General features: G+C 42.4%; 4 protein-coding genes across 12 annotated transcripts in view; 2 read left to right on the forward strand and 2 right to left on the reverse strand.

Annotated features, from left to right (window-relative positions):
- Positions 1 to 33263: 33263 nt before the first annotated feature.
- Positions 33264 to 35911, reverse strand: CYTL1 (cytokine like 1). Its single transcript, XM_073340131.1, has 4 exons — positions 35717 to 35911; positions 35578 to 35622; positions 34051 to 34179; positions 33264 to 33886 (listed from the first exon to the last, which is right to left on the reverse strand). The coding sequence occupies exons 1-4, from the start codon at positions 35858 to 35860 to the stop codon at positions 33803 to 33805; spliced, it is 402 nt and encodes a 133-aa protein (XP_073196232.1). The 5' UTR covers positions 35861 to 35911; the 3' UTR covers positions 33264 to 33802.
- Positions 35912 to 69186: 33275 nt separating this feature from the next.
- On the forward strand, positions 69187 to 323533 carry STK32B (serine/threonine kinase 32B). Of its 2 annotated transcripts, none has more exons than XM_073340132.1 (12): positions 69187 to 69549; positions 110506 to 110561; positions 123518 to 123669; positions 220185 to 220358; positions 248758 to 248795; positions 258279 to 258368; positions 280160 to 280263; positions 284437 to 284553; positions 286618 to 286743; positions 298790 to 298921; positions 299699 to 299763; positions 322350 to 323533. In XM_073340132.1, the coding sequence occupies exons 1-12, from the start codon at positions 69474 to 69476 to the stop codon at positions 322486 to 322488; spliced, it is 1269 nt and encodes a 422-aa protein (XP_073196233.1). In that variant the 5' UTR covers positions 69187 to 69473; the 3' UTR covers positions 322489 to 323533. The 2 variants fall into 2 exon arrangements, with proteins under 2 accessions (XP_073196233.1, XP_073196234.1); XM_073340133.1 differs by lacking the exon at positions 69187 to 69549 and adding an exon at positions 73394 to 73428.
- A 67622-nt stretch (positions 323534 to 391155) lies between these two features.
- Positions 391156 to 560355, reverse strand: EVC2 (EvC ciliary complex subunit 2). Of its 6 annotated transcripts, none has more exons than XM_073342528.1 (23): positions 559294 to 560355; positions 554414 to 554468; positions 545184 to 545350; positions 544578 to 544643; positions 535106 to 535292; positions 531682 to 531791; positions 520884 to 520943; positions 512391 to 512459; positions 511914 to 512048; positions 507038 to 507189; positions 480152 to 480485; positions 477668 to 477907; positions 476551 to 476726; positions 465683 to 465842; positions 463898 to 464355; positions 446819 to 447023; positions 437798 to 437920; positions 423416 to 423643; positions 418823 to 419034; positions 414922 to 415009; positions 402686 to 402882; positions 393037 to 393138; positions 391156 to 392519 (listed from the first exon to the last, which is right to left on the reverse strand). In XM_073342528.1, the coding sequence occupies exons 1-23, from the start codon at positions 559630 to 559632 to the stop codon at positions 392249 to 392251; spliced, it is 4134 nt and encodes a 1377-aa protein (XP_073198629.1). In that variant the 5' UTR covers positions 559633 to 560355; the 3' UTR covers positions 391156 to 392248. The 6 variants fall into 6 exon arrangements, with proteins under 6 accessions (XP_073198629.1, XP_073198630.1, XP_073198628.1 ...); XM_073342529.1 differs by having other exon boundaries at positions 463898 to 464358; positions 480161 to 480485; positions 559294 to 560348; XM_073342527.1 differs by having other exon boundaries at positions 463898 to 464358; positions 559294 to 560348.
- EVC (EvC ciliary complex subunit 1) overlaps positions 559678 to 576716 on the forward strand; it is an 80251-nt gene continuing 63212 nt past the window's right edge. Inside the window, exons 1-5 of one of the 3 annotated variants that reach the window (XM_073342536.1) lie at positions 559678 to 560289; positions 567335 to 567463; positions 572134 to 572217; positions 572691 to 572923; positions 574998 to 575082. In XM_073342536.1, the coding sequence (XP_073198637.1) occupies positions 560101 to 560289; positions 567335 to 567463; positions 572134 to 572217; positions 572691 to 572923; positions 574998 to 575082 (720 nt within the window). In that variant the 5' untranslated portion in view covers positions 559678 to 560100. The remainder of the gene's footprint in view (positions 560290 to 567334; positions 567464 to 572133; positions 572218 to 572690; positions 572924 to 574997; positions 575083 to 576716) is intronic. The other 2 variants (XM_073342535.1, XM_073342534.1) reach the window with 2 other exon arrangements.

Consider the following 576716-nt stretch of genomic DNA (forward strand, 5'->3'; position numbering starts at 1 on the left):
ACTGCCATTGGATTACTCATTTGTTTTCTCGAACCTGTTCTCACATCAGTTATGCTCCTGTTCACCTATGATCCCCCAATGTTAGTACACTAAGGACTAGATCTTGGAGGAGGTTTTGCAGAATACATGTGTTATATAAAATAGTGATTTGTACCAGGTGTGCATCAAACATAATTCACACCGGAGATACTGATGAATGCAGGTAGTAAGCTTCACATTTGCTAGGGTCCAGTTTAGACAGGTTGGTGTAATTCATTCACAATTTAGAAAGCGATCAATGGCTCTCTATTGATAATTCTGCTCCATTTTTATTAGAAGCTGGTACATTAAAGACTAATTCAAAATCAGAGATGGAACAGCGGGTGGTTGTAATTGGAGTGTGTCATGGAATAGGTGAGTCTTAAAAATAATTTTATCTTTAAAGAGGAATGAGGGATGGGTTTTTGTCTTTCTGTACACACAAACCTGTTTAGCTGGAACTACTTTTTTGTTTTATAGTGAGGAAAAACAAGGAAGAACTTTGATTTTGATTTGTGTACTGTGCTTTGAAATCTCTAAGGCCTAGTCTACACTAGTGTCTAAGTCAATGTAAGTTACGCTAGTTAAGTTACATACGTAACGTAACTTAAATCGACGTAGCATACATCAACTTAAAGTGGTATCTACACCACTCAATGTCAGCGGCAGATGCTCTCCCATTGACATAGCTTCAGCCTCTCATTGAGGTGGATTAATTAAGTCAACAGGAGAGCGCTCTTCCATTGACTTATCACATCTTCACTAGACCCCTTAAATCAATCCCAGTGGTACCGATTTAGCCCGTAGTGTACACAAGGCCTAGGAGTCTGCTTTCTGTGGGAGGTAGCTGACATTTTGTATTCAGTTCAGAAACAGGCTGTTACAGAGGAAGCTGGCTCTCTGCTCTCTCTGATGGAAGCATTAGTTCATTACAGAGCTCTGTATGCCACAGGGGGCTTTTATAGGTGTATGGAGTGTTGTGGAAGATGGCACAAAGTTGGGGGTGAGCAAAATTCACATATATAACCTAGGAATGAAGCTTCGGCACAGCAAAAGAGATGAGTGGAAGCAGGAGGACTGTGAATGGAATTATGTGAATGGGAGAATCTTGCCATGCATTGCTTCATGGGTGCCATTAGGCCTATGTGGAAATAAGAGATAAGTTTTATCTTTATTTTTATCATTGCCACTGGAATTTTAATATCCATATTTACTGTGAGGGAGATTACTGCCTTGCACCACCCAAGGAGACCATTTATACTTGTCCCCCATCCTTCCAGACACACAAGTGATTGCAATCTACTCCTTTTCCTGTTCATCCTCCACTGTCATTGCTATTTCTAAGCAGCAAGGCTGAATGTGACACAGACTTTGTGTCCCACTTAGTCGGTTTCATGTCTTATACTTTCCTTGTCTGTCAGCATGTCTTGAGATGCTTATCACTGTAAAATGCCACAGTGAACAAACCTGCTGGTTTACCGCACACAAATGAATGCATTGGCAATATTTTTTCTCCCTCCTCAATGTAATCATTATGTCAATCATCTTTTGAGACTATAGTGAATTCTGCAGGTAAAGTCCTCTCTTTAAATAAATGCATTACTTTGCTCAGTTTATTAAGCACTGAGATTACATACTACAAAAATGTGTCCTCTTTCCCCTCTGTAAGTGAACAAGCTTTGTGTATGAAGATTTAATGTAACTGTGTCCTTTCCTAAGACTAGTATTACTTAGTTCTCATTGCTGCATTTTTTGGTCACAATTGCCAAGTCTATCTAGATTATGGATTGTGATGTCAAAATCTCTAACTAGCTGAAAATTTGGCAGCAAATATAATATACTTATCAACAAGTATGTTAGCAGGCTTTCTAAAGGAGAGGTCCTAGACATTTGGAAAAAGGCAAATATAGTGCCCATATTTAAAAAAGGGAAGAAAGAGAACCTGGGGAACTACAGACCGCTCAGCCTCACTTCAGTCCCCGGCAAAATGATGGAGCAGGTCCTCAAGGAATCAATTTTGAAGCACTTGGAGGAGAGGAAGGTGATCAGGAACAGTCACCATGGATTCACCAAGGTCTGGCTCGGCAAAGCCCCAGCTGGGATGATTTAGCTGGTGTTGGTCCTGCTTTGAACAGGGGACTGGACTAGATGACCTCCTGAGGTCTCTTCCAACCCTAATATTCTATGATTCTATTCTATATAGGGAACACTTGAGGAGCTCTTAGGATTAGAATCACTTCATGTTTAATGACAGGTTTCAGAGTAACAGCCGTGTTAGTCTGTATTCGCAAAAAGAAAAGGAGTACTTGTGGCACCTTAGAGACTAACCAATTTCTTTGAGCATGAGCTTTTGTGAGCTACAGCTCACTTCATCGGATGAAGTGAGCTGTAGCTCACGAAAGCTCATGCTCAAAGAAATTGGTTAGTCTCTAAGGTGCCACAAGTACTTTCTTTTCACGTTTAATATTTAGTACTTCAGTCTACATGAATATTTCAAAGATGTTGTTAGATGCTATCTTGAATCTTAAAACAAGACTTTCCACTGCTCTGACCCACATGTGACCTTCTCTAGTCAATCATCCTTTACAAGCTTTTTTGTCGGTGAACCGTTGCATTTGAACTTATTGCTTCCTGAATGGCAATGCAAGGGAGTGTTATAGGAGAACTCTGTTCCTCTGTCACTCACCTAGTCTCTTTCATATCTTGGGACCAATAGGGCTGCAACAACACTGCAAACAATATCTGTAAATAGCTGACAGACAAGGTTAAGTAGATGGCACTCAGGAATATGCAGCATAGGACCAATAGAAATGTGTGTGTATTGCAAATGGCTTCCTCTCTGCAGCTTTTCTACATCAGGAAGGAGTAGAAGTTTTGCCCTGCACTTTCTATACTCTGTAGTACATCCAAGGCTGGATTAAAGCAATCTAGGGCAGGGGTTTTCAACGTTTTTGTTTCTGAGGGCCCCCCACAACATGCTATAAAACTCCATGGCCCACCTGTTCCACAACAACTCTTTTTCTGAATATCCAGTAGATTTAAAGCCAGGACTAGCATTAGGGGGTAGCAAGCAGGGCAATTGCCTGGGAAGAGTTCACAACTCTCAGCTGTTGTTCCAGGCTCTCTGCAAACTCAGGCAGGCATCTCTGCATCAGTTGTGCGTGGTTCATATTTTCAAACTCTTTTTCATAACTATGAGGCTAGAAACTTACATTTCTTTTAAAAGTGAAAGCTGAGATCCTGACCCCATTAATGGACTCCAGAAGCTGGGACCCTAGGCATGGACCTATGTTTTAATCCATCCCTGAACTCTTGTGCTAGTGTGGGCTTAGTCTGGTCCTATGTCTCTTAGCTCACTTGTGTGATGTCTGGCTGACTTGTGTGTTAGTATTGTTAACATAGGTATTAGAGTAATAAAAATCATGCTTAGTGTTTAGACTTTGTTGAATGCTTATAAATTGCTTCATGCATTAATCTCACTTATAATATCTGTATTCCATATTGTAAGGTGATGTTTGAGTATTTGCATTGTAATTCTCTGAGTAAATCACCAGACAGGAAAGAGTTCGTGTGAAATGCTGGCTTCCAAAGGAGGGTGTTGGGTTCCGTCCAACAGAGAAGGCCCATCACCACCAGACAAACTATTGTGGAGCATCAAAGAGGACAAAAAACTTTGTTAATTGCTCTCTTCCCCCTCCCTTTGTATTAAGAGGAGACATGCAATGAATTCCTTCCATCAGCTGAGCTGGCAGATAAAAAAAGGGCAAACGGGAATAAAAATCCCTGACAAGGAGAAACTCTCTCTGCTGTTTGGACTCTCAAGGGCAAGATTTTCTAGACATAAGCAAGAGATCAGCAGTGTTTAGCCTTGATTAGTCCTAAGGGACATATAGAGCATACTTATTATAGAAGCATCTATTATCTTTTGAAACTTAAGACTGTAATTCATTTGTGTGAGTGTATATATATGTTTGCCTGCTTTAGCTTTGTAAATAACTCTTATATTTCCTTTTCCAAATGAATAGACTGTTTAAAAATTTATTATAGGATTGGCTACAAGGGCTGTCTTTGGTGTGAGATCTAAGGTGCAGTTGACCTGGGGTAAGTGACTGGCCTTTTGAGACCAAGAGTATCCTGAATATTGTTGTGATTTTTGGTGTAAGGGACTGTTTATCACAAAGTCAAGCTTGCTTAGGTGCAATATAGATTGGAGTACCCTAGGGGACTATCTGTGATTCAGTGGTTAGGCTGTTATAGTGCTTGAGGAGTTGACACTTGATACTGGGTTGGTGAAATCTAAGTATAGAACTCACAGCCTGTTTGGGGTTTGTGCCCTGTTTGTTAACAGTCTGCCCTGCGGTTGGTACTCACTCCTGAGTCACCCCAGACAGTCTGACCTCTGTTATGCAGGAGGTCTGACCAGATGATCATAATGGTCCCTTCCAGACTTAAAATTTCTGAAATACGGTGGTGGTGTTTGCGATCTGGATGCTAGTCCACTAGGAACCATATTGGGGCAACTAGCCCATCTCATAAAGAATGCCTTGGAAATGACTTTCAGTCACTGTCAACCTGGAACAGATTTGAAACACTGTTCCAAACATTGTTTAATGTTGAGGTTTAGGGATATGTGTACACTTGGAGAAGGTTGAACTTTCTTGTGAACCTGGGATGCCTCCTTTCAGAAGCTTCTGTCTACCTTTAATTTGCTCTGCCATGGTGAACTGGGGAGCTGCCTGTTTGCTGGCGGGGAAGAGGAGTTTTGTTAATAGCAGAAGCAAAACTATTACACTGATTTATTCTTTGTGCATTCCGAATGTTGAAAACATTACATTTCAAGGAAGCCTGCACAAATGGTGATCTCTCATTACAACCAGCAGCCCTGCTGGACTCTTCTCACCATGAAGGGAAGGAAACATAAAGCTAGACTGCTATCTAAAACTCAGTGCTAGAAAATTGAACAGTAAGATCCTACAGAAGTGAGGTTTGTTCTGTCATGTTTTCCTCTACCTTTCATTCATGACAACGTGACCCATGTCTTTTAATAGCAAGAGTGTTTTGCCTTGGAATTCAGTGGGAGCATGATTCACCCACTGGATGTTGAAGAGAGTCAGCACTGCACAGGACTGGGCCCACACCTTTGTCAAGTGGTAAACTCTACTTATCGTGGTATGCAAATACCAATTTCCTAGACCAATGGATTTAATAACTGTGACGGGGCAAGGCCAGATGGCTATAGAAAAGTAATGGGAGATAGATATATTAGCTCCAGGCGAAACAAATCCCTGGTACCAGGATAAGTTAAAATGGCAGTTGCTCCAGGTCAATTAAGACACCTGGGGCAAATTAAGAACTTTCCAGAAGGCAGGGGGAACGCTAGGTTGATTGGGACACCTGAAGCCAATCAGGGACTGGTTGAAACTAGTTAAAAGCCTCCCAGTTAGTCAGGTGGGTGTGCATGTCAGGAGCTGTGGGAGGAAGTTGTGCTGTTGGAGAGACTGAGCAGTACACACCATATCAGGCACAAGGAAGGAAGCCCTGCGATAAGGGTGAAGTGGAGCTTGAAGAAGTGGGGGCTGCTGTGGGGAAGTAGCCCAGGGAATTGTATGTGTCATGTTTCTAATAGGTCAGCTACCATAGCTGGTACTATTAGGGTCCCTGGGCTGGAGCCCGGAGTAGAGGGCAGGCCCGGGCTCCCCCTTAGGCCCCCTCACCCCGATTAATCACTGAGACTGGGAGACAACAGAGACTGTGCAAGAGAGAATAGCTTCTCCTCACCTCTCTCGCTGGCTCATCATGAAAATGGCTCAGTAGACTGTGACCCTTGTCTCTAGAGAGAGAAGGGTTATCTAGAGACAAGAGTCACAGTGAGGGTCACAGTGAGCCTCTGAGGCTAGCAAAATCCGCCAGGAAACGCGGGACCCACGGAGACAAGGACAGAGCTTTGTCACATAACTTAATTGTGCAGGAGTCACTCTCCTTAACCAGTTTTAGACCAAGCATGAGGCCCATAAAGGGAAAATCCTATGTCAAAAAAAGACATAAAAAAAGGATTAGGGAGGAACATTACTATGTTCCCAGGTAGTTTCATGAGCCCTAGTAATACTTGTAGCTATGCAAAGTAAAGGCTGACTCTGCAGACTCTTACTACTGGGAATAGTCCCATGAAGTCCATTGAAGCTAAGGGTTTGCAGGCTGTGACCCTGAAATAACACAGGTAATTGCATTTAATCTTTAAGGGTCTGATCCTGCACCATTGAACTCTATGGGTGTATTGCTTTCAGTGGGAGCAGCAACAGGATTTTCAAGAATGGGCTGATCACTTATCGGACTCTGAAATCTCCTTATGTCCCCTTCTATAAAATATCATAGCTGTTAACTGTCCTCTGAAGTCCCAAGTATTAGTTATTGCCAGTATGCTGGACTACATGGACCAAAAGTTGAACCCAGATTCTCCAATCCTATGTTGCAAGCATGCTAGAGTTAGCTAAAAAAGTACAAAGGGTTATAACAGTAACTTTGTGGTTAAAAATAAGTATTTGGTGTATTAGTCTGAGACCGAAATTAAATGCTTATCTGTTTATAATGACCGACACTTGAGGACCTCTGAGAGACTACTTGTGGTAGTTGTGGCATCTTAGATGCATCCAGTGAAGTGAGCTGTAGCTCACGAAAGCTTATGCTCAAATAAATTGGTTAGTCTCTAAGGTGCCACAAGTACTCCTTTTCTTTTTGCAAATACAGACTAACACGGCTGTTACTCTGATACTTGGGGTAGGAATTAGCTGCTAAATTCCATTTTGTCCTATTGACTGTCTGTGTATAGTCCACAATCCAAGAAAACCAGTATATTTTAAGTGTCTGTGTGGTCTCTTGCTCAGTTTATTGAATGAAGCTATTGAGGAGAGAGGAAAGGAAACAGCGTGGGTACCCAAGACACCAATTTGTATACTGGTTTCTGCTAGAATGTAAGTGAGAGTTTGCCAACGATCAGCTGATACACAAGGGAGGAAAAACTCAGTGATCAAAGCAGGCATTGGCAGCCCTGATACTAATGTTTTTTTAATGTATGCCCACACTCCACTCAAATTCCAAATGTTTAATATCATTGTCTGAATGATGGGGCAGGATGTATAATGGTAAAAGAAAATTTCTTAAACACAGAGCACACCATTGCAATTCTAATGATCATAGAAGGTACTTAACTCTTTTAAGCGAACAGCTGCTGCCAAATGCCCTTCTTCTTGTTGGGAAGCGTAACCCATACCTGCTCAGTCTAGGGCTCTGTCCTCTTCTCTTGCGGGTTGATGAGATTGCTACAAAGTGTGTCTCTTCGCTCAGGCAGGAGCAGGTCATGCTTTAAGATCCAGAATACCTGAGTTTAGTCCTCACTGAGTTTAAATTAATGTTTAATTTATGTCTATCTGCCTGTGCGTGAGCCAGATGCAATGGGAGGGAGGGATAGAAGTAAATGCGAGGGCAGAATTCAAAACAGACACTGAAAATATATGAGTTTTGTACTACGATGAAGAATTAAACAGCATTTACTTTGGCGATTTCACCGAAGTATACGAAAACTGGAAATGAGTACTTGGAGGAGGAAATCTCCACCCCCTTCATAAGGAGTTCAATTAGAGCAACCAAGTCTGTTCTGCTATTTTTCTTTGACTACGGCATAGTCCTGTGAGGTGCTGAGCGCCCTTGATGGTTTATTCAACAAAGCACCGAGGCCCATGTTTAACTCTTTTTGACTTCAGTGGGATTTATGCATGTGCTTAAGAGCTGCTTTGAATATGGGCCAAAATCAACAGGAGCTGAGGTTTTCAGTATCTCAAAGAATCAGACCCCTAGTGTGTGTTTGTCAAAAGAGCTAGACTTAACATTTTAGTGAAACTGAACCCAAGATGCAAAATGAACTAAAGAAGCTCTCCCAAAGCCATTTTTGTTCGAGGGAATCATATAAACCTCGTTTTTGCAAAAAGAACGAGATCTTCTTTGAAGAAGTTTGAATCTCAAAACCGGGCTCGCTTGTAAAGAAAACCAAAATGTCCATTTTTCAGACTGATAGAAGTCATTACCTGCTTCCATGTTTCTTTCTGGATACAAATCCCCTTTGAGTAAATGCAATCTGAACCTGGTGATAAGAGGAGGATATAAATCTATTTTAATTAAAAGTAGAATCACAATCCCTTTAAAGCAAGACAATAAACTATTCTAGTGCACTGGGAATAAGCTGACCAGATTTCTGGATGACAAATCTAGGGTATTGTGGAGCAGGTGTTGTGAATGCTTATCAGAGGTTTGAGGAAATATGTTACACCGATAAGAGAGAGAAATTTATCATTGCATTGTATATACGTAAGCACTAATATCTCAACAGGGAATAGTTACATGTGAAATAATTACACTTTGGAATAGGAGGAGAGTGTAAGGGGAGAACAAAGTACCTTCAGCTTTCTGCAGCTTATCATGTTTCATCATAAATGACATCTAATTCACAGATTTATTTTCTAATATCTTTATCAATTATATTAACGGGCCATATAAAAGTCATTTTTAAAACTGTCTGTGGTTCTCAGTAATTTTACATCACAGAAATGGTTTAATAACTTTTCTCTAGCTAGAATTCCCTTGGACTTAAAACCATGTGCTTAGGGTTACCAGATGTCCCGATAAAATTGGGACAATCTCGATCTTAAGTTATTTGTCCCGCGTCCCGACCATACATCGGTCGGGACACCATTTGTCCCGATATTTTGTTTTGCACCACACGTACCTGGAATCCTGGGTTGGCGGCACTTACGTGGGTAAGCTTCCGACTCCAACCAGGGAAGCGGCCTGCAGGAGCCTGTGGCCCCTCAGCACAGAGGCGGTGAGGGGGATCTTCACGTGCTGCACCCGCCATGAGCACTCTGTCCTGGCCAATTGGAGCTGTGGGTGTGGGGCTTGCAGGTGCCAGCAGCGCGCAGAGAGCCACTGCCCACCCCCCGCCCCCCCCCGACCCTACCCTAGGAGCCACAGGGAACTGCCAGATGCTTCCCGGGAGCTGCTCCAGGTAGGCACTGCCGGCACCCACCACCTCCACCCCCAGTAGGTCCCTCTGGCTCTTAGGGTTGGGGGGGGGGCAAAGGGGACTCTGCACGCTGCTCACACTTGCAAGCCCCGCTCCACGGCTCTGGCAGCTCCTATTGGTGCTTTTCCTGGCCAATGGGAGCCCCGGAGCTCATGCTTGTGGCGGGTGCAGCAAGTGGAGACCCCCTGACTGCCCCTGATCCTAGGAGCCAGAGGGACCTGCTGGATGCTTCCTGGGAGCCACCCCAGGTAGGCACTGCCGGGACCCCCACACCTCCACCCCGGCAGGTTCCGCTGGCTCTTAGGGTTGGGGGAAGCAGGGGGCTCTGCACACTGCTCCCGCCTGCAAGCCCTGCTCTGTTGCTCTGGCAGCTCCCATTGGTGCTTTTCCTGGCCAATGGGAGCCACCAAGCTCACGCTTGTGGCAGGTGCAGCACATGGAGTCTGGAGATCCCCCCAATTCTGACCCTCGGAGCCAGAGACCTCCCAGCAGGGCCAGTGAGTGCGGCCAGGGAAGGGGCAGGGCGTGGTGGAGTGAGTGTCTGGGAGGTCTGTGGTGGGGTGCTGAGCTTTGAGGGTGTGGAGGGTGCTGGACAGTGGGGGAGGTTTGTGTGTGTCAGGATACTGGGCAGTGGGGGGGGTCTGTGTGGGGCATTGTGTAGTTGTGGTGGTGGGGCTGTGGGGAAGGGCACTAGTAGGGAAGGAGGGGAAATCTGTGTGTATTGGGAAACTAGCGAGTGGGGGGATCTGTGCGGGGTGCTGGGCAGCTGTGGGGGGCTGTAGGCAGGGGTGGCACTGGGCAGGGGTGGCACTGGGCAGGGGTGGTGGTGTGCACAGTACTATGCATTTGTGGTGGAAGGGTTGGGGGGGGGGCTCTGGGCATAGTGGATTCAGGGGTGCTGGGCTGTGGAGCTATGTGGGGCAGCATGGGCCCACCCCAACAGGAAGGGGCATGCTGGTAGCACAGGACCAGGCGGACCAGTGTGCCTCTGGCCATGACATGCATGCCCCATTGCCCTGGCCAGCCCCACCCTGCCCACTGCTCACCTCCTCAACTGAGGGATGGGGCAGGGGAAGGAGGTGCAGAGGTGGGTCCTGGCAGCGCTTACCTGGGGTGGCTCCCAGGAAGTGGCCGGCAGGTCCCTGAGGTGAGTGTCAGCTCGGCTGAGCCAGCAGTGTGGCCCTGGCCAGTCTGAGGGCAGGGAATCACTCTTGGAAACAGCATGATCAGCCAAGGCAGGGCTTGCCCCTGCAAGGCTTCTTCAGGATCCACTTGCCTGGAGGAGCCCAGCCAAGCCCCCCCACCTCCCCCCACTGGCTGAGACTGACCCCACTTCTGCACCAGTTCCAGGCGGCTCAGCTCTGAGAAGATAGGCAGGGCTCTAGAGGTGGTGGGCACATGACTGTCCAGAACTGGAGCTGCACTGGGGTCTGGCCAGGGCAGGGGGCGGAGAGGAGCCAGCAGGCGTGGTGGGATCTGGGGGCACAGCACAAGTGGAGAAGGCCATGCCATGGCCCCTTCTGAGTGTTGGCCTGTTGCCACTGAATCACCATTGTAAACCAGGTACTGAAAAGAGCTGCCCTTTCCTTGAGGCTGGGAACAAAAGTCACACTTCATTTCAGCTGTTACCTGCCAGCTCTTTGCGACAAGGCTCAGTGCTGCACCAGATCCAAACCCGCTCTTGGCAAACGAGCTTTGGGATCCGACCGATCCAAAGTGAACTGAAGTCGCCCATTTATTTTAAGGGGCAGGGGCAGCACCCCCAGAAAGCTCTGCCATCTGGGAAACTCACTCTGCAGCGACAACAGAGGAAAACCCACCCCAATCAATTGAGCCTGGGTGAATGCTGACCTCTGGCCCAGGGCTGGAGTGTTCCAGTGGCTCTCGGCACCTAAGAAGTGCTGGGCAGGTCAGCTTTCAGGGGGCCCTGGCTTGCAGAGCCAGGCAGGGAGTCCCCGGCAGCCGACTCCGTGGATGCAGCAGAAGGGCTAGAACTGCCGGCTCTGAAATGAGATGTGTCTCTGTGCTCGATGGGATAGGCTGCTAGAATCGGAGAGTTGCCATTTCAAAGCTTTTCTTTCACCACCTGTTTTTTGCGTGGGGGAGGTGCCCCACGGAGGTAATAGCCACATCCTCCCCGCAGCAGAGTGTGTGCAGACCGGTCCACCTAGCTCATGGCAGAGCCAGAGAAAGGAGGCACCTGCTTCTGCACATGCTGATTCCCCACAGGGCAGGCTGGGGCTGAGCACTGCTAAGCTGCTGCCCAGCTCACTTACCCACATTGGCAAGCAGGGATTGCACCTGGCGGCGGACATCTGCTCGATGTACAATCGGGATGCCATTTGTCCCGATATTCAGGTAAAATTTAAAATTTGGTAGTGAAATAGAAAATTAGTCGATTGGGAATGTCCCATTAAACCCCATTGTGCTCTGTGTTATCCACTGGCAATTTTGGTTTTTCAGGTTGTTTTCAGGTGTAAGTTCTGAACCACAGTGCATACCATAGGACAAACAACAGTGGGCACGTAATAACATGTAAGCAGCACAGAGACTGCACGGTTCCTTTCAGTGGCTAGCTCTCTAGCTAACGGTCTTCAGCCAAAAACCCCACCTGAAATGGCAACAGCAAGGGAGGAGCCAACTACCAAAAAACAAAAAAGACAGTGCAGATACAGGACAGAATGGGAAACCACTTACACCTGGATTCGGAAATCCTACGAGTGAGATTCAAAAGCCTTTTGTAAAGCATGCTGGAAGGAATTTAGCATTCACCATGGCGGTGAGTCCAATGTTGAGCATCATGCTGATTCAAAAAATCATGAACAAAACACCAAGACTCACAAAAGCACTACCCTGGTCTCAAATTTTTTCAGCAGGCCAAATGAATCCTTCAATAACAAGGTTATCGCTGCTGAGCTGACTCAAATTTACCACACAGTAGTCCATCAGCACTCCTATCGCTCGTGCGACTGTGAACTTAAACGGGGGCCTACCTTGTATCCACATTCAACGATTGCAAAGCACGTCAGCTGTGGCTGGACTACAGCGGAGGCAAAAATGTGCTGTCACCACTCTCAACAGGATTTTCAAAAGACCCCAGCAAGCCAGATGGTCCCTATTCCTCACTTGCCACAGATGCATCGAACAAGGGCCATGTGAAAACTTTCCCCTTATCGCTGAGATACTGGCCACCCGAACATGGGGTCCAAGGTAAACTGTTAGACTTCTATGAGCAAAGCGAAGAGACTGCAGAGGCAATAATCGACACATTATTTGAAAAACTTGCGACACACAAACTAGACTTGAACAAAGTGTCTTCCTACTGTGCTGATAATGCAAACGTGAATTATGGAAAGCGACAATCTGTACCAGAACTTAAAAAAACAAAACGAAAATATCTTGCCTGCAAACTGCCCTGCCCATGTCGTGCACAACGCCGTGAAACATGCTAGCAATACCCTACAAGTTAACATTGAGACTCTGGTAATTAAGACGTTCAATCATTTCAGCAGTTCTGCTAAGAGAGTAGCAGCACTGAAGGATATGTTTGACTTTGTGGATATGGAGTATGCCACTTTACTGCGCCACGTTCCGGCACGCTGGTTGAGTCTTTTCCCAGCTGTAAACAGGCTTGTAAATATGTGGCAGGCTGTTAAGTGCTACTTTGTTTCTCTGTGCAGTGACAAGTACCCACAATCTCTGTGGATGCTGTTCTCCAACAGGGAAAACGGTGAACAAGGTGAGGGGCCTAGCAAAGTTGAGGTTCATCTGTTTTTCCTTCAGAATGTCCTGAAAATCTTCAATGATACTGTGTTCTGTTTGGAAAATGAGAGTATGACAGCATGTGAAGTGTATGGCATAATGAATACTATGAAAATTAAACTTCAGCAATGAAAGAATGACAAATTCTTTAGCTCCAAAGTTGAAAATTCATTAACTGAGATGTTGCATGTCTCTAGACAGACTTCATGAAATTTTATGATGCTTCGATCCTATATTTGGAGAAATGGTTTGATTTTTCAACAACTGGCCACTTGTTCAATACCCAGTGTTTGAACATCAAAGTGAATAGGGCATTCAAATACAAGGATCTGTCTGCTGCCATGACAGCTGTAAACCTCCAGAAAACAGTGGATCTTGATCAGCTCTATGATGAGTACTGTGTCATCAAAGACATCAACTCCAAGTTGGAGCCTGGAACTAAGAATACAAAGAAAGGAGATGCTGCTTTACAAAGAATAAGAGTGAAATAAACAGAAGAGAGAATAAACTGGGAAAGAACAATGGAGAGGAAGATGGAAAAATGAAGGCGTGAGAAAAAGAAGAGGATAAAAGGAATGGATACAAGGAAGGCAAGATGTATGATAGTGTGCCCAGAGGCACCAACCAAGATTGGGGTCCCTTTGTGCTAGGCATTGTAAACACACAATGAGAGATTGTAAGCTCCCTGGGGGAGGAACAATCTACATAGACAAAAGAGACAAAAGATGAGAATGAAAACAGGCCCAGAGGCAAAATGACTTGCCCAGGGTGACACAGCAGGAGAGTGGCAGAGCCAGAAACTAGAGCTGGGCAAATAACTGGGTTTTTTGGTTCACTTGCAGTTCAAAAACTGGGGGGAGGGGGGGAATCAGTTTGGCCTGAATTGAATCTGAAAAACGTTGACAAATCAAAAATGTGCATTTCTTGGGTCAAACAAAACTCATCATTCAACCCAAAACATTTTTGCTTCCAAGCATTTTTAGAAGGCTAATGTGACAAAAATGTGGGAGGAGTGTCCATCTTCTAACTTTTAGAGTAGTTGTTAGAACTACTGGGGTGTAAGAGACCCAGATTCAAATCCCTACTTGTGATTTGAATACAGGTCTCCCAGGTAAGTGTTCTAACCAGCAAGCTACAAAGTTATTCCCCTTCTCTGCCTCTGGCTCAATGTCTATTGAAGTATTTTATACAAAGCGAACTAGCCTGAACTGGAGAGATTGAGACCCATCTCAGAATAGCCAATAGCTTTGTGATTAGGGCTGCATTGTATTTTTGTTAACTACACTTTGTTTCCCTGACAGAAAAGGGAAAGCTGCAAGGAACTGTCTGGAGGAGGTGAAAGGAGAGGGTTATTTTTGTTTTGTTTTGAATAAAAGAAGTCCACAGACAGACCCAAAATTAATATTCATCCACTTTAAAAGTGGCCTGCAAAGGGAAAGATATGCCTGCAGCTTTTGTTTTTCCCCCTGAAAGGATTGTTTTAAATGTCAGGAATATAAAGTCTTGTCTTCCTTGTTTTTGCTAAAGGAGGCTTTTTGTGGATCAAAGAACTGAACCAGGCCCTTTCCCACGCCCATAAGCATGGGAACTAGGGTGAGGAGGGTGCTGCAGCACCCCCAGGTTTTATGCGGGGTTCTGCTTCCAGCTCCACATGCTGGGTCCTGACGGTCAGCCCTGCGCCTCCACTTCTGGCCCTGCACCCGTAGGTCCTGGCTGTGGGTCCCAACTGTCGTCCCTGTACCTCTGGGTCCTGGCCGTGGGTCCCAATTGCTGTCCCTGAGCCTCTGCTTCTGGCCCTGCACCCGGGGGACCCAGCCGTGGGTCCCAACTGCCGGCCCCGGGCCTCCGCTTCTGGTCCCACATGTGGACACCGGCCCCATGCCTGGGCCATGGGTTCTGGCCGCCAGCCCTGTGCCTGTCCCCAGCTGTGGCCCCAGCCTTGGCCCCCTTACACCTGTCTGGGTTCCCCGCTCCCAGAGACATGACCCTGCTCCTGGCCCCAGCTCGGGGGTGGGGGCGGACAGAGGTAAGGGAACTGGCTTTCAGCACCCCCACTATTAAAAATGTTCCAGCTCCTCTGCCCAGGCCTCCGTTGAAGGGCAGGGGTATCATTAACATCTCTTGTTGTGGATGTTGACCCACATCTTGTCAGCGTCTGAGCTAAAGAGGTTTAAACAGTCAGACTGAAAATCCAGGTTTGATTCTTTTGTCTGTCAGGATGCCATGATGTCACCAGTTCTCCAGTGCGCCACAGTGTCCTCTAGTGACATCAAAGGAATCAAGACCTATTATTTCTAATGTGTGTGTGGGGGGGCAGGGGGAAAGGGGCAGCAAATACTTTAAAAACACTTGTTTAGGACAAAAGTGCACAAACACATTCTCCTGTCCCAGGTCAGCTTCAGGCCCAAGTAGTAGGTGTGGCGTAAAGGACCATTTTAGTGTCCAGCTTGCTGTTAAAGAGGAAATAATGTACAAAAGCTGTTGCCCATGCCCTCTTGCTGTCCCCTGTGATGGTCCTTTCCATTAGTATTCCTCTCTCTCTTCTTCTGCGTATAGGGCCTGATCTAAAGCCTGCTGAAGTCAATGGAACAATGGGTTTTGGATCAGTCCCATAAGGTGAGAGTGGCTGGGTCCCAACTGCTTAAAATAGACTGTGCTGTGAGATGAAAGGGCCCCCCCCCCTTCCTCTCAGCAAACCAGGCAGGACATGGGAGTGAAACTGTCCCCCGTTCCCCCCCGACCAAAGTCAGGTGGGACATCTGAGCTAAAGCATGGCTGCTGGTATCAATGAACCTATTTAGGCTCGACAGACACTGGACTATAAAATGCAGAAGAAAAGTTACTGGAAATCTCTACATCATCTTTTTTTATGAGGTTTCTTCTTTTTCTGCCAGGTCTGCAAGCTTCATATTTGTCACCTATTGCTTAGCACGAAACGAAGGCATTCCTCACACAGGCTGTTTTCTTCAGATTTTTCTTGCAGTTCACATTTCAGACTTGTCATAAGTGATTTGGATTTTTTTATCTTCCTGCCAGATCAGCGTCTGTATCTGCAAGTTCCAGTAAACCTTGTCCAAAATATGAAAGCCATGGCTCCACAAATCAAGGTATTCAACAAGCAGGGCCTAAAATGAAATCAATTTTGGAGTCATAAGATAGGGTCAATCCCTCAGTCAAATTGTTAAAGTAAAGCTTTAAATAGCGGAACTACAGTTGATCAATAGCTATCTTCTTTCCTAGAATAAGATTCACTGTCTCCCTGCAATCATGCTTTCTTTAAAGCAGAATTAATCTCTTCTTGCAAAAGACTGATCACAGGCCAAACCCTGTTCACTTAGTGAAGCCAAGCTATATGAAACATGGCTGCATTTGTTTATAGGAATTTACATGAACGTTTCTTATTTCAGTTCATTTGGGTACAAAATCCCTAAAGTTCCACACTCCAAGAAAGGTTTGTGAATCTTGGCCAACTTTCAGATTTGTAATGAAGTCCTAAGCCAGGTGGGTATGAAAGCTTTGTTACAAAAGTCTCAAATGCTTCTAGAGAAGTGGTCGATGCGGAAAGTCTGACAGTGCTGCTGCAGAATGGGAGCACTGGAAGTAGTTTAATTATGGCAATGATAGGACAGTATATCCTAGTGGATAGGGCACTGGAGAGAAGATCTGGGGTGTATTCCTAGCTCTGCCACTGAACTTTTGTGTGACTTTGGGCAAGTCACTTCCCCTTTTTGTGCATTTGTTTTCCCCTCCTGTTGTTTGTCTTGTCTCTTTAGAACATCGATCTCGCTCATCTGGCAGAGTAGTCCAGATTCTGAGTTTGTTTATGTTTGGTGTGCCAGGGTAGAAAGTGAAGTCTATACACTCAAAGCTGTGGAATGAACACCCACTGATGTCAGGAGAGTTGCAGAGATCTAGCGGGGAATGTGACCTTTATATAATAATTAAACATTTAATTATTTTTTGTTTAGTGCCTTATGGTCACTGTCATCACTGTTTGTCTGAGAAATCTGCTCTCCTTTAGGCACTGCTATCCCTGCCCTTTGTTTTTCTTCCTTCCCCAGGTGCATTTCCAGGCCTGCCGACAGAAATTCTGGGCCCCAGGGCCAGGGCTGTCCCTGGGGGGGTGCGGGCCCCAGGGTGGAAGTGATGAATCTGTCACTTCTGGGACTGTCCGTGCTGGCCAATCACGCCACCCTGTGGGGCCCCCCAAAACACGGGGCCCAGAGCTGTCTCGCACCTAGGAGCCCTGTGGACCACCCGGGCAATTTAAAAGTACCCGGGGCTCCTGGGCCCTTTTAAATTGCCCGTGCCCCTGGGCAATTGCCATCTTTGCCCCCTGTGTCAGCGGGCCTGTACATTTCCCTCTTTCTCTTCTTCTCTGCAGCAATTCCTAACCCAGTGGCCTCCACTCACCCAGCCACACTCATCCTTTCCACTGAACTGATCAGTGTTAAATAGTTTAATCTTGACAATCAAGTGGGTTTTAGAGTAGAGTGATGGCGTGTCCACCCCCAAAATAGCCTAGAAGGAGTTAAAGAGGATGAGAAAGGAGCCAATTAACCAGATAGGCCACAGCTGAGAGGAATTAGGTGGCCTAAGTAGTCCCCTGAATGATGAGGGAGCCCAGCTGAGAAGGAACAGGTGGGGCTAGTATCAAACCAACAGCAGAAATGGGCTTCAGTGAGGGAGTCTGTAGCCATTTTTTGGACAGGAGGATGGGAAGGCTATCTACTTATGGGAGAGGGTGTAGGAAAAGGCTTGGGGAAAGGGTGGTGAGGTTTAAGACAGTGCAGACCTTGACTGCTGAATATAGGATCCCTAAGCTGGAGCCCAGAGTAGAGGACAGGCCTGGGGTTCCTGCACCAGCCCCTGGGGAAGCAGCACAGTCTGGGTAGTGAATGGGAAGACTTCCGGAGACAGTTTGTATGGAAAGACTTTGATACCCCAGCAGGGGGGAAACACATAGTGACCTGGTCAGAGGACCAAGCCATGAAGAGAAAGCACTCTGTGTTGCAGAGAGAGAGAGAGGCGCAGCAGGGCAAGCGGATGAGCAGCAGAAGGAGGCATCAGACCTGGAAGGAGCTAATCCACAGAGCAACCAGAAGGAGGTGCCCAGTGGTGAGTGGAACCCTGTGACAAGCAGACACTCTAATCTGATGATTAGGGTACAGGGGGAGTTTGCCCCCTCTGAGTCACAGTTTCATGCAGACCAAGGCAGACATTACTGCATTAGTTACGCTTGGGTCATGTTTGGAAGGTCATCTCTGTAGCTATTTGGGCTAGAAACTTACTTTTTAAAAATTAAAACATAGTTTCTCCAGACTTTGAATAGGTTATTCAGGGCACATAAGAACATTCTGTGGGTCAAATCCAGCTAGTGCGCTGTATATTTGACACTCTTGATTAAGGCAGTAAATTAATTGTGGCAGAGATTCTCTGCCCACCACTATGGGGTCCTGCCCTCAACTATGGCCTCTAGGCATTGCCTGCAATACCACTAACTATATAAGTCTGTGTGTAGTAGTGAATTTTGAAAAGGAAATGCTCAATTGCGTGTGATTTTTCTTTCTACTCTCCACTGACTGGTCTATACTAACTTTAATATGAGCTTTCATGAGCTACAGCTCACTTCATCGGATGCATACCGTGGAAACTGCAGCAGACTTTATATATACACAGAGAATATGAAACAATACCTCCTCCCACCCCACTGTCCTGCTTATAAGCTATTACCAGCAGGACAGTGGGGTGGGAGAAGGTATTGTTTCATATTCTCTGTGTATATATAAAGTCTGCTGCAGTTTCCACGGTATGCATCCGATGAAGTGAGCTGTAGCTCATGAAAGCTCATGCTCAAATAAATTGGTTAGTCTCTAAGGTGCCACAAGTACTCCTTTTCTTTTTTCGAATACAGACTAACATGGCTGTTACTCTGAAACTAACTTTAATGTTAATTTCTTTTTTCAGTTTATACAATATGGACCCACTATTGTAGACACTGAGGTACATGAGTAATTTTACTCATGGGAATAGCCCCTTGAACTCGGAGTAAATAAAGTTACTCCAGGCCTAACCTTATTGCATGGTTTTCTTATTGTACCGGGCCATAACATACTTCTGTTAGTGCTCGTTACCATTAATTATTAATAAGCTGTCTGTAAGATTCTAACTTTTAACAGTGCACTTATATAAATGGGATTGTGACTTTGCTGGACATAAGTAAAACCTCATATTCCTTCAGCAGAACAGCTTAAATAAACATGCTAGTATAGCCATCACATTAGAGCAGCAAGAATGACCAGGGTTAATAATGAAGTAGTGTAAAGTGTTTGCTGAAGTAGTCCAATTATTATTTGATAAATCGAAGAGAAACGTGTACCTGTGACAAGGCTTTATGTTACAGGAATGTACAGTCTTGCACCCCAATTCAGCAGAGCACTTAAGTCCGCTTCTAAATGCTGAGCTGAACAGGAATGAATTTAAGCAGATGCTCCACTGACTCAGGGTCACAGTCGCCTGCTCCTGCAGCCCACCTCAAATATCCCACATCAGAAAGGCTTGACCTGCTTGGTGAGTGTTCCATTTCCTCAGAGAAAGAAGATAATGCCTTTGGTGGGCCATCAGCTCCCCTGCAGAGCAGTAGCACTTAGCTGACAACAATTCTTTCTGTTAATGGGCTTAAATTGCAGCAAAGGAGATTTAGATTAGACATTAGGAAAAACTTTCTAACCGTCAGGGTGGTTAAGCACTGGAAAAAATTGTCTAGACAGGTTGTAGAACCTCCATCATTGGAGGTTTTTAAGAACAGGTTAGACAAACACCTGTTAGCAGTGGTCTAGTTATTACTTAGTCCTGCCTTGAGTGCAGGGTATTGGACTAGATGACCTGTTGAGATCCCCTCCAGTTCTATGGTTCTGTTATCCAGGGACATGGATGCCTAAGGGCTTTGAGAGACATTATGGATTTTTGAGTAACAGCTGTGTTAGTCTGTACTCCTTTTCTTATCACTATGGATTTTCTCTTTTCTCATCACTTCATAATTGCCTGGGAGAGGTAATAGTATTAACTTAATGATCTCTGCTCTCTCTCTGAGGAACAGAACCCTCCCATTATGAAGCACTGCTAGGACACTTTCAAAAGTGTGATAAAAGAAAAAGCTGGAAGCAAGACCAGGTGAGATAAAAACCAGAAGCATGCCCTTAGGGGGACATTCCTAGCATGAAAAGTGACTCTCAAAAAGGGGTAGGAAGTCATCAAGAAAAGGAACATGCATCTTTTGAAATGTTGTAGGGAAACAGATCACTGCATGCTGTCAACATTTAGCATGAGTAAAACTCTGAGAAAACCTGGATTTGTGCTGGAAATGGCCCAACTTGATGATCACTTTAGATAAGCTATTACCAGCAGGACAGTGGGGTGGGAGGAGGTATTGTTTCATGATCTCTGTGTGTATATAAAGTCTGCTGCAGTTTCCACGGTATGCATCCGATGAAGTGAGCTGTAGCTCACGAAAGCTCATGCTCAAATAAATTGGTTAGTCTCTAAGGTGCCACAAGTACTCCTTTTCTTTTTGCGAATACAGACTAACACGGCTGTTACTCTGAAACCTGTCTTAGAACCCAGGTGATCACAAACAATAGAGATTTTTGCAGGAGAAGCATAATTCCCTGAAGTAAATATTATAAGTAATGTCTCTTTCCTGTTTATAAGAGACAAAAGCCTTTCTTATGATGGATATTTGAAGGTGGGCTGCTCTGAAGATATTTGGCAAATGTGGAAATCTGAGAAGGGCCTCTACAAAAGGGAGAATTTGGTAGAGCTGATTAGAGAATTTGTTCCTCAATTTTTTTTAATTGAAACATTTCTAAAATTTTTGACCAACTCTAGTTTACTCTGAGTATCCAGAAAAACTTTGACCCTGTGATGCAGCCCACTGGGCTGTGGAATAGTCATTAGAAGAAGGTAGTAGAAGCTGCTTAACTTGGGGCCAGGTTATGATACCGTAAAGTAATTCTACTGAAGTTAGTAGGACCACTTGTGAAGTAAAATGCTACTTGGCATGAGAAAAGGTGTCAGACTCTTGAGACTTCTTGCTCTTTGTCCAGGCTTTAAAAACGTTAGAAGATGTACTGTCGGGACAATTCTGCAACTTCACAGAGATAATCCCAATATGGTTTTGCTACCTTTTAGCTTCTGTGACATAATGGGTCTTTGCTACTCATCATTTCTATCATTGTTTGGATTTGGAAGACTCAACTGAACGGGTCCATTAAAATGATTGGCAAAAAAAAGTTCATAATAGCGTGCATTCATTGTGACTAAGTCTGGATGGTTTTATTTCTTCATTAGAGCTCAGATATCTAACTTGGATATAAAAAATTAAATTTGGAAATCATTTACATCATACTCCAGATTTATGCAGGCAAAACTGAGCCAGTTGCCCTTGTTTGTTACCACGATCTCCTTCCAACTATCCATAATGATCTTCGGCATCTGTGTTCTCAAAATATTTTAGTTTTTTAATACCAGGGCTTAACTCGGTTGTTGGAGAGTTTCAGAATCAATGAAATAAATGGAAAAAAGACCACTTACCCAGCAAGTTTTTGAGCCACAATCTGGATGTGGTTCCAAAAGTCATAAATTGGTGGATGGTTGAAAAGTAAGTGTAGTAAAGTGCCAAGAACTTTGATTGTAAAACCAGCAGAAATGTGATGAGAGTAACCAGTCCAAAATTATTTCAGGGAAGTCTCATTTTTTTGGGTTTGGTTTTTGGTTTAAATGGTCTAAGTTATGGTTGCTGACGTGGCTGCTTTCAATGTAATTGTGAGACTCTAGTTTCTTTCATCATAATTGATCAGTTTCAATGGTAATTCTATCTCAGAAATGTTCTCTTTAGTGGAGCTCAACTGCTGGGACTAAACCCATGTTTTCTAAATTGAAGAAGTGAACTTAGGTTACTAGTCTCTTTACAAATCAACTTGCCCCAAATAGGAAAAGATTAAGAGGGCCAGTTTGTTACACATCCTCAGCTGAATCACATCCCAGAATTCAAAGGACAGTTTGTGCTCGGCCATCACATGCTTGAGCAATGGTAGGAGAGGGTGTAGGAAGCCTCCTCACTCTTACACAGATCATGTAAGGGCAGAATTGAAGCCCCTGTACTTTGGGGAGCACAGGGACTGCTTACTCCCTAGTCTTCTGGGAACCAGAAAGAGAGGAAAGCAGGTAAGGATCATAAATTGCTCTCAGCACTCTCTAGCTAGCAGATCTAGCTGGCTGTACAGGGGACAATAATGTGCACCTCACAAAGGGAACCAAGGGGTGACACCCAGCTTCTGTATGCTCAGGAGTTCTGCAATACAGAATGTGCCTCTAAGGCAAAGTGGCTCTGAATTAACCCCTACTATGAGTTGTGCCCAATGGCACAAAATGAACTACCAGGATTTCTTATCTCTAATTTGCATGAGCTCATCTAGGGGGAGGCTGAATCTTACAAAGTGTTGAGCACTTGATTTCAATGGGTATGGAAGGGTCTTAGCTGCTTTACCTCATCTTTCTCAGATGTCAGATTTTCCCTCTACAACAGAAGGCAGGAGAACCAAAGTACCAGAACATCCAAAAGAGATCCCAATGAGAATAGATCTCCACGCACTGCAGATTAGGCTGTGATGTAAACAACCATTGGCCACTGAGACTGAAACCAACATTTGTTTATCAGTTACTGTGGCAGACTCTTGCATAATTCAATGGCTCAAGTGTTCCTATTCTGTAATGCTTTTTAAGAGAGAGCTTCTGATGGGCCACTCCTGATCCTATATCCTCTCTGCAGCAACAAACTGGCTTGTTATATAAAAATAAATGATTTGTCATTAAGAGACAAGATGAAAATCTAACTCTAATGCCGTGAGTGAAGCTGCTTGTCTGTGTCTCTCCCGTGCCCCTCCATCCACCCCATCTTGTATCTTCACTACATTTCCCTGAACCTGCTTGTTCTCTCATTTACAATCATGGGAGAGAGTTGTTCCCCTTTAACTTCATGAAGTTATTCAATTACATAGGTAAGGCAAAGGAGACCCAGGCCCTTACTGTCCAATTAAGCTCACTGCCAGACTGCAGGCAGCCAAAGCCTTGGTTAGTTGTTTCCTTCTACAATCTGAGTGCTGGTGTCAGATTTTGACTTGGATCTGCAAATCAGCAGTGTTTGATTTGAATGTTGTGCATCCACAAACTGCCTGTCAGAGCTGAGGCTCTGATCTGAGGCTATTCTGAAGCTGCTATTTGCTGCTAAAATTTAGATGCTGTTCACTGAAGTCAAATGAGCGAAGTGTTTTCTACTGTGACCATTAGGTCCTGCTTCTCACAAACTCACATGAACTGTATGAACCCACTGGAACCAGTATGTCTGACTGGGAACATGTAACCTATGGGCTGGTGGAGAGATCTGACATGGAGTAAAACTCTCTTGAAACCAGTTTTGGTACAAGAAACTGAGCAACCATTCTGAACCAAACTTTTGCAGAAACGTAGCTTTGACCCCAGAGATGCTAGATGCAATGCTACATTAATCAGCTCCAGTGCAGTGTGAAAAACACTGGATGTCTGTAAGTAACCAGAGGGATATGCCTCCCTCTTTCAGGGAGAATAGGTAAAGGTAATAATGAGAACATGAGATCATTCTACTCCTGGCTGTGTCATTAACTTGCTGTGTGACCTTGGGCAAGTCATTTATGCCACAACATTCATAGTTAGGTCCATAAAACCATATTTAGGTTGCTAAACAAGCAGCCTAATTTGTGTCTTAAAAACTAAACTTTTCAAATGTAGGACTTGTCTACCCTTGGAACTTACAGTGGCATACCTACATCACCCGGGGGTGTGAAAAATCCACACCTCTAGGTGATGGAGTTAAGCCAACCTATCCCCCAATGTAGATAGCACTAAGTCAATGGAAGAATACTTCCAGTCTACCACCTCTGGGGGGTTACCTACACTGACAGCAGAATTCCTCCCTCAGCATGGGTTGTGTTTACACTGAAGTGCTGCAGCAGCTCAGCTGTAGATGCACTGCTGTAGCACAAGTGTAGACAAGCCCTCAGGTGTCAACCTCTCTGCAGCTCTTTTTCTTTCCTCTGAAGTACTATGAGGAATAACTAATTGTACTCCTTTTCTTTTTGCGAATACAGACTAACGCGGCTGTTACTCTGAAACCTGTAATTGTATGTAATGCACTTTGAGATCTCCTCTTTATCTGTCTAGGCTACTTGCCTAGTTTTGTACCATACTGATGAAATTCTATATATGTGAAAAGTAGTTGTTGTTTATGTATAAAGAAATGGCTGAAAAAGCTTGATAACGTAATTACACTATCATTGGATTTTTTTGAGTACATCTCTGTGCTTCTCCTTTTGAAGGTAGTAATGATTAGAATCATTCCATTTGCATAACTTCACTCTAGGCATGAATCTTTTAGTGATGACAGACATTTAAAAATAAATTTGATTTAAACCAAATCAAAGAAGGCAGAGGAAAACCATTGGCCCACATCCTTCTGTCACATAAAGAAAAGCATCGCTGAAGGACTTTAGCTGAGTAAACAAGATGACACAATGTTTTTGCATTGACCCTTTTTCTTCCTACCACCTGTCCTAGATGAAGAATGGGCAGGTGCCATTTCAAGATGCCTGGCATGAAGAACTCTAGGGAATAATTGACAGTCATAATTAATCAGAAAGATTAATAAGTGCCTGAAGTCAGGCTGCTTGATAAGTAGCCTGGTTTTCAAAGGTGCTGAGCACCTGAAAGCTTCTGCTGAGGTAAATGGAGCTAGGGGCATTTACACCAGTGGAGGGTCTAGCACTGAGTTCCTGTCAGCTCTGCAGGATTCTCAAAGATCCCATGAATGGTAGGAATTTGTCTTCATGTCTGTGGCCAAAATCTCCCCTCTCCCACACTGCTGCACTATGTGATGTCGAATGCCACGTGGACATAGCTAAATTAAATGGTGGTGTATGTACTGTGTGTTGTAAGCTCCTTGGGACAGGGATTGTCTTTGTTCTATGTTATACAGCACCTTGCACAATGAAATCCTGGTCTATAAATGGGTTCAAGATTTAGCCTGCTGCCTGGTAAGGTTCAAGATTTAGCCTGCTGCCACCATGTCTAGAAAACATGGTGGTGACGTTGCTTATGTCTCTACATAGATTGGGTGCCCATCTCAAATATGTGCCATAGTCTGTTCCATTTTAACATCCTATTTCAACCCCCACCCACTGCAAGAGGAAGCTGAAAAGTTCCTTTTAAAAATGTAGCCTTGATTTGTTCTTCAGCTTTTTATGCCTTAATATCAATATAGAACCAGCTTCTCATGGGACTGTACTGGAGAAAGGGCCAGAGACTAGGCCCAACAAAGTGTGATGAGTATGGTCCAGCCCTGAAGGGATGTAGCAGTATTCATGTGCCCCCAGCATCCCTGGAAGGTCTAGGAAGAATTATGCCCTCAGTGTGGTGCTGTATCCCTCTGCCCCCCAAAAAAGTGACTGAGCCTTTGTTATTTTTATTGCAGCAGCCGTATGGTTCAGGACCTAATTGTACAGCGCCTAGTACAAACCCAGAACACCAAGATGAGATGACAAGATAATAAAGATGCCCCAAGATAACACTGTGCTGGTGTTTCACACTTACATACCCCTTAAAATAGCTAGCTAACTCTCACCCTTATGAGGTAAATGACTTACCTGAATTCACAGAGGAGGAAACTGTTTCAGAGAGCTTTCCCTGGAGGTGTTAAAGCTATGCAGAGTTGCCACTGTGGTTCAGTGGGTATAGTGAATAAATGAGCCCTAAATCTATAAGTTGTGGTCAGGATGAAAAAAAAGCTCTCTTCCTCCTTTCCCTGGTCTCTACACTGTAAAGAAGACAAAATAAGCCTTTCAGGAAAAAAAGCATCTCCCTCTGTTGGGCTTGTTTCTTATGGTGTAAGGTAATCTCTGTAGTAGCCTGATAGTGTATCATTTCTAATGTATTGTACGAAGTATATAGTCTCTGCAGTATGACCCTGATCCAAAGTCAGCTGAAGTCCATGGAAAACTCCCATTGACTTCAGTGTACTTTGGATCAGGCCCCATAATAGTGGGAGTAGCTACTGGACGTGTGTATCTGTGGGGACTTTTTCTTTTTTCTTGGCTGAGGGGGAATCTCCACTTGGAGCTGTGGGTGTGATTCCCAGCTCGCACAGACATTCTTAAGCTAGCTCTCCTTGAGTTAGGGTGCTAAAAATGATAGTGTAGCAGGGGTAGCACAGGCTAGCTGCTTCATGTACATATCCCTGGGGTTCAGGCAGGTTTGTACATGGCGTGGCTAGCCAGTGCCACCCCTTGCTGCTGCCCATGATACCCTGGCTACTCTACTATTTTTATGGCACCAGCTCAGTGAGAACTAGCTTGAGTATGCCTACGCAAACTAAGAATCCTAGCTCCAAGTGAAGATGTACCTTAACATGTGGAGCATACTTACGCCTTACTCCTATGTGTAGAATATTTCCTGCATATGTTAGCAAACATCACTCTAAAGTATAAGAATGGGTCCAGAGTCTTCAGAAGGGACACGTAAACTTATGCTCTATGCCTTGATAGAACAAATATCTGGTCTGAATTATATGATCAAATAAAACACATCTTCCCATTCTTCACAAAATATATAGGGGACGGATTCTCTTAATTTTCCCACTTGTTTAGACTCAAAATCATTGTAAAATCTAAGCACATTCAAATTGTCTAGACATCCTTTTTTATCTTTGTGCTTCTCAAAAGAGATTTTTTTTATTGGCTTTATTTTCAGAGCTTATCGTTTTCTAACTGCCATATTACGTCACCCAAGGATGTGCTTTTCTTCAGTGCTGAGGCTTTTAAAATGGACACAGGCATAGAAGATAAGGAAAATTTGTTTTCATGAGATCACAATCTTATTCTGATCTGGGGGCAGAGGCGACACTTATGTTTTTGGCTTCAAGAGATAGCAGCAGTTCCCTTACTGTTTGAATTTTGCTGGCTGGCAGGCAATACAGTTTAGGGCAGTAATTCAGGGTTGCTGTTTACTGTAAGTCTAAGGGGAGAATATAGGTAAGTCCAAGAGTTTTTGCAAGTGAACGTGGTGGTCATTCTTTGGAGTTTGGATCTGCATTGAGCAGCTTACTACCACCCTAGAACACTTTTCTGGGGATGGGGATGTGTAGATAACCTTAGTGGGTAAATATTTGCAAAATAACATTCAAAGCTATATTCCTGGAGATTTAGCAAAGCATTTGGAAAAAGCTAAATCATGTCCTTGGTTTGCACTGCCCAGAGATGTCACAAAACACAGGGGAATGGAGACCATGGTTGTATGTAGTTTGGACAAATTCATATAAAAAGAAATAGTAATACAAGGGATTAAAACACACCAGGTCAAACCCATCTCTAGTCTAATCCTGTTTATTTCAGTGGAATTGCATACGGGTGAATTTGGTCTGTGTTCTGTATCCAGCAAATCCCCATCAGACCAATGGAACACAGTTTGTTACCTCCAATTTTCTTGGATTCAAATGAAAAATAAGAGTATCGTTTCTACCCAGTTAATGTAAAGGATGTGGGGTTGGATTTTCAAAAGCACCCAGCATTGGCCCAACTCTCTGCATTGAGCCCAATGGATGGGGAGTTCGGCAAACATTAGCCTCTTGAACAACTAACCATAGGGTGGGGTTTTCTAGAGAATTGGGAACGAAGCTGATTGGAGCACTTTTCAGAACACGCAATGTTGCCAAAAGATGAAAATTAAAGGTTTTGAACAATCTTGCTGCAGCCTCCTCCTGCTCCCCCATTCACAGACTAGCTTTAATTAGGACTAAGTGTAAGGAGACAGACCAAGTAAAGGAAGCAACAATAACCTGATTAAAACAAAGCTTTCCCCAGTGGAGAAAATGGAGTGAGAGGGGTGACAAGGGGCAGGAGAACTCAAGGTGTTGCCAAAGGTGGGCGGTGTTCTTCTGCCCTACCTGTGGGCATTCCCATTCCACACCCTATCGCCATGGCACCGCTTTCTTTGCCGGTGGTTATCCTAGGGAGTGATCTTGCATGGGGTTTGCTGCATGCAGAGGGGATCCAGGGAAAGATCATCTAGCCCCAGGATTTATTACTTTTACTTTTTCCACAAAGCGAGTGGACAGACAATGGGCCAGGTTCTTCATGGCTCTGCACCTTTTGCAGTCATTGTACGCTGGTGCAACGTGAACATAGATTGCTACCAATTGAATTTTGTAGCATTTTACACTTGCTTTGCACTGATGTAAAATGACTACATGAGGTGCACGGCAACTAAAATGTGTCTCCCTAATTCCTGCCCAGTCCCTGCTCCTTACCCCTCCACTGATCCTGAAGAGCACCCTCCACTGAGACCTAAGAAGAGAGGAACTGTGCTACACAAGTGCCTGTGCATCTTTCACATGGTGCTTTTCCTGCCCATGGATCTCACTGGGATGAACTGGGCCACTGTATGCTGCTGTGAAATAGAAGTGTTGGCTCTGCTTTCAGTATTTTTTTCCATTAAAGATGGCATTTGAGACCAGATAAAGTCTGAGTTGAACCCACTGGGAATGTAACTTAGTGGGAAAGCACTTCAAAGATCAGACAGAACTGATTCTGGGAATAAGATAAAACACTAAGTGGAAATGGATAAGCTGTTAAAATCCAATCTAGAATGCCTGGTGTAAATACCACCCAGCCTCTTCTCCCAGCTCACGCAGACGAAGGCTGTATCGACATGGGAGAACTGAACCATTGGTAAATGAATGAGATTGTACCAACGGTGGTGCAGTCATGAAAATTAAGAAACGCTAAAGTCACTAGCCATACAAAAGTAACAATTTCTGTTCAGTCTCCAGTTCTAGAGCCTTCTTGAAAGACCCTTTGCCCTGGGACTAGAAATAGTAAAGGCATCAGATTAGACTTCCCTCACAAATATAATATAAGCCTAAAGTGGGGGAAGGAATATGGGGGGAATGGGAATAATGTGGGAGAAGCCTGAAGATAGGGTCATGGGATTCAATTCAAATAGAGTAGAGAAATCCCCTACTTGTACCCCATTGTGGTCTGATCCTAGGGTGTAGCTCAACAAGCTGGTGGGCACATCTGCCATTGCCGGGACATCCGCTCATGCAGCTGACAGTTGGGTGAGGGGGTACCAAAGTGGGTTGAGGGAGGGGCTCAGTAGCTATTGCTTGCACTTTGCAAATGTGAAGGGAGGGAGTGGGTATTTCCATCCCCAAGTGGGGCTACCTCCCCCATCATGTAAGGCCAGATACCATATGTCCATTTTATATAGATAACTTCAGTGTTCACTGGAGCCCAGAAGTCCCTTCCATTATCCCCCGACCCTGCAAAAGTCAGTCGCCATTGGTATATATTACAATGAACTGCTGTATATATCCGCTGTAGAGGATTCCTAGTCTCCTAATTCCTCTTCCCAACCTGGATTGGTCATTGCCTCTGATACTATCTGTGGACCTCAGGCAGGGCTGGATTTGCACCTTCCGTACCCCTAGGCACAGCATCTTCAGGGCCTGCATCTCCATGTCCTCCTCCTCTCCCGCCTCCCCTGCCTCTGCGGCTGACTTTCATGTCTGTATTTAAAAAAAACCAAACCCCACAACTTTTAGATGGTCCTAGAACGCTGGCACCCTTAGGCCAGTGCCTACTGTGTCTAATTGGAAATCCAGCCCTGTCCTTAGGTATTGATATGTTCTTAGGCATTTTACAGTCCAGCTCCTCATCGCTGGTCTGCCAGGACTATGGAGCAACCCTTCTCCTCTGCCCTTTCCTTATCCCTCAGCATTGCAGTACAGGGAGCATCTATACCAGGGATCCATGGGCACAGACTCCGTGGGTGCTCTGGGGCTGGAGCACCCATGGGGACAAATTTTTGGGTGCTCTGCATCCACCGGCAGCCAAGCTCCCGGCCCCAGCTCACCTCGCCTTACCTCCTCCCCTGAGCACACCGCATCCCCACTTCTCCATGCAGCGCTTGCCACCTCAAAACAGATGTTTTGTAGCGTAAGAAGCTGTGGGAAGGAGGGGGGAGGAGTGGGAATGCAGCATGCTCAGGGGAGGAGGCGAGGAATAGGCGGGGGTGGGGCGGGGATTTGGGGAAGGAGTCCAATAGGGGCAGGGAGGGGGTGGAGTTGGGGCAGGGACTTTGGGGAAGGGGTTGAAATAGGGGCAGGGCAGGGGTAGAGTTGAGGTGTTGCAGGGTGAGGGTCAAGCACCCACCAGCGCCAGGAGAAGTTGGCACCTATGCAGGGATTGGCAACCTTTGGCATGCGGCCCACCAGGGTAAACCCCCTGGTGGGCCGGACCGGTTTGTTTACCTGCCGTGTCCGCAGGTTCAACCAATTGCAGCTCCCACTGGCAGTGGCTTGCTGCTCCAGGCCAATGGGGGCTGCAGGAAGTGGCGGCCACCACATCCCTCGCCCCGTGCTACTTCCCACAGCCCCCATTGGCCTGGAGCAGCAAACCGCGGGCAGTGGGATCTGCGATCGGCTGAACCTGCGGACGCGTCAGGTAAACAAACTGGCTCGGCCCCCCAAGCTGTGTGCCAAAGGTTGCTGATCCCTGATCTATACTGTCTAGTAGCACATGAGGCTGCACTGAAGGTCAAGTCTAGGTCTTCCCAAAATGGGCAGATGTTCCCCTCTGCCCAGGATTGGCTATTATTATCAGGGGCTTCGTTGTGTTGCACTGTAAGGCCCTTAAGATCTTCCCCAGCACGGCTTGCTAAACCAAATGTCCAAGTGCTCAGACACTTAATTATAGATGAGTGGTTTTTGTTTATCAGAGTTCAGCTGTGACTCAATTTCTTGGATTCCCCCGAGAGACACCAGTACTTGTGCTCTGCCTGGCCTGCTGCCAGCATGCTAATCGTTTTCTTCTGACACACACGTGCTGCTAAAGGAGTTGACCTTAGGTCAATGCTATCAAAAAAGTTAGACTGGCAAATTGCTTACAAATGAGTTCTAAGGGGTGTATAGTACTTTCCATAGAGGGAAGAGGCTTGAACAGAAAACACATTAGACAAACAACCTAGGCAGTGATCAGCCCACTGTGGTGTGGCTGGAGAAGGACTATTTGCACCACTACGACTGTTAAGTCAGCACTTAAATCCACACTGGCAGTGCACTAGTTGAAGATCACATGGTGGTGAGTCTTGTTTGGAAGCAGGGCTAAACCAAAAGGTTGTGTGGGTGACTGTGCATTGTTAGGAGAATTTTGGGGAATACATGTGTACATTTGGGGTGGGGGCGGTATTCCAGGCATGGCAGGGGAATGAAATGGTGGTTAGCACATTGTATTTCTCTAGTGTAGATAAAGCCTTAGGGTTTTATAGATGCCTTTCTATATAAAGATTTTTCAGATAATACACAAATGGGAAGAGGCTGAGATCCAAATATGAAGGTGGAGGGGGACCACCTCGCTCTCATTTTGCTTGTTTTACATCTCTGACTTGGTGTTTTACTGGCTCTTAATTCCATGCAGTCAAACAGGATATTCTGGGGTTATAGAAGTTCTTGGGATGGCTTTCAAATAAATCTCATATTCAGAATACATGGGACTGCTGAGAGGTAAATAATACACACTCAACGCACCTGAATAGAGTCAAAGGTCAAGGTCAAACTTATCCTTCAAGCAAAGGAGTTAGTCTTTCTTGCTTATGGCAATGTTTTTTTATTGGAATTCTCAAGCTCATTTTGATTTCTGTAGGCATATTTTATTTCTGCTTAGATCTTCATTAATCTATATGGTAATTTTTGATTTATACTTCAATACTTTGCCTTTCTGAAAATATCACATCCTTTTAATTAAACTCGGAGCACTATTGTCAGGCAGGAAAATATTATACTAATTTTAGAGATAAGTAAAATGATGCACAGAGAAGTTACATTGACTTGTCCAAAGTCACACAAAGGCCTCTGTTGGAACATTATGTAGGAGTCCTGATTCCAGTTCCTTTCTCTAAACACTAGAACATTCTCCCTCCTCAGAACCTAATCCAGTAGGTGCAACCCATCTCCCCAAGAACTCTATGCATGATTGTGCTCCTGGTCATGAGCAGCCCCAATGTGATCAAACATTGGGGAGCAGCTGTTATTGATATGTAAATCTGTGAGAAGGAGCTGGAGAATTCTAATGGCCCCTCTTAGAATAGAATAGAATATCAGGGTTGGAAGGGACCTCAGGAGGTCATCTAGTCCAACCCCCTGCTCAAAGCAGGACCAATCGCCAATTTTTGCCTCAGATCCCAAATGGCCCCCTCAAGAATTGAACTTACAACCCTGGGTTTAGCAGGCCAATGCTCAAACCACTGAGCTATCCCTCCCTTCATAGAGCGGAACCGAGTGCTGCATGCCACAGCTGAGAACGGACTATAGTTTCTGTGGTATTGGGTAACCCCAAATGTTCCAAAAACATGTCAGTTCTTTCCTATCCCCTAAACCTTGACTCTTAAAAAAAGATAATTTGAGGGTTCTTTTTAGTTGCCTGATGACTCTTGAGCCTTTGGGGTTCATGGTTCCAAGCTTTTCACTGCAGCCAAGAGGGCTAGGAACTTTTGTCTTTTTAAATGAAAGTTGAGATTCTCACAATCACATGATTCCAGGAGCTGGGGCTTTCAACAAATACCCGACACTGAGATTGGCAATTAAAATCATGAGAGCTGGTAACAACTGAGAACAACGCACCAACCACCAGCATCAAGGCTCGTGAAGGAGGAACCAGTAGCACAGAATTGAGGAAGGACCATCTGTGTATATAGCGGCCACTTCCATGGGTCTCAGAGTTTCTTCTAAGTGGGTCCCCAGGATCTGCAAGGTTGGAAGGGGAGGGGCTCACTCCCTGTACACATTTCAGGGCCACTAAGCCCTCCTACTAGATGGGATGCTTTCATGGAGTTTCCAGTCTGGCTCTTTATATCCAATATATGTATTCTATTTCTATGACTCAATTATCACTCAAAGTTCTGAATAAGCTTCCGAAACTGCTCTCACCAAGCTAAATTTTCGTAACACAGAAACTGAATTAAAAATGAATATTCATATAGTAGTACTAATAAAGTTAGCATTTAAAAATGGCTGTTTCCTAAAATGTTTAAAAACACATCTTGATGACCTTTCTAAGCACAGCTTCATTCTGCAGGCATGGAAATGTTTGCATTGCCATGGAAACAAAACTAAAGACCGCTCATGCTGGGGGGAAAAACCCCAAGTTATGGGGTGATTGTGGGGAAAAAAAAGCTAGAGGGATGATATCTTTCAGTGTGTACATGAAATGGACATGATGTGATGCTGACTTCTCTGGATAGAAGGATTTTTTAATTTAGTTTTTCACTGAGATTTCCACTGGCTGAAGGGTTATTTTTGATACATACAAGGTTGACACTAAAAGCAATCAATATACATGTATACAAACTATAAAAGTACAGAGACATCTGTGAGTACAGACTAACACTTCTTCTACCAATTGCTTTAGAAAAAACAGACAATCGCAAGTTTACCTCGAGAGGAACCACTAAGTTAAAATATGAATCATATTTTTCTTTGTATGAATGTAGTTATTCATGAAAGAGTAACAAACCCAGCATTTAATTTCTGATCAAACAAAACATACTTTCTAATTTGGCTAAACTGAAACATCAAATGCCAAATGACTAAAATGCTTTCTAACCATAGTTTTGCTAGCAGCTTGATAGGTATGCAAGGCATGCAGATCATTTCCTGCCAAGGCTGAGAAACATGGGTAGGCCTGAGATAATAGGGCTGGTGTGCTTGAAAAAGAACAAGGTTGTTAATGTTGTAGTTGATTGCATTTTTTGGGTGGCTCTTGGCTTCCTTTAAACCATCCCAGGTACTTCCTGTGGTCTGACTTTCTTTTAGCTCTGAATGACAGAGGGATCAGTAGGAGACAGGATAGGGATTTCCAAAGCATCACAATCGTCAGTAAGGAACACTAAGTCCTGGGGAAATAAGAGCAATGATTAGTTTTATAAATGGGTGATAAGGAGGCAGAAGACAGTGAAAATATCAAGGTTAGGGACTGATCCAACTCCACTGAAGTCAATGGCAGTTGGATCTGGCTGGAAGCAGATGTTATAGTAGCAATGTACGTTCATTGACATACCCTCCTGCAGAAGGAGATCATAATGGTGTACAGGCTCCGGATCTTTTCCTTCAGAGCACTCACTTGTGGCACTCTTTGGCAAGCGGAGTATGCCACAAAGTTTCGGAGTTTTGCCAACACGCAATAATTCTGCAAGGCATGGAAAGGGTGATTTGTAAAACTGTTTGGATGCAGTACTGGTGGGTTTGCACTACCCATTGGCCACTCTGAAATATTCCCTTTCATCAGAATGGAGAACTCCCAACTCTGTGTATGTGTTTTTAAATAAACTATTTATTACATAAACAATCAGTATTTCATAACAGGGTTGTCTGCTCCCTCTTTGTTTTACATCTCTGACTTGGTGTTTTACTGGCACTTAATTCCATGCAGTCTAACAGGATATTCTGGGGTAACTGCATAGACCCTGCCCCTCCCACTCCAGTCTTGGCTCTCATAGTTCAATAGCATCACTGGCTTCTTTTTATGCTCTCTAGTAGAGGATAATACTAGCATAACCCTCTGGAGTTAGTGGAATTATATGCAGGAGAATTTGGTCTATTCCTTCAATAGGAGCATCTCAGTTTGTTACAATATACAGTAACCAAGATCTTTGTCATAATTTGCCTCATTCCCACTGGACAGTGGTGTAAAGGTCAGGTGGAACTTTGTTCATAGCACTTTATGTTGTCAAAATACTGCACAAATGTTAACTAATTTCACCATGTTCCTATAAAGCAGGTGAATAAATTACCATCCCCATTTTGAAAACAGAGAAACTGAGGCACTGAAGTTAAATTACTTGCACTTTGCCATGCAGTGAGTCAGTGGCAAAGCTGGGAGTAGAACCAGGAGTTCTTGGGTCTCAGCCCTTTACTGACTTCTTTAGATTATGCTGCCTCCAGCAAAATTTAGGGGTTTTTCCCAGTTGTTTGTGAAGAAAGCATAACACAGCATATTCTACTGCTTAGCACTAGAACTTAAGGTGCTTGCACAAAAGAACATGTCACACATCCTTTGTGGTGGATGGACATGCATTTATTATTATTGCTGCCATTCGTTTGTCTCCTATGGAAAACTTTCAGAGAGCTCAAGAAGTGATGGTTTCTTTTTTAAAAATCAGCTCAGCAATGCACTCCTCCACTTGAATTTGTTAAAATAACAATTTGTATGAGCTAGATATGCCACATCTGGAAAGAAGACACAATGGTCTTGATTCTGCTTTTGACCTTTTCACTATTCTCATGCATTCCCATAAATACATTACTTGCTGGTAAAATTCCATTATAATAAATATACAAATGTTATTCACTTAAATGGTGATTTAATCATTTCCAAAATTTAAAAACCACAACAAAAAGCCTTCAGGAAAAACATCTTCATTTTTAAATGAGATCCTACAGTGCTGCTTTTCACTGTTTCTCTCTAGTCTGGTTAGACTTTCAAAAAGTAGCTTCAATACATACTCAAAGTAGGTCCCATACTTGCACTTTTTTTCATTAGCTGCTTTTAATTCATGGTTGTAAAGAAGGAATAGTGTAAACTTACATGTATGTCCAAGTAGAGGTTGGGCAGCATCTCCATGCAGGGGTCCTGTAGTAAAGAATAGAGACGTTGCCATTTTTTTTTTCCCTAGGGAGATTTGTTTCAAAAGCAACAATCTAAGTAGTGTTTTAGATCAACTCACCACAGGTTCAGTGTTCTGTAAAGTCTTAAATGATGCCATGATTTCTTTGCTCAAAGATAGAATCCTTGAGTAGCATGTTGGAGGAGCTGAACTAATCAACAGAAAAACAGAGAGCAGAACAACCAAACTCAGCAGCATCTTCATTATGGAGAGTATGTCAAATGTTAATGGTTACACAACTACTGATAGGTTTCAGTGGAGTCTAAGTTTGACAAGTGGACTCTCACCTTAAATAGGCTCTTGTATCAATGAAAAAAATGTTTTGGGGTTGGTCCAAACAGCGGCTCACTGCCGTTTTAAATTTCCTGCCAACCTGAGAGCCAAAGCTGCTAGCACTTTCCTGTCCTGGAGCAGGGAAAGGAGGGAGTGAGGATAACCAAACAAACACAACTGGTACACTTTATTCCCTAAAGAAAACAACCCAGTAACCATCTAAAGGCTAACACAAGTATGTGTAATAAGCAACACAGGATTATTGTGGAGTTGCAGACCCCACTCCTGCAACCACTTAGGCACATGCTTCCCATTATGCACACAAGTAGTCTCATTGTGTGATTGCTCACGTGCATAAAGAGAAACAGGTTTCTCTAAGTCTAAATGCTAGCAAGATGGGGGGCCATATATTGTTGTATTAGTTAAAATGGAAAACCATTTAAAATGGTTGTAGTGGCACACATCCTCTGCTGGTCTCGTAGACATTGCTGAATCTGGGAGTGTAGTGGGTTTTTTTTGTTTGTTGCAGTCACTGTTTCTATTGTCTTTATCTACATATTCAGTACTTTGAGATTAAAAGGAGAATATATGTTTCATACTAAAATTCCCAACACTTGACCAGATTCCGATTAATTTCCTTTTTTATGGTAAAGGGATAGTGTAACCCTTTGACTTTAGTCTTTGACTTAAGTCGTGACAGGTTGAAGAGTTTCCTGTCTGATCTTTTGTGGAGATACACTCCATCTTTCATGTCCTTAAACATGCAGTTCAGGAGTACAAAAAAGATTCCAAAGAGTGTAGGGGCAAGAACACATCCTTGCTTTACTCAGCTTTTCTTCTCAAAGCTATCTAAAGTGGACCTGTCAAACTGGACAGTTGCTCTCATGTTGTCATGGAATGAACATAAAGATTTAACAGGGTTGGTGGGCATCCTATCTTTTCTAGTATTGCAAATAAACCTGCTCTGCTGACTGTCAAATGCTTTGGTTAGGTCCACAAAGGTGATGTACAATGGTCGGTTTTGCTTTTTGCATTTTTCCTAGGGTTGACCCAGAGAAACTATCATGTCTATAGTTGATATTCCAGCCATAAATCCACACTGTGTGATTCAGGGTAGACATGATTTGCCAGCTGTTGTAGGTGTACTAAGATGACATTTGCAAAAGCTTTTCCCACTATACTTAGTAGCGAGATACTCCTGAAGTTGTTGCAGTTGCCCTTTTCACCTTTTATCTTTATACAGAGTGGTGCTGATTTATGTCACGCATCTCTTGTGGTACCTCACCCTCTTTCCAACACTTAAGTTGCAGATGATGAAGATATGGTAGTAGGCTGTCTTTCCCTCACTTGAGGATTTCCGCTGGGATGCCATCTGTTCCAGGAGCCTTGCCACTTGATAGAAAATCAGTGGCCTTTCTTAGCTCTTCTACAGTGGGCTCCACGTCTAGCTCTGGCATGACCTGTAGAGTTGGTATTTTGTCCAGTGATTTGCTGGTGATGTATGTTTCTTGTGTGTATAGCTCTGAATAGTGTTCAATGAGACAACTGCTTGCTTTTATCTGTAAGGATTTCACTGCTGTGCAATTTGTGAGGGGCAACCTTGTTGACAATGGGGCCTAGAGCTTTTTTCAGGCCATCATACATGACTTTGAGGTTTCCTGTGTTGGAGGCTGTTTGTATCTCTTCAGAGCTTCACTAAAGTCAAAAAGGTGCTAATCAGGGGACTTTTATTAGCTGATTATGCTGCCCTCATAGTCCACTGTGACCAGGATCCTGGGAGGGGAGGCAGCTGAGGTCACTCAGAGTGAACTGCAAAGAATGGGGCAGACAATCCCCAAAGCTGGTGAATATTCCAGTACTTAGATTTACCAAGCCAGCACAAAACAGATTCTTTATTACCTCACTGGTTGCTCAGAAGCCAACAACGCAGTTCCCTTAAAGTGATCCAGCCTCAGGCCTCCATCCAGATACCTAAGTCAAGAACAAACAATTACTGAAAATCTTTTTCATCATATAAAAGAGGTTCTACCAATCCCAAAGGATCGGACACATTACCTTCCAGGTTAATGAATATCCCAGATCTTACCCAAATACATGCCGACAGCCAATTCTTATTAACTAAACTAAAATGTATTTAAAAAGAAAGAGTGGTTAAAAGATCAATATACATACAGACGAGTTCAATTCTTGAGGCTCAGATTCATAGCAGAGGTGGTGAGCTTTTGTAGTTGCAAAGAGTTCTTTTGGAATTTAGTCCATAGTCTACAGTCCAGTGTCCAATATCACATTCAGAGTGTATCAGCATAACTGGGATCTCAGTCTGGTGACTCAAACTTCCCCTGATGAAGCTTAAGCAGATCTCAGATAAAAAGGATTGGGACCCAAGGGTCTTTTATACAGTTGTCTAGCATCCGCTTGACCATACAGTCCTGGGTAAACAATAGGCTTCTGTTTTCTAAACCTCACCAGTAACTAATTACACAAATTAACATAGGGCAATTTATCCATTAGGCACTCTGTCACAAACTTCAAAGAGACATATAGACAATGACATTATTTCACCCAGATTCATCTAAATGTTAATATTCCGTTTTGCTCTCTGAATTAATAGTTATAGTGACAGACAAGAATTGTCTGTTTACATGGCTAATACTTATGAGTACACACAGACTATTAGTATAACTTTTTTAACTTCTAACACTATAGGTTTACATTTCAAAGTTCTAACATTGAATGGCCCTCATTACCATTTACATGATTTCTAACATGACTTTAAAGGTTGGCTTTGAGACATTCAGCCTGCAAGCTGTTTAACCCTTTCTGGTCGTATATTATACTTTGTATAAGATTTGTTGCAATTATATAGCAGTGGTAGCAATAATTTGCATGATTATATTTTAATTAGACAACGTCACACCCACTATGAAGATCTACTACAAGAACTCATGGACCACCTTCCAAGTGCTTGTCAGGCATTTGCTCTCACCATCAGTATTAAGAAAACTGTTATATTAGGACAAGGGGTTCCACGAAAGCCTTCAATCACCTTAAATGCAAACCAGCTAGAAGTAGTCAAAATGTTGAGCTACTTAAGTTCTACAGTGACCACTACCCTCTCACTGGATGAAGAACTAAATGTTCACATTGGAAAGGCTGACACTACCTTTAGCAGACTAATTAAAAGAGCATGGAACAACTCAAAGCTTACCATTGAGACCAAAATGCTAGTGTACCAAGCTTGCGTCCTCAGCACACTCGTGTGGTGGGGAAACATGGACAACTTATGCTCATCCAGAAAAAAGGTTAAACAGTTTTCACCCATGCTCTTTACGCTGCTTACTCAACACCAAATGGCAAGATAAAGTCAATGCAGAGTTTCTTCAAAGGGCAAATTTACCACGTGTGGCAGCCCTGCTGAAGCAAAGATGACTTCGCTGGCTGGACCCTCTGAGTAGGCTGGAAGACAGCTCCGCAAGTAGCATGTCCTTGGGTATGCATCTATCAGAGGGAACAAGAACAACCAGACATCCCAAGCTTTGCTATAAAGATACATGCAAACGAGATAGGAAAAAATTTGGAATTGATCCTGATTGATGGGAAATCTTGGCAAGCGATCGTAAAAAGCAGCGCCATCATCTCCATCAGGGCATCAAAACAGGAGCTGGCTCCTACAGCTTGAAGAGAAAAGAGCCCATAGGAAGCAAGCAGCTCCTAACCAAGATACATATATTTGCAACAACTGCCAAAGATCATGCAAATCTCAGATTGGACTATTCAGTAACGAGACATTGCAAACCATCTATATCTTAGGCTGCAATTCTCACTCTCCCTCACAGAGTAAAGGATGCCAATAGTAGTGTAGGATCTTATTGATAAGCAGAGCGGTGCCATAAACTCCTGATTATGGACAGGAACTATTTACGGAATGAGGTAATTAAACTTTCAACTACTCTGTGAAGCTGAGCCTGTGACTGTCCTGTCCTGGGCTGCTTTGTTTCTGTCTCAGCAGAGTGTGTGTGTGTGTGTCTCACAGGAAACCAAAGACTACCTCTGGAGCATACAGGAAGTGTAGCACTTCCTGGAGGACTTACTCGGTAGCACATCTTCCCTTTTTGTAGATCCCTTTCTAAAGTACCTGATTGTATTTGGTATAGGTTGTCAGTTTAATTTACTAGCATTTTAGTTCAATCAGTGATTTAATAACCCTTCAGGTTGCTCCAACACAAGGCCCAGATTTTTAAAGGTATTTAGGAGTTGGTCTCTTTAATAATGCAAGGCCTAAATCCTATTTTCAAAAGTGACTTACACTGTTAGGCCTACAGTTGGGTTGGAAATGTTTTTACCATCCCATGAAAACTTTTGAGGTTTCAAAATTTCTCATTCTCCAGCGATATAAAAGACCTTTCAAAGCTTTTCATGTTAAATGACAGACACTAGGATAGCTGATATCCTGCATGAGTCCTAACAACTAGACTGTAGGAGACCTAGGTTCATATCCCTTCTCCAAATCAGGTAGTGCAGGGACTCAAACCTGGATTTCCCATATCCTTGTTGAGTGCCCAAACCACTTGGCTATTGGCTATTCTCAGGTTGGTTTGTTTGTGTACTCTCGTGAGATTTCTGTGAAAAAGTTTGAAAGGCTTCTTTCATACCAATGTGGAATGAGAAATTTTGAAGTATCAAACTGTCATGCTTTGCTCAGTATTGCCAAGCCTAAGTGACTTGTCGAAGATCACACTGGAAGAACATGGTGGAGATGAGAATCAAACCCAGATCTCAAGTCCTAATCAGTGCTTTAAGCACAACACACTCTGCCCTTTCAAGGTCCCTGTATTACAACCTCAATTTTTACAGTGAAACAAAATCTCTCTATTTCCCAGGTCTCTTTCTTTTGTATTTTTTCCCTTAACCTAGAAATGGAAGCCAGATCTGTAAGAAACAACTGTCCTTGTCTCAGGTGCTTGAACTTTTTAAAAGCATATGAATCTTTTTCATAAACGTCTATTTTGATTACCATAATACTTAACAATAACATGTTATACTTAATAACAGCATTTAGATTGCACTTTACATGGTCAAAGCATTTTAGTGTTTTGATTGCTAATCAACTGCAGAGTAGACTAATACAAGGGAAAGAAAAAAAATCATACTGTGAGCTGACAATGAGTGGATAGAGCTGAGCTAATACATCATGTTTTCTTTGAATAATTTATGGAAAATATTTTGAAGTTCACTCCACCTGTGTCTATTCCCCTCTTGCATCCATTTTCTGAGAACATTCCTGTGAATGACATTACTGGCAGGAGTGGTCATGGAAATAAGTTTTAAGCTAAATAGAGAACATTTTGCAAAACTTTAAACTTCATGTGACACTCAAACCTGATTCTTAGTTACTCATCTAATCCAAGAACAGAAAAAAATATTGTGTGACTAATGTATTCAATCTAACAAAGTGCACTTCAGTGCACATGGAAATAATGAGAGACAGACATGACAAGAAGGTTAAATGCAGAGGCCACCGCTTTATTTAAAACTTTCCCCTAACTGGATAGGTAACTTTACCCCAAATACCCAGAAAGGTTGTTCCAGTGCATTTCCCAGTGAGCACTAATGGCCTTGGTAGACATAAGCTTGAGGATGGGTATGAAGGCCATGTCCTCTGCTCCCTCAAGCCTGCCAAGAGACTCTGACTGGAAGCCAGAGTCCTGACCCAGTCCCCTCCTCTATGCTGAAGGTGGTAGGGATGAGATGAGAGGAGCCAGGAGTTGCCTAGGATAGAAGCACTTCTGCCCTCCCCAACATCATCCTACCCAGGCAGCCCAATAAGTTACAGGGACCTTAGTTGGACACTTTTCTTTTTTTTTCTTCCCTAACCCGTGAACTGCACTGGAACCTACTGAACTGCAACAATTGTAATTTAACCCCTCCTCCCCCACCCCCAGACCAGAACTGGATGCGGGGTGGAAGGTGAAAAACCCCACACAGCAGTTAGCCAGCCATTTTTGCCACATGGAAGAAGTCCCTTCCAGACCCCAAAACTGGTGATCAATCAAACCCCTGGCATCACCAAGGATCCAGCAGGTAGGTAAAGGGTGAGGCTGAAACTGGGAGCCCACAATGGCCACCCAGACTAGTCAGCAAGCTGCATCAACCACCCTCACACTCCAGTACCACCAAATGGCAGCCAAATACCTGGCCCTAGCACCACACTCACTGCCCAATGGCAGCAGCAGTGGGCAAGACAAGCCTCCCTCTTCCCCCCCCAAGTTCTGACCCCTGATGCAGCATGTGACCCCTTCCCACACCCTGAGCAGGAAGGAAGGGTTGGTGGGGGGAAGAGAGAAGAAGCAGCTCCCACATGCTGGAACAAAGGGGTGAGAGAGAGAAAGGAGAAGACTCTACTCTGCACTGTTTAGGGCTCAACTGGAGTATTGTGTCCAGTTCTGGGTGCCACATTTCAGGAAAGATGTGGATGAACTAGAGAAAAGCACAAAAAAGAGATGACCTGTGAGGGAAGATTGGAAAATATTAGGAGAAGAGAAGACTGAGAGGGGACAGAATAGCTTTCAAGTACGTAAAAGGTTGCTACAAGGACATGGGGGGAGCGGAGAGGGGTGGATCTGGAGACAGTGAAGGCAGAGGTGTGTCTAAGCTATACAATTCAGATTCAGATCTGAACTCCCCATTGACTGCTTACGTCTAGGTTTTGGTCAGAGACCTGAGGACCATAGAAGCCAAGCAACCAAAAGGTACGTGAGTAGGGAGAGGAGAACCATTTTCATGGAAGGGGAAGGGAAGAGAAGAGAGGGAGCTGGTCTGTAAATCATAAGGTTGTGGTGAGGGGGGTAGCAAAATGGAGAAGCCTAGACAGGAGAAACATATGACAGGAAGACACTGGAGGAGAGCAAGATATAACTTATGTTCAATGTGTGTTATGTGTTGTCTTCTGTGCCTGATTCACAGAGGATCTGACTCTACTATAGTATCGTAGTTGGGAACTGTGGGATTGATCCAAAGCCCACTGAATTCAGTGGGGAATAGCTCAGCCTTTTAGCTGAAGTTGCAGAAGTTCATGCCTGTGGCTCTAGAAGACCCAGGTTCAATCTTTGGTAATGATCAAGGTGATGGTTGTTATAAAGAAACACCTTAATTGTATGTGAATTTCTGTCTTGGTCATCACATGTCATGCAACCATTTGATCTTCACTCTTGTGGTTTATGATGTCACCAGCACCCTTGGTGGAAATTCAACTTGTTGATTTACTCTTTAGTATGCAAAATTCCTTTTAAAAGCAAACAGAAAAAGAGAGATTGGGAAGCATCCTATGACTTAACTACCTACATTTTTGAGCTACATAGTCTTGTTTGCTTTTAAATTACTAAAAAATGAAACAAAAATATTTTTCTAAAAATGAAAGGGCTTGCTGTATGGGCAGAAATTCCTGCCATGTTTGAACATGAACAGTCTACTGGGACTCCAAACAACTTTCTTTATTATCCCTTTAAAGTTGAAGACTTGTCTAGTGAATGTTTATATTAATATTTAGAGGCTGCCATCAGGCACTTCATGAAATGAGCCACTTTTTTAAAAAAGGGGGAAAATATAGAAAAATGCTTTTCTTTAAGCCCCGTGTATTTAGGAATTGATTTAAAACACCTTTCCTAAGCTTTCTGTTGTGACAAAAATAACACTCCTTGCATTTAGAGCTGGGCGGAACTGCTTTAGCAGACTTCAGTCTCTCCATTATACAGAGGTATTCAGAGGCTTACTCTAGATACCAGGACTACCTGTAAGGGCTTATTTACACTGGGATTTATTTATTTTGCATGGATGCAGCTATATTGATGTAACTACACTGGTATGAAGTTTTAGTGCAGATGCACTGTATAGGTGTAAAAGATAGAGCTTGCCTTCATTTGAAACTGGGGTAAACCAGACTTCTGCAAGTCATTTTTGATATTCATGCTCTCTGCTAGTGATTTGCACCTCTTGGTGAAGCTCCAATGGCACACAGATCCCCGGTACAGACAAGCCCTAAGCAACTTACAGTACCTCTGAAATGATGGTTGCCATTATTACTATACAGTAGTAATGCCTTATGTTGGTGATTGAATCCTCTTTGCTGCTTAATCTCTGGTGCTTAATGATTTTATAGTCCTATCTTCGTCCCCAGCATTCCTGCTGTTTCCATATACTAAGAGCAAACTGATATTGCCACTCAAAAAGATATTTATTTTAAATCAAGTGAATAAAAGAAACTAAACCATGAAACAGTCAAGAGTAGAACCCCGGTGTTCTGACTAGGAAGGGTGAGCATATCTGTGTTCATGTCACATGAGCCACACAAACTGAACTCTGGAGGACCTATTAACAGGGAACTGGCACTGTACTAATACCTGCAAGTTACTTGAAAGTTAGATTTCTATACAACACGTATGGAGATGGGGGGACCTTGTGGTCTTAGAGATAGGATTGCCCAATGGTTAGGGCACGAGCTTATAACTCAGGAGACCTGCATTCAATTTCATGCTCTGCAACAGACTTCTTTTGTGATTTTTGGGCAAGTTACTTAAGTTCAGACCCTTAAAAGGTATTTTGGCTCCTAACACTGATTTCAATGCAATTTAAGAGCCTAAATACCTTTTGAGGATCTGGGTCTTAGTCTGTCTCTTCCTCAGTTCCCCATCTATAAAATGGGAATAATGCTCTATCTCACAGGGGTGTTGAGATAAATACACTGACAATGATTGCACAGCTCTAGTCCTGACTCTCCTATTTTGGCAGTGACCACTAGACTTACTGATTCTACTAATTTAGGCTTTAGAGACTTGTCTTGACCACCAAAAAAACTGGGTGGTGTGGTTTTTGTTATGTGGGGTTCTTTTTTGTTTTTTTTTTAAATCTCGGGATAACTGATACACATGAGCTATGCCAAGGGAAAAACACAATGAAAAGCAGACACGTTAGTTTTACCATGAAGTAAGCTAGGTGAGGTCTAGCCTTGAGGAGTATGGGGGTGTCTGTAAAAGGTTAGACTTTTACCTCAATGTAAAACTAAAGTGCCTGGTCTTCAATTTGTTTTTTACCTGGGACAGCTTGTGTGTTAGTGACCCTGAAGTCAAAACACACTATTTCCTAGCAGTGACAAGGCCTAAGCAACACTTCTAGATTCTGGTTTAGATTTAGATCCATATTTGTTAATCTGAGGCAGCTGAGAAACCAAGCCCATCTACTAACAAACTATCCCCTCCACCCCTTTTCCAAAATATGTTCCATAGCTCCAGGCCTTCTAAACACCAGTCATCTTCACTTCCCTTGTGGTCATCTTCACAACGAAGAATGGTGTGAAACTAACAGTTAACAATGAATGCATCAGAGCAGCACATTCAGTGGGCCAAATTAATCTCTGGTGTAAACGCATTAAGGAGATTAATGGCTGGGGTCTGAGCTACCCACTTGCTCGTAAAGGATGTCCCTCTAGATCATCCTGGTAAGGAACTTCTGTGTGTGTGGTGCCTGATCTGTAGCTAAATGGAAGAATTCGTTCCCCAGGACTAGCTCTCCAGCACCTTTCAGCAGTGTTAATTCACTAAAACACACGCAGTGAAATGAATGAGATTGAGAATGCAACTATGTATAATCAACTGGTTCAACCTAAACAGAAATCCAGGGAGACTTCTCTGGTGCATGCTGTAGCTCAGCAGGGCTTTCTCAGTACCATGTTAGCCCGGTAGCAGATTGTTTTCCATTTATCCTTTTTTACCAAGAAACTAACATCTGGTCAAATGTCCATTGCTTTGTGTATCTCTGATTGTAAACAGCTCTTCCAGCAGAGCTAAAACAAATCCTCAAATCAACTAGCTATGATGAGCAAAGTTCCCAGCTCAGATCCATGTAATAGACGGTGGCTCTTTTATTCTGTTGTCTCCACATACATAGATCTCATACTGTGTACAAACTTTATGGATGAAATCCTGCCCCCGCTGAAAACAATGGCAAAACTCACTGTCTTCACAGAGCCAGGATTTCCCTTTAGGTATCAGGAAGCCACCTTTGCAAGCTCCTTCGAGCTACACTGGACACCAAGGATCTTCTCCACTTTGCATGGTGTGAATAACTCTGCCAAGTCCAAGAACATGGAGAACAGGCCCTGGATGAATGAAGCTCTACTGACTACAGTCATGTATGTTGTGAAAATAACTGGAGTTGCTTTCTGTTCAAGAAATTGAATAAACTTATTAAATATATCAGCCAGGCTCAGGAATAGAATTAGGCAAAATAAATCCTCAAGCATGACAAGGAAAAGTAAATAATGGAACATGAGAAAAATTAGTGTTAATATGTATGCTGTGTATCAAATATACTTGTCAATTAAAAACCTTATTTTTATTTCAAATTCTTCATCTCAAATTTTTTTTAATTAAAAAAGAAATGAACCTTCTCTTCTGCTTAGGAACCACACTTCTCAACATTCTGATTACTGAGGGTCCCTGTAACTTTTATTTTTAAATCCAGACAGCTGAGAAGGCAATGAGCTGGTTAATGTTAAGGATTCTTGTACATTTTTGTGGAGTTTTGTATTTGCTGATATTCCTGGTACAGTGAACTTCCTGCAGTTAACCCAACCATAACTTAGATGAAGACCTTGTTGATACTAGAAAATTGTACCACTTTAACTACACTGTACCATCTGACTTCCCATCCTCTTTATATTAAAAAAGAGAAATTCTGATATTCCTTCTCCATGTAAGAGTTGTCTGCTATAGCAAATGGAAGGAGATGTAATCACTACAACAACCCGTGTCTTGAGATGTGATCCATGCCACTTGAAAACATAGAAACCGCTGTATTCAAGGATTGCAGGTTCCAGTCAAACCAGCTTTACCACATTCCCACGCTGGAGTCAGGGCTAACTGACCAGGTCAGCATTACATATATGTTGGTTTGATCAATTGTGCAACAGTTATCCTCTTGTCTGATGCAAGGGATTGAACTGGGACCTCCAGAGTTATAATGTGACCGTTCATAGCTTGAGTTAAAGAACCAAGAGCTGTAACAAACTTTCATATTCTCTGTAGATCAGGCACAGAGGGGATGTGTAACACTGACCAGAGGATTACACTTGCATACTGAACCCCAGTCTGAATGCAATGTTACACTTACCCAATGGTTTTTATCAGCTGTTCTATGTACTCCAAAACACTCTCATCATATTGTGAACCAAACTCAGAAAATAAACCCATTCTATTTATTAGTGGTACTTAATTGGCAATGACTTTGTCCATGTCAAACAGACCGAGGTGCAGTTCCTTTTCATGTATAATTTTGGTACAGGTTGTGCTTTTGCACTAAAACAATCCAAGACACTTTAGTAGTGTTATCTGTATTACTTTTATTGTCACACAACAAAGACATCAAGGGAATGGAAGCAAAGGTAGAGACCCTTTAGAACTAAGCGTTACTCATTAAAGTTTTAAAGTGATCAGACAAAGCCTAGTTTGATTTACTATCCTTAAACTCCACTATGTATTTATAAATGTAGCCCTCCTTTGGAATAGATGTACAAAGGGCCAGTTCCTGCTTCCACTAAAATAGTTCAATGGGAATATAGCCATTGACCTCAATGAGAGCCCGAATGGTCCCAAATTGTTACCTTTTTAACAGTCGAAGAGTTTGCTTGAAATCTGATCAGGTGTTGATCTTTCTGGGAAAGGGTTAAGTGTGTGTGTTGTTCAATCTGGATGTAGGAGACGGGGGTGTTTGTTCTCTGTGTGAGAGAACCTAGTGTGTGAGCTGAGAAGTCCTGTGGGAGGACCTAGCAGTAGCCAAGCCTGGTTAGAAGATCTGAGCTGTTTGTTAACAACAACAACAACAACAGCCAAGCACCAGAAAGAGGAGAGTTTGGACTTTTACATACTGTGTTTGTTTGGATACCTGTTTGCAGAAGGTGACTGTTCAGTACTTTTAAGTCAAGAAAATATTGACTACACTTTTTTGCAATTAGTTATTTCTCATACTCTTTCAAGGGGTGTAGATAATATGTTCCAGAACACCAGACCTAACTGGCACTCCTAAAAGTTACTTTTTGATGTTCTAGTTTAACGATTTCAAACTTTTCTTACCTCCTCACAGAACTTACTCCATTTCTTTCTTTATAAAGCTTTCTTTCTCTCTCTGCTGCACCACATGTGAAGCTCCAGCTTCCCTTAGGGAAGCATTTGTTTAGCTGTGGACACATTCCTTACAGCAAACAGAGGCCAAAACATACACACCAGGAACTAAATGAGAAGAATTTAACTTTTAATGGAAAACAAGCCAGAAAACTGGCCCTGGGGTCTGAAAGTCAGTATATATTGAACTTGTTTTCCACTTTATTTTTTTGTCTTTACTGGTTGAATCAACAGAGTAATGTATGCATTTTCTGAATACAGGGCAGTGCCCAAGGTCAGTGTCATATCCTCTGGCTGCTGTAGGGCTAAAGAGAAATATATATCAGAGAAGCTTGTGTCCTGCTTATGTGTGAAGCAGAAGTGGCCAAGGTCAGTTTTCATCATGAGTCAAAGTTAAGGCAAAGAATTCAGAACACATGTGATTTTTTTTTTTAAAGATGGAAATTGGTGCAATGGGGGGAAAAGTGAAGGAAGATTTATTATTCTATGTTCTTGTTACTTTCGTGGCAGGTGCCACAAAGCATGGTAAGTCAGGCACTCCATTTTCTTCTAATAGAGTCTGATACCGCCACTTGCACCAATGGGATGGCTGTTATAGTAAGGCACTATTCAATAAGAGAAAAGGTGTCAGAATCTGGCCACATATAGCTGGATCTGGCCTTTGCTTAGGAATATATGCTAAATGTCTGTCACTGTGCAGAGGCGTAGCTGCTGTTAGGGTGGATTGCATGAAGTCCTGGTGCCACCATTTTTCAACTTTACTTTCCACCATACTGCACTGTTTGGGGTTCCATCAGCAGAAATAAAGCCTGGATTATTAAAGATATACAGGCCTTGCTGTACTCAGCGGTGCACTTCTACCCGATTTAGGAGCCTAGGTCTCATTTTCAAAAGGGATCTAGGCACTTAGTCAAAATCTCATTGCACGGAAGCTTTAGGTCAGTTTATATAGATTTAGTGCCAGACAATAGTAGGCCCTTGTGCAGCTGTGCATGAAGATGGGGGTTGCCTCCCCACCTCGGTACCCCATGCAAGGGCCAGTCACGATTGCAGTTTTTGTGCCCCTGAACACAGGGACTGCCCCTCCTGGGGCCCTCTGGAGTACAAGCCACACAAAGTGGGCAAGAAGGTTGGGGAGGAGCCAGGGGATGGAGCCTCCCCGCCAACATTTCTTGGCCTCCCAGAGGGAGGGATGCACACTGCATGATTTTAAGGAATGACACGGTATTGACACTTCATTTATACTGGGGAGCTCCACCCCTTCTTCAGGGCTGTGCATTAATATTTCATGTATTCCAATGAACTAGCACTCGATTTTCAGTTTAAACAGAGCAGGTAGGAAGAAATGGCAATGTCTTTTTCCAATCTGCATCCAGCTATATGGGGCCAGAGTGTGCAAACCGCACAAGGGTGTGACCGGAATAGTGGCTTTTGCAGTTTGCGCACAGTGTGGTGGGATCATTCTGGGAATACTTGATTTTCTTCTGGTAGCCTCATGTGAGCAAAGTTTTCTTTTCCTAATCCCTCTTGCATGATGAAGTGCATGGGGATAGAGGAGGAGTATACTTGTCCCAGTGGTTACCTATCTGCTCTGTGTTCTTGGGGAACCAGGGCTCAGTACCCAGCCTGTCTGACTCATGAAAGACCTTCCCCCACCCCAGACACTTTCCCCCCAGCCTCTACTTGAACCAAAGCCGATCAGAAGGAAGACTTGGATTTAATATTTATTATAACTATTTTGTTTGGGCTCCCCTTGTATGGTTATTACATGGTAACAAATAACTTTCATGATTAAGCTGGTTGCCTCTCTCTTCCCCCCCCCCCCACTGGGTGTTTTTGGCTTCCCCATTCTCTCTGCAGCAACGATTCTCCTACCTAAGCTAAAGATCCCCTCAGGGTCCAAAAATCCTGTGGGGTTTGCTCCTCAAGTGGGTTACTACTAGAAAAATGGTAACATGAAAGTGGGGATAAGGACATGCTGAACCTAGGCATAAGAGGGTGGCAGATTGAAAGTGCTGCTCGAATCAGCCTGCTCGGGCGTGCTCTATTCCAGTGTGGTGCCCATGGCCTATGAGGGTGACAGCTTGGAAGTGCTGCTTGACCCAGCCTGCTGAGTCCAGGGACATATAAGGGGTCAGTGTGGGAGTGCTGATTAGCCCGGTTTTCTCAGACGCGCTCTCTCTCTCTCTCTGTGTGTGTGTGTGTGTGTGTTTGTTTGAGTCTGGGGCTGGAAGAACCCAGCCCTGGGGAACCTAGGTCCTGCAGGATAGCTCCATTGGGAGGGAACTTGCAGCAGGGAGAAGAGCTCCGTATGAGAACACAAGTGACACAAGCAGTACATTGATAGAATTACAGAAACCCCCCCCCCCCCAGAAGAGTAACCCTAATAAATGAGCATACCCCGAAGTAATGGGAAAATCTGGTAACACAGTGTTTGATACCACAGTGATACAGAAGAAATTGCTATGCTCTGAGATAAAACCATCCCCTGAGCCCTTTGGCGCATTATGTCTGATTCGTGCTGTCTGTTTTTGATCATCTGCACCGTGGGACAGCAACTGTGTCATCATAAGTGTTTTGTACAGCACTGAGCATACTGTCATTTCTTACAATAACAGTAATTAATAAGCAGATGCTTAATAACTGGGGTGAGACTTTATGCAAATAAGGATTTTTTTTTCTTTCCCTTAGTCTGTTCCTCTTCACTTTCATTGCAAGCTTTCTTTGTGCTGCCATTTAGCAGGAGGTATAATAGATATCTCCTGAAAAAGCACAGGCTAATATTGGATTTGGTTGTTGATGCTCGATGTCTTAGTGGTGAAGAGGTTACTTGAGTGACACCCACAATTTATGTACAAGTTTCAATAAACCTAAATTCCATATAATGGAACGTCATCATCAGCTGATGATGATTGCCTCTTAGGGGGGAGCTACTGTGACTGATTTGGAAGGAATAGAAGAGAATGTTGTTCTTGTTTGTAGGCAGACTGAGGCCTGGATCCAGCAAAGTGTTTAACATGTGGGTAACATTAAGCATCTGATAAGTCCCACTGACTTCAGTGGGAGTACTGGATATGCTCAGAGTTATACACATATGTAAATATTTTGCTGTATCAGGGCCTAAGGCTGAAGCAGGAGAAGTATTTCCAGAAAAAAATGTGGCCAAATCCTTGTGTACTGCTGCATATTTTCAAGTCAAATATGTCTTACTGAGTCCCCAGTGAAGTGATCAGACAGCAGAGTGGAGTGCAAGACATTGTTGTTGAGAGCGTGGCATAGTAAAATGCAATGGGCCGGATATATAGTGAGGCTCACTGACAATCGATGGACTGCAGCTGTCACCGAGTGGAACCCACAGGAACTGAAAGGACCACTTGGCTGACCTCCAAAGAGATAGGAAGATTTTATTATGAAAAGACATGGCCACACATGGAGAAGGAAGGCCAGGATACAAGGAGAAGAAGACCGATTGATCAAGGTGAAATATGTTTTAGGTAGTTCTGTAATGGAATTATTGCAGTACTGCAAAATTCATCAGTGTGGTATTACAAATCTTTACAGATATCTGTGCTCATTGGTCCACATGCTACTGTTTAGGCCGACATAATATTGGCTTTTTTGTTTACGTACAATCCTTTTATTATTTTAATTCATTTATTCTTGTAGCTAAGAGCTTTCAAACAGGCTACAAGAGAACGTAATCTATTACAGGTACAACTTTCCAGAGGTTTGCTTGAAGCAACAGAATAAGAAAGCAATAGATGTGATTGTTTGCTATGACTGCATGCGTTATTGCTGCTGAAAGCTGGAGATGAATTTTCACATGCCACAGAGAGAGGGGGGTGGTGTAGTGCATTAGCACCTAGGGACCCCAACCACAGATCAGGATACCACTGTGCTAGGCACTGTGCAAACACAGAACAAAGAGATGGTCCTTCCTCCATCGATCTTATGATGTATTCTCTGTACACTTCTCCATTTTCAACCCATTGGCCATTTTCTCATAGAGGCTGTCTCCCTATGACTAATAGTAACAACATATCTTTCCTTGACTGACTCTTGTATGCCTAGCTTGGCATTCGTTTCACAAAATCAATAGATGAAAAACATCTATATCACTATGGTGGATTCCTGGCTGTTATGCCTAGTGGCACCAATGAATCATACCCATGAGCGATGGACAAATCGGGTTGCCACCTGGCTGGTTTTTGAACTGCCTTGCTGGTTAAAAGATTTAATGTGCCAGGGGTGGGGAGTTCCCTTGGGACATGTTAAAGTGCTCTACAATTCACACCCCCTGCTGTCTGGACTGCAGCACCATGTTAGGATAACATAAGAAAAATGATTAAATTACATAAAAAGGCACGTGTGTGTGTAAAGTGGTTCTCTAAAACATTTGAGTAAAACTAACTATAGTCATCACTAGGATCCTGTTCGTTGGTATAACACTTGTGCCTAGAGGCCCCAGTGTGCTGAGCACTCTGTAAACAGAGACAGTGCTGCCCCCAAAAGCTTCAATCTAAAGAGACACAACACAGAGGGGTGAAGTGACTTACCCAAGGTCACCAGCAGAACTTAGAATAGAACGCTTCTCTGCTCCCAGTCCTGCATCCTGACCACTAAACCACGCTGAACTCAATGAGATTTCAGGGCATTCCGCACCTTGCAGGTCTGGGCCCCTCAGAAAGTTTTCTCATCTGAAGGCTGATGTAAACTGTAGGTCCTGATTGTAGAACCCTTGCTTGTGTTGTGGAGCACTTCTGCAAGTAGTCCCACTGACCCCCGTGTGAGAGGGATCCATAATTGGACCAATTCAAATAAAGAACACACTGCTCCAACAGTATAATTCTACCTTAACATTTTCCCTTCTATGCTCCCCCCCCCCCAGTGCTGTCAGTTTTCAGCAGTAGCCACAGCAGGTTGCTTTCAATCAACAGCCCTGGCTCCACAGCAAGCAACAAAAGTAACAAATTTTCCTCAGAGCAAGCACACTCTGATTTCATTCACGCACAGACATACATTCCAGAGCCCAATCTCCCAGCACATCAAGACACAGGCTGCAAATTGTCCTGAAACAAAACAGATAAGCAAGTAGAAACACTTTCCTCCCCTGCTGAGAACAAACACACCAGCAACAGAGTGACAGATTCTGCCTACCTGCTGCAATAGCTCCTCTCTCCAAACTGAGGGCCTGATCTTGCAAGGTACCAAATATACTCTGCTGTAAGGGGAATCGGAAACACTCAGTGTACTGGCTTATGTATTCAGCACCCTCAAAGATTTGGGGCCCTGGTCTGTGGCCAAACAATCAAAATTATTCTTCGAAGACTTAATCCTGATTTTCATTGAAGCCAATAGGATTTTTGCCTTTGAATTCAAAGGGAGCTCTTGCCTGTGCTCTTGAAAGACACTCAGACATTGAGGCCAGAAGGGACGATCATGATCATCAAGTCTGACCTCCTGCACATCGCAGGCCATCTAATCTCTCTCACTCACTCCTGTAATAGACCCCTAACCTCTGGCTGAGTTAAAGACTTTAAGTTACAGAGAATCCACCCTTTACTCTAGTTCAAACCAGCAAGTGGCCCGAGCCCCATGCTGCAGAGGAAGGTGAATGCCCCCCCCACCCCCCCAGGTTTCTCTGCCAATCTGACCAGGAAGAAAATTCCTTCCCAGCCCCAGATATGGTGATCACTTAGATCCTGAGCATGTGCACGAGATCCACCATCCAGACACTACAGAGAGTTCTTTCCCAGGTAAGCCAGAGCCCTTCCCCTCGAGTATTCCATCTTGGGCTGTTGTTAATAGCAGGCAGGGATAGGTCATATGCTATTGTAGGCAATCTCATCCTGCCATCACCACTCAGTCAGCTAATGAAGGATGGGGAAGTCAATGATTGGTGTGAAATGATAATTACTGATAACTTGCCTGTCACAGCAAAAGACGTGTCAAAATACTGGCTGTTAGCAAAGCATCCCTAGTGTTCTAGATATAGCTGTATTACATGGGGGGCGGGGGAGAGAGAGAGAAAAAAATCATTACCTCATCATGACTACTACCTCATTAAGCAGTAAAGCGTATTAAACACCTAATATTAAAGGGGATGTAAACCACAGGTCACCAGCACTGGTTTTGAGAAAGGAAGACTGAAGCTGTTTTCATTGCTGGGGAAGTGGCTGCACAGCTTGCAAATAAACCAGCTAAGCACCCAAAGCTGGCTGGCTCAGGGAAATCTCTATCAGCTGATCCATCTTCCTTCTCTGTGGATTCACCCCAGTGCTGTAGCCTGACTTCCCTTGGGATGTCTATTGGGAGTTGGGGATGGGGTGTGGGGACGCGGGCACTAGAAGTTGTTTTCAGGACTCCATAACAGCTTTGCCAGAAGAAGCTGCTTAGCGGACGTGCTGGATCAGTGCATCTCTTGGCTGTTTCGGTCATGGCCCATCCCTGGCCAATTCCATCCATGTTTTTTGGATGGTGCTGGACACTTGCTCCCTCAGCAGAGGAGAGGTTACAATCACTTTCCATTGGCCCACCCTCCTCTGATACTGGCCTTTTGGCTGCTACGGCTCAGCTCTGTCTATTAGTCTCATTTTATAGATGGAGAAACTGAGGCAGAGAGGGTAACTGTTTTGACAGAGGTCACACTCAGCCAGTAGCAAGGTCAAAATTAGAATTTTGGCTCTCAGTCTCATCTAGGGAATGCTGCCTCTCAAGCACTATAATAAACTGCCCATAATAAAGTATAATTGTTTTAGAGCTGACATCTGCCCACTCTGGATAGGGTAATGGTGCTCTCAGAACCTGCCTCCAACAGTCCTTGTACTGAGTCCCTGAGCATAAAGTTAGATGTTATGACTAGTGCTTGACAGGGTGAGTATTTTTGGTACCTTCTCTCCACCTGTGTAGGGTGTAGGCAAAGTCTGACATTTTTTTCAGCATTACCAAGAGCTAGATTCTGCTCCCACCAGCAGTTTTACACCAGAGTAACTCCAGTGATCGGAATGAACTTGGAGTGGAGAATTGAAGCCAGCTCCTCCAAGTCCCAAGCTAGCACCATAACCACTGAGCCATCCTTCTTCGAGGAATAGCAACATGAGGAATAGTACTAGAAAATATAACTTTCAGTAATGTTTCACAGATTTTCAGAGGTGCCTCTTACTTTATCAACAATGAACTTTCCCATTCCTGTGCTGAGAAAGGTGTACAGTGTCACTACAGGTTAGATATACTTACTCTATAGGAGGCATTACTCCAGAGGAGCAGGACTGGACCACAGAAGAGTGAAATGCTTTCTATTGTAAGTTACTTCTGTTACATACTGTAGAGAAAATATTGATTAGGATATACTAATGCAGGATTGAGAGTAACTAATGTCAATTTATTAGAAAGTTACAATGGGCCCAGTCATGCTAGCACTGAAGTGTATTGCTCACAGATTTGGGGCCCTGGTCTGTGGCCAAACAATCAAAATTATTCTTCGAAGACTTAATCCTGATTTTCATTGAAGCCAATAGGATTTTTGCCTTTGAATTCAAAGGGAGCTCTTGCCTGTGCTTTTGAAAGACACTCATAGACATTAAGGCCAGAAGGGACGATCATGATCATCAAGTCTGACCTCCTGCACATCACAGGCCATCTAATCTCTCTCACTCACTCCTAAGGCTATGTGAGAAGATTTTGCCTATGGTCAAAAGTTCTTGAGGTAAATTCATCCCTGACCTGACTCCATTTAAATTTTATACATTTACTATCTCAGTCTACTACATCATTCCCTGGAAAAATAATGGAGCAGGTCCTCAAGGAATCCATTTTGAAGCACTTGGAGGAGAGGAAGGGGATCAGGAACAGTCAACATGGATTCACCAAGGGCAAGTCATGCCTGCACAACCTGATTGTCCTTCTATGATGAGATAACTGGCTCTGTGGATATGGGGAAAGCGGTGGAGGTGATATATCTTGACTTTAGCAAAGCTTTTGATACAGTCTCCCACAGTATTCTTGCCAGCAAGTTTTAAAAAAGTATGGATTGGATGAATCGACTATAAGGTGGATAGAAAGCTGGCTAGATCGTCGGGCTCAATGGGTAGTGATCAACAGTTCGATGTTTAGTTGGCAGCCAGTATCAAGAGGAGTGCCCCAAGGGTTGGTCCTGGGGCTGGTTTTGTTCAATATCTTCATTAATGATCTGGATGATGAGATTGCTTGCATCCTCAGCAGGTTCGCTGATGACACTAAGCTGGAGGGTAGGGATAGGGTCCAGAGTGACCTAAACAAATTGGAGGACTGGGCCAAAAGAAATCTGATGTGGTTCAACAAGAACAAGTGCAGAGTCCTGCATTTCGGATGGAAGAATCCCACTGGGCACCGACTGGCTAAGCAGCAGTTCTACAGAAAAGGACCTGGGGATTACAGTGGATGAGGAGCTGGATATGCGTCAACAGTGTGCCCCTGTTGCCAAGAAGACTAACTGCATATTGGGCTACATTAGTAGGAGCATTGCCAGCAGATCAAGGGAAGTGACTATTCCCCTCTATTCGGCACTGGTGAGGCCACATCTGGAGTACTGGATCCAGTTTTGGTCCCCCCACTACATTAGGGATGTGGACAAATTGGAGAGAGTCCAGCGGAGGGCAACAAAAATGATTAGGGGGCTGGGGCACATGACTTATGAGGAGAGGCTGAGAGAACTGGGCTTATTTAGTCTGTAGAAGAGAAGAGTGAGGGGAGATTTGATAGCAGCCTTCAACTACCTGAAGGGGGGTTCCAAAGAGATTGGAGCTAGGCTGTTCTCAGTAGGTGGCAGATGACAGAACAACGAGCAATGGTCTCAAGTTGAAGCTGGGGAGGTCTAGGTTGGATATTAGGAAAAACTTTTTCACTAGGAGAGTGGTGAAGCACTGGAATGGGTTACCTGGGGAGGTGGTGGAATCTCCATCCTTAGAGGTTTTTAAGGATTAGCTTTACAAAGCCCTGGGTGGGATGATTTAGTTAGGGTTGGTCCTGCTTTGAGCAGGGGCTTGGACTAGATGACTTCCTGAGGTCTCTTCCAACCCTAATCTTCTATGATTCTATGATCTGAATGCATTTTTTAAAATGTGTCTACTGTACCAGGGCAAGCAATTCAGTCTGGTTTGGTTGTTTGAAGGACAGCGTTTTATTGCACAAGTAACAAATTATCATATACAATAAGTAGGGATGGATCCAAAGCAGAACCCCAAATCCAAAGCTCAGAGAATTTGGGAAGAGTATGAACCTGGATGTACACTTTGCAGCTCAGCGCCATTGTTAACTTTCATTTATTGGTTTAGGGTTTCTTATTGGTAAAAGTTTCCAGTGTATGATATAGTACTTAAACAGACATGATCATTTCTGCCCTTTATATTTTGCCCTATGTATCTTTATCAGTTTCAAATGTGACATGCTCACTCCTGCAGTATCTTCTCAGGCTACGCTTTCAGTGAAGCCAATGATTGTATTGTCCCTACTCTGACCCTACAATCGGGCTATGATGTGATAGCACTGGTCCTGGAGGAGGCAGGAGGTTGAACATACAACTTCAAGCTGGGGTTCTGTTCTGTCCAGGGAAGAAGGAGATAGTCGCCGTGGCCAGAAAACTGTGGAAGTCCTTTAGCCCTGCTGGAACATACAGAAACGTAAGTCAGGTGCTGCTGCAACTGGACACCCACAAAGAGCTGCACTGTGAGTCCTGTTCTGTTTAAAACACTTTGATTGTTTCAGACCTGTTTGGCATGTCCTCAGTGTGGTGGAACTACTACGTTCAGTTCCTCTTCTGAATAAAATGGGACCTAGATGACTATCGGTCAGATCTTCAGGTAGCTGCACTGAAGCTATGCTGATTTGATCTAAGATGTGTGTCTGGTTCTCTGTTTCCTTAAGCCTGTTCGAAGGTTTTTAGCCTCCACCTGAAAAGCGAGGATCCAGAAAACTATGGTTGGTGCCAAAACTGTTAGAAACTTTATTTTGTTCTAGTACTGTATCTTGGGAACAGGGATTGTGTTGCAGGGGGAGTGGAAGTAATCTCAGGAGCACAGAAGAACTTGGGAAGTCAGCCTAGATCCTTTGCCACAGGCCCTCCAAAATGCAGGGTGGGTTGTAACTCAAGCCGAGTGTGGGGAACCCTGAATTTATCCTGGGATCATTTATGGAGCCTTGTCAGTTTTTTAGATTTTTGTACAACAGATCTATACTAAGACGACCCATTCTTTCTTATTGTAAATCCAATGTAACTTCAGCTTATTAAAAACAATCTTGTCCCTGCACTGCAAACTTGCCCTTGGATCTAAAAATGGAATTGGTGTCTTTCTGCCTTATGCATTTTCTGCCACTATTGAAGACTTTGCAAATAGAACTTAGTTGACGGTTTTGGGTGATTCTGAAAATTGATGGGCTCTGTGATCCTAAATCACTTACGCTCTTCTGATAATCCCATGTTGGTTGATGATGGATGAACCAGAACAATACCTAGTTTCACTCTTCTCCAAGATTGGCTCTCCAATGCTAACAGGAGTACAAAGCAGTAAACACATCTTTTTCTCAGAAAAAGAAGCAGAGGTGACCAACTACATGTAGGGACCCTGTCAGAGCCTCATTTTAAAATACACCATCAATATAGAAAATAAATTGAGTTATTTTTAATATAAGGAACTAACTTTTGGATAATACTCAAACAAATGTAAAATGTCAGTACAAAATAACCTGTAATTTACAAAAAGAAAAGGAGTACTTGTGGCACCTTAGAGACTAACCAATTTATTTGAGCATAAGCTTTCGTGAGCTACAGCTCACTGTAACTGCAACTGAGTATGTTCTGAAATCAAGAACTGTGAGGTCACCATGTAACTGCCATTAAAGGCATTTTAATGTAAAAGCTCTAACGGCAGAATTGCTAACTACTGACTTCTAAACTACAAGAATGCCCTAAGGGAAGTTTTATAGTGCTAAGGAATGTAATCCTGCCACATTAGTAGTGATTTACAGATCTCCAAGCAGAGTGAGCAATAAAATAAACAGAAATCAAAGACAACAAGTTTTTAAATAAATGAAACCATACAACACTCTGTTGGAATGATGCTGTTAAGATTGAGAAGAGTAAGTTTGCAGCGTCTAATAAAGCATTCACAGAAAAGTACCGAGCTCTAAAAAACTGTCCTTTTTCCTCCTTACCACACAATGTCAAAAAAAAAATCCTACATTTTCCATGCAGCGTACAATTGTCAAACATGTCTGTAAGGATAAAACCAAAATGTACTTACCTTAAAGACAATTGACGAGCATACAGGGTTAGATACAGCTCTTAGTTAAATGGGGTAAGTCTGGAATAATTTTGCTCAAGCAGCTGGAGACCTTTTGGATTTTCTTTGGTGCAGCTCAGAGGAAATATCTGTCCCAGAACAATACATATTAGACATAACTTAGTCTCAGGTTGAATGGTCTCACAAAAGTTATACTTTAGAGAGTCCTATCAACTTTTTTTTATGTAAAAACAACAAGGAGTCCTCGTGGCATCTTAGAGACTAACAAATTTATTTGGGCATAAGCTTTTGTGGGCTAGAGTCCACTTCATCAGATGCATGGAGTGGAAAATACAGGAGCAGGTATAAATACATGAAAGGATGTGAGTTGCCTTACCAAATGTGAGGTCAGCCTAATGAGACAATTATGTAGGCATTCAATTTTAGGTTCTGATTCTCAAAGGCAGTTGGAAAAGCATATGGGTAATTGTTCCTGGAGAGTTTCTATAAGACCAACAAGAGTAAGAAGGAGGGAGACTAAGATTGTACACTGGAGTCCAGGATTTTCTGGGTAAACCTAAACTGAGGATTCTTCTTGTTGTGCATCTGTTAAGCACTGAGAGGGTGCTCAGTGTTATACGGAACAAAAAGGAGAGACAGATACACTGTCCATAAGGAGCTTACCTTCTCAGGGCGTGATGCTACTCCCGTTGAAGGTACTGGAAATTTGCCATTGATTTCAGTCGGAGTTGTATTGGGCCTTGACTGTGGATTGGGTGGCAGATCAGCTCTTCTGATGCTGTATCTCTGTTTCTAGGGATACCACAGCGGGAACAATAGAATCATAGAATCAAAGGACTGGAAGGGACCTCGAGAGGTCATCTAGTCCAGTCCCCTGCACTCATAGCAGGACTAAGTATTATCTAGACCATCCCTGACAGGTGTTTGTCTAACCTGCTCTTAAAAACCTCCAATGATGGAGGCTCCACAGCCTCCCTAAGCAATTTATTCCAGTGCTTAACTGCCCTGACAGGAAGTTTTTCCTAATGTCCAACCTAAACCTCCCTTGTGGCAATTTAAGGCCATTGCTTCTTGTCCTACCCTCAAAGGTTAAGAAGAACAATTTTTCTCCCTCCTCCTTGTATCAATCCCTCTCAGGCTTCTCTTTTCCAAACTAAACAGACCCATTTTTTTCAATCGTCTCTCATTGGTCATGTTTTCTAGACCTTTAATCATTTTAGTTGCTCTTCTCTGGACTTTCTCCAATTTGTCCACATCTTTCCTGAAATGTGGTGTCCAGAACTGGACACAGTACTCTGGTTGAGGCCTAATCAGCGTGGAATAGAGCAGAAGAATTACTTCTCGTGTCTTGCTTACAACACTCCTGCTAATACATCCCAGAATGAGGTTCGCTTTTTTTGGAACAGTGTTACATTGTTGACTCATATTTAGTTTGTGGTCCACTATGACTCCCAGTTCCCTTTCCGCAGTAATCCTTCCTCAGCAGTCATTTCCCATTTTGTATGTGTGCAGCTGGATGAATAATCATTCATGTCAACATTTCTGAAGCTTTTACAGGTAATGAAACTTTTAACCAAAAAATAGTGGCTTTAAGCAGTCTCACCACATTTTATTTATGGAAAGTTGTAAATTGATTTTTGCACTAGTCAACCAGCTGTAGCAGTCTGTATATTCTGCATGTTCTGTGCTACCCTCTTATACATGTACCACAGAATCTCACCCAATGTGGTCAGTTCTGGTCACCCTATCTTGAAAGCCCACGAAAGCTTATGCTCTAATAAATTTGTTAGTCTCTAAGGTGCCACAAGTACTCCTGGTTTTTTTTTTTTTTTTTTTTTTTCGGATACAGACTAAAACGGCTGCTACTCTGAAACTTATCCTGAAAAGTTATACCAGAGTCGGGGTGGGGGCAGGGTTTTTATAGACAAGAGATGAGAATGACAAGGGGCAGGCATATACAATTTTTTGCATGCAGAGAGATTGAGAAAACAGTGATACTGTATACTTTGAGAGGAGGTAACTAAGAGAGAACATGCTAAAAATGTGTGTGTTCATAATCACAGGACAGGTGAAAAATAATATTATCCCCATTTTACAGAAACTCCATCCCTGGAAGCTAGTAAGTACTTGACTAACTTTACAGATGGGCAATACTTAACTTTTGTTACATTTCATTCCCAAGGAAACTCAGTGGGTCTCGTGTCATAACAGGACCAGAACCCAGTGTCCTTACCCCAGTCTGCTCAGCAGATTAAAAATTAATATTATTTTCCATGGTTGCAACTATTCCCTGGCGGTGATTTTCTATCAGAATGATCTCCCTACATTACAATGGAAAGAGTAATATGATTGTGATATAGAAACTGTGAAAAATGCAGTGCAATGACTACATTCGAAAGCAAAACACTCTTGATTAAATACCACTGTGAACTCGTAAAGGCTATTATCTGGCACTGGAAGGAAATAGCAAGCTGAAACTTCTTTGTTGGAGAAGAGCCCGCAGTGTTTACAAATTGGCCAACACTCATAATTTACCACCATGACGAACAATATTATGCTTAGTTGTCTGGTGTATCACTACTGATAAATATTCTCTTAAAGGGAGTCCCTCCAATTCTTGTTAACGTACTGCTTTAAACTTTCTCAGTTTAATCCTGATCCTGCAGTTGGAGCCACATGGCTGAACCCTTATGCCTTTGAAATCCATGGGGTTCTGCAGACACAGGAGTGTGCCTAGACAGATCGAGTGGCAGGATTGGGGTCTTACAAGGAGACTGGAGGTTTTTATTTGATAGTTCTCACTAACCCTGAAGATACCAGGGCAGCTTTTGATCTTGGTTACCAGCGTAAATCGAAGTAACTCTGCTGAAGGCAAGAATCTGTCATACAGTATGGAAATTAAATGTCACAATTTTATTCTAACTGTACATTGGGTCCAAACAGCTAGGGACTTTTTTCAGGGATAATTTTTAAAAATTCAAGTTCATTGTATAACTCTTAAATCTAAGAATGGAATTAGGCCCAGACTCAGCAAAGCACTTTAGTGTATGCACAACTTTAATCAGGTGAGAATTTCTGTTAACATTCATGGGACTGCTCATGTACTTAAAGTTACTTAAGTGCTTTGCAGGAACGGGGCCAAAGTGCATGGCACCTTGCTGGATCCAGCCATAAAAGAGGGATTTATGTTTATGTTTACATTTTTTTGACTGAGCATCAAAGTTCACCTAGAAAATCTCTGAGGGATTTTTACAAAGAGACCGAAATAATTTTCCCTGCTCTTTAGAGTTTTTAATTTAAATTTTCTACAGAAAAAGCCAGTAGTTATTGTATATCTCCTTTTGCATTCAAGACACTGAATACTTTACTGTGGCAGCTTTTCTTCTAGAGCTTGATCTAAAGATGGGTATCTTTTCATTAATATCAATGAGCTTTGCATTCGGCTTCTAGTGCACAAATCATGAAGGCAAAAGCTGGTCAGGTCAAAGTTAACTGTGAGTTTAGGTTTTGTAAAAATAAGCTTTTACAAAATATAACACTAATGGGAATGTCATTCATGTTTTTTTTTTAATTCTAATGTTAATTAGCAAACAAACATTTTCCAGCACTGTTTGCAATCCAAACATGGAAGCTTTCTGCTAGTGCAGACGACAAAGCTTTCTCTGGGGCTAGTCTGAGACTGGGGAATGAACTTGTACACAAACTCAGGGCTATCTCAAACCTTACTACCTTCCTCTCTGGTTTGATCTACCTTCTCAAACACACACACACATAGCCACATGTATATTTAAAACACAATACCCTACCAAAACTCTACATGTAATTCTCCCCAGGACGAGGGTGACAGAGAATGAACTACCTGTGATAGATGTTAGTGATGTCTCTTAATGCACTACTGGGAAAAGCTCAAATGCTACAGTGATGAGTATAAGAACCCAGAACATAAGAATGGACAGACTGGGCCAGACCAATGGTCCATCTAGCCCAATATCCTGTCTTCCTACAGTGACCAATGCCAAGTGCTTCAGAGGGAATGAACAGAACAGGTAATCATCAAGTGATCCATCCCGTGTTGCTCATTCCCAGCTTCTGGCAAACAGGGGCATAAGGACACTTCAGAGCATGGTTTTGCATCCCTGCTGATCCTGGCTAACAGCTAACCTGTGTAGAATAAAATATGAATCTGAAAGGGAAAGCGATGAGGAGCTGATTACAGACAAAAACGAACTTGTTCATTTTCCAAGCTGTCAGAAATACAAAAAGGAAACAAATGACATAAATAGTGGAAAGGAAATTATAGTTATGATTTTTTAAATTTAAATTGTTATGAATAATAGAGTTAAGGAATCTTGCTCCTTATTGTTCCCTCCATGCCTATGGGCAGAGAGAAACCAGGGCAGGCAGATCTGGCTGGGAAGGAGCCACAGAAGAGGGGGAAGGACTGACTCTGTAGTATCATCCTTTCCTTGATTACTCAGAAGCCCTTCTGTGGGTACATCACAGGAACTGGTCTCCAGAGATAGGGAGGGGCCGGAGCTGGAGGACTGGCTGTCTTTATCTGTTCTCTACAGCATTGCTCCCTTTATTTGTATTAATTTAGATGGAATAAAGGGTTAACATAACCCAGTTGCTGTCCAACATTAAATAGTGTTAAAGAATAGTGGTATACAGAGACCTCAGCCTGCTTAGCACTATGGCAAACACAGCATTAAAATCTTGTGACCTTTTATTAAAGATATAGAAAAGAAGGAAAAACTGTTCAAGTATTTAAAATGTGAAGTATTAAATAAAGTTTTAATTTTAGCAACATCCTTTGATCCCTTTTCCTTTAGCTATAGATGATTTTTAGAAGGAACCCATCCTCCACCCGCATTGTTTGACAGTCTCTCTTAGCTGGTAATAACTGTCATCTCAGGAGTCCCATGTCTGGGATTCAGCTGGATCCAGTAGGGGTAGCAATGTCATCTGGGTCTCCCTCTCTCTCTCTCTCTCACTCTGTCCCAGTCTGGTCAGGACACCTCTCAGGATCAGGATGATGAAGGCCCAGGGTCCCAGTAGATGGTTGGGATGGCTTGCACCTCTATCTATTCTTTCATACTGTCCCCACAAAATCTTTCTTTTAAGGACCCAAAAAGGGAATGATGGGTGAACCAGCCCATCCCATCATTGTTTTGTTCACCAATTAGGCCTAATATCAGATATACCAATTTTGGCCCATTAACTTCTGGCTCTAGATCTCCTGTTCTTAACAAGCATAATTTTCACATAGTCCTTGAATCATATCAATTTAGCCTTTTTGTTTTAGACTAATTCAATTATTCTGACTCCCTTTCATACCTTTTCCTATCAACTTTTGTTATTATAGGTTATTGTAGCATCTTATGAACTTTGACATACTTTTTAAACTTGAGCTCACAATTTGGGTAAATTTGTAGGCCCAATTATCACACCACCTCCCGCATCCTCAAATGCCTTAGGATTTCCTGGAGTGAGATAAGGCTGAGCCCATCTGCATTAGCTTACATAGGGTTGTCTTCTCTCAAACAAACTCTTCCTGAGGAGAGGGGTTCCGTGGGCAGTAGGCATGGGGGAGCAGCCTTTCAGCCTCTGTACAGATGACCCTGGCCTCTCACAGGTGTCTTGAAATCTTGGAAAACCCATTGGTTTAGGGGGTAGAACCCCCTATGTGTTCTCTTCCTCCCCTTCCACTAGAACAATTAATGGAAACTGTGGGTGGAATTTCAGTTTTTCTCCTATGTAGTGTGCAATATGGGCTTTGACTTTCAAACATATATGATTTTTGACATTGAATGGTTTGTATTTTTTATTACAGTATGAATAATATTTTGAGGATAAATGATTGTAGAATTCAGGCCAATCTCTGTAAATAAATACCTATGTCATCCAAGAAGGGGTTCATTAATGGACATTATTTGTCAAGATTCTCAAGTTGATATTTCTTAGGAGTGTCCAGAAAATGACATGTAAAAAAAAATTTCCACATGTAAAAATATAAGTGAGGTAAATACAACTAGAAGTTCCTGTTAGTGGATGATGATAATACTTAGCTCTTAATACCTAGTTCTTTTATAGCACTTTTCATCCATTCATCTCAAAGCACTTTACAAAGAAGGTCAGTCTCATTACTCTCATTTTACAGATGGGAAGCTAAGGCACAGGGAGGTGTAGTGACTTTTTGGCTATGATAACAATCCTCAATTACTCCCAGAGTAACAGAGCTGCTCAAATTCATCTCCTTCCTTATAATGATCACCCTTGGGGCTGGATGATTACATGTCCGAGAGTACCACTGAACTGGAGCCAAACCCTGACATCCTCACTCAGTAAAACTTCTGCTGAAATCAAGTTTATGGAGGAGATGGTATGATGGGATAACATGGTTTTGGTAATTTAATATTCATGGTAAATAGGCCCAATGGCCTGTGATGGGATATTAGATGGGGTGGGATCTGAGTTACCCAGGAAAGAATTTTCTGTAGTATCTGGCTGGTGAATCTTGCCCATATGCTCAGGGTTTAGCTGATCGCCATATTTGGGGTCGGGAAGGAATTTTCCTCCAGGGCAGATTGGAAGAGGCCCTGGGGGTTTTTCACCTTCCTCTGTAGCATGGGGCACGGGTCACTTGCTGGAGGATTCTCTGCTCCTTGAAGTCTTTAAACCACGATTTGAGGACTTCAATAGCTCAGACATAGGTGAGAGATTTTTTGCAGGAGTGGTGGGTGAAATTCTGTGGCCTTCATTGTGCAGGAGGTCAGACTAGATGATCATAATGGTCCCTTCTGACCTAAATATCTATGAATCTATCTATGAAAGAGGTTTGGACTAAATAAGCAGGATTTGTTGACTTCCTTGGGAGCAGCAGGTGCTCAGCACCTCTCAGGAAGAAGTGCCTAATGCGGTATTCTTTAAGGTTCATAAATATGGCTATTTTATAGTGACTATTTCCCCAGGAATCAAGTTTGATTGGAGGGTGAACAGAATCCTGGAGATGGAAAGGCCAGATGAAAAAGGAATGAAGACTTGAAAGAAGTCACAGTGAAAATAACTGAATGTAGACGAAAGCATTGGGAAGCAACTTGTGAAAGATTGGATCCTCATAGAGAAGAAGATTTAGGGGTGACACTAAAGCAAACTGACAACAAACAGATGAAGTTGTGCAATCTAAAATCCTGAAAAATGTAGGTATAGAGGCTTTAGATGACAAAGCATCTGCAAATATGCTAGTTGAACATTAAGCCAAGATTAGCATGCTCACTACAAAGCTGAGGATAGAGCCATTGCAAAACACACAAGGTGGAGTAGTCAAGAGGAAAGACTAAGAGAAGACTCTTAAAAACGTGCACACAGATCCAGTTGAGTACCCTGGCTTCAGAAACTTGTTTCTCATGATCTAGAGGATTCAACAGGGAAGCATGAACCAAGCAAATTTCCTGGGGGTGACCTCATCTATGGCCATATGATAAAGCACTTTGGGAAGAAGGCTAAAGCCAGGTTAGAGATGGGATCAACAGAGATCCACTGTTGGGAGCAGGCTTTAACACCCATCCATGCTTTTGAATGTAATATTGTAAAGAAAGTGATACTCTTCAGATGTGACGCTTTGGATCAAGCCTTTACAAAGGACCCTGTAAAAGTTGCTGAGTTCATTCTTGAACTTCATGGCCTGCTATAATAGTTGTGGGACAAGAGAACTATAACAGCATTTCTCACACTCATCTCTCCTGGGTTTTTTTCAGTGTACACTGAAGCACTGAGGCAAAAATTTTGACAGGAGTCAGAAAATAAGACACACAAAGTGTGCTAATTTGTAGTGTGGTTAGTTTGCTCAGGAGACTACTGGGTCAGTATTAAAGAAAAGAAACTCACCCCCCTCCACCACCAGAACTGGAGAATCTCCTCTATAAAACTATACATACAAGAGAATTAGAATGCATCTGATGAAGTGAGCTGTAGCTTACGAAAGCTCATGCTCAAATAAATTTGTTAGTCTCTAAGGTGCCACAAGTACTCCTTTTCTTTAAGAGAATTAGATTGTCTATTTAACAGTACCCACAACAAAAAGCAGCAGTTTAGCATCCAGACGACTGTTGTTGTACCCTGATTAGGTACCTTAGGCTGACTTCCCCTTGTACCTAACAATAATGATCACATAACTGACCATTTTATTGCACAGACAAGAGTGTGTTTAGTTGAGCCAGCAGGTGGCATTGTAAGGCTGAATATCTCAAATGTTTACTGGGGGAGGCGGTATTTGTTTAGACTCAACCCTTTCTGTGCTAGGATCAAGTCCAGCTAATGATCCCCACGCTCTCTTGGGCTGGGCTCTGTCTTTTCCCATTTGTTTAATTGCATGTTGTTTACGGCAGATCCTCCTCACCTGCAGCTGTAAGATCAGCCCAGGAGCAGAAATAAACGTGCCGTGATCTGCCATGGGCCAGTTTGTTTCCCAGCACGTTTCATGTATGACTCCATCACTTGGCACACGCAGCTGAAGAGACGTGCCCAACCTGTACCTCCGACCCGGCCCCAAAGTCCACGGCTTTGCGTGCCCCAAGGGGTGAGATATGCAGCAAACGTGAGCAACCGGCCATTCCCAGAACATTACTGTGCGATTCCCTGAGTGATGGACCATTCGTTTGCAGCCTCGCTTATTAAGGATGAACAGGAACAAGTCAATAGAGATCGCCCTCATGCACAAACCACACCCTTCACTGCCACGGGGCCGTGTCTGGGGAAAGTTGGATCCTCCCAGATTTTAACCCCAGATCCCCAAATTCCATTATCCAAATGGCGAGCAAGTCCAGCCGCTCCTAGTGAGCCAAAAAACCTCCCAGCCCCCAACACAACAGTGCCACAAAAAAACGCGGATCCGCCACCTGGATCCAGACAATTTTTGGTCTCAGTCGCGAAATTCTACCACTTAAATGGAGATCTTATTTAGTTGCTCCTACTTCACCTTTCAAATCTAGACCCTCATACACCACAGCACCTCAAAAACTCAGCTCCGGGCCTGGCTGCAAGTTTTTGCAGCGTAGTGTCTTGGGATCCAGAGTATTCTGGTGGACATGAAGAAGTGCCTAGTTGCTAAATGTAGACAACAAAAGTATGTGGGGGAAGGGGGTTGCCACCTAATATTAGCCGCACCCAGGGGGATACAGATGCTGAACTGGAGTTTCTGCAGCTTTCTTACAGCAGACGTTGGAGTTCAGATTTGGGGTCCAGCTTTCTTACAACCGGGAGCTGTTTTTGTGGAAAAGGGGAAACGCTTGTCTCTTTGGATGATCGGATTTCTGTGTTTAGAGGCTGTGCTTGGCAAGTTTTTGCAGCGAGGTTGCACCGCGTTGCGTCAGAGTCCTGGTTTCGATACCATAACCGGGGCTGGGGGGGGGGTCTACTTTTCTCTGTTTGACCAGTGGAACTGGGGGGAGTGGGGCCAAAAGTTGGCTGGAACTAGCAGGATCTTGGTGCTGGAGCCTGGTGTTTGTAGCTCTAACGCGCTGGGCTGCACGGGGCTCCGGAAACAATAGGAGTGGCTATAATGTCCTCACTTTAGGCAGCGGAATTTGGGATCTTGGGTACCAAACTCAGCAGGATCCAGGTAGATCCAGCTTTTACCTTTTACCAAAGGCAACCATCAGCAGGACCTGCGCCCTCTCCCTCCTTCCCTCCCTTCAGCTCTCCCCCTTCCCCTGACTGTCTGAATGAAATATGGATCAAGTTAGTAAGTAGCAGCAGCAATTCCTGTCAGAGGCAGATGGATCACTTTCATTTCAAAGGATGATTTCTAACCTCGCCGAGGATTCCCCGAGCAGCCGCAGCCCGCCTCGGAGCGGCGATCGGAAGAGCGTCCTGGGCGTGGAGGGGAGGTTGAAGCCGTGAGAGCATGGAAGGGGATGCGGAGATTCCCTCCTAGTTCCAGAGCTAGCGGGAGTCAGGGAGGGCTCCGAGCCCGGGACGCTGCTGGGAAGTGCGATCAACCCTCCCTCACCGCTAGTTGGGCTGGTTTCTTTGGCTGGAATTCGCCCCCTTCTCCCCTTGGGATGCTGGCCGTTCCCCCTGTGGAGATTGTGGCTGGGGATGTGGAAGAAGCTGTGGAATAATATGGGTGGCAATCACTCCCACAAAACTCCCGTGTTTGATGAGAATGAAGATGGTAAGTAAGGAGCTGTCCATTGTCCCTTGTGCTGCCCCGGCCTCAGATTTTGCCCCCACCCCACCCTCTTCTCACCAAGCTGCCCTTTCATTGCTGCTTCCCATCTCGCCTCATAGGTTGTGTTTTCCTCCCTATTTCACGTGTCAAATATTTGTAGTAAATCCTTAGGTTCAAAGCAACATGATCATCCTTAGCGGTTCAGGAGCTTGGTAACACTCCCTTCCCTTTTAATAATCTCCAGTCCAAGATTTGTTTGGGTCACTTAGGGGTTTATTTGTCTTTGGGTTACAATAAATAAACGGACTCAGTAAACAAAAATCGTGTCTATCCTATCTTTATGTAGCACTAATTGTTCACTCTTAATGTAGCTAATTGCACAATTTCACACTGTCCATCAGGATTCACACCACATGTAGTTGCATATGTTTGTGAATGGAGTTCTGACTTGAATTGGGCGGCGGGGCGGGGGGGGGGGGGGTTCTTTTTATTTTCCTGTCCAACTGATTCTTTGCATTAGCTTGTTATTACATATTTTAAATAGTGATGCATGGTCCCATCAACATTATACATTTCCCCCCTACTTTTTGAAACTTTGAGTCTCCTATGTTACTTGGAGATTTCACTCTCTCACAGATAATCCTGCACTCTGTATTCTATATTTAAAGAAGTGCTTTGAACTAGTAGAAGAGCTTTTATTAGGTATGATGGTTCTTTAATACTTATATATTCAATTTATGTATATTTCTCTTAAAAACAATGTTTAATTAAAATTTTGCAATTGCTTGAATTCAACCACCTTAGCTTTCTGAAGTAGAGAGAATTATGTTGTACTTTTAAGTATGTCATCACTGGTAATGCTTTTGATGGAATATATATCTGTGCTAGCTATTTTTGTATATATGGAGAGTTCATACTGAATTTTGAACATGTGCATTTCCCAATAGTTCTAAACTCATTAAAAGATATAGATTTTATTCAAGGGATGTTATGGCACAACAGATTACATTGCACTGCCTTAGTTTATTTGTAATGTGTCTGCAATACATCTTTCAAAACTCTCCAGTAATATGATCTTCTGAAGACACTTAAGACATTTTTATTGTTCTGTCAGTATAGAGGAACTGTGGAAAATTTAAAGTATTTTAAAAAGCAGATCCTCATCAATTCTCATTTCAGACACAAAACCCAGTTGTTGCTCCCTACTTCTCAGCAAAGATTTAATAGCAGAGTACTGAGATGAGAGATCATAATAATAAGACCTCATTACTTTTACAAAATACATGACAGCTTATTTTGTAGGTGACTCTGTTTTGCGGATTGATATTGTTCAGCATCGGGGCAAAATTGAGTAATTCAGCAAGGGTCACTCAGGCTATGTCTTCATTGCAACAGTGGTGTGCGTACATCAAGATAGCTCTCTTGATGTAAATCCTACTGGAGACAAGGCACAGGTAGTCTAAGTCCATGTAGCTAGATGAGACAGACTCCAGGTGGAAGGCATTGTGTTGACCTCCAGTAGCTACATCAAAGTAAAAACTACCTGTTCTTTGTCTTCACTAGGATTTTACATCAGGAGAGCTATCTCGAGTTAGCTTGTCTCAATGTAACACACCACTTTTTGCAATGAAGCCTCAGTCATCAGTGCAAATAAACACATTTCAGCTGTGAATTCTATGAAGACAACTTCATGCCACTTTGTCCTTTTCCTACAGAAAACCATTTCCATTGTGCAGTTATTAGTAATTATGCTAAAATCATATTTTGTATAATGTACTAAGATGTCTATCAAATTATTATTTATTCTTTGCTTTTATTAATTCTGGAAGCTTCTAACATCAACTTCATGTTTGCTTTTAAAGTATATGTTTACAACAGACTTCCAGTTCAGAAGAGTTCATTTATATTGAAATGCTAGCTTATTTTATTAGAAACAGTGTTTCTGTTATTTATATAATGGCAGTATATAATGGCATTGCTGAGTTATAAATAAGCATTTAAGGTGGGATTTTCCAAAGTGCCTAAGTGATTTAGAAAAAAACAAGGAGGAGTCCGGTGGCACCTTAAAGACCAACAGACTTTAAGGTGCCACCAGACTCCTTGTTGTTTTTTGTTAATACAGACTAACATGGCTACCCCCGGTAGGTGATTTAGGAGCACAAAACCCTTTGTACTTCATAGTGTCACCAGATCCAAGTGTGTCACTGTTTACCTAACAGAGTCTGTGCTATGCAGAGTGCTGAAAATGAAATACGAACAGGAAAAAATATAGTAACAACCGAGGGTAGCTTCACTGTTCGAGATGGGCTAATTTTGCCTGATAATAACAATACTGATCAGTACAGGTATAATCAAAATGAACGGGAGTTGTATATGCATATTTGAGGGCCTAACTGGAACAAAATGATTCAATGTATTGGACATGGTGTTGCTGGTTTCTCCATGTGGTGGGCACTCAGATGGCACTCACACATCATAGTGATGGATATGATATAAAAACCTAGGCATTAAATTGTCTTATACTATCATTTTGTTAATGTAAACAGATATAACCTAATGGATCCCTTACAACTAAAGCCTTCTCGATGGGTCACTGTGAAACTGCATGGAGACAACAGGCACCACACTATTGCCTGGTAAAGCCTGGGCAATTCAGTCGTCATAGTCACCAATCCCCCTCTCCCTCAAAGGAGAATTGAATTTGATTGTGAGGCTCCATTCCCAGGTCTAATCCAACAGTAGAGTTTACCCCTTCCAAATTATCTCCACCTATGTCTGTGTTTGGGATAGTAATGGCTTAGCCTTCCAACATCACTGTGAAATGAGTTTTAGAAGAAATTTTGCTAAATTGTTCAAATAAACCACATGTATGTTTTTACAATAAGAGACATTACATCCATAGTAAACTTGCATTATATAGCAACTTTAATTTGAGGTGTTCAAAGCTCTTTAAAAACATTTAGATTCACAAAATCCCTGTAAGGCTGGTCAATATTACTGTATATTATTGCACAATATAATTGTAATCTGGTGTAATAGAAATGGGGCATGGTGACGTTAATGACCTGGCTAAGGGCTATACAGTGAGTTCTTAATTCAGTACAGCACTTAAGCATCTGCTAAAGTCCAACTGACTTTTCTAAATCAAGGCCTGAGTCAGTGGCAATGCCTCCAATTATGCTGAAAACAAAGACCATAGGCTTACTGCTGCATTTCTTTCACAATCATAATCTTATACATTTATAGATTCCAAGACCAGAAGGGACCATTGTAATCCTCTAGTTTGACCTATTTATACCTCAGGCCATAGAACCTCCCAAAAATAATTCTTAGAGAGTATCTTTAAAAAAACATCCAGTCTTGATTTACAAATTGCCAGTGAGGGAGAATCCACCCCAACTCTTTATAAATTATTCCAGTTTTTGATTATCCTCCCTGTTAAAAATGTGCACTCTATTTGCACTCTGAATTTGTCTAGCTTCAACTTCCAGCCATTAGGGATTGTGTTACACTTCTCTCTGCTAGACTGAAGAGCCCATTATTAAATATTTGTTCCCCATGTAGGTACTTGCAGACCGAGATCTAGTTAACCCCTTAAGCTATTTAAGCTAAATAAAGAGCTAATTATTAAGCTAATTATTAATCAACATCTTTTTTGAGTTGTGGACACCCAGAACTGGACACAGTATTCGAGCAGTGGTCACAACAGTGCCAAATACAGAGGTAATATAACCCCACTACTCTTACTCGGGATTCCCCTGGTGTGCATCCAAGGATTATATTAGCTATTTTGCACTGGGAGCTCATGTTCAGATGATTATCAATCCTGACCCCCAAATCTTTTTCAGAGTTACTGCTTCTGAGGGTAGAGTCTCTCATCTTGTAAGTATGGCCTACATTTTTGTGTGTACATGTATGTATTTACATTTAGCCATATTAAAACACATTGTTTGTTTGTACCCACTATACTAAGCATTCCAGATTGCTCTGTATCACTGACCTGTCCTCTTCATTATTTACCACACCTCCAATTTTTGTGTCACCTCCAGACTTTATATAGGATGATTTTATGTTTTCTTCCCGGTCATTGATGATAATGTTAAATAGTGTAGGACCAAGAACCAATCCTTGCAGGACCCCACTAGAAACACACCCACTTTTGATGATTCTCTGTTTACAGTTACATTTTGAGACCTATCAATTATCCAGCTTTAAATCTATGTAATATGTGCCATGTTTATTTTAGTCTAGTTTTAAATTTAAATGTCATGAGGTACCAAGTCAAACACCTTACAGAAATCTATGTATATTATACATCAGCATTATTACTTTTCTTAACCAAATTTCCAGTCTCATCAAGAAAGGATATCGAGTTAGCTTGACTGGATCTGTTTTTCATAAACCCATGTTGATTGGCATAAATTGCCTTACCCTCCCTTAACTTTTATTAATCAAAGTCCCTTATCAGCCACTCCCTTATCTTTCCCACATTCAGTGTCAGACTGACAGGCTTATAATTAGCTGGGTATCTGATTTACCATTTTGAAATATTGCCACAATGTTAGCTTTCTTCCAGTCTTCTGGAACTTCCTCAGTGTTCCAATACTTATTGAAAATCAGTCAGCTCTTTTAAAACTCTTGGGTGTAAGTTATCTAGCCCTGCTGATTTAAAAATATCTCACTTCTGTAGCTGCTCTTTAACATCCTCTTGTGACACTAGTGAAATGGAAAGAGTTTATCATATGATATAACTACATCATCTTTTTCTTTCCCCAAAACAAAACTGAAATATTTGTTGAATACCTCTGCCTTTTCTGCATTATTACTGTAGAAATCACATAATGGACCAAAGCAGTTGAAACGAGGGTGTGTGTGTGTGCGTGTGCGCGTGCGCAAGGAATGCATGATCTATTCATCCAAATTGTAAATGCTATTTTTAAGTATTCGGGCTTGTATGTCATCCTTGGAAAAGCTTCATGGAAGACCCTCATTTTAAAGGAAGGTTTTGAAGTTGCCAGTAGAATGCAGAGAAACTGACAATTAAGTGACTAGCTCACCAGACTGACAGCTTGTGATGAATACATAAAGTATATGAAGAAATACTAATGAATAAAAATGTCTGGATTAGCATGGATTTGAGGGGGTTCAGGGTGGTAAATAACAGCTAAGGTATGGCAGAAGTTGGAGGTATTTAAAAGTGAATAGGCAAAACTGACATGTGGGTTGCAATTTGGAGCAATGGGTAAAGATCGGAATGAATCTGATGCAAAACAAAATATGCAGTGTCTAACTTCTTGCCAATGATCAGATAGCTGCTATCAGCCTGTTGCCACATGACTATAATTGATAATGTCTGAAAGATCCACATAACAACTGCAAAGAAGCTGTTCCAATTTAGGGCCAAAAATCTGTGTTTCAGAGCAACCTTGCATGTTAGTCCATAACTTTAAAAGAACAGTTACAGTAAAATGAGTCAATAAAATTAACTATGAGTGTTAATACATACAGTATGGACAAGATAAATTATAATAGCTCCAGATGAAAGTAATGAATTCAGAATGGGGATCACCCTTAGCTCTGACTTATATTTTGTTATGTAATTCAAACCTTGGTGATTACAATCCACTTTATTTTCTTCTTTAGAAGAAGAGTATTCTTACTCCCCACTAGCATTTGTCTTTGGATAGGGATAAACCCCTCCCCCATTTTAACCTATACAGTTGCTCCAAATCCATTTTTCTTATTTTTTAAAATAAAATAAATTAAATATAGTTTTTTTTTAAAGCTGTACCACCTGTGCTCAATATCAAGCTACTGCAGAGATCAAATATAAAAGTAAGAAGCTATTAACATTTTTTCACTTCTGGCTATGCTGATTTATATAATTATCTTTTCTACTTATGTATCAGCCCTTAGCAGCGATTTCATTATTATTTATTATTTGTGTAACTATAGTGCTTAGCAGCCCCAGTGGAGGACCAGAATCCTGTTATGGTAGGGGCTGACAAAAACAGAACTAAAAAACGGTCACTTTCCTAAGAAGCTTACAGCTGAAGTGTAGTACAAGAGACAAAAGGTGGAAATTGGATCCTGAATGGAAGACTTCAAGCTTAACTACAAGAAGACTGAGGTAATGTTAATAGGAAGGGGGAAAGTGGCAAACTGGCAGATATTATAACCTAACCCGAAGATACCAAGGTAGGTCCCAGTCCTGAGAAGCCTTGCGCACAGGCTTAACTTTTGTGTACTGTAAGCAGCCCCACTGACTTCAGTTGGATCACACACAGTGCACAGCTAGGCACAGGTAAAAGTCTTTGCAGTTCTGGGGCCTTTTTTTCCCCTAAACTGTGTGCATATAATAATACCCAGCTCTCCCATAGACTTCTCATCAGTAGATCTCAAAGGAGGTAAGCATCATTCCCACTTCACGGATGGGGAAACCGAGCCACAGAGGTGAAGTGACTTGTCTAATGTCATCCAGCAGGCTGATGGTAGAGCCAAAGATAGAATGCAGGTCTCCTGAATCCCAGTCCAGTCCTCTAGTCACTAGGGAAAACTATATATATCCGTTCCCTTCCAATAGCAGAAAGTAGTTTAAAGACTATTATCCCTCAGAAAGACCCTTATCGGGGCAATGAACATATTTCCTTAAGTAAATCTTGGGCCTGTAGTCTGCCACTGCTTTTTTAGGCTGAAACCCCATTGACTCCAATTAGTTTTGCATATATAATAAATGCAGATTAGTTGCTTTGTAAACAGAATAGGGTAATGTGTACTGATTTCATCCTCCCCTTCCTGTAAAGAAGGATAAAGCTGTCTTTGTCAGTGGAATTTAGTCTCCAGTACCCTAACCATTTCCAAGGACAATATCAACTTCAATATGTGTCGAAGTATCCACTCAGCACAAGGAAACTACTTCACACACACACACAAGAATTCTGTGCATGCTTTACGTTTGCTGCCAGTAGGTGCAGGTGAGAGGAGAAGCCTGGCATTTTCTGTCATGGAATAAAGTTGAGTTTTAGGTTGATCTTCAGTTGTTTGGCCAAAGCTGGAACCAAATTAGGACTGGTTCAGATAAGATTATATTTATATGAATTATAAGTGAGGTTTTGATATTGCAAAACTAACACTGCACTTGGGTTTGCCCATGTCCAATAGTTTCCTTTTCTTTCCCCTCTGACATGTCAGCACATGCAGTGGTAAGGTTCTAGTCCAGCTTAATCTCTTGGTCAAGAAAATTGTTGTCAGCTGGTAAAATTCCCGAAGTTTTACCTTCAGAAATCAGAAATTTTGGCAGGAAAATAATCATGGCATTAGTTCCTTGAGCAGTAAGCAAGAGGTGGTGTTGTGGGGGTTTGTTTTTTTGTTTTAGTACTGCCAGCCTTTTCCTTTCATAGTCTTGCTTTGCAGATATCTGGCAAAAACAAAAAGTTGTCGACCATAGCCTGTTTGCAGGACTTCATCAAGTCAGGAAAACCTGCTGTTCTACATTGGTCACCATTAGACAGTCAATGCTTGCCAATAGCTTCCACACAAAGGTGAAGTGTTCTCAGCATAGAGATATATTCTGGTATCTCTCAGATAACCTAGTGTGGCAACTGTTAGCAAATGTTAACTTTCCTCCATTTGTTTTGTCCAAAATGTACCCATCCTTTTCTCTCTCAATTGCCAAAAGATTTGTTCAGCATTCTAGTCAGCTCCCACTCTGACTAGCGTAACCTTCTCTGGTTTTAATTCCCGCATTCTGAACCCCTCCAGTCTGTCCAAAAAGCAGCTGCTAAATGTATCTGCCTGACCCAGTCAGGCCCTGTAACATTCTTTCTCAGAACACCTGCCCACTGGAGCCAGCTCAAACGTCTCATCCTTATCTTTTGGCTACTTCTTTGCCTATATCTTGGATATGATTTTATTGTTTCCTACCATGTCCACTCACACTATCAGTGATATGATTCTCATGCAGCTCTGTGTTTCCCACTAGCACTGTCCTCTCCATGCCTTTTTCTGTGCTATCTATGCTTGAAACTGCCCCCAATCCTAGTTCTCCCATCCTGAACACTGGACCTCAATCACATCACTCTGAAAGACGTGCGTCTTCTGTGAAGCTTAACCACTAGCCCAGCACTGTCCTCTCTACCTCAACATAGTGTACAAAGTTTATAAGGCTGGTGGGGCAGAGTAGCACCTTTCTATAGGTCTCTTCATGTTTGTCCCAACTGTAACTCACTCGGTTTGTAAACAGGGCTATGTTTTGCACAGTGTTTCTGAAGATACTAACAGTTCTTGAACAAAAACAGGACCAAATCATGTAGCACAATGGCAATTATGGATTATGGGCTGTGACTGAGGTCCCAGTGGGAGCCAGCTATGGTCACTCAATTAGGGTGAACTGCAAAGAATGGGGCAGACAATCCCCATAAAACTGGTGGATATTCCAATACTTAGATTTACCAAGCCAGCATAAAACAGCTTCTTTGTTACCTTACTGGTTACTCAGAAGTCCAAACAACACAGTTCCCTTAAAGTGATCCAGCTTCAGGCCTCCATACAGGTACCTAAGTCAAGAATGATGATGATTTCTGAAAATCTTATTTCATCATATAAAAGAAAAGGTTCTATGAATCCCAAAGGATCGGACACATTACCTCCCAGGTTATTGAATATTCCAGGTCTTACTCAAATACACGCTACAGCCAATTCTTATTAACTAAACTAAAATTTATTAAAAAGCAAAAGAGAGAGAGAGAGTATGGCTAAAAGATCAATATACATACAGACCTGAGTTCAGTTCATTGAGGTTCAGATTCATAGCAGAGATGATGAGCTTTGTAGTTTCAAAGAGTTCTTTCAGAAATAATTCAGAAGTTATAATCCAATGTCCAAATCTCATATTCAGGGCGTACCAGCATAACTGGGACCTCAGTCTTGTGACTCAAACTTCCCCGGATGAAGCCTAAGCAGATCTGCGATGACAGAATCAGGATCCAAGGATCTTTTATACACTTTCATGTCCTCTTTGAAAAGTTGGGAGTTCCTCTGGGAACAAAAGGTAATTAGCATGACTTTGAAGGAGGTCCATCACCAGTACTTAGCTATAGAATTAACATAAGGCAATTTGCTTGTTCCTCCACCATTCACAGTACATTTCAAAGAGAGAGAGAGATACCGAGCTATCCCATGTTTAGAATTCATTTACCTGCGAGGATGTTCTTTTGATCTCTGAACTATCAGAATACAGAATAGACAGTGACTGTTGATTATATTGTGGACCCTACTCATACATTAGTAAATACACAAAAACACAAACATTATCTTCCCACATGTCTTTTGAGGGTTATTTATTTTGCAGGATGTTTAACCCTTTCTAGCCATGTGTCCCAGGGGCATATGGTAGGTAGGAGGAAAAACAGCACAATAAAGACAGTGGATTTCAAGAAGGCAGACTTTAGCAAACTCAGGAAGTTGGTAGGTAAGACTCCATGGGAAGCAAATCTAAGGGAAAAAACAGTTCAGGAGAGTTGGTAGTTTTTCAGAGACATTATTAAATGCACAAGAGCAAACTATCTACTGCATAGGAAAGCTAGGCATTATGTCAAGAGACCACCCTGGCTTAGCCAGGAGATCTCCAATGATCGAAAACTCAAGAGTGCTGCAAAAAGTGGAAACTAGGTCAAATCACAAAGGATGAATATAAACAAATAACACAAGTATGTAGGGACAAAATTAGAAAGGCACAAAATAAGATTAAACTAGCTAGTGACATAAGAGACATAAAAGCTAACAAGAAAACATTCTACAAATACGTAGAAGCAAGAGGAAGACCAAGGACCGGGCAGGCCCATTACTCAATGAGGGGGTAAATACAATAACAGAAAATGTAGAAATGGCAGAAGTACTAAATGACTTTTTGTTTATTTTCAACAAAAAGTTTAGTCGCAATTGGCCATGTAACTTAATGAATGCCAGTGAAAATGAGGTAGGATCAGAGGCTAAAATAGGGAAAGAAAAGGTTAAAAATTACTTAGACATGTGAGATGTCTTCAAGTCACCAGACCCTGATGAAATACATCCTAGAATACTCAAGGAGCTGACTGAAGAGATATCTGAACCATTAGTGATTATCTTCAAAAAGTCTTGGAAGATGGGAGAGATTCCAGAGGACTAAAAAAGGGCAAATGTACTTCCTCCCCATTTTATAGATTGGCACTACAACATGGGGAATTACAGACCAGTCAGTTTAAGTTCAGTATCTGGAAAGATAATTGAGCAAATATCAATCAATTTGCAAACACCTAGAAGATGATAAGGTGATAAGTAACGGTCAGCATGGATTTGTCAAGAACAAATCATGTAAAACCAAATTGATAGCTTTCTTTGACAAGCTAACAAGCCTTGTGTATGGGGTGGGGGAAGTAGTAGATGTGGTATACCTTGACTTTAGAAAGGCTTTTGTTACTGTCTCACATGACCTTCTCATAAACTAACTAGGGAAATACAACCTAGATGGAGCTACTATAAGGTGGGTGCATAACTGGTTGGAAAACTGTTCCCAGAGAGTAATTATCAGTGGTTCACAGTCAAGTTGGAAGGGCATATCAAGTGCTGTCCGGCAGGGATCAGTTTTGGGTCTGGTTCCTTTCAAAATCTTCATCAATGATTTAGATAATGGCATAGAGAGTACACTTGTAAAGTTTGTGGATGATACCAAGATGGAAGGGGTTGCGAGTCTGTTGGAGGATAGGATTAAAATTCAAAATGATCTGGACAAACTGGAGAAATGGTCTGAAGTAAATAGGATGAAATTCAATAAGGACAAGTGCAAAGTACTCCACTTAGGAAGGAACAGTCAGCTGCACACATACAAAATGGGAAATGACTGCCTAGAAGGGAGTACTGCGGAAAGAAGTCTGGGAGTAATAGTGGATTACAAGCTAAATATGAGCCAGCAGTGTAACACTGTTGCAAAAAAGCATATATCCTTCTAGGATGTATGAGCAGGAGAATTGTAAACAAGACACAAGAAGTAATTCTTCCGCTCTGCTCCATCCTGATTAGTCCTCAGCTGGAGTATTGTTTCGGGTTCTGGGTGTCACATTTCAGGAAACATGTGGACAAATTGGAAAAAGTCCAGAGAAGAGCAACAAAAATGCTTAAAGGTCTAGAAAATGTGACCTATGAGGGAAAATTGAAAAAATTGGGTTTGTTTAGTCTGAAGAAAAGAAGACTGAGAGAGGACATGGTAACTTTTTATGTACTTGAAAACTGTTACAAAGAGGAGGGAGAAAAATTGTTCTCTTTAACCTCTGAGGATAGGTCAAGAAGCAGTGGGCTTAAACTGCAGCAAGGGTGGTTTAGGCTGGACATTAGGAAAATCTTCCTAACTTTCAGGGTAGTTAAGCACTGGAATATATTGCCTAGGGAGGTTTTGGAATCTCCATCATGGGAGATTTTTAAGAGCAGGTTAGACAAACAGCTGTCAGGGATGGTCTAGTTAATACTTAATGATGCTTTGAGTGCAAGAGACTAAAGTAGGCGACCTCTCAAGGTCCCTTCCAGTCCTACAATTCTATCATTATGTTTGTGTTCCAGAGATTGCACTGGCTTCCAATTTATTTCCAAGTGCAATTCACAGTGTTGGGTTTGATCTGTAAAACTGGCTGAGTTGCCTTCCCTGTTGATTCTGCAGCTCAGACTTTTCACTGCTGGCCACAGTGTTCTCAATGGTAGGACCATATATCTTGAATCTGCTTAATCCATCAGAGGCTATGTTTGAAGCCTTCAATGGATGGTGTAAGACTTGTCTGGCTCATCTATGGCTTGATTTTGGTATTAGGGAATGTTAGGGAGAAGGCCTTGTAACTAACAGGCAGTTTGCTGTAGTCTGGTTAGTAATTGGATTTTAATGATGTAAGGTACCAGGAGTATTGGCAAAAGGCACCAATATAAATATCTCCATAAGTAAATCAACCAATACAAATGAGTAGCCTAGAATCTGTAAGAAACTTGGACAGTCTTGTTTTTTGCCAATGCAACTGCTTTCAGATCTGTAGGAGATATTGATAAATAGTTCAATGCCCCTGTTTTTTTATACCACTAGTTCAGTTATGCAGAAATTTGTATTTGCTGCTCTTCCCAGTCTGGAATTCTTTGATCTTTCAGAAACTCTTTCTAGCACCTTTATTTTCAGTGTACTCCAAAGAAATAGTCCTGAAATTTTATTTCACTCTTTATTTTATGTATCAGTTTTTATCATTTTCTCACAGATGCTCAGTTTCTTCTGTAACTATAAGGGAAGATCCATTCTCTCTACAATCAAAATCTGTTCCACTCTGTCTACACTTTCTATTCGCTCTCTCACACTGCTTTATTCTAAACACAAAAATCTCATACTGCTTTTATGAATATCATACCCTATTTTTATATACTTATTCAGCAGAATATGAAGAATTTGCTTTCATTTATTCCTAATTAATACCCAGACATTTTCTTCTTGCCCTCCACAGTATAATTATAAAACATTTACTGGAGACAGTGGCAGCCCACCAGTACTAATGTTTGAGCTTTATTTGTTCTGTCAAATGTAATAAGCCTCTGAAGTATTTTCTTTTATGAAACCCATATTCTTAAAATATACTGTACGTTTATATATTTGTGATACTTTCCCTGTTATCTCTCTATTAATATGCTTTTTCTTATTACTTCCTATCAAATGTGCACAGTACTTTGGTTATCTGACTCAAATCCACACCTTGTAGCTCTTTTCTTTTGTTGGATATATTAATATTTTCAGTTGCTTTTATTTATTTCTACTTTCTCACTGTTCTTATTCTAGTTCTTCAAAATTAGGGAAAACACTGAAGGCGATTGATTATTCACTCTCATCCAAAACTTCCATTGATTTTAAGTGTAGTTTTGCCTGAAGGACTGAAACAAAAATCAAGTAACAGTGTCATGATTTTGGCCCTCACATCTGCTTTAGTGAAGACTGATGCAAATAATTCATTTAGCTTTTTCATAACAGCCTTGTATTCCTTAGATGCTCCTTTAGTACCTTGATCATCCAATGGCCCTACTGATTGTTTGGCAGGCTTCCTGCTTCTGATGTACTTAAATATTTTTGCTACTTTGCTTGTTACTCTTCAAATTATTTTTTGGCCTTCTTTTTTTTACACTTGACTTGCCAGAATTTATGCTCCTTTCTATTTTCCTCCATAGGATTTGATTTCCAGTTTTAAAAGGATGTATTTTTGCCTCTAGCCACCTCTTTTTACTCTGTTTAGCCATGGTTGCATTTTTTGTTCCTCTTACTGTTTTTTTTTTATTGTTTGGGGATATAAATTTAGTTTGAGCCTCTATTATGGATTTTTTTAAACAGTTTCTATGCAGCTTGTAGGCATTTCACCCTTGTGACTATTCCTTTTAATTTCCATTTAACTAGCTTCCTCATTTTTTTTGTTCCCCTTTTTGAAGTTATATGCTACTGTGGTGGGTTTTTTTGATATTTTCTCCCCTACAAAGGTGTTAAATAAAAATTCAATTACATTATGGCTGCTACTACTGAGCTGTTCAGCTATATTCACCTTTGGGACCAGATCCTGTGCTCCACTTAGGATTAAATCAAGAATTACATCTTCCCTTGTGGGTTCCAGGAGTAGCTGCTCCAAGAAGCAGTCATTAACGAGGTCTAGAAATTTTATCTCTGCATTCCATCATGAGGTGTCGTGTACCCAATAAATATGGGGATAGTTGAAATCCTACTACTATTTCATGAGGGTGCCATAAGCAAGGGCCATCATAATGAGGTTTTACTGTACTCTTATTCTTATTATGACAAAGTGTGGAATCTCAACATGGCTATGATCCAGGGTGAAATTCTGTCCCCATTGAAGTTAATGACATTGATTTCAAATGGGGTCAAGATTTTACCCCAGGTCCCATAAATATAAACCATATACATATGGCATATGCATATGAGCTCTTGCATGCTCAATACTCCCACTGATTTCAACATATATTTGTGTGCAAGTTGGAGGACTGCAGGATTGAGCCCCATATTTATTGAATATTTATAATTAAACATCTTGTGTCTGATATTGCATTACCATGATTATAAGGAACTGGATTGAGTGGGTTTACTATTACTGTATGTGTGCTTCAAATTTTAGACTACCCCCCCGATGCTGCAATGAACAGTTTTATCTTCTGTGAACTGCTCTCTGTACTGTGCAGCTAATAACTTCTGTCATTAAAAGAAGAAGCTGTGTTCTAGATATTCTTCATTAACCAGCTGTGCATATTCTTGTTGCTCCTTCTTTTGACTCACTTCTCCTGTGTCATGCCATATTAGCTTTGCTTTAAAACTTGCTTATTTCACTTCCTGACTTACTAGTGCCATAACTATAGATATATGTACCAGATTCCTATGTCCTTACTCATATTTACTAACTCCTTACTTCATGACTGGTCTCCTCCACTTCAGTGCTATTTGATGTGATTAAGAATATTGCTAGCCATCTGAAAAAAGTTTTATATCAGCATTTTTATTCCCTAGAGGAAAGTACAGGGAAGCTTAGAAAAAGTGAGGTAACTTGATCAAAGTCAAAACCGGTGCATTTTAAGGGTAGTCACTGTATGTACTTTCTGCAGTGATCTAGATATTTACCTGCTTCATCAGGACCAAAAGTACCAATGTTATCCTTAAATAGATTACATCCATCTCACACAATACAGTTGTGTAGTTAACAGGATACAGAATTTTCATCAGATCTCAAAATCATATTTTAAAATAGGTCTCCAAGTTTCTGATAAGGGAATTATGGCTGTGATCGCCAAATATCTTATCAAAAGAAGATGGGACAAGGTGGTGGTTTGGGGATCCCAACTAAAATTGGGCTCATGGTTCACGTTTTTGGGTTTGGATTTGATGGTAATGAAACCTTGCTCTCAAAAGATTTTGATCCCAAATGGCAGGCTGAATGGTGGAAATTATGAAATCAATTGATCCCACAGTGGAATGGGAGGTAGCCTAACTGGAACCAGAAAATAACAACTCTTTGGCTTTGGATATGAACTGAAACGTTTTGTGGCAATGTATCTGTTTTCACAAAATTTGCATTGAAAGAGGTTTCTCAGATCCAGAATGGGGGTAGAGGAAACAAAGGCATCAGTTCAGAATAGCCAGTTGGTTAGGGCACTCACCTGGAAAGTGGGAAACCCAGCTGCAAGCCCCTGCATCTTCCACTTCCCAGGTGAGTGCCCTAACCACCAAGCTCTAGAATCACTCTCTTTCTTTTTGACCCTGTTGTGGCATTTACAAACCCCTCACTAAAGCAGGGACAGAGGAAGGGTGGGAGCAGTACTAGGCCAGGCAGGCCCCACCCCTCAGGCACTGCCAAGCATATTCCTGGGGAGAAAACCAGCAGCCCCATTTGGGGAAGGAGGAGGGCAGAAAGAGACCATTTCCTGGAGGAACACCAGTCAGCAGCAACAGGAGAGGCAGCTTCTATTGAGGGCAACTAACTCTGAGTCTCCCTCCCCCCGCATTCCTAGATGCCCAAGGGGGAGGGGGGACTGTGAGCAAGGGTTCAAGAAGGCTGCAAGCACTGGCCCTAAACTCTGGGGGTTTGGAAGTAAAGACGCTAAGTGACCATGCTCCAGTCAGAGATGCAATGGTGGTAGGAAGTGGCTCAGGGGAAGGTGAGCAGGTGGGTTGGCTGACCTTAGGCCAGTGCACACCACCTCATTTTCAGGTCCCTGGCCCAGGATTGGGTGCAGAAGGAGAGCTTGGATTCCCCTACCCACCCTAGAGCTACCCAAGTAGGGCAGAGCTAGGGGTTACCACCATCAAAGAGGCCAGTGCTTCTAAAAACTCATCCAGAGGGCGGGGATACCTTGAACTAGCAGAAAGGCTAGAATTGGAGGGCCAGACCAACTGGCCAGCTGACTGCCCAAACCACCCCTCTACAGACTGATAGAAGGACTGGACTCAGCAGCCCAGACAACTATGCCTGCCAGCCAACTAAACCATGCTGGGACAAACTGACAGACTACAGTCAGAGACCCAGACTGCTAGGCTTGCTGACTGAACAAACCAGCCTGCTTCAGAACCGATCAATATTTATTTATTTATACAGAATGCAACAGCTCCAGCAGAAGAGATTGAGATTGTTGACCCCACAAATAGCCTGTTAGTTAGAGCACTCACCTAGGATGTAGGGAACCCAGGCTCAAGTCCTGCTGAAAAGCAGATAGGGACATGAACCTGGGTCTTCCACTTGCTAGGTTAATATTCTAACCACTGGGCTACTCTGGAATAGGGTCTTGTTTTGTGTTTTTTTCACAAGAAGTTAATAAGGTCTGGGTTTCATCCAAAGTGGGAGTTTGAAAGGGGAGTTTGTCTTGTGGTGCTTGTGTGGGGTTTGGTTTTGCTGTGGGTGGTGGTGTTTTGGTGTGGTTTGTGTTTCCCAGATTAACAGGATTTAGGTGGGAAGGCTATGACAGATTCAGAGGTGGCAGTGGGAGTGACCCATGTAGCAGATGACACAATGAAGATGACTGGATGTGGAAGCTGTGGTATGTACATGATCCTGGAGGGGGCACCTGGTAAGAGTTTTGTCTGCATGAAATGCCGTCTGATAGAGCTGATGGAGGAAAAGATCAGAGGTTTGGAGATGCAGGTGGAAAGTCTGGTAGAGTTTAGGAAGGGGTTTGAGCAGATTATGGAGCAAAGACATGAGGTATCTGAAGGGAAAAGCTCAGACTTGCAGATGGAAGCAGGACTAGGGAATTCTGAGGGGAGACTGGGTGAGGAAAGTGGTCAGTGGAAGCATGTGACTAAAAGAACTAGGCAGAGGAAAAGACGGGCTAGTGAAGGAGAAATAGAGCTTCAGAATAGGTTTGCAGAGTTGGAAAATGAAGAAGGGGCTCAGCAGGTAGTCACTGAAGGTGACAGGGCAAGGAAGAAGAGAAGAGCGGTTAGTCCTATAGGAAAAGGGGAAGAGTTAATGGAGATTACACCAAATATGAGCCCCAGGAGGATACAGGATGGGTTAAAAAGGATTACAAGGGAGAATGGGAATGGAAAAAACTTGCAGCCAGAGGGAACAGGGGATAGACTGGAGAATAGCACCGTCACTAGGAAAAGGCAGGTCTATGTGATTGGGGACTCTTTATTGAGAAGAATAGATAGGCCTGTAACCAGAGCTGATCCAGAAAATAGGAGGGTGTGCTGTCTTCCAGGTGCTAAGATACGGGATGTAGACCTGAGGTTAAAAAGGATTCTAAAGGGAGCGGGAAAGAATCCCCTAATTATCCTTCATGTGGGAACAAATGATACGGCTAGATTCTCACTGGAAAGTATTAAGGGAGACTATGTTAGGCTGGGGAGGACGCTTAAGGAAATTGAGGCTCAGGTGATCTTTAGTGGGATTCTGCCTGTTCCTAGAGAAGGGCAACAAAGGTGTGACAAGATTATGACTATCAATAGATGGCTTAGGCAGTGGTGCTATAAGGAGGGCTTTGGGATGTATGGCCATTGGGAGGCATTCATGGATAGAGGACAGTTCTCTCGGGATGGACTTCATCTGAGTAGGGAAGGAAATAGACTTCTAGGATGGAGGCTGGCACAACTGATTAAGAGAGCTTTAAACTAGGAATTTGGGGGAGATGGTTGGGAGATGTCCAGGTAATCTCCACGCCAGAATTTAGCATAGAGTGGAAAGAAAATGAAGTAAGAGTGGATACAGCTGTAGGTAGGAGGAAGGGCAGTGTAGATACAAGTCTAATAGGTTATACTGGTAGTAAAATAACCATGCCTAATAGGGTACAGAATGCGAGTGAGGCCAAACAGCAAAAATTAAGATGTTTGTACACTAATGCAAGGAGCCTAGGTAACAAAATGGAGGAACTAGAGTTACTGGTGCAGGAAGTGAAACCAGATATTATAGGTATAACAGAGACCTGGTGGAATAGTAGTCATGACTGGGCTACAGGTATTGAAGGGTATGTGCTGTTTAGGAAAGACCGAAATAAAGGTAAAGGTGGTGGAGTAGCACTGTATATCAATGATGAGATAGAATGTAAAGAAATAAGAAGCGATGAAATGGATATGACTGAGTCTGTCTGGGCAATAATTAAATTGGGGAAGAAAGCTATTAGAGCCTCCCCTGGGATAGTGCTTGGGGTGTGCTATAGACCGCCGGGATCTAATTTGGATATGGATAGAGCCCTTTTTAATGTTTTTAATAAAGTAAATACTAATGGAAACTGTGTGATCATGGGAGACTTTAACTTCCCAGATATAGACTGGAGGATGAGTGCTAGTAATAATAATAGGGCTCAGATTTTCCTAGATGCGATAGCTGATGGATTCCTTCAACAAGTAGTTGCTGAACCGACTAGAGGGGATGCCATTTTAGATTTGGTCTTGGCGAGTAATGAGGATCTCATAGAGGAAATGGTTGTAGGGGATAATCTTGGCTCAAGTGATCATGAGCTAATTCAGTTCAAACTGAATGGAAGGATTAACAAAAATAAATCTGCAACTAGGGTTTTTGATTTCAAAAGGGCTGACTTTCAAAAATTAAGGAAATTAGTTAGGGAAGTGGATTGGACTGAAGAATTTATGGGTTTAAAGGTAGAGGAGGCCTGGGATTATTTTAAATTAAAGCTGCAGAAGCTATCGGAAGCCTGCATCCCAAGAAAGGGGAAAAAATTCATAGGCAGGAGTTGTAGACCAAGCTGGATGAGCAAGCATCTTAGAGAGGTAATTAAGAAAAAGCAGAAAGCATATAGGGAGTGGAAGAAGGGAGGGATCAGTAAGGAAAGCTACCTTATTGAGGTCAGAATATGTAGGGATAAAGTGAGACAGGCTAAAAGTCAAGTAGAGTTGGACCTTGCAAAGGGAATTAAAACCAATAGTAAAAGGTTCTATAGTCATATAAATAGGAAGAAAACAAAGAAAGAAGAAGTGGGACCGCTAAAAACTGAGGATGGAGTGGAGGTCAAGGATAATCTAGGCATGGCCCAATATCTAAACAAATACTTTGCCTCAGTCTTTAATAAGACTAAAGAGGATCTTAGGGATAATGGTAGCATGATAAATGGGAATGAGGATATGGAGGTAGACATCACCATATCTGAGGTAGAAGCGAAACTCAAACAGCTTAATGGGGCTAAATCGGGGGGCCCAGATAATCTTCATCCAAGAATATTAAAAGAATTGGCACAAGAAATTGCAAGCCCATTAGCAAGAATTTTTAATGAATCTGTAAATTCAGGGGTTGTACCATATGATTGGAGAATTGCTAACATAGTTCCTATTTTTAAGAAAGGGAAAAAAAGTGATCCAAGTAATTATAGGCCTGTTAGTTTGACATCTGTAGTATGCAAGGTCTTGGAAAAAATTTTGAAGGAGAAGGTAGTTAAGGACATTGAAGTCAATGGTAAATGGGACAAAATACAACATGGTTTTACAAAAGGTAGATCGTGCCAAACCAACCTGATTTCCTTCTTTGAGAGAGTAACAGATTTTTTAGATAAAGGAAACGCAGTGGATCTAATTTATTTAGATTTTAGTAAGGCGTTTGATACTGTGCCACATGGGGAATTATTAGTTAAATTGGATAAGATGGGCATCAATAGGAAAATTGAAAGGTGGATAGGGAATTGGTTAAAGGGGAGACTACAACGGGTCCTACTGAAAGGTGAACTGTCAAGTTGGAGGGAGGTTACCAGTGGAGTTCCTCAAGGATCAGTTTTGGGACCAATCTTATTTAATCTTTTTATTACTGACCTGGGCACAAAAAGTGGGAGTGTGCTAATAAAGTTTGCAGATGATACAAAGCTGGGAGGTATTGCTAATTTAGAGAAGGACAGGGATACCCTACAGGAGGATCTGGATGACCTTGTAAACTGGAGTAATAGGAATAGGATGAAATTTAATAGTGAGAAGTGTAAGGTCATGCATTTAGGGATTAATAACAAGAATTTTAGTTATAAGCTAGGGACGCATCAACTAGAAGTAACGGAGGAGGAAAAGGACCTTGGAGTATTGGTTGATCATAGGTTGACTATGAGCTGCCAATGTGATATGGCTGTGAAAAAAGCTAATGTCGTCTTGGGATGCATCAGGAGAGGTATTTCCAGTAGGGATAAGGAGGTTTTAGTACCGTTATATAAGGCACTGGTGAGACCTCACCTGGAATACTGTGTGCAGTTCTGGTCTCCCATGTTTAAGAAGGATGAATTCAAACTGGAACAGGTACAGAGAAGGGCTACTAGGATGATCCGAGGAATGGAAAACTTGTCTTATGAAAGGAGACTCAGGGAGCTTGGCTTGTTTAGCCTAACTAAAAGAAGGTTGAGGGGAGATATGATTGCTCTCTATAAATATATCAGAGGGATAAATACCAGAGAGGGAGAGGAATTATTTAAACTCAGTACCAATGTGGACACAAGAACAAATGGATATAAACTGGCCACTAGGAAATTTAGATTAGAAATTAGACGAAGGTTTCTAACCATCAGAGGAGTGAAGTTTTGGAATAGCCTTCCGAGGGAAGTAGTGGGGGCAAAAGATCTATCTTGCTTTAAGATTAAACTCGATAAGTTTATGGAGGAGATGGTATGATGGGATAACATGGTTTTGGTAATTAAATATTCATGGTAAATAGGCCCAATGGCCTGTGATGGGTTTTTAGATGGGGTAAGATCCAAGTTACCCGGGAAAGAATTTTCTGTAGTATCTGGCTGATGAATCTTGCCCATATGCTCAGGGTTTAGCTGATCGCCATATTTGGGGTCGGGAAGGAATTTTCCTCCAGGGCAGATTGGAAGGCCCTGGAGGTTTTTCGCCTTCCTCTGTAGCATGGGGCATGGGTCACTTGCTGGAGGATTCTCTGCTCCTTGAGGTCTTCAAACTACAATTTGAGGACTTCAATAGCACAGATATAGGTGTGAGGTCTTTTTTAGGAGTGGTGGGTGAAGTTCTGTGGCCTGCATTGTGCAGGAGGTCAGACTAGATGATCATAATGGTCCCTTCTGACCTAAATATCTATGAATCTATGAATCAAAGCAGAATGGGAACACTTTTTGAAATCTCAAACTTTTGCAGATGGAAAAGATGTTTCCCACCCAGTTCTAACCCTTATCCATTGGAAGCCCCTTTGACTCAACTAATGGAGCTGTATTTGGTTATGAAAGGTCTTTAGGATATTTTAAATTTTGGACAGAGAGTCTGAAACTTTTCTACTTGGTTTCAATGGCACGTTTACCCTTCAGAAGGGTTCTGAACAGCACATAGACTCACAAAGGCTTGCCTGCTATTCTGTGTCTGTGATAAGGTCTTGTACATTGGTTCCATTGTTCTCCAGTGACTTCTGATGTTTCCAATGTTGCTACTAGGTTAATAGCTTTTTTGAACTAAAACTGTCCTGTATCAAAACAGAACAGTTCTCAATTGCAGCAAAAAAGAATCTTTAATTAAACTTTTATCGATATTAAAAAAATTGAAATTCACTCACTTATGAGTTTTTAATAATGGATTTTTATAAATTACTACTTTATGAAAGGCTGTATGCCAGAGTCATTCAGATTGTAACTTACATTCCAATTACTTTCCACTCAAACAAGTTATCCATATACAAATAGCCTTTTTACTGTGTAAAATGGATTACCTAAATGTTATATTCTTTTGCATGTAAACACACCCATGAGATCAGTAGCAACAACTCCTAAACATGGTAAACTAAACTGGAGTTATCCTGAATATTTTGACATTGCATAAATACTACTAGTCTACTGAATTTTGATGTAGTAGATTGTGGGTCTGTCTACACTGGTGGCCTGTGACAGGTGACTAGATTTATGGGATGTAACTTTTAATCTCTAGAACCCATGAATCATGCTGCTACATTTCTGTGGGGTTTTTTGACAGCAGAAATGACTAGATACTTACCTGCTGATCACATGGTATGAAGTGGGCTGTAGCCCACGAAAGCTTATGCTCAAATAAATTTGTTAGTCTCTAAGGTGCCACAAGTACTCCTCTTCTTTTTGCGGATACAGGCTGACACGGCTGCTACTCTGAAACCAGTCAGTAATTATAGTGGTTTTTCAATAATTCCATGATTGTTGGTGGCATGTAGACAATGACTATATAAGAAGTCCAAACAAATGTTTTCCCCTTGAATATTAAGTGTTATAAATTAGCAAGAACCCGTACATCAAGCATGATCCCCTTTCTAACTAACTGCAGTGCACACTTGATCAGTTTTCCTGCAGGAAAACCCATTGGAGGCTAAAAGGGAAGAAATCTCCTTAGGGTGCTCCTCAGATATTGCTCCAGAACAGTTGACTTGGAGGGAGGCTTAATGAAAAGAGGGTTATGCAAAATAAGTGCAGTTCTTGTCCACATGATCCATAGGAGGCCACAGCAATCCATGTAAAGGACTTGCGCTCATGCTCAGGGACCCTGGTGCCTTCCTCACCCTACTGCCTCTGGCTGGGTCAGGTTGCACTCCATCATGCATGAGGAGCAGCAGCAGAGAATGATCTTTCTTGTGTACCTTCTGGGATGGTACAACTCTGCACAGCCCCGTACTCAGAGCTGTGGCTTAGAAATCAGACTCTCTTTTGTATCTTCAGTCAGCTAGGTACAATTTTGCTGTAGAATCTGAGGACTCATAGTTATGAACAGCATCCATTAACTCACTTATACACCTGTACCTTTTTGAACCCACTGGTCCCTTTTTGGCTTATGTTATATTGTCATTTGGAAATTACACCAACCTGTATTTCCCCTCTGTAATAGTATTTACTATTAGCAGTTATTTTGGATTCCTCTTGTCACTTCTCCTGTAGGGTTGTCTCAACAACTGCTGCTTTTAATCCAAAGTTTTTGTCAAGGAAATTTTACCTTGCTTGTGCACACACCATTGATTGGTATTTAGAATTGGCCCAAGCGATAACAGGTAGAGCATGTTATCCACCATGTATGTTCCTGCAGCTCAGATCACAGCAGTTACATTACAAAGCCATTCTTGTCTTAGGTGAACACTTTCTAGTCTCCATATTTCTGTCCCTTTTAGCACATACTGTCCACTAAAGGGGTAGACCCCTATTTTATTGACCAGCTGGCTTACTGCAGCTGGGACAGACTGTGCATTCCTTGTATTTTCTGTTCAACTTTTTCAGCTATATTTGAAGTTTCCTTTTTTGTTAATGTTGAAGGATTTAAAACCCATTAAGATGAGACTCATAAATGAGTTGATAGGTTTTATTAGGACTTTATATTTCCCACAACTTTGCTTTTGAATAACGGCAGTCCTGTCTTAGACTACATTAATTTAAATTGCACTGACACATGTACCATTCCAAGTAACATTCAGGAAGGTTGGAGTGTAGCCCTTCTTAGATTTCCATCTAAGTCAAAAGGCCTGTTAGCAGGTCATTTAAAAGCAAAGTTTATTTCTGGCACATATTATGAGAAATTTGAAGGATCAGAGTCAGTGTACTTTAGTGGTATGGTGAAGAGTTTGATTCTACATCAATGAAAAGGGATAAAATCTGGGCTTTATGAACTCTATTCAGTATTAACATTATAAATTTGATAGATGTAGATCTATACGAATTATCTAAGTACTTCATCCTAGGGTGACCAGATGTCCCAATTTTATAGGACAGGCCCAATTTTGGGGTCTTTTTCTTATATAGGCTCCTGTTACACCCCCCCCCCCCCGTCCCAATTGTTCACATTTGCTGTTTGGTCACCCTACTTCATCCTCTTCCTTTTTTCCCTCTTAACAAGAATTTTTTTGTCCTTTCTATTAAATTGGGGTAGTTGATGTAGGATTAAAAACAGATTAGATATTCTGCCACCTTTAGGTGGAGTAATAACTTATTCCCCAAGCAGAAGCAGCCAAAACAGGAACCTTCAGACATTCAGAAAACTTTCTCCAGTTTTGATTGTTCTTTCTCTGCCCCATGCTGGTTGGTTGTTTGCACCAAACCCCTCTCTCCCTCTCCCTCACAGTTTCTTCACCTCAGCTTCATTACACACTGGCCCCTCTTCTCTTCTCTTCTCTCCTCTCCTGCTGTTCCTCTCAACCTCCTTCTCTTCATGTCCTCTCTTCCTTCCCTTTTTCTTTCTGTTTAACTGATCCTCTCCTAACTAAACCCACAAAAACAAACAAACAAACAAACAAACAAACCACCAAAACAAAACATGGAAGTAACACGTTTGTTGCCATCACGTTGTTTGCTTTTCTGGTATGTTCCACCCCTTCACCCACCCTGTGTCTGTCTTTGTCTATTTAGATTATAAGCTCTTTAGGGCAGGAATGTCTACTACTGTGTTTTAGACAGTGCTTAGCACAATGGAGCCCCTTTCTTGGTTGGTCCATAGGTACTACCATAATAAACTTGATTAATAAGTAGCCCCTCCATCACAATGGGCCAGGGACTTCATTGCTTGCACCTTGTGTAGTGACTTATGCCAGTACAAAGTCCACGCCAATTACTTGCATTCTGATTTAGCTGTGTTTTACATCTACTTTGTGCTGGTGTAAATGACAACACAGGTGCTGGGCAATAGAGATTCTGGCTCATTATAAGGGCTAGCTGAAAACTGGGGATTCTTTTCCATGAAACATTTTAAACCAAATGACAAATGTTCATTTTGTTCAACATTTTTCCTGAAATGTTCTGATTTTTAAACTAAATGGTTGGAAACATAATGTATTTTAGAATAAATTTGAAATTCAATAAATTCATTTCAGTACAAATAATAATGAAAACTTTCTGTTGTGGTGTGTGTTTGTTTGTTTGTCTATTCCTTTTTCCTCTCCTCCCCCTTCTCTCCCTCTTTTCCACTGGAAAAGGAGAAAGGTGAAAAAGAGAGAGACCAGAGGGATCCCAAAACCCAAGTAATTTTTTATTTGATTCAAAATGAAAAATTCTCATTTCAATTCAGTAGAATCAATTTGAAATGACATTTTTGTTTCAAACCATTTAATAAAAATATCAGATTTTTTTTGAGAATTTTCATATCCTCCAAAAAGCAATTTTTCATCAAATTATTTTTTTCTGAATAAACTTAGCCAACCCTACTACTCATGTGTACTCAACCAGGCTATGACAATTAAAGATTTGCTTTCCAAATACTTACTATTTTCCTGACATCTAATGAATATTCCTGTATGCCTTGTAATACAGTAATCTTACTAAATACGACAGAAGCACCCATAACCATAACCAGACTCAGATTTTTACAAATTCTGTTTTGGACTAACCAATGACTAGTTTTCAAGGCTGATGGATCCTGGAAAGTTTTGTTTATTTACTAGTAAACCTAGTGAACTTAAGGACGGTGGCAGAGAAATATGGCTCTTCTGACTGATGCAATCATGATATGTAAGTAAATGGACTTCTCTACTCTAAGAGGACAAATAACTAATCTAATAACCATTATAAATACATATGGAGCAGTGCACAAGCTAAACACCATGACCTTCCACTGATACAATACTCTTTTCTTCAGGACAACTTTAGGAATACCCTTTAGTTTCAGTGCCTGGGCTTTCTGAAGCAGCTTTTGCTAAGGTTAGCATGAAGTGCACCTTCGAGATTCCAGTAGGCTCTTTGGCAAAAGGATACAACTGGACTCTTGGAGCTAAACCCTGGTCCCACAGAAGGCAATAGCAGTTCTGAAATTTATTTCAGTGATTTTGCAACAAGTCTCTTTGCTCTCTGAGAACCTAGAATGTATGGAACAGCCTCCCTCAGTGCTTCAGTATGAAATAGGGGGGTTGTTGGTTTTGTTGACTTATCTTGGTTTTCATCAGAAATGGCGCCTGAGACTGTGGCATAGTCAGGCCCTTACAGTTTGTATCTAAATGCCTGCCACAGTCTAGCTGTAATAATTGCAATTTGTAAGTACCTTGCTGAAAGAGGAAAATTAATGGTCTCAATTAGCTGTTTGATGTATTTTTACTGCCTATTTGCATTTAACAGTATGATTTTTGTAGGTGAAAATAATTGTAGGTACAACCTACATCATTTAAATGTCAGACACAATCATAGCTGAATATCTAAATGATTACAGTTTGCCGGTACATAACTGTGGATGCAAAATTGCGCTGGCAGTTTTTTGTGGTTGCAAATTGTGGACTCAAAAGGGAAGTTAGGCTTTGAGAATGTGATCCTTTGAAGCTTCTTCTTGAGCAACCTTGTTCCCCCCCACCCCAGATGCTGCCTTCTGCTTAATGATTTCAAATTCACATTGTTGTACTCATGGCACAGGTGATGTATTGTTGTTAGATAACCAAGATTTGCTTTACTTTAGTGGACTACACTTTATCATTCTAGTCTATTGTTAATAGGATTCTTAGTATAAAATGGCAGGTCACTCTAGTGCCTCTCCAAAATGCGTAACCCACCAAAATTAATACAGTTACGGGGGTAAACTTTTTTCAGGGCACAAGCTCTAGACAGTAATTTATAATGGTGCTCTGTCTAATCCCAGTAGTTTACTTCTGAAAAGAAAGTCTAGTGCACTAGGTGATTGATTAAAATGTGAATACCTATAAACAGGTATTCAGAACTCTTACATCAAGAATTTTAACATTTCACCCTATATTAAAATAAACACACTTACTCAGGTAAACCATGTACTTTAAAATACATGAAGAAAAAGAGTCTAGTGCAGAAATCCTGTTCCTTGGTCCAGTGGTGGCAGCTGGTAAAAGTAAATGTGTGGTTTAATCGAGAAAAGTTTGAGTCAATGGGAGGCTTTTTATTAAAATGTCCAGTGAGTCTAAAGCTATGAAATTTAAAAAAAAATCAAGAGGACTACATGTTTTGGATTATCTTGATATAATTGAAATCTGTAGTTAGAATAATTGTTATGGGCGTAATGCTAAGTCTTCTTTCTGTATGTCCTTGGCAAACAGAAACCAAAGCTACTAGAATAAAAACAATCATTCAATTTTATGCCAGAAAATGTAACATTCTTCTGTGTTCTAAGTGGTTGAAATTGATCATATTTACTTTATAGGGCACAAGTAAACACAAAGTATTTTGGTTTCAGGAAATTACTTTTATTGTATGACACAGTGTGGGAACAATTTTCATATGTGGTCACCTATATATGAACACCAGATCCCACATTTTGGCATTTAAATAGTACTTAGGTGCAGCATTCTTTGGGGCAGGGGAGAAAACATCTTTTTTCTATTTAAGTAAAGTAACCTAAATTAATATTTGGATGTTCTCTAAAGATATCTGGGAAACTGGGGCAAGGAAATTAAGGCCTAAATCTCAAGTTGGACACCCAAAATTGACACTCAAACTTTGGCCTAAGTGATACACAAGTTCAGTAACAGAGCCAGTTACAGTGAAACCCTGGTTCCACTGGCAAAACTCCCATTGACTTCAACAGGCAGAGGGTTTCATCCCAAGTGTTACTGGCTCCCATTCTTGTCCTCAGACTATGCAACATGGAAATGTATGACAAATTTGGTGGTGATATTTGATGTACTTACTGGTAAGAGGATTAAAGGAAAGAGTTTCTGTGAAAAGCCAAGAAGTTTTGTCAAAATCTAATTTATTTTATTTAAGCAAGAAAATGTTGATTTCAATGACAATTTTTTATTGGAAAAATTCTCAATGAAACATTTCATGTTGAATTGGCACTTTGACTGGAGCTGGTTGGGAATTTTCCATTGGAATGATTTTTCAGCTGAAAATGCAGTTTCTACAAACTCAAAAATTTCCCAAAAACAAAGTGTTTCATTTTGAGTCAGTTTAACATTAAATTGTGTTTCCCCATTGTTCTGCATTGTCTTGTGGGAGCTGTCATTTGGGTGACTGATGTCCCCATTCTCTCCTATGAGCTGGGTTCCCTGGCTGGACTATATCACCCATGATAAGCAGAATGTTCCCTGTCACTAAGTGGTGTCATGCATCATAAGAGTCATGTGGCTGTGGTTATATCATGGGAGATGGAGCCTGGTCCATAAGGGAAAATGAGGGCATTAGTCACCCAAACTACATCTCTCTTGAGGCAATACACCATTATAAGGTGCATTTATAAATACAGATTAATGTTGAACTGACTTGAAATGAAACAATTCTGATCAGTTCGAGAAATTGAAATGAAACTTTTCCATTCAGGCATATTAGAACATTTTGTTTTGACTGAAAATGCTGAAACAAACAGTTCATCATTCCCAAACAGAAATTTCTCTGAATTTTTTGTTCTACAAATAAAATTGATATTTCAATTTGTCATCCTGAATTAGGATGACAAAAATATTGAAATATCAGAATTTCCTGTGGGATGGAAATTCCAATTTTTGCTCAACTAATTTTGATATTTCAAAATGTCAAAAAAAATCCAAAATGTCAGAAAAACCCTACTTTTCATTTCAATCCAAAAGCAGAATTTTTTGAGATTTCCAAATTGATAGATTTCTCAACACTTCATTCTGCAAACATTTCTGATATGTCAATATTTCATCCCATTTTGGGACAAAAACAAATGTTAAAATGCCAATTTCCTTTAGGATAGAAGTTACATTTTCTGAACACCACTAGTTCGCAAATATGGTCAAACTGAAATTTTGTTTCAAATTCAAACAAATATTAACAGAACCATTTTTTTCCATTTTTCACTTGGCTCTGGTTATCAGCTTTGTATCAAAAGACTGCACATACAAAAGTCTTCAGAACTTCCTCAATCCAAACAGACTGTAGATAATTAAGAAAAAAATTAAGAGAATGATTAAAACAGTAATTAGAAACAGCAGGTAAATTTGACTTAAAACAGTCATTAAGCCTGAAGAATTGAAATGTCTTCAAACAGTTTAAATGCAAAGCTCTGAAATGCAATGATAGAAAAATGTAGCATTAAGTGAAATAAAAGATCACCCTTGAAACTGCTGTTATCTTTCTCTCCAAATACCTATTGTTTTCCTAATTACCATGTTCTTCCCATCTTCCTAATCAAATGAATATATATTGGTGGCATATTCTATCTCAAACTTCATTTAAGTACCCAGTCTTATTCTCTGCTTGCCTCAAAAGATACAGCTGCTTCTACCATTCTGTCAACAAAAGCTTGTGTTTTATACTCAGTTTAAACATTCTCTCTCTTTGCTAATGTATTTTCTATAAATAGAGCAATATGGACTATGATTCCATCTAATATAACATTTTACGCCCCTTAGTCTAATTTTTAAGTATTTGTCATGTTTCTCCTGTATATATTTGTTCACCTTCAAGGCTCCATTATGGCCGCTGAATACATAACTGCATATAGCTGGCTAGTCATCTTCTGTGCTTGTGCATGCAAGTGCAGTAGCAGTTGAACAAGCTGTGATGTCTGCTCAAATTTATGCCAGAACAACCTTGCGGCTTGTAATTGTCATATCTCTGTCTGTTCAAAAAGCCTTAGAATTTACAACATAACCAAATGGCAAAAGCATGCTGGAGAACCCTTGAAAACTCAATAACAATACTGCCAAGTGAGTAAAAGGTACATGTTGAATCCACAAGGAAAAAATAATATTTAGCTATTCTAGTTCTTTGAGTTACATACGAAATGGACGCAGAATGTAAAAAAAAATTAGCAGATGTCTAAGGCACAAAATAGACTTGAATCAAAATCTAGCTCCTTGGCTGAATGTTTCATTGTGAAGCATTGTCTCCAGGCAAACCTTTTAAAATATATTGTAATGTGGTAACCCTGTCTTTTCTGGAAGAAAACTATGGCTAGGTTATGGCATATGAAACTGGTGCTAGAAAGAGCTGCAAGACACTGTTCCCTTTGTATTCCTTGTCATTTTAAAAAACAAACGCAACTTTGTAACATTTCTAGTTTGGAAGAAATAGAGAGGTGGTCTATCTGTATCACAGTAGTGAAATACAGAGGCATGCTGAACTTCACGTAGACAGAGGGGAATACATTGCAGGATCGGGCCCCAGTTTCTAGTGTTCTCTGCTGTGTGCAATCAGATCTGCTCAACTGTGTGTCAAAAAATCTGTGCTTCTAACAGCTAATAGGGTCATTTAGGTAAAGTGGCGGTGGTGGGGAAACAAATGGTGTTCTTAAAGCAGGAGGTCTCCATTCAATCGCTGCAGCCCTGTCGAGTTCAAAGCGTGGTGTGCAGCAGAGTGTTCTGGTGTGTAGTCCTAGGCGGTAACTGATTTGTTAGAGTTCTGTATCATGTGAAATGGATGATGCATGCAAAGTAGAAACAGTTTCATCCAAATTCCTTGGCTTTCTAGAACTTTATATGGGGAATTAATAGAGAAACTAATGTTCCTCTGCTTCAAACACCATGTGGTTTTTGCTTATGCTTCATAAAGGACTCAGTCATGGTTTTCATTTTTTTCAGATTTATGAACTTGGATCATATTTCGGCCTCAGTTACACCCGTGCAATCGAATGAAGTTAGTGGGATTACCTAGGAAAAATTAAGAAAAGTCTAGCTCAGAATAGCAACATCTAGATACCAACATCTACCAAGTTGCTTACACAATTTCAAATCAAATTCCTCTGCATTCTTTTCAGCAATGCCAAAGTTGTATATATCTGCATCTATAGCACTTAAGATGAGGTATATGTTTTATTTTATGGAGTGTAAAATTCTTCAAATAACACTTCTTAATGTATTTGGTCTAATGATATATTTGTACAATAGATATATCTCAGCCACACTGAGCACACAATAGGTAAGTCAGCGCTCTACAAAATCCACCCTGTTTTCATATCATCACCTCAGCCACATGTAATTTACAATTGAACAAATTATGCTGAAAATGAGAATATTTTAAATTAAATTCCTAAGTAAACCTACAAATCAGTGAGTGGAAATTTTGTGTTCCTATCCGATGTGGCATGAATCAAATACGTAATGATCTGTATCAAAATAATGGTTTGCTTATTTTTATTTGGCTCGAATCACTGCACCATTCATGAATAATGCAAGTGGGGTGAATGCATGTAAAGGACTCTATTATTTTAACACAACATTATGCATATAATTCTATATAGTCTTTGCAAAAGGATAAGTAATAGACATTTCCATGAAAATTATCTAGTTTATCTGCAGCATGGCAGTAAAAAGTCAATAGACTGTGATGTGAATGTTATTTTCCTAATGGTCTTCTTTTTTTGAGGGGTGGGAGACCAGGAAATGTGTATATCTTACTTTCCAATATATATCTTTTTACTGCATTAGGAACTTTCTGCTGTGTTATATTCTTTCAGCTATACCAATGTCATTTGAGAGGTGGTATGGCTGGACTGGGCATCGGGTTCTGTTCTCAACTCTATGGCTAATTTATATTAACTCCGAGAATTATTTTATCTGTTTCTTAGTACTGAAGTGGACCCCATTACCATATTATCTGAGCACCTCACAACCAGAGCTGTGCCAATAGCTACTGGTTTTTTTTAAATTTTTGTTGGCAGTTCCAAAATATAAAATTGCATTTCGGGTCAGCCCCAAACCAAAATGTTTTGGAACTGTCTGCAAATTGAAAAGTCAATAAAAATAGTTTTGGGTTGAATGAAGAATTCTGTTTGATGCAAAACAGAATGTTTTATTTTGATATTAGACACCTTTAACACTATTTTAAATTTATTTAGGAAGTATTAACAGGTTTACAAATTCATTTTTTAATCAAAGGAAAGGAAATTTGGAAGTGAAGGGAGAACTCTCCCTACCCCCTTCTATCCAGTAGCCCAGTGGTTAGGGCATTTATCTGATATGATATCTTATTTGACCCGTGTTCAAATTCTCACTTTGGCATAGGAACTCGAACCCAGGTCCCCCATGGGAGTGCCCAGACCATTGTGTTATTGGTTATTCTGCAGTGGGTCTCTCACCCTGTAGACTGGTTGTGAAGGTACTGGCGTGAGAGATGGGAGACCTGGGACTGGGAACGGTTTCAACATTTCTGAATTTTTTTCCCTTTTTTTTATCTGAAACAATTTGCTGAAATTGACAGGAATCTACAAAATGTTTTGACTGATCTAAATATGTACCTCAGTTCCAGGTGGCATTCCAGGGGGCTTGATTTCAAGTTTTCTGAATCTGTTTGGGGAGAAGAGGGATGAGCGGGGCGAATCCAAACTAATTTCTAGTCTCTGTAAAATACCCAAGTAAAATATATATTGTAAGGGCCAGATTCAGAGCTGATGAGCAAGTTAAATCTCCTATAGGCTTGCTTAAAGTCTCTTGGAACTACTTCTCTAAAATGGCATTCATTTACATATGTGTAAGGGACTCTGCTTTGGGGAAATCCACATGCCAAGTCAGAAAAAGATTTAAGTTAAAGAGTGTGTGTGAAGGCCTACTATAATTTACACATTCTTACAAGATTCTTTTAGCTGCTTTTCTTGCTACAGTCATCTCATCTGGACACTCAGCATAAGAGTCACTTCCTGCTTTACACTCATAACCTCTGCTCTAGCACTATCTGCTCCCACTCTCAAATATAGTCTTAGAGTTGAAGGCCAGAAGAGACCACCAGATCATCCACTCTGACCTCCTGTATATCACAGTCCACCAACCAGACCCAGCACCTGCATGCTAAACTCAACAACCAAAATTAGACCAAAGTATTATAGCCCCCAGGAGATTAGACTATTATGTGCAAAGTAATAGGAAAGACTGAGGTATCACCAGTGCCCCAGGCCTCCACAGTGGCAGGGAAATGATTAAGTGAGATATACCCCGATAATCCTGGCAAGTGAACCACATACTCATGCTGCAGAGGAAGGGAAATGATTAAGTGAGATATACCCCGATAATCCTGGCAAGTGAACCACATACTCATGCTGTCAGTGCCAATCTGAGCTGGGGGGGGAATTCCTTCCCAACATCACATATAGCCATCAGTTAGACCCTGAACATGTGAGCAAAAACCAGCCAGCCAAGCAGCTGAGAGAGAGAGAATGCTCGGTGCTACATCAGAGCATCAGAGCTCTGATGTCCCATCTCCAGCCATGACCATCCTTGATACTTCAGAGGAAGAAGATAAAATAAAATAAACAATACATTGGGGGAAAGAATCCCTTCCTGCCATTTAATCCTTAATCGTTGTGCTGGATCTAATATAGGGCCTGATCCTGGAATCCTTAGTCAAAGCTCCCACTCATGCTTGTTGGAAATTTGAATGAGTAACAAATGCTAGATCAGGCTCTCAGACTGCAGTCTCCATGAGATACTTTATTTTCCTACATGTTTGTAAAACACCATTAACCCCTATTATCCTACATATGATAACCCACTTGCAAACAGTGCTTGCTTAAAAAACTAGTAAAGATAAAATGCATCAACCTCCCCAAAAGTTGGAAAGGAAATTTTTTCCTCCCAAGTAAAGGATACCAAGAAAACTATTTTAAAAAAAGCAATAGTCATATGACTGCTGGTAAAGAATGAGTTCCCCTGCCAAACATACTGTTGTTTCACCTGGATTCTGTGCTAGTGTAACACCGACAGATCCTGGTGGTTGGCAGGCAGGCAGGCTTGAACCTGGGACCTCTGAAGCTTAGTGCATGAGCCTCTACCGCATAAGCTAAAAGCCAACTTCCTGTTAGCTAAGGCTGTAGAGCTGACTCATTTTAGCTCTTTCTCTAAGTGGTCCCAGTGCCACTAGATGGGACAGAACACCACACCCAGGAGGTGAGTGAGTTACATTAGCAAAACATCATTAGATACAACAATAGAGGGCAACAAAAATGATTAGGGGACTGGAACACATGAGTTATGAGGAGAGGCTGAGGGAACTGGGATTGTTTAGCCTGCAGAAGAGAAGAATGAGGGGGGATTTGATAGCTGCTTTCAGCTACCTGAAAGGGGGTTCCAAAGAGGATGGCTCTAGACTGTTCTCAGTGGTAGCAGATGACAGAACGAGGAGTAATGGTCTCAAGTTGCAGTGGGGGAGATTTAGGTTGGATATTAGGAAAAACTTTTTCACTAGGAGGGTGGTGAAACACTGGAATGCGTTACCTAGGGAAGTGGTAGAATCTCCTTCCTTAGAAGTTTTTAAGGTCAGGCTTGACAAAGTCCTGGCTGGGATGATTTAATTGGGGATCGGTCCTGCTTGGAGCAGGGGGTTGGACTAGATGACCTCCTGAGGTCCCTTCCCATCCTGATATTCTATGATTCTATGATTGCCAGTCTATGCAAGAGTGTTAGATGTGTAATACTTTATGGGATGAGAACTCTGTAGTTGTGATACCCTCATTGCACAGACACTGTCTGATCTTGATGATATTTTAAGCACAGGAGCTATTGGAGCTCATGGTCAACCATGGCTCATCTCAGCATCTGCTGTGGCATTGCAGTCTCGAATGTTCACAACAGGGAAAAACGCACTAAAATAACATAAAAATTGTGTGATTAAATAAGAAAAGGCAAGTACAAGGAAAAAAGCAAGTCAGAAGGAAGGATTAAAATTAATACCTGAGGACAATGGACTAGTATAACACTGAGGTAGCACTCAGTTTAGGTTGCAATACTCTGTTAGTTACAGCTCTATTGCCAAGCTGACTGCTCTGCTTAATGTATGCAGTGTTGTTGTAGCCAGGATATTAGAGAGACAAGGTGGGTGGGTTAATAACTTTTATTGGACCACCTTTAGAGTATACATAGAGCTTTTCTTTATGTGTTAACTATTGCTATGTGTTACTATATGCTAAACAATCTGTTCCATCTTGTATTTAGCTGTGACACTCTGAGTAAGTTTCCCAGACCTGAAGAAGAGCTCTGTGTAAGCTGCAAAGCTTGTCTCTCTCACCAATAGACGTTGGTCCAATAGAAGATATGACCCCACCCACCTTTTCTCTGCTATAATTAATGTTTTTCTGTTCATCTTGACCCTCTGATAGGTCTACTGTTTAAAATAGCATAGTCCTACAATTGAATATTGCTATTTTGACTGTATGTCTCATCTGAAAAAAAAATGTCCCTTCTACCCTTCTCTAGCGTCATGCTGAGAGCACTGGGTCAGAGGACTTAGAGGAAAGAGTGTCACCTACTGAATCAGCAGCACTGCTTCTTGCAGAAGAGGTGCTGGAGGGGGGTGTCCTATCTAAGCGTTGACCTAGACTCCACAACTCTGGTTGTAATCTAAGGTGTGAGGGAGCTTTGCCACTGCCTCCAATAGGACCAGGATTCAACCTGTGGTGTTGTTATCTATGAAGATCACAGTTCAGGTTGGCAAGGCTATAGGAAGCCAGAATTCCTTTTCACCTGCCTGACAACTACCAATTGGTTGTGTCCCCTTTCATTGTCTGGCAGATCCACCTTGCTCGTCTTAACTTCAGTACCTAGAAGTAGATATTCACTTTAAAATTTAAAGTAAGGGGCTTGTTTTATAGCAACCCACAAAACGACAACATTGTTTTCTCTTCAAGTTAGGTTGAAAAGTGTAACCTTCCACTTTAGCTTCATGCTGAGAGTGAAAGTTGTGAACATTAAATCAACTATTGTGGCTGTATTTTTTAATCACTCTTATGTGGTTTATTAGTAATCTGAGTTAAACCAAAAGGGACAAATGCTTCATTTAATCATTTACTTCTTGAAGAAGTCCAATTTGCATTTAAATCCCCTATAATAAATAAATTTTATCGTTGTCATTAGGAGTAATGCTAACCATTAAAGAACAACATTTAGAGAAATAAGATTTAAGTGGACACTAATAAATTCCCTTCCCTAGCTAAAAATGAATGTTTAATCTAGGTTCTTATGAAAATAAAATCCCTTATTAAAATGATAAATTTCAAAATCAACCCAGTGCTGTATAATAATATAATATATCTCTGTTGTAACTTGCGTGGAATTAATTTCAAATTGCTGGAGATGAATCTACATCAAATGCTATCCAGCTGTAATTGGGGACCAGCCTCAGTGGCCCAGACTCTGATCCAAGCTATACCTGTTTGTACGTCTGCAGTAAGCCATTTGAAGCCAATGAACCTGATTCTCCTCTGACTTATTTTCTCCTGAATTATATTGAGAGGAAATCCAATCTAACAGGTGTTACGCTGGTCTAGTCAAAATCAGTCTATGGCCTAGCTGAAGAGCCCAGTCGTATCCTTTCTGAGGCCAAACTCCCATTCACATAAATAGGACTTTTACCTGCCTAAGGAGTGCAAGCAGCAGGCGATGCTCAATCAAATGACATTTTCTTTAAACAGAGGTGTCTGGTTTAAAACCAGATCAATAAAATGTATAAGAAATATCAAAGGGGTGTAGTATGTGAGTTACAGAGATAAGCTTGTTTGCAAAGGAGAAAAGCTGTCAAAGAGTGGAGTAAAAATCACTCTCTACCATTTTAACAAGAGGTAAGGGGAGCACATCTCTCTGAGCCTTTCACATGCTACAAGGATGTACATCTCTGATCAGCTTCAAGATCCTGGTCACTGATCCTGCAAGTCACTCCATTCACTGACTTCAGTGGGTGCACTGTGCAGAGTGACTAGCCGGGACAGGGCATAAAATGTCAGAAGCCTCTGTGGATTGGGGTCTCGCGAGCTCTGGATCACTGAAAGAACAGATTCCGGGACAGCACCTTTGATAAATAATAACCATGGATTGCCTAGTGCTAAGGGAGAGGAGCACAGCCTTTTCAGCATAGGCCCTCATTTGGATCAAAATATTAGACTCATCTCTTTAATAAGCCTTCCGCCAACAGCACTGTAGCCCACTCTTCAGTGTGTGTTATGCATACCCACTGTGCCTGCTCCACAGATGATATGACTCTGCTACTGCACCCCATTAACCTACTGCTTTGTTTAGCTCACACTCTAGTACCCTGCTTCTAGCTTCCTAGGTTCAATTCCTGGTGATTATCGTGCAGATATTTGTTATGGCAGCGCTAACAAATGGACCAACAATGCTTTCTTGAAGATGCTGAAAGCTAGCAAAAATAATCTAATATTTAATATATTATATTATTAATATAATATAATATTAATATATTTAATAATCTAATATTTAATATATTATAATAATATTTAATATATTATATTATTAATATAATATAATATTAATATATTATAATAGCATTAATTGAGTCAACATAAACACTACAAGCATTGTTACAGGGAGACACTGAGTCGTCAGCCTTTCTCTTTGACTTGCTATACATAGGGACTTAGGACTGCAAGGGAGCTCCTGGGTCATCAAGACCAGTCTCCTGCTACCACAGGCAGCCCCCTTGTACAATTGCAACCATCTCATATAACTGGTCTCGACCTTAAGAGGCACTACTCTCCTATTCGACCTGGGCTGGTAGATGTTTCCACGGTAAACATCTGATGAAGTGAGCTGTAGCTCACGAAAGCTCATGCTCAAATAAATTGGTTAGTCTCTAAGGTGCCACAAGTCCTCCTTTTCTTTTTGCGAATACAGACTAACACGGCTGTTCCTCTGAAACCTTTAACAGGGATGTATATCGTCTCACTTCGAAGTTTTGTTTGTTTGTGAGTAGTTTTTTTTGCCTGAAGTGGTACATTTTCAGAGCAACTTTGCAAAGGTGCTATACATAATTTTGCAGATGCCCAGTTAACACAGTGGAGGGCACACTGGAAATGGACAGCCAAAGCTAGAACAACACACAAGTTGCCAGTTCTTGTTTGTTTGTTTAATAAGTTTCAATAAATGTTGCCAATTTCAGTTCACGTGGTTCTGTAGCCTTTGGATTTCACTTTAAAGTGTGATTCTGTTCTGACAAGTGATTGTAAAAACTGAATCACACATTCCCATGGTTGTGTCTCAATATCAAATTTGCTCAGACTACCAGTATAATGAGGGGTTTTTCCCTTAACTACCAGCCCTACCACCTAACCTAGGCTTTGAAAGTCACACTGCATTCTATCTAGCTCATGCAACAATACCGCTAAGAAAGGTTCTGAAAGCCAAAATCTGCTCTTTCACAAGCCCTGGCTGGGATGATTTAGTTGGGGACTGGTCCTGCTTTGAGCAGGGGGTTAGACTAGATGAGTTCCTGAGGTCCCTTCCAACCCTGATATTCTATGATTCTGTGATTATGCAAAGCCAGTGTAGTCTCTAATTTATATTGCTGTGACTCTGGAGTAAATCTATTCTATGCTAATCTTCTGAAGTAGGCTTTGTATTACGTCTAAGAAAAATGTGTGTTTCTTTTTAAATTACATTTTGCACTGGGTTAGCAAACCGTATAGGGAAGGCCTGATGCAGACCCTTTCACACCATCCAAACTCCCTTTCACTTCAATGGATTTTCTGCCTGAATAAAGAGATGACAGGAATAGGCCCTGAGAGTGGTTAGTGCTACCATTGCTATTGCATATCTGTAACAGGATGGCAGTGTTTGCCTATTAGCAGATGATGATACTGCTAGAAACCATTAATTTAACTGATTTGCTGACTCACTGGTGCAGCTGGCTCATTATGGGTACAAGAGAGCTTGGGTGTTAGCCTGAGCTGGGACCTGAGGGAAGGAATGAAGAAACTGTAAGAGCAGATAGAAAAGGAGTACTTGTGGCACCTTAGAGACTAACCAATTTATTTGAGCATAAGCTTTTGTGAGCTACAGCTCACTTCATCGGATGCATACTGTGGAAAGTGTAGAAGATCTTTTTATATACACACAAAGCATGAAAAAATACCTCCTACCACCCCACTCTCCTGCTGGTAATAGCTTATCTAAAGTGATCACTCTCCTTACAATGTATATGATAATCAAGTTGGGCCATTTCCAGCACAAATCCAGGGTTTAACAAGAACGTCTGGGGGTGGGGGGGGGTAGGCTCGTTCACCTGCACATCCACCGATGTGATATATGCTATCATGTGCCAGCAACGCCCCTCTGCCATGTACATTGGTCAAACTGGACAGTCTCTACGTAAAAGAATAAATGGACACAAATCAGATGTCAAGAATTATAACATTCATAAACCAGTCGGAGAACACTTCAATCTCTCTGGTCACGCGATTACAGACATGAAAGTTGCTATATTACAACTAAAAAACTTCAAATCCAGACTCCAGCGAGAAACTGTTGAATTGGAATTCATTTGCAAATTTGATACAATTAACTTAGGCTTGAATAGAGACTGGGAGTGGCTAAGTCATTATGCAAGGTAACCTATTTCCCCTTGTTTTTTCCTACCCCCGCCCCCCAGACGTTCTTGTTAAACCCTGGATTTGTGCTGGAAATGGCCCACCTTGATTATCATACACATTGTAAGGAGAGTGGTCACTTTAGATAAGCTATTACCAGCAGGAGAGTGGGTTTGTGGGGGGGGGGGGGAGAGAAAACCTGGATTTGTGCTGGAAATGGCCCAAATTGATTATCATACACATTGTAAGGAGAGTGATCACTTTAGATAAGCTATTACCAGCAGCAGAGTGGGGTGGGAGGAGGTATTTTTTCATGCTTTGTGTGTATATAAAAAGATCTTCTACACTTTCCACAGTATGCATCCGATGAAGTGAGCTGTAGCTCACGAAAGCTTATGCTCAAATAAATTGGTTAGTCTCTAAGGTGCCACAAGTACTTCTTTTCTTTTTGCGAATACAGACTAACATGGCTGTTACTCTGAAACCTGTAAGAGCAGATACACTTTAGTGTGGAATTTTTAGTTTACTAGTTATTAGTATTTTGAGAATGACCTTTTCAATAATAAATCAGACCTGAAGAGAAGTAACTTGCTTTCACTGAGGGTTTGTCTACACTGCAGTTAGGCACCTGTGGCTAGCCCTTGTCAGCTGGCTCGGGCTGTGGGGCTGTTTAATTGTGGTGTAGACATTTGGGCTTGGACTGCAGCCCAGACTCTAGGACCCTGCAAGGTGGGAGGGTCTTCTGTAGCCTGAGCCTGAATGTCTACAGTACAATGAGCAGCTTTGCAGCCTGAGCCAGCTGGCATTGGCTAGCCACAGGTGTCTAATTGTAGTGTAGACATACCCTGAGTGTCTAGGGTTGTTGCAGTGAGGGAAGGATTCCATACATACTCACTGTAACACGTTTGGTTTTTTTTAAACTAGACTTTGCACTTTCTGTAGCTTCTTCTGTCTGAAGATCTCTGATGGGCTGTATGAACAATGAAATATCCCTTTGAGGTTGGCATTAATTCTGGAGCCCTGCGAAATGCATTTTGCTGGGTGGATGAAATGTTAAAAATTCTAAACAATCTCTGCTGCACCGGGGAACTGTAGACAGTTATTGGACTGGAGCCAGTGACATCAAAAGTGGATAAGACTGACTCAGGAGTGGAGTGGAATCAGGCAACCCAAAATTCACTCATGGGCCAGAATTCACACCCCTCTCTTTTGTGTGTGTGTGTGTGTGTGGGGTGGGGTGTGTGGGGGGAAGCAACAGCTGTGGTCATCCTTCTCACTGGGATATATTCTCCCTCCAATTGGTACAATATTGCCAATCCCAGATGTTCAAAAACCAGGAATTAGATTTCGCCCCTCCCCTCCCCCACAAAAAGGTGAGATTTTCTTTAAACCCATGAGGTGGTTTTTTTTAATTGGGTTAATTTATTTTACTTACTGGTTTCTGAGTATTTAGGTTCCGTTCCGTTCATACTTTCAGGTTTTTGTCTGCAACTATTTTTAAAGAGGGAAGGTCATCTCTGTGTAAGCTCAAAAGCTTCTCTCTCTCTCTCACCCCAACAGAAGCTGGTCCAGTAAAAGATATCACCTCACTCACCTTCTCTCTCTAGTATCCTGGGACCAACATGGCTACAACAACACTGCAAACAATGCTTTTTTTCCCCCAGTCAAACATATTTTTATTTCGAGGACCTGGGGCTTTAAGAAAAACAGTAAATATCATGAGATCTGTGATAAAGTCACAAGAGTAGGCAACATTGCATCGTTTTTAATTTTTAAATAATTATTTCTGAGCCTGCATTTTACAAACTATTATTCCTCTCTTTTTCTATTTGCTTTTACAGTTAATTTTGACCACTTTCAAATACTGCGTGCTATTGGGAAAGGGAGTTTCGGAAAGGTAAGAATCAATGTTTAGTTGTTGTTTTTGGTGGTAAATCTAGCATCAGGTTTCTTCATACTAATATGATGTGCTCATTCACTCTGGTTAGACTAACAGAGTTGCATTTTTGTAGCATTCTGATCACAATCAAATTAAGCGCAACTTTGGTTGTACATTAAATTAAGTTACTCTGACATTTGCTTAAGTTAATTGTGTAAATATGATTATAATATCTTCCACAGGGCTTATCAGGACTAAGAAATCCACTTCAAATAAATAAATAAATGAAAGAAGTAGTAGCAGACATCTCAGTTAGGTTGTACAGATAAATCAGGATCAGAACTAGATCATTCTTATCTATTTTAATATTTAAATTACAAAGATACTTTTACATTGATTCAAATACATGTAAAGTTCTATCAGCTGAAATGTAATTATGGTAGAAAATGTTTCTTTAATTCAATGAGCATGTGCTAGAATAGGGAAAACTAATGACTTGTTTACAAATGAGTATATAATAAAGAAGCCGGTAATAACCAAGATTTTAAATTTTCATATGGGTAAATACAAGGCTATGCAGTCAGATGGAGTCATGTTAAGAAAATGTTAGAGAGAGAATATTACTTGAAATGGTAAATTTTGAAGCTTGCATATAACTTGGACAGCAGATCAAATAATAATGAGTTAGACTTTGATTCAGGAGATATTTAATTTAAGCATATGCCCACTGTGTTCTTTGGAGCTACTCCCACACTTACGATTAAGTCCATATATGAAATTTTGCAGGATCGGTGATCTTACATGGGTAATGGTGTATTTCATCCAGCAGAAACCCAAATCACTTTGCAAGCTGACTTTCAAATTTTTGGCTGTAAATCTTTATTTAGACCAATGAATTTCATGAGAAGTTTTACCTGAATAAGACTGCAGGAATGAGTGTCATATGCAAAACTTATCCAAGTATCCTCTCCCATACCACTGAGGTTCAGCCACCTCTGGGGTGGAACACAGTAACTGTTTACTATCACACAGCACTACTAGAACGTCACATCAAACTGAAACTACAGAGGTCCTTCGTGATTCCACTGTCTGGGGTACAGGTTAGATCCAGGATAAGTATTCATAGGTATATCCAAATGATCCTAACCTTTGACCGGAGCTTGCATTCCTATCTTTCCCTCAGAGTTGCCCCCTTACCCTGATATGACTGCCTTCCCCAAAAGGCCCTGGCTCTTCATGCCAGATGCAGCTGTTTTGTAAGGGAAGGAAAAACGGAACACTACAGCCCTCTGAGCTCTTCAGGAGCTAGCTGGTGGATCCATTCTTGTCAGGGCCATGTGGGGCCCATGGCAATGCTACCTAAAAGAGACCGGTTCATGAAGCACTGTTTTTGTAATTCCTGATACGACAGCCTTTTCTGGTGCTGAGTATTTGTTTGGGGTGCAGTTGGCTACAGTGTTCTCTGAATCTTTTTATCATTTGGATTTAGATTCACAGTCCCCTAGAGCATCCACTGAACAACAGGAAGAAATATACACATGCTGCTCATCTTTTAACATAATTTGTTTAATGTACAGTTGTTAGTGCAACAAAATAGTCTTCTGAATAATGTACTCATTTATCCCAAATCAACACAAAAAAGTTCCACTCCATATCCTGTCTCTTCCACAAACAGTAAAAGAAGAAAACACATGTTAAGATGACCTGTCCTACAGTATCCACAAGGAGGGCGGGTCAAAAGCACAGCTTCCAAAAAACTTTTTTCAGCAAATCCCTTTCAGCCCCTACCATCCATTCAGGAATGACTTTGATCCCAACTTTACCTGTCAATCTCCTTCTGGAACCTCCTCATGATGGAAAGCAGCAACACAGTGTTGTTGCCTCATCATTTCCTTATTTTGGTAAATTGTGCCTGAACCTATTGTAATACCCTCCCCGATTGATGTCCCGTATTTTATTTTGTGCTTGTAGAGCATGGCACTTTTCTTGACTTGCCTTAGTGTCAAGATAGGTGAAGTAATATCTTTTACTGGACCAACCTTTGCTGGTGGAAGGGACAAGCTTTTTGAGCCCTTTCTCAGGACTGGAGAAGGTAACCAGAGCATCTGAGCTAAATACAAGTTGAGACAGAGTGTTAAGCACAAGGGGTTCACGCATGCTAGCAGGCAGTAGGGTGTGTTACAATTTGTTCTAATGAGCCATAAACCCAGTGTCTCTGTTTAAGTCCTTGGTTTTTAGGGTCCAGCGGAGTTACGAATTTAAGTTCCCAGACTCATCTTTTGAAGGTATTATGCAGGTTTGCTTGGAGGAAGAGGACTGAGAGGTCATATATGGAGTGATCGATTTATGAAAAGTGTTTGCTCATGGGTGATATGGTGTTTTTTGTCTTTTTTTTGTGAGCTCAAGAGCATAGTGACTATCTGGTTTCACTCACACAGTCGTTGCGGCATTTCATGTAGTGGATGAGAGACCCCACATGTGATAGGCATGTGTATGATCCATCGAGCTTGAAAGGTGTGTTATGTGGGGGGTGTTGATCATTGTAGCAGTGGAGATATGTTTGCAGGTTTTGCATCTGCTGTTCTGGCAGAGTGTGGTGCCGCTTTCAGTTGGTGTGCCTTGGTTTGTGGGGAGCTCACTTCTGTTTGTGAGGGTGGGGGGTTGTTTGCAGGCCAGAAGAGTAGGTTCAGAAAAGATTTCTTCCACTGTGAGGTGGTATGACAAATTGGGAAGTGTGGTGAGTGGTTCCCCCTTGCCTGTTGTAATGGGTTCTCCCAGGGAATTTGGGTGGCCCTTTCCGTGATGTGGTCCATTTATCTGGTAGAGTGCCCTGTTTAGTGAAGGTGGTTTTAAATGTGTTTAGGTGTGTATGCAGAATTTTCTCTCCAGAGCAAATTCTGTGGTACCTGAGTGCCTGGCTGAGAAACTTATTTTTCTAGGGTGTTTCTAGGGTGGCTGCTTGATCTGTGGAGGTAAGTGTGGTGATTCAGGGGCTTCTTGCAGATAGTTGTTTATAGGGTTCCATTGCTGAAGCTGATGCTGGTGTGGGAGTGTTCTAGAAAGAATTTGATGGATGGACAGTGGTTATTCAAGTTATGGTGGAAATCAGAAGGCATTTAGGTCATCTCTCCAGAGGTTGAAAATCTCATTGATGTAACTTGGGTATATCATTGGTTTCATGGTCCGTTTTTTCCAGAAATCCTTCCTTAAGGTGGCCCATGAAGAGGTTGGAATAATGAGGAACCATCCTAGTACCCATGGCTATTCCCATGGTTTGGACAAAGTGTTCATTAAATGTGAAGTTGCTGTAGGTGAGTTTGGCAATTCATTTGGGGTGGATTTCAGAGTGCTGTACGTTATCTTGTAAGTATTTGAAGGAGGCAGTGATGCCATCATGGTGAAAGATGTTGGTGTATATGAAGGTGGTATCCATTGTGGCAAGGGTGGTGTTCTCTGGGAGGTTGTTAAAGTTGCAGAGCTTCTTAGAGGAAGCTGGCTCTTTGTGTGGTAAGTGGTTTGAAGATGGTTTATATGAGTCCTATATTCCTTCAGTAAGAGTGCCAGGGCCAGGTATGCTGGGTCTGCCTGTATTCCTTTGTTTGTGTATCTTGTGGCGCACCTTGTGGGGTGGGTTCATGGGGGATGAGGTTGTAGAGTTTCTCTTGGAGTTGTTTGGGGAAGGATTTGATGGTACCTTTAAATTCTTGTGTAAACTGTGGTTTGGGTCTCCTTTGAGTTCTTTATAGTAGGTTGCGAGAGTTGTCTGTTAGCCTCATTGATGTAGTCATCACAATTAAAGACTACAATGGCGCCTCTTTTGTCTGCTGGTTTGATCGCTATCTGATAGTTGGATTTCATGGGCTGTGTAGCTATCCTGTGTCAGTAGTGGAGAGACTGTGATAGATGCAATATTTGCTGAGAATATCACTGATTTATTTCCCCTAAAGCAATGGATGTTATGATCCAATGTCTGGCTTTGTCTGCTGGAGGGTGTCCAGTCAGATTATTCTTTTTTTTGCTTTTCTTTTTTTTTTCCTTATGACTGTTGATGGGGATGTGATAGTTGTGGGTAGTGGTATCTTTGTTGTGACAGAATTCCTTGAGGTGGTGTCAGCAGAAGAATTCTTCTGGTTCTCCACATGATAGTATGGTATCAGATTCTGTGGTGGAGCAGAAAACCAGTCTCTTGGAGAGTACAGATACTTCAGTTCCAGTTAGGGGCAGTCTTGATATGTTGATGATGTTGAGGTGTTGTGTATTGTGTGGGGGTCCTGGTGTCATGGTATCTCCCAGAGGTGGTTCCACATTTTATTTTTGTGTTGGATGGCTGTCATCGGCCTTTTTTTTTTAGAGTTGTTTTGGGTTTCCTGAATGATCTCCAAGTAGGTTTCCTGTTTATTTTGAGAGGGGTTTTTTTTCTCCCAGTTTGTGGGAGCATGTGATAATTTCTTGTTTGAGGAGTTCCCTTCTGGAGTATGTAAGATGGTTCCTCAGTTTTTCTGAGGTCCCTTTGCAGAGCTTTCCCACACACTTAGAATTGTATGCAGTAGTCAGAGGGTTATAGATGGACAGTCCTCTGGGGATGATGATGTGTTTCTTGCATCTGCTCAGGAAGTAGATGTTGCTGTTCAGTCTGGCTTCCTTCATCATGTTGTTAAATTTCCATTTTAAGGAGCAGTGTTTGTTGTTTCCCCTCTTCTGGCCACCCCAGCCTCTTTTGTCTTCTGACAGCTGCAAGACTTTTTATGACACTCCTAGCTTTATATTTTACTGCTACTGGGTTGCAGTGTCTATGTAGATATATCTTAAAATTACAGGGTTGCTACAGCAACCTTAGGCCTCTGCAGGGTTCAGCTGCAGGTGGCAGCTGATATGACAGGCACAGACTTTGCACAGCTCAGCATGCTTTTGTGCGCAGTGCTCAAGGTGATTCTCTCCATCAGCTGTCCTTCTCTTTCCCTCTGGAGCTAACTCCCTCAGCAGCTACCCTGTCTCCCTAGAGACAGCCTCAAAAAACAAGAAAGCATTTTTCCTGACTTTTGTTGACATCTGAGTGGCAGTTTATCTTCAATATTTGACTGCAATAGTATTTGTTGTATGAGAATTCACAAGCCACTCAGCAGATAGGAGGATGAGCTCTTGAGACATAAAGACTTGAGAAGTGGTCACCAGACTTTCAAATGACCCTATACCAACATGTACCATTTTCTTAAAGGAGCAGTATCTGTCTTGAGATTGACAGGGCAGATGCAGTCTTGTAACTACAGTAGTAGTTCTTTTACTAGAGAAAGTGAAAAGGTATACCACAATGGCTGTGAGCAGGATAGGAAGGGACCATGGATAAAAAGGGGGAGGAAAAAAGGAGTAAAATTAGTTTTCCTGAAATAGAAAGGTTTATTTACCCTGCTCTGACAGCTAAGGTTCCAATTCAGCAAAGGATGTGCTTAAATATCAAGTGACCTAAGTTCTGAGCCTGATTTAGGTAGCGATTCACTAAGGTATGCAAGCATATATCTTCCTTTAAACAAGTGAGCAGTCTCAGTGGCTTTATCCCTAACTTCCTTTCTGGCTTTGGGTAGCTACTTTCGCAGTTTTCTCCTCTGTACCACAGGACATTGATATTTCACAGTATCTTGAGATCTCTGGGTGAAGGGAACTTTCAAAGTTCAGGGCACTATACCATTAGTATTTCCTCTAATACCCAAAGCTGGCCAAGTCAGAAATTCCTCAAGAATAGTCCTCCGCTTGGTAGTCAGTATTTCTTTTCCTGGTTTATGACCTTGTAAAAAGAAGTCCAGCAGGGAACACAATTTAAAAAATCATTCAAACTGCAAATTCCTAAGATAAGTCCAGGTAATGGTTGTTTTACACCCTGTCAAATATTGCAAGTGTGTGCTTGCATCTGATCAAACTAGATTTTCTTTTCTTCCTTAATAGAGTTCTGTAAAATGTGAGTCTAATCAAACCAATTACCGTAAACATTATATATCTGGATATTCAATAAATCAAATATTGACTAGGAATGAAATACTATAATTTTCATTTAGCTTTACTGCAGATGTAACCATGTAGTTGCAGGCTCGCACTGGCAGGATAATTTGAATTCAAGTGCAGGATCTACTTTCCACGGATGATATTGTACCAGACTTCTTCAAATTCTCTGTTCAAATTGTCAAGTACATTGAACAGTCTGCAGCATCGGCCCCTATTTTACTAGCTAGGGCAGAAAACATTTGTGGAACCACCACCCCACCAGCAGCCAAACCAAAAAGAACAAAACCCCTCCAAAATACCACCCCACAGCCAGCCAATCGGAGTGGAAAAAAGGCAAAATAAAAAAGCAAAGCAGTGTGGCACTCCCTGGAAATTGGCATCCAGGGTCATTGCCCTGCTTGCCTGCCCCTAGAACAAACCCTGACAATACGACCTCCTTAAATTTAAATTATGATTTGACTGTACAAACATTTCCTCCTCCTATATATCTCAGGTGTTGAGACACAGGGCTGAGGTCTGATGCTTACTGGTGTACATCAGGAATAGTTCTACTAAAGTCAAGGGAGCACCACTGGTGTAACACGGATGTGAGACCAGAATCAGTCCCACAGTCAGGGCCTGCTTGACTGAATAATTGGTAAAGTATTTTCTAATAATCTGCAGTTTATCCAACAGCAACATACTGCACCAGCGCGGAGTAATAATGTTTCTTGACAATATGGCCACAAATATTCTTGAGCTTGAAGTGACATGAGAAGATTCTGGGCTAGATGTTTTGCCTCTGTTCCAGCCGTTTTGTATTGGTCATGCCTTAAAAGGGCAGCTGAGGGTTCCCTGGGTCAGAGAAATTCCTTAGTGGTGTAAAGCCAGGTCTGTAACACCCAGCCCCCAACCCTTTTCTAAGTTTCTCCAGTCTATGGCCAGGGCCACCTAGCTGAGACCATGGATATTAGTGGCTTGGAGCATGAGGGGACAGATCAGGAGTGGAGGATAGATTCTGTATCCCTATACACATCTACTATCTATTGCTTTAGCAAGTTTGTCCCAGACATAGACAGGAACAACTTAGTTGGGACTAACAGTGTGTGGAGATAGAGTACCTCACCTCTGTTTCCAGTTGTCTCCCCTAGGCAGCTGCTCTGGAGCCCAGCACAGAACACCTGGAATTGCGACTCTCCTGGGTGGATGGGAGACTTAGCCCTGGTCTACACTAGGACTTTAGGGCGAATTTAGCAGCGTTAAATCAATGTAAACGTGCACCTGTCCACACAATGAAGCCCTTTTTTTCGACTTAAAGGGCTCTTAAAATCGATTTCCTTACTCCACCCCCGACAAGGGGATTAGCGCTTAAATCGTTCTTGCCGGGTCGAATTTGGGGTACTGTGGACACAATTCGACGGTATTGGCCTCTGGGAGCTATCCCAGAGTGCTCCATTGTGACCACACTGGACAGCACTCTCAACTCAGATGCACTGGCCAGGTAGACAGGAAAAGAACCGCGAACTTTTGAATCTCATTTTCGGAGACTGCAGGAACTGTGGGATAGCTACCCACAGTGCAACTCTCCGGAAGTCGACGCTTGCCTTGGTACTGTGGAAGCACTCCGCCGAGTTAATGCACTTAGAGCATTTTCTGTGGGGACACACACACTTGAATATATAAAAACGATTTCTAAAAAAACGACTTCTATAAATTCGACCTAATTTCATAGTGTAGACATACCCTTAGTAGGTATATATTCTCCAGCAGGGAAAGTGATTCTCTGCAATCCCCATCATTGGTAGAGGAAGTGTTTGTTTAGGACCACGTGACTAGGTGGGAATACTGCACAGCACAGTGAATTTCTCCTCAGAGTACAGGTAGCAGATTGAAACTGGCTAAGAGACAAGTTCTGCCTTCTTTTTATACAATAAATCCTTTTCCAGACCCCACCTCCATTACACAACGGTGTGAAGGCCAGGTAGAATTGCAGTCCTTGCACTCTGGGGACCTGTTGAGCAAGGGGTGTAAACTGGATCTCAAATTTGTGTAATAGTGTGTGTCCTCCCTTTGCATGTTGGAGAATTCAGAGGCAGAATACAGTCCAGCACTGGACTTTACTCTGGATTGTGCCTCAAACGTTCAAGCTAGCTCTGAAGTCATAATCACATCAGTAAAAAGAAAAGGAGTACTTGTGGCACCTTAGAGACTAACCAATTTATTTGAGCATAAGCTTTCGTGAGCTACAGCTCACTTCATCGGATGCAATCACATCAGTTTTACTCTCCAACGGGCTCCATGGGGAAGGCAACTCTGTATGAATATGGCCCTTGTCAGATTCTTTGACAGCTGTTAGCTTTAAGAGAACAGAATTAGAGGAAACAAATCAGTCTTTAGATTTTATCAGGTGAAAGGGACTATTCCATCTCCCAGTGACAGCAGTTCAGGTATGTAAAAACAACTCTCTGTGGCTAAAAGAAAAGAAGTACTTGTGGCACCTTAGAGACTAACAAATTTATTTGAACATTTTCGTAAGGGACACTTTAAAAATAAGCATCACATGTCCCAAAACCAAACTGATAGACAAATTCAGCAGGTGTCATTGATACTGAAGCTGAAGGTACCAACTGTGCAGAACTCTAATTATTGACTTGATATTCACAAGGAAATTCTAAATGGATAATGTTTGTAATGTGAGCACAACAGGTGCAGAATCCCACACTTATGTGCAAATGAGGGAACTGTTCACTTGCCTCCCTCTTTACACATCAGTTAGCCTGTTTCTCTTTACAAATGTTGGATTTGTGTTCCCATTTTTGTTTTTGCACTTGTTGTGGCCCATGTTTCAAAATGTCTCCAAGCATTTGAAAGTATTTAAGCAATACAAACATTCCATGATTTCCAGAAAATATCTTTAGTATTTTAATGAAAATTCTCATTAATCTCAAAAAAAAAAAATTATATGTTGAAAAGTGTGTAGGAACAAGTTGTTATAACAGTACCTTTTAAATTTCTTTAAAGACACATCTTTACAAGTTACATGTGTATCCGATAATAACAGAGGGTCAGATCCCATCATGAGCACCTCCATATAGCTCACCCCCCTCATCTTCAGTGGGAGCGGAGAGAGTTTAGCACCTTTCAGGAGCAGGTCCTTGTTTTTAAAACACTTTTAACATCAATTTAAACTTTTATAAATATTGTGTTATCTTAATTTCAAATGTTAGAGCAGATTTGAGATGCTGAGTGCATGATCCTATATTGCAATCTTAAGACTGGTTCCTGCCACCTTTAAACTGTAACACCTTACTTTTTGAGCAATCTCTCAGAAATCTCAACGGGGCCCTTAGACTCGTAATACAACAGAACAGGTAGTTTCTAAGGAAACCGTGCAATCCTGGCCAAGGATTAGAAGGAAAAAAAGTAAGCCAGATGTTCATGTAAATGAATGACTTCTGGGCTTTGGGTGGTGAGCAAAAAATCCATTACTGGTTGATTTACATAGTGCATTGGGAAATTGGTTTGGAACATCTAGCGTTCTATAAGCATTCACTTAATTTCAGACTGGGAATCAAGAATGTCTACTGAAACTCCTGCTTTTTACAATCCTGCAGAGCTTGGACAAGTCTGAACATTTTCCCTCTCTTTCAGCTTCCCTCCCCCATTTTTTTTAATGCTCCTATACACATATAGGGAATGGGGGAGAATAATAACAATGGGGGGGGGGAGAAAGTAACCGCTTGTGTTGTTGCTGTATTGACATCTTGGCACTCAGCCTGTAGTTCTCCTGAGTTCTTTCGCTAATCATTAGACTTCCATTAGGTATCTCAGAGGGAAAAAAACACTTAACTTTTATTGCGCTCACCGTTATACGTCAGTGATAGGTTTAGCCAGATCTTTATCATCCTTGTTTTCCTTGATAACTAGATAACTTGCCTTCTATCATCAAGAAAGGCAATCAGAAGCTGCATTTATTCACATTGGAAAATGTGACTTTAACTTTATATGTGAACAGAATATAATGCCTTAGAGATTGTAGGGGGCCGGGGGTTGATATCTGAGCCTGGTAGCACCACCTAGTGGCAGTGATCTGGGCCATGCTGCTCAGTGACAAGAGTCAGTGGGCAGTGGTAGGGGTACCCAGACCCTTCTTGCTCTACCAGGCTCCAGCCTTGGACCCTCTGAATAATAGCTCAAATATGTGGCTTAAGGGCAGGCACCCTTATGCCTGTTCCCTGGGACACTTCCTACCCAGCTTTGATTCCTCCATCAGTGTCACTTGTCAGCTTCTGGATTCCCCCTGGAGTTCTCTCTGACTGCGTTCAGAGAGTCTTCCTCTGTCCGCTGCATCCCAGATTCCATGGGGTGAAGGGCCAATGGCAGCTGTCTCAGCTATGTGGAGCCTCAGCCTCAAATGCTCCCCTGTTGTGTCCACCTAGACTGAGCTGAGTCGCTCCATTTTTGAGCCCAGCTCACAGCTGAACCTCCAAAGTGAGCATGCCCAGCACATACAGCCTTCTGGGCCCAGAACTCTTCTTTAAACTTGTCCATCAGTGTGGGGATCATACACTCCATCACAGGACTAGATTAGGTCTGAAGGACACATTCCATAGAAGCTGGCAACCCATTGCTGCACTGTCCCAAAGCTGCCCTGCAAAAGAGCTTTATAGATTTAGTGCCACTACCTTTTCCTTCTTTGAACCTTTCCTCAAGACCCACCTCTGTTGTGATGCCTACAAGAAATCAATCAATTTATGATGTCTTGAAGGGCAGATGGAGTTAGCTGGAACTCACTTTATCTTTAAAAAATTGCAAATATATATACATTGTGTAAATTTGATTCTATTTCTCTTCCTTCCCTTACTCTTTGTGTGTCAGGATTTCTAAGGGCCATATTCTGATCCCCTTACTTGTACCTTACCCCCCAGATATTCCCCTTTAAGTCACTGATGTGTAAAATGCTATTCAATGTGAGTAAAATTGTCAAAATCTGTCCCTTAGATTGTCCTTCCCCCAGAACACTTGCAGTGGCTGAGACTGCTGGTGCACTGAACCTGCAGTCCAGAGGGAGGGAGTCCTAAAGTGACTATAAGCCATCTTTGCACCTTCCAAAACCTTGGCTGCTCTGGAGCACCTGGCGTAAGTTAGCCATGGGGAGCCTAAATTATGGCAGCCTACTTGGGCTGCTATATGGGATGCAGCGCTGCATATAATCTTTGCAGCTCTGTCTCTCCTCTGGCCCCATCTCTGACATGCCCTCCTGCCCCCAGAAGACACACCCTATGCTCGGGCAGGCAAAGGGTACTCAAAAGGCAGCCCTATGGCTGTCTTCAATGGTTCCTGCACTGGGGAAATCCTCCCTTTAGCTGGATACAGGGTTTTAGATCCCCTTCATGCTGCTCTGCCCCTTTTTATGTGGCATAAATTGGCTAGAGCATGGGTGACGTTCTCATATAACGTTTTATGCATTTGTACAGTGCTTAGTGGAATGGGACTTGGATTCTGATTGGAACCTGTTCATGCTACTGTTATACAAATACTAACTTGGAATAACATGGTAAATTCTAGCAAAAAGTATATTAGAACACTTTCAAGGGGGTGACTTTAAAAAACCCTGCAGGAACAAGAGCATTCAATGGGAAAGCTTCTCAGTCCATCCTTAACCCACATTGTTTTGCGGCTGTATTTAGCATTTGTTGCGAATGTGAGATCACTCACTGCTTTCAGGCCCAGATATATTTTAACCCCACGTTCCAATGTTACCACAAATGGTGTTTCAGAGTGATGGTTCTTAGAAATGCCTGCTATTTAAGAATATGGCTGTCAGTCCAGTTTTACCCAGATCAGAGTTAAGCTAGTCTTTGCTTACACTAGATCATCACTTTGCATTAGTTTGTTTTACTCTTTGAGGCTGTAAAAGAAACCAAAGCAAAGTGATTTATGGCCTGAGACTAGATGATTGCAATGATCTCTTTCAGCCTTAAAATCTTTGATAATCCAGTTTGAGCAAGATCATCTTTTCCTTAACAATAATTGGAGAACAGCTCTGATAGTTAGATGACTTTTGTGGCACATTATATGAGGAAATTATTATGTGCATGTGCTTCTGTGAATGAGGACACTAGACAATCTTTTCGTTAAACCAGAGGTCCCCAAAGTATGGGGCATGCTCTCCTAGAGGGGCATGGCAGGACCTTTGGGGGTGTGTGGTGGGCCTGGGGGTGGGGGTGGGGAGCCCTCCTTACCCTGAGCTCTGCTCCAGCCCTGCCTCCAGCCACAGTCCCAGCTCCATGCCTGGCCTTGTCTACAGCCTTGGTGGGGCTTCGCTGGGGCTGAGGGTGGGGCCAGGAGTGATGAAGCCACACCTGACTGTGGGCCTGGCTGCTGGCCCCCACTGCAGCCCGGTTGCGACTCCATTCCTGCCTTGGTCCCTGGCCCTGCTTCCGGCCCCATCCCCATCCCCATCCCTGCGGCCCCAGCTTCTGTCCTCTTACCCTTGTCCACATCGCCATAGCTGCAACCCGCTCCTGACACAGGGGGAGGGGCAGGGCATGGACAGGGATAAGGGGAGGGCGCAGTCTTCAATAGTTTGGGGACTGCTGCTTTAAACTAAAGGGGGTAGTGTGGCCTGGTGGACAGAGCACTAGACTGGAACTCAAGAACAGACTGGGTTCTGTTCCTGGCTGTGCCATTAGCCTGCTGGATGACTTGGGGCAAGTCACATCCTCTCTGTGCCTCAGTTCCCCCATTGTAAAATGGACATAATAATATCTCCTTTGTAAAGTACTTTGAAATCTAGGAATGAAAAGTGCTATAGACAAGCTAAGTTGAGGTCTCACTCAGGATCCTGCTGGTTACCAGCATTTATTCCTCCTCAGAGTCTTAAAGTAATCATCATTATTGAAGAAGGATATTTTTTAAAGTCACAATGTTATATTTTTCTGTGATTCCAAAAGGCTAATAGCTGTGAAACTTACGTTTTTAACTTTGCTGTCTATTAGGTGTGCATTGTGCAGAAGAGAGACACCAAGAAAATGTATGCCATGAAATACATGAATAAACAAAAGTGCATTGAGAGAGATGAAGTCCGGAATGTCTTTCGGGAGCTACAGATCATGCAGGGCCTTGAGCATCCCTTCCTAGTCAATCTGTGGTAAGCAAACCTTTAAAATTTTATCTGGCTCCTATTGTCTCCTTATTGCTGAATCAGTTCAAATTGCTGGGAGTTGAAATCTTGAAAAGATTCTTTGAGACTTTTTTTTAAGCTCATTTAATTTTTTTGGTAGTTTTGCTTCCGTAAATATTTTAAAGGTGCCCTTTCATGTTGGAATGGTTAAACATAACAATGTGCTTTTACTTTCTGGTGTGTTTTCTTTCTAAATTGCTACAGTAACTGTGTTAAAAAAACTTGGTCTCCCATGGTTTATCATTTTCTGTGACACTAGTTTTGCTAGGAGTTTGATTACAAGATTTTGGTATATGGATATTGTGAATACTTATAAGGATAAAATAGCTCCTTGCTCAAAGCATGTCTCTCGATGCAGATGAAACTAAAGGAAGGAAAAGCTTTTTGTCTAAGGAGAGTTAACTAGGCAGCCCATGAGACTAAAATTCTGGATCAGATGCCATTTATAAATACACACACGCACCCTCCCCCACCCCCCCGAATATGTCAGTGGGCCCTCCCTTCCCTTTCTCATCTTGCCAATGCCAACAACAGTATCTCCAGAAGCTTCTCTCCTTTTTAATGTTGTTAAGGACCATTTTCTACTAGATGAAATGGCTGTTTTCTCCTCTGGTACATTGTACAACTTCAGCAAATTACTCAGTTATTCTGGATGTTTACTTCATAAGACTGAGAATAATGGATGTTGTGGGCAGCCATTGTTATAATAAAGATAGTGATATGACATTTGACTGTAGCTTGGAGTTGCAGTAGTCTGGAAATAAGCAGAATAACAGGTATCATTCAACAGGTGACAGGTGGAAAGTTCAAAAGGAGGTGCCTGACTCCAGTGATGATTCAAATATTTTCATAGATGTGGCAGTAGGGAAAGTATTTTGCTATTTGACTTGTCCTAGCTTCACGGGTAACAGAATCTCTATCATTCCCCAAAGTACTCTTCTGTTTTGGAAACAGAACTAATGACTGGAAATAGAATTCAAACATCTATCCATCCCCAGGTACGTTCATGACCTTTGTCATTATGGCATTTGAGTGTCCCAGCCTCGCATAGTGGATCTGAGAATTTTTTGGCAAAGAGACAATGAGTAGATCAGATATACCTCTGGTGACTTCATAAACTGTACTGCTTATGTCTGAGGATGCTGGGCAATAGGATGCAAGTTTTTCACCTCTGATCTGAAAATAATCTGGATTAGATGCTATGGGGATCAAAAGTCATTGCCTTTTCATAGCTCTTCACTTAGTGGGTAGGTTCATGGTCTGCAGGTGTCCACTGGGCAAACAGGCTGCTGTTAGTGCTTTGGAGTGTTGCTTTTCTTGGAGCTCCGGTGTTAGCTGCACCATGGGGGAGGGATAGCTCAGTGCTTTGAGCATTGGCCTGCTAAACCCAGGGTTGTGAGTTCAATCCTCAAGGGCCCCATTTAGGGATCTGGGACAAAAATTGGGGATTGGTCCTGCTTTGAGCAGGGGGTTGGACTAGATGACCTCCTGAGGTCCCTTCAAACCCTGATATTCTATGTTGAATCAGCAGACCTCAATGTTAGTCATAAAGAGAGACCACAGGCTTGGTTCAGTGGCAAAGGTGCTCAGCCAAGTTTATCGTTGACAAAGCACAGTACTAGTGCCCCATAGGAGCTGCAGGTACACTAACATATATATACCCCTGACAACGTACCAGTTCAATCAGCACACCAGGATGTGTTCCCTAGACTAGTACAAATATGTCTCTCCTATGACTGCTCCTTTTAAACATTGATACAAACAAGTTATGAATTACACTCCAGGTGTTGTTAGTTACCACCTTTATCCTTGTACCTGGTGGTTTGAATGTAACATCCTCATCCATTATCCTGTCATCCCTTATTTACCTTTATGAGAGATCAGTGTGTTCTTGTACCATCTCTTAAGAATGTGTTTACATAGTTACTTGAGAACTCTGTCTGTTTCTGTACCATCCTGTCAGGTCAGGAATGCGCTTACTTGCTTAGCTGACACCCAATATTCCTATTCTAACAAGCCCTACCCTAATTCATAGCCTTGGCTCATACCCTTTAGCCATGCCCAGGGCTCCAGCAAGGCCTACGCAGGCTTGCTACAGTTCTTGGCTGTTTTGGCAGAGAGGCCAAAGATTAGCTGACTATATGGACAGCTAACCTACCCTCTCTTGGCTCTCATTTTGCTCATTCTGTGTCTACATAGGTAAATAATGGAGCGACATCTGATTCACTTGTTGTCAATCTGGCACCTTTCACGAATGCTAAGGGCCAGTGTTTCTTCTGGTATATATGGGCACAAGTGATCCCGATTTGGGACAGAACCATTTTCTTAATTGGACCATTAGGCCATATAAGCTACAAGAAACTTTAGCAATATTAATAATGGATCAGTCCCAAAGATCAAACATCTGTTGTGAAACAAATTGTATGCCAGGTTTTGATTTCACAACAGTGAGACTGATTTATCACAGAATTTTAATGCCTGACAAATTCCTCTTCTCATTATTTTTCCTTTTTGTGACACAGATTAAAACTGGGAACAGGCAATACCACAAAATGTATTCATTTTCATGACAAGATTTTTTGATAAATAATTAATCTGTTTTTATGACACTCCTGGGACTATAATCTCATGATCTGAGGATTCACATGAAATATATCCTGTGTATATGTTGCCCTAACTCTGCTAGAGACGTTTAATATTATAAAATACTGGAAAATTTCAGGGTCAAAGGAAGACCAGAAAAATCCAAAAAGACCTGCGTGAGAAAAATGTTTGATGATGATCTAAAATTGGCTAATACAGGCACCTTAGATAGATTTTTGTACTCCATGGTGCCCACTACTGCAGTGCCCAAGCACCTCATAATTGTTGAAGTATTTATTTTCTCAACTCTTCTGTGAAGTATGGAAGTGTTATCCCCATTTTACAGTGAGCTACATTGAGGCTAGGTAATTCACCCAGGGTCACAAAGGAAATCTGTGGCAAAGCAGGAACTTGCAACCCAGTCTCCCAAGTACTAGGCTAGTGCCCTAAGCATTGGACCATCCTTCACTGGACCAAGTTTAGTTGGCCTTTGCGTAGACAGCATGCTTCCAGAATCCAACTGGATCTCTCAAATTTCAACAATTGCAGGTTTTTGTAGTTTGTTCTCTATTACAAACCTTGTTTGTGTAATGCAGTTCTGTCTGAAGCTCATAAGATATCCCACTCCTTAACTTCAGGTCCTGACCTTTTTGTTTATTGTATTGTGAGGGCACCAATAAAAAACATCTGTATGTCTGTCATAAGAATGTTTTTTTGTTCCAGACTAAAGTGTATACATAGATACAGTCCTCTATTACATCATGGTTATTTAATAAAAAAGTAACAAATTATTAAATAGACTACTGAAAATATGAAAGGAATGTTTCTCCTAAATGTATTTTCTGTGATCTAAGTATTAATATGTCTTAAAATAATGGAATTTTCATTGATCACCTGTGAAATGAGCAATCTGTTCAATACATTATCACTTGCAGTTTGCAGTAGTAATCTACATGAAATAAGTTTCCATGTTAGTTACAACTCACATGGCTGATTAGCGGGATTGTCTCTGGGGGGAGTCAATTTTTCACCATACTAATGGGGAAAGTAGATGACAAGAACTAGCATTTCTTTTTTTGGTTTTGGCAGTTTTTTAGTTCTTTTGAGCTGAAATTATTTCAATTAGTTATGTTAATTTTATGTTTTTTTTCACATTGTTGTATATGTGCCTACAGGCTGCAACAAGTACATTTTACAGATTAGCGTATGAATTTTAAAGGATTAATCATCTTAGTGCATGTGTAACACCAACAGACCCCTGGTCATTGGCGGGCGGGATTGAACCTGGGACCTCTAGAGGTAAATGCATGAGCCTCTACTGCATGAACTAACAGCCACATGGTACTTAGCTAAGGCTGTAGCAGACTCATTAATCTCTAAGTGGTCTCGGTACCACTAGAGGGGATAGAGCACCCCACCCAGGAGGTATGTGGGTTACATATGCACATGGACTGAGCTGGAATCCATGTGAGCTGTTGTGTTCTTTCTGGCTAGGCACATTTGGGAATAGTCTGTCTGTCTAGACACCATGCCCCATTGTCATAGCATCTGAGCTTCTAAAGGCGACATGTTGTTGAAACTAATGTGATATCTTGAAAGTATGTTTAATTATTGTGGCTTGAAATAGGTTTTGCTCTGGGCTTCCGAAAACGGAAGAGCAGTGAAGGCTGTTAACTAGCTTTGTAGATTGGCTAAGTTAGAATTGTGTGGAGAATGAAGGTTCTGTTTTGCAAAGGATTTTGAGATTTCAAAATCAGGTTTTGTTCCAAATCCGAACAAATTCCCCACCAAGGAAAATTCTGAACCTTTTTTGTTTTGCGTTCATCGATGTGTTTTGCTTTGTTTTGATTTAGACTTATTTTATATTATGTTATAAAACAAAATGCAGTAAAAAAAAATTGAAAATGACAAGTCATTTCCAAATAAAAAATCAGAATGTTTCATTGGAACTTCCCCCCCAGTTTTCTTCCAAATTGAAATTCCAGTGACATCAACCCAATTTTGCAAAACGTTTTGGTGGAACTCAGTATTTTGACAGAATGTGGTTCTGTCAATGTTTCTCCAACCAACTCTATATGAAATCCTAATGGGAGTTTTACTATTGACTTCAGTGGGGCCAGGATTTCACCCACAATGTCTATACTCCACACAGCATGGACTCTTTAAAGCTGGCTGGTTTGCAAGGTTAATCGGCATTCTGTTTGCTATTCTCTAGCAGTGAGTTATCAGGTGAACAAGCACTTTGGAAAGTGACACAAACAAAACCAGAAGACATATAATGACCATATATTCCACTTTTCATATGATGTCCTGGTGTCCCAGGAACTTCCCTACGGGGCCTGAAATTATCTTGTTTTTCATTACATCAAAGTGATTGTGGTGTGTGTGTGGTGGCGGTGGGGGGGAGGGGTTTAAGAACAACAAAATGTTTGTTCAAGATATTTCTACACTGATTGGGATTTGCTCTATGTTTGCCAGGAACAATCAGTGGAACAAGTGCTCAGTGTGATGAACAGTGTTTGGAGTAAAGATAGAAGTCAAATGTGTGTAGATACCAGCAAAAGTGTTCTGTTGCTCAGCGTTAATGTTAATTGGTTGGTCAGGAATTTTCCATCAAAATGCAGTTTCCATAAAATCAAAATTTTATGCAAAATTTTTGGGTTTTCCTTCAGGAGACTCAAAATGAAATAGTTTAGTTTGTTTTGGGTCAGGTTAAACCAAATCAAAATGTTTCATTTTGGGTCAGTCTAACATTAACCTGTGTTTGCCGGAGCTGCTATGGTGCCTTATGTCCAACTTTCCTCTATGGACTGGTCTTCTTGTCTGGACTACAAGTTCTATAATGCACTCCCTTCCCCTCTCTGATTAAGATGCCATAGTGCATCATGAGAGTCATGTGACATGGTACATCATGGGAGTTGTAGTCCATCTGGGGACTCCCTCCAATACAGGAAATGAGGCATAAAGAACCCAAGCTACAACTCCCATGAGGCAACACAGGGGACACAGATTAGTGTAGAACAAAACCAACATGAAGAATTTTCAATTCAAGAATGTCGTAACATTTTGTTTTGATTGAAAATGTCAAAACACCACTCTGGCATTTCCAGATTAAAATGTTTTAGAATTTCTGTTCTGTGAAAAAAAATTCAGTATTTCAACTTTTTTTTCCTCAATTCAGGATGAAAACTAATTTCAAAATATCTGAATTTTCCACAGGATGAAAATTCTGGTTTCTAAACAGCTCTATTAATAAACACGTGTTCAGTGTATCATGATAAATGCATAATACACTCAAAATTGGAGTGAATAATAAAAATAAACCTTAAAGGTAAAGGACAAAGGGGGGGAGGGATAGCTCAGTGGTTTGAGCATTGGCCTGCTAAACCCAGGGTTGTGAGTTCAATCCCTGAGGGGGCCATTTAGGGATCTGGGGCAAAAACTTGTGGATTGGTCCTGCTTTAAGCAGGGGGTTGGACTAGATGACCTCCTGAGGTCCCTTCCAACCCTGATATTCTATGATTCTATGACAAGGGCCCAGAATCATTTTTAAAAAAACTCAAGGCCAAATTATGTTGCTTACAAACCTGTCCTCTAGGCCTTCAAAATATGAATGTATTCACAGACTGTCTCATAACCCTGAGATTTCAACAGATTAAAATCAAACGCATATCAACAAAAATCCTGTATGTATAGTAATTGAAAATGTGGAACTCCAAATATAAAATTAAGAGCAAATTTTGGGGACTCTCCTGTCAAGGTTCCTCCCCCACTCTGAATGCTAGGGTACAGATGTGGGGACCTGCATGAAAAGCCTCCTAAACTTATCTTTACCAGCTTAGGTCAAAAACTACCCCAAGGTATAAAATATTCCACCCTTTGTCCTTGGATTGGCCGCTACCACCACCAAACAAATACTGGTTACTGGGGAAGAGCCGTTTGGAAACATCTTTCCCCCCAAAATACTTCCCAAAACCTTGCACCCCACTTCCTGGACAAGGTTTGGTAAAAAGCCTCACCAATTTGCATAGGTGACCACAGACCCAAACCCTTGGATCTGAGAACAATGAAAAAGCATTCAGTTTTCTTACAAGAAGACTTTTAATAGAAATAGGAGTAAATAGAAGTAAAGAAATCCCCTCTGTAAAATCAGGATGGTAGATACCTTACAGGGTAATTAGATTCAAAACATAGAGAATCCCTCTAGGCAAAACCTTAAGTTACAAAAAAGATACACAGACAGAAATAGTTATTCTATTCAGCACAATTCTTTTCTCAGCCATTTAAAGAAATCATAATCTAACACATGCCTAGCTAGATTACTTACTAAAAGTTCTAAGACTCCATTCCTGGTCTATCCCCGACAAAAGCAGCATATAGACAGACAGAGACCCTTTGTTTTTCTCCCTCCTCCCAGCTTTTGAAAGTATCTTGTCTCCTCATTGGTCATTTTGGTCAGGTGCCAGCGAGGTTACCTTTAGCTTCTTAACCCTTTACAGGTGAGAGGAGTTTTCCTCTGGCCAGGAGGGATTTTAAAGGGGTTTACCCTTCCCTTTATATTTTTGACATCTCCAGACAAGACAACTTAATTATAGGCTCTCTGGAGCCTCCCTAGACAGAATAGGTACTTCCAAATATTAACAATTGTAGCCATGAAAGTAGTAATATAATTAAGTACATAATGACAAATCTCCTTACGCTTTAAAAAAAATCTTTCTTCGTGCAATTAAATTATCAAGGAAAAAAAGTTAATCCGTAGCTCAATGCAAAATTTCATGTTTCTTTCCCCCTCTGTAACACAACTACTGGAAAGCAGTTAGGTCTTGAATCAGAAATCCACAAGAAAGTGATGAGAGGTGATTGTGCAATTTGTCTGTCAACAGTTTTAAGGTATTAGGTCAAAATCTATGGTGGGGCTAAGTCCATTGAGGTCAGTAACTTCACTGAAGTCAATTGATAACCCCAGCAGAGAATTTGGCCCAGTGCATGTAAAATATACAGAATAGCCAATATTAAACAAGGTAGAGCCTCTCCTTCAGAAGAGCCAGATAAAAATTTTTTATGAGGCTCATGCATCTTGTCTCATTTTTTTAAATTAAATTTAACTCCACAAGCAGAACTTATTAATCGTATTATTTGAAATATAAACAGCATTTCATAATGTCTGATATAGAGAGAGGTCATTTCCCTCCCCCTCTGTCCCAATGTTAAATAATAGCCTGAGTAAAACTCAGTTTTTCAAAAAGGGTTCAGTGGTTTGATTTATAGCCTACACTTAGGAAATAAAACTGAATAAATGTGTGTAAAGATATGTGAGCCTTATAACCAGCTTTATCTGTTTTACAGGCATTGCTGGTAATAGAGATTTCTTTTTAAAATGAAAAGCAGCCCAGCTTTGTATCAGCTCTTCTCTGAGATGAATGAGCTGTAGAAATGCTGATTCTTAACACAATCTCATGCTAAGACTGCAGCACGCAACTCTAGACTTCAACATTTTACTTTATACTGGTCAGTAATATTTTAGTCGTCTTACTCATTCCCATCTCCACCCAGGGGTCCTCTAGGCCAGACTCTGTTGCCTACCCTTAAGAGGCCCACAAACCATCTTTCTTCCAGTTGACCTTAGGACTGAGCCAAGAACCCAAGTTTAAATCTACTATATACCAATACATTGCACTGCCCACTTGGCACAACTTTGGAGTCTGAAGGGATTGACTAGCTCCTCCAGGAAAACCATAAAGACCAGTTGCTGGCAGTAGATCCTCCCTGCCCAACAACTCAGGTGTTGAAAATGGCTTAACTGTTGGCATAGAAGGGAGAGACACATTTTCAGCAACATTCCTGACAGTCTGACTGAGATCTGTTGGGACAAAGTAGCAACTGAGTTTTTTGTAACTTTAATTGACAATTTTGACAGGATATATTTTTAAGCAAAGTGTTTACAATGCCAGTTGAGGGGAATATTATTGTGAATTATGTTTATTCAGAAAATGTTCGAGAATGGGGTCCCATGTTGTTAGGCAGTGTAATAGAAGGTCCCTGCCCCAAAGAGCTTACGATCTAAATAGACAAGACACAGGGTGTGGGAAGAGGTAGAACACACAAGCAGAGTGAACAATTTGATGGCATCGGACATGTTAGTTCCATGACTATGATTTTGGCTGTATTTACTTAAGGGGATCTGCTACATGGAAAGAAAAGCGCCCCTGCATAGTACTGGGCCCAGGGCAGTACTCTGGCGAGGGGTGGTCCTGGCTGGGCCCCATTTTACCCCTCCCCTCCAGGGCAGCACTCCCTGCTTTGGCAGCTTCTGCTGTGGCTGGCTCCTCTGCAGCTTTGGGAATCTATCATTGTCAACATACAGGCCATTTTCCTAGTCTACTCCAAGCTATATGGTTAATACACTTACACCACATAAAGTAGGGTTGGCTGCATTGTCAGGGGAGCGATATAGTTTGATATATTTTCCTTCCAGCGCAGCACCGTCTGGGATGTGTGTGTGTGTTTCATAAGAGAAGCTTACAGGAGTCTCACTGGTTTTAGATTACTGCTGTAGACTACTAGCCCAGATTAAAGTGGCTTCAAAATCAATTAAAATTGGAAATAGCAACCTATAAAGGATATTAACTGTAGCCAAAATATGGATGCCAGTCTCCCAGGTTCTTGCTAACACCTTGTCTGCTGCGTTCATAATAACCAAGGTTATGCTACTGAATAAGTCAACTGTAAATTGTCTGTTTAAGCTCAAACATGAAGTGCTCCCATCGGAAAAAACATGTCATGTTTTTCGCTTTTTGGAGTTTTCCACTGGCTCTGACGTGGGACTCCTCGATACTGGTTTCTGCAGAGCCAGAGCACTTTGCAACACTAAACCGGCACCAAAAGTGCATTTTTGGACAGTGAAGTGTTTTCAGCAATATTTATTTATCTCCATCATTGGCTCAGAATGTGAGCTGTCCCTGCTTGGCTGCAGAGGCATAAACAAGAAACTCTCCCCACTCTTTCACAGACACACAGGGGCCCCTCACAATAGCAGTCCCGCTGCTTCCTGCGTCCTCAGGAGCAATGCTCCAAAAAGGGGCTGATAAGGAGGAATAATCTATTCTAATGGATAGACTAGACTGTGCACTCCACATACACAGGGAGCAGCACCCTTGAAGGCACGGTCTCCCTGTGGATTGTCCTTGGACTACTCTCTGTTGCCCCTTTTTACTTAAAGCCACAATCTAGCCCAAAGATTTGTAGTGAATTAGTTCTAGAAGCATGCTGGAAACACTTTGAGACTAAGAGACTGTGGTGGTTAGTTCACTTGTATTAATTTAGATGGAATAAAGGGAGTTAAAGGTGTTAACCCAGTTTTAAACAAGGTTTGGCATACAGAGAGCTTAGCTTGCTGAGTACCGTTGCAAACATGTCATTTTAACTTTTTATTCCAGATACAGAAAAGAAGGAAAAAACAGGGAAAGCATTTGAAATGTGAAGCATTAAGTAAGGCTTTCATTTTAACGACATCCCCTGTTTCCTTTCCCTTTAGTTGGGGAGAGTTTTTAAAAGGGGGAAAAAAACCACACCTTGTCTGACAGTCTTTTAGATGGTAGCAAAGATAGTAATAACTATCCTTTTTTGAGGGGGGAAATAGAAAGTTAACTATGATGAGCTGGAGCGGTTAGTCTGATCCCATTTCCTAAGAAGACAAAACAAACACGTACATAAGGGAAGACAGAAGAATAGCAAAGACAGAAGATACAGCTTCTGGCTCTGGTGTTGACTTTCCCTTGCAGCCTCACTGCGGGAAGGTGCAGCACCCATCTTACTAGTCACTCTGAGACCTGGCAAATTTGTACCATCATTAGGTAATTTAGAGTATTACATTTAGCTGCCTTTTTCTGATCACAGGCTTATAGCCGTGTTGAAAAATATGCCATTTTGGCTGACTAAGCCAGACCCTTATTATATGGAAGAAAATAGGAGAGAGATAGGAAAGAGATAAAAATAAGGTGAGGGGGAAAAAAGGACAGGTGGGAGGGAGGCAGAAGTCTCACATCTGGGTAGTGGTTGGTTCTGGCTGAATTCTGGCAGAGGTGGTACTGATATCTGGTTCCCTCTCTCGGGCCTGGTCTGGTCGGGACATCTCTCAGGACCAGAATGAGTAAGGCTCGGGGACCAGGAGATGGTGGGAGTGTCAGCCACGACAGCGAATCTTGCTCCAATAGCCAATTTTTCTCCCAGAATTTCTTTCTTTAAGGACCCCAAAAGGGCGTGATAGGTTAAATAGCCAGTTCTCTTATTATAGGATTGTCAAGGAGCACAGACTCTCCTGGCAGTGCCTCCTGCTGGTCATCATTGGAGACTTAGCACCCAGCCTCCGAAGCGCCTCCTTCAGGCCGGTATCTCGCCACCCCTGGCCCCCATGTCCCTCCCGGACCCCGTGCCCTTGTCTTGGGCGCTGCCCCCTGGCAGTACCCCCACAGTTCTGGGTCTCCCCCTCCCAGGGGAACCCCCACCCACTATCCCAACCTCACCTCAGTCTTAGGCTACTGCCAGTCACCAACTAGCCCCTGCTCCCTGGGGCAGACTGCAGTATAAGCCATTCATCACAGGCGAGGGGGTTTGGACCTGCTGCCTCTGCCTATCCGTGGCTGCCCCTGTAACCCCTGTACCTAATAGGCCTTCCCAGGCCCGCAGCCTGGGGCTTTCCTAGGCCGGAGCTCCCCGGCTCCCTTGGCCTTTCCCCAACCCTGCTCCAACCTAGGTTTCCCGCTCGGCACCTTGCAGCCAGGCCCTTCTCCCTCTATAGGCAGAGGGAGAGTGGTCCCTGGGGCTTCTGGCTCACAGCCTTTATACAGCCAGCTGGGCCCTGATTGGGGCGTGGCCCTCAGCTGCCACCACTTCCCCCAATCAGCCAGGGTTTCACTCCCTTCCCCCGCTCCAGCCCTCTGCAGGGCTTTTCCAACCCCTTCAGGGCTGGAGCGGGTGCTCATCCTGCTACAATGATCCATCAATTTGGCCTAGTTTTCAGCATACCAATTTTGGTTTACTGATCTCTGTTTTCACACATTTCTTGTTTATCAAGCATGATCTTAGCACAATTCTTCGGTTACATCAGTGGACCTTTTAATTCAGTCTGTCTTGCTTTTTGCATTTTTCCTCATTAGATGTTGTAGGTTATTCCTACAGTCCAACAACAGAAGGGACCATTGTGATCATCTAGTCTGATCTACAGTATAAGACAAGCCATAGAACTTCCCCAAAATAATTCCTAGAGAAGATCTTGATTTAAAAATTTGCAGTAATGGAGAATCCACCACCCCCCTTGGTGAATTGTTCCAATAGTTAATTACTCTCACTCTCAAACATTTATGCCTTATTTCCAGTTTGAATTTGTCTAGCTTCAACTTCCAGCCATTGGATGGTATTATACCTTTCTGTGCTAGATTGAAGAGCCCATTATTAAATATTTGTTCCCCATGTAGATACTTATATAGACTATAATCTAGCCAACCCTTAACTTTCTCTGTTAAGATAAATAGGTTGAGCTCCTTGAGTCTTTCACTATAAGGCATATTTTCTAATCCTTTAGTTATTCTCATGGTTCTTCTCTGAACTCTCTCCCATTTATTAACATCCTTCTTGAATTGTGGGCACCAGAAATTGACACAGTATCCCGGCCCTGGCTGCATCAGTGCCAAACAGAAGCAAAATAACTTCTCTACTTCTACTAAAGGTTATTCTGTTTATACAGCCAGGATCACATTTGCTCTTTTGGCCACAGTGTCACACTGGGAGCTTCTATTTAGCTGATTATCTGCCATGACCTTCAACTTTTTTTTCAGTCGCTGCTTCCCAGGATAGAGTCCCCCATTCTGTAAGTATGGCCTCCATTATTTGTTCCTAGATGGATACATTTTCTTTTAGCCATATTAAAACATGTATTGTTTGCTTGCACCTAGCTTACCAAGATTGCTGTAAATCAGTGGCCTACCCTCTTCGTTATTTAACAGTCCCCTAATTTTTTTTGTCATCTTTAAACTTTATCAGTGATGATTGTATGTTTTCATCCAGGTCATTGATAAAAATGGTCAAAAGCGTAGGCCAAGAACCAGTCCCTGTGGGATTCATAGAATATCAGGGTTGGAAGGGACCCCTGAAGGTCATCTAGTCCAACCCCCTGCTCGAAGCAGGACCAATTCCCAGTTAAATCATCCCAGCCAGGGCTTTCCACTTGCAGCACAATATAAATTTTCACTCTTTCTACAGTTGAACTCACAATTAGGGCACATGTGTAGACCCCATTATCACAACAGTTCCACATCAGCTAAACAGCATATGCTAGGCATAAATCCTATACCAGCAGCCTCTGTGAGGGTCGGGGTCCTGCAGTTGCTGCTACAATCACATGGGAAAGTGTAAAGCTTCAAAGCCTGGCCATCTTTCTGAAGTATCAAATGGCAAAAGAAGGGGCCGTGAAGCAAGAACAGGAGGTGAGGAAAGCTGGTAAATCCCTATTTTCACGCAGGAAATTACTTTTTTCTGCAGAGTAAATAGGGTTTTCTTAGTCTGCCCAACCATCTACCTGTGAGCCTCCTCTCTGTTCTTCTGGCACCATCTGGAGCAGCCAGTCTTAGGAGGGACATATGAGAAGGCAGATGGTAGCAGTAACTGCTTTGTCTAGTTAGCATATCCACTGCTGACTGGCAAGGTACCTAACATAAGAATGGAGGTGAAGAAAGGGCCAGAGAGACAAGGGATAGGGGAAGTGTGGAGAGAGGCAAAGCTACCAAAAACTTGTGTATGTTTGGGAAAACTGAGCTAGAGCCACCAAAGACTTGGACAGATAAGGGGAAAGGGGCTGAAGTGGGGTAGGAAACAAGCAGGGTAGGATGTGGGAAGAGGAGCTTTTGCTTGAGTGTAAGATGATTTTGAGTTTGTGAGTGGCTATGAGAGGTTGGAATGGGTCAACTTATTTGAAATTTGGCAATTCAGGTGCTATATATTCTTGAGACAGTACCAAGTTATTATGAATTGCTGTGACTGATGTGAATGAATGTGGCAAGCATGAGTCTGGGATGGCTTGGTATGTCTGATTTTGCTAGAGGATTCTGGGAGCAGGATTCTCTTAGCATTAAATAAATGATGTGGAAAATTACTGGAAGTGCTGAAACTGCATTTGAATGGTTAATAAAGGCTTAATCTGCGTGTATGTTTCAACATCAAACTTTTGAATATCAGCTGGGGGACCAGCTCACAAAGTAAAGAAGATGTAAAAACATGCGATCAGTGGGCTTGGTACAAGCTGACGTGGGTCAAAATGACCACTCTGGATGGCATCATGTTAAGAGTTTAAGTGAATGATTGATGAGAGGGTAAACATTGATTGAGCTTTGGTCTGTGTCTGTTTTGCAGTCCTTTCTAAAATATTAATTAGAGAAAACCGGTCATGAACGCCCACAGGGCATATTTCTGGGACGTGTGACTCCTTTGAGAACAAAAGGTATAAATGCTAAGCAAGGTAAATTAGTTAAGTTAGTTTCCCAAGTAACATCTGAAAACACTGTGAGTCAGAGGGCCTAGGGCAACCTAGGCCCTGCTTTGAGGGACCTTTGTGGGATTCTAGAACCAGAAGGGCTCAAGCTAACTTAGACCCTGCTTCGGGGGTACTAACAGACCAAGTACCTGAGAGGGGAAGAGAAGAGAAGTCTCCATCTAGAATTGGTAGATATACCTGCTTTGTTTGCCAATCAGGATACTATGTAAAGCTAACATAGTTACTGAGGGTTTATACTTGGGTAGCAGACGCTTATTGGAAAAGCTGTATAATGCGTAACCTTAACTGCTTGTGTGATTCTTTCTCAAATAAATTACTGAGCATTACGCTTATTGGTTTCCAATTCTCACTGGTACCGGTAACAATCCGCCCAGCTGTGGGCCATTAAAGATCCATTTCAACATGCATGAGCCCGGAGGCTACCGTGGGCTCGTATTGTAGAACTCCAACTAAATAAATAGCAGTAGCTGATCAAAGTTTATCAACTACTAATTTCTGTATTTACAGATGTGATCAGAATGTATAACTTGACACTAGGCTTCTCCTTGTTTGTCTGTTTATGCTGATTATTAGAATTGCATAACTGTAAAGTGCTGAATTGTCCTGCTGGGTTTTAAATCCAACTATTGAATTGCGTGCTGGTGATAGATCAAGTAGCAATGATTGCTCTCTGAGAGCAATCACTGCTACTTGATCTATATCAGACTTTTCATCTTAAAACACAAGTTAAGGGGCATAAATTGGAATTAGCCTTAGGCTAAATTTGATTTCTTTCTCTGCTGTAGGTATTTTTATTTCATCTGCTATCTCTCTCTGCATTCTGGGGTGCAGGTAGTGTCCAGTCCTGAGTTCTTTGTAGGTCTAATTTCTTCTGCATCATCCTTATTGAGGTAAATGTTTCATTTCGCATGGCAGGACTGGTCTGGAGCCACAGACCCTAGGAGCCTGGATGCCCCAGCAGCCTCACCAGGAAACCCAACAATTTCTGTCAGAATCCTCTCTGTGATTCGACAAAAGTTAGTCAAACCTGAGGTGCTTCCATGAAATATTTTGGGTTTGACATATCAGCATTTTCCTCTGAAATTGTGTTGCATTGGAAAATTCCCAACTAGATCTTGTACCAGTGCATTGGAAAAAAAATCCCAGTCTACTGTATTAATCCCAAATTATTTTAATGATGCACTGTTTCATTAAAATAATCCTGTGAGTGTTCCATTGTATCTTAGACACTAAACTGCTCTTGTGCATTTAGGGGCATGTTCACTCCCTGTGCATGGCCAGACTAAGACAACCCAGAACCCTAGGCATACCCCTCATGGGTGTCACCATGGCTATGCCACTTCTTTGTAGTGGGAGGGGCCACCTATACAAAAGCAATCTGGTGGGCTTATGGTCAGTCTACCCACCATACCTCTTTGGGCAAGATAGGTCTGCCCAGATTTCTTTACTCTGTCAGCTGAGGTCTTCCCAAAGGAAGGAGGACTCTCATCTTTCTGTGTTAGGGGACCTGTGATGGGGTGTTAACAGTTTCAGGGCTAGTGTGGTGTGAAGGTGTTTCGGAAGGGGGCAATTAACAATATAGACTGCAGCTGAGGGAGAATCAGGGACTGGAAAGACTAATTGAAGATGAAGCACAGCTGGTCAGGAGCAGGCTGGGCTTCTGTAAACTGACAGCAGAAAGGGGCTGCAGGGAGAGAGTCTGTACTCTCTCTCTGACAGAAGAGAGATGGGAAGGAATAAACTCAGTGGGGGTGTATAAGCTGAGAGACCCTATCTCTGGAAGAAGGGTCAAGCCCAGAGGAATTGTGAGAAAAGAGAAGACGGGGTAGGAAACAGCGGCAAGGAAGGGGACTATGTAGATCTTGGCCCCTGGTTATAGGGTGCTTGGGCTGGCACCCAGTGTAGACGTAGGGCCTGAGCTCCTCTACTAGTTCCTGGGAAGTGGTGCAGAACTGTTGGAGGTGCCACCTGGATAGCTGGTCCAGTGAGACTTTGATACCCTGGAAGTGGGGACTTTATAGTGACCTAGCAGAGGACTATGTTGTGAAGAGAGAGATCTGTGAATTATGGGAAGAGAGACCATGCAGTGACCATTGGCAGGGGGTGCCATATAGGAGGAAGCTTCTATGCCATGCCTGACTAGGAAGAGGTGCTCTTGCAATGAGTGATCCCTTCTGACACCACCCCAGCAGACTCATGAAGGGGTGGCTGCAGCATGGGCCCCTGCATACCCAAGACCTCCTGTTAGGACACTGCTGCCCCCCAGAGCATTGGTCTTCAGTATTGACTACAGAATGAAGTGAAGGGGTAGTTCACCTATATGAATTTGTTAATCTAGATTTGATCAGATGCATTTCACCACACAACCACTCCACCTGCACAGAGCCCACATACTAAGGCTTTCTTGTGGTGCTCACACTCCGCAAAAGGCTACAGTCAGTGGATAGATTCGGTGTACATAAAACATGTGATGAAGGCATTTATTAGTACTAAATAACTGAAATAAGCACTTACGCTGCTTTAACTTTGTACATTGCTTTGAACATCTTATTCCTCAAAAATCTGTACCCAACTCCGGAAATGTCTCAGATTAACTGTTCTCCTTAGGAATTTGTGCTGACGTATTATAGCTTGTAAATAATTCACATTGGCCTTGTTAAAAGTACACTGGGGCTTTGACATCCATGATATTTTAGTTTGAATTGCAACTAAAAGGCACAGGTGAAATCTTACGCATTTGCAAGGGAATAGATATAATCTGAGTGCGTCCTCAATCCTGACAAAGCAAAATCTTTATTAAAAGCAAAAATCCCAGAACTACCAGAGATGTAAATATCTCAATACTCTCTTCTGTTGTACCTCTTCTTCAGGTTACATTAGAAGCTCTCTTGGGCAGGAACCCTGTCTCTTTACCCGTCCATAAAGCCTAGCATGTTGGTGATGCTGTACAAATAACAGCGACTGATCCCACCAGTTACCTAAAGAGACAAAACAGCAGCTCAAGCTATAATAGAGCTACGTAAGAGGTGTAACAAATTCCTGTGTGTAATGTAATTTAAAACTTTATGCTGTAAGAGTCACATTAAGTGGAGCTGTTTTAAAATGGGAAGTAATAGAACTGAAGCAAAGGAATAAGTTTTATAATGTATCATTGTAATACTGCTTGCTTTGGGAATTCTTTGCCTCAGTTCATTAAACTTAGCAGAAGCCTTAGTTACTTTTAAAAGTAAACTAAAGAGTTTTTTATGGTATAACTGGGCAGTTAATTGGATTTTATTGATCTGAAATATTTTATTATACTTGTAAAGCACTTTGAGGAGCTTATGTTAAGAGTTAAAAGAAGTGATTAATTTATAAAGATCATAGTTTAATCAATTACATTTATAATAATTTTATGCTACAAAGGAGACTAATGCTGAGTTTCATTATATGGTGTGTTCTAATGAAGGACTTATGTTTATATAGCCCCTTTCCTCCAGAGGGACCCTAAAAGTCTTTACAAACTACAGAGTGAAAAGGAACATTTGACTCGGCATTAAAATGCAGCCATCTCTAGGGTGGAGGGCAGTAGCTACTTTGTAGTGCACAATACCACTTCAAAATGGTTTTTGAACAGAAAGAGAAGAAAATGGAAACTGAAGTCTGCATACCAATAACCAAACTGGAATTTTCCCAGGACACTAGGGTTAATACCTCTGTTCTTGCAAAAAGTGGAGGAGATGTTGATTTTCCTTGAAAGCCCTGTGACTAGTAAACAAATAAGTGGAGTGAAGCCAGCCACAGCAACGTCGTCTTTGAAGCCTCATTGCTCCTGCTGATTGTCCAAGAGAAGATGAGCCAGGAGAAGGGGAGCAATGGAGGATAGGCGGGAGGAGAGGATAAGTGGCTGGTGTTGCAGGTGAGAGGAGGAGGAAACAGAAGGAAGGGGATGAAAGCAGTGGTATTCTCAAGATGGAAGGAGAAACCCTGTATTCTCTTTCTGCAAATAAACCATTTCAGTACGTGAACTTGGCCTGGCAGCAAATGACTTGTTCAAATCCGATACATTCACCTGTGTTTGAGCTATAGGAACAATCACACACAAACTAAAGTTTTGTGGGTTTCAGATTTTGTTTTCTTCATTCCAAAATAAAGTTTACTTTTCCAGAGTGTGTTTTGCAAGTGACGAGGCTTTTAGACTAATTCCAGTTATTAACTTAAGTTTACATGATTTTTGTTATTGTCTGAAACTAACAGCTTATGCACATGTTATGCAACATTTTTCATAAATTTGTTATCAAATGCCAGTGCATGCTCCATCAAAATGAACACTCTCCAGTGAGGTTGGTTTGTTTTGTTTGTGGCTGCCATTTTGAATTCAGTGCCCTTTTCTCTGATGACAAAGGCCAAGTTTTTCAAATTAGGCTCCAACATGTATTTTTAAGGACCTGAATAAGTGACCTGAATTTCGGAAGTGCCGAACATTCAGAAATTCCCACGGAAGACCATCCGTTTCAGAAATGTTCAAAATTCAGCAACTTAAAGGCCCCTACATGAGTTCCTAAAGTTGTAATTTCAGGCACCTGTTTTCAACAAGCTTGGCCTAAGACACAGGAGGCTTGTTGTCATTGATAAGAAACACGTTGTTCTCTTTTCGACAGTCATTTTACTGAACAGCAAAGGAAACATGCTTTTGCATCTTTGACATCTGACCAAGGGAGCTAGGAGAGACCATAAAGCATTCAACAACTTTTTTATTATACTTCTACATACCACAACTTATAATTATGCTATGATTGCTCAGTTCACCTGTCCAGCAACATTAACCATCTGAAACTTTTTTCTGCTTTTCAACTGTGCATCTGGTTATAAAATGTAAACCAAACTGAACTACATAGAAGTCAGATTCCCAATTGCATCCTGGGATAAATAAATTATGAAAATTACAGTAACCATCCCCTCCCTCCCAAATGAGGAAGGATGGAATGTCCCTTGTACAGACAGGGTTTTTAAAGAGGATGTATGTCACTGTTACTATGACTGACAGCTACCAGGTAGAGCCTGACAGAAGGAACCACTGCAACAAGACTCAAGATGCACAGTGATCAAATCCTAAATGTAGGCCTCTCAGAAAGCTACACACACTCAGCCTGGCATAGGATTAAAGATGGAATACTTAGTGATTCAGAAGCATTCTAGCTGATTGCTTCTTTAGGGGGCTTTAGTTATTATTTAAAAACCCTAAAGAAACACAATTTTTAAACATTATTCAGTGGAATATTAAAGAACTACAAAAATATTGTCTGGCTCCTACTTTTGAAACCTCCTCTCCATCTTCCTCCACTTTTCCCTTCTCTTCTCCTGCTCCTTCTGGAATTTGCATTCCATCACAACCTTTTAATTTTCCATTCCTTTCACTTAGTCAAGTCTGGATTTTTTTTTTTTTGAGATACAGCCCTGCATTTGCTTTCTCTTACAGTGAGCTCTTGCACTCCTTGTCCAGAAGCATCATAGACTTGACACTGGTCTTCTCTCTGACTCCTCTGTTTCCACATTTTTTTCATCTTCCATTGATAATGCTCCATTGGTTTCCTTTCCTCTCCCCCACCATGGTGCTGACCTCTATGATTTTCCCCCATCTCCTCCACATCTACTATCCTCTCTGATTTTGACTCTAGATCTTCCTCTTCCATTCCTCACATCTCCTGCCTTTATCTTCAGCAACTTCTGTTTGAACAGACCATCTGGCCCATTAGCCTATCTTAGTCAATTATGCCAGCCTCAGCACACCTTCCCTCCACATTTGTCTGCTTCTCCCACAACCACCTTCACACTTCTTTACATGCCAATCCCCATTCATAGTTGGAACATCTTCACAAGCTAATCTGCGAGGCCTCTACCCTCTCCTCTAGAGTGACTTCTGCCATAATGCCTAGAAGCAATACTCAGCTGGTAACGGCTGGATGGAAGGGCGGTTGCAGGTGGCTGATATTTACTTTATAAAATTGACTGTATGATTTATCCCTCTCCTCCCTGCATCCTGTTTGTTTGCTCTTTGTCTTAGATTGTGAGCTCTTTGGAGCAAGGTCTGTGTTTGAAAAGCACATTGTGGGTGCTTCTACAATATAAATAATAATAACTGTCCAATGTGTCTGCCATGTGGAAGATGCATGGTACATTAATAAGGCTGCATTGTTACTTTGTCCTTTATTAATGCAGGTTTCCATGACTCCAGAGGGGGAGAAATTTATCAAAGCCAGTAGTTAAAACTGACAATTTACATTCTGGTCGTCAGCTTAAAAAATGTGATGTGCATTTAAATAATTAGATTCTTTGAGTGCTTGGTCACATGTTACGCTGCTGACTGTTCATCTTCCAGTAAGCTTCTGTAATAACACAAAACCCTATGAGATATCAATTTCCAGCTGTCTGACTTGGTCTATTTATAGCAAATCTTTGTGATCTGAATGGGCTATTTTTTTTTAATCATTTTTAAATGTGCAACATTTAAAGGCAGGTAAGGAACTGTGTGTGCTATATGTATGCTAGCAGTACATGTTATATCTGCATGATAGGAACGTGCACATAAGATGTTTGTTTTAATGGAATATTGTCATTTTTCTACAGAAAATTGGCTTTTTGGCTAAACAAAACTTTTTTTAAAAAAAGACTGTGGTGCCCCATGGGGGATGTAGTCCAACCAGGGAGCCTGACCTACAGATGAGCATGGGAGCATGAAAAACATGAACTTCAATTCCCATGAGGCACCAGGGTGCTGTTTCAGAATCAAAATACGTGTGTTTCAATTTCTGGTTTAAAAAAAAATGCCCAAGAAAATTCCATTTTCTGACTGGCTTTGCCTACACAGCTCAAAGCCTTAAGCATTTGAAAACAAAATCATAGAATCATAGAATCATAGAATCATTGAATATCAGGGTTGGAAGGGACCCCAGAAGGTCATCTAGTCCAACCCCCTGCTCGAACCAGGACCAATTCCCAGTTAAATCATCCCAGCCAGGGCTTTGTCAAGCCTGACCTTAAAAACCTCTAAGGAAGGAGATTCTACCACCTCCCTAGGTAACGCATTCCAGTGTTTCACCACCCTCTTAGTGAAAAAGTTTTTCCTAATATCCAATCTAAACCTCCCCCACTGCAACTTGAGACCATTACTCCTCGTTCTGTCATCTGCTACCATTGAGAACAGTCTAGAGCCATCCTCTTTGGAACCCCCTTTCAGGTAGTTGAAAGCAGCTATCAAATCCCCCCTCATTCTTCTCTTCTGCAGGCTAAACAATCCCAGCTCCCTCAGCCTCTCCTCATAACTCATGTGTTCCAGACCCCTAATCATTTTTGTTGCCCTTCGCTGGACTCTCTCCAATTTATCCACATCCTTCTTGAAGTGTGGGGCCCAAAACTGGACACAGTACTCCAGATGAGGCCTCACCAACGTCGAATAGAGGGGAACGATCACGTCCCTCGATCTGCTCGCTATGCCCCTACTTATACATCCCAAAATGCCATTGGCTTTCTTGGCAACAAGGGCACACTGCTGACTCATATCCAGCTTCTCCTCCACTGTCACCCCTAGGTCCTTTTCCGCAGAACTGCTGCCTAGCCATTCGGTCCCTAGTCTGTAGCTGTGCATTGGGTTCTTCCGTCCTAAGTGCAGGACTCTGGACTTATCCTTATTGAACCTCATCAGATTTCTTTTGGCCCAATCCTCCAATTTGTCTAGGTCCTTCTGTATCCTATCCCTCCCCTCCAGCGTATCTACCACTCCTCCCAGTTTAGTATCATCCGCAAATTTGCTGAGAGTGCAATCCACACCATCCTCCAGATCATTTATGAAGATATTGAACAAAACCGGCCCCAGGACCGACCCTTGGGGCACTCCACTTGATACCGGCTGCCAACTAGACATGGAGCCATTGATCACTACCCGTTGAGCCTGACAATCTAGCCAGCTTTCTACCCACCTTATAGTGCATTCATCCAGCCCATACTTCCTTAACTTGCTGACAAGAATACTGTGGGAGACCGTGTCAAAAGCTTTGCTAAAGTCAAGAAACAATACATCCACTGCTTTCTTTTCATCCACAGAACCAGTAATCTCATCATAAAAGGCGATTAGATTAGTCAGGCATGACCTTCCCTTGGTGAATCCATGCTGGCTGTTCCTGATCACTTTCCTCTCATGCAAGTGCTTCAGGATTGATTCTTTGAGGACCTGCTCCATGATTTTTCCAGGGACTGAGGTGAGGCTGACTGGCCTGTAGTTCCCAGGATCCTCCTTCTTCCCTTTTTTAAAGATTGGCACTACATTAGCCTTTTTCCAGTCATCCGGTACTTCCCCGGTTCGCCACGAGTTTTCAAAGATAATGGCCAATGGCTCTGCAATCACAACCGCCAATTCCTTCAGCACTCTCGGATGCAACTCGTCCGGCCCCATGGACTTGTGCACGTCCAGCTTTTCTAAATAGTCCCTAACTACCTCTATCTCCACAGAGGGCTGGCCATCAAAAGACAGAGCTAGGGTTTTAATTCAGAACTGTCTATCTGGTTATTTTTTAGCACTCTCGGATGCAACTCGTCCGGCCCCATGGACTTGTGCACGTCCAGCTTTTCTAAATAGTCCCTAACTACCTCTATCTCCACAGAGGGCTGGCCATCAAAAGAGAGAGCTAGGGTTTTAATTCAGAACTGTCTATCTGGTTATTTTTTATATCACTATCATGAGTGTAATATCAACATTCCTCCAAACTTTGAGGAAGTTCAGATCTGGATCCAAACTTGTTGTGTTGGACTATTTTTGTTAAAACTTTGAACTGAATTTTCTAACAACGTATAAGATGTAAGAAACGAACACATGTATAAAAGTCTTTTCTTAAGTATTTCAAGAGATACTTGCCACTTATGGGACAGATCCTCAACCCACACACCATCCTCTTGGCACCATTCCCACATTGCAAAGGGGATGTGCAGCTGCTTTGACTGGGATGAGGGGACTTCCCTCTTATGGGAGAAGCCACAGGTGGCATGTAGCTAGTATAGCTGGCTCTGTGCCACCCTCTCCTGGATCCATGACCTAGTGGGTGTTCTGGGGGCATGTTACAGTGGAAGGGAGCTGGAGGAGAAATGGAAAGGAACTGTATTCTGGGCCAGTGGAACAGCCCATATGGAGTCCTTCCACCATCTATAAGTTAGAGAAGCCTCAGAGCTATTCTAACTTGTGCAGAGAGGTGAAATTTGCTGTTCCCCCATCATTCCCCAGGATTGAGGAGAGCAGAGAGGTGACCTAAGTCCACCTAAGCACTCCTCTCCAAGAGCGTCAAGAGGAATTCAGGAAAACCTGAAGATCTGACCCTGTCTTTTTGGGGAAGATTGCTTGTTAAAACCAGAAAACCTAGGAAAAAATTAGAAAGCTTCTTGTTAGCACCCTCTTTTCTGTAATTGTTTTCAGTATTTGATATTCATAGTTAGTTTGAATCATGATTAATTAGCTTTAAGCTTCCCACTGTATAATTGTAAGAATGTGGGGAGATGAAGGACAACTAGATTCCTCTTAAGTAATGCTGTATTATCTGGAATTGATCTAAAAGCTGGTATAGAAATTTTGTCAAAGCATGGTGGGTTGGGTGGAAGATTTGAATGGCATCTGTAAAGCTGCTGCCAACTGGATCTAATTTAACCAAACAACATGTATGAGTCTCCTCCAAACCAGTAACATATTGTATAAATTTAATGAATAATTCTATCCTTTAAAAAAATTTTAGTGCATTTACATGTGATGGATATAGGTGAATGAAGTTTGTGTAGATGAACAAATCAAGGTGGCCTCTTAAAGTAAGCTGCAGATGGAGAATGGGGATGGGGAACATATTTCTCCTATCACAATCCTCATCCTACCCACACTATTAGTGCATAAGGCATAAGTCAAACAATGCCAATTATTCCTATCCTGGGCTTGTTTTTCCAGGTCTTTTATATTAAGATGTAATAATGCCACTTCAGCCATTACTGTCTATGGCAGGGGTGGGCAAACTTTTTGGCCCAAGGGCCATATCTGTGTAGGGAAATTGTATGGCGGGCCATGAATGCTCATTAAATTGGGGGTTTGCAAATTTATAATTACAAACACTACAATCTATAATTGGCATTTCTTTCTTCACAAAGCATGTGTTGCATATCTAGGATTCATGCTATCTAATATGAATTTGTCCATACTATGTGTATATCTTTTGATTTTTATGGCAAAGAAAATTACTTTTCCTGTAGCTAGAACTTGATCCAAAATATATTCATACACTACATCCTCACAACGAGCTCTTGAAAGAATAGAAAATGCAAGATAAAGCAAGTGAGTGACACATCCAGGTTGGGAGAGAGCTGGCTCTCTAGCCCATTAGTAATGTTAGAAGTTGCCTTTTGAAAAGTCAGTCTTCACCAGTAATTACTGCTCAGTGGTAACTGAGAAAGCTTGTCTCCACTTACTGGGGGATCAATGCATGGTGATCAATCCACTGGGGGTTGATTTAGCAGGTCTAGTGAAATTGACTGTAGATCGCTCTCCCGTCGACTCTGGTACTCCACCGGAACGAGAAGCATAAGGTAAGTCGACAGGAGAATTTCTCTCATCAACCCAGCATGGTGTAGACACAGCAAAAGGCTGACCTCAGCTACGTTGATTCCAGCTACATTATTCACGTAGCTGGAGTTGTGTAACTTAGGTCGACTGAGCCCCATAGTGTAGACCTGCCTGAAGATTGCCAACTTTCTAATAGCAGAAAACATAACACCCTGCCCCTGCCCACCCCTTCTCTGAGGCCCCACTCACTCCATCGCTTGTTCACCCCCATCCTCCCTCACTCACTCATTTTCACCAGGCTGGGACAGGGGTTGGGGTGTTGGAGGGGGTGATGGCTCTGGCTGGTGGTGTGGGCTCTGGGGTGGGGTCAGGGATAAGGGGTTTGGGATGCAGGAGGGGAACCAGGGCTTGGCCAAAGAGTTTGAAGTGTGTGTGTGGGGGGGGGGGGGCTTCAGGCTAGGGCAGGGGGTTGGGTGCAGGAGGGGATGAGGGCCCTGGCTGGGTGTGCAGGCTCTGGGGTAGGGCCAGGGATGAGGGGCTTGGGGTTCAGGAGAGGGCTCTGGGCTGGGCAGTTTGGCCTAGGGGTTCGGAGTGTGGGAGGGGGCTCAGGCTGAGGCAGGGGGTTGGGGTATGGGATGGGGTGCGGGCTCCGTGAGGGAGTTTGGGTGGGGGCAGAGGGTTGGGGTGTAGGAGGGGGTTGGGGCACGGGCTCCGGGCGGCGCTTACCTCAGGTGGCTACTGGAAGTGGCTGGCATGTCCCTCTGGCTCCTGAGAGCAGCAGCGCTGGCGTGCAGGGCAGGGGCAGCGCGTGGAGCCCTGTGGCCATCCCTCCACCTAGGAGCTGGAGTGGAGAATGGGGTGTAGGAGGGGGTGACTGCTCCAGCTGGGGGTGCGGGCTCGGGGGGGCCCAGAAATGAGGGATTCAGGGTGCAGGAGAGGGCTCCAGGCTGGGGTAGGTGGTTGGAGTGTAGGGGGGTGCCTCTGGTGTGGGGCTGGGGACACAGGCGCCGACGTTTCAAAAGTGCCAGAGATGCCCCATCCCCGGCTCTACCCCCATTCCACCCCTTCTCCCAAGGCCCCACCCTGCCTCCTCCTGCTCCACCCCCGCTCCTGCTCTACCCCACCCAGTCCCTCTCCCTCTCCCTGCCCCAAGCACGCCATATCCTCACTCCTCCCCCCTCCCTCCCAGCCTCCTACATGCTGTGAAACAGCTGTTCACGGTGGGCGGGAGGGAGGGGGAGGCGTTGATCCGTGGGGTTCACTGGTGGGTGGGAGGTGTTGGGGGGAGGTGCTGATAGGTGGGCTGCTGGTGGATGCTAAGCACCCATCATTTTTTCCCCATGGGTGCTCCAGCGCTGGAGCACCCACGGAGTCGGCATTTTTATGGCCAGGGATGAGACAATACAAAGGAGCATAAACTCTGGCAAGGCAAGTATGAAAATATAATTAGGCAGGCCAACGAAGAATTTGAAGAGCAACTAGCCAAAGACTCAAGAAGTACCAGCAAAAACTTTGTTTGGCCCTGCTTCTAATGTACTTAAAAAAATCAGTGGGACCACTTAATGATCAAGGTGCTAACGGACCACTCCAGGAAGATATGGCCGTTGCAGAAAAGCTAAATGAATTATTTGCATCAGTCTTCACTGCAGAGGATGTGAGGAAGAGTCCCACATATGAGCCATTCTTTTTAGGTGACAAATCTGAGATACTACCCCAGATTGAGGTGTCAATACAGGAAGTTTTGTAGCAAACTGATACATTTAACAATAATAAATCATTGTGACCAGATGGTATTCATCCAAGAATTCTGAAGGAACTCAAATATGAAATTGCAGGACTGCTAACTGTGGTATGTAATCTATCATTTAAATTGGCTTCTGTACCAGATGACAGAAGGATAGCTAATGTGACACAAATGTTTAAAAAGGCTCCAGATCTGATCCTGGCAATTACAGGCTGGTAAGCCTGATTTCAATACTGGGCAAAATGGTTGAAACTATAGTAAAGAACAAAAAGCCTAACTTCAGTACCAGGCGTATGTAAAGAACAGAATTATCAGACACACAGATAAACACGATTTGTTGGGGAAGAGTCAATGTGGCTTTTGGAAATGGAAACCATGCCTCACCAATCTACTAGAATTCTTTGAGGGGGTATGTAAACATATGGACAAGGGTGATCCAGTGGCTATAGTGTGCTTAGGCTTTCAGAAAGCCTTGGACAAGGTCACTCTCTAAAGGCTTTTATGCAAAGTAGGCAGTCATGGGATAAGAGGGAAGATCCTCTCAGGGACCAGTAACAGATTAAAAGATTGGAAACAAAGGGTAGGAATCAATTATCAGTTTTCAGAATGGAGAGAGGTAAATAGTGGTGTTCTCCAGGGGCCCAGTACTATTCAACATATTTATAAATGATCTGAAAAAAGGGGTAAACAGTGAGGTGGCAAAATTGGCAGACTATACAAATTACTCGTGATAAGTCCAAAGCTGACTGCAAAGAGTTACAAAGGGATCTCACAAAACTGTGTGATTGGGCAACAAAATGGCAGATGAAATTCAGTGTTGATAAATGCAAAGTAAAACACATTGGAAAAATGGAATCCAAACTATACATACCAAATGATGGGGTCTAAATTAGCTTTTACCACTCAAGGAAAAGATCTTGGAGTCATTGTGGATAGTTCTCTGGAAACATTTGGTCAATGTGCAGCGGCAGTTCGAAAAAGCTAACAGAATTTTAGGAAATGGATATACAGTAAATATCATAATGCCACTGTATAAATCTATGGCACACCCACACCTTGAATACTGCATGCAGTTCTGGTCACCCTGTAGGCCCAGCTTGACATAAGTAACTTGCCTCATTTCTCAGTGGGCATAATTGGTAAGGTGAATGGAAGGTTAAGTTGTAAATAGGGGCTTGACAAACAGTATGCTGGAGTCAGGATGTCTGTGCTAGCTAAAATAAGCAGTAACTCTCTGATGCTAGGGACTATGCACAAGATAAACCTGTAATATAAAAATTGGCTTCCACATGGACAGAGCATGCTGTGCAGGGATTGGTTCCTGCAAAGAAAACAAGCCAATCCAAAAGTGAGTGATTTAATGTATAGCAAATGCAATGTAATGTGTCAATGTATATAAAGGAAGAGGTGGTCTGTGTAACTTTGGATGTGTGATACGCCCTATACCAACCCCCTGCGCTTGAGTCTGATCAACTGAGTGTCTCTTTGCTGTATGCAAAATAAAGGAACCTGAGTGACTAAATCTAGAGTTGAAATGAGTGTTTTGGATCCCAGAGAACTGGATAAAGTGTTGTCCCAGAACAGGACAAGGTGTCTGAATAAGGATAAGCCAAGTAGAAAAAGTCTTGGAGGGAATCCTAACATACCTCATCTCAAAAAAGGTATATTGGAATTGGAAAAGGTACAGAGAAGGGCAACAAAAATGATTAAGTGTAAGGAACAGCTTCTGTATGAGGAGAGATTAAAAAGACTGGGACTTTTCAGCTTGGAAAAGAGATGACCGAGGGGATATTATAAAGTCTATAAAATTGTAACTGATGTGGATAAAATGAATAAGGAAGTGTTATTTACTCCTTCAGAACACAAGAACCAGAGGTCATTGAATGAAATTAATAGGCAGCAGATTTAAAACAAACAAAAGAAAGTACTTCTTCATACAACACATAGTCAACTTGTGGAACTCGTTGCCAGAGGATGTTGTGAAGGCCAAAACTATAACAGGGTTCAAAAAAGAATTAGATAAGGTCATGGAGGATAGGTCCATCTGTAGCTATTATCCAAGATAGTCAGGAATGCAACCCCATGGTCTGCGTGGCCTTAGCCTCTGATTGCCAGAATCTGGGAATGGACGACAGGGGTTGGATCACTCGATGATTGCCTGTTCTGTTCATTTCCTCTGAAGCACCTGGCATTGGCTACTGTCAGAAGACAGGATACTGGGCTAAATAGACCCAGTATAGCCATTTTCATGTTCTTACAACATTTTAAACTGTATTGAGACTATGGACAGAGTTAAGATGGATGGTACTATTATGCTGGACGGTATTTACAGCTGTTACCAACTGGTTCTTTGATCCATAGACAGTTACAGCACTGACTTCAAAAGTTATTAAGTTATCGATGTCATGTTGTCTGGAGTGTCTCACGAGCATGAGTACCAACCTCAGGGCAGACTGAAGAAGCAGGGCACAAACCCCAGACTGATTGTGAGTTCTATACTTAGATTTCACCAACCAAGTATCAAGAGTGAACTCCTCAACCACTATTACAGCCTAAACATGAAGTCACAGACAGTCCCCTTGGGTACTCTGGTCTGTCTCACCAATCAGGTAAACTTGCCTTTGTGACACTAAAAATCACAATATTCAGGTTAGGACCAGTCACTTACCCTACGTCAATTGCACCTTAGATCCTATACCAAAGACAATGCTTGTAGCCAATACTATAATAAATTAACTAAAGATTTATTAGCCAAGAAAATTAACTAGTTATTTACAAGGTTAAAACAGGTAAACATACACACACAAATGAGTTAGTCTTAGGTTCCAAAAGGTGGAAGAAGTGTCTATAATAAGCATGGTCTAGAAGTCCTTTAGGGCTAACCCCAGCCAAGCACTGGGGATCCCCTTGCTTTTGCTTAGAAATTTTGCCCTCCCAAAGTTCAAGCAGCATAGAGACCCAGTTCCTTCTTGTCAGAGATTTTTTAGTCCCATCCCCCAGAATTCAAGCTGATGGAAGGAGCCTGCCATCACCTCTTCATGGGTGTGGGAGGAGTAATTAACAAAGTCTTTTGTCCTCTGATGTTCTACAATGGCTTGCATGGTGTCTAAAGACCTTTTGTTGGGCAGGAAGTGACACTTCTTGTAGAAAACTAGTATTTCATATTTGATAATGATTCTCTTCTGACTTGGAGCAAACACTTAAATACTACTTTATAACATGGGATAGAAGTATCATAAGTGAGATTAATGAATGCGGCAACTCACAAGCATTTCATAAAGTCTAAACATATTTTTGTAAATCTGTTACCTATTTTAGAAATACTAACACACAGGTGAGCCAGACTGGTTTCCAGTTACACATTTGTCACTGTTCAGTGAGGCCTAGGGCCTGGGCATGAGCTGGCACCTGGTCTAGCAGTTTCACAATAGACATACAGACAAAATGGAAAAATGCCATCAAGTTTAGTATAGGACCTCTCTTTGCTTGGCCAATTATAATATGCTATTTCTCAAACAATACAATTGAATATACAAATTTTCTACCCCCTCAGGGCCTGATTCTCACAGGTATTTAGCGTAGTTTTCTATTGGAGTTGCAGGTTCTCAGCATCAGTCAGGATGAGGCTCTTTGATATTCATATGTCTATTTTTTTACGTTTACCATAATTTCATTGTCAGAATGTTTTACTAGGCCTTCCGTTCACTGAGGTTCCTTATATGTCAAGTTCTCACCTCTCTAAAATGCATAATTTAATTATATGTACTATGGGCGACTATTTGAAACACAGGTACCTAAACAAATGGTCTGAAATCAATAGGCGCTCCAGGGACTTAGGTGCTAAAGTATGGATTTAGGAACCTAACTTTACACACCCAGGATTGAAAATTTTAGCGTAAGTCACCCAATGAAAAGCTGCTGCAGGGAGGGGTTTGAAGATAGTTACTCGGGCTGAAATGAGATAATTTCAGTTAATGTTGTCAGCTGTATGTGGCTATCTCTGGGGAAGACCACTTTGGCCAAAACATCTTTGTTTTTTGTCGTCTTTTCATGAAATCTATATTGATCAATAAGTGTAGGATAATGTGAATTGATTTTTTTTTATTACAGTGTATAGCAGGAAGTCATTGTTAGAAGTTAGTATCTACAGCTCCCAGGACTGATTTAAAAAAAAAATCATTACAAAAATCTATACATGGTCTGCTACTGTAGCCATAAATTGCAGGGGGAAACTAATATCTTGACTACTTTTCCTTTGAATTACTCCGTTAGTTATTCTTTATTAAAGTAGGCATGTGATTAAAATATAGCTCTGGGTGATGTAATTGTTGGTCAAAACAGAACGCCAATGCATTCAGCTTTCAGATCCCATTACTCAGCTATGGCTTAACTGTTATTTTAAGCATATGCTAAGATAGGAGCCAAAACCTGAATGCTGCTAATAGTTAGCGAATGCTGCAAACCTCTTGCATGAATATTCATTTTAAATACATGTGCTTTTTCTGTATTTGAACCCCTTGTGCATTTGCTTTCTGTAAATAGTCTAGCAAATGAGATTTTACTAGTTTGAGAGTCTGAAAGATATTTTATTGAGATCAACACTGGAGTGACTGGATGAAATGCTACGGCCTGTGTTTTACACGAGGTCAGACAACATGATGTGATGGTTCCTTTTAGCCTTGAAATCAATGAATAATCCAAAAGGGAGATGGGACAGGAGATCTAGTGAATCATGGAAGCAGCATTGTAGACTCTCAGTAGCTGGTGGATGTGGGAAGTTCTGCTGTCTTTTCTTTGCAGAGATCAGTTAGGTTGTGATTAATCAGAGGAAAAATTTTTTGTGCTTAAATATAAGATTTGTAAAGTGTTTGATCCCTGAAATGTTATGAGAATGTAATTGTGTGTGAAGTTTGTGTTTAAAGTGACTGTGGGTCTTCAGTGGCAGGCAAGCAAAATACTAGACACCAAAGGAGAAAATTCAGCAAGGGCTTTTATTTTTAAATGTTTCTTCTGGAAAAGTTAGTAAAATACTAACAAACATCATGCCAAAGTCAGTTATCTGAAAAAAATAGTGTTAAATTTCCAAACTAAGTTCAGTCAGAATACGGTGAAATAGAGGGATTTTAATGCTGGTTTAAATGCAAATCTCAGCACAACTTGTAGAATGGAGTCACTGCTGACCTCTTCATAATACAACATTCATACCCTATATAGCAGTGAATTGACCAGTGGGTCTGCATGTTACTGCCCTCTATGGGATACAATCAGAAGTGTTCAGGTTTGCATTATAGATTTAGCGCAACTGGGCTTTCTGGGCAGGAGGACCTGGATTTTCTCCTGTTCTGTTTGTTTGTTTTTTACTGGAGCCCCTAGAATGCAAAACCAAGATTGTGACTCCATTGTGCTGGGCACTGGACATACACATAATAATTCTTCCTTTTTCCATCTTACTATCCCTGTTTTATAAATGGGGAACTGAGGCAGGGAGAGATTAAATAACTTGCTCAGGAAGGCCTTGGCAGAATAAAGAATGGAACTCAGATCTCCTAAGTTTCAAGCTACTACATTTTTCTCCAGGCTGTCATGAGGCTGCTTCTGTGTGTGCAGACATGTCCTGCATTTTTAGACTGTCACTTATTATTTACTCAAGCTCTGTATTCCTCTAAATTAACCCATGGACACTGAAAACTTTCTCCCATGTGTTCGCACGACACTGACATATGGCCCAATTTATTGCTGAGCACATTATTAGTTGATCACTGACATTCCCACCCTTTTTTGGGAAGGTATACAATGTGCTCACACATTTATAACAGGTTTACACCTAACATATGTATGGACTATTTTATGAACATCTGTTTATGAATGCCAGCATGTTCCCTGTCTTTAATCACTCATTGGTGCATGTAATTTAGAAAATTTAGCCCTCGGGATTTTCCACATGAGTGACTGAAGAGCAAACAGAAAGGGTGGGGTTTTTTTTTGTTTGTTTTTGTTTTTTTTAAAAAAGAAACCATTGCTACCATTCATCCACTTAATGTGATCCCACTACTTTGTGCTCTGCTGGGTTATGTTATAAGTCCTTCTAACATCCATTCAGATAAACTATTTGAGAATTAGTTTGGGTAACCTAGTTGGGCTCCAGTTCAGCACCTATGTACTTACCTAACTTTAACCACGTGCATAGTCCCACTGAAATAATTGCTTAGCATCTTTTCATGTCTAGTACATCTCTGATGTGCAATCCAGAAATCCAGGATCTGCAGTATAGATGGTTAGAATGTTCATCTAACTTTAGGATGTTCATGTGATCCAGCTTTTGGCTATGTTATTCTTCTGGGCCTGATCTACTGAGAAAGTGAATCCATTACAGCTCCTGATTATGGGACCCTATCTCAGCTATAGATGCTTATGCTTTTAATTCTGGAGATCCTTGATTTAATACCCAGTGCCGGTCACAATGGTGGTTGTCATGTTATAGTGGTGTCAATTAAGCGTGTGTGGAGGGGAGGCAAAGTTCCTCCTCCCCAGTTTTCCACTGCTGAGAGTTCTATAAGCCGCCCAGCCAATGAGCCATGGCCCGATCACTTTCAAGTCCTGTACTAAATCAGTATGGCTGCTGCTGTAGCAGCCCAGAGAATTGCTCCAGCTGTGTGGTCACACCACCACTGAAATCTGACCCAGGTGCCCCTGCATACAGACAGGGGCGGCTGGGTCAAATATCTGTGAGTAGCATTGCGACCTGGTGCACAGGGTTGTCACACCACTGAAATTTCACCTATCCACCCACCTCTGTCCAGATGGAGGGGAAGCTGAGCCAAATGGTGTTGTGACCTGGAGCACAGGGAGTCTGTAACTGTACAGCGGAGCACATGGGAGTCTGCTGAGAACTTGACTCCTGGGGGCACTGGCTCATGCATTGTGTGAGTAAGAGGGAAGGGGTGGCAGGAAATTAGTGGGGATTGGAACAGGGTCCCTGCTAGAGGGTGGGAGGAACTGGAGTTTGTCCCCTCACCCTAAGAAATATCTGAATAGGTGTCACTGTTACGTTAGCACACACGGACATCAAGATCACTGATCAAATTTCATTGATGCAATGTGTACATCACCACTCTGCAAATCCACAGGCCTCTGAGGTAGAGGACTTATGTTTAGCTGACACTAGTTGGTCAGTAAGTGAAACTATGAATACACTGAGCTTTATTCAGTGATAAAATGAGATTCATACATTATTCATCTAATATTATTTGCCCACTGATAGAGCTGGCTGAATAATGGCAAAAAGTATTTGCTAATAATTTATTCAAAGTAAAATGCCAAAATTCATTGGATGAATTATTCACAATGAATAATCTGACCAGCCCTATCAGCGTAGCGTTTATCCTCTATTGAACACTAGAACTGAGCTAAGAACTGATTGGTTTTGGTACACTGGGAGGTCTGGAGAAAAAAATTAGTTAGAACCAAAACTATAATTATTAGGACTTTTCAGTGAATTGAAGAAGTTGGGAACATTTTGTTTCAGGTCAAACAAAACGTTTTGCTTTCAGATAGGGATTTTTAATCTTTTTAATTACAAACAAAGGAAATGAAATGAAATGAAATGAAAGGAGGAGGTACCCTCCTCCAATCCCATAGCTTAGTGGTTCAGCCACTCAGCTGGGATGTGGGAGAGCTAGGTTTGAATCCCAGTTTCGGAGCTGGGAGTTGAACCCAGGTCTTCTCTTTCCCAGGTGAGTGCCCTGTCCTCAGGCTATTTGCTATTCTGGGGTGAGTTTTCCTCAGTTTCTCCCCTTGAAGCTGTTACACTTTATATTAAAATATTTTGGAGCAGGGACTGGCACCATTGTCTCCCCTGTCCCAGATGAGTGCCTTAGCCACCAGGCTATGGAGTCTCTCTCTCCTGCCCAATGACTGTTTGTGTATTTTATACAGAGTGGAACAGCTTTGCAGGTGATATTAAGTGAGTCCCACACTAGAATACCCTATAGCCTGGGGGCTGGGGCTACTCCCCAGGGAGCAGAAAAACCCACATTCAAGTCCCTGCGCCCCAGACAGGCACTATGGTTTCCCTCCTCCCAGCTGAGCAGGGATTTGCACCTGTTTTTCCCCCACAGTGAAAATCCTTGTTTAAAAACTCTCCCCTCTCTGACCCCATATTGGCCACTGTGACATGGTCTTGCTTGAGGCACAAGGAGTTCTAAGACTGGCTCTGATTAAACTCCTAAAGAACATTTAAAAGTGGCTCTCTTGTGTACCAAGTAGACTAATAAAAGAGGAGAGGGAAGAATTTTCACTGAGCCTCTAAGAGAACCTTTAAGAACTTTTGTATATTTAATTTCTTAGCTGCAAACAGTACAGGAATGAAGGGAAAGACTTTGAGCCAGAGACAAAATACTAAAGAGCATTTTAAGTGCTTTTCCTCCCCACCCTACTCCTTTTTGGTGATTTATGTTGGTTAACGTATTTAAAACTAATCAAGGAAAATGAAAGATCTAAAGACAGTTTCAAAGAGGCAGCTAATACAGGTCACTACCAACAACATTGTCTCGCCACTTTAAACAGGATGGTAATTTAATTTATTAGAGCAATAGTGGCATATAACACCTTCTTAACCTGAAGGAGCCCAAAGCATTTGCAGATTACTTGAATTCATTTTTTAATTGTTACACTTACCAAATACTGTATAATACTGTGGAGAGCCAAGATTTCTGTCAAGGCTGAATCCCCACTCTGCCACTCCGAGTGCAGGACGTGGGGGCTCGCACGGATTCTAAAAATTAATACTTGTCGCTCCAGTCTTGTATTAAATGCCTAAGGTTACAGCTTGTCTCTGACCTTGGCTTGGTAAACGCTGCCACCACCCAAATGCAAAAAACCCCCTTTGAACCCAGGAAAGAGTGCTTGGGAATTCCTCACTGGGGGGTACCCTGAAGCCCTTTCACGCTCCCTCTGGGGAAGAGCTGAGAAAGAAAACAAAGGAAATTAGCTGTGGCGACCAGTTAATAAAGCAGCACGCACAAACCTCTTAAGACACCAAAAATCCAATCCTGTTCTTAAAAAAGGTAAATTTTATTAAAAACAAAAAGGAAAAAAAATACATCTGGAACTTAGGCTTATTGCTAGATCTTAAAAGAAACAATTACAAAAATTAAGCACCCAAAACAGCTTTCTCGGGGGTTCAGCTTAAAGGTTGCAAGCAAACAAAAGCATCAGGGGTTAGCACAGAGGAGATCCACAAGCCAAAATAAGAAATAAACCTGATAGAGTCTAAGTAAACATTCCCTATCTAAATTATTTCTTTTAGGTATGGAAGATACTTTTTCATACCTGGTTCAAACCTTTCACAGCACTTCTGCTTATAGCATTGCTGGTCCGTGTCTCTGCAGCCCAGAGAACCACAGACAAAGGGAAAGTTTCTTTCCCCATTTTAAAAAGTTCTAGCTTTCCCATTGGGTCTTTTGGTCAGGTACCCACTTTTTTTTCTTTATCTGGGGGACTTTTTAACCCTTTACAGGTAAAGCAAGTAAAAAACAGCTACTAAGAGGGATTTTACAGCTAACTGGCTGGCTGGGTGTCCATCAAAGGGAGCTACCCTCCCCCCACTTTATTTATCACAACTTCCAATCGAACATTTAAATTACCCAGATTTTATGTTCTGAATTTCAGTGTAATTTGAATTTCAGTGTAATTTTTGACATTGCAGTGACATTCCTGAAAGACCTGATTAGCAATATTCCATTTTCAGCTGAAATGGGAGCTGTGGGGTCAGTTGAGTTTGTAAAAGCTGGATTCCATGAGCAGGGAAAGCAAATTCCTGGTGTCTCCTAACTGCAGAGCATTAGCACTGCAGATTACTGGCACACTGGTAATGTGGTTTCACTCGTAGTTGGACCTATTTTGGGTGTGAAATAAGGGGGCACTGGCAGGAATGTTTCATTTCTTTACCAAAAAAAATCATGGTAATGCATAATGCATAGGACAGTCTGATGCTACACCCTGATTCTTCATAGAAATATTATAACATGAATATGGCATAACTAAGTTATATTTGATGCAAGATGGGTCTTGTGAGATATCATTGGATAGGTTATGATTTACCAAATATGATTATTCTATTTCTATGCATGTATCATTGCTGTGTCTGAAGTTGGGAATATAAGCTCTGTATCAATTGCAAAAGTATTTGCAGCTGGAAAACGCCCACCAGACAGTAAGCAATTAGCCTCAAAGGGTGATTAGGAAGAACAATAAGAATTCATATCTGGGGCGGGGGAGGGCAAAAGCTGTGAAAATCCCCCTCCACATTGAGGGAGGGGGTGATATTTATGATCTTGCACTGTACAGATCTCTTTCTACAGCACAAGACAATATTATTTTGGATTTGCACCCCAAAGGAGGTATGCACATGAGTGCGGGGTAAATCCCTGAGCTGAATCCTACAACACACAGCTGTGTCTGCAGTCTGTCTGCAGCTGGGTGTGGCTTTACCTGTGTGTGTGCTAGAGAAGACTCGAGAGCCTGGCACAGCAAGGACAAGGTGAGGAAGCCCAGGCTGGTGGAATGAGTAGGCTCAGTGGGACCCCAGCACATCCAGTGCCATCCTGGACCTGGAAGGATCCAACCTCTCACAGACAGTACGTGTTTTGCTCCAGTATGGTGTGATTCTGTGTTTGGATGTGATGGTCAAATGAGGAGAAGTTTTTCTAGCAAGATATACCAGATCTGTTCAAAAATTAAATAAGTAGGGGGTTTTTTTGAGAGAGGAAAAAAACTCATTGTGACATTCCCCTGGTGTTATTTGGACTGGTAATCTGCTAGGTCACTCCAATCCTGAACTCTGGGAGCCAACCTTACCCTGCTCGGCTGTGAGAACCCCCACTCCTGCTCAGCTGTGAGAATCCCTACTCCTGTTCACGCACAACCTCTAGCATGTAAGCTGCTCCCAGCTAAGTGAGTGAGCACTTTTGGCCAGCCGCTGCTTGTATTGTGCAACTGAATGACACTAGCTAATATCTCTGGTCCCAAACACAACCCTAGGAACCTCTGTCTGGACACTGCAAGCTTATATGAGTTCGTCAATTTAACAAAGAAATTGATATGTACAAGGCTTGTTATCCCAAGGGGAGTCTCTGACATGCTTCAAACCAAATGCACTGCTTCAGGTAGAATAAACAAACAAATTTATTAACTACAAAAGATAGATTTTAAGTGATTATAAGTCAAAGCAGAAGAAGTCAGATTTGGTCAAATGAAATAAAAGCAAAAGGCATTCTAAGCTGATCTTAACACTTTCAGTGCCCTTACAAACTTAGATGCTTCTCACCACAAGCTGGCTGGTTGCCCTTCAGCCAGGCTCTCCCCTGTGATCAATGCTTTAGTCACTTGATGGAGGTGGAAGAGAGAGAGTGTGGCAAACGCCTCTCCCTTTTATCATGTCCTTTCTTCCCTCTTGGTTTTGCCCCCCCCCCTTCAGAGCCAGGTGAGCATTACCTTATTGTAGTCCCACACTGACCAAGGGGCAGGGGGTGCCTCACTCAAGAGTCCAAAAGATTCTTTGTTGCTGCCTAAGACAGTATCCTTTGTTCCTGTGAGTCTGGGCTGGGTTTGTCCCATACATTCCCTGATGAGGTGTGAACTGCCCCTCTGCTCCTGGAGAGTTTTGCCTGGGCTTGTTTTAAGCCATGAGGACACACTTTCAGCCTCTTAACTATATACATAAAATTACAACCTCTAACATTACTATAACAACAATGCATCATGAGCCTTCCGAAGACACCCAACGTGACAAATTTTGCATTGGATACCACACAATTATATTATAAGGATGAACATGGGGGTGCAGGGTGTTTCCCCGAGGTACAGAGTGTCACAGTCCTCTCTAAATTTAAAATACAGTATACTAAGGTGCCTTCTTCAGGGTAATTTGGGAATTTAGGGTGACATATCTGAGCCAAGACAAGCTCAAATATAAATTCAAACATCGTTTACTTGATCCAAACTCAGAAACTTGTCGGTGATCCTAGGAGAGGGTCCTAAAGTGCTGGATGCTCCTTGACAAAGTTGTGAAGCTTTATCTTCCAATCATAAACTCAGAGATTTGAGGTTCAGTAAGCTGGAAAATAGCCAGTTCAAGTGACTTCAGATTTTATCTTCTCTTCATTCACCCTAATTTAAAATGTTGACTCTTTAAAATGAACTGTCTTTGAGGTTTTTTCCTTATTTAGGGGTACCTCCCAGTTGTTAGGAAATAGTTGGCTTGTTAGTTCTGAGTGTGATCGCTGAATAGTTTCAATAATTCACTAAAAAGACACTCTATATATTCTTCACTCATTGCTCTCCTCTTTTGTATTTTCATGGGTATTTTTTTTTTACTCTTCAGACGACTTTTTTCCATCTGTCAAGGTTCCTTCCCCACTTGGAACTCTAGGGTACAGATGTGGTGACCTGCATGAAAACCTCCTAAGCTTATTTTTACCAACTTAGGTTAAAACTTCCCCAAGGTACAAACTATTTTACCTTTTCCCTTGGACTTTATTGCTGCCACCACCAAGCGTCTAGCAGATATGTAACTGGGAAAGAGCCTGCTTGGAAACGTCTTTCCCCCAAAAATCCTCCCCAAAACCTACACCCCCTTTCCTGGGGAAGGCTTGATAAAAATCCTCACCAATTTGCATAGGTGAACACAGACCCAAACCCTTGGATCTTAAGAACAATGAAAAAGCAATCAGGTTCTTAAAAGAAGAATTTTAACAGAAGAAAAAGTAAAAGAATCACCTCTGTAAAATCAGGATGGTAAATACCTTACAGGGTAATTAGATTCAAAACATAGAGAATCCCTCCAGGCAAAACCTTAAGTTACAAAAAGACACAAAAACAGGAATATCTATTCCATTCAGCACAACTATTTTTCTCAGCCATTTAAACAAAACAGAATCTAACGCATATCTAGCTAGATTACTTACTAAGTTCTAAGACTCCATTCCTGTTCTGTTCCCAGCAAAAGCATCACACAGACAGAGAGCCTTTGTTTCTCCCCCCCTCCAGCTTTTGAAAGTATCTTGTCTCCTCATTGGTCATTTTGGTCAGGTGCCAGTGAGGTTATCCTAGCTTCTTAACCCTTTACAAGTGAAAGGGTTTTTCCTCTGGCCAGGAGGGATTTTAAAGGTGATTACCCTTCCCTTTATATTTATGACACCATCTTTTAATTCTCCCCATTGATTTTAAGTTTTTCCCAGGCTCATAACCTGAGGATGAATATATATATATATATAAGCCATTTTGTTTGCTAGGTTTTGTTTTCCAGTCTGCCTTAAAAATCTGCCAAATTTGTCAAGTCTGGAATGTCACATCACTTCTCTTTTTTTAGTTCAGGATTCCCTGGCAAATGAAAGGCCGTTAATTTGCTTTTCCATTTGTGCTAAGATCACGTCATCCATAATTCAAAACCCATTGTCAAGCTTGAATCACATCCCACCTCCAGTTATAGTTCCTTTCCATTTCAATAAGTACATACTTCCGAACTAACAACATATTTGTAGCTTTGCTTCATTAGGATTCAGTTCGAAAATCTAGGGTATATCCTTTCTTCGATGCATGCATGTTAGCCCTCCACTTTAATGGGAGTTGCATATTCACATCACAAGCAGAATATACAGTACCTCTCAAATCCAATTTCCATGCCTAGAGGCAACAGGGTTCCAGGAATCACTGTATAACAATTTAAACATCCTGAGAATAGGTTTCAGGATTTACCATAATAACCAGAAACCAGCCCAATCAAATGTTTGTCAATAAATATTTCTCGTATTATTATTTTCCGTACAGTAACACCTTGATACCATAAGCAAAACTGTGCTTGGCACAGTACATACACGTAGTAAGAGACAGTTGTTGTCTCAAAGGGCTTCCAACCTAAACAGACAAGACAGACAAATAGTAGGAGAAAGGAAGGATGATTATTCTCATTTTAGAGATGAGGGATAGATTGTCTTTTGCACTCAGGCACCATTAAGTTACTCCAGCGGCATAAAGGGAGAGGGGGGATTAAATGTAGTTCAGCACTGTAAAATGGCATTACAGTAAGAGTAGAGTGACATAAAAAGGCCTTGGTGTAAATGAGAATCTGCCCCTCTGCACACCATCTGTAAACTGGGAATAATGCACTGAGTTGTGTAAAGGGGACTTAGCCAGAGAGGAGAAATGGCTTGCACATAGTCACACAGGAAGTCTCTGGCAGAGCTAGGAGTTGGATCCAGATCTCCTTAGTCCCCGAGCTAGGCTTTAACCACAAGACCGTCTCCCCACCATTGATATTTTGGGTGTGAAGTTAGGTGGAGCAACAAAATAATTCAAAATAATCTGCTTAATAGGAAGTTTTTTAAACTAGTAAAATACAAACAAGGAAAGTTTCTGCACATACACAGAGGCCATCAAAATGACTTGAAAAACCACATAGCCCTGTCAATTCCTTTCTTTTTCCACATGGGGTAGATGAAATTTGTGACATTTCATTATTAATTTAAAAATGGCTGGTGGAAGACATGAGAAAATCACAGATTCCAAGGCTAGAAGGAACCGTTTTGAGCATCTTGTCTGCTCTCCTATGTAATAAAAGTTCTAGAAAGCCCCAGAACTTTCCCCAAACAATTCCTAGAACATATATTTTAGAAAAACATTCAATCTTGATTTAAAAATAGTTAGTAATGGAGAATCCACCATGACCCTTGGTAAATTGTTCTAATGGCTAATTACTCCCACCATTAAAAAATTAAACCTCATTTCTGGTCTGAATTTGTCTAGCTTCAACTTCCAGCCACATCATGAGATTTAATTTTAATTTTTCACTTTTGTGGTGGGCTTCTCTCTGGAACATCTGACCCTGCCTTGGCATAGCAACTTGGAAATCAACAAACAATGCCCACCGCTAAAGCCCAGCACATTGTTGCTGCTTTTAAAAGAAGCAGGAAATGGGAATGCTCTAAGGAGTTGGTGGCAGCACGAGGGGGCAGCAGGTGCTGGTGAACAAGTAAGACAGGATCCTGCCGCAGCAGGTTAAGAAGATCTGCAGTGAATGTGGCCAACTATCCCTATTTTTAAGTACTATTTAAAGCCCCAGCTTCAGGAGTTAAGTGATTACAGGAGAATCTCAACTTTCATTATGAAAAAGTTTGTTTTCTAGACCTCAGAGTTATGGAGAAAAGGTTGAATATATCAAATGAATGCACCCTAAGGGCTCAGAAAATAAATAAGAGAACCCATTGTGGGGTTTTTTTTTTTTTTTAGATCTCATGATTTTGGGGGCCTGATTCCATGATTTTTTTAACATTTGGGTTTCACAATACCATGAAGATTTCATGCCAAAAACCATGATCCCAGTCTCCCCATAGGAGGAAGATGGGGGGCACAGAGTGTTGATGGGGAGATCAAAATAGATTAGTGAGCTAAAATGGACTTACCAAGCTGTGTCACCAGCACTCATTCTAACATTTGAAACAGCTGCCATTTTGGAAAAAATCAACTTGGCACAAAATTATTCCCTTTTTCTCCCTTGCTCCCCCAAATTACACTGGTCCCAGATCCAGGGTTGGCTCTAGTCAGTCTTGGACCAGTGATGGAGTAAAATTCGGTATCTTGTTAGCTATCTGGACCAGAAATGATAACTCAGAGTCATAGTATTGTAGGACTGGAAGGAACCTAGTCCAGTCCCCTGCACTCATGGCAGTACTAAGTATTATCTAGACCATCCCTGACATGTGTTTGTCTAACCAGCTCTTAAAAATCTCCCATGGTGGAGATTCCACAACCTCCCTAGGCAATATATTCCAGTGCTTAACCACCCTGACAGTTAGGAAGTTTTTCCTAATGTCCAACCTAAACCTCCCTTGCTGCAATTTAAGCCCATTGCTTCTTGTCCTATCTTCAGAGGTTAAGGAGAACAATTTTTCTCCCTCCCCCTTGTAACAACCTTTTATGTACTTAAATCTGTTATCATATCCCCCCTCAGTCTTCTCTTCTCCAGACTACACAAACTCAATCTTTCAATCTTTCCTCATAGGTCATGTTTTCTGGACCTTTAATAACTTTTATTGCTCTTCTCTGGACTTTCTCCAATTTGTCCACATCTTTCCTGTGGCACCCAGAGCTGGACAGAGTACTGCAGTTGAGGCCTAATCAGCACGGAGTAGAGCAAAAGAATTACTTCTTGTGTCTTGCTTACACCACTCCTGCTAATACATCCTAGAATTATGTTTGCTTTTTTGCAGCAGTGTTACAGTGTTCACTCATATTTAGCTTGTGATCCACCATAAACCCCAGATCCCTTTCAACAGTACTCCTTTCTTGGTAGTCATTTCTCATTTTGTATATGTGCAACTGATTGTTCCTTCCTAAGTGGAGTACTTTGCATTTGTCCTTATTGAATTTCATTCTGTTTACTTCAGATCATTTCTCCAGTTTGTCCAGATCATGTTGAATTTTAATCCTATCCTCCAAAGAACTTGCAACCCTTCCCAGCTTGGTATCTTCTGCAAACTTTGTAATTCTCTGTGCCATTATCTAAATAGCATAATGCTATTGGGAAGCTGGACACCCTACCAATGGTACACAGTACATTTGCTGTCAGTCCTTGAAAATCCAAGGAATTGTATTTTAAATCATAACATTTTTATGCATAGAGAAATTATTTTGATTGGTTTCAGAAGGATTAAAATGTCTGTTTTCTCTTTCATTCAAAGATCTGCAGTTGAAATGATGGTTCTTCCCTCTTACAGGCAGAGGGATACAGAAAAGTAGTCCCAGTAGCATTTTTTAAGTTTTATAAAATATTTTCAAATAGTTTTTCTATAAATTATATGGTATATACAGAATACACAATGGTATGGTTTGATTCAAAATTTTTGCCAGCACTGTCCTTAGGTGATCTGTAAATCTCAGTAATAGCCAAAAAAAGTCATTATTCTACACCTCTTTGTGCATAGGCGCCGACACTGTGGGTCCTCCAGGGCTGGAGCACCCCTGGGGAAAAATTTGTGGGTGCTTTGCACCCACCAGCAGCTCCCCGCTCTGCCTCTGCCTCCTCCGCGAGCACACTGGTCCCGCTTCTCCCCCTAGCTCCCAGCGCTTGCGCTGCAAAACAGCTGTTTTGCGTGGTAAGCACGGGGAGGGAGGGAGCAGGAGGGGGAACGCAGCGTGCTCGAGGAAGAGGCGGGGCCAGGGTGGGGATTTGGGGAAGGGGTCCAATACGGGAAGGGAGGGGGCGTAGTTGGGGCCGGGACTTTGGGGAAGGATTGGAATGGGGGTGCGGTAGGGATGGGAGAGGGGTGGGGCGGGGGGCACAAGCACCCACCGGTGCTGGGGAAAGTTGGCGCCTATGTCTCTGTGTAATGTACCATTATCTATAGTGTGTGTTTATGTGTGTAAATAAATAAAGGCAAACACAAAATCTCTGGTTAATCATGTTAAATCTCTCTGACATCACTTATAATCTGTAGAACAAAATGAGCATCCTGTCACTAATATATTAGCCACTAAAATAGACTTAAAACCAATTTTAAAATTACAAAAATTACAGTGATCAAATTCATATGAGCAGTAGTTAACTATTACTGGTGGATGTGATTTAAAGTGCCTGTTAATTTAACTAGAGCAGTAGCATGTTTTTATTATTTATCTAACAAATTATAGCCTCTTCTTTGTTTCCTAAAGAGCCTCTTTAGCTATAGGCAGGGATGATCCTAATTAGCTTGATTCTTTAAGAGTCATTGTTCCTCCATGGAGGACTTGTCATAGTAACAGTTACATAGGTGTAACAGACTCTGGCTATATTCATCCCCACTAAGGATCAAACCCCGGGCCTTCATCACCAAAAGTGCAGATTCTTTCTATTTGATCTAAAGAAAAATTCCCTTATCTGTGGGGTAGTTGCAAGCTATACAGTTGCTAGAATCAGCTGTTATAAGGAGATGATTGCATTCACTGACTCAGCATAAGTGCTAAGGCAGTGGTTCTGAACTAGGGGTCTTCTTCCAGGGAGTACGTCAGCTCATCTAGATCAATGTTTCTGAACCTGGGGGTTACAGGACAGATTTAGGGGGGTTGCAATTGCAGGGCTGGCATCAGGGGGTGGCAAGTAGGGCAATTGCCCGGGGCCCCACACCACAGTGGTCCCAGTTTAGCTAAGTTACATGCTTCAGCCCCATGCAGCGGGACTTGGGCTTCAGGGATACAGTAGTCTGGAAAGGTTGAGAACTACTGTGCTAAGGTATTGAACCACGTTGTCTTTCATCTAAAATTAGTACAGACATGATCTCTGGTGTCCAATGTGCTATGGCAGAGTGATCTCTGTGGTGGGAATCAGAAGGGTCATGAGTTTAAATCCTGACTTTGCTATTGACTTGGTGTATATCCTTAGGGAAATAATTTCATTTTTCTGTCTCAGTTACCCTGTCTGTAAAATGGGGACAAAATACTTTATGCACCTAACTCATAGGGATGTTATGAGGATTAGTTAGTTAAAATGCGTACAGGGCTCTGTACTTGAACTATATAATGCTTAGTATTTATTTTTCTATTTTTCTATTTTGCTAGTTTATTTTGCTTATTTTTCTATTATGCTAGTTTCTATAACTCATGTCAGAGTGATATCATAGTACTCTCACACTGGTGAGAAATGCCTCCCTGTCTTGTACAGTGTTAGGGGGAGAAGACTCCTTCTGCAAGGGTCTCAGGATCTTTGGCTTCGAAGGATATAGTTGCTTGCACTATGCATCATGGCTCCCTCACAGTATTAGAAGGGACCACAGTAGGTAGCAGAGTAGACAGGGCAACAGGGAAGGCACAAAGTGTGCAGTGGCCTTATCAAAAGACCCTGACACCCTGCTATCAGGGAACTCCCACTTCTCACGCTAGCTGTGGGAGGAAATGAAAACTCGCCAAGGGAACAAGAAACTGAGGAGAGTTCAGTGGAGGGCGGAAATGAAGATATGGGGAGAGGGTAGAGGGAAGGAGTTCAGGAGTGGGGAAATAGGTCCAGAAGAAACGCAGGATGGGGAGCTTAGCCGGGAGGGGTTGGGTTGGGAAAAGAACCTGGCAGAAGAGGGGACAGAGATGGGGTGGGGATGAAGAGTCTATTTTTAGGAAGGCACGGATTGCTGAATGGAATCTATCCATGGAATGTTCAGGCACCAGGGAGGAAAATCTGTGAGAGAAAGTGGGCCTGGAATTTTTTGAGGGGCAGTGATTTAATAGGCAAGATTAGTGGAGCGTGAGCTATTTGAATTTTGTTCAGTTAAGGAATAGGTCACGGAAAACAGTAATACATCACAAGGCACATTTTGAGGAATTGAAACAGAGCTTTTCTGTACTGGAATCATTAAGCGTGGAGAAAGGCAAGATGAAGGTTCAGCTTTTCTGGTATAATATACTGGAGGAGTGTGGGTGGCCATGTCTCCCTCTAGTGGTCAACTAAAAAAAAAGGATAAAGAGTCTGCTGCCATTGACAACTAATGGAGTTACTACTTAACCTTAGTTATCGGTGCTGATCACTCCAGGTTTTGTCCATACTAATAATGTGTATACATATGGTGAAAGGAGGGTTGTTAAAGTGTTTCTAGATTAAGGAATTCAGGATTTGCCCACCATATTAAAATGCAAGTGATTGCAGTTCAATTGAAATTAAAAAAAAAAAACAACCCAAGGAACCAGAAGCAATAATTGTCGGTTTGTGAGTCGGTGATCAAAGATCTGAGAGTAAAAATGAACATACACTGGAAATGGAGCAGCTAGGAAACCAAACAGATATACACACAGTTAATATATGTAGGCAGAGCCAGCCCTAGGTTTTGTCTGGACCTACAAGACATGGACTCAGAGGAAGACTTCCATAATCTACATTACATATTTTGTAGGCAGAAAGTGGTAACACTAGGAGAGTTTAGAAACTGGGTAATGCATTAGTGTCAGTCTTAGGGAGAAGGGGAGTACAATAGAACCTCAGAATTACAAACACTTTGGAAATGGAGGTTGTTCATAACTCTGAAATGTTTGTAACTCTGAACAAAACATTATAGTTGTTCTTTCAAAAGCTTACAACTGAACATTGACTTAATACAGTATTGAAACTTTAAAAGCTGCATTTTTCTTCTGCATAGTAACCATATTAATTTAAATGAAACAAGCACAGAAACATTTCCTTATCTTGACAATCTTTTTTTTTAAACTTTCCCCTTTTATTTTTTTTAGTAGTTTACTTTTAACACAGTACTGCACTTATTTCCCCCCCCCCCCTTTTTTTTGTCTCTGCTTCTGCCTGATTGCCTACTTCTGGTTCCAAATGAGGGGTGTGGTTGACCGGTCAGTTCATAACTCTGAGGTTCTATTGTATTATCACTGTGATACCATGGAGATTTAGACCTCTCCAAATGATTTTTCATGGTGTGTGATTGATGGTGAGAAGGTGGAGGTCCAAACTATATGCTGGAAAGAGCTGCTGATGGAGCAGAACTTGCAAAAAACACAGGGCCCTGTGTGGTCAGACTAGTCAGCTTTGCTTGCTAGCAAAGTTAAGAGTAGAATTGGCCAAAATTTGGGGATTTGGTATTTACAAATTTGCTTTAGTTCCAATTCTGAATAAACTCAAATTTACTGAAATTTCCACACAAACTTGAGATACTCCAAAAATTTCATTTCTGAAGAAATGGAATATGGTGTTCCTGAAACAAAGCGTGAACATGACATTCTGCCTGAATGACAAAGTGGCTGAAATAATATCTTTTTATTGGACCAACTTCTGTTGGTGAGAGGAACAAGCTGTCTAGCTACACAGAGCTCTTCCTCAGGTCTGGGAAATGTGCCCCAAGCATCACAGCTAAATACAAGATGGCAGAGATTGTTTTGCATCGTTAGCACATATTCTAAGTCAAGGTGGAGTGGCCTATTAACAGCTCTGCGGTCACAGGACAAAAAAAGGTGAGTTAGTGGCTTACAGATTATTTTAATAAGTCATAAATCCAATGTCTTTGTTCAGTCCATGATTTTTAATGTCTAGCAGAGTTATAAATTTAAGCTCCCAGGCTCGTCATTTGAAAGTGTCGTGCAGGTTTCATTTGGGATACGGACTGATAGGTCAGATATAGAGTGATCGCTTTGTGAAAAGTGTTCATCCACAGGTGATAGGATATTTTTTGTCTTTTATCATTTTTCTGTGTGAGTTCATTTGAGAGCGTAGTGATTATCTGGTTTCACCCATACAGTTGTTGTTTGGGGCATTTAGTGCACTGGATAAGATATACCACATGTTGTGATAGGCATGTGTAGGATCCATGGATCTTGAAAGGTGTGTTGTGGGGAGTGTTGATCATTGTAACAGTGGAGATATGTCTCCAGGTTTTGCATCTGTTGCTCTGACAGGGTCTGGTGCCACTTTGGGTATGTCTGTGCTACCAAATTATGTTGACCTAATTTACCTCCATGCACAGCCATTGCAGTAAATAAATTGCTTTTACATATCCACACTATGCTGCTTGTGTTGGTGGTGCACAGCCTCACCGGGAGCGCTTGCACCGATTTAACTGTCAGTGTGAGGCAGTGTGGGATGACTTCTGAAAGGCAGCAACAGTCGATGTAAGCAACGCAGTGTCTACTCATCAACATTGCCTCTATGCATCTCATGGAAGTGGAGTTAAGTCAGCGTATGGGCAAGTTACGTCAGTGGCAGTGACATTTTAGAATAGACGCTTATAGTTAGGTTGACGTAAGCTGCCTTATGTCAACCTAACTCTGTAGTGTAGACCAGGGCTTTGAGTTGGTGTGTCCTGGTCTTTGAGGAGTTTACTTCTGATGATTAGCTTGGAGACATTGCGGGATTGTTTGAAGCCCAGAAATGGGGGTTCAGGAAAGATTTTTTTCAGCATGAGGTCCCCATTGAGTAAGGGTTTGTAGTTGCTTGAAACCCTGTGTGGGTTCCAGTGTAGGGTAGAAGGTGAGAACTAGGGATGTGCAGTCAGAGGGGGTTTTGCTTTTGTATTGAAGCAGGTTCTCTCAGGGTATTTGGGTGTACCATGGTACAATTCCTTCTCTGGTGGAGTGTCCTTGTTTGGTGAAGGTGGTTTTAAGTGTGTTAAGGAGTATATCCCGGACCTTTTCCTCAGAGCATATTCTGTGTATCTGAGTGCCTGGCTGTAGATAACAGATTTCTTGGTGCATTTGGGGTGGTTTCTGGACCTGTGATCCATGCGTTTCTTGTTTGTGGTTGTCTGTAGGGTTTCACTGTTGAAGCTGATCGCTATGTCCAGGAAGTTGATGCTAGTGTGGGAGTCTTTCAAAGGGAGTTTAATGGAGGGATGGTGAATAGCAACTGACATGCACATTAATTTCACACTAGCAGGCTCCCTGCTGAGGTTCAGGGAGCTTAGCAGCCCTGGAGAGTCCTGGCTTCAAAAGAAGGAGGTCTAATAATCCATGAATACATGAGAGGTGAAATTAATAATGATTCTACAATGGTGAGCTACTTAGCCACTTTTGGAATTTGGACTTTAACAAGAAAAAGATGTAAATTAAGCTCTGAGCAACTAAGAAATAAAGGAAAGTGTATAAATATAGCTAAAGTGCAAGTAAGAGACTACTTGAAAAATTGGAACATATGTCAGCAGATCTGCCTAAGATACATACAAGAATCTTAAATCAATTAATTTACCAATCATAAATTATTTAGTCAATTAGTGTTGACAAATTCTGAAGAACAGGGGAAGTACCATAAGACTGGAAAAGAGCAGATAGTACATCTGAAAATATAATAGACATGTAGTCTAGCTCTTTAAACTGACTAGAGAGAGAGAGAATTAGTTTACAGCTGCATCCCTCAGAAACAGTGTGGATTGGACCTAACAATTAATTTCCATGCAGGTGTTGGGAAGTTCCACTAGTTTTAGCCTCTGATGGCCAGAAGCTGGGAGTGCATGACAGGGGATGGATCACTCAGTGATTGCCTGTTCCTTCTGAAGTACTTGGCATTGGCCACTGTCGGAAGATAGGATACTGGGTTAGATGGGCCATTGGTCTGACCCAATATGGTCATTCTGAAGTTAGTTTTCTGGGTTCAGGTAGAAATGTATCTGCATATTTAGCATCACAGACTCTAGCTCAATATTTTAAGTGGTATTAAGTGATATTAAGGTCAGAAGGGACCATTATGATCATCTAGTCTGACCTCCTGCACAATGCAGGCCACAGAATCTCACCCACCCACTCCTGTGATAAACCTCTCACCTATGTCTGAGCTATTGAAGTCCTCAAATCATGGTTTAAAGACTTCAAGGAGCAGAGAATCCTCCAGCAAGTGACCCATGCCCCATGCTACAGAGGAAGCAATCTGCCCTGGAGGAAAATTCCTTCCCGACCCCAAGTATGGCGATTAGCTGAACCCTGAGCATATGGGCAAGATTCACCAGCCAGATACCCAGGAAAGAATTCTCTGTAGTAACTCAGATCCCACCCCATCTAACATCCCATCACAAGCCACTGGGCCTCTTTACCATGAATATTTAAAGATCAATTAATTGCCAGAATCATGTTATCCCATCATACCATCTCCTCCATAAACTTACCGAGTTTAATCTTAAAGCCAGACAGGTCTTTTGCCCCCACTGCTTCCCTTGGAAGGCTATTCCAAAACTTCACTCCTCTGATGGTTAGAAACCTTCGTCTAATTTCAAGTCTAAACTTCCCAATGACCAGTTTATATCTATTTGTTCTTGTGTCCACATTGGTACTGAGCTTAAATAATTCCTCTCCCTCTCCGGTATTTATCCCTCTGATATATTTCTTGAGAGCAATCATATCTCCCCTCAACCTTCTTTTGGTTAGGCTAAACAAGCCAAGCTCCTTTAGTCTCCTTTCATAAGACAGGTTTCCCATTCCTCGGATCATCCTAGTAGCCCTTCTTTGTACCTGTTCCAGTTTGAATTCATCTTTCTTAAACATGGGAGACCAGAACTGCACACAGTATTCCAGATGAGGTCTCACCAGTACCTTGTATAACGGTACTAACACCTTATCTCGACTGGAAATACCTCATCTGATGTATCCCAAGTCCGCATTAGGTTTTTTCACGGCCACATCACATTGGCAGCTCATAGTCATCCTGTGATCAATCAATACTCCAAGGTCCTTCTCCTCCTCGATTACTTCTAATTGATGCGTCCCCAGCTTATAACTAAAAATCTTGTTATTAATCCCTAAATGCATGACCTTACACTTCTCACTATTAAATTCCATCCTATTACTATTACTCCAGTTTACAAGGTCATCCAGATCTTCCTATATGATATCCCAGTCTCTCTCTAAATTGGCAATACCTCCCAGCTTTGTATCATCCGCAAACTTTATTAGCACACTCCCACTTTTTGTGCCGAGGTCAGTAATAAAAAGATTAAATAAGATTGGTCCCAAAACTGATCCCCGAGGAACTCCACTGGTAACCTCCCTCCAGCCTAACAGTTCACTTTCAGTATGACCCGCTGTAGTTTCCCTGTTAACCAATTCCTTATCCACCTTTCAATTTTCATATTGATCCCCATCTTTTCCAATTTAACTGATAATTCCCCATGTGGCTTGGTATCAAATGCCTTACTGAAATCTAGGTAAATTAGATCCACTGCATTTCCTTTGTCTAAAAAAATCTGTCACTTTCTCAAAGAAGGAGATCAGGTTGGTTTGGCACGATCTACCTTTTGTAAAACCATGTTGTATTTTGTCCCATTTACCATTGACCTCAATGTCCTTAACTACTTTCTCTTCCAAAATTTTTTCCAAGACCTTGCATAGTACAGATGTCAAACTAACAGGCCTGTAGTTACCCGAATCACATTTTTTCCCTTTCTTAAAAATAGGAACTATGTTAGCTATTCTCCAATCATACGGTACAACCCCTGAGTTTACAGATTCATTAAAAATTCTTGATAATGGGCTTGCAATTTCATGTGCCAATTCCTTTAATATTCTTGGATGAAGATTATCTGGGCCCCCTGATTTAGTCCTATTAAACTGTTCGAGTTTTGCTTCTACCTCAGATATGGTAATATCTACCTCCATATCCTCGTTCCCATTTGTCATGCTACCATTATACCTAAGATCCTCATTAGCCTCATTAAAGACTGAGGCAAAGTATTTGTGTAGATATTGGGCCATGCCTAGATTATCCTTAACCTCCACTCCATCCTCAGTGTTTAGTGGTCCCACATCTTCTTTCTTTGTTTTCTTCTTATTTATATGTCCTTACAGAACCTTTTACTATTGGTTTTAATTCCCTTTGCAAGGTCCAACTCTACTTGACTTTTAGCCTGTCTCACTTTATCCCTACATGTTCTGACCTCAATTAGGCAGCTTTCCTTGCTGATCCCTCCCATCTTCCACTCCCTGTATGCTTTCTGCCTTTTCTTAATCACCTGTCCAAGATGCTTGCTCATCCAGCTTGGTCTACAACTCCTGCCTATGAATTTTTTCCCCTTTCTTGGGATGCAGGCTTCCGATAGCTTCTGCAGCTTTGACTTAAAGTAATCCCAGGCCTCCTCTGCCTTTAGATCCATAAGTTCTTCAGTCCAATCCACTTCCCTAACTAATTTCCTTAATTTTTGAAAGTCAGCCCTTTTGAAATCAAAAACCCTAGTTGCAGATTTATTTTTGTTAATCCTTCCGTTCAGTTTGAATTAGCTCATGATCACTGGAACCAAGATTGTCCCCTACAACCATTTCTTCTATGAGGTCCTCACTACTCACCAAAACCAAATCTAAAATGGCATCCTCTCTAGTCGGTTCAGCAACTACTTGATGAAGGAATCCATCAGCTATCAAATCTAGGAAAATCTGAGCCCTATTATTATTACTAGCACTCGTCCTCAAGTCTATATCTGGGAAGTTAGTCTCCCATGATCATGCAGTTTCCATTAGTATTTACTTCATTAAAAACATTAAAGAGGGCTCTATCCATATCCAGATTGGACCCCGGTGGTCTATAGCACACCCCAAGCACTATCCCAGGGGCGGCTCTAGTAGTTTTCTTCCCCAATGTGATTTTTGCCCAGACGGACTCTGTCTTATCCATTCCATCGCTTCTTATTTCTTTACATTCTACCTCATCATTGATATACAATGCTACTCCACCACCTTTACCTTTATTTCTGTCTTTCCTAAACAGCGCACACCCTTCAATACCTGTAGTCTAGTCATGACTACTATTCCACCATGTTTCTGTTATCCCTATAATATCTGGTTTCATTTCCTGCAGCAGTAGCTCTAGTTCCTCCATTTTGTTACCTAGGCTCCTCGCATTGGTGTACAAACATCTTAATTTTTGCTGTTTGGCCTCGTTTACATTCTGTACCTGATTAGGCATGGTCATTCTACAGCCAGTATGACCTATTAGACTGGTATCCACACTGCCCTTCCTCCTTATGTCCATTCTCCTACCCACAGCTGTATCCTTTCTTACTTTGTTTTCTTTCCTCTCAATGCTAAAATCCGGCATGGAAATTACCTGGACATCTCCCAACCATCTCCCCCAAATTCCTAGTTTAAAGCTCTCTTAATCAGTTGTGCCAGCCTCCATCCTAGAAGTCTATTTCCTTCCCTACTCAGATGAAGTCCATCCCAAGAGAACTGTCCTCTGTCCATGAATGCTTCCCAGTGGCCATACATCTCAAAGCCCTCCTTATAGCACCACTGCCTAAGCCATCTATTGATGTCATAATCTTGTCACACCTTTGTTGCCCTTCTCTAGGAACAGGCAGAATCCCACTAAAGATCACCTGAGCCTCGATTTTCTTAAGCGTCTTCCCCAGCCTAGCATAGTCTCCCTTGATACGTTCCAGTGAGAATCTACCGGTGTCATTTGTTCCCACATGAAGGATAATTAGGGGATTCTTTCCCGCTCCCTTTAGGATCCTTTTCAACCTCAGCTCTACATCCTGTATCTTAGCACCTGGAAGACAGCACACCCTTCTATTCTCTGGATCAGCTCTGGTTACAGTCCTGTCTATTCTTCTCAGTAAAGAGTCCCTGATCACGTAGACCTGCCTTTTCCTGGTGACTGTGCTATTCTCCAGTCTATCCCCTATTCCCTCTGGCTGCAAGTTCTGTCTATTCCTATTCTCCCTTGTAATCCTCTTCAACCCATCCTGTATCCTCCTGGGACTCATATTTGGTGTAGTCTCCATTGACTCTTCCCCTTTTCCTATAGGACTAGCTGCTCTTCTCTTCTTCCTTGCCCTTCCACCTTCAGTGGCCACCCGCTGAGCCCCTTCTTCATTTTCCCTGGGCTGCTGTGGGTGCTGGGCTATTCAACAAAGGTGTGCACTCTCACTGACGTTTTCCTGCTGCTGCTTTTGAGCATGGCATGGGAGTTTGTAGCAATGGAGCAGCTACCTTCGCTTAGAACCTGCATCTGAAACAGTGATGCTATTAACAGCCATGAGTGTCACACTGGATCAGGCTGGAGATAGTAAATTTATTCTACTTTTATTTAATTCTCATTTTGAATTGGGGCAGAGTCACTGCTAATACTTGTAAGAGGGCAAACATAGTTTCTGTAGTGGGTTAGTGATGGTCCCTCTCCCCTCTGAGTCAGTGGGAGGCTACTCCACCTCACTATGTCACTGGGCGTTGCCCACAGTCAGGGAATTAGCAGAGCACTGCACAGACTATGGCTCTGGCCTGTAATCAGGGCAGAGCAGCAAAGGAGTGTCTGAGCCCAGGCCCTCTGTTAGGGCGGGGTAACACAGTCTATGCCCCTGGCTTGCAATCAGAGCAGAGCAGCAAAGGGGTTGGGTGTCCTAGCGCCGGCGGACAGTTGACAAACACAGCCCTAGAGAGGCCTAGAGAGGTGAGGCTGCCATCCCAGGGGTGGGATGGCAGGGGGTAGAGGGACCTGGACCCACCCAACTCCACCAAGTCACAGGCCAGGGCCCCGACAGTGGCGGAGTGGTCTGCCACTGCGTCAGTGGGGAATCCAGCCAAAACACGCTGACCAGGTCTCCAGCAGCAATGCAGCCAGACTGGGGTCAGCTGCCCCTAGGCCACTTCCTACATTCCCCTTGGGGTGTACCTGGATCCGTGGGGGTCCTCCATTTCATCGAGGTAGAAGGTCAATGGCAGTCCCAGCAACTCCTCAGTGCCTTGGTCAGCAGGTGGCTTCAGCAGCTCTGGCCAGCCCTCAGCTTGCCGAGGCTCCGCTACTGTCTCCTAGCTTGGGAGTGAGCAGGAGGCGTCTGTTTCCTCTGACGGTGGCAGCACAACTGAGATACAGAACCCCCACTTCCTGTCCAGTCTCCTGAGTTTCAGTGGGAGGAGCAACCATGGCCTGGCTTTGCCCACCTGGGTTCAAAGAATGGCCCTTCCCCTACTGGCTCAGTGGGAGGCCTCTCTGCCTCACTACAGTTTCCTATCGCAAAATAGTCACACTTTCACACAGTAGCCATGCATATATTGTCAGTTCACATAGTGTAGTGCTTTAAGTTCCCACTCCAGCTTTACCAGATTTTAGTCATTCTTTGGATAAAAGGATGAGCCTTATCTAATAGTTTAAGAGAGACAATGCAGCAAGGAATAAATATCCACTATCTTCCCCAGCTAGCAGTACTGTCAATGTTTTCCCTAAGCATAATGTTGTTCATTGGACTTCCAGCTGTGTTGCTTGATGAAACCCTGCTGTTTTAAAGGGCTTCCTTTCTACCTTTCTTAACGTTCATTTCATACAGAATTTGTGACTAGCATGTAAACCAAGCCTGAATGCCTCTGGCACATTGAGCTCACGCTGCCTTCAGCTGATAGTTCAATCCCCCTCCCCCCCCAACACTAATTGTTTGTGTTCTTCTGTTTCTTTTCTGCTCCCGTTGGATCATCTTTTTTTTTTTGACAACCGTTGCATCAGTGGTGCTAGCAACAAAGTTAGCTAGTTATGATAGCAATAGCTGCAAATAAAAGCAGCAAATGATTCATCCTTCCCTATAGTAAAAATGTCTTGAAAATTACACTCTTCTTTTGTAGTGTTTTCCTGATTCCTGTTTGTACTTTTCTGTCAGATTTCACGCTGTGGATATAAATGTGAGGCACATTTTTATAATTTTTTCCCATGATTGTGACAGCATCCTTGGTATTATCAGATAGTGATTCACAGTTTGGTATTGCTGGAAAATAATTGTGTTAGCCCTTTTTGTGCTAAATAGCATTCCCTCAATGATTCACTTGGGTGAATTGTGTGTTATGTGCTGTCCTTCCTTATGTATCTTAACATATATCACTAGCTTATATGCCATCTTATAAATATGTGGTCATTTTTGTCCTTTATGTTGACATGCTGAATTTTCTCACTGCACATGTAACAAATGTTGGTCAGGAACACTGATCAGTACCAAATTCCTGTTTAAAAGAAACTGCCACCCTTCAGGACAGAAGGAATTATAAAGGGCCAAGCCTCTGTGTGACTTGGTAGGTTTTATTTTCTAAATGTAAGTAAGTCAGTGGGCCATCCAGTCACTTGATAAGGAATAGTTAAGTCCAGGATGGTTAATAGGAAAGCTGGTTTCATGAAAGCCCTTAGATGTTCATAATGAATGGGAATCTCTTCAGGACTGTCTCTGCACTGATGACATCTTCCTGTAATCACAAAGCATGAGTTGATTATTTCTCACCTCCAGACTAAAAATTGACCAGGAAATCTGCTTCTTGGTAATACATTAAGGTAAAATGCTAGTGGATGACCTTCCTGTAATTCTTTCTTGCATGCTCATTGACTTGACATCAGCCCATAGTTTGAACCACTATTTTGGCCATATGCTGAGTACTACTATATCTGGCATCACCAGGTTGTGCTGTTACATATAGTCTTCCAAGTTCCTTTTCTTAGTGTATGAGCAAGTTTTAAGTCTTGAAAGAAATGTTTGTGATAGTGCTAGGTTTTAGTTATATAAGATTCTGTGTAGAGGGAGCTGTGTGAGCAGTTGGAGAGTTTGATTTGTGCCCTGGGTTCTCATTTAGAGTAATTTTTCAAGGCAGAGTTGCTCCCTGTGAACCAGGCATCTATGTTGCACAGAGATTCCTTGATAGAAGTGATTGCCCAGCATTCTGTTTGTGACCACCTCTGTTCCAGGACTCATGTATATATATAAATAAAGCAAGTTACATTTCAAATATAGCTAGACTCCATATCACTGATTTCTCCTCCACTGGGAAGACAACCTGCAAGGCTCCAGACATCTGCTTCTGTTCAGCAGAGGGATGATGACATAACAGGACACTGGCATTAGAAGAATGAACAACAATAAAAAGCCAACATTTTCCTTACCTATTGCTGACTGCAGAATTCTATCCTATAGGGGTTTGTTTTGTTTTACTCTAGTTCATGGAGGGACCCGTCATAATGTTTTGGGGAGAGACCTAAATGCAAAATGATATTAACATAATCATTATAACTTATTTTTTAAGTTGTTAAAACTTTTTTGCACCTTTACCGAATATTAAGATAAAGCTACAAGTATGTTATATCCAGGATGCTTGGAAATATAACAATCCATATGTTTAGTTAGTTATGATTACAAAATGTTAGAGCTCATCAAAGAAGTTCCAGAAGTTTTCTGCTTCTATCTTCCAAAGACAAGAAAACATGAAGAAGAAAAACATGTACAACGTTACTTTCATAAGTAGAAGCCTAATTGTAAAAAGGAATGTAGAGCCATAAATGTAGGTTGTTAAAGTGGGCTTATCCCAACCCTTTTCTTTTCAAACAAAAACCCGAGTTTAAATACACATAAAGGATTCAAGAAATATCCTTATTGAAATTGATTTCCTTTGTAAACACACTAATGGCTTCATTCTTTAAACTTGGAAAACATTTATGGTGGGCAGTGTTTACAGAAGATATTGATTACTTCCAGCTAATGTTTCCACGTAAAGGTGAAAACTTTTTGTTATTTCTCAGATGCTTAAGATAAGCATAAGTTTCTTTTAAAATGTATATTTGTAAGTATTTTATATTAAATGCAAGCCTTTATGTAATAACTGCCTGATATCATTGTCATTAGATGCTAAACTATACTAGTGTAAGAAGTAACTTAAGTATAGAATATTGATATTAATGGGGAATTAATTAATTACTGGCAGTACACAAGCAAATCCTCATTTAACTCAGGAAGATATGAAAATCATTGTTCCAAAAATTGCCATGTAGAGTCAACAACTTAAGCTAAAGACTTTTAAAAAGTTATTTAATTGTAAAAGACTGTTTTGAGAACCATAGGAAGAACAGAAGTATTTGGACTTTTTGAAAACAGAATTTCATTTCCTGTCAAACTTTAACAAAAATGGAAGAGTACACCAGAGTGGATGTGACCAAGGTGGATGTAAGTTGCTTGAGCTCTGAATCCACCCACGGGAAATCCCCACACATCATTCCCTAAAGACCACCATCCAACCCCCAAAAATATTGTGGCTGACTACCAAACCCCCCAAGATTCATTTTCCTCTCCCAATTGGAAAGCACCAAAAAAACAGAGGAGATGTGTCTCCATCTCTTCTACAAGCAGAATGCCTGAGCCTGAGCCTGATGGAATGGAGCTGATGGCTGTACTACAGCAGGCTTCTGCAGATACTGTTGAAATTAAATCGACAGTTTCCACCCTAAAGAGCACCATGACTGTAATTCAGAGCACACTACACCCTCTATCCAGACAGCTGGGTGAAGCAGAACACAGAATTTTTGAAGTGGAAGATGATTTCAAAGAGAACAAATTATAGGTTATGAAGAACTGTAATGATATTAAGACCAAGCTAGTTGATCTAGACAGCCACTCAAGACAATGTGACATCAGGATTATGTGTGTCCCTGAGGGAACAGAGAAAGGTAAACCTCTGAATTTGTCCCTAAATGGCTAACTAAGTTGTTGGGTCTGCTGGTAGACTTGCTTTTTATATAGAATGGCCACACTGAGTCCTGACCCCCAAGCCAGCTCCAGGAGGTCAGCCTAGAACATTGATTGTGAACTTCCTGAAGTTTACCACTAAGGAGCTTATATTGCTGAAATCCAGAGGAAAAAAGGAGCTGTTATGGAGAGAACCAGCAATTAAAATACTACTCTTTCAGTGTTATACCTGTGATGTGATTGCAATGAGGGCAGCTTTTAACCAAGCAAAAAAACTGGCCAGGGAGATGGACATGAAGTATTTTATTAAATACCGACCAATACTCCATATTAAGAATGGTGAGATCATAGTTTCATTCATTTCCCCTCAGGACGCAGAAAAATACCTAAAAAATCTGCTAATTCCTCCCTTACAAGAGGAGTCACCTATGGAATGATCCAACCATACTGAATTTATGTACTGGTCTCTGAGATCCAACATGGTTGTGCTAAACAAGTTGATGGGTGCTAGTGAATCTTGATATGTTAGTTCCTTTTTGGCTCCTGGGGCTGTCAGGATCCAATGCACATTGGAAAACATAATCGCAACTATACATAAAATGATGGGGTCTAAATTAGCTGCTACCACTCAAGAAAGAGATCTTGGAGTCATTGTAGATAGTTCTCTGTAAACATCCACTCAGTGTGCAGCAGCAGTCAAAAAAGCGAACAGAATGTTGGAAGTCATTAAGAAAGGGATATATAATAAGACAGAAAATATCATATTGCCTCTATATAAATCCATGGTACGCCCACATCTTGAATACTGCATGCAGATGTGGTCACCCCATCTCAAAAAAGATATACTGGAATTGAAAAAGGTTCAGAAAAGGGCAACAAAAATTATTACGGGTATGGAACGGCTTCCGTATGAGGAGAGATTAATAAGACTGGGACTTTTCAGCTTGGAAAAGAAATGGCTAAAGGGGTATAGAGGTCTATAAAATCATGACTGGTGTGGAGAAAGTAAATAAGGACGTGTTATTTATTCCCCATAATTTAAGAACTAGGGGACACCGAATAAAATTAATAGGCAGCAGGTTTAAAACAAAGAAAAGGAAGTATTTCTTCACGTTACACACAGTCAACCTGTGGGACTCTTTGCCAGAGGACATTGTGAGGCCAAGTCTATGACAAGGTTAAAAAAAGAACTAGATAAATTCATGGAGGATAGATCCATTGATGGCCATTTGACAGGATGGGCCCGGATGGCGTCCCTAGCCCCTGTTGCAGAAGCTGGGAATGAGCGACAGGGAATGGATCTCTAAGTTTTGCCTGATCCGGCCACCCTCTTTCTGTGTCAAGTGTGTATTTTTGGACTGTTTTTTAAACAGATTCTTCTTTCTGATCAGATGGTACAAATATGTGTATCTCTCTTCACCATCTTTTCTGTTTTACCTCTTCACTTACTTCATTCCTTTTTCTGTCCCTCTCCTGTTACCCTCCCACTCTGGGAATTTCCTTCCCACTCCTGTAGAATATGTATTGGGAAATGACACTTATAATTTGCATCAACTGATTAACAGTATTGCCACTTCAAGAGATTCTAAAGAACCCAGTTCTTTAGGTGCTGAAAAGGCCTTTGATCACATAGTTGGGAGTATCTTTTTCACATGTTTACAAAATTTGGTAACCAGTGTATTGCTTGGATTATTTCTTTATGCTCTAACCCAACTTCCAAGGTAGTGACCAATGGTATTATTTCCACCCCATTTCCATTACAGAGAGGTACAAGGCAGGGCTGCCCCCTTTCTTCTCTTCTGTTTGATTGAGCTCTAGAACAGTTAGCCATAGCCATCCGAGCAAATCAACATATTCATGGTATGAGGGTAGTCCAAATAGAGCACAAAATTATGATCTATGAGGATAATGCTATTACATTTGTATCTAAGCCTGAGGTTGCCATTCCCTATCCTTGCAACAAAGCCCGTTGCCAACTGTGCCCGCATATCTATTCAGGGGACACCATCACAGGGCCTAATAACATCAGCCACACTATCAGAGGCTCATTCACCTGCACATCTACCAATGTGATATATGCCATCATGTGCCAGCAATGCCCCTCTGCCATGTACATTGGTCAAACTGGACAGTCTCTACGTAAAAGAATAAATGGACACAAATCAGATGTCAAGAATTATAACATTCATAAACCAGTCGGAGAACACTTCAATCTCTCTGGTCACACGATTACAAACATGAAAGTTGCGATATTACAACAGAAAAACTTCAAAACCAGACTCCAGGGAGAGACTGTTGAATTGGAATTCATTTGCAAATTGGATACAATTAACTTAGGCTTGAATAGAGACTGGGAGTGGCTAAGTCATTATGCAAGGTAACCTATTTCCCCTTGGTTTTTCCTACCTCCCGCCCCCCCCCCCCCCCGTCGTCCCCCCCCCGTTCCTCAGATGTTCTTTTTAAACCCTGGATTTGTGCTGGAAATGGCCCACCTTGATTATCATACATATTGTAAGGAGAGTGATCACTTTAGATAAGCTATTACCAACAGGAGAGTGGGTTTGTGTGTGTGAAAAAAAGGGTGGGAGGGAGAAAACCTGGATTTGTGCTGGAAATGGCCCACCTTGATTATCATACGCATTGTAAGGAGAGTGATAACTTTAAATAAGCTATTACCAGCAGGAGAGTGGGGGGAGGGGGGAGAGAAAACCTTTTGTAGTGGTAAACACCCATTTTTTCATGGTTTGTATGTATAAGAACATCTTCTGTATTTTCCACAGTATGCATCCGATGAAGTGAGCTGTAGCTCACGAAAGCTTATGCTCAAATAAATTGGTTAGTCTCTAAGGTGCCACAAGTCCTCCTTTTCTTATTCCTAACCTTCTAACCATTCTTAATACGTTTTAATTGGGGGTAAATCAGAAATCTTGGGCATTCACAAATATGTCCACAAAGGCCTTTTCTCAAATTGGGACTTTCAGTGACAATTCTGTTATATGAAATATTTGGGAATACTGAGTCCCAAAAATATTCAGGACATCCCTAAGATAAATATAGAACCAGTTATTGCCCAAGTGGCTAGCGATTTGGGGAGATGGAATTCATTCATTCCATTTGTGGGGTAAAATTAATATACTGAAAATGAATGTCCTTCCCAGAATTTTGTATGTCCAGAGGTGTCTGCCTCTTTCTATTCCTTAAATTTATTTTGAGAAATTCAATAATATTTTCAGAAGTTGCTTTGGGGTGCAGGTAAGAAACCTAGACAGACTCTGAACAAATTATAACTCCTCCAATCTCTAGTTGGATTTTGTTTTCCCAACCTGAAAAATTATCATATCTCCTTTTGTTAAGCTAGGCATCTTTATGGCTATTAAATATGACCCCACAGACCCCACTTTGGGTTCAGAATGAACAAGAATTGGGAAACCCTCTCCCCCTTTCAGGCATTGTAGGATCAAATTATTATAGATTAGGTGGCTCTAGCACTCCCACAATAATGGCAGTGGGACAAGCTTGATCAAACTTGGTTGGAAAGTTCTACTTTCATCCATTCTTCCATGTAGAGGTGGTCCTATGGAGCAGTCCTTTCCTTAAAATCAATAGCAAAACCTTGATGTGGAGGGATTGGATTACTGGGGGTGTTTTGTGTTCAAGGCCAGCAGTAATGCCTAGTGGCCATACATCAGGCTTTGTCACCTGGTGGCAAGAGTCTGTGGCTGCCTTGCCTTTCCGCTAGCGTCAGTGGTAAAGTCACCCAGCCGTGAAAGTCTGTGGCAAACTTGCCTAGCAGTTAGAATCAATGGCAATGTTGCCCAGCAGTGAGAGTCAGGCCCATTGGGTTCCAACTCAGGGTCCTTCAAAATAATAGTCCCAATCCATGGCTGGGGAGAGCACCCTTATGCCTGTTACCTAGGTCACTTCCTTCACCTGCTTCTGTTCTTCCATCTGCGCCACAGCTCTGTGGTCCCCCTTGGAGTAGTCTCAGTCATTCTCTGGTCAGTCTTCCTCTTTCTGCAGCAACTCTTTGCCCTTGGCCAACGCAGTTGAGAGGCCACCAGCAGCTTGACAGTGAGCCATGGTCTCAGTCCCTTGGAGTCCCAGAGGCTTCTTTTCAGGAGGCTATAGCACCCAACTGCTGTCCTGCTCGGTCAGCCAAGACTGAGCTGGCTTGCTCCCTTTGAACACTCCCTCCACTGGGAGCATGCCCAGCACAGGTATGGAGGTGTGGCTTCCTGCATTCAGAGCAGCTCCTTAACCCTTGCCAGTGTGGATTGGTACACCCCATCACATGGATGGACAGAGGAATTATGACTGTATTGCATTATATATTATTATTGTATTATGATTGTATTGTTGGTAATGATGAATCTAAACCATTTGTAGATCTTGAGCAACAATTTGGATTGCACTGCTCCAGAGCATGGAAATATCTCCAGTTAAAGCATTTGCTTATGAATGTATTTGGACTGGATGCATTGGGAGCTACAGAACCTCCAGAACTTTTATTATTTATGAAGAACCTTCCTGGATTTATTGGCCATCCATATCCTTTCATGCTTTCTTGGCCCCAAAAAACTCTGCTAAAGTTAAAAATTTAAGAGCTGCCTGGAACAGAGATTTGGATACACAACTATCTTCAACCCAGTGGAATACAATTAGATCTAATGTTAAAAAAGCAACCCTAGACCTGAAGTTGTAGCTTATTCACCAAAAGACACTGTTTTGAATATGCAGGTCCTCATGTAGGCTAATGGTAGTGGGCCTCATCAGGGCTCATTGAAATGTAACTTAGAATCATAGAATCATAGAATATCAGGGTTGGAAGGGACCTCAAGAGGTCATCTAGTCCAACCCCCGCTCAAAGCAGGACCAGTCCCCAATTAAATCATCCCAGCCAGGACTTTGTCAAGCCTGACCTTAAAAACTTCTAAGGAAGGAGATTCTACCACCTCCCTAGGTAACGCATTCCAGTGTTTCACCACCCTCCTAGTGAAAAAGTTTTTCCTAATATCCAATCTAAACCTCCCCCACTGCAACTTGAGACCATTACTCCTCGTTCTGTCATCTTCTTCAACTTCCTTGGTGCTACATTAGCTCATATGTTTTGAGATTATTTTGTATCAAGAATTTCTAGTATGAGATGGATCAAAGGACTAAACTGATATTGAATACTAAGTTGCAGCCCATTCTTGGATGTATTCCTGAGACTTGGAGATTACCTGATAACAAGGCAGTATGGTTCCAACATGCAGCTTTGGTTCCTAAATAAGCTAACAAATGACTAGGAGTACTTGTGGCACCTTAGAGACTAACCAATTTATTTGAGCATAAGCTTTCGTGAGCTAAGGTGCCACAAGTACTTCCTTTCTTTTTGCGAATACAGACTAACACGGCTGTTACTCTGAAACCAAACAAATGACTGGCATTCCCCAGAAAGGAAATGTCTGAAAAATGCAAGCAATTTGGGCTGACTTTTTAGAGGTCTACGATTAGCATAGATCCTGAAGATAGATATGTTGCTTCCCCTGGCCTCCTTTAATCCTAACCCTTTTTATTTACTTTGTGTATTGTGATGCATCTGGTGTTTTGTTACATTTATTGTATTTCGAAGAAATAATAAATTATAATTATTTTTAAAAAGTGAAAGAGTATCTCTGAGAATGGAGTAAATAAAAAGAGAGTTAATACTGGCTTTGAAAGTTGTCTGGTGCTTTCCTGCCACAGGAAGAACAAAGGTAATTAAAGAAATGTTGATTATTCTTAAATACACTATGTATTCATAAGACGAAGAGGCGCCTAAGGACTATCCATGAAGGAATGGAGCCAGTGAGAGGGTGACAGCAACCAGTTTGAATCTAAACATGCATGAAAGAAGAGTGTTGTCCTATAGTTTCATAAAAATAAGGAAGAGAAAGTGTATAAAAGGTTCTGAAGTGAGCACCCTGCCCCCTCCCCTCCCTGGCTACTCTGCTTAAACAGCAAGCAGACAGAACTCATTCTGTCCATCTCCACAAACAAGTTGCCACAGGCAGATAAGAAAAACAAAGAAGACTGATGAAGAAACCAAGCCAAGGAAAGAAAACCTTTTCCAAACTTCAACATGGATCGGTGAGAGAAAGTTAACTAGACACTGCCAAGGGATTAGATTTAAAATCTTGTAATGATTTTATTGGGATATTAAAATGCTGTTGAAATTTAAATTACTAATAATTTTTCCTGTTAATCACCAGATGATTAGACCACATATTCCTAGAGAGGAGACTGGGCTGAACATCAGGATTTAATTGGACTTAAGATTTATAATATTGGTTATTTGACCTGTCTCAAGACAGCTCCTTAAATGGTTTCTTTTAAGTAAAAAGCCAAAACCAAAAAAAAAAAAAATAAATATTTTCTTTAGCTTCATAAGATTTAGTTAAGATTGCCTATTTCCCCCCAATTATGAACTGTTTGTTATTTTTTAATAACCAACAGCATCCACTTGCCCTTAAACAAATTATTTTGCCACTATTTAAACAGTTTTAAGTATATAATAAGATACTAAATGGAATTCACAATAATTCTGGAAACAATACACTTTGTCCTTAACTTACCAAATGAAGAATGTCCTGCAGGTAATTCACTCTCACTCTGTTAAAATTCTCCATAGAGGGCATACAGAAGAGGTTGCAGCAGAAGTCACCAGTGTATCACTTATAGTCTGTTTTGTGTTGTTTTGTTTAATGATTTCTTTTACTTTTATTAATAATAAAGTAGCCATGGTTAATCATTGATTATTTTGTTTGGTCTTGATCATGGTATCCCCTAAATTATATAAAAGAATCCCTGGCTCTAAATAGTAGGAGTCAAACTCCTGATTAGCAGTAAAAGAAACAATTAGTAAGAGTTGGCCCTGCTATTTCTTGTTTCTCTAAACGAACTACTTTAAAAAATAAAATTACTCGGTGTAATTAAATTTACAATTAAGTTTACCCCTTTCTACCCCATAGTACTACACATTCCCTTTAACTTCCAAGGGAGTTTCGTTTCATGGCAGAATTGAGCCCAAATATATAAGGTTTCAGAGTAACAGCCGTGTTAGTCTGTATTCGCAAAAAGAAAAGGAGTACTTGTGGCACCTTAGAGACTAACCAATTTATTTGAGCATAAGCTTTCGTGAGCTACAGCTCACTTCTTCGGATGCATACTGTGGAAAATACAGAAGATGTTTTTATACACACAAACCATGAAAAAATGGGTGTTTATCACTACAAAAGGTTTTCTCTCCCCCCACCCCACTCTCCTGCTGGTAATAGCTTATCTAAAGTGATCACTCTCCTTACAATTCAGAGGTGTGTTGGAAATATTCCTTGAGTCGGAGACGTCGAAAATAGGTTTCTAGTAGTGATTGTGGTGTTAAACACCCATTTTTTCATGGTTTGTGTGTATAAAACATCTTCTGCAGTTTCCACAGTATGCATCCGATGAAGTGAGCTGTAGCTCACGAAAGCTTATGCTCAAATAAATTGGTTAGTCTCTAAGGTGCCACAAGTACTCCTTTTCTTTTTGCGAATATATAAGGTATTAATGCCCAGGAATGATCCTTTACAGGATGCTTTTCATGTTCAATGTGCTCTACAAACATCAAACACTGACAGCACACCTATAAGGTAGATGAGAATTGTTCTTATTGTTGAAGATGGCAAAAATGGCACACAGAGATTCAGCCTGAAATTTTCAAACTTGGATACATAATATTAGACATGTAAATCCATAATGAGGCACCTAAATAATGGAACATGTAGCTGTAGTTACATTATGTCCATTATTGAGGTGCCTCATTATGGATTTAAATGCCTAACATTAGACACCTAATTTTGAAAAATTTTGCCTAAGGGAGTTAGCGAAACCACAAAGGGATTGAGGCTTTCTCATTGCTAGTCCTATGCTTAAACCATTACTCTGTGCCTTTCTCAGAATTTCAAATTAATTCTGAGTGTGATTTTGTTTTGCTCAGCCCCTGTATCTCCACAGCCACTAGTCAGAGCTTAGTTAAAACAAATGTTCTAAATGAAAATGACTAGTATATCTTTATGCTTCCCTCTAACTGATGGAGGATTGCTCAGATCATTTAATGCAAAACAAGTGTTTATACTGAAAAGCATGCTTCCATTTGCACTTACTGGAGTTCCTGAATCCCATCCCATTAGAAGCTCTGATTTAACACCTCGTAAGTACTGCATGTTGCTTTTCCTACTTAGCTCCAGCCACCTTCCAGAATTTCTTCAGCTTAAACATACTTTTAAAAAACCCCAAATACTGTTTCTTATTGTCCTCTCCAACCTAGCTACAGAATCCAGTCTTGGAGCCAGTAATCATACCAGCTGCATGTATTATATCACATTAACGTGGCTTTCTACCCCTCCCCCAGCCCTCGTAACTGGATCTTCTAGTGATTTCCTATTAGCAAGGCATTTAAAATAAATGTGCTGTTAGAGCTGGTCAAAAAATTTCCAACAGAACAGTTTTCCATCACAAAATGCTGATTCAATAGAATCTAAAGATTTGGTAGGAACACGTCAATTCCATCAAAACTTTTGATGGATATCAGGTAGGCAAGGTTCCCTGCCAGCTCATTTGACTTGCCAGCATCCCTGCCATCTCAGCTGGCAGGCTACTTGCCAGTTGCTCCACAGCCCACTTGGTGGGCAGCCAAGGAGTTGGGGTCCTTATGTTCCCTGGTCTTCTGATCTCTGCACCTGATGGATTGCCAGGTTCCCCAAGATCTCTGGTTCCCCCACAGCCTGCTTGGTGTGGGCTCTCTGGGTTCCAAGGCTTCCCAGGTAGCCTGCCTCCCCAGGATCCCTGATTCCCCCCACAGCCCATCTGCTGGGCAACCTGGGTTTCTAGGCTGCCTGGCTCCCCATTTGACAGGCTGCTGGCCTCCCAGACTTCCTGGACTGAGCAATTTCCTCACAGCCCACCTGGAGAGCTGCCCTGCACCCAGCTTGTAGATTCTGGGCAGGTTAGCTCCATGGGCTCTCGTCTGTTCCCCATCTGCCCAGCTCCACCACCAGGCAGCCCCAGGAACCCAGGGAACATATTTTGTTTCAGAAACATTCATGCTGCCCAGGTACTGGGAATGGTTCAGTGTTTCTAAAATGAAAATATTTTTTAATTTTAAGTCTAGGAGTGTTTTGTTTTTTAAACTCTGTATTTTTCATGGGACAGAAATTCTGTTTCCCAACCAGCTTTAGCTGTTATATAAATAGTACTTCTATGGCAGCTCCCCTGGGTAAGTGTAATAATCCCCATTTTATAGATGAAGAAACAGATACAGAGAGCTTTAGAGCTAGATCGTTTCATTCACGGGGGAAAGAGGAATAGGTAGGGAACAGAAAATGGTATGAGTTTCCACCATGTTAATCTGTCAGAGAGAGGAATTGTCCACCCCACTCCCACTGGTAGAATGGACAGGGTGGTTGTGAGCCCCAATACAATGGATCTTGAGAACCACACAAATCGAGTGCATTTGTAATGCTGCCTGTTCCATCCCCTCAGCTGTTAGTGCAGCACAGCTTTGATGGGATGCATGGTAGTGATCAGGTAAGATGATGCTGATTGGGGCAGCAGTTTCATACTTTCTAATTCCCCACAGGCTTTTAGAAATGACCCCTTCTAAGTGCAATCTAAGTAACCTCCAGGATGCTCCTCTTTATTCCCTTCCTCTTCTCCTGGTGATCTTCCCCTCCCCTTTTAACGTACAGCCCTGATTCCCTTATCACAAATCACATCAGTAACCCCTGTTAACATTAAGTAACAGGGATTAGCTGTTGTACCTTGTACACTTGTTCCAAGCTGACAACCAATTTCTGTGGGACATATTTAATTGTCTAGTGCAAGATCAAATCAGAGTATTCAATGATCTAGGGTCCTTCCTCAGACCCTCCTGAATCAATTTGATAAACTCAGCAGCTAGCTAAAAAGACAGGAGATATTTCATTTTTATATCAAATACTCCTTTTTACTGTAACAATAATGGGAGCTGGGAGAATGAAGTGCTGCAGCTGGATGAGGTAATAAGATCCGAATATTTAGGAGCCATATTCTCCCATACAGTACATTAGCAAAACTCACAGTTTTTCAAGTAATATGGAATATGTGAGCAATGTTTTTGTGGGTCCCAGGGGGAGGTAAATGAAAATAACATTCTGCTCTTCCAATAATCTGCATTACTCAATTGCTAAGATCTTGGAGATAGATAAAAGCAGCAGAGCACAGAAGTTAACTCCTAAGAAAAATTAATTGGGAGAGTATAACAAACTACATATTAACTTTCCCTCTTTCAAAAGGTATGAAAATGGCTACAGTGAGGGAGGGGGGAGAGGTGCGTAAATTAAAACTGTTTGAGCAATCCAGTCCTGTGCTGCTGAAGGAATTATTTGGATTTCCATTAATATTGAGCATTATCCCCAAGCTTCCCTTCTGCTCATTTGCAACGTTGTACACATCTCTCGACACATTAAAGTATTTATTCAGTCTCTTCTTATGTAAATCTTAATTTCTAACATGGGCTTTGTTCTTTTCTTATTTATATATCTGCAACCCCAGTGATTTGAGTGGGGTTTCATCTGTGTAAAAGAGCATAGTATTTGGTCCAAAACATGCCAGGTACAGAACTGTTTAGATATTTCAATAAAATATACGTATTATATTGATTCTCTTCTTTTTCTTTAAAAAAAGGTAGAAGAAAACTTAGTAAAAATGGATTACTTACTATTGCATAAACCATAGTAAGAAATGGATGTGATCTTAACACTTTTTCCTCATTAGAATAACAGATAGCATACCCATAGGTAACTACCAAGTATGCAAGATAATAAGCTTCTTTGGTGTGGGTGGGCGGGTGGGTGTGTGCAGGGCCGGTGTAACCACTATGTGAACTAAGTGGCCGCCTAGGGCGCCAAGATTTGGGAGCGCCAAAAAGCGAGCCTGGTGGCAGCGGGGCTTGACAAGGAAACGGGCGGCTGCCTTGGCTCAGCCTCCAGGCTCAGCCCCAGCAGGGGGCATGGAGAGCACATTCCTCACCACCTCCCCCGCCCTGAGAACAAAAGAGCCTTGCGCGGCAGCCCGGTGGAGGAAGAGGACGCCGGAGCGTTGGCCAAGGTAAGCGCTTCCCCACAGCTCGGGCGCCTGCTGATCCACGCTCCCCTCCTGCGCAGGAGGCTGGAGAGGACGGCAACCCACAGAGCTGAGCTGCCCCGGTGTCCCTCTCCCTGCCCCAACCTCTGTCAGTGAGGGAATGGTTAGAGCTGCCCTGGATTGGGGCTTTCTGCAAACTGGGACCCAGGCAGGGAGAGAGGGACAAAGCCAGAGAGACACTGTGCGCCAAAGAGGGATCAGGGCTGAAGGGAAATGTAGAGCTGCACTAATGGCTTCAATTGCAAATAGCAATTGATTGGCTCCAACTATGCGGTACTGGAAAGGGAGAGGAGTGTAGGGCATTGATGCAGCAAATTAGTTCAGTATTTGGCTTCCTATATTATGTTTACAGTTTGCAAAATACAACACCAAAGCAAATTATGGAACATTGCTTGAATCTGGAGCAAGCTTTGCAACATGGTGAATCCAAAGATATTGATGCCTTTGACTTGTGCAATGAATTGCAAGCTATTGCAAGACAAGTCCAAAAGAGTGCATCACCACAAGATGTATTGAACTTCATCTGAAAAAATAAGCTGACAGATAGTGTCCCCAACACAGGTATTGCTCTTCACATCCTCTTGACTCTCCCAGTTTCTGTGGCCAGTGGTGAGCGAAGCTTCTCGAAGCTCAAGTTGATAAAAACATACATGCGAACATCAATGTTGCAACAAAGACTTGTTGGGCTATCTACCTGGTCAATAGAACATGACATTGCTCGCAGCATTGACTTGGAGGAACTTGTTTCTAAATTTGCTAAACTGAAAGCGCCGAAAAATAAATTCTAAATTATAACGTGTTACTCTGCAACAGTGTATTGTGTACAATGTATGTGATTTATGTTAAGATCCATGCTATGTTGTGCAAAGTGAAAACAATAACAATGTCAACACTGTGAGGTTATTCATTTATTTTCATTAAATATGTAAACTAAATAATGAAATTAATAAATTTTCAAGCCAAATGTATATTAATTCTAATGAACAATGCCACATTATGCAGTATTCATTTTTGAAAGTTTATAATAAGCGATGCTCCAGGGGCTGGTGGGGGCACAAGGTGGAAGTTTCACCTAGGGCGCAAAATATCCTTGCACCAGCCCTGTGTGTGTGTGTGTGTGTGTGCGCGCACGCATGTCCTGTGTTCAGGGTTTAGGCATAAGATGAGAGCCAAGACAATGCAACAATCAGACAATATTCCTTCATCCTCATATGCTGTATTTCCCATCAAGCACTTCCTGACAATGGAATTTTGAAAGTCCCTACACATTACCCTATATGTAAGCATACTATCATACTATAACGCCCCTTATTGGGAAGTTATCTATAGTAACGTGCTATATAACTGTGTGTGTGATACTCAAGTCTGGGCATCTGATTAGTGGATGGACGTTGCGTTAGGAGGAAAGGCTTTGACATCTTAATCAGTGGGATTTGGATGCCCAGATTCCATTAGAAATAAATGTGAATTCATAGAATCATAGAAGGTTAGGGTTAGAAGAGACTTCAGGAGGTCTTGTAGTCCAATCCCCTGCTCAAAACAGGACCAACTCCACTAAATCATCCCAGCCAGGGCTTTGTCAAGCCGGGCCTTAAAAATCTCTAAGGGACATCCCAGATTTTTTAGGTGGCTTTGAAAACTCCATCCAACACATTTATCCTTGGGGCAGGGGGAGAGAGGTAAAATAGAAGAGTTCTTGCCATGCTTCACAACTATAGTACTTAAAGGAAGAAAAGGACCTAGGTCAGAATCTGCATGCTCTGCATGCTGAAGGCGAAATCTGTGCTTTGGAACAGAAGCTGTAAAACAGGGGTGGCCAACCTGAGTCTGAGAAGCAGCCAGAATTTACCAATGTACATTGCCAAAGAGCCACAGTAATACATCAGCAGCACCCCCCTCAGCAACCCCCACGCCCCCTGTCAGGGTTCCTTCCCCACTCGGAACTCTAGGGTACAGATGTGGGGACCTGCATGAAAAACCCCCTAAGCTTATTTTTACCAGCTTAGGTTAAAACTTCCCCAAGGTACAAACTATTTTACCTTTTGTCCCTGGACCTTATTGTTGCTACCACCAAGCGTCTGACAAATATAACAGGGAAAGAGCCCACTTGGAAACGTCTTTCCCCCCAAAATCCCCTCAAGCCCTACACTCCCTTTCCTGGGGAAGGCTTGATAAAAATCTTCACCAATTTGCATAGGTGAACACAGACCCAAACCCTTGGATCTTAAGAACAATGAAAAAGCAATCAGGTTCTTAAAAGAAGAATTTTAATGAAAGAAAAAGTAAAAGAATCACCTCTGTAAAATCAGGATGGTAAATACCTTACAGGGTAATCAGATTCAAAACATAGAGAATCCCTCTAGGCAAAACCTTAAGTTACAAAAAGACACAAAAACAGGAATATACATTCCATTCAGCACAACTTATTTTATCAGCCATTTAAACAAAACAGAATCTAACGCATATCTAACTAGATTGCTTATTAACTCTTTACAGGAGTTCTGACCTGCATTCCTGCTCTGGTCCCAGCAAAAGCAACACACAGACAGAGGGAATGCTTTGTTTCCCCCCCACCTCCAGCTTTGAAAGTATTTTGTCTCCTCATTGGTCATTTTGGTCAGGTGCCAGCGAGATTATCCTAGCTTCTTAACCCTTTACAGGTGAAAGGGTTTTTCCTCTGGCCAGGAGGGATTTAAAGGTGTTTACCCTTCCCTTTATATTTATGACACCCCAACTCCCAACACCTCCCACTCACTGGCAGCCCCACTGATCAGTGTCTCCCCCTCCCTCTCCACACCTCCCAATCAGCTGTTTTGTGGTGTGCAGGAGGCTGGGGGGGTGGGAGGGGGAAGAAGCGAGGGCACTGTAGGCTTAGGGAAGGGGGTGGAGTGGGGGCAGAGCCTGTGGCAGAGGCAGGGGTTGAGCAGTGAGCACCCCCCGGCACACTGGAAAGTTGGCACCTGTCGCTCCAGCCCCAGAGTCGGTGCCTATACAAGGAGCCACATATTAACTTCTGAAGAGCCGCATGTGGCTCTGGAGCCACAGGTTGGCCACCCCACTATAAAAGGAAAAGATTACACCAAGAATGGCTCTTCTTCCTATGTGGTCAATGACTTCCTTTGTGGAAGGACCAAATTGTGCCTAAGCCCTTCACTTGTAGATATTTAAAATCAGGGAATGGATTTTGGTTATTTGGTTATTTCCTTTCAACTATTCCTATATTTTCTTCTGTGTGCCTTGACAGGAACTTCTATGGACGCAGGAGCCTGGTCTAGGGGCCTTATCACTCTGTCCACATTGCCCTACGACAAATTCAGTTGCTGTTGGGGAAAAGGAAAATGTAACAAGTATGTTAAATGAAATATTAACAAAATAGCCTCTCAAGGTCAAGGTTGAGGTACAGTGGCAGTAGGAAGGGGATTTTTCCACTGCTCCCATCTGTTGTACCTGGATAAAGCAGTTTCTCCTGCAGTGCTCATCCTGCAGACCTCCCCGGAATCAAGATAAACCCTAGAGTGAAAGGAAGGTGTGTGAGAGCATAATTGTACTCAGGACTTGAGTCAGGGACTGAATCTGATTTTGACTCACTGTTTAAAAAATAAGACAGTAGTGCCAAGTTATAGATTCCAGGCACGTTGTTTTATTAGCAGTTTTGAGCAGTCGTGTCTGTATCTGAGAGTCCTAGACTGGCTACAAATTCAGGTGACCAGTCACACTAGAGAGCCCTAGTCTTGAAATGTACTGAACACAAAGTGGCTCAAACCCCAGTTGAGTTGAGGATGCTCCTCACCTCACTGGGGCTGAGTACTCTGGATTACGGACTAATATACTAGGAAGAAGAACAAGAGAGAGTCCATCTCTCAGTCCTGTTGAGAGCTCTGCAGTTGGTGCATGGATGACAGGCAACAGTGAGGTCCCAGTACATGAGATTATTTCCTCTTGGGGATCTCCTGAGGTCTATATGGAAGCTGGGGAAACCCCATGTGTGAGGCCATCCCTCACTTCTTCCCCAGAGAAGCAAACTTCACACTGGCAGAAGAATTACAAGGAAACTTAACTGAATCTCTTTTTCCACATGGGGAGAATTGGGCTCTGAATTGGAATTTGAGGGCAAAATTTTTCCCTCAGTTATATCTGTGCAACCCCACTGAAGACAATAAGCTAAATTCTACCTTGTATTATGCTCCCTACACTGCTGTTTAGGACTTTGCCTTTCCTTTGGCTCTGGATAAGTTGAGATGCTTGCATGTCAGGACTAAGGTGTACTGGTAGAGATGTGTGGCAAATGATTCAACAGCACCTGTGTGCAAAATGTCTTGCTCAAGCTAGTGTAATTAGTTTCTCACTTTCATAACCACTCACAAATTTAACAAAAAGCCTGTTAATGGGATAGATCTCACCAGGAGAAGTGCTTCAATTTCCTAGAAAATGTAAGTTGACAGCTACATGAGGTAAAATAAGCATCTTCAAATATGGTGGTTTTAAATTAGGTAAATTAGTCTCAGGAAATGAGTGGAGCTTCTTGTATGAAGTGTTTCTTTAGCAAGGTCAGGCTAGCTTTAATAACTAATGCCAGCATCAGACCAGAGGAGATACTGTCTGTGAAGGATTGTGGTACTTCTAATACAAAAGCAAGAGAACATGAATCGTTTATGACAGCAGCAGAGAGCGGGTTTTTTTGGACTAAGGCAAGGTCAGGTGGAGTGAAGGGCATAAAAGGAGGACCATCGAACTCCTACAGGATAACTAGCTATAGAAAACGGACAGCAAGTGCTAAAGTCTGTCATCCACATGGTGGATCTACTAGGAAAACCTGGATGGCCTTTTCTAGGTCACAGTAGTAACAGAGGGAAATTTGAAGGTTTTTAATATAGTTCAAAACAGAATCTGACCCCGCCTTGCTAAATCAAAGGTATAACAAAACCTTGAGAGTGCTTTCTAGCTGTATCTATATGGCTGCAAAGTATTACTCTCATATCTAAGGCCCTAATCCTGCAATGACTCTCACATGTGCTTAACTTTTAGCACGTGCATAGTGCAAAGGGATTGCTTACATGCTTGAAGTTAAGTATATACACAAGTCTTCGCAGGATCACTGACTGTGAATGTTGCAACTGTGATGTTGCTTTGCATAATAATTCTGAAAGCCAGAATTTTTTAAAAATCTGAATGTACTTGGGTCAGAAACAGAACTACATTTAGTGTTAAAAATAGAGCTGGGTCTGAGGCAGCCCTTACGTCTCCCTCCCATGTCTGATCACCCTGAACTATGGGAGCTATCGAAGTCTGAGCCCTGATCTGGAAATTGAACATTGTGAATGGCTCAAAACTCTAGATCTGAATGCCCCAAAACTTTGGGTCGTTCATAATCGCAGTCTGGGTTAGAATCACTATTGTGCAGTTTGTGCCTATTTCTAATAAAAAGTGCTGCCAGGGTTTTTTTTTTTACCCTTACATTGATGAAATAAGTGCTGTGAACAATTGATGAGAAAGATACTCATATTGTTACAGGTCCTTCTGTTAAGAAATAGGAGAAGAAACACATTAGGACATTATTACAGCTGTGCAGGGTATGAAGGGAGCACAACACACCAGATCTGGTCTCAACAACTGCTTCTTTATTAACATACAAAATGGCATCCAGGGACTGGGCAAAACTCCCCACTCCTGAATATGTCTTTGGGGACTATTCTAAAAGAACTATACTGAACCCCCAGGATACAACATCTCTCCCCCTCAAAGTTCAACAAAGTTCCTTGATAGGAAAATCAACAGCTCAATATAGTAACTGGAACTCCAACTAGAAGTGCAGGGAAAGGGTAAAGACACCGGTCTCAGGCAGTCCATGTATGCTCAACAAGAAACATAGCTCCTCAGTAGTTACAGATGAAGTAGCTACTCTGACCAGAATGACTTCCATCCACTTAGAATGTGCATCCACCATCACAAGAAACATTGACCCAAGGAAGGGACCAACAAAGTTGATCTGTAGTCTGATCCAAAGCCTTCCTGTCCATTCCCATAGTGATAGGCCTGTTACCATAGGCAACTTTCTTTGTGTGGCACAGTCCAGTACCGCTTACTTTCTCTAACTAGGCGTGGCCAGCAGACATAACATCTGGCCAGAGTTTTCATTCAGGTCATCCCAGGGTGAGTTCTGTTCAGTTTTTCTAGTATTCACTTTCTTGTCTGGAGAGGAGAACTCCACTTTGGAGATTTAGTTCCCAACACCTGTGAAAATAAGGATGTATGTCTGAAGGTACCATCAACTTGGGCCATCCATGTTATATGAAATGACAGAACTGCGACAGAACAAGGTCTCTGTTAATCCACAGAGTGATCTGCTTAGCTGTTAGTGGAGCTTCTTCTACTCTGACTAAAGGTAGCACCACTTTTTGAGATACTGGAGTATCTTCTTTACCTACCGACAATGACATGGGGCCATCTACATTAGCAATTGCTGGTCCAGGCTTATAGAGCAGAAAGGGCTCTGCCAGAATCCTTTGTGCATTGCTTCATTATTGTTGCCACAAAGAATGCAGTTGTGCAACATATCTTCCCAACCATTTCCAGTTTCACACTGGGCTGCCAGCTGGCATAAATTTGCCACAAATTGAGACATATTCATTTGGCACCTGGATATAGGAGTTATGTTTAAACCATAGGACACTAACAGATGGTTTGGGTTCATAATCATCCGTCACTGCTTTAACTATAGAAATGTCACCATTTCATGAGTCTGTGGCTCCTGGAGATCATGAATCAGTCCACAAGTCTTGCAACCCACAACACTGAGGAGGATAAACTTCTATTTTGTCTCATCCATCACATCATTAGCCAATAGGTAACAGCAGAAGCATTCTACATAACGTGTTTGTTTCCTTTGGCGACTCAAATTCATCCTCCCTGCTGTACTGCACCATTCCCCTGTGTGGTGGAAGAACGCAGAGTCTGCACCTCAATGCTTTCCCTGGTATTCACTTTGGCTTTTCAGGGTGGCTGGGCCCCTTGTCCTCTCTCAGGAAGACAGAGAATCTTGGGAAGCAGCTCCTTAGGAGCACCACAGCCATTGACAGCAACGCATTAAGTTCTTTGCACACATCAGTCAGTGTAACTCATTGCCAATATGTTACAGCAGCACAGTGTATGGTGGGAGCACAACACGCCAGGTCTGGTCTCAAAACCTGCTTAGCAACCAGGCAAAATTCCCCATCCTAGAATACATGTTTAGGGACTATCCTAAAATGACTATCCTGAATCCCCAGGATACAACATTGGGGTCTGCCCAAGTCCCTTTCCTAAATGCTGCTTTTGTCTGTTACATGCTCCTGGCTTAGGAAGCCAGATCCTTGGAGCTGTCAAGTTACATGAGCTGAAGACTAGGCACTGACCCTTTTTTCAGCTGACTCCCAAACTTGGGAAATTATCTCATCATATTTCCTAACCATACTTTCTCTTCCTTCATATCACTCCTGAAATCCCGCCTTTCTGAAAGGTCTCCATATACAGTCTGTGTCTTGGGGTACCCACATGCTTAGGGGTAAAAACCTCTGACTTCTCCCTTGCTTTAGTTGCATTTTGTGTGTTTGTGCCAAGTAGCACACGGCGTTCCTTGCTCACTGGCTGTATACATATGATAATTACTACTGCTATAGTGCCATGTACAGCTAAAATGATATAAATAAGCAGTGGAGATAACATGAAATGATAATGAAGAACTTGCAGAATAGTTTTTAAAGTATGATGAATCTATCCACATCTATTCACAGATCTAGCCACAGTACATCTGCACCATGAGTTGACTGACATGTCATGTCAGGGTTCAGCTGAGGAGATCAGTAAATCCCAGTGCTGTTTCAGTGTATTGTTTTTCATGTAATTTGAATGTGGTTATCATGTATCATGTATAGCTACGGGGCACCTCTCATAATCTAATCACCTTTTATGATGAGATTACTGGTTCTGTGGATGAAGGGAAAGCAGTGGATGTATTGTTTCTTGACTTTAGCAAAGCTTTTGACACGGTCTCCCACAGTATTCTTGTCAGCAAGTTAAGGAAGTATGGGCTGGATGAATGCACTATAAGGTGGGTAGAAAGCTGGCTAGATTGTCGGGCTCAACGGGTAGTGATCAATGGCTCCATGTCTAGTTGGCAGCCGGTATCAAGTGGAGTGCCCCAAGGGTCGGTCCTGGGGCTGGTTTTGTTCAATATCTTCATAAATGATCTGGAGGATGGTGTGGATTGCACTCTCAGCAAATTTGCGGATGATACTAAACTGGGAGGAGTAGTAGATACGCTGGAGGGGAGGGATAGGATACAGAAGGACCTAGACAAATTGGAGGATTGGGCCAAAAGAAATCTGATGAGGTTCAATAAGGATAAGTGCAGGGTCCTGCACTTAGGATGGAAGAATCCAATGCACCGCTACAGACTAGGGACCGAATGGCTAGGCAGCAGTTCTGCGGAAAAGGACCTAGGGGTGACAGTGGACGAGAAGCTGGATATGAGTCAGCAGTGTGCCCTTGTTGCCAAGAAGGCCAATGGCATTTTGGGATGTATAAGTTGGGGCATAGCGAGCAGATCGAGGGACGTGATCGTTCCCCTCTATTCGACATTGGTGAGGCCTCATCTGGAGTACTGTGTCCAGTTTTGGGCCCCACACTACAAGAAGGATGTGGATAAATTGGAGAGAGTCCAGCGAAGAGCAACAAAAATGATTAGGGGTCTAGAACACATGACTTATGAGGAGAGGCTGAGGGAGCTGGGATTGTTTAGCCTGCAGAAGAGAAGAATGAGGGGGGATTTGATAGCTGCTTTCAACTACCTGAAAGGGGGTTCCAAAGAGGATGGCTCTAGACTGTTCTCAATGGTAGCAGATGACAGAACGAGGAGTAATGGTCTCAAGTTGCAGTGGGGGAGGTTTAGATTGGATATTAGGAAAAACTTTTTCACTAAGAGGGTGGTGAAACACTGGAATGCGTTACCTAGGGAGGTGGTAGAATCTCCTTCCCTTGAGGTTTTTAAGGTCAGGCTTGACAAAGCCCTGGCTGGGATGATTTAACTGGGAATTGGTCCTGCTTCAAGCAGGGGGTTGGACTAGATGACCTTCTGGGGTCCCTTCCAACCCTGATATTCTATGATTCTATAAGGATTGTTTATACAGCACAGGAACTGGTGTTTTATTTAATCTTCTCACCAAAATGAGAATGGAAAAAAATATTTGGAAAAGCATTTGGAAAAAATAAGTTGATGGAGATTGAAATTGACACAGGATTGTGAGCATAAGGACTAGCTGAACTTGGTAAACCTCACCATAGTACCCAGCATGAAAGCTGTACAATTAAAATGAGCTTTGAATTGATTGCATCTGAGTCTGCTAAAAGGTTGTACAGAGAAAGAGACTGAGGTGTGGATTAATTTGCATTCATTTGCAAGTTTTACTATATTATTGGCCTGCTAATATGTGAGAAAATTGCATGCTTTTCATCCACAGATCTGTGCCATTAAGTCTGCAAGTATGTGAGTCTATTTCTGGCAGCTGAGCCAGGAGAGTAAATAATTAGACTCCGGAAAAACAAATTATCAGAGAGCACTTTTGGGAGGGATCACGTGAAGAAAGAGTATGTGTACATAGTCTTCAGACACAACAGAAAACATTATTATAGCATAACAGAAAACATTATTGTAGCATAGCAACCAAGAGTTTTTATGTTGGACTATGGTTTCTAGTCTAAATTCCTCTTTTTGCTTGTAACTTTTACCTATTTGCCTGAAATTTTCCAGGCCTGAAGACAAATAGTTTTAGAATGTTTGAGCAAATGTCACCCATTATCATAAAAACATTCTGTGTTATTTACTTTCAGACTAAAATGGTTGCAGTTTTAATTTTACAATGACTCTCTCAAATCCTGTACCCACACTCACAAAGCAGACCTTACTGGGACAAGCAAGTCCCCATATCAGCTCCACTGAGACATGAAGCTCTAGAATCACAATCTGAGCATCACTTGCATTGACTCCTTTTTTCATACAGGGGTTAGCCCTGTGGGCTGAAGCCTATGAGGGAAAGGAAGTAACTGAGTGAGCTCTCTGTTGGAGAACAAGGGTGACTGAGTGAGGCAGTGCCTCATTTAAATATCAACTGTGTTCTTTGCAGTACCTCATTTACATATCAGCTTGTGTTCTTTGCTGTCATCTGCTACAGAGCAAGGGGAGTCAGTTGATCAAGGCAGTGCCTCATCTACATATTTACTGTGGATAGTTAAGAACACTGGGGTGTACTTTGCCCAAGTTTTGTACTTGGGGCCAATATTTTGGAGATCACCCTGTTGGGAAACAACTGAGCAAGGCCTGGACAATGACTGGGCTCTGCGTCAACCTGATTAAGGCTTATGTTTGCTGAGGTTGGGAAAGAGGCCTTGGAGAGAGCCAAAGAGTGGAAGAAAGAGTCTGTAGTTCTGCCTTGTTGGAAGGCGCACCCTGGTGGTGGTGACTCTGTGTAGGATCACATATACTATTGTTCCCTTTCTAATATCGCTGAATTGAGAGCAATAGTTTCTTGTGAGCAGAGCAGAGCAGCTGATCTGGCCCCCAGCTGAGGTCTCCAGGTGGAGCAGAACAACAGAGCTGGTTCCAGATGAGAGATAGTCTATGAGCGGAACAAAGTAGCAGTCCCAGGCCACCAGCCGCATCTAGGTGACAGCTACAATCCCAGGCAAAGGATGGAGTGGAGTATGACCCTCTAACAGTGCTGAATGGGGAGCAGCATTACTGAAGGCTGCGTATACAGAGAGCAGCTGCTCCAGCTATGGAGGCAAAATATCTGAGGGGTTATAAGTAAGGCTGCGAGTCTGTCACGGATTCCGTGACTTTTTGGGACCTCCTTGGCTTCTGCAGCGGCCAATGCAGCTGGCCAGGGGGCCACCTGAGCATGCACCCCCCCAGCAGCAGGAGTTTGGGTGTGGGAGGGGGCTCAGGCTGAGGTGTGGGGTGTGGGAGGGGGAGAGGGCTCTGGATGACACTTACCTCGGGGGGCTCCCCAAAAGTGGACAGCATATCCGACTCCATGTGCTGCCTCCACCCACAGTACTCGTTGGCCATGGTTCCCTACCAATGGGAGCTGTGGAGTGGGCACTCGGGGCAGGGGCAGAGCGCAGAGCCCCCCTGGCTACGCCTCTGCCTAGGGGCTGCAGGGACATGCTGGCCACTTCCAGGAGCCATGCGGAGACTGCCAGCCCCCGGAGCACCTGTGCGGGTCCAAGGCCACGTGCCACCGCATGTCCCCACAAAGCACCTGTGGCGCCCCTCCTGAACATGCCCCTGGGCTGTTCCCGCGCCCTCCCCCGAGCACTCAAGTCTTAGTCGGGGGTATATAGTACAAGTCATGGACAGGTCACGGCCGTGAATTTTTGTTTACTGCCCGTGACCTGTCCATGCCTTTAGTAAAAATACCCATGACTAAAACATAGCCTTAGTTATAAGCCCCAGTCTTCATCTACCTAAGAACTCGTGTGATGCCTCCCTGATCCAGCATCACCACAGAATGTCACTTTAGCGGGTCAGATAGCATAGCTTCAGAGCAGGCAGTCAGATGAAGGTTTTCCTTGGGACTTTCTGACCAAGTAACTGAGTGGAGAACTGGAAAGGTGACTGTGCTGCACCGGCAACTCATGGCTGTTATATGGGGATGCACAAAAGCTAGGACTCAAGTATCAGGGAGTAGCCGTGTTAGTCTGTATCCACAAAAGCAACAAGGAGTCCGGTGGCACCTTAAAGACTAACCGGTTTATTTGAGCATAAGCTTTTGTGGGTTAAAACCTCACAGGCTAGAACTGTGACCTTGGGGTAACAGTGGCAGAAGTTAGTAATTGTTGTTAAGTTTACCCTGTAATTTCCTTTCCTTCTCCCCAGTAAAGTTTTCCTGTTTAAAATCTGGTCGCTGTGCTTGCAAGTGGGGAATAAATTGTCTATCAATGGCACCCAGAGTAAGATAGATGGATACAAGTTCCCAGATAGTTGAGTGGGGGATCGAACTGGAGTTTTGTATGTGTTAGAAAAAACCCTAGGAAGTGAGGACCCAGCCCTTTATGCTGCCAGCATCACTGGCAGGAGGGTTACGAGGGCAACCCTACAACCCAGCCTTCCCTCTCACTGAATTGTTAATAAATCTGGATATATATCCATGCTAAGACATTGAAGAGCACCTCATGAGATGGATGTGGGGCATTTGAGTCAGGGAGTTCAGGAGCAATTAGGGCTGTATAATCTTTTCTGCAGACTCCAGCTGGGAGGGGATAAGAGAGTACGGGGCAGCTAAAGCCAGGCAGTGTCCCTACGAAATAGAGCCATGCTGCAGGGGCTAGAGCCCCTTTATAGGCACAGGTCCTCCTCATGGTTAGTGTTGGCCCGCAAAAAAATCCCTGGAAGTTTGGGGTCGGTCCCTGAGCCTGTTTCATTGGGGACAGACCCCAGTGGAAAGGAATGCTACCTGGGGCTCCTAGCTGAGAGTTCCTCCCTCTGAACCCATGCCTGTGTTGCTCTTTTGTGGGACAGGATAATCTGGCCCTCACTTTCCAAACTATTAAATTTCAGAGAAGCAGAATCATCTAGTGGTTAGACAACAGGTCTGGGATAAGCAGCTGTGGAGTACTGATCCTGGCTTTGCCTTGACTTGCTGTATGTCTTTGGGAAAATCACTTAAGCATCTAGTGTCTCAGTCTTAGTTTTATAACATGGAATAATAATACTGTAGATTACCTGTTTCACAGAGCTAATGTGGTCTAATTAGCTCTTATCCATCCAGCACTTCACCAAGTATAAATTGCTACATAAGGCCAACAATTATTATTGGCTTTTTAGTAATTCTCTTTGCCTTTAGTCCATTTGTTGTTTTGATGCTATTATCATAGCCTAGCATATTCAACAAAGAATCTACATTAAGAGAATGTCAAGATTTTAGAGCAAGGCAGTCTTGTCAGGAAATGGCAACATTAAGGTTGGAGATACTACATTAATTATATCTCCTTTTTCATGTGCATTATGATACAGTATTTTTAATTACACAATCATATACTCTCATCCAAATAATACAACAGAAGATCATATAGTTTATCTATAACCTAAGAAACACATGGGTAGCATCTTGTAATTTTAAAAATTCTTGTATACTTATGCTATTTGAGTTTCATGATAGACTCAAAGAGCTCAAGTTTATCTTAACAAAGAGAAGATTAAGGGGGCGACTTGGTTACATCAATAAGTAGCTATATGGGGAACAAACATTTAATAATGGGCTTGTCATAAATATAAAGGGAAGGGTAAACCCCTTTGAAATCCCTCCTGGCCAGGGGAAAGCTCCTCTCACCTGTAAAGGGTTAAGAAGCTAAAGGTAACCTCGCTGGCACCTGACCAAAATGACCAATGAGGAGACAAGATACTTTCAAAAGCTGGGAGGAGGGAGAGAAACAAAGGGTCTGTGGGTCTGTCTATAGTCTGTCTTTGCCGGGGATAGACCAGGAATGGAGTCTTAGAACTTTTAGTAAGTAATCTAGCTAGGTACGTGTTAGATTATGATTTCTTTAAATGGCTGAGAAAAGAACTGTGCTGAATAGAATAACTATTTCTGTCTGTGTATCTTTTTTGTAACTTAAGGTTTTGCCTAGAGGGGTTCTCTATGTTTTGAATCTAATTACCCTGTAAGGTATCTACCATCCTGATTTTACAGGGGGGATTTCTTTATTTCTATTTACTTCTATTTTTTATTTAAAAAGTCTTCTTGTAAGAAAACTGAATGCTTTTTCATTGTTCTCAGATCCAAGGGTTTGGGTCTGTGGTCACCTATGCAAATTGGTGAGGCTTTTTATCCAACATTTCCCAGGAAAGGGGGGGTGCAAATGTTGGGAGGATTGTTCATTGTTCTTAAGATCCAAGGGTCTGGGTCTGTAGTCACCTAGGCAAATTGGTGAGGCTTTTTACCAAACCTTGTCCAGGAAGTGGGGTGCAAGGTTTTGGGAAGTATTTTGGGGGGAAAGACGTGTCCAAACAGCTCTTCCCCAGTAACCAGTATTAGTTTGGTGGTGGTAGCGGCCAATCCAAGGACAAAGGGTGGAATATTTTGTACCTTGGGGAAGTTTTGACCTAAGCTGGTAAAGATAAGCTTAGGAGGTTTTTCATGCAGGTCCCCACATCTGTACCATAAGGTTCAGAACTCTAGGCCAGGAGGGATTTCAAAGGGGTTTACCCTTCCCTTTATATTTATGACAGGGCTCTTCAATCTAGCAGAGACAGGTGTAACGTAAGGCATGGGTTAGAAGTAGAAGCTCGACAAATTCAGACTGGAAATAAGGTGTAAATTTTTAACAGTGAAAGTAATTAACCACTGGAACAACTTAACAAGGGTCATGATGGATTCACCATCACAGACCATTTTAAAGTGAAGATTGGCTCTTTTTCTAAAAGATGTGCTGTAGACATTATTTTGTGAAGGTTCTATGGCCTGTGTTATTCAGGAGATCAGCCTAGATGATCACAGTGGTCCCTTCTGGCCTTGGAATCTATGAACCTTTATTATCTGAGACGTTATATATACTGTAGTACCTGCTCTTCACCATATTGTAAAAGAGACACCCATGACTTCCTGAACACCATCTTGCAGCTGAGTCTGGCTCTGCTTTACACTGCCTCAATTTCCCCCTCAATGAGGTAACAATGAGGTCACTTTAACAGCCTGGTCACAGAAAAGCCAAACATTCTACTTTCCTTGACAGCAGTGTGTCTCCCTTTAATAAAGACTTCTGAAAGGAGCAATTGGAAAATTATTAAAGGCCCTTACTTCAGAGCCCAGACAGAATTCAAAAGTCCCTGGGTTCCAACAACAGCGTGTCCTGTTTAAGTTCTCAGGCTTCTCTGCTCTCTACTGAGCTCTACAGTTTTCCACCTGCTTGTTCAGGGTCTCTCCCAGACCTCTCTGCCTGGAGAGCCCTGTAATCCTGACTCTCCCTGCCTTAGGGGCACCACCTTCTGCCGAGTTCAGTCTCCCTGGGAACTCGCCTTCCCCCAGAGCTTCTCCTCAGGAGCCTCCCCAACTGAACTCTCCTAAGCCTTTCATTAGGCCCAAGTGTTCCTTACTTTAACTGCCTAAGTAGCTAGAAGAGACAAGGTGTGTGGGCTAATATCTGTTATTGGGACACTTCTGCTGGTGAGAGAAACAGGTTTTCAAGCTTACACAGAGCATTCCTTCTGGTATGTAGCTGGAAGGCAGTTATAACCAGGTGGACCTTGACTGGATCATTCTCTTCAGCAGAGCCTGTCACAGGTAGACTGGGCAGCTGCATCTCCTTAAAGGATCATCCCTGTGACACACATGTAATTTAATAATTTTGTCAGTCTTTATGTTCTGTACATTTTCTTTTCAATTACCAGCCCCAGCCTTCCTAAGGTGCAATGTGGAGGATAAGGCAGTTAAGTATGAAGCTAATTTACTTGAAAAATTTGGTGTCCTGTGTATGCCAGCAAAATAAATGTATTGCTCTATGTTCTACTTTATTCTGTGGCATATGTTGCATAGCTATTGTTCACTGTGTTCCGCCTACCCCTGGAATCTGACCCTCTGTCTTGTATCTTGTACAGTTATTTCCACTTCGTAAACTGAGGGTAAAATGCTGTTATTCTGACCTGATAGAGTGTAATACCCACTTTGCACAGTTGTAAATGAGCACACAAGTTGAAAGGCAGTGAATAATCAGGCCCTGCTTGTCTGGCATATATGCATTAGGAAATATATTACTGTGGTTTATTATTTGTATTACCATAGCACCTAGGAGCCCCAGTCGTGGACCAGGATCCCACTACACTAGGTGCTGTACAAACACAGAACAAAAAGGTGGTCTCTGCCCAAAACAGTTTATAATCAAAGGGGTAGCCTGAATAATTGTACACTTGTATTATTTGAGTATGTGGTGATATAATTAAAAACTTAATTGTAATACATACAAACAAGGGGGCAGAGTTGAGGTTTGATATGCAACATAATTTTTTTCTATTTCCTGATTTTTATGCACTTAATTGAATAACTTTATTCATCTCTTAATTTAGTATTTCCTAGGATCCTCTTCCCACCCCCATGCTTCTCTTGCTTGTCTCTGCAAACCTTTAGAGCTCTGTAGAAGATTACGTGAGGAGCCCATGTCTCACCCCTGCACATCCATAGTATAATGGTCAGCATGCATCTGAATTAGCCCGACATATATGCAGCATGGCCTTCCTTCACTGCACAGTTTATGCTCTTAGCAAGACATGTCAATGCAATGCACGAACCATATGTAATTTTCAATAACTTTTAACTCCCTCAACTCAAGACCAGTGTTTTCCAGGACACTCACTTGGATTTCTCTTTGATGGGGTGGGAACTTGGGCTTTACTTTGACCTGCTAACACAGGTTAAAACTACTATGGCCTTGTCCTCTTTAGGTTGATAACATGGATTAGTTTAATGCAGGTTAAAAATATACCTTTTTTGTAAGGTGGACAAGGCCAAAAGGTTCCATGGCTACACATTACTTTGTGCATCAGTCCTCGAAAGCCTCCTTTTCTGTGCATTGAAGTAGCACTGCCAGAGGAACTGAAACAGGAACATACGGGGAGTCCTTAAGGCACATAGATTAAAGGTCTAGAAAACATGACCTGTGAGCAAAGATTGAAAAAAATTGGTTTGTTTAGTCTGGAGAAGAGAAGACTGAGAGAGGACATGATAACAGTTTTTGAGTGCATAAAAGGTTGTTACAGGAGGAGGGAGACAAATTGTTCTTAACCTCTGAGGATAGGACAAGAAGCAATGGGCTTAAATTGCAACAATGGCGGGATAGGTTGGACATTAGGAAAAACTTCCTGTCAGGGGTAAGCACTGGGAGGTGCTTAGGGAAGTTGTGGAATCTCCATCTCCAAAGGTTTTTAAGAGCAGATTAGACAGAAACACCCGTCAGGGATGGGCTAGATAATATTTTGTCCTGCCATGAGTGCAGAGGACTGGACTAGATGACATATCGAGGTCCCTTCCAGTCCTATGATTTTATGATAGACATTGGGTTGGTTCTCACTAATACAGCCCTGTAAACTAATAAACTCAATTGTAAACGAAGGGCCAAGTGCACCAGTACAATTCGCTGCTTTGCATTACACCAGTGATGCAAAGTAACTGTAAGCCCGGTTTAACTGGCTGGTGCTCTCTGGTGCTGGTAACCAGGAGGAGAGTGAGTTTGTGTGGGGAGGGGCGGAGGGTGAGAAAACCTGGATTTGTGCTGGAAATGGCCCAACTTGATTATCATACACATTGTAAGGAGAGTGATCACTTTAGATAAGCTATTACCAGCAGGAGAGTGGGATGGGAGGAGGTATTGTTTCATGGTCTCTGTGTATATAATGTCTTCTGCAGTTTCCACAGTATGCATCCGATGAAGTGAGCTGTAGCTCACAAAAGCTTATGCTCAAATAAATTGGTTAGTCTCTAAGGTGCCACAAGTACTCCTTTTCTTTTTGCGAATACAAACTAACATGGCTGTTACTCTGAAACCTAAAAATTATTTGGGGTTAACACAAAGAATATGGACTATAAATGAGTCAGAATAACTTGGAGTCTTTACCCTAACGTGCAATAATATGTGTATTCAAATCTGAAATCAGATATTAACTAATTTATAAAGTGTTTAGTTTTGTTTCTGTGATTTTGCTCAACATCTGATTGATCTTCCAGTCTGAAAAATGCCAAACCATTAAACCAATTCTCCGTTGCTAATGTTTTGTTTAGTTTGGTTTCTATGGGTTTGCTCAAGACATGATTTATCATCCAGTCTGAAAATACCCCAAAAGTGAAACCAATTCACTGTTGCTAAAGGCATTATACTTTATTTTAATTCAGAGAAAGCTGATTATAATGCATTAAAACTTTTCTTCAAGCAAGCAGAACATAGTTCTGTAATTAGAATTATTTTCTATAACAGCTTTATGCTACCATTTCCTTTTGTGTGATTTTTGAACCCAGACAAAGCAATCAGCTATAAGCCATTTACGCTTTCATTTCTGTGTAGATTAAAATGTGGTTTTACAATCCCTCAGTAATGTGGCAGTCAGTATTAGCACAAGCCTGTAATTCATACAGAAAGGTATTCTCCAGCTACCTGGTAAACATAAAAGTCAAAACCAGCCTCTGATTTACTTCAGAATCAATCAGCATTTTTTGGTATGTCATTTGCCGTTGAGCAGATAAGAAGTTTTCTGAAGTAAAATTACAGTGCTAACGCGAAAAAGCTAATCTCCACTTGGCTGATTTGCCAAGTGCCCTTCCCCCTTCTCCCAAACCTGCATAACTTTGTCTCAAAGATTTGTTTTTCAGGTGACTGGTATTTCATTTCCTGTCAACTCCAATTCTTACAACAATAAATCAAAATCATTAATAACATGAAATGTCAAATGGAAAGGAGTTAAAAGGGAATATTTCATTTGTTTTAAAAAGGATATTTGGTCTGTAGAAGGGAAAGTCTCAGGGAAGGAAAGACATTTTCACCCTCAAAAGAAAATCCATCGGAGTTTAGGAGTTGCTACATAGAGTTCTATTCAGAACTTTGGCAGATAGGTTGGTCTTATAATACTCCAGCTACTTGGTACAGTTGGAGGAACTCCTACTCCTTGTTTCTTAACACAAAGGTAGGTAGCTTAAGCAGCTGCTGATGGGGAGTGGCATGGGTTGCCAGGGTAAGAAGACTTCAACTGGTAGGAATGCCCATTTGTTCCTTCATGTGATAGGTACACATCTCTCATCCATGCTGACCTCATACATTCTGCTCTAAAAATCTCAGGCAGTGCTGTCGTACTGCACAAGGTCAGAACAACTGTTACCAGAACCCTATCACTCAGGCCCTGAGAGAGGTGCCAGACACTCAGGTCTCAGTCAAGTAGTGACTATGCAGGAAAAATGTCTATAGTCATGGCTAATGATGTTTCAGCCAACCAGGACGAATGTGGTCTAACCTAGTGGTTGGAGTGGGTCAGAGTCAGTAGTCAGAAGCTGGACCCAAGTGACAAACTGGAGGTCAGGAACTGGAGCAAACGGGAAAGCTGCCAAAGCAGGAGGAGGAGGAATAAGGTAAGGCAGGAGCAGGCACAGTGGTGAGCAGGAGCATTGAGAAGCCCGCAAGCTTCTGATGCTCCTGGCTTACGAACCAGCCTGCTGGCCGCTGCAGCCAATCAGGCAGCATGGCCGATTAATCAGCTTGCTGTCGGGCAGTTTTACTGAGGAGGATATTAGCTCTGCTCCAGGCATGACTCCTGATAGTACCTCCCCCTTTCCCTGAGAAGTATGTCTAGGGCCTCAGGACCAGGTTTCTCAGTGTAAGCATGCTGAAAGGAACACATGGGTGTGTTCTGTAGGTTCCCATGGATGTTGGTCAGGGCCCAACCCATTCAAGTCAATTAGATATTGTAATTTTCCTTGGACCCAACAAGAATCTAGAATCTGCCGAAGCACATATTCTTCTTGGCTCCGAACGGTTATAGGTGGCAGAGAAGAGTAGTACAGCGTGGGAAGGGATCCTTGACTAATGATTTTGGAAGAGGGATGTGGAAGACTGTGTGAATCTTGAGGGAATCTGGTAGCTGTAACTTGAATTTAACCAGGTTAATCTGTTTTGTAATCTGGAAAGACCCCAGATACTTGTAGTCAGGCTTCACAGAGGGGTCAGTCCACCACAGATTCTAGGTAGACAACCACAGCTTATTCCCTACCCAGAAGCCAAGTGTTGGCTGGTAGGACCAGTCAGCATATCATTTGTAGGATACCTTGGTATCTTCTAACTGCCTCTGGAGTTCTTGGTTCACCTGCTGGATGTGGTCTGTGAATTCAGTAACAGCAGGCAGCGATGATTCCAAGGGCATCTCTGGATGAGCACAAAGATGGAAACCATAGTGAGCAAAGAAGAGAGTCTGCTTGGTAGAGGCCTATGGGCATTGTTTTAAGCAAACTCAGCATGAACGATCAGGTACAGCCAATCATCTTGATGGTAATTTAGGAAGCAATGTAGGTACTGTTCCAGGACCACACTGACCCACTCTGCTTGCCCATTGTAGCTAGGATGATAGGCTCTTGAGTTCAGGACCTCGATACTCAAATGGCGTAGAAGTGAGATCCCCAGTCAGATACCACATTTGTAGACAAGCCATGGAGGTAAAAGATATTGCTCACAAATAGGCAGAGGAAAGCACTCAATGTAGAACAAAATGTGCCATCTTGGTTAAGTGGCCAACCACCACTAGAACGGTTGTGTGGCCTTGCAAGTGTGGTAATTCCATGATAAAGTCCATGAAAATGATGACCCAAGGCTGAAGTGGATTGGGTATGGGCTGGAGGAGACCCAGCAGTCTTGAACAGGGGGTCTCGGTCACAGCCGCACAGCTCACAGGAATCTACATAGGATGCAACAGAGGTGCTTGTGACAGGTCACCAAAAGTTCCTGGAAACCAGGTCATGGGTCTTGGAATAGCTGAAGTGGCCTGAGAAGTGTTGTGGCAGAACTGTAGGACTTGAAGCCAAGTGGCCCTTTCAGGAACATAGATGTGTCCCTCATTGTGTAGGATCCTGTCCTGGAAGGTGAAGAATATAGGTCTTGATGATGGTCTAAGGCTGACAGGTTTGGATGACAAGGGGATTGCTAGATAACTGAAAGCAGATGGAGGTTGTGGTACCAGAAATGATGTTTGAGGGCTTGAGAATTGTGGACATAATCTCCTCACCAGGTTTGTAGTATTCACGCTTTCATGACAGTACATCAATACTTCCAGTTCCTAGTCCCTGGCCCGTAGGTGACCACAAACTCAAATCACGCAAAGAAGAGGGAACAGAGTGCCTGCGGCTGGTTCAATTACCTGGCCATTTTTAGATATTGCAAGTTTTATGTTATGTCAGGACTTGGACTGGAAACCTAGCACCCTGCAGAAGAGGGGACCATTCTTCAAAGACTGCTTTGATGGCCATCAGTTCCTTGTCCAGGATGTCATAATTCATCTCAGCAGGAGTGAGTTTTCACCAATAAAAGGTGCACAAGTGAAGCTGACCAGCAGGAGCAGTGGGTTGGAAAAGTACTGCCCCTACCACAAAATGTGAAACATCTACCTCCACTGTAAACAGTGTGGCAGGGTCTGGGTAGATCAAGATGGGAGCTTTCAAATTATCAAAGGCAGCCTGTGCTTCCGGGACCAGGAAAAACAGGTTCCCTTTCGCAGCAAATCCGTGAGAGGAGAAAACCAGCTCGGCCTGGACCCACTCCCAAGGGCTGGGGACCTGGCATTTCCTAGCTCTGGTTCCACCCAAGTCTTCACTGTTCACATCAAGGCAAGATGGCTAAGTTCCCCACAATATAAGCAGAAGCCTAACTCTGGTGTCGGTGCTTCTCCAAGTTGGAGAGGTGTGGATGAACCTGGCTGGCTTGCACAAGTTCTGATGCTTAGGCAGACCTGCACATTTGGGTTGTCGTGGGCAGGATGCATGGCAGCCTCAAGAAAATCAAGGTATGCTCATAACACTGATTCTCTCAATCAGATTGTTCCAACTGGACAGAGGCTCCCCCTGTGCAAGCTCATCCTTTATATCCTCATTTAACCCCAGGCGGAAATGGTGGTATTGTGCCCCCTCATTCCACCCAGTGTTGGAAGCCAAACAACAAAACTCAGCAGTATACTTGCCAATGAGTCGGCCTAAGGTCTGCACATGGTTGGGGGTCATCAAAGATAGTGGGCATAGTTTGAATGAATTCCTCTAATTGTTGCAAGATGAGGCTGGACTGTTCCAGGAAAGGAAGGGGGAAGCCCTGGCCAAGGCCTCCCCAGTCAACAAACTTAAGATGAGTCCCACGCAGGCCTGGTCCATGGGGAATGATTGAGGGCACAGTAGGTACAGGAGCCGACATTGGTTCAGGGACCCTGAAACTTGTCCCAGTCTCCATTAAATTTGTTGGGCCGCGAAATCTTTGGCTCTGGGAAGGGTGGAATAGGAGGAGCCAGGAGAGCAACCTGTGCCTGCAGGGCTGCCTTCTGTGTTATTCGCACCTGAAGGTTTTGAATGGTGTCCACCAGTCCTGCTGGGGCCTTAGTAGGGTCCATGCTAGCGCCAAGGACTCCTGGCCCTAATTTCGAGGGCTTCTCAATCTGCTAGCCGATCAGGAGGAGGGCAGTCTAGCCTAGTAGTTGAAGTAGGTGTCAGGCCTAGTGGTTGGAGCAGGCATCAGACCCCGAGGACTAGGGTCAGAACCAGAGTCAGTGGTAGGAAGCAGGACCCAAGGGTCAACTGGAGGGCAGGAACTGGATACCAGAGCCAAGAATCTAGCTGGAGTCAGTTGTCAGGAGCCAAAGCCAAGGATCAAATCGAAGATCAGGAACTGGAGCAAGTGGAGTATCAGGCAAGGAGGGGTTCCAGGCAGAGGCAAGGCAGGAGCAGGAGAAACAAGATAACATAGGAGCAGGCACAGTGGTGGGCATGAGCATTGCGAAGCCAGTGAGCTGCTGGTGCTGCTAGCTTAAGAGCCAGCCTGCTGACCCCTGCAGCCAATCAGGGGGTGTGGCCAATCAGGCAGCCTGCTGAAGGCCAGCTATCCTGATGAGACTGCCCGGTGATTAGCTCTGCTGCGGGCCCTAATTCCTGACATGATGATACTATGACACAGCATGTTGGCAGGTGTTATATATGAAACACAAAACACACATCCATGATTTTCCAGTATCTCTGTGCAATATGACTCTGCCTGTGCACAAACCCTTAAGGTGAGACATAGTGCCAATGAGAATGGCTGCTCTCTGTATCCCGTGATTCAGTTTGTGGTGTCTGTTCCACTTCCAGCATGTCCACAGGTTCAGACATTTCAGGTGAGCGGACAAGTCTTCCTCAGGGCCATGGATCCGTTCAGCTCAGACCTCAGCTACAGTGGCATAAATCTAGAGTAATTCCGTTGATGTTGGTGGAGTTACCACCAGATTTACATCAATGTAGGTGAGATGAGAATCTGACCTCTGGTGAGGATGGGTTGTGTGAGGAGACCTTACTCGGATCTTCAAGAGCTAGGTTGTGTATAGCCTGTTACACTACCTCAAAGGCTGGAGCAACAGCTTGCTCTGCTGCCTGTTTAAGCTCTCTACTTCCAGTCATGACAGATGCAGAGAGATGTAATAATTGAAATGTTAACCAAACTTTTGGGAGATGCACAGAAGTGCAACAGAAGATCATGCTCTAAAAGAATGGAAAGAGTTTAAATATGTGACAACCCCTAAGCAGTACCTCATTTCACAAAGCATGAGTCTGGGAATAGAAGTGAGACTGTATAAAGCTGTTTGATTAAAATAATCTAATAAAGACTTCCCTGCCTCATATTTTTGCTACAGATTTTCTAGATGTAACATATTTTTAGGGACTCTTAGAAATTAGAGGACAACATACTGTAGTACTGAAGATGTCCCATAGATAGCATGCACAATTGCACACCACACAATATGTGTCAAAGACATATTACTATGGTTGTTTAGTAGTCAGTGGGTCAGATCCTCAGGTGGTGTAAACTGGTGTAGCTCCATCAGAGATAAATCTAAGCAGACTTATTTTATATTAAAAAATAAATAAGCCGTTCATCATTGTACCATTTGGAAGAGGGAAAACAGCATCTTGTAGAACTACACTGTTCAGAAATTAAAACCAGTGAGTTCCTGACAGTGTTTTCGGATGGAAAAAAAATATAGCAATGGCATGGTAAGTAGAAATCCATGGAAATTACCCTTTGTCCGGGTAATAACCACATTATATGGGTTAGCTGGCTAACCTTTGGATCTACAGTGCTTAAGACGGAGTAGAATTTGGCCCTTGGAGTTTTCCACAAGCACTTCTTGGAAAGGGTTAATCAGAAATCAATCAGTGACCATGGAGAATTTAACATTTTATAAAATGTCATTATATATGGAGAACATATGTAATGGTGGGCAGTGTAATCCCAGTTTTATTTTCTCTGCTGTGTGAATTCAGGGCCATAATACAAGATATGGGGTAGATATGTCTTAATGGGAGCTGGATATATACACAGAGTGGGGAATATAACCTACATGATAAAAGGTACCAATCCTGCAAGGTAATACTTATGGATGCAGATTCTGGACTTCAGAAAGGCAGATTTCAACTGACTCAGAGAAATAGTAGGCAAGGTGTCATGGAAAGACCAATAAGGAAGAAAATGAGTTGAAGGGGGCTGGCAGTTCCTAAAAGATGTAATACTAGAGGCTCAACATCAAGCTATTCCGATGCAGAGGAAATATAAGAAGAGCCATAGGAGGCCAATGTGGCTGCACAAGGAGCTATTTAGCCATCTAAACACCAAAAGGGATGCATGCAGGAAATGAAAGGAGGGGCATGTCACCAAGGAACTAGCTGTCATCATGGGACTAGCGTGAGCACGTAGGGACAAAATCAGGACAGCCAAGGCAAAGAATTAATTACAGCTGGCAAGAAATGTTAGAAACAACAGGAAGGGGTTCTTCAAATATGTCAGACAAAAAAGAAAGATAGAATCATAGAATATCAGGGTTGGAAGGGACCTCAGGAGGTCATCTAGTCCAACCCCCTGCTCAAAGCAGGACCAATCTCCAATTTTTGCCCCAGATCCCTAAATGGCCCCCTCAAGGATTGAATTCACGATAAAGGATGGTGTGTCCCCACTGCTCAATGGAGAAGGTGAGCTGGTAACGGAAGATGATAGAAGGCAGAGCTGCTCAAAGCCTGCTTTGCTTCAGTCTTCTCCCAAATAATGATATGACCAGACAATTAGCAAAGTTACCATAGAAAATAAAGGGGAAGGGATGCAGATTGGGATACACAAAGAACATGTCAGAGATCTTCAGACCAATTTGAATGAATTCAAGTCAGCAGGGTTGGATGCAATTCACCCAAGGGTACTGAAAGAATTAGCTGAAGAAATATTGGAGCCACTGTCAATAATATTTCCAAACTCATGGATGACAGAAGAGGGCCTGGAAGACTGGAGAAGAGCTAACATAGTGCCCACCTTTAAAAGGGGGAAAAGGAGGAGCCAGGAAACTATAGACCAGTCAGCCTGACTTGGATACTGGGGAAGCTACTAGAGTAATGTATAAAACATTCAATTTGCGAATACCTGGAGGATGAAGGAGTAATCTCTAGCAGCCAGCATGGATTTACCAAGAACAAACCATGCCAAACCAGCTTGATTTCCTTCTTTGACAGAGTAATTGGTTTGGTAGATATGGGGAATGTGGTGGACATAATATACCTGGACTTCAGCAAGGCTTTTGACACAGTCCCAAAGATATTCTGATAAGTAAACTGGAGACATGTGGGCTCAACAGAACTACCGTTAAGTTGATACATAATTGGCTAAACAACCGCAAACAAAGAGTAACTATTAATGGAATGATGTTGGATTGGAAGGAGATCTCAAGTGGGGTTCCACAGGGATCTGTTCTGGGAATGTTGTTAACATCTGTATTAATGACTTAGATGTAGGCATAGAGAGCATACTGATCAAGTTTGCAGATGACGCAAAGCTGGGAGGGTTGCCAGTACTTTGGAAGATAGAGCTAAAATTCAGAGGGATCTCGATAAATTGGAAAACTGGTCTAAAGACAACAAAATGAAATTCAACAAAGACAAATGTAAGGTGCTACACTTAGGGAAGAAAAAACAAATGCACAAATACTGAATGTGGGAAAACTGGCTTGGAGGCAGCACTGCTGAGAAGGATCTGGGAGTTGTGGTGGATGACAACCTCAGCATGAGTCAGCAATGTCATGCTGTTGCAAAGAAAAGCAAATGCAACTTTAGGTTGCATTAAGAGAGGCATAGCATGCAAGTCACAGGAGGTGACAGTACCGCTCTGCTCAGTGCTGGTTAGGCCTCAGTTGGAGTACTGTGTCCAATTTTGGTCTCCAGTGTATAGAAAGGATGTAAAGAAACTGGAAGGATCCAGAGGCAAGTGACAAGGAAGATCAAAGGGATGGAATGCAAGTAATAAGAGCAAAAGCTGAAGGAACTAGGTATGTTTAGTTTGGAAAAGAGAGATTAAGTGGGATATGATAGAGGTCCTCAGATACTTGAAAGGCTGCCATAAAAATAGAGAAAAGTTCTCTTTGTGCCGTAGAGAGCAGGACAAGAGGCAATGGGTTCAAACTACAGCATAGCAGATTTAGATTAAATCTCAGGAAAATCTTCCTAACTGTAAGAACAGTAAGACAATGGAACAGACTGCCTAGGGAGGTTGTGGAAGCTTCTTCACTGGAGGTTTTCAAAAGGAGGCTGGATAACCATCTGTGTTGTATGTTTTAGACACTATAAACCCTGCATCTTGGCAGGGGGTTAGACTAGATGACCTTCGCAGTCCCTTCTAACCCCATGATTCTATGATTCACAACTTATGACTGCACTTATCTAAATACCAAGCATGGTTTTTATAGGCCTTATTTTTATTCTGGATACTTGCCAGGGCAATTTATGACTTCAGAAGATACATACTCATTTTAAAATACATAAATCCCAAAAGGTTTTCTAAATACTGCCCAGCAATAAATCAGTGTTAAAAGTGGTGATCTGTGTTTCTCAAACTCAAAATGCCAGGTGACGTCCATGGGCCCAATTCCGCTTTCCTTACGCACCCAAGGGAGCTGCTGTTGTCAGAAGGAGGTGCGGGGGCACAAGGAACACAGGGTTGGGCTAGTATTGGTAGCACTGGAGAAAACAAACTGTAATCTTACCATGGGCAGATCTACCTCTGTTAGATAACGGAAGGGTCTGGCTGTTTTTTGGTTTTTTTTAATAGCTTGCCTTGCCAAAAACAACTCACTGAATTTAATTGAATTGAATAACAGGTTGGTTGGTTTTTTTTCATTTTCATAATTATTTCTTCCAGGTATTCTTTTCAAGATGAAGAAGACATGTTCATGGTGGTAGATCTGTTACTTGGAGGGGATCTGCGTTACCACCTACAACAGAATGTGCCTTTTAAAGAAGGAACTGTTAAATTATATATTTGTGAACTGGCACTTTCACTGGATTATTTGCAGAGATACCAAATAATTCACAGGTAAGTGAACAGCATTCATTCTATTAGGAGAGAAAGTGTAGACCATGCCACAAGTGAGGACTTCTTTACTTAGCCACACTGGGATTTATTTACTCCACTTGTACAGTATGTGTCTCATTTATTACATTGTTGGTTTTGTGTAACTAAATTTTGCCTGTGGATACAGATGCAAAGTTCCTGCTGCATAAATGTAAACAGGAGTTGAGTTTGGCCCTGGTGTGGTTTATCCCCTCTTCTCAGCCTTGCAATATTGTTGTTTCCACACTCCGCTTTCTTTGTTATACTCCCTTTGTTTATCCTCTTATCCAAGAGCTGTGATGCATGCTTATTTAATGTTAGACACAATACTCTGAAGGCCACATGTTTTAATTTTTCTTAATTCCCTTATAATTTTCCTGAACACACACATTTGTAAATCAATAGAATAACTGTCAGCAGGGAAAAAAAAACAGAGCATCACAGTGACTGATGATGGGGAATTAGCTGTCAGTTTCCAGACAGCTAAAAATGTGCATGGAGTAAAATAAAAGATATAGAAAGGAACAGAGTGGCAGAAATTACAGGCTCTGTGTTCTTTCCCTCTCTGTGGCATTTCCTATGCTGCAATGATCTGTTTGTTAGTTTGCTGTCTCTTAAACTATTTAAAGAGTCACAATACCAGTCAGTGTTAATGATGCCTCTTTGTCAAGCATGACCCACATCAGGTATCTCTCCATTTTTCCTGAATGATTCTAAAACTAATTTGAGCATGGAGGTGGGTTCCCTTGTGATGGCAATAATAGCAAACTGTGGAAGAAAAAAATCCTGGGCCTGATTCTGCTCTAACTTGCATTGGTTTTACAGTGGTGTAATACTATTGAATTCAGTAGGCTTCCTCTTGGTTTACATTAGTGTAAGTGGAAAGAGAAGCTGGCCTCATGCGTCACCAGAATTGTTTCATCTGAATTCCAGAGGCCAAACTGAAACTGTTCATGCAATGGGGTTGACAGTAATCAATATAAATAGGTTCTTCTAAACAAATTAATTGAGACCTGTCATCCTGTCCACCCACTAGTACTCCCTTGTGCTGTGTATGAGAAAGCTGATTACAAGGACATTCTGACTCAACATGGAGAGGGCGGAATCATATCCTATCTATTCCAGCTGGTAGGATACTTCTCCAATCTAAGCTCGGGCAGGAGTAAAAGGCTTATTCTGTATTATGGCAACCACACAAAACAAAATTGAAATAAGCTTTGTAGCTGTTGATTTTTTTGCAGGTTACATTTGGATGAATGTTGCGGGAATTCTCTGAACTTTTCCATCTTCTGCATATTTTTTTTGTAGATTTCTATAAATTTTGCACACATTTTGCATTCACAGTGAATGCTTCTAAAGTACAGCTCAGCATAGTCTATTTCTATGACTTAAGGAATGCTCCTTGATGAAGAAGAAATTGTTGAGCATTTCTCCTTTGTGTGCAAGCTTGAAACTGAGATGCAGTTCCACAGAAAATGTCCATACTTATGTTCTTATCTACCATACTTTATAGAAACACACTAATTCCTATTCAGCTTCTCTGTGAACTTTATAGAGTTTTAATAAATTTTTCCTGTGGACAGTTAGTAAAATACATTTTTATAGGAATTGTATTTTGCTATATTGTTATCTCTTGTTTTGCCAAAATTAATATTTCTCAGCCAAACATAGTACACACGTATTGTACAGTAGCTATTGGAAAACTATACAATGCACCTCCTGCCCCTCCATAGGTATTCAGTTCCCAGCACCTTGATTGGTAACTACTCTAAAGCTATTGTGTAACTACTCTCAAGCTATTTTGAAATAACCATACATTATGTGAATGACTATATACTAATTGGCTGATGGTTGTTAAATGTCAATCAGCAAGCTGGAATTTTGCCATAGCACTCTGGTTATCGTATCCCTCCTGATGATCTGATATGGAGGGACCAGGAAAGTATGAACTAATGTGGAAGTGGTGCCTGATTCAATTCTCGCTGTGAGCAACAGAAGTTCTGTTCTTGTAGCCATCTCCTTGAGAAGTGTGGCTATCCCATTGTGGCTCCATGCAGGGCTAATGTCAGAGTATATCTGTGTCAATCCTCACTTTCTGTTATTCATACATATTTCAGCATAACTGTGATGAAGCAGAGAAACTGCCAGCCAGTACAGCAGGGGTTAAAAAGAGCCTTTGGGCCCAGACAGCCCCACCCCATTTTACCTGCAGCTGATGCCAGGCCTGGAGGAGGGAGAAAAGGAGAGAACCTGGCTCAGTTCAGAGCTGACTGGTGAAGAAGCAGGAGTAGGGTGACCATATTTCCCAAAAGGAAAATAGGACACCACGGGGGGCTGGCCCGAGCTGCTCACCCAAGCCCCAAGCCCCATGCGGGCCTGGCCTTGCTGCTTCTCATGCCCTGCCTGCCCCCCACCCGAACTCTGCCTCCCCCTCTGTGCGGGGCTGACAGTGGCATTGCTGCTCGCTTGAGCCTTGCCTGTGCCCCACCCAAGCCCTGCCTCCCACCCTGCGCAGGGCTGGTTTTGCTGCTTGCCCCCCGACAAAAGTGGGCATTCGTCCCGTTTGCTCTTGCCAACTGATCAAGTTGGCAAGAGCAAATGGGACAAATGCCCATTTTGGGTGGCGGGGAAGTCAGGATGGCTGGGACAGGGCTCAAAAAAGGGACTGTCCCAGACGAAATGGGATGTATGGTCACCCTAGGCAGGAGCTAATTGTCTCCCTACCTGAGGGGAAGGAGTGCTAACCTGCCAGCCATGGCAGCCATCTGGGAGTAAGCACTGTCTCTTCAGCCAAGAGAGACTGCAAAGGAGCTTCCAGCACCTGAGGTAACTGAGTGAACCCCAGAGACATTGTGAGGCTCGCCCTCAGCAACTGGTGTTGCTGAAGGAGCCTGGTGCCGTCCAAGACCCAAGAGTGGACCCTACAGGAAGCAAGCCACCTAGCAAATTGGCGCCACACCCCAAACTGAAGAGTCTGGTAGAAAATAGCCCAGGGCAACTGATTTTCTCTCCCTGCTGGGAGGGACCCATCACCCCAGTTGACATACATAGGGCCCGGGAGGGACCCACCCCCCCAGTTGATATATGCAGGACCCTGGGATGGGACCCAATAGAGAGGGAGGGCCAAGGTCCCCCTACCTTCCTTGGCCTTAAAGATTGAGGCTCCTTAACCAAGCAGAGGGCTGAGAGCAAAGCACTCTAACCACTAGGCTGCCTAGCCCTCCAAGCCACCTGTCACAATAAGTGTTTTGCATGCACAACCCTGCAAAATAAATCTTCAGGATAAGAGAGGTGTTATTTAATATCGCACAACCGTGAGTGCTATACAAGATATCTTGCTTATAGTTCTGCCAGAGATGTCTGCCTTTGTATAGATGTTTAACTAGTGTTTTAAATAGTAATTTAAAAAAAATTCTAACCTCATCAGCATTTTCTGCTTTACAGTCTATACTTGGCCCCCATCCTCACTCTGACATGTAAACTATATAGTTTAACTCATCTGGGCACTTAATAACCTTTCACTTTAACTCACACTCATTTTGCACAGTCTTGCTGGAATTTAGAGCACGGTAAAATGTTTTCTTTGGGTACAGTGATTTGGTAAAAGCTGTCTGTACAATCATTTCCCACAGACCACCAGAGCCATAGAACAGAGACAGGCATCTTCTGCTAACTTGCATGGTTTTCCTCACTCCCACATGTTGGATCGAATCCTGACGTCTTTCCTCACTGATATTAAGCTTCAAGATAAATTGGAGAGAGTCCAGCGAAGGGCAACAAAAATGATTAGGGGTCTAGAACACATGACTTATGAGGAGAGGCTGAGGGAGCTGGGATTGTTTAGCCTGCAGAAGAGAAGAATGAGGGGGGATTTGATAGCTGCTTTCAACTACCTGAAAGGGGGTTCCAAAGAGGATGGCTCTAGACTATTCTCAATGGTAGCAGATGACAGAACGAGGAGTAATGGTCTCAAGTTGCAGTGGGGGAGGTTTAGATTGGATATTAGGAAAAACTTTTTCACTATGAGGGTGGTGAAACACTGGAATGCGTTACCTAGGGAGGTGGTAGAATCTCCTTCCTTAGAGGTTTTTAAGGTCAGGCTTGACAAAGCCCTGGCTGGGATGGTTTAACTGGGAATTGGTCCTGCTTCAAGCAGGGGATTGGACTAGATGACCTTCTGGGGTCCCTTCCAACCCTGATATTCTATGATTCTATGATTCTAAGACTGTATGACTAGGTCCTTTATACTGTGGCTAGTGCCAGATGAAAAGTATTAATAAATAATCTATTTGGCCAATTAAAGATTGAATAAATTAGTATTATTTCAGGCATGACCAACACACCTTCTCTCCCCTCACAAGCTTTGTTGCTCGTAGATTTTAACAAAACCCACCAGCAGTTGCCTAATATGCTACACAATTTCAGTCTGAGTAACTTGAGCTGTGTATTTTCAGCCAGCTATTTCTTACCATGTTTACTTGAAGAGTTGAATCCTGGGTGCTTTTGCAGATAGAGGCTTAGCTCTGAGGAATGTTAGGGCCATAATTCTATAGATGCTTTATTTGTAACACATGCCATGTTGATAGAATTACATTTTTCTCTCTCATTGGGGTAAGTGGTTTTTATGGCCCTCAGTTAACTGTGTTGCCTTTACAATTTTATCATCACTTGGCTGTTCCACACTGTGGCTGGATGTGACAGATACCTGGAAAGAAAATTACAATAGCCTTCCAGCAGTATTGTAGTATAAAGCACTAAATGGTCCATCTGCTGTGATTTTTGTGTGTGATGCATTTGTTTTCTCTCGCCTACCCTACCCATCTCGTGATTTTATTGTCCTCACCATTTTGATTGGCACTGCTGAAAGTTCCACTTTTGACAGAAAACAGTAAATCTGTTATGATCATGGGTGGTAGTGAAGAGATCATGGGAGGTTATACAGCTGCCAGTGTGACACACTCGCAAAGTGTGTGACTCCCTCTTGTGGCCACTCCACTACCAGATAACAGCTTACCATTGCTACTAACTTCAGGAGTTATTCTTTTAGTTCAAATGGCAAAGATCTATGCTGCAATGCAAAAGTTCACAAGTTCTATGCTACTGGTGACCCATTCAGAGAGTGATTATACCAACAATTCTGTAAAGTTATGTAACATTTCTATGCCTTTACAACTTCTATCTTTTATGCAGACTTTTACTTAGGGCTCCAAAAATAATATGCCAATATTATAAACTCCCAAGTAGAGTAATTCCTGTATAAAATTATCCACTTAAAGTGTAAGTGGTAGTTAAAAATATAGCAGAAAAAATACTGAGCATTTGTAAGCCCAGTACTGACAAAAAAGAATGTAATTCTTGGCATAGAAAAATGAAATCTCAAATGGTACCTTTTAAAGGAATAAGAAATTATTTATATTCAGAAATCATAAATTTCACCATTTGAATTGAGTTTTTCACCCATGCAAATGAGTTCTAGTTTTATTGTTAGTTATCATTAGTTATTCATTTTGAAGCTGTAAAACAGCCCCAAACCCTTTGTGTTATCATATGATTCGCTAGATGACTTACGTCCCTTTAACAAAGTTTGGTGGGAAATAATATTGAAGTCTGGGTATCTACAGCATAGATTCAATTGATAAAATCAGCAGTTGTATGTATCAATGATAGGATTCTCTGAGGTGTCCTGAGGTGCTCCATGCATATCTCTGTGAGGAAAAAGACCATTCATATCAGTGGTCATTGCTGGGGTCAACTCTGCTCTGGTATTGAGAAGGGGAAAGAGAAGGACCCACTTTCACACCTCATCTATCCATACCTTTTTGGGGAATCAAGTGCTGCTGTTGGTAGTAGACTCCTTTGTTCCTTACATCCTGAAAGTGCAAGAATGAAGATTGTGTCTGAACTCCGCACAGGGAGGCGAGGAAGCGAAGGCACTTTCTGCAATTCCCTATGCCACTGCTCCACACTTTATAATGAAATGTTTATTTGCAGTATATTGTTCAGCCACCAGCTGTCTCTGTGTGCCGCATAGACATGAAGACAGGGTGTGGTCATTGGTTTTTTAAAAAAAAGGGAGACAAAACTGGAACTCAAGCTATGTTTGTAATTGTAGCTGTAGCTGTTCCATAATACATGCCTCTTATTTGAGAGGCTATTGTTCTGTATATTACGAAACACCCAAGTAGGTGTAGTCATGATTTGGTCCTTGAAGATAAAAGAGCTATATTAGTGCTAAATAATATTCTTATACATCCATTCCACAGTCACTTGCAAAGTGAGCTACTATTATGTGGTCTTTTTTCTGGTTTCCTTTTTGATCTTTACTTACTGTTTTTGCTTTTCTTTCTGAATCTCTTGTCTTCCCGTTGTCAACTACATAAATACACTTATGATTTTAGAAAAGGAAAATGAAGACTTAAGTATGTGATAATGTTATAATTAGAGGATTGTGGACTCCCGGGATTCTCAGACTTCCTGTCATTAGTTGTTTTATACTCCATGCTTCATGAAAATATTTCTGTCCTGGAACAAGATAAAGAACCCATCAGTGAAGTTCATCGGAGTAAACATCTATCCTTTTTCATTGTTGGGAAAATGGGGAAAGGATTAAATATAAGCTGGGTGGAGCAGTGCAACAAACTAGAGGATTTTTTTCTCATGATTCTCATAATTGAAGACCACAAAACCCTTTTTACTTTTCTAAATATCTGCAGGGTACTAGTGACTATGACTTAAAATATGAGTATGTCCAGAAAAAAACAATTGGAAAGAATCAAACCCATCAATGCTAAGTAGGGCTGAGGGAACAGTCTTGGCAGGAATCCAAATGTTTTTGTACCAAAGAGTTCAGGCCTGCTCAAATGAAACTATACTCCATTTATTTGGCTTCTCTTTTTGAGATTGGGTTTGATAGCAGCAACTCTGGGTAAAGCAGGGGAAAGAAAGAGCTGCTCTTTACCAAGAACAGCTGACTTTAGTGAGACTGGGCTCTAATCAGATTAACTGCTTTGTGCAACTCACCAGGTGGAAAGAGGCTAGAAAATGGACCACAAATAGCCAGGAGGGATTCCCTGAGACTAGAACTCCCTGCTGATGCAAGTATGACAGGTCCCACTTTGGCCCATACACTAGGCCACAGCTAAAACATGTGCCTCTAGAGATTGAGCTAACGGTCACTAGCTGGGGCTATAACAGACTATTAGGATATGTCGACACTGCAAAAAAAAAAAAAAAAAAAACACTTGCAGCTGCCCTGTGTCAGCTGACTCTGGCTCATGGGACTCAAGCTGTAGGGCTAGAAAGTTGCAGTGTAATTATTTGGACTCAGGCTGGAGTGAGCCCAGGCTCTGGGATGCTCCCCCATTGTGGGGTCCTAGGCCAGGCACCAGCTTGAGCCCAAATGTCTGTGCTGCAGTTTTATAGCCCCACAGCATGAGCCCTGTGAGACTGAGTCAACTGACATGGGCTGGCCGTGGGCGTTTTTATTGCAGTGTGGATATAGGGGGGAGGGATAGCTCAGTGGTTTGAGCTTTGGCCTGCTAAACCCAGGGTTGTGAGTTCAATCCTTGAGGGGGCCATTTAGGGATCTGGGACAAAAATGGGAGATTGGTCCTGCTTTGAGCAGGGGGTTGGACTAGATGACCTCCTGAGGTCCCTTCCAACCCTGATATTCTATGATTCTACCCATATTCTCAGGGGACTGGAAACAGAGGGGAATCTCTAACGTACACTAACCAGTAGGTTACATTAGTTTGCTGGCTCCAGAGCCTCCAGGCCCTGCGCCTACCACCTCTCGCTCACTGCTGTGGCGCAGAGTGGGGAGTGTATGAGAGTTCTTCTCCTCTATGCCTATCCTCCACCTGGATTCTTTGACAGGGCCCTTGGACCACCTTCTTTCTCTTACATTTGTCATTCCAGTCCATACATAGGAAATAGAATTAAATATAATCTCCTTCCTTCCCTCTTCCTGTTTTAAAATGTGACACATCATCATTTCCACAGCTTCATTTGGTATGAATTGGGATAAGTTGACAGAGATGAAACACTATATCCTGACTCGAAACCGTTTCATGTCTCCAGGCCCAGAGTTGATCTCACTTATATCACTTTTCTGCTACTGTAACTCCAGTAGACGCTCTGATATTACCCCTGATGTATTGCAGTGTTGGCTGGGAATTCAATAAGAGCATTTTTGAAAATCCAAACCAGAATCTTCAACAGTGACGAAAGAACAGAGATTGTCATTTACCTAGTTCATTTGTTTCTCACAGTGCTATCTGTATTCTGTATGACTCAGGTGTGTTTTTTAGCTACCAGCCATGTTGGGGGAAGTTCAGAGCTTCCTGAACTCATCTTCCCTAGTTGGACTATCCTATGTGCACCTCTTCTGATCTCCTGCATACGGGCTCATTCTGTCCAATAATGGGAAAAGGAGCAGTTTTGCATTAATTATTCTTGAATTATTCTGGTTTGCATTTTTGATGAAGACATAAAAAAGTTTAAGCAGTTGGTTAAGGATACAGTGTGAATAAACTAGACCCAATAGCAACAGATGGGCCATTTGCACATACCTCATGTCTCAGTTTTAGTGGGTGAAAAATGCATTACCTTACTCTGCAGCTACTGTGAGTGTCTCTTTGGGGGTTCCTATTATTTCTCTTGAGGATTTCTTTATAGTGAAAGCTTTTTTTAATACTGTCAGACTAGCAATAAGTGAAGATGAGAAAATGCAGATTTTTGTGGAATTTTTGTGATTGCAGGAATTCTTTTGTCTATTGAGCTATCTTACTGTAGAGAGACAAGGTGGGTGAGGTAATATCTTTTATTGGCCCAATTTCTGTTGGTGAGAGAGACAAGCTTTGCAGCTTACACAGAGCTCTTCTTAGACATGAAGAAGAGCTCTGGGTAAGCTCGAATGGTTGTCTCTCTCACCAACAGAAGTTGGGCCAATAAAAGATATTACCTCACCCACCTTGTCTCTAATAATCTGGGACCAACATGGCTATAATAACATTGTATACTATCTTACTATAGATATTTCACAGACACCCACTATTGTAGCATTGAGCCACCTGTGTAGCTGATGAGGTGGAAGGAATTTTCTTAAAGGACAGCATCAGTTTAAACTTGTCCTTCACTCATAAATGTATTCAGCAGATTCCAAGACAGTTTTGTGAGAGTCCAGAAGAGCTTGGCATGAGCTGTGTAACTTCTGACTTAGCTGGATGTATGGAGAGTGAGAGAGAGGGGGAGAGTCAAAATATGAGTCATGCTATTGATTGACTCAGAGAGCTTTATGTGCGAAATGTGATTGATTTTGTATTTATTTTTCAAGAGTTCTCTTTCTGAAGCGCCATTATTTCCCCTTTATTCTCATATGCCTTCTGGGAGTTCTCTAGGTGGCAGCTTTCAAATATTTCTATGGCCTCCATTAATTTCAATTCTAACAGCAATGTAGTTTTCCCGCATGAAGCACCGCTGCAGTTAGATGTTTCTGATTCTGAATGTGAGTCCCCCTAGCCAGTGTCAGCATGTTCCAGATGTGCAAACGCAACCTACTGTCAGTCCAGGGGAGAATTTCCTGCTGGCTCCAGGAGGTGCAATTTATAGGTCCCTGCATTAGTTGGAATGAATGAAGCTTTCTGCGTGACTTCAAGTGATACAATAAGTCATTTAATCACATGTCTAACTTGAAGTTAATATGCGGACAATGCAGATTCTTAATGATGGTCACATGTTTAAAATTTAGGCCTGTTCAGTTCAGTCTGTTCAGTCTGTTCAGTCTGTAGGCACACTGAAGTAAAATTGTGTTTTACTTGATGTTGGAACAGCAGAGGGATTATTCTCAGCACCCAGTGAACAATAATTAATAATTTTGATGAACTAAAGCCTAGTAAATAAAATAGAGTGGGAATAGTGGTCCATTACAATGTGAACAAAATCAGGCCCCTACACTATAATAGTGGTGATAATGGTAAATAAATAGAAACGGGCTGCATTTTGTTTTGTTTTGGGGGGCAGTTAGTTTGTTTCATTATGTATCTTACTCGTATCAGGCCTTATTTCTTCTCAATGTCATTGTGCATTTTGACTCTGAAACGTCAGCATATCCTTTAACCCAGAACATGCAGGTGTTGCTTTGTGGCTTATAAACACTAAAGGCGATGCTCTTCAAAATAAGTGAAAACAATCTAAATATTTCTTATTTGTTCACCCTGATTTCATTAATCTAAATGTGTTATTGGGGGGAAAGGGAGAATGAGCTCCTGGTTCTCTTCTGTGATTCTTTCTCTCTCACATACAGCACTCAAAAATATTTTTCCATGTACAGTTTAAGTGCTCAGTGGTGCCCTTGGAGGAAGAACACTTGGATCCTACTACAAAAGGAATTTCTACTCTCTTATTTTAAATGTGGACTCCCAGTGTATAAACCACTTTTTATTCTGTCTTATTCAAATGAGACTGCAAACACCTTCAGGCAGGAAGCATGTTGTTCTCTAGCCATAAGCACACTATCAGTTTATTAAAAATAGTAAAGTTATTTAAAATAATACCATCACTTTTTATGTCTCTGATAAATGCCGAATAACTTGCATCAGAATTGGAACAACGAAGAATGGTAGGAATAATGAGAGAACACGATAACCAATATAGCAAAAAAGTATCATACTTCTTTTGCAGTGTCTGAAAAAACAAAATGGCCAAAAATGCCAAATGCTGGGTACCTAAAGTTAGGCTCCTAAATAAAAGTGGCCTGATTTTCAGAGGTGTTTGAGCCCCAGCAGCTCTCAGGGAAGCCAGCAGCAAGAGGCAAATTAAGGATTTGGTGGTGAGAGAAAGGGGACTCTAACTTGGGGGACTGAAGAAAGAGGAGACAACTCTGACTGCAGAAGGGGTTGGGATGAGAATGGGGGAAGTGTAAATGGTGAGCCAGCTGGGGAAGAAGTGAGGGGAATGATGATGAAGGGAGCTGGTAAGAGAATGGGAAGTGGAGGCATCTGTGGAGAGTGAGTGGATGCTGAATGTGGATGTACGGGAGGGCCTCTGACTGTACCGAGAGCAATTCCTGCACAAAGTCTTGGGAGGCAGGTAAGAGCAGGGTGTGCATGAATGGGAATGCTGAATGAGAGAGGCTTGGGAGAGTAGGATTGCTCAAAGGAGTTAGTGGGAAAGCTGTTGAGAATGGGAAAGTAGGAGTAACTAGAATGGGGTATAGCTGAAGAGATAATAGGGAGGCTGGGGGAACCTAATTGCTGAGGCAGAACTGAGGGGCAAATAGGGGAATATTGAGTGGGGGTGATGGCAGGGGGAACTGTGACTGGAGAGAATATGAGGGACTCTGACTAGGGGCAGCTGGAAAAAGAAGAAAAAGTAACTGTGCCTACTCACTTTCAGATGCTTTTCACTATCATGGGCATGCATTTGAACAGATGAACAGAGTTGTTGTAACTCAAGGCCAGGATGATTTTGAATAGTTTTGCAGTTCATATTGAACAATTCACACACCCTTAATCTGTACCTTTGAAGAATTCTCATCCAGTCTTTTTCATCATGCGTATTCTATGTAGGACTTAATACAGAGAAGAAGGAAGCACTGTCAGAGGAAATTTTCTCTCTTAGGTAATCATGGAGCAGGTACTGATGTGAGAAATGCACTCCTAGATTTGGTACATTGCTTCTCAAGTTGCTTACTGCAGACATTGAGAGATTGCCCTCTGTAAAGAAGAGCTGATCAACATGTTTACTCAAGGAACAACAGGCCTCTCTTCTGAAAGAAAGTCAATGACTGTTAATAATATAGTTATTTTAGCGAGACAAGCTGGGGTAAAAAGTTATCTTCAGCAATGCCACACTTCCAAGCTATTGTGCTAATTAAGTGCTTTAGTCATCTACAGTTCTGGCTTTAAGAGTTTCAGCTATAAAACTCTGCAACTCTGCCTAGTTTTAACTTTCGGCACTAGCCCCGCAGAATTTTCCATGTAGGGTACTCTTTCAACTCTTCTTCAAAACCTACACACAGACCCAGACTCTCACAGAGTTCCACACTAATTTAAATTTGTAGCCCATTTCCCCATCTCCCATAAAAGGGCTGTGCACATGAAGCTAAAACTTATGAATATATGGACAAAGATGTGCTTTTCTAGCCAATACCCTTTAATCTTAATCTGCACCATGACTATTTAATACTTGATTTGGGGAGGAAGATTTCATGTCAAAAAGTTACATTTTAGAAGATCTAACACTGAAGAAATAGAATTATTAAGGAATACCTATCTCTGTGTTTCACGCAAAAATAATTTACATATCAGACTAGAATAATTGTCTCCTTGAAAAGAAGCACAGTCCCAGTCAGAATCATTGTCTGCCACCTCAAAATCCTTAGTCACCCATTTCAGTCATTAGATGGTATCTTTGTTCCCGAGTTTCAACTAAAATATAGCAATAGAGATATCTTTTCAAACAACCTGCCTCTTTGTGACGTTATCCTTCCATGTCAGTTAGGCTCTTTGGGGCTCTAGAGTTGACTGTGTCTAGGGTGAAACTTGACAATGCGGGAAATAGGGCATTCTTGGCAGGAAGCCAAAAACATACGTGCATTCTGTCATTCAGAATGAAACACTACACTTTTTCCTGATTGATAAAGCAAAGTCAATAATGATGAGCTCCTTCTGCCCTTCTTTTAGACCACTTACACAGGACAATGTTCATGGGATCAAATTCTGTTCTCAGTTACACTTGTATATGCATTTGCACAGGTATAAGTGAGAAAAGGACCTGGCCCATTTTGTCCACTTTGTATGTAGAAGGATCCAGTGATACTTGTGTGTTTGTTGATAGGAGACTTGCTGATCTCTTCATCTGCTTTGGTGGCAACTTTATTCTTAGTCTTCAGAGATGCTACATGAGCTCTAAGAAAAGGAGTACTTGTGGCACCTTAGAGAGGCAACTCTCATCTGACAAAGGTATTCTTTTCTGCCGTATCAGCTGCTGTATTCTCCAATGCCAACCTATCATCTGGTTCCAGTGAGCTATGTTTCCTATGGTTCCAGTGAGCTATGTTTCCTATGATTATTAGAGACTATATGTGTTCTTGAAAGGTGATTGACTCAAAGAGTACGAATCTGTACTCACACATGTTGAACGTCCTAGAAACACTTGAAGCTAGGAAGCTGAAAAGATTACGGCGCTATCAACTGTGATTATATCAGTATTTGAGAGGCCATTGTAATGCATTTCAAAATTCTAATCAAAAACTGTAAAAAGTTCTCCAATAAAACCATATAAAATCTCTCCAACATTGGGGAAAATCCCTGCAGTTTTCTTCCATGCACAGATTTTTTAAAAAAGAAAAGTTTAAAATTTTTTTTCCAGTCTGATTATAACCTAGTGGGCATAACTGAAATCTGTTAGGATAAACCAGACATATCATGCCTGATGGTTACAACCTAGCTAAAGTGGCTGATCAGTCACCATTTATTGTAATGATGAATTATGCATTGCAGGAATTAACATAAGGCATACTCTGCTAGGGACCAGCATAAATCTTCTAAAAAGAGTGCCATTCTGTAAACTAAGATTCCTTTGGAATGTACATGTACAAGGAAGCAGTATTATAGTGACCGTGGGATCTATCAGTAAGTGTCCCAACTTTTGTGGTGGTAAAAATCTCATCTTTGCATTCATTTATATTTTGCATTCAGTATTAAGTGCAGCATGCATTAATGCTCCATAGAAAGTGTTTCTTAGAGAATGGCCAAGGTTTTCTAAAATGACTAGAAGCTTTGGGTCACTCCCGTTTTTGGGAGCCCAACCTGAGAAAGCATAAAGGGCCCTGCTTCTCATTGGGTGTAACACAGTGCTTTATGAAAATTAGGCAACTTAAGATGTCTTGAGTTGGGCAGTCAAAAATGGAGGCATTCATAGTTGCTTTTGCAAATCTATAACAGGATGCAAAAAAGGACTAGATAAGTTCATGGAGGATAGGTCTATCAATGGCTAATAGCCAGGATGGGCAGGGATGCAAAACCATGCTCTGAAGTGTCCCTAGTCTCTGTTTGCCAGAAGCTGGGAATGGGCACAGGGGACAGATCACTTGATGATGACCTGTTCTGGTCATTCTCTCTGAAGCACCTGGCATTGGCCACTGTCAGAAGACAGGATACTGGGCTAGATGGACCATTGGTCTGACCCACTATGGCTGTTCTTATGGTCTTAAAAATCTTGATACATAATAGTTGCCTGATTTTGTACGCCTGCTTTGTAGATCCTGTCTGTAACCAAAATGTCTAACACAACAATCAGAGTGAACTCTAGGGAACTCCTCCTCACAGAGCCTTTCAGCCCATAATGGAGGGTTCAGTCTTCCATTGTTTGGTCAGCTTATTAGTACTAGCAGTGTTGGAACCTTCACAGTGCCTTCCTGAGAGGTGTTGAGAACTCCCCCTGAGCGGTGAGCACCCTCAACTCCCACTGAACACAATGGGAGCTGACTGTGCTCAGCAGTACCCTGTGGTTGTGCTCACCTCTTTTCTGGATCAAGCCCGTGTAGCATTAGAAAACTTTCATGGGGCTGGTGTCATGTTGTATTGCAATCTGTATCTGTTTTCACTGCTATGATGCAAAGTTTAATCAAATCTGCAATAAAATCATATTGGATCTGCAAGCAAATATGATTGAAATACAATCATTAAATTAATCATTCAATCAAGTATTGAAATACAATACTTTACAAATATAGATATCACTACTGCCACCTATTGATGAAAGTAGAGAATTGAAAGTATTTGACTAGTCCACATTTTCCCAAATAAAGATGAGAAATTGCTAAAAACATTTGTTTGAATTTGTTCCAGTTAGGATATTTGTACATTGGTGTGAGTTTTAGGGGGTGCTTTTGAGCTGAGTTCCATTTTGTAAAAGTAAGGGAGCTTGAAAATTGGTTCCTATCTGGACAAAGATGAGGGTTTCATGAAGTGGGGTTGCATTAAGCCCACAGAAGGGCCAGCTCCAAAGCTCATTGAAGTCAATGGAAATCTCCCATCTTTCCATTATCACTGGTACCAGCTGTACTGGAGGTAGCAGCATGTTAACTGTAGTGTTGATGGAGTATCAGCATCCTTACTACTAACTTTGCTCAGATTACCATGCTAAAAATGCCAGTCCCCTGTCCAGTGTTCACATGTTGCTTTTATAGTGCCATGGTGGGTGATTTCCCAAAATAATTCAGAGTAGACAAGGCCAAATGTAGTGCACAAATGTTGTCATGATCTGTAGTACACTCACTGGTCATTTAGAAAGAGTGTGATCATAGATATTTTGGACTTCAGGCCTGATGTGTTCTGGTTTGTTCATTTGTTTTTAAAAGAAGAGCCTTAAAGAAAAACAAAAGGAAAGTTACAGCACTTCAGAATTCTTAAACAGACTCATAAAGACTACTTCATCATTTTGTGATAACTTCAGTACAGTTACATTATGTATGTGCATCAGAAATGGTCCTCTTGCTCAGGCGATACATTACATAGAAAGCGATCAGACATGTGAGTGAACACGGATGGGGCAATGGAAGTCTGACCAAAGTGTCTCATAGTGAACACGGATGGAGCAATGCAGTCTGACCAAAGTGTCTCATGAGCACTTCCTATCAGCTAATTAATATGGAGTAATAATGGCTTTGCATTTTACACTAGAGCCTAAGGAGTAGTTACTACAAAGATGCCAAATGCTATAAATGGGAGGAAAATCTCTAGCCCTAACAAAGATAAATAGATCTTTGCACGAGTGACTTGTGGAACAATACCATCATAAAATACTTATGGTTTTATGCATTTCTAAAGTGTGACACTAAGATTTTATTCAGGATCTAGAGTAAAATCTATAGACTTTTGGCTATAGTGTATGATATTTATTCAGAAATGTTCCACATCCTGAAATCTTTATTCACTTTTCATTAAGATAAAATGTCCATTCATGTCCAGACTTAAGAATGGAAAATTTGCCTCAATTTTGCCAAATTTGCCTCAAGATTTGAACAATATAAAATGAATAATATACGATGGTTGAAAGAGACCATCTGTGGATTTGCAATGTTTATTGGTCCAAAGTTCTTATAGGAGGAAAAAAAAGTTTAATCTTTTTTACTACCACTGATATCTGTCCAAATATATAATACAGTACAATACACTTTTCTATGGTGTACAACATGTTTCACTCAAGTAACTGAACAGAGTCTGGAAAGTTCACATAAAAAGCTTGTTTCTGAAAGTATTTCTCCCTTAAATGGCTCTGAAACTACCATTCTAGCTCAGAGTCACTCTGAAGAGATGCTTTCCATTATTTTAGGTCTGAAATGTAAATTTTTCAGGGGAGGCGGAGAGGGGAGAGCTGTATAAAACTTAAATAAATTTCATTGGGCCAAATTCGGCCCCAATTAATGTTAGGCTTTTTGACATTTTGGATTAGAATGAGACACTGTAAGTTATTTCAAACTCTTTGTGCATAACGGCCTCTAGACAATGCAGCTGGAAGTGGCTAGGTTGATTAAGCAAGTTCTTGCATCCTTTGCGTCTTAAATGATAAACTTATGTGTGGATACCATGGTGCAAAATAGTCCTTTTAAAAAAAAATTCAAGCAGAATTAATGGATATCAACTGTGCTAGGATTTTCAGCTCATTGGAGAGAAAAATATTTTAAAAACATGTTCTGCAGGATAAATAGCTCAGTTCATCAGAAGGCTATCCTACAGTTAATCATCTGTAGCACTTGCCTCTGGTTGTCGATATAATTAAAATAGACCTACATTGGAACTAATCCATAAAGGTACCAGGGATTGGATTACTAACTTCTCCCTTTGTTTCCTCCTGTTTTAAAGTCTGTTTCAGAACCTAAATGTTAAGTTTATTTGGGTACCACACGGATTATCTTGTGGAAGTACAACCAGATACATACTCACATACACCCAGCCCCCTACAAGTAAAAGCTCTTTCTTTGCAGACAAAGATCTAGCAATGGTAGCCTTAAAGGGACACATCATTTCCAGCTCTGCTGAAGTTATCAGGATTCAACACTATGGTGGCCTTAAAGGGACACATCATCCTATCATACCATTAATTAATACAGTTTCAGAGTAACAGCCGTGTTAGTCTGTATTCACAAAAAGAAAAGGAGTACTTGTGGCACCTTAGAGACTAACCAATTTATTTGAGCATAAGCTTTCATGAGCTAGTCTCTAAGGTGCCACAAGTACTCCTTTTAATTAATACAGAAATTGATGGCTCTGAAGGATTTAGTTATGGAGGGACAGCCTTTGGCAGTCAGTAATGAGCAGGATTAATATAGTGGGAACACGGACTGCCAGTCAGAGATCTGGTTGGGCTGCAGTGGTGGCGATTTCCACTCAGATAGGGTGTGGCAGGGTGACAAGATGTCCCAATTTTATAGGGACAGTCCTGATTTTTGGGTCTTTTTCTTATATAGGCTCCTATAACCCCCCCCTCCGCCCCCCCTCCGTCCTGATTTTTCACACTTGCTGTCTAGGGTGTGGGCTGTAGCACTTTTTATTTAATACTTTTGCTGTGCTGCTTGATTAATGCCATTGGGCAGTTCTAGTTGCTGGGAAGAATGTTGTGGGGGGCAGGAGTGAGAAAAAGGTGATTGAACTACCTGGTGCAAAGGAAAGGAACATAGTAGTTTTCACTGTAGTGTGTTCTACAGGCAGATCCGTGCTGGGGATGGAACCCTGGCAGTGCAATGCTTTCTCAATACAGCTGAGTTCACTCATCACCACTGGGCCCTTACTGTGCTTCCCATCCAGAGACAATACCATCTGGCTAAAGTCCTGTCTTAGCTTTAGTATAGCCTGTGAATAGTGATGTATACCACATCTCAGGCTTTACCAGATATAGAATGTCAGACCCACACTGCATTTTGTAATCTGCTTTCCTCGGATGTGTGATTTTAAAATCCTGTTATTTCTGAATATCTATACCAAATAGAAGCAAAGCACAGTGCCAAGCCCCTGAACCCAAATGTGAACATCAAAACCCATTCGTAGTCCTTTCTGAAGTCAGTAGAAACCAGTTTAACACCACCCCATAGTTCCCCGCCTGGTGGGGATTACCTCAGTGCTCTCAGGTAATGGTAAATCTCATGTGAACTGAACGTTCTCTAGCTGGAACTTCCATTTCCCAACTCATTGCTATTATTTTATGATTGTTAAGAAATGTCACACAGGTAATATTAATCTTTATTAAACTTGTCCTGAACTACACACATCAAATTAGCCCTTTATGCTATGGCAGGTGAATGTGCAATATATCTTTGGTGTAACTGAGTGTAAAATATTAAAAAGATCCAGTCAGGTATTTTGTGTGCTGCATCAAACTGGTAGAGAAGAACTAATCTGGAATAATTTATTTTTTGAATTGCTCAGATACTCACCAGGGGATCAGGTTATTTGAATTGTCCTTGCATGGCTTGAATTTATCATCCATAATTTATTTTTTTTACCTGTGCTTTTGTTTTTTTAATGGTAGCAGCTAACTTCCAGACATCATCTTGTACTATTATTCATTCCAGACAGCTGCTCTTTGTACAGTGTTCTCCATATCCTAGACTACAATTTGTGCGCATGATTGGCCATTGCTATGGGGAATATTTTAACAAACTGGAAACATATAGGTTCTGACAAAAAGATTGTGAGGCACCTTACAGATTAAAAGGTTGTTGAAGCGTTGTTTCTCTTTCATTTTGTACCTGTCTTTCTCCTAGGTGACATAATAAGAATTACTTCCATGGACTACTTCTGCTGAAAAAGGAAAATATTAATATAAGCGATTAGCTTTATAACTAAGAAAATAGAGATTTGACTGTACTTTTAATGTACAGTGAATTCTGTCCTGATTTTTCTCTGTTTGTCCCATATGACACATTTGTTAAATTAGTAGCATGGGTTTATTTTCATTAATTACATGTCAGCACTAAAAAAAAATAGCTACTGTTGTTTATTGAAAATTGTGTTAAAATTGTGATCTATGATTTTAAATTCTAATAGCTCGCCAGCTGGGGGCTCTCTGAGGAAGCCTAGCAGCAGGCAGCTACCCTAGAGTAATGTGGGATGAATTGTGAATCTTTGATTGAGGGAGCAGCCTGCTTTTGTTTTTCTCTGTTTTGGGGTTCTTGTGTGTTAATCATTCTGAATTTTAAGAAATAAAGAGGTGTTATGCTGCAGCCTTTCAGCAGGAGTATTAATGTTTTTCCCTAACTGTTCTGTGTGTACGCCATGAACATACCAGTTAGAGCTTGGTTAGGCTGAAACAATGCCTGCTAAAGCCAGTAGGAGCCTTTCCATTAACTTCAATGTGCTTTGGATCAGGCCCTTATTGTGTAAAGCTTAAGGCCACATAGCCCTGGTCTACAGTGGAGGGGGGGGAGGTCGACCTAAGATACGCAACTTCAGCAACGCGAATAACGTATCTTAGGTCAACTTACAAGGCCGTGAGGATGGCGGCGAGTCGACCGCTGCTGCTCCCCCGTCAACTCTGCTTCCGGCTCTCATGAGCTGGAGTTCCGGAGTCGATAGGGAGTGCATTCGGGCATCGACTTATTGTGTCTAGATGAGATGCGATAAATCAATCCCCGATAGCTCAATCACTTCGGGTAGTGAAGACCTGTCTTTCGTGTCAGGTCGCTGTAGGAGCTGAACAAACACAGTGAGCCTGCTTGAGAAAAACCATTCTGAAAAGTTCATCCATCAAAAATTCCATAGATGGTGTCTTGCTATTTCAAGTAACAAGCTTGTAAATTTTAGCAATTGGGAGTTGGGGTTGGGTGGGAGGCCAAACAATTACGTTACAGGCAGCGATCATCTGCTCTAAGAATACCAAAAATCATCTTCAAAATGAAAGTTCAATTTTTAATCTAAATTCCTTTGATGAAACTATTTTTGATTATTCTTTAGGTGCAAACCCAGCCCCCTCTTCTACAAGTGCACAGGCTGCTTGGGAACAAGCCAGTGCAGTTCCATTGGGTGAGTGTGGGGACTGGAACCAATAGACTTGTGCAGGCAGGGTAAGGACCTTGTGTGCAGTGTGGAACTCAGCTCTGAGTGCACAGGATGCAGTGTGTGAGCAGGCCAATGGGAATCTATAACTGAGTGGCTCCTGCCTTCCCCTCGCTGCAAGGGGTTTGCATAGAGGGCTGTAGAGCCTACTCCAATCACTGGGCAAGAGTAGGTTTCACGGAGCAACTCTGGCCAGGTGTATGGTGAAAGGGCCCTCTCCCTTTGCTTTCCACTCACCAACCAAGACCCAACCAGGCCTGGATACTCAGGCTGACCTCCAGGGGGAGTCTGCATAGAGCATATGCTGTCTCCCTACTAGCATGTTAGACTTTGCCCTTTGAACAAAAGCAGCATTCTAGAATGACCTGAGAAAAGAAACTTGCCAGAGGGAAGCTGTTGTTAGAAGTGTGGCCTAGTGGTTTGGATACACATCCACAGATAAGGAATTCATGAATTCTAATTCTGGTTCCTGCAGACTCCAGCTGTGGCCTTGGGAACTTATAGCCAAATTTTCAAAACTTGCCTTTAATTATAGGCCCTTCAGTTTTGAGCTTCCAACCTGAGACAACCAGAGATACTGAGAAACCACAGTTCCCATTGTCTTTAGTTGGAATAGTAGGGGCTTATCGCCCTTGAAAGTCAGGCTTGTAAGTGCCTTAACTTGGGTAACCATAATGGAGACACTTAAAATTAAAGTCCATTTTTGAAGATGTGATTCTAAATGACTCATAAGGACGAAGACTTTGTTTCATAATATTGTGTACACAGGAGTTTGCTTTGTAAGTCTGCCCCAGATCAGTGAAAAGCTGAATCCCACCACTGGCTTTCATTGTCCATTCAAAGCTAATATCTAATCACCAGAAAAACCGAGGTTTGTGCTAGCAGTGCTGACATAATCATAGTATAAGTCTTTAGAATTTGATGCTATAGTAACATGTGCCGGTAAAACATCTGTCAGATACAATTTGAACTTGCTTCGACACATCTCTATGGGGATCACCTAGATTCCAAAGCTTGGGAGACTGGAAATATCATTGAGGAAATCTTGAGGAAGTCCAGGGAAAAGAATGGGAGATCATCAGACAGGAAATTAAAATAATATATCCTGGATTTTTGCTGGAGCCCAGGAAAGGGATGGCAATCCTTAAACATGAGATAATGGACAGTCTGAACTGTTTGTAAATGCAGGTGTGAAGATCTTCTCCAGGAATATCAGAAAATAGCTTAGGTTGACGAGGGACAGCTACCACCTAAAATAATTCTGTTCTCTAGAAAAAAGTACTTGGACAAAGTAGAAGGGAAATTATGGCATGAGTAGGAAATTACAAACAAAGTGGAAAATGGCAACAACCAAGACTGTGGTAATTGCGTGGTTGCTGCGGAATATGAAAGCAGGAAAAAACAGATGGCCAGTGTTAGTTCTTCAGTTCCCTCAGGCTGAATAACAACATTATTAGTAATGGGTTTCAACAAACTAAGAAGAGCCAGCAGCTGTGCTGATTGTAGAAGTGCTTTCCTAAGGTGCTTATATTTATCTTAGCTAATGGAACTCTAGCTGATATTCCTATTACTCGTGGAAATGTCTGACCCTTTTCTTAATCTTAATGAGCCTTTGTCTCAATTATGTCTTGTGGCAGTGAGTTTCACAGGTTAATTAAAAATGTGCAAAAATATTTACATCCTTGTATATAAAATGTGTTTTCTTTCAATTCCATTTGCTATCACCGTGTCCTTGAATTATAAAAATAAACAGGAGTGCGCTATTGACCTGCTCTGTACCATGTATTATTTTATTTGCCCCATCATGTTGCCTTTTACAAATCTCTTGTGTAAATTAAATAGACCTAGTCTGTTTAATGTCTTCTCATGGGCAAGTACTTCCCATGGATCTATATGCTTTGCCCTTCTCTGGACCTTCTCTATTTCTTTCATGTCCTTTTGGGGATGAGATGAACTCATACCATTTGATTTATATTTGTATCATACTATTACATATTTATATTTATATTTATTATATATAATATTAGATATTATAATATACATATTTATATTTATATCATGCCATTTGATTTATATTATGGCATTAAAATTTTTCAATATTATTCATTATCCCTTTTTTAATGCAACCTGGCTCACTATGTAATGGCAGGCAAATAAGCAGATATTTTCATTTAGCTGCACACAGTGACACCAGGTCTCTCTCTAGAATGATTCATTTAGAAACCATTAATGTGTATGAGTAGTTCAAACTGATCCTTCCAATGTGTTTTATCTTGAATTGTCTACTCTCAATTTCTTCTGTAAGGTGTACCTGGTCTTTCCAGCTCCCTACAGGAGAGTTCACGGTCCTATTACACCTGCCCTAAAAAAGGAGTAAAAAGGGTGGGCCTTCCTGGCCTGCCTAGAGAGGCCAATCAAAGCCCAGCAGGCTCAGATAAGAGTTGCTGCAGGGCCTCAGCAGTTCAGTTCCTGGCTGAGACCAGAGGGGCAAGGAAGGGTGTTCCTGTCTGGCCAAAGGAACCTCAGGGATAGCCAGAGTTTTGTTCTGGCTGCATTTGACTGAGAGAGGACCTGAGGACTTTAACACTGAGGTGAGGTATGAGTTGAGAAAAGGGCCAGGGAAATAGCAGCAACGAATCAAAGTGAGCGGTACGTGACTGCTGTGTATAGGGTCCCTGGGTTGGAACATGGAGTAGTGGGCAGTTCCAGGTTCCCCCACTAGTGAAGTGTTGTAAGCCCCAAGAAGGGGACAAAGGTTCTTTTGGAAGCCCAAGCAAAAGGCTGAATTTAAAGGGCCCAGAGCTGGGGCTGAAGACCCTGTTGAGGGCAGATAGACAGGTTATTTCTGACTGTTTGCTACCCCAGAAGGAGATCATTTTGATTGTGTGACCCAGCTGAAAGGCTGAGCCACTGAAGACCCACTAAGCAAGGTTGACAGCCTACAGGGGCACCAGGAGCAGGAAAAGGACTGCAGTACCACACACACCAGCAGGAGGCATTCAAGAGGTGAGTTTCCCTCATTACAATCTGCCACTGTATTGCCCAATCACCAATCTTTGCTAGGTCCTTCTGAAGTTCCTCACAGTCCTCTCTAGATTAAATCATCTGGAAATCTTATCAGTTCAGATCATTAATAAATATTATCATAGAATCATAGGACTGGAAGGGCTCGAGAGGTCATCTAGTCCAGTTCCCTGCACTCATGGCAGTATTAAGTATTATCTAGACCATCCCTGACAGGTGTTTGTCTAACCTGCTCTTAAAAATCTCTGATGATGGAGATTCTACGACCTTCCTAGACAATTTATTCCGGTGCTTAACCACCCTGACAGTTAGGAAGTTATGCAATGGTAATCCCAATACAGGTCTTTGGAGCACTTCACAATTATCTTCTTTGTACATTGAAGATTTGCCACTTAGTCCTACTTTTATTTCTGCCAGTTAATCTAGTCCACACCAGAACGTAGCCTCTCATTTTATGACTAGTTAGTATCCTTCATAGCCTACTGGGAGAGACTTTAAACTTGTTGAAGTCCAAGAACATTATATCTATCTATTTTCCTTGATTCCTGCCATAATCTTCTTTCAGCTAAAAACCCTAGCCTCAGTTTTGCCAGAAGCTGGGAATGGGCAACAGCGGATGGATCACTTGATGATCACCTATTCTGTTCATTCACTCCAGGGCACCTGGTATTGGCCATTGTCAGAAGACAGGATACTGGGCGGAATGGACCTTTGGTCTGACCCACTATGGCTGTTCTTATGTTTTTAAAGGGGAAAAGACAACATTCCATCTGCCTTCCCACTCCTCACTGGTTCAGCATGCTGCCTTTGCCATCCTTCCAGGCCAATAAGTAAGAGACAAGGGCAGAGATTCAAAACTAGGCTTCACACAGACCACAATGCACTATGTGTTGTTGTTATTTTAACTTTGCTTATTTGAATGCATGCTTTCCAGTGCCCTAGATTTTGGATTGTAAATCCAATTGTTCTGCTCCTGTCAGCTGCTGACTTCCTGGTGTAAAAGCCAGCTTCTACCCCACTCTCCAACGTGAGCCATAGAAAGAAGATAAGAGAAAGGAAAGAGCAGTGGAGACATTCAGGGCGTGAAGCTAAGCCCCTCAAGGTCAGCTTGAGCTATTCCACTGGCTTCAGTGGGCTTTGAATCGTGCCTTGGCTGAGCTTGATCAGTATACTATGAGCAACATGGTATGGTCTCTACACAGTGAACATCTTCACAATGGGGATTCCACTCGCTCTGGATTTCATAGCAGAAGTTAATTTCTTATTTGGAATCTTGGTGGGGTATTTTCTATTTCAATTGTATTTATATTCTGTAGGCAGCACCAGTCTGACACACTCTAATATCGAGAACAAAGGGAGGCAGAAATGGTTTTACAGGCAATGGTAAGCAAGAAAAGTTTACACACATACCTCTTTTTTCTGTCCTATACATGATTATGACAATTGAGCTGCTAGGATCAATCTGCTCCTTACAAGGACATGCTGACTCATAATCAATTCACACTAAGCAAAGATGGTAGATGGAAGGAACTTCCCCTCTTATGGAAACTGGTGAATACTGTAGCACTGCTAATCACTACACAGCAAATGGTTTGAAAGCAGCACAAGGAATAGGCACTGTTCAATGTCTGTCTTAGTGTGCTTTTTGCAGGTGTAATGGAATTTCTATTGTGAGCTTGAATCAGGGGTTCTGGATCCTGATTTGATGGCTTCAGTTCATTTGTATGGATATTCATAATAGACAAAAAACCTTGAAGTTAATGCACAAAATTTCACATACTGCTATTTGAACATGCATGCTAAGATCCAAAATACTTTCTATCATAACAAATAGATTTTTCATATAAATTAACATGTCCAAATTGATGCTGCCTAATCAAATGGCTTGTCTCACTTTTGAACATTTTCATGCATTGCACTATGCTTTATTCATACATTTAGATATTTTTGACCAGGCCATTTATTTTTCAAGAGACTGGTTCACTTTGGTCTGTTGGAGGTAAATGTTCCAGGTACTGAGTACCCAATAACAATAACTGCATGTTTTTCTAGTGGTTTTGGCTAGCTCCTGACTTGTACTTGCTTTAAATGCATTTCTTTCCAGACAAAGCAGTGGTATGTATGTATCACAGTTCCTCAGGTTTTGACTGATGAGCTTGCTTTCCAGAATAAGACATAACCCAGGGTAACCTGCCCCTAAACTGTAGCCACACCCTGCCTTGCCTCCGAATCAAAAGAACAAAATAAATGGAGCAGGAATTATAGTAGTTCCCCCAGGTGGAGAAAAACACTTGTCTACAGTATATGTGGATCTGTGGGTATCATGTGTAAACCACTCACTGAATTTGTCTTAGGTAGATTAGCATAGATCTAATTTTATCATTTGACCGCTTCAGAACATTACAGATACATTCACCAAGTAGAACACATCTGTTGTCAGGCAATATACAGCGTGAACATTGGATTTGCCAGACTAGATCCAATTTCTTTTAATGTAATATTTTATGTTTACATAAGTATTTAATGCTTATAAACCATTTCTGATATTTATCTCATTCTTAAAATTCACAAAATCTGAAATTTAAAAAGGATTGAGTTTATGATAACTAAACTCTTGGGTGCCTTTTTGCATTGTCATGAAAAACTAGCATAGATTATGAAGCAGAATTACCATTTTATTAACTTTATAAAAATCTGATCCAATCTTACTCCCACTGAAGCCATGTTGAGTTTTTCCAGTTATCTCAATAGAAGCAGGATCAAGCCCTTAACTGATTTCTCATTTCAAGAAATACAGCTTAAGATCTTTTAAATTATATCACAAATGCTATTAAGCCCTGCTTCATTATTAAATAAAAGGCTGTAGCCTGCAAAGACCTAAGCAGAACTATCTTTACTCACTTGAGAAGTGCAGGATCAGGCTGTAAATATGAAAATATAGCAGACTGTGAGAATGTTTGGGTAAATATTATAACAGCATATACTGTCTAAATAATGTTAATTGATCTGTTACCTATTCCATGTTTCTTTTGAATTTGTTGAATTTTGGGTATCTTAAACTAAAGCCAAGTCTTGAGAATTAATGTGTATATATATATTGATTAACAAAATATGAGGATGAATAATAAATTAGAAAAAGTAATATAAAAATGGTTGTGTGACAGCAGAGACAAAGTTTAAGTAAATTACCTGAAGAAACAGATCCTCAGTCTGTGTATATTGTTGTATGTTCACTGAAATCACCAAAGCTATGACAATTTACAGCAGTTGAGGATCTGCCCCAGGAGGCTTAAGTTTATCTAGAAGTCACAAAGTGGTAAATTTATTCAGATTGTGTACCATTCTGTGGAGGCAATTTTGATACTAATGGGTATATCCAATGGCGTGCTGTGACAATTTTACTAAGGCACACACCAGCTCACTTGTATACCGTGGGTGGTCCAAAATGGCATCCTCCGTGCAGCACGAACTCGCACATACACTGCATGTGAGGTCACGCTGTGCGGAGATTTGTTCTACAAAATGGTGTCCTCATGGTCTGGACAGAATCATCCAGCAAATCAGATTTGGCCCACTGGTGAAAGTTGGACAATGCACAGCAGGTCAGGCATGCAGTGCATGCCTTGCATTCATAGATGGGACTCCATTGGGTATATTTGATTTCATTGAAACTGTAGATCCTTAAAACAGGTTTTTACTGATTTGCCAATCGAGTTATACAAAACAAAATTTTATGGAGTTGATTGTGACAGTTCAATCAAAAACAAGTCTAAAGTTAGAAACTTGGAAATATAAATTCTAAATGGCCTTTCCAGACAGTAATTTACAGCCGGACCTTTTACACATGCACATTATCCCCAAGTATGCACTGAATGTTTCAAAGCTATTTCTGATTTTTCCTGAAATTCACCATTGTTACTACCACAGCTAACTTGCAGTCATAGTTTTAATTTACTTATGAGTTCTTAGGATTCTTACCAAATGTTAAAGCAATTAAAACTTTGTATCTTATAACTCTTAACTCAGCCATCAAGCTTCTTTCTCTTGTCTGAAAAGCTGTCAATTTTGCATGATATTACAAATCATGTTATGTGAAAATTTCTAGGGTATAATTGCTGCCACTGTCTTTTTGCTGTGTACAGTTTCATTTAAAAAGTAGTGTTCTGAACTAGTGTAACAAATTTTCCAGTTTCACCACTTTTAACCACTTATTGACTCAATTTATTTCTAGGCACCTAGGTTGAAACTTATTAGTGAAATCTAAGTACACATTAGCATATTTTAAAGTCATTTACAGGCTTGTTATAATCCAGTTTATATTTCCTGATAAGTATTTAACTTGGAGTAATCAAGTTGTCCCTTGGGTAAATGGAAACTCATGTATCAAGGTTTTTATTATTTATCAAGTAAAACTAGTTCATAAATTATAGATAAGTTCTCCTGCTCAGTTTGAGAGTTTGTAATGGCTGCTTTCATGAGATTAATAGAAACTTCAGTCCAAGTCATCTTGACTTCAAGGTGGGATGATGGGGAGTTTAGCATCTTTCTGCGTGGGCATCAGCATATTAAGACTCCAGACCATGGCCATGCTGTTTCCATGCCCTCCAAACCGGAGGCAGCAGTTTAGGGGAGCCTTGCAAGTGCCAATGCCTTGGTGCAGAGCCACTGGGACCCTGCCCCCCAGCACTGTCACAGTCCCTTTCATCCCAGGATTCCGCACACACAACCGTGCCCCCCTTAATAACACCCAAATCCCCACTCACCTACTGCTCCATGGAGTAGGTGGCCATGTGAGGAGTTATGGGGAGTGGTGGCAAGGGGTGGTTAGCAGGACTGTGTGGCAATGTGGGGGGACATGGGAGATTAGTGGAGAGTGGGACGGGTGGAGGGGTCATCCATGTCCCCTATTAGTGCCCTGTCCATGTCCTCCTTGCTCAGGTCTGTCAAACAAAGACTCCCCAAGACAAACAGGCACCTCCAGCTGCAAATCGGCCCCTCTCCCTGCCCCCTGTTACAAGGAATAATTCATGTGATCTCTAAAAGCTACCTGTTTCGGTGCTAGCCATGTGGATATAAAGCCATGTCGAATGGAAGCGAACTGAATCTGCTCACCATGCACATTTTCTCAGGTCAGTAAAAGGACATCAATAGAATCGTTTGCCTTTGGGTAATGTGTGGTTTCCTTCGGAAGTGTAATAGTTTTACTGACCCAGCTCTCCTGCACAGAAGAGAAACACTTCTGAATTTGCACACGTCTGTTCAGTACTGTATATAATGCACTTCCGTTTCTTATTTTACAGAGATATCAAACCTGACAACATACTGCTGGATGAGCACGGTGAGTTCCTACCGTTATTTTATTCCCAACATTTTAATGTCATGGGCTGTCCCAGTGGCTCTGTGATGAGTGCTGCGTGAGTTTATCTGAGAGACTGGGTTCATGTGCCAAGTCTGGTCTTTCTCTGCAGCAACTTGTCTGTCAGGTTTGTCAGCTGTCTTGATAGGCTCCAAGTAGAGTGCTCTTCAGCCATGTGGGTGGACTCCACCCAAACAATTAACATTCACATATTCCCTCATGTATTCTTTCCCATATGTCATTCTATGAAGATTGTAGCGTTACCTATTGTCATACAAATTAGATCTTCAGTTTTGCAGCATTTCTCTCTCATTGTATAGAAGACACAGGCTGGATGTTCGAGCTTTGATAACTAACTGGGACGACTATGTGTTATAAACTCACATACAGCTTGGATTTGTGCGTTAGCAATTTCTGGTATGAGACTGGCAGGCCATTCAAAATGGCAATCTCATCTGCTTCTATTTCCAGTCTTCTCAAGTCTTTTGATTGCAAATCTGACGACACTTAATGTTCTGGGTTTGTTTATTTTTAAAACCTCAGTTCCTGAAATTCTGTAATTATGTGGAAATCTCTACTTTAGTTTAAAAATATAAGGAAGTTTTAGTCCTCATGTCTGGGGACAGGAGCCAACTCTGAGCATGCTGGAGAGGGTATGGGGGCTCCGGCTCACTCAGCCACTGTCACCAGAAGCTGAGCCTGGGGAGCGGCCTGCTGCTGCAGCCAGGCGCTCTCCCAGCAGCTGCTGTGCTGCACTGGACAGCATCCAGGAGTGGCTCCGGAGCCTGGCTGTCAGGCGAGGAGCCAGGCCGGCACAGCAGGAGGACAGAGCCTCCCTCCCAGGTAACGTGGGATGGGGAGAAGGTGACAGGGAGAGTGCAGGGGCCCCGGGCTGGATATGGGGTGGGGTGGAGAGGGGAGGAGTCAGGTGGAAGGTCATGTGGGAGAGGTCACATGGAGGTGTCACGTGTTCCCCCCCTTAGCTAGTGCCCCCCTTTGTGTCCCTTCCACTAGTTGCCTATGGCAAGGCTCCTAGGCGCACGTGGGATGGTACCGCCGGCGAAGGCAGCCGAGTGAGCATGTGTAAGTCCTGGCTGTGCCGGAAGAGGGCGCCCAGCAGCGCAGCTGGCAGCTCACTGGGCACCAGCCAGCACAGGTGCAGCACCGCTCAAATGTCAGGCGGACCGGGTCTGCACGGGCTAGGGGCCTACTGACTGTTCTGACCTGGGGCCCGGAATTGCTGTCAGCGGGCCTGACAGTCCATATGCCACTTTTGAGGCATAAACTTAAGCTTCTTAAAGATACATATTGTGCCATGGACAGTTATTTATATTTTTATTTTTAACATGTTGATTACAGAAGCTGGCAACTTTTTTGCAAAGGAATTTAACTTTTAAAATTTCTACTCAGATTTGTTTCTATTTAGAATTTCTTTATTGATGCACCTGAAAGGGCCAGTTTCACAGAGCTGAAAACAATTACGAGCCACATCAGCTGAGAGGAAGAATTTAATCGGAAGAATGTGAATGATAATTGGGAATTGTTTAAGAACACTTCATGGGATGCCCAAAAGCCACAACTGGGGAAGATGGCATATTAGTTTAAAAACTGACTAGGTTTAGAGGGGAAGTAAAGGCAACTATAACAAATAAATATACCAAATGGCAATAAAGGGAAGTAGATAATAATGAGTATAAATCAGAAGCTAATAATTGTAGAAAATTGATCAGGGAAGCAAAGGGATACAAGGAGAAATCTATGGCTAGCAGAGATAAGGACAATAAGAATGAGTTTTTTAAGTATATTAGGAACAGAAAGTATCCTGACAATAGCATTGGTCTATATTATTAGATGTAAATGGTAGAATTAACAGTAATAATGCAGAAAAGGCAGAAGTGTTCATAAATACTTCTGTTCTGTATTTGGGGAAAAATAGATGTTATAGTCTCATATGATGAAAACACTCTTTCCATTCCATTAGCTGCTGTTTAACATCCTCCTGAGATATCTCATGAGGATGTTAAACAGCAACTACTAAAGTTAGACATTTTAAAATCAACAGGTTCAGATAACTTGCTTCCAAGAGCTTTAAAAGAACTGTCTGAGGAGCTCACTGGACCATTAACATTGATTTTCAATAAGTATTGGAACATAGGAGAAGTTCCAGAAAACCAAAAGAAAGCTAATGTTGTGCCAATATCTAAAAAAGATAAACAGGATGACCCAGATAATTATAGGCCTGTCAGACTGTGATGAGGGTGTTCACACCACACCAACCCTGATAGGTTTAAAGTGGCTCAGAAAGGGCCAATTAACTTTACAGGAAACACCTGAGGGGAGACTTAGGCTTCACTGACACTAATTGATGATGAAGCCCAGCTGGGTTGGGGCAGGCTGAGCTTGTAGAAAGTCAGGAAGTGAGAGCAGAACGGGGCTGTAGTGTAGAAGTCTGTAGTAATTCTCTGGCCTTGTGAGGAGAGAAAGAGGAGACCCAGGAGGAGGAAGGGAGCAAAAAAACTGAGATCCTGACCCTGATGGAAGGGGTTTACTCAGAAGAGTGGTGATGAAAGTTGTCAGAGCACGAGGAGGCCCAGGGAAATGGCAGAAAGGGTTGAGAAGGTACAGACCTTGGCTGCTGATTGTAGGATCCCAGAGTAGTGGGTGGGCCCAGGATCCTTTACCAGCCACTAGGAAATCGGCACAGTCTTGAACAGCAAGACTATCTGGAATGGTACAGGTACAACTGGGCTGGTGAGACTTTATTACCCCTGGAAGGGAAAAATAGTGACCCAGCCAGAGGGCCAAGCCACAGGTCACCCCTAGAGAGCACCAGGGCCCACAGCACAAGCGACGAAAGGAAGGCAGCATCAGACTGGGTGGAGCTAATCCCCATACTCAGTCACAAGGGGGTGCCTGGATAATTTAGTTGTTAGTAAGGCAGCAGACAGTAATCATAACTCTGTGTATGTGTCGGTCTTGGCTCTTATAACAACCCCAGCAGTGAATGTAGCCCATTACAGAGGCTGACATCAATTCAGGCCAAGCTAATGGAGTGGCTGATGCAGGACTCAATTAATAAATAATTAAAGGAAGGTAATGCAATAAATGCCACTCCACATGTGTTTAAGAAAAATAGATCCTGTCAAACTAGCTTGATCCTTTTTTTTGATGAGTTTACAGGTGTGGTTGATAAACCTAGTAGTGTTATACTTAGACTTCTGTAAGGCATTTCACTTTGTACTGCATAACATTTTGATTAATAATCATAATGATATCAAACTGACGTGGCACATCTTAAGTGGATTAAAATGTGGCAACATGTAACTGTAAACAAGGAATCATAATAATCAAGCAGGTGTGTTTCTAGTGGGGCCCTGCAGGGATTGTTTCTTGGTCCTCTGCGTGCTGCTCCCACCCCGAGCGCTGCCTCCGCAGCTCTCATTGGCCGGAAACAGTGGCCAATGGGAGCTTCAGGGGTAGCATCTGCCGGCAGAGGCAGCTTGCAGAGCCGCCTGCCACACCTCCACCTAAGAGCACTTGGGACAGGTCAACAGAGGTTTTTAAGGTCAGGCTTGACAAAGCCCTGGCTGGGATGATTTAACTGGGAATTGGTCCTGCTTTGAGCAGGGGGTTGGACTAGATGACCTTCTGGGGTCCCTTCCAACCCTGATATTCTATGATTCTATGATTCTATGAACACTTGTAGGAAGCCACCCGTGGTGAGCAGCTCCTGGATCTGGCACCCTGCACTCACTCCCGTGCTTGCTCCCACACCCAAATTCCTTCCCAGAGCCCGCCCCAACCCTTTGCCGGTCCCACGCCAACCAAACTATAAACGGGACTTTCAATGAAGATCAGAAATACTGGTTTATAGAGCTTTCTGGTTGGAGAAGTGCTGTATAAAACAGCTTTTACTGTATTTAGCTTAACAAAGAGAAGATTAAGGAGTGACTTGATTACAATCCATAAGTGTGTACATGGGAAACAAATATTTAATGACGGTCTCTTCAGTCTAGCAGAGAAAAGTATAACACAGTCCCCAATGGTTAGAAGTCAAAGCTAGACAAATTCAGACTAGAAATAAAGCATACATTTTTAACAGTGAGTAATTAACCATTGGAACAACTTACCAAGGGTCACAGTGGATTCTCCATCACTGCAAATTTTTAAATCAAGATTGGATTTTTTTCTAAAAGATATGCTCTAGGAATTATTTTGGGGAAGTTCTATAGCCCATGTTTATACAGGAGGTCGGACTAGATCAGGGTTCTCAAACTGGGGGTCGGGACCCCTCAGGGGGTCGCGACGTTATTACATGGGGGGGTCGCAAGCTGTCAGCCTCCACCCCAAACCCTGCTTTCCATCCAGCATTTATAATGGTATTAAATATATAAAAAAGTGTTTTTAGTTTATAAGGGGGGGATCACACTCAGAGGCTTGCTATGTGAAAGGGGTCCCCAGTACAAAAGTTTGAGAACTCCTGGACTATATGATCAAAATGGTCCCTTCTAGCCTTGAAGTCTATGAAATCCGTATATTTTGGGACAGTTTATGACTTCCCTTCTAGTCACATAGGCCTTCATCAAAGGTCCTCTCCTCTTTTTAATTATCTTTTCCAGAAGCTGGGAATGGGCGACAGGATCACTTGATGATTACCTGTTCTGTTCATTCCCTCTGACGCACTTGGCGTTGGCCACTGTTGGAAGACAGGATACTGGGCTAGATGGACCTTTGGTCTGACCCACTATGGCCATTCTTATGTTCCACATCTTTATCATTTCATGGTCTCATGCATTTTGGGTTAAAGTATCATTTCTTTGCTAGACACTCTCAGACCTACTTCTACACCTTGGATCTGTCTTGCACTGTCCAATTTTGCCGCTCTCACTATCCAGAAACAAACAATATAGATATATTGTTTGGTACAAAATATTGTACCTAAGATCTGTAATAGGTGCCAGGATACAATGTTTGATGATGTTTTTCACAATTACCCTGAATATCCTCTTAATTTTGTTCAAGATGTCATCTAGAAGGCATTTATAGACAGAAGTTATGAAGCTAGAGAGAAGGGTCACAGTGTTCTTAACTTTTTGAACCAATATGAAAAATTCTAGACTTTGCACGTCAACGTTTTCCTTCATTACTTTTCCTATATGTGATGGCTGTAGCAAAAATACATAGAGTATTGTGGGTAAGATTGATTTGACTAATGGAGGAGACTAACAAGAGAAGTGGTGCATTCTTCATCTCTTGAAGTCTTCAAATCCAGACTGCATACCTTTCTGGAAGATATGCATTACTTAGATACGAGATATTGGGCTCCAGTAGGGAAGTAATTGGCTGAAATTCTATGACAGGAGGTCAGAGTACAAGAGATCAGAGTAGACCACCGGATGGCCGTAAAATATATGAAACTATGAAGTCTCTTTGGAATTATCTCTTAGTAATAGTGTACCTTGGAACAGCATTTTCCCCTCACCCTCTCCCTCTCTTGGTACCGGGATCAACAGTGTTGCCCTGAGCTCCTTAGAAGACGCTTTACTACTCCACAAACACACTGAATCTTTTTGATATAATCAGGTCCACTTTAAGAAATTACTTTGGAATGTCCATCAACTCAGTAAGGATCTGTGCTATTATCCTCTTTCTGCTAGTGGATCTCTTGGCAATTTCACCTAACAACAGGCAGGGCAACACTTCTGTACCTCAGAGGGGTATTGTGAAGCTTAAGCATGTATGACCATATCATGCCATTGAGGCACCGCCCTGAGCAGAGTGGCACCATCCCGGGGGGAACATGGGGAATGGAAAGTGCTTTCTGGCACACAGAGAGTGTGTGCGCGCTGCATCCTTTGGGATGATACAGACTGCTATCCCCCAGCAACCAGCCCAATGCAGAAGAGGGACAGAAACATGTCCTCATCTGCTTCGTACTCCCTCTGAGGCAATTAGCATCTTTGAAGAGGCAGAGAAGGAAGGGAGTTCAGGGACTCAGATTGACCCAGGCACTTATGTCTGGCCTCTACACAAGTGCCAGGCAAAACTAGTCCTTGCTGTTCATAAGCACTTGAGATCCCCTGCTGAGAGGTGCTATATATATGCATGGACAGTGTTACTGCTTTTGTACATCTACTGCAAGATGTAAAGAAATTAGGAAAAACACATCTTCCTGGTTTTTCTCCTTAATTTATGAAAAGACATGTCTGCTACATGATATCCACAAATGTGCAGACCTCTGGTACAGTATGTGGGGTGTAGTTTTAGCTTTGTTAAATGAAAAAATAAATATAATAAAAGAAAGAGAGAAAACAATGCAGCATAAGAGTGACAATTTGAATTGTAAATCAAATATTTGCATCAGTCTGGGTGGATATTATGTGATAGATATTCTGTGACAGGCCATCAGTCTGGTACTCTAACAGGGACAATCACTGGTGATGCTATCATTTGAGTTACAGAGCTCAATATTTATCTGCCAAAGAAATAATGAGGCTATTATTCTACAGCAATCCATGTAGTTTTTCATTCTACTGTGCATTTTGAAGTGCTTATATCTGTTGCCATTAGCACCACAAGATTGGCAAGCTGGTTGTACGAAGTATGATTATCTTTTTCAATAAGGCATTTCCCATAGTCTTTATCTACCAGAAATGAACTGGCTAGGTGTGGTGCTGGGTACCAGAACTCAGAGCAACTCATTCACTACACACCCAATGAATGCAGGGTTCCTACAGACAACAGCCTCCTTCACTATACAACTCGGATTCAGCCCCAGAGCGAAGTCCATCCTGTGCACTGAATGAGATAGGGGTTCTGTGGAAAAAATAGTGCGTAATCATGTAATTAAAGACTGTCCCATAATTCATACACAAGGAGGCTGAATTAAAGTTGTACATGTAACCTTAATTCTGGCATTTTCCTAACTTCTCAATGCTTGACTTTGCAACCTTAACATTAATAACATGTAGTTTTTATTTGTGTGTAATCTTATACAAGCTCTTTGGGACAGGGACCATTACTTTTCTGTTTGTACAGTACCTAGCACAATGGAACTCGGATCCACAACTGGGGCCCCAAGGCACTACTATAATACAAATCAATAATACATCAATCTTCTTTTTATACTGTGCACATTACCCAAAGCATCTGAGCACCTGACCAGCCATGGCCTGTTGGGAGCTTACGCCCTACGATAGCTGGGGAAAAAATGCTAAACAACATTGGAAAACTGCACAGCTACAGATTATCCAAGTTACATGGGGATTTCAGTGCTCAATTCCAATTAATTTAAATAGAAGCTCTGAAAATTTCAGCCGCAGTTCTACCCTTGGTAACTGATAAGGTATCATGCTTTGAAACAGTCACTGGACCATCAGGCTAGATCATATGCTATTTGACAAACACACTAGAATGCTTTCAGCATCACACACATCTGGGGGCAGTCTGCAACTGAATACTGTTGTGGATTCAATGGTTAGGGCCTTTAATTTTGCACTGACAAGGAAAATTTTCTTTATAAAAGAAAATTAATATGAAGCTTTAAGTTGAGTCCTAACATAATTCATTTGTGTTTTATTCTATTCAATTAAGTAGATAGCAATATTAGAAATCTAGTACTATACAGGAATGAAAGTGGTGATAACTTTGGTAACAGGTTACTCTACAGTGACTGGTTTCAGAGTAGCAGCCGTGTTAGTCTGTATCCGCAAAAAGAAAAGGAGTACTTGTGGCACCGTAGAGACTAACAAATTTATTTGAGCATAAGCTTTCATGAGCTACAGCTCACTTCATCGGTTGCATACAGTGGAAAATACAGTGGGGAGATTTTATATACACAGAGAACATGAAACAATGGGTGTTACCATGCAGACTGTAACAAGAGTGATCAGGTAAGGTAAGCTATTACCAGCAGGAGAGCGGGGGGGACGGACGGGGGGACGATGACCTTTTGTAGTGATAATCAAGGTGGGCCATTTCCAGCAGTTGACTAGAACAGTAGGGGGGGGAAATAAACAAGGGGAAATAGTTTTAGTTTGTGTAATGACACATCCACTTCCAGTCTTTATTCGACCCTGAGTTAATTGTATCCAGTTTGCAAATTAATTCCAATTCATCAGTCTCTCGTTGGAGTCTGTTTTTGAAGTTTTTTTGTTGAAGAATTGCAACTTTTAGGTCTGTAATCGAGTGACCAGAGAGATTGAAGTGTTCTCTGACTGGTTTTTGAATGTTATAATTCTTTCAATGAAGTCACACAAATGAGGGTCATTCTTGTCAGTTGCCAGCTTGTGCAGATCAAGGAGTGACTGGTTCACATTCTTTTCCAGGTGCAAGGCACACCCCATCACATAGGGTTTCTGGGAGTATAGAACTGTGTTCTGTGTGTGTCAATCCAGCCTGGCAGCCAACTACAGTGCTGTCATCCTCATTTGCTCTCTCATGGTTTTAACACCAAAAATCCATTACAAAGTTAGCATTCCCTACTTCCTCCGTTCCCACAGCTACATGTTAACTGTGCTTTCTGGCTTGTTCTCCCTCCATTTTGTCTGCCCCAGCATGGTGCATGACACCAGTAGTCAACAGGCATGTCCACACAGTCTGCTGGGGCACACAAGGTAGGAGCCAAGGCATCAGCCAGATGAACAGGACTGAGTCAGCCACAGCCTGCAGTGATTTGTCCTACTGAAAAACTTAATGGTGGCAGGCTTGGACCATCCAACTCAATTCATTATGTTCAAATCAGAATGGTGAGTGAGAGTATGAGAGCACCTGCCTACTTCCGCTACATACCCTTTGTCCTACACCCTGCTGTCAAATAACTGGTCATTTGGTGCCTGTCTGCTGACTTCACACGCACTCCTGCCAGTCTGAGTCTTATGGTTACTGAATCAGAAACAAATGGAATTTTCTTGTATAGCCTCTTTCTTCCTGGCTTCCTCCCTGCCTGGGGAGACTCAGAAAAGGACCAGGATGGAGGGGTCACTATAATCTGAAGAGAACCTGAAGGTAGACAGGTGCCACAAATACATGAAGGTGTTGGGGAGGGGACTGGTTATAGGTGGGAGAGGTACCCATATATCTCCACATAGCCCCCACAAAACCTAGGGCTGTTCCTGAACAAAAGCTACTGCCCCTGAAAAAATGTTGTCAGTAGCAGCCATGGTAGAAGCAGGAACAGGGGTACCACTAAATGGAGCTCAGCACTGGGAACCATTCCACAAACAAGAGAGTGGAGCCCTCTGATACCTAAAGAGCAGCACAAGGGTTGATTCCACCATTTGGGTGGCAACAGTTGCATTCCATTATTTTCCAACTACCTGGGCAGACCATTTAGTTTTTATTAAGAGGCACAAATCTTCCATTTCATTTCTTCGTATTAGCATCTAAATATCAATGAAGCAGGGAGGATTCATGTGCATATGCATGTCTTAAGTTCTATTTATACTTTGTTTCGTTTAATTTCAGGGCATGTTCACATCACTGACTTTAACATAGCGACTATAGTCAAAGGATCAGAAAAAGCTTCCTCTATGGCTGGCACTAAGCCCTATATGGGTAAGTTTTAAAGACCATTGTAAAAATACATACAGCATATTTCAGTGAAGTGTGTCTAAACAAGGATGTTCTGGTGTGCATGTATGATAACTCTAAGCAACTTGTTACTTGTGCTTTAGTGCGACTGGAAATGCATTAAGGATGCAGAAATAGAGGACGAGTACGGTTTTGCAAAACTTTTACTCAGCAGTGGCTTTGGTTCAAACCAACGTCTCATTTCATCTGAATCCCCCGAGTTTGAAGATATGGATAAATGACTAGTTTTGTTCCTGTTTCCACCATTTGGGAATATCAGCTTTAAACACTTTAAGCACATGCTCATGTGCTTAACGAGTTGGGGCCTTACTGAGTATCTCATGAGCGTGACAGCCCCAGCCCCAGAGCACCGTGAGGGTGGGTGTTGTGGCCACAGCATCCCCGGCCCCGAAGCGGTGGGAGGGCGGGTGGCGCAGCCTCAGGGAGACTGGAGTCGCTGCCAAACGGAGCGGGAAGCAGGAAGGGAGAGTCGGGGGGGGGGGGGGGCAGAACGGGGGCGGAACCATGCCTGGCTGTTTGGGGAGGCACAGTGTCTCCCAGGCTATTATACTTGCTGCCCATGCTGCTGGTGACCTTTTAAAAAACCCTCTTCTGGTGAGAATGAGGTGGGAGGGATGAGAAACAAGCTGCAGCAGGGTTAAGGCAGCAGGGAGAAAAGGTCTTCCTAGGTGGAAGGCTGTTCTTCTCCCCTTAGGGGAAATAATCAAGTTAACTTCTGTTTGGGGAAGGGTTGGCAACCAGAAGCCAGTGTAATAAAGCATCGCCCCAGGGATGGGGCAGGGAACTGTATTTCTTTTGTATTGTGAGTTTAGGGTTTTTTTGCTTAAGAGAAGTACTCATGCATAACCTGAGATCCACCTTGTAAATATTTAAAAATAAACCAAAGTGAAGAATTAAAAACCTCCAGAGTAGGACTGATTGACTCCAGGCCACAACCACCAGAGGGAGAATTTCAAAACAATCTGAGTAACCATTCAGATTTTAGTGCACTCACAAGAGTTATGTTTAAACCTTTTAAAATTGTGGGGATGGAATTCCTCTAGCTGTTTTTCTATATTGATGGATGCACAGTATAAAAAATGTACACTTTCTTAAATACTGTTTTTAATTTGGGTCCTCCAAAGATTTAGTGGGTGCCATGCACTACCTTGATTGAAAACTTGATTGAGACTATTGTGAGCCACACCACATCAGTAGTTTGATCTCAAGCTCTGAGGGGAAAAAAAGCCCAAAACAAACACACACAAAAAAACCCTGCAACTATATCTTATATCTCCAGAACACTGGTGGGCAACCTGAGGCCTATGGGCCACACGCGGCCCATCAGGGTAATCCGCAGGCAGGCCGTCAGACAGTTAGTTTACATTTTCACAGCTGGCTGCAGGTCCCAGTGGCTGCGGTTTGCCATTCCCGGCCAATGGGAGGTGTGGGAAGCGGCACGGGCCGCAGGGACTTGCTGGCCGCCGCTTCCAGCAGGTCCTATTGGCTGGGACTGGTGAACTACAGCCACTGGGAGCTGCGGCCAGCCGCGCAAATGTAAACAAACTGTCTGGCGACCAGCCAGTGGATTACCCTGGTGGGCCATGTGTGGCCCACAGGCCACAGGTTGCCCACCACAGCTCCAGCACCTGTGCCTCAAATGACTCCAAGTTTGGGTCACTAACTCCACACTGCAACCTCTTAAGGCACATCAACTTTCAAAGAAATACATCTAAGCATGTCAATTTTAGAGGATTTAGAAAGATCCGTCTTTAAATAGATGTTATGAAGCAACCTTAACTTATAGTGAGGCTGCCATGCCACTATAATGCACAAATTATTGTTACTTAAATTCTTCACCAAGACTCCTGAATACTGGAGATCCTTCAGCGGCCTCAGATAAATGAAAAATAGAGGGGAGAGGGGGTTAGTGATTTAAATGTAAAAATAAATAAAACAATAACTGTCAAATCTTCTTTTATATTTAATTAAATGAATTTTATTATATCCTTAAATTTTTAATCTTCAGTGGGCTGCAGAAATTTATATTGAAAATGCACAACTGTTATATAAGTGATCGGGGAAAGCTGGAGGTTTGGGTATTTGGTGAGTGGACAGGTGGGGTTTTAGCTTTGGTATGATGTGGCAGATTATCTGGGTGTGTGGAATAAAGAGATTGTCTGGCTGTTCAAATTACCTGCAGTGAATTGGTTAAAAATATTGATTCAGTCTGTCTGCACACTCAGGCAGATCCCACTTCCTGAGTTCATACTTGGTTCATGTTTGGAAGTGTTTCTTCACGGAAGAGCTAGAAACATAACTTTGGATTCTGCAAGACAATTCTGCAGTAAAGGATGAGTACACAAGGCTCTGCTGTGAGTTTATTGACTACATACTGCTACTCTAGGGGCCAGCGTGTGCATTTAAACCAGTGGCCTGCACTAGCCACCGTCTCCTGGAATTTCCAAGAATGCAGGAGGAGCAACATATGCTCCTCCCTATAGTTGGCACAATCCATAGACCAGTGCAGGAGGAAGCAAAATGCCTCTCAATCCCCCTCTAGGGCAGCTAGTGATGCTAGCGAGGAGCATTTCTTGTACTCAGTAATGTATGTGGTAATACAAATAAATAATAATAATAACGGCTGCAATTATGGTTAGAGCCTACTTCATATACCCTTCCTCCTTGTGCCCAGGTCAGGGACTGGCCACACCAGTATCTAAAGAGATTCTTCCTAAATCTCTTAATTACCCCATTCCCTTATCATTCTGCCTCCTCGTCTTTGATTTAACATTAAGATAAATAGCTTTGGTATCCTCTCTCTTTTCTATTCCTTTCAGAATTTAGTTCAATTACACAGCATAGAGTCTGATTCCTCCCTCTCCCCGACCCCCCACCCAAAAAACAAAACAAAACACCAGAAAAACCTCAGTACAAAAGAAATGGCAAAATAGAAATGCTATCTAGCCCTTTAACTAGAGATTATCAAGCCCCTCCATCATCCTGCTTTCTTTCTACTGTATCTTCCCCTACTGTACCAAAATACAGCAAAAGCCACAAGTTCAAAGCCTTCTCCACTCTGCCTGTCAGAGGAGTTTCAAGCCTTGGATTCATTTGTAAATGTGAGAAAGAATTTTTTGCATAGCCAGCAGGGCTTTTTGAACTGTTAAAATTATCTGTTTCAGTGTGAGAAGTGAGGAGTGTGGATGCTCTGCAGATTATGATGTGCATCGAGGCTTCAAAAAAACACCACTATGACAGACAGGGCCTGATCCTGATCTCACTTGTCCTGGTTTTGCCTTTGTAACTTCACTGAGTTTACTTGATTTACTCCTGATTTATGTGGGTTAAGTCAGAGGAAAATCAAACCCTTAGCAAAATGCTAACAATTAATTGCAACGTTGGTATCAAAGTTTTGGTTTTTATTTATGCTAGTTATTTGAATCAACAATATTTTCTAAAAAGTTTGCAGGCTCTGCCACAGACTTTCTATATACTTTTGGGCAAGTCACTTACACCAGGTCTAAAGTAGGAGAAGAGCCCATGCTTTAAAACATGTTGGGGAACATGCTTTAACATAATTTTAAACAGGACTTTGCACCTAATATAGACAGGGTAAGTTGTGTTTTTAAAATGTGTTAGTTGGTTGTGGTCAATACTGGTTGAAGTCAATGCACTTTAAAACACAGCCTATTTTCCCAGTCTAGACATTGCCTTAGCATCTGATTCTGCACCATTATCTTAGTACAACTTCATGCGATGGTTTCAGAATCTGGCCCTAAACTTCTCTATGCCTGTTTCCTTATCTATAAAATAAGTGCCTTCTTATTCACTGGAGCAGATCCCAAGGAGCACACTGCACCTCTGCTTCAGGGATTGCCCTGACTATGTACCAATTCATTTAAAAAAACAAATAAACGTTTTTGTTCATAAAGCCATGTTAGATTGAAACTTTAGCTACCTTGGACAGTCTCTCCCTGCATTTGACCCCAGTAGCTGATGTTTTCAATTGATCTTCATGCATAGACACAAGTAAAACACATTGCAATTGTAACCCCCATTTAAAGTTTGCCATTTCCTGGAACACTTTACTGAGCCTCTAGGGGGTCCTACCCTGTGGACTACAATAATAATGGCTCCTGGAGCCCTCTCACACCATTTCCCTGCATGCTTGGAGTCAGAGATGGGGACAAAATGGGCTAGAAACTTCTGCTGAGGCCAACAGGGATTGAGCAGTTTGCTGGGCCAATGATGAGCTGGGGCTTCTCAGCCCCTCAGTGGGATGGGATTGCCTGACTCAGACAGAGAGAAGAGACTAATTTTAGTTGCAGGTACAGTTTAGCGCTTTGAGTTTTGTGCTGAGAAGAAAGCAGAATAGCTCAGGGAGTCTCTGATTAACTCCCCTCCCCACCAAGGGAATCTTTTAACTACAGTGGGGTCTAATGCATGGGTCAGGCAGTTCCAGCCCTGTGGAGATCAGTGTCCAGAGCGCTCCCAAGAAATATATATTAGAAATCATGTTTCTCACCTACTGCTCAGTTTTTGAAAGATTTAGTTCCAAATCTCCTACATCAGCTGTAGCTTGAGGGTGCTGATTGGAAAAACAATCACTACAATTTTTTATTGTCAGAACACCTCCGAAAATGGATAGGCTTGCAGGCTGTCATGCCCCTCTTCTCTGGCAGTCACTGGAGGAGGTCACTTCATATGTCAGGTCTTTTATTTAGTGGCTGGCTTTTGACAGGCATATCTGCTACCAACAACTAACTGAAATGTTTTAGTGACATGGGTCACATCAAACCTGCAGTGTGCGTATCTGTGAGGAGAATAAGAGTGTGATGATCCTTACTGGAGAGATTTTACTTCTTGTAAGGTCACTATCCCAAGTCCACAGCTGGAATATGACTTTCATTTTTACTTCCTTCGGGTGATTACTTGGTCCTGAGTGTGCTTAAAAAGTTTTGGTATTTCATGAAGGAAGATACTGTGTAACTGCTAGGCATTTCCAGCATCAACAGAGCTTTCTTAGCAACAAGAGAAGGTCTTGGACCAAATTTTTAAAGAGAAAGGAGTTAAGGACATAGAGGTAAATGGTAATTGGGATAAAGTACAAAATGGTGTTACAAAAGGTAGATCATACCAGCCCAATCAGATCTCTTTTTTAAAAAGATAACTGATTTTTTAGACAAAGGACATGCAGCAGATCTCATCTACCTGGACTTCAGTAAGGCATTTGATACAGTTCTATGTGGGAAATTATTAGTTAAATTGGAGAAGATGGGAATTAATATGAGAATTGAAAGGTAGATGAGGAACTGGTTAAAGGAGACACTACCATGGGTCATACTGAAAAGTGAACTGTCAGGCTGGACGGACATTACTAGTGGAGTTCCTCAGGGACTGATTTTAAGACCAATCTTATTTAACATTTTCTTTAATGACCTTGGCACAAAAAGTGGGAGTGTGCTAATAAAATTTGCGGATGACGCAAAGTTGGAAGGTATTGCCAATACAGAGGAGGACCAGAATATCATACAAGAAGATCTGGACAACCTTGAAAACTGGAGTAATAAAAATGGGATGAAATTTAATAGTATGAAATGCAAAGTCATGCACTAGGGACTAACCAGAAGAATTTTTGCTATAAGCTGGGGGTTGGAAGCAACAGAGGAGGAGAAAGACCTAGGTGTAATAGTTGATCACAGGATGACTATGAACTGTCAATGTGATGTGGTTGTGAAAAAGACTAATGCAGTCCTAGGATGCATCAGAAGAGCTAATTCCAGTAGAGACAGGGAAGTGTTAGTACCATTATACAAGGCACTGGTGGGACCTCATCTGGAATACTTGGTGCAATTCTTGTCTCCCATGTTTAAACAAGATGAGAATTCAAACTGGAACAGGTGCAGGGAAAGGTTAATAGGATGATCAGAGCAATGGAAAACCAACCTTATGAGAGGAGACTCAAGGAGCTTGTCTTGTTTAGCCTAACCAAATGAAGGCTGAGGGGAGATATGATTGCTCTCTATAAATACATCAGAGGGATAAATACCAGGGAAGAAAAGGAGTTAGTTAAGTGCCAATGTTGACACAAGAACAAATGAATATCAAATATGCTCAACATCCTGAGATGGGACACTATATGGAAAGGGCTCTGAGTTACAATAGAGAATTCTTTCCCAGGTGTCTAGCTGGTGAGTCTTGCTGACATGCTCAGAGTCAAACTGATTGCCATATTTGCAATCAGGATGGAATTTTCCCCAAGGTCAGATTGGTAGAGATCCTGGGGGGCAGGTTTTCACCTTTCTCTGCAGCATGAGGTACAGGTCACTTGCATGTTTGAACTAGAGTAAATGGTGGATTCTCTGTAACTTGAAGTCTTTAAATCATGATCTGAGGACTTCAGTAACTCAGCCAGAGGGAAGGGGTCTATTACAGGAGTGGGTGAGGTTCTGTGACCTGCATTGTGCAGGAGATCAGACTAGATGATCACAATTGTCCCTTCTGGCTTTAAAGTCGATGAATCTACGAGTTATTAACTGTACAAAGTGGGCCTCAGATATGGGTTGTCGTCAACATTTTACTACATAAAATATCAAATCCTATTATAGGGCATGCCTGTTCATAATATTGATGCGATGTCCCTCCAATATGTTTAGTTAATTTTTAAAAGTATTAAAATGTGTGAATTATCTTAATTCTATATATCATTTTATTTATTTTTCATAAACATTAACATTATTCGAGTCCTACAAATCTCTATTTAGTGACTGAACTATAACTCTGTTTTGTTTGGCAGAGTTTCTACACGTATATGTTCGTTACATCGTCCATTACAGTTTGTAGAGGATAGTTCAGTTCCCACATAGAGGTTTCCTATTGTTTTCTCTTCTGTTTCAGTTATCTGAATAATGCAGCCTGGCTTCATTTAATATCAAACTAATAAAATAACTTTCAGGACTCAAATCCACCTAACAAATTACAGAGCCAATAAAATCTACAGTACATTACCTGAAAAAGTCATAACTACATCTAGCTACCTTGCATGCTGGTTATCTCTGATTTCCACAGCTCATTTTAGAGGTCATTGTCCCACTGAATTATGACTGTTCAATTGACAATGTTAGAGAAATTTGGATTTACAAGGAGTCCTATTCAACATTTAATATACATTGAGTCAGGTATATATTAATAGTGCATAGAAGTACTATCAGAGGCAGAAGAAAGCTAGTTAATGTTCTGAAATCAACCTTAAACCTCACAGGTAAAGCAAAAATATCATGTAGGGCTGAATTCTATTGTGATGTAATTACATTGGGTGAAGTGTAGAACACTGGGTGTGAATGTGGTGTGGGATTTTTAAAAAACACTCAGCACTGGCCTAATTCTGCTCTCACTGAAACTAATGAGAGGTTTTGGCATTTGCTGCTTTGGGAACTAATTTGGGCCAATGTTTCAGCACTTTTGGAAATCCCACCCTTAGCCTATAACATTTAATGGTTTGACTGCTGATCTATCAGTGCTTTTTGGAATGCAAGAAAAAGTCATGATTCCTGCAAGAGCAAGTTAACTTCTGAGTGCTCATCTTTATAAGGGATTAAGCAAGAGCTCCAATGGGGGTGGGCAGGCAAATAATAATGCCCTTCTATAGATAAGTCACAGAAACCTATCTGGGGAACACTATGGTGTAGTGGAGTAAACATTGAACTGGGGGTAGGGTACTTGGGTCTAATTCTGGTTCTTCCACTAACTTCTTGTGTGACTTTATGCAAATCAGTTAACCTGGCCAAGTTTCAGTTTCTCCACATATAAACTGGGGGCAATGAAATTTGCCTGCCCCAGAGGAATATTGTGAGGCAATAGCAAACTAATATTTCTGAAATAACAAACTAAAGATTATAATTTACATAAACCCAATATTATTAACACCAGTCAGTGGCATAGATGGGAATAGAATATGGAAGCTCCTGGGTCCGAGCCTTATACTCAATCCATTAGCTCATAATACTCTGCCAGACATTAATGCAAATGATTGCTCAAATATCTTACTAGAAAAGATGTGACAGTTTAACTGCAATGAGACCTTTGAGAACACAAAATAAGAAGGACACTTAGTTATGGATACATTTCATATTCATTAGCCTGAGACGGTTATATATTCATTTCAAATGTATAGGACCAACATTGTGTGTTAGACATCAGCATAATGCTGCCTTATTGAAGCTGGTCTAGTGATTACGCACACACACACACACACACAGAGTTACATTCAGAACTTAAGTTGTTTAGTGGGCCATATTTAAGAATAGATGCAAGAGAGGCTGTATAACTACATGGCAGATTAGTAAGGTGCTAAAGGATCAGTGTATGTATTCAGCTAATGTAATCTAATAAATATTTGCTCTGATGTAATCATATTAAAGTATGAGGTTTAAAAACTACTGAGGCATATTAACTACTGAAGGTGTGAATAAAGAAACATTACCCTTCTAAAACAGCCCTTAACCAATCACTAGAAATTACCAGTATGTTCAGACTTGAAGTACCATTTTACCATGTACCACGCACATTTAAGACCGCAAATATCATATTGCCCCTCTATAAATCCATGGCATGACCACAACTTGAATACTCCATGCATATGTGGTCGCTCCATTTCAAAAAAGATATACACTAGGTAAAGGTTCAGTAAAGGGTAACAAAAATGATTAGGGTGTGGAACAACTTCTGTATGAGCATAGATGAATAAGACTGGGACTTTTCAGTTTGGAAAAGAGATGACGAAGGGGTGGTATGATAGAGTCTATAAAATCATAACTGGTATGGAGAAAGTAAATAAGGAAATGTTTATTCCTTCTCATAACACAGGAACTAGGGGCCACTAAATTAAATTAATAGGCAACAGGTTTAAAACAAACAAAAGGAAGGGTGGTGTTTTTTTTTCACACAATGCAGTCAACCTGTGGAACTCTTTGCCAGACCATGTTGTGAAGGCCAAGACTATAACAGGGTTCAAAAAAGAACTAGATAAATTCATGGAGGACAGGCCCATTGATAGCTATTAGCCAGGATGGGTGGGGATGGGGTACCTAGCCTCTGTTTGCCAGAAGCTGGGAATGGGCAACAAGGATGGATGACTTGATTACCTGTTCTGTTCATTCCCTCTCAGGCACCTGGCATTGGCCACTGTCAGAAGACAGGATACTGGGCTAGATTGACCTTTGTTCTGACCCAGTATGGCCATTCCTATGTTCTTATTTCAGCTTTCACATATATTAATAGAACTCAACCAGAAACTTAGTCATTATAATTTAGATTTTTGCTCTTTAGTAAAAAGGAAAAGTGATGCTGGTTACCTTGATTGTGGAGCAGATGTTGACAGTCATAGTTTGTACTAATGGGTCTCTGCATGACTCCATAGACTAATTTGGGAAGAACAACATTTGTGGCATTGGCCACAGAGCCATTTGCCTAGTTGCCGGGCTGCACGTTGTTTCTGTGCCAGACACTTTGCTTCCAGCTGCTCCAAAGTCTCAAAGTCTTCTCAAAGTCTCAGACACCTGCCCTTACTGTGCAATATGATCAATGCCAGTTGCTCAACAGTCAAATCAGAAATGTTTGTTTTGCACAGATTTTGTTTCAGGGTGTCTTTGAAGCCCTCCAAGCTCCCGAGCTTAATTCAGAATGAAGACTTGTTTTGATAGGCTGGTCTCAGGCATTCAAACTACGTGACCAATCCGTCTCAATTGGGTGCAGATCAAATGAGCTGAGCCTTGATGCCGACTAAGCCAACTTTCTTCAGGACTTCACTGTTGGAAACCTGGTCCTGCCATTTGATGCCCAGCAATTGTCACAGTTGTTGCCAATCGAAATTGTCACTTTTTAATGTGTTGTTGTTAACATATCCATGTTTCACACCCATAGAGCAATGTTGTGAGGACAACAGCATTATAGACTTTGATTTTGTCTGTATATAGATTCTATGTTGCTTCCAGATTTGGGGAATCTGGGAAATCCCCTACCGGCCCCATTTCTACCATCCCACCATGTGGAGAAGGGGCTGCACTTATGGGAGGCAAAAGGGAAAAGTAAATTCTGTGCAATAGGAGGCGAACTGCTACTTACTGTTCAAACAAGTTGATATTTACATTTCCAGTGGAGGGGAAAAGTTGTTTTCTTTCATTTCATTTTTTAAACTGCTACTCTTCTAAATAGGAAATTAATTGCTACCCCTCTGATTTAATTCCTGCTTTCTATTTAAACCTCAGTTGGCAGAAGTACTAACCTTCTCTGAGATTTTTTTTTTTTTTAATGAGAAGTGAAAATTGATATTGGAATGCCTCTGTGCAAATGCTGAGAAAGCTGTTAGCATTTCCTCTGAGCATGTACAAAACTACAAATCTGGAGATTTCAGAAACCAAGTTCCATTTGTCCTTTTCATTGAAACGACTGTATTAACAAGGTGTTTAAGCATTTGTCTAATTTGAAACAAGAGTAGCCCCAGTGACTTCAATCGACTTAGTTAGGCATGTGCTTAAATACCTTGTTGAATTGGGCCTAAAGACCAGATGTACAAAGGGATTTAGGTGCTGAAAGATACAGAGGAGCATCTAGTTTATTTTATAAAAGTGCCTAAGCAAGTTAGGCACCTAATTCCAGTTGTTATATGGTGAAGAATGCCTTTTGAATTTTAGATAATAGTTGAAAAAATATACTCTTTTAGATATGCATTTTATAAAAATAGTGACTGCTTTCTCAGACCCAATCAAAAAAGCATGGTGTGAAAATCCTGGCCCTGATTGATGTCAGTGGGAGTTTTGCCATTGACTTTGATGGGACCAGGATTTCACCCATTGTGAGTAATTCTACCTGCTTGAGCTGTAGCACCAGTTAAGTAACAAACACTGTAACCCAGAATGCAGTTCCCTTTGTCTCCTTTGCCCGCTCCCATCTGGGAATTGAATGTTGAAATATGGCAGGAACCTGTCATTCAGAAGAGCCTTTGAGTGTTCTAGTGGAAATTGTTTTTGATTTGGCCTAACTATAGGACTTTGGAAATGGCACTTTGTGTGTGGGCAGTAAAGATAATATGAATATTAGTCTTTTTAGATCATGTTTGGCATGAAGTCTGCTGCACTGCATATATGCAGCACATGAGCCCTGTCTCATCCTTTGCACACAGTGTAAGTACATCAGCATTACATACTTCTTGAAGTGTATGCACTAGCCCAGTGCAAAAGTGTGTATGTGGTAGGATGACAGTTTCATAATGTGTGCATTTGAGGGCCCTATCCAGTTCCCACTGAAATCAGTAGGAATCTTTTTAGTCACTGCAATGTATTCACCTGCTTATCTCCACTGCTCCTTCTCCCACAGAGAAGATGGGGGCCAAGTCATTGTCCCTTCATGACAGTTTAGCAAAGAATGGACCAGAGTTTCACCTTTTTCTGTTGTGGCCAAGGGGAGAGGACAATCAGATTTATCTGCTTGCTGGCAAACAGAGCACAAATCAGCACTGCAGCAGAAATCCATGGTGTGGGAGCTGCCCCACATCCTAGTCATTCTGGGCTCCAGCAGGAGGATGGCTTTGGAGACAAGGGTGGATCTGTGGAGGTCAGATCAGTGCTTCCGTTGCCCAGATTTTGAGGTCCATTGGTGCCCCAAGGATCAGTCTTTAACTGCAATGTGTCTCCTTTACCACCAATATGGCCACACTAGAAATGGAGTAGTCTCTCTATTAGATGTGTTCTTCTAATGCTGTTTTGTTAAAATGAGGAGGAAGGCCGTGTGCTTTCAAATATATTGATTTGTTTTGTCCTCACCCTATGCTTTTGGTTTGATTGATAGAACATAGTGTCATTGTAATCCTGACAAAACTATTAATTATGCTGGGAAGCTCCAATCCATACCTATGATTGTTTCACAACTTTCTACACCAAGGGCCAGATTTACAAAGGTATTTAGGCACCTAACTCCCATTGAAATCAATGGAAATTAGGTGGCCAACCTGTGTAGGTGTTTTGAAAATCCCACTAGGAACCTATGTGCATCTTTGGGCACCTAAATACCTTTGAAAATCTGGCCCCATCTCTCTTTGATCAGACTGTGATTGTGGCTCTGAATTAACAATCTTCTACTACACAATGTAGATTATCTTGCTATTTATCATGGCCTGATGAAGAGACTTTGATTCATAGAAGCATGTCTTTTGTTGGACTAATTAATAAGTTATCTCTCGCAACTCTGTATTTTATGTACTTAAAGGCATTTCTATAACACTCATCGCCATAGCAACTGAGGAAGTTACATTGTAATTTGCTGTCTCCCATGTCTGCAATTTAGGCTTCCATTCTTCTCCATTGATTAGTCTAATGCACTAGTAGGGCATTTTTTGAGGATTATAATTCAATGAACTCCCCTATTTTAGCATGTTAAAATTAACCATAGACCATTTGGCTCAATGCCAGAGAGTATGCATGTTTGTTTGTATTTTGCTATTTAATTGGTAAATACTCACAAGTGCATGGTCCTTGCCAACATACAGAAAAGACACATTCCCTACCCCTACGAGCATTGGCCCTGATCCTTCAAAGACTTCCACATGTGCTTAACTTTACTCACTCAATGGGAATACTCCCAGTGCATAAAGTTAAGTACATTTTTGCAGGGTTAAAGCCTACAATTTACATGCAGACTTTTATATGACACAGAATGTATTTATCCTGGAATCCATTTGTTATTTATTTGAATTACCTTATCTATCTAGGTTCTCATGCAGCCTCCATCGCTGTGGTATATGAGTGCCATTGAATGAGCAGAGTGTGCTGCTGTTTTTATATGCTATGAACCTAAATGATTTCCATCGCACACAGTGGTATGCAGATTTCTCACTTTTTCACTGATGCTCACCCGCTGGAGATAATGTTGAGAGACGACACCACCACCAGTCTGGTTGTCTAATATACCACGGCATTAATTCTTTAGCAATAACCTTGTGCGTACAAATTCAGACTCCCTCACCTGTTAAATAATAGGCCATATTATAACTATGATTTTAAAAAATATATTTTCAATTTATTGTAGCAATGATAACCTCAGTACAGGACATTTCAGAGGAATGAATGACCAGCTTGGGTTAGTAGCACTCAGCTGCATCTGAGGCCATCAACTCTGACCAACCAGTAATTAATCTTCAGGATTTGCCTTGCACTGCTATCATTATTGCTTACACGTATTGCAAACCAGGAGATGCATTAGAAGAAAATAAAGGTCACTTGAAAAGGTCTGCACTGCATCTTCTCCCCCCCCTTCACTGATTTTATACAGTTCTAACCTGCCCCATTAGAGAACACAATAATGCTTCTCTGTGTGAAAAATCTCTGCTATAAGCCTCCCAAAGCTTCCCTAATCAACACCTGTCAGTTTCAAAAGCAGCACCGGACAGGCACACCAGAGCCTCTTCAATTAGGTTCTTACTGAACGAATGAAACTAAAACAGTTCATCAAAAAAGAAATCTCCTTTCCTGTTGACAACTGGGATTCCTCCCAGAGGCATGTCAAGGCCCTGATTTCATAATGCTGTCCGATAGTGCCCACTGGTGTGATCAGAAAGGTAATCTATCGAGGAAGGTAATAGTTATTCTCTGTTTGGGCCAGTCACTCTTGAAAGCAACAAACCTCAAGTCGATTAATTTGTCGTGTTCAACATTTTCAAACCTGGGTACCTAAAGTGACTCTCCTAAACTCATATTTAAGCACCTAATTAAAAATGATCTGATTTTCAAAAGTGCTAAGCACTTACATTTTGGCCATTGAGTTCAACTTTTCTTCAGGTGCCTAACTTCAGGCAACCTCAGTTTAACTATGGGCAATGTTTTGGCCTATGTGTAGTGTCTTTTACAAAAACTGCTTCTGGTTAAATAAAGTTTTATGTGATCATAGAAAAGTGAGTACAATGTTGTTTGCAATTATATTTATATTCCTTTTATTGCTTGTGCAAGGTAATGTTGGATACTGAGGACTTGTCACAAGTAGGGAGCAGAATTATCAGTAGATTAAGTAAAAATTCAAGTCAGCTTTGTCATTTTCTACAACATACCTATAACCATGAACTGCATCACTGTTGTTCTGCCAAAGTATAGATCATTTGGCTGCTATGACAACTGCAGAGCAGAAGACTATCTATGAATTAATTTGTCAGAAATGATCTATTTCACAAAATGTACTTGAAGCTCAAAGTACACAATTAAAATGAATAATGGTGAGCATGGAGCACTGATGTGGCTAGATTAAGGTAATTTGAAGTTAGCCATGTCTAGCAATGTTTGACAGACCCATCAGAATGAATGCAGTAACCTGAAGGAAACATGCTTTACAGTTTTTATGCTTAATTATAGTTATTACCTGTTCTCCAAATATGATTTCACTCTAAAGCAAAACATGCAATGGGTGAATCGATCATAAAATGCTATACTGAGAGATCTGGATGCAGAGATGGGAGGGTAATTAACCATTGGAACAATTTACCAGTGGTGGTTGTGGATTCTCCATCACTGAAAATTTTAAAACTAAGATTGGATATTTTTCTAAAAGCTTTGCTCTCCTTCAAACAGTAATTATGTTGGGGAAGTTCTATGGCCTTTGTTATACAGGAGGTCAGACTAGATTATCAAAATGATCCTGTCTGGCCTTAGAATCTATGAAGATCTTCAATGATTCAGCATTGTAGATCTTTGAATGCCAAAAGATATTTTAAGATTTACAAAAATCTTAACATATAGAACTCTGGAAAAGGAGATGGTATATTATTTTATTTATTAGTTCATTTAAAAAGAAAATGTATTGGAGACCCTTGAATACATTCAAACAGACTCTGTTTACACCCAAACAGGTTCATTTTGTGTCAGTTTTCAAGAAAGCAAACGAGCATAAAACAGAGTGAGATTAAAAGTATGTTAAGAGAAAAAGCGTAGAGGTGGATGAGAAAGAAATTAAGATTTATAACTCAGAGAGCCTTTGCAGTTAAAAGTGTGAGTTTGTTTATTATTAAACCTGCCAGTAAATCATCTTTGATCTCACTTACCTTGTTAAAGTTGGCACAGGTGTCGTAACATGGGACATGGACTCTTCTCTATCCTGTTCTGATTTATGACCACTGTAGGCTTTCAGTTTCATTCAGTATTGTGTGGAATAGGGTTTGACCATAAGCAATAACACCGCTGGGGTGTGCACAGTGAAATTCCTTTTTATCTAGGCCAAAAGTTGTCTGGTCCCTGAGATCTTCATGTTCAACAGTGTCCACCTTTTTGGGTGCCTGTGTCTTTGAGTGCCCAGTTTAGGGTCTTATTTCCAGAAGTCCTTAACACCTGCAGTTTTAATTGAGTTCAACCGTCAAAAGGACGAGTAAAACTACTATCCTGGCTAATGCACAGTAAGTAGATGTAAAGGTATGGAGATCGGAAGGCAGAATATGCTGATTGAGAATGTGACAAAAATTAAATCCCTTGGATTCAATGGGAGCTGCAGATACTCACAACCTCTGAAAATCAGGTTTTTGTTTTAATTCTGTGTGGCTTCTGCTTCTACAAACTAACAAGACTGTTGTGCCTCATCAAATAGTCAGCAAATGATCACTTGTTCTTATACTACTAAATGAACCTGTTGCCTCCTTCCTGTCACTTGAATGAGTGGGAAAGTATCTAACCAGTGGAGCGCGCTATATTACCAGGTCCAGTACCCAGAAAGCTCATAATCACAGGTACAGCCAAAAAAAAAAAAAAAAAAAGAAGAAGAAGCATCTCCTGAAGTCAGAGGGGACCAGTTCAGGAGAGAGGTAGGGACTGGAGGTCCAGCCTGGGAGCTGGCTGTGTAAATGCTGTTGCAGGTACAGTGTCAGCAGTAACTACAGCAGGAGGAAATAGGCAGCCACCTGCAAGGAGGAGGGTGGTATGGCGTGGTTCCAGGGAGACCCTTACCTTCCTCACCCTTTTCTGGATGGCTCTTAGGGGTTGAGTTAGGGACTGTTGGTTTGAACTTTATTATCACTGTTGAAGTCCTTATGCCTAGGGCCATTTGTACCCTTTATTTTTTCCAGCCCTAGTAAAATAGTCCTCTGTTACTTGCTTGAAATGTGTGTTTATGGGAACTCACCAAGAACTGGAGTCTGTAGAGCCTAGTGCCTGCAGCAGCACTTCATCTCTCCTCTGTGAGGTTGTAGTCCCCAGAGCTCATGGTACCAGACATCTGGAAGGAGCTAGTGAAGCATTTAACCTCACAGTAAGAGTTATGCTTGCTACCACACAAAACCCCATTGACTTCAATGCAATGATGTATGTTAGTAAGATCAGGCCCAGTGATTTTAACTTAATATCTTGCTGAAGAGCATTGGTGGGTGGATTTCACTGGGACCAGGCAGAAGTGGAATTTTCCCTCTTACCTGGGCTCTTTCAATTCACACTGTAGAACCACACTGGTTATGTTACTGGGGGATTTCCACAGCCCTGGCATCAGAGCTGGATTTGACCTTTACTCTTAATAGCGCTGGATAATTGTTTTACATATTTCAATAAATACAATGAGTAAAGTCAGTGGCAATTTTTAAAGCTCCCCTGCAAACTCTTTACTTGCTTTTATCCCAAACAGTTTTACTCAGAATTTGGCCTCCACAGAATAGAGTTACTCCTCGCTTAACGTTGTAGTTATGTTCCTGAAAAATGTGACTTTAAGCGAAACTATGTTAAGCAATTCCAATTTCCCCATAAGAATTAATGTAAATGGCAGGGGTTAGATTCCAGGGAAATTTTTTCGACAGACAAAAAACTATATATATACACACACACACAGTATAAGTTTTAAACAAACAATTTAATACTGTACACAGCAATGATGATTGAGAAGCTTGGTTGAGGTAGTGAAGTTTGCGAATACAGACTAACACGGCTGTTACTCTGAAAAGAGGATGGAGTGTTTCCTGCGGAATGCCTTACTGCTAAATGATGAACTAGCATTCGACTGACCCCAAAGGGTTACCTTTGTTAATGTAAATAAATAAATTAAGATTTATAACTCAGAGAGCCTTTGCAGTTAAAAGTGTGAGTTTGTTTATTATTAAACCTGCCAGTAAACCTCACACTCTACAAGGCAGCAGGAATGGAGGGAGGGAGACAGCATGGCAGACAGAGACACACATCCTGTGTGTGGGAGAGAGATAGAGATGCACATTGCCCCTTTAAGTACACTGACTAAGTACATTGCCTTTAAAAAAGATCAGGAGGTTGAGACAGCAGCTGAGGCCAGCAAGCTGTCTCCATCCTGAGCCCTGTCCTGTCCCCACCTTGCTCTATATGGAGAAGGGGTAAGCAGGGGGCAGGAGTAGGGGGGAGGGGGACACCCTGACACTAGCACCCCTTATCCCCCCTCCCCTGCACAGCAAGCAGGAGGCTCCTGGGAGCAGCTCCAAGGCAGAGGGCAGGAGCAGCACATGGCAGTGGTGGGAGTGACAGCTGAACTGCCGCAATCGGTAGCCTGCTGGGTGGCTGCTGCACAGGGAGCTTAGGGGTGCGGGGAGCTGATACGGGGGCTGCCGGTCCACCCTGGTTCCAAGCCCCCACCAGCTTGCTCCACCGGGCTGCTCTTCCTGCAAGCACTGGACAAAGCAGGCGGCTGCCAAACAACCTTATAAGGGAGCATTGTGCAACTTTAAATGAGCATCCTCCCTAACTGATCCGCAACAAAACAACTTTAACCTGGATGACTTTAAGCGAGGAGTTACTGTAGTCTCTTTTCATTATTCCATACACCTCAATTCAAAGCTCTTCTAAGCTCATATGTAGGATCTGCCACTCCTTTTCAGGGAGGCATCCTCTTATGGGTCCAAAATTCAGCAAGAAGGCTGTTGTCAGGCCCTGAAGTGCACCACTATTGCCAAATCACAGAGCTTTGCAAAAAAGATCTGATGGTATCCTATGGACCTAAGATCCCAATTCAGAAAAGCACTTAGGCACATGCTTAATTTTAACTGCATTCGGAGACTTAAACACATTACTTTAAGCATATGCTTAAGTGCTTTGCTGAATCAGGGCCCAAGGGTGAAATCCTGGTGCCATGGAAGTTAATGGCAAAACTTCCATTGACTTCAGTAGGGCCATATAAGATACCACGTAACTTGCCATAATTGATGCAACACCTTAACTCATTCAGCCTCTTCTCATCTGGTAGAGCAAGTGCTTAAATCCTAAAACTGTCACTCAAGCTGTTGGACTACAGAGAGTTGCTCTGGAAGGAAAATACATACCATTAAAGCAGAGAAAAGCTGCTTATCTGCTTTAGAAAACAGGAGCCTAAATGTTCATTTTCTGATCTGAGGACACTGTCACCAGCTTAAGGTGGGAAAACAGAGCACCTTTAAATAGACCTCAAAACCAAACAAACAGTTGGCTCAGTGCTGAAACTCGAAGCGCATCCTGCTGATTAGCCTAATTCGGGGATGAGGTGACATTGTTCACTGCAGCTCTCAGACACAACAAATAAAATAAAATAAATAAATAACCCAGGCACTGAATTAGAAAAACCCAGCTGTAGCGGTCTGGCAGTGCTACAACCCTCAGACACAACTCTAAACATTACATTAATGACGCACTTTCAACACTACCTCACAGAAATGAACCAGGACCCCCTCACCACATTGCAACAGTGGAGCTATGAATTAAATAGTGAGGGTCATGCTGCACCTTACAACAGAGTAATATGCCTATGTAGCAAGCAAGCTTTCTTCACTGACTTTCAACCCAATAATTGCTAAACTGTCCTAAAATATGAATGAGGGACAATTATGACTTGTGTGTGTGTAAGAAAAACAAGCTGTTATATTCCAGTTGTATATTTCATAAAGAACTGCTCTGTATGTAAGTATGGCTTAAGATGTAAATAATAGGTTTATGGACTTTCTGAATTCATCACTTAAGGGAGTTTTAATCTACGTCTCCAGGATGTCCCATGAAATGATCCAAAAGTCACATACTTCTCCATAAGGAACTCCTTTTATTTAGTTAAGGCAGATTCCCTAAATGAGATAGTCAGACCCCTGGCTGCTGCTCTGAACTAGTTGTGACTAGATTAGAGAATAGATCATTTACTGCCACACTAACATTAGTGTGCGATTGTAAGTGATGAGACGGTAATGTAGTGCATTAGTCTCAGTATCAGCTATGGAAGAACTCACCTGGTAATTGCAATCTAGCATCATGGTTCTGCTTGGCGTTACCATTGTTTAGAAAATACCCAAGGAATGTGGTGTTCTCACAGAGTTTACTGACATTATACTATGGAATAATTAGAAAAGCATGACTGCCTTTTCATTTCATACCTTAGTTGTCTGTGGTTTTCAAAAGATTCTACAGATGTCTTATTTAGAGGATTTTTTCTTACTAAAGTTAACTAATATATCTGATTTTGATAAGATCAAAGGCTTTCTTTTGTGGGCAAGCTATTTCTATGGCATTTATCACTTCATAAATAGTATATTTATCTCAAATCAGGTCAGATTTTGTATCAGTATCTGGATTTATATTTAATTTAAAAAATAATTAACTTAATTCCATCCTAATATAGAATTTTGGATGTATGATACATGAGTTTGAGATTTATTATGTCTTGTTTTATTTTCTAGATCGAATAAATAAAATAACCACTAAATTAACCCTCTGTGGAAATACAGTCAAAGTGACTCTTTGCATTTCAGTTTGTTCAACACAGAAATTTAAATCAGTTGGAGAACTTTGTGTTTCCCAAAATATTTAGTTACATTTCAACTCCTACAAATTTGGTTTACTCTAATTTATTTTAATTCACAAACCCAAACAATCCAGATAGAATTTGAAATATAAAATGGATGGCCAAAAAAAATCCTGATAAATGTTTTGCCTGGAAGATAACAACATGGATGATAAAGCCTCTCAGGATCTTTAACTGTGTGTTGAAACATATGAATTGCCACACTGGATCAGAGTCACGGTCCAGTTATTCCAATATGCGTTCTCTGACAGTGGCCATCAGCAGAAGCAGGTGCAGCAGCAGATGTTCCCCAGGAAGTTTTCATCTTAATCTTTAATTCTTAGAGATTGGTTTAAACTCTAAAGCAGGAGTTTTATATCCATTTCAATACTGAGGGAATGACTGATTCAGGGAATTGGCAAAGAATTATACAGCCTTTCACCTTTTGGTCACCAATTCCAATCCATCTCAAGTCAGTAGTGACCAAAAGTTGATTCTATGTGATGGGTGTCGAATGACCTAAGTGAAATGAGTCTGGTGGTCATAGTACAGTGGTTAAAGTTATTGTTGTTTCTACCAGTTGTCTGTATTCATAAGGGCAAATTCATTCCGGTGTTAAGAAAGCATTTACTCCATTAATTTAAGTTAAAATTAAATTTAATTTAATTGAGTCTGCTTACACTAGAGCTGAACTTGGCTCACGAAGATCATTTATTCATTTTATTTTTCCAGGCATTATATAGCAAACATATTTCATATATAGTTCCCCCACTTCAGCAATGTGCTTGCCTCTATGTATCTAGAAACATTTAATAAACAATGAATATATCTTTTCCCTGGATTCTTTTTAAAATCTAATGACGTTTTCAATGCACAATTAGGTATTTTCAAAATAACTGATAATATTTTGCCTTACGTACTCTCAGAGTACAGTAGGATATCTGCATTCTGAGCTAGGCATGTTACAATATATAGCTTCCCAATGGGGGTTGTTATAATATAATATATTTATGTATAGGGTAATGACTAGGAACTTAGAGAACTCTACTTTCAGGAAGTGTTTGAGGAAGGACTAAAGCCTGAATGTTGTGCACTCTTGACCATCTCTCTTTTTATGTTTGAACACCAAACAGTGCAGTTGGGCATGCAAAACCCCTTATTTCTAGTTAAACTGGGAACTTTTGAATACTGCGTACACTTTTGAATACTGTGTACAGATATGGTCCCCTCAACTCAAAAAAGATATACTGGCATTAGAAAAGGTTCAGAAAAGGGCAACTAAAATGATTAGGGGGTTGGAACGGGTCCCATATGAGGAGAGATTAAAGAGGCTAGGACTTTTCAGCTTGGAAAAGAGGAGACTAAGGGGGGTTATGATGGAGGTATATAAAATCATGAGTGGTGTGGAGAAAATGAATAAGGAAAAGTTATTTACTTGTTCCCATAATATAAGAACTAGGGGCCACCAAATTAAATTAATGGGCAGCAGGTTTAAGACAAATAAAAGGAAGTTCTTCTTCACACAGCGCGCAGTCAACCTGTGGAACTCCTTGCCTGAGGAGATTGTGAAGGCTAGGACTATAACAGGGTTTAAAAGGGAACTGGATAAATTCATGGAGGTTAAGCTCATTAGTGGTTATTAGCCAGGATGGGTAAGGAATGGTGTCCTAGCCACTGTTTGTCAGAGGGTGGAGATGGATGGCAGGAGACAGATCACTTGATCATTACCTGTTAGGTTCACTCCCTCTGGGGCACCTGGCATTGGCCACTGTTGGTAGATAGGATAATGGGCTGGATGGACCTTTGGTCTGACTCAGTATGACCATTCTTATGTTCTTTTGTGCATCCCTGAAAACAATTCTGTGTATCTCTGCATGCATATTGGGTGATTACTTTCACCTAACTGCACACTTATTCATTTTTTTTCAAATGCAAATGTTATTAACAAGCTACCATTTAACCTTAAAATACAATGCACTTCATTAGATTTGATTTATTTGTTTTAGCTCCAGAAGTGTTCCAGGCCTTTATGGATGGAGGCCCAGGATATTCATACCCAGTAGACTGGTGGTCACTAGGAATTACAGCATATGAATTGCTGCAGGGTTGGGTAAGAGTGTTTGGTTTTGGTTTTATTTAAAGTATTGCCTGACAATAGTTGAAATGTTTGCAGAGTGTCTGACTCATTTTGCTTAACTTTCATGCCAAACTTTGGGTGAACATGACATGAGATTTGGGTTTCCAGTGCACTCTCCAACTGGGGGTAACTTCCCAGTTTTACATTTTGTTATGAAGCTTTCACCCAGCTCTAGTAATTATTTCATGGCAGTTCACCAAAAAAGGACGTAAATTGCATGATGTGTTCAAATGAAATATTTTTAAGGGCTACTTCTGCAGGCTTTGCTCACGGGACTGCTCACATAAGTAAGGGCAGCAGGATTGAGTCCCAGATACATGAGTGTACCAAATTGGAAGCAATTACAGCTTTTCAATATATAAGTTAGGCATTATGGGGTTCCATTATATTTTTGCTCTCTTGAGCAATATCTTAGAAGAGTTAATATAATATGCCAAGATGTTTGGACCAACCACAGGAGAGGCTTATCTGCCAGACCACTCATTACTTATCTAATCAATTATGTGAATGAGCTTGATGAAAAATCTTCCTAAGCATGGTTGAGTTTCACAGAAGATAATGAAAAATTCCATTCCACTTTGCTTCCAAGGGAATAAAACCTGATAGTGTTAAATATTTATTTACCATTCCCCGTGGAAGATAGAACTTTAAATAAGATATCTGTGCAGTTACTTGTAGCTTAAGCATTTTCATTTTATATTTCATTTCTTTTTTGGAGGCGGGGAGGGGGGAAGAATATTTTATAACTCCTTGCTGCATGGTGGTCACCATACATAGTAGATGTTCTTTAGAGAAGTCATAGTTACTATTTTTATTACAGAAACACCAAGAGGCCCCAGTAGAGATCAGCTACCCATCATGTCAGGCATGGTATAAACATGTAGTATAAAACAGTCCCTGACCTAAAGAATTCAAATTCTAATTAGAGAAGGCAGAGAAAGGATGGCATGTAAATTTTTAGCTCAAATGGTTACATGTCGGCAAAGTCATGCACAGGGTATCGTAATGGGAAGTGTCAGGCAGTCTTAATAAAAAGCACTGCTACCAGCTCTGCTTAGGATAAAAAACAATGAAATAACACCGTACTGCTTTAACAGCTGTCTGTTGGCAGAGGGGGTTCTCAGGAAGAGAACATTGTGATGGAGTGCACAACAGAGGATATAGACCTGGAGTCCCAGCCCTGATCACCAAGAGTTGCCAATTACTTTAATAATTATGTAGATTATGTAGGTATCTATTTGCCAAGCTCAGCACAATCTTCCCAGAATGATTTTCTCTGACTAGAGACAAAACAAGGCTGGAACGGAGGTTGAATTTCAAAACCATGTTAAAATAAAAACACCACCATCCATCTGATGACCCCGGCAGGCATTTCTGCCCTATTGAGCAGGGTTTGTTGCTTATGGAGCAGGCTGTCATTGTGGGGACAGATTAGTCCATGGCCTTGTCTAGAGTAGGGGAAAAGCGCTTTTTTTTCTAAATTGTAAACACCGTTTTTACTAGTCTAGACAAGGCCAAGCAGAGGAGCACAAAGCACAAAAGAAGGAGGAGTAGGGGTGAGTAAATGTATTCAACCCTACATATGTTACTACCCATTAAAAGCACAAGCTCCAAAACCCCCACCTGCCTCTGTAGTGGCCCCCTGTGAGGAAGCAGGGCTTTACAGGGCTGCAAGATCAGGCAGCAGGCAGCCAGCCCAATTCTCTTCTGTGCTCCCACAGCACTCAGCTCAGCTGCAAGAGCACATACGGCTCATTTCCATAGGAGCAAAGGAATGGCTATACTGGATCACAGCCATGTTCTTTCTAGTCCTGTCTCTTGCAGTGGCTAGCACCAGATGCTTCAGAAGAAGCTGCAGGAATCCCACAAAACCACCAATGGGAAAAAGAGGAGATGAGGAGAGAGGCATAAATCTGCTGTTGTGTGACCAAATAGCTTGCCAGTTAGCTCATTTCTCACTCTGGAACTGGTGATAGAATATGGGTAACCTACAAAATGGTCTGATGGAGATCAAGATAAGTTATGTAAAAAATTAATTGTTTTTGTTTGTGCTGACTTTTTGTTCTTGTTTGCCTCTACCCTTGTTAGATAGAACTAATCTTGTGCTGGGGGGAGGGTCATAATCCTCACAGCTTTCTTGTTGCACTGTATTGCACAATACCAGTCAGCCAAAACAGCACGTTATTGGAAGCAGGACAATAGCTACCATAGCAATTTGGACTTTGTACTAGACTGCTCAGTCCATTGCTCCCTTCCAGTGTATTACATAATCTCTTAGTGTAGTCCATCCATTCACACAACACAGCAGACACAGCTAGGTAGCTAGCCAGTTAATTATAAAAGACCTGTCTAAAAAGAGAAGCTAACTTGTAAATCATTGCAAGAAGTTAACCCCCTGGGAAATTAAAACCTGTGCATTATGGTAGCCATGGTATAAGTCTGTCCACTCCTGTCTCTCTCTCTCTCAGATGCCGATATCAGAGCTCAGTGTCCAGGTTCCATTACCAGAGTGTGGCCTCTCTATCAAGGCAGGCTATGTGTTGTAGACCACTCTTCAGATGTCGGACTGGGCACATTTCCATCACATGAGCTATTGTCTGTGACAGTGCCCCACCATCACACCAGGGGGAGAAAAACAGTGCATGGTTGCAGCAACTCTGGTCAAGCCAGAGAGTAGCCTCTTGAGACTTGTCCAAGAACTGTGATTAAGTGGACAAAGAGGCAGGTGCAGCGATGTACTCGTGAATTTACTTAGTGTATTAGACTCTCTTTCCCACTGATGCTTTCACTCTGTAAGGACATAATTTTGAGCTTCCAGGCAGCGCTGATCATCTATGCATGGTAAAGGGGCAGTAGCATTCTTGTTCAAGAGTGTGTGAGCTGCCATAGCAAAGGGATATCAAGAGATGAGCCATGGTGTCACACCCCGGACCACAGGAGTGGAATTCCTCCCCTGACTATGAACAGACCTTCAGGCTGGTGCTTTGTATTGTTCACTGTCTGAGAATGGGGCATCAGTCAGTCATAGATGAAATAGTATGCAGTGGTGTTGTAGCTGTGTTGGTCCCAGGATATTCGAGATACAAGGTGGGTGAGGTAATATCTTTTATTGGACCAACTTCTGTTGGGGAAAGAGACAAGCTTTCCAGCTTATACAGAGCTCTTCTTCGGGTTTTTCACACCCCCTGAGCAAAAAAGTTGAAGCGCTGTAAGGTGCCGGTGTAGTCACACCCTAACTCAGGGAGTTACTGCTAAATACAAGGTGGAACAGAGTGTTTAGCATAAGTAGTTAACACATATTTCAAGGGACCATTCAAGGACCACCCTGCGTAGTGGCCCGTTGACACCCCTCCAATCATAGGGAGGAAAGGAAGGGAGGAGAGAAGCTGCTGGGGAGGTTGTTAGTGGGTTACAGATTGTTGTAATAAGCCATAAATGCGGTGACTTTCTTCTGTCCTTGATTTTTAGTTTAAAGCAAAGTTATGAATTTAAGCTCCCAGGCTCATCTTTTGAAAGTGTTGTGCAGGTTCCCTTTGGGGATGAGGACTGATAGGTCAGATATAGAATGAGCACTTTGTGAAAAGTGTTCATCCATAGGTGATGTGATGTTTTGTCTTTTATCATTTTTCCTGTGTGAGTTCTTTGAGAGTGTAGTGATTGTCTGGTTTCACCCACATAGTCGCTATTGGGGCATTTAGTGCACTTGATGACGCACATCACATGTTGTGATAGGGCTGTGTAGGACCCATGGATCTTCAAAGGTGTGTTGTGGGGCTGGGTGTTGATTATTGCAACAGTGGCTCATAAAATAACCTACACCTCAGACAGATGGCTCCAGAGACAAAAATATTCATAAATCTAATTTCAACTGACCTTGAAAACTTTCCTACTGACATAAATATTACAAAATAAAATCTAAAAAAGATATAAAACCACTGTGTATTTCAGTTGATTAGTACCAAAGAAATGCACACGCAATCCATATGAGAAGGGTTAGCCTTTAAGATATTATAAGTCTTGTATGTTTAGAGAAACACTGTTTTCCAGTGTAAGCAATACAGAGTTCAGGAAAACAAAGATTTTGTATGCTCTGTTTATAACCTTCCTTATTGATTTTACATTGATATTATTTTAACTTTACCACAGAGGCCATACGAAATTCATTCAGCCACTCCAATTGATGAGATCCTCAACATGTTCAAGATAGAAAGAGTTCATTACTCATCCACATGGTGCAAGGGTATGATAGCATTGCTGAAAAAGGTAAGACAGTACAAGAGCTAGTTGCACTTGCCTCCTCCCGCAAATAATCCAGTGGATATCCTTCAGGTAAGATACAGCTCATACAAGTATCAGGTTGTTTAAATCTCATGGATAGAGGGAAAGGTGCCTTTCTTTGGCCTTCTCTGAACAGCAGAGATGTGGCATTGTCTCTTATGAAGTTGGTTTATTATTGTTCTCATACCGGTCTGAAAGAACAGTTCAATTTATCTTTTAAATTACATTTTTATAAGGAATTTTAGTGTTCCTGAAACAGACCTACAGACCAAGGACCTCTGTTTTCCACAGGTCCAGCGGTGGCACCTCCTGTGTTGCCCTGTTCTTGCCTCAGCCATAGTTTGGGGGCACCACATTCTGCATTCCCATTCAGTTCTTTGCATCTCTGCTGAGATTGCCAGCAAAGTTACCTAGAAACCTAGGAACTGCCTCTCTCCTTGTGCCATACTCTCATAATTGCAGCAGCAAAGGTTCTCAGGATGGAGCCTCCTCACTATGTAACCGGAAGCCACAGGCTGGACATTCTCCATGAAGCCCCATGACACTGGAACTAGCTTTCCTCTGTCAGTCCACCTGAGCCCATATTTCTTCCTCTTCCAGTTACACTGCAAGGTATATCTTTGAGCAAGAATAGGGTTGCCAACTTTCAGACAAAACTGAACACCCTTGTCCTGCCCCGCCCCTTCCCTGAGGCCCCACTCCCTCTGTTGCTCTCTCTCCCCAACCCTCGCTCACTTGCTCAATTTCACTGGGCTGAGGCAGAGGGTTGGGGTACAGGATGGGGTGAGGGCTCCAGCTGGGGGTGCGGGCTCTGGGGTGGGCCTGGGTCAGAGGGGTTTGGGGTACAGGAGGGTGCTCCAGGATGGGGGGCAGGGCCGAGGTGTTCGGAGTGTGGGAGGGGGCTCTGGACTGAGGCAGGGGGCTGGGGTGTGGGAGGGGGTATGGGCTGTGGCTGGAGGTGTGGGCTCCGGGCTGGGGCCGAGAGGTTTGTAGTGTGGGAGAGGGTTCCGAGCTGGGCCAGGGGGTTGGGAGACAGGCGGGGGTGCGGGCTCCTGATGATGCGTACCTCGGTCAGCTCCCCAGAAGCGGTGACATGTTCCTCAGCTCCTAGGCACAGGCATGGCCACGTGGCTCTGCGTGCTGCCTTCGCAGCTTCCTTTGGCTGCGGTTACCGGCCCCTGGGAACTGTGTAGCCGGCACTTGAGGCGGGGCAGTACATGGAGTCTCCCTGACTGTTCCTCTGCCTAGGAACTGAGGGACATGTCACTGCTTCTGGGGAGCCGCGTGGAGCCAGGTAGGGAGCCTACCAGCCTCGCCAACTGGACTTTTAATGGACCAGTCAGCGGTGGTGACCGAAGCCATCAGGGTCCCTTTTTGACCAGGTATTCTGTTTGAAAACTGGACACCCGGCAACCCGAAGCAGGAAGTGTTTTTAAATGTACCACTGGAACACTGGGAGATAAATTACAGATTTATATTTGAGCAATCTGGTTTTTGTTATATGGAACATTGAGATGGTCAGTTTTCACTGTTGTCAGGGAGCTCACTGCAAAAACATATTATAATGAACTGAAAGAATACATGTAAGATGGCAAGTAGTGCCAAATTATGATGGGAAGGTATTTTTCATCACTTGGACTCTTGTCCACTAGTAAATGGACTAGTGCTAATAACTCATTTCATGTTCTATAGCCCTCAGATGGTAATTACATTACCTTAATATTATATGCAGTGTTATTGTAGCCATGTTGGTCTGAGGATATTAGAGAGACAAGCTGGGTGAGATAATATCTGACATTGGAACAATTTCTTTGGTGAGAGAGACAAGCTTTCGAGGTACACAGAGCTCCTCTGCAGGTCTGGGAAATGTATTCAGATCATCACATAAGTTAATTTTTTTTAAATACTGGAACTTCTAAGAAGTATGAGATGGTTCTCCAAGCTTTCCCTAATTAAAAATGCTATTATCCACATTAGTAAGATGCATTTACTCTTCTTGAAATCTTTATGGCATACAGTGTCTTAGAAAATGCATTTTTTTGATCACAGCTCCTCACTAAGGACCCTGAGTGCCGCCTTTCAAGTCTTGCAGACATTCAGAGCTCTCCGTACTTAGCTGATATCAACTGGGATGCTGTCTTGGAGAAAGCTGTGACACCAGGCTTTGTTCCTAATGTGAGTCAATAGTCTAGTTAAACTAAATTTGCAAATCCCCTATCCAATTATTGCTGTCATTTTAACTGTTTACTAATAGACATTTGCATTTATTTCTCCAAGGAAGTTTCAGTGTTTTCCTCCTGATGCACATTCTAAATTGCATTCTGCTCTTGTTCACTCTGCCGTAACAGAGAGCAAAATTTCCATTAGGTTATTGGACAATGGTTGGAGTGGGCCTGTGCTGTGAGGTGGCACTGAGCACTCTCCCTCTCAGGTGCTTGGCTGGTTCTTGCTCAAACTGTTCACCATATGTAGGGTCAGGAATGGAAGGGCTATCAAGAAGGCCAGGGCTTTATAAAGCAGTGAGCAAGCGACCAGGGAGCTTTGCAAACAGGGGCCGCTAACAGGGAGTTTCGAGAGGGAGTTCTCCAGGTGAAGGAGGAGCAAATATGGAACCCTTGAGGTAAGTGGCTGTCTGTAGTGTGTGTTTGTGTTTGGGGGTTACTTGCTGTGTGCTGAGCTTGTGTTTGTCTGTCTGTCTATCTGTTTGTTTGAAGGACCGTGTGCTGTGGCCGGCAGTTGGAAGCTGTGAGCTTCTAAACAAGGTTTGAAATCTAGAAGCCTCTGTTCATTGGCTAAGCCATAGTCAGGGGGCAGGGCTATCAAGAAGGCCAGGGTTTTATAAAGCAGTGAGCAAGCAACCAGGGACTGCTAACAGGGAGTTTCGAGAGGGAGTTGGGAAGGGGAGTGGAAAGGGGGCGAGGTACACTTGCCATTCTTTAAAACTGTTAAACTAAACTATAATCAAAACTCCTTGATTTAAACAAAAACCCTATCGTTAACCTGGGTAGCTGTAGGAGAGCATGCAAGCAGAAGTCCAGCAGCAGAGTGGGGGCTATCCTGTTTATTGCACTCAGTGTAGCATGTATGATTACCTGTCCTGTGGGCAGATGGCAGATGTGTGCATTCAGTGCAAGGAGCTCCTTGCCCTCAGACTGTGTACGGGCTTTGGAGGCCAGGGTGGCGGAACTGGAGGAGCTAAGGGAGGCAGAAAGGTATGTTGATGAGGCTTTCTGGGACACTGTAGGTTTGTCCCACCTCCGGTCAGACAGCCCCTGTGCTGTTAAGGAGGATGAAAGGCCCGGAGAAGGAGAGCAGTCAATGGGAACAGAGGGAAACCTTCCCATAGTTGGGACCCTCCTTCCAGATGATGTTGGGATATCCTCTTGCACTGAGGTTACCTCTCTGGGGGAGGGAACTCCAGTCATTAGGAAAAGGCAGGTGTTAGTAATGGGAGATTCGATCATTAGAAACATAGATAGCTGGGCTTGTGATGACTAGGAGCACCGTATGGTGACTTGCCTGCCTGGTGCGAAGGTTGCGGATCTCTTGAGGCATCTAGATACACTTATGTGTAGTGCTGGGGAGAAGCCGGTGGTCATGGTACATGTAGGTACCAATGGCATAGGGAAGGGTAGGAGAGACGTCCTGGAGGCCAAATTTAGACTGCTAGGAAGGAGACTGAAATCCAGGGCCTCTATGGTGGCATTCTCAGAAATGTTTCCAGTTCTACATGCAGGGCCAGTTAGGCAGACAGAGCTTCAGAGTCTCAATGCATGGATGAGATGATGGTATAGAGAGGAGGGGTTTATATTTATTGGGAACTGGGGAAACTTTTGGGATGGGGGAGCCTATACAGGAAGGATGGGCTCCACCAAAACCAGAGTGGATCCAGACTGCTGGCACTTAACATTAAAAAGGTTGCAGAGCAGTTTTTAAACTAAGAGATGGGGGAAAGCCGATGGCTGCAGAGGCGGACAGAGACTTCTCTTAGAGGAGAGTCTATTGATAGAGATTGAAATAAAAATCTTAAATGAATCCACGTGTTCCATAGAATCTCTATGGATAGTAATTCCATGCTCTAATAAGAATATAACAGTAGGGATCTATTATCGACCACCTGACCAGGACAGTGATAGTGACAATGAAATGCTAAGGGAGATTAGAGAGGCTATCAAAATAAAGAACTCAATAATAGTGGGGGATTTCAATTATCCCCATATTGACTGGGTACATGTCACCTCAGGACGAAATGCAGAGACAAAATTTCTCGATACTTTAAATGACTGCTTCTTGGAGAAGCTGCTACAGGAACCCACAAGGGGAGAGGCAACTCTCAATTTAGTCCTGAGTGGAGTGCAGGATCTGGTCCAAGAGGTAACTATAACAGGACCGCTTGGAAATAGTGACCAAAATATAATAACATTTAACATTCCTGTGGTGGGAAGAACACCTCAACAGCCCAACACTGTGACATTTAATTTCAGAAAGGGGAACTATGCAAAAATGAGGAGGTTAGTTAAACAGAAATTAAAAGGTACAGTGACGAGAGTGAAATCCCTGCAAGCTGCATGGACACTTTTCAAAGACACCATAATAGAGACTCAACTTAAATGTATACCCAAATTAAAAAACACAGTAAAAGAACAAAAACAGAGCCACCGTGATTTAACAACCATGTAAAAGAAGCAGTGAGAGATAAAAAGATATCTTTTAAAACGTGGAAGTCAAATCCTAGTGAGGTAAATAGAAAGGAGCATGAACACTGCCAAATTAAATGTAAAAATGTAATAAGAAAAGCCAAAAAGGAGTTTGAAGAACAGCTTGCCAAAAATTCAAAAGGTAATAACAAAATGTTTTTTAAGTACATCAGAAGCAGGAAGCCTGCTAAACAACCAGTGGGGCCCCTAGATGCTCGAGATACAAAAGGAGCACTTAAAGACTATAAAGTCATCGCAGAGAAACTAAATGAATTCTTTGCTTCAGTCTTCACAGCTGAGGATGTTAGGGAGATTCCCAAACCTGAGCCATCTTTTGTAGGTGACAAATCTGAGGAATTGTCACAGATTGAAGTGTCCTTAGAGGAGGTTTTGGAATTAATTGAGAAACTTAACAGTAACAAGCCACTGGGACCAGATGGCATTCACCCAAGAGTTCTGAAAGAACTCAAATGTGAAATTGCGAAACTATTAACTATGGTTTGTAACCTGTCCTTTAAATCAGCTTCTGTACCCAATGACTGGAAGATAGCTAATGTAATTCCAATATTTAAAAAGGGCTCTAGAGATGATCCTGGCAATTACAGACTGGTAAGTCTAACGTCAGTACCAGGCAAATTAGTTGAAACAATAGTAAAGAATAAAATTGTCAGACACATAGAAGAACATAAATTGTTGCGCAAAAGTCAGCATGATTTCTGTAAAGGGAGATCATGTCTTACTAATCTATTAGAGTTCTTTGAAGGGGTCAACAAGCATGTGGACAAGGGGGATCCAGTGGACATAGTGTACTTAGATTTCCAGAAAGCCTTTGACAAAGTCCCTCACCAAAGGCTCCTACGTAAATTAAGTTGTCATGGGATAAGAGGGAAGATCCTTTCATGGATTGATAACTGGTTAAAAGACAGGGATCAAAGGGTAGGAATAAATTATAAATTTTCAGAATTGAGAGGGGTAACTAGTGGTGTTCCCCAATGGTCAGTCCCAGGACCAATCCTATTCAACTTATTCATAAATGATCTGGAGAAAGGAGTAAACAGTGAGGTGGCAAAGTTTACAGATGATGCTAAACTGCTCAAGATAATTAAGACCAAAGCAGACTGTGAAGAACTTCAAAAAGATCTCACAGAACTAAGTGATTGGGCAACAAAATGGCAAATGAAATTTAATGTGGATAAATGTAATGTAACCCTTCTGCCCGTCAGAGTTGGCAGCAACAAGGGCCGGGTTCAATATCTAGGGGATCCATTCCAATAACACAATGCAAACCAGCTCGAGCCCCCACCCAGTGACCTGGGACAAATATATACCACCCCCGCTGGGCGCCTCCAAGAGGCAATACTTCCCCTCTCGCAAGCACAGAGTCTGAGTGTAGCAAAAGCCTTTTAATAGCAGAGAGAAACAATGTGGCATTATGTTGGGGAAACACCACCAACAGGATTCATAACACAATCCATGAGCAAAAAAAAAACCCACCCCAAGCAAATTGGGGCATGCCCCTTTCCCTTTGGTTCTTGAGTCCAGCAACCCCAAATCACCCAAAGTCCCAAAAGTCCAATGACCCAAAAGTCTCTGTCCCTGGTCAGGGCAGCCCCAGAGTTCGAAAGTTTATCGGCGGAGCTTTACCTCCCAACCTGGGCGGAGATGGGACGGGGGTAAGAGGCACCTTACATGATCTGAACCTGACCGCCCCATAGCAGCGCTCTGCTCCGCCAGCCGCCCCACGAACTCCTTCGCTCAGCTCCGCTCCGCTCCACGGCCCACAAGCAGCTCCTGCCATCCACGAACTGCTCCGCGTCGAACTGCTTCACCAGCCTGTCCACAAGGCACTCCAGCCGTCCCGCAAACTGCTCCACAATATATCTTCAGGCTCCCCCACTACTTAACACAACACTCAGTGATTTCAGCTCTTAGGTGAATTCAGTTTGTAGTAGGGGAGCCGCAGTGCTGGCTCAATCCCAAAAGCAGACTCTTCAGGGCCAGCACAGAAGCCATGTGTGTGAGACACAAGGAGAGTACAGGCACCCCTTCCAGCCATTCAGCTGGTCCCCCCCAACCTCATGCAGTCTCTGTGCAGGGTTTGCCTTGCACCAGTCCTTCATACCAGGAGTGGATTCTTTTGACAAGAAGTTCAGCTCAACTACTCAAAACCTTAAGATTACCTCCATTCCTTATATTTTCAGTGCTGCGCATAATGTTCTCTTAAACCAGCGCTTACTTTTAAGTCACTGAGCCAAATTCAGCCCTAGTGTGAGCAACACAAGTCCTTTGGCTTACATGAGGGTGGAATTTGAACCAGTAGAAAAACTTATAATAAATTGGAAGGGGTCAGATGCATGCTATCTGACCTTAAGAACATGCATTACCACAGATGTGATTATCTTCACAGGTACATGCTAATACAAAAGCAAAGCAAAGCAAATGGAAATATTTGGCTTTTTTTTTTTACCTTTTATTGATAAATCCAAAATACATATGTCTATTTAATCACAGTTGCTAAAACAACACACTGATTGCAAGTAGCCACTTCCAGTCATAATGTGGAAAAAAAGATGAAATACAGAGTTTTTGAGGTTAAAAAGAATCTAAACGTTTTGGGATTCAAATAGGACAAGTAACATACCATACACGACACCTCTAAATCCAATTGTCCTTTCTTATTCTGACATAATGATTATTGTTACTGCAGCCTAAAGTCAGAAATCACAAAATGAGATATCAAAATCTTACATAAATTATCTTTCGAATCATCCTCATAGATATCAGTATTTATCAATTGGGCAGATAACAATATTTAGCTTAATTTAATTGTTAAATCGTAATTATTTTCTTGTTAACTGAGATGTAATTTTGATGAATAAAATGTATAATCTCAGCTGTAGGAAACAATAGTCTCTTTCTCTGAGCCTGCTGATACACATAGAAATATATTAATCCTTTGAATTTGGAATGTAGCAGTATCTTTTCCCCCCGTATCTGATTTATTAATTTCCCGTAGTCAATAAATGGTGAAAAATTAGGTTGATAACTTGCAGACTGGATTTCATGAGGGACATAGTTAGAGATCCCTTATTAGGGATTTGAAATTATCTGAGTATATAACAAGGAGAACTGAAATCACTACTTGAGTTTACAAATATGAACAGAGTTGTGCAATTCCTCTCCCGCAGATACAGCTGAAAAACTTAATACATGAACATTACAAACATTAGTATAGTTTTCAGCTGTCCTGTTTAAGAGCAAGTTACAGATCCTGAGTTGGTGGAAAATGTCATAGCTCCACTGAAGTCCACTTATGACTTCGATGGAACAGTGACAAATTACATCAGCTGGAGATCTGCCCCATGGTCCCTATTAAGACACTAACTAAGGCTGGGGTCTTGCAAATACTTATGCATATGAATAACTTTGCAGATGTGAATAGTCCCATGGAAGTCAAAGTTACTCATGAATGTATTGACAGAATCGAGGTCAACATTTTGCACCAAAGCACTTTAGGTGCCTAAAAATTTCATGCACCTAAGTTTGAAAATTTCACCCCTAGTACTTTTTTATTTTCCACAGTTTTTTACTTCTCTTTAACTTTAATATATATTTGGCAGTTTTTTTGGTGGGGGGGAGGTTCCTCCCTAATTAAGATCTTTTTGAGGGCACCTTATCTGTCTTGTTTTCAAGAGAGTTGAGACAAGTTTCCAAACCTTCTGCTGCAACAAAAAGTTATTTAAAAGTAATTTGAGAGGCAGAAGTAGAAGCTAATTGTTTGGTACTGTTTCTCAGTCAACTGAACCGCCTCCATAATAGTAGTTGATTTCAGAGAAGGTGATGGTGGCTGTGAAACAAGAGGGACTCCTGTTCACAATTTCCATCCTATGTGGAAACACTGATGTGTCTGCCATTAAAAACGCATCACCCTATTGTATTTTGGTTTGGTTTGTCTATGTCTAGCAGGCATTGCATACATACAATGTACCTGGGTTTTTTTCTGATCAGAGCCGAAAAGAAAGCAATATCATAGACATCAAGATGCAAAATCATTCTAATGCTAACATTGTCTGAATATGGTCTTCCCATAGAAGGATAAAAAAAATTCCTGTCCATCAAAGGTCAAAACATTTTTAAAGGGGAAAAAACCATAATCCTCCACTACTACAAGTAAAACAATTTCCCTAGCTAAAACACCAACTCTCATTGGTATTTGGAGCTACTCTTAGAAAAAGATTCTTCAATTTACAAAGGCACAGTAAGGGGGGGGAAAACCATTATACCAGATGTAACTAATTCAGATAACAGCGAAAACTAATTCAGAATAGAAACTCCAAGTCTATGGTCAGGGGTTAAAAGAACACCCTTCCGATTAGTTACAAGGGAATATAATGAAATACACTTCTCCAATTAAAGGAAGAGAGAAGTAAAACTGCACTCAGATACTCTCAGACCTAGTTAAAGATTCAATTAAAAGCTTTGCCAGAGGCTTCAGGCTAGTTGCTTATATAGCAGGGTTCACTCCACTCTGCTGAACATGTGTATGAGGTCATTAGGAAGACTAGTGAAGAGGTAGGTGTCACAGTGCCTTTGTGATAACACCACCCTACTTTATGTCTTCATCTTGTCTGACTGAAGATTAGAGGACTGGACTGATGGAAAGGTGTTTTCCCTGGAATTTGCTCCCCTTACCCTATCCTCCCACTGACTCTGGCAGAACCCAGATTAGTTAACTTTTGGGGCACACAACAAATCTCGTCTTGTTTTCCAGGCTTTTGGTGATGGTTTGAGGACTGTGGGTGTTTTGATGTGGTGGGGGGGGGGACTATTTATTATTAGGGTAGAGTGTTACTTTACTCTGGGTGCTTTTACTCAGCACTCCCATGTGCATGTACACAATACTCTTGCCACTTTCCATATACAAATGGATTTTGTTCCTGCAAGGCCCATGATGGGGGGGAGAGGGACATGAAATTTCACCCTATATATATATATGGTTTTCCTGTTTTGAAAGCATTATGTCAGAAGGGGCTATACTGTTGTTGTTTCACCATCATGTGGGCTTCTTTCTAGTCATCTGCTGGCAGTGTCAAGTCCTGTATTTCTCTTAGACATTTTCCTTGTTTAGTATTAAATGTTGGAGGAATCAGTCAAGAAGGTAATTTTAAATGTAATTTTTATTTTCAATAGGCTTCAAAATTACAGAAAGAAAATTTCTCAAATGCTGGAACAAGTCTCTAAACTATATAACTGAAAAAGAAAGTGGTGTTTGAAAAAAATAAGAATGCATTTTATTTATAAAGTGCTCTAATCTAGAGGCATCCATAAAAAACAGCAACATAGTGATTGCTACAGACTCCAGCAGAACTTATATTTGAGCTAAATATATTTTGAGGGTATCTTAAGATGTGGATATGCCATACTCATACTAATAATTAAACAACAGAAAACATTATAGGAAGGAGGATAGTAAACTGACCTAGAAAATTAACCCTTGCATCTGGGGACACAAACAGCTATATCAATGAATCTGTAATGGGCTAGGTCATAGAGGTCTTTTAGTGTCTGTTGGCGTGGGGGGAGGAGGGGTCCTCCACCACAGAATCATAGGAGTTTAGGTCTGGAAAGAACCTCAACAGGTCATCTAGTTCAATCCCCTGCACAGAGGCAGGGCTAAATATTATCTAGACCATCCTTGACAGGTGTTTGTCTAACCTGTTCTTAAAAACTTCCAGTGATGAGATTCCACAACCTTCCTAGATAATTTGTTCCAGTGCTTAACTACCCTGACAGGAAGTTTTCCCTAATGTCTACTCTGAATCTCCATTGCTGCAATTTAAGCCCATTACTTCTTGTCCTGTCCTCAGATGATAAGGAGAACTATTTATTACCTTTTTCTTTAGTTTATAACAACCTTTTATGTACTTTATGTATGTACTTTATGTATGGGATCAGATGATTAACAACAGACTGCTGATTGGACACCACTGAGTATAAAGCTTCCTCTTCCTGATCCCTTGTCTGAGCACCTAGTTGCTAGGCTTGTGGCTACCTAGACCTCTGAGAGCAAGTCCTTGCCTGGTTCCTGCTAACTTGCCTTGTTCCTGTCTCCTCACCCTTACCATTGTTGATGCTGGTGTTGACCCTTTGGGTGGCCACAGCCTTGACTTTTCTCCTGGCTCTGGCCACTAGATCCTACAGCCCACTTTATGGCCCTGACACTTACAGAGAGAAAAGGGAACCTATAAATAAACCTAAACCGCAGATAGGGTTTGCTTTATGCATAATCTGGACCTCCTGTGAACTTTCTCTCCTGCAATTCAGACCTTAGGATAGTGTCAGCAGAGGAAAAGGCATTGTGTGTGAAAGATACTAGCTGACACCTTGTTTGTTTATTCTCTGCTTGATATGATCAAATTACTTTAGATCTTGCATGTGCACCACAAACTCAGATTCGGGGTGCAGAACTCATTTTAAAATATGCAAGTGAAACGGTGAAACGTGTAGAAAATTAATTAGCTTATTCAGTGGTGCTAGAAACTAAGCTGGACGAAAAAGGCAAAAAAAAAGGTTGAAAATGTGTCATTTTGTCATTGTTCACAATGGGATCTGCTGGGTGCTGAGCACTCTGGAAAATCAGGCTTTTCATACCTCAAAAGGTATTGTAAGGATTCCACATCCAAACATTACAGTGACTTTAACTATATATATATAAACAGGCAAGTCTAAATAAGCCCGAGAAGGAAGAGGAGCACTTCATTGTCACAAGTAGGTGTCAGTCAGTCGTTGAGATGCTAGAAAGGAACTGCTATTAGTTAACTGGATTTACATGAGCTCTTTGAATTAAGTCTATGAATTCTTGCTGAAATCCACAGACACACACACACTTCTCCGAAAGAATCACTGTATGACTATTTTACCTTGTCCGGTAGTAAATCAGCACATGAACTGGGAGGTGAGGATCTGTTCAGCCAAGAGCTGTGACTGTTAAAAATTTCATGGGCTCAAACAGACCTTAGGTACACAATGCGTGGGAACATGCAAAGCCATTTTTGACCCATGTTTGTTTGGTCAGCTTAAAATGATCAGTTTGTTCCTCTAGACAATTTGTACGGTAAGGAAGGACTGTCAGATTTGAGATGGTTTGCATAATCCTAGGGTCAACTTATTTGTCAACAGAGCTAACTAAAAAGTCAAAGATAGGACAGGACACTTCAGGTATTTTCTACATTCCTATACTTCAGTATATGAAACAGTTTAGCACACAGAATATTCTGCTCCCACAACAATATGTTGTTGTTTTTTTAAATAACCAGTGACTTTTTTCAGTTATATTTTTTTTAAGTTTATATCAATGTTTTTTTTGCTATTGGCCTTTGGGATCAGTTTGTTTGTTTTTACATCCTGTCATATTTTCGGTTGTTTACAAAACTGAAAATGCCCAGAAGCTGGGTTTTTTCTTCCTTTTCGTCATCCTTTTCTTCCCACAGCTGTGCAATGGAAGGTTCATGCCTGCAGCTCTAAAGTCTTGATGCCAAACAAGCTTCTTCCAACAACAACATCTGAGTCTCTGGATGACTCCTACTTAGAATTTATGTAGCACTTTTATGTTCAAAGCTCTGCACAGACATTCATTAATTAACTTTCACACCTGTATGAGGTGAGCATGGTCAGGGTTATCCCTATTTTACATGTGGGGGAAAAAAACAGAGATGATGTGACTTTCTCAAGGACAAACAGCTACTGAGTAGCAGAGCCAGGATCAGAACTGACTAGTTCCTGAATCCCAGCACTATGTCCATTCCACCAGATGACAGCACTAGAGCTAGTCGAGATTCTTTGACCATTTTTTTCTCCTAGCAAAATATCATTCTGTCGAAATTGACATTTTCCCCAGGAAAATGTCAATCTCAACCAAGATTTTTGATGTTCTGATCAGGAGAATGGAAATTAAAAAAAAACCAACAACTTGTTTTGACATGTTACATCATTTCATTTTTCATATTGAAAATGTCCAAAAAATCCATTTTGACATTTCTGATTACCAAATTTTCAGAATTTTTAATTTTGTGAAAATTTTGATATTATGACTTTTCATTCTAATTCAGAATGGAAAATAATTTCAAAATCTCAGTTTCCCACAGAAGGAAAAGTCTGCATTAACTTTCATGCTAAAGTCCTACAGGGCTGCTACTCTGAAACATCCTACTCTCAGTTACAGTCGTGTGAATCTGTAGTAACTTCACTGGAGTCACTCCAGTTTTACACCTGGGTCGCTGAAAATACAATCTACCTATTTATAATTTTACTCTTAAGCTTTCCTGTTGATTTATTCACTGGCTACTCTGCTGCTTGTGTTGTGCTGCAGCAATAGAATGGCTCTCGGCTCACGCTGGCCCTGTTTCAGCAAGGTAGTTCAGCGTATGTATGTTTTTAAACAATTTGCCTTCCGTAGGACTGCTCGCATGCTTAACTACCTTGTTCAAGCAGAGCCACTTTCACTGAATGGAAATAGATTCCCTCTTGCTAAAAGTCGGTCCATTTAGTGCTCTTGATTTATGAGAAAGGGCCATAAATAAGCAGATTCCACTCCAATTGAAGATAATGTCAAACCAGGAGCCTGGTCTACCCTATGTTTTCCCAGCATAGCTGTGCCAGCAAAATCCCTAGCAGAGGTGTAATTATGCCAGCAAAACTGTCCTTTTGACAGGATAAACTTATTTTGTTCAGGAAACTGGTTTAACCTATATCCACAAAAGCACTCTTTTGCCAGTATAAGCTGTGTCTCCACAAGGAGGGTTTGCCAGTATAGTTACAGCTTCCTAGCATAGACAAGGCCCATCATTGATAGCAACAGGAGCAGGCCCCGATACTGAATTTAAGTCTGTGTTGGCACCACATTCTCTATAGCAAATTAAAAGATCTTCCATGTGGGGGAAAAATATTAAAGTTCTTCATGAAGTGTTCAGGGCATAGCATAGGATTTTAGCCACAATTCCTAGCATCACCGGGGAGTCCTGTAGTTAAACTGACACTCAGCTCTTGGAAAAATCTATCAGCATCTATGTTTTCTGCACAAGCAATGCCTCTGAATCACTTCCTGGCGTTGCCTCATTTCTGAGGTTATCTTAACAAAGTGGAGAAACCTCTGCATTCTTTGGGTTAGACTCCTCTCTGTTACAATGGTGTAAATCTGGAGTAACTTCATTGGAGTCACTCCAGATTTACACTTGTATAAGCGAGAAGAGAAGCTAACCATTTATAATTTTTTACATTTCTATGTTTTACTCTATCATTTAAACTGTGAACTTCATTACTGGAAATGAAGGTTACAGTTTCTGTTTCACAGCTGGTATGCTTAAAATCAGCCAAATATACTGGGTTTCTGTAGAGTTACATCGGGAATGAATTTTGCCCCTCTGCATGGTCCCTTCTGGCCTTTGTATCTATTGAACTAATATTGAACAAGCAAACAAAAGACATAATGGTATTCTGAAAAATAACTTTGTACCCTTTTGTAACAGAAAGGAAGACTGAATTGTGACCCTACATTTGAACTAGAAGAAATGATTTTAGAGTCCAAACCCCTTCATAAAAAGAAAAAGCGACTTGCAAAAAACAAATCCAAAGATGGAGCAAAAGAAAGCTGTTCACTGGTAAGTCATGGACTATGGGTGTCGTCAGTTAGCATTCCATTTCCTTTCTTTGAAGGATTTGATCAATCGAGTTCAGTTTTAGCATTTCTGGTCCCAATGTTGGTTAATCTGCAGTCCCAAAACACCTCCAAAACAAGGCACAAAGCAATGATTTATTTCAGTCATGAAAATAATTTGAGCAACTTTAAGATTTAAAATGCTGAAATATACACCTTTAAAGTAAGAAAATTGCTGCCAATTGGCAAATGCACTTCCCACACATGGATGGAAGAAGTCAGAAGGAGTACTTATCTGCAGCTGGTACTGAGAATGACAAATGTGCAGCACACGAGCTGCATGTTTATAAAAGTTTTAAGGAAAGTCTAAAAGATTTTTCTCCTCTTTACCAGTCTTGATTTATGCATCCCACATCTAAAGGCTCTTTGTATAAAGATCCTAAACTTTGCAAGGAGATAAAAAGTAATCATTTTCCAGGCTCAAATTTTCAATGCAATGATGTTTTATACATTCTGTTGCTGCGTCAGGTGGTTTTGAACGCTCACACATTGTGTTCGTCTTAGAGCCATTAGACTTTAAAATGTTCAAACATTCTTTAAAGGTGAATATCTTCCTTTAAAAAAATTCTGACAGCACAATATATACAGCTTGGAGAATCTGGAAAATGCCTCTTGTTCATATTAATTTGTAAGCTGTTTTGTTCAACACAGGTTCTATTGTTGTGATTTTGTGTACAATTTTCTGTCTCATATAATCAACATATTCATGCTTTTTTTAAAGAATGTACACCTGCAGCAGTGCTTGGAAACTGTGAGGAAAGAATTCATCATATTCAACAGAGAAAAGTAAGTGCATTCCTTAAATGCCCATTTAACATACACAGCTGAAATTAATTTCAAAAGGAGGAGGATTCAGTGTCCCCCCCCCTCAGTCTTAACAAAAATGATTAATGATCACACCAGGATGAGTTAAAAGCCCTTACATGAAATAAAAGGCTAGACTTTCATTGATTTCCCTGCTGTACTGTCTGTGGTGTAGCAATTTTCTTATTCTTCCGTCTCTGAAAACAAGCAGAATGCTTACAGTGAATGTGTGGTAGAAAGAAGAGGTAAATGTCACTGGCGGTCTCCAGAGAAGCGGTTAACAATTAAGCAAAAGGACTATTATACAAGTAGAACAAAGCCAAAAGAGGTGATAACTCATGAAATTTTAATGAAGTAAGCCGCAGTGTTGCAATGTGGATATTCTTTGTGTACTTGGCCTCCAAAAACCAAGACTCCTTTACTTCTTTTCACCATAACTCAACATTCAGAGAAAAGTGATATCTCTTTACAGCTGGCAGGCATGCCTTAGTGGTCTAAGCATTAGCTAGAACCACTGGAAACAGGTTTGAATCCCAAGAGGGTAGACACCCTCCTTTGTCCTAATAATACATTGGATTCCATGTAGTTTACTGTGTGGGGGGTCTTTTGAGTATAACCATAGAAACTGTAGACCTTGACATTAAAGATCCCGTGGCAATTTTCATAAGAGAAATGGATTACCCCAGTCTCCTTGACCAAATTTTCCTTTCCCCTGATCTCACTGTTTTGAGTATCAGAGGGGTAGCTGGGTTAGTCTGGATCTGTAAAAGTAGCAAAGAGTCCTGTGGCACCTTATAGACCAACAGACATGTTGGAGCATAAGCTTTCATGGGTGAATACCCACTTCGTCGGATGCATGTATTCAACGAAGTGGGTATTCACCCACCAAAGCTTATGCTCCAATACATCGGTTAGTCTATAAAGTGCCACAGGACTCTTTGCCTGTTTTCAGTAGTTTCATCTGAAAGTGTCATTAGGCCAGAGAGAGAGCATGCACAAGGATGAATCTGTAGCTTGATGTCACAGATCCACAGGATCGCTGCAATGCACCCAATTTTGGCACAGTCTCAAGAAGGAACCCTTCAGTGTGCCAGACCCTACAGGGGGTCTCACTTTTCCTCCAGGGTAAGACAGGCAGCTTCACTGCCTCCTTGGACTGTACCTCTGAGCCTTCAGGACTCCTGCTTCACACTGTGAATTGCATTCAGCGAGTCTAACTGAGGTAGACTCCTGGTAGATGCTTGTATACTTTTCCTGGGTTAATGCACCTCACCAAGCATTTGCAGTGACATTCAAACAGAATTGTCAAACCAGGCAGATTTATTAACTGGAACACGGCATAGGAAGACCTTAAGGTAGTATACAGAACTGAAGGTTAAAGCATAATCCATCCTGGTTAGCCCAGAGCCCAGACAAGCTGTTCCCTTTGTTCAAGATCTCTGTCTCTCCATCTGACCTCCTTGGTCAGATTCCAGGGGAGAGCCCCGACTCCTTCCAGCAGCCAGCTCTTATCCCCACCTCAGACCTCTCCAATTTTTTGTTCTCCAGCTGGGGACTGTTGGGCAGCATCCCTGCTGAGAGGTGGGGAAATCCAGATCCCTCTGGGTTGTTGGTTACTAGGTGTCAATGACAGTTGGGTTTGCCATTGTTTTCTCAAGTGCTCCCTTGATATGGGGACTAAAGCCCAGACTGCTAGGTGACACTCACATCTATGTCTCTTAGCATGCCCGGAGAGCAAACTGTCCTACTGTGCAATAGTGTGGCATAAAGGGGAAACCGAGGCACACATAGATCTCATAAAAGTATCACAAAAAATCCCCACTTTGTCACACCTAGTGGTCAGACCAGTCACTCCGGAGGTAGGAGACCCAGGATCCACTCCCCAATTCTAATAACTGTACTTTAAAAATTATTTATTTGAAACAGCTTCAACAGGAGAAATTGAGGGATCTCTACATCAGAATATCCTAGCCCAGTGGTTAGGGCACTCACCTGAGAAGTGGTAGATCCACATTCAAATTATTTTCCCCCTCAGGAAGTGGGGGGACTTGCATTGGGGGTCTCCCAGAGCCCAGGTGAGTACACTAACCACAAGGCTAAAAGTTATGAGGGAGTCCTCCTCCCAGCTGTTTTGTGAGAGTTTACTTACAGGTACCTGATCCAGTAGGTGAGTGTTGAGCACACTTACCAGATCGGGCCCTGCAGGCAGGATTTGTGCATCACTTTCGGGCTTAGATATCCAGGTGCCTAGAGGGAGGCTTCAGTGCACATGCTCTGAGACAGAATCATGGGTGCCTAGGGAACTTTTATTGCAAAACATTAGGTGCAGAGCAGGTGTAGGCACCTACAGGGTTCTGCGGCAGCTGGACAGAAGTTTTGTGAATCCTGGTAGGGCCAGATTCTGGAATTTAGGCACATAAGGTGGCAGTTAGGCAAATAAGTCCCCTTGCGATTCCAATCCCTAGTCTCTACGCCCCTCTCCCCTTCCCCCCCATATTTAGAGTCATAGTCTCCGGGTGGATGCCAATGTATCTATTCCAGGATCATACATTAGGGGAGCCCAAAATGTAGTAATTTCACAGATCATATATGATTGATTGTTAGGGTTTGTAACAGGAACAAAAAATAAAAGCCATACTTACAGTATGGGGGACTCTCTCCTGGGAAGCTGTGACTGTGGAAAGGACACGGGGGTCATGATGGAAAATCAGCTGAACATGAGCACCCAGTGCGATGCTGCAGCCAAGAGAGTTAATGTGATCATTGAATACATAAACAGGAATATGAAGCAGAAGCAGGGAGGTTATATTACTTTTGCATTTGGCACTGGTGCCCTGTGTCCATTTCTGGCGTTCACAACTCAAGAAGACATTGATGAATTGGAGAACATTCAGGAGAACAATTAAGGGACTGGAAAACATGCCTTATAGTGCAAGACTTAAGGACTTCAGTCTTTTTAGCATCACAGAGAGAAGATTAAGGATGACTTGATCACAGTTTATAAGTACCTACCTGGGGAACAGAAATCTGATAGCAGACTCCTCTTCAGTCTAACCAACAAAAGAATAACAAAAGCCAATGGAAGTTAAAGATTAGGCAAATGTAGACTTGAAATATGGTGCATATTTTTAACTGTGAGGGTAATTAACCACTGGAACAACTTACTGAGAGTTGTGGTAGATTCTCCATCACTGGCCATTTGTAAATCACAATTGGATGTTTTCCTAAAAACTGTGGACTAGTTCAAACAGGAATTGATTCATAGGTCAGACTAAATGATCACAGTGGTGCCTTCTGGCTTCATAATCTAATCTGTGAATGTATAATTTGCAAAATTCTACTGGAGAGCTCACTTGTGGTGAGTAATTCCTTTTTACTTCACTTTATTTCATCAGCCTGAAAATCCTTATTTTTTTATCAGCCCATAGATGATAGCTATTTTAATTCTTGCATGTCATGAAAAACAATGACTGAAAAGACTAAATGTTAGACAGACTGTGAGATGGGTGAGTAAACAACAGAGAAAGGAGTAAATTCACTAGAAGAAAAGGAAAATTCTGGAGCGCATCTGCACATCAATCAAATTATCATGTGTTTCAGTCATTGGTTGATTGGCTTGACCGTGTAAAGGGGAGAGACCCACATGTAGGTCTGCAAGAGGCCCTACGTTGTTCTAAGTTAATTGACAGTATTGTTTTGTTTTACTTTCAGCACTGAATTGCATTAGGGCTTCATGTACTTTTCAGAGAACAAGGAAGTTAAATTAAGTTGATAACAGTGAGGAGAGATCAGATTTTGAAACAGAAAGTGAATTAAAGTTTGTGTGAACAGAATCAAAGCAATGACATACAGGAAAGAACAGAGCACAAAGAGAGTAAATCAGCATAGTCCTCAAGATGACTTTCTTCAGAGATTTCCAAACAATGCATTTCCAGCCAGTTTACTGACCCAGATCTTTCAAATCTGCTTGGTTTGAATCTAGTTCTTGTGGTTAGCCACAGATGATGACAGACATAAAATCTTCATATATGTGCAATATCAGATACTATGTGACCGTATTAATTACCCATCGTCACCACTTCCATCCATCCATCATTGTTTTTTTCTATCTTCTCATTCTTCCCCTTACTACCCTTGTTTACATTCATATTAAATTGCAGCTGTAAGTGCTGGTACTGCTACATCATACATAGGTAACTCACCACTGTTTCTTACATGATTATGCATTTTTCTATCAGTTTCTTTGCACACACCAGAACTGCCTTTATAATTCATCTGTTTGAAAATATTTGATTATTACCTCAGGTGAACCTTCACTATAAAAAGCCAAATCCTGCTGTGACTTAAACCTTCTGCCTCATTTACTTCAGTAGCATAGAAACAGGTATAAATCAGGTCAGAATTTAGCATGCATCTTTCAGGTGAAAGGATGGTAAGACCCCAGAACAGATATCTGTGAAAAGCTTCATGAGCTTTCTTATCAGATAATCTTTTCTTGAGCAGTAGGTTCTATGATAATGTGGTACAGTTAAGGTAGGATTAGGGATTCTGCCAGCCCTGCAACACCTTTCCATTTAATCCCCCCAAAATCTAGATCAATTCTGTTTTGTGGATAAACCAAGTCAGTTTGTTATTGTCTCTGACATCTGAGAGTATCCCTAGACTGTGTGACTTTCTCTCACCATGTACCTTTCATCCTGCATCAGATATCACACAGCAGAAAATATACAGTATTTATTGTGTTATATTTTTCAGTTTGTGGTTTGACAAGGAACTTTTTGACTACAGTTAAAGGAAGGTCAATGGGACTTTGAGATTCAAGAATGGGCTCTGTAAACTGTCATAACTCTCACCAAAAGTATAACTGTCAACTGACTACATTTTTGCAGTGTTTGCATAGCTAGGATCTAGCAGATCAGAGTTGGCAGAGATGGAATTTGCATGCTGTGTCACATATAACTTTTGCAGATGGTTAGATAAAGGGGGAGGGATAGCTCAGTGGTTTGAGCATTGGCCTGCTAAACCCAGGGTTGTGAGTTCAATCCTTGAGGGGGGCCATTTAGGGATCTGGGGATTGGTCCTGCTTTGAGCAGGGGGTTGGACTAGATGACCTCCTGAGGTCCCTTCCCACCCTAACCTTCTATGATTCTAAGATAATCTCCACTGAAAGGAAGTGATTGGGAGTGTTATGAGCACAGTGAACATCAAGAGGGTAGAGTCAGAAAAGACCCAGTATTCCATTCAAATGTGTGGATTCAATTCAATAGACTAATCCTGCAGTACTTCAACAGTTACCAGCTGTGTCTAGCACTGTCCTTTTCCAGTAAAATTGGAGATTACCTTGAAGTTAATTCCTTTTTCTGGACAGCCTCTTAAAATGGCTGCTGAGTCACACACATGTCCTGGACAGCTGTAAGATTTGATGGAGTAGAGAGAGGTAGGATGGCATATAAGATGAGAGAGGGCATTACAGGCTGAGAGTGCAGCGTGAAAGAAGGCCCAGGGTCAGTTGTGGGTGAAGGTGACCTGAGGAGTATCAGGGCATGCAGAGTTGGCACAGGGAAGCAGTGATATGTATTTGTAAACTAGGAATTGGAAATGGAGGAATTGGGCTGATGTTGACTGTTTTTCCTGCACGTTTGGTTTAACTGCACAGGACTCACCAAATAAACAAGTGCATTATGGCCAAGATTTTCAGAAATAGGTGCCTAAGGTTTGGCATCTACATACCTACTTAGGCACCTAAATAAGTGGCCAAATCTTCAAAAATGCTGTTCACTCAGTAGCGTCCACTGATATAAATGGGAAGCAGCACTTTTGAAAATCAGCCCACTTATTTAGGTACTTAAATAATGACGTGGGAGCCTAACTGTGGGCACCCAGATTTAAAACATTGTAGTGAGCAAAAGCAGTAAAATGCGTGACTGAAAGCAGTCTTTTGCAGAAGACTGAATGTACCTAGCTGTAATCAGCATGCAGACATTGATACAGCGTACAGAGTATGGACACTTCCATGTAAGTGCCAAGTATCATGAGAAATAGAAAAAACCCTACTTTTCCAGAGTGTAAAATAACATGATCATTCCCTGAATACAAGGAAAAAACAAATCCTCCTTCCCAAGCTGCAAAATGGCCATGGAGCCACTCCTGAGGCAACAGATAGTTCCTGTGGCACCCCTGCCTTATTATACAGTGAGCAATATCCATGGATCTGCACAGTAGCCAATCTATCAGCCTCACTCCCATTCCTTCCTTGGGACACCCATGTCCCTAAACCCCCCCCTTTTCCCCCCTAACACACACACACACAATAGCACTTTGGGAGTCCCTACAAAGCTATGCACAGGTGCACACTTTCTCCACAGGCTCCCCAAATCCTCCCTCCCTGTGCAACATAACCAAGGTTTTCAAAAGCAACGAGTGATTTTGTAGGGCTCCATTTTTAATTATGTCCCACTTAAGACTTCTTAGAGGGGCCTACTTATAGGGGGAAGGTGCTCAACTCTTTCTAAAATATCAGGCCCCTGTTTGTTATCTCAAGTTGGGCACCAAAAACCAAGGCAACCTTGGCCTATTACTGCATCAGTTCAGTTTAATTTGGGAACTCTTGAGAGCGCTGACTGTCACGTGCTGTTGGGATGGAGTTTAATATACTTTACTATTTTTTGAATGGGCCAGTGCTCATATAGGCCAGTGGCAGAACTGTCACTGGATAAAAGGCTTTATTTTTATTAGCATGCCTATTTCAGCTGAACATGAGCCACAAATTATGGAACTAATTTTACGGGACTGTGATGGGGGGTTTACCCCACATCAACCCTGGAAGGAAGCTCAGAAAGAGCCAATTAGTGTGATAGGCCTCACATGAGGGGAGTAGACTGGAGGAGCAGCCCCAGATTGGAGGGTGAAACTCACTTGAGCAGGTATGGGCTGGGATAAAGCCAGGAAGCTGGCAACAGAAAGGGCTGTTGTGTGGATGTCTTCAGCCCCTCTCTGTGTATTAGAGAGTGAAGGAGGGAACCCAGGAAAAGAGTAGGACCCTGGCCCTGAGGGAAGGGCATACCCCAGAAGGGGAAACCACACAGTGACTTGGCTGGAGGGCTGAGTCACAAAGAGGAATCTACAGCTCCTGGAGCAAAACAGGGGACACCTAGAGTGAGAGAGAGGACATCAGGTAGAGAGACCCCAAGGGGAGGCATCAAACCTGGAAGAGAGCTAATCACCAGAGCAGCCTGGAGGAGGCACAACCTGCAGTGAGAGAGAATCTCATGACAGAGACATTTTCACACTGTTTACCTTCTCCAATACTAGCACTTTGCAGAGCAATTATATATGTGTATGTGTCTAACACAAACCCAAATAAAATGGGCAAATGGGATATGTGTAGATGTAGTCTAAAGCTGATAACAAGAGTAAATGTTTCCCTTTGTTCTTTAAGAGCTATACTAACATGCCTCAGTTAAAAAAGAGAGACTCTATAAACAATATCAGTATCATGCTTTATTACCCCTTTGTTTTCTCTAGCTAAGACCCACTATCTGAAACATAGATTTCATAGTGATGTTTTGATCCTTTCTGTTGACAAGGTTTTTAAGTCCATAATTCTGTTTCTACTGTTAGGATTTTTATTATTTCTATAAAAAACCAGTGATAGCTTTCCCCCAAACATTTGCAGAAGTATCTGAATTTGTATTCTAACAGTTTTGCCAACAGTTTCTTAAGAAGCTGATTTTGTTTAGTAGAGCCTTAATAAAAGGAATCCCCTAATGCGAAAGCATAGCTGAAAGCTATATTTTCAATTCCTTTCAAAAAAAAAATTGTGAAGACAAAATCACGTTGGTGGTTCATGATTTTATTAAATGGGCTGAACACAGATTATTCCTGCTATTCTTCCAATATTATCATCGCTAGAGAAATCTTCACATCTGGCTGCTTCTATTAACAAATTAGAAGGAACCAAAATAGCCAAAAATACAAGAAAAACACAATGGAGGTGGAAGTCTGGGCTAGTGGCTTGGGAAGCAAGAACACCCAGTTCTTATCCTCCATGATCCAAAGAAAGATCTTCTCGGCCACTGACTTCAGTGGCCTTTAGATCAGGTGCTTTGACCTTGGGCAACTCACTCAACTCTCTAACCTCAATTTCCATGCATGCTTAATGCACCTTTGCCTTCCTCACAGAGGTGTCCTGAGGCTTAATAGGGTGATGAGGCAGACTACTGCATCTGGCATAATAGGTGTACATTTGGGCCCCATGAGAGATTCACCGCAAGTGAAGGTAGCTGCATTGCCTCAGCTCTCTAGCATAGTTGTTAGCCGACGGCCAAGGATGTTTGGTGAGGTGCCAGCTATGCCCGTTTATACCATCCGTGACTTTAACCGCTAGGACACACTGTCCCTTCGCGGCGGGCAGCCCGGGCTAGGCTGACGGATGCCCCAAGGTCCTAACCACCCGTGACTTTAACTGCTAGAGCTCAGAGCTCCTTCGCAGCGGGCAGTCAATACTGACTGACAGGTGCCCCAATGGCAGCACTAAGAGCCTCTCCACACCCGTGACTTTAACTGCTAGAGCTCAGAGCTCCTTCGCAGCGGGCAGCCAGGATTGACTGACAGGTGCCCCAAGAGTTTGCCCCGTGGAGGCGGCACAACTCAGCGCTAGGCTCTTAGTACTCTCACCTAATGGCCAGGCTTTAGAGCCAAAACGGCTGAGGTTCTTTAATTGTGTTGGCTGCTTTACAGTAAACCAGAGAAAACAAGTCAGGCTTATGCATAAATGGTTACCAAAATTTATTAAGCTAGATTCTAATCATGTGGTTACAAAATTGCTAGTGCCTACTTATTTAAATGTAGAGATGTTACACACACAAACAAGTTACAAAACTGAAGCCACAATCCCAAAGAAAGAAAACAAAGTATAGAGCTCTATTTCAAAATATGTGTACACTAAAGATAGGAGATCAGGTGTGGGTGCTTCTTACCCTCCTTGCATCTCTCGATTCCAGCGGTGCCAAGCCAGGATCGGTCACTCAATTCCGCGAAAAGACGAATAAGGGACAAGGCGTAGGGACCCTCTTAGCTGCAGAAGCCTTGGGAGGCTGTCACTTATCTGACCAGCAGATAGATAGTGAAAAGCACTCAAAAATCATGGTGCTGTAGGTCCCCTACTTATACCTCTGTACTCCTTTATTCTCTTTCTCCTTTCTTATGCCAAATTGAGGCTGGTCTGTCGGGGTGACGCCAGCTTTCGCAAGAGTAGTTTACACTTGCAAGGGAGAGAAACAATAAGTTTCGACTACTGGACATTTCTTTTATCAGGGTAAATATTTTCCCACCTAGGATGTTGGTGTGTGTGCATCACGCTATTTAGTTGGGGCTAAGAACCATGTCTGTCACAGGGCCTCTGCCTGCTGTGAGCTTAATCATTGTATCTGTTCCCAGAGGCACATTGTAGCAGCACACCTGTGCTTTCACAGCTTCAAAGGCTGTGCTGGAATATATGTTAAGTGCCCTGTTCCTGCTTCCTCCTGTGTTTCCAGCAATGCTGGTCTGAGGGGGGGGGGGGCTGTCTGGCTACAATAGTATGTGGAAAAACAATGCATTCCCTCATAAGTGCTGGAACTGGGGGTGCTGCCGTGCCCCCTGGCTTGAAGTTGTTTTCATTATATACAGGGTTTACAGTTTGGTTCAATGGCTCTCAGCACCCCCAGTATACAAATTGTTCCAGCACCCCTGCATTCTCTGGCCTCATTGCCCAGTTGGTACCGTTCACTTTTTGGTTCCATTGTAAACTTCCTGGTGGCAGGGCCTCTAGCTTAATGCTGAAAGCCTTACATAGATGCTGTGTAACGTAGAACTAATATTAAAAAGCATAGGGTATGGCTCTAATTACTATTATGTAGCTCCTGGCATTATTTGATGAGATGCTCTCTTGAAGTGGAAATTGTCTTCAGATGAAACGCCAGTCCCTGACCATGCAGCAACTCAATTAAGGGGGAAAGAATTGAGTTTGGATTGGTACTTCTAAATCATTAATGGTGAACACAAATGACTGCCCAGAAATGGAGAAGTTCATTGCTAAGGAGCAGTTACTAGTCCTGAGAAGCCTGCCAGACTCAATAATACTTAGCAAGGCATCTTTTTAATTAGGTAAGATGGCTGATGAAGAAAGGCAGGCACGTCCATTGCAAAAGGAACAAGGAAGAGATTAGTGAGAAGTAGCACAGTGACCTGAAATACTGGGGTGGGGAGAGAGATTTAAGATGAAGCAAGGTCAGCAGAGCATACTTTGAGTGGCAAAAAGAAAGAAAGAAGAAAAAAAGGCGAGCTTTCAGCTATTATGGTGATGAGTGATATAAATACCTAGATAGACATTACAGAGACATGAAACCCCTATTAAGAAAAGAAAATCCAACCAGGTACAGAATGAATCATTATGAGTATTCAACTCCACTTGAAAACAGGCGCTGTTTTCATCCATTTAATAGCGGCGTACAATAAGGTATGGCACACTGGCCTGCTCATGAAGGTGGTATGGCTCCCGCTACCTTGGGTCACAGGTGTCACTGAACTGTTCCGCCACGATAGGCAGTTCAGAGTCCATATGGGGGAGAAGACGAGTGCTTGGAGACGACAGAGCAATGGGTTACCCTAGGGCTCCGTGCTTTCTCCAACCCTGTTCAACCTTTACATCAATGGCCTGTCAACAACGGAGTCACAAAAGTTCATTTACATAGACGACATCTGTTGCAATACTGAGGACCAGATGTTTCATGAGCTTGATGCCACCTTAAACGGGACGTGATAAAGTTAGCTGACTGCTGTAAGACTTGGTGCCTCCAGCCAAGCGTCATAAAAACTGTCTCCAGTTTGTTCCATCTTCACCATGCCAGTGCAACCCGAGAACTGAATGTTTATCTGAATGGTGAAGCATGAAGTAGAACCAGTCTGTCTTGGTCTGACCTTAGACTTCACACTGAGTTACCATGCCCACCTGAAGAAGACAGCAGCTAAAGTTAAGACGTGCAACAATCTTCTTAGAAAACTAGCAAGTTCATCATGGGTGCTCGTGCTCCAACTTCGCGGATGTCAGCTTTTGCCACCTCATATTCAGTGGCATTTGCCACCTTGTATTCTGTGGTATTTGGAGTCGATCATCACACACCAAACTGGTGGATACACAGTTACATGTTACCAAGCGCATCATCTCTGGCACCCTGCATCCAACTCTGCTCCTATGGCTTCCAGTTTTGAGGAATATTGCTCCTCCTTATATCAGACAAGGAGGTTGCCACTGGTAAGTTACTGGAGAAAGTATGCACCAACTCAAGCCTGCTGCTGCACAATAACCTTTTTAAACCACCAGCTGCATGTTTGCCATCACATCACCCATTATTATTTGCCACACCAGGATGTTAGGGTGGAAACACTCTGGCGAGAGGAATGGATATCAGTTATAATCCCCAACCAGTCCCTCGTCGCCAACCCCACAATTTGCCCACCTGGTTTTGACCTGCCCCGTCGCCAATGATCCCTTTTGAACAGGTTCCGGACCGGGCAAGGTCTTTGTGCAGCTAACCAGTATTGCTGGGGCCTTTGTGACAGCCCTTTGTGCAGCTGCAGCCCAACACAGACAATGACATACATTGTCAAGGAATGCCTGCTGACTAGGGTCAGCGGTGGCCTAGAAGAACTGAATCATGCCACTGAAGATGCCATCACTTGGCTAGATGACTATGCACACGCTAAATGATAAAATAATTCAACTCCAATCAAACTAAAATCCTTAGGAGTATGCACAAGAAACCTGTGTTTAAATCGCAATGGAGAAAAGGACTGGGATTACAGAGGACAAGTAAAGTAAATCTTATCCTACAAAGATCAGATCCTGATGCAGAAATTATTGGGTGAATCTTGGGCCTGTGTTATGCAGGAGATCAGACTAGATGATCAAAATTATCTAAAAATCTATGAAAAGTGCTGAGACTCCTCTACTCCTGTTTTCTCTGGGAGGTGAGGGCCCTTAGCCCTTCCGAAGGAGGCATTCAGCACCTTGCAGGACCAGGCCAACGGTGTCCAAATAGGAGAGCTGTTTAGAGAATGACAGGAGGAAAAGAAGAAAATTGCAGACTTGCCCCTTACTGCACAAATTTAAGGGTGACATTAGCCTCATGTATTGGCTGCACTGAACACACCCAACTCTGGTGTCTGAAGAGAGGAATAAATGCCATAGCTGGATATTGGACTAGTAGCTTGGAAGTGGAACAAGCTGAGAAATCTGTACACATAGGAAAAGGAATGCAAATTTATGGCAAAATTCCCCTGTCAATTATATATGAAGCAAGTCATATTGAAATCATTGGGAGTCATTTAGGCATCTGAGAGTCGAATCTGAATCCTGCATATTACAGGCATGTGGTCATGGCACTATAGTTAATAAGACTGAGTAATGTAAATTTTCATTAGCATTAAAAAAACCCTCTAAATATTCTATCCTTAGTGTAATTATAAATGTTAGTTAAAATCTAGGAAATTCCAGCATGGTGTCCTTATCCCCTTCATCAGTCTACACACTTATTAAAACAGACCTGTTTTAGAATATATATGATTTACATTCACTCAGAATGGTAGCACTAGGTCCCAAAGGATTAGCTGCTGATGGAAAATCTAGAAAAACTTTCTATTGAAAGGTCTTTCTGTTTGCATAGCAGAGATTTTTCTGGATTCGTCTTCTCCCTTTTATTTAAATTAATGGGAACATTGGTGTGAAAACAGGATCTTTGCTGCTTAGGAATTCAATGGCTCCCCCTACTCGTTCTTTACATAAAATGGCTTGCGCCATGGAGTTTATATCCAAATCCAACTCTGCGAGTGGGTGAATTTCACGTTTCAATTCAAGCATGGTTCCAATCATCAGAGGGCCCAAAACTCCTCACTGCTTTCTATTCTATTTAGCTTCCTATACGGCACCCTTAACCATGCATCTGGGCACCTACCCAGATAGCCATGACCATGAAAAAAGGGCTTTTTCTTGTCTGCAGCGTAAGGATTTGCCATCTCCTGTCAGATTCAGACTTAGTCACAATGATACTTGCATGCCTGGCCTCAGTTCTCTACACCAAGGTATGGAACTGCCTACCGTAAAATCTACAATTGGTTAAGAACAAACGAGCCAATCAGCTCAGTGACACAGGCCACTGAAAGCCTATCACCTCACTGTCATGCTGTCTTACTGGCTCCCCATGGAACATTCGCTTTAGCTGAAGAATTGGATCATCATCTTCAGACCCTCCATGGGCCTGACCACAGTTACCTGGGGAGCTACCTCATACCACATGATCACAACTTCCTGTGATGGCTACCTTCCACTGGAAAAACAGAATTATCAACCTCAAGCGTGAAATTTGTGTATGCAGGAGATGGAGCTTTCTCAGCACTTGGCCTATGAGTCTGGAACATAATCCCAGAAGAGATAAGAATGGCCATGAGCCTCTGCAACAGCAGACCAAAATGCAATCCCGCTCCTTTGACCTACATTTCTCATAATAATCCCCCACTTATAAAAAACTGAACCCATGAAAAGAACAAAAGCAAACCCCGTGCAAACTAATCAGTACCCTATTAAAATGATGTAGCTAGATGGTAGTGGATATACCAAACTGGGGTAATCTCTTGACTACTCAGCCTCTGGGGAAAGAGTTAATAATTTCCATTTCCTAGTGGACATGTGTCTCAAATAATCATGAACAACCATGCTTATTTGTGTCCTTATTAGCATTCAGCAGAGTTGACATGGGCTGCAGAGACTGAACTACAGGGGGTTCCTCCAAGCCAGAGCTGAGGCATATTGATAGAGCAATGTGGAAACGTGCCCAGCTGCTGTCTGTGCTTGGCTTGGTTGGTAGATAAATAGACGATTTCAATGGACAATTGTTCCAACAACTTCTCTGTCTCTAGATACTTACCTGGCACTCATCTCCACAGGATCTGAGTGTATCACAGTCATTAATGGATTTTATCCTCTCAGCACCTCCATGAGAGAGGCTAGTATTATCCCTATTTTACAGATGGCAGATTAAGTGACCTGCCCAAGATCACACAGGAAGGAGTTGGTTCCAAGTGGGGAGGTGGGGAGCAGGAAAGGGCGTGTTCTGCTTCCTACAGGTAGTGAGGAGCCCAGGGCTCCTCTGTCGATTGGAGGTTTCTCATAGGTGGAGGCTGGTTACTGTTTAAGAGTTGTAGCAGCTGTTTTGTCTCTTGTTTGTAATGCGCACTCCTGTCCGGTGTCAGATAAATATGACATCGGAGAGCCTGTAAAACAATGTTTACAGCCACTTTCAGGCTGCAGCTAATAGCTGTTTCTGATTCCCTGGCGGTCTATTGCTGCTAGACAGGAAGAAGGAGTGATATCATCTAAGCCATCCAGCCCCTACATGTTTGTTGTCTGTCAGGCAGAGTTTATATTCACGCATTTATGATCACATGTAGTCAGTTTAGACTTTCACACACCATAATTCCGGACGTCTCTTTTCTTGTGATACCCGCTCTCGTGGGTCCACAGTTTTGATTACAGCGCCTGTCTGGCATACCTGCGGCAGCACAGATATACAGCATTAAGCAATTTGGTACTAATAAGCAAAAACCACTGAGTTTCTCCCCTGCCTCCAAACCACATCTAAAGCCACCAGAAAACAATACCATGCCCTTCCTTTCAGGAGCCAGGAAGTGGGGGGAGGGAAGAGAGGGTAGGAGAGTCACAAAGCGATGATGGATTGCTGTTGTGGGGTTGTGTCATACTGTCTCATGGCTTTACATCACTACATGTTGACAGTGAGCTGCGGCATTGCATATATCAACAGTGCAACCTCAAGAAGTCATGTCTTTATATCCATCCAGCATCACAAAGGATCTGATGACTCATTATCTCTTTTAAGTCCTTTGGCCAGTGACATATTACAAGGTCACTGAGATGAGGGAGAAGTCTGGGGGAAACATGGTACAGCTTCTTAATGAGCCTGTCTTTCATAGCTTTTTTTTTTTTTTTAAGGCCCCAAACTCAGAGCTCCAAGATCAAGGTGGAGATTAACCTTCGATGAACCTTGAATGGCTGGGGGGATAATTATTGCAAACAGCTCCACATGTGGTTGCAGGCAAAGCACTGTCCTACTCCCCCATAATTTCCTTTGGATGTGGTCCTGGTAGAGGGCAGGTCAAAGCACCTGCTGTGGGTAGTCTGCTGACTGTCTTTCAAAAGGAGAAGGCTCTTGCTCCCAACCTCACTCTACCACAGTGGTCATTCAAGGCAGGCTGGGAAATGTGTCTTTGCTTGGAATACCTTTTGGCAGGTCGTCTGCTTCTGAGAATAATACACATACGTAAACAAGAGCCTGGAGCAATGTATGAACAGGAACGGAGAGCATGGCTTTGATAGATTAAACCATTGTCCCTGTTTAAGCTCCACAGAGACTTATTACCCTGTAGATCTATGGAAGGTTTTAGGAGCAGCCTTCACTTTGCTTGTATACTTGTTACAAAGGCCATCCCTAGATTGGGAAAAATAAATCATGTTTTAACTAATACATTTTTAAACACTACTGTAGACTAGCATATCTGGTCATAGTCATCTGGGAACATATTTTTAAGCATGACCTATTTTCTTAGTCTGGGTTGAACCTTAATGCTAATTTGGCATTTATGTTTCATTTTTTTAAAAATGGTGGCACATCAGTTGCTGTTTTCATTTATTTATTCCTTCTCTTGAGTCTTATTTTGCTTTGTCTATTCCCATGGTAAGCCTGAGATTTCAAGGCACTCTAGGTCACAGTATCACAGCATCTGGTCTAATTTGTCCCTTGAATTCCACATACCAGTATTTCACATGTTAGTTAGTCTTTATGTGCACCTGAACCCATTATACTTGATTGTAAAGTGTCAGTTGATGGCAAATTATATTCACAGACATTTACTGAACATAATTACTCAACAGGAACCATCAACCTGAATCAATTATCTATGGTGTAGGCATGTTTCCCTGAGGATTTTAAGAATGAGTAGGAGTAAATGTCATAGGAGTGCCAACAGTGCAAGAAGGTATTTAAGTTTGCAGGGCCATTTCCACCAGAATTTTATCTGTAATGTTAAGCTATAGGTAAAACAGATCTATCAATTGTATTGAATTAAATTAAATAGACGTATGTGATTACCTGGTAAGCTAGTGAGCTACCAAAACACACATGTTAGTAAGCAAAAACAATGTTGGGAAGTGATGTAGCATATAGGTTATTGTGGTATATTATGATTCTTGTTGTTTTTATTACAGTAGTGCCCAGAGGACCTTATCAGGGTCAGGGCCCTATTGTAATGGCTGCTGTTCACACACACATAGGAGGATACAGTTTCTGCTCCAAAGAGCTTAGAATCTAAGACCCTGATCCTTCAATGACACTGGTAGATCCTGTGTTCACATGGAATTCTGACTTCACTGAGTCCCTATGCTGGCTCAGGTATCTACCCTCAATGAGCACCTTGCAGGATTGGGGCCTAAAATAACCAAGCAAAAAAGAATAGGAGTAGAGATTTGGTCCCATAAAGGGGGAAGTGCCAGAGACTGCTGGAAGTCCACTAGAGACTTTGCTAATGCTATTGATTATACGTGGAAGGCACTCAGATACTACAATGATGGGCAGCGCTGTAAAACCCCAAGAAAGATGGATAGCACTACACAGCTCTCCCTGTTCATATACACACAAATATTGCACTGTGGGGTAGTTCAGATGCATTATCTAAAAGTCAACCTTAACAAAGTCTAGAAAGCTAAAAATTAATAGTTAAGGCAACCAACAGTACATACTTCCACCCAAAAGCAGATGCCTCAACACTTACATAACCACCATATGCCAGAAAGATTGTACCTCCTCCATAAATCTGCCCCATTAGGGTGGGTGCTTTCCCATTTACTTGAAAATCCTCAGAAAATTCAAGCTTGGTTCAGAGATTGTGTGTTGAATTTTTTTGCATGAAAACAGCTTGAAGCCATTTGCTGACTGGGGAGCTGGCCACGAGAGCCTGCCTCTTAGGTCCTAATGGACAGTGGGAAGTGTTTGTGTGTTGTGGGAGATGTACAAAAGATAACTTCAGCACCACATGCAAGGGAAAATTCTGATTATCCCAATTTCTGGAGTGGCTCACAACTGTGAGAGCCTACCTTAGGATAGACTGTCAGAAAATAGGGTAGACACCCCAAACGGGTGGTGTGTTCAATAATTAGATTTTACCAAGCCAGTACCAAATGTGAACTCCTGGATCACTGTACCAGTCTTACTATGGAGTCACAGAGTCCCCTAAAATGTTCCAGTCTATCTTGCCACCAAACTGGACTTAGTGATAAATGGTCACTTACACCAAAGATCACATCACATCAGCTTGCTCCCAGTCCCAAGAGACTAATCACTTACCCCAGATCAATTGGTACTCTAGATCTTACACCAAAGACAATGCTGGCAGCCAATTCTATAGCAAACTAAAGATTTATTAGCTAAGAAAAGGAAATGAGTTACTGAGATGTTAAAGCAGTAAAATGTATGTACAGGTGAGTCACAGTCTATAATTCCAAATGGTAGCAGTGATATAATAGACTGCCAGTTTCCCAAAAGTCTCTGAGGGCTACCCAGAATAACTCTGGGGATCGCCATCTTCTCATTCAGTTATTCTGCCCTGTTACAATCCAAATCATCCAGAGATGAAGGATCTTTTCTTTAATCCATTCTTATAGCTGCTTCTCAGAGAAAACAAGCTGGCAGTGTGACTACCCGGGTGAGCTTTTCCTTTGATGGCGAGTGAGGAATGCATTTTGAGTCGTTGACCTCCGATCTTCACTAAGGCTAAGATTTATAATCACTGGGATTTTTAGTAAAAGTCATGGACGGGTAACGAGCAATAAATACAAATTCACGGCCTGTGACCTGTCCATGACTTTTACTATAAATACCCTGACTAAAACTCAGCAGCTCCAGGGCCCCAGAGAGCCCCCGTTCTGGGTGGCCTCAGGACACTGCTGCTTTAGGGATCCTGAGGGCCAACTGGCCCCAGCTCCGGGCCCCTGGGACTGCCACTGCTCTGGGACCGCCGCTGTTTGGGCAGCCTCTGGGGCCAGTGGCACCAGCTGCTGATCAGACAGCCCAGGGGCCAGCTGCTCAGGGCCACCGCACCAGCTGGCCCTGTGGTGCACCCCAGCAGCTGTCCACGCAGACGTCACAGAGGTCCTGGAAAGTCATGGAATCCGTGACTTCCCGATCTCCATGACAGACTCACAGCCTTAATCACCACACACAATGGACACTTGCTTTCAAATTAGCACTTTTCTGTTAAAGTTCTTTGTTTGCATTTCACAAGGCCTCTTTCTTGTCTGATGGATTATTTAGACAGGGGTCTTTACAATGTAAATGTTTGCTATTACATTATAACAGGATACAGAGAAGTGAAAACAATCTATGTAACATCCCATTAGTTTTCATGACGTTTAAATGCCAAATACACTCTTATCCATTTAACAATTACTTTGATCTGTACTAATACACAAGTGAAGTGAGGTGATGTGCCAGCATCACACTGATAACTCAATTTAATGTAAAATTATTATTACATCAGTTCTGATATATTTAGCTATGACACGGGAATGCCTTTGTTATCTGTGCCTTTAAATTTGTATGAATCTAGCACAGGGATAGCAGCCATTTTGCTCATAGAGTTGCCATTCTGTATCTGTTACAGAGGAGACACTGTTCTCTTATGGAGACTGTTCATTCTTGCTGCTGTTCATTCTTGTTGTTTTTCCTCTAAATTAAAACTCCCTCCAACTGGAAGTAAATATTTTCCTCGTGTATGGAAATGCAGCATTAGCAAGTGTGTTTATCTAACAAGAGGATCATCTTTTGTTTTGCTGTAAGATCTAAATAATAATAAAAACCCAAGAAATGACAAGGATTTTTACACTCCTATCACCCAGTTGATCAGTTTGTTTTCAGCAGGGGAGATAACTCCGCAAAATTTTGATTTAGTGAGGCAAATTGGTAGCAACTTCAGCAGCAGAGTTTGTCTGTTTCTCTTTGTTTCTGTCTCTTTTATTCCTTAAACTGCAGCTAGCTATAAAAGCTGGCAGATGAGAATTAAGTGCAGTGATGCAGGTGTAAGGCCAACAATAAAATTCAGGTATGACCTGCAAAATACTCCCAGCTTGTTCAGTTTCACAAATACCCAGAACAGCAAAAGCCACTTCCTAAGAGGGGAAAAACCTGCTAGGAAAATGCAGACAGAGAATTTATCAAGTGTTTCTGTAGCAAGCTTAATTCTTATGCTCCACAGTGGCAGCCAGCCATCAAGCCAACCTGCCTATTGTCCAAGTAATCGTATTCCCGTGTGGATATTTTCTTCTACTGCAGACAGCCATTGTCTACAATCAATGGTAAAATGATGGCCCAAAAGATAATGGGGGAGGGTTTCAAAGAGGTGCATATAGCCCATTATTTTTACAGGACGTGCACATACTGTAGGTCTTGACAATGACTTTTCAAAAATTGCCCTAATATTATAGTGTGGGCACCCTTGTGGGTGTGGGCGAGCTTCCCGTGGAAGTAAACAAAGGATCGCTGCAGCACATAAAAAGCTAAATTCACCCCCAGCTGAAGCTTGCATAAAACCTCAAGGATGGTCCTGCTGGAAATGAAATCTGTATCTCTGGCAGAGGCTTAGGGTGGGGAGGTGGTTGGGCCATGGGCTGACCTGCAAAAGGATGAGAGCCCCTGTTGGTGCAGCAGGTTTAGTTGGCGTGGGCAGCTGCACTTTACATCTGCACTTTGCCACCTGGGTTGCTGAATTTGTCACTACCACTTCAGTGTCAGTGAATTCCAAATATTTAAGCCTGTAAAGGTAAATCACAAAATGTGTCTGTCACATGAGAGTCCCCACTGAAATGTAAATCATAAACCCTGTAGAAATCTTTCCTTTAGATTATATATCCCTGATTCAGAGCAATCTGGATCATTAATAGGGTGCACACAAACAATATTTACTATGTTGTAATATGGGTAAATGCGTATATCTAGGAACAAAGAATGTAGGCCATTCCTACAGGATGGGAGACTCTATCCTGGGAAGCAAGGACTCTGAAAAAGATTTTGGGGTTGTGATGGATAATCCACTGAATATGAGCTCCCAGCTCAATGCTGTGGCCAAAAGAGCTAATGTGATCCTCGGATGCATAAACAGGGGATCTTGAGTAGGAGCAGAGAGGTTATTCTATTTCTTTATTTCACATTGGTGTGACCGCTGCTGGAATACTGTGTCCACAATTCAGAGGATGTTGATAAACTAGAGAGGGTTTAGAGAAGAGCCATGAGAATGATTAAAAGATTAGAAAACTTGCCTTCTAGTGAAATACTCAAAGTGCTCAATCTATTTAGTTTAACAGAGAGAAAGTTAATGGATGATTTAATTACAGTCTATGAGAATCCTCCTGGGGAACAAATATTTAATAATGGGCACTTCAATCTAGCAGAGGAAGGTATAACTTAACCCAGTATCTGGACATTTGAAGCTACACAAATTCAGACTGGAAATAAGGCATAAATTTTTAATGGTGAGAGTAATTAAGCACTGGAACAATTTACCAAGGGTCATGGTAGATTATCCATCACTATTTTAAAATCAAGATTGGATGTTTTTCTAAAAAAATTATGCTTTAGGAATTATTTTGGAGTACTTCTATGGCCTGTGCTATGTAGGAGGTCAGCCTAGATCACAATGCTCTTGGCCTCTATAAACTATGACTATCAAGGACTCCACAGAAGGCAAGACCATGCCAAGCTCTGATGTGAGTGTGCAGTTGCAACTCACTGCCAACACAGACTGCATGAAGGTCAAAAGAAGCACAACCCCTCAGTCTATTCAGAGACTCTCAAAAGTCTGAAAACCCTGAATCCAGAGTCTATCTTTAGGAAACATTGTGAATCCTTCCTCTTGGAGGAAGTCTTTCCACCATAAGTGATGTTCACAGTATGAACATCCTGTTAATCCCAAATCCCTACCAATCAAAAGAAAAAAAAAACAACAACCCCAATCAGAGTTTTGACATGAAAAAGGGGGAAGTGACAGACTCCATGAAGTCTGCTAAGGATTTCACTGTTGTTACTGATTTTATGAGGAAAGCACTCAGAAACACATAGGTGCTTAACTCCTGTTGATTTCAATGGGAATTAAGATTTTCAAAAGTGCTTAATTCCTATTGAAATTAACAGAAGATAAGCACCTAGGAAATGGGAGAAGGCGGGGAGCAGTAGGGTGCATTGGGACTTGATGGGTAGGACTGCTGGCTGGGAGAAAACACAGTAACCTTTTCCTTATTCATGCTCTCCAGCTTCCAACCAACAGACGTGTGACACCAGCCATCAAAAGGTGTGATAAGTAACTGCAATGTGGAACACCTGTATATCATTGTGTTGTCAGCATAATTTGCAAATTATAATGGTTTTTTACTATAAAAGCCTGTTTTTAAAGGATTTTCTTTTCACTCTGAGTGAAACCATTTGCCAGAGAAACCTGGAAAAATAAATTGTCGCATGAAACCGGAAGTTCTCCACACACTGTGCTGCAGCATCCACTGGGTGGCACTATTGTGCTGCATTCTCAGGACCAGCATGTTAATTGCACCCTGTGGCGGTGGGTAGTGGACATGCGCTGAGACTGGATGTGGACTGGCCCTCTAGCCAGGCCCAGAATGATCCTGGTGGGCAACTGCCAGCAGGTCATTGAGTGCCTGCTCCCCAGCAAACCTCTCCTATTTCCCCCAGTGATTTACCAGAGTTTGGAACAATTATGTATGACCAGTGGTGTTGTCTCAGCAACAAGTAGGTCAATAGTTGTGAACAAAAAGTGTATATAAGTCTTAGAACGCTGCCACTTGCCTTAGATGACCACATCAGATTTGCAGTTAGCTCTGGTCAGTTTTTAAAGCACTGGGAAATGCTGGGGTAATGGTACCACGTCATGTATATATTCAAAGCACTGCACAGATAAACATGTCACTCTTCATGCACCCCTGGGTAAGTATGATCATCGCCCCCACTTTACACACCGGGAAGAGGGCAAAGACCACAGTGACTTACCCACAGCCCCTCAGGGAGTCAGACCTGCCAATTCCCAACTCTGTGAAAAGTCCTTCACACCACAGAGAAGTACTGTTTGGCCAAGGTAAAAAAGGCCGGTGATTATATACCATCACAGTAATTCCCCAGTCATTTTGGTCAACATAGGGGAGTGGGCAGCGCCACAGCTCCTCCCCTTGCACATTCCTTTTTTGTCCCTCCCCTTCCCACTCACTCAAAGTAGAGTGGGTATTGGGCAAGTAGTGGGCGAGCTAGGGAAGTCAATGAGATCTAACAGGTATAACTGGGGGGCGAAACTGGGCCCAGTGTGCAGTAGCAATATGTACATATCCCTAAGCCAACAGGCACAGTACTTTTATTCTTATATCATTATTTGTCCACAGTTAATATATGTATCATTTTAATCCCTGGTAGACTGAGAAGACAGCAGGAACAAAGTGGGCCGACGTCTAGTTTGGACAGGAGAACATCTCTTCAAACACATGGAAGACTTCAGGATGGACACAACAACAACCTACTGGGACATGGGTGTACAAAAGGCTGCAGCAGCTAGTTGGACACACATCTTGTTGCACAGTTTAACACTCGTCTCTGTGCACGGCTTGATATTTCACCTTTTCCCCCAGGAAAACTGACTCCTACAAAAAGTGCAATCCCATTGCTGAGTTCAAAGATACAAAGCTCACAGATTGGGAGCTCAATTTACACAGATGACACTGTTTCTCTTTAGACTGTACTACCAGAAAAATTACCATCAGCAGCAAAATATAAGGGTTTTATGTGTTGACCCTCCTTTTGTAACATCTTCAAAATCCTGGAACAAAACTTGAAAGAATTCATTTTGACATAGTCTCCAAGGTTGGCAGGTTTCTGGTTACTTGCAAGATACAGTGCTATGTCTGGGCCAGCTTTGTCCTTAAAATCTTACCTTAGCAAATGTTAAAGGAAATACTCTGCCATCTCTGTTAATTAAAACAATCTACTTAAATATAGAATTTCAGGAGACTGCTAAACACAGCCCAAACATTTGCCATCAAGGTCATAAAGTATGTATACAATGTAAATATATTAATGTAGTGTGAAATAGACCAAATATCTAATACTTTCGTTTAACTACCTGAAATGAGTTGAAGGAGTCATAGCATTAATGTATGTATTCACATTGTTCTTTAACTTTTTGCATTCTGCTTGATAGTAGAAGACCTGATCCTAGTTTCATTAAAGTCAATGAGAGGTTTGTTGTTGATTTTAGTGGAAGCAGACTCGGGCACATGGATAGTGTATTATTATGAAGGTTAAAGATCATAGGCTGCGCAAGTGAGAACTCAAAATCTGAGAACTAAAATTGTTAGAAATTTGCTCATGTACATAACATTTAGAGAGAAAGATGTTATAAACTGTGAAAAAGTAATGTCTGTGTTTCCAGTGATCTGTTCTGGTTAAGAATTGTCTTGGGTAGGGAAAAATACATCCACTTACTTAGGAGTAACACTGATACATAACACTTTTTTAAAAAAAAAATTATGGACACCTCCATATATTTATAGTATTTTCATAATTTGGTACATCCACATTTTGTTAATAAATGCATGATTGTTCTGCTATGTCCTTTTAATATTTTTTAAGATCAACATCTGTAAGCAAATGTTCATTTTCAACTTTTTTAAAAAATAAATTAGACTTTTTGGAAGTGATAAGAAGCACATTTTATTTAAAGCATTCTATTTTATTGTATTGATTATAGCTTAATTTTTTTACGCAAATCCGCTTTGTTTTTTATAATTGAGTCTATTTTTAGATTTGGTTGCACATTATATATAATTTTTTGGCATAAAACATTCATAATTTAGATTCTTGCAGCTCCACAAACTGATAGAGCTTTCCCATGAAGAACTTAGCAGCTTACAAGTCTAGTGTAGTGAAATAAAATTATTTTAGATCTTTCATCTGAAAATGATGTTTGTTAATTGCTTAGCTGTGGCATAGCTTGGAATAAACAGGATCAAGACAAGGAGCAGAGTTTTTCTGGGCCTGTAGAAGGCAGCTTTCATTGTCCAAAATAAACTTTTTTTGCTTATACTTTTTTTTAGAATGACCTCGTTCTTGCTTAACGTTTGTTTCTCTTGGGAGGAAGCACAGCTGATACCATTTCATGTGGTTTCTAGAGACTTCCATATTCCTACTGTAGTTTAAATGAACATACAGGAAATGGTCCTGAAAGTACCCATATGAGTGACTTTACTTCTTTGCGTAGTCCCATAGAAGTGAATGGGACCACTCACATGAGTAAATATTTGCAGTCTCAGCCCTATCTATGATTATAAGTATGTCATGCACTATTTATGTTTAAGTTGAAAAGAGCATGACCGATCCAGAACAATGGCTATACACATTGTAATTATGATTGTTTTGGGTGAAATTACATTTCTATTACCATTGCCCATATTCGGTCTGGAGCAGCATTGGCAACATAAGGGATTCTGCATCCATGGAGTGAAATGTAAGGACAGTAATGATCCACTCCAAAATTTCTTTATAGCAAAATTTCTTCGGCAACCAATCATAGCCTAAACAGAGGATTTCTCCTAAAGGTGGAATTTAATTAGCAGCAGGAGCATATGGTCTGGTCCTGCAAGGTGCTAAGACCTCAGTTCCCATTATAGTCAGCTGGAGGCAAGGGGGCCTGATGCCTTACAGTCTGTTGCCAGGTGTTCGGTGTCCTGACACCTCACATAGGGTTGCCAGGTGTCCAGTTTTCGACTGGAACACCTGGTCGAAAAGGGACTCTGGCTGCTCTGGTCAGCACCGCCGACCGGGCCGTTAAAAGTCAGCAATGCTGCTCCGGTCAGCAATGCTGCCAGGCTAAGGCGGGCTAGTCCCTACCTGTCCTGGCACTGCACTGCACCCCTGAAGTGGCCAGCAGGTCTGGCTTCTAGGCGGGGGGGAACACAGGGCTCTGGGCTCTGCGCGCTGCCCCCACCATGAGCACTGGCTCTGCAATCCTATTGGCTGGCAACCGTGGACAATGGGAGTTGAGTGCTTGTGGACTAGAGCAGTGTGAGGAGCCTCCTGGCCCCCACACCTAGGAGCCAGAACTGCTGGCTGCTTCCAGGGCACAGCGTGGTGCCAGGACAGGCAGGGAGCCTGCCTTAGTCCCACTGTGCCGCTGACCAGGAGCCGCCCAAGGTAACCCCAAGCCCCAGCCCTGAGCCCCCCAAACCCAGATCCCCCTTCTGCACCCCAAACCCCTCATCCCCAGCCCAGAGCCCACACTCCAACGCCCTGCCTTTATCTGCAGCCCGCTCCCACATTCCGAATCCCTTGGGCCCCACCCCCACAGCCTGGAGCCCCCCTTGCACCCCAAACCCCTCATCCCCAGAACCTGCACCCCAAATTAGAGCCCACACACCAGCCCAGTGAAAGTGAGGGAGGGAGGGAAGGGGAATGTAGTGACTGGGGCGGGGGGGGGGCCTCATGGCAGGGGCGGGGCTAGGGTGTTCAGTTTTATGCAATTAGAAAGTTGGCAACCCTACTCACAGAAGGTACTCATCCCACTCCTGGACTGGTTCTCTAGTGTGCAGCTCTGCTCTAAAAGGCAACTATTAAACTGGCATTTTGGGTTCTATGCTTAGTGCCGCTCCATTTATGAGGCAAATGTGTTCACTTTGCATGAAAGGTCATGGACCTAGAACACACCCTTCCCCGGATCTGAGTGTCATCCCCTTCCATCCCTCCCCATTCACTGGGCATTGAAAGTCTAGCTAGGTTCTTGCCACCCTGCACATCATCATCAGCACTAAAGCTTCTGCGAATCAAATTAGGCCTTCAGTTACTCTTGTGGAACCCCACTGAGTTCCAGCAATGACATGAATGACACCTGTGCAAAATCATGACCATCCACATGTTTGTGCAGGTGTAGCAGATTGGCCTGTTATTGGAATGTCCGATGATGATGCACAAGAAAGTAAGGAACCCAGCTACCTCTTCTGTAGTAGTATTGACATCACAGGGTTGATAAGAGCTGTAAGAAACGCATTTCCATCAGTATAGATAAGACCTACCCCCAGGCAAAGCTGAGGAGGCATTTGGTATAGTCACTCTGGAGCTCACATACACACTTTGGACCCAATCCAACTCTTCTTGAAATCAATCGGCTGGTTTTAATAGGAGTGGGCTTAGGTCATTTGTCTGATTTCCAGCTTAAGGTGGTAGAAGGCAAGAGAAAAGAAAGAGTTAATTTAACTTGTAAATGTGCTTTATATCTCCTTGAAGTCGATACACCTTTTGTTTAGCTGCAGAAATGGGACCAGGAAAAGAGGCCAGGGGCAAGCTGCAGCCAAGTTATGGATGATTATTCCAAAACACAAGAATAATACGGGGGAGGTCAAAGTAAGGAAGAAATAAAACTGAAAGGGGCTCCTCAGGGCTCATTCATCCTTTATAACTTTACCATCCTACATGATCTCAGATCACTGGGCTTGTCTTGTTTACTCAAATCAGAGCAATACTTTATTTCAAGGGTAAAGTTTTGGGTCACACTTTTGTTCTGAGCAGATAAGGGGAGTCTAACCAGTTTGCTGTTAGCAGAGGGGGGAATTATATTTTTATTACCACATTTTACTGCAGTGGCACTTGATTTTGTAAAATTACAGTACTGAAGATACACAGTCCCACAATCTCTCCATGATAAAATATTCCAGAGACTGCCTTCTGTTCGGTTTTCTCTTTCTATGTTGTATATTAAATAGCGGCACATTATCTTAAATGTTTAATTACTAAGTGGCTTAAAATACAACTGGCTCTTGTCATCTGCAATCATGACAAAAATTATTAATGGACTATTTCCCGGGTTTTGGTAATGGATCCTAGCACACTATGGGCACATACCTCAAAGAATTATATAATCCAGCGTACGTCACAGGCAGCAATCCAGCTAGCCAATTAATTTAGTTTTTTTTCTGGTTGCAGAATGTGTACAATCACAATTGTTTATTCAAAATTATTTATATATTTTGGACTCTGACTGAATAGCCAATAGCAGCCAGTGACTCTTTGAGCTGCATTGGTGAGTTATTAGCGGCTAGATAAGGCACATGGCATTGTTGCCACAATCTGATTGGATAAGTGCACAAGTACTTTTACTGTGCAAGTTTGCACATGCCAATGTAAATTTGGTGTCCAATTTTTGCACAGCCAACTTAAGAGCATTCGTGCCAGGAAATCTCCCTTGTGTGGCTGCAGGTAGAAAGCAAACATAACAGAGCCTGGCCAACGTAAATTCATTTAGAGCCAGTCAGCAACCCTGGCTACCCTCCTATTCGGGGAGCAATGGAGCAGAAGGCACCCTCTTCATTCACCTGCATAGGCTACTTCTATAGGAGATAGGAGATTCTGCGGGCTGCTACTCCCCATACCATGCAGGGAGGAGGGGAGTGGGCATGAATTGGATGTACGCAGAGCCTTGGCTCCAGTCTCCCACCATGCTAGCCAGCACATCTGAGCCGGCACAGCAGGGCAAGTCATCTGCATGACAGTCCTACAATTCTATGATATCGGAATGAAACAGATGCCATTCCCTACAGAGCAAGCACGAGCTGATCCCGGTGTGATCCAACGATGTGCAGCTCCTTGCTCAGGGCTTGTAGCAAAGCCATGATTTAGCTCTTAAAATCTGACTAAATATTCGTGCAGATCTTTTTGTGGAACCTACGCTTCATATGAGCCTCTGTGAGAGACTGACCTGATTCTTAAACAAGTGCTTTGCAATTAGTCTTCTTCTGGCGTGCATAGTGTTAGCTAAATAATAACTACGCTCTTATGCAAATTGTGATTAATCATCTTTGCTTCCATCGCAGTCGTGTTCCTTCTATTTTACTGATTGGATCAACTTTTTTTTTTTTTGACCAGCAGGAAAAAAATGTTTTGATATTTTTAGCAATCATTTAGTAATGCAAATTAGGTTGTTATAATCATGTTTATGAGAAAACACACTCTACAATCAGGACTTTAATAGCGCCTGATATTAGTTATGCTCTGTATGGTAATGCACTTGGCTCCATTCATTTTTTTATTTTTAATTTGCACGGAAGAATATGGCTAATCAATTACAGCATTTTTTACAGAATAGCTAAGTAGTCATCACAAGTCCTTTCAGAGAGTCAAATGTAATAGTCTAAAAACAGAAAGTTTCTGTTGTTCAGAGATTTTATTTAAAAAAATTAATAAAGAACCATGTAAAGGTCCCAGGACATACATGGTGTTTAACATCCCTTCGAAGAAAACAGGCCTAATGACAGAGCCACTCCACAAGCCCAACCCTGGAAACACACATGCACCCCAATAAGTGAACTCAGATAAGCAGTCCCATTGACTACTGCCTGGAACAGAATTACTCACATGAATACATTTACTCACAGGTATAAGTGTTTCCAGGTTTAGGCCCAGTCTTGCGCTTGAGCTCTGGAAAAACGTGTGTGTGGTTTTTTTATACCAATAAAATAAAAACTAGCAGGATCTTATTAAAGGGGAAAAGGCAAAATACCACATTTATTGTGAATACAGAAAGAATCATAGTAAGCAGTTAGTTATAGCTACAAAATTCCATTCAATTTCATATTTATTCACACATTCATTCATACACACAGGTTCTGCAAGGTTGTTATCATAGTTACCAGCCTTAGAGTTGCTCATGCCAAGCCACTGGCCAGGTGGCCTGGACATGAGGAGGGAGCAGGGCCTTGTCAGATGCACATCTGATGCTCCTGGAAGATGGTTTGCAGAATCAGACCCCCAAAGTTCTCACTTTCTAGAGTCCATTTTTATAGGAATTTCTTCCTATGCCAGCCTATGGGAATTGCTTCATCATGCTGTCACTGAATCAATCAGCAGATGGCACATTCCTGACGGCTCCGTGCTGCCAGATGTTATCTTGTTCTTTGGTTCTCCCATTCTTGAGGCTGTTGGGTGTATTCCAGTCTGCCCTCCAGGGGTCCTCTGGTTATTTCCACTTGACGCCTTCTTCAGCTGATGGACACTGCATTCTTAGGCTGGCACCTCCCTGATCATTCAGTTATTAGCCACACCAAGCATTCATCCACATATATCCTCTATCTCTATTTTAATCACAATTGTTAATACAACAAAAGGGCGGGGAGTCTCTGGGTGCTGTTTCTGTTGTTACAGAGTCTCTCTCTGTGTGAGTAGTTGTTGTTACAAAGAATTGCTTTGAGAACAGACTCTGTCTTAGAATGTACTAACACAGTTAGCAGCTTGCAAGTTTCACACATAGAGGGAGAGAAACAGTAAAACAGTAAAAACAAGAGACCAAAAACCAAGAGACCTCTTAATTAGCAATACCCTGGAATTTAAACTATGAGGAATCAAACTCATTTGTGATTTTAATACAGAACTTCTTTAATATGATCCAACATTTTGGGCTTGGGAAGGGCTGTCACTTGAAAATCGTTATTGATTTTATTGTAGACAATTTTGCTCTCTTGAAATTTTCCAGCAGGCATTCATTTTTTGACATGAAGCTTCCCTCATGGAAGAATCCTGTAGAGTTTTATTAACAATTATAAATTCCCTTAAACCAGCAAATAGAATTCCACAGCAGGGATTTCATTCACCTTTCAGTGTTTTGAGCGTAATTTCTATAGAGCCTTTTATTATTAGTTTGTATTGCCCCAGTTAGGGTCTCATGCCAAACACAAAAGCCAGTTACTACCCCAAGGAACTTACACTCTAAACATTTGCGATATAACATGAAGGTCGAGAGAAGCAAACGGGGCAAAGGTGTGTTAGAGAAGCAGCTAACAGAGAAATCATATTAGATATAATAGGTGGCAGTTATACACAAATGCCTTATTGATTTCCTCTCTGTTAAATCACACATACACCTTATTGATTTCCTCTCTGACCACCCCCCATCCCAACACCTCAACCACTCACTCACCCCCTCCCCCCAACTTTCACTTGAAATTTCAGGGTTGGTGTGTAGCAGAATATAGAGGGCAGGAGAGAAGAGTGTATTATTCTACTGGCTGCTGCTGTTGTTAACCTTCCTCTGGTCTAACTTGGGCGCACTGGAACACAGTGATTAGTAGCAAATCTCAGCAGCTGCATGATAGAATGAACAAGGGAGGTGAATAAAGTTTAGATGACAAAATATATGCACGGAGAATAGTATCTTGCTCTCAGCCTCCCTCAGCGTGCATTAGCAATACCAAAGCTGCTGAGTTTCAACCATGGCCTTTGGAAGATGTTTGCTTAGTGCTGGAGAAAGGAGTGAAAAGAAGTCTGGTGTTGAGACCCAGAGTGCTTAGCTGTGGCTGGGAGCTGATTCCTGCATAAGGGGCCGGCAGCCAGGCCTGGGCAGCGCTCCCTCCCTTTCCCCCGCCCCAATCGGAATTTGTCCGGACCTCAGCGGCACTCCCCCACAGACATTATTCTGCACGCCCCACCCCCGCAGAGGGTCGTGCCCCACAGATTGAAGACCTTGGCTTTCCGGTGACAGTATTTCCCTATACTGAAAATGTGATGTATGGGGCTGCCCCAAGCCGCCTGGTATTGCCACCCATCCCCTGCACACTCTTAAATGTTCCTCAATGCCCCCTGTTGAGCCAAATAGCAGAGATGGGGGAGGGGAGGAAGCGGCATGGGTCTGGGCTGGGATGTGGGCAGCAAAGCAGAGTGTGGGCATGCGAGTGTGAGTACTTTTGGGCAGGGCTGGCCTTAGCATGAGGCGAACTGAGGTGGCTGACTTAGGTACCAGACTGTTGGGGGGTGGGGGGCACCACTAGGACCCAGAGTGTAGAAAATTGTGTCTGCTGCTGGTGCATATGTATTCTCTCTGCTCTAGATGCACAGAGATGGTGGAGTGCTGTGCTGGAGGAAGGAGGGCACAAGAGAAATAACAGGCAGGCAGGAGAAAAGGTGAGAAAGAAGCAGGAGCTGCAGGAAGAGAGAGGAGGAGGAGCCTCCTCTGTACCTCTCTAGCAGCCCCAGGAGCCTGGACTGATTAACACCAGCTTCTCAGGGAGCTTCCTGTTTCCTGCTGCTTCCCTGAACCCACTTGAGGAGAACAGGCAGTCAAGTGAAGTAGTAGGAGCCAGTTACGCCCTTAAGACGCTGATATCTTCCCTCACGCAGGCCCTGCTACCAGCCCTCTTATTTGTTCCCTTCAGTTGAGTGTTGAGAGCCATTATAGCTGGCACAGAACAGCAGTCATGAGTGAGAGAAGTAAACGCCTCTCTGGAGCAGCATTCAATAAAAGAAAGAAAGCAAAGGAAGCTTTTCTATCTAAGCAGCTTTCCTGAAGGTGAGCCTTCCAGCCCCAGTGAGGATGTGAGTGGTGAGGAGATGCCTGATCTTCCAGTTAGTCAGCGTGCAGGTGACCTGGCAGCCACTGCAGCATCCATATCTCCATCTCAAATGGATGTAACCATGCACATTCCTGAAGAAAAATGTAGATCAGAGAAGAGTATGGTGGAGGCGCAAGAAACAGCTGCTGCTGAGTTTAGTTCCTTAAGTCTAGATGATCCAGGACTGTGGACCCACTTAAGCAATAGCCAGAGGGACTTCCTTGTACTGCATGGGCCACAGCAAGTGAAAAACTTCATGTTCCCCAAAGACAGTGAAAATAGAAGTTTCCATCTAACACATGACTGGCATGAAATCCCCAGTGGTGACAAAGAGGAGAGGCAATGGCTTATGTTCTCAAAAACCCAGAATGCTGCATACTGTTTTTGTTGCAAACTCTTCCAGGCTAAAGTTCCAGCCACATTGGGTTCTACAGGAACAAAGGGCTTGAAAAATCTGGCTAGAAATCTGGCATGCCATGAGAAGACAGCAAATTGCCAGAGAACATTCCATAGGTGGAAAGAGCTTGAGATGAGACTACGGTTAAAGGGCACCATAGATGATCAGCATCAAGAGAAGATTGCATCAGAGTCTCTTTACTGGCAAAATGTTCTGAAAAGGCTCATTGCCATTGTGAGAATGTTTGCTTCCCAAAACCTAGCACTGCGTGGCACCTCAGCTCAGCTGTATGTGCCAAACAATGGGAAACTTCCTTAAAATTGTGAAGCTGAGGGCTGAGTTTGATGCTGTACTCCAGGAGCATCTAAGACGAGTCACCACTGAAGAAATGTACACACTACCTTGGAAAAACAATTCAAAATGAGATCATACAGTTAAACAGAAGATTGTGGCAGATCTGAAGTCAGCAAGATATTACTCTGTTATTCTGGACTGCACACCTGACATCAGCCATACGGAACAATGGCTTTAATGGTGCGTTTTGTAACAACAGAACCTAGGGAAAATGTCCCTGCAATGGTGACTGTCAGAGCATTTTCTAGAATTTATTGACATCGATGATACTACAGGAGCTGGTATGACAAATGTGCTTCTTAAAAAGCTGGAAGATACAGGAATGGCGATAGCTGACATGAGAGGTCAGGGCTACGATAATGGTGCCAACATGAGAGGCAAGAAGAGAGTAGTGCAGACACAGATCTGAGAGTTAAACCCTCAAGCTTTTTTTGTGCCTTGCAGTTCTCATTCATTGAACTTGGTGGTCAGTGATGCAGCATCAGCTTCTAGTGAGGCTGCTGAATTTTTTAATGTAATTCAAAGCATCTTTGTATTTTTCTCTGCATCAACTCATCAATGGCAAATTTTGAAGCAACATCTGGGAACATCCCCTCTGACACTGAAACCACATGATGAGAAAGTCGAGTGGAGGCGATAAAGCCTATCAAACACCAAATTGGGAAGATAGATGATGCCATAGTTGCCTTTATGGAGGATAATGCTATGACACGAACTGTTCATGGGAGAACAGTGGCAGTGGGAAATGGAATCACCAGTAACATACATAACTTCAAATTTCTGTGTGGCTTACTGTTGTGGCATGACATACTGTTTGAAATAAATGTTGTAAGCACGAGACTCCAAGGTGTTGACCTTGCTATATCTGGAGCAATGGAACAACTGGACAAAGCAAAGTCATACCGACAGTATTACCAGTCAGATGAGGGATTTCAAAACGTTCTGAAGAGTGCACAGAAGTTGACAGAGGGACTTAACACTGAAGCTATTTCCCCACCCATTCAAGAATACAAGCGTCACCAAAGAAAACATTTTGATTACGAGGCATGGGATAATCCCATAAGAGACCCCAAACAATTCAAAGTTGAATTCTTTAACCAGGTGCTAGATTGTGCAATACAGACAATTGAAGAATGTTTCATGCAGCTCAAGGAACACAGCAGTATATTTGGGATGTTGTATGATATTCCAAAACTCCTCACTATACCCAAAGAAGACCTACACCAGCAATGCAGGGCACTAGAGACAGGGTTCACACATGATGACATGCGCGATATTGATGCAAGTGATTTAGGTGATGAACTGAAAGCCCTTTCAAGATACATTTCAGCAGTTCTGGAATATATGTGCACAAAAACGATGACCACCCTCTTTCCAAATGCTTTTGTTGCTCTGCGCATACTTCTAACACTTCTTGTAACAGTTGCCAGTAGAGAACGCAGCTTCTCCAAGCTGAAGTTAATAAAAACACATCTACGCTCCACAATGACACAGGAGAGGCTGGTCAGCCTTGCAACCATCTCAATAGAGCATGAACTGGCCCACACTGTGGACCTTCAGGAAGCAGTTCAAATCTTTGCAACCAAGAAGGCATGGAAAGCACCACTTTAGTTATTCAAACAGATAAAAATGCCAGTGTTTACTATGCAGACAAGAAAAGTTACATTTGCTATTCAGGCATTTTTAAGAGTTAGTTAAAATCTTTGAACAAGGCATTTTAAGTTGTTAGTTCTCCTTTCTTGGGGTAGGTAGCAGAGCAGTACCATGAGAGGAGTAGAACAAGAAGAAGGCAGAATTGAGACCTTTCAAAGTTTTGGCCCAAGTGAGGGGGCAGGGAGGGCGTCATTTGAGCTCCCTGCCTCAGGTGCCAAAATTTTGTGGGCCAGCCCTGCTTTTGGGCTCAGATCCAGGCAGGGAAGCTATTGGACTATGATCCAGTTAGCAGTGTGATGCCCCTTTGGGGGGCTGGGATAGCAGGAAGGAGGCTCCTGGTAGCAGGAGAGACCAAAGAGCAGCGCTAGGGAGGTGGAGGGGACGCTGTGATGCAGGGCCACCATTTCAGATTTTGGTATGGTGGGGAGGCGGGACCTCCTGGTCAGTGAGGGGAGAGAAGTGAGCGATGGGGGGGACTGGGGAGGTGGTGTCCCTCCAGGCCGGTGGTACAAAACTTCAGGAGGCCTGTGGCAGGAAAGAAGCCGGTTGGCGCAGGGGAGTCTGGTGAGAGCTCTGGGGACTGGCCCAGAAGGACTGTCTGTGGAAAGGACACAGGGTCAGGGTGTAGGCCCCAAGGACTATCAGGGAGCAGTGGGGAGGGCCATGCCACACTCAGTGCCCTGGCACCAGTACATGCTGTGGGACCCAGTTGTGCACTTACCAGCTGAGTTGCCCAGTAGGGCCCAGCACCCATGAGTTTTGCTTGCATGGCCTGGTCAGAGACAAGTTTGAATTAGGGTCCTGACCACACTATCCTATGACTGGGCTGCAGAGTGAGCACATCACACTCTATCGATCACTGTTTGGAGGGGCAGGGCCTAGGGGAAACACATTGGCCAGGTTCCTCTCCCGCCAAAATATACCTGACCATTCCGCTGTGCCCCCCTGGGGGGAGGGTGTCATTGACCCACTTTTTTGGCAAAATTTGCATGTGCCAGCTGATTAGAGGGCTGTGGGAAGGGCCAACAGCTAAGTTGGTAAGAGCAAACGGGACAAATGCCCAGTTTTGCCAAAAAAGGTGGGATGTCAGGGACAGTTCTTAAAAAGGGAACTGTGCTGCCAAAATGGGACATATGGTCACCCTGTCATTAGGAAAGGGATAGCTAATAACATAGAAAATATCATAGTGCCTCCATATAAATCCATGGTACGCCCACATCTCGGCTACTGCATGCAGCTCTGGTTGCCCCAGCTCAAAAAAGACATACTGGAATTGGAAAAGGTAAAGAAAAGGGCAACAAAAATGATGATGGGGTAGGGAAAGGCTGTCCTGTGAGGAGAAATTGATGAGACTGGGACTTTTCAGCTTGGAAAAAGAGACAACTAATGAGGTAAATGATAAAGGTCTATAAAATCATGACTGGTGTGGAGAAACTAAAGAAGGAAGTTTTATTTACTCCTCATAACAAAAGAACTAGGGGGTCACCAAATGACATTAATAGGCAGCAGATTTAAAACAAAAAGAGGTACTTCTTCACAAAGCACAGTCAACCTGTGGAACTCTTTGCCAGAGGATGTTGTGAAGGTCAAGACTATAACAGGGTTCAAAAAAGAACTAGCTCTATTTATGGAGGATAATCCATCAATGTCTATTAACGAGGATGGTCAGTGATACAAAAACCATGCTCTGAGTGTCCCTACTCTCTGTTAGCCAGAAGCTGGGAATGGGCGCCAGGGGATGGATCACTTGATGATTACCTGTTCTGTTCATTCCCACTGAAGCACCTGGCATTGGCCACTGTCGGAAAACAGGATATAGGGCTAGCTGGACCCACCATGGCCATTCATATGTTCTATATACATACCAAATCTGGAACCTGATAATAAACAGCTTGCATTGTTGTCTGATTTTTCATTCTGCCATTGGCTTACAGCTTAGCATCTTTATAGACAACCTGTTCACAGTTTTGTTTTCATTATTTCCTATATTCCACAGACAACCCTCTTATTTTCACTCATAAATTTCCAGTAACATCTGTTATTTATCTAACTTTTTGGTGAGTATATTCAATTCTGCTAACTTAAGCATCTGTAACTTGCTGTTAGTACATTGCTAAAAATAATATTCCTCGCATAACAATTCTTGTAGAAGTTGTCAGATCTCTCCTGGTAATTTTTAGCAAGCTATTTTACATCTTTTTAACATGTCTCTATAGAATTATGGGAGTCTGATTCAAAGGCAAGCTATAGGGCCTCATGAAAATCTGGTTCTTAGGTATAAGAGACTCTGCAATTCTAAATTCTTGGAATAACTTGTCTTAAAGGAAGTTTCTTCCTCTCTTTGTTGAAGAAAGAAAAAAAGATTCAGAAGGATCTACGTTATCGGACCTGACATAAAACTGCTGTTATTCTCATTATCCATGTACATTTCTAATACTTTTTGAAAAACCCATAAAGCTTTGGCCACAATGGAATCTTGTTACATTGAATTCCACAGGTCAAATTATGAGATGTGTAAAAAAGTGTACTAATTTTTTTTATCAGCTTTACTTCTTATTGCCTTTCCTTCACTTGGGTGGCTTATTATTCTTGTATTGTGAGAAAGGATAAATGGGAGCACTCTCCTGTCCTTTTCTGTACCGTTCATTACTTTGTATCAGGTCCTATCTTATTCATTTCCTCTCTTAAGCGGACACACCCTAAACTTTCCTTCTTTCCTCATCTCTATATATCATATTCATCCCTCCATACCTCTAATAAATGTTGTTACTATCTTTAGAACCATCCTACCTGGGCTACATCTTTATGATGGCCTGATCAGAATGTAGTGTTATTTAATATATCAGTTATTTTCTGTCCCATTCTTAATACTATTTTTGTTTCTTGGTCACTACTGTGCATTGAGCAGATGCTTTCACTGAACTTTGCACAGTGAAGCCCTGATCTTTTTTCTGTTAATTTAGAGGCCAGCAATGCATATGAGTTATTCAGATTGTTCCTTCCAACACGCTTTACCTTGAATTTCATCTACCCTCTGGTGTGAGTCATCTAGCTTTGTTAGAAAAATAAATAAAACATGCTTAGTCCATATCACTGAGAAATCAGTCTTCTTGACGATCATATCCATATCATTTGGTTATAGCTAGACAAATAGCACAATTGATTCTTTTTTAATTCTTTAATAAAGTAGGGCCATTTACTTTGTTGGCAGCTGATAGCAATAATGCCTAAACCTTTTTCTCTTTAGTAGTCTGATTAAGAAGAAGCTGACCTTCCAACTATCCATTAATTGTTCAGTGAGTTTGTGTACATTTGGCAAAAGGTTTTTCTTAATATCTGCTGAGGACATTTGGACAGCAAACAAATGCACTTAAACTACTTGAGGAAGCCAATCATGAATATCTCTGTACAGTAGAAGTACTGATAATGATTCCTGGAATCTTTTCCACAATAGCAATCTCATCATGGGACATAGATACATTTTAAACTTTTTATTAAGGCAAAGTTACAGTAAAACATCATACATTTGGCTCATTTTTTAATGGAGAGGTATCTTAATTAAAAGAAATTAGTTGTGAATGACACTTGTTAGCCCATCCGCTTCAGGTTCATCGTCAGCTTTGAATGAGTCATCTTCATGTCAAAATGTATGAGCAAAGGAAAACATTCAGGGAAGTAAAAATCAGATTTTTTTCCTGAGAAGTGAGCCAAAGAAGCTTTGCTCTTTCATGCCAAACAGGAAGCCTAAAATATAATGAAACATAACACAAACCAAAGCTAGAAGATTGTAATATATACCCCTATCCCCGTGTCTGAGGATTTGAGATCTGCAAAATATCTATTAGATAGAAAACTGATTTAGATGAGGCAGAAGTGGCGGGGTGGGGGGAGAAGAGATTTTAAAAGGTAGTAGTGCAGACTCTTTTCCAGGATTTATATTCCTCATTTTTGGAATTTACAATGTTTTGATATTGAATGTTGCAGCTTGATGAATAAGGGTAGTTTCTTTAACATAAATAGATAAGGCTCAGCCTGACACTGATATTTAAACATGTTAATGTTACTTATTTACATTGTATTAAAAAGGAAGGGTTTATGTGACAAACTGGGTGTGACAGTCTACAATATAAATAGCAATGATCAATAGATGAACCTCAGCTTGAATTTTCATCCAAGTCTATTGAAGCCTTTTAGCTTTCTTCCTCACCTCACTTCTCCATTACATAATCGTCTCTTTATAACTTCCTACCACAACCAGTCACGGCCTTTTTATCCTCCCACCTTTTCATTGCAAACCCAGCCCCTCTGCTTCCCACCAAGTAAAGTTTAGTCAGCATTGGCTGAGATCCAGTGACTCCTATTCTTTGTTCCTCTTTAAACCTTCTTCCCTGACCCTAGTTAAGTTCTGTTCTACTTCCATGATGAAATATCAGTAGGTCTTAACAATCCTTCCAGGATAAAGGCAGAGGCAGCTCTCTGAAATCATATATAACCAAGGCTAACATGATCAAGAAGGGACTATAACACTTGCTGCCATCCAGCCATACATTTGGCAGGATTTTAGAAAAGGAGAGGGCAGAACTGACTATCGTTTAGCTAGGAGGCACTTATCCAAGTTTCAGCAGAGGGATTGGGCTCAGGTTGACATGATTTGGGAGTGTGTGGGAGGTTTAAATCTGCAGCATACTATCAAGGAATAGTCAAAGGGAAAGGATAGGTGATTATAAGTATTTACACTTCTTACAGAGGTGTGTGAATATGCACCTGTCTTTGCTTCATTAATTGGTTGTACTGGTTTAGCTTGCACTAATGTCCCACATGGACACTACTATGACATAGTCAAAGTCATGGAATGCAGCTTAGTGTAATATACTTGGAAGTTGTGATACACTAAGCTGCATTCCAGGACTTTGTGCTGTAGTGGTGTCCACATGTGATGTTAGTGTGGGGCAATCTGATGCACTGTAGTCTCACACCCTGGCTTGCTGTGCACTAGCTTGCCCTGTGGATAAGTCCTCAAGTGAGTATTTATTTATGATTATCAAGATTTTCAAAAATGGGTGCCCAAAGTTAGGCTCCTGGAGCCACGTGCTCAACTACTTCCATGGGCTGTAGTACCCAGGAAGTTAATGGAGCTCTGCCAGTTTACACCAGTGGAAGATCTGGCCCCATAGCTTTTACCTGAGCCCCTAAAAAAAATTGACCTGACTTTTCAGAAGTGCCGAGCACCCAACAGTTATTGTAAATTGCCGTAGTGACCTAAACTTAAGGCCCTTTTTTTTTAAAGCTTGATCCATAGAAAGAATGCAGTAGATTTTGAATATGTGAATTCTCTCTCTTCCTTAACCTGTTTAATGATAACATGTTACATGTGTTAGTTCACTCTGGCCATTGGGATTTTTTTGGGGTTAAACAAAATATTTTTTTGTATTTCTGTCCTCTCTAACACAATGGCTCGATATGAGAAATTTTGATTGTTTTTCTCCATTACTATTTTCTTTTAATAAAAAGGAAATTCATATTGTATAATTCATTTTCTTTTCTACTTTTTTTAAGTCCATAAAAAATCCCTCACCATTTTGTACTATTTGAGACTGCTACTAATAAAATTTAGTTATTACACCTAAAGGCTACTTATTAGCTAATTTGAGAGGATTAGTTGCTCTGCATCAGAATATTATTGCAAATCCTTTCAATAAAGTTTAGATTAAATATGTGCAGTGTTTTTTGTGTGAATGTAGCCATGGGTATGTTACACATGCTTGTATGCCTTAGAATAGACCCAATATTTTTTGTCACTGTGCATTATGCTCTTTATGTTTTAATAGGTCAAGCATTGCAATCTTTGTTAGTCCTTTTATATCCGTTCCCCCGCTCCCAAACCCGGCCATCTCCAGGATACTGCAGAAATTGGTCACTTTAGATTATATCATCTTCAGAGCCATATCTTTTGAACATATAATTTCAGCCTGTTACTCCCCAAAAGTCACTCCGTTTCATAAACCTGTAAAATGGAAGACAACCAAACCTTCCACTCTCCTTTCTCCACCTCCCATACATCTATCCCACGATCCTTTTTCTCTCCCATCATACCCTTTAATTTCTCTCTTACAGGTACCATCCTTACCTTCCATTCTCTCTTTATCTACACTTTAGTGTCTTCCACAGATGTCTGTATGTATTCCCTTTCCTGGCTCTCATCCATCTCTACTCAGGCTGCCAGAACCTAAGATAGGCAGATGTGGGCTATTTACGAGCCTTGAGGCTCCCACACTATGCTTATGTCTGCAGTGACTAGGTTCTAGACACGATATCTTCAAAAGTCTGATGCTGCCACACTTGCAAGATCTCTTCCTCTAGCCACATTATTTAAGTCCCTTGGGCTGTTCTTTGGACACACACATAGGTTGCAGTGCTTGACTTATTAGTGCACTGAAACTAAGGCATTCAGCACATAAAGAATAGTGCACAGTGACAAAAAATATTCTATTTAATATTCTATTCTAAGGTGTACAAGCATGTTTAACATTCCTATGGCCACATTCATATAGACATGATGGTTTGTCATCAGGGTCAAGCCCAAGACTGTCAGCACCAAAAATCATCGTACTTGAATTAAAGAAGTAACTCCGCTACCTAAGAGTAATTTTCTTATCCTGATACTGGTTGGCCACTAACTGGAGACATAGTCAAATACCCCTAGTCAATGCATTACATGTCCATAATGTCAACACCTCCTATTATGTGCTAGAGCTAGACAGAAAATTATTTTTCTTTAAAAAATTTCAGGGTTTTTTTGGTCAGAAAACTGAAAAAAAATAGTTTAAAAACAGAAAAAGTTTACTTTTGGCTTCCCAAATCCCCCACCAACCATTTTCAGTTCTGTTTTATGTTTTTTCAACAACAACAAAAAATTACAGAAATAGTTTTGCAAAAGTTTTCAATTTGTTGACAAGCCATTTTCCATCAAAATTATTTTAGACCAGCCTTACTATGGACACATTCTGCCTGGGAATGTTGACATGCTAAACAGATTGCAGCTCTCTTGGAGAGATTTAAAGGTGGTATCAGTATTCAGTGTGGATACTTCAGTTTGTAAATCAGTGAAAATATGGATTTTAATAGCCATAAGCAAAGCTGGATAGCTAGGAGAAAGCAGAGCAGCATCCACAACAAACCAAAACACATTCATTTGCCAGCTAAACTGACCATTTTGTAATAATCTAATTTTGTAAGCAGGAAAGTAAAGGAAATAAAATGGGTTTCAGGGGGGATTTTGTAAATCCATTGCAAAGCCTCGAAGCTAGTGTTTAATTGGAGTAACTCACACAACTTTAACTACAGAGACAGGGGAAGTTACAATATAGGAAAGTGGCCATTTAAAAAGCAGAACAAGATGGCAAGGGTTTTTTTGTTTGTTTGTTTTTTAAGAAAGGAATCATATATCTTATTGAATATGTTAGCCTCACCATATATTGAACATCGCTACAAGTTATATCTTGGCTGTGACAAAGTTCCTGCTCTACCTTGGCGGGTCTTGCGCTTATTGGCAGATTTGCTCACCTTGGAGCTTCACTGCAGCCCTCAGCTTGGCCATTTTTCTGAATTCACAGTCCAGGTCGACTCCTCCTGTGTCTGACCAGGAGTTGGAAGGATTTGGGGGGAACCCGGGCCCGCCCTCTACTCCGGGTTCCAGGCCAGGGCTGTGGATTTACCCATTCCAGCCCTGATGGTAAACCGTGTGGATGTCAATATGATGCTACATGATTGGAGCTGGGTAGAAAATGGACTTCCATTTCTGTGAAAAACTTTGGGCATTTGGAAAATATTTTGTCCTGAATTGGAGCACGGAAGCCCTGGGAGTCATGACTCTGCAGCAGCTTGCCAGGCAACCTGATGAGGAGTCAGGGAGCCTAGAAGCCCTAGAATCAATAGAGTCTGAGCTTCCCACAGCTTAGCAAGCAGGCTACTGAGGAGTGAGATGGTTAAGCGGCTGATGAACCATGTGATGCCACATGAGTAGAGCTGGGCAGGAAACACACTTCCAGCTACAATTCAGTATGAAAAAAAAAATGTTATGGAACTGAAAGTTGCAATATTTTATTTCAGAATGATCAAAATGTTTCCACTGCAGGAATGATTTTTAGAGTTTCCAAATGAAATATGGTCTCCAGGAACTGGAAGCTTGGAGCCCCGGCTTTACGATATCCTGCCAGACAAGCTGCTGACAGGCCAGTTAGCCTGGAGAACCACATGCAACTCAGGAGTCAAAAAGGAAGGTGGGTGAGCTGGCAGAAAAGGTTGCAATGAAATTTCATTGCATGGAATAAGTCACTTTCTATAAATCATCATTTTCTGACAGGAAAACATGTCATCAGAATGTTTCTGACCAGCTCTACATATGATGGAATATCTAGTTTTCCAGTTTGCTTTTTTAAACCCGAGAAAATTACACACAACAAAACAATGTTAAAAGACTATTAGTAATGTCGCAAAGTCCAACACTCAGAAGTTAGGAAATACCAGAAGGGTTGTCTGTGTACCTTGTATGGCAAAGGAGCCCCTTCATGAGGAACAGCTTGCAGGATCAAGGCCTTCAGGCAGAGCTGGTTGAAATATTTTGACAGTTCTTTGAAAGCCAATCAAAAGAAATTGTTTTGTTATTTTCAACCTTGGGCAGTAAATAGGCCCTCTAGGTTATGAAGAAAGTTGCCATCCTAGAATGAAAGCAACAAAGCCTTTATATCACCCCCAAACCATCATGCATTTTGCTTATGCCATACCTCTGACAGAAAAACTATTGAAGAAAATGTCAGTGGTGGTATTTTTTTCATATTCCTTCTTCTATGAAGCCAGGTTGTCTTAGTGTCATGAGTTCAATTAGTGCAAGCCTTGAAGAAAGAGCAAAATTAACTTTGAAAAGTTCTAGACACCTAAAACGTACCTGAAATAATTTCTCCATACAGAATGAGATATACGAAGTCCAGACACAAGTTCTCTCTTCCTTTGGAGAGCAGCTCTCCATTTCTAGGAAGCTCTCATTTCTTGGGGCGCATGATGAAATTAGAGCAGCACTGTGCCCCCTTGGGGCACACTATTTCTTGCTGTTCCCATTGGGGCAGGATATTAATTCACATCTCATGGCCCCCGGTTCAGATCCATGCCTATCAGGCACAACTGAGGCCTTTATGATTATAGCATTCACAGACAGTTCACATATTCATTCTAACCCACCTTTACAGTTGCTCAAGTTGTCTTTTAAAGCTGAAGTTTTCCTTGCACAGTCTCAGCATGACTATGAATCTCTTTGGAAGGTCTGTGCTTGATTGGTACTATCATTTGACTTATCCGCATCAAGGTGGAAAGTGATATAATGCAGCCTGTAGTGTCTGTCAGCCATAGCACAGCCATCAGGGTCCTAAACTGGGCAAAATTAGGTCAATCCTACTGAAGAGCATATACATGTAACCCCACCGATCACAACTGAGACAAGTGAGGTCTAGTGCTCCCAATAGGATTCATAAAGAAGAGTAGCTTTTCCTTAGACGTGGTTTCTCCAGGCTCCTTTTGCTAGGCCAGAATTCTTCTCAGCAACCAAGCAGAGATAAAAATAGTATTTACTCTTACTTCAGTTATCGCTACAACAACAATTCTTACATTCCCCCCAGGGGCCCTACCATTTGAGATTGACTTTTTAAAGTGCTGTCCCTTATTGATCTCTTATCTACAACAACATTTGAATAGGTTGGCCAAAGCATTGCTCTAGACATGTCCCCCAGGCTATTCAATGGGGAAATTATTTATCAAGTGGATATTCCATAAAGCCAGCCTTCCATGGGCTCAAACTCTGCAAGCCACAGTCATTGAGCGGTATACCAAGTGCACGTATTGCTCAAAGATATATACTAGGAAAGACAGGCATCTGAAACCCCCCTGGTTACTTATTATTTATAATTATAGGGAGGAGAGAAAAAATGGAAACAGCTCTTGTTGTGGGCTTTGGCTGCTACTTCTATACAGATATTTGTTCCTAGCTGTTTTTTAATTTAGAATTCTGTATTCTACAGTCAGCATGTGCTTTCACAAGATCAAGCTGAAAGTAATGATTCCCAGACAGATACCTGCGGGACATTAGTACTCTACAGCACACAAACATTCAGACTCACTGAAATACACTAATAGGAAAGAGAAAATGTACACCTAGATAAAAGCCTCAGCTCCCAAGGAAGAGCAGATGATGTGCAAACAAAGCTACATGTATGGATCCCAACAAATATGTTGGAAAGTTGGATAAGAGAGATGCCATGCTCTGATGTTAAGAGTAACAAGAAGGGTTTCTTCAGGTATGTTGGCAACAAGAAGAAAGTCAAGGAAAGTGTGGGCCCCTTACTGAATGAAGGAGGCAACCTAGTGACAGAGGATGTGGAAAAAGCTAATGTACTCAATGCTTTTTTTGCCTCTGTCTTCACGAACAAGGTCAGCTCCCAGACTACTGCACTAGGCAGCACAGTATGGGGAGGAGGTGACCAGCCCTCTGTAGAGAAATAAGTGGTTCTGGACTATTTAGAAAAGCTGGACGTGCACAAGTCCATGGGGCCGGATGCGTTGCATCCGAGAGTGCTAAAGGAGTTGGCGGATGTGATTGCAGAGCCATTGGCCATTATCTTTGAAAACTCATCGAGATCGGGGGAAGTCCCGGATGACTGGAAAAAGGCTAACGTAGTGCCCATCTTTAAAAAAGGAAGAAGGAGGATCCTGGGAACTACAGGCCAGTCAGCCTCACCTCAGTCCCTGGAAAAATCATGGAGCAGGTCCTCAAGGAATCAATTCTGAAGCACTTAGAGGAGAGGAAAGTGATCAGGAACACTCAGCATGGATTCACCAAGGGCAAGTCATGCCTGACTAATCTAATTGCCTTCTACGATGAGATAACTGGTTCTTGGATGAAGGGAAAGCAGTGGACGTGTTGTTCCTTGACTTTAGCAAAGCTTTTGACACTGTCTCCCACAGTATTCTTGCCAGCACGTTAAAGAAGTATGGGCTGGATGAATGGACTATAAGGTGGATAGAAAGCTGGCTAGATTGTCGGCCTCAAAGGGTAGCGAACAATGGCTCCATGTCTAGTTGGCAGCCGGTATCAAGTGGAGTGCCCCAAGGGTCGGTCCTGGGGCCGGTTTTGTTCAATATCTTCATAAATGATCTGGAGGATGGTGTGGATTGCACCCTCAGCAAGTTTGCAGATGACACTAAACTGGGAGGAGAGGTAGAATCATAGAATCATAGAATATCAGGGTTGGAAGGGACCCCAGAAGGTCATCTAGTCCAACCCCCTGCTCGAAGCAGGACCAATTCCCAGTTAAATCATCCCAGCCAGGGCTTTATCAAGCCTGACCTTAAAAACCTCTAAGGAAGGAGATTCTACCACCTCCCTAGGTAACGCATTCCAGTGTTTCACCACCTTCTTAGTGAAAAAGTTTTTCCTAATATCCAATCTAAACCTCCCCCACTGCAACTTGAGACCATTACTCCTCGTTCTGTCATCTGCTACCATTGAGAACAGTCTAGAGCCATCCTCTTTGGAACCCCCTTTCAGGTAGTTGAAAGCAGCTATCAAATCCCCCCTCCTTCTTCTCTTCTGCAGGCTAAACAATCCCAGCTCCCTCAGCCTCTCCTCATAACTCATGTGTTCCAGACCCCTAATCATTTTTGTTGCCCTTCGCTGGACTCTCTCCAATTTATCCACATCCTTCTTGTAGTGTGGGGCCCAAAACTGGACACAGTACTCCAGATGAGGCCTCACCAATGTCGAATAGAGGGGAATGATCACGTCCCTCGATCTGCTCACTATGCCCCTACTTATACATCCCAAAATGCCATTGGCCTTCTTGGCAACAAGGGCACACTGCTGACTCATATCCAGCTTCTCGTCCACTGTCACCCCTAGGTCCTTTTCCGCAGAACTGCTGCCTAGCCATTCGGTCCCTAGTCTGTAGCTGTGCATTGGGTTCTTCCGTCCTAAGTGCAGGACCCTGCACTTATCCTTATTGAACCTCATCAGATTTCTTTTGGCCCAATCCTCCAATTTGTCTAGGTCCTTCTGTATCCTATCCCTCCCTTCCAGCGTATCTACCACTCCTCCCAGTTTAGTATCATCCGCAAATTTGCTGAGAGTGCAATCCACACCATCCTCCAGATCATTTATGAAGATAGCTGAGATTTGGGGGGCGTGTCATAAATATAAAGGGAAGGGTAAACCCCTTTGAAATCCCTCCTGGCCAGGGGAAAGCTCCTCTCACCTGTAAAGGGTTAAGAAGCTAAAGGTAACCTCGCTGGCACCTGACCAAAATGACCAATGAGGAGACAAGATACTTTCAAAAGCTGGGAGGAGGGAGAGAAACAAAGGGTCTGTGTCTGTCTATATGCTGGTCTTTACCGGGGATAGACCAGGAATGGAGTCTTAGAACTTTTAGTAAGTAATCTAGCTAGGTATGTGTTAGATTATGATTTCTTTAAATGGCTGAGAAAAGAATTGTGCTGAATAGAATAACTATTTCTGTCTGTGTATCCTTTTTGTAACTTAAGGTTTTGCCTAGAGGGGTTCTCTATGTTTTTGAATCTAATTACCCTGTAAGATATCTACCATCCTGATTTTACAGGGGGGATTTCTTTATTTCTATTTACTTCTATTTTTTATTAAAAGTCTTCTTGTAAAAAACTGAATGCTTTTTCATTGTTCTCAGATCCAAGGGTTTGGGTCTGTGGTCACCTAGGCAAATTGGTGAGGCTTTTTATCCAACATTTCCCAGGAAAGGGGGGGTGCAAGTGTTTGGAAGATTGTTCATTGTTCTCAAGATCCAAGGGTCTGGGTCTGTGGTCACCTATGCAAATTGGTGAGGCTTTTTATCCAACATTTCCCAGGAAAGGGGGGGTGCAAGTGTTGGGAGGATTGTTCATTGTTCTCAAGATCCAAGGGTCTGGGTCTGTAGTCACCTAGGCAAAGTGGTGAGGCTTTTTACCAAACCTTGTCCAGGAAGTGGGGTGCAAGGTTTTGGGAAGTATTTTGGGGGAAGGACGCGTCCAAACAGCTCTTCCCCAGTAACCAGTATTAGTTTGGTGGTGGTAGCGGCCAGTCCAAGAACAACGGGTGGAATATTTTGTACCTTGGGGAAGTTTTGACCTAAGCTGGTAAAGATAAGCTTAGGAGGTTTTTCATGCAGGTCCCCACATCTGTACCCTAGAGTTCAGAGTGGGGGAGGAACCTTGACATGGTGGCATAGTGGTGGGATTAACCTGAAATCATTTTGAGATCCAGTTGAGATTTTTTGAACTAGAAATACAGATTTTAAAAAGGAATTTTTTTTTTTCCTGTGGAAAGGAAGTCCAGAAAGCAGCTTTGAAACTGAAAGCAGCTTGTTGTTCTCTGCTTTGTGGCCAAGCAGAGACAAAAGGGGATTATCTTGTGAATTGCAGGTTTTCTTTGCCTGGAGGCAGGGTACTTAACTCCTGCAGGGAAATTCACAGTCTTCCAACCCAGAGGTTTTTTTTTCTTTTCTTCCTAAAAGTAAATAGGGGGTGTGTGTTCTACCCATTTGCTTTTTCTTTGGGCTGGGTAAGCAGGTTTCCAAGTAGTTGGAGGTTTTTTGCTTTAATTTGGGCCCAGAGCAGAGACAAGGGAATTGTCTTTTTCTGTAGGCTGACAGTCACTATCAGAGAATAGGTATTCTATTCCAGCACAGCAAAATTTTACAGCCACGTTTTGTTTGTTTATTTCTAAACCTCGGGTGTAAAGTTAGTTAAAAACAGAGAGGTTAGAATGACCAAATCCTCAGCTCGACTACAGCTGGAATTAGCCAAATTTCAGGCTGAGGAAAAACAAAGGGAACATGAAAGACAGATAGAACTCATGCGGCTGGAGAAGGAGGTACAGGAGGCTGCCCACAAGAGGGAAATGGAGGCAAGGAAGCATGTGGAGGAGGAGAAGGAAAAAGAGAGGAAGCATGTGGAGGAGGTGGAGAGGATAAAGGCCCAGCAGAATATACCAACAAACCCTAGCAATCCTTCTCCAGGTACCACTTCCCATCCCAGAAAGTTCCCCACCTACAAGGCAGGTGATGATACTGAGGCCTTCTTAGAAAACTTCGAAAGGGCCTGCCTTGGGTACAACATCTTTACTGACCAATACATGGTAGAGCTGAGGCCGCAGCTCAGTGGACCCTTAGCTGAGGTGGCAGCTGAAATGCCTAAAGAACACATGAACAAGTATGAACTGTTTAAATCCAAGGCGAGAGTCAGAATGGGGATAACACCCGAGCAGTCTCGTCGGAGGTTCAGAGCCCTAAGGTGGAAACCAGACATGTCATTTACCCGACATGCCTACCACATTGTGAAACATTGGGATGCCTGGATATCAGGAGCAAGTGTTGAATCTCCAGTAAATTTGCCCTTCCTAATGCAAATGGAACAATTCTTAGAGGGTGTTCCTGAGGAAATAGAAAGATACATCCTAGACGGGAAGCCCAAAACTGTAATCGAGGCAGGAGAGATTGGAGCCAGATGGGTGGAGGTGGAAGAGAAGAAGAAAACTGGTCGCAGTTGGAGCGGAGACCAGAAGGGACCACCCCAGACCACACCCTATTACCGGGGGCTGCCCAAAGCCCCACCTACCTCCCAAAGAACCCTCCAGACCCCTTATCGTCCCACCACCCCGTTCTCCAGCAACCCACCTCGCCCCAGTGACCCGTCAGCTGGACGATGTTTTAAATGTAACGAGCTGGGGCATGTAAAGGCCAACTGCCCCAAGAACCCCAACAGATTACAGTTCATTGCACCGGAATCACACCAGAGGTCCACAGGCCCAGATACCTCCCAGATACCCTTGGAGCGGAGGGAAACTGTGAGTGTGGGTGGGAAGATGGTCACCGCATGGAGGGACACCGGAGCACAAGTGTCAGCTATCCATGCTTCCTTAGTGGACCCCAATTTAATCAACCCAGAGATCCAAGTGACGATTCAACCCTTCAAGTCCAACTCTTTCGATTTGCCTACAGCCAAGTTGCCTGTCCAGTATAAGGGCTGGTCAGGAATGTGGACTTTTGCAGTCTATGATGATTATCCCATCCCCATGCTGTTGGGGGAAGACTTGGCCAATCATGTGAAGCAGGCCAAGAGGGTGGGAACGGTCACCCGCAGCCAGGCTAAACAAGCCGTGAGGCCTAGCTCTGTTCCGGAAACTTCTATCAGGACCCGGTCACAGGTGATGGACCCGGACCCCAGGCCAATGTCTGCAACAGCAGTAGTGGATCCAGTCCCAGAGACCCAGACGGAACCAGTCCCAGAACCGGAACCAGCCGAACAACCAACACCAGACCCCGTGTCAGCACTGAATCCAGTACTTGCAACCTCAACACCAGAGGGCCCCACCGAACCTGAACTGGCAACAGCCGATAACCCTACCCAAGAGGCTCAGCCGGAGCCTGAATCCCAACATAGTGCACCAGCGGAGAGCGGTTCACAGTCAACAGAAACAGCTCCATCCTCTATATCGCTTCCAGAGGGACCAAGCCTAGGTCCACAATCCAATGAGGAACTGATGTCTCCAGCATCAAGGGAACAGTTCCAGACTGAACAGGAAGCAGATGAAAGCCTCCAGAGAGCTTGGACGGCGGCACAGAGCAACCCACCGCCTCTCAGCTCTTCTAATCGATCCAGGTTTGTTGTAGAAAGAGGACTTTTATACAAGGAAACTCTTTCTGGTGGACACCAGGAAGACTGGCATCCTCAGAGACAGTTGGTAGTTCCAACTAAATACCGGGCCAAGCTCTTGAGCTTAGCCCATGATCACCCTAGTGGCCATGCTGGGGTGAACAGGACCAAAGACCATTTGGGGGGGTCATTCCACTGGGAGGGAATGGGCAAGGATGTTTCTACCTATGTCCAGTCTTGTGAGGTGTGCCAAAGAGTGGGAAAACCCCAAGACCAGGTCAAAGCCCCTCTACAACCACTCCCCATCATTGAAGTTCCATTTCAGCGAGTAGCTGTGGATATTCTGGGTCCTTTTCCGAAAAAGACACCCAGAGGAAAGCAGTACATACTGACTTTCATGGATTTTGCTACCCAATGGCCGGAAGCAGTAGCTCTAAGCAACACCAGGGCTAAAAGTGTGTGCCAGGCACTAGCAGACATTTTTGCCAGGGTAGGTTGGCCCTCCGACATCCTCACAGATGCAGGGACTAATTTCCTGGCAGGAACTATGAAAAACCTTTGGGAAGCTCATGGGGTAAATCACTTGGTTGCCACTCCTTACCATCATCAAACAAATGGCATGGTGGAGAAGTTTAATGGAACTTTGGGGGCCATGATACGTAAATTCGTAAATGAGCACTCCAATGATTGGGACCTAGTATTGCAGCAGTTGCTCTTTGCCTACAGAGCTGTACCACATCCCAGTTTAGGGTTTTCCCCATTTGAACTTGTATATGGCCGTGAGGTTAAGGGGCCATTGCAGTTGGTGAAGCAGCAATGGGAGGGATTTACACCTTCTCCAGGAACTAACATTCTGGACTTTGTAACCAACCTACAAAACATCCTCTGAACCTCTTTAGCCCTTGCTAGAGAAAACTTACAGGATGCTCAAAAAGAGCAAAAAGCCTGGTATGATAAACATGCCAGAGAGCGTTCCTTCAAAGTAGGAGACCAGGTCATGGTCTTAAAGGCGCTCCAGGCCCATAAAATGGAAGCATCGTGGGAAGGGCCATTCATGGTCCAGGAGCGCCTGGGAACTGTTAATTATCTCATAGCATTCCGCACCTCCAACCGAAAGCCTAAGGTGTACCATATTAATTCTCTAAAGCCCTTTTATTCCAGAGAATTAAAGGTTTGTCAGTTTACAGCCCAGGGAGGAGACGATGCTGAGTGGCCTGAAGGTGTTTACTACGAAGGGAAATGTGCTGGTGGTGTGGAAGAGGTGAACCTCTCCATGACCCTTGGGCGTATGCAGCGACAGCAGATCCAGGAGCTGTGCACTAGCTACGCGCCAACGTTCTCAGCCACCCCAGGACTGACTGAACGGGCATACCACTCCATTGACACAGGTAATGCTCACCCAATTAGGGTCCAACCTTACCGGGTGTCTCCTCAAGCTAAAACTGCTATAGAACGGGAGATCCAGGATATGTTACAGATGGGTGTAATCCGCCCCTCTGAAAGTGCATGGGCATCTCCAGTGGTTCTAGTTCCCAAACCAGATGGGGAAATACGTTTTTGCGTGGACTACCGTAAGCTAAATGCTGTAACTCGCCCAGACAACTATCCAATGCCACGCACAGATGAACTATTAGAGAAACTGGGACGGGCCCAGTTCATCTCTACCTTGGACTTAACCAAGGGGTACTGGCAGGTACCGCTAGATGAATCTGCCAAGGAAAGGTCAGCCTTCATCACACGTCTCGGGCTGTATGAATTTAATGTACTCCCTTTCGGGCTGCGAAATGCACCCGCCACTTTCCAAAGACTTGTAGATGGTCTCCTAGCGGGATTAGGAGAATATGCAGTCGCCTACCTTGACGATGTGGCCATATTTTCGGATTCCTGGGCAGACCACCTGGAACATCTACAAAAAGTCCTTGAGCGCATAAGGGAGGCAGGACTAACTGTTAAGGCTAACAAGTGTCAAATAGGCCTAAACAGAGTGACTTACCTTGGACACCAGGTGGGTCAAGGAACTATCAGCCCCCTACAGGCCAAAGTGGATGCTATCCAAATGTGGCCTATCCCAAAGTCAAAGAAACAGGTTCAATCCTTCTTAGGCTTGGCCGGTTATTACAGACGATTTGTACCGCACTACAGCCAAATCGCTGCCCCACTGACAGACCTAACCAAAAAGAAACAGCCAAATGCTGTTCAGTGGACCGAAAAGTGTCAGAAGGCCTTTAACAAGCTTAAAGCGACACTCATGTCTGACCCTGTACTAAGGGCCCCAGACTTTGACAAACCGTTCCTAGTAACCACAGATGCGTCCGAGCGTGGTGTGGGAGCAGTTTTAATGCAGAAAGGACCTGATCAAGAATTCCACCCTGTAGTGTTTCTCAGCAAAAAACTGTCTGAGAGGGAAAGCAACTGGTCAGTCACTGAAAAAGAATGTTACGCCATTGTCTATGCTCTGGAAAAGCTACGCCCATATGTTTGGGGACGGCGTTTCCACCTGCAAACCGACCCTGCTGCACTGAAGTGGCTTCACACCGTCAAGGAAACTAACAAAAAACTTCTTCGGTGGAGTTTAGCTCTCCAAGATTTTGATTTCGACATCCAACACATCTCAGGAGGTTCTAACAAAGTGGCTGATGCACTCTCCCGTGAAAGTTTCCCAGAGTCAACTGGTTAAAATCGTCCTTGAGATGTGGAAAATATTGTTAGTCTTTATGTACTTGGTAGTATATTTAGAGATGCATGTGTCTTATTAACTCTGTTTTTCCTAGAGCTCCAGGAAGAAATCCCAGCCAGTGTTTCACCCTAGCTGAGATTTGGGGGGCGTGTCATAAATATAAAGGGAAGGGTAAACCCCTTTGAAATCCCTCCTGGCCAGGGGAAAGCTCCTCTCACCTGTAAAGGGTTAAGAAGCTAAAGGTAACCTCGCTGGCACCTGACCAAAATGACCAATGAGGAGACAAGATACTTTCAAAAGCTGGGAGGAGGGAGAGAAACAAAGGGTCTGTGTCTGTCTATATGCTGGTCTTTACCGGGGATAGACCAGGAATGGAGTCTTAGAACTTTTAGTAAGTAATCTAGCTAGGTATGTGTTAGATTATGATTTCTTTAAATGGCTGAGAAAAGAATTGTGCTGAATAGAATAACTATTTCTGTCTGTGTATCCTTTTTGTAACTTAAGGTTTTGCCTAGAGGGGTTCTCTATGTTTTTGAATCTAATTACCCTGTAAGATATCTACCATCCTGATTTTACAGGGGGGATTTCTTTATTTCTATTTACTTCTATTTTTTATTAAAAGTCTTCTTGTAAAAAACTGAATGCTTTTTCATTGTTCTCAGATCCAAGGGTTTGGGTCTGTGGTCACCTAGGCAAATTGGTGAGGCTTTTTATCCAACATTTCCCAGGAAAGGGGGGGTGCAAGTGTTTGGAAGATTGTTCATTGTTCTCAAGATCCAAGGGTCTGGGTCTGTGGTCACCTATGCAAATTGGTGAGGCTTTTTATCCAACATTTCCCAGGAAAGGGGGGGTGCAAGTGTTGGGAGGATTGTTCATTGTTCTCAAGATCCAAGGGTCTGGGTCTGTAGTCACCTAGGCAAAGTGGTGAGGCTTTTTACCAAACCTTGTCCAGGAAGTGGGGTGCAAGGTTTTGGGAAGTATTTTGGGGGAAGGACGCGTCCAAACAGCTCTTCCCCAGTAACCAGTATTAGTTTGGTGGTGGTAGCGGCCAGTCCAAGAACAACGGGTGGAATATTTTGTACCTTGGGGAAGTTTTGACCTAAGCTGGTAAAGATAAGCTTAGGAGGTTTTTCATGCAGGTCCCCACATCTGTACCCTAGAGTTCAGAGTGGGGGAGGAACCTTGACAGTCCCTAACCACCTCTATCTCCACAGAGGGCTGGCCATCTCTTCCCCATTTTGTGATGCCCAGCGCAGCAGTCTGGGAGCTGACCTTGTTCGTGAAGACAGAGGCAAAAAAAGTATTGAGTGCATTAGCTTTTTCCACATCCTCTGTCACTAGGTTGCCTCCCTCATTCAGTAAGGGGCCCACACTTTCCTTGGCTTTCTTCTTGTTGCCAACATACCTGAAGAAACCCTGCTTGTTACTCTTAACATCTCTGGCTAGCTGCAGCTCCAGGTGCGATTTGGCCCTCCTGATATCATTCCTACATGCCCGAGCAATATTTTTATACTCTTCCCTGGTCATATGTCCAACCTTCCACTTCTTGTAAGCTTCTTTTTTATGTTTAAGATCCGCTAGGATTTCACCATTAAGCCAAGCTGGTCGCCTGCCATATTTACTATTCTTTCGACTCATTTGGATGGTTTGTCCCTGTAACCTCAACAGGGATTCCTTGAAATACAGCCAGCTCTCCTGGACTCCTTTCCCCTTCAAGTTAGTCCCCCAGGGGATCCTGGCCATCCGTTCCCTGAGGGAGTCGAAGTCTGCTTTCCTGAAGTCCAGGGTCCATATCCTGCTGCTTACCTTTCTTCCCTGCATCAGGATCCTGAACTCAACCAACTCATGGTCACTGCCTCCTAGATTCCCATCCACTTTTGCTTCCCCCACTAATTCTACCCGGTTTGTGAGCAGCAGGTCAAGAAAAGCGCCCCCCCTAGTTGGCTCCTCTAGCACTTGCACCAGGAAATTGTCCCCTACGCTTTCCAAAAACTTCCTGGATTGTCTATGCACCGCTGTATTGCTCTCCCAGCAGATATCAGGAAAATTAAAGTCACCCATGAGAATCAGGGCATGCGATCTAGTAGCTTCCGTGAGCTGCCGGAAGAGAGCCTCATCTACCTCATCCCCCTGGTCCGGTGGTCTATAGCAGACTCCCACCACTACATCACTCTTGTTGCTCACACTTCTAAACTTAATCCAGAGACACTCAGGTTTTTCTGCAGTTTCGTACCGGAGCTCTGAGCAGTCATACTGCTCCCTTACATACAGTGCTACTCCCCCACCTTTTCTGCCCTGCCTGTTCTTCCTGAACAGTTTATAACCATCCATGACAGTACTCCAGTCATGTGAGTTATCCCACCAAGTCTCTGTTATTCCGATCACGTCATAGTTCCTTGACATCACCAGGACCTCCAGTTCTCCCTGCTTGTTTCCAAGGCTTTGTGCATTTGTATATAAGCACTTGAGATAACCTGTTGATCGCCCCTCATTCCCAGTATGAGGCAGGAGCCCTCCCCTCACAGACATTCCTGCCTGTGCTTCCTCCCGGTATCCCGCTTTCCCACTTACCTCAGGGCTTTGGTCTCCTTCCCCCGGTGAACCTAGTTTAAAGCCCTCCTCACTAGGTTAGCCAGCCTGCTGGCAAAGATGCTCTTCCCTCTCTTCATAAGATGGAGCCCGTCTCTGCCCAGCACTCCTTCTTCATGGAACACCATCCCATGGTCAAAGAATCCAAAGCCTTCTCTCCGACACCACCAGGTAGATACGCTGGAGGGTAGGGATAGGATACAGAGGGACTTAGACAAATTGGAGGATTGGGCCAAAAGAAATCTGATGAGGTTCAACAAGGACAAGTGCAGAGTCCTGCACTTAGGATAAAAGAATCCCATGCACCGCTACAGACTAGGGACCGAATGGCTCGGCAGCAGTTCTGCAGAAAAGGACCTAGGGGTTACAGTGGATGAGAAGCTGGATATGAGTCAACAGTGTGCCCTTGTTGCCAAGAAGGCCAATGGCATTTTGGGATGTATAAGGAGGGGCATTGCCGGCAGATCAAGAGATGTGATCGTTCCCCTCTATTCCACATTGGTGAGGCCTCATCTGCAGTACTGTGTCCAGTTTTTGGCCCCACACTACAAGAAGGATGTGGAAAAATTGGAAAACGTCCAGCGGAGGGCAACAAAAATGATTAGGGGACTGGAACACATGACTTATGAGGAGAGGCTGAGGGAACTGGGGATGTTTAGTCTACAGAAGAGAAGAATGAGGGGGGATTTGATAGCTGCTTTCAAATACCTGAAAGGGGGTTCCAAAGAGGATGGCTCTAGACTGTTCTCAGTGGTAGCTGATGACAGAACAAGGAGTAATGGTCTCAAGTGGCAGTGGGGGAGATTTAGGTTGGATATTAGGAAAAATATTTTCACTAGGAGGGTGGTGAAACAGTGGAATGTGTTACCTAGGGAGGTGGTGGAATCTCCTTCCTTAGAAGTTTTTAAGGTCAGGCTTGACAAAGTCCTGGCTGGGATGATTTAATTGGGGATCAGTCCTGCTTTGAGCAGGGGGTTGGACTAGATGACCTCCTGAGGTCCCTTCCAACCCTGGTATTCTATGATTCTATGATGTCCTGTGAGAAAGGATGGGCTGGTAAAAAGGTAAACAGGGATTTACCTGTTTGTCGTGCACTATGGTATTCCTAGCTTCCGGTTTAATTGAATGTGTCTAGGGATTGTCCAAAATATTCCAGAAACTTGAAACCAGACATACATCCCCATGTTCTCCATAACATGCCTGTTAACATCTCCTGTAGAGGTAGGTGAAGTAATAACCTGTTACCTGATATCCCTTCCTCGCCTCCTCCTTGACAGCTTTAGGGTGAGGCCAGCTGTCATGCTCCCCCATCCACTCCTCAATGATAAGAAAGCAAAAATTAGACCCAGAACCAAGAACCGCAAGTCAGTGAAGTTTGCACAGCTTCAGTGTTGACCTTTGTGTTTCCAAAAATTGAACAATGTAGCAGAGTATCCTGGAGAATTGTCTGATAAACATTTTTTAGTGCTTCTCTAAAAAGAATTTATCTTCTCTCACATCTCTTCCCCCCTCTTTTCATAGAATCATAGAATCATAGAATATCAGGGTTGAAAGGGACCCCAGAAGGTCATCTAGTCCAACCCCCTGCTCAAAGCAGGACCAATTCCCAGTTAAATCATCCCAGCCAGGGCTTTGTCAAGCCTGACCTTAAAAACCTCTAAGGAAGGAGATTCTACCACCTCCCTAGGTAACGCATTCCAGTGTTTCACCACCCTCTTAGTGAAAAAGTTTTTCCTAATATCCAATCTAAACCTCCCCCACTGCAACTTGAGACCATTACTCCTCGTTCTGTCATCTGCTACCATTGAGAACAGTCTAGAGCCATCCTCTTTGGAACCCCCTTTCAGGTAGTTGAAAGCAGCTATCAAATCCCCCCTCATTCTTCTCTTCTGCAGGCTAAACAATCCCAGCTCCCTCAGCCTCTCCTCATAACTCATGTGTTCCAGTCCCCTAATCATTTTTGTTGCCCTTCGCTGGACTCTCTCCAATTTATCCACATCCTTCTTGAAGTGTGGGGCCCAAAACTGGACACAGTACTCCAGATGAGGCCTCACCAATGTCGAATAGAGGGGAACGATCACGTCCCTCGATCTGCTCGCTATGCCCCTACTTATACATCCCAAAATGCCATTGGCCTTCTTGGCAACAAGGGCACACTGCTGACTCATATCCAGCTTCTCGTCCACTGTCACCCCTAGGTCCTTTTCTGCAGAACCGCTGCCTAGCCATTCGGTCCCTAGTCTGTAGCTGTGCATTGGGTTCTTCCGTCCTAAGTGCAGGACCCTGCACTTATCCTTATTGAACCTCATCAGATTCCTTTTGGCCCAATCTTCCAATTGGTCTAGGTCCTTCTGTATCCTATCCCTCCCCTCCAGCGTATCTACCACTCCTCCCAGTTTAGTATCATCCGCAAATTTGCTGAGAGTGCAATCCACACCATCCTCCAGATCATTTATGAAGATATTGAATAAAACCGGCCCCAGGACCGACCCCTGGGGCACTCCACTTGATACCGGCTGCCAACTAGACATGGAGCCATTGATCACTACCCGTTGAGCCCGACAATTTAGCCAGCTTTCTACCCACCTTATGGTGCATTCATCCAGCCCATACTTCCTTAACTTGCTGACAAGAATACTATGGGAGACCGTGTCAAAAGCTTTGCTAAAGTCAAGAAACAATACATCCACTGCTTTCCCTTCATCCACAGAACCAGTAATCTCATCATAAAAGGCGATTAGATTAGTCAGGCATGACCTTCCCTTGGTGAATCCATGCTGGCTGTTCCTGATCACTTTCCTCTCATGCAAGTGCTTCAGGATTGATTCTTTGAGGACCTGCTCCATGATTTTTCCAGGGACTGAGGTGAGGCTGACTGGCCTGTAGTTCCCAGGATCTTCCTTCTTCCCTTTTTTAAAGATTGGCACTACATTAGCCTTTTTCCAGTCATCCGGGACTTCCCCGGTTCGCCACGAGTTTTCAAAGATAATGGCCAGTGGCTCTGCAATCACAGCCGCCAATTCCTTCAGCACTCTCGGATGCAACTCGTCCGGCCCCATGGACTTGTGCACGTCCAGCTTTTCTAAATAGTCCCTAACCGCCTCTATCTCCACAGAGGGCTGGCCATCTCTTCCGCATTTTGTGATGCCCAGCGCAGCAGTCTGGGAGCTGACCTTGTTAGTGAAAACAGAGGCAAAAAAAGTATTGAGTGCATTAGCTTTTTCCACATCCTCTGTCACTAGGTTGCCTCCCTCATTCAGTAAGGGGCCCACACATTCCTTGGCTTTCTTCTTGTTGCCAACATACCTGAAGAAACCCTTCTTGTTACTCTTGACATCTCTGGCTAGCTGCAGCTCCAGGTGCGATTTGGCCCTCCTGATAACATTCCTACATGCCCGAGCAATATTTTTATACTCTTCCCTGGTCATATGTCCAACCTTCCACTTCTTGTAAGCTTCTTTTTTATGTTTAAGATCCGCTAGGATTTCACCATTAAGCCAAGTTGGTCGCCTGCCATATTTACTATTCTTTCGACTCATCGGGATGGTTTGTCCCTGTAACCTCAACAGGGATTCCTTGAAATACAGCCAGCTCTCCTGGACTCCTTTCCCCTTCAAGTTAGTCCCCCAGGGGATCCTGGCCATCCGTTCGCTGAGGAAGTCGAAGTCTGCTTTCCTGAAGTCCAGGGTCCGTATCCTGCTGCTTACTTTTGTTCCCTGCGTCAGGATCCTGAACTCAACCAACTCATGGTCACTGCCTCCCAGATTCCCATCCACTTTTGCTTCCCCCACTAATTCTACCCGGTTTGTGAGCAGCAGGTCAAGAAAAGCACCCCCCCTAGTTGGCTCCTCTAGCACTTGCGCCAGGAAATTGTCCCCTACGCTTTTCCCCCCAAATACACACAGCAGCAACAAGAGACACATACAAGAGGCTATAAAGAATGATAGTCTACTATGGGTCTGATCCAAAGCCATGGAAATCTTCCCATTAATTTCAACGGGTTGCGAATTGGGACCCAAATCCTTTACAAGCAGTCTCTGCCAAGCAAACAGAGCTCTCTGACATGAATATTGGAAGGAATCCTAATAGTAAATTGTGCAGCTCATGTCAGGGGAACACTCACTGAGTTTTCTGCAAACTGATGGGTAGCCAACCTTTGGGTGAGAGATTGCATCACTCATGTTTAAAAAACTCCTAACCATGAGGGCAGCCCATCTGAGTAATCAGCAGCCACCTGAGCACATGGATGGGCTGTTAGTAATATATCATGATCAATGAGAAAGGACTGTCCTGCCAGCTTTGTGAAAAGCATACAAAGCTGTCTGCAGGCATCAATTCTAGGAAAAGACCAGCTGGGTCAGGTATTTTGTCTCTCCTGCTCTTTTAATCAGAATTTTGGATTTGGCAAAAAATTGCATAACTTCATAATACTCAATCCTGGCTATTGTGTAAGGTTTGAGGAGTAAATATTGACTTATTTAAATATGAATATGTTGTGTTCATTTCTCTTTGTCTTGCCTGTTGTGACACTATTGAACATTCTCCTTACTCTGATTTGGATTCTCTGAACAATTATAGTCATCTTCTTAGGCTCTTTTCTTACATTCCTATCAAAGATTATCCACCCAAGTGGAGCATGAATCCCTGTGACTCTAGACTAGAGGCTCTATGTTCCATCCTACTCACATGACTTTCAAGTTATTCATATGAATAAAGTCTGGAGGATCAGACACTTCGTTAATCAGCCATCATTAGTAAACTTCGTTGGATAACATCCATGATTTAAAAACTAAAATAAAAGCAAGTGGCAATATGGCAACAAATTACAAATGTCTAACACCTTGGTAACAATGAAAAACACATGATGTGGTCAAAAAACTCAGTAGAGATATTGTATCCAGTGTAGCCAAATGCAAACACACAGCCACTAAAGTGGGGACTGAAATGATAATCGGCACAATTATAAGATGCCATTAGTTTCTGTCATGCACTGCCATTGTAAGTCAGTGTTAATAACACTTCCTCTGATCCTGTTACTGATCAAGTATTCTACTAATTTCCTAAGCTGACATGGATTCATTATTGGTTTGTGTTCAGTAACATCAAATGTCTCATCCAAATGCAGCTATGCAGGAATCTGAGAAAGTTTACTCCCTGTTTTTGATACTAACCTATTTTTTGATATTTCTGTATGTTCTGTATTTAAGATAGCTTAATTTTCCTAGTCTGTGTTACAGCTCAAGGAAATGTTTCATCACATGGAGAAACCAGTAAAGTTTTGGTGTCTTGGGTATTTAGCTTTTTAACACGTATATAGACAAGTATCTTCACATCTTCTTCCTTGTATCTGTATGTCTGTCACACTTGCATTCTGAGAAGGATGCAGTTTAGAATGTTTCTAGGTTTTTGCAGACATCAACCATGTTAAAAGACATTATTCAAAGCCTGACAAAACAAAACAAAAACCCAGAACGCCAGGCAGCATGTGACAGTTCTAAGATAAAGCTGAGCCATGCAAAACAATATATTCTCTTTGTTTGAATGTCTGTTGCTCACTCATCATAGTTAATATTTTATGATTTTTTTCTTTAAAAATCTTGGTTGTTTTTCAGCAAAATTCAGTGTACACAGAGTAGCCAAGATATGGAAATATTTACATACACTATACATATTACACTATTTATTTTTCATATTGACATATAATAAATATGACTGGCAGCTTGCATTTGTGATGTCAAGCAGAGAAAAATAACTTCTACAATCCTGAAGACCCAGTTTCCTTGAAGATTTATCATGCTACCATGAGATCTTCTCACAGGTAACATAAAAGTTAATCAGGGTCAAGCTGGGAAATCAAAATTATCTGTGTTTCCACTATGAAATTTTGTTTTAAAATGTGTATCAAAGGTCTCCTTGTGTTGGGGGTTTGGTGGAGAAGATTGTGTGACCCTAGTTTCCTGGTGCAGTGGAGTCAGGGGTCTGGCAAATTGTTGCCAATACACTGCCCAAGGATCCCATTATTGCCACTGGGGAGACTTATATGGGAGAGGAGGTGCTACCCAGGACTTATCCCACCATTTCTGATGTGGGCTAGGGTCTTTGTCAAAGTATGGGTTCCTATAATGATGCAGTACTAAGTCAAGAGGTCGAGACCTCTGACACTATAGACGTAACAGGAAATTGGGACTTCTTGGGAGCTGGCTTCTTGTGGTGGGTGCCTAAGCTCCTCCTCTTTGGAGCCTTCCCTGAGTCATCTGAGATCTTCCCTTTCTTAGGCGAGACCTTAGCCAAAGTCGAAGGGGAACTGGATCTGTCTGGAGACAGATGTATAGGGGAGGGTCTCCTGACCTTACTTGAAAGCAGGTCGAAGGAAGCACTCCCACAGCAGCAGCTTCAGGTTGGTTTTCTGAGTCTTCTGAGCTCTGGATTTTAGAACTGGGCTAAAGTTACACTTTTGGGAGATGTGGGACTCTGCGAAGCAATGGCTACACTTAGAATGGCCGTCACTGATTGGGATAGGCTCCTGACAAGGGAGGCAGTGTTTGAAACCGGGTGAACCAGGCAAGTTCAGATAGGCCAAATAAGCTCCCTGGGAAAAAATGTGGGAAAAAGGAGGAGGAGAGGAAAAACTGATACCTCTCAGAACTATCTAGTTAATTCAATACTAAACAACAACTACAAAACAAGCTGAGGCATACACAGTGCAGACATGCTAGAGCTCCATTTCAGGCTGAGGCAGTAGAGAAGGAACTGAGGGCGGTTTGCCCGTGCAGCCCTATATACTCTCGAAGCACGGCACGAGATTGTATAGAGCACATGCGTGAGCTGAACAAACACTGCCAGCAGAAAATCTCTGCCAAGGGCTCAAGAGGCGCATGCACGCGTGAAGTGCAGCAACCACAGGGACACTACTTGAAGAAGTATTATTATCCTTATTTTAGAAGGAAATGAGGTGCAGAGAGATTAAGTGATTTAACAATAGCCACTCATTAAGTCTGTGCCAGACCCAGGAACTGAACCAGAGTTCCCTGTTCCCAGTCCAGCACCTTAACTACCAGCTGAATTATTCTGGAGTCAACAGAACCTGAGGTACCTGAGACTTCAATTTGTCACTCTCTACTTTGTGAAGTTAAGTGAGACTTACAGCAAACAGACAATTTGGAATCTGGACGAAGCAGAGGCCAATGGAAGCCATAAATATGGACCTAAGGATTCAATACTGTGCAGCAAATGTAGACTTCATTATTTAAGTGGTTATTTAATTAAGTGCATCTGATACTAAAATGAACTTACTTCAGTAATGGTTTTTGTAATGGTTTTATCTGAACATTCTTCGTTCTGGTTGAAGTCCTATTATATGGGTAGTTAGTGAATCTAATCATGTAGTTTAACAGTATAGTAAGTGGCTGCACTGAACCCCAGGGTTTAAATAGGCAAATTCAAGAAACCAGCTTTAATCTGCTAAAATCAGGAAGGAGACCTATGGCGGCAGAGTTCTTATTTGAGAAATACACCGTAGATACTGAGTTTTATATATCCAATCAATGGTCACGATTTTTAAGTCACATTCTCCCAGAATAACTACTTATTATTTACTTTGCATTGCAGTAGCAGCTAAGATTCCCAGTCGTGTGTGGCACTCTACAAACACAGAACAAAAATACAGTCTGAAATAAATTCTGGTCTGAGCCAAACTTGAAATCACTTGAAAGATTACCATTGCTTTGGATCAGGTCCTTAGTTCCAGCACTGAATACTGGGCAATAGCTTTAGTACCTCATGTACCAGAGGGTGGGTATCTCTTGGTAAACACTGATTTCCTATTGACAATTGAACTCTAGGGTTCTTTCTGCTCAGACTAACATGACGTCTTTATTTGTTAGAAGCACAGTTCTTAATAAGCTAATTCCCCTGTCCTTATTTGATCTTCAGCATTCATGTGCAGAGATGCTTGTTGTGTCATCCAAATTTTAATCCTAACAGTAAGAGCTTCTCAGCTGTGAGCTATGATCTCTTCTATTTCTTTTTCCTTGTATTTGTTAATACTTCCCAAACCTGCCTGGGTACTGCAGAGTCCAGTGACCAGTCAGACTTCCTCACATCCCAGCCATGTTTGTTCACATCATTTGCCCTCATCTGAGTTTGCAGCCTGCCATTAAAAGGGATTAGTAGGGAGAAAGAAGAAAAAAATCCCCATACAGCCAGAAACTGCTTAAGAGACTATATAGAACGAACAGTGAGTTTGTTCAAACCCAAAAGAAAATAGAACCAAATGCACAAACTGTGATGGATTGGTTCAATTTAAGCTTGCAATGACATCTTAAAATACAATTACAGTTTTATCCTGGAGAGACTAAAACCACTGGCCCAGTGTGTGACTAAGACAAAAGAGGAGGTTTGATAATATGCCTTTTTCTTTAGTTTGCAACCATCAGCATAGAATAAATAAGAGGCATTTATTGGTCACATTAAGAACCTGTTGTCATCTGGCCTGCTCCCAGGACACTATCAGCCAAGTTCTTTGTCAATTATTGTGGAATGAAATCTTCGCTAAAGTTAGGAATTACAGACAGTAGAGGCATACAGTAATTCTATCTCAGCTTCGAAGTTAAAATCCAGGAAGAGAAATGTAACACTTTGATGTTGCCAATATATTAAAATCCCCTAGAGAAAATAAAATTATTCCAGTGCTCATTTGCCCAGTGGTCTGTCATTCTTGAAATTATGTGTTAGAACTGATTGCAGTCCCAAGCAGAAAATACATGACAGATGTCAAAATGTTTTAAATAATGCAGTATCTTAGGGAGACAGAGACGAATGGATGAAGGCTGACATATGAGAACCCAGAAGACCTGAAAGAGACAGAAAGGAAAGATAAAGGATGGTCCTGTGGTTAAGGTACAAGACTTTTACTCAGGAGATCTGGATTCTATTCCCAGTGATGCCGCAGAATTCCTTTTTGATCTTGAGCAAACAGTTTTGTCATGGTCTTCTATGGGTGCAGGAACAGACCTTTAATCTCACTGACCGGTGTGTAAAATGGGAATAATACTTCCCTAGAGAGGAATTGTGGGGAGATGTTTGGATACTCTGATGATGAGCACCATAGAAAATCATAAATAAAGGTAAAGGGAAGTTTGCATTGTCACTCACCAGTACGGCTGTCAGATATTTAATTAAAAAGTCACTTTTTACATTATTTGACAAAAAGGAGGGCCATTTTAACCCTTCTTTTCCATTAGCAGGTGAATGGGTGCTATAAGTTGGCTAAAAGCAAAATCCAGTTGGTGTTACAAAGCCCTAACTCTGAATAAAGAAATTACTCAATGAATAGCTTCTTGTCAGGCCTTTGCAATGAAAAGTCAACTGATTTTTAACATTTGAGTATGTCAGTTGCCAACATACTATGCAAGTATCATCATTTAACAACAGTGAATTGATAGTCTTTGCTATGACACTCATCAGTGCAGTTTCTCAGCACCTCACAAACAATAATACAGGTCTGCTTACTTTACACAGGTGTTGTGAGAAAAGATTGTTGCCCCATTTTACATTTGAAAAAGGAAGGCCCAGATATCTAAGACTAAATTTTCAAGACCACCCACTAATTTGGGATGCCTTGATTTTGGAGAGTCTAACTGCAGATAATTGCAGAATCAAGGCCTTTATTTATAGCCCTCTCTAGATGAGATTTAAGTGCAACATCAATATTGCATTTCTTGGTCATATAGCAAGAGTCTGCTTCACCTAGATACGGCTGTCCCCTTTATACTCTGACAGACAGACCTTACTCATGAAGGCATCCCACATACATCCCTGCATACAGCGTCTACTGTATATTCAACAGCCCACTCTGTGATTCTTCAGGTCGGGCCAGGACTTAGGGTGATCCTGTACGGTGATGCTATACAATACAAACAGTGAGAATCAATTTGGGAGCTACAGAACCAGAGTCTAGCAACTTCAGTAAAGCATCCATTTTGTATTGAACTGAGTCCTCTCTTTTTGACTTCAAAGGACATTACAAGGGCCGAAGGTGATTCTCTTTTCAGAAATAAGGGGCCCAATTGGCTCCCATTCAAGTCAGGCGGAGAACTGAGCCCTTTAGAGCAACCAAGCTATTCTAGTAGAGAAGACTTCATTGTCATGGAGAAAATGCAGAGAACATAATTTCAAGACAAATACAAATATGATTTAAATATTGCAGGGAGCGCGACTTAAATGCCCTCCCTGCGATACTTCTGGATGTGTTGTGCTTGCTCCAGTAGTAAGGGTAACAAATACACAATCTAGAACTCAAACCTGTATATTTACTAAATAAGTGACTGTAACACTGCTTCTGTTTTCAAAAGTGGGTGAAGAGTGGAGATCCAAAAGGAAAATAAATATCTTGGCCACAAGGTACTCAGAGTTAGTTCAGTCATATATTAGTTTTACTCAACATGACTAATACACTTGACATCTGTCAGCAGAAGCACTAGCAAATGCTGAGGGTTGAAAAGTGGAGAGTAAGCCCAAGACGAGCATTTCAAGAGAAAAAATCCTGACACTGTTAAAAGAGCCAGATTCACCACATGATATTTTTCAAAGAATTTTTCTTTCCAAATCTCCTTACAGTTGAACACCGCCAATTCTCTGTCTGAGCTTCACTACCCAATGCCTGGTGCAATGCGGTCACTCTGGCTGGTGCAATGGTCTTTAGTAGATAATGCATGTTTGATATAATCTCTACATGTTGATCTGCAAACCTGATGACACTCTCAAAAAGCCACCTGTCTTACCTCACATCTCCATGAAGATTTTAGGGCTAGATTATGCCACTTAGGCACTGTCAGAGTCATGCCATTCCAGAGAGCTCTCCGTGATTGGTGCAGCCTACTCCCACCCAGAGAGTTCAACTTGCTTCATGAGGTGAGGGAACATTGGGGCCTGTTACCAATTCCACTGAAGTCAGTGGGTCCCATAATGCCTGGGTGAAAGGTGGGAGCTGTCCCTGTGCTCCCCTGAGTACAGGGACTGTGATTGTTTCTGGACTTTGTGCCAGGTGCGGAAAAGACAGTTTCCTTTCACCCACACCGCTCACCCCTCCACCCGACTTCACACACATAGGAAGGTCCATCTGTCCCTTATTAGCAGAATGCTGCAGTGGATTTCACATCACTCCGATTGTTATTTAAAAAAATTAATTCAATATTAAAAGAGACAATGTATATTACATGAAGAGCGAGCCATGAAGCAGAACTTGTAGAACATATGCTTACTGGGTATTTTTACAGGGGCCCAATCATGAAGTCTTTATTTAGGGAAAAACCCCATTTATATTGGTGGGTAAGGACTATAGGATCACGCAATAAAGTTTGAAAAAGTTCTCAGAAATTAAACAATTTGTCCCCTGGACTGCAACTCTTTTAGCGAAGATAACCATACCATCTCTTAAAGCACAGATGTATTCTAGGTTTACTAAAAGCAAGATTGCAGAGGTGAAAAAAACCTGCAGATGGTTAAAAATTGAATTTAGTTTGCAACTTATTGAGGAAAAAAAATCTAAAATATAGGAAACCTCCACTTTGGCAAGACTATATTCTCTACCAGCCAGGTCCCTGGCATCTGTCATACACCTTGAGAACATAAACATAAACCACAGTAACATAAACAGAACAGCAATCACAAACTCAAATGCAATGAAAACAAATGGACTCAAAGGGCTCCCCAGGGATCCCAGCCCATAGTAAAGAATTGGAACATAAAGCACATGTACTACAATTCCCATGAAGCACAGTGGCACCATTTTGAAACTTTAAAAAATAAATTTTTGGCCAAAATAATCAAAATTTTCTACCAGAGGGAGGGCACAGGACACTATTTTCCCCACCAGCTCTTAGTCAGTCAGTTTCACTATCCCTATTTTACAGAGGAAGGGAAGTGACATGCTCAAGATCACACAGGAAACCATTGGCAGAACAGAGATTAGAATTCAAATCCTCCTGACCCTGCCCATTCAGCTCAGCCACATGAAAATCTGTTGGTGTTCCAGAAGGGTCTCTTGAAACACTATAGCTTCAGAAATGATGTATCCAGACCCATTTTTTTAATATATAGCTTTTATGCTCCACATACTGCATATATTACTAAATTTCGGGTCTGACAGAACATGTATTTAACCTGCTGGTAACCAAAGTGAAATTTAGCCACTGAAAGGGATCGAAAAAACCCAGTTAGCTAAAATTGCTTTTGTTGCAACCATCCTTTCTTTTTCTATAAGGTGCTCAGCTTCACAATGGTACAGAAACTGAAATGCTTTGTGGATGCACTATACATAATATTCCCTAAAAAGCAACTGAAATGATGCCAAAGATAATGCTAGCTTTAAACATCCAACCTGTGTTATCCAGTCTAAGATAGAGAAAGAACTTCAATCTTTATCTGAACTGAGGATTTTAAAAAATCTTTTCCCCTCCCATTTCTGCTCCACCTCCCTTTCAGCCCCTCCCCCTGACCCCCCCATCATGAGAATCTAAGCTCTGTCCATGGACAGCTAGCAAGCGCTTACATCGGCAGTTGAGTCTACCGCAAACAGACTTTGATTTTTATCAGTTTGTTCATGATTCAGAAATTCACAAATGTTTTACACAAACAAATTTCTTCCTATATGATTGTTCATGAACTATTCAACTCAGCTACACCTTAGGCTCTTTCCTGGTCCCAATATGCACTTGGTCACCTAAGTCACATGGCATTGTTTCTGTTCCCCCACTGGATCACAAACAGGAAAAGAGAAAGGAAATAGTTTTCAGTAAGGCCTGTGCAAACACTTTTGCATCTACCTTCATGCAAACACATTTGTACATATACATGAGGCTTTCACTTTCCACAAGCACTCATGCACGAGGGAAAAAAAAATCACCTGTAAGAATGGTGACAAAAACTAACAAAAAGGGCCATGAAATGAAGCTAAGTCATAGGTGTAATGGAAAGGGCAGTGGCCTAGAGGCCTGCATCCATGTGTCTCAATGGACACCTCACTTAATCTACCTGCTGCCTCAATTCTCAACCTGTAAAATGGGGATAGTACGTCCCTAACTCACGAGGATGGTGGGAGGGCAAAATCCTTTCATAATTGTGAGGTTCTCAGCTATTAGTCTGATAGGCACCACATCAGCAAATAGACTTTATTTGAAAGAACAATCTTCCTTCACTACCTGGCCTCATTTAGTCTACTCTTTGCCTCATTTCCCCCATCTGTAAAATGGGGATAACAATACTTTTGTCCTGTCTATTTAAAGTGAACACTCTTTTGAAATGCCTAACAGAGTGCGGCCCCCCCACACTACTTTGCCATGAAGACCACAAAGAACTTGACAACAGATAAACTACTGGTGTGCCAAGACCTCTGCCTACCAATATTGTTTCATTGTTTCTTTGTACTTGTAAGCAGAGTCAGGATGAGCTCCACCCTGATATCTGGTGGTGAGGTGTGGCAAGTTGTGGAAAAGAACTTCAGGGGCTGATCTAATTTGCATAGACACACCCACCCGCCTAGAATGAGGCCATAGCTGCCCAAATGGTCACTTTGGCTGCTGTGGGATCCCCAGTGTCTCTGTTATTGGGGCAGGAAGAATAAATTGTTATTACCCTGATTATGGGAATCAAGGACAGTGGAACTGCACTTGGCCTTTTGTTATAATAGAGGGACTCGCCATCCACTAAGCAGCACTCGCTAGGCAAGGGACATGGGTTCCAAAACTCTGTGAATTGAGAAGAGGCTGGGAACAGGTATTAATACTTGGTGGTGTGGGCCCCCCGGTGAGGGCCTTACATGCTAATTGCACTTCCTCCTCTCTCCACTGTGAAATATCAGAGCTAATTTTGATTCCATTAGGAGTCTAGTTACAGGCTGCTGAGCTGAATTCACTTTGGTACACCAGCACTGAGGCTCCCCTACTACAAGCTGAAGTCACAAAAGAGCTAAACTTACTAAGAACTGAAATCACTGAGTGTTGTGTTAAGCAGTGGGGGAGCCTGAAGATATATGGTGGAGCAGTTTGCGGGACGGCGAGCAGAGCGGCTGGTGGAGCAGAGCCGTTCATGAGATGGCGAGCGGAGTGGAGCCCTGTGGAGCTGTGGGGTAGTCAGCTTCAGGCCACGTAAGGTGACCCTTACCTCTTAACCCACCCCCCTCCGGGCACCTTTTTACCCAGACTGGGGAGTAAAACTCTGCAGATAAACTTTTGGACTCTGAGGCTGCCCTGACCAGGGACAGAGACTTTTGGGTCATTGGACTTTTGGGACTTTGGGTTGCTGGACTCAAGAACTAAAGGGAAAGGACATGCCCCAATTTGCTTGGGGTGGGTTTTTTGCTCATGGGTTGTGTTATGAATCCTGTTCATGGTGTTTCCCCAACATAATGCCACATTGTTTCTCTTGAAAGGCTTTTTGTTACACTCAGACTATGTGCTTGCGAGAGGGGAAGTATTGCCTCTTGGAGGCGCCCAGCGGGGGTGGTATATATTTGTCCCAGGTCACTGGGTGGGGGCTCGAGCCGGTTTTGCATTGTGTTATTGGAATGGAACCCCTAGATACTGAACCCGGCCCTTGTTGCTGCCAACTCTGACAGGCAGAAGGGTTACATACTTCTCTCTCCATCATTTTATCTGTACCTCTCTGTTGCCTCTTGTCTTACATTTAGGTTGTAAGCTTTTGGGGGCAGGGAATGTCTTTTTTGTTCTGTGTTTGAACCACACCTAGCACAATGGGGTCCTGTATATAACTGTTGCTCAGAGGGGCTACAGACCATGGCTGCCACCCAGCAGCAAACCTGACCCACTGGAGAAGGGGGCTATTGAAGCTCTAGCTCACAAGCGGTCAGACCCACAAAGTTCCTGACTAGTGGAGATGTCCAGCCCCACTAATTGGCTGGGACCCACCACTTAAGCCAAAAAGAGGCCCAGGAAGTTGTCTGAGCAACTAGACTAATCCTTGGCTGGCTGCTATGGATGCTGTCTACTTGTCTGATTCCTGAGCCCTACCTACCAGCCTGTTCCTGCACTCCTTATCCCAGAACCCTGTCTGTGTCCAGTTCCTGCTTTCCTGCCTTGCTCCAGGTTCCTGCTCCTATGCCTGATTCTGTCTCCAGCTCTGACTGCTGACTTGGCACCTGACTAACTATTAGGCGTGACCACCCATGCCCAGGTCCCTACATGAAGTTCTGGAATAATATCCAAGTGGCAATTTTTAAGATCATAAAGAGATAACTAACATTCCAACTTCCTCAACAATTTATATCCTGGCAAACTACTTGGTATTCTCAGACAATCAAAATGCGAAGACCCAAGTGGGTTTTACTCTGCTCAATTGTGGTAAGAATCAAACAAGAATTTCTTAGGGGCTGGAAGGGTATATGAGTCTATACAAGGGAGGAATGGATTTCAGCTATAAGGGAATTTGTATCTTGTAGAAAAGTAATTTTTGATACACAGAATAAAATGGGAGGTTACAATTAACTATGGGAACAATTTCTAAGTTATCATGAGAAAGGGGTAAATATAGCAGTCAGACAGACCTCCAAACACTGAAGCACATACATCCAGTTACAAAATTAAAATTATGAAACAATATTTCCCCCCACTTACCTGTGCTTATTAAAGTTTAAAAAATGAATTAAAAAAAAAAAGCCAGGCGGCTTCAGCTGGTGTAAATGGAACCATGCTGCTTTCCACCAGCTGAAGATCTGGCTCTCTGTATTATGCTACATGTGTTAAAAATTTCAATTCAGATTTAAAAAAAGAAATGTTAGTATCCAACTCTACAGGTAATGCAAATTCCAGAGTGCATAACTGGCTCCTTTGCGTTTGTGTCAAGCCTCGGAAACAAAGAATTTCCTCTTAACGTTGATGGAAAAATACCCAGAGACATGATCAATACTCTTAATTTCTGTAATGCAGTTGTATGGCTCATGATGAACAACTTGCAGTTAGAGTCATTATTGTACAACTGAGCATCTGTTCCCATACATGGCAATATCATCTGAAACAAAAAAGAATTAGTGAATTCGTAGAACAATATAAATGGGCCCTATTAGTCAAATATAGGCTCTCCGGACATTAATTCTCATGAGATGGTGTCGAAAGATGAGAAGCCACTTTGAATTCACAAAGTATTCAGAAATAAAACCAAGATTCTATCCCCCAACACATTCCATTGTATCTAGATATTGCAGCTCTTGTAGCATATTGACTCTCTAATTTTCTCTGATCTCCTGATAGTGGATCAGACCGTAGGGCGCAACCCTACTTCTGCTCAATGACAAAACTCTCACTGAGGTCAGTCAGTGCAGCAGTAGGGTCTACATTCCTGCTAACTACAGAAATGGTGGATATACTGAGTGCGCTGAAATCAGTTGACTTCAACAGGACTATTTGAGGAGTAAGGTGCTTCTCAGTGTGAGAGTTGCAGAATCTGGTTTTAAGTCTTTATACACTTGACAACTACAATGCATTAATGCAGATGGTTTATAACATAAGAAACTCATGGTCCTTAACTTTTTGCTTAATAGATATGGGAACCAGCAGTGTTCCATGTGTTTCCTATGATTACTATACAAAATGTTTTGAACATACAAATATGGAGGTTAGATGACTGTAAATACTTATTTAGGCTAAAATTTTCCAAAAGGGACCACTGATGGGGGGATGTTAATTTTTCAGCGCCTAACCTAAGACACCTCCAGGCTTGATTTTCAGAGATGCTAGGGCACCCAGGGCCATCATTGAGGGTGTCTACCTCCTCTGAAAATCAAGCTTGAAGAGTCTCAAGTTGGACACCCAAGAACTGAGGCACCCCAAGTCAGAGGCCATTTCTGAAAATGTCACTAAATGGTTGTCTAGAGCAATTGAAAAGCATTAGGGCCAGCATTGCATCACTGATAGGAAACCACAGTGGCTGGAGGGAATACGCTCACTTTCAAGTTATGTTGCTGCTGTTTTATAATGTAAATTACAGCCTGGTACGTATTCCAGGGCCATGTTTTATCCAATATGTAACTCTCCAAGAATGAACAAATTAAAACAATTGTTTTACATCTGTTCTCATTCTGTAAAGTCTTTCTATTCTTACTGACTCAAAGGCATCAGAAAACAATTGTACCCTTGAAACAAAACAAAAGATGATTAACATGCGATTTAATATTAGAATTATAAGATCTTCCACTCTGTTTAACTAATCTCAGATATAAATTAAAAACATTTTCAAAACAAACTAGTAGAGATTCTACAAGTATTAAGAAATAATAATAATAATATATTGCAGCTTTTCTTCTTCTGGACCTCGAGATCTGCAAAGGTCAGTAGGCATTATTGTTGCCATTTTACAGATGGTGAAACGGATGCGCTAAAAGATAAAGCAGTTTACCCAAAGTCACTCAGGAAGTCTGCTTGCAGAGCCAGAAATAAAATTCAAAGGTGGAATCCTGGCTGCACTGAAGTCAATGCCAATACTCCCATTGATTTCAGTGTGTCCAGGATTTCACTCCAGACCTCCAGTCTCCCACTCCTGAGCCTTCTTCATTGAGACACATCATTTGATTTTGGTCTGGCTCAGAGTCTCTCTACTCCCTATCTGATCTTGGGTACAGCGAACACAAATGTCCATGAACATGTGGAGGCTTAGGTTGGATGGGGGAGGTCTAGGTTGGATATTAGGAAAATCTTTTTCTCTAGGAGGGTGGTGAAGCACTGGAATGCGTTACCTAGGGAGGTGGTGGAATCTCCTTCCTTAGAGGTTTATAAGGTCAGGCTTGACAAAGCCCTGGCTTGGATGACTTAGCTGGGGATTGGTCCTGCTTTGAGCAGGGGGTTGGACTAGATGACATCCTGAGGTCCCTTCCAACCCTGATATTCTGTGATTCCGCGTCAGTCTCAGCCACTGACTAGGTTTTCCGTCATATTAGAGAGACAAGGTGGGGGGGCAATATCTTTTATTGGACCAACTTCAGCTGGTGAGAGAGAGATGAGCTTTCCACCTACACAGAGCTCTTCTTCAGGTCTGGAAAAGGTACTCAGAAGTCACAGCTTAATACAAGGTGGAACAGATTGTTAAGCATAAGGCGTTAACACATGTTGCAAGACACCATTCAGGGTGAAGAGGGCAGTTCACAGCTCTGCAGTCCTAGGACGAAGGAGGGTTAGTGGGTTACAGATTGTTGTAATGAACCATAAATCCAGTTCATGGATTTGAATCCATGATTTTTAGTGTCTAGCAAAGTTATGAATTTAAGCTCACAGACTTGTCTTTTGAAGGTGTCATTCAGGTTTTCTTAAAGAACAAGGACTGAGAGGTCATAAGGACTGAGAGATCTGTTATAAAACAAGTTCTCTGCTCACTGTGAGTAAATTGATTGGCTCCTTTCTTTCATTACAATTGTATTAGTTGAAACCATGCTAGAAGGTAAAGGCCTAATACTTCTCCCATTGAAGTTGCTGGCATAACACAAATTCAGTGGGAACACGACTGAGCTGTAGGTTTCTAGCAAGGTTTCAAAATACTGTTGTAATCCAGCTAGTGCAATAACCTGCTGCTAACGTACTAATAAGATTTAACTGAGATCCATCATGTAAGGCTGTAGAAGAGATTGGAGAAAAGTAGACCCACCACATATGTGCCCTCTCACACCTGGACATGGCATAGCAGGCTCTCTTTATCTGGCGCCTCCTGCCAATGGCCACTCCAGCCCTCTAGTGGTCTTCCTCTTCTCATGACTCAGCCCTCTTGCCAGGTTACTTATAATCCCCTACCCCCCTTCCAGGATAACAGAGTCCAGTAAATAGAAGTCCAATGTACACCAGATCTTCAGGCCCCAACTCTGGGCCCAGTGGGCCTTACAACCTCTTATCTCAGGACTCTCAGGAATCCTTAGCCTCTTATATTGGGGACTTTACATCACTTTTTCCAGTGACTGGCAGGGGAACCAAGGCTCTCCCTCTCGTTTGGGTTCCAGGCCAGGGTCACTGTAGTGAGCAGTCAAGGTGTGTCTGTTTAGATCTGGCCCCTCTTAAGTTTCCCCTGCTTGAGCACCTCCCAGGGCTCTTTCCCTGGAAGTCCAGATCCTGCCTTTTTTATCAGAGCTCACCACTGGAATTTGCGGTACCCTGGTAGCTGCTCCATGTCACCAATTTTTTCCCAAGAAAGAACCCCAAGACCTACTCTTCCCCTGGGCTTCCTCATCCTTCTGCCATGCCTTTACAGTAACCACTTCTACAGCTGGGTCTCATCTGAAAGTGATCCTGGCATATCCTTTGTGTGCACTACTAGAGCTCTCCAGCTCCTCTTAACCCATTCAGTGTCACATTATAACTACAGCTCAGCAAAAAAGGAAAAATCAGTTTCATAAAAATGTTTGAAATGTTTTTCATTTTTCAGGGTTCAAAGTGGAGAAGTAGTTTTTATGCAGAAATTTTCATGATTTATTTTTCTGTTCCCTTCCGCTTGCTCCCCTTTTTAAAAATGAGAGGAAAATAGGGTTTTCAGCCATTTTTGAAAAAGAAAGAGCAATAGGGAAAAGGAGAGAAGGAAGAGTGGAGACGGGGGAGAACTAATTTGTTGGGGAGCTAATATTTTCATTTTCTATTTTGTTGCAAAAGTTCTAAAACATTTAAAATTAATATTATTTGCAAAACTTTTTGATTTTGAAATAAAGGCCATTTTTTCAACTAAACCTTTCATAAAAAAAATAAAACATATTGATCAGCTCTAGTTATAGCCAAGTTTGAAAACTGAATTTTCCCCCAAGTCAGATTGGCAGAGATCCTGGGTTTTTTTCACCTTCTGCAGCATGGGGCACGGGTCACTTGCAGGTTTAAACTACTGCAAATGGTGAATTCTCTGTAACTTGAAGTCTTTAAACCATGATTTGAGGACTTCAGTAACTCAGCCAGAGGCTAGGGGTCTATTTCAGGAGTGGGTGGGTGAGGTTCTGTAGCCTGCAATGTGAAGGAGATCAGACTAGATGATCATGATGGTCCCTTCTGACCTTAAAGTATGAGTCTGAAAACTGTTGCCAGTGCAGTTACAAGCCATAGCGTAGACCAATTAGCACACAGCGGCAGCCCAGCTCAGCTGTGTACTAAAGGCCAGCTCCCGTGGCGGGGTCCCAGCTTCCCGGCAGCCCGTCATGGAGGGTTCTGGGTTTCCTTGCAGCTCAGCACGGCACAGTTGGGGGTCTAGGGCTCCTGGTGGGCCCAGTGGGGTTGAGGGCCTGGGGCAGCTGCTCAGCCCTGCAAGCTCCGGGGCAGCTGCATGGCGGGGGACCAGGGAAGCCAGCCAGTCCGGGGCAGCTGTGTGTCAGGGGACCAGGGCAGTCAGCCTGCCCCACAAGGTCTGGGGCAGCCAGCTGGCCCTGCAGGATCCATGTCTGGGGCAGCGGCCTGGCCTCACAAGCTCTGGGGACTGGGGCAGCCGCGTGGCAGGAGTCCAGGGCAGGCAGCCGGCTGGCACAGGATTGGGGTCTGGGTTGCCACTGCCCTACCACCCAGCCCCTGTGTGTAAACCAAGCCTGACCTTTCTCAGACACTGTAACACAACCCTTCTTAAGAAAAAAACCTCAGATCTAAATGAAAACACACAACCAGTTTGCTGAAGTCCCATCTACACTCTACTAAGTTCTAGTATACATGGGCCTTGGAGAAATAAATTCTCCTCTGAAATAATTTCTTCCCACACTCGGATCAGTTTGAATTCTCCAACTCCTTTACCTCCCTGGTTTCACTTAGTTAACAAAGGCCTCCCTTTGATGTAATAATCTCTCTCTTACTCTCTTCAATCCAATTTTAATTTCAGGAACTTTATTGGCATGATAAGATGCACAAGTGCTGCCAAAGTTAATACATCAATGTCTGTGTATAGGGCAGCCTTGACAGTGGTAATGAGCTAGATAGGTTTTAGATCATGTATCCCACACTGAATACTCTCCATTTCTGATTCAGTGGCACGATGCCATATACATCCGCCATATTGACCAGATCCTGCAATCTTCACTCATTCAAATAGTCTTATTGAATTCAATGGGACAGGTCAGATGAGTAAACACTGGAAGACCCAACCTGGCTGATTCTGTCACCTTCTTACCTTCAAAGACATGCAGCACTGTCCTTTCTTGCATTCTAATGGAAAATCTTATTTCTGATAGCTAGAGGAAATATTTTTCTCATACTTCTCCCTATATATATATATTTAAACAAGGAAGAAAACCTCTCTCTCTCTCTCTCTTACACCTGAACATTCTGAAACGTGGCAGAAAAACGGTTTGCCGGATAAAATCATTTTGTGGTGATGTCACTATGAGCTCATCAGCACAGTAATGGCATCCTTGGCACCAACACGCAGGAGATTGTTTTCAATATCTTTCTCAGCAGTATTGCAGCATCCTGCCATGTACCAGGCGCCCATAGGAGAATGCCAGTAACTTTTCTGTAGAAAATCTTGGAGGGGTTTGTGCAACAGAATTTTAATCTCTCTCAAACAGCTCACTACGGCACTGTACGTGAGATTTTTCTCACAAGGGAATGTGTTGCATATTTTATGGCTGGCTGAAAATTGGCTTATTCAGAGGCTGCATGATTTTTCACTGGATGTTTTATTCAAGAGTCGCATTGTGACGCCAGTGGACCTAAGTCCTGACGCTTTTACTCTGGCTCAACTCAGTAATGAGGGCCAATCATCCCCCTGGGTGAAAAGAATAGAGAAGGGAACTGTACCGTACTCTGTAAGATTAGCTCAGGGAGTTTTTGAATGCCTGTGCCACTGAAGGGCCTGTTGAGGAAAGGCCACTTTGAGATGGGGAACACAAAGTGGTCCTGTGAGGGATCAGCAAATCTATGGTATTGCATAAATGCGTTGTGGGGAGACAAATGGGGTGCAGCTTCCAGCCCTCTTCAGTTGAAGCAAACCAGCTCAGTTGGGACCTGAGTGATTTAAGGAAATAGTTAGTCAGCAGCCTATCTCACTAGGGCTAAATGCAGGTAGTAAGCACAATAGAAGATAGGCTAGGACTCTATATGTAACCTTCTGTCAGATACAAATGGGTGGGTTCAATCTGTCCAGGATTCCTTTTCTTAAATTAAATAAAGCTATGGCCTGAGGCCCCACACAAAGCCATACTACCATTTATGGCTCTGGGAAATTAAAAAAACCCAACACTTCTCTGGTCACCTTTGCAGACATCTTCCCCCACCCTTCCCTGCCCCCCCCAAGCACTCCAAAGTCCTTTGGGAACATGGCACATAAAAGTATCTTTTTATTTGGGGGAAAAAGGGAAAATAAGTCACAAGAAACATGAAAACCCAGCATATATATTGGCATATGAGAAATTTCAGCACCTCCAATCAACACCTCAGTAGTTTGCTCAATGCCCCACCCACAACTCGAAATAATAAATGTCCATATTATAGGGGTCCAGAATGGTCTCCACCAATGCCACCCCCCTATTGCCACCCCTATTCATAGGGCAAATAAATCTCAGTGGTAGTCAGGGCATTCATGGTTGCTCTCTTCTCTCTGCACCAGACCAGACAGAACTGCGATTGGACCAGTTCTGTGATTTTGACTCCGCTGCAACCAGCTTGGTAGGCCAGAGCGCTGTGAAGTCAGCACAGTATTGTTACCACTGGGGGTCCAGTCAGGCCTTGCCATGACATCAGATCTGCTCCACCACCCCTTCCTATCCATCTAGGGCTTTCTGCAGAGTTTCTGCTGATTCTGCTGCTGCTGGCTCAACCCAGTCCTGCAGATTCCTCCACACGGGGTACCAAATTTCCATGTGGGGACCCCAGCACAGAACAAGACCTTTAGACAAAGCTTCTGATCTTTCCTAATGTCGATGTAAAATATAGTTGACCTGTCCATCTTTGGCACCAGCATGATAGGGCTCCTCTGCTTGCTGTGGGACTCCTTGATGACTCCTAAATCTAGCATAGCCTTCAGGTCTTTGTGATCCACTTCCCATATCCTTCTTGGCAGGGGCTGATGGCTCTGCTGGACTTTCTGCCCCGGCTGATCACAATGTGGTGGTAAATTAACTGTGTCCATCCTGCGAGTTAAGAACACTGAGGAAAATGTCTGGATCAGTTGTAGCATTTGTGACCATTGTTCATGTCAGAGCTCTTCCCCTGTTTGAACCAAATTCAGGCCTGGAGATGTCAGGGCTTGGGGCCATAGCTCCAGCTTGAGTGGAAGTGATGTTATAAGCAGGCCTTCCTGATCTCTCCAGGCCTTTAGGAAGTTAACGTGAGCTCAGCTGCAACAGTGGGTGCATTTGTCGTGCATAGAGGAATAGCCCCACTTGTGAAATACTGCAAACATTTCTATAAAGTGAAAAAGAAACATTTTGCAATGCAAATTTTACTACTCAGAGTGTGTGAAAGAGAATTTGTAAAGAAAAACCTTAACGTCGTAAAGCTTTAATTTTTTTTTAAGGTAAAATGAAAAGTTTAAGTATTACGGGTCAAATGTTCAAAAGTGGCTTGTAATCCTGGATGCCTAACTTGAAACACCCCAAAACTAGAGCATCCATAACTAGAGATCACTTCTGAAAATGTAGCCCTTAAGATTACCCAGATTAGAGTGTTATCAATGACAAACGCATTCCTGCATGCATGTCAAAGGAAGTTTACATAGACAACTGGGATCACATTTTTTTTTAAATGAACTTCCAAAAGAACTTCAAGCAAATGTATAATTAAGAATAAGAATCCTGTCAGTATACATTGCTTGATTTAATCACTAACTATGCACACTTCCATAAACAGAAGAGAAACTATATTAGGAAAAAAAACTTTCCAGCAATTACAAATTAATTTCAATTATTCATTTTTACAGTCACTGAACTCTTCATGCTCATAACATTGACTAATGGTTTGCAGTTTTTACTCATTCTGAAACTTCATGTAGGCCCCAATCCTGCAAACACTTATGCATACGTGGAACTTTCCCCATGTAAGTAGTCCCATTAAACTCAATGAAATTACTCACATGTGCAAAGTTCCCCATGCATGTACGTTTTCACAGGATCCAGGATTTAGGACTTTGTCAGTGTTCAGAATGAATTTATGTATAATGTACAATTCTATACTGCATTAATGTTGTTGTTTTCAGTGTTTGTATTACTAAATATTTTTACTCACTAATCTCCCTTCAAACAAACCAAGAACACAGAAAAGGCTGGTGGAAGAAAAGCACATCTGTTTGGAAGTCAGATCTTTCTCTATTGTTGTAAAGTTAACTCCTATTAAAACTGGTTTCCTTGGATGTACTGCATTTAAATCACAAAGGGTGTACATAATAATGTCCAACTTCTTCTTCAAGAACATTGGTAGTTTAAAGAACGTACACAGCAGACTGTATAATTCAAAGACCTCCAAACGAGTACACATCCCAAAGGAATAAGCAAACATCATCTTACCATCAGCAATCTGCTTCTGCTTACAACCTGTGGTAAGATGTGTGTCATCATCTTGTATTGGAACAAATAAAATGCAATGGCAATAAATGAGGACAGCAAACCTGATTCCCAAGTAGCAGACCCAAGTCAGGCCAATTATTATATTTCTCCCTTACACAGCATTTTTATCCAAGATTTCTTTTTTATAAACATTAATAACCTAAGCTTCAAAACACCCTCTAGCTAAGTGTTATTCCCATTTTACAATGAGTTAAATGAAGCACAGAGAGGACTTGCCCAAGGTCACAAATAAAGCCAGTGTTAAAACATTTCAGATAACCTAGGAGCCCTGTCTCCAAGACCTCTGCTCTCACCATTAACACTTCCATCTACCTTAAATACTGGGAAATCCTTTTGATTTAACTGAAGTTCCAAGTCATCCTTTTATAAACCTTCTGACTGCACCATCTAGAAGTACACACTGTAGCCTTTTACCATGAGATCAATACACCTGCAGCATTACCATCCCATTTTACAGATAAGGAATCAGAGAATTTAGCTAACCATCTTACAATGACAAAGTTAAGAATCAAGAATACAACCTACATATCTTGATTCACAGTCTCCTTCTGTAATACTTCTAGATGATGAGCCTCCCTGGAAGTCTGGAAGTTTGATTTGAATATGTGGGCATCTTTCTCTAAAGCTTTTGAGTCTGTAAACTAGCCTAAAGTCATAGAATCATAGAATATCAGGGTTGGAAGGGACCCCAGAAGGTCATCTAGTCCAACCCCCTGCTCGAAGCAGGACCAATTCCCAGTTAAATCATCCCAGCCAGGGCTTTGTCAAGCCTGACCTTAAAAACCTCTAAGGAAGGAGATTCTACCACCTCCCTAGGTAACGCATTCCAGTGTTTCACCACCCTCTTAGTGAAAAAGTTTTTCCTAATATCCAATCTAAACCTCCCCCACTGCAACTTGAGACCATTACTCCTCGTTCTGTCATCTGCTACCATTGAGAACAGTCTAGAGCCATCCTCTTTGGAACCCCCTTTCAGGTAGTTGAAAGCAGCTATCAAATCCCCCCTCATTCTTCTCTTCTGCAGGCTAAACAATCCCAGCTCCCTCAGCCTCTCCTCATAACTCATGTGTTCCAGTCCCCTAATCATTTTTGTTGCCCTTCGCTGGACTCTCTCCAATTTATCCACATCCTTCTTGAAGTGTGGGGCCCAAAACTGGACACAGTACTCCAGATGAGGCCTCACCAATGTCGTGCAAGAAAAGCCTGTTCTGTTGATATTCCAGTCCTTCCACCTTTAGTTTCAGCTGGAATGAAGAAGAGCAGAGATATGTGAAAAAGATCCCGGCACCTTTCAATAAACAGTTTATCCAAAAGTAATTGTTGAAGAAGTGAGATGCAGGTTACTAACAATGAACAATACAATTCTAAAACTGTAGCTACAAAGCTAGGAAAATAAAGATGTAGAGGCAAGACTAAAAAAGGAAAAGCAAGCTCATTAACTTATGGTCAATTATGGATTACTTTTTCTATAAACAAACCAAAGTAGGCATTAAGCATGTTTCCCCCTAGTAACAATACATCCTCATATGGAAGGAATCTCTTCACCTAACATCAAAATGAAGCCACCACTGCTGTGGAACATGGCAGCTGTTTGATAACATATAAAAACTCCACACAACAGTTTAAAGAATAAATTGAAGAACAATGTATGCAGTTGAAATTGAGAGGGGGTGAAGCAAGCAGAAGCCATGGGAAAATGGGGTACTAAATCTGTCAGATCTCTATGATAAACAAGTAAAAGGAAATGAGTGAGACTCACATTACTGAAAGCCTAAGTGGGGTGTAATTTAGGTAGCCTTCTCAGTTGCTCCCCAGAAAAAAGGTGATACAAACATTCTCTGAGGGTGTCTTTAGGGATATTAATTTATTTCAGGTGATATCCTAAATCACAAACTTTTTGCCACAATGTTGGTGGAAAAAACGGTTCAGTAGAAATGCACCAAGTCCAGTAGAATGCCCAGTCATTCACAGTGATGAATGCTCTCAATTCTCATTAATTTATCGTTTATATTACACATCACCTAGAATACAATAATGATATTTAGCATTAATGTAACACATTATAAAGAGCTTTACAAATACTAGGTTTCAGAGTAACAGCCGCGTTAGTCTGTATTCGCATGGAAAAGAAGCCCTTGAGGAATTCCACCATGATTTCAACAATTTCCATCCCACCATCAACCTCAGCTTGGTCCAGTCCACACAAGAGATCCACTTCCTGGACACTACAGTGCTAATAAATGACGGTCACATAAACACCACCCTATACCAGAAACCTACTGACCACTATTCCTACCTACATGCCTCCAGCTTTCACCCTGACCACACCACATGATCCATTGTCTACAGACAAGCTCTGCGATACAACCGCATTTGCTCCAACCCCTCAGACAGAGACAAACACCTACAAGATCTCTCTCAAGCATTCTTACAACTACAATAACCACCTGCGGAAGTGAAGAAACAGATTGATAGAGCCAGAAGAGTTCCCAGAAGTCACCTACTACAGGACAGGCCTAACAAAGAAAATAAGAGAACGCCACTAGCTGTCACCTTCAGCCCCCAACTAAAACCCCTCCAACGCATTATCAAGGATCGACAACCTATCCTGAAGGACGACCCAACACTCTCACAAGTCTTGGGAGACAGGCCAGTCCTTGCCTACAGACAGCCCCCCAGCCTGAAGCAAATACTCACCAGCAACCACATACCACACAACAGAACCACTAACCCAGGAACCTATTCTTGCAACAAAGCCCGTTGCTAACTGTGCCCACATATCTATTCAGGGGACACCATCACAGGGCCTAATAACATCAGCCACACTATCAGAGGCTCGTTCACCTGCACATCTACCAATGTGATATATACCGTCATGTGCCAGCAATGCCTCTCTGCCATGTATATTGGCCAAACCGGACAGTCTCTATGTAAAAGAATAAATGGACACAAATCAGATGTCAAGAATTATAACATTCATAAACCAGTCGGAGAACACTTCAATCTCTCTGGTCACTCGATTTCGGATCTCAAAGTGACTATCCTTCAACAAAAACACTTAGAAAACAGACTCCAATGAGAGACTGCTGAATTGGAATTAATTTGCAAATTGGATACAATTAACTTAGGCTTGAATAGAGACTGGGAGTGGTTGATTCATTATAAAAAGTAACCTATTTCCCCTGGTTTATTCCTCCTCCCCCCCCCACTGTTCCTCAGACGTTCTTGTTAAACCCTGGATTTATGCTGGAAATGGCCCACCTTGATTATCATACACATTGTAAGGAGAGTGATCACTTTATATAAGCTATTACCAACAGGAGAGTGGGTTTTGGGCGGGGGTGGGGTGGGGTGTGGAGAAAACCTGGATTTGTGCTGGAAATGGCCCACCTTGATTATCATACACATTGTAAGGAGACTGATCACTTTAGATAAGCTATTACCAGCAGGAGAGTGGGGTGGGGGGAGAGAAAACCTTTTGTAGTGATAAACACCCATTTTTTCATGGTCTATGTGTATAAAAACAACTTCTGTATTTTCCACAGTATGCACCCGATGAAGTGAGCTGTAGCTCACGAAAGCTTATGCTCAAATAAATTGGTTAGTCTCTAAGGTGCCACAAGTACTCCTTTTCTTTTTGCGAATACTAGGTTTGTCTCTTCACAGCCTTGTTCCTTATATAACTACTTACAGCAGTGCAAGATGAGTGGAAAGTGGGTGCAAAACACTAACAGTGCTGCTTTGTTAGCATTTCACATCCACTTTGCATAGGTGCCATGGACTAGAAAAGTGCAAGGCAATGGAGTCCGGGTTTGCACTAGAATCTTTTGCCAGTATAGCGGTTGGTTAGCGGTGTGATTTATTTATTTATAAATTTTTCCATTTATTTTCTGTAACATTTTTATGCTGGCAAAACCTCTAGTGCAGACACATTTATAGTGGCATTAAAATGCTTCTGCTGATATACTTGTTTCACTCTATGAACTGCTATAAACCTACACAACCAAAAGTAATTTTGTGCTGCATCTGCACTAGCCACACTGCTATAGTGTAGGTCTCCACTTACAGGAGCATGTAGGGAAGACACTGCACACGCAGCGGGCATGGGTATAAATAGCAGCGTGCTGCTTAGGCAAGTAGAGTACAGACACATCAGAAGCCTAGGGTATGTACCTGACATGGCTCTCTACACACCCAAGCAATGCCTCCCCACATCTACACTTCTATTTTTAGCAGTGTAGTGTCCCACTGGCTCCCCCTGCCACAGCCTGTCACAGCCATGTGTAGCTATCCACCACAGTGAGTGTGGATGCAGCCTGCCTTTCACTGTGCTGTGTAGCCACAGGGATCCCACCCTCACCAAACATAGCCAAGGCCATAGTTGTATGAGCAAACCTTTTAAGTGTAGACCAGGCCGGAGAACTGGGTCAGTTAATTTCAAGAGGACTAACCCGCTGCCAGAGACTCAGGAAGTGAGAGTCATTGATGGGAAGGGGTGCAATTATTGGCACTGTGCTGTATTAGAACAACAGCATAAAACTCAGGTCTCCCCCTGAAAAATAAAGGTGCTAAAATAGCAACTGGAGGAAGAAGAGAGAATAAATGAAAGTGGCATGACTCACTAGATTCAAATAAAAGCAAATAATTATTTTTCAGAATTGATCTTATTGATCTAGTTTATCAGTGATTATATTTGCTTCTGTTTCTCTCAGTTTAGACATTACATTTCAATAAGCTTCACTTTTGTTTACATACAGTTATACTTGCCTGACCACAGCAACCCTTTGGTTCCAGCCACAGCAGAGCAATATTTTGTTTACACACAACTGTCTCCTTGGAATTTGTTTGCAAAATGTGGAAACTTTCTATTGGTCTGCTGTTTTATAAAAGCTTGATTTGACAATATTTTAATCTGGAGCCAGATTTACATTGACAGCATCTCTGTACATAGTCTAATATCGCTATACTGTGGTCAAACAATTGATTAAGTAATTTCTTACCTGCTAAATGGGTACCAACATCACTTACATTGCCAACCAGAGAAATGGAGACAGGAAAAATAAAGTGTTTTAAACCTCAGCCCTTATAAAGAGGACCAGGCCACCTGCACACTGTTTTCTTGTAACATTGTGATTTTAGACATTGTTTCAATTCCACATTCAGACTGGTAGCGAGACAGAAAGGATTCTGGTCACTCAAAATGAATGAAGTGGAATTTGCTAACTAATATACTTAGTGAAGCTACAAGGTGTAACACACACAAAAGAATATTTTAATATAATATCTATATATTTTGGCTGATATTCACATCAGTGCAGAAGAGATTGCACAGGTCCCACATATGGACCTCTTCCAGTGTTGCCAACTCTTGCAGTTTACCACAAGTCTCGTTATGATAATTGGTGATTTTCTTTTAAAGCCCAGGCTCCTGGAGCTATGTGATTACACAGGACTCTTAGGTTCCACTGTAAGGAAAAGTAAGTTTTTTTAGGCCTTCATGATCACAGAAAAAAGCTTGAAAATATGAAGGCTCAAAAATCAGAAGGAAACTAAGAAGAAACATTGTTTTAAAGCCAATCAGTGCTTGGGGTTGGCAATACTGCTTTTAAAGAGTTTAAGAAGGGATGGATTGCAGCATTTGGATTAGATTGTGCCTGAGTCTCATGCAGCGATACAAAGTGGCGGGCACAAAGGCCCAGATCCTTAAAGGTAGTTAGGTGCCCAGTGGGAGTTAGGTGCTTTAAATCCCTTTGATGATCTGGGCCAAAAAGCCAGCATCTCCATATGAAGCCACTAGCAACAGCAGTTCTTATATTCCGCTGAGCACAAGAACTACTCCCTGATAGCTCCCCAGAGGGTCCACCACCACTTGTATGAGCCATAGAGAATAGCGTACTCATCTCTCCTAAAGGGCTGTTAAAAGGCCAAGCTCCAGGAGGCATTGGACCAGATTTTCACTGCCTTGCATGTAGCGTGAAATGGTAACATTCTGATTTCACAGCATACACTTTGTAAGTAACAAGATGCAAGGCAATGCAGAAGTAGACTTATTGCATCTCCCTAAGGCTGAGTTAAATTGCTCCACAGGAGCTGCAAGATTAACTATACTCCTTTCCCATGGTGCACCTATACCTGAATGTCACAGTCTGGCTTTTCATAGGGATGGAAATTCATAGCTGTTGAACAGTAAACCACAAACTACATTTATTGCTATTTAATACTAAATCCGAGGAAGCCTTTGTGATGGCCACCATATTGGCCAAGACCAGGGACCAAACCAGTGACCTACAGACCTATAGGCAAGAGTCCCTATAACCTGAAATAAAGAACCAGGGCCCAGGTGTTAAAGACTTACTTAGACATTGCTCTGGTCAGTATTGCAGTGCCTAACCCTTTGGCAGCCTGCTGCCCAGGGAACTTTCAGCCCCACGCTAGGCACTCAGGCTCCCCATACAAGGCGTGGGGAGAGCTAGGTGCTCGAGGAAGGGATTTTCAGATACCATCTACCTAAGCTGGAAAGCTGGTCAACAACTAAAGTGGAGGAAGAAAAATTCGCTATCACCCAGAGAGCAATGGAAAGGCGAATGTGCAGGATATAGCTCCGTGACCATATACCAAATGAAGAGATCAGAAGGCATACAGAGGTGACCAATGTAGTCCAGGAGATGTACGATGCAAAGTGAAGATGGGCAGGTCATGTAGTTCGCAGGTAAGACAATAGGTGGACAATCTGCATCAGTGACTGGATCCCCAGAGACCACAAGCAACTGCAGACTGAAAATGCGCTGGGTCGATCCCATGACAAAACTCTTTGGCCAGAAATGGAAAGAATGTCTTCACAACAAAACGGAATGGTCTGGCGTCGACTTGTGTTTCTGGAGGGACGGACGAGGACAAGCTGGACAAAGGTGACCCACCTAAGCTAGCCAGGAGTGAAATGCCTAAAAAAAGGGATGGGGGGGGGAGGGTTAGGTGCTTAATCAGCTGCCGTGGTTGACATGCCAGAGATACGTGCCTCTCCGCTTGAAATCCTCCGCTACAAACCCTCTCCTGGAGGTAGGCACCTCCTAAGGTAGGTCAGCTGCTTAGGTAGCCCATGTCCTACCAGCCAAAAACATTTCTCTCACCATTGAGACCTCTTTCACACTCCCCTACATATCTGTGTCCCTGGTTGTCTTCTGTGTGCCCCTTTACCTACTGATAGGCTGCCTCCAACCCTCCTGCTGTGGGGGTTGGCAGGTAACAGATGTGAGGCCTGTTCTGAGTCTGCCTGTGGGATGGGCCTTGCTGAAGAGATTGGCAAGCCCCCGACTACCCAGACTAGAAAATCCCACTTTGGGGCCTCCAGGCCTTTGGCTTGAGCTCTAAGCATCTCATTAAATGTGGGATGGTATCAGCAATTAGGTGGCTTTGACAATTCCAACAAGCAGCAACGTAGGTACCTAGGAGACATGGGCACATCCAGGTTTCAGGAGCAGCTGAGCAGTGGCTTTGAAAATGTCAGTGTTGCCTGAACGGTAAGCTTAGGCCCCTAAATATGCAGATAAAGGACTACATTCCTTTAAGGATCTGGGCCCTGGTTCTGTGTCTGGGAGCTGTAATAGACTCACCCCCTCACTGCATAGGGGAAAAATAATTTGTGCTCACCAGTGGGTTAAAATGGCTAGTTATAAACATCTTAATTTGTAAATGCTGGCAAAGCACCCTTCAGGTATGAAGGCTAAAGCTACCAATGTTTATTAAACTGACATGGTTACTATGCAAGTCATTTTGTTAGGAGTTATTTTCTTTTCTTTAATGATTTACAGAAATTGTTGTGTCCTGGAGTAATGTTCCCTGACAAAGGGAATTTATTATTAGTTCCCCTGATTCTTTTCATTAGTTATTTTTCTAGGGCTTCTACAGTTTAAAGTGGGATCTCTTTTTACCTTAGTGAGTCCACTGATAAGCAGGAGGGCTGTTGGTAAGGGGAGGGGAATGTCGCATTTGCTGGTTCTGCCCGACCTCCACCTACTGTGTGGATGTTATTTTCTCAGGGGGAGGGGAGAGAGTCCCTAAGGAGATCAAATAGTCCAAGTACATTGTATTGCTGCTTATCAACAGTCGGGAAAAGGTGAAAAATATTTAAAGCTTTCAAGGGAAGGCACGTGAGCTCCTCCAGGATCACTGAACTGTTCATTCCCCCATTTCCAAAACCTTTGACTCCACTGTTTAATAAAGTGAATTCTGTACCCAGGTGGAGAACGTACAGGAAAAGTTGTCAGATGAATGGGATTTATTTTTTAGGTCCCAATAGTGCAGTGAGCTTCACAAGACCCAGACCTCGCACATCAGATCCTTTTATCTTTCTACTTTGGCTCCATCTGTTTTTCAGTAGGGTATTAGACCAGAATGACAGCACATTGGGACCTGGCTGTGCAAGGTGCAGAATGCCCTCAGCTCCCTCTGACTCCCAAGTGGCGTTCAGCATCTTGCAGGATCTGGCCCTTTGCTCCATAAAACTTTTCTTTGTAACTGGTAACAACCCTAAAACTAATAGAAATGTCCAAATGGATTTAATTTGACAGTGCTCAGCTAATACAGAGTCCGTGGCAGCGTTATCTCCTATCTGTAAAATGGGGATGAGAATATTTACTAAGGTCCTGATTCTGCAAAGACTTGGACACACTTACAGACACCTCCCCCCTTCACATACTGTCATAGGCCCATAATTTCACTGGGCCTATACACAGTTAAGCATGTGTGTTTAATCAGCGCAGGACTGGGGCATTATCTATTGAATATAGATGTTTTGAGATTCAATATTTATATAGTTCTTTAAAAATATAATGCATTATGGAAGTGTGATTTTTATTATTTCATTTATGGGATGCCTTTACCACATTCAAGGAGATTACAACTGTTGAGCTGTTTAGCTTTTTGGCCAGGTGAGCTGGATGTGCAAAAAATCCTTGCATTATTGGATACACAGATAATCTCTTATAAATCCAACCTGGTGAGTTTACACATGAGATTCTGAGTCACAAGATCTTGAATTTTGGCATACATTTTATCCTCATAATTTATAGCTATCCCATCCAATTAGTGGAATCTCTACTGGGATTTTCAGTAATAAATGCTTCTGAAAACAATTCTGTGGGTTTTTTTAATGACAAGAATTCATTATAAAGATCTGACAATGTACGGGTTAAAATCTCTCTCTACTTTGAGAAGAATTCTGCTGGGAAGCCATCTCACCCTGGGGCTTTTAAAAAACCTTTATTCATTTCTGTTATTGCTTTATTAGGTATGGGAGCATACACGTTACTGCTGCTGGGTAGGTTTAAGGCTACTTCAGGGAATTTTTAAAAAAATGCTTTGAACATCTCAGAGAATGCTTTAGCCTCATGAGTGTTTAGCTGTAACATTTTCAAAATTTTGTTGATGGCTTTGTCCTTTATTAAAAAAACCTATCGTCAGATGGTTTAAGTGAAGCAATTTTATTTCTTGTTTTATTCTTTCATATAAGTAGGTAAGTGACTATCCGTTTTGCTTTTTTCAAAACATCAGCTTGCATTTAATATGAACGCAAAGACAGACAGTATTGCTTGTAAATTCAATTATATTTATATTCTAGTGCACTAATCTATTTCTTATTTTATTAGTGTCTATAAATTGACTTTCCAGAACTTCCAATTTCACTTTCCATTGTCTGTTCTGTACTGTTGCATTTTTCATGCTGTTTGGCTGTAATACATTCTGTAGAACTTCTCTGTTCGCATGGCCCTTCCGGGCATTCAGATGTTAGGACAGGACTTCCCATCTATCTTATTTTCCTGACAGATTGGTAGGAATAGGAGGGAAAAAAAGTTAATTTCCTTCCTATAATATTCAGTTCTCTCCAAGGTCCCAGTAAATTAAGATAATTTATTATCAGATCAATAACAGGCTTTCAACAATTTAACTTTGTATAAATCTAAATAAATAAAAGGGTAATTTAATTCCAACACCCAACCCAAGCCTCACACAAAATATAATATACACATTAATCAGTTCATTATACTAAATCCCTTTTATAACTAGCCACCACGCTGGTATCATGTGCTCACTCCCTGGGTTCTATTGCCTAGGGTGCTACATATAAGAGCAGGATTAGAGCTGTAATGCAGAAGTAGACCTACTGCATCTCCCTAAGGCTGAGTGGAAGGATGCTGAGTGCATCTATCCAGGAAGGATGTAAACTGAACGTATCCAAACCCAATCGTTACTTGAAAATGCCTTTTTCTACCATGGTACAAACTTATTCACTTTTGACTCAGTGAGGATAATGAAGAACAGGCTGAGAATTGTTACTGGATTATCAGGATGTGATGCTAATTAATCCACATGATCAGGAACTGTGTTAGTAGCTGAAAACTGTTAATGGTTCTTTATTGTACAGTCTGTAAAGTCCCTAACTTTATAAAGAGAAGTGACCTTTCCACTTAGGTTCAGAATAAATGCAATTCTGCAATTCTATGACCAATTATGCAAACAAATACAATTAGTGTTTACTTTCCCAAAGGAAATGGACATCTTGTTTATATAAAAATATACAGCACTAATATACAAACAGCTTCAGGGTATGTGATCATAATATTGCTAACACTGGGCATTCAAAAATGACGACTTATGCTCTAAAAATCATGATTGTCTTAAACATCATGAGATCTTTAAAATAGTACATTTGGGGTTGTTTTTATTTGCCTTCTGGTGTCAGTGCCTCTATGGTTCATATTTTCAGCCCCCCCGTTTGAGGGCTAAAATCTTATTTCTTAAATAATGAGCAGATTCTCATGGCTTCACGTGAATCCAGGAGCTAGAGCTTTCAGAAAACACCTACAATTGTAAGAGTTGGTGTGGCAGGGTGGACTAGGTCCAAAGGCCCCCTGGCTAGAGGCCTTGCAGCCCTGCATCACCCCGCTCCACAATAGAGCAGTAAGAAGTCCTCCAGGCAGCCTAGAGTGGAAGCAGAGGAGTGGACAATCAGAGGGGCTGCTGGAACGACCAATTAGGGGCCAGAAGGGTCAGATAAAAGGCAAGCAGCAGAGCAGAGCCTAGGGAAGGCTGCCAAAGACCGGGTGTCTGGCTGGCTGGCTGAACAGAGCACCAGCAGGACCATGAAAAGGTCAGTGTGGGCAGACTGAGCCCGGGGGACTGAGCACAGAACCTGGCCAGACCAAACAAGGGTACCAAATGGGCCCTGCTGGTCTGGTTGCAGACTGAGACCAGGGAGGGCTGCTGAAAGGACACTCACTGAGGGCACTGAGATGGGCCCCGGCTGGGCAGTTGAAGGCAGTGCATCTGAAAGGAAGCCTAAGGGCTACGGCTCCATACCAGGGTCATGATAAGAACTCAGGACTGTATACCCCAGAAGGAGGGACAGTGTGTGAGGCTCAGCCAGAGGACTGAACTTCTGAAGACCCACCGAAAGAACATTGGCCGGGGGAGGCGGCCGCTTGCAAGAGGCCCCAATGTAAGACCAAAAACCAAAAGCAGGCTCACAGGCCCAACCAACCAAAGGGGGCCATCACAAGAGGTGAGTGCCACCCCGTGAAAAAGAACTGCGATTGCAGGTACACTGGCCAGAGAAAGGGGGCGCTCATGAGAGGCCGATGCCGTCACAGTTGGTAACGCTGTGATCACTAATGCCTTTGGAAAATAATATAATTACCATTTTCCCCCTTTGTCTGTGAGCAGATACAATACTGTTGCTCCACTAGTACAAAGATTGGGCCAAATTCTTCACACACTTATGCCTGAGCCGAGTTTAAACAGTCAAGTTTAAGGAAGCTGGTGAAAAACTGAAGGCAATGGAACTGCTCTGGTGAGCAAAATTAAGCACATCCATAAGTGTTTGGCGGATCTAGCCCACTTGCTGTAATTTTAGAAAGCAGTCTGCAAAAATAAAACCAAAGTTATAGTGGTTATTAACAAACTATTTATTAATAATTACTACAGTTATCTGGTATACAGTTTTTCCTTATCCTTATCTGTATTTAGTACTGTATCCTGCAATAATTAAGCAGGGTTGACATCACATAAGTTACCACAACATATAAACAATAAAAAAAATATAGCAAACAGTCAAATCAGTATTCAACAGCAGAGTACTGTGCTTCTGTCTGCTGTTGCTCATCTCACATGAGGCTGGTTGACATGCAGCTTAACAAAGCTATGCGCAGTGTTACTGGGATGTTATGTGCAACTCAGTTGCCATGGCTGCCAATGCTTAGTAACATAGCACCGCCCCATATTCGCCACAAGGGGGCCTCCATTATGCTCCCGGCCAAGATCTGTGAGAAATGTGACTTGCCTCTGTACTCAGACCTCTTCAACCACCTGCTAAGTTCACCTGTCTTCTAGATACTCTTTATGGTCACTTATACCACCACAAGACATGACAGTGGAATCTGCTTGGCATAATGAGTCAGCGATGATAGTCGTAAATTACTCTCTCATTACCGATCCAACCATCTGACCCGCCAAGGCTCATGTGGGCTTCCCTGAACTGGTTTCAAACAGGACAGGACAATTGTGCGGCCAATCTCTTCAAATGGGGTTTCTCTAACGACCCACAATGTAGATGCGGTCAACTTCAGAGTATGTTGCAGATCCATGACAAGTGCCTGCTGACTGCGAGCTACCAGCTCTTCACCTGGCTGAAGACAATGCTATGAAATGGCTAGGCACACTGCGCATACGCTGAGAGTACAAAACTGGTGCATTGAATTATATGAGCACTACATCCTGCCCTCAGTTATGTAATGTGCATCACAGAGTATGGCAAAAATTCACCTACTGCTCCTGTGCATACTAAAACGATAGTTAATAGATACAGATTGTGCACTGCTGGATGACAAGAGCACAAAATCCAGTTCTAAGAATAAAAACTATTTACAATGCAAAAATCAAACTATTGCAACTTATACAAAAATTGTTTTTTAACAATGATTCAGATGATTTCAACGTACACCAGCTCCTTTTTCATGACCCTTATTTGGAAATAACCTTCGTCTCACTAATTGATGCACTAAATGGCTATCTACCTCATTAGCCTGTGTTTGCCCATGCAGCCTTTTTGGAATTTAGGAAGTTCTTTTTCTTTTTTCTTGGAGAACTATGCAAAGCAAGTATGGGATCCCTTTGATCACGGAACAGAAATATCTTCTCCCCTGTGTCTAATAGCTCAATGGCTTCTGCAGCAGAAGTGTTCAATGAATCAGGCTGGCCAGAAGGTTCCACAGGAGGGTGTCTAGACAAACATCCGAGATGAGAGAATGATGCTCTTTCCATGAGTGCAAGTTGCTTCTTCTTTAGAAGGCTATATTAAGAAACGGAAATTGAATTTAAAAATGATTTATAATAGTTCCGGCACAAAATGGTTCGCTTGACTGTATAGTCATATCCTGGCAAAAAATATTCATTGTACTTTGGGAGACTAATGTAAACCATATTTAGAAGTTGACATACAGTATGTATTATTTTCGCCATCCCAACCCAATTTCCACTTCACTGTATGAAATATAGCATTCAATGAGTCAGCAGCCTTAGAACAAATGTTACATACAAGGACGCAAGTGGGCAAAACATGTGGAGCATCAATATTTCCCTTGCAAGGACTTTAATATTATTGTACGGTAAAAGTACAGGATGCTTTATGAAACAGGAGTTCCATATTCACATGCATTCCGAGAACTGGGACAACAGTGGTAGAAGACACATGTTTGTGAATATTTTCATGAATTCTAAAACACTTCTCACAAAAAGGACGACTCTTGGGAGATATGAGGTACAAGGAGTTGTATTTTCCCCCATATCAAGTACTAATTTTTCTTTACCTTTCTTTTCTCCTGTTTGCAGAATGCATCTTTTCCAAGCCTTTGCTTATCAGATCCTGCCTTACTTTGCTCTCTAATGCTTGCCATGACCCTTGGTGCTTCCTGAAGGAGTAAGGGGGGCAAGGAGGGAAACAAAAGAAAATCCTGAATTTTACATCCCCACCTTCAAAACAAAACACACCAAAAACAAACAAACAAAAATCACCACCACCATCTGGTTTCAGGTATTAAAATTAATGTTAATAATAACTTAAATACATTCTGCAGGAATGTTCAGTTATTTTTGCTATAATTTCCTGCCCAACAATATTTATTATGGGAGAGATCCTGGCTCACCTTGTGCTCCCTGGCAAGGAAGTGAGGTAGTGTAAGTTTCCTCCTTCATCCTCTGTGTGTTTCCCACATTCTAGATTGCAAGGAGTGGGAGGACAGGGGCCAGGACTGTGCAAAGCCTGGACTCCATGCTCACAACATACCAGCCAGCACAACTGAGCCAGTGCAGAAAGGAAAGTTGTTAGGATATAGATATTCAGGCCTGTCGGTAAAGGCCTGTACTCGAAGAATTTAGGTGTATTCTTATCACTTGGCTAGTTATAGAGGCATAAAAGAAAGAATCAAAATCACTGTAAGGTCCTTCTCTTACTGTGACAGTCTGAGGCCCTGTTCTTAGGCTAAGGCCTTTGGCTAAGCAGCAGAGGCAGCCATACGCTGGGAAGCGACCGGTCACATCCTCACATTCCAAAATAGTCACATTGAAATAAGGTGCTATTGGGCTGTTAGGAATACAATCCTGTCCTGATAGTGCCTATCACCTCCAGTGAAAGGGAAGTGCCTAGAAAATGTAAAAGGAAACTTAGTTTGATAGCATCCTGTCTGGCAAGAACTCACTTATCAATAGCTGGGATGTGAAATCCTCACTTCTGTATTGTTTTGTCATTATAGTTCCCACTTTGCTATTGTTTGTCTGTATAATCTCTGTTTGGTTCTGTGATTGTTCCTGTCTGCTGTATAATTAATTTTGCTGGGTGTAAACTAATTAAGGTGGTGGGATATAATTGGTTACATAATCATGTTACAATATGTTAGGATTGGTTAGTTAAATTTCAGGAAAATGATTGGTTAAGGTATAGCTAAGCAGAACTCAAGTTTTACTATATAGTCTGCAGTCAATCTGGAACTGAGGAGGTGGGTGTGTGCGTGGGGGAGATGGGAACAGAGAATGGGGGTAAGGAAATCGGAATCATGTTTTGCTGAAGGGGGAAATGGGAACAGGGAATGGGGGTGGGAAAATTGGAATCATGTTTGGCTAAGGGCAGGAATGGGAACAGGGACACAGGTAAGGCTCTGTGGTGTCAGAGCTGGGAAGGGGGACACTAAGGAAGGAAACTGGAATCATGCTTGCTGGAAGTTCACCCCAATAAACATCCAATTGTTTGCACCTTTGGACTTGGGGTATTGTTGCTCTCTGTTCATGCGAGAAGGACCAGGGAAGTAAGTGGGTGAAGGAATAAGCCCCCTAACAAAAGTAATCTCAACCAGGAAAGACTGGGGAAAGATTACATTCCCCAGGGAGTGAGGGGGAAACCAGGAACCAAACTGTGCCTTGGGGCTGTGAATTATGAGGTTGGACAAGTGCATAAATGTTTGCCAAACAGGAGCCTTGGAATGCAGCTAGTTCTCCATGAGGTATTGTCACTTTGCTAGATTTAAAAGAAAAAAAACAGTTACCTACCTTTTCGTAACTGCTGTTCTTCGAGATGTGTTTCTTATGTCCATTCCATTCGAGGTGCGTGCACAGGCATTGGAGATTTTTGCCTTAGCAGTATCTGTAGGGTCGGCCTTGGCGCCCCCTTGAGTACTGCGCTCATCTGCTGGTATATTAGGCGCCACCGACCCTATGCCCTCTCAGTTCCTTCTTGCCAGCAACTCCAACAGAGGGGTAGGAGGGCAGGTAATAGAATGCACATGAGCAAGACATCTCGAAGAACAACAGTTATGAAAAGAAAGGTAACTGATTTTTCTTCAAGTGTTTGCTCATGTTGATTCCATTCTAGGTGATTCGCAAGCAGTATCTTCAGAGGTGGGCTCTGAGTTCACTGTCTTGCGGCTTGCAGCACTGCTCTACTGAAGCCAGCATTGTCCCAGGCCTGCTGAGTAAGTGCATAATGGAATGTGAACATGTGGATGGACGACCAAGTGGCCGCCCTACAGATGTCCTGGATAGGCACCTGGGCTAGGAAAGGTGCTGAAGAGGTTTGCGCCCTGGTTGAGTGGGCAGTGACAATCACCAGAGGGGACACCTTTGCCTGATCGTAGCAGCAGCAAATGCAGGCAGTGATCCAAGAAGAAATTCTTTGAGCAGACACTGGACGACCTTTCATCCGGTCAGCCACCATGACTAACAATTGCATTGATCTGTGGAATGGCTTGGTCCTTTCAACGTAGAAGGCTAGCACCCTCCTGACATCTAGGGAATGCAACCTACGCTCCTCCTCCAACCTATGTGGCTTTGGAAAAAAGACAGATAAGTAACTGTCTGACCACTTTGGGGAGGAAAGCCGGGTGTTTCCTTGTCTTTGTAAAAGACTGTATAGGGCAGTTCCGAGGTAAGCACCCTAATCTCAGAGACCCTGTGGGCCGAAGTTATTGCAACCAAGAAAGAAGGAGAGAGCAGGAAGTTAGAGGCTCGAAGGTGGGAGGGGGGGGGTCCCATGAGTTGTGATAGCACAAGATTCAGGTCCCACAGAGGGATGGAGTCCCTGATGTGTGAGTAGAGGCACTCGAGGCCCTTGAGAAACCTGGCAGTCATGTCTTGGGTGAAAACCAACCTACACTAGAGGGGCGGATGAAAGGCCGAGATAGCGGCCAAGTGGACTTTAATAGATGAAAGGGACAGGACTTGGAGCTTGTGATGCAGAAGGTAGTCCAGGATTAACTGCAGCGAGGCCCACTCGGGCTTTATTCGAAGTCCAACAAGCAAACCGCTTCCATTTCGTTAGGTAGGTCACTCTAGTGGAGGGCTTTCTACTGCCCAACAGGACCTGCTGGACACCAGCTGAGCCCTCCTGCTCTTCTGTGTTTAACCATGCAGCAGCCACGCCATCAGGTGCAGTGCCACCAGGCTCGGATGCAGAAGACTGCCGTGGTTTTGGGACAACAGTTGTGGCCGGAGCAATAGCTGTAACAGAGCAGCCACCGAGAGGTCCAGCAGCGTGCCGAACCAGTGCTGGAAAGGCCAAGCTGGTGCTATAAGGATCACCTTTGCCCTGTCCTGCTTGATCTTCATGAGGACTCTTGAATTAATGGCACCGGAGGAATTAACAGAGCCCCCGACCAGGGGAGTAGAAAAGCATCCAACAGCAAGCCTGTTGATCCCCTGAATCAAGCAGAAAACATGGCATTTCCTGTTCTGCCTGGATGCGAACAGGTCCACCTGGGGAGTCCCCCACCTCTGGAAGATGATGCTGACCACTTCTGGATGGAGGAACCACTCATGGTGAGATAAGAAGGTCCTGCTGAGGCGATCTGCCAAAGTGTTCCTGGCCCTGGGGAGGTATGCGGCTACGAGATGGATGTCGTGTTGAACACAGAAGTCCCAGAGCTTGAGGGCTTCTTGGCAAAGGGCAGACAATCTGGCTCTGCCTTGCTTCTTGATATAAAACACAGCCACTGTATTGTCCTTCAGGACCTGGACCACCTTGCTTTTTATGTGAGGTAGGAAGGCGTGGCAGGCCAAGTGAACCACGCTAAATTCCCTGACATTGATGTGTAGGGAGCGATCGTAAATCGACCTTGCATGCTGAGATTGCCCAGGTGGGCTCCCCACCCTGAGACACTGGAGACAAGGGTCACTGATGGGGCAGAGAAGGGAACTCCCTCCAACACCGATCCAGGATTCTGCCACCATGTTAGTGATGACGGTATCTGGTCTGGGACTCTGACTACATGGTCCATGCTGTGTCTGTTGGGGTCGTAGACTGATACTAGCCATGCTTGCAGAGGCTTGAGGTGGAGCCACGCGTGCCAGACCACATAAGTGCAGGCTGCAATCTGGCCCAACAACTGCAGACACGTGTGAGCAGTGGTGAGAGGGTGGATTTGCATGCACAAGATCAAGTCCACCGTGGCTCGAAACCCGGCATCGGGGAGGAAGGCTCTGGCCTGAGTAGAGTCGAGGACCACTCCAATTACTCTATGCACTGCACTGGAACTAAGGTTGACTTTTTCTTGTTTATTAACAGCGCCAGATTGCGACAGGTGGAGTAAATCAGATTGAGATGGCGCCACACCTGATCCTGGGACCGGCCCTTTATTAGCCAGTTGTCGAGGTACGGGTAAATTTTAACACCTCGACGCCTCAGGTAAGTGGCCACTGGTGCTAAGCACTTTGTGAACACTCTTGGGGCTGACGAGAGACCAAAGGGCAGTGCCGTGAATTGCAAATGGTGGTGGCCCAACATAAAACGGAAGAAGCGTCTGTGTCCTGGGAAAATGGAAATATGCATCCTTCAAGTCGATGGCGACATACCATGCAAATCTTCAACGTCTTGAGAGACCTGTTGAGGCAATGCAGGTCCAGAATGGGTCTGAGGCTCCCTTTTTGCTTGCTTTTGGGATTAGGAAATAGTGGGAGTAGAACCCTTTCCCTTTCATGTCCCCAGGGACCTCCCCCACCGCCCTCAGGCACAGGAGATTCTCGACCTCCTGAATGAGGAGTTGCTAGTGACAAGAGGGATGAAGAGGGACGAGGCAGGGAGCTGGGAGGGAGGGTCGGCCATGAACTGCAGGGTGTAACCCGAAGATATTATGTTGAGCACCCAACGATCCGAGAAAAGCTGCAACCAGGCCGACCGGAAGGGGCAAAGGCGGTTGAGGAAAAAGTAGGAGGGTGGATCCTGGGATGTCACTGGGGCGTCGTCCTCGTGTGCACTCTCAAAATGACTGCTTCTGGCCTCCTTTGTTCCTGGAAGGGCCAGGCTGAGCAGATGAACAGAAAGATGACGGGTAATGACGCTTAGACCCCTTGTCTTTATCTTTCCTGTTGGTGCTCAGCTGCGAAGTTCCCCTGGACCTAGACTGGGGAGGCAGAAGAGGTGGAGGACGGAACAACTTCCTGGCCTGCTGAGGGGTGTGAAGGCCCAAGGAACAAAGGGTGGCGTGGGAGTCTTTAAGGCTGTGGAGCTTTGCATCCGTGAGCTCAGAGAAGAGCCCTGCCCCCTCAAACGGGAGGTCCTGCATGGTGGCCTGTATCTCCAGGGATAACCCAGAGGACTGTAACCAGGAGCTGCGCCTCATGACCACCACAGAAACAACCATCCTGGCTGCCGAGTCTGTAGCATCCCAAGCCATCTGGAGGGCCTCTCTCGCCACCGCTGTGACCTCTTCAACTAAGCATCGAACTTCTGGGCTCGGTCCTGTGGGAGGGCCTCCTTGTATTTGTTAAGGGAGTCCCACAGATTAAAACTGTATCCGCCTAAGAGGGCCTGGTGGTTAGACACCCGAAATTGCAGGCTGGCCATCGAGTAAATCTTTCTGACAAATTAAGTCCAGTCTCGTGGCATGCCACTGACTTGGCGCTGCCTGTCCCTTTCATTAACAGCAGACACGACCAGTGATGCCGTTGGAGGATGGGTATACAGCTATTGGAACCCTTTTGCAGGGATGTAATACTTGTTTTCCGCCTACTTAGAGGTAGGCGGAATGGAAGGAGGGGGGGTCTGCCACAGCAATTTGGCTATCTTAAGGACCCCTGGGTGGATGGGCAGCGTAACCCAGGCTGGGGTGGTAGAGGATATAACATTAAAGAGGTCGTCAGACTCCTCTGCCAACTCCTCAATTTTTAAGTTCATATTGGTAGCAACTCTTCTATGGAGCGCCTGTTGCTCCTTGAAGTTGTTGGGGGCACACCACCGCTTTGTCTGGAGACAACTATGATGATTGCACTGCCAGGGGAGGGACGGGTTCCCCTTCAGTCTCCTTAGGCATTGTAACCTGCTGTGCTGACCCTGCATCACATTCAGTAGAATCATAGAATATCAGGGTTGGAAGGGACCTCAGGAGGTCATCTAGTCCAACCCCCTGCTCAAAGCAGGACTGATCCCCAATTTTTGCCCCAGATCCCTAAATGGCCCCCTCAAGGATTGAACTCACAACCCTGGGTTTAGCAGGCCAATGCTCAAACCACTGAGCAATCCCTCCCCCTGTGTTCTGAGTTTGATGACGGCAGTGCCGCAGGCGGTTTGTCCGAGGCGGCAAGGGAAGAACGGTGGGAATACGGGGTCGGCATCATGGGCACGCCCCACTGGTTCCAGTGTGGCTATTGAGCCACTGTCCCTAAGGCCATTCCACCACTGCAGGCGCCATGCCGGCTTCGCGGGTTGGGGGCGAATCACCGCTCCTCAGCAAGGGGCTAAACTCCCAGTCTGACTTGGACCATTGCCCTTCCGGTGACCAGGGCAGAGTCGTCGAGGCCTGAGTCTGCGAAATGACCCTGGCTGGCGACCAGCAAGGCGAGGATCGGTCCCTGCCTGATGAGAGGAAACAGAGAGGTGGAGACCAGTGCCGTGAACGGGAGCACTCCCGCTCTGTTGGGCACCAATGTCTGGGAGACCATGATGATGACCTGCACTGCGGTGATCTTAGGCTGGAAGCTCACCAGTACCAGAGGTACGGGGACTGGTGCCTTGACTCCAGTGTCCCATGCCTCGCAGAGGGAGAGCGCGGCATCGGGAACCTGAGCCTACTGACTGGAGACCAAGTGTGCGGGGCTGGAGTCCTAGGCCGTGGAGATGGGGTTCCACACCTGCAGTCTGGAGAGCAAGGATGCTCCGCTGCCCTATGGGGCAGTTCCATGACCGGCTTGCCCTTAAGTGTTGGGGTCTTAGCTGAATCTGGTGCCTGGTGTGGCATCGGCGGTGCTGGCTGGCCTGCTTGATCTTTCGCCACCAGGGCCACTTTGGGCAACAAGGGCCCCAGGAGAAGCCAGGGTCCCCTGCAGCTCCTGGGAGTGGGATACCTGGCCAGGCTAGGGGCCTAGGGAGTCTGACTGCAGAAGTACCCCTATGAAGTGGTACTCCTGTGAAGCTCCAGGGCTCTTCTTCTTTTGCAGCATCTTAGGCACCAGCAAGGGGAAATGGTGCTGGGCAGAGCACTCCACACCGATGCCAAGGTGCTAGGCACAGGGTCCGAGCGGGACGGCTCCAACGCAGGATGAAGCGCAGCCTCCATGAGGAGGGCCCTCAAGCCGATACCCCACTCCTTTTGGGTTGTAGGGTGAAAGTTCTTACAGATTCTGCACTTGTCCTTCCTATGGGATTCCCCCAAGCACTTCACACAGCTGTTGTGGGCATCACTAATAGGCATCGGCCTGTTGCATGACGAGTATGGTTTGAAGCTGGAGAACGGCTATGCCCCACCCCAGGGCGAAGTCCCAGCTGAGACTCTAATTGCTGAACTAACCTAACAGTTAACTTAATGGCTAACTAAGTACCTACAAACTGTAAACAAAGAAAACAGACAATGGGTTGTATAGAACCGCTAACGCTCTTGCACTGCCAGTCACAGGCGGTAAGAAGGAACTGAGAGGGCGTAGGGTCGGTGGCGCTTAATATACCAGTGAATGAGCGCAGCACTCAAGGGGGCCTCACAGCCGACCCTACAGATACTGCTAAGGCAAAAATATCCAACGACTGTGCACGTGAGCGTGCACGCACCTAGAATGGAATCGACATGAGCAAGCACTTGAAGAAAAAATTAAGATCCCTATATTGCAAAAGCATCTGCATAAGCATGAAGTCCCCCTTGCTTGAATGGGACTCAGGTGGGACACAAGAATTTGTCTACATTGATTTCTTTGGAGACTGGGGCCTAAAATAGAAAAGTTATGAGCAATTAACAGTTGGTTATTGAGTTTGCTCTGTGAACATTTTAAAGATTTCTGCAAAACCTAAGACAGCGCTGCCTACTATGTAGTGTGTTTATATTACCCTCTAGGATTCAGGGAGAACCACACACTTTGTTCTGTCCAAGCTGATGAAAAGCTGGCCAGGGATGGATCTATGGTGTTTCTTGCAAGGACTTAAAAGGGGAACTGATTGCTAAAGCTGGGTTTGTATATGATGATACTGAAGCCTCATTAATTGTTTGGATCAAAGTGACAGTGATCTCATGAGACAGTTGATTATGTAAGATTTTTACTGGCCAAAACAGTGGAAATCTAGCTAGGTTAGCTCCTCTCCTAAGATCGCTGTCATCCTGGGCTGAAATTTTGTAAGCACAGCTGTTCTTGCGAGTTGTCATCTCTGCAACTGAACTGGAAATGTTAGCCCCTGATTTTTGTTCAAATACAGAACACCAGAATCTTAAGGCCCTGTCTGGATCTAAAGCCACACATACCTATATATTTGTAAAGGTTCAGATTCGAGCTTCTGTGTATAGAGCTTTCTTAGAATTGTGAGCGTCAAACTGCAATTTATTGCTTAGTTTACATTTTATTTCTTATTACACATAAGGTCAAATATAGTTAAAATAAATGAAAAACTTTAGAAAGGACTACAAGATACAAACACCAGAGTTATGGACTGACTGGTCAACTGGACACCATGGGGAACCAGAAGTAAGCTACCAGGCAGCAGCAGAGACAAAAAAACCCAAAACAAACAAGCCAGCAAATACTGTACCATGCCTGTATTTGCATCTTAAAGGTTGGCACATCTGGGCTGCCTGTCCCCACTCCCACCCCCAACTCCCCACAGCCTCTTACAGGTAGGAGGTAGTGAATGCTGTTTTCCCCTCTCCCTGCCGGGCTGGGAGGGGGACAAGCTTGCAAGCTCAGAGCCTGGGAAAGAAACTTCCCAAGCTGCTACTGGAAGCTAGCCTGGAGCCGGAGCCCGAGCTCCTGCCTGCATCCTGTGCTCTGGAGAAGTAGCTCAGTTTTAAAGGGCCACAGCCTGCACTGCGTGCTCACCGGCACTGCAGTGCCCCAGGATGCCTTACTCATCACCCTTGCAGACAGGGGGCTAGAACCAGCTGTCTGTCCCCACCCTCACTCACCAGGCAGCCACTGCAGAGCTATGAGCCCCAGCTCCGAGCAGTCTACCCTGAGGAGCATCCCATAACGTCTTGTTCAGAGTTACGAACAACCTCCATTCCCGAGGTGTCCGTAACTCGGAGGTTTGACTGTAATTTACAGATCTTATTACTCCATATACTGCCTACCTCAGTGTGTCACAGCAGCAGTTTACAACAATTGAAGCCTGCTATACTTAGTATAAATATTACTAAAATAAATGGTGAAAAGAAAAGTGTATAGATAAGCAAATGCAAATTAAAACCAATAAAATACATCAAAAGAAAATGTAGCAAATAAGTAAATGGAGGAAGAATATCTAAAAGCAAAGAATGACTTGTTACATCTATGAACTATACAGATCACATTTTTCCTCTGTTAAAGTCAGATTGTAGTTAAGATATTTATAACTATGAAAAAGTGATCTAGTTAAAATGATTTAGTCCCCCCCAGGAATAACATTTCAGCAGGAAAACCCATTCATTTGCTTGACTTCTGCTCCTGTCAGTCCAATGGATATATATTCCCTCAAAGTAATAACCTCCAGCTGGAATTTTCAGCTATAAACCGACGCACACTTACCTCTTTCTACAGCTGTCAGCTTCCTCCCCGTTGATGTCACTTTCAATAACACTGTCTGAATATTTGTCACTGATTGAATCCAGAACAGAAAGAAGCTCAGTCTGTGAACTCGAAGGCAGCAGTAAGTTCAGCAGTCTGTGCAACATCCCCACCGGTACCATTGTCAGTTTGGTTAAATAAGCTGCCAATTGGAGCTCCTAGAGGAATCAATGATAAAAATTCAGACACGTTCGGCATACCATGAGGGCATGCCTCTCCGGCATGTGCTATTATGGCCTGTTATGCCCTGCCGGTACATTGTACTCAGCACCCTCTGGATCTTTTCAAACAATTACCCAGACCACGTTAGTTCAACCCCTCTTTGCAGGGTCTGGTTTATTTACCATTCTAACATATACCCCTTAACAGAGTCAGGTTTATTCCACAGCAGTAACTCACTCCTTTAGCCTCTCTAGTTCATGCCCTCTCTGGGACCATGTAAAAGTCCTATTCAGTTTCCTCCACCATTCAGCAGGCCCACCCCTCCTCCCAGGGCTGGGTTGTACGTCACACAACAACCCTGTCCCTCTCCCTCTCCTTAATACAAGAACCTCCTGGATCTCCTCCTTGAAGTTGGATTTAGGCTTCAGGACAGTAGTAGGGTCTTATGCAGCTTCTCCTCCTGACCCGTTTTCCCCAATCCATCCTAGCCTCAGGCTGGGAGGGTTCAGCAGGCAGACCGACCCCTGCTGCTGTCTTCTCCCTGTTAACTCAGGGTCCTGCAGGAAACTCTTCACCCCCTGCAGTATCTACAGGCATCTCCCTGGCTTCTGAGGGAAGAGGCAGCATTTATACCGGTCCCTTCTCCCAGCTCATTTTTCTATTGGCTGGGTGAGAAGGGAGCCTTGCCCCACCCTCTCCGCAAGGCTCCTAGCCCTGGGGCCTAAAGTTACAGGATCTCTTCTCCAAACACTATGCATTCCCCGAGACACTTTCCCTCTATCTCTATCCCCCTTATGTCTCTATATCTCTCTATTGGATCCTTAAAGAGCCACGCCACATGGCAGGGTGGACTGACCACTAGACTCTACTATCCTTAAGGGGCAGACCTCCCCATCACACAACACTACAACAAAATAAATGATCAGTAACTTTTAATTTGAAACTTTACAAAATTTACCACTTTGGAGGAAAAACAATTCAATGAAAATCATTTTAAAGTCAATGGCTTTAGAAACGAGTGCTATTATCATTTGCTTCATCACTTCCACCATGGACCAGTGTGTGCATGAAGATCTTTCACTTCTGGACACTGGGACTGCAGGATTATAGACAGCCTGACTCTGTGCATTAAGTCATTATGCAGCCACATAAATGGCTGTGCAATGCCCCATTGTTTGGAAATTACCATGTAACTGTGCTCTAGAGCAGGGGGGGTCCAACCCGTGGCTCCAGAGCTACATGCGGCTCTTCAGAGGTTAATATGCGGCTCCTTACCTAGCCACTGATTCCGGGGCTGGAGCTATAGATGCTAACTTTCCAATGTGCTGGGGGGTGCTCACTGCTTGACCCCCTGCTCTGCCCCAAGCCCTGTCCCCACTCCACCCCTTCTCCCAAGGCCCCTTCCTCTGAGACTTGCATGCCCTCGCTCCTCTCCCTTCTCCCCCATAGCCTCCTGCGCATGTGAAACAGCTGACTGTGGTGGGAGGGGGGATGTCATAAATATAAAGGGAAGGGTAAACCCCTTTGAAATCCCTCCTGGCCAGGGGAAAGCTCCTCTCACCTGTAAAGGGTTAAGAAGCTGAAGGTAACCTCACTGGCACCTGACCAAAATGACCAATGAGGAGACAAGATACTTTCAAAAGCTGGGAGGAGGGAGAGAAACAAAGGGTCTGTGTCTGTCTGTATGCTGGTTTCTGCCGGGGATAGACCAGGAATGGAGTCTTAGAACCTTTAGTAAGTAATCTAGCTAGGTATGTGTTAGATTATGATTTCTTTAAATGGCTGAGAAAAGGATTGTGCTGAATAGAATAACTATTTCTGTCTGTGTATCTTTTTTGTAACTTAAGGTTTTGCCTAGAGGGGTTCTCTATGTTTTGGAATCTAATTACCCTGTAAGATATCTACCATCCTGATTTTACAGGGGGGATTTCTTTATTTCTATTTACTTCTATTTTTATTAAAAGTCTTCTTGTAAGAAACTGAATGCTTTTTCATTGTTCTCAGATCCAAGGGTTTGGGTCTGTGGTCACCTATGCAAATTGGTGAGGCTTTTTATCCAACATTTCCCAGGAATGGGGGGGTGCAAGTGTTGGGAGGATTGTTCATTGTTCTTAAGATCCAAGGGTCTGGGTCTGTAGTCACCTAGGCAAATTGGTGAGGCTTTTTACCAAACCTTGTCCAGGAAGTGGGGTGCAAGGTTTTGGGAAGTATTTTGGGGGGAAGGACGCGTCCAAACAGCTCTTCCCCAGTAACCAGTATTAGTTTGGTGGTGGTAGCGGCCAGTCCAAGGACAACGGGTGGAATATTTTGTACCTTGGGGAAGTTTTGACCTAAGCTGGTAAAGATAAGCTTAGGAGGTTTTTCATGCAGGTCCCCACATCTGTACCCTAGAGTTCAGAGTGGGGGAGGAACCTTGACAGGGGAGTATGTGCTGATTGGTGGGGGCTGCCGGCAGGCGGGAGGCACAGAAGGGCGGGGAGTGGATGGGGGCTGTTGATGTATTACTGTGGTTCTTTGGCAATGTACATTGGTAAATTCTGGCTCCTTCTCAGGCTCAGGTGGCCACCTCTGCTCTAGAGTCTAAGCCTTCATTTAAAAAAAATTAAGTCTCTAGCCCTTATTGTGGAAAAGAAAACCTTCAAAATGGGAATGGAATGCACAACTATGCATATTCCTCAATCGGCAGACAGCATGGAGCAATTGCTAGGAGAGAAGTGTGAATGACGGCCATTCATCTCAAAGGGGCTACTAACTCTGAAGTCTAATGATGACAATTTCAATGTTAAGTATTTCACTGCTTTTCATTTTGGCAGAAGCATCGAGCTTGTGTGCTTATCCACTGTTTCCGGGTGAAGGGCAGACGTTGGCACAGGCTGCCAACAAGAGCATGTGGCTACTGCCAAGCAGGCTGCCCAGAGGATTCAGGGGGCATGGGGCAAAGCAATTTTGGGGGCCCTTTAATTAATTAAGCGCCTTTAGTTTTACTCACCCGGTGGCACTCTGGGTCTTCGGCGGCGGGTCCTTCACTCGCTCTGGGCGTGTTCGACAGCACTGAAGGACCCGCTGCCGAAGTGCTGCCCAAGACCCAGAGTGCCACCCTGTCAGTAAAAGCGCTGCCCTGTCAGTAAAAGCGCTTTTGTGATCGCTCCCCCTGTTCGCTCCACCTGGCTATGCCACTGGCCCTTCCATAAAAAAAGTTGCAATACTACAGAATACCATACTCTCGTGGGGGCCCCTGTGGGGCCCGGGGCAAATTGCCCGACGTGCCCCCCCCCCCGGCCCTGCTGCCAGGGGCTTCTTGTGATGGGAATTCAAACCTCCATTCCCTCAAATTTAAAATCATCTCTGCTCCTGTCTAAAGCGGAAAAAAAATCAGAAATACTCAGTCATCTCTTGGATACTGTGAACAAACTCACTCCATTTCCCACTCCTTTTCGGGTGCCAAGAGCCCTTTGTATGTCCGGTCCAGCTGTGAAAACTCCAGCATCCACCTGACAATTTCGACAGTGATCCTGTGTATTTCAGTACAAAAATCTATAGCACTTTGAAAACCTGGGGCTAGATGAAAACAACAAATTAAATGACCACCACAAAGGATGCTGCATTGGACAGTATGAGAGAAGTTATTGAGGATAGGGGGAAGGTAATACCATGTGTTCAGGAAATGTCCCACTGCGTAAATGTAGCAATAATGTGCCGTTCTAACAATTATTAACTGCCATTCCCTCTCTCTATCCTATTCAGCTCCTCTATCTGCTCCCAGTAGATCTGCCATAGGAACACTGGGCCAGCTCCCATCAGTTATAGCTGTTCTAAACCACCCACGGCTAGCACAAGCACGCCTGTGATAATCCCCCGGAGTCCTTAGAAAGCCAGCACCACTTTTGCACTGTTTACCAGCCTGTGTGTAGCAGATGCGGGAGATTAGTACCAAAGCCAGGTCACAGGCACAAGAAACCGCCAGGAACAAGTGAATACAGAACAGGAAAACAGCCAAAATCAATTTCTTTGTCCTGAGAGGATTCAAAATGTTACAGCTGCTGTTAGAAGTCTCACTCTTCTCTGTAACAGGAATTTTATACAGCAGTATAGAATGAATTTGCAGAAGAGATCAGGCAAATCCAGAGTTTGACCTTTGTTAGGATTCTCAGAAAAGGGAAGATTTTGAAGAGTAAGCCTTTCTATCATAAGGACAACACTCCACATTTACTCCCCTTCTACCTCTATTAAAAAACAAACACGCACAACCCTCAACCCAAAATCAAAGACGCAAACAAAATTAAATTAATAATCAATGAACCAGACTAAAACATAATCCTATCCCAAGCAGAAATTTTACCATGAAAAGGGAGCAGAGCCAGGGACTTCACTAATACTATCAGTTTTACACAGAAGGTCCTCAGATATGATGATGGGCAGCAGAAAAAAAAAAATCTATCCTGAACTTTGTGTGACGGTTTTGGACACCGTTGGCTCTTATGAAATCTTAAAAGAACCACTGAGGATTAAGGTAGGAATAAAATTCTTATTTCAGCCTATGAACCACCATCCCCTTTCCCTAAAAGTGAGAGGGCCTTCAGTAAGTCATTTAATTCAATAATGTATATATACATAGATGCCAAAAGAATTATGACTGAGTTCTTGGCTTTCATCTTCAGCAGTTTACTCTTAAATGTTCTTGGATGTAGACTTTTTTCACACTCTCTGACCCCTAACTTTCTGTATCAAGAATCATTTGGATTGAAGAAAAATATGTGCTGGTATTCTAATATAGCAGTATTCAGTCACGGCATGATTTCTGTCAAGTGCAAAGTGTCAAAATTCTGTCAAAATACAAGGAGAGTGACACCCACTAAACAGGTGCACACAGTATATGCCTGAACACAAAAGTGTTGATGTGTGTCTGTTTTCTGGTTGCGTACAGCACCCACACAGATGCCCTCAGCCACCTTTCAACTAACTGGGAACAATGAATGTGCGAGAGGGAAGTAGGGTGGGTATGCTAAGCTGGTATTGCTGGTCAGGGAGCACAAAGGCCTTGATTTGAGGACTACACTTGCTGTTCATATATCCTGATAGGTGTTCAGATGCCACAGTGGATACCAGGCTAGATTCCCCTCCATATCACAGTGCGCCTGTAAACCAGAGACTCTGATGTTTAGATAGGGGCCAGACTGGGGCACCCAGTTTCCACCTTACTGGGTTCTCTCTCTGGTGGCTGCAGATCTGCTGACCCATGCCAGCATGCAGCTGTAACCCACATTAGTGTAGATCTCTGTCCCTGTCACAATGTGGCTGGCCCCTGTGATTAAATTAGGTTCAGCTGCCCTGGGCCAGAGCAGGTACTCCCAGCTGAGTCAATTAATGGGTCAGGGCTGCACCTGGGCTATAAAGGGTCTGAGGCTGTTCATTAAGGCAGAGTTAGGAGGAGGGCTGTAGCTGATGATTTCCTGCAGTGGTCCCTGAAGAATAGAGTTGGCTGCTCAGACAGCACCTCAGAGAGGAGGTAGCGTGGAAGATTTGTTTTGTGTTTGTTTTTTGGGGGGAACTTTGTAAATAAAGAAACCAGACCCCAGGAAACTCTGTGACTGATTGAGAAAGACGGTGTGTGATTTAAGGAACCGCGAAGAAGGGGAAAGCAGGGGTGGGCACACTGAAGAGGAACCCCTGGTCAAGAAGCAGGGCGCGGGTGGCAGCCATTTGGTTAGAGTCCCCTTTGAGTGGCTGGACCACATAAAGAGGTTAGAACTAATGGACTGTTAGATGGAGAGGTCCAGAGTTAAATCCCTGCAGAAAGCCCAAGTGGGGGTCTTATTTAGCATTGCCAGGTGTCTGGTTTTCAACTGGAACATGCTGGTCGAAAAGGGACCCTCCCCATCCCGGTGAAAATGAGCGAGTGAGTGAGGGTGGGGGAGAGCAAATGATGGAGGGAGTGGGGATGGAGTGAGTGGGGTGGGGCCTCGGAGAAGGGGTGGGGCAAGGGCGTTCGGTTTTGTGCAATTAGAAAGTTGGCAACCCTACGCAGAAGGGACCATCGTGATCATCTAGTCTGACCTCCTGCACATTGCTCACCCACCGTACTCACCCACTCCTGCAATAGACTTATTACCTCTGGCTCAGTTACTGAAGTCCTAAAATCTTGATTTAAAGACTTCAAGTTGCAGAGAATCCACCATTTACACTAGTTTAAACCTGCAAGTGACCTGTGCCCCATGCTGTAGAAGAAGGCCGACTCTTGCAAAGTTTGGTTGAAAACTGCAATATTTTGAAATAAATTCACTGCAAGTGATAGGACATACTCAATGGTCTATGCACCACTCAAAGGCTGTGATAGGCTACATAAAGTCCTCTGGCATTCGAAGATGGGGTGAATTCAATGCTATATGAGTGCTATACAGTAGCCCCAAGGGAACAACTGTATCAGACAACACCAGAGGTTTCTTGCATCAGCAGCATCGGAGTTTGTGTTTCTTGAATTCAGTCAAAACAACCAGTAATGTAAAATTGTAATTTAAAACAGCAGAACTACTGTACAGACATCACATTGATTTGGACTGAGTAACACATGTTGAAACAACTAATGCAAAATCAATGAGCTCTGTCCATGCCGTGATTTCACATTTACTTTGCCTTTTCACACGAATGTCTTCCTGTATCATCTGTTGTATCTACAAACAACAATTAGAGTACTTGGGAGTATAACTGTGTGCTTACTCAAAACTAACCTTTCTATGGGCAGCAAAAGATCCTGTGCTCAAACAAACCTTTAATTGACTTAAATGGGAAATCTTCCTAAATAGGAACACTAGAGCCAAACCATTGAAACATAGCAGTCTAAGTTAGGCATCTGAATAAGTGGCCTGCTTTTTCAGAGCTGCTGAGCACCTGGAGTGCCCATTAAGTTTAGTGGGAGATCTGTCCACTTATGGCAGTGCTGAATATTTGCCCAATGGGGAAAATTCCATTTAATGTTAAGAGGAAAATGGATGACTGGCAGAGGTAGCAACTCCTATAATTACGGCTGCCTAACACTTGCCATTCTAATCTATATTCTATACATTGTAAATCATAGATTTTATATGGTTTCCAACACTATTGCATTGCTTTCTATAACACAGGATTAAACACACAAAGACTAGGAACATGCTACTCTATATGTTTTATTAATAGACTATTCATGCTACAAGGCTCATCTTTCTTCTCAGGCATATGGCAAGTTGGCAGGCTGAGCGTTGGTGGGTTTTTACTATTATAGCTGTTGTGTAGTGGGATTTTATTTTAGTTGTGTACTACATCTGTAAGGCTGTATCTGTACATTTATTGTGGAAGCTGGATAACGCAAGCATGCTCAAAGCAAAGGACAGCTCCTTGCTTATGTTTTATATAACCAAATTAAAGCTCAATTCTCCAAGCACATGCTGTATAGAATAGCTGAATTTCAATTATAATAAAGTGCTGTAAATTCTCTCTGATCACAAATGTCTTTGTCTTACTAAACTGGTAAATATCCAGGGTCACTTTGTTCACTTGCTAGAGTGCTAAGTTTGAGGAAACCACAAGATACATACAAGCAAGATTATCCATCTGCTGAACCATGCTTTGAAACTTCCACTTAGAAAAATTCATACTATGTTCTTTCCAAGTTGCTTTGTAATGCATCTGTGCCACTTGTTAGAAACGCAGCAAAACTCATTACAGTTTAACATGCGTGAATTCAGCTTTGCGCGGTCGGAAAAAAAAAAAGAAAAAAAGAAAAAACAACAATTTAAATACTGTACCTGTAGTGCAGGCGATTCTGCCCACCATTACACTCAATATAATTTTGACTATACACGATTTTTGCTGACTGCAGAACGTAACCCCAGTGTAAGATGAGACTCGCCTGCACAGGAAGGCAATACCTTCTAGCTGGCTGCACTGTCCATCTACTTTCTGGTGATGCGAGATTTCTGGAGCAGCATCACAAAGAGTATCAGAGAGCTCCAAAACTTCCTATCATCCTTCTGTGGTAACTAGCAGAGAAGAGCCATATTCTCTCCCCCTCCATTCAATCAGCGAATTAGTTACTGCTAAGCTACAGGACTCCTAATTCCTGTGGTCACTAGGGTTATGAAATGTCTTTATTTGCTTTTGGACCTCCTTTCCAGTTCATACAGACCCCAAAAGAAAGACACCACCTTTCATGGAAAGAAAACGTGGAAAACTCCTTTAAAAACTAACACAAGGACAAAATTGATTTGGGGAAAAGGTTCCCATTGAAACGAATGAGAATAAGCAACGGTAGTACTCAGCTATTGTTAGGGGGTTGTTTTTCCACCTTTCATCATGCATTAGGTGAATGCACCAACCGCTGGCTCTCTAAATGCCACAGAATCTGAATAAACACACACACTATCAGCGATATAGATGCCTGGAGCTGTAGTGGAGATAGTGTTTATCCAAACTCTGATCCTTCCAGATAACAGCAACAAAGGAACAACCTCTCCAAACATCCTAAAGCATTCCCTATAACAGGGAACATTTCAGGATAGAACTCTTCTGTAAATGAGCTATGGAATTGAGGAGCTGGCTTGTCTTGTGCACCCTCTAACTGTGCTTCCCCATGTATGCTCAGTAACATGGCAAGCCAACACCAAGACTGAGACCCTATCGTACTATTCATCCTCTGGTTTTAGTGTTCTCGATCCACAAATGCTGAGTGGATTCCCCAGACTACTTAATTGCTAAATAAACTATATGATGGTAAATTTGAAGCTCTAAACTATTCTCCTAATTAGTCTGTTTATCAGACAGTAGCATATTTAAATGCTTGTAATTCAACCAAGAGAAGATATTGGGAGTGCTAATACTGGAACAGCGGACCTATGCTGTTTAAAGTCTGCACTGGGTTTGCAGCAACATCATATGGTGCAGAATAAATATTGTGACAGGGTCAGGCCAGATGGCTACAAGAGAGTGGTCAAAGGTAGATACATTAGTTCCAGGTTAAGCAGGTCCCTTTTCCCTGGGTAAGATAACAGGGACTATTCCAGAACACTCAGGAACTTTATAGAACTAATTAAGCAGCAGACTAATTAGGACACCTGTAGCCAATTGGGAAGCTGCTAGAATTAATTAAGGCTAATCAGGACACCTGGTTTAAAAAAGGCCGTCACTCCAGTCAGTGAGGTGTGCGCGTAAGGAGCTGGGAGTGAGAGGATGTGCTGCTGGAGGACTGAGGAGTATAAGCATTAACAGACATCAGGAGGAAGGTCCTGTGGTGAGGACAAAGAAGGTGCTGGGAAGAATCATAGAATATCAAGGTTGGAAGGGACCTCAGGATGTCATCTAGTCCAACCCCCTGCTCAAAGCAGGACCAATCCCCAACTAAATCATCCCAGCCAGGGCTTTGTCAAGCCTGACCTTAAAAACTTCTGAGGAAGGAGATTCCACCACCTCCCTAGGTAACGCATTCCAGTGTTTCACCACCCTCCTAGTGAAAAAGTTTTTCCTAATATCCAACCTAAACCTCCCCCACTGCAACTTGAGACCATTACTCCTCGTTCTGTCATCTGCTACCACTGAGAACAGTCTAGATCCATCCTCTTTGGAACCCCCTTTCAGGTAGTTGAAAGCTGCTATCAAATCCCGCCTCCTTCTTCTCTTCCGTAGACTAAACAATCCCAGTTCCTTCAGCCTCTCCTCATAAGTCATGTGTTCCATTCCCCTAATCATTTTTATTAAGAAAGGGGAAGTTGAACAGGACAAAAGATTATCTCCTTCTCTCTTGGAAAAGTATCCTGCAATCTTTAATTACCAAGCATACTGTCACCAGGGATTAGCAGAAAGGGCCTCACTTGAACAAACCACCCAAAGGATGATGCAAGTTTAGCTGTTCCTTAAAATGCAGCTTCTTGTTGTTGTCAACAGAATTTTGTTCCATGAATAAATAAATTATTAAAAATAAAGTTGGAAAGTCTCTTATCAGTATTGTGCAAATTACAAAAAAAGGTTATGAGCATGTACAGAATTTACAGTTTTACAAATTTAGAACTAAGCTTAAAAGTTACCATCTCATGAAAATTTATAATGTTGTGGGAAATAATCTACAAAAGTATGCAGTGGAAATTTTTTCTCTGGCTGCAAGCTTTTATTCCTATCACTTGCACAAATAGAGTCCTGACAAAATGTTGTGAACTCTGTGTGCTGTTTTCAGAGTAACAGCCGTGTTAGTCTGTATTCGCAAAAAGAAAAGGAGTACTTGTGGCACCTTAGAGACTAACCAATTTATTTGAGCATAAGCTTTTGTGAGCTACAGCTCACTTCATCGGATGCATACTGTGGAAAGTGTAGAAGATCTTTTTATACACACAAAGCATGAAAAAATACCTCCCCTCACCCCACTCTCCTGCTGGTAATAGCTTATCTAAAGTGATCACTTTCCTTACAATGTGTATGATGTGTGCTGTGGAGATGGAAATATAATGGGAGGGAATTTATTGACAAAATAGAATTCAGTGATTACTGGCAGCCATGTCTGCTTTCCGTATGTCAAACTGTCAAAGCCAGCGTGCTGTGGAGATGGTTTGATAAAATGTTTTAGAGACAGAAAAGCAAAGAAGAAAATCAAACACAGCAAAGGGAATGAAAACGTCTGAATTTAAAACAAGTAGGTTGATAATGCTGGTCATGATAACTTCGAGAAAACATTTTCATATGCAATGAGCACAAACATACAGCAGAATAATGAGCTTTAAAACACACTAAGACTTTGTCTACACCAGCACTTTTATTGGTAAAACATTTGTTGGTCAGGGGTGTGCAAAACACATGAGCCTGACCGACATAAGTTTCACCACCAAAAGCATCGGTGTGGACACTGCTATGTCGGTGGGAGAGCATCTCCGGCCAACATAGCTACCGTCGCTTGTTGGGTCTGTAGTGCAGACATAGTCAAAGACACGCAAAACAACCTAGTAAAAAAACCAAACAGACAGGTTATCTGGTATGTTGTCATCATCATAACAATGTTTATCCTTTGCTAAGTAATCAACAGTTAATATACTATTCTGTTAATTCACAGATGAAGTGAACAATATAACCTGCATCATGGTGGTGAATAAGTGACTTAAGTCCCAAAGAACTATAAGTAAAAAGATAGCAAGTCTTTCTTGGAGGAAAAATTTGGAAGGGAGATAATATGGCTGAGACTTTACGTATTTGAATGTGGATTATGAAATTTGTTTCTTTAACTCCAAAGAGATAATAGTTAAAGGGACATTGCCAAAGTCAGGGCTCCTAAAAATACAGCTATTTTGTTAAACTTTTTACTTTCAGGAGCCCATTGGTTTTTTTTTAAAATTGGTTTAAATAATCTGTTGTGTATGTGAAAGATTACAGAGTGAGAGCCCTGGAGGCTGTCTTTTCTGTGGATTAAGAACAACACAGGTAGTAAAACTGCCAAATTTCATAGCACTGCCCAGATGCCTCAGTCATGGCCTGGAGGGAAAACCTCTGAGTGAGGGACAGTGGTTAATTTTTCCATGCCATTTAAGCTCAGACAGCCAACAGGGGTAATGAATAGTGTTAGCTGAAGATGTGGTTTTGTGATGTCACCACTTGTTTATTTCTTCTTAAATGACTGTGTGTGAGCATGTGTGTGTATATATATATATATATATATATAAAGAGAGAGAGCATGGTGTTTATTAATGTTCATAATACTGTTGGAGAATATTCACATCTCTATATGTGTACATATACATTTTTCAATATAAATATTCTCTAGCAGCATCAGAAACCTAAACAACAGCATTGTTCTAACACATGAAAACCAGAAAGTGAAACTGTCCATACACAAGTAACTCACCAATTTTCACTGTCCAAACTGAGTGAAATGCAAATTGCATACAGACATGATAAACGATGGAAAATATTTACTATTGAGCACAGTGTTTACTATTATGAACTCAGAGAAATTAGTCTTTTTGTTCACTTAACTGATTTCCAGATACAGCAGAGATAAAAAGTGGGAAATCATTTAAATACACCCTTACCTGGCTGTAAAGTGCCAAAAATGTATCCATTTCTACATTCTCCAGAAGATCTTCAAGCACAACATCATTCCATTGCTCTTCTCGTAAGCTGAAGGGAAAGATGAAATTAGTATTATCTTCCCAGGCATAGTATTTAATGTGATAAGAAATCAACGTCCAAAATTCATCCATTCAGAAAACATTTTACTGGTAGATTTTGTTAACAGCTTTACCGCACACATCTTTAAACAAACTAAGAACACCACAATTCTTTCCCTTTTCTTCAAGAGCCAGACCCTGCTGTGTTACTGTTCAACATATCTGATGACAGCAAGGCATCTCATGTGTTTTGTTGTGGCTGCATATTCCAATCTACAAGGAGCAAGGTAACGAACAAATATTGCATGGCAATGAGTAGACTCCTGCTGAAGACTTGGCATGAAGCTTGGCCCATTTTTCTATCAGTTTTCACATCTGTCTTAAAGTATTTACAACCTTTAGCTATAGTTTCTTTCCATTCAAGTCTGTCTTTGGCTGTGTCTTCTTTGTTCCCTATATTTATGCAGCATGAGTTGAGATTCTACTGAAAGTTTTTATGTTGACAACTCTTCCTGCGGTTTCTGAGTTTCAGCTCACTACAGAAGATGTTTTTCAGGAATCTATCAGCACCTACTCTGATAACATTACCTGTTCATCTAAGCTGGGCTTTAATAATCACTACCACAATGCTGGTTGTTTTTGCTCTTTCAAGGGTGTTAATGTTTGACACTGCCTTTCCAGGAGATCTTCAGAACAGAGCAAAGAAAGTGACATCTTTAAGACTCTTATCAGAGTCTGTACACCAACTATGAGCAGCACAGGGGAAATAAAAGAACAGTTCTGTTCTGATTTGGATGACAATCAAATTTATACCCAGTGAAGACAATCTTCTAGTTCTGGGTGACTTTAATGCTGGAACTGAAGAAGAAATGAGACTTGGAGTGGTGTAATAAAAAACAGAGTCAGAAAAACGAAGAGCAATAGTCTCCTGCTACTCAGCAAGTGTGCAGAGCATGAGTTACAAAACTCAGATCTGAAACATCTTCAACACATGCAGATAGCTGATTCCCCTCTCCCTCTGTGACCTTTTCAAAGCTCACACACACTACTTATCAGGTTTCAGAGTAACAGCCGTGTTAGTCTGTATTCGCAAAAAGAAAAGGAGTACTTGTGGCACCTTAGAGACTAACCAATTTATTTGCGCATGAGATTTCATGAGCTACAGCTCACTTCATCGGATGCATACCGTGGAAACTGCAGCAGACTTTATATACACACAGAGAACATGAAACAATACCTCCTCCCACCCCACTGTCCTGCTGGTAATAGCTTATCTAAAGTGATCATCAAGTTGGGCCATTTCCAGCACAAATCCAGGTTTTCTCACCCTCCACCCCCTCACACACAAACTCACTCTCCTGCTGGTAATAGCCCATCCAAAGTGACAACTCTCTACACAATGTGCATGATAATCAAGTTGGGCCATTTCCTGCACAAATCCAGGTATGTGGTTGTTGGTGAGTATTTGCTTATACCACACAACAGAACCACTAACCCAGGAACTTATCCTTGCAACAAAGCCCGTTGCCAACTGTGCCCACATATCTATTCAGGGGACACCATCACAGGGCCTAATAACATCAGCCACACTATCAGAGGCTCGTTCACCTGCACATCCACCAATGTGATATATGCCATCATGTGCCAGCAATGCCCCTCTGCCATGTACACTGGTCAAACTGGACAGTCTCTACGTAAAAGAATAAATGGACACAAATCAGATGTCAAGAATTATAGCATTCATAAACCAGTCGGAGAACACTTCAATCTCTCTGGTCACGCAATCACAGACATGAAGGTCGCTATCTTAAAACAAAAAAACTTCAAATCCAGACTCCAGCGAGAAACTGCTGAATTGGAATTCATTTGCAAATTGGATACTATTAATTTTGGCTTAAATAGAGACTGGGAGTGGCTAAGTCATTATGCAAGGTAGCCTATTTCCCCTTTTTTTTTCCTAACCCCCTCTCCTCCCAGACGTTCTGGTTAAACTTGGATTTAAACTTGGAGAGTAGTCAGTTTGGATGAGCTATTGCCAGCAGGAGAGTGAGTTTGTGTGTGTGTGTGTGTGTGTGTGTGTCCCACGGAAGAAAAAAAAAGGGGGGGGGTGAGAAAGCCTGGATTTGTGCTGGACATGGCCCACCTTGATTACCATGCACATTGTAGGGAGAGTGGTCACTTTGGATGAGCTATTACCAGCAGGAGAGTGAGTTTGTGTGTGTATGGGGGTGGGGGGGTGAGAAAATCTGGATTTGTGCTGGAAATGGCCCACCTTGATTATCATGCACATTGTAGGGAGAGTGGTCACTTTGGATGGGCTATTACCAGCAGGAGAGTGAGTTTGTGTGTGGGGGGGTGGAGGGTGAGAAAACCTGGATTTGTGCTGGAAATGGCCCAACTTGATGATCACTTTAGATAAGCTATTACCAGCAGGACAGTGGGGTGGGAGGAGGTATTGTTTCATGTTCTCTGTGTGTATATAAAGTCTGCTGCAGTTTCCATGGTATGCATCCGATGAAGTGAGCTGTAGCTCATGAAAGCTCATGCTCAAATAAATTGGTTAGTCTCTAAGGTGCCACAAGTACTCCTTTTCTTTTTACTTATCAGGTTGTGAGTTTTCTCAGGCTAAGAGCTGCTCACTCATAACTGATTATTTTCTTTTTTCAGACGCAAGCCTAAAGACAATTTTTAATCTTTCTAAGTCATTTGGAACTGGGTTGGACACTTTTTGCCTCCACCAAGTTTTAAAGTTAGATTGCTCTATTTACTCTTTCTTTAAAGGGCCTGCTGACTGGTTTGCTTGGACTTCTGGGGCTGGAGGGAGAGTAATGACCTACCTACCTACTTTTTTTCCCCAGTCTTCTGCAGCAAGACATAGAAACATTCCTCTAGAGCCCACTGTGGTCTGGCCCTTTAAAAATTAAAATAGCTCTGGGGATTCACATACCCCAGGCTGCAAAGGACCCAATCTGAAATTCTTGATCCAGAAGTCAGAGGACAGGACTCCTTTTGAAGCCTGTCAATGCCACTCCTTACAAATCAGTCCAAGTGACACCTACTTAGTAATGCAAAGCTCTCTCTCATAGTGCGACATGAAACTCAAAGCATGTGTGTGTCTGCAGGTCTCTGTGATTCATACATATATTATTTTATTTTGCAAAAATCTCACCCAGTTTGCTTTGTGACACTTTTGTCGAGATGGCTATTACCACATAAAAAATATAAAAAACCTTTTACATTTTTGTTGCAGAAAAATCTTTGCTTTAAAAGATGGTGGTTTTGCTCATGGTGGTAACTAAAAATGGCCTCTTTCACTAGAACAATTTGATTATCTAAGCAACACTCATAACAGAAAAGTATGTTCAATGTGCAGCAAAATGGATGCAGGGTGGTGGTGGAATTGAAATTCAAGTGGTTTGCATTTGATTGGAAACATTTTCCCAGAGACTATGGCTTTCATTCTGTTCTCTTGAGCTTGACTGAATTGGAACCAACCCTGGTCTCCTGCTTGATAATGTGGGGTATTAGCATTAGCCCACTGGTTGATCCCAAAGAGACTGATTGTAAGGTAAGGCTCTGCATTTCAAATACATTTTTACAGTCAACAGATTTATTATTATTTAATGGGTATATTGCAGTGGTGCCCAGAATTCCCCAGCAGAGAAGGGTGTTCTTCATGAAGAGGAAAACCCTTGCCCTGAAGTGTTTACAGAATGAATGTTTAGCTTGCTGGTTCGATATGGTATGTTACATTCTCTGAAGACTGCTTGCAATGACTAAGATATAGAAAAAGGCTGTCATACTTAATACCAAAAAGCCTTACCTTTGCCGATGAAGATTTACTAATTGCTTACACTTATTCAATGCCTGATACAGCAGAGCAGACACCTGTCTCTCTGCATTCATTTCCACAACTTCATCTGAAAATCCCAATCCGTCTGAAGTCCATCTCTGCCTGTTCAATAGATGCTGCTGCTGAGCCGTCTCCTTATGTAACATTTCATATTCCAACTTTCTGTCAAGTTCTTCAATCTCCTAGAGTTTGAAAATGTACAATGATAAGAACAATTCACAATTCACCTTGGAAGAACAATTTTCATTTGGAGTCAAGAAAAAGATGGCATCATTGGTTTGCAATATTACTTTATTCTGTACTCATTCTTCCCAATCGCTTGTGATCACTACACTTTCCAGTTCATTGTGATGGCTTCGCTAAACATGACTAGTATGCAATGAGCATCAGAACAATGCTTAAAGATATCAGTAAATCGTTGCTGTGCTAAAGGGCAATATGTCTGAAACGTTGCAATGTAGGAGACACTTGGAATGTATAATATCCATATGGCTAAGATTGAAAGGTCAGACAGCTACCTCATTTATAAGCAGGGTAAAATTACTGAAACACAATGTGAGAAATTCATGCAGACAGTTTTTAGTTATGCTGAATCTACTACTAATACTAAATAGGTTTCAAATTGGAAAATATATACCACTACTCAACATAACAAAATCAGAGTAACAAAACAATATCTCTACACTCAAACAAGAACCCTTCCCAGAAATTATTTAGGAGACCTAGCTTAATAGTGTCATTTAAAAAATCCTTGTCTTAACTGTATAATTAATATGAAATCAGGATAGCTGTGTGGTTAAGCCATTAGACTAGGACTAAGGAGATGGGGTTCAGTTCCTAGTTCTGCCACAGACTTCCTTTCTGACCATGGCCAAGTCACTTAAGATCTCTGTGCCTCTGTTACCGATCTGTAAAGTAGAGAAGATAAATATTTCCTTTCTCCCATCCTTTGTATGCTTTCTCTGCGAAGACTAAGATCATAAGGGCAAGGACTGTCCCTAACTAGGTGTATGTTTAGGGTGACCATATTTCCCTAGGCTGAATACTGGACACCTGGTAAAATTACTCGCATTCAAGTGAGTTCAACGGCAATCAATCAGAACTATGCAGTACAAATAGTCAAATTAACATCAAGTTGACTAAGCCCCTGTTAAAAAGAAATACTGTGTAGTTGGATTCTTTTTATTTACCTACTTATCTTTAAGGCTTTAGGGTTCACTCAGGGAGAGGTGACACACACTCCCACACACCTCTCTCACACATGGGGGATGACCAATCGACCCGACCCTTCCTGCCCGGCACTCTCTGCCCTCCATGCCCGTTTGGGTCCCCGGGACACCTGTCTTTCCTGGTACCTGGCGCCACATCTTCTCAAGGCAACACATGGAAAGACGTGCAGGGTCACATGCCCCCCCGCCCCCCAAATTTCTGCCAGGGTTCACACCAGAATGTGGCCAGCAGCAGCCTTTTGGCACTGTGCGGGAGGGAAGGGACAGGAGCTGCTTCCAGCTGCAGGGGAGGAGGAGGTGAGGAAGGGATGACCTGGCCCATGTCTTTGCAGAACTCATCTCTTCTCCCTCCCCCCCCCCCCCCTGCCCTCCATGTGGCCGGAAGCAGCTTGTCTCTTCCTGCCCACATGCACAGTGTTGAAAGGCAGCTAACACTTCTAGAAAGAAAAGGAGTACTTGTGGCACCTTAGAGACTAACCAATTTATTTGAGCATAAGCTTTCGTGAGCTACAGCTCACTTCATCGGATGCATACTGTGGAAAGTGTAGAAGATCTTTTATACACACAAAGCATGAAAAAATATACCTCCCCCCACCCCACTCTCCTGCTGGCAGTAGCTTATCTAAAGTGATCACTCTCCTTACAGTGTGTATGATAATCAAGGTGGGCCATTTCCAGCACAAATCCAGGTTTTCTCAAACTCCCCCCCCACACACACACACACAAACCCACTAACACGGCTGTTACTGTGAAACCTAACACTTCTAGGTTGCTGCTGGCCACTGATGTAACCCACCTGCCTCCATCTACAGCATGGGCAGGAAGGGGTTAAGCCCTAAGGATGCATTGTGCATCAGAGCCCAGGGAACCTGACTGCAGGGGCTTCAGCGAATCCAGCCAGAGAGGTGACTCAGCAGGGGAGGGTGCCTAGGGGACAGAACAGTTCCATGCTGTTCCATGGGCAGAACCCAGGGCGGGGTGTGTGTGTGTGAAGAGGGTGTTAAGCCTCTGCCCCAGGGGCTGCTGTGGAGCCTGCAGGTTCGTGGGGTGGGTGGGGGGGTTGAACGCGTTGGAAATCGCTTCCTGACCCTCCCCCCGCCATTCCAGAGCTTAGCTGGGGGGCAGAGAGGCTTCCCCATGCCAGTGCTGTGCAGGGCTTTGATACATGCAGCGCTGGCCAAGATCTGGCACACAGTGGGGGCTGCACTGGCGGACCAGCAGGGGGGAGCGACCGGCCCCGCACACTACATCTTCACCCCGACACCAGCCTTGCACACCCACCCTCATTGTCAGCTACTGGACCCCTCCCCCCGCCACACTCACCACTGGTGGCCAGGAGGCTGGTGAGCATGGATCTGGCCAGCAGCAGGGTATGCCAGTACTGATAGGGGTGGAGGCGCATGGGGGAGGGAGGTGGAGAGACAGAAAATATGGGACAATTTGCCTGTTTTTAAGAAAAAGTCAGAACATCTGCAGGAGGGCTTAAATAAAGGACTGTCCCTTTAAAAACAGGCTGTCTGGTCACCCTATCTATGTCCAGCACTTAATACAATGGGGCCCTATGCACATCTATAACACAAATAACAAATGCAGACTAACTGCTAGTGCTGGAAATAAAAACATGCTATTTGTAGAGAGATTAATGAAGTTAACGTACAGTTAACCATTAATTTGTTCTACTGAATGGCAACATCAATAGAGTTACAAGCGATCATCTGATGTGGTGTTAGTGGTTTTTAATTAACAGGTTTCTAAAACCTTAAAAAATATCGTGCCAGGCAGGGAAGTTTATTCAGCAGGAGACAATCTATATAAACCAAGCAAAACAGGTAGCATAAGCACAAATAGTAACCAAAAGAAACTTCCCCAATCTAGGGCTCAACCCAGCACTCACAGCCTGGATAAGAAACCTACCTACTCTCTCTCTCTCTCTTCTATGTCTCCAGCAGCCCTATTTATACCCCTTCCTCTGAACACCTGTGCAAGTGCTGTAGTTAACCCTTTGTGTATTAGCAACCGGGTAGTGTCTCTGCATCCTGTTACACTGTTGTAATTATTGTATTATTTGTATTTTTGCAGGGCCTAGGAGTCCCAGTCAAGGATGAGGACCCCATTGTGCTAGGCGCTGTACAAACACAGAACAAAAAGGAGGCCCCTACTCCAAAGAGCTTACAATATAAGTATAACATAAGAGACAGAGGGACACAGACAGACAGATGGAGAAGTACAAGGAAACAATGAAATATCATTGGTCAGCAAGACAGACAGTGGTCTCAGCACAACAATGGCTTTTTTGTAGATATCCCAGCAAAGATTTCAAAATAGGCAGTAAACCAGATGAAATTACTTTTAATGCTTTATCAGCATTGATCTTATTTCTCTTGTCACTGTACATAGCTATTACAGTTTTAATACACTGTTTGATTAAACAAACTCAGAACAGCATGTTTAAACTAACATACTGTCACTTTAAGAAAGGCTCTCTGGAGAGGACAGTATTAAATTTTAAGTTGGAGTTTTCACAGTGATATCTGTCTAATGATGCCCTCTAGCAAAAAGGTTTAACTTTTAAAAACCCATTCTGTTTCTTCTGCTTCAGTGCTCTGCCAATTCCCACTTTGATAGTCACAAATGGGAGACAAACAAACCCATACTTCCCTATGACTATATAGCATAGAACTAAAAAAACCCAACAGGATTCTGAAACTGCCAAATCTGTAAAAATTTGACAAAAGGCAGCAAAAGCTTTTTCTGAAGTTTTTGTTATTTAAACTGTGTGCACATGCACAACGAGAGAGAGCGCCAGAGATAGACTGGATATACTCTGTGTGCACAATAACTCAAGCTTATCAGATGACTGTGCAATTTATCACATAGCTCTCACTACCACAAATGTGACAAATTTTGCAAGCTGGTCATGAAAATTATTTACCAGTCTTCGCTCTAAGTTACTCCCCTGCCCTTTACTGTTTGATCAAGAGAATGAAATATTAGTTAGTTACCCATTAAAAATATTACTTCATCTTATCAAGAGAGGCTGTGATATCAATTGGGACCTATTGGTGCTACTGTAATACAAATAATAAATAATATTATCTTTCTAGCTATAATATTAATATCTTCTGTTTAAACAGTATTGTAACTTTTTATCTGTATTTCTTTCACATAAAGATTTCATATAAATGCACACACACACCCTGCCAAAGCTATATAAATAATGGGCCAAATTTTCAGCTGGTATAAATCAACCTAGTTTGATTGCAGTCAATGAAGCTACACTAGCTGATGATCTGGCCCATGAACAGTTTACCCTTCTCAGCACTTTGTTACTTACAGGACTATGTGCCTCTAAAATCTGGGTACATTCTGACTCTGACAGTATTTTTGATGTGCTCAATTCTTCCAGAAGCAAAGCTTGTACACTTATGATAGCTGTGTAAATCTCCAATGTTCTGGACTTCTTATCAGTCTTTTGGAATTGTACAGCAGCAATGGACTCTCCAAGTTTATTCTCCCGAGAATGCAACTGATGCTCCTTTTCAAGCAGCAGCTCATTATGGACCTGGACAATAATGAAACACCAAATGTAATAAAATCAACAAAAACCTGATAAGCTTTTCTAGGGTTTTCAAAAATATATAATTATTTGGCTGCCACACGATTGACATAATATGCAAGGAAATTATCCGGGGTGGGGGGAAGAGGAGGAGAGAGAAAAAGAACAGTCATTGCTTACACATTACTCAACACATAAAAATATTAATTTTATTTAAAATAGTTGTTTTCTTTAAAACAAAATTCAGATTTCTTAGCTACAGTGGTCATATATGTAAGTTTGCCTTAGATAACATTGCCTCGGAATTTCATGTAAGTCCCACAATTCACTATACTTGGGAAAACACTGCATAATGCTGAAGTATCGGTATTTAAGGTAAGTGACAACTTTTTAAGTGCATTACTATCATTGCAGAACCTTGAAACTTTTACTGTTTCTATTGCTGTGTAGGACAGTCCCCTGTGCTCTCCCTGTCTTTTTGTCCCATCCATGGCGGTCTCTTGTCTTAAATTTAAACCATAGGCTTTCTTGGGAAGGGACTGTGTTTTAGTTTAGCACAACCATGGCCTCCCAGTGCTAGTGTAGTACAAATAATAAAAACATAAAGTAACTATTGCAGAATGGGAGACTCATAGGAGACATCTCAAAAACTTTAATACGTTTTGGATGAATTTATTGCCACCAGTGATTATGGTACCTGACGGTAGCCATGTCTGGAACCTTGAACATATTTATGTTCTTCCCCATGCCTGCATTAGCCTATGTCTGCTTCTTTGCAACACCATGTGGGATGGGATTGTTCAATTACCTTGACTTGGATTCAGTTCTCAGATGGTTACTTCTCTCCTATTTCTGCCTTACTTGAGACTAAAAAATCTCTGTGTATGCCACAGTACAGATAATGGGGAAAAAAAGATCCAACGTCTAGTGGATAAAAGTATGTCAGAGAAGGTTTTTTTCATCTAACAATGGATACGTTCAGAAAATACCCAAGTTTAGTAGTAATTCTGGGTATTGTGTGTGAGACAGCGATCTTGTGGTTAAAGCACAGGGAATCAAGAGATCGGAATTCTAGACCAATTTCTGCCTCACAGTCTTCTTTTATGGTTTTGAGCAATTCACATGGGTCCAAATTTTCAAAATTGTCCACTAACTTTTGGTGCCTAGGTTTTCAGATGCACAATAGATATGGAGGCCTTGATTTTCATAGCTGCCAAAAAAATCAATTGAAGTCAATGGGAGCTGCTCAACACCTCCAAAATCAGGAGCTTGGTATCTTAAGTCAGGAACCCAACACTTGAGGCATTTCAAATTACCAGACACTTGAATATTTGGGCCTTAATCTCTCTATGTATGTTCACCTGTCTGTAAAACAGGAATAATACATTCCTAATCCAATGATTTAATCAATCATCATCATCTAAGGACACAATTATTGCTTTTGAAGTGCTCTGAGATTCTCAGATGTAAGGCATCATAAAAGTTTCAAGTTATAAAATATTAAAGTTATTGTATTTCAAAGGAGTTTTGTTTAAAGTTAGCTAATTAATTCCAAGATGTTTCAAATTAATATAAATCCTTCCTTCTCCCCAATAAGACATTTTGTTGGATTGTCTCCTTTTGGTGAGCCCACCACTCCTGTTAATGGGAATGGGAATTGTGTGTTAACATGCGAAGGAGTCTATGGGCCTGATCCTCAACTGGTGTACAATGGAATAACCTGAAGCCTAGACTGAAGTCAATGGTAATTACAATTTACACTAGCTGAGGAACTGGCTTTATATCCCTAGTTATCTCTGCACTAATGAACAGAGACAAGGCGTAGTTATTCTCAAACTTCATAACTATATCACCTGTCTATTTATGCTAATCATAATTATATTAAACAATATATTAACCCCATTCATTACCTTTTAAGAATAATTTAACAGACTGTCACAAGGTTTTTCAGAGCCCTAAAATGACACACAGATAATGTGATGCACATGAATTTTTCTCTGGCATTATTACTGACAAGACTGCTGTCAAGAGTGGATTGCATATCATTCAAATTTTGTTATCCAATCTATAAAGCTAAATTCAAAATGTGATTTTAACCGAATCTTATTCAAGAGGATTCACGTGACATTATCTAAAATTTCCACTGAATTATATGGGATGACCTTGAACACAAGAGCAAGAAAGTTATCTGCAGAAAATTCTTCTGACCATCATCAACTAAGCCTAGCAGTACAAAGCCCTGTTAAAGAGGCAAGGTGCATGCAACAGGTACCTTCTAGATATTACTAGCATAATTCTGCCTTAACAGACAGAAAAATGTATCTTAATCATATTATTATTCAATATAAATCTCTATCTTAAACAATAAAACAAAGCAAAAATGGGGAAGATATCTAGAAAATATGAAATTGTCCCTTCCCTCCCCACAGAACCTGTAGATTCTGCAGCTCTTAGCTAGTGGCCCAGAAATGAAAAGGAGGCTTAAAATAAATGCTGCTTTCATAATTTCACAGTATTGTGGAATTTATGAGGGCCTCGATTTTGATGGTCACATGGGACCAAATATAAACTCTGGTTCTAGACTATCAGGGAAGTTTACTTTGAAATAAACTGGACTGGCTGTGGTGATACAGTGTTGTCAATTCCCATGGTTTCATTGTGAGTCTTGTGATTGTTGATGTTTTTCATTAAAAACCCAGCTCCTGGAATCCAGTGATTACAGAGGAATCTAGGTTTTTATTAAAATAATACAATTTTAAATCCTCATGGTTGTGGAGAAAAGCTTGAAAAATTTACCAGAAGGAAAACAAAAAGAATGCAACATTTATTATTTTTAAAAACTGCATGATTTTGGGGCCCAGCTCATGGTTTTTGAATGCGTGGGGTTGGTACTGTTTTGTCTTTGCTTATGCCCTATATTCAGTTTACCACATTTTTCCGTGACAGGAATAGAGAAGAGTTGTTTCATGATAATCTTTTTCCAACTGTGCAGTCGATACTTTCTCTATACCTGTGTGCATCTCAAGAAGATCAGACAGTTTTGCAAAGGGGCAGCTGGAGTGTGTCAGATGTTTACAATGGTGCAGACAGCTCAACATGGGGGGGAAATTGCCAAGCTGCACAAATGCTTCTTTACAATACTGAAACACATTAAAAAAACCAAACATAACCATAGTAGGTCTCAGTACTGGCAGAGGAAGAAGCAGAGGGAAACGTCCTTCAGAGACCCCCCAGATACTCCTCTTGTGAAGGAGGAGACTCCAAAATGATGTTAAATGGCTCCACTGTCCACTTAGGGTATGTTTACACTGCAATAAAAGATCAGCGACACGGCTGTGACTGACCCAAGTCAGTTGACTTGGGCTCGCTGGGCAATAGAATTGAAGTGTAGATATTTGGACTCGAGTCAGAGCCAGGCTCTCAGACCCTGCAGGTGGGTCATACATATACACTGCAGTTTTTAGCCCCAAAGTCTGATTCAGCTGACCCAGACTCAGACTCTGTGCAGCAGAGTTTTTTATCGCAGTGTAGACATACCCTAAAGAATTTGCGATGGGACCTGGGCCTTTCTCCTCCAGAAGCAGACTGGACTAGGACATTGGGGGAAGTTTTTAGACTTACTTTGGAGAGGCCTTGACCAGTGGGGACAATCCAGTTTACTGAGTCCTATGGGCTGAAAAGGACAGACATGCCCTTGCAGAGCACATCCACTGGTGTGGGAAGCCCAACAAGTAAGTCCATATTCTCAGCACCTTCCTCCTGGCAGAGCAAGGGTCTGCAGGCTGGGAATAATAGCGGCAGAGCCCTCCTGTTGTGGCTCCTGCGGTCTCCTTACACATGGTGCGTGCACTATGTGGGCTTGTTTTCTACTGATCTATTTGACTGTCTCTGCCAGAGTGGAGAAGGGAAGTACCTCAGCAGCTGCTCTCATTCATTAAGGCAACAATCCCCCCACCACAATTTTTCATCTCATACATGAAGAAGGATTGGGGGCAGGAGGAGCGAGTGAGTGGGAAGACTACTGCTCACTCCTGCCCCCCAAATTATCGTGCAAAGCCAGGATGCTAAAGACTAAAGCAGGACTGCTGAACTACTGTGGTAGAAAATGGAAGAGAAAGTGGAAAGTGCATGGGCAAACCTTGGAGCTCTGTGGACAAATCTGAGCTGCCTTTGGTATCTGGAGAACAGCCCAAGTATCTCAGTCTGGGCCCAGACATACCCGTTTCTCATTTTTATGTCTCGGTTTGTATAAGGGAGGACTCAAACAATAGAAAAGTCTGTATATTCTTTGCAGAAAGGTAAGAAACCTGTTAAAATGGAATTGAGGTCCTTTGGTCTCTGCGCAATGCTTTCCATTGAAATGCTAATAACTTTACCATTTCTTTCATATCCTCACAATTCTGCAGTTCATGAGCATTCAGAGATGTATGCTGCATTCCAGCAGCCCTGATAGGAAATCAAATAAAGATAAAAACTTCCGCAAAACATCATGCAAATCAGGACTTTGATTTAGATTATACAAGACAGCCAGTTCCACCATGAATCAGAATTTTTATCTTGTCAAAGCGAACTTCCTTTCAAAATTCAGAATGTTATTTCAAGATACTCTTACTTATGAACTAGCTGTGTAAGAAAGGCCAGGTGGCAGGACTGTGCCTTACTTCAATACCCAGGAAAAAAAATTGAACGTTTTCTTAGCATATGTCTATGCTGCAATCAGAAGTGTGGTTACAGCACATGTAGAGAGCTCTGATGTAATTAGCTCAAATAACAAGAGCAGATAAGCTGCGGCAGCATGAGTTGGGTATGTACTTGAGCAGCTAGCCTGTGCTGCCACAGCTTCACGGCTATCCGTACCCATGCTAGATAGATCAAAGCTAACTCAGGTGTGTCTACATATGCTGTGGTGATGGAGTTTGAGGCCACAAGGGACCACTAGATCAGAGCTCTGCCTGCACAGACTCTTTTCCCCACACAGCAATAAGATCCAGAACCTCTTGTGTATTCCATGCTGGAGCACATTTCCAGCCTTGAGTCTCCATGTGCTCCAGCTGTGCTGATGAGCTCTCCACGCAGATCAAACAGGAATTGAACCTTTAAAAGTTCCCAGAGCTCTAACAGTGGAGCGGTTGTTTCCTGTGTATCTGACTGATGTGCAGTGGAGTTGAAAGTGCTCTCCAGAGTGGTCACAGCAGAGCACTGTGGGACACCTTCTGGAGGCCAATTCATTCAAATTATACAACGCAGTGTCTACACTAACCCCATGTTGACAAGCACAATGCCTCTCGTGGAGGTGGAATACAGAAGTAGATTTTACAGGCCACTTAGGTGTGTGGAAGGGACTCAACAGTGTAGACACATACATTATTAAATCGACCTAACACAGTTTATGGTTGTGGAACTCTTTTCTAAAGGATGTTGTGAAGACCAAAATGATAACAGGGTTCAAAAAAGAGCTAGATAAATTCATGGAGGATAGGTCCATCAATGGCTATTAGCCAGGATGGACAGGGATGGTGTCCTTAGCCTCTGTTTGCCAGAAGCTGGGAACAGACAACAGGGGATGGATCGCTTGGTGATTACCTGGTCTGTTCATTCCCTATGGGGTACCTGACATTGGCCGCTGTCAGAAGACAGGACCCTGGACTATATGAACCTTTGGTGTGACCCAGTATGGCCATTCTGATGTTCTTATGTTGACCTAATTTTGCAGTGTAGACCAGGCCCTAGTCTGACCTCCTGTATAGCACCATTCAGCACCTGCACATTAATCCAACTGAAAAGAAACTAGAGTATTACAATTCACAGGAAACTAGAATATTATGTGCCACAGGCAGAGTATAGGAGAGACTAAGATGCACCAGAGGCCAAAGCCCCTGCAATGGCAGGGAAAGAATTATGTGACATATACCCAGATAATCCTGACAAGTGACCCGCATCCCTATGCTGAAGAGGAAGGCGAAAAAACAAACAAACAAGGTCCACCATGAAGCTGACCTAGGAGAAAATTCCTTTCCGACCCTACATATGGCAATCAGTTAGACCCTGAGCATGTGAGCAAGAACCAGCCAGCCAAGTGTCTGAGAAAAAGAGAATGTTCAGTGCCACCTCAGAGGCCCTGACCAACCCCACAATGTCCCATCTCCAGCTGTGGCCTTCTCCTAATGCTTTAGAGGAAGGAGATAAAATAAATCCTCTCAGAATACATGCGGGTTGGGAGGGGAGGGAGAATCCCTTCCTGACCCCTGCTGGTGGCTGGCTGAAACTCTGAAGCCATAAGCTTCAGAAACAAGATTATAATCAGAAGTGATCCCCAGGGATATCGAGCCCTGCCCCTACCATCACAAATAACCCCATCATACAATTACACTCAGAAATGTGTCCAGCTCGCTCTTAAAACTAATTACGTTGTTTGCCCCTACAACTCCTATTGAGAGACTGTTCCAGAACCTCACCCTTCTGATGGATAGAAACCTTCTAATATCCAGCCAGAATTTGTTCACGCCCAGTTTATATCTGTTTGTTCTTGTGCGAGCATTGTCTTTTAGCTTAAATAGCTCTTCACCCTCTCTGGTATTTACTCCCCTAACTTATGTGTAGACAGCAATCATATGTCACCTCAGTCTTCTTTTTTGCTCGGCTAAACAAGCCAAGCTCTTCCAGTATCCTCTCATAAGATAGGCCCTCCATTCCCCTGATCATCCTAGTAGCTCTTTTCTGCACCTGTTCCAGATTAAATTAATCTTTCTTGAATATGGCTACCAGAACAGTACACGGTATTCCAAGTGAGGTCTTACCAATGTCTTGTAAATGATATTAAATACTTCTCTATCACTACTGGAAATGCCTCATTCATCCTAGGATTTCATTTGCCTTTTTCACAACTGCATTACACTGGTGGCTCCTAGTCATCCTGAGAGTGATTCACACACCCAGGTCTCTCTCCTCAATCACTTCCAACTGATGAGCCCCCCTTGTAGCAGAAATTCTTCCTATTAGATCCTAAGTGTGTGACCTTGCACTTTGTACAATTGATCTTCATCCCATTTCTGCAACTCCAATCTTCAAGGCCACCCAGAACTTCCTGTATAATGTTTTGTCCCCATCTGTATTGACAATGCCTCCCATAGCGTGTCAGCAAATTTCATACGCATACTCCTAATTTTTGTGTCAAGGTCATTAATAAAAATATTGAATAAGACTGGTCCCAAGACTGATCCTTGAGGAACCCCTAGTAACTTCCCTCCTGTCTGAATCAGAGTCTCATCTCTGATTACATTGCAGACCTACCCTTAGCCCGAGCATATTGACTTGCAATGGGCTAAGTCTTTTTTGGAAAGGGTGCTGGACAAAGTACTATACTGTTGAGGATAGCTTCTATATTACTACTTTTCAGACATCAGTATTGCAATATGACAAGGTATTTCCAAAATGACTAATTTGGGGTTGTCAAGGTTCCTCCCCCACTCTGAACTCTAGGGTACAGATGTGGGGACCTGCATGAAAACCCTCCTAAGCTTATCTTTACCAGCTTAGGTCAAACTTCCCAAAGGTACAAAATATTCCACCCTTTGTCCTTGGATTGGCCGCTACCACCACCAAACTAATACTGGTTACTGGGGAAGAGCTGTTTGGACACGTCTTTCCCCCCAAAATACTTCCCAAAACCTTGCACCCCACTTCCTGGACAAGGTTTGGTAAAAAGCCTCACCAATTTGCCTAGGTGACTACAGACCCAGACCCTTGGATCTTAAGAACAATGAACAATCCTCCCAACACTTGCACCCCCCCTTTCCTGGGAAATGTTGGATAAAAAAGCCTCACCAATTTGCATAGGTGACCACAGACCCAAACCCTTGGATCTGAGAACAATGAAAAAGCATTCAGTTTTCTTACAAGAAGACTTTTAATAAAAATAGAAGTAAATAGAAATAAAGAAATCCCCCCTGTAAAATCAGGATGGTAGATACCTTACAGGGTAATTAGATTCAAAACATAGAGAACCCCTCTAGGCAAAACCTTAAGTTACAAAAGAGATACACAGACAGAAATAGTTATTCTATTCAGCATAGTTCTTTTCTCAGCCATTTAAAGAAATCATAATCTAACACGTACCTAGCTAGATTACTTACTAAAAGTTCTAAGACTCCATTCCTGGTCTATCCCCGGCAAAGACAGAATATAGACAGACTCACGAAAGCTCATGTTCAAATAAATTGGTTAGTCTCTAAGGCGCCACAAGTACTCCTTTTCTTTTTGCGAATACAGACTAACACAGCTGTTACTCTGAAACACAGACCCTTTGTTTCTCTCCCTCCTCCCAGCTTTTGAAAGTATCTTGTCTCCTCATTGGTCATTTTGGTCAGGTGCCAGCGAGGTTACCTTTAGCTTCTTAACCCTTTACAGGTGAGAGGAGCTTTCCCCTGGCCAGGAGGGATTTCAAAGGGGTTTACCCTTCTCTTTATATTTATGACAGGGGTGCTTCAATTTTAGGTTGCCCAGCTTGAAACAAGAGGCCAAAGGTAAAATCTTGGCCCCACTAAAGTCAGTGGGAGAACTCTAAAGTGCAGTTACAGACCAAGAACTGAGATGCAGAGAGACATTAAGGGCCATATTTTTAAAGGTATTTAGGTGCCTAAAGAAGCAGATAGGCACATTCATACCTTTAAAAGGCTGGCCCTAAGTGACTTGCTCAAGTCACGTAGGAAGCATGTGACAGAGCAAGGAACTGAACTGTGGTCTCTGGAGTCCTAATCCAGCACGCTATCTGCTTCTGTTATGCCATCCATTCTACATATTAGGCCAGTTCCTCAGCTGGTGTGAACTGTTGCAGCTGCACAGACGTAACTGAGCTATGACAATTTATGTAAGTTGAGGATCTGGCCCATTATTTTCTTCCAGCTTTTATGTACATGTGGAGGATACTAACCACCAGCATGCATTTTATTTTTGCAATATCTTCAAAATGAGAAAAACATGCTTGAAGGATGATTTGTTTCATATGGCACAACAGCAGTAACATTTGAGGGGTCTCTGTGGGGGCAAGGAATGTCTTCAAAGAAGTTTACAGTGCATCTGTAAAAAGCTACGCAAAATTATTATGATAGAAGTATAAACACAATAGGACTAAATGTTTCCCTCTTTCTTCACAGGAAGCTCACTTTTAGATGTAGGATTTAATGAATTATACATGCATGAAGTCTGGAAGTGAATGAATGAATAATGCATAGATGAATGAGTAAATGACTGATCACCATCAATACAGGTTTCAAACTCATTAAAATATTAAAATAAATAATGAATAAGCAAGAAAATACAACTTGATAGCTCACATTCACTTTGAAGCTGAGGCAAGGACGTGAGCTTTGATAGTTGTGGAATTCGAAGGGAAAAAAAGGTGACAGTCACTGGCAGAAATACACATACTTTTGTTGTAACTCAGTAGAAGAATCAGATGACGCAACATTCTAAGGTTTTGTTGCTCTCCATCCAGTTTGGTATATTATAGAAATTATTTTACTCAAGAACCAAAATAGCCAGAGGAAGTAGAAATTTGGATTCCACTTGCATGTTATTAAACACCATCCTCAATAAGAAACATGTTATTGTGTAATGGGGATTCACTCAAGTGCGTTCAGCCACTTTTTATTTATGTACAGCATTATATAATTAACAACTCTCAACCAAACAAAATGTAGAGCTATTCAGACTGGCGCTCAAAGATGTGACCATCAGCACAAATTCTTTCTTAAGAGTAACCTTCTTCCCCCTCTCAGCTTCAAAGGCCACAATCATGAAAACACTTATATATTTGCTTAATCTGAGTAATCTCACTGAAGTCAACTCATGTGTCACACTGACTTCAGTGGAAGTTGGATCAAACCCCCAATTAAATAACCCCTAGCCAAAAGCAGAGGACTATTGTAGCACTAGACAGTGAAAACAGGCATATAAAATGCTGGTTCCTACTTTAACAATCTAAAAGACTTTAAGGGCAGAATGGACCATCACGATCATGTAGTCTGACCTCTTGCACATTGCAGGCCACAGAACCTCACCCACTCACTCCTGTAATAGACCCATAACCTCTGGATGAGCTACTGAAGTCCTCAAATCATGGCTTAAAGACTTCAAGCTTCAGAGACTCCACAATTTAAACTAACTTAAACCTATAAGTGACCTGTATCCCATGCTGCAGAGGAAGGAAACCCCCCCTACCCCCCCAGGGTGTTTGCCAATGTGTCCTAGGGGAAAATTTCTTCCCAACCCCAAATATGGTGATCAGTTAGACCCTGAGCATGTGGACAAGACCCACCAGCCAGACACCTGGGAAAGAATTCTCTGTAGTAACTCAGAGCTCCACCCACATCTAGTGTCCCACCACTGGCTGTTGGAGATATTTGCTGTTAGCAGTCGCAGATTGGCTAATGCCATTGTCAGCAATTTCATCATACCATTCCCTCCATAAACTTATCACGCTCAGTCTTGAACTGAAGTTAGTTGAAGTTAGTTTTTTTGCCCCCACTGCTCCCCTTGGAAGGCTGTTCCATAACTTCACTCCTATGATGGTTAGAAATCTTTGCCTAATTTCGAACCTAAACTTGTTGATGGCCAGTTTATATCCATTTGTTCTTCTGTCCACATTGGCACTTAACTTAAATAACTCCTCTCCCTCCCTGGTATTTATATCTCTGATGTATTTATAGAAAGCAATCATATCTCATCTCAGCCTTCCTTTGGTTAGGCTAATCAAGCCAAGCTCTTTGAGTCTCCTCTCATAAGGTAGATTTTCCATTCCTCAGATCATTGCTGAAAATGCATCAAATTATGCGTCTTCAACATACTCTCCTGCTGCTGATTCCCTCTGCAATTTCCTAATCAACTAACTTTCTTTAAATTTAACTGAACAACATAAATCCAATAAAATAAGCCCTTCACTTGAAAGTGTTAACTTCCAATTTCCATATTCGTTACTGACTCTAGTTGCTACTTGTGCCGTTTCTCTCTCACTTAATTTTTACAAATAAAGGAATTGATCCTAAGATGCATTGACCATCTTTGATGAGGTCTATAATTAATATTAATTACTACTTGCAGTCCAATAGTACCAAGAGGCCCTAGTTAGGGACAGAGGCTCATCGTGCTAAAAGTTGTAAATATTTTGTGCTGGATTTCTGTACGTCCTATAGTCTTCTTGCTTATCTGCAGAACAGCACCAGACTCGTATTGGATCTTTTTTATAATGCCCCTTGCCTGTCTTTTGTCTTGTACAACTGTCACTTCCTCATGCCATGTACATGGGACAGCCTGAAAGCTGAGCAACTAAGACACAACTAGAGAAGAAAGGACATATTCTGTTTGAGTCCAACCTGGAAAACTATATAACAGATTTGCAGGCACCTCTCAGAATCAGGCCTCAAAACTCTTTCCATATCCTCCTAACACATTACCTCCTATCTATAATCCTTGCTCTCACAGCCCTCTTGGAAGACTATAAGAAAGACTATATCCCCCTGCTCCTTTCTTCTTCAGGCATCACTTCCACTCACTGAGTTCAGGAGCCTTCTGCAGTACTGAGCAGCTCAGAGCCAACTCTCTCACACAGCATTCAAATTCTCAAAAAAAGCTCAGCAGGATAGTAGGAAGTGGCAGTAGTCAATGGGAAAGTAGTAAGACTTAACATTGTTCCATTTTTACATTTCTCCCTCACCCTCCTGAACTGGTCATACAATTTTGGATGACAACAGTGAGTGAGAAGAGGAAAACCATTTATATTAAAGAAAAAATATAAAAAATACTAATGGGTAAGAATTTGAATGAGAACCTAGACAATGAATTGCAAAGGGAAAGAATGAAAACTTTATTTATACTCACAAGATAAGGTTTTTTGTTACATTTCTGGTATACTAGTGATAATATGTGATCATTTTCCTTAATAATAATCTACTCTCCTCATTGGGATAAACTAGGTGGCCTTTGGTAGCTAACATGCGGTTCAACTCAAAAGAGGACAGGCAAGGACATTACAAAAGAACTCCGGAGCGAGCCTGGTGCTGTATCTAAATTGAAATAAACTCTCCATCAATGAAATGATAAAAAGGGCTATAGAAGTTACACAAATCAAGCACATTTACTGCCTCAAAATATTAGTGTCACATTAAAGCAGAATTTTCCATAAATAAAACATACTGCATCCAGTATTTCCTATTCTCTTGGGCCTCCTGGTAAAGGATATACAGATTGCAGGAAATGTAATCAAACACACTACACTGTCTATCTTAAATATATGAAAACTAATCTTGATAAGGCAATCATTTAACAGATTATTATTTGAATTATTTATCTATGGTATTCATATGACACCCATTACTATAGTATCTCAACACCCAACTCATAATGTCTAATGCTTTTATCCTTACAACACCTCTGTGAGGTAAGGAAGTGCTATTACCTGCATTTTACAGAGGCATGGAGAGTTTAAGTAACTTGCCCACTATCACGTGGGAAGTCTCTGGCAGAGCAGGGTGCTGAATCTGGGTTGCCCAAGTTCCAGGCTAGCACCCTAACTGCAGGACCATTCTTTCCTCCTGTCAGTATTGTTATACTTATTGTAGTATTCTACTTTATCTTAAAGTAGAGGCAGGCTCCTATCTTAATCTTCACTGTACAAAACCAAAGTAAAAGTTGGTCCCTGCCCCTCTGGCTTTACACTCTAAACTCCTGAGCCTAGCTTTCAGTGGAGCTGGAGCTATCAGAGCTTGATCCTGCTCCATTAAGTCGTGGCAAAACTAATGAGTTGAATGGACAGACAGTGGGCACTAAGGGAAATTTTTACACCACTTCTGATAGGTCTATTGTGCAAGGTAGCAGCAGCAGCATCTGTGGAAGTCATGCAGTGGGTGTGCACCTCCTGTGTGGTGTGCAACCTGCTTCACAAGGGCTCCTTGTGTGTATGCACACTGAAGAGTGTGGAACACGGGTGATTCAGAGACATGTGGAGCCTCGGGATCTGCTACAGTACAGATACTCTATTCTCTACCTGTGCTGAAGTCACAGAGGGTTAATTTTTCCTGGCACAGGGAGAATTCCTCCCCTTCATGCACCCAGTCCAACCCAGCTGTTCAGGCTGTGTTTCAGCACGAGGATCTGAGTTTTAATGAGGGAGGATTTTGGTGATCTATGTGAAATGAGGTAATGGCCTACACTCAGTTCCCAGTGAACAGATGTTCCTATCATCATCACCGGCATCCTTGTTTCAGTAGAAAGGTCAAGGATCAAATCAGTCTGGAACCTGAATCATTCTCTCAGCCGTGAAGTGAGCTTCCTAGAGCAGAGTACTTCAGGAACACTGGAGGGGCTGTGAGGGACTTGTATTGTTATACCCTGCTCTGACACAGATGTACTGGAGGGAGCTCTGTGGATCTTGCAGGGAGTCCCTAGTTAAAATTCTGCCACCCTGATTTCCTTGTCTCTGCCTCAGTTCATCCCTATGTTGATACTCTTGAATCATCCCTGTTGGAACAGACTTATCTATGCTGCTCCTAAAAATACTTTCAAAGAGTAAATTATTTTGCCTTTAAAATACAGCAAATGTCAAATATTTTGAAAACATTTTCCTAGAGAAAGAAACTTTCCAGGTTGCTCTATAAGCATTGTTACTGAAAGGGGTAAGCAAACTGATAGATTCCCCAGTTCCTCCAGGCTCGTCTTAGTGAGTACATGCACCTCTGGAATACTGAGTTTGTCACAGGCAAGATGAGAAATTTTTCTAGAAGCTCCTTGTCTGTGGCAGCTTCATCGCTGGGTTCTTGTGATAAACAGGAAACACCAGCATTCAGGAATGGGGACTTGCCACCTTTCACACAAACAAAATGAACTCTAAAATTTACAACTAAAATCACAGGTGATAATCTATTTTAAATGCAACATAATCTTGAAAGTCCAGGAGACAAGCACAAAAGAGAGATGAAATATTTTCCATACTTATGCATATCACAGACTTATAGACTTTAAGGCCAGAAGGGGACCATCATGATCATCTAGTCTGAGCTCCATGCCTCTCTCTGTCTCTCTCTGTCTTGGTCTTGAAAGTATTCATAGGAAATTATTGTTATTTTGTAATTGTTGAGCATCAATGTACAGAACAACATTTACATTTACCTTTCTCAAATTTTCATCTGTAATCGGTTCGTCATAGATGTGAATTTTATCCTCCAAAGATTTTTTCAGAACATCTATCTTATTTCTATTCTTGGATCGTTGTTTTTTGATCTTGGGCTGTGGCTGTAAAAAGTCGTCACATCATTTAATATTTTTAAAACGTATATGACATTACTATGTATTAGTATTATTACTATTATTTGTGGGCAATTCCCCAGTTAATAATACAAAACTGAAATCTTGACTTTCACGACAAAATGTTCCTTGGAAATGCATGTTCTACCTATGCCTTTCAGAGGACCCATTCAGTAATTTCAAACCAAGCCACAAAATGTGCCTAACTTTTTTTAACGCAGGTTTACATATTCATCCCTTCCATGAAAAGAAGATGCAATTGCCAAGTTGCATTATAGTAATTTTGTCCTGCTAGCATAGGAGTGACAAATTTGGTTTTACACAAACATTTAGTGAATGCTATATGCAATGACTTGATGAAATTTTCCTCATCCTTTTTGAAAGCCATAAAAAAAGAACGAGATATCATATTCATTTAAAAATTAAATTGTTTTCAAAATGCACTGTATGAATCACAAATGACCCATGATAATATTAAGGAGCACCCTACTACGTAATCTGATTATTCTTGACCTTCGTATTCTTTACAGGAATATAAACTGAGCATAATGTGCTCTCAGGGAAAAGATAACATCTGTTCAACTCTATGGCTCTGCAAAGTCATTTCCCTTTTGAAATACAGAGCATTTTGGAAATCATTAAGATTTTGAACTAGGCTAATTCCTAGTGCAATTAGCCTAAGTTAGTTTACACATTAAGAAAAACACAGTCAATCAAATTGCAGTCAGAGGGGAGACATATCACCCTTTGTTATATTGCTATGACCTACAATTCATAGAAGAGACATGTTTCTTTTTCTATGGAGAAAGTTAAGGTAAAGAATTAATCTGTAGTTTATAACATTCAAGACAATTAAGCATCATCTACACAAAGTTAAATAACCAAATAGAAAATTTGTTACCCAATTAGCTAATACTTTCCTGGCTGGGACTGACCTCTTTACACCAACTGACCTCTTCTGAGATGAGTATTCCCTAGCTTCTGTTACGTACATTAGAAAAAAATGAAAGAGTACATCCTTGGGAGAGTCATGATTCTCCTCTTGGAACGGCAAGTCTAAAAGCAAGCCACTACCCACTCTAGAACAGAAAAGGGGACCCTCAAGCTTTTCTGTTTTTAAGTGGATTGGAATGGACTTGGATTTTCCCCCAGACAATATCTAACTGACTCAGCAGTAGAGTCAGACTGAGTCCCAGATGCTGAAGAAGAATGACTCAGCATTGTGGATATGTCTCCAGAGGAGTCTCAGTTTGGGATATGGCGGTCCCAACAAATCTCCAGTTTCAGACTAAGGATCCAATAGGCTGGGAGCAGACAAAACACAGCTCCATTTTTTTGGCTTCAGAAAGGGCCTCCTTAGAGATGGATCACCTCCTGGCTTACTGCTTATTCCCATTATAGGGGATAGGGCTCTGGAACAATTAGTCTACATAGGAAGGGAAGGATGGAGGAAACACATTTTCTCATTGCTGCCTGAAAAGCATCTTTAAATGCCAAAACAACGAGGAGTACTTGTGACACCTTAGAGAATAACACATTTATTTGGGCATAAGCTTTTGTGGGCTAAAACCCACTTCATCAGATACATGGAGTGGAAAATATAGTAGGCAGGTATATATACACAGTGCATGAAAAGATGGATACCAATGACAAGGCAGCACTGAACTACCACAAATCACTTTGTAGGAGGCAGGGAATCTGTTATGCAAGTGGAAGGTGCACTGGACCTCTGAACAAATCTGAGCTGCATCAAGCATTTATAGGAAAGGAGGCTGTTACGCTCCAATGCACCCCGGAATAGAAACCCATAAGAACATAAGAATGGCCATACTGGGTCAGACCAAAGGTCCATCCAGCCCAGTATCCTGTCTACCGACAGCGGCCAATGCCAGGTACCCCAGAGGGAGTGAACCTAACAGGTAATGATCGAGTGATCTCTCTCCTGCCATCCATCTCCACTTTCTGACAAACAGAGGCTAGGGACACCATTCCTTGCCCCAAACCACAAATAAAACAAAGCAAGACATGCAGGTAGGTTGCCAGTCAAAACATGTAATAATCATGAACTAGGTAGGTTAGCAAAAGTCAGAACAAAACACGATAACAGTCTGAACAGCAGATATGTAGCACCAGACCCTGAGTAGATGCACACACCCACTGTTCAGCACACAAACAGAGCCTTAAACAAGAACAGGAACACCGAGTTCAAGGAGTTGGAACCAGGACACAAAACAGGAGCAGAAACAGAGAAGAGGAAGCAGGAAGGGAACACATCAGTCAGCACAATTTCCTTCCTTCTCTCCAAAAGTTGAGTGGTACCTGGCCAGAGGCACCAGGTGATCCTAGGGTCATAGGTTTATACCTCTGATTCAGCTCAAGAGATGGATGCTATTGCTGTGTGCAACTTCCCCAACTGGTCAATGATATCAATGTATGCAGAAAGAGTGACCTCTTCCCTATCTGTTCCCCTTTCAGTAGGCAGTATATTTTCCTATTCCAGAGGATATGTTTCCATGCTGATGATGCTCGTTAAAAAAATTAGGCGTTAATTACATTTGTGACTGAACTCCTTGGGGGAGAACTGTACATTTCCTGCACTGTGTTTTTTATATATATTTCATGTCACAGCAGTCTCAGAGATGACCCAGCACATGTTCGTTTTGAGAACACCTTCACAGGTGTGACAAAACACAAAGAAGGTACCAATGTTAGATTTCTAAAAATAGGTACAGCCCTCAACCTAAGATTTAAGAATCTGAAGTGCCTTCCAAAATCTGAGAGGGACGAGGTGTGGAACATGCTTTCAGAAGTCTTAAAAGAGCAACACTTAGATACGGAAACTACAGAACCCAAACCACCAAAAAAAGAAAATCAGACTTCTGCTGGTGGCATCTGACTCAGATGATGAAAATGAACATGAGGTTGTTCACTCTGCTTTGGATCGTTATCTAGCAGAACCCATCATCAGCATTGACGCATGTCCTCTGGAATGGTGGCCGAAGCATGAAGGGGCATACAGATGTTTAGCATAACTGAAACGTAAATACCTTGCAATGCTGACTACAAAAGTGCCATGCGCATGCCTGTTCTCACTTTCAGGTGACATTGTAAACAAGAAGCGGGCAGCATTATCTCCTGCAAATTTAAACCAAACTTGTTTGTCAGAGTGATTGCCAGAGTAGTAGGGCTGAATGGACTTGCAGGCTCTAAAATTTTACATTGTTTCATTTTTGAATGCAGTTTTTTTGTATATAATTCTACATTTGTAAGTACAACTTTCATGATAAAGAGATCGCACTACAGTACTTGTATGAGGTGAATTGAAAAATATTATGTCTTTTGTTTTTTTACAATGTCAATACTTGTAATCAAAAATAAATATAAAGTGAGCACTGTACACTCTGTATTCTGTGTTGTAATTGAAATCAGTATATTCGAAAATGTAGAAAACATCCAAAAATATTTAAATAAATGGTATTGTATTATTAACAGCGCGATTAATCACGATTAATTTTTAATGGCTATTAATTTTTTTAATCGCTTGACAGCTCTAATTATTATTTTTGATTACAAAAATTTACACTGTAAAAATGGCAAACAAAAGAAACAGTATATTTCAGTTCACCTCATACAAGTACTGTAGTGCAGTCTCTTTATTGTGTCAGTGCAACTTACAAATGTAGATTTTTTTTTGTTACATAACGGCACTCAAAAACAAAACAATGCAACTTTAGACTAGCCTACAAGTCCCCTCAGTCCTACTTCTTGTTCATCCAATCGCTAAGACAAACAAGTTTGTTAACATTTATGAGAGATAATGCTGCCTGCTTCTTATTTACAATGTCACCTGAAAGTGAGAACAGGTGTTCGCATGGCACTTTTGTAGCCGGCATTGCAAGGTATTTACATTCCAGTTATGCTAGACATTCGTATGCCCCTTCATGCTTCGGCCACCATTCCAAATGGTATTCTATTATTGTTTAACAGTGCGATTAATCATTTGATTAATTGCGATCATTTTTTTTTTAATAGTGCGATTAATCACAATTAATTTTTTAATTGCTTAACAGCCCTAGAAATTATGAATGCAAAGGGATGACATCAGTAATCGGCTGTAACAGTTAGCAGTGCAATCACGGGGTGAGTAATATCCACTGCAATTCTCTGCAGCGGTCTGTTTACAACTATGCAGTGTGCAGACTGGGCATGCCCTCACATGATGCTCAATGTCTAAATGCAGCCCTGGCCACCAAACATAAACTACACCGAAGTTCCTTCCTTTTCATGACTCCCATGTGTCCTTAATGAGCCACGTCCAGGACTGCTTGTCACCATGCTGCTGGAATAGTCACCCACACTCCTCTGTATAAGATATGTTGAGTAACATACCTTCACTGTGAGTTCAGAATGAATTTTGTAGAAGAACATAGATAAAGTTTTCTTAAGAACGAGGTTCATCCAACCTGCTTGTACAGCATGTATCACCTTGCACGTGTCAGCATCTTGAAGAGTGGCATTAGTGGTCCACCCTAAATCAGTTGGCACATCTTTCAGTGAAAAGCATGTTGGGTATGTGGCTGTTTCTGCATATGAGGGTGCCAACAAAGCAGAATTTCTCAAAAGAGCATCAACAATTAAATTAAGTCTTCCTCGGATATATACCAAATCAAAGTTATACTGCTACAGCTGAATAATCCACCACTGGACCCTCACGCTCAGCTGATCAATGGGACACAAATGATCAGTTTCTAAGGTGAAATGTCTTCCCACTAAGTAAAACTTCAAGTGTACAATAGCAAAAAACCTCGCCAAGACCTGTGGTTCAGTCTGGGAATACGTCACTTTTGTTCAGGTGAGAGTACAGGATTTAAATGTAACTGGCAGTCCCCCCTGGAACAGAACTGCACCCAGCTCCCAATTGCATGCTTCACTTTGACTCACCATGGGTTTCTATAGATCAAAATAAGCCTGGGACTGGATCCACCAGAGGGCTTGATGCAGGGTTTCAAAAGCTTGCTTTGCTTTTTTAGTCCAAACCAACTGCCCCTGGCTCTGGGTTAAACCCCACAGCAGTTTAGCAAGGGTACTAAAAGGGGGCAGAGCACAACCACCTATATATTGAGCTAGGCCACGGAACAAACATAAATCAGTATCGGAGCAACAGCTGGTAGCTGTTAGGCCATCAGTTTCACACCATTGATGGACAAAGAATACCCGAGAAACTCCACAGCAACCTTTGCAAAACTGCACTTGGCCCAGTCAACTTTATGCCAGCTTGTTGGAGTTGGGTTAGCATCAGGTCCAGAACAACATTATGCTCAGGAGGAGTCTGAGCAAAGATGAGAATATCATCCAAATAGCAACATGTACCCTAGTTATTATCCGGGTGCTGAGACCACTTTCTGTAATACCTCAGGAGCAGAGACTAATCCAAAAGGGAGCTGTTGATAGCAATACTCCCAAACGGTTTGCTGACAGGTCAACAACAACTGCAAACTTTCAGGTACTTGCCAATAACCGGATTGGTAGTCCAACACAGAGAAAATCCGGGATCCACTTATTCACCAAGTCACCTCATTGAAGGCAATTGAAACTGCTCATGTTTCACATATTTATGAAGGTCCCTAAAATCTGTGCACAAATGAATATCACCACTCTTCTTCTTGTGACAAAGCTCCTCCTCTACCTTGGTGGGTCTTGCACTTACTGGCGGATTTGCTTGCCTTGGAGCTTCACGGCAGCCCTCAGTTTGGCCGTTTTCGTGAACCCACAGTCCAGGTCAACTCCTCCTGTGTCGGACCAGGAGTTGGGAGGTTTGGGGGGAACCCAGGTCCGCCCTCTATTCCGGGTTCCAGCCCAGGGCCCTGTGGAATGCAGCTGTCTAGAGTGCCTCCTGGAACAGCTGTGCGACAGCTACAACTCCCTGGGCTACTTCCCCATGGCCTCCTCCCAACACCTTCTTTATCCTCACCATAGGACCTTCCTCCTGGTGTCTGATAATGCTTGTACTCCTCAGTCCTCCAACAGTATGTGCTTTCACTCTCAGCTCCTTACATGCGCACCACAAACTGAAGTGAGCTCCTTTTTAAACCCAGGTGCCCTGATTAGCCTGCCTTAATTGATTCTAACAGCTTCTTGACTGGCTGCAGGTGTTCTAATCAGCCTGTCTGTCTTAATTGTCTCCAGAAGGTTCCTGATTGTTCTGGAACCTTCCCTGTTACCTTACCCAGGGAAAAGGGACCTACTCAGCCTGGGGCTAATCTATCTGCCTTCGATTACTCTCCTGTAGCCATCCGGCCTGACCCTGTCACATTGTATATGATCACAATGGGTGAGATCCAATCCTTCCATCTTCCAAAAGATACTAAATTCTGTTTGGATCTTCTCCATAAGTGCAGGAAGTATGCAATGTGCAGGTGGTGCACATTTCCATGTTCAAATCCACCTGCAGAGAGTATGCATATCCTATGCTGTCTCTCAATGATCCTTTGCACACTCCCTTCTGTTCTAGCCAACATAATCCCACCTGAAATATCCTGTGCAAGTTCATTATACCAAGATGTAAGGAAAATAATGGAACTGCATACGCAGCCATGCCTTTAACAATGTAAAACTTTGCAGTCAAGGCTATGCCCTTGTAGGGTGCAGAGCATACAGCTTTGCCCACTGTCTGCAAGACATACAAATTCTAAGCATTTATAATTACCATTGTCAGGCAACTGTCCAGACTGTGAACTAACTCAGAAGGGAGAACATTAAGTTCAGCACCTGTATCCACCATGCACTTCAGCAGTGTGCCATTAATTTCAGGATACCACCTACAGCGTCTTACCACATGTGAAGATCATACTAAAGGAAACATCAATAAAAGTGGTCTCGACCAGCTCCACATTCACAGGCCTCCCATCTTTGTGAATCAGTGTCTGCGGCGCACTAAGTTAAAACATGTCCTTCCTTCTCACAAGCCTGACTGGGCAGGCAGGGAAATTGGCCAAGTGACCCATACTATCACAGCAGAAACAGTGAGGAGCTGGCAACTTTCACTGCTGAGGCCATGGTACGGCAATAGGTAGCATCATAGGATTCTCGGTGATGGAAGCAGGTGGAGGAGCTGATGGCTTAAGAGGAGACACAAAGGTAGCAGCAGTCTGAAACACAGAACAACTTTCACCCCAAGTGCTAGCAAAGGCCTCCCTCTTAGCAACTGTTGCATCAAAAGTTAGCATTCTCACATCTTCAACCAGTAACTGTTCATCCAGTGTGGTTAATCAGAAAAATATCCCTGAGCATGATCATCATAAATCCCCGAATTCACAGTCCCTGACCCATTACTGCAGATGACATGCAAACTCGTGTATAGTTTCGTAGGATTCCTGGAGAGCTTCAAAAAACATTTTCCTCTTTACCAGAACAGGTTTTAGAGTGGTAGCCGTGTTAGTCTGTATCAGCAAAAGCAACAAGGAGTCCTTGTGGCACCTTAGAAACTAACAAATTTATTTGGACATAAGCTTTCGTGGGCTAGAACCCACTTCATCAGATGCATTGAGTGAAAAATACAGTAGCAGGTATAAATACACAGCACATAAAAAGATGGGAGTTGCCTTACCAAGTGAGAGGTCAGTCTAACCAGACAATTCAATTAACAGTAGGATACCAAGGGAGGAAAAATCACTTTTGTAGTGGTAATGAGAGTGGCCCATTTCAAACAGTTGACAAGAAGGTGTGAGTAACAGTAAGGGGAAATTAGTATGGGGAAAATTAGGTTTTGTAATGTCCCAACCACTCCCAGTCTTTATTCAGTCCTAATTTGATGGTGTTCAGTTTGCAAATTAATTCCAGTTTTGCAGTTTCACATTAGAGTCTATTTTTTAAGTTTTTTTGTTGAAGAATTGCCACTTTTAGGTCTGTTATTGAGTGACCAGGGAGACTGAAGTGTTCTCCTACTGTTTTTTGAATGTTATAATTCCTGATGTCAGATTTGTGTCCATTTATTCTTTTGCGTAGAGACTGTTCAGTTTGGCCAATGTACATGGCAGAGGGGCATTGCTGGCATATGATGGCATATATCACGTTGGTAGATGTGCAGGTGAAAGAGCCCCTGATGGTATGGCTGATGTGGTTAGGTCCTATGATGGTGTCCCTTGAATAGATATGTGGACAGAGCTGGCACCGGGGTTTGTTGAAGGGTTTGGTTCCTGGGTTGGTGTTTTTGTTGTGTGGTGAGTATTTGCTTCAGAATAGACTATCCAATGCCAAAATACTTGTTGCGGTGCTGCACAGCTGCATCAAAGGAGGACTTGGGCTCCAGGAGCCCACCATAAATATCAATGCCATCACGTGGCACCATGGAGCATCGGAGAGCTGTATAATCTGCAGATAGTTCCAAAAATTCTGAATAAAGTATCACCATCGAAGGCTGTGCCGGCAGCACGAGTTGCAGAACAGAAGCACTCATTGCCATGTTATACTCTGGTGCACCCCAGAATAGCAGTCCAAAAAATCACCCCAAGTAAGACATGCCAGTAGACTGTGAGTCAAAACATGCTAAGGCTGTGTGTGTGCACACAAACAGGAACAAGAGCACTGAATCCAGGTAGCAGGAACCAGGAAACAAAACAGAACAGGGACCAGGAAGGCAACACGCACACCAGTCATCACAAGAGGCACCGTGCTAACATGTTGGACTCAGGGAGAGGCCAGGATCCAGCTTTTACCTACAGTAACTGACAAATAAATCAGGCCATACAGTTGGGAACTGACCCTAATTACATTCTGCTTCCAAAACAGATGAAAAATGGCACATGTGGGGAAACCCACTCCTGAAAAAGAGGCAGAGAGTAAAAGCATACATTTGGGAAATGTAAAACGTTCCCATACTGATCCCACCTGTTTGTCGGATACTGCTAAGTTCTGATCCACTTTCAGCAGCTCCGCTTCCCTCCACGCCGACTGATACGCCTGAAGCAAAGCTCTTCTCCGAATCTTGGGCAAAGCTAAGTTATTGTCCATCTGAGAATAGCAGCAATGGATCTCTTGCCTCATTCTAAGCAATTCCTCTTCAGATAACGAAAGGGGCAAACTTAAAAGTCTCCTGTTAAAAAACAAAAACAAACACATGCTGTTCTGTGGCATATGCAAACTGGCACAGGGAAGAAAAAAAACCAAAACCAAACTATCTTCAGAGATCCTAGGAACCTGCAAAGTGTGTTCCCCTTCCCAGGTGGCCAGATTCTCCAGACAGCAGGGTGTTAGAGCTGGTAAAAAAAAAAAGATTTTGGAAGAAATTAATTGTTATGAATTTTTTACATAAAATTTTAAAATATTGTCAACATAAATCAAAATGAAAAATGTTCAGGGTGGTTTTTGTGTGTGTGCATTCTCTCTCTCTCTCTCATTTTTCCATAGGGAGATATTGGGGGGAACGTGTAAATAAACCTGGAAATGGGGAGGGAAGGGGAAGGACCTTTTGATTTGTTTTGAAAAAAAAAAATCAAATGATACAAAACATTTCCCAGGAAGATTCTAATATAGTTCTAAAATCCATTTTTCAATGGGTAACATTGGTGAAAATTTTGCAACCAGTTCTTCTCTGCATCATCATTTGCTACTTTGAGGGCTTGCAACCCAGAGTGCACTGTCAGGGGTGTGCATGAACTTCAGTAAAGGCTTATCTCCTGAACAGGATGTATAAAGAAGTAAAGCCCTTTGTGCCCTCCTTACCCTTACAGGCCCATATAAGGACCAGATATGATGAATGTTTACTGGTAAATTCTCAGTTTAGATCACTATAGAAAACCAGAGTTTCTTAGATACACATTTGTAAACATTCATAGAATCATAGAATATCAGGGATGGAAGGGACCTCTGGAGGTCATCTAGTCCAAACCCCTGTTCAAAGCAGGACCAATCCCCAACATCCCTATATCAGCTTTTTAAATAGAAGGAATACTAGAAATTATTAGAATTCTTAGTAACATTTTCAAAATACCATAGAGATAAGTAATAAATGAGAATGCTAATTATTTGTCAAATCCCTATAAAAGGAAAATTTGCCAGCTCTCTGTTGGATGTATATGGATCTGTTACAAAAATGGACAGATTCCTCTCAAATTTAGTCTGTTTACTATCTGTTCTAGAGTTCATGTAACCACTGACTATTAATCTGTGATATATAATATTTACCGTAATGGTATGTCATAACCCAGTATTCTGTATTTTAACACATTCTCTTTCTTGTCTCCCTAAATTTCTACAAACAGAACCAGCTCAGAAGCTGGGAGAATTAATTTTTAAAAGGGCAGATTGGTATTGCTTATTTTTCAGTGTGTGTATATATATACAGAAAATAAGCAAATGTCAATCTGATAAACTATATACTACCTTTTTATGTACCTACCTTTTTCAGCAAAGCTATTGGGTGGGAATAATAACCAGGGTCATGGAGACACTGACATGTTAAACTATTTCATGGCTTATCTTTTGTTATGAACAGTTCAGTGAGGCACAGAGGGCCAGATTCTGATCTTAGTAACTCTGGGTGTGACTATAACCAGGGTCATGGAGTTACTCCAGATTTATACTGGTGGAGATGAGATCAGAATCTGATTCTCCCCAGGGGAACAGAAGGGAATCATCTGAGTCCTGAAACTCCCCACTACTTTTACCCTTTTCATCATTCTATCTTACCAGCAACACCACCTTGGATTGGTTAGGGTATATTAGGTACCTCTCCCCTTTAGAGTAAAACAACAGACTACTAAGTCTTGGGTGAGCGAAAAGAGGTTGGTTGATAGAAAACAAACTGAGGTGCTCCCCATGCGCAAGTAATGTGGACTGCCACCAGATCACTCCAAGCTTCAACCAGCCCAGAAGGGACCTCAAGGCCCAAATTCTGATTTCTGCAGTGGCAATGTGCTGCTCTACCACAAGGCCAGTTTTAATACCTTTCATGCCATTGGGTCAGGAACAGTTCAGAAAAAACACATTTAACTTTAATTTTGCAGCAACTGTGGGTGAAAGGAACAATTTGATATTAGATGCTAAGTTGGAGCTCTCCCTCTTAAATTTAATTCTTGGATATATTTCTGATACCTGAAGGTTACCTGATAACAAGGCACCGTGTTTCCAACATGCAGCTTTGGTCGCTAAAAAATTAATCCTGCAAAAGTGGAAAAGTTGATCTCCACCAAACATCAATGCCTGGCTCAATGATATGGCTGATCTTTCAGCTAGTGAATTACTGGCATTCCACAGAAGGGGAATGCCTGAAAAATTCAAAGCAATTTGTGCTGACTTTTTACAGGTCTATGATTAACGCAGACCCTGAAGATAGATTGCTTGCTTCACCTGCCCTCCCTTTAGCTTGACCCTCTTTATTTACTTTGTGTATTATGCTGAATCTTGTATTTTGATATATTTGTTATATATGAAAAAATTAATAAAAATTATAAATATATATAAAATTTGCAGCAATAAACTTCCCCCTGCCCCAGTAGTCCTAAAAAGGAGGAAATAGCCTATTTGTTTAAAGATTAAACAATAACTAATTCAAGCAGTTTTTAAAAACAGCACACTGATGCACTAACAAAGAGTTTCAATTTTAAAATTACAATATATTGTCTCCAGTGTTTTAGAAGGATGATTTTACTTTAATCACAGTGCCAACAGGTTGTCATTATTTCCATAAAATATGCCTATGACACTTTTAGAAATTCTTCTCTGAATCAAATGATTGTAGTCAGTCTCTAAATTAAAATATTCATATTTACACTGTTTTCATCCACCTAAGACACCTATCTGAAGGCATCATTTCCCAATAGGCAGCACTTACTGCTCCACAATATTGCCTTAGATTTATACATAGAAAGGTAGCACTGCCAGAAAAAACAGTGGATTAGAAACTACGGCAGATCTCTTATGCCATGCCTATGTTAGGAAACAGGTTTCAGAGTAACAGCCGTGTTAGTCTGTATTCGCAAAAAGAAAAGGAGTACTTGTGGCACCTTAGAGACTAACCAATTTATTAGAGCATAAGCTTTCGTGAGCTACAGCTCACTTCATCAGATGCATATCGTGGAAACTGCAGCAGACTTTATATATACACAGAGAATATGAAACAATACCTCCTCCCACCCCACTGTCCTGCTGGTAATAGCTTATCTAAAGTGATTATCAGGTGGGCCATTTCCAGCACAAATCCAGGTTTTCTCACCCTCCACCCCCCCACACAAATTCACTCTCCTGCTGGTGATAGCCCATCCAAAGTGACAACGCACACTTTGCTTCTCTACAAAAGAAAAAGGACACTAAACTTTGTAAACTACTACATGCTACAAGGGGCCACAGCAATGGTTCCCTCAACCCACCTAGCAATATTGTTAACCTATCCAACTATACTCTCAGCCCAGCAGAAGCAGCTGTTCTATCTCGGGGCCTCTCCTTCTGCCCCTCCACCCCCACGAACATGATACAGTTCTGTGGTGACCTAGAATCCTATTTTCGACGTCTCCGACTCAAGGAATATTTCCAAAATACCTCTGAACAGCATACTAATCCACAGAGGTCTCCCTACCAACACTACAGAAAGAGGGATTCTAGGTGGACTCCTCCTGAAGGTCGAAACAGCAGACTGGACTTCTACATAGAGTGCTTCCGCCGACGTGCACGGGCTGAAATTGTGGAAAAGCAGCATCACTTGCCCCATAACCTCAGCCATGCGGAACGCAATGCCATCCACAGCCTCAGAAACAACTCTGACATCATAATCAAAAAGGCTGACAAAGGAGGTGCTGTTGTCATCATGAATAGGTCAGAATATGAACAAGAGGCTGCTCGGCAGCTCTCCAACACGAGTTTCTACAAGCCATTACCCTCTGATCCCACTGAGAGTTACCAAAAGCAACTACAGCATTTGCTCAAGAAACTTCCTGAAAAAGCACAAGATCAAATCCGCACAGACACACCCCTGGAACCCCGACCTGGGATATTCTATCTACTACCCAAGATCCATAAACCTGGAAATCCGGGGCGCCCCATCATCTCAGGCATTGGCACCCTGACAGCAGGATTGTCTGGCTATGTAGACTCCCTCCTCAGGCCCTACGCTACCAGCACTCCCAGCTACCTTCGAGACACCACTGACTTCCTGAGGAAACTTCAATCCATCGGTGATCTTCCTGATAACACCATCCTGGCCACTATGGATGTAGAAGCCCTCTACACCAACATTCCACACAAAGATGGACTACAAGCCATCAAGAACAGTATCCCCGATAATGTCACGGCTAACCTGGTGGCTGAACTTTGTGACTTTGTCCTTACCCATAACTACTTCACATTTGGGGACAATGTATACCTTCAGATCAGCGGCACTGCTATGGGTACCCGCATGGCCCCACAGTATGCCAACATTTTTATGGCTGATTTAGAACAACGCTTCCTCAGCTCTCGTCCCCTAAAGCCCCTACTCTACTTGCGCTATATTGATGACATCTTCATCATCTGGACCCATGGAAAAGAAGCCCTTGAGGAATTCCACCATGATTTCAACAATTTCCATCCCACCACCAACCTCGGCCTGGTCCAGTCCACACAAGAGATCCACTTCCTGGACACTACAGTGCTAATAAACAATGGTCACATAAACACCACCCTATACCGGAAACCTACTGACCGCTATTCCTACCTGCATGCCTCCAGCTTTCACCCTGACCACACCACACGATCCATCGTCTACAGCCAAGCTCTGCGATACAACCGCATTTGCTCCAACCCCTCAGACAGAGACAAACACCTACAAGATCTCTGTCAAGCTTTCTTACAACTACAATACCCACCTGCAGAAGTAAAGAAACAGATTGATAGAGCCAGAAGAGTTCCCAGAAGTTACCTACTACAGGACAGGCCTAACAAAGAAAATAACAGAACGCCACTAGCCGTCACCTTCAGCCCCCAACTAAAACCCCTCCAACGCATTATTAAGGATCTACAACCTATCCTAAAGGATGACCCAACACTCTCACAAATCTTGGGAGACAGGCCAGTCCTTGCCTACAGACAGCCCCGCAACCTGAAGCAAATACTCACCAACAACCACATACCACACAACAGAACCACTAACCCAGGAACTTATCCTTGCAACAAAGCCCGTTGCCAATTGTGCCCACATATCTATTCAGGGGACACCATCACAGGGCCTAATAACATCAGCCACACTATCAGAGGCTCGTTCACCTGCACATCCACCAATGTGATATATGCCATCATGTGCCAGCAATGCCCCTCTGCCATGTACATTGGTCAAACTGGACAGTCTCTACGTAAAAGAATAAATGGACACAAATCAGATGTCAAGAATTATAACATTCATAAACCAGTCGGAGAACACTTCAACCTCTCTGGTCACGCAATCACAGACATGAAGGTCGCTATCTTAAAACAAAAAAACTTCAAATCCAGACTCCAGCGAGAAACTGCTGAATTGGAATTCATTTGCAAATTGGATACTATTAATTTAGGCTTAAATAGAGACTTGGAGTGGCTAAGTCATTATGCAAGGTAGCCTGTTTCCTCTTGTTTTTTCCTACCCCCCCTCTTGATGTTCTGGTTTAACTTGGATTTAAACTTGAAGAGTGGTCAGTTTGGATGAGCTATTACCAGCAGGAGAGTGAGTTTGTGTGTGTATGGGGGTGGGGGGGATGTGAGAAAACCTGGATTTGTGCAGGAAATAGCCCAACTTGATTGTCATGCACATTGTGTAAAGAGTTGTCACTTTGGATGGGCTATCACCAGCCGGAGAGTGAATTTGTGTGGGGGGGTGGAGGGTGAGAAAACCTGGATTTGTGCTGGAAATGGCCCACCTGATGATCACTTTAGATAAGCTATTACCAGCAGGACAGTGGGGTGGGAGGAGGTATTGGTTCATATTCTCTCTGTATATATAAAGTCTGCTGCAGTTTCCACGATATGCATCTGATGAAGTGAGCTGTAGCTCACGAAAGCTTATGCTCTAATAAATTGGTTAGTCTCTAAGGTGCCACAAGTACTCCTTTTCTTTTTGCAAACATGTAGTTTGTGGCCACTTCCATTGGAGGAAACAGGACTTGTGTATAGTTCGTAAATATTCAAATTACACTAAGAAAAAAACCCTGAGTTTGGCTCACCAATTTCTGCTTCAAGTGGGAAACTGACCTGGAAGGCCCCAAAATCTGCTTAGCAAAGGGGAAATACTACAGTGTTACCCTGAGATTTAGTCACACGAAATCTGTGCACTTTAGAGATAAATTTCATGGAGTGACCTTAATGCAACCCTCTTGCATGTGTGTATTACAAAGAATCTTGAAAGCATTCACACAGTGAAAGATCTTGTGGTAATGCACAAGAGGCCAGTGAAAGTTACTGTGAGAATAATATACCTGCAGCCATACCTCATTGGGGTGTACTCTTGTCAGATTTTTACTAGCCAGTGAGTGTAGGGCTTGTTTTGTGTCACCTCAGAAGAATACTGAAAGCGGTAATGAAGAGAGGAGAGAGCAGTAGGAGATGTGGAGAGTTTACAGCCCTGCAGCTGTACATTTGTATGTATTTGTATGACAACCAATTCACCACTCCTGCAAATATACCAGGAGTGTGGGGGCAAGGTAAAGGGGCTGGTCTTGGCTGCACTGTACCCCTCTGATGATAGAAATAGGATGAGAGATGGCTAGAAAAGAAATGTATATGTGACAAGCTCATAGCTTTTGAGCAGATAAAGAACTAATAATGGGTTAAATATATGGATATTTTAAATTTAATTTCCTTACTGGGGATTTTTTTTTGATTGCAGGTTATAATAGAACCTAATGTAGCATTCATAGCCTTGGCCAAGTTAGCATGACCTTTAAGTAGTGATAATCTGTCGAGTAGCTTTGAAGCGTGAAATATACTTTGTGGGAATTACCTATTTTCTGCTGTATTTTCAAGAGAAATCAAAGATATTTTAGGTGGCTCACATAGTGATACCTATAGCTGAGGTTGCTTGATGCATCCTATTAGAAGCATCTGAAAACAGGGTTGTATAACTTTGCCAAACTCTATCTATTTTGGGGCTGAAATTTTTCATGCTGGAATTCTGCCCAAGGCTGAATTTGTTTGGAAAACTTCAGCAAAAGTGGCTTCCTCCTTTCCAAGAATGATGCTAGAGAAAAATATTTTTTGTCTATGTTAAAAAAAAATTGCATAACCATTTTATTGAGAAGCTTACGTGCTTCCCCCCCTCCCCCCATGCTTTGGAGCTGTGGTTCTTCAACCAGAGGTACACGTACCTCTGGGTGGACACAGAGGTCTTCCAGGGGCTACATCAACTCATGTAGATATTTGCCTAGTTTTACAACAGGCTACATAAAAACTAAAGTACAAACTAAAATTTCATACAGACAGTGACTTATTTATGATGTATATAATACTCTGAAATGTAAGTAAATATTTATATTCCAATTGATTTATAATTATATGGTAAAAATGAGGAAGTAAGGAACTTTTCAGTAATAATGTACTGTGCGATTTCTGTGTTCTTATGTCTGATTTTGTAAGCAGATAGTTTTGAAGTGAGGTAAAAATTGGGACAGATCAGACTCCTGAAGGGAGTACAGTAGTCTGGAAAGGTTGAGAGCCACTGCTTTGGAGCATGGACTTGAAATTCGGCAGAGAAGTGTCCTTGTGTCAAGAATGTGCTTTTTGCTGTCCCTGTGAAAATGTGCCCAATTTTGGCTGAATTATGAACCTCTAAAAATCTGTTTGCACGTGTTCAGTGGAGACTTAGGGCTTGGCTACACTTGCAAGTTAGAGTGCATTAAAGCAGCCCTGGGTGCCCTAACTCCTGATGGGTCCACACTGGCAAGGCACATAGAGTGCCTGGACTCCGCAGCTGGAGCGCTCCTGGTAATCCACCTCCATGAGAAGCATAAAGCTTGCTGCGCCCCACCTGAAACGCCTGGGCATCAGTGTGAACGAGGTGGTGCATTACTGCGCTGTGATTGGCCTCTGGAAACGTCCCATAATCCCCTGAAATAAAGTGGCCACTCTTCTCATTGTTTTGAAATCGACTACAGGAATGCAGATATGCCCTTTCATAGCTCCGTTTCTGACAACTGGCATGCTTACCTGCTCCGGGACAAAGCAAGCCATTAGTGTGGAATGCTGCTGTTGTGAGTGGGTGTGGGGGGGTGGCGGGGAGGTCTGCTGCTGTCTGAACTTACAAGACAGCATGCTGACATGCTCTCAGCCCCCCCAAAAACCTACTCTCTCCCCCCACATAAACACAACACACTCCCTGTCACACTCTACCCCCCTCCACCCCCATTTGAAAAGCACGTTGCAGCCAGTTGCATACTGGGATAGCTACCACAATGCACTGGTCTTTGTGGCATTGCAAGAGCTGCTAATGTGGCCACGCCAGTGTGCTTGCAGCTGACAGTGTAAACACACGGCAGCGTTTTCCTTGCTGCGGTCTCCGAAGGCTGGTTTAACTCCCAGTGCGCTACCTCTGCAAGTGTAGACATGCCCTTATTAGAGTTTGGCAGCTAAATTGTCTGAAGATTCCATCTACACCGAGCATGCTCCATCCCCTCATAGCTCCTGAGTACTGACTAGACTATATGTATCAACCCCACCGAGCAACTGATCATGATTTAATTGGGGATTGGTCCTGCTTTGAGCAGGGGGTTGGACAAGATGACCTCCTGAGGTCCCTTCCAACCCTGATATTCTATGATTCTATGCTTCGTCCTGGGGCTGCAGGGGCTGGACCAGAGCTGTTCATACAATTGCTTCTCTCAGCAGCCAGCTGATGCTGTGGCCTTGAGTGCCAGAATTCAGAGCAGGGAGATAATTCAACCCCCTTTTATATATGCATTATTTACAGTCTTTAATTACATGATCACAAACTATTGCACAAGCATCCTTAATTTCAGTATTTCCTAACTTTCGAGTGCTTGACTTTGTAACTGTAATACTCTTTTAACATAATTTTATGTTCACTTCAATCTCTCTGGTCACGCAATCACAGACATGAAGGTCGCTATCTTAAAACAAAAAAACTTCAAATCCAGACTCCAGCGAGAAACTGCTGAATTGGAATTCATTTGCAAATTGGATACTATTAATTTAGGCTTAAATAGAGTGGTCAGTTTGGATGAGCTATTACCAGCAGGAGAGTGAGTTTGTGTGTGTATGGGGGTGGGGGGGATATGAGAAAACCTGGATTTGTGCAGGAAATAGCCCAACTTGATTGTCATGCACATTGTGTAAAGAGTTGTCACTTTGGATGGGCTATCACCAGCAGGAGAGTGAATTTGTGTGGGGGGGTGGAGGGTGAGAAAACCTGGATTTGTGCTGGAAATGGCCCACCTGATAATCACTTTAGATAAGCTATTACCAGAAGGACAGTAGGGTGGGAGGAGGTATTGTTTCATATTCTCTGTGTATATATAAAGTCTGCTGCAGTTTCCACGATATGCATCTGATGAAGTGAGCTGTAGCTCACGAAAGCTTATGCTCTAATAAATTGGTTAGTCTCTAAGGTGCCACAAGTACTCCTTTTCTTTATGTTAGGAAAGGATTTTAAAGTGTTAATATTTTTGGCACAGAACGACTTCATAGTATTTTGAATGATTAACAAAAATAAAAAGCTATCGGTCAAAATAATTCTTGGTGAGAGACTAGAGCTGGTGTCTGGTGATCAAAATATCAAAACTAACAGTGTCAGAAAATGTAAAGACAGACATTTTTTAAAGAGCTTTTGATGGAATGTTGTATTATTGTTGTTTAGAAAAATGTACTGGAAAAATAAGTAGCTTTTAAGGATCTGATTTTTACTGTTGCTGTGTGAATAAAGATGGTATTTGACAAGTGTAACAGCAGCACTGCCAACTGGAATACATCGTCATAGAATCATAAAAGTTAGAAATGGAAAAGACCTAGGTCACTTAATCCATTTCACTACTGGTGCAGGATTGTTCTCTACAGTATATTTAGAGATAAGAAGACAGTATCTGAAAGATACATTGAAATGGTTTATGGAAAATTATTTTGAATTTTGAAAAACCAAAAGTCATTGAAAAGTTAGAAATGAATGGATTTTCAAACACTGTAAGTAACAGGCAGACTCCTATAGATCTGTTTTCTATAGCTCTATAATGTGCAGTTGGCAAACTTATTGGGACAATGTCAGGTCATCATATTTGGCCCAGTAGGTCTCATGTGTATCTGATTTTCTTTAGAAAAAAGGAAAATTCTTCCTCCCTCACCTGAAGTTGTTTAAGTTGACAGTAATGCTTTACAGTCCATTCTTTTTAATGAATACATGTCCGTACGACAGTGGGCAGATTTATTAGCCAGGGCAGTCCAAATAAAGCCCAAACCCTCAAGTTCAGTTCCATGTCCCCTTTCTCAAGGTGGGTTTATTAATAAAAAAGACAGTTACCTTTTCCGTAACTGGTGTTCTTCAAGATGTGTTGCTCATATCTATTCCACAACAGGTGTGCGTGCCACGTGCACCAGTGCCAGAAGTTTTTCCCCGCTCCCCCCATCCTCGGTTCCTTCTTGCCAGACAACTCCGACGAAGGGGAAGGAAGGTGGGATGTGGAATAGACATGAGCAACACATCTCGAAGAACACCAGTTACGGAAAAGGTAACTGTCTTTTCTTCGAGAGAGAGATTGCTCATGTGTTTTCCACAATAGGTGATTCCAAGCTATATCTGTTGGAGGTGGGTAGGAGTTCACAAGTTCCCAGGATGGAGGACAGCCCTGCCAAACCTGGCATCATCCCTGGTTTGGGGGACGATTTGGGGGATAGTGCGAGGTGAACGTTTGAACCGAAGACCACTTGGAGGCCCTACAAATGTCCTGGATGGGGACGTGGGACATGAAGGCAGCCGACGAGGCTTGCGTTCTAGTCGAGTGTGCCCTCACAATGGGTAGCCGGAGGGACACCCACCAGCTCATAACAGGAATGGATGCATGAAGTGATCTGATTGGGAAGCTGCTGAGTGGAAATCGGCTGGCCCCTCGCGCTCAGCCAAGGCGACGAACAGTTGCGAGAACTTTCCAAACGGCTTGGTCCGCTCGAGGTGGAAAGCCAGAGCCCGCCGCACATCAAGCGTGTGGAGACGGCGCTCCTCACTGCACGCGTGAGGCTTCAGCCAGAGGACCGGTAAAAAAATGTCCTGACCCATGTGGTAGGCGAAGACCACCTTTGGGAGGAACGTGGGGTGTGGGCGGAGCTGGACCTTGTCTTTATGAAAGACCATGTACAGCAGCTCGGAGGTCAGGGCCCTGAGCTCCGAGACTCGGCTGGCTGATGTGATTGCAACCAGGAAGGCCACCCTTCCATGAGAGGTGAGACCAGGAGCACGTGGCCCGTGATTCAAATGGGGGCCCTGTGAGACGAGCCAACACCAGGTTTAGGTCCCACTGTGGGACCGGGGGGGTCTAAAATATGGAAAAAGACGGTCCAAACCCTTAAGGAACCGGCCAGTCATAGCATGGGAAAATACCATGTGCCCTTGCACTGCCAGATGGAAGACCGATATGGCTGCCAGGTGCACCTTGACTGACGAGGGTGCCAGGCCCTGGGCCCTCAGGTGGAGGAGGTAATCAAGGATAAGCTGGGACCACTTCGACAAAAAACTGGGACCACTTCAACAAATAAGCATGGCGAGTGGAGGGCCGTCTACTTTTGAGGAGGACACACTGAACCTGCTCTGAGCATGTCTTTTCCTCTCCACCTAACCACTGAGCAGCTAAGCCGTGAGGTGAAGAACTGCCAGGTTGGGGTGGAGGAGGTGGCCCTGGTCCTGAGAGAGCAGGTCCGGGCGAAGCGGCAATGGCCATGGCGGAGCTACCTCCAGCCCCATTAGGATCCCGTACCAATGCTGCCTGGGCCACGCCGGGGCAATCAGGAGCACCCGGGCCTTGTCCGTCTTTATCTTCTCCAGGACCCTGCTGATTAGAGGGAATGGGGGAAAGGCATAGAGAAGCTGGCCTGACCAGGACAGGAGAAAGGCATTGGAGATAGCGCCCCTCCCCAGGGTCTCCCCTGGAGCAGAACCCGGGACATCGCTGGTTCTGACGAGTCACGAACAGGTCCACCTGGGGAGTTCCCCACCTTCGGAAGAGCTGGTGGGCCACTTCTGGGTGGAGGGACCACTCATGTTGTGAGGAAAAGTCCCTGGTCAAGCGATCCACCCTCTCGTTCTGGGCACCCGGTAGATGGAAGGCCTTCATGTGGATATTGTGGGCTATACAGAAGTCCCACAGCCTGAGGGCTTCACGGCAGAGGATCGAGCCCCACCTTGCCTGTTGGTATAGAACATTGAGGCCATGTTGTCTGTGAGGACCCTGACTACCTTGCCCTCCAGGTGTGAGCTCCTTGACGTTTATTTGTAAGGTCAGGTCTTGAGCTGATCACAGGCCTTGAGTCTGAAAGTTCCCCACATGGGCCTGCCAACCCAGGTCTAACGCATTGGACACCAGCTCCAACGACGGGGCCCTGTCCCTTGACAGGACCCCTTGGAGAATGTTGTTTGGGGTGGGCCACCACCGTAGGGAGGTGATCACAGAGTCCGGCATGGTGAGGACCGTGTCCATCCTGTCTGTGGCCTGGGAGAACTTCAAGGCCAACCAGAGCTGGAGGGGCCTCATCCTGAGTCTGGCGTAATGGACCACATACGTGCACGCTGACATGTGACCCAAGGGTTGTAGGCAAACCCTGGCTGTTGTCACCGGGAACCTTGTGACAGAGTCGATGAGGGTCTCGAATCTGTCTGGCGGGAGAGAGGCCCTGGCCAACACTATGTCCAGGAGCGCTCAGATAAACTCTATGCATTGGACTGGGACTAACGTGGACTTGGTGTTGTTTACCAACAGGCCCACTGTGGTGCACGTGGACAGGAGAAGAGCCATGTGATCCCTCTCCTGTGACCGGGAGGTGCCCTTGACAAGCCAATCGTCCAGATAGGGAAATATCTGGACCCACCGCCATCTGAGGTAGGCCGCTAACACTGACATACATTTTGTAAACACCCTGGGGGCAGTGGACAGACCAAATGGGAGGACCATGAATTGGCAATGATTCTGTCCCACTACGAAATGGAAGAAGCACCTGTACCCCTCGAATATGTGGATGTGGAAGGACGCATCCTGTAGATCAAGGGCAGTGTACCAGTCCCAGGAATGCAGGGAGGGGATGATGGAGGCCAGGGAGACCATGCGGAACTTGAGCTTCACCATGTACTCGTTCAGACCTTGGAGGTCCAGGATGGGCCTGAGCCCCCCTTTGGCCTTTGGGATAAGGAAATAGCGGGATTAATACCCCTTGCCCATGAACTCCTCGGGCACTGCCTCTATCGCTCCTAGACGTAGGAGCTGCCCCACATCCTGCTCGAGCAGAGCTTCGTGCGAGGGGTCCCCCAAGGGGGATGGGGGTGAGGGGTATTGGTTGGGGATGAAGTAAACTGGAGGGTGTAACCCCGGGAGATGGTGTTGAGGACTCATCGGTCCGAGGTTAGCCACGACCATTCCGGGAGGAAAGCACACAACTGGTTGGAGAAGGGAAGCTTTATTGGGGGTGGCTCCCTGATGAGGACTGGTGGGGTGCCCCCGAGCGTCCCGTCACAAATGCCTTTTCCCCACCTGCTTGCCCTTGGATGACCCAGGCTGGGGGGCAGGCTGAGACTGCCTCTTATAGTCCCGCTGCTTCTTATGGGCAGCCTCGTACTTCGGCAGGGTGGCCTGGGTGGGAGTCTGCTGCAGCTTGTGAAAGTAGAATGAATTATATTGAAATTATAATTCATTAGAGAAATGCTGCTTGAAAGATTTCTTGAAATATAGTTGTCAGGAAGAGAAACATTAAGGAGTGTGAGACAATGGGTGCTCAAACTAATTAAGTTAGAGCTCCTACTGAGCTAGGAGATTGGTAAATGTTAGTATGCAAATAAGATATGTATGTATATTTGTCAGTTTCTGCTTCCTTTTGTCTCTTATGTTAAATTGGCTTTGGCTTAGCTGTATAAATAAGTTAGCTTGAGCCTCAGAGAGGGGCTCACATATCTGGGTGCATTGGCAAAGCGCTTTCCTAATAAACAGAGTGATCTGACAAATTATGTGAGTCCTGAATCTGACTTTGACAGGCTTGAACTTAGGTTTTGCTGGAGAGGGGGCACAGAGGCCCAGAGTCTGGAGGGTCATGCAGGAGTCTTTCATGCCATGCAGCCTTGTATCTGTTTCCTCCGCAAACAGAGCTTTCCCATCAAACGGGAGATCCTGCATGGAAGACTGTGCCTCGCTGGACAGCCCAGAGAGCAGGAGCCATGGACACTGCAGAGGCCATTGATCGTGTGGCTGTGTCCTCAGCATCCAAAGCTGCCTGCAGGGACACCCTAGCGGCCGCTGCCCCTTCCTCCACTAGTGCCTTGAACTCCTTCCTATCGCGCTCCTGGAGGGAGTCCTCAAACTTGGGCAGGGAGCCCCACAGATTGAATTTGTACCAGCTCAGGAGAGCCTGATGGTTTGCCACTCGTAACTGGAAGCTCAAAGATGAATATACTTTCCTTTTGAAAGAGTCCAGTCTCCGAGAGTTTTTGTTCTTTGGAGTCAGGGCTGGCTGACCCTGCTGTTTCCTGTGGTTGACCGACAAGTATTCATGCCTCTTAGCGGGTACAAAGTACTTGCGTTCTGCCTTTTTAGAGATGGGAGCCAATGAGGCCGGTGTTTGCCACAGGGCACTTGAAATCTTAGCCACCCCTTCATGGAGAGGCAAGGCCACCCTACCTGGCACCGATGGGGACAAAACGTTAAACAGGGAGACCCAGGGCTCCTCCATCTCCTCTGCCTGGAGGTGGAGGCTTGCTGCCACCCTCTTTAAGAGTTCTTGGTGGGCCCTGAAGTCCTCCTGCGGGATGGAGGCGGGTAGGGCCGCAATCGCCTCCTCTGCACTTCTCTTACTTGCCAATAAATATTTCTATGTTGTATTTGGGGAAAAACAGATGATATAGTCTCATCATATTGTGATAACACTCTTTCCATCCCACTAGTGTCTCTGGACGATGTTAAACAGAAGCTACTAAAGTTAGACATTTTAAAATCAGCAGGTCCAGATTAATTTGCGCCCAAGAGTATTAAAAGAGCTGGGGTAGGAGCTTGCTGGACCTTTAATGTTGATTTTTAGTAAGTCTTGGAGCACTGTGGATGTTCCAGAAGACTGGAAGAAAGATAATGTTGTGCCGATTTTTAAAAAGGGCAAATGGGATGACCCAGGTCACTACAGGTCTATCAGAGATCTTGAGCAAGATAATGCAGTGGCTGATACAGGACTCAATTAATAAAGAACTACAGGAGAGTAATGTAAATTAATGCAACTCAACATGGGTTTATGAAAAACAGATCCTGTCAAACTAACCTGATACCTTTTTTTTGATGACATTACAAGTTTGGTTGATACAGGTAATAGTGTTGACGTAACATACTTAGATTTCTGTAAGGGGTTAGACTTGTTATTGCACAACTTTTTGATTAAAAAAATTAGAATGATATCAAATTAACATGATGGCATACATTAAATGAATTACAAACTGTCTACCTGATAAGGTCTCAAAATATAACTGTAAACGGGGAATCATTATCAAGCGGGTGTGTTTCCAGTGGGGTCCCACAAGGATGAGTTCTTGCCCCAACGCTATTCCACATTTTTATCTGTGACTTGGAAGAAAACATAAAATCATCACTCAAAGTTTGAAGATGACACAAAAATTGGAGGAGAAGTCAATAAGGAAGAGCACAGGTCACTGATTCAGATCAATCTGGACCATTTGGTAAATTGGGCACAAGTGAACAAAGTGTGTTTTAATATGGCTAAATATAAATGTATGCATCTAGGAACAAAGAATGTAGACCACACTTGCAGTATGGGGGACTCTTTTCTGAGAAGCAGCGACTCTGAAAAAGATTTGTGGGTCGTGGTGCATAATCAGATGAACATGTGCTCCCCCTGTGATGTTAATGTGATCCTGTGATGCACAAACAGAGTAATCTCCAGTAGAGGTTATTTTACTTCCATATGTGGCACTGGTGTGACCACTGCTGGAATACTATGTCCAGTTCTGCTGCCCACAATTCCAGAAGGATGTTCATAATTTGGAGAGGTTTCAGAGAAAAGCCACAAGAATTATTAAAGGATTAGAAAACATGCCTTAGTTTGAGCTCTTGGAGACGATCACTGTATTTAGCTTAACAAAGAGAAAGTTAAGGGGTGATTTGATCACAGTCTATAAGTATCTACCTGGGAAACAAATATTTAATAATAGGCTCTTTAGTCTAGCAAAGAAAGGTATAACACAATCCAGCAGCTGGAATTTGAAGCTAGCCAAATTCAGACTGAAAATAAAGCATAAATGTTTAACGGTGAGTGTAATTAACCACTGGAACAATTTACCAAGGGTCACGGTGGATTCTCCATCATGACAATTTTTAAATCAAGTTTGGATGTTCTTCTAAATGATATGCTCTAGGAATTATTTTTGGGGAAGTTCTATGGCCTGTGTTATACAGGCGATCAGAGCAGATGTTCATAATCCTCATTTCTGGTCTTGGGATCTGTGAATCTCTGAATACTGAGAGTTTTGCAAATAAAGCATGGCATACACTGAATTAAAGCCTAAAAATTCTAAATCACCCTTATAACTTTAATAATTTCAGCTTCTTGGAATTTTCATTAAAAATCCCCAAACAAACCAAAGGGTCTAATTTTCACTAGCACAGGGCAAAGACAGCACATATTGACTGCAGTACAAGTGGTGGGTACTGTGAACCTGTGAAACTCAGGTCCAAAGTTTATAGCAAAGAATTGATAGTTAAAAATTAAGCCCGCATGTTTGTTAAACTCATACTTACTAGAGGCATAACCAAGAAAAGAAAATGGACAGACACTTACATGAATACTAACTGTTCCCAACTCCTTAGTTTTTTTTGTTCTGCAATGCTCTGTTCCAGCTCTTGGCTCAGTTTTTGCCTGGTATTCTCAAGCCATTCCCCAGTGGCCATATTATTGTCATGTTCTTCTTTTTCAAGCTGTTCAGTTTGAATAGCAATTTCCTTTTTATGCTCCTCAACAATTTGTTGCAGGAACGGCTTTGGCACACTCAGTTTTAAAAGTTCTTGAGTGATTACTCCATACTGAATGCGTTTAAGTTCTTCAATAGCTTTCTCTGTCAAAGTAAATCTAAGCACTTTTATTTCTTCACCGGCATCATTATCAAGCTTTTCAATAAGCTCTTCAAATTCAACAGCATGTTCAGTCAGGAGCTTTTGCCAGTGGTTCAAGTAGTGGCTAACCTCTTTAGTGGTTTTGAAAGTGTCTCCTATCGACATCTGCTCCTTTCTTTGTTCTTTCTGCTGATTCATTTAAAAAAAAAAAGATACAAGGTAAATAGAAGAAACCTCTTTTTAGTTCCAATCCCCTATATACATATTTCATACCAAAGTGAAATTATACATAACAGTTTTTTGTAATACTCAAAATGACAATTTCATTGCATACTATCAGCACTGCATTCATATGTGCCCAAAAGGCCACTATTAATTTAGGTTGAAGTTAGACAGAATGCTAACACCAACAAAAATGCAGTGTGCAATTTATCTCATGCCCTGACACATTTTCAAATGTCTGAAAGGGTCAGAAATCTAATGAACTGGTAAAATTCCAAATGCAAACTCTGATCAAAGAAATAGAGGAAAGAAAAGAAAAAAGTTTTATTGATATTTCATATTACACTATGCAATATTTTCACTGTAAAGCTAGCCAAAGCTACCCTTGGTTTAACACAATTTATCATTTAAGACCACACCAGTGGGAAGCACAGAGAATACAATGGAAGTGTTGGCCCTCTGCATGATTGCCAGAGCTCCAAGGCATTTTATTCCAAAGAGTTTGGAAGCTCAGTGGGTTTGGAAGGTCATGCCACCTGGTCCCACTGTGGTAGAATCTAACCCTATGATCCCGACCTGATGAAATATCAGATTTCACAAATGGAAACTCAGCATTTTCTTCATGTATATCACTTACCTGCAGGTTTTCCCAATGGTAGGGAATGATCTGGTCTTCTGTTGTCAGGCTATGAATAACTGCTCAGTTAAGACAATACAGTAGAACCTCATAGCTACAAATACCTCGGGAATGGAGGTTGTTCGTAATTCTGAAATGTTCATAACTCTGAACAAAACACTATGATCGTTCTTTCAAAACTTTATAACTGAACATTGACTTAATACAGCTTTGAAACTTTACTCTGCAGAAGAAAAATACTGCTTTTAACCATCTTAATTTAAATTAAACCAGCACAGAAACAGTTTCCTTGCCAAATCTTTTTTTTAAACTTTCCCTTTATTTTTTTTTAGTAGTTTACGTTTAACGCAGTACTGTACAGTATTTGCTCTTTTTGTTTTTTTGTCTCTGCTGCTGCCTGATTGTGTATTTCTAGTTCCAAATAAGGTGCGTGGTTAACCAGTCAGTTCGTAACTCTGGTATTCATAACTCTGAGGTTCTACTGTATATTGTGGTAATGCCACTAAAAATTCTGAAGACTGATTTTCCTCTACTATCCTAGCATGGATGTTTGTTATCTTCATCGTCATAAAAGAATTAGACCTTATCTTTCAATTCAATCAGGGCTTTTTTCAGCATAATCCCAGGGTAAACCGTTACACTGTACATAATTACCTTTTGCAACATTTCTCGTCTTCTCTTAGTAACGAGTTTCTGGTGAAGCCTTTGCTTTTCCTGTTTTAAATTATGATCCAACTTCTGTTTAACAGAATGAACTTCTGCCTGAGCTTGATCTAGAAGTGGTCCCAAATGATTTTCAGACAAATGACCAGCTCTGTAATAAGAGTGTTTAATACCTGTTACCTTGAATACTTAACAGTAGAGAGAGAGAGAGACTGAGTGTGTGTGTTTGTACAAAGGCACATAGTTATTATTTATTTCTGTTGCTGTAATGCTTAACAGCCCCTAACAAGGCTCAGGATCCCACTGTATTGGACACTATGCAAGCAAATAATACAAAGACAGTCCATGCCTCCGAAAGCTCACAGTCTAGCATATAGATAATACGCAAGAGGTGAATAAACAAATGGGAGTGTGAGGGGAGACTGGGAAGGGAGGCGGGGGAAAAAACCAAGGAGATGCATACATATATAGAGTTAGTGTTAGACAGAAGATGCTCAAAGTAATGTGCATAAACGAAAAAATTAGGGAGTGCAGGCTCACGTGGTTTGGTCACGTAAAGCACAGTCCTCATGTAAAGCACAGTCCTGACAACTAGTGAGGAAGAGTCCAATGGCTCAAGACTGAAAGACAGAGATGCCAACCCAAGAAGAAGTGGTGGTACGTCATAAAGGAAAACATGTTAGCATGTGGTGTGATAGAGGATATGGCACTGAAAAGAGCACTTTGGAAGGAGAGGACTTGTAGTGTAGGATGGGATTAATGCAAGGAAAAAGAAGGGTATTGTACAGAATTTTCAAATTAGACATGTTTTATATTTATACATTATAGTCTGAAAATGTAAAAAGTCTCCTTAAATGTTATATATATATATATCACACATGCACAATAATTTTATACACACTACAAATGATAGTTAGCAAAACCTGTGTAAAGACTTTCACTCACTTCTACAATATTCATAATAAATCAAAAGAATTACCAGGATTTTGGATGAAAAGAGAAATATAGCAACTCCACAGACCAAACTTTCCCAGTCTTACACATACAGGACATCTTTTGGATTCAGGATAGATTTGCAAGATTATGACACCAGTCTAACTCCACTGACTTCTCTAATTCACATGAGTGCATGGGCTAGACACAATAAAGTATAGTCAGGTAAGTCTCTCCCTATTAACAACTCTAATTGCATTATAAAGACTGCTGCTATTCTTGTCACTCAAGAGTTCCCAAAATACCTTTGAACAATAGGGATATAAAGGAGGATCTTAAATCAACCAGGTTAGGCTTTTGGATTTTCGCTGTTATTACCATGACTCACAAGAAATATTTCTAATATTAAATACTGAGTATTCCCTAAAAGGAGGTTAAAAGGGTCAAAATGGAACCTGGGCTGAAAGTACTATCCCTAACACTGGATTTTTGTTCAAACCCTTCCTCAATTATTCTCCAAGTACCCAATTTTCAGAAGGGCTGAGCACTGTGCAGCTCACATTGGTTTCAAATGGAATTGTGTGCGCACAGCCCCTCTGAAAATCAGGACCTAATAACATATAGGGTTCACATGCCACTGTCCCGGCAAAGTCTCCAACACACTTCAACAGTTCGACTGTGGGCGAAATCTTGTAGTCCTTTATTCAGACCTTTCTCAGGAAAGGATTGAGACCAATTCCCATTGATTTCGTGAATTTACCTAGGATTTGTCCATATGAATTTAGCTGTCCCACATTTGTTCCAAGTTAGATTTTACCTCAAATTCCCAAAATAATCAAATTAAAGCGAAGTTGAAGAACATTTATTTAGTTGTGTGGCTTTTGCATTTTACCCAAAGTGAATAGAGAGCTCCTGTTCAAAGCCAGCACTTGCTTCTCCATCTACTGTTTGAGAGTTTACAGTCAATTAAATGAGCAACAGAACACTATCCCCTGCCTATCAAACTTGCTTTAAATTCTAATGAGGAGCTCAGCTCAGCCTCCCTCCTTATCACGTAGGTTTGCTAAGTTTTGCAGAACTCAATTTTTTCAACTTCCATCCATCACCTTTTTTTTAAAAAAAAATCTTCTGTGGGAAAAAGCCCACAAAGCAATCCCACCAACTGTCAACGTGCTCTACTTGAAGCCAAATAATATTTGTCCTTGCCTGAAACCAATTGATTATAAATTCCAATGATGCGACAGATAGATTGGGCAGTGCCAAGCCTCCCTTCAGCTTTGTGAACTGCAAATTCCATATCTAGGCTCCTTTCTGTGCCAAATACAAGGGAAAACAAAGTAGTATAACATGTGGGTGGCGGAATTAGATAGAAGGAAGAGCAAGTTATGCAAAATAATAATCAATCAAGATATTACTTTTAAATACCTTTAATCTATTTTGTGCTGGGGGAATTACCGAGGAGTCTCTGCAGCCCCTTTACAATCCCTACCCAGGGTGGAGTAAAAGGGCCTGCAGCAGGAATCAGAATTGGGGCCATGAGATGAAAGGTGGAGGGAAAGTGATGTAACATGCCAGCTAAGTGAACAGGGTGGTGATAGTACACACTGACTATGGGGACGATGATAGACACACATCTCATTAGTTCCAAGTTGATTTATTCTGTGGAATTGTTTTACGTGTAAAAATCTTAAAAGGCACTCAGATTAAATTGTAGGTAGTTGTGGGTACTACAGGGGGCCAGTAAAAAGGAATATGGACTGAGTTTCCAAAGACACAAACAATAGAGACAAGGAGGTGTAGCCATCGGTTCAAGCAGAAGCAGAGTGTCAGCTAAATAACACTAATAATATAAAAAGAAAAGGAGTACTTGTGGCACCTAAGAGACGAACAAATAAGCATAAGCTTTCATGAGCTACAGCTGAATGCATCCGATGAAGTGAGCTGTAGCTCACGAAAGCTTATGCTCAAATAAATTTGTTCGTCTCTAAGGTGCCACAAGTACTCCTTTTCTTTTTGCGAATACAGACTAACACGGCTGCTATTCTGAAACTAATAATATAATGGTTGTACCTCTAAGACAAAAATGAAAGCGTCTCCAGGCTACAGCTCAAGACTTAAAAGTCAAAATTAAAAAAGGAGCCAGTTAGAATGCCCAATATAATTGGCAACTCAGAGTTATGATTGACAATTAAAAAAAAAAAAAGCAAAAGGGCTTCAGACTTCAAACTATAGTTTGTCTGATGGGTAGGTTAGGTTGTGTATAGTTGTATTATATCTGAAGAAGTAAAGGAAACCACAACTATTTTAGACAGATCACTCCAGTGTGGAAATGACTAAGGGATGGAATCTAATTGATTAGAAAGCCCATATGATGGAAACAATGGATGAAATCCTTGCCCCACTGAAGACAATGGGAGTTTTGCCAAGGACTTCAGTGGGACCAGGATTTCACCCAACTGGATCAGTATTCTGCAGATGTCCAGATCAGAATTGCAATGAGTAATTCCTCATAGTAAAATCCAGACACAAAGAGCTGCTAAGCAAGTCATTAATCTTAATGCAGATAGCAGCTGCTCAGCACCTGGTGGGGTCAGGCCCCAAGACATTAAAGGCTTATGCTCTGCTGACGCAATAACAACAACAATGGGTAGCTTAGCTACCCCAGTTCTACCTGGTGGAAGGGGGTATCAAAGGACTGTTTGGAGAAATATTTATTGATGCAATAGACTCCACTTAAATGGAGAAGAATAAAAAGTACACTACTAAAAGAGATCAGTAAGAGGAATGATTTGATTTGGACTTTACTGTAGATGATGGTAGGATTTAAGGCCACATATCACAGGAAATTATTGTGGTTTTATTAGAGATTAAAATCCATGGAGAAATTCATACTGCAATAGGAGTTCTTCAAGTCCAGTAAATTGCCAGGACTGGATAAGGTTATCAAAGTGTTATGAAAGAAATGAAGTGTGAAGGAGCAGAGTGCTTGGCGAAATGAAGCCATAGCACTTTAAAACTAGCAATTGTTCGGAAAAAAAAGCTGTGAAGTCACTAATCTGGTGCCTTTTTGACTATCTAGAACACAGGAATTACAGAATGGTGGGGCTCATTGTGCTACTGGGGAAACCAGTTATTAAGAGTTCCAGTAAGGTTAAAAGAAGAAAAGGAGTACTTGTGGCACCTTAGAGACTAACCAATTTATTTGAACATAAGCTTTCGTGAGCTACAGCTCCCTTCATCGGATGCATGCAGTGGAAAAGTAAGGTTAAAGTAGTACAACACCTGGACAAGTATTGCCTGGACAAGTCAAGCCCTGCATAGTTTTTGTAAGGAAAATGATAAAAAGAGCTTTCTATCTAGGAGAATTCTTCGGAAATGTTAACAAAATGGTAGATAAAGCAGCATGAATGTAATTCACTTAGATTTTTCCAAACGCTTTTTTGAAAAGGTCTCTCACACGAGACTATTAAGGAAAATGACTAATAAATGAATAAGGGCAGTCCTGCAGTTCGAACCAGTAAAGCAACTAAAAAGCTACAGCGAAGGCTGTTCTACAGGTCAAATGTCAGGGTACCAAGGTGATTGTCAGTATTTGATAAAAATTATTAAATAGATTTTGAACAAAAAGTAAAAGGAGTTGATAAAGTATGATAATAACACTAAGTCAATTTGTTTAGTAAAATGGAGGATTATGAGAAACTCTGGATGGATTTAAATATATAAATGAAATGGACAATTTGACAGCAGAGGACATTTAACTTGCATAAATGTAAGAAAATGTGTATTAGCAGCAATGGTCTAAACTCCTAACATGCTGAGGGGCACTGAAGCTGTGGAATCTTCTGAAGCAAGAGAAGAGGTTAGATTGTAGAGAGTTCAATGCAGATATCTGCTCACAATAGCACATATACAAATAAAATGGCTCTATGAATTAAAGGACAGACAACAGCAGAAAATATTGCAGTGACATATTGCACAATGGTGGATAGGCCTCTGATTACTGTTATTACTGTTACTGAGGGTCTTTTTATACAGTGTTCTAGCATCCACTTGACCACACAGTTCTGGTTAAACAATAGGCTTTTGATGTAACCTTGTGCTTTCTGAACACCACCAGTAATTACAGGTTTCAGAGTAACAGCCGTGTTAGTCTGTATTCGCAAAAAGAAAAGGAGGACTTGTGGCACCTTAGAGACTAACCAATTTATTTGAGCATAAGCTTTCGTGAGCTTCAGCATCCGATGAAGTGAGCTGTAGCTCACGAAAGCTTATGCTCAAATAAATTGGTTAGTCTCTAAGGTGCCACTAGTACTCCTTTTCATTTTGTAGTTACACAAATTAACATAGGGCAATTTATCCATCAGGCAGTCTATTATAAACTTCAGAGACATATAGACAATGACATTATTTTACCCAAGATTCATCTAAATGTTAATATTCCCTTTTGATCTCTGAATCAGTAGCTATATTGACAGACAGGAACTGTTTATTTACATAGCTAGAATTAAAGATACACACAATTAGTATCACTTCTAACAATACAGGTTTGCATTTCAAAGTTCTAGCCTATTTAGCATGAATGGCCTTAATTTCCATTCGCATACCTTTCTAAAATGTCTTTAAAGGTCATGGTTAGTTAGGCTGTGTCTACACGGCCACTTTCAGCGCTAAAACTTTAGTCGTTCAGGGGTGTGAAAAAACACCCCCCCCCCAGTGGCAAATGTTTTAGTGCTGAAAAGCAGCAGTATAGACAGCCTTTATTGACGGGAGCCGTGCACCCGGCAATAAAGCTACCCCCCCTCATTCGAGGTGGTTATTTTTTATTGCTGGGAGAGCTCTCCCCCAGCGATAAAGCACGACTATCCTGCCCACGTCACAGCACTGCTGCAGCCACGCTGTAACGTGGGCAGGGTAGACATACTCTTAGCCTGCAAGCTGTTTAACCCTTTCTGGCCACGTGTTACACTTTGCATAAGATTCGTTGCAATTATATAACAGTGGTAGAAATAATGGCTTGCGTAATTATACTTTAATCAGACGTCACACCTGTCCTCTTGCGTCTAGGGAACCATGTTCAAAGTATAAAATTTCTTTGTAAAAGACAGAGTCAGATTCTCTTCCACATTCAGCATAGAGAAAGGGAGGCAGCCTAGGAACTGTTTATGGCTGGTTACAGCTCCATAATTCACAGATCACATCTGCTTCAGCCCAGCTCCCTAAGGGGGTCAGCTGAGATTTGGCAGAATGCAGCTACACTCCCCCTCAACCCTTAAGCCAGTGTTTGTATGGGGGGAGCGAAGGGGCATGGTTGGCATGGGAACCAACTACACCGACTTTATGCCAACTGAGAGCTCCCTAACCCTTGGCAGAATTCTCAGTAGGTTGTCCAGGCCAGACTCCAGCCCCTTTGCGCTGAGTGATGCAAAGAGGGCAGAATGGAAAGGGAATCTGGCCCAGAGACATCTGACTATCCATCCTTGCCTACTATATTATGGGCAAAATTTTCAAACTTGTATACCTAGAGTTAGAGACACACAGTGGGTGTGGTAATATATTTTACTGGGTCAAATTCTGTTGGTAAAAAGAGACCAACTCAAAAGCTTTCTCTTCCACCAACAGAAGTTGTTCCAATAAAAGATATTCCCTCACTCACCTTGTCTCTCAAATATCTTAGGACCAACAAAACTACAACAGCACTGCAAATACCTAGAGTTAGAGTAAATCCATATTTAGGCACCCAAATCAGCAGCTTGATTTTCAAAAGGAGCTGAGCTGTCCAGAAAAATCAGGCTTCTTATTTAAATGCTAACTTTAGATGGTCAAGTTTGAAAATACTGGCCTCTAGACTTTGTTTGAAATTTTCTCTAGAGTCCTAGAGTGGCTGTTTTATAATGAAACCCACCATTTACTTATTTTGTTAACATTCTTACAGTATCTTTTTCACATGAATCTCGATTGACTTTTTATCCAATATATTTTAAACGTTCTATTGAGCTCTGCTTTTAAAAGTCCTTTACAGCATTTATGTCTTGACTGTTTTATGCTACCTCTGAATTTGTTTATGTGTATTCTATCTCATCCACATATTTTCCCAATTTCATCTCTAGATATAAAACAATTATGCAACTCAAAATTCCCTTTAATCCCATCCATAAATATATGTTTAAAGTACCTAATCTACTGTGTACTGGTTTTGATAAAGGAACATCTACATTTGTAATGAGAGAAGTGGGAGTTGAAGGGTAAGATGAAAAAGCAGACGAGATTAATGATACAATTTAAAAGGACCAGAATTTTGGTTCAGACTTTTCTTGCTCTTAACATTTCTTCTGTTCTGGTCTGTAAATATTCCCCAATTCCCCTTATAATTAAAGATTGAAATTCTGGCCAACCTACCATGGAATTATTCTTTTTCTGGGTTTTGGGCATGATTCTCAGCTTTGCCTGCAGCAGAATGACTCTGGAGAATGTTCAGAAATACTACATTGTGTAGTTTTACAATATCAACGTCCAAAGAATGAAAAAATAGGCACAGGTCTTGCCAATCTTCTGAAAGCAAACAAGCTGCGTGAGTGTGGGGGTGTCTGAAGTTATAGGAGGGTCACACAAGATAACTGAGTAATGTCACTTTGTTTTGCGAGGGTGTCTAACTTTGCAGAATTTATTTAAAATTTGACACTATGAAAAAAAATCTGGGGAATCCTCCATCCAACCTTCCTATTACTTATATGGTGAGAGGAAACGCCATTTGCTGATATTGTTTGTAGCTCTCGGTGCAAAACTAATCCTGTTGTAAGAAACTCAATCGCAAGATTTCTCTGGAAAGTAGAACTGCATCCCTCCCCCAATTTGTAAATTCTTCCTCACTCCTCTGAACATTATAGCCAATGAATAGCATGCAAAGTTAGAGAGAGAAAAGCATTGTTTTACATTAGGATTTCCTTACGACTCGTGTTCGTGCTGCAGTATTTTGTGCACGTGAATATCACACTGTATCACCACCAAAAACTACCCAGGCCTTGCCTTTCCACTACTGAGATTTTTTTCTTCTAACTCTCCTCTCTCTCTTTTCTAGTCATTGATTTTTCTTTTATTTTGCATCTCAAGTTCAATATCAGTTATTAAACAATGAACTAAAGCTACTTTTCCAGTTTAATAAACCCCACTTCTTCCTTCATTTTAGTAATCGGCTCCTACGAATTCATGATTAAATCTGCACAGTGGCCTATTTAATTAGAGCTTCTCATTAAGGGCCTTCCCAAAGTAACAATGTCTACAGAACAACCAAAGAACTTTTCTCAAGGAGACCAAAAGCTTAATATGATTTGAAAGTGATGTGAAAATATGGAAGGGTACAAGCTGCAGAAGTGGGGTCTTCATTACGTTACAAAGGAGGTGGTAAGATTGGTTTTGGACACGTAGCTGCACATACATTATCGTACCATCCAAAACGTGCAAAGCAGAGTACAGGCATATAGGAAGACTGTCCTTGCTCAACAGAGCTTACAGTCTAATGGCAGTCATGACTCAACAGGTGACAGCTATTGCAATAGGTGGCTAAACAGAAGAGCAAAGGTTACAAAAATAAGGTAAGGTACTTGGCTCTAAATGAACAGTTATCCAGTCTCTAATGAAGTGCTGTTCGTTTTGCACTACTTGCAGATACAGAACATGATCTTTTGGTATCTCATATCAATCTTCCTTTGGGCCTCTAAACTAGGGCTGTCAAACAATCGCAGTTAATGCCTGCAATGAACTGAAAACAAAATTAACTCATTAATTTTTAATGCGTTAATCGCATTCCTCTGGGTTGGGAGGGATGCATCGGCGGTGGGGGGAGGGAGGGAAGGCTAAAGCCCCAACCCACAGCTCCGCGGGCAGCATGGGGGCTGAAGTCCCAGTGTGCAGCTCCACGGGTACGCTGAAGTGCTGAGCTGGAGCCCCGCACCCTGAGGGGGAGCTGAAGGCCTGAACCCTGTATGGGACTGGAGCCCCGAGTCCTATGGGGGATGAAGCCCGGAGCCCTGAGCGGGACTGGAGCCCTGAGCAGAGCTGAAGTACAGAGCCCCGATCCTATCTTTGAAAACATAGAAAATATCCAAAAATATTTAAATAAATGGTATTCTATTATTAACAGTGTGATTAAAATGCCTATTAATGCCTATTAATTAAGATTAATTTTTTTAATCGTTTGACAGCCCTACTCTAGATCTTCTATTATTTTTACCTTTCAATTGAGAACAATAGCAGGAAAGAAAACAATTTAGATAGTAATATGTCTATATGGTCCTGTTACTGGCTGAGAAGTTTGGATTATATTAATCTATTTTATATTTGTTTCTGCAATACATGGCACCCAGATGACTGGCAACTGGCACCAATATATGTCTAAAATATATAAAGAAAGATGTGGGCACAGGATCAACAGAAAAATTAGTAATTTGCTTTCCTGCACACTGACACATTCTACTTTCCTGGCATACTTTTCAGTAGTTTCTCCACATGCCAGGCTAGCAGATGCTTCAGCTCTCTTGGTACTAGCTAGAGTTCTCCCTCAAACTGCTCTATACTGTCATGTAATTTTAACTGTTCATTTCACCAGCGCCATTTCATCATTTTTATGTCTCCATATTACCTTCAGGGATATTTCTACGGTATCCTCAAATACTGTATCTGAATCAGCCCAGAGCCTATATGACCTAAAAGAAATACCCCAAAACAGTTAAATAAATATTTTTTCTGCAATTCATTTTTACTTATTACTTTAGCCAACATTTATTCTTTACTATTCCCAGCAGCATGTGGCTTGTCTGCTAATAAAGATCTATACCAATTATATTATTTATAAGCTCAGTCAACTGTGGAGATCATCTTTCCTTTGGAAAACTTTTATGCATGCCAATTTGAGACCATATATCCAGCTCCTCACCCTACATGTTAAATTTAGAAGTGAATCAGAGTTGCACTTTTCATCTAGGTCTAGATTTTCATGTACATAGGGTCCTGTTCAGTAATTCTTATTAAAAATATTCCCATTGACTTAAATGGGCTATTCACATGGGTGAGTACTATCTGAATAAGTAAAGGATCTATAATCAGCCCCAAACTCTTGCTGGCTTCAGTGGGAGCCATAATCCTCCAGCAGCAGAATCTGGGCATCTGTTAATAAGTCTAACTGTACATGTTCCCATCAGTCAAGGAAACTGACAAAAACATTTTATCTGACTCTACTCATAAGACACTGCATCAATCTAAAACTAAATGATCCAGTTAAGCAAATCACATATTATAATCAAACATGGAAGTCGTTCTCTTGGACATGTATTTGTATGACATGGAGTGAGGCTGGGAGAAAAGAAAATAACCAAGATCTTATTTGAACACATTCACAGCAACACATAATTCAGATCTAGATCACACACAAGGGTTGGGACTAAAACCCTTAACTAATAGCTCCAAAAGCACATGCTTCTACCACTTGGGCTAAAGAATCTCTCTAGCCACTAATATTAGTAGAAAGTACCTTATTCTCTCAGTGGGACTGCTACCAGAGGGCAATATTAGTCACTCACACACAATGACCCTGATCCTGTAACATGCAGCACAGAAATAAACTGATGTACCCATTTAGAGCCTCACTGAAGTCAATGAGCTCTAACCGGGTATGTGAGACAGCAGTATTTCTGTGTTGTGGGATCAAGGCCAAAGACAGTATATTACACTCTGATGCTGAATAACCAATATGGTAGCTACTAAATATTCATTGAATTATTTTAAAAATAATAAATCTTCTCAGTAAACTTTTAAATTCTATTCATTAACCTTTATTAGATATAGCTAAAATTATTTTTGAGGAATACCACAGGTCACTCAGATAATGTAGGAGTGGAGACACCAGGAATAGTTAAAATAGAGATTATATTTACCTTTCCATCTTGTTAATGAGACTTGTTATCTGGCTTGCTGCTGTGTTCAAGAGAGAAGAGGCTTGAGAATCCCATAAATGTATATTATTTATTAGGTACTCTCTGAAAGCAAATCTTTTACTCAGATGATACTTCTTATTAGCCTGCAAAAAATCCATTAGCTCTTCAATGTCCTCCTACAGGAAAGAATGTGAACACATATATGTCTTAATTAGAAGTTACATTCATTTTAACTAACACCGGAGAGAGTGCTATTTAGACCAGTTTTGTGCATTAGAAAATAATAATATTAAACAGCCTTTACAAATAAAAAACAACAGTGAACTTCCATACAAGTTAGTTAAAAGTATTGTAAATTAGATGATTGTGTCATGTTATTACAGTTGCATCAGTCTAACACAGTTTGTTGATCTTTGGGCCTGAACAGCCAGCTACTGAGCACGGTGCTTACTACCCAGAGTAGTCCATGGAGGCCAATGAGACTACTCAGGGTCCTGATTCAACAGGATACTTGAAGCATGTGCCTAAATTTAAGCACATAAGCAGTCCTGTTGACTTTAGCAGGACTACTCATGTGCCTAAACTAGGCACATGCTTGCTGAACTGGGGCCCAAGGGTAGTAGGCGCTATGCTCAGTAGAAAGCATACGCAGAGCCATGCTCTTTTAAAGAAACAAAAAACATTCTCTTTCCCTAGAGCAATTTTCACTTTAAGATATAGTGTGAAATTTCCAAAAGTGCCTATGTAACTTAGGATCCTAAGTCTTAGGGTCTAAGTCACTTAAGCACCTTTGAAGAATTTAAAAAACAGGTCAAGTTTTATTCAGATTTGTAATGTAAAACCCAATTAGCTGGAACAGACTGCCTGAATGAACATGCACAACTCCCATCGTTACTGGGAACGGTTATGTACATGAATTAATAATTTTTGTCTAGACTTTAAAATTTCAAAATTATGGGACTGTAGTTTTGCATCTTATTTCTATTGTCAATCAGTTATAAAAGTGATAACATGGCAAAGTTCTACAAGTGGAGATAATTAGAGAAACATTTCACAAACATTACTATGTGATCGCTATCTGTTGGGAAGTTAAAGAGTGGAATAGTTACATCATTACCTGTATTTTAGAGTAATCCTGCACTAATGCTTTGGCTGCTTCTAACTTCAATTCTCCCTTGAAAATGGCATTTTTTATCTGTGTAAAAAAGATATTATGGAGCTCTGTTCTCTGGAAAATAGCCAGTTGTCGATAAGCTTTCGCAAAGTACTCCTCCTGCCTCACCAAAAGGAACCTCTTCATGTGGCTCTGCTCAAGTTTGTGAATTTTTTCCAGAAGACATCTGTATTCTATAGCAGACTGGGAGAGGACAAAAAACAAGAACATCCAAATGATTACCCGTGTTTAATATATTTTAAAAGTACCAATATTACTGAGACTAATGTATTACTGAGACTAAGCTCACATGTATTCAATGCTTACTACGCGCATTCTTCTTTAAGTGATCTGAAATGAGCAGCTATTTTGAAATAAAATAATATTAACATTAAATCATATTTTCAATATTCAACAGAAAAGCCCCGTTCATCTATCCATAACACTCTCCTTACAATGTGTATGATAATCAAGGTGGGCCATTTCCAGCACAAATCCAGGGTTTAACAAGAACGTCTGAGGAACAGTGGGGGGGGGGAGGGGGAGGAGGTAGGAAAAAACAAGGGGAAATAGGTTACCTTGCATAATGACTTAACCACTCCCAGTCTCTATTCAAGCCTAAGTTAATTGTATCCAATTTGCAAATGAATTCCAATTCAGCAGTCTCTCGCTGGAGTCTGGTTTTGAAGTTTTTCTGCTGTAATATCGCAACTTTCATGTCTGTAATCACGTGACCAGAGAGATTGAAGTGTTCTCCGACTGGTTTATGAATGTTATAATTCTTGACATCTGATTTGTGTCCATTTATTCTTTTACGTAGAGACTGTCCAGTTTGACCAACGTACATGACAGAGGGGCATTGCTTGCACATGATGGCATATATCACATTGGTAGATGTGCAGGTGAACAAATCAGCCACACTATCAGAGGCTCGTTCACCTGCACATCTACCCCTCCCCCCCCACTGTTCCTCAGACATTCTTGTTAAAATGGTCCACCTTGATTATCATACACATTGTGGGGAGAGTGATCACTTTAGATAAGCTATTACCAGCAGGAGAGTGGGGTGGGGGGGAGAGAAAACCTTTTGAAGTGATAAACATCCATTTTTTCATGGTCTGTGTGTATAAAACATCCTCACTGCATTTTCCTCTTTATGCATCCGATGAAGTGAGCTGTAGCTCACAAAAGCTTATGCTCAAATAAATTGGTTAGTCTCTAAGGTGCCACAAGTACTCCTTTTCTTCTGCATCTGGTGTCTCACCCACATTTCTCCACTTTGGATTGCTTCGTTTTATTCCCCTGCAATGCCACTTTCCTCCACATTCCAGAGGAAAAGTAAATGACATGAAATATAGTATCTCTAAAGCTAGTAAAGATTCTTTAATAGATTTTAGTCCACTTCTCTCTGCTTCTCTGAGTGCAAAGAGCACAACAGTTGAGGGGTAAGCAGAGGAGAGGGAGGAAGGAGATAAGTGGATCAGCACAAGAACTGAAGGGTCTGGCTTTGAATTCTTCCCCAGCCCCTATCCTTAAGCCAGGATCTTTTAGTGTCTCCCATCACTTGGGACTTTTAAAACCAAACTGGACAAAGCACTAGAAAAGGTACAATGCTGGAAAGGTAGCTGGAGCAGCTTCAACGAGAGGCATGGCCAGCAAATTTCAGCTGAGTCCTATCTGCTAGTGTAAATGTGTCAAAATAAAAGCAAACCCTCCCAAGAGTCACAGCTCATATACTTATTTGTTCCTATGGAAGAGCTCAACAGGTCTGCACCAACCTGCATCCTCATACAATACTTCTCCATCCAACAGGCCTTGCATCAAACCCTTTCTCACAAACCCCTGTACGCTGCTATTATCTTTGGTGGGTCATTTTTATCAAAGTAACCATTTCTGCAAAAAATCAGTTTTATTAACTACCATAAAAGCACTAAACAACAACAAGTACACTGCATTCAAATAAAACATGATTTTTTTTTGGTAGCATATGCAAGCATGTGACAAAGAATTTAAGACACCGAAGTGGACGTTTTCACATCTTGGTCTGTGGGAATATGTTCCTGATATGAATTCTTTTATCTCTACAACTCACTGGAAAATGGGAAGCTTGAACAGCAGCAACGTTACATTCAATACATAGGAATACACGTTCATGCGGAAGTGCAGCACCAGTGGCAAATAATAAATTGTGTTGGTTACTCCTTCTGAGCCATCTTCTTAATCGAAGTTATGAGGTTTGACAAATATGAAACAATAATTTGGGAGTTTTCTTTTTTAGGTTAACAGGGGTGAAATGTTCAAAGACTACTGGAATTCTCACTAGGCAGCTACAATAGCAAGAAAACAAAACCAGTGTGGCCATTACAGTCTAAAAGAGAAACCACAGGAAAAATAACATGCAATAGTAGGAAAAGGGTAACCATACAAATTGTTATGTTACTTTCATACCTGATTTACCTTCTCATTCAGTCGCTTAATTAATTCTTCAGCCTCATCATTTGCAGCTCTCTCTCGTTGGTGCTGAACCTCCATTTCTTTCCTAGTCTCTAGATTACATTCAGCAGTTAAAGCCACCATCTTTCTTCTATACTCCTCCTGAACTTCATTCTCCATTGCAAAAAATTGTTTTTTGAAAATTGAACCCATCCTTTTCTCCACATTAGGAGAGACATTGTGTCTGAAAACCATGTTCTTCATCAACATGGCAATCGCCTCTTTGCACATCTGCATTCGATAGGCTTCCAGATCAGCATCTGCACGAGTCAGGTTTGCTACCTCCAAGCTGTAAAATATAGTTAGGAGTGCTTAGGGCTTCCGATGACACACAATTTCCATCACCAAAAAAAGTTAACTAGCATCATTAGATTTTATACTACTGAATGGCATTCAGATCAGAGCAGGAAGATCGCACAGTATTAGTCTAATAATAATAACACAAATTTGTCAGAGTGAGTCAATTTCAATAGTTTTCAGAGTAGCAGCCGTGTTAGTCTGTATTCGCAAAAAGAAAAGGAGTACTTGTGGCACCTTAGAGACTAATAAATTTATTTGAGCATAAGCTTTCGTGAGCTACAGCTCACTTCATCGGATGCATCAAATAAATTGATTAGTTGAATTGGTTATGCTCAAATAAATTGGTTAGTCTCTAAGGTGCCACAAGTACTCCTTTTCTTTTTGCGAATACAGACTAACAGGGCTGCTACTCTGAAACCTGTAATTAGTTAAGATGAGCTATTATCAGCAGGAGAAAAAACTTTTGTAGTGATAATAAAGATAGCCTATTTAGACAGTTGACAAGGTGTGAGGATACTTAACTTAGGGAAATAGATTCAATACATGTAATGGCCCAGCCACTTCCAGTCTCTATTCAAACCCAAGTTAATGGTATCTAGTCTGCATATTAATTCAAGCTCAGCAGTTTCTCCTTGGAGTCTGTTTTTGAAGCTTTTCTGTTGCAAAATTGCCACCCTTAAATCTTTTACTGAGTGGCCAGAGAGGTTGAACTGTTCTCCTACCGGTTTTTGAATGTTATGATTCTTGATGTCAGATTTGTGTCCATTTATTCTTTTGCGTAGAGACTGTCCGGTTTGGCCAATGTACATGGCAGAGGGGCATTGCTGGCACATGATGGCATATATCACATTGATAGATGTGCAGGTTAACGAGCCCCTGATGGCGTGGCTAATGTGATTAGGTCCTATGATGGTGTCATTTGAGTAAATATGTGGACAGAGTTGGCATCAGGCTTTGTTGCAAGGATAGGTTCCTGGGTTAGTGTTTTTGTTGTGTGGTGTGTGGTTGCTGGAGAGTATTTGCTCCAGGTTGGGGGGCTGTCTGTAAGTGAGGACTGGTCTGTCTCCCAAGATCTGTGAGAGTGAGGGATCATTTGTCAGGATAGGTTGTAAATCTTTGATGATGCGCTGGAGAGGTTTTAGTTGGGGGCTGAAGGTGATGGCTAGTGGTGTTCTGTTATTTTCTTTGCTGGGCCTGTCCTGTAAAAGGTGACTTCTGTTCCTAGACAGTACCCATATCTCTCAGATTAAAAGCAAACAAAAACATCCTACAAATGAATGCTGTGAAGAGAAATACAGCATCAAATATTTTAGCGAGTGTAAGCTGCACAGACTTTATGAAATGGTTCCAAACTCACTATCCACCCACAGTAATACAGGTCTTGCCTGAAGTATTTACACTCCTCTGAAAGCACCACAGGAAAACAAAAAGCATGCGTTTTGATTAGTTGTTGATAAAACAAATTAATATAGCCATTATCTCTTTCACATGGAAATTAATCTAGTTCCAGAAAAGAGATTAGCAACACAGAGAAAAATAATATTTTCTACAAAAGGCCAACAGGCAATAAATATCATGCTGCATGTGAAGAGCCACTCATTTGTCACTAGAGTTAATTAATTCAGAAGGACAATTACCTTTTACAGCATATTTCTTTTCTAAATTCCCTGGCTCTGCCATTCCTGCACTAGTTGGAAGTCAATTCAGTATTAGAGAAATGGATTTCTTGCCCTTGCATGCACTTTGCATGAAAAGATAGCACTGCATGCTTTTGCACACAGACTATAAGTAGATTTTAATATACTATCACTTCTACGTGTTTGACAATGTAAGTCTTGAACACATATTTGCAGCTTAAATCTGGTTAAGTGTGATCGATATAAAAATTAAACCAAAATGAAAATAAAATGTATTGTACATAATAAATATTTTTTCCAGTTATGGCAAATCACTGATTTGATTGGTTCTTCAAGCTAAATCTCTGATAAGTTTCAAATGAGACAGCAAAGGCCCTGGAAAAGTTTGCAACATGTTTACTGTAATAATAAAATGCAGCTGTTTTACCCCAAGGAGCCTAAATATTAAATCCTACAAAGTGTTCAGTTTCTTTCTCAAGCAATTCTTCATTTTTAAATTAAAAAAAGAAGTTGGTTTTTTTTTGGGAAAAGTAGTTGATCAACAGGACTGGACAGCAAGTTCCTCCGTTTATCCATGGAACAGGTACTGAATTGGCAGCTACAATGATGACTTTTAAAACTCATACTACCAACTATGTCTCAACTGCAGGGAAGGGGCTATTTAAGCTCTATAACATTCAATCCTTGGTCTCTTTGCAAATACTACAGTCAGTTGTACAACCAGTGCACACCAATCCCCATGGAATTAGATGGTGCCAATAACCTTATTTCACTCATATATTCAGATATCAAACATGTTTAACTCTCCAAATATGGTTTCTTACTCTTCATAGGATTCTGCAGAAACAACACGTTTGCAATACACACATACACACTATGTTTTTGTGCGTACGTGAATCCCCCTCGCCACTCCCCCAACTCAAAAAATAAAATTATGTTAAAAGAGTATTACAGTTACAAAGTCAAGCACTCGAAAGTTAGGAAATACTGAAATTAAGGATGCTTGTGCAATAGTTTGTGATCATGTAATTAAAGACTGTAAATAATGCATATATAAAAGGGGGTTGAATTATCTCCCTGCTCTGAATTCTGGCACTCAAGGCCACAGCATCAGCTGGCTGCTGAGAGAAGCAATTGTATGAACAGCTCTGGTCCAGCCCCTGCAGCCCCAGGACGAAGCATAGAATCATAGAATATCAGGGTTGGAAGGGACCTCAGGAGGTCATCTTGTCCAACCCCCTGCTCAAAGCAGGACCAATCCCCAATTAAATCATGATCAGTTGCTCGGTGGGGTTGATACATATAGTCTAGTCAGTACTCAGGAGCTATGAGGGGATGGAGCACGCTCGGTGTAGATGGAATCTTCAGACAATTTAGCTGCCAAACTCTAATAAGGGCATGTCTACACTTGCAGAGGTAGCGCACTGGGAGTTAAACCAGCCTTCGGAGACCGCAGCAAGGAAAACGCTGCCGTGTGTTTACACTGTCAGCTGCAAGCACACTGGCGTGGCCACATTAGCAGCTCTTGCAATGCCACAAAGACCAGTGCATTGTGGTAGCTATCCCAGTATGCAACTGGCTGCAACGTGCTTTTCAAATGGGGGTGGAGGGGGGTAGAGTGTGACAGGGAGTGTGTTGTGTTTATGTGGGGGGAGAGAGTAGGTTTTTGGGGGGCTGAGAGCATGTCAGCATGCTGTCTTGTAAGTTCAGACAGCAGCAGACCTCCCCGCCACCCCCCCACACCCACTCACAACAGCAGCATTCCACACTAATGGCTTGCTTTGTCCCGGAGCAGGTAAGCATGCCAGTTGTCAGAAACGGAGCTATGAAAGGGCATATCTGTATTCCTGCAGTCGATTTCAAAACAATGAGAAGAGTGGCCACTTTATTTCAGGGGATTATGGGACGTTTCCAGAGGCCAATCACAGCGCAGTAATGCACCACCTCGTTCACACTGATGCCCAGGCGTTTCAGGTGGGGCGCAGCAAGCTTTATGCTTCTCATGGAGGTGGATTACCAGGAGCGCTCCAGCTGCGGAGTCCAGGCACTCTATGTGCCTTGCCAGTGTGGACCCATCAGGAGTTAGGGCACCCAGGGCTGCTTTAATGCACTCTAACTTGCAAGTGTAGCCAAGCCCTAAGTCTCCACTGAACACGTGCAAACAGATTTTTAGAGGTTCATAATTCAGCCAAAATTGGGCACATTTTCACAGGGACAGCAAAAAGCACATTCTTGACACAAGGACACTTCTCTGCCGAATTTCAAGTCCATGCTCCAAAGCAGTGGCTCTCAACCTTTCCAGACTACTGTACTCCCTTCAGGAGTCTGATCTGTCCCAATTTTTACCTCACTTCAAAACTATCTGCTTACAAAATCAGACATAAGAACACAGAAATCGCACAGTACATTATTACTGAAAAGTTCCTTACTTCCTCATTTTTACCATATAATTATAAAATAAATCAATTGGAATATAAATATTTACTTACATTTCAGAGTATTATATACATCATAAATAAGTCACTGTCTGTATGAAATTTTAGTTTGTACTTTAGTTTTTATGTAGCCTGTTGTAAAACTAGGCAAATATCTACATGAGTTGATGTAGCCCCTGGAAGACCTCTGTGTCCACCCAGAGGTACGTGTACCTCTGGTTGAAGAACCACAGCTCCAAAGCATGGGGGGAGGGGGGGAGCACGTAAGGTTCTCAATAAAATGGTTATGCAATTTTTTTTTAACATAGACAAAAAATATTTTTCTCTAGCATCATTCTTGGAAAGGAGGAAGCCACTTTTGCTGAAGTTTTCCAAACAAATTCAGCCTTGGGCAGAATTCCAGCATGAAAAATTTCAGCCCCAAAATAGATAGAGTTTGGCAAAGTTATACAACCCTGTTTTCAGATGCTTCTAATAGGATGCATCAAGCAACCTCAGCTATAGGTATCACTATGTGAGCCACCTAAAATATCTTTGATTTCTCTTGAAAATACAGCAGAAAATAGGTAATTCCCACAAAGTATATTTCACGCTTCAAAGCTACTCGACAGATTATCACTACTTAAAGGTCATGCTAACTTGGCCAAGGCTATGAATGCTACATTAGGTTCTATTATAACCTGCAATCAAAAAAAAATCCCCAGTAAGGAAATTAAATTTAAAATATCCATATATTTAACCCATTATTAGTTCTTTATCTGCTCAAAAGCTATGAGCTTGTCACATATACATTTCTTTTCTAGCCATCTCTCATCCTATTTCTATCATCAGAGGGGTACAGTGCAGCCAAGACCAGCCCCTTTACCTTGCCCCCACACTCCTGGTATATTTGCAGGAGTGGTGAATTGGTTGTCATACAAATACATACAAATGTACAGCTGCAGGGCTGTAAACTCTCCACATCTCCTACTGCTCTCTCCTCTCTTCATTACCGCTTTCAGTATTCTTCTGAGGTGACACAAAACAAGCCCTACACTCACTGGCTAGTAAAAATCTGACAAGAGTACACCCCAATGAGGTATGGCTGCAGGTATATTATTCTCACAGTAACTTTCACTGGCCTCTTGTGCATTACCACAAGATCTTTCACTGTGTGAATGCTTTCAAGATTCTTTGTAATACACACATGCAAGAGGGTTGCATTAAGGTCACTCCATGAAATTTATCTCTAAAGTGCACAGATTTCGTGTGACTAAATCTCAGGGTAACACTGTAGTATTTCCCCTTTGCTAAGCAGATTTTGGGGCCTTCCAGGTCAGTTTCCCACTTGAAGCAGAAATTGGTGAGCCAAACTCAGGGTTTTTTTCTTAGTGTAATTTGAATATTTACGAACTATACACAAGTCCTGTTTCCTCCAATGGAAGTGGCCACAAACTACATGTTTGCAAAAAGAAAAGGAGTACTTGTGGCACCTTAGAGACTAACCAATTTATTAGAGCATAAGCTTTCGTGAGCTACAGCTCACTTCATCAGATGCATATCGTGGAAACTGCAGCAGACTTTATATATACAGAGAGAATATGAACCAATACCTCCTCCCACCCCACTGTCCTGCTGGTAATAGCTTATCTAAAGAGATCATCAGGTGGGCCATTTCCAGCACAAATCCAGGTTTTCTCACCCCCCACCCCCTCACACAAATTCACTCTCCGGCTGGTGATAGCCCATCCAAAGTGACAACTCTTTACACAATGTGCATGACAATCAAGTTGGGCTATTTCCTGCACAAATCCAGGTTTTCTCACATCCCCCCCACCCCCATACACACACAAACTCACTCTCCTGCTGGTAATAGCTCATCCAAACTGACCACTCTTCAAGTTTAAATCCAAGTTAAACCAGAACATCAAGGGGGGGGTAGGAAAAAACAAGAGGAAACAGGCTTCCCTGCATAATGACTTAGCCACTCCAAGTCTCTATTTAAGCCTAAATTAATAGTATCCAATTTGCAAATGAATTCCAATTCAGCAGTTTCTCGCTGGAGTCTGGATTTGAAGTTTTTTTGTTTTAAGATAGCGACCTTCATGTCTGTGATTGCGTGACCAGAGAGATTGAAGTGTTCTCCGACTGGTTTATGAATGTTATAATTCTTGACATCTGATTTGTGTCCATTTATTCTTTTACGTAGAGACTGTCCAGTTTGACCAATGTACATGGCAGAGGGGCATTGCTGGCACATGATGGCATATATCACATTGGTGGATGTGCAGGTGAACGAGCCTCTGATAGTGTGGCTGATGTTATTAGGCCCTGTGATGGTGTCCCCTGAATAGATATGTGGGCACAATTGGCAACGGGCTTTGTTGCAAGGATAAGTTCCTGGGTTAGTGGTTCTGTTGTGTGGTATGTGGTTGTTGGTGAGTATTTGCTTCAGGTTGCGGGGCTGTCTGTAGGCAAGGACTGGCCTGTCTCCCAAGATTTGTGAGAGTGTTGGGTCATCCTTTAGGATAGGTTGTAGATCCTTAATAATGCGTTGGAGGGGTTTTAGTTGGGGGCTGAAGGTGACGGCTAGTGGCGTTCTGTTATTTTCTTTGTTAGGCCTGTCCTGTAGTAGGTAACTTCTGGGAACTCTTCTGGCTCTATCAATCTGTTTCTTTACTTCTGCAGGTGGGTATTGTAGTTGTAAGAAAGCTTGACAGAGATCTTGTAGGTGTTTGTCTCTGTCTGAGGGGTTGGAGCAAATGCGGTTGTATCGCAGAGCTTGGCTGTAGACGATGGATCGTGTGGTGTGGTCAGGGTGAAAGCTGGAGGCATGCAGGTAGGAATAGCGGTCAGTAGGTTTCCGGTATAGGGTGGTGTTTATGTGACCATTGTTTATTAGCACTGTAGTGTCCAGGAAGTGGATCTCTTGTGTGGACTGGACCAGGCCGAGGTTGGTGGTGGGATGGAAATTGTTGAAACCATGGTGGAATTCCTCAAGGGCTTCTTTTCCATGGGTCCAGATGATGAAGATGTCATCAATATAGCGCAAGTAGAGTAGGGGCTTTAGGGGACGAGAGCTGAGGAAGCGTTGTTCTAAATCAGCCATAAAAATGTTGGCATACTGTGGGGCCATGCGGGTACCCATAGCAGTGCCGCTGATCTGAAGGTATACATTGTCCCCAAATGTGAAGTAGTTATGGGTAAGGACAAAGTCACAAAGTTCAGCCACCAGGTTAGCCGTGACATTATCGGGGATACTGTTCTTGATGGCTTGTAGTCCATCTTTGTGTGGAATGTTGGTGTAGAGGGCTTCTACATCCATAGTGGCCAGGATGGTGTTATCAGGAAGATCACCGATGGATTGAAGTTTCCTCAGGAAGTCAGTGGTGTCTCGAAGGTAGCTGGGAGTGCTGGTAGCGTAGGGCCTGAGGAGGGAGTCTACATAGCCAGACAATCCTGCTGTCAGGGTGCCAATGCCTGAGATGATGGGGCGCCCAGGATTTCCAGGTTTATGGATCTTGGGTAGTAGATAGAATATCCCAGGTCGGGGTTCCAGGGGTGTGTCTGTGCGGATTTGATCTTGTGCTTTTTCAGGAAGTTTCTTGAGCAAATGCTGTAGTTGCTTTTGGTAACTCTCAGTGGGATCAGAGGGTAATGGCTTGTAGAAACTCATGTTGGAGAGCTGCCGAGCAGCCTCTTGTTCATATTCCGACCTATTCATGATGACAACAGCACCTCCTTTGTCAGCCTTTTTGATTATGATGTCAGAGTTGTTTCTGAGGCTGTGGATGGCATTGCGTTCCGCATGGCTGAGGTTATGGGGCAAGTGATGCTGCTTTTCCACAATTTCAGCCCGTGCACGTCGGCGGAAGCACTCTATGTAGAAGTCCAGTCTGCTGTTTCGACCTTCAGGAGGAGTCCACCTAGAATCCCTCTTTCTGTAGTGTTGGTAGGGAGACCTCTGTGGATTAGTATGCTGTTCAGAGGTATTTTGGAAATATTCCTTGAGTCGGAGACGTCGAAAATAGGATTCTAGGTCACCACAGAACTGTATCATGTTCGTGGGGGTGGAGGGGCAGAAGGAGAGGCCCCGAGATAGAACAGCTGCTTCTGCTGGGCTGAGAGTATAGTTGGATAGGTTAACAATATTGCTAGGTGGGTTGAGGGAACCATTGCTGTGGCCCCTTGTAGCATGTAGTAGTTTACAAAGTTTAGTGTCCTTTTTCTTTTGTAGAGAAGCAAAGTGTGCGTTGTAAATGGCTTGTCTAGTTTTAGTAAAATCCAGCCACGAGGAAGTTTGTGTGGAAGGTTGGTTTTTTATGAGAGTATCCAGTTTTGAGAGCTCATTCTTAATCTTTCCCTGTTTGCTGTAGAGGATGTTGATCAGGTGATTCCGCAGTTTCTTTGAGAGCGTGTGGCACAAGCTGTCAGCATAGTCTGTGTGGTATGTAGATTGTAATGGATTTTTACCTTCAGTCCTTTTGGTACGATGTCCATCTGTTTGCATTTGGAAAGGAAGATGATGTCTGTCTGTATCTGTACAAGTTTTTTCATGCAGTTGATAGACATGCTTTGACATGTTTGCAGAGACACAAGCTAAGATATTACAGGTCAATCTTAAACTGACAGCTGAGCTTCTGTCTCTCTTGGAGTCTCCTGAAATCCCTCCTCTTCTTCAATACATTATTCCACATCTCTCTCTTAGCCCCTGGGCTTTCCATCTGGAAATCCATTTAGCCCAAACCTGCTCACTTAGAACCACATGGCTTCAAAACAGAAGCATTGTGTCAACCCTTCATTTGTGCAGCTGCTTTGCAACACAAAGAAACCACAGAAAAGATCAGACTTCCCAGACAATGGGTGCTTTACCCCTTGATGACTGCCTGTGCAATGAGTTTCACCTTCATCTACATCAACTCATAACATGCATTGTATTTGTACTTTTCTTCATAGCAACATGAATTTAAGAATTTTTTTGCATATGAGTGTAAGTAATATCAGTACAAATTGCGACTGAACTAGTAGAAGACAGCAAAAATAAACAAGTTTTCAATATCCAAAACATTCATGGACAGCAAAACCTGTGGATCCACACTTTAACAGAGAATGATTAATGCAAGAGAATCAGACATAGTCTAGAGAACCCTGAAATAGCCTGAAAGCTCACTATTCAGATACAGATTCACCCATCCACCACTCACTCTGCTTTCTGGTCCTTCTTACAGACTCACTTAAGTGATACCCACGAGAAGTGAACAAAACCAAACATTATAAAAAGTCCTCTAAGTTATTCCTCTCCATGCCTTAACAGGGCAACCTGTCTTCTTCTTTACTGTCTGGTTTTCTGGACAGGGACTGTTTTTAATTTGAGCAAGAATTTCACATCCCCTTACTTGGTTGCAAAGGAGAGCAAGATTACTCTCCTCCTCAGCTGAATAAGGGCTGCTCAGACTGTGATGCCAAAGGCAGGAGAGACAGCAGCAGTTGCTGGCCTGATGCTCCCCTTATGAACAAGTGGGTTGGAAGGAGGCTGAGATGGCCAAGGATAAGGAAGAGCCTTAGCTTTGCACCTCCCATTTCCACTCCCCAGGCAAAGCAGTTGGGCAGGCACACAGTGGAAGGGAAAAAGAAGTGAGCTACTCCACAAAATGGAGCAAAGTAATTTATACTCTCCCTCGCATCATCTGCTCTAATGTGGGGGGGGAGGGAGTATCAAGGGATGAACTGAGCCACAACTCCTCCCTTGTCTCCTCCTGGGGTAACACGGCCATACCACATCCCAGGGGTGGTCAAACCATGTCTCTTTTAAAGTTAAAGTGCGATTCCAGGAGTCCCCCACACCTCACCACTTCCCACCTACCAGATAGGGGGTGGGAGGTTGGAGCTCAGGGCTTTTGCCCTGTGGCAGGGTAGTGGAGCTAGGGCAGTGGTTTTCAAACTTTTTTTCTGGCGACCCAGTTGAAGAAAATTTTTGATGTCCATGACCCAGTGGAGCTGGGTGAGGGATTTCAGGTGTGGGAGGGGGCTCTGGGCTGGGGCATGGGGTTGGGGTGCAAGAAGGGGTCAGGGCTCTGGACTGGGGGTGCAGACTCTGGGGTGGGGACAGTAATGAATGGTGTGGGGTGCAGGAAGGGGCTCCAGCTTTGGGGGGGCTCAGGGTTAGGGCAGGGGTTACCTCAGGCGGCTCCCAGTCAGTGGCACAGCAGGGGTACTAAGGCAGGCTTCCTGCCTGTCCTGGCACCGCGGACCGTGCTGTGTCCCCGAAGCAGCCAGCAGTGGGTCCAGCTCCTAGGCAGAGGTACCCAAGCAGCTCCACACAGCTCTCGCCCGCAGGCACCGCCCCCTCCCCCCCCAGCTCCCATTGGTCAGTTCCTGTCCAATGAAAGTACAGAGCCAGAGCTCGGGGCAGAGGCAGACTGTGGAGCCTTAGGGACCCCACACCTAGGAGCTACTAGGACCTCACCTAGGACCTACTGCTGGCTGCTTCCAGGGTGCAGCGCGGTGTCGGAACAGGTAGAGACTAGCCTGCCTTAGCTGGGCAGCACCCGCGACGGGACATTTAACAGCCCAGTCAGCGGTGCTGACCAGAGCCATCGTGATCCAGTGCCTTACATTCTGCGCAACCCAGTATTGGGTGGCGACCTGCAGTTTGAAAACCACTGGGCTAGGGGCTTCCGCCAGAGACGACTGCTGCCTGCTATGAGTAGGGGGAGGGGGCACAATTTAAAGGTTCGGCTCTTCCAACAGCTTGAATCACAGACCAGCAGGCAAATCCCCCCTTCTTACCCTCAGCGACACCTCCCTTTAACTCCCAGGTGTTAGCTCTGCAAGGAAAAACCTCTGCTTTAGCACTTTGGGGAGAGGCATCAGCAAAAGCAGCTAAAGCCCCGAGCCTGGGCAGGTGCCTTCCACAGGGCTGAAGCTCTGAGACACCCCCTCCCCACAATGCTAAAGCCCCGAGCCCCGGCAAGCGCCCCCCGGCTCTCCAACTTGTGAAGATTTGTCATATGCAGCTCAGAAGGTCAGTAAGTCTGGCCACCCCGTCAACCCTTTGCTCAGGACTGGGGGCAGAAAGAACAATCTTTGTGTCTTGTACAGCAGGGAGCACACTGTTAGCACCTAGCTACAAACCCTTAATAAGTAATAAGGCAAGTAGTTTCCCCCAAAAGAGCAATGTTTACAACTGCTTGGGTCATATGTGCCTTCACTTTGAGGTACATATTTCTTGAGAAAAAGTTCATAACCTGAGAGTCTGTGCGTCTCTAGATCCAAGCAGGTGTTATAAAATGCCTTGTACTCTCTGTATTTTTCCTGCTCATCTTATTCATGTTTAAAAGGTCTCCCACCTCTTGCTGAGTGAATTCACCATACCACAAAATATGAAAGATAATGAAACACAATTGGCAGATGGAAATCTATTGATGAAAGAGATCAAAGTTCCAGTTGGACAAATTGTGCAGTAAAGGACAGCAGAGAGATAGGTGACAGAAGGGGAAGGGAAATAAAAAAAGTGAAAAGATGCAAAGAAAAGGCTGCTGCAAATATCAAATCTACAGATTTTTTAACTCACTTGAATAGCCACAAGGTTTAAAGTGCTGCCAGAGAAGTACTGAGAGAGGAGAATCCCAGGTGTCAAACGTGAAGAGGTAGAGAGTGGCTGAACATTTGATGTTTTCAATGGCCCTGAGCATCTAATGAAAGAAGAGAGCAAAGCAACCGGTGTCATGAAAGAACTGAGCATAAAGTGATAAAAAATGAAATCTTTCATTAACTATTAAAATAGTTGTAGGGAAAGGGGTGTTAATCAGAGCACATCACTCAAACTACTGATAGTACTGGATGTACATAGGTTTTTGGGAGATATAATTTTTGAATGAACACATTTATAGATGCCAAATGTGATGCCTTTAAAAAAAGAAACGAATTTATTTCCTTGTGACATGCATTTTAAGAAATTTTCTGTGTGAGTCCAGAGCTCATGAAGATGAGGAACTCTAGTGGCATTGGCTTCAAAAGGCTAGAGGGGAGGCAAGCGCTGTACAAGTTTTCCCCACACAACATTTTCTCACTAAGATGAGACCAACCTTATTTTCAGTAGACATTCATGTCTAGCTGTGGAAGACTGGTGAGTGATTAGTATTTGCATTACAGTAACGCCCAATGATGAGAGGTGTGTACACACTCACATAGCAAGACACAGTCCCAGCCCCGGACATTCTGAGGAGACGAATATGACTTGCCTTGCTCCCCTCCCAGAAGTGCATAAGGCAATTGCCCCCACCCCCCCCCAGTCCCTTGTACTGGCAACCCACATCATGGGATGGGGAAAGCAGCCTCTGTGGGACTGCTACTGCCTCTCCCACACAGCTGGGCGTAGAATGGGCAAGGGAGAATAACAAGCAGGGCCTTGACTCTGCCTCCACAAAGTTCCAGCCAGTGAGGGGAAGCAATCTCCTAAAGGTGTAGACTGAGAGCAAAGAGCAGGAAGGTGCATTTACATGCCGCCTGTTGCTCCGATTGTTAATGGTAAAATTAGTCCTCAATACAAAAGGCAGACAAAGCGTGGGAACTGAGACACATCTCAATTAAAGGACTTCCCTAAAATCTCACAAGAAGAACGTGGGTATAGCTAACTGCAATCGCAGGTGTGACTGCAGCACCGGCTGTAATCTACACAGCATGACTAAAAATAGCCATGAAGACACAGCAGCACAGACCCCAGCACGGGCTAAGAACACGTTTGCACAGCCACATCTTCCATGCTATTCTTAGCCACACTATGAAGATTATATACAATTGCAGTGTAGACACAGACATATGGCACAGCCAGCAACTGAATCCAGATCCCAGTCTGGTGTCTTCACCACAACCTCATCTGTTCCTTTCATTAACCTCTCTAGCATTAAAAAAAAATGTTAAGATAAGAACACTCACTATAAAAAGCAAATATTAGTTTATTGCTGTTGACAGATTAAAACAGGTATGAAAGGAATAATAAAATAGCAATAATGTTTATTCACTAAATCATAAACTTGTTATAGGATTAATACCATAAGAATCTAGAAAGGTTTTTTTGTTTGTTTGTTTTTTAAAATATATAAAGATTCTGGGCTAAACTGAAGATTTTCAATTCCACAGAATACTGTGTGTATTTTACCATTACATGTACCAACATTAAAGTCTTATAAAATTGTCCAGCTTTAGGATTAGCTGCAGTTAAAGTAGAGAAAGAAGAGAGAAGATACCAATAATCTCTCCTGAAAACCTATTTATACAGTAAAGTCTATAGGAAATTGTTCACTGATAAACATTCAGTTCGTACTGCTGTTAATTCTTCTATTTCCAGCAATAGATAATTGTTCAGCTGATGTGGAACCCTCAAGTTGTGCAGCAGCAGCTAACCATGTGATCTGGTTTCCTCACCCTCACCCTCTGTTTCCCTTCCAATTGTCTGTTACACTTTCTTGTTGGGCCTAGTCTGAAATGAGACTTTTAGGGGCAGGGACCATGCTTTCCTATGAGTTTGAACAGTATGCAGACCTATGCTGCCTGTGGGCATTTGTACAATACAAATAATTAGTAAGTAACATAATTAGTAAGAAGAAAAGGAGGACTTGTGGCACCTTAGAGACTAACCAATTTATTTGAGCATGAGCTTTCGTGAGCTACAGCTCACTTCATCAGATGTTTACCGTGGAAACTGCAGCAAACCTGTCATAATTAGTAAGCAGGCCTGAGAACAGGTCTTGTGATGCTTCAGATGGATCAGGTTTAGCCATCATTAACAGATAAAGTGCCAAATTCTCAGCACCTATTCCAATAGCTTCATGCTTCTGAAGTTGCACAAAGCCACTAATAAAGCCGTGCTAAAGGAGTAGCTAAGGATCCCTCTTACCACAGGGGAACCCTCACTTGGTGTAAAATCCATGTAAGCTGACTCTATGCCACCTCTCTCCTCCGTGGGTGCAGGCCAGAATGCATGGTTCTCTGCCAGATCCCCACCTAGAGCAGTGACTGGCTGTAGCCTGTATAACCAAGAGCACCCTCAGCGCTGCTGTAAATTATGCCAAGAGCCATTTCAGCCCCTGGCCAGTTCTGGAGAGGGGACATAAGAACGGCTATACTGGTCAGACCAAAGTTCCATCTAGCCCAGTATCCTGTCTTCTGACAGTGGCCAGTGCCAGGTGCCCCAGAGGGAATGAAAAGAACAGGTAATCATCAAGTCATCCATCCCTTGTCACCCATTCCCAGCTTCTGGCAAACAGAGGCTAGGGACACCATCCCTGCCCATCCTGGCTAACAGTCATTGATGGACCTACCCTCCATGAATATATCTAATTCTTTTTTGAACTTTATAGTCTTGGCTTTCACATCCTCTGGCAAGGAGTTCCACAGGTAGAGTATGCATTGTGTGAAAAAATACTTCCTTTTGTTTGTTTTAAACCTGCTGCCTATTAATTTCATTTGGTGATCCCTAGTTTTTGTGTTATGAGAAAGAGTAAATAACACTTCCTTATTTACTTTCTCCACACCAATCATGATTTTGTAGACCTCTATCACATCCCCCCTTTGTCATCTCTTTTCCAAGCTGAAAAGTCCCAGTCTTATTAATCTCTCCTCGTATGGCAGCAGATCCAGATCCCTAATAATTTTTGTTGCCCTTTTCTGAACCTTTTCCAATTCCAATATATCTTTTTTGAGATGGGGCAACTACATCTGCACGCAGTATTCAAGATGTGGGTGTAGCATGGATTTATATAGAGGCAATATGATATTTTCTATCTTATTATCTATCCCTTTCTTAATGATTCCAAACATTCTGTTCACTTTTTTGACTGCCACTGCACATTGAGTGGATGTTTTCAGAGAACTATCCACATTCACTCCAAGATCTCTTTCTTCAGTGGTAAAACCTAATTTAGACCCCATCATTTTATATGTATAGTTGGGATTATGCTTTCCAACATGCATTACTTTGCATTTATCAACACTGAATTTTATCTGCCATTTTGTTGCCCAGTCACACAGTGTTGAGAGATCCTTTTGTAACAGTTCACAGTCTGTCTGGGACTTAATTATCTCAAGTAGTTTCATATCTGTAACGCTGTATGGAATCTGGGGGACACTTGAGGATATTATGAATATTAATATTGTAAAATTGCAATGAGTTGTGCCAGATATGCCATGTCAGATATCTGCAGAAATGTTATTATTTGCCAAATATGATAATCTCATTTATGCGTTTATATCACCTTTGTATTTTGGAAAAAGAAAAGGAGTACTTGTGGCACCTTAGAGACTAACCAATTTATTTGAGCATAAGCTTTTGTGAGCTACTGCATCACTGCATCCGATGAAGTGAGCTGTAGCTCACGAAAGCTTATGCTCAAATAAATTGGTTAGTCTCTAAGGTGCCACAAGTCCTCCTTTTCTTTTTGCGAATACAGACTAACACGGCTGTTACTCTGAAACCTTTGTATTTTGGGTTATAGATATGTATGTATTACAAAACTTGTGCTATGTTTCTAGGTGACACCCCCAGACAGTTTGGCATGAGCACTGCCTAGCTTTGATGGCCCATTAAGGATAATCAGCTATACAACTGACCGACTGAGAGAAGGCAAGGAATATATCTTATGACTCAGCAAGCCATGCAGGGGCATGCCTATGGACAGAACTATAAGGCTCCAAGCCATGTGCTGAGCAGTATGTGTTTGAAACAAAGGAAGCACAAGCCACATGGCAAAAGACTATAAAAGGCAACTGCACCTTCTCCATTTTGTCTTCAATCCTGCTTCTTACCTCTGGAGGAACTTTGCTACAAACTGAAGCTCTGAACAAAGGACTGAATGAACCATCCAAGCTGTGGATGTGTTCCAGAGGGACTTTCAAGCCAGCAAACTCACCAATACTGCTAGGAACCTGATATATGGACTTTGAAGTCTTTGTATGTCTGTGACTGTTTTACCATTTAACATCTCTCTTCTTGTTCTTTCTTTTCTCTTTATAATAAATCTTTAGTTTTAGATAGTAAAGGATTGGCTGGTAAGATCCAAACCTATACTGACCTGGTGATGTGGCTGACCTTTTGGGGTCTGTTTTGTATATGTGCACAGAGTTTAAAATAACTTCTCAATGTAATGGACCTAGGTGCTGATTGGGAGCCAGAGAACTGGAATGCAATAAAGGGGGCTGTGTGATTTCATTTTTGCTCTTGATAACCAGTGTGGGGGATCAGAAGCACAGTTTGTGACTGGTTGAGGAGAATAACTTCAGTGTTACCCACCAGTCTTGGGGTATCTGCTCTCCCTTTTTCAGCCTGCCTTGACGTTGGCATTTCCAGTGAGGGCTGCCCCGGGCATGATGGGTCACAGTATCATCTGCAAATTTTGCCACCTCACTGTTTACCCCTTTTTCCAGATTATTTATGAATATGTTTAATAGGACTGGTCCCAGTACAGACCCCTCTATTTACCTCTCTCCAGAAGGTGGTTTAGAGCCATCTTCCACATCCCTTCAGCTCCTCCAGCGTAAACTCAGCATGGATGAGGACTAACCCACTGAATACAAGACAGTCGTAAAGTCACTAAGAAACCTTCTATGATTATCTGAGGATCCTCCAGCCTTGATCTTTGTTATGTCTGCCACTCCTTATTGCAAACATATTTCACTAGAAAATTCACAGACTGAACAAACCTTCAAAAAAAAAAATACTGCAAGGCACTGATGAAATCAGAAAGAGAATTCTTATGGTATATGGCAAAAAATAACTTGGACAAGATGACCAACTGAGATAAGAGATTATTAGATAAAATTCATGCTCTCCAGGGAGGAAAAAATGGGAAACTTACATGACTCATGGTAAAAATGTCAACAGACTAAACTATAGCTGTGCTAACAGGTGTCAATCTGAAAACCTTTTGATTCCCTATGGCTTACTGAACAGAGAAAAGGTGTTTCAATTACTAAGTTTACCTCTTTAAAACTATTTAAGAAAGACCCTTGGTTAAAGTCAGTTTAAGAACCTTTATATAGATTTCATATGCATGAAGAATTATGAATTAATGGCTAGCTTCAAGAGTTCAGTTTTAGCAATAATACTAGTTACGCTATCACTATGGAGGAGTTATAATTCTGAATTGTAGTATTTCATGAAACAGTTATCATGCTGAAGGCAGCAAGCTGATGTCACAATCCTGCTTCCAATGAAGTTAATGGGAATGTTGCCATTGATTTTTAAAGAATCAGGATCAGCCTGTGATGTTGTTAGCTTAACAAAACCACATACAGACAAATATTATAGCATTATGCCTGAAGACCTTCTACCTTTTGCAATGATCCACTCAGATCTCACAAGCTAAGCAGGGGTGCATTGCGTGAATATTTGCATGGGAGACATCTAAGGAACACTAAGTGTTGTCAGAAGTGGTAATATTCCCCCATATCAGTGCCTAACAAATGCCCCACCTTGATATGAAGGGGCACTGTTCTACCAGTGGCATCTGCTTTTAGATGACATGTAAACTGAGCTCTCACAGCTTGTAATCAAAGATCCAATGGCTCTTTTTGGAAGAATAAGGATATTTATCCTGGTAATCTTGGCCAGATGCCACCTGTAATTTCAAATAGTTATTTCCCCCTTCCCCCTATAAACATTGTGCAGTTTCACTGTACATATTAAACATCTATCACATTTCACTCTCTGATAACTTGAGTTTGAATGGTGGATGAAATGTGCAGCTTTTGTAGAAACTAAATTTGTACAGTCATTCAAGATACAGAGCTAAAAATGCTGTGTGTGTTTGCATATGCTTACGTGCACATACTCCCAGTATGCAGTTATTAAAATATTAATAATTATTTATATTGGAGTAGTGTCTAGGACCCCCAGTCATGGACCAGGACCCCATTGTGCTAGGTACTGTCCAAGCACAGAACAAGACTGTCCCTGTCCCAAAGAGATTACAATCTATAATAAATGTTTCCAGTGTATTAAATCCAGAAGCTTTGAGTGCCTATGTTTTGGCATCCAAATTGAAAGCAACTTTCAACTGCTTATTTCCGATTTCTAATTTGGTGACTTCAAACTCTAGATGTAACGACAATCTGATCTTTTACTCCTACTTTTCGTCTGAATTCTGTGATAAAAAGAATCCATTTCCTTAGTGGCAAATTAAATTGAGATGTACAGTGAGAAATTTACATTTAGAAGGAAAAATTGAACTTCTAATATAGGAGTAAATTGTTTTTGACTTCCCTGCCAGTGCTCTCAGGAAATAGTTTGATCCTATCCTCCAATACATTGCCCTCATTACCCTGTGCCATGAGAGAAAATCAACTGCAGTGCATACGTATTAGTGATTTGCAAAGATAATTGGCAATATGTATCGTGTATCCGAGAGTAGGATCAAGTGCCATATTCAACTAGAGCTTTGTCTACATCGAGGGAAGGCAAAAATGTACAAAATGAGGATAAATAAAGTCAGAGCAAGGGTAACCCATTGGAAACTCTAAGATACCTTTGAAAAAATGGTTATTTCAGGGGTTTTGCAGACGTCCTAACTAATAGCACTCATCACACTGAGGGTGCGATCAGTCCCCTCAGCTCTCCTTTCATTCTGTTTCAGACATAGCAGAGAAGACCTACAACAATTCTGAACATGATTTCCTACTGTATACTATTACAACACACGTATTTGTTAGTCTCTAAGGTGCCACAAGTACTCCTTGTTTTTTTTTAAACATACATACAGTTTATTAAGTTTCCTCTAGTTAGCATTCACTGCCAATGATCTAGCTCTTGGAAATATAAGCAGGAAGGGATCTACTGAGAATGCAAAGGAACCATATTAGTGGCATATCTTATAATGGGCATCCAGGATATGACAGACCACCAGATCACCAAACTAGATAAGTACCTATGAATTACATATAAATAACTACCTATGAAATGTCTTGAAGAAATATTAAAAATAAGTTTGGTTCTCAAAGTTATTCTCTTGACATTGCAACATGTCCATATTCCAAAGATGTCCCGAAATATAAATACTGATCTAGTTCTCCTAGTTTATTTATACCACGCTTATTTGACGCGGTAGTTACAAAAGACCAAAAAACTCTGCCATTTATGAACTCCTGAACCATCTCCTTAGCTGTGTATAGACTGCGAACAAAACACCAAGTCCATTCCAATACAAATTGAGAGGAAAACATGAATAACTATGACAGGTGTATATGTGTAGACAGACAGACAGAGTCACACAAAGAGAATGGATCAATGAATCAAATCTGAATACAATGAATGTAGGCCATATTTCTGGCAAGCTGAAAACATACTGGCTAATATTCATGCTACCTACAGCCCATCCCTGAGAAGACAACTTCCCTACCTGAATACCCCATCTTTTGGCAGGGAATAATGACAAAGCTAGTCCTAGGTCAGGGAGCCTTAGACCTGCTCCTAAGAGCGGGGCTTAAGAGTAGGCCATCTCCTATACACATGAATAAAAGCTATGCACTTGCTCCTGCATATCCTGCTTTCAATGAAGTCAACAGCAAAATTCTCAATGACTTCACTTGGATTGGGCCCAAGATGCTTGGAGCTGAGAAACATCTAGTTAAATTGCTCTCTAACCCAGAACTAGCTCATGTCTTCCTCCCTGGACAGGGGATGGGCTCCCCAGGTGGGGAATAAGATGCACACAAAAGTTATGCGTGTTTCATCAAAATATGACCCCATATATGAATTTCACCCCAATTCTGAATATCAGCCTATTTGCCAGTTCCTGTTATACAAGTACAGCCTGATTCTCCACTGCCGTACATCTTGCATAGCCATGTACTGATACGCAGAGTGGTGTAAAACTCAGCCCTTCTAATTTGGTAGCATTACGTACCCACTTCGCAGCAGTACGACAACACAAGGTGTAAGGTTTCTTAGATGTCACCGTAATACAAATAAATAAAGCAGTGGAGAATTAGACCCCTAAGTAACTAGAATTTGTTTTTTGTTTTAATTTGGTGTAAAGAAGACATTCATTTTCAGTATAAAGTCCATTGGAATTGCAGCTGTGACAGTTCAGTAGTAAAACACAAATGCGATCGCTCTATTTTCAGCTTTTTAAATCTCCATCCTTGAACTGGACTGCCCAACTTTAATATTCTATCCTAGTATTAATTTGTGTAGCTGTACACTGATATTTATCATTGGTCACAAAAATCGTCAAGAGAATGTTTAAGGTTGCATCCCACAGACCAAAGACACCAGAAAATATCATACCCTGAAGACAGCAAAAGATATCAGTACACGGTAAAGAAACCCCCAGTCATTAAGAAAATAAAAATGAAGTGCTTTGTAAACAACACACTGGTCAACTACACCTCAGTCTACCATACTTGGACAATTAAGTTGGCAATCAGCTAGAAGCCATGAGCTGGACCAGATTAAACTGTCATTTAATTTGAATTTGGCTACTGTTTAAAAGCAACTGTATTATTGCTGTATTGCTTTATTATTGTTGTATTGTTGCTGTACAACATTTACACTGTGCATAACATTGCTAAACTGTTTAACCAACACACAAATAAAAATCAAGAAATGAATGGCAGCGTACAACATGAAGGCAAGAAAAAAAACCTGGTAAAATAATTAAGTTACACAGTAACTACAAATTGGGTAAATAAATTCCCTCTTAGTATTAGACATAATTTGGGTCAGTGACACTGGATCTTAAGTAAGGCACACGTTATTCAAAACAATCTTGTTCAGTGTCTGGATACCAACGTTAAATCCTGACACACAAATATTTAATAAATTGGCTACTGTCCATTCAGTAGGCTATCTGGCAGACAGCATCCATAAGAAACACCTGGATCTACGTCAACGACTGGTGTATCACAGAACAATGCAACCCATGGAACAGAACAGAGAAGCTAAACATTCCTGCTTCCTGCCTTGTGAAGTTTACCAGAAGATGACAACCAGCAGTAAGGGTAACCTATAACATGAATGGACAGTACTGTGTAGTAACTAATTACAAAACATTTATATATAAAGGCCTCATTTGTAATGTCACTATTCAAATTTCTGTTTTACTTTTTAGAAACGTAGCACAGTGGGACACACTATAACAATGCCTATCCCAGTATTTCAAACATTCAGTCTACTACTAATGAGGATACAGGTGATAACTGTAATTGCCCTAATAGGAGTGTGTTGCTATCTGCAGCACCAGAGTAAAAGGGACAGACTACAACCCCAGATTGGAAAAAAATTGTTATGCTTGGAAATAAGGTGGTGTCCTATGTACACATACATACTATACATATATACCCATATACACTACAAATATATACACATCATAGCCGTATTACTTAGCTGTGTTAATTATCTGGGTGTGTCCCCAAGGCTCAATCATAAAACTACATTCCTCAAAGTCCCAGGCCTAACATTCCCAGGCTCACCATAAGGGACTAGACACAATTGGCAAATAAAATCTGTCCATCAGTCATACAAGCGATTGTGCAGACCAAGGGACAGATGGGGCATGAATGTATTGATGGTAAAATAAGGTGACCACATAACAGTGTTTAGTCCACTGGGTCATCTCCAGTCCATGCATTATGCTTTTCCAGGATGATGAGTAACAGGGCTGATATTGCAAAAACACACATTCCTCAAAGGTGTGAGGCCCAGAGCACTGACGCAAATACATTCCAGAAGGGTGGTATCAGAACACCTCGATACCAACACAATCCCTAAAGAGAACAGGAACAGGCTGACCCATCCTAAAGATAAGGTCAGGATGACAGGGTGATGGATAGAAATATATAAGCTGATGGGTGGTAACCGGCTATGTTAGAGGGGCAGTACATAACTTGTTGGTATTGACGTATAAAGTGGAGTCTCAGAGAGAGTGTCTTTGGCTGGTTAGGGGATAGTGGAAAGTCCCGCCACAAACTGAGCTAGTCCATTGCAACGGGCATATATGTGTTAGCATACCTGAACCACGGCACTAGGTTGGGGCTTCGTTGACAATAAACTTGACCAAGTGCCTTCACTGAAAACTGTGGCTTTACTGGGCAGTTCGGTCGGAGCCTGCTGTACGGGCTATCTGGCCAGAGTCAGAACAGCATGCAGAGAGAACACACACACGCAGCCAAACATCTGATGACATCTGGCTGGTGGGTTTTGTCCACATACTCATGGTACAACTGATCACCATATTTGAGGCTGGGAAGGAATTTTCCCCCAGGCAGAGATCCTGTAGGTTTTTTGCCTTCCTCTGCAGCATGGGGCCTGTGTCACTCGCTGGTTTGGACTAGAGTAAATGGTGGAGTCTCTGTCACTTGAAGTCTTTAATCAAGATTTGAGGACTTCAGTAACTCAGTCAGAGGTTATGGGTCTATTACAGGAGTACGTGGGTGAATTTCCATGACCTGCAATGTGCAGGAGGTCAGACTAGATGACCAGGATGGTCCCTTCTGGTCTTAAAGTCTATGAGGTTAAACAGAGATAGCAAGTTGACAAGAAAAGGCTAGCACTGCCTAATTGAAACTCGCACTAAATCATTTAAGTTTGCCACTGAAAAATTCATCTATTCTCTCACCGTTTAATTTATTCAGATATTTGGTACTTCTCTTTTTCCTCTGAACCCCAAATGAAACAGAGGAAGTGGGCAGGAAAATCTAATTTTCTCTATCTACTTGGAGCAGTCTGTTTCTTTCAAAACATGGATTTCTTGGATAATACAGGCCACTTCTATAAATAAACTTATTTAAAACAAAAGATCCTTACTCCAGAATAGATCAATGTGTTAGATACAGGAAGCCTCCTCAAGATAGCACCTATCAGAAGAAATAAGCACAAAATCAGAGTTTGCTTCCTATCTCCAAATGAGATTTTTGTTGAAGTTTGTTAATTTTTATCACAGAGAATTCTCTATTTCCTTGACCATTTTCATATCATAATATAAGATTATAGTTCATAGAACAGAAGTATAATATTGGCTCATGAGACACAAAATGCTACAACATGCCCTGGTGGGCATCTTATTTTAATTAAAGAAATGGAATATGCTATACCTATCAGAAGATGCATGAAGAAATTGAACACAGTTAAAGAGAAAAAGCAATTAATCTAAAATAATGGGGGAAGTTATTTTGGTAGCAACTGACAAAAGTAGAAGTTCTTTCATAATTTCCCTTTAGGGAATATAGAGTCTGTCCTGCTTTCCCCCCCCCACACACACTGGTTAAATGCTGGTTAGCTAGTGGAAGTTTTGTTAAAAAGAAACCAATGAAATCCCATACAAATCCCCTCTCTTTTCCAAAAAATCCCCTAAACTCCACAGAGAATATCCATACTGTCAACTGCAGACAATAAGATTGATTCTATAAAAGGATGATGTGGGACATTGTCAACAGCCATAATTCCTCCACTGTGAGATTATCAGAGATTAGGTAAACAAGCACTGGCTGGATCAATACATGGATGAGAGAGCTCCTGGGAAAAAAACAGGTGTGACAAGGTTGGTGATTTATTAATGAGGCACTCTGTCCTCTGAGATGATATAGAACCAGTGCTCCAGAAGGATAGTAGAGGAGAATTCTGTTGCCAAAGGGTGCTGTCTTTCAGTTATTAAAAATCCTATCATCCTTCTCATCCGCCCAAGAACAGTGGATTTAGCTTGGGTGTCCAGACAAATTCCAAATTAGGTAATGACATTCTGTTAACCTAAAGTTTACAGTGCCATTTTATTCAAAGAAAGCCTTCTTCACTTATGGCCCTCACCTGTTATGCTGGGTTGATGTGTGCTCATAAACTGATGCTCTGTTTCACCCCAGAGGGGGCTGCTGTGCACTTGTGGGAACCAAAGTGATTCCAATGGAGTTTATATGCTGTATAAATTAGTTAATAAAGTTTGTGAAGCATATTAGAATCCTAAGACTCTATAGAGTAAAGTGACAGGAATTCCCCAAACCGTCAAGCGAAGGCTTATCAACTGGGATATATGGATCCATATGTGCTCCCCAAAGAAATGCCAAAGGGTCTAGTCGGCAGCAGGCAGCCAGCTACCTGAAAGGCAGGTTGTGTATGTATGTGCGCAGGTATCGAGTGTATGTATGTGTGTGGCATATGTGGAGATACAGTACAGCAGCTAGAGAAGACCAAACCTTTTCACACTGATTCTTTTAACTTGCAAAGGCCTTTCCCCGCTGTTATTTTAGGCACTATGGCTGGAGCAAACCCTGTTATTTTCTTGTTGGATCTTCAGAGGGCAGGGCATTCTTTGCACTTTTGTTTTAAAATCGATCGCCAACTCACCCACCACTTGCAGGGTAATATTTTCAAAATCACCTCCATGACTTAGGCACCTAAGTTACATTGGGTATTAAGTCACTTACATGATTTACCTGCATAGTCTGCCCTGTGACCAACCATCACTCCAAAGAGCCTGTCACAAGGACTTCTTAGAAGACCTCTTCTGGTCCAATGGAGCTTAACTACATGAACAGTGCTCTGTATAATAACTCTACTATTGTTGTAAAACACTTTTCTTAAACACTATGATAAAAAAAAACCCAGTTAAAATAATTATACAGATTCAAACTGTCCACCTGGGGAAGGACGTTGGGCAAAGAGAGAGATAAATGAGGGAGTGCAGCTATAAGAACATAGAAATGGAAGGGAGAATAAGAAAAATAATTTGGGAGGAAAGAGGTGAAGGGCAAAGACAGACAAAGATTTGTTTAAGCCAATGAAGATATTAAAATAGCACATTCCTAAGTAATGTACACAAACTGAGGCTTTAATCCACTGTCTGATTCTAGTTACACAAACATTCCATTTGCAAGAATATTTACCTTTCTGAGATATTTTATATCTGAGAAGTAAGACATTAAAGAGTCTACTTTCTTTTTCAAATTAGCCAAATATTTCTCATTTCCAAATGAAATATACTAATCCTAAAATGAGCTACAAAGATATTTGATCCTGCCACTCTTAACAATCACACAGCAATTTTCTGAAAAAATAATATAAGTTACTATATAGCTAGAAAAGACAAGACCTGCTGTGCAATTTACAGGGATGAGTATCCACATTATCACTGCATTACACAAGTCAAGGTTTCATTTATTTCACTTCCTTTTTCAATCTGAATCAAAATATAAGAAAGGCAATGATACTGCTCATTAGGATTTTGTAACTTTTTAGAAAAAGAACAGAACCCTTCCCTGCCAAAGTATCAATATTCCAGCACTCTCATAACTTTGCTTTTGGTTTTTACAGACATTATTCCATTTTTATTTTCTATTTGCAGAATATTACCTGCCACTTGACTTTTAGGAAGGTCATCATGAGATTGCACAAACAAATCCACTCTGTTCTCACAACAGACCTTTTTCAAGTTCTGCCAGAGAAAAGAAATGACCTTTAATAGCTGTGTGTCTGTCATATAATCCTGACCTCCCTTTCAACAAAATAAGCAGGATTCCTAGCTGTTGTCTACTGCCTTTTCTGACTCCACAAACACAATATTTTCCTTTGAAAGCTGCAAATTGTTGCTCTTTAGATTCTGATCCAGGTATTTAAAGGCCCATGAACGTTAAAAAAAATTTTTTCCCAAGAAATACTGCTGCACAAATATATATGTGCAGAGCACATCCTTTTTCTGTGTAGGAACAAGGCCATGCTGTTCTAAAGGCAAAATGTGCTCAAGAATAACAGAACAGACTCTCTACAACATTTTCCTGTGCTCAGAAAAGTGCCCTTTGGCATGGTGAACACTTAAGGGGCTGAGACCAGAAATAGTGGATTTGTTCTTTTAGCAGCTTAACGAAGGGCTTGCCTACACAGGGAGTTTGGGCACCGTAAGCCAAGGTGTGAATCCACCGCACACTACCTTGCCCCTCACTATGTGCACTGTAAACTTTAGGTTGACAGAGTGTCATTACCTTATTTGGAATTTGTCTGGACACCCAAGCTAAATCCACTGCTCTTGGGCGGATGAGAAGGATGATAGGATTTTTAATAACTGAAAGACAGCACCCCCTCCACCATGGACCCTGCGACAGGCACAGTAAACGTTTCATGGGAGTACATCTAAGCGTACTATAGAACCTCCAGTGTGCGGTAGGGTGCATGAGGCCATTTAGTGCACAGCAAACTAGTGCACTGTAGATTCACACCCTGGCTTGCAATGCACTAACTTGCCATGTAGACGAGCCCTTACAGCATGTTTGACTCAGAAAACATGTGCATAGGATCTAGACTGAGCTGCAATTTCTATATATAAAGCAATGTACAATATGCCTGTATTAGTTACCATGGAAGCCCCTTTATTAAAGGGGTCAACAGCTTCAGGTAGTGCAGATGCGTGTCTGAAGAGACTCCATCAGAGAGAACTACAGGGCAGATATTCAGTATCATCTTTATGAGACATTTTGTTGATATGAAGTATAATGCAATAATAGTGACTTCTTACTCTTCTAAAGCTTGAAGCATGTTCCCTGAGTCTTCAAAAGCCAGTATCTCAATGATTTGGTCATTCATAATGATATCTTCATTAAACGGATCTCCTGAATTCAACTGTGAATACTCCAGTTTGCGATCTAGAGTAGGATCATATCGTATCTCCTAAGTAAACACAAAAAAAGAAACGTTATATTATAGCAGATCAACCCTTAGTGTGGATACAACTCCTATTGCTGTCAGTAGAAAGACTCCCATTTACTTCAATAGGAGTTTGTGTGGATGCTATGTTTTGGTACATAACTGAGCAGGAACCTAAATGATTAAAACAATCAATGGAATTTAGGCTCTTAGCTCTTAGGCTCCTAAATCAGTTAGGCATTGCAATGCTAAGCACAGCAACACCTAAACAGCTTTAAAATTTTGGGCCAAAGCCCACTGAAGTCAATAGGAGTCTATCCATTGGCTTCAATAGGCTTTGGACCAGCCTCAGTGAATTATTTTCCATTCTAAATCTCTAGGACCATTCTATTTGTATTATGGTACATACAACCTTTTATATACACTTGTTGAACAAAATCACACATAATTCTATGTTTGCAGTGTTGTTATACTCATGTTGGTCCTAGGATACCAGGCATTTGATGTGAAAAGGTTGCTGAGGTAGTATCTTTCAAATGGGCCAACTTCTGTAAGTGGATGAGACAAGTTTTGGAGCCACACAAAGCTCTTCTTCCCCAAACCTAAAGAAGATCTCTGTGTAGCTTGCTTCCATCAACAGAAATTAGCACATGATTCTATGGAAGAGGAAAAGCGGTTCAGATAGTAGACAGTATCTATGGATTCTCTTGAGATTAAGGATTAATAAATTCACCAGACAAGAAAACCTTTATAAACCTCTGGTGCTGGGACGATTCTTTTACACTTTTATGATTTCACTGAGCAATATGTATAGCGTTGACCATCAACAGGAACATCTCTCCAGCACTGGTGGCTAGGTGTCCTCCACAGGACTGGAAGGAGTTCTTTTTTCCATTCTGGTACCTTGAACACTTATGTTCTCCAAATGATGGCCAGCCTTTAATGAAGAAATAGGTAACTAGGCACCGAACCCCACCCCAATTAGCCCCTTGATGCACTGTAAACCGTGCAACATTTTAACAACTGTACTTCACTTTTAGGCTTAGCTGGTTCCTGGTGGGCTACAAAAATAGTCTGAAGGACAGAGGCATTTCTGGGATGCTAAAAAGTATCAATATTGTGGCCTTAGGCAGCAAAACTATGATACGTGGCGGGGGAGTTCTTAGTTTCCTTCAAAGGAGAAATGACAGAGAATGCTAGGCTTGTGTTTGACTTGCAAGGACATTCCAATGCCAACAGGGAACCCATTCCACCAGGCACTGCAGAGATAGCAGACGAAGACTGAGAAGGATCCCGGAAGACCTGCTCGTTGGCACTGACAGGAGGAGTCAGGAGCAATTTGAGTGCTTTAGGACAAGGGAGGATTGGGTTCTTAGGCAGGAGGAGGCTCTCACAAATCAGTTCATGGAGCAGGAGTATGCCCAGAGGAAATGGGACCATGCACTCCCTGGTACAAGTGGTGATAGAACGTTTTCGGGGCCTGCTGCCACCATGGCTGTTGCTCCTCTCTGGAATCGGGCAGCTTTTCCTCCTCATCCAGCTGCTGCCCAGGCTACAAATCCCACCCACCACCTCACCGGGAAGAGCATGCTGGATGCCTAGCACTACATACTCAACTGGCACCCAAAACCCCTCACAGGGCTGGGAAGAGACAGGTAGCTATCAGTTGTTTCTGGCTTTCTAAGGCAATAGCCATCAGCTTCTGCACTGGTATGGGTTTCCAAAATCAAATGGTCTGGTGCTGGAGGGTTGGTGCAAGATGCTCATACAACTCCATGAAGGTCTGCAGCCACAGGTCGTCATCCCAGGTTTCCAAGATGATGTGGTCCCACATACCATGCTGGTTCTCCAAGGCCCCAAGTGGAGGTCCACCCATGGGAATACCATTGCTTTCCCACCATGCAAAGCATCTGTTCCATGGGACCCCAGTGGATTTACATTCACTCTCTCAGTCCGCTGTCTTTGTCATCTCCGATTTTTCTGAACCCATTCCATTAAGAATCCGGTACTGCACCACATAACCATCTGTCCTGCGAACAGGAGCAGAACCACATCATCATGGACTTGCTTAATTTCTTCAACACAGTTAGGCAGAAGGAAGAGATGACCGGGAACTGCCATCAACAAACATGTGAAGGAGGCGTACAGGACCAGGAACACGCAGCAAGGTGATTCCCAGAGTGTCTCCTGTGACGCACAGGACTCTGGGATATTACCTGGAAATGGCAGTGCTACGACTGCATACCAAAAAGGGGCAGTGTGGATATAAGCATATACCTGTGCCCAGCATAGCATATGAGGACACTTGGCATTGGTATGGGGTACATGTTCTAGCAGTACATGGACCCAGGGTACAGTGCAAGTGTAGACAAACTGTAGGGCTTGCCTACAGTGTGCAGTAATGTGCACTAGGGGGTGTGAATTCTAACGCACACTGCATGTTTTGCACTAACTGGCCCACGTAGGCCTCAACAGCACTATGTTAACATGCATTGGGACATTTTAGTGTGGCCCAGCAAGGTCTACATGGGCCAGTTAGTGCGCAGCACACTGGTGTGCTTCAGAATTCACACCCTTCCAATGTGCATTGCCGTGATGGGTAGACAAGCCCTTCTTTTGGCAGATGGAGAGATTCCAGCATTATGAAACGTCACTAACCAGGTCCTTCAAAGATCCTGCCAAGATCCTTGAGCAAAGAGAGGGTCATGAAAACCTAATATTTTAATTTAAATAATTACAGTAAATGGTGAAAAGTAGAACAAAGCAACTTAAAAAGAGTTTGAGACATTCTTTGTATATCACAAAGAAGGAGAAAGAGGATTTTTTAAAATTAATTATTTTTTGCTTTACATTTTGCCTTTAAGAATGGTTGGTTAAAAAAACAAGGTTGCAAGGCCCGCAGTCATTTTCACTAAGACAAGGGAAATAAATATTGCACATTTGTACAAATCAAAGTACATACAGGAATTCAGCAAAATAAACTGGTGCCAGCTAGGCCCTCTGGGCCTTTGAAATTTGATATGCTGCACTGGAACACTTCCCAGAACTTCTGTCCCAAAGAACAGGAGTCTCAAATCACCTACAGTAGAACCTCAAAGATACGAACACCAGAATTACAGACTGACCTGGCAACCGGACAGCCTGTGAAACCGGAAGTAACCAATCAGGCAGCAGCAGAGATTAAAAAAACAAAGCAAGTATTGTACTGTGCCTCTATTGCATCTTAAAGGTAGGCACATCTGGGCTACCTGTCCCCACCCAACCCCCATTCGTGGGGCAGCCACTTACAACAAGACACTGGGGCTGCCAGCCCAAGGCAGCCTGAGACAGCAGACCAGGAGCAGCATGGGGAGGGGGACAACACACACACACAGGGACAAGCTTGCAAACTCATGCTGGGGCTGACTAGATTGTTCAGCTGCTGCTGAATCCTGGCCTGGAGTGTCAGCTGCTGGATCTGAAGCCCAAACTGCGTTCCTGAGGTGTCCGTAACTCTGAAGTACTACTGTACTTTTCCCATACAGTGTTTCTGCGTCCCATCTAAGGTATGCCCTCCCTGTGTCACCCGCCTCCACTGGACTTTAGTGTTGGGCAACTCCCTATCCCCTTCAGTCAGTCAGTCTCAGACTAAAATGAATACTTCAGACAACGTGTGATGAAAGTAGCCATTTTATCGCAGATAGCAGCAAGCACCATACCCACCAGCAAAAACTAAGGAAGACCCTTAGGCAACAGCAGCTTCCCCTAGGTTGAATAAATCTGTTCTCCAAGTTCTAGTGTCCTGAACCAAACCCAAAGCATCAAAGGATTCTCCGAAGTATATTTGTCCCAGTGTGGTGCCTATCTGGTGTCCTCCAGATTTGCTGTAGTACAATACTTGCCCCAGGGAACTACAGCTAACGGGCTCTTCTGGATTTAAACCTAATTCAGACAGAAGGAATAAAACAGCCTCCAAGCCAGCCTCCCCCCCCCACACACACACACAAACACTCCCCCCGCAACAACAAAAATCCTACTTTACATATACCACAAACCTTTCTAAAAGCCTTCATTCAGCCATTCACCCTGGAGATTTTGCAAAAACAGTGAGAAAGCTTTAAGTTGTAGAAGTCAATAGGTGAGCCAAAAAGAAACATCATGTTAAATCTTCCAGTTTAGGAAATAAGACACAGTCACGCCTGCAGTTAGTATGAAGGAGGTATGGGCTGGCTTTAATACCACCTCCCTCCTTCCAGGCATAAAACTCACATTTGCTCAAACCCATACACATTTACATAGCTTGCCATCAAATTATCAATTATCCCTCATACTCATTTGATAGATTACAGTATACTGTTAAATTTTGAGGCCACCAGCAAAATCCGCACTGCAAGCAAGGAAAGAACAGCTATTTATCTATTATCAGCATGTCTAGATTAGGAAAAATGGTCATGTTTTAAAATGTGTTAATAATTCATATATTTTTCAACACAATTTAACACATACTGTAGACATAAATTAACACCTTTAAAATTTGATAGATGATTATGGCCAGTCCTAGGTTCCCTTCTAAGGTTGACCACGCCAAACACAATGGAGCTATACAGATTTACATCAGCTGAGATTCTAACAATATTTAAATTTATCTTTCCACTGCCAACTTTTCAAAATTTCAGGCTAGTCACTGCATTTCTTAACTCTGGAAACCATTTTGAGAGACCATTTATGAGAAGATGAAATAAAGTTTTATTGTAGAAAATATGACTCACCTGGTTTTTATTGAGAAAACTCCATTTTAATCTTCTAGTTTTGTAAACAGCAAAAAATGCAACGCATGTTAATACAAGAGAAATAACAAAAGCAACGAAGAATCCTGAAGCATGGATGCCATGGCTGTACAAAATCTGAAATTGAAAGAATGTAATCTGTAAACCACATTTCTTCCCAGAGATACATATGCATAAAAATCAGATACAGATTATAGCTGTAAACAATACAGTAAGTTACTTTTAACAATCTTCACAAGAATATGGAATTACTAAGTAGTAAGACATAATTACAATAAGATTTTCAAAAACAGTTTATTTTTTCATAAATATTAAGGCCAGAAGGGACCATTATGATTATCAAGACTCACCAACTGCATAACACAAGCTATAGAATTTCTCCAAGTTAAATATTAGGCAATGCAACTTTTGAGTGGCCAAATACTTATTGTCTAATTTTCAGAGGTGCTAAGCACTCACAGTTCCAGTTGAAGTTAATGGCAGCTGGGAATGTTCAGCAACTTTGAAACCCAGTCTGAAGCTGAGCACCTGAAATTAAAGGCCACTTTTAAAAAATTTGCTCCTAAACAGAATAATCAGCAAGGTAAAAAGGTTTTAATCAGCATATGTTTGTGATGAGTGTTTTATTCATAAACGACAAAGCTACTCAATTTGGTCACACACTTATGCTAACTGCATGTGCCAGAATCAGGAATGGAATCCAGGAGTCAAGAGCCACAAGCCAAACTGCTTTCCTTTTCAAATATATCCTTCAATCACAACCTTCGGTTTAGGGTTTAGTTAACCTCTTTTAAATTCACTTTGTTTCTATAAAATGGGCATGTCTCACATGAGAATGGGAATATACAACTCAACTCTGAGATCTTTGGATGAAAGGTAACATATAGCCATTGTGATAATGTTTCATTGCAGAGGAATCACTTTTATCATGTCCGCAACTTTTAAATAACTACATGCGATCTCTAAGCATGGTGCATTCTATTTCTTAACATGCCGCCTGGTAAGCATGGTGCATTCAATGTGAAAGCACTCCATGAAGTCAATGGCAACTGTGTTTGTGTGAAGCATTTATCAAATCTGGCACTTGTTTTCAAATGGATTTATGTCAGTCTAAAAGAGCAGAATTTAGTACCTTATATTCAGGTTTGGGCCAAAATCCTGCAAACTTAACTCACATTTTGACTGTTTAATATATTTAATATATTTCTAGACTATGGTCCAGTTCACTAAAGAAAGAATCATTCCCAAACCTAAAATAGTCTACCCAAGTTCAGATTTAGTAGCTTCTTTGTATTTAGAAGATACTTGAACTATTAACACAGGCCATTAATTTGCTACTTTATGAGATTTAGAAAGTGGGTCCCAAGGCTCAGTTCACAGTATTGTATTTGAAAAGCTCTTGACTGACAATTAATCTAATTGACAAAAATCTGTATTATTTTCAGTCATGCTTATTCTACAATAATGAAACACCTGGAGTATTTAAATCAATTAGTACAAAATGAGTTAAATAGTTATATGAATAATTTTCCTATGTCTTGAATCCTTTCATATGCCCATCAATGCCTGAAATTACTAAATGAAAAAAGTACCAACAGTCATTTACCCATTTCACTAATAAATTACTAACTTCTTAATATCTAGAAGTTTTTTCTCATCTTAAATTTCCTCCTTTCTGAAGTTCAGCCAGTTACTACCAGTTATGTCCCTTTGTATTATCTTCTACTCCTAAAAAGTACATTCAGAAAGTACAGGCTGATATTAATACCACTCTTATCCCCCTCCTGTTATTATCCCTACTCCAAACCCCACACTAATCTTTTTCTGGGTTTAATTAAAGTTACTTTTTTCAGCACAGAAATATCAAATATTTGTATCATACTCATTTGTAACATTATTGTATAATGTCCAACAACTCCTCTCTCTTATGCCCTTCACAGAGCTGCAGACTTATATCTCCTCCACTCCACACACACTTTGAATAGTCACTTAGCTAACCTATACATACTTATATCTTTTCAAAAATATTTCATCATATGTCAATTATCTCCAGTCCTCTAATTACTTAGGTTGCAGCGCCTTAAAGCGACCGGCACATCCCTCTGGCAGCAGCTCCTAGGCAGGGGGCCAGGGAGCCTCCGCGCACTGACCCTGCCCACAGGCTCTTCCCCCACAACTCCACACCGGGGGACATTAAGGACAATGACAGCTTCACATTGTGAAAGCCAAGCTAGCTGTATGTGTAGCTAAAATGGTCATAAATGTTCTTTCCTCTTGAAAAGTTCTATTACTTTATTGAGTTTTAAACGTATTTTCTTTTATATTGCACTGATTTTTCTTTTCAAATGATGTTGTTACTGAATAAAATTCCATTATTTGGAACATAATTCATCTTTATTAGTTCACAACAAATGCTGCAGGGTGCCTAGCAGTCCCAAAAACCTCCACTTACTTGTTACTGTACAGTGTGACATGACTCATAGGATCAATGACATATACAGTGTAATAATAATAAATGTACAGTAAGCACCACAAAATTAATAACTGCATTGACAGTGTTATATTCATAGATGTACATCAAGCACCATACAATTCTTAACAGGCGCCAAAACTGCAGGGAAAGGTAGAGCACAGTATACCACTAAGTGTTACTGAAGCTCACTGTTAAAGAGCTCCTTCCAAGCCTCCGTGAGCCACATTGCTCTGCACTGAGCACTTCATTGAGCTCTTCTAATAGCCCTGGTGTCTCGCTGTTCAAACTCAGAGCTACTCTATCTCTCTCTGCCCTCCACTCCAGCAGCAATTTTTCTCTCTTTGCTTTTCCCCCCCTATTATGCAGGCCACAGGAGGCACCCATAACCACTGGGATAATTTTCTCTCTGAGATCCAATCTTGTGAATAAACAATGCCAGCATCCCTTCCATCGACCAATACGACATTCCACAGTCATTCTGCACTTGCTGAGCCGGTAGTTGAATCTTTCCTTGCTTCTATCAAGTTGGCCAACGTATGGCTACACAACACACAGGAGCAAGGGATAGGCTGGGTCCCCCAGGATGACTACTGTCATTTCAACATTGCCAGTGGTACTCTGGAAGTCAGGAAAAAAAGTCCCGGCTTGCAGCTTTCTGAAAAGTCCTCTGTTCTTAGAGGTGCGAGTGTCATGCACCTTCCCTGATCAACCCACACTAAATTTGGTGAAGCATCCCCAGTGATCCACCAGTGCTTGCATAACCACAGAAAAGTAGCCTCTCTGTTGATGTACTCTGTGGCAAGGTGGTCTACTGCCAAAATAGAGCTGTGTGCGCCATCTGTTGTTCCACCACAGTTCAGAAACCCAATTGCTGCATATCCATCCACTACGTCCAGCACATTGCCAAGAATCTGTCTTGCATAGCAGGTGGCAATAAATGGCCCTGCATGCTTGCATGACAATTGCTCTCACAGTGGATTTTCCAACTCCAACCGCATTTCCCACTGACAGGTAGCAATCTAGCATTGCAAGTTTCCACAGTGTGATCTCTACTTGCTTCTCCATTGTCAGTACAGTTCCCATTCTGGTGTCCCTGCACTGGAGGGCTGGGGCAAGCTCAGCATGCAGATTCAGGAATGTGGCCTTGTGCATCCAAAAGTTCTGAAGCCACTGTTCATCATCCCAAACCTGCATTACAATACAATCCCATTGGCCAGGGCTTGTTTCTCGGCGATGCAATGTCTGCAGTTGTTCCATGACTGCCACCAACCTTGAACTGGTTCTCGCTATGTCCCACAGAAATCTGTTCTGCAACAAATCATCATGTGCCCTGATTATTCAGTTATTCTTGCAGCTCTGCAAAAACTGGAGGCTTGCATGTCCTGTGCTTGCAACCCTTATGACAACAGTGAAGAGCTGTTCAGGCTCCAGGTTTCTGCCAGAAATGGCAGGTAGCGAGGCAGGCCATGTGAATTCATGTGGTTTTGAAAAAATTATGGGATATAGATGATATTTTATGGGGTGGAAACAGTTGCATGCTGGGAAGTCGACCCCTTGCACCCTGTCACCTCTGTTCAACTTGTGGCCCCACCATGCATTGCCAAAGCTTCCCAAAAGACAGTGGGCTGGACAGTGGCAGCTTCCACACCGGGATACCTACCCATGGTGCACTGCACTGTGCATCAATATCAGAACTCTTGGTGAATACCCACAGCACCGACGCACAGAGACAAGTATGCATGCGCACAAGAGATATACTAACTGCAGCAGTAACCAAAATTTGTAGTGTAGACATGGTCTTAGTCAAAACATTAAAACAAAGTCACCATCCACCATTAAGCAATAGGTTTCAGAGTAGCAGCTGTGTTAGTCTGTATTTGTAAAAAGAAAAGGAGTACTAGTGGCACCTTAGAGACTAACCAATTTATCTGAGCATAAGCTTTCGTGAGCTACAGCTCACTTCATCGGATGCATTCAGTGGAAAATCTCCTCATTGTATTTTCCACTGAATGCATCTGATGAAGTGAGCTGTAACTTACAAAAGCTTATGCTCAAATAAATTGGTTAGTCTCTAAGGTGCCACTAGTACTCCTTTTCATTAAGCAATAGAAATTCAGAGAACCCTAAGAAAGGTGGTATGGGTAATCAGTTAAACAACTGCTTAACTAAGGTTTATTTTTTGCCCTCTCTCTTACTCCTGCTACTCATTCATGGTGTGAACTTCCAGAAGTCATTATTGATCTGGTTTTCAGAGATGCTGCACTCCCATTGACTTGAATGGAAGCTATAGGTGCTGACAATGATGGAAAGTCAGGCCATAGGTGTGCACAGTATTTATTATTATGCCCACCATGAGATGCACATAACAGGAGAACTTTTTGCGTGCAGTTTTTGCTATCTAAACAGCTTCTTACTTAGCATTAAAAACATTCAGCCAGAAACAGAGGCAAGCAGTTTTCACAGACCCTAATGAGCAGAGCTGCAAGGCATCTGCATGCCACTCAAATAGCACTCACATTTTTTTCTAGGCCATGGAACTAACTTGTTTTAGGCAACCAAGCATTTTACTCCAGTGAAGCAAGAGAGAAAATATACAAGGTTTATAAAACTTTAAAGAGTGGCATGTCAACCACGTAAGGTTTCAGAGTAGCAGCTGTGTTAGTCTGTATCCGCAAAAAGAAAAGGAGTACTTGTGGCACCTTAGAGACGAACAAATATATTTGGGCAGTAATTTGACTTTTAGCACAGAGTGCTAAATAATTAATTCTGTATTTATGATAGCGCCATGTTTTAAGTTAGTCCCAAAGAGCTGTCAACCCTCAAATGGTCTGATTACTTACATGGTTGAAAGAAAAGGAGTACTTGCGGCACCTTAGAGACTAACAAATTTATTTGAGCATAAGCTTTCGTGAAGCTCACTTCATCGGATACATTAGCTTACGAAAGCTTATGCTCAAATACATTTGTTAGTCTCTAAGGTGCCACAAGTACTCCTTTTCTTTCAACCATGTAAGTAATCAGACCATTTGAGGGTTGACAGCTCTTTGGGACTAACTTAAAACATGGCGCTATCATAAATACAGAATTAATTATTTAGCACTCTGTGCTAAAAGTCAAATTACCGCCCAAATATATAAAACCATTGCCTTCACATGGATTGCATGCACTTAGATTTGGGCAGTCTTGCATATAAGTAACTAGACCGGGAGCATTAGTGACAGCTGTTGTTAAGGATGAACTACAACCCACCTCTCCTTTTTTCCATTACTCATAGTTTTCTCATGCAAATCCGATTTTTTCTGAAATGTTTCCTGCTTGGTCTCAGCCCAGAAGGAAATATTGTGTGTGGAAAACAAAATCCATTCAGCCTTTTTGAGCTCTATAAATATATTTTTAAACAACAGAATATACCACATACTTTCCCCTTTAAGTTCTAATGACAAATGTGCACGTGTAGCCCAAAAAAATAGTTGAACCAGTTTTGTTCGAATATCGCCTGTTTTGCAGATCTCAATGAGGTCTAAGAATCAGGCCAGAACTGGAAAATAGTAGTACAGAAGTTTGAAGTTATAGTAATATTCTGCGGGAACTGCAATACTAAATCAGACCAGCAGCCCAGCACCTTGTCTCACACTATGGCTAGTAGCAGCTGCTTCAGACGAACTTATAAGCTACCCATAAAGAATGTTTTTCTTAACCCTGTCAGTTAAAGAATGACTAATGCCCCTTAGCAAGAGAGCTTAGAACCTAAATTTTTAAAAGTTCTCTCTAAAGTAACTGTGAATACTGTTGTTATCCATTTAAATGCCTATTTTTTCAAAAAATTCTAAGCTCTTATTCAGTGGCACTAAGTCCCCCACCTTAATAATGCACTATGGGAAAAATACTTTATAAATTATACATTATAAATTTTAAATTTTTTGTCTTTCAATTTAACTGAATATCCCTTCTTCTTGTATTATGAAAAAAATGGCAAATAAGAGTTCCTGATTTACTTCCATGACCTGAAGAAGAGGTCTGTGGAGCTTGAAAGCTTGTCTCTTCCACCAACAGAAGTTGGTCCAGTAAGAGATACTGCCTTACCCACCTTACCTCTTCCAATATACCAATCATTATTCTGGTTACCTCTCTCATGCACCATTTAGCTGTCCCATCTCTAAACTAAAACAGTTCCAATATGCACACTTTCTCCATAAACAGCAGTCTTTCTAAGCCTCTAAATCATTTTTGTGGTCCATCTCCTGACTCTTTCTATTTCTGCTCTATCAATGAGCATTAGGGTAGGAATAAAATAGATGGGAAAAGGAGAGCAAAAGGAAACCATCTTATTAACTTATTTTTTCAATAGGACAAAACACTGATCACCTTGAAAGCAGCCGAAATTATATTACATACAACAAATTACATTAAAAGAACATTATTTAAGTTGCAAAGTCAAGCACTCAAAAGCTAGGAAATGCCAGAATTAAGGTTGACTGTGCAACCTTAATTTGGTCCCCTTGTCTCTATGCATTATTTATACAGTGCTTAATTATATGGTTACATATTATTTTCCCCACAGGATCCCGATCCCAGCCTCATTCAGTGAGTAGGGGGAGATGATCCTCACTTAAGGAGCAGCTATTCAATATTTTGTTCTAACCTCCTTTTTAAAGCAACATTCAGAGAACCCTAATTCTGGAACTTTTGAGTGTTCAGAAATTTCAAAAGAAACTTAGGCACTTAGGAGCGTAAGGGTTTGTCTACATGGCCCCGCAGTTTGGACCAATCAGGTGTGAACTGGAGCACACACTAGTGTGCTGCACTGTGCTATAACTGCCCTGCGTAGACCCTGTGGGAGTGAACTAAATGGTACCTCGTTTGCATTATGTAGTCCTGTAAACTTTGAGAATTAAACTAAACTGAATTAAGGCCACTTTAATTCTGAGTAAGAGCATACATACAGGGGTTTAATACCGTTTAACTAACCCACCTTAAATTCACACCTTTAGTTAATTTGTATTAACCTTCCTGAGTGTCCCTGTTTCGACAAGTCCTTAGGCTCCTCAGTCCCTTTTGAAAATGGCACTTAGGTGCTTTTCACCCCGAATCTATAAAATATTTTATCTGCCCTGGAACTTTTCTTTACTTTGTAAAAATATGAAATCAGCTCAAAGGTCAAAGGTCAGCCAACATTTACTGGTGGCAGAAGAAACGATTTCAATTTTGAAAGTAACCTGGACATATTGTTATCCCTTTGGCTTTGAGAAATCCGAGACGGTGGAGTATTTGCTAGTAATTCTCTTCCCCATACAAATCATACAACAGAAAAGAAAATATCAAACTCGTACAGTAGCCCTTTAATTCTCACTGTTCTCTTTCCTTGAAGATTCCATAACTTCACCTTCACAGTGGAATGCCAATTCCTGTTTACTCAGACACTGCACAAATGCTGCTGCTTTTATGCAGTACGCGTCTGCAATATTTCCTCTCCATTTCCACTTGTTCGGCAATTGTCCTATCTATATGACCTTTAGACTTTAAATGACACAGCCATGGCAACATAGCTTTGCGGTGAAATAAACTATTTTCCACTGCCTGAGTGCAAGTGATCAGTGTTCCCACCACTCTGGCCACCACTACTTAATAAAGATTCCCTACAATGAAACAGCCTGCATGGGTAACAAAAGGGGGAGGAGATGGGGGAGACAGAGAATGAGTTTAGGTGAAGAAATTACTCTAGCAAGGTAAGCGATAGATGCAGCGAGACGTTCTCTAATGGAAAAATGAGAGACAAACAGCACTGCTTGCTAAAATCAATGTTATTCTGCAGGCTTATTTGGACCATTAGCAGCCACATACGTCACTAGTAAAAGAACAGAAATACATATTGGAGGCATGACTGATCAAAGAGCAGGATGGAAATTAAACTATTCCTTTTCTGCTGAATTTTTCCCCATCCAGTCCCCCAGCACGGGTATTAGAATCAGCATAGTGTGTAGTGCCACTCCTTAGTAGCTGTACGACAACTTGCACCCTTCTGGAATGAGCACTGGAAACAAAAAACCCAATTCATGCTGGATATGCCCAGCAGCAAGTTAGCATGCTCGTTGCCATTCTCTGGGGTTGCACAGCCTTCCATTTGGAAAACTGGATCTGAATATAGCATAAAGCCACAGAGCTTCTACATTAAGAATTCTGGTGCTTAAATATAAGCCTCTCTTCTGCCTGCTCTGTTTGGGTAACAGAAGGAAAAACCTCATTTGCAATTCACAGTCATAAGCATTGGCCAAACAAAGCAAAGGCCAAATTGTGATTGCCTTATTCACACAAGTAGTTCCTTAATTTAAATTCCTGTAACTGACTTCAATGGGACTAATTTATAAGTAAGAGAGTCACAATTTGGCACCCAGAAAGCACTTTTTTACTACCCAAAAGAGGTAAGCAGAGGAATCCTTAGAAGTACCACATATAGTCAATTATCTATGATTCAGTGTTACCTTAGTCTTTTCCTCTCCTGTTATGGTGAATGATGCAGTCAAACTATGCTGTATTTTGTTCTGGAAAAGATATAGAAAAGTATCACAATATTATAAAACAAACTTAGCTTAATTTATAAAATTGGCATACTGTTCAATTACTGTACAGAAGCTTCCTTCACACACAATTCAGAGGCAAACGTTTTTATTAATTATTATCACCACTTATAACTACAAAAGTCTAATAGAAAAATGCAACATACTTATCTACTGCTAACAGGCAGGGAAGCAGCTGTTCTATGGGGCATATTCCCCTCCTAACTGTCTGGCCCCACAGAAGTTAATGGTGCTCCTCATAGCATTAACTTCTGCCTGGAGGAGTGAAGGTGAATCCAAAGGCAGCATGGCTCCTAAAGGAACCACAGTAGAATCATAGGGCTAGAAGGGACCACAAGGATCATCTAGTCTAACCCCCTGCCAAGACGCAGGATTTGCTGCGTATAAACCATCTGAGACAGTTTGTTCCATTGTCCTACTTTTTCTTACAGTGAGGAAATTTTTCCTGAGCTTTAATCTAAATCTGCTATGCTATAGTTTGAACCCATTCAAAATCAAGTTGGTTTGGCATGATTTGTTCTTAGTAAATCCATGCTGGATGCTAGTGATCACCCCTTCATCCTCTAGGTATTTGCAAATTGAATGTTTTATACATTGCTCTAGTAGCTTTCCTGGTATCGAGGTCAGGCCGACTGGTCTATAGTTTCCCGGCCCTTCCTTTCCCCCCTTTTTAAAGATGGTCACTATGTTAGCCCTTCTCCAGTCTTCCAGGACCTCTCCTGTCATCCATGAGTTTGTCAGTGTTACTGCCAGAGGCACTGAGATTTTTTCAGCTAATTCCTTCAGCACCCTAGGGTGAATAGCATTCGGCCCCACTGACCTGAATTCATTCAAATTGGTCAGAAGACCTCTGATGAGTTCTTTACTTATCTCAATCTGCATTCCTTCCCCTTTATTGTCCAGGGTAACTTTGTTAGTTAGTTGTCTGGTCACATATTATTTTTTGTGAGAAGACTGAAGAAAAGTTGGCATTGTGAAGCTCTGCCTTCTTATCATCTTCCATTACCAGCTCCCCTTCTCCATTGACCTACACCATCCCTGATCTTTCTTTTTTGTCTGACATATTTGAAGAACCCCTTCTTGTTGTCTCTAACATTTCTTGCCAGCTGTAACTCATTCTTTGCCTTAGCTTTCCAGATTTTGTCCCTACATGCTTGCGCTATTCCCATGTATGCTTCCTTGGTGACATGCCCCTCCCTCCATTTCCTGTATGTATCCCTTTTGTTTTTTAGATAGCTAAAAAGCTCTTTGTGCAGCCACACTGGCCTCCTGTGGCTCTTCTTCTCTTTTCTCTGCATTGAAATAGCTTGAACTGCCAGTCCCCTTGGACTCCTTTTCTTTCAACTAGCCTAATTCAGGGGTTCTCAACCTTTTTCTTTCTGAGGTCCCCCCCCAACATACTATAAAAGCTCAATGGCCCACCTGTGCTACAATAACCAATTTCATGCATAAAAAAGCCAGGACCTGCATTCATCATCATCACTCCCATAACTGCATTGGTCGTTGAGTCACCATTATCGATGAGCAATCAACCAATTGTCTCCACCCCTGACAATTGTGTGTCAGTGCTTGAGTCTCCAAAGTCCATTCCTGTCCACTCTTTTACATTGTCAGTCCATCTCTTCTTCTGTCTACCTCTTCTTCTCTTTCCCTGTACTGTCCCTTGGAGGATGATCTTGGATCGGCCAGATGATCTTGTTACATGGCTGTAACTTCAGCCTGCACTTCTTCATGGTCGTCAGGAGGTCCTCATATGACCCAGCGCATTGGGTGATGATGTTGCGGACCTCTTCATTAGTGATGTGGTCAAAGTAGGAGATGCCCAGGATTTTACGGCAGCATCTCATCTCTACTACCTGTATTTTCCATTAAAGTTCTGCTGTAAGGGTCCATGTCTCGCACACATACAGAAAAATGGAGATGACCAATGCATGCAGCAGTTTCAGTTTGGATTCCAGAGAGATGTTCTTATTCCCCCAAATTGGCTTTGGCTTTGCCACTGCTGCTGCTGTTTGCGCAGTTCTTGCCTGAATTTCTGCCTTGGATCCTTCATCAGCGATGACTGCCCCCAAATACTTGAACTGTTCCACTGTCTCCAGCTCTTCTCCACTGACAGTGATAGATGAGCTGATCCCATCATGTTTGCTTGTGATCAGCTTGGTTTTCTCTGCACTGATTTCCATGCCATATTTTAGGGAGGTTTCAGTCAATCATTTCACAAGGTTGGCAAGTTCATCTTCACTACCTGGCAGGCCATAAGTGTCATCAGTGAACCGAAGATTTGAGATTGGTCACCACTCAATGCTGATTGTGCATATGTGATCTTCTAGCGCATCAGTCATTATGCGCTCCAAGCAGATGTTGAACAGTGTGGGCGAAAGAAGGCAGCCTTGCCGTACTCCTACAGTGTATGCTAAACCACTCTCCTACTGTGCCATTGATGAGAACTGCACTGCCAGCCTTGGCATACAGTTGTATAATGGTAAGAATAAGCTTATGACCAACATTGTAATTCTTCGTGGCTGCCCAGAGAGCTTCATGCCATACTCTGCCAAACGACTTCTTGAAGTCAACAAAGACGTGGTAGATGTCCTGCTGGTGTTATAAGTACTTCTCACATAGAACACGAAGGTTGAAAACCTGTTCTGTGGTACTTCTTCCAGCACGAAAGGCAGCCTGTTCCTCAGCAATGATATTCTCTGCTTGTGGCTTCAATCTGTTCAATATGACTTTCAACATCGCTTTGCTGGGATGGCTAATTAAGCTTAAGATCCAGTCATTCTGACACAATTGCAGGTTGCCTTTCTTTGGCAGTGTGATGATTAGGGATTATGTCCACATGGAGGGCCACTCACTGGTCTGCCAGATCTTGTTGCAGATCTTGGTGAGTACATCTATTACTATTTCTCCTCTGAATTTCATCAATTTGGCTGGGATGTTGTCAATACCTATAGCCTTTCTGTTCTTGAGTGATTTCACAGCTGTCTCCACTTCTTCATGTGGAATTGGAAAGTTCTCCTTCTCTGTTGAATCTGGGCTGTCTAAGATCTCCATTTGTCTGGTGTTTGTATAGATCAGAGCAGTAGTTTGTCTACCTTTCTTCAGTAAGACTGTTCCCTTCTTTGTCTTGAATTGTGTTAGCTTTGGGCCATCTTTCCTTCGTCACATCTTTTACAACCTGGACCTGCGTTAGGAGGTGGCAAGTAGGGCAATTGCCTGGGGCCCCATGCCACAGGGGCCCCCGTGAAGCTACATTGCTCAGGCTTCGGCTTCAGCCCGGGTGGCGGGGCTCTAGGCCCTGGGCTTCAGCCCCATGTGGTGGGGCTTTGGCTTTCTTCACAGCGAGTCTGATGCTGGCCCTGCTTGGCAGACCCTCGGAAACCTGCTTGTGGCCCCCAAGGGGGCCCCAGACCCTTGGTTGAGAACCACTTGTCTTATTAATACCATGAAAGACCTCAAAGGGACCATGATGCCACAAAACCAGGCAGAATCAGAGGGATAGACTTACTGCATAGTTGGAGCTGCTTCTCTTGTGAATCCCCTGATTTTGGACACCGTTCAATCTACTTCCTTAGTGAGTCCCCTCCCCCTTTAGCAAACTCCTTTCCCCCTTAAAAGAGGAATAGTTGGCAATGGGAGATAAACCATGGGGAGTTTCCTGGGCCTCCAGTCCTTTTCCAGTGGGCTAGAGGCAGTAAAGGGGATTTGATAAAAGGACAGACAGCTTTTTTTATTTGGGGAGGGCCAGAGTTAAATAATAAAACAACAGCTGTTAAATATAGTTGTATATAGTTGTTAAATATAATTGTTAAATATGGCTTTAATACTATGATTTAATAGTTTTATACCATGACTAAATTAATCCACTTTTAATGAAGTGAGAAAAATGATCTTTTGTTCCAAACTCAGTATTTCCTTTATTTATTAATGGAATCCCTAATTTGGGGGTGAGGGGGGAAGGGGAGGAGGAGGACAAAAAAGACCTCAAAGCCCCACTTGTCTATGCCCATGTGATATGGCCCTTAGTCTTCAAACTTCTCAGAAAACTCAATCCCAAGCAACTTCTAAACCAAGACAACAGGAAATACAGTTAGGCCTGGATGCACAAAAGGAGTTAGGTACCTAACTCCCAGTTTTGCGACCACAGCAATGCAAGAAATTCCCTCTGAACCCTGTAGGCGCCTGAACTTACTTGTCATCTAATGTTTTTTCAGTAAAAGTTCCCGAGGCACCTATGTTCCTGCCTCTGAGCGTAAAGACTGCTGCCTCCCTCTAGGTGTTCAAAGGCCTCCCACTAGGCATCCAGAGGCCCATCTCCCACCTAAGCCCCAGAGCAATTTACAAACCAGGAGATGATAGGCATTTGGCCACCTATGTTGTGTGTGGGACCCAATCCAGTAAGCACTGTCTAAGCACACCTACCAGATCAGGTCCCTCAGATGAGTTCACAAAAAAACAGTGGAGTGGGTTTGGGTCGGGGAAGAGGCAGCCCTCCCTCATAACTCATCTGAGAGGTGGCAAAATCCTGTTCAAATCCCTTCTCTCCCTCAGATGGAGAAGGAGCCTTGAACTGGGGGTCTCCCATATCTCAGGTGAGAATGCTAACCACTGGGCTAAAAGTTATGCAGGAGGTCCTCCCTCCCCAACCCCCACCTCCAGCTTCTTGCTAAAACAGCGTAGGTACCTAAATACAGGAAACGGTTCACAGCTGAGAATTGCTGGTAGAGATAGGCACCTCCCTGCAGCCCAGATTTAGGTGCCTAACTCTGTGAGAGGGGTGAATCTTAGTGCACAAACACCTGGTCAGCATCTCCCATTGCCTAGCTTAGGTGGCTCCCTGCCTAGCATACTGGTGTTTGTGGATCACTGTCTAAGGCATTTGTGTCTCCCTATTCATTGTATTAGGAGTCTGGGCATCCAACTCAGGTTTTGTGAATCAGTGATTTTCTGGATGCTGTGATATAATGCGTCATAATACCTCACTCCTTTCATGCATGGCCTTAGCCCTTAGGAAAACGCTCACAGACAACTCAGCTTCAGATCATAAAAAAATTGCACTATCAAATCAGTTTAGTGGTCCATTTAGTCTCTGACAGTGGGCAGTACCAAATATTTTGGAAGAGGTGCAAAACCCCCATAAAAGGAAATATTGCAAAAACCTGTACATAGAGGAAGTTGTTTCCTAGCCCCCCATCAATTAATGGTTGACTTCTTTTTAACTATGTCTGTTCCAATTAGTCATTAAATGCTGAATGAAAAGAGCCATTTAAAGAATTGTCATAAATCATTCTTACTAAGATGCTCTATCAGTCTTTACATAAAAGGGATTTTAATATGTATTTGTTTACATATATACAAAGACATGGTAAAAGAAGTGCCACAAACAAACAAGTACATTAAGGGTATGTCTACACTATGGAATAAGGTCGAATTTATAGAAGTCGTTTTTTTAGAAATCGGTTTTATATATTCGAGTGTGTGTGTCCCCATAGAAAATGCTCTAAGTGCATTAAGTGCATTAACTCGGCGAAGTGCTTCCACAGTACCGAGGCTAGAGTCGACTTCCAGAGCGTTGCACTGTGGATAGCTATCCCACAGTTCCCAGTCTCCGCTGCCCATTGGAATTCTGGGTTGAGATCCCAATGTCTGATGGGGCTAAAACATTGTTGCGGGTGGTTCTGGGTACATATCGTCAGGCCCCCCTTCCCTCCCTCCCTCCGTGAAAGCAAGGGCAGACAATCGTTTCGCGCCTTTTTTCCTGAGTTACCTGTGCAGATGCCATACCACGGCAAGCATGGAGCCCACTCAGGTAACCGTCACCCTATGTCTCCTGGGTGCTGGAAGACGCGGTACGGCATTGCTACACAGTAGCAGCAACCCATTGCCTTCTGGCAGCAGACGGTGCAGTATGACTGGTAGCCGTTCTCGTCGTGTCCGAGGTGCTCCCGGCCACGTCGGCTGGGAGCGCCTGGGCAGACATGGGCGCAGGGACTAAATTTGGAGTGACTTGACCAGGTCATTCTCTTTAGTCCTGCAGTCAGTCCTATTGAACCGTCTTATGGTGAGCAGGCAGGCGATACGGATTGCTAGCAGTCCTATTGCATCATCTTCTGCCGGGCAGGCAAGAGATGAGGATGGCTAGCAGTCCTACTGCACCATCTTCTGCTGAGCAGCCATGAGATGTGGATGGCAAGCAGTCCTTCTGCACCGTCTGCTGCCAGCCAAAGATGTAAAAGATAGATGGAGTGGATCAAAACAAGAAATAGACCAGATTTGTTTTGTACTCATTTGCCTCCTCCCCTGTCTACGGGACTCATTCCTCTAGGTCACACTGCAGTCACTCACAGAGAAGGTGCAGCGAGGTAAATCTAGCCATGTATCAATCAGAGGCCAGGCTAACCTCCTTGTTCCAATAAGAACAATAACTTAGGTGCACCATTTCTTATTGGAACCCTCCGTGAAGTCTGCCTGAAATACTCCTTGATGTAAAGCCACCCCCTTCGTTGATTTTAGCTCCCTGAAGCCAATCCTGTAAGCCGTGTCGTCAGTCGCCCCTCCCTCCGTCAGAGCAACGGCAGACAATCATTCTGCGCCTTTTTTCTGTGCGGACACCATACCAAGGCAAGCATGGAGGCCGCTCAGCTCACTTTGGCAATTAGGAGCACATTAAACACCACATGCATTATCCAGCAGTATATGCAGCACCAGAACCTGGCAAAGCGATACCGGGCGAGGAGGCGATGTCAGCGCGGTCACGTGAGTGATCAGGACATGGACACAGATTTCTCTGAAAGCATGGGCCCTGCCAATGCATGCATCATGGTGCTAATGGGGCAGGTTCATGCTGTGGAACACCGATTCTGGGCTTGGGAAACAAGCACAGACTGGTGAGACCGCATAGTGTTGCGGGTCTGGGACGATTCCCAGTGGCTGCGAAACTTTCGCATGCGTAAGGGCACTTTCATGGAACTTTGTGACTTGCTTTCCCCTGCCCTGAGGCGCAAGAATACCAAGATGAGAGCAGCCCTCACAGTTGAGAAGCGAGTGGCGATAGCCCTGTGGAAGCTTGCAACGCCAGACAGCTACCGGTCAGTTGGGAATCAATTTGGAGTGGGCAAATCTACTGTGGGGGCTGCTGTGATGCAAGTAGCCCACGCAATCAAAGATCTGCTGATATCAAGGGTAGTGACCCTGGGAAATGTGCAGGTCAGAGTGGATGGCTTTGCTGCAATGGGATTCCCTAACTGTGGTGGGGCCATAGACGGAACCCATATCCCTATCTTGGCACCGGAGCACCAAGCCACCGAGTACATAAACTGCAAGGGGTACTTTTCAATAGTGCTGCAAGCTCTGGTGGATCACAAGGGACGTTTCACCAACATCAACGTGGGATGGCCGGGAAAGGTACATGACGCTCGCATCTTCAGGAACTCTGGTCTGTTTCAAAAGCTGCAGGAAGGGACTTTATTCCCAGACCAGAAAATAACTGTTGGGGATGTTGAAATGCCTATATGTATCCTTGGGGACCCAGCCTACCCCTTAATGCCATGGCTCATGAAGCCGTACACAGGCAGCCTGGACAGTAGTCAGGAGCTGTTCAACTACAGGCTGAGCAAGTGCAGAATGGTGGTAAAATGTGCATTTGGACGTTTAAAGGCGCGCTGGCGCAGTTTACTGACTCGCTTAGACCTCAGCGAAACCAATATTCCCACTGTTATTACTGCTTGCTGTGTGCTCCACAATATCTGTGAGAGTAAGGGGGAGACGTTTATGGCGGGGTGGGAGGTTGAGGCAAATCGCCTGGCTGCTGGTTACGCGCAGCCAGACACCAGGGCGGTTAGAAGAGCACAGGAGGGCGCGGTACGCATCAGAGAAGCTTTGAAAACCAGTTTCATGACTGGCCAGGCTACGGTGTGAAAGTTCTGTTTGTTTCTCCTTGATGAAACCCCCCGCCCCTTGGTTCACTCTACTTCTCTGTAAGCTAACCACCCTCCCCTCCTCCCTTCAATCACCGCTTGCAGAGGCAATAAAGTCATTGTTGCTTCACAATCATGCATTCTTTATTCATTCATCACACAAATAGGGGAATGACTACCAAGGTAGCCCAGAAGGGGTGGTGGAGGAGGGAAGGAAAATGCCACACAGCACTTTAAAAGTTTACAACTTTAAAATTTATTGAATGCCAGCCTTCTTTTTTTGGGGCAATCCTCTGTGGCGGAGTGGCTGGTTGGCCGGTGGCCCCCCCACCGCGTTCTTTGGCGTCTGGGTGTGGAGGCTATGGAACTTGGGGAGGAGGGCGGTTGGTTACACAGGGGCTATAGTGACAGTCTGTGCTCCAGCTGCCTTTGCTGCAGCTCAACCATACACTGGAGCATACTGGTTTGGTCCTCCAGCAGCCTCAGCATTGAATCCTGCCTCCTCTCATCATGCTGCAGCCACATTTGAGCTTCAGCCCTCTCTTCAGCCCGCCACTTACTCTCTTCAGCCCGCCACCTCTCCTCCCGGTCATTTTGTGCTTTCCTGCACTCTGACATTATTTGCCTCCATGCATTTGTCTGTGCTCTGTCAGTGTGGGAAGACAGCATGAGCTCAGAGAACATTTAATCTCGAGTGCGTTTTTTTTTCTTTCTAAGCTTCACTAGCCTCTGGGAAGGAGAAGATCCTGTGATCATTGAAACACATGCAGCTGGTGGAGAAAAAAAAAGGGACAGCGGTATTTAAAAAGACACATTTTATAAAACAGTGGCTACACTCTTTCAGGGTAAACCTTGCTGTTAACATGACATACATAGCACATGTGCTTTCGTTACAAGGTCGCATTTTGCCTCCCCCCACCGCGTGGCTATCCCCTCAATCTTCCCCCCTCCCTGTGGCTAACAGCGGGGAACATTTCTGTTTAGCCACAGGCAAACACCCCAGCAGGAATGGGCTCCTCTGAGTGTCCCCTGAAGAAAAGCACTCTATTTCAACCAGGTGACCATGAATTATATCTCACTCTCCTGAGGATAACACAGAGAGATAAAGAACCGATGTTGTTTGAACACCAGCAAACATACACTGCAATGCTTTGTTGTACAATGATTCCCGAGTACGTGTTACTGGCCTGGAGTGGTAAAGTGTCCTACCATGAAGGACGCAATAAGGCTGCCCTCCCCAGAAACCTTTTGCAAAGGCTTTGGGAGTACATCCTGGAGAGCCGCAAATGCCAGGGCAAAGTAATCCTTTCACATGCTTGCTTTTAAACCATGTATAGTATTTTAAAAGGTACACTCACCAGAGGTCCCTTCTCCGCCTGCTGGGTCCAGGAGGCAGCCTTGGGTGGGTTCGGGGAGTACTGGCTCCAGGTCCAGGGTGAGAAACAGTTCCTGGCTGTCGGGAAAACCGGTTTCTCCACTTGCTTGCTGTGAGCTATCTTCTTCGTCCCCAAAACCTGCTTCCGTATTGCCTCCATCTCCATTGAAGGAGTCAAACAACATGGCTGGGGTAGTGGTGGCTGGACCCCCTAAAATGGCATGTAGCTCATCATAGAAGCGGCATGTTTGGGGCTCTGACCCGGAGCGGCCGTTCGCCTCTCTGGTTTTCTGGTAGGCTTGCCTCAGCTCCTTCAGTTTCACGCAGCACTGCTTCGGGTCCCTGTTATGGCCTCTGTCCTTCATGCCCTGGGAGATTTTGACAAAGGTTTCGGCATTTTGAAAACTGGAACGGAGTTCTGATAGCATGGATTCCTCTCCCCAAACAGCGATCAGATCCCGTACCTCCCGTTCGGTCCATGCTGGAGCTCTTTTGCGATTCTGGGACTCCATCATGGTCACCTCTGCTGATGAGCTCTGCATGGTCACCTGCAGCTTGCCACGCTGGCCAAACAGGAAATAAGATTCAAAAGTTCGCGGTTCTTTTCCTGTCTACCTGGCCAGTGCATCTGAGTTGAGTGCTGTCCAGAGCGGTCACAATGGAGCACTCTGGGATAGCTCCCGGAGGCCAATACCGTCGAATTGTGTCCACAGTACCCCAAATTCGAGCCGGCAAGGCTGATTTAAGCGCTAATCCACTTGTCAGGGGTGGAGTAAGGAAATCGATTGTAAGAGCCCTTTAAGTCGAAATAAAGGGCTTCATCGTATGGACGGGTGCAGGTTTACATCGATTTAATGCTGCTAAATTCGACCTAAAGTCCTAGAGTAGACCAGGGCTAAGAATGCCAACAATTAGGAAAGCAAAGCCACAGGGTAAACCTGAGACCATATTACAAAGTCAAATGAAATTACATTTCCACCAGCATATGGCACAACTTCCAACTCCTAGGAGACTACAAGGAGTTCAAGTGTGAACATTCACACATTCAGGTTAAATTATAACAAACACATAAAACAAATGGATGAAACTTTGCTATTTTCCGAATGCACAGATAAAATGGAGAGAGATCCCAAATGTAGGGAGAAAATTATAGGCTAATACACAAATAATACAGCTCTAGCTTCTTTCATCTATTGAACTTGAGAGGCCCAGTGCTATAAGTCACTCCCATCATTATTGTATAGTACTCATGTATTTACGGATTCATCACAGTCACTCAGAGAATAGTGTCTAAAATCTTGTATCACTATGTGCTGACCTCATCATTTAGGCAGCCAAGAGCAGGTTCCAGTATTCCCATACTGTGTGTACATAAATTGTAAAGGATAAAATAAAATGGAAAATGAAATACCAGTGATGAACTGTTGAAGGTCAGTTTAGCAGGCAGTGTCAAGACTCTGCCATCCCAGGTTTCTTTTGCATCAAGAAATGCAATGTAGTGGATTGAGTAGTATTCTCCAACTGTTATAAGAGAAAAATCAGTGTGTTAACTAAATGTAGATGAGTGTATTACAGAGTCATGTCTTTATTTTCTTTATTAAAACGGTAAATACAAAAGGCTTGAATAGAATCCAGTAGAGTTACACATCCTTGGAGTTTTATAGGAAAATAATGGGCTTGATTTTCTGAAGTGCTGACCACCCACTTGAAGACAATGGAAGCTGCAGGTGTTCGGCACCTCTGAAACTCAGGCTTAACATAAATAACAGATGGCAATACCATTTTAGGTTCCACTTGTAGAATCCAAGCTGAGAGTCTGCATCAGCAGAAAGACCCCTTAAAACATGGATGCAGCAGCATAAGCCACTTGCAATCCTCACTTCACCAGAGGCATGAGGGGCAGGGCCACCGAACACAGTGTGCAACATGGGCAAAAGCAGGGCAGAAGGGGATAGGAGAAAGTTCATTCTCTCTTCCAGGAAGCCTCTACTGGTGAGGCTCCAATGGAGACTTGGATGGACCTCGGAGCGCCCTTCCCTAGGTGGAATCTGTGGGGAAGGCCAGCAGCAGTACCACAGCCTCCATTTTCCAATAAGATAAACCCCTCCTCCCTCCAAGCCCCCACACACCCGCCACCAACACATGTTTAGCTGTCCCTGCGGTTACAGGGTGTTCACATGCACAGTTCACCCCCTGCTTTGTACTTACAATAGCAAATCTGGCCCAGTACGTTTTGTGACATAACTGCAATGAAATCTATATTAAGTGAGCATTCAAGACACCAATAAACATTTGCTTCATAGAGATGGTCTTAATAAAAGTGAAGAAGAACTGAACTCATAACTTGGGGGAAATACTTTGCGATGGCCTCTTGAAATGAGAATTAACTAGTAAGAGTGGTCTCCTGTACAGGCTTGTAGTTGATTCTGGGGTTGATCTTGCTCCTGTTTTATACTTTCATGGAGTTTAAGGCCAGAAAGCACCATCAGATCATCTAGTCTGACCTCCTATATAAATACAGGACATTAACCTTCACACAGATACCCTTATTTTAAGCCCAATCAGTCTAGTTAGACCAAAGCATTTGAGTCCTCAGGAAACTGAACTGTTGTGTACTACGAGCAGAGAACAAGAGGGACGATGGTGTTACCAATGCCCGAGGCCCCTACATGGCAAAGAATTGATTAGGCAAGATATGCCTAGTCAATCCTAGCAGGTGACCAGCACCCCATCCTGCAGTGGAACACGAACCCCCACCCCCACCAAGAACCTTGCCAATATTACCTGGGGGAAAATTACTTCCCGACCCCAAATCTGGTAATCAGTTTGTCCCTGATTATATGGGCAAGACACACGAACCGGGCATCTAAGAAAGAGCATTCTCTGTACCACCTCACAGCACTGGTCCACCCTGTTTGGGGTCCAGTCTCCAGCTGTGGCCAATCTCTGATGCTTCAGAGGAAGGCAAATCTTCTCTGCACCGCATACATCTGCAGTGTACTAAAGCCAAAAGGTTTTGTCACTGACTTCACTGAAGTGGAAATGGAATTTTAACTTAGAACACCTCCAAGCAATGAAGTAACTATGTATAACACATACTATCTGCAGACACATATGTAAGTCATGGCACTATCTTTGTGCCTGGAGATCAGTTTAAGGCTGAGCTGGGGGCTGACATATCAATGAATGAGAGTTACAACCAAATAAGCTTTGTTCTTGTTATGTCATCCTAGTTTAGATTTCTTCATAATGATGGAAACACCTTCCATTGGCATGGAAAACAAAATTCAGTTCCAGCTTTAATAAAAGCTGTGCCAGATGTGACAATTGTTCCAGCTTTGGTTGCCAATTCAGTAATGTAAGTCAAGTTTCTTTTCTCAGGGGGGTAATTCTTTCTAAAGAATCTCTGGGTTGAAAGCCAGTAACTCACTGCCAACAGTTCCAATACCCCATGATCTGTGCCACCAACCAGGCCTCCATTATCAGAAATGGGATGTAGTTATTAACTCCCTACCATGCTGAAGTCCCACATGGACTAATTTTACTTCCAAGTTTGGAAAGTATTCAGTTTTTAGCTATCATGCCATTGCTTATTTACTTTAAAAAAGTAATCATAGTTTAACAGCTCTGAAGATGTACTTCAAGAGGGTGCAGGGCCAATAGCATGACCCCAGGAAGCAAGAAGTTAATCATGGCTTCCTTCCTTTCCCCTCACACATGGAAATAAGGGATATAAGAACAGCTACTGGGAATCAGCAAGGGGAGATTTCCTGCAGGAGGGCAGGGCTCCACACCCAGTTTTTAGGTAGGGGGTTGAAACCAAGTCTAGAGAGGGCTTGTATTTTGCTTTCATTTATGGTTATAAAGACTTTCTCTTGTTTGTGGGTTGAACCCTATATATTTCAAAAATCTCCCTTATCTATATTTCAGACAATGCTTTAGGTCCAAATTCTACAGTCATTTTCAAGCAGGTGAACACTCATGCCCAAGTTTCAGAGTAACAGCCGTGTTAGTTTGTATTCGCAAAAAGAAAAGGAGTACTTGTGGCACCTTAGAGACTAACCAATTTATTTGAGCATAAGCTTTCGTGAGCTACAGCTCACTTCATCGGATGCATACTGTGGATTCACGGTATGCATCCAATGAAGTGAGCTGTAGCTCACGAAAGCTTATGCTCAAATAAATTGATCCACAGTATGGATCCGATGAAGTGAGCTGTAGCTCACAAAAGCTTATGCTCAAATAAATTGGTTAGTCTCTAAGGTGCCACAAGTACTCCTTTTCTTTTTACTCATGCCCAGGCAAACCCAATGGCAGGATCAGAGTCTTAGATTATTTTAAGAGAGAATTTTTAAACATAAAATTTAACTTTTTACTCAGTAAGTTATTTGGTTACCATCTGCATGACTCTCAGCTTGGATAAAGAAATTATCCAGATCAGATTTGCTTTGATATTGATCATCCAGGATTTTGTTTAAAAAAAAAAAAATCTTTCCACTGGAATTAAAGTAATACAGAAACGTTCTTTACTTGTGTCAGGTTTTGAAGGGGCTAAGTGTTACACAACTGAAGGGTCCAATTCTGCATCCACTGACATTAGAGACAGCTCCAAGCTTGGAGACAAATTTGGCCTGACGCACACCTCTGAGTTAAAAGAATATTACAACTGTAGAGTAATTAAGATATCTGGAATTAAGATATATTAACTGTTAAAAAGTGCTTTTGTTTTAACCTAAATCACCAGAATAAACAATTAAATATCCTAATTTGAAATTTTCTTGTCACAAAAATCGTCTTCACATATTGAAAAGCAGAGCCACTGCATAATTCGTTACCTTTCAGGAATCCTCTCTTATATATCTGGAACCCATCTGTAGTCTTATTACCACTGGTTCCTTGAACATGGAGGCCAGTAATATTGTCCAGCAGAATGAGATCTGTGACATTGGATGCAGATGGTGTGTTGGTATTATTTATCAGAAGTCTTACATATGCGGTTTGGAGACCATGTTGAGTAGCCACCTAAAACCAGAAATACCAATAGTTTTGTTTTGGAGCAAAATGGTAGTATTTAGCTGCAAATTACTAGGCCCACTTAGTTCAGAGTGTGTGCATGCATGTGTGTGTTAAAGCTTTTTCTTCTAGGGCATTTTGAGTGACCTGCTGACAACATCACACTCCATTTGATTTCAGACTCCCAGAGAGATTTTAATCTCCTACACGTCAAGCTGTTGCTTGGCGACAGTGCAATAGAAAAACCTGTAGTTTGAAATCCAGGATAACAGCTCATGTAGAGAAACGACTGAGTGAAAACAAGAATCTGAAAATCCCAGAGAGACCTCATACAGGAGAATTGTAATGCAATGTTCTAATCAGGTTCTGGAAAATTCATAACACTCAACTTTGGCAGCATGAAGAGAGGGCCCTTAATGCACTTCACACTTGATATCACTTCATTCTCTTGATGCAGTTTGATCTCCTATTTAGCCCCCTTCTGGGGCACCCCGGTCTGCAAGGGTTATACAGCCCCTTATTCCTCCCATCTTAGGGGCTTGCTAACCCACCTTAGGACCTAGAGGTAAGGCTACGATTTAGTCACAGAGGTCACGGCAGTCGTGGATTCTTGGACTTTACTGGACCTCCATGACTTCTTCTGCTTCAGCTGCCAGCAGTCCGAAGCAGGACTGTGTGCCCCTGCCCTGCTGCAACAGCTTGCAACTGCAAGTTGGATATCTGGAATCTCGACCCTGAAGCCCCAAGCCCGCAGCTTCCACCAGGGGCTGCAGCCGGGGCCGTGCACCCCTACCCCGTGGCATCCCAGGACTGTGCACCTCCCGCGGCTGCGGCCAGCTCCAGAGCGGTGGTTGCACATCCCCCGCTGTGCTCCAGCACTGTGGCTTCTGCCAGTGGCTGCAGCCAGGGCCGTGCGCCCCAACCCTGTGGCACAGCTGCAACGGGGGGGCTGTGCGCCCTGCCCCGCAGCATCCCAGGGCTAAGCGCCCCCCTGGCTATGGCCAGCTTCAGAGCTGGGGCTGCCCACCCCCGCTGTGCCGCAGCCCCGCAGCAGCCAGGGGTCATGCTGCAGCTGAGGCCATGCGCCCCAGCCATGTGGCTTCTGCCGGGGGTGGCAGTTGGGGTCACGCATCCCAGCCACCTGGCAGGAGCTGCAGCAGGGGCTGTGCACCCCTGCCCTGCGGCCTCCCCAGGCCATGTGCCCCATCCTGGCTGCAGCCAGGGCTTGGGGGGGGGGGGGGGGGCTAAAGCTGGGGCCACACACCCCTATCTCACAGCTGCAGCCATCTCTGGAGCCGGGTGCTATACGCCACCCATGCTGATGGGGGTCTTGGCCTATCAGTCCCCTGCCCACCCATTGAACTCCATTCCTCTCCCATATTTAGCCTTGTCCTGGTTATTTTTAGTAAAGTCAGGGATACGTCATGGTCTCTGTGAACTTTTGTTTATTACCCGTGACCTGTCTGTGACTTTTACTAAAAATAACCGTGACAAACTTTCAGTCTTACCAATGGGTCCTGGGTCCTTGGCACTAACTGCCTCCACCTGGTGGCCAGGTGCATAAATTAATGGACAATACTTATGACCTCTAAGGGTATGTCTATACTACCCGCTGGATCGGCAGGCAGCGATCATTCCACCGGGGTCAATTTATCAAGTCTAGTCTAGACGCGATAAATCGACTCCTGAGCGCTCTCCCATCGACTCCGGTACTCTACCAGGGCGAGAGGCGCAGGCGGAGTCAATGGGGGAGCATCAGCAGTCGACTCACCTCAGTGAAGACACCACGGTGAGTAGATCTAAGTACGTTGACTTCAGCTACGTTATTCACGTAGCTGAAGTTGCGTAACTTAGATCAATCCCCCCCACCACCAGTGTAGACCAGGCCTAAGACATTACAATTTCTAAGTATAAATGACATTTTATTCTCCAAAGGGATAGAGTTAAATTGAAAGAAGTGAATGGACACATGTGACGAAATCAAGGATATCAAATGAGCAACCAATACCATAGCCCTAAGTAAATTAAGTAAAAATAACACACAAAAAATATGTGTTCAAGGTCTCCCCCACAGACCCTAGGGGTTTAGTGGAGTTGGGACTCAATGAAAAATGCTGGCCTTCCTTGCTGGGGAGTAGACAGCTCTCCCATTAGGGTGGAATGGATCCCAGATTATCTCAAGCCCTGGTTGTTGGTACAGGTGAGGCTTGCTGGGTACAGGCACAGTGGAGTCTTTGGGCTCAGAGTCAGCCTCAATTCCTTGGGCTGAGAGACACAATATGGAACTGCCCTGTTCTGCTGCAGGGCACAATTCCTGGACTGCTTTTCCTCTGGCTGCTCCTCCTTGCAACCAGCTCTCTCCAACAAACACTGGCCTTACTGGGCTCAGCCCACCTACTGGGAAGTCCAAACCATGTACTTGCTCTCTGGGGCCTATAGTTGGTCACCGGGACATGTCAGCTAGACTCTGACCCTCGTAACTCTTCCTCCTCCCAAACATGGAGCCTTTCCATATTCAGCTCACATGTTGGGGCATTCCCAGCCATATCCAGGGTGTTCAGGGTCTGTAGTAGATGTAGGATGTATCTGTTATTATTTGCTTTCTGTGTATTGTACCTTTAAATTTCTAGGAGTCTAGGCTACAGCTCAAAGCAGCCATTTTGTGAGGACGTTTAGGGCAGACTGCTACTGTGGAGACACACATCATTACGCTCTCTCCCTTACTCTGATTCTTCTTGTTTTTATAGATTATTACCATTACTGTTATTTCTAGTCTAAATTTGTCTAGCTTTAACTTCCAGCCACTGGATCATGTTATACCCTTGTCTCAAGAGCCAATTATCAAATTTCTGTTTTCTATGTAGGTACTAACAGACTGTGGTCAAGTCACCCCTTAACCTTCTCTTTATTAAGCCAAACAGATTGAGCTCCTTGAGTCTTTCACTACAAAACATGTTTTCCAATCCTTTAATTATTTTCATGGCTATTCTCTGAACCCTCTCCAATTATTCAATAACCATCTTGAATTGTAGACCCAGAACTGGACACAGTGTTCCAGTAGCAGTCACACAAGAGGTACTATAACTGCTCAACTCTTACTCCGTATTCCCCTGTTTATACATCCAAGCTCTTTTGGCCACAGCATCATACTGGAAGCTCATGTTTAGCTGATTATCCACCATGACCTGCAGTGTCACTGCTTTTCAGTATCACTGCTTCTCAGGATGGAGTCTCCCAACCTGCAAGTGTGGCCTCCAGTCTACCCCACAGTTACATCACTCAGCATTGGCTAAGAGGCGGCTGTCACACAATAATTAAAACCGGAGCTTCTTCTCTCAAATATTTACATAGATTCAAACCTTCCACAACACTGTTCCACCTCTATTTAGCAGGCCTTGGCCTGGATCCACAAAGGGATTTAGCTGTTATAATACCTAACTAATCTGCATCTTGGAAATCACAAAACTCCACAACTCCTTTGTTAGGCATCTATGCTCTCTACTATCCAATGCATGGGGAGAGACAGGTGCCTCAGAATGGAATCTACAAAAGTCAGCACACACTAGGTGTGGGAGCCACCTAAGATAGCCAATGGGAATTGCAAACAAGAGGGGTGTGGACTACAGAGTCATTCTCATCTCTCTCTCAATCCGGCCCAATAAATACTATTTCTATAAAACTTCAAACAGGAGAGACTGACTTCCCAGCAGAATATCCCACTCTGATATGGCCCTGACCAGAGAGATGAGAAGTCCCTGTTCCAATCTCTTCTCCTCATCAGGCAGAGAAGAGAACTGAACTGAGGTCTCCTACACCCTGGGTGAGTTCCCTAACCATTAGGCTAAAGCTTACAAAGGAGGCTTCCTCCTGCTCCCTCGCCGTTTTGTGTGGAGGTAGGCATGCTCAGAGCACACCTACTGGATCAGGCCCCACATGCTTAATTCCTCCCATGTTCTGCAAAAAATGTCTCCACTGTGAGGACAGGGGCACAAACAGGCTTCCATAGCCACCTTTCATGTGTGGCTCCTGTGTACACAGACGTGTGCTGTTTCTTTACACCTGTATCGGGGGGGGGGGGGAACCTGGAGAAAATTCTAGGCAAATTCCCTAATGTGAAGTAAAAAGAGAAAGTAGTTTAACGGATAATCCAATTTTCCATACTCTAATAAAGTCCTTCATTCAGTGTTTGGCCCTAGCAACTCCTTACCACTTTCATAACAACAGCTCTTGCCTCTGATTGCAATTCTCCTCAGCTGGCCAAAGGGATGATGTCTTTGGATACATCTGCACATTTTTGAATGTTATAATAATAGTTAAATTGGAGTTCTGCCCTCCTCACTTCTGATTAGAAAGAACCTGAAGGTGAGTAGTAGGGAGTAATAGGAGAGCTTAAATATTTCACTGACAAACACTAGAGAAAACACTCAAACTGATAACAAAGGAGAGAGAAAACCCTTATACCTCACCTTCACTGAGGAGACCTTCTTACAGCTGCAGCTATCATAGGGAATAGATGCCCAGAGGCCACAATCTCCCTTAAACTGCTGGTCCTCACATTCACTTGCAACCTGCAGCTCTTGTTCCTACAGCAGACCCTGATGCTGTCGGCCTGAAGCAGAAGCAGCATCTCACAAAGACACTTGAGCAACTATAGCTTCCAGGGTTTTTTGTCCTCTGTTTCTAAAAGGAAATCAGCAAATGCTATCAGCCCCTGGACTAGCGCACAGGAGACTGGGGTGAAGAAGCAACAATGGGGGAAGGGTGGAAAGGAGAGGAAACAGTCAGGACAGAAGGGATGAGGGGGAGAGTAATCAGGGAAGAGAGAAGGATCAGGACCTTACAGACAGAATCTTATGTTGAGGAAAGGGTGGAAGAGCTTTAGGAATGATTCCCACATATCTGGTGTGCAAGACATGGGAATTCAGGTGACAGTAAGCGGTGTCATTCACCAAAAAAAAAAAGGAAAAGAATCATTTATACCCTGATTCTGTTTATAAAGATTTACCAGGGCCCTGTATAAGATTATTGCAACTGTGAAGCACTAACACTGATGTTCTCACCATTTGGTAAATGACACAGTTTAAAGGGCACACTGATAAAACTGGGCCCCTTTTCCCCCCACCCCCAACGTACAAATGGAGGAGCCAGGCCCATTACATGTGAGTCATCTGTACACGCTGGTTTCAGTGACATTATCTACGTGAGGAAGGGACTGCAGAATCTGTCCCTGAATGAGTAAATGTATGTCATTTCCCTGCTGGTTTTGCAAAGGAAATGCCTCAGAAACATTCCTGAGATGGGAGAACAAAGTAGATCTTACTCTTCCATTTAAATTACTAGAGACTGCCATATGGTCAGCCAGGTGTTAGGAGGAAAACGTCTGTTCAGATGTATTAGGATTCAAAGAAAAGGACGAGATAAGCAAACTGAAATAAAATATTAATTTGATCCAAAGGTGGAAGACAATTCACATATAACCACTTTTTTTTTTTTAATTTACAACTGGCAGCATTGAAAGATTATTTCCTGATAATCCTACCATCTGGAGCAGACTAGCTTTGATCTTGCGCAGCAAGACTTGGCCCTTTTTAACGAAACTGCCTAGGTTGTACTATGAGTAGCAGAATCAAATACGCAAGTGTTTCAAAACTCTCTCTCTCCAAGATCTTCTTATAATAAAGGAGTAGTGAATCTGCTCTATAAAGCTTTCTGAAGTGGGAGGTTTTGTCACATCACTTCATGTAACTGAAATTATCAATACTGAGTCTTGCTAATTATGATCTATGGCCATTTTGATAATAACATTACAGTTAATTAGGCTCTGCAATGTAATGCATATGTATTCTCCATTTCCTATTTTCCACTCTGTGCATATGATCTGATCCAGTTCATCAGGTCAGTATTTTCAAACCAGCTGCTAAATTCCCAATGCTTGTACGCTGGGTCATTTGAAAGGCTGAATCCAAGCTTGACGTAAAGCACGACACGCTATCTTTCTCCATGCAAGGGATAGGCAGAGTGAATTGGCTGTAATTACAAATATTCAAACCTGATCTGACCAGTGTAAAAACGAAAAACCAAATTAGGTGGATCCGTTAACCCATTCCACCTAAACACATTTAAAATTTCTTCAAATAAGATGGACTCTTCCTGCCATACAGACTTGACAGTAGTCAAACGAAACCTACTTTAGGTGGGTAGCTACTTTTTAGGGTTGTATAAAATACTTGGTCAATTCTACACCAACTAGCCCAGGGTTTAAAGGAGTCTTAATGGTTATACATGACATTACAGAGCTAGGTAGATAAAAATCAGGAACAGAAACTGAAGGCTGTGTTTTCTCCCTTTGTACCTAGTCATCAATTGCTCCTGGGTGCTTCCTTGCTTCGCTGGGAGACCCCATTTGGCCTCAATGGGATGCTCTTGCTTCAGTCAACATCTACAGAGGAGAGCCCTTATCTTGCTCTTGAAAGAAGGTCTTTATAAATCCCTCAATACCCAGCCTCTTGCCTACTATATACAGTTCACTGTTACGTATTCATATTTATACAGGTTCACATTATTTGGTCATCTTATTCACTTGGGCCCTGAGCCAAAGTCACTGAAATCAGAATTTGAATCAGGTGTTTGCACATTAAGAAAAGTGCTTTTGTTTTAAAAACATCTTCTTAAAAATCAAGGTTGGGACTCACCCAAGTGCTCAGCAATGGTCTGATTCTGGTCTCATTGACATCAGTAGAGATGGGCCAGAGCTGAATGTTTTTGAAAATATTGCCCCAAGCAGTTAAACACATTTTTGTAAACCTACTCATGTTACAAGTAAAACTGAAAGAAAAAATGGCTATTTTTCCAGTTAGTTTATTTTGGGCTAAATTTTTAAAAATCTGGCCCAAAATAAACAAACTGGAAAAACAGCCATTTTTCAAACCCACCTAAGCAGGTTAAGTGCCTCAATGGGAGTTAGGCATCTAAACTGCTGGTGCACTCTTGAAATCCCACTAGGGGCTTATCTGCATCTTTAGGTACCTAAATATCTTTGAAAATCTGGCCCTTTGTGCATCTGACAGCAGTCTTTGTGTATAGTCATTTTCACTGTTATCCCTGTCAGTTTCTCTCCATTTGTGTGAGTTTTTCAAACAGCAGAAGGAGAGAATTTTTTTTTTTTTTAAATTGGAAAATGAGATTGTAAAGCCCCAAATATTGCCAGATGTCTCTTTCACTCTATGTTTACACTAGATTTCCTACTAGTATCTGCTGTGACTTATCACCTTATATAAACATCTAATGGTGTTATCTATTGTTGTGGTTAATTTATATATAATTAAATGTGGTGAACAGATTTAAATTGTAGGCATAGGTATAGCAATAAGTAGGATAGTATTGTAGAGGTATAAGATTGACAAGCATTTATGAGTGCGCATTAGGTTTATAAGCAAAGTCGGGCTGTAATGCAAGGCCAGCAGGCTGAGGCCTGTAAGATTTTAATCTTAGACACATTAGGCCTTAAAGGATAGGCATGAGCAGGTAACCAAGGAGGTATCAGTGAAGTTACAAGGTTACTGTAAAATATATGCTAAGAGGTGAAGTCTGGAAAACATGCCACTACGTACCCATCAATTCTGCAAGATGCTTGATTGTAACATCATGGGAAAATCTGCAGTGACAGCAGGTTACCATGGGAATTTATGGATATAAATGCTAATTAAAATAAGGGGAACTAAGAGGATAGCCTATGAAAAGTGAGGGACCCCAAATTTTATGGGGTGGAAGTCCAGATAAGGGAAAAGGGGTTGGAGCCCGAATGCATATGCATAAAGGCTATTGGCATGAGTAAAAAGAAAAGGAGTACTTGTGGCACCTTAGAGACTAACCAGTTTATTTGAGCATAAGCTTTCGTGAGCTACAGCTCACTTCATCACAGAATAAAAAGGGTTCCTCAGCATGAATAGGGAGGAAGAATCCATCAGAAGACCCTCTACAGAAGGGGTTCTCAACCTTTTTCTTTCTGAGGCCCCCCCAACATGCTATAAAAATTCCATGGCCCTCCTAGGCCACAACAACTATTTCTCAGTAGATTAAAAGCCAGGTCGACAGTATGGGGTAGCAAGGAGAGCAATTGCCCAGGGCCCCATGGCACTGTGGGGCAGGGAGGGGTCTGAAAAGCTAATTTGCTCAGACTTCTGCTTCAGCCCTGGGCAGTGGGGCTCGGAATTGGTCCTTCTGCCCTGGGCCCCAGTGAGTTTAACACTGGCCCTGCTCTCTGGTTTATTTTGGCGGACCCCTTGAAACCTGTTCACAACCCCCAGGGGGCCCTGGTCCCCTGGTTGAGAACTACTGCTCTACAGGTAACTATCGTGATGATAACCTTGGGGATGCAAGAACAGGTTGAACCTCTCTAGTCCAGCACCCTCGGGACCTGACCGGTGCCAAACCAGAGAATTTGCCGTCCCACAGGAGGTCAATATTGTAGTGAGTGGGTCTCTTTTTATTTTTATCTCGTTGAGGCGAATAAATGGAACAATGCTTGCAACACTGCCTAGCCAAGGCTTACTGGCTCTCTTCATAACAAAGTGTTAGTGTTGTTGCACAATTTTATTGTATGGCACAAGGAAATAAATAGATAAAGCATAAAAAACATAAAATAAAATCATGACGAAACACAGATGTTGCTGGACCTGAGAGTGCTGGACTAGAGAGGTTCAACCTGTATGAAAACATTGATGTTGGATATTTTATGATATTTTGCCATCTTCACTTATGTATCTATAGCTGCGGCATTGATTATATGTATAGTAAGGTTTTTAATAAAGGGGAGATTGATCATTTGCAGATGCTGTTGTGGTTACTGCTATCATTCCTCATGGGCTCCTAGTCTCCAGAACTAATGATATTTCTAATAGTGGTTCTCACCCTGCTAATTCTGATACCGTAGCCTTTAGGAAGCATGAACCCATGGCATAAGTTACTATATTTAAGATACCACTGGCAATATCAACTCATCAATAATATAAAGACTAGACAGCTCAGTCATGTTCTGCACTCTGTACAAAGTTAGTAAATGCTGCTGACTATTGTTTCAAAGCTCATTACTCACAGATAATGTTGAAGTATTAGATTACATTTACTGTATAACAACTTACTCCCTTTATTATACAATGTAAAAGTATTTGTTTGTGTGTACTGACTTTGGGTTATATTAGGGTTCTTATTTATATAACTGGACAAAAAATATTCACAGAAGATTTGGATCTTACTACTTCCTCAAATAAGACAAAGCAGTATCTCAAAACTTACCACTGCACATTTCTGAAGAGTTATCCCATACCCAGAAGACACTGAAATTCTTGGCACATCTTCCAGCTGGGGAGGGAAAAAACAAAAATCTTGTATATGGACCAATCTCAATACAAAACTACAACACAAGTTGTGTAATGTAATGGAGAAAGAGAAAAAAGTTAAACCGGTTCACAACTTTGGCATTTAAGAGCTCTGCCAGCCATCAATGAATCTCCTTTTATCTGTTTATACAAATTTGTTTAACTATCTACTCCCACACATACTTATTAGCCTAAGTGACATATGTTTATTATTCTGTGACCAGACTTCCATGACAAAATGCACAAAGAAACAAATTTATCAAATGGTACAAATTCATTTTATTACTTAGAGAGAGTTAGAATTTATATGACATACACCTGACTGTACCTGTCACCTCAGTTATAAGAAATTCATGCATTTACCAGATGTTACTGCTGAAGGTACCGAAGGTGAACATAATTATATGAGACACAATTAGAAACTATATACTAATTAGGTAGTAAATTCCCAGTGATAGACTACTGCTGACCTTACTTCTCTACAACCCTTTCAGATATTAAACATCAGCCACCTCTTACTGACCAGCTGCTGGTTAATGGTAGACTCTCGTTTGAACAAAATCTTCTTTGTCCATGAGGGGATCAAGGCAAACAGTGAATGGATCCCGTAAATATCTGGTGCTGCAGAAGTCAAAAGCAGATCATAGTCTTCATTTGTTCCCTTTAATTCTGGTCCCAGTAATTCTACAGCTGAAAGTGAAAGTAATACTCTATGTTAGAACTAAAGCATCTGTCTCATGAACTCTAGATCCCATGTGGCAAAAACTTGCCACTGTGCCTAGCAGTAGCAAAGAGAATCCAACCATTTTAAGAAGAGGTTAGATAAATACCTGTTAGGGATGGTCTACGTTTACTTGGCCCTGCCTCAGCACAGGGAGATGGACTAGATGACCTCATGAGGTCCCTTCTAGCCCTTCATTTCTGTGATTGGGGCCTGTCATAAATATAAAGGGAAGGGTAAACACCTTTAAAATCCCTCCTGGCCAGAGGAAAAACCCTTTCACCTGTAAGGGGTTAAGAAGCTAGGATAACCTCGCTGGCACCTGACCAAAATGACCAATGAGGAGACAAGATACTTTCAAAAGCTGAAGTGGAGGAGAAACAAAGGTTCTCTGTCTGTGTGATGCTTTTGCCGGGGACAGAACAGGAATGGAGTCTTAGAACTTAGTAAGTAATCTAGCTAGAGATGCGTTTGATTCTGTTTTCTTTAAATGGCTGAGAAAATAAGCTGTGCTGAATGGGATGCAGATTCCTGTTTTATAATTTAAGGTTTTGCCTAGAGGGATTCTCTATGTTTTGAATCGGATTACCCTGTAAGGCATTTACCATCCTGATTTTACAGAGGTGATTCTTTTTACTTTTTCTTCTATTAAAATTCTTCTTTTAAGAACCTGATTGCTTTTTCATTGTTCTTAAGATCCAAGGGTTTGGGTCTGTGTTCACCTATGCAAATTGTTGAGGATTTTTTTATCAAACCTTCCCCAGGAAAGGGGGTGTAGGGTTTAGGAGGATTTTGGGGGAAAAGACATTTCCAAGCGGGCTCTTTCCCAGTTATATACCTGTTAGGGGTTTGGTGGTGGCAGCGATAAAGTACAAGGACAAAAGGTAAAATAGTTTGTATCTTGGGGAAGTTTTAACCTAAGCTGGTAAAAGTAAGCTTAGGAGGTTTTCCTACAGGTCCCCACACCTGTACCCTAGAGTTCAGAGTGGGGAAGGAACCTTGACAGGGCCCTATTTTGCTAGGCAAATGCAGTATGAGACAATCCCTTCCTGAAGGAACATGACAAGGCAGGCACAGGGCAAGAAGAAAACCAAGGAACAGAGAGGTGAAGTGACTTGCCCAAGATCAGGCAGCAGGTCAGTAGCAAACACAAGAACAGAACTAGGTTTCCTTATTTCCGGTCTAGTTATTGCCATAACTGCTGGACCTTACTCCCTCTCACACCAAAGGAAACAACCTTAATTAGTAGGTTCTGTTCTCAGTGGGAAGTGTGCACAACATTGAAACTAGAGTCACGTTCTGAAATAATAAAACTATACAATTCATAATAAACTTCAGACAAAATTCTGCCCTCAGATATGTGCACACAACTCTCACTGGGAGCCCAGAGAAAAGGTTTTGTATGTGTACTGTATCTCCAAAAGCAGAATTTTGTCATTCAGATTTAAAGCAAATTATATCTCAATTAACAGGTTTCAGGCTTAAACCAACTATTAATAATTTCAGCCCACAGTAAGATTTCAGAAAAGCATGAATAATTGAAGAGCTTTATAAACATGAGCTACCTAAATATAAAAAGACTTGTGCTTCAAAGACTGTCTGCTAGTAAACCATTAAACATTCAGACTGTATTAAAATGTTTCTAATTGGTGCTTTGTTCTCAAATGAGTTTTCGTTAAATTGTAACGCAATCAAATCAAGGGCCCCAATTCTGTAAAACAGTAATGCCAATATTATCTTAGAACATGCTGAGAAAAGATTTGCCCATGATGAATACCTCTGAAAATATAAACCAAAATAATTTAATAGCATTAGTCTATTCAACACAAGTTCTTATATCACACTCATCACTGTACTATCTAAACATCTTCCAGATAGGGATAAGGTCCAGTATTACTACGAATGGATGCTCATGCTAAAACTTAGTTTAATCAAACTGGAGCTGATCAATAAATTGGAAGACAATTTAAATTAAAAATTTCTAAATTGTTTGTTTGCGGGGTTCGCAATAGATGTGTCCCATCTTTTGTGAAATGTTCTCACTATTTTTTACTGAATTTTTTTTAAATCAAACTCGTGTTTGAAATCTTTCATTTAAACAAAATACATGTTTGCTTACTGAAAACCCATTGTTTTAGTAAAACTTTTGATAATTTTGAAAAAAATTTCCATATGAATTTCAATTAAAATAGTGCAGTAAAAATATTCTGGAAAATTTTGTGAGAAGTAGGTTTTCATAATGTCCACAACTTTTTATTAAAAGTTTCATTTCAATAATCCGGTTTTTTCAACAAAAAAATAAATGTGTGTAAAAAATTTCAACCAAAGAAATGTGAAACAAACAGCATATTTTCTGCATATTATAAAGGATATTTTTCTGTTGTATTTTGTTGGGATTAGTTATGTTGAATTATGGCCCAATCCCATGTAGTATTTACTACTTTTTGTAAGGTTCTGTTTGCACCTCACACCTCCTCGCACCTTTCAGGACTAAGCCCTTAAAAGTGAATTTGGTGACTTAAATCAAAGCCCTGGTGAGCAGGATTTAACTAAACAATTATGATTACCATGATAAATGAGATGCCAATATAGACTCCAACCCTGAAATGACAGTACACAGATGGACTTCTATACCTATGAAGCAACCCGTTGACTTCATATGCAGAAGTCAAAACTTGTTATCAGTTGCAAAGGTTGGAACCCTATTGTGCTCAGGAAGCACTTTATATTGAACTGCAAAATAAAAATATTAGAAAACTAAAACAATAAAGTCATTGCAACAGGTGAAAGGTGAGTGAATATTTTGCCATCGAGATTACAGTTGGATTCACTAAATCCCATATATTCATATTATGCACAATATCATATTACCTAGGTGTCAGATACATGAATTATTAAGAAAAATCTTTGCTGTCCAAGTACAGACTATATTCTCTGCTCCCTTTCCTATGAGTCCAGGGGATAGATATGTAAGAGAGGAATCTGTTAGATTACCAAAATGGAAGAGACTACAAATGGCTATGTGCAAAGAGGTGGATCTTGCATTTGCAATAACCTCAATTACTGGTCATCATTAGGGACCGAATCTTGGAACTCCAGTGTTAAGAGGATTGACTTCTGTAGCTGTCATGTGTAGTAGACTTTATCCTCTAAGGACCAGCCATTATAAGGGGATGAATAAAGAAAAGGAGTACTTGTGGCACCTTAGAGACTAACCAATTTATTTGAGCATAAGCTTTCGTGAGCTACAGCTCACTTCATCGGATGCATACTGTGGAAACTGCAGAAGACATTATATACACAGAGACCATGAAACAATACCTCCTCCCACCCCAGTCTCCTGCTGGTAATAGCTTATCTAAAGTGATCACTCTCCTTACAATGTGTATGATAATCAAGTTGGGCCATTTCCAGCACAAATCCATGAATGACACACATGAAGTAAAATGGGTCACACATTCTTTTTAAGAGAAAGCTGAAATGGAGGCAGCTATTAGTCACAAAAACAAACGCAGTAATCTGGAAATTTAAGAGGTTCAGCTATAGTCTGGCAAGCAGTGGGTGCAGAACCCTGGAAGTCCACTCTTTGACATTCATAAACTTCTGCACCACATCCGAACTCATACAAACCATACTGGTGTTGTCAGTGTCAGAATTACAGCAGATTGTAAGATCCTCAGGGCATGGGCCAGGTCTTAGGTGTAAAGTGCCAAGCTCAGTGCTGATGCTCAGTTACCAGTAAAAAAAAATGTGCATTTTTAATAAAAAATACAGTAATTCTAATGGTTAGCCCTTCCCCCAAAGCTGAATATTTTGAATCTGTAAAGAAATTTGGAATCTGTTTTTCCTAATGAGTCCTAACATCAACAAACCTTTCAGTTACCTGGTCTTATTTTTGTTTTTCAAAAATGCATTTGTTTACTATATTTGTTTTTTCCCCCCTTGGAACTATTCTGTGTCCTCAAAAGCACGAATTTAAAGTCCCTTCAATTACACACACCAATGAACAGACAAAGGTAGTAATTTACTGCACTTCAATTTCCAGTGTTGCCATTAGCTTTTCTTGTTTCAAAGTCAAAGACGCGGTGAGAATAAACCAGAGCGTAGGAGGTAGGACAAAACAGAAAAAAATAGGATGCTTTTCAGCAAAAACTTATGTTACTACTGCTATGCTCCCCCTCTACACCAAACCTGTAGAACCAAGTCCTGAATCCGTGCAAGTCAACCTGGGTCACCCTGGTCATGCCTGACCCTGGAGGAGAAGGAATGTTCACAGTAGCTGAACCTGTTTTCACTGTGGGGAGCCAGGACACACCCTTTCCTCCTGTCTAGCTTGAAAGAGCTCAGGGAAATAGACCAGCCCAGGCCCAGTAGTGGGGGTACAACCCGGGCATCACCAGACTTCCATGCTCTGTAGAACCCAACTCAGGAACCATGGGCTCTCTCCGCATTTCCAATTGCCACTGCAGTTGCGGGTCTTGGAGCGAGCACAGGAGACTCCCCTGCAACTAGCGATGACAGACTCCAGGGCTGCTGCTGACTTTATACATGTCAAGACAGCCCAAACCCTCCAGATCCCTCTCCTGCCAAAACCCACACCGGATCTGGTGGACACAATTGATGGGTTATCCCTATCATTAGGACTGGTGACCTAAGAGACAGTCCCCTTAGAGGCCGAAATGGAAGGGCATCAGGAAATAGTATGTTTTGATGTGATCTGCTCTCCATTCTTTCCAATAATTCTTGGCATTCCTTGGTTGGAGCTACATTCCCCATGGATCTCCTGGTGGCGGAGGAGCATTAGCGTCTCTTCCAAATATTGCCAGATAGCTTGCCTCCAACAAATCGACCAACCCCAAGTGGTCGCATCCAGGGTCCCAGGATTGGATAAGACCCTAAGAAGCAAGACCCTGGACTGTGGGGGGTAACCAGAAGAGAGCAGCCCCAGACCAGAAGCTCAGCCTCCTCGACAAGTACTGAGACTACCTGGATGTGTTTGAAAACAAAAATGCAGATTCATTATCCCCACACAGGGACTACACCTGTCCAATAGACCTATAACCCAGGACAAGGTGCCCTGTGGATGGATAGACACTATGTCTAAACCAGAGCTGGATGCATGACACGTGTATAGCAGGACAATCTCACAATGGGCTTCATTCACAGATCCACTTCCATAGGAGGAGCACTAGCCCTCTTTGTGTGAAAAAAGGATGGGCCACTATGCCTCTGCATAGATCATCATGCATTGACTCAGGTGACTATTCAAATCGGTACCCCCTGCACCTCATCCCGGAATTGCCGGACTGCCAGGACCTTTTCACTAAACTTGATCTTTCAGGGGCACACAATTAGCATGGATAAGGCCTGGGGGGTGAATGGAAGACAACTTTTCAGACCTGATATGGGCACTCTGAATATTTAGTAATGCTGTTTGGCTTAACCAATGCCCTCACAACATTTCAACATTTCATAAACAATGTTCAGGGACATCCTAGATCACTACATAGTCATCTACCTTGATGATATATTGGTGTTTTCTGAGAAGCCCTAAGCAGTACTGCCATAATGTCAGTCTGTCCTGGAGGGACTATGAAAGCTTAGTTTCTACGCCAAACTAGAGATGTGCACCTTCAACCAGACGACCACTGAATATTTAGGTTACATGGGGCATTCAGATAGATATGCAGAAGGTGGAAGTCATCCATAACTGGACAGCACCCCAGACCCACTGAGAACTTCAGTGCTTCCTAGGCTTTGCAAATTTGAATAGGCGATTCATCGCCAAGGACTGTGAACAAACAGCCCCCCCTGACTTGCCTCCTTCATAAAGCCATTTGATTCACTTGACTGCCTGAAGCCCAGCTTGCTTTCAACCAGCTCAGGACTGCCTTCACCACTGCCCCGATTCTGGCACACCCTGACCCAACTCACTCATTTATAGTGGAAACAGATGCATCCAACGTGGCCCTCAGGGTGGGACTCTCTCAGTGACTCAGACCCCAGTCAGTTCTTCATACCTGTGCATTCTACTCTCAAAAAAATCATCCCCGCAGAGATGAACTACGAAATATGGGCAAGAAGCTGCTCCCAATCAAAACTGCATTACAAGAATAGCATCACCACCTTGAGGGAGCTCAGCATGCAGTACAGGTATTTACTGCCCATAAGAACCTCCATTACCTCCACAAGACCTGAGCTTTGAACCAGAGGCAACTAAGGTGAGACCTGTTCTTCTTTTGATTCAAGTTTACAACTACCTGCCACCCAGGAAATTGAAATGGGAAAACTGACACTATCTATCTGATAATCGTGAAAACTGACTATCATGAAAAGGGGAACACTACTGGGAAAAGGAGGACCCCCTTCTGAGACCCTGTTCCTCCACAATTCAGCAAGATGGGCTCTCCCTTATCCGATCTGCCTCAAAAGAAGATTCACTTGCCCAAATAATACAGTCTATGCTATTAGGAGCTAAGATTCACAGTTCCATGAGGGATGGGATGACATATTTTGATGAACTCATAAATGTTCCCCTGGGGTGCCTTGACAGGAGATGCTACGGCTGTGCCACGGTGATCCATTGGTGGGTCACTTTGGCTGCCCTACACCTCCTGCATGGTTTCCCTTTTTTATGGTGGCCCTGCATGCTGGCCAAAACCCAACCTTACATAGACTCCTATGAGTGCTGTGAATGTACCAAGATGTCCTGGACCAGACCTCTCAGCACCTTAGTACACCTGGAGACCCCAGCTAGGCCTTTGTCCACCATCAGCTGAGACTTGTGGAACTCCCAGCGTCTGATGATCACACAATATTCTTAACATCCATAGACCATCTGACTAAAATGGCTTATCTCCTGCAACCACCTGTGTCGAGACCACAGCCCAACTCCCGGTCCATCTCCATGGACTTCCAGACCACACAGTTTCAGACAAGGCCCACGTTTACCTCCCGCTTCTGGCACAAAGCGTTCAGATTACTCAATGTCCGCATCTCCACCTCCACCATCTACCACCTCAAACAGATGGATGAACTGAAAGGGTGAACCAAGTATTGGAACAGTACTTGAGGCATTTCGTAAGTTGTCACTAAGATAACTGTAAGCCATGCCTGCCTGATGTGGCACTCTGTCCCTCTCTAGCAGCACCTAGATCATCTAGAGATTGAGTCTGCTACAGCCTTAGCTAAGAGCCATGTGGCTTTTAGCTCATGTAGTAGCGGCTCATACTCTAAGCTTCCAAGGTCCTAGATTTGATCCCAATGACTGGGCTCTATCAGCGTTACAAGCGAGGGCTCATCCGGGATATCAACTGGGAAGTTGCTGAAGCTTGGGACGCGCTTCCTCAGCTAGGAGAAATATGTAAGCCATGCCTGCTTGATGTGGCGCTCTATCCCCCTCTAGCAGCACTTAGACTATCTAGAGATTAATGAGTCTGATACAGCCTTAGCTAAGAGCCATGTGGTTTTTAGCTCATGCAATAGAGACTCATGCACTAAACTTCAGAAGTCCCAGGTTCAATCCCGCCCACTGCCAACCAGTGTCTGTCAGTGTTACACTCCACAGGTTGGAGCCTCTTTTTTGCTAATTATGGGTTCCAGCCCTGTTTTTACCCAGCACTACCACCAGCCTCCCTGGTGCTACCACCAGCCACCAAGTGAATCCAACAGATCCATCTCGTTCAGGAGAAACTCAGGAATCACCTAGAAGAGGCAAAGACAGAGTTTCCACTGGAGGACCCTATGAGGACAGGCACTACAGAAAGAATCACCCAGCAGGGCTTGAGTGGCAGCCCCTTCACAGCCCACTGATTGTATTATGCTGATATATAAATCAGGAAGCCACTGTGTGGAGCAGTGTGAGCAATGACACAGACTGCCAGCCAGCTTCCTCTCCAGACCTTGCCTGGCTGTGGACCCTAGAATCTGCTTCTGACCTTGGTTTGTCCTTGACTCTACTATTTGCCTGTTGTCTGTAACCCAGTGGCTGACCCTGACTCACTGATATCCTCACCCAGCTCGACCCCAGAACCACTACTGATCTCCTGACCACAGCTTGGCACCTGACTGGGGCACACAGCCTCTGTCAGACTTCAGGAGAGCACAGAGATTGAAACTGTAAACTGATTTTATTACAGCGGAAATTGTCTGAAGCAAATGAAGCTTCCATTAAAATATTTTTCAGACACTATATGTCTGGAGGAAATCTGTGAAATTCCAGTTATGTCTACACTGCAATACAAAACCCAAGGCAACGAGTCACAGTGCCCAGGTCAGCTGACTTGGGCTCACCGGGCTCAGGCTATGGGGCTATAAAATGTCAGTGTTGGACTCAGACTCCAGCCCAGACTCTGAGATATTCCCCCTTGTGGGGTCTCAGAGCCCAAGCACCAGCCTGAGCCCGAACACCAATACTGCAGTTTTATAGCCCCACAGGCTGAGCCCCACATGCCTGAGTCAGCTGACTAGGGCCAGCCACAGGCCTTTTATTGCAGTATATACATATCCTAAGACCAATCTCTGACTCAGCTTTGAGCTCAAGCCCCCCTTCTATCCATACACAAATCAGTCTGACTCAGATCAGCAAGCACTCAGGACCTGGGTTCTAGACCCTGCTGGTTGGGTGGGTCAGACCCCAAGTCCAGTTGTGACTCAGGTCCAAACCCTGTCAGTTTGCAGTGTGAATGCAGCTCAAACCACAGACCCAAGTCAGGTCTGCCTAGTGCAGTGTGGACACATAAGCACAGTTGTGAGACCTAGATCCAGGAACCATAAGCCCTGGTTTAAAATGCAGCGTGGATGCTTCAGCATGGGCTTGGAATGACTAAGTCCACAAGCTTGGAACTTACAGGCCCTGGATTACCGTGAAGTGCAGACATAGCTATAGCAACTAAGAAACAGAGGTGTATCGTGTTTTATAATATGGCAAATGTTATTATAGAACAAACTTTTTAAAAGCATCTGGGCTCCCAGGATTCTCCAGCACTTCGAGGTTTAGAACAATTGGAAGGGCAGTTAAAATGAATACATACCTGTCATACCGAAGCAGTCTCTCTTTTTTTGAATCCGCAGTTTATCTGTAACAACCTACAGTTAACACAAAAGAAGAATGACTATAAACCCAGGACCTTCTTTACAAAATACATTTCTAATACAGTTTAATCTGTCTCAAACTGGAGATGTGCTTTACACTAAAGTACAAATTCTGATTTCTGTACTCAAAACTCATAAGATTATCAGAAGTGGCAGTGAGTAGTGAATAGTACACTGGACCTGGGGTCTGCGTTCTTATGCCTTGGCCCTAGCACTGATAGTAGCTTCCACGTAAGTATAAAAACCTCCAAGATGTGTATGTTATAGACTGGCTTTGTCAGAAACTCTTTTGACAGTCTTAAGCCCTGTCTACATTAAGGAAATTTGTACCAGAATAATACTTGCCTGCCTGCCATATGGAATTATAAAGATTAGATTTGAGATCTGTGGGGCAGAAACATCAACATTTTAAACCTAACCAGTGTCCCTTAAGTGACTTGACACAAGACGTCCTAACACGTTAGTATTAGAGCCAGAAATGTATCTCAACCCTGATCCCCATTCTGCTACTCTATCCTCAAGACCGCACACTCTCCTAGCTAATGACTTAGATGATGGATAAGAAGATTGTTCATTGATATATCTTGTATGTCCAGCCTGCCCAAAATAAACGTGGGATTTTCTTTAAAGTCCAGTTGTGGTCAGAAAAGCAGCTCTGTAAAAAAACATCACCACAATTCAATACATACTTTCTCTGTTTCACGTCAAATCTGTTTATTTTATGGATACAAACATGTTTTTACTCTCAGTGGTGCAGAAACCAATATCAGTCACGAAAAGCAAGCTGTATTCTGTCCGGCCTCATACATCAACAGAATTATTCAATGCACTATTGATGAAGATGAAAGAAACAAAAAGAACTCAATTTGCCTTTCAGGGTTAAGCAAGGGCAGGGAATTTAAAAATCTTCCTTGTTAATTGATCAAATTTAACCTGGAGTGAGAGGACAAGCAGCTATGGGAAAGCAATATTTAAATATTAAATAGTAAATAAAATATTTAAACATGAAGTAAACGTAAAATTACAAAGTATTATATTAATCTGTAAACATGAGTTAAAAGGAGATAAACTAAGATGAACTAAAATTAATTAAAAACAAAGGTTCATTTTTAAATACATTCTAACCAGTACGCCATTGTTCTGTGGTCTCATTTGAAATTTACAGTAAATACCTAGTTCCTGGCAAAGATGTCTATACTTCTGTAAAATGTCTTTTGTATAACGCCAGTTGTCAAATGTGACTTAAAGTGATCTGTGTGGTTACAAATGTAATCCACAGTTTCAGTGTACAATAAAAATATTAACTACAAAAATGAGATTATGAAAGTCAGTGAACTGAAGTTAAAATAGAGATCTGTGTTTTAGTGACTTAGAAAATGATTTACTGGTATGCAGTGGCATTGGATTAATTAGTATAGTGGGGGAGCTAAAAGCCATTGAATAAAACTGTAAACCCTGTATATGATGGAAACCACTTCAAGTCAAAGGGTGCTGCTGCACCCCCAGCACCCCTACTTGCAGCACCCTTGTGGTATGTGATTTCCTCATATGTAATCATTGATTCCCCCTCGGCAAATGACAGTTTGCTCAGAACTGAGTGGTTAGATTTAGAGTGGACGCTAATGTATTGAGGATCTAAATTGTAAGAATAAATCAAAATAGGAAACATGAAGACTTAAATAAAACTTACTCGCATCACTGCATACAGAACAGAATTTCAGCTCTCAGACTATTTACCCCTCCCCCATTACCAGAGCAAATGGAAGAGTGCACACAAATTAAAATCTGACAGCCTCACAGAGGATGGGTTGAGGTGACTCTTGATGTAGGTAATACGATCCTACTTTCCAGAAGAATAAACTGATGCACAGATACTAAGTCTGACAATGGCCTTGTCTGCACTAGGAAATTCACCCAGTGCTAGAGCTGACTATGTCCATAGGAAGGGACTGTAGAAGAAGTTCCCCACCGGAGCTACCACCATGTAGCTGGGAGTCCTGGTGCAGACAAGGTGCCACCAGCCTCTATTATCATCAGATTTAAAGACCTGTCTACACAGCAAAAGCTGTGCATGGGCTTGTCTGTTCAACTTGAAACCAGCTAGCATGGGTAACAACAGAAGTGAAGAGAGCATAGCACAGGCTTCAGAATGGACAAGTCAGCCAAGCATGCACCAAAAGTCCATGCCAGACTTGCACTACCCGGCCTGAAGCCTGGCTGTACTGCCTTCACTGCTATCACTACCTGGGCTAGCTGGATTCAAGCTACCTCACAGCTAACCTGTGCACAGCTTTTCCTGTGTAGACTCAACCTAAGTGCCAGTGGTAAAAGACGACACACCAAGTATTTTTCTGTCCTTGTTGATGAAGCTAAAGACGCACCAAAAAAAGAACAACTGTGTCTCCTTTTATGCTTCTGTGGAAAAAGGAACCATTCAGGAAAGAGCTCCGGGAGGCTGCTTCCACGTGGAAAATCTAAATGCTGAATCTGTCTCAAAAACGATTATTGAAAAACTACAGCATTTGAGGCTGGATATTAATTACATTTTTGCCCAGTGCTACGATGGAGCTTCTGTGCTGAGTGGACATTTAAAAGACGTACAAGCTCAAATTCAGGAAAGGATTACACATGCCTTTTATGGGAAATGCTGTCCTCACAGGCTTAATCTTGTGTCTGCAATGACATGTTTCAGCATCACCCAGTGTCAGAGACTCTTTACATTTGCTCAGGCACTGTACATCTTCTTTAGCAGTAATTACAAGTATTGGGAACCGTTTGTTAAGACACAGCAGGACCTAGGCCAGAAGGTACCTGAACTAGGTAGATTATATGAAACTCGCTGTGACTCCATCTGGAAAATGCATGCATAATTGGCACTGTAGTGGAAATACTGGAAGCCACTTCAGTTCAGAGAGCTGATGGACCATCAGTTAGTATTGCAAAGGGCTTGATGGCAAAGATAAAGAGCTATTACTTTCTGTTGAGGCTCTTGGTTTTGGAAAGATTATTCAAGATTTTGCACAGGGCTTCAGAAGAACTGCAAAATGAAAACTTGAATCTATCAAGTACCATGGAATTAGTAGCAAACAATGTTGCTGCTCTTCAATAAATGATAACATCTGAAAGTAAATGGAAGGAGATGTGTGATGAAGCTGAAATCATTGCCAAAGAACTTGAAATTGATATTCCAGGTCTGACAATTGCAACTGCTGAGCACAGCAATACAAAAACGGCAAGAAGACCTAACAAAATATCCTCCAAGCTGGCCTTGGTTTTTGTTTATAGTACACGGGGTCAGTCATCGACACATGATGTTCCCAAGAGCACTCAAGAACCCATAAAATCTGATTTCTACTATCCTATTCTGGACAGAATTCTTGCTGAGCTTGATAGACGATTCACCTCCAACTCCAGTTTGCTTTCTGCAGTAATTGCTTGTGACCCAAAGAATGAAAATTTTCTTGATTATGAGAAACTGAAAATAACTGCAGATCACTATGGATGACAGGCACCAATTTTATGGCGATCTGGATGCAGAATCAAAGTTGCCAAGAAGCACATTGCACCAACAATCTGAGTTCAATTTCTGAATTCCGGAACGTTCTCAATGACTTACCAAGGGGTTACCAGTCTTTGCTGTCTACTGTAGATTATTGTGTTGAGCCTTCCAATTTCTACAGCATCAAAAGAGAGGTACTTCTCTGTGCTCAAGAGAGTTAAGGACTACTTAAGATCCACAATGGGAGATGGGCATGTAAGAGACTTGGTAATTTTAGCCTGTCAATGTGAAGCTTCAGAACACCTGGATTTTGCCAAGATGAGACCATGGCATTATCCATTGTTTTGGCTCCTATCTGGAGTGTGTGTTTGTTTTCAATAATTTACCTTTAAACATTCCTGGAACAAATTACCTGTCTCATTCTCCTCTTCGCAATTTGGAACACAAGACATTTACAAAACAACAGTTGCAGGCATAAGCAGATTTTATTGACTTTTATTTCTGTCTACTAAAGATAGTGTACAAGCTATGTTGCTGATATCTGTGTTAAGGCTTCAAAGCGGATACCTCAAGGCTTGGGATTATCTTGCAGTATTATCTTTGGATTGTTCTAAATTTACATATAAATTTAACACATGGCTTTAATGGCTGTCTGTATATATTTTTTTCGTTCTTTGCACAGAATTTAGATACACTGCTCCTGTCCGCTAATTTCTATGTTATGTGTTTAAAAAAAAAAAAAAAGCCTAGAGTTTTCAAGTGCCTATGTAGTCCCTGGAATCATGGTTAAAGTTGCCCCACCCCCTTAATTTGTGCCAGGGATTGCCAGGGCACCAGCACCTCTAGGCTTGGCAGTTCATTGCCCCAGTACCTCTGGGCTTGCTGCATCAGTTATGAAAATTAAAAAATTGCTTGAGTCCCAGTACCAAATTGCTTGGGCCTTGGCACCTCTTTCATGACAAATTAAGCACTACCCCTGCCCCCAAATCTGAAATGGTGCCCCAATACCAAGGGCCTAATTTTTAGAAATGCCAAGCAAGTTCTCAGTATCTCTGAAAATCAGATCTGAAGTAGGCTAACGTTGGGCACCCCAGGTTAGTGGATGCCTTTGAGCATTTGGACCTTTCACGTCTCGACAATTCAGCTTCCTCATTTGATAAAATGGGGCTCAACGCCTCTGCCCTAGGTAGGGGCGAGGTTAGATTCGCTACGGCCGCGGGACTAGGGTGCGCTGGGAGGGCAAAGCGGTATCAGATCACCCGCAGCCCTTTGCATCTCCCCAGGCAGGAGCTCACACGCCTCGGCGAAGCGTCCTCTTACCTGGGCTGCCTTCTGGCGGCACCGTCCGCCGCTCGGGAGGCGGGGAGCCCGGCCGCGGGCTGACTCCTCGGGGGAAGGAAACCGCGAGCCAGCGGCAAGGACCACCGAGACCTCGCGCCCGGCCCCGAGAGGAGGGGGATCTCCGTGCACCGGGCGGCTGGCGGGCAAACGCTGCCTCCCAGCGACGTCTTTGCAATGGGGAGGATGCTGCCCGAGGCGAGGGGTGTCTGCAGCCGGGGAGGCCCGGGCTGGGAGCAGCAGCAGCACTCGCACAAACCAGCCGGCTGCCAGCAGAGCCAGCGGCGGGGAGCGGAGCCCCCCTGGAGCCGCTGCTCGCATGAGACAGGCGCGGGAGGGGAGGGGGGGGGAAGCAGCCGCCGTCGCCGCAAGGCCCCGGGCGCAGGAGCCCCCCAGTGGAGCGCGGCTGCCGCGGCCGAGTTACTGGCCCGGAGAAAGTTTCTTTCCAGGGGGTCCGGCTCCAAACCAGGCCGAGCTGCCGAGGCGCCGAGCCACAGATCTGGCGCAATCGACTTCAGCCGCGATCGCTCCCCTCCCGGCCCGGGGAGGGGTTGGCGGGCCGGTCCCGAGCGCAGATTCCCCTTCCCCCAGGCCCTGCTGGAGGCCCTGGTCCCCAGCCGCGAACCTCGGCCCGCAGGGAGAGGGCTGGGAGCCGGGATGCCCTGGGCTCGCCAAACGGGAGCTGCCCAGCAGCCGAGCTCGCTGCGCTGCTCTGGGTCCTAGCCCGGGGCCCCTCCCCCGTCCCAAGCGGAGTTGGTGCCCCCCCGAGCTCTCTGTGCGGGCTCGCTCATGGCCTCTGCGGCTGGCGAGGCGCTGCCAGGGCCCTGCCGAGGGGAGGTCGGGCTGCAGTTCTGGGTGGAATCCTTGCAGCTGGTTCCCGGCTTGCTGGCTCCCGCTGTGCTGCTGGGGGTCGCCTTGGGCGTCGGCGCCGCGCTCCTGCTGTGTTTCTATGTGATCGGGCCTCTTCTGCAAAACAAGGTACGCGTTGCTGGATGGGATCTTTGCAGTAGAAGGTTTTGGCTTCGGGCGGATTGAGTGGGTTTGGGTCTATACTCTTGGTCCTACCTGATCCTGCCAGCCTTGGCCTCCGCCTTCCAAATTGGAGTACAACAAACTGTCAGGCCACTCTTCTTGCTCTAAAAAAACCCAAACCAGTGTCTGATGCACAACAGCAACACAGGACACCGGGTCTGTCACCTCCTGAATCAAGCCTGCTTTGGGCCTCTAACTCTCCAAATTGTAATGGGTACACAGAGAATAGGTGTAAATGCTTCTATTGTATCACACATTCTGGTGCAACAGCATTGCAACCACACAGCTGACACCTGGATTCTACTGGATCTAGCTGGCAGCACAAGAAAATCTGCACCCAACCACAATAATGCTTCAAAATCCCAGGTCTGACACATAGGCCCTGCTGGATGCAGCCAGTTTTTGGCCCTCACTACTCAACTTCCTTTACTTAAATAGAGAACAAACCTAGGTGCTCCTATTGCTCAAACACATTTCTAATCAATGCATCCAGCCAGTTGTTGTCCCCAATTGTCCAAATTCCACTCGCTGTATACAAAGCATCTTTAGCCTGCCTGCTGCACCTTAAAACTCCAGACTGACTCTGGCATGCCCCAGAGCAGAAATGCCACAAAACTTGGATTCAGCATTGGGATCCTTTTGGACCCCACTGAGTTTTGTGCACCGCCCCAGAAATTACACTGGCAGAATTAAGGATAAGTGTACTTTTCTATCACTCTTTAAAACACTGACACATTCTGGTACAAGAAAGTGGCAAAAACTCTGATTTGATCTAGGCAAAGGGTTCTCACAACCAATTTTTTGGTGGCCTCAGAGCAGTGGTGGGCAACCTGCGGCCCTCCAGGGTAATCTGCTGGCCAGCCACCAGACTATTTGTTTACATTTGCACAGCTGCCCGCAGCTCCCAGTGGCTGCCATTCGCCGTTCCTGGCCGATGGGAGCTACGGGAAGCAACTCTTGCTGGTGGCCACTCTGACAGTTTTTCCTAAAATACTTAGGAAAACATTAGGAAAAATAAATAAATAAATATGCATATATACATGTCCAAATCATTGTAATTTATCATACAGGGGTTTGGGGTTGGTTTTTTTTTTTTTTGCAAACTCAATAATAAAAATAGTGTACAGTTGTCTCTGTTCTTTACTGGACTTAAACAGAATAGAAACAAAAATAAGGTGCTTTGCAAGTTCTTTGTTGTTGTTTCTTTAGGTTTGTTTGGTTTGTTTTTTTGTTTTGTTTTTTTGGACTTGCTAGCTAGTAAGTCTGCTGTTGTGAAAAGTGATATTTGTATGTTTGTTAATATCATTTTTCACAGAAGCAGGCTTGCTAGCTAGCTGGGAGGCAGTGAAAAGTGATATTAACAAACATACAAATATCACTTTTCACAGCAGATTTACTCAGTCCCAGCAAACTGGGGGACAAATTAAGCCCTGGATTGGGAAATGAGTGGGTGGGGAGGCAGCGGGGACCAGGGGTGATGGAACAGGGGCTGGAGCAGGAAGTGGGGGCCAGCAGCGATGGGAGGGGTGTTGAAGTGAGCCCGGGGCTGAAGCCCAGGGGCCAGGCTGGAGCCCGAAACCCTGTGGCCGGGGACCAGGACAAGAGTACACAGCAGTGGCCAGGGGGGGCGAGCCAAGGAACAGTGCCCAAGCCCCATGGCTGGATCCTGGGTCCTGCGGCTGGAGCCTGGGATGGAGGAGGCAGTGCGGGCCAGGGATGACAGGCAGAGGGTCATGAGCCTATGGTCAGAGCCCAATACCCCATGGCCAGATCCTGGGGCCCCGCAGCTGAACCCCAGGGGACAAAGCCTGCTGCCGCACAGCCAAAGCTCAGAGCCAGAGGACATAGCGGGGGCTGGGGTGATGGAGGGGTACGAGCCTGGGGCCAGAGCCTGGAGCCAAAGCCTGAAGCCCACAGCCAAATCCTGGGGTCCCATGGCCGGAGCCGGAGCTGCGTGGCCGGAGATGGAGCCTGCTGCTGTGCGGCCAAAGCCCAGAGCCGGAGAAGAGGCAGCGGGGGCCAGCAGTGATGGAGGGAGTGGTGAGCCCAGGGTCAGAGCCCACTGCCACATAGCTGGAGCCTCAAGCCTCATCACCGGAGCCTGCTGTCCACCACCCCAGGGCTGAAGCCAGAAGCCCGAGCCCCACTGTCTGCAGGAAGGTGGGGAACTCACATTGGCTGCCTGCTCCTCTGCCAATTCGGGCTCCAGAGCGGGGCAGGGCCCAACTGCTGCTTCACCGCCCCTCCACCCTCTTCCATCCCCGCCCAGGAGGCCTTTGCTGCTCATTTGACAAACGCTGATCTGGGCAATTTTTCACTCCTCAGTTTTACCATCTATATTTAATACAGATGCAGCTTCTTCTAGTCCACCACAATAACGCCAGTTACCAGATATCATGGGGCAACAACACTGCAAGAGCCACTGTGAGCAACTGAACTTAGCTAGGTCAAGCTGGGTTTTGGCACTGAGCATCTGAATTAGAACATTATCATGCTATCAAATCGGAGTTTTCACTTATAACAACGGGATACCTTTTGGGACCCCATATGTCAGTAACATTACTTATGAGATAAGATAAGCACCTGGATGAAAAGCAGCTATCTCAAACTCAGTCTGTAAAACAGAGGTAGGAATTAGGTTGTAGTTAAAGGACCTGTGCAGGTCTGACTCCATCACCCATTGAAGATGTATTTACTCTATTTGTCAAGAAGGGGCACAGCCTGCGGTTCCTTTGAGACTTTTTGCTTGCTCCTAGACACCAAAAAGCAGCGGCCCAGAAGTGCCATTTTCCAATTTCACCTCGATTGGAAAATGTGCCCTTTCTTAACTACTGCAAACTACCCATTCTGGTCCACATATGCACCTTTCCACTACACTCCGTCAGGGTGTTCTCTACTACATTGTACTCCAGGATGTTCAGGTACTACAGAGATGAGGGCTGTAAAAGTATCTAGACAGAATGTGTGTGTGTGGGGAGGGGACTCAAGCTGAAGGCCATACAAACATTTCAGATGGCCTGACAACAGCCAGCTTATTGGGATATTTAGACAGACATGAGGACATCACACCAGTTTTCTACATTTTCTGCTGGCTCCCTATCCAATAGTGGATCTTCATCAAGAGCCTGTTTCTAGCAGATGAAGCCCTCAATCGACTGGAGCCAGTCTGTATCCAAGTGTCTCTTTCTCTGTCACCCACCTCAGCAGCCCCAATCAACAGGAGTGATAAGGCTGACAGAGTCTCAAGTGAAACTCTTGGTAGCCTAACATTCTCAGCTACAGACTCTCAACTATCCAACTTCTAATATAGATGCATGCATTTAAACTGATTTAATCCTTGCTTAAATGAATTTAGCTTCATTTGGTAATGTACTGACACAAGCTGGGATTTAAGCAAGGATTAAACTCATTTAAGTAGGTGTGTGTTAGGAGTTTTGCACCAGTTTAGTTGTTGCTCTGCAGACGCTATACACACGAGAGAGACCTGTTTAATTAGATTAATTTAAAATCGATTTAGCTAATCCGCTGAAACTTTTCTTGTACGGACATGGCCTCTGGCTTTTCACTTTAGGGCACAACGGAAGACTTGCCTGGTTTGCAGATGTCTTCCTGAGATAACATTGACCACAGAATAGCCGTCAATGTCTTCTCCCGGAAACAAGAACAATTCCACTTACAAAGCAGCAAAATGAATGGAAGAATGGAGAGAACTCTCCCTTTTAAACTGAGACTATGCACCTAGATCCCATGGTGTTTTAGAAATATAGAAGTAGAATAATAATGAGGCATATTGTCTACATTTTACAACTTGCTTGGGGTGAAACTGTTATGTAGTGTTTTCCAAAGCACATGCTCTTTCTGATGTTTAACATGTACTTCTCTGATTTTAGTCCTCTTTGGAGAGCTATGTACATTTTCATCATCTTTTAAAAAGTAACCCTGGTTGTTCCTTGCTCTTTATCACAAATGTTTCTTGAGACTCCAGCATTATTTACATTGTATATATCCATAGAATTATTTATACTACACCAGGTTATTTTCAGAGAACAGCATTATTGATTTTTTTTGCATCAGACTTAGACCTTTATAATATTGAGTTAATTTAATGTAACAGTGATTGGCACTTACAGAGTTGGAGGATCCAGTGCCATGCAGAGTGTTCTCTCTGCAGTCAGTGGGTGGTTTGTTATTCTTTAGCCACACCTCTTTTACAACGATAACTAACCCACTCCACACACACACAGAACAAGACTGATCATAATTAGGCCTGGTGGGAGAGAAGAATACTTGTGTAGCCATCTGCTTTCAAGAGGAAGATATGAAACTCTGCTTGAAGCCATGCTTTTGCCTGCTAATGGATGCACTTCAGGTACGAGATCAATGCATCCTATAGAGGTGGAAGCTTCTCTGAGTCAATACCTCAATTTTTATATTGTTGTCACACTTGGCTCAGTATAGCAAAGTACAAATGTTATCCTTTTGCTGTCTTCACCTGTCTAGTCATTCCGATACTGTGGTCATAAGGTATGAGTATTTAAAAAGAAGTCATTATTGCCAGTGCCTTCCAGCAGTGTTCTGTTCTTCTGTAATATCCTCCAGTCAGTTTTACCCTGTACCTGCAAACTTCCTTGTTGAGATAGAGCTTGTCCAGTCACAAGATTCTGGTAGATTAGCTTGATGAGGCACTACCGGGATTGTTCTTAGATCTTATTTTATTCAACATCTTTATTAGTGATCTATAAGAAGAGGTGAAATGGCATGTTAACTACATTCATAATACATTGGGAGGACAAAAAGCAATGGAAAGGAGGGAGCTAATGGGGTGATAAATGTGGGAAGGAACTAAAGAGATTCAACTTGGAAAAATGCAAGTATTCACTGGGGATAAATAATCCAAGTTATAGGTGTTCAGTGGGAAAGAAATGCTTGTGAATAGTATTGGTGAGAAATACTATGGCTGAAAGTGGGCCGCAAACTGTGAACTTGCAAGGATATATGAGACAAGAAAAGCAAATGCCTCTTTTGGGCTACATGTGCAAGAACATCTTGTCACCGTACTAGGAAGATGAAAGCTTTTTTTTTTTTTAAACTATCTCGCACTGATAAAATTGTATATAGAATATGAGGTACCGTTCTGGACACCTCTAGTGTCTGAGAGATGGCGGGAGGGAAGTCGGTGGAAAACAACAAAAATGATTGGGATAAGTAGGGGCTGGAGGGATTGAATAATATGGAAAGGTACTAAAAGAACTAATTACATTCTATATTGTGCGACCAGTCAACTACTAAAAGGAGAGTTTAAGTTTCTATAACAAGACTGGACTGAGAGGTGAAAAGTGGCATTGGCAATATCTTTTCAACAGCTCAACAAACAGCCAGTAAAATGGAGACATGCGGCAGGAGATGGAAATGAAGTCACTGTAGGTACTTTGAAGGGCATTTGCAGGGGCTGCAGAGCCCCTCTTCTTCTTTCCGCCCCCCAAAAAGCATTGAACCATCATGTTTCCCTAAACTGAGTACTGTTGCGGTTCAAATACAAGACAGGACAAGCTTTAAGCAAGCAAGCAGGCTGGTCTGCCGACGGGTTGCTCCGCCTGTCAGCTTTTCCACCCTCTCCTTTATTTCTCTCTCTCTCCCCCCGCACATTACATACTCCAACAGATAAAAGGAATACACTGGCTTTGTATAATATTCTTATTTACCAATTTCTATCTACCGCATTCCTTGCTCTCGGGCCTTGAGCCCAGTCCTGGGAGGCTTCCCACGGTTCAGGTCATCTGGGCGAGATTCCAAGGTTCATGCCCTTGAGAGGAGCCGTGTGTGCACTGCTCCTACACAACACTCCGGGTGTGCCCTGAATGTTGCCAAGTGCATGAACCTTGCATGAATGCTACATGAGTACCATATTATCACATTCTGTATAGGTTCTTATACCATGCTCACCTCCGTAGTATCTGAATGCCTTCCTGTTAAAGTTTATTATGCCATATGTCAAGTGTGGTTTGTTCTCTCATCTTCTCTGCAGGGAAAAAGTGCATACAGTGGAGGTTTTGGTGCGTGGTTTTGTTTAATATATATGTTGCTATATGATTGTAAGAGAAGTCAGGTCAAAGAAATGCACCTTACACTTGGAGTGGAAGTTGGTGATGGTCCTTAGCTCCCCCAGATATCCTTTCCCTAGTCTCAGATTCTCCCCTCCCCCCTTCAGAAAGTTCTGTCACCTGCATCAATGGGATTTACCCTTATTAAAAAACATTTCACTGAGAAGCAGCATGGAACAATGGTCCTCATCCAAGAGCTTTAGGTGATCTTTTGGATATCCTAGACCCACATCACTGAGTGCCTTCAAGATACAGACCAAGACCTGGAACTTGACTCATTAGTCTATGGAAGCTAGTCTGGAGAGTGGTGGACAGGTTTGATGTGAATGCAGTAGCCCGTACTACTGAGATGACACACTACAGCATTCTGTACTGGTTGGAGTTTCCTAAGCACTGATGGTTTCAAACTTGTAGCTTTTCTGACCCACCCTATACCTGGTGCATGGTCTATTCTCACTAATTTTTCCTAGTCCATTACTTGGGTCCAAAACACTGTGTGCACCTGTGTAACTTCGTCACATGAGTAGTTCCATTGCTGCTCCTCAATACTGCAGTCATTTGATGCTGTGGGGTGGGGGTGGGAAGGAGGCTTTTTGGCACTGAATGTACAATTACCAGAGTCTTTCACCTTTCCATGGGCCAAGTCTCCAGCTCTGGGGAAGGAGAGTAAATCCAATGCAGAAAGAAACTAAAACATGTTTCCTCAGTCTGTAAGCTTATTACTCATTTTCAGAAAACTGAAATAATTTGTCTAAAATAATCATTTGTACCTACTTTGTAACTTGCACAGGATATTACTATAAATAAAACAGGACCATCTAAGATGTCAGATGAATCGAGGAGGTGGTTTGAGTTGCATTTTATTTTATTTTCCTGCTTTGGGATTTCAGAAAGATGATTCCCAAAGGCTTCTGGAAAGCTTTCACTCGGATGTACACGGACATCTTGATGAAAATGTACGCTTACCCAGAAAGAAGAAAACACAAACTCGAATGTCAGAGAAGGAAATGGTGCTCGAAGTAAGAATTTATTCCTTTTGTAGACGTCTGTTTTGTCTGATATTCTAGCCTGCTTAATTAGCAGTTGATCCAAATGCTGTTGATTTCAGCAGGCTTGGGATCTGGCTCTTCAAAAGTTATGATAATTTCCATACAGATGTAATAAAGAGATTGGAAACTGAACACAGTAAATCAGAGACTCAGTGAACAAAGGAATAAGGGCCCTGAACCGATAATCTGTTGATACCTGGAAATATGATTTCACTTACATTTACCTGGAACAATTTAACAGTCTTTACTCAGGCAAAATTCCCATTCAAATCCACTGGAATTATTTCCCACTCTACCATCATATTACAAATTTGAGGGTAGCAGCCAATATTCCCACTTCTTTCCCACAACTACCTTGCCAGCACCCAGCAAATTTGGGTATTTCCTGTGAAGCATTTTCTTCTGACTTTATTAGAATTCACAGCTGAAGAGGAGCCTGTAATCTAATTGCACAAATCCACTAAACTAGGGAAGTTTACTATAAAAGATTGAGAACCACTGGACTAGAGCATCAAGTCTTTAATCCACATAGGTCTTCCAGGAGGTACATCAACTCATCTAGATATTTGCCTAGTTTTATAACAGGCTATATAAAAAGCACTAACAAAGTCAGTACAAACTAAGATTTCATGTAGACAATGACTTGTTTATACTGCTCTATATACTATGTGCTGAAATGTAAGTACAATATTTATATGTCAATCGATTTATTTTATAATTATATGGTAAAAATGAGAAAGGAAGCAATTTTTCAGTGACAGTGTGCTGTGCCACTTTTGTATTTTATGTCTGATTTTGTAAGCAAATAGTTTTTAAGTGAGGTGAAACTTGGGGTATGCAAGACAAATCAGCCTCCTAAAAGTGATACTGTAGTCTGGAAAGGTTGAGAACCACTGCTCTTGCCCTTACTTAGGCAAGACTCCCATGGAACTCACTAGGACTCTTTCTTGAGTAAGAACTGCAGGACTGAGGCAAAAATATCCAGCTTCTGTGTAAAATGGATCACAAAACTGCTATGTTAAGGTTCCACTCAGTTTGTTTAGATACTGGGAGTTGGATTCTTAGGGTTCAGTCCTGCTCTACTGCAATCCTATTGTTCCATGTATTTTAGCTGACCTGTTTCTGTGCATGTGGGTACAGGTTTGCTCATTCATTTTTTAAGTGACAGGCTTTGAATATGAAGGGCAGGTCAACTTTTATCATGCTACAGAGTGTTTACTTCATAACCCTTTAAAAGAAAACTATACTGATGAGATTCTTTCTCTGGCTCGTATGGCAGAGTTGTTTCTGGAATACATCGAATTTATCTTTACATTAAGTGGAAGAATATAATGTCAATGGTCATATAAGGTCAATACACTCCCTCCCAAGCAGTGGTGTGGGTAAGACATTGAGCTGAACAAATTTTGACATCTGAAGAGTATCTGGGGAGTATTTGGAAGTTTGGAAGCTTAGGCAGCTAAGCTTGTGGGGGGGTGGGGTGGTAATCTGTGTGGAATATGGGGGTAGTTAAGGCAGATTACACATATGCTCAGTTTGCCTCATTTTACCCCAACCCATTCAGCAAATCCAACTTGCCTTAGCTCCCCTGCAATCTCCACAAATTTAGCTATGTCTTCTAGCCCTCCACCTACCCTCCTCAGACTTCCATACATGGGCAGCAGTCTCTCCAGTGACAAATGAAGACAGAGTGCAGGGTCAAATGAACAACCCTGTTGAAACACCAGAGCTGGCAGCTGGGACTAGAGGACTATCAGGGAGCAAGGAACCCCCTCCAGAGACAATTGAGAACAGGGAGAGCAGAAATTCAACAACTCACAACCAAAAATTCAAAAGGTTTGGGTTTTTTGAAGAGGTCTGATTGAGCCTCCCTTTCTGCTAGGGCCCACGTTTTTCCCCACTCACAGGATGCTCTGGTGGGGTTACTGCAGCTCCATGATCGTGGGAGATACAGAGGCCAGGGTCTGCAGGTGACTGGTCGATGGGAGAGGAGCTAATTTTACACCCCCTTCTGCAGCTCCATAGGACCCAGTAGTTACTAAGATGTTCATATGGCTGTCTGTAGGATTGACAGACTGGTCTGGAGCACCCCCGTAGTGGTACCAGGGGCTTATGTACTCCAACTTAGTCACGAGTTGATCCACTATTGCAAAACCCACAAAATGTGTAAAGGAATCAAAGGAATTACTTTGATGATCTCAGTTCACTGCCTTTCATTTAAAACTGAGTTGGCTGCGTTCCACACAGTAAAGGGAGTCAGGAATGCAACTGTTTTAAAAATGTGTAGTTAAACTGTGCTCCTCATTCTGCCTATAAAAAATAAGTTATGCTCACCCACAGCATGTCGGTCCTGTCTAGCTGGCCCAGTCATTAGCTTGCAAATGGAAGTAGGTACAAGCATTTTAACTGTAGCCAGTACTTGTTATAGACACTTTAAATGTACTGTAAAGTTCTGATGGGAAATGAATTCTCATTTCAGATGTGTCCAAGATAGATGACAAATTTATGGCTGAATGGCTGAGTGTTCTTGGACTAGTCGTGAACAGAAAATATTTTCTATTCATATCAATGATTAGTTTTTCCTTTGGGGGAAAGTCATGGAATATTAGGGTTGGAAGAGACCTCATGAGGTCATCTAGTCCAATCCCCTGCTCAAAGCAGGACCAACAACCACTAAATCATCCCCACCAGGGCTTTGTCAAGCCAGGCATTAAAAACCTCTAAGGATGGAGATTCCACCACTTCCCTAGGTAACCCATTCCAGTGCTTCACCACCTTCCTACTGAAATAGTGTTTCCTAATATCCAACCTAGACCTCCCCCACTGCAACTTGAGGCCATTGCTTCTTGTTCTGTCATTTGCCACCACTGAGAACAGCCTAGCTCCATCCTCTTTGGAACCGCCCCCCCCTTCAGGTAGTTGAAAGCAGCTATCAAATCCCCCCTCAGTCGTCTCTTCTGCAGACTAAATAACCCCAGTTCCCTCAGCCTCTCCTTGTAAGTCATGTGCCCCAGTCTTGTACAAATACTTTGGCATGTACATAGCTTCATGCATAGCAGTAGTCCCATTGAAGGGCAGAATCAGGCCCTTAACTACAGTAATTTCTATAGTAGACATGTCACAAATATGAGAGCACTTCTGTAACACATTTAGGGCTAGTCTACATTGGCAAAGCTAAAGCTCTGTCACAGCAGTGCTTTAACGTGGCCCGTGTGGTCTCCCAGCGCTCTAAACAAAACCACCTCCACCAGAGACGCGGCTCCCAGCGCTGGGGCACTGCCTTTACAGCGCTGAAACTTGCTGCTCTCAGGGGGGTGTTTTTTCACACCCCCTGAGCAAGAAAGTTGCAGCACTGTGAATTGCCAGCGTAGACAAGCCCTTCGTGTATAGCCTTGTTATTTGAAGGGTGTTTCACCCCTCTCTGCCTAACCACTTCTTAAACAAAGCCAATCTGTTCCTATTACTGCTGACAAAAGGTGTTCAAAGGTTAAGCCACCAAGTCATTAACTAGCATAGATGAAAAATGTGCTTGGTTAGGTTAGTACTTATCCATTGCAATCGTCTCCTACACCATGCATATATGCATATAAATCAGTGGGACTACTCAGTGTGAGCAGGGGTATGACTGTCTAGCTGCCTGGCCCTCTACGTCTTGCACTTGTTGTTGAAACAAAAAATAAAGTTTGGAAGTGAAACTGACATTATGTGCAGCCACAATGCATGACCCATTTTGATTTTCTCTGCTCATTTCAGTGTTTGTTGTTGGGCTCCCTTAGTGCCTTGCCATTTCTTACAAAAATCCTGGAACTAGCAACTGCATACATTTCAGCAAACCAGATTGTTCCATTAGTAATACAAGAAATGCAAGAGTTAAAAACCCTCCTAAAACTTTGTTTGAAACAGTCTCAGTTATTGTATGTAGCCCACATTCCCAGTGTACTTTGTGTAACCCAAAGCTGATCACCACACTGCAGCTATGCGTGAAGAAGAAATGAACTAAAAAGCAAGAACAGGAAGTCTGACTGGCTGTAATTTGCAGCCAACAGGCTGAACAGAATATATTATCTATAAAAAGTCCTTTTGAAAGAACCTCTGTCTTTTCTCGGGGCATAGTTAAGGGTTTTCCAGTATTTATATTTTAAGTCATTCTTAAAAAATTACTTAATTTAGTTTTATTTCATCTATTGTTTCTGTATTTAAATTCAAAATTCCTAGTCAGACCATGGTAGCCTATCCTCAGGCATCTCCATTAGCCATATATATTAAAGTAATTTCAAAATCTCATAGGAAAACTGGATTTCTCTTTCACTGGGGGGGGGGGCGGGGAAGAGAAGGAAAATGAGCTATGGTCTATCATCACTTGCTGGAGCAAAGTTCTTTTTTTGGAGATGGAGCTGTGGTAATAAACTTCCAAAACAATTACAAAACCATAGAAGGTTCTCCTCTTCTTTGGGCTTCATGCTCTGACCTGGACCATGAGAAGACGGTTTGTGTCAGAGTGTAAGTCCAAAAACAATCTGTGATCAATAAAATTCCTAAGCTGTCCAACCAAAAGGGCTGCATGGAACTTCTGCTAAAGATCTAATCATAGCTGCTGTTCTTACTTAAGCTTACAGTACTTTTCTGTTGTTTCCATACAGGGAAATGAGTCGTCTTTGAACAGTAACATCACAGCATTTGCATTAAAAGCAAAAGTCGTCTATCCAATCAATCAAAAATTTAGGGTAAGAGTTTAGACTGTTTGTGAAAAGAAGTGACAATCATTCTGTGACTGTAAATTGTAGAGTGGGAAACACTGGAAGAAATTTACTATTAAGCCTCTTACCTTACAGTGGGTTTTTTATTTATAGCAAATTGATACAGGCCTTATCCTATGTGGTGCTAGCTGTCCTCAACTGGGAGGGAAATCTTCAGCACTTCACATGGGCCTGATCCAGTTTCCACTCTAGTCAACTGGAAGTTTTCCATTGACTTTGGCCCAAGAGACATTTAGCACTTTGCAAGATCTGTCCCTTAAACAGGCAATATGTTCATAATTTAATAGAAAAACATATTTCCCAGTTAAAAACATAAGTTCTGAATAGACATTTTGTTGTATACAGTATTGCAAAAAATTGTGAAAGTATCCAGTACTCATGAGCTGCTCATCGTCTTAATATTATTTGGTATGAACCACATACATTTTCTTTGTCCCTAGCCCCTGGCAGATGGATCATCCAATCCATCTTTGCATGAGAATCCAAAGCAGGCTGTTCTGCCTAATCAGATAATGGAAACTTCTACTTCAAGCAGCCTTGGATCCTTGAGTCATGGAGATAAGGAGGACTGTAGTTCATCTACAACAATACATTCTGCAACTAGTGACGACAGATTTCAGGACCGAGCCTTCCTGAAGGTGACCTGTTTCCCTGAAGTTCTGACTTGTGAGAGGTACAGAAACAACTTGCGATAAAGTTTGATCATTTGAAAACACACGCTTGGTTTTTTCAGACGAACTGCTATAGATCTGGTATGGATGAAGAATCAGGGTTCTTAAATCCATGTGTTGAAGGCATACAGTCCAAACTTAATTATAGGAAGCTAAACCTTCTTGGAAACCAAGTAAACTGCATACTATTGTGTGCAAATTAGTTTACTTATGACAGAATTCCGGGGAAAGGAGTACAGGCAACAATAGCCTTGTGTAACAGCATTATCATAAGAAAAAAATCCTTGTTACTGTATTGTGATAATACTACAATATTAGCTTTGAAAGGCTGTTGATCAGATAGAATCCAATCCTGCCAGACACTGAGCATACTTTGTACAGGATGCTGAGCCCCCTCCACTCCCATTACAATCATTGGGAACTAAAAGCGTTCAGCCCCTCCCAGGATCAGATTCATAATAAGCAACATTTTCAAAGATTCCTAAAACACTTCCGGCTGAAAACGATTGTTATTGTCTTTCTCACTCCAAACTGCATTGATGATACAATCATTTTATTGTTTTCATTGATTTAAAAACATTGATACAAATTTATACATAAAAATAACTATGGATGAGCAATGCACATAGTACAAAGTCTACATAAAAATAACTATGGATGAGCAATGCACATAGTACAAAGTCTACATAAAAATAACTATGGATGAGCAATGCACATAGTACAAAGTCTGAACTGCTACTACTTTCCTCTCAACACCTCCCAGTCTTTTAAGACCAGGATGCAAAATCTTTTCCACCTACTAAGGATCAGTCCCTGGACAGCAATTTTTTTTATATACTTGTAACTTAGGGTTTGATTCTGTCATGCTTATTAGTTCCTTACCCAATCAGTAGTAGCACAGAAACAAACATGAGTAAGGGTGTCAGAACTGGCTTCTTAATACTAACAAAGCACATATTTAGGGCCAGATTCAACCCTTACTTAGGGCTAGTCTATACCGGCATGCCATGGCCGTGCTTTAACGTGGCTTGTGTAGTCACGGCAGAGCGGTGGGAGAGAACTCTCCCAACACTCTAAAAAAATCACCTCCACGAGGGGCGCGGCTCCCAGCGCTGGGGCACTGTCTCCACTGGCGCTTTACGGCGCTGAAACTTGCTGTGCTCAGGGGGGTGGTTTTTTCACACCCTTGAGCGGGAAAGTTGCAGCACTGTAAATTGCCAGTGTAGACAAGCCCTTAGACTGAGCAGTACCTTACTCTTCAGTAAATGACTAATAACTGCGAACTGAGTCCTGCAAAGTGTCCAGGGCACGGTTCCCAGCCCAGTGGGACAGCTCACATACTTAACCTTAAGCATGTGCTGAATTGGAGCCAGAGTGGTCATTACCCTGCAGGATCTAGCCCTGTATCATGGGACTTGAAGGCAGGAACTCATGGGGGCCTACTCTGCCCATATCAATCGGGGTTACTCATCCTGCAGTGAGGGAAATAGGTCCCTGCTCAGATACCATAGGATGGCCATGCTGTAATAACACCGAGTCTATCCAGGTTCTAATTTTCACTCTGCCACTGAGTTGCTGTGTAGCTGTAGGCAAATATCTATCTTTACCTCTTTGTATCCCCAGCTGCAACATAGGGAATAAGAAACTTTGTCACAGGGTGGGACATGGATCAGTCAGTTAATGTTACTGCAGCACGACTGGAGATGTAAAACATTAAATACTAAGTGTTATTATTACAGTTTTAAATTACAGCTTTCCCCCTCCCTCTTTATTCTACCCATCCATCCATACTGTTTAGGCTTGCTGTGTCGCTAATGTGTTAAAGCATTGTGTCTTTTTATCTCATACTCCGCAACATTTTGAAGTACTTTGTATAAAAAAAAAATACAATATGAAAATTGAATTGACTGTTGTTCCAGGAAAACTGCTTTTGTGAGAATTCAGCACTTAAAAGAAAAAAGGAAACTAAATTACAAGAGCGTTACCATTTTCTATCAGTTTTGTTTTTGCAGTGATGCTTTGACTCAGTGTAAGTAGATTGCTGCTAATGAATGTTAAACCTCTGCTTTATTTTAGTTTTGATGTTAAACTGTGCCTGTATAGTCTTCTTTTGAAAGAATTGCTGCTGCTTGATACCGAACTAAGAAGGGAAAAACAGGTGGTAGGTACAAATTTTTTATATATAGCCGTTTGAATTAGAGATGGGAGCTCCTTTAGAAAGCTTAGGAACTAGTCAACATAATTCACTCTGCCTATCAGACTCCATTGAGGAAAGTATTGTATTTTTACTGCACTATATTTTATTTGTCTGTATGTCATGAATATATGGGCTCAATACAGGGGTGACTGGGTAAAATTTAATGCCCTGTGTTATACAGGAGGCCAGACTAGATGATCTAATGGTCCTGCCTGGCCTTGAAAAAGAAAGAAAGAAAGAAAGAAAGAAAAACTATAAATTTTGCATAAAATATGTTATCCTATAGCATGTAGAGAAACAAACATTTTATAGATACATGTATGTCTTCAATTATGGGTGTTAATGCTTTGCAGTGTCAAGGATTGTGCATTCTCTAGGTAATATAAGAAAAGTCAATATAACATGTTCATTACCACTGCGATGAGCACAATTGCCCTGATTCAGTTTGGTACAGAAGTCAAAGTACCCCTTTATTCTGCTGCATGGGCTACCCATATTACAAGTTACAAGAAGAGAGCAGCCTCCATTGGTTGGGAGTGGGCAGACAGGGGTGTAGGGTGGATGGAGTCTTAATTGCACCCCACAATGCACTGGGCAGCACAACTGAGCTGGGGCAGAATGAGAAGTATTCTGGTATTACAGAGGATTGTTTAACCCTCTGAGAGTCAGAGTTGATTCGCTGGTCTGTTCTAGCGTTGGCCCAGGTATGCAGCACCCCTTTCTCACATCCCATTGGAAAGCTACAATGTAGCTCTAAATAAACAAACCAGATGATTTTCTTGCTAACACAAATTGCAAATATTCTCATGATTTGTAAGCCAGAGTCAATGTTTTGTTTTTTTAAAGGGGGAGGGGAAAAAAAAAAGCTTAAGGCTCTATTCTTCTCCAATGGAGAGAAAAATAAAACCTGACCCCAATTAAAAAAGTTGATGGGGGAGGAGTAGAAGGGGAAATAAAAATAAAAGAAGCCTTTAGCAAGGAGAGAAGGACAAACTGGGCAAACTGGACTTCTGTGATTAAGACAAAAGAGTAGGGATTTTATACAGATATGGTGCAATACAGAATCATTGTTACTGTTATGGGTGGGGTTAAACCACACTCAAACTGGAGGGTATAACCACTACCCTCATTTAAGTTGAAATAAGCAAGAGGTGCCTCCAACCAAACCACAGATACATGTCACTTGTCAGGATCCCAACAAGGGCAGTCAGGGCCAAGAGTCAGAGTAGGGGCAAACCTGGGTCTGGGAGGAGCACAGGCGTTCACAGTCAAGTCCAGGCCAGGGTCCCAAAGGTCAGGGTCCAAGTCAGGAGGAAAAGTCCAAATCAGTCCAAGGTCAAGCCAGGAATTCAAGAGCAGGAACAATCATGGCAACCATAGAAGATCCCCACTGTTGCCTAAACACTTCTTGAAACACCCCCTGGATTTATATAGGGCAGGGAGCCAATCAAGAGCCATGGGGTTGCAGTCTGTCAAACCCTTGTGGTGGAATGTCCCACAGTCTGTGTCCACAGAGGGTTATGGGAAGTGGAGCGCACCATGTTTACATCTGCTGCTGGGTGGCAGCCTGGAGCTGCTAGCTGCCTGGTAGCTCTGTA

Source organism: Lepidochelys kempii, chromosome 4 (genome assembly GCF_965140265.1).
Source record: "Lepidochelys kempii isolate rLepKem1 chromosome 4, rLepKem1.hap2, whole genome shotgun sequence".
NCBI classification, from domain to species: domain Eukaryota; kingdom Metazoa; phylum Chordata; order Testudines; family Cheloniidae; genus Lepidochelys; species Lepidochelys kempii.

Coding starts and splice junctions, on each gene's coding strand:
- STK32B (XM_073340132.1), top strand. CDS start 69,474: ATGTGGAAGAAGCTGTGGAATAATATGGGTGGCAATCACTCCCACAAA. Junction 69,550..110,505: donor GTTTGATGAGAATGAAGATG/GTAAGTAAGGAG, acceptor TTGCTTTTACAG/TTAATTTTGACCACTTTCAA. Junction 220,359..248,757: donor AGATACCAAATAATTCACAG/GTAAGTGAACAG, acceptor CTTATTTTACAG/AGATATCAAACCTGACAACA.
- CYTL1 (XM_073340131.1), bottom strand. CDS start 35,860: ATGAAGATGCTGCTGAGTTTGGTTGTTCTGCTCTCTGTTTTTCTGTTG. Junction 35,623..35,716: donor TACAGAACACTGAACCTGTG/GTGAGTTGATCT, acceptor TCTTTACTACAG/GACCCCTGCATGGAGATGCT. Junction 34,180..35,577: donor ACCTCTACTTGGACATACAT/GTAAGTTTACAC, acceptor CATGCCTTGCAG/AATTATTGCGTGTTGGCAAA.
- EVC2 (XM_073342527.1), bottom strand. CDS start 559,632: ATGCGAGCAGCGGCTCCAGGGGGGCTCCGCTCCCCGCCGCTGGCTCTG. Junction 447,024..463,897: donor TGGGAACAGTTAGTATTCAT/GTAAGTGTCTGT, acceptor GTTTTTTAACAG/GAGACTTTTAAGTTTGCCCC. Junction 423,644..437,797: donor CAGATGAAAATTTGAGAAAG/GTAAATGTAAAT, acceptor ATTATTGTCCAG/GTCCATAATGAGCTGCTGCT.